Genomic DNA, 576,716 nt, shown 5'->3' on the forward strand with positions numbered 1-576,716 from the left:
ACAACATGTGTGTTTGATGTTGTTCTCTTGAATGTTTCTTTGCACCAGGATGGTATTGCATTTTACAACATAAACACTGCCGTTGTTGAGCAAGTTTTGAACCATCCTTAATTTATTAATAAACTGGCCACATTTATTTTATTTTTAGTCTTTTTATTTAGCAGTATTAGTATATTCTAAACTGTTGCTAGTTGCTTCAATACTCATAGCTGGACTCAATTAGCTGCTCTCTACTTAAAGAGACTTAAGGTGCTTTGCGTAAGCATCAGGTAAAGTGTCAGCAGATCTACTGTGTAAAGATTGTGAATCCTTCGAGCAAGGACATCAGACAAGGCAGCTTGATACTCGTATTTAATAAAGGTACTGTTTTTCCTCCTAATTCTTCTTCTTAAGCATGTTTCTAACAATACATTTCTTTTGTTAACACTGAGGCATTTCTCTTGCCCCTTTAGCAGACAATCTAATTCTACTTAATCAAGCCACCTCTTCAGACACCCTCTTTCTCCTTAGGCTTGTGGAATTGTCAGTCTGCAGTCAACCAAGCAGACTTCATTCCAGTTTTCACCACCCAAATGTGTCACCAAGTGATGGCTGTGACAGAGATATGGATTTGCCCAGAAAACATAGCAACACCAACAGCACTTTACTCCAGTTTCAGCTTCACCCATACTTGCCATTCCACATCCAAATCTAAATTCTAAATCCAAAGAGGACTGTTTCATTTATGTTAGGTAGAATGCCCAGAGGGGACTGGGCAGTCTAATGGTCTGGAATCCCTACAGATTTTATTTTTTTCTCCAGCCGTCTGGAGTTTTTTTTTGTTTTTTCTGTCCACCCTGGCCTTTGGACTTTACTCTTATTCTATGTTAATTAATGTTGACTTATTTTATTTTCTTACTGTGTCTTTTATTTTTCTATTCTTCATTATGTAAAGCACTTTGAGCTACTTTTTGTATGAAAATGTGCTATATAAATAAATGTTGTTGTTGTTGATGTGGTGGAGGGGGGGCAGGTATTCTTCTGTCAAAGAACTAAAGTTTCAGCCCCCTAGGTGCTGTATGCAAATATATTGCCTTTGATTACTATACAGTTAACTGCCTCCCATTCTATTAACATTAACATTGTTGTTATTTATTGCCCTCCAGGTCTGCTCAAGAACTTCCTTCATGAACTGAATGGACTGCTGTCTTCTCTCTCATATGACAGCAGCCCACTTCTGATCATCAGGGACCTGAACAACCACCTGGAGAATCCTCCTGCTACAGACGTTCTTGCTCTTCTTTCTTAGAGGAAGTCAAAGGCTTAGACAGACCTGGAAAAGTATCAGTCTCTTCTATCATCTGTTTCTTCTGCCAGGTAAGTTTCTATCAGACCAGTATTAAGATCACTACTGACACATGCTCTCTTTTCTCCACTTTCACCTCCTCCCTTCTTAACCCTGCTCCACCTTCTATTTCATCATTGTTAACTGATGATGACTTTGCTACTTTCTTCCAGGAATTGGTGGCTGCTGTCAGTAATCAGATGTCATCATCACTGCCACTCATTATGCCTCCTTCCAAGTGTCACCAAATATTTTCTCCACACTCTGCCCCTGATGTTTCCAATCTCTTCTCAATCACCCCACTACCTGTCCACATCTCCTTCGGGATATCTCTCCCAGTCTCATTTTTACAATTATACACATTATCAACACCTCACTCAGCTAAGGTACCCTTCCATGTTCAAACATGCTTTGATAACACCACTCCTCAAAAAGGCAACACTTAATTCATCCAAAGTTAGCGATTACAGGCATCTCTCTCTACTTTCTTTTCCTTCTAAAATACTTGAATACACTGTGTCTTCTCAAGTCTCTTCTTTCCTTTTCAGAAGAAATTGCTCAGTCTCAACCAGTCTGACTTAATAATAACCAATCTACTCACACAGCTCTAGTAAATGTGGTTGACCAGCAACACTTAGCGAGAGCTTCCAACATGTCATCATTCCCGATCTTTCTAGATCTCGCCTCTGCCTTTTACACAGTCAACCATGGAATCCTTCTTTCCACCTTCTGTGACCTTGGCACCACCAGGACTGCTCTTGGATGGTCTGAGTCATATATCTTGGGCAGATCCTAACCTGTGTCCTGGCAAGAGGAGATGTCAAGGGTGCATCACACTTTCTTGGGTTGCCAAAGGGATCAGTGCTGGGTCCTCTACTCATGTTTCTTTATACCACCTCATTGGACCCCATCATCCAATAACATGGTTTCTCATATCAGTGCTATGCTGACGATACACAGCTATGCCTCTCATTCCTTCCTAAGGACAACACATGATCAGCTAGTCTCTGCATATCTTATTGATATTTCAACATGGATGAAGGCCCAGCATCTACAGCTCAACCTGGGAAAGACAGAGCTTCCTATATAGCATGGCTTGGCTCATTGTCACAAACATCTGCCAAGTCAGTACACAACCTTGGGGTGGTAGATGGGGTGGTCCTTGTCAGGATGTCATGCAGTATGAATATCACTATTTCTTTTTTTCATTTGTGATTTTACAGTGCCTCCTACAGTAATATTTGAAAGTGACATTATGTTTTATTGGTGATATTTGGTTGGAAGAGTTTTTTTAATTGTCTTTAATGTGGCAACAAATGTTAAATGTACATATTGTGAACGCTGGCCCCGGCACAGACAGACGGACAACATATTTTGTTCCCAACACACCGTTTATTTACACTTTATACAAAGTTAATGTCACGTGCACTCACAATCCCCAGTGCCACTGGCACTGAATACCCCAAAAGTCCAGGGCCCACAGTCACTGTGCCTTTCCTCTGGCCACCTCCTGTCCTCTCTCGAGCTCCGTCCTACTGCCTCCCGACTTCCACCTCTGACTGGAGGGAGGCGGCCCCTTTTATGGGAACCCGGATGGGCTCCAGCTGCTTCCCGGCACTTAACGTTGGCCACACCCCTGTGTAGCGGAAGTGCCGGCTGCGCACCCGGTAGCCGTCCGTGTCTCCCCGGTCGTCTTCCCCGGCACTTCCTGGTTTGGCGGAAGTGCCGGGCTCCCGGGTTAAATAGGCACTGGGGCGCCGCCTGGCGGTGGCCACGGGTCCCTACAGGGCTGGGCTTCCAAGCCCCTACCGAGCCACCTATCTAACCAAGACGGACGCCCTCTCTCGGTCTGGAGGAGGCACACGCCCTCCTCCGGTCTTCCAAGGCGTCCCGGCCGGGCTCCATCCCCGGCCAAAGACCACACGGGGTAAACCGGCATCGGGGCGCCGCCTGGCGGCGACCACGGGTCCCTACAGGGCTGGGCTTCCAAGCCCTGTACCCGTGGTCCCCAATATAACCAGGACGGATGCCCCCTCTCGGTCTGGAGGAGGCACAAGCCCTCCTCTCCTCCTCCTGGGCGTCCCGGGGGACCACAATATTAAAGAAGTTATAGTCATTTTATTGTTAATAATTTTAATATTAGTTGTTTTAAAAGCCACTACGATGCCCAGTTTTATGTCTGTACAGCTTATACTTACCCTTTGTACAAGAATAGACAAACTGTTATGATTCTTGCATAATCATTCGTTGATTTGTAACTTAATGTTTATGTCAATCGTAAATATTGCTCATCTGTTTAAGGTTTCACTTATGTTTCCTTCACCACATTTCAACTGCCTATCATTCAATTCTGTATAACATTCACATAATGTCTGCTCCATGTTTTGGTCTTGTCACATCTGGATTACTGCAGCTCACTACTAACAAGAGCATTATCAAAACACTACAGATGGTCCAAAATGCAGCAGCCCATCTTCTATTCAACCACTCAACAAGGACACATGTCATCCCTGTCTTCAGGTTGCTACATTGGCTCCCTGAAGGGTCACACGTTAAGTTTAAATCCTTGATGCTTGGCCTGCAGAGCTGTCAGTGGGTTAGCACCTGTGTGTATGGAGACAATGGTGAGGTGCTGATTTCCTTTTGATCCATTCACACCTGCTAGTGCACAGCGCCTGGTCATGCCACCTCTGGTATCCTTGACATCAAATCTCAATCCAGGCTCTTTCAATGTGTAACTCCTAATTGGTGGAATGAGCTGCCCACCTTCATCCAAACTACTGACTCCTTCAACAAGTTTAAGAAATGATTGAACACCCTGTTCTGAGATGGTCTGTCAAATTTCTAATGAATGTTTTTTGCACTGTGGATATCTGTCATTTGGTTAATTGACCGTTTTTTGTTTTTTTTTTTTTTTTGTTATGCTAGCACCACCTGTTTGCTTGTGGTGATCAACTATTGGAACTTGTCCTGCTACACTTATTCATAACAGTCCCCAGACTGGTGTGACTTGATTACGTTGTCCTGCTTTGTAAGTTGTTTTGGATAAAGGCTTCAGCTAAGCAAATAAGGGTAAATGTGCATTCAACCTTGAGTTTTACTAATCCTGAAATTGAAAGATTTATCATTGAAAAATAATCTGTTTCATTCAAGGTCCTGAAAGGACCCACCAAGTCTTTGAGACATCAGAGTCAACTTGCCGTCACAAGAGTGTACTGGATAGTGTTACCCTAGAGCAGTGCATCTCAAACTCAGACCCGGGGACCCCCTGTGGCTCCAAGTTTTTGTTCCAACCAACTTCTGTTTTTAATTGGACTCCTAGCCCAATTAAGTAAGCTGTTATTTCCCAGTTTCTGTGTTTTGAAGTCAAGGAAGAAGTAAAAAAACTAAGTTTGGTAAATTTTTATTAAAATATACTAAGCACAACAGTTTTCAGCCTGATTTTCATTCTACTTTTCCAGGTGTTCTTATTGTTTAATTGTTTGTTCTAACACTAAAGTTATTGCAGCCTTTAATTATTCAGTGTTGTTTACCTGGCTGTCGGTTCTGTTTATTTTAATTATCATTATTAGGATACAATGACGGGTGCAAACTGCACCAACAAATAACAAAACAATAGGACAACTACAAAAGAGAGGTGAATGTTTAAAGCAAAAGTAGAAATATTTCTAAATGTCTTATAAATGTAAAAATCATACTGCTATGCTTTTCTAAAGGCAGAATAAGAGAAGGCAAAAAAGACCATCTAAATAACCAACCAACCAACCATTTTCCAACCCGCCGAATCCGAACACATGGTCACGGGGGTCTGCTGGAGCCAATCCCAGCCAACACAGGGCACAAGGCAGGGACCAATCCCGGGCAGGGTGCCAACCCACCGCAGCCATCTAAATAAATAAGATCAATTATTTTCACTAATTGTGAATTTGGTTGGAATAAAACCCTGCAGCCACAGTGGGTCCTCAGGACCATGTTTGTGAACCAGTGTCCTAGAGGATGGTATGAACACACTTCTTTCCTACTTTTAACAGTTAAGCATAATAGAAGGACACTGCCAGATTCAGTTTCTTTCCATTTTTAGTTTATGCCTTCTAGGGCTAAATCAGAAGAATGTTGTTTTGATCTAAAATTCACTGTTCATTTCATCTTTGCTGTCATTTGTGGTTGGACTCAAAAAAGCAAGGACGTGTAAAAATGGACACACTAAGATACAGTGGAGTTGCGTTAAAATTAAACAGGGCTGACATGAACAGAGCATGACAGTGAGTTGGTAATAATTCTACTTCACTTGAAAAAATACAGCAAAAAAAAGGGTACAACAAAATAGAGAACAGTAAGGTATTTGTTGATCATTATTTGTCTTGATTCTGTACAATCAATACCACTTAGCTACCTTGAATATTTTTATTTAGAGTCTAGAGAAAAAAGTTCATAAAGGGCAAAACTGCTGATAGCTCATTGACTTTAGATTTTCTTTAATTATTACAGTAAACAAGGCCATCTCAGGATTACTGGGAATGAGATTATTTATGCAGCATTTGCAAAATCGTTTTATTATTGGTCTGCTTACTTCTTCAATTTCTTTGTTAAGTTTAGTGTCAATAATATGAAAACATTCAAGAACACAGCTGAAATTCTGTTGAGGTTGAGATAAAGAAGACAGTAGCCTTGATGTAAGGAAGAGAGAAGTTTCAAGGTATGGTTGTTATATTCACTGATCGTGGCGACGTGTGGCGTGTTGAATGACTAATAACAAGAATTTCACTGTACTCTGTAGATGTGTAGATGTAGATGTTTCTATTTTACTATTATACTGTTTTGAGGATTACTTGTGTTTTGTTCTGTGTATTGTATTGTATTGACTCCCCTTCTTTTTGACACCCACTGCACGCCCAACCTTCCTGGAAAGGGGAACTGCTTTTCCCAAGGTTTCTTCCATTTTTTTCCCTACCAGGGAGTTTTTCTTTGCCTTCGTAGAGAGTCAAGGCTGGGGGGCTGTCAAGAGGCAGGGCACTTCTTGGGTGATTTTAGGCTATACAAAAATAAATTGTATTGTATTGTATGTGACAATACAGACCTTATTATTCTCATAGGGTCAGATGTGATTCTGAAACAAGAGTGCAAATTAGTTAGAAAGGGTGTAATGCAAAATCCTGTGCTGCAAAGGCTACACCTGTGCCCGGTGTTTTAAACCACTGCTGGGGTATCAGTGTGATAGCAAAAGAAACTGAGCAAAAGGCTTGAATCTGAGAGAAAATGAAAAGCTAAATTTGCTGTTATCCAATCGGGAGATCAGTAGCACAAAGTAACTGAAGCTTAATAATTATTTTGTACATTGTAATGAGCGCTGCAACAATGGACAGACCCAAACACATGTAGAGGTCTGCAGCTAATGGGCTCCACAAATTTGACAAGTGTCTCTGTCTGCTACAATATCTTTTGGCCATTTTAACTATTGCATCACTTTAGGACAAAACAACAGTAAACAGATTTTAAATAAGCTTTGTGGTCTATGAATATACAGTGTGTTAAAACTTTACAGCTAGTTTGCCATGGCATGTTTGGATTTCTAATTAGATAATAATGTTAACTTTCTTTAGTTATTTGTTTAGATGTACAGTCAGAAGGTGGATGTTGTGCAGCCTTCTCCCTAATGTTACTGGTGTCATTAGGCAGAATTGTTGTTGTAGGTGTTTTGAGTACCACTGGTGACTCTTAGTTATCAGCTTTCTCAATGGCAGTCCTTTTTGCAAAGTGTGGCACATCAGTTACTTCAAATGCATATTTTACAGTTCAGAGTTTCATAAATATAGCAACAACATATCGTCCATATTTACCAGTTGTTCCCTTGCATCAGGTTTTGTTTATTTTTAAAATATATGCAATCTGCTCTCTTATATACCCAATAGGGTTTTTCAGAATACTTTCCGACTGTAGATGGTTCATTGTTACTTGCCTTCTGTCAGGTCAGGTTAACGAGAGCACCTCTGATCTTTGTAGTTCAAAATCATTGCCCCTGCTCTGAGAGCTGCCTTCATGAGATGTCAGATTGGTTTAGAAATGTGACATTCAGCTTAGCTGTGTAACTATTCCCACCCAGTTTTAAGCACAATTCACTCATGGTTGTCTCCAGACATGTGTGTGTGTGTGGCTACAGAGAGACTAAGACCTTCTGAACCTATCAACTACTTCTGAATACAGGGGGTCCTCGGGTTACGACACAGTTACGCTCCTACAACAGTGATGTAACCTGAATTTTGGTGTAAGTCGAAACACACCCTAGCCTAAGTCACTTACCTATCCTAACACATTTGCAAAATCATAATCTAGAATATAAAAACACAACTAAGCCACAGAAAAAGGAAAATGACATACATATACTGTACTGTACACTGTACTGTAGTAACAGAAAAAATGACAAAAAATGAGTATAAAAAAACATTCCTTACCTTTATTCCTTCTGATCTCTTTACAATGTCTAATTTCACATCCATCGTGATGGCTTTCCTCTTCTTTCGAAGCACTACCATCTAACGACTCTGACTTTCATTTAGGAGCCATGATAAGGGCCAAAAAGTCACCAAACAAAGCAACACAAATGGAACACTTGTGCCGCACACAGCCAAACTAGTTTGCCAACTCCCTCACTCATATGCCACATTACTGCATATTCTTCCGCCGCGTGCAACCATACTAGTTTGTAACGTAGTCTGTATGTACGACGCTAACTTAAGCTGAAACACTCACGTCTCAAGTTTTTCAAGTTTTTATGAGAGTAAGCGTTGTAAACTCGAAACGTCATATCTCGAGACGTTGTAACCCGAGGACCCCCGTGGTACCTTTTAAATAATAAACCTACTAAAGAGTGTGCAAGTACAAACACAATAATGTTTATTTTATAAATCAAAAAAGTATGAAAAATCAAATAAAAAATAATAATACATGGTGAGAAGTAGACAGTCTACATAATTAAATCTTAGTACTTTGTACTTAATCAAAGAGTACATTTTTTTTGCATATCTAAAAAATGATTTTATTTTTCTTTATTGCAATACAGCACGTATAACACATATAAAGGAAGTAAAGACTTTATTAAAAATTCATTATAGCTCCCCAGGAGCCCGTATCTACAATAAACAAGGTAGTTTTAAATTTGAAATATACATAACAGTACAGAACAGTTTTGAAGAGGCCACTGACTTCTCATAGATTCTCCAAAACAAAATGAAGTTACTTCCAAGTATGTCTCTGAAGTTCTTGTTGAAGAAAGTAACAACAGGGGTTCACTGCACTTCCCTTCATAATTTTAAACATTTCCATCAGATTCATCAGGTCCTTTTAGCGTAAACTGAAAATTTACTGCTCCTTTAGTCTTTCCTTGTAGTTCATACCTCTCTGTCCTGTAATCAGTTTAGTTGCTCTTCTCACTACTTTCTGTAGTGACATTTTTTATGAAATAGATGCCAAAACATGTGATGTTGCAAGGATGAGTCGATGTATTACCTGCCTTTTACTTGATGAAGCCATTTGTTCTTAATTTTATTCTTGGTCTATCAATTTTCTGAAACCACCTTTTGTCCTATGCGGACTGTTCAGGAGTCAGAGGCTCTCTGAGCAGCAAAGGGTGTAAGGCAAGAGGCAGACCATCCATCAAATGACACACATATCCACTTGCTCATACTTGTTCACACTGGTCAGTATACAAATAATGATTAACCCAAGATGCATTTCTTTGGGAAGAAGACCCTGAGAAAACTTGGACAAGTAGACAAGACGACAGAACTGCACAGGGTAGGTAGCCAAGCCAGGGTTCAAAGCAAGGACCCTGGAGCTGTGTGGCATGAACAATGCACCACTCACACATTCAATCCATTTTCTAAACTACTTACCTGGTTCTCTGGTACACTTATAAACATCCACATATACCCATAATGGACCACTTTATAGTTAATTGTTAACCTAAAACACCTTTCATGTGATGGAGGGAAACTGGAGAAGCCAAGGAAGGATAAGTCCACACAGAGAGAACGTGCAAGCTTCTTCTAGAAGGTCCCCAGGACAGGACGGAGATGTACACTGAAATGTTTTTAAAAAGATAACTGGATATGTGCCATACAGAGTGTCAAAATTGTTCCATCGGTCAATCTTTAAAATGTGCTTTAGAAGCAGTCGTGCATTTTTCCCAGCGTCTAGAGTCATTTCTGTAGCTCTTTTTATTCAGTTTGTATAAAAGAACAGTACAAAGCAAATATATAACATAAACATGGGTAAAGCTGTCACATTGCCTATTTGTGGTTTTGAGATGGACATTTTTGACGTTTTGCCATGTCTGTGATCATCCTTAGAGATAGCCTATTGAGTTTTTTTTAGTCGAAGAAAGTGTTTCTCCTTTCAGGAATCTAGATGAGCTGTCTGATTTTTGGTTTTTGACCGTCCATGTAGATGATAAGCATATTTTAGACCTGAAATCTTCTGACACATAATAATAAATAAACGGGTCAATACAACTGTTTAAACTACTCAAAACTAGGCAGACAATGTATTCAAAGTATAAGTTATTGAATCTCGAATACAGGAGAAGTAAAATAATATTGCTGGGCAAAAAGCACACTGCAAAAACCACCACCACCAAGACTGTAATCTTCAAAGCATGAGTGTGGTCATCCTGACTCTTCATCAGGCACCTCACAATTCTAAAACAGCAAAATACAATGACAGCGAACGGAAGGAGAAATTCCAGACACACAAGAGCCATGAAGTAGTAAAGGAACATTGTTTCTTTCTTCTCTTTGGGAATGAAATCATGGCAGGTGACTATGTCGGTGTTATTAAATTTGTAGGTTTGTTGAGTGAATGTAAACAATGACATTGAGCTGAGCACAATGACCCAAACAAGAATATTGAAGAACAGAGCCAGGCCTTTACTTCGTAATCTTTTTGCAGCAAACGGATGGATGAGAGCCAAATATCTGTCAGTACTGATAAACATGAGGCACAGGACCGAACCATACATGTTTCCATAGAAGAATGCAGTCCCAATTCGGCATAAGGTCTCTCCAAAGATCCAAATGCTTCCCAGAAAATGATAAGCAATTTTAAATGGCAGGAACAGCAAAAATAGGAGGTCTGTCAGGGCCAGGTTGATGAGCAAGATGGTAGATGGAAGCCTCTTGACTTTAAACAGTAAGACCCACAAAGCAATCAGATTGGCGGGTACCCCAATTGCGAACACTAGACTGTACAGTGCTGGCACCACCATAGTACTGACTTTGCCCTTTATCAAGGAAATATCAGTCTGATTCAGAATATACGCTTTAGTTCCATTTTTAGTCACTTCCTTTGCAAAGTATGATCTGCCTAAAAAAGGGAAAAAAGGAAGTACGGTCAATAAGTTACACTACAAAAGAAGGATCAAAGCAGTAGAAACATTTTCTACCTGCCAGCAACAAAAGAAGCATAATATTATGATTTATTGTAATCTTCAATATTAATCTTCCGGAAGTTTCTATTTTGCTTTTGTTTGAATTGACTATACTGTATATTTATTGTGATTTGACTTTTAAAATTATTGAAAAAACAATTCATACATGGAAAAAGTAGAGTTGTCTCATTAATGCAATCATGAGTTACCAAATGAATGAAGGTATTAAATTCAGTTGATGCCAGTGTGGCCTTCAAAAGAACAATTCACAAAAAACAGAAGTCCACAAATGACATCTGATTGGGAGATCAGCCCAGTCCTAAGGCCCCCTGGTCTTTTGTCAGACATTGTTCATATTGAGCCTTATCACCCTACATTGAGTCGCCAGTTTAAGAGGCACATCCTGAACCAACTCTCTAAGTCTGCATTTTACCGAGTCATGTGGCACCTTACAGAAGCATGTGATAATAATCAAGTTTGTGGCATCAGTTAGTGTTCAGCTGAGTGCTGGAATGGAATTAGTGAATTTGAACATGACATGATGGCTGGTGCTTGTTGTTTCAGTTCTAGCATCTCCTTGCCATGGCCTTTTTACATACAATCACTTCAAGGTTGTATGGAGATAGATGCGTAAAAGCAAATAACAGTGATAGGCAATGCTGTGTACAAAACGAGCTTGTGGGTCTGAGGTCAAAGGAGAGTGACAAGAATCATACAAGCAGATTGCCAAAACCAGACAATCACTTCTAAATTGATAATCAGTGCACAGAATGACATTTAAGAATGTACCTCTTATTGGAACTTGATATCAAATGGGCTACAAAAGCTGAAGAACATATTGGGGGCCAGTGTTGTCAACAGAAAACAAGAAAGCTCATCTCTAGTGGGCACATAAGCATCAATGAAGGATCACTGGGGAGTGAAAGAAGTAGTTTTGTCAGAATAATCCATGTTCCTAATCTGACGTCTATCCAGCAGAGGTTATTCCCTCATGGTGCCATCTCCACAAAACTATTTGTGGTCTCTCACTGAAACTCTTGTGACTCGTTTTCTGTAAACTTCTGGAAATAGTCTTTCTTTAATTCTACTTGAATGTTCGGCAGTGCATATCAGCAGATCTTTCGGCTCCAATATAGAGAAATGGCAAGCTGCTGTGCATTTGCTTGGGCGCTGGCTGGCTGGGGGTCACCTCATGCTATTAGTTTTATATCCTTAACTCTTCCCTTTCCCTGATTCTTCTCTCTCTTGTTTCAAGTTTAGTGCATCTTGTTGGTCCAGTCTCGCCAATCTGCACCAGTATCATTAACTTTTAATCTAATTGAGGACCCCTTTACATTGTAGTTTTGTAAGAGTGAGATAGAGGTTGGGCACTGCAAGGGGGTTGTTGATGAATAAATAAATAATAAGCAATAATAATAATAATAAATAATAATAAATGATAAGCATAAAGATGAAAGACGCCGCCCGCCTGGACAAACTTGTTAAGAAGGCAGGCTCTATTGTAGGAGTAAAGTTGGACAGTTTAACATCTGTGGCAGAGCGACGGGCATTAAGCAAACTCCTGTCAATCATGAAGAATCCACTGCATCCACTGAACAGTGTCATCTCCAGACAGAGGAGTAGCTTCAGTGACAGACTTTTGTCACCGTCCTGTTCCACTGACAGACTGAGGAGATTGTTCCTCCCCCACACTATGCGACTCTTCAATTCCACCCGGGGGAGTAAATGCTAACATTATTCAGTTATTGTCTGCTTTTTTATTTTTATTTTTTTCATTTTTATTACTATTTAATTTAATATTGTTTTTTTGTATCAGTATACTGCTGCTGAATTCTGTGAATTTCCCCTTGGGATTAATAAAGTATCTATCTATCTATCTATCTACTGCCGATATTTTTTTCATGGTTGTCATTTGTTGTTTTTGCTTACTGAAATTAAAATACAAAATGTGATTAAAAAAAGGTTTTGTACCCTTGGAAGGATCAGAATTTTGTGCAAGCAACTTGAGTCCTTGGAACCTTCCTGTTTATTCTCAACAGAACAGGCTGGTGGTGGCAGTGTAATGGTGTGTGGAAGGTTCTCCCTGTACATATTAAGACCCCTGACCTCCACTGAAGAAGGCCTCAACAAAAAGTTGTATATGAGCATCTTTGCTGACCAAGTTCATCCCTTCATGGCTACAGTTTATCCGCTCTCAGATAGGCATCTCCAGCATGATAATGCAATGAACAGTTCCAGGACATGAGTTCACATTTTTATTACTTCAGGGGCCTGCAGAGTCCCCAGATCTTAACCTTATGGAGCATTATTGGGATGAGGTTTAGAAATGGAAAGGGCTTTTCACAGCATTACTGTGCAGCCATTCAGTTTGCAGCAACTGAGGAAAACTATCTGCAACCAGCATCTTGTAGAATCCGTGCCCCGTGGAATTCATGCAAAAGGTCAAAGGAGGCACAACACACTACTTCAGAAGTGTACTTAATAAACCAGCCACTCAGTATATACTGTAGCCAATAGCATAACATGAACAGGACATCATGAAGGCTATAAATTAAGATATACACTTACGTATATACATTAATGAAACATCTTGTCAGTTTTAATGTAATGGAAAGCAGATGAATATCCCATCATGCACAAGCAGGATCCAACCCTTCACACTGAAACCCATGGGCTCAAAAGGTTTGAGACTTTGGAGAAAACACCCCAAGAAAAACCAAGGCAAATTCCACACAGACAGTGGCCGGGCTGGATTTGACCCCAGTCACCTGAACATGTCAGGCTGCTTTACTAACTACTGCACCACTTTGCCACCCCAGTTAGATTATTGTGATGCATAAAAGGTGACAGATGGCAGAGACTTCCTCTTTGTTTCAAGCACACTGGGAGAATAAGAATGTGGGGATTATGCTGAGCTGAGCGGCATGTTTCCATCAGATGTCAGAATACCGTTATGTCACATGTTACTCTGCCCCAGACATTCAGTGCGCACTTTTCGTTCTGTATTTGAAACTTAGCTCTATTTTGAAATCCTGTGCTTTTTATGCATTTCTCTATATTGGTTTCATTTCCACAGTGAACCTCTCTAAGTCTCATATTGTTAGTGCTGTTATTTTATATCGCAAAATGCTATTATCATCACATCCCCTGTAAAGCGAATCCATCCCCTTGCTGTAATAAACTAGAACAATTTATTGCTATCTTTAAAAGTTCATGTAATAATTACATTTAAATTCAATTCAAAAGTAAAAAAAAAAATGTTTAAAGAATTTGCTAATGTGCATCTGTTTGTTACTTGGTGATTAGAGAGAAGTAGCCAACTAATAGTGTTATCAAAAACCTTCTCAAATGTGTGATTGCAGAGGGCTGGAGCCTATCCTGGCAGCACTAGACTTAAGGCAGGAAACAGAGGGACAACTCACAAAAAGCAACTACACAGGCCCAACCTGCACATCTCCAGAGATGTTGGAGGAAAACTCATGTAGACATCGGGTGAATATGCAGAAACAACAACCAGACGCAGGGCTCAAAGCCAGAATGCTCTACACACCACCACAAAAGCATTTTGCAACATGAAAATCTTTAGAAAATGAGCCAGGCTAACACTATCTGAAAATTTAACGCTTTTTGATATCCTCAGTGCTAGAAGACTGTTGTTGCATGCAAATTGACTCCGGGCTTTAAGATTTACAGCATATGTAAAGGTTGACCTCCTCAAAGCCTGAGAGGGACGGTTGATAACTCACAAGTAAGAAATATTTCAAAAAACCCTACTGGTTAAACACAACCATTTACAGCTAGGAGTGCAAAGCATTTTTAAAATTTTGTTGCTGTCAAAATGAAACTGCCTCATTTCCTATATCTTTAGATATTGCCGCAGTTAAGATGTGAAGTTGTTTTAACGGGCAGCACTCTAAACTGAAGAAAAGTGGCTAGGCTCCTGCGCTACAGGAGCATTTATCATGAATTGATTTATTAAAGTCATTTTGGGAAAAAGTACACACTAGAAATTAATAAACAGCATTCAAACTTCCATTTTTATGAATCCATTTATTCTGATTCAGGGTCATAGAGACCTGGAGCCAATCCACATACCATCAGGCACAAGACAGGAGCAAACCCTGGGTGAAGTGCCAGACCCCAACAGGGCATGAAGAGGTACGTGATTTCTGTTAAACTGCTCATCTGTTCAGTTACACTTTAAACGCCAGGGTTGTTGGTTCAATGCCCACCTTTGTCCCGCTGAGAAGCGTTGTGTTGGTCTCCTGACCTGCGATTGCTCCACTGTATTGACATCTGAGCCTGTGAGTTACTTTGGGCAAAGGTGGCAGCTAAATATAATATAAAAACATGTATCAGCTGTAATAGATATCAGGCTACAGCAGGGAAAAAATAACTTGAAGTATACATATGTACCGATATATACTGTACATATATTTGAGTTTTATTTATGTAGTTATCACAAATGGAAAAGAACATGAAAATCAGACACAGGACAATTTAAAACCAAAAATATAATGACAAAGTTAAAATATTTTTGCATGTAATTGTGAGAGCACAGAACATTTTTCCCTTCCAAATTTTAATCAGTATTTTCAAATTTTTAAGTATGCCAAAACTAAGATTTTTCAAAAACTCCCATATTTCTCTGCCAAGTTAGCATTTATATAAGCAGTCTGCTGCAGTAACTAAGATCACTCATTGTGTGATCCTCAGCTGCCACTTAACCTACTTAGACTGCAAGTAACAAATAAATGTGAATAACTGAGTTGTATGCTGATCTTGAATGTCACCTTGGATAAAAGAGTCAGCCACAAATCCCATAAAAGATGCAGAGCTGTTTCTAGGCTTAAGAAAGGTAAGACGTAACTTGGGGCTCCTAGGCCAGTGGGGAGTCCTCAACCCACACAGAAGAAGAGTGGGGTAGGGACCCAATATATATATATATAGTATAAACTATCTATCTACGCGTATATACAGTATAAGCTATCTATCAATCTATCTATCTATCTATCTATCTACAGTATAAGCTATCTATCTATATATATATAGTATAAACTATTATTCTACGCGTATATACAGTATAAGCTATCTTTCAATCTATCTATCTATATACAGTATAAGCTATCTATCTATCTATCTATCTATCTATATACAGTATAAGCTGTCTTTCAATCTATCTATCTATCTATCTATATACAGTATAAGCTATCTATCTATATATATATATAGTATAAACTATCTATCTACGCGTATATACAGTATAAGCTGTCTTTCAATCTATCTATCTACTGTATCTATCTATATGCAGTATAAGCTATCTGTCTATCTATATATATATATATATAGTATAAGCTATCTATAAATATTATAAATATATCTATATAGCACATTTGTATATATGTTCTGTATGTAATGATCTGCATCACACATTTACTGAATTTATTTTAGAACACTTCTAATAGTTTTGCACATTTAAATTTCTAATAGTTTTTCATTTTAACAATTAGACAAATAAACTCTGCTTATCTAAAGCAAATCCCCTGCTTCCAGTCAGCTTCATAAAGTGATTTTTCTTTGCTCTACTTGTCATTCTGTTGCTTTCTATTGCTTCTTTTTACAATCCCAAGCTTGTAAGGCATATAAAGTATAAATGTTCAAGAAATATATTAGTTCAATAAAGAGGTTTTCTTACTGGGTTTTCTGGTTATCCATCCAAAAGGTTTTTCAGTTGAACAAAATATACCACTAATAAAGAAAACAGCAAGTAAAATGTTCATCATGGCACAATCTTTCTTCTTGTCCTTGCTGCACTGGCGATGTCACACCAGATTCTAACACTAAGTCACTCAGCAGACAAACAAATGCCCTTCTTGTTACAGGAAGTGGTTGCACTAGCGATTTTCTTTTTTTTTTTTAAATTTGGAACTTAAGGTATTTCTAAATTCTTGGAAGCTATACCCGGTTAAACAGAGTGACTCGATCTTAAGAAATATGCTGCCCACAGTTTCCGAACGTTGCATTAGCTAATCAAAATGGCTCACACACGAAGTACGTCACTATTTTGGGAGAGTGTGCTATGTGAAACTCATTTTCTATTTGTGTTCAGTTTTAAATAATTCCTTGTTATTCATGCCATTAGGAAAACAGTTGTGTAATTTCTTTTAAAATAACCTGAAAGACCAGTAACAGAGCAGGTGCAGAAAGGGCCATCACCGTCCAATATAGCTTGGGCAGGCGCTAATTATGTCCCACCATTGCATTTGGCCACTTAGACATATTGGGCATTTGGCTATAACATATCATCAATAGGCAAAAGGAAGCTATGGCTATTTTCTTCCAAAGCACCGGACCTGCCACAATTTAAGAATTCTTAACCTCCAATTGCAGAAGATAAGTAGCTCTGCACCTTCCAGGTCATTCATTGTAGTGAAATCCAATAACAATGCTGCCATTTAGGCAATACTTTTAAATGTTATACTGATGATTCAAGAGAAATGAAATTCACAAATAATATTATCATACAAATGTTTGTACTGTTTTTATAATTAAACATATGTGCAAATGTATATATTCATATTAATATCAAACACATTAACACTCTTTAAAGACATATACATTTCCAACACAACATTATCAAATGCTTAAATGGACTAAATGTGCAAACATAATCATTTTGCACTTCATATTAAAGTCTAATGCTATCTCTTAGTACTAGCTTGCTTCTGTAACCCTTTCAAATGTGTCATTTTACAGAGCAGACAACCTAGCATTTTGCATTTATTCCTGTTGTTGAGGCAAAGAGGAATATATTTCAAATGTTAAAGTTTAATGTTTATGTATCATTAAATATGTTCAGTTTAATGAAAGGTTTTAGGTGTTATTTATGTAAATTTTAAATGTCTAAAAACGATTCTACCCTCAATGAAGACGTTTGTCTATAAGCAGAACCACAGAAATTAAAATGGAGTACAAAGCAATATGTGAGACTTTGCATTTCATTATGGCATCAATGTTCACAGTAATAAACATTTAATTATGCCAAGCTTAGTTATATCAAAATAATCAAATGCCAAAAAAACTCACGTTGTCATTACTTCCATCAATCTTAACTGGTTAAGTAGGTATTGAAAATGGATCGATGAATCTACTACATTTATTTTATTTGCATAATAATTTGTATCAGTAAAATTGTAATCAGTTAGTCTGTTTGTTTATTTGCCAATCACACAAAAATGGCTGAACCAATTTTCATGAAATCTTGCATGTGTGTTAACATTGGTTCAGGTCAAAATTTAGACTATATATGATGCATTAAAGAAGGAGGGCTTTAATGGTGGGCATCCCGAAATGCAGTGCTGACACAGGGACTACAATTCCCATCAGGCAACTGGAGTAAACTGTAGATGATAGGAGGACATTGTTACCAGCAAAGTCCAACAAAGATTTGCAGTGGCCAAAGTGGGCTCTCATCTAATGCTGCGTTCACTTGTAATCAAAGTTGTTGATCACTGATTTGTGATGTTTCACCTTTCACTTTAGAGAGAGGATGTGTGCAGTAGGAGTAATGATTGCGCGAGTGGAGTGGAGGGGAGTGGTCAAGGCTGAACAATGCGGACATGATGAAAACCTTTTTAATATAATGGAGAGATATAACTGACTAATGTCAAAGGTCAGCATTATGTCACAACTAGCTGAATTTGGAAAGCTTTGTTTTCTCCAAGTTTATACGGCATTAATATTTAATTAATGACTTAGAAACACATATTTACTGTTTGTCCAACAGCAAGTAAATGCAGCATAAGATCACAGGCACAACATTTTCTTCTAAACTAATCTATATAACAATTTCATTGCCCTTCTGGATTGTTTAAGATTTTTTCCATTCCCCAAAAACCTCTTAAAACTTCACTTTGTAGTTTTACGTCGATTTTGTGAAATTGTTGTGCTTTGCTTTGTTGTTTTGCCTATTCTTTCCTTCATATTTCTATTTTTCCTTTATTTTCTCTGTATTGATTTTGAATTAAATGGTTGTATCTGTCATGTTCTTAGCAAAAAAATATATTGAACTTATATTAATTAAAAAATTTGCAAAACTGTATGCAAAAGTAAACTTAGCTTTTTCACTCACCACTACCTATTATTTAGTGATGGTATATGTAACATAACCTACTGTGGTGACACTGCATTTTTTATAACAGCAAAACCTTGCATTTTTTGAAAAAGCCAACATCATTTCTAAGTGCAATTGAGATGAGACACAATGAACCAGAAATGTTTTTTAGCGCATGCCAAGTCACCGTTAGCAATATGGTACAGAGAGCATGACTGAGGACAATGTTAGTAACTTTTTCTGGTTCTTGTTTATTCAAGTCCATTTAATGATGTGGCAATTCTAATTTAAGGCATTGATGTCATTACAGAGTTTTTAGCAGTTTTTTTTTTACAGAGTTTTTAGCAGTTTCTGAATGAATCAACTTTGAATCATGTTTATAACATTATTGAATGTTGCCACTTGTGCTGTCTCCTGTTATAAAATAGAGATGTGCAGCAATGTCTGTGAGACCCCAATCCCCTTGGCACACTAGTGCTGTGAAACTATGAAACCACAGTAAACTAGGAAATACAAAGAAGTACCTTTTACAGCTCCAACCCAGCAAGGAGTTACTGTAATTATGGAACTAAATCATTGTTATGATTGGTATCAGGCTTGCTTTTTTCTAAGTCCTTCAGAGACTATTTTGTTTTTCTTTGTGAATAATTATTTTCAGTTCTGACATTATTATCTCCTAGTTATGTTGTTTTCTAAAAGTTATGATTACTTTCATTCTTAGAGGGTTGTTAGGATTGTGGCCTGCAGAGGGCGCTCCAGCCACCCAAACCTGGCACAGACAGATGCAGGACACAAGCTCAGCACACACATTTTCATTTTATTCTTATGGGAAATGTTTTCCCTCATTTCCCACCTGCACCACACAGTCCCAAGCACAATAACCAAAAAAGCACACTTTTTTCTTTCTTCTTCTCTTTTCTTTCTCCCTTTCTTGCGTTCTTCGCCTCCACTCCTCCTCCCTCATATTTCATCTCACTCCCTGTTGACTCTGACTCTCGGAGTAGTGGCGGCTGGCTTATTTTATAAAGCAGTCCAAGTGTCCACTGATCTTCTTCCGGTAGCACTTTTGGGTTTGGCGGCATTCCTGCCATGAAGGGCTGTGCCGATCACACAGCTCCCCCTGGTGGCATCCATGGAATCCAACAGGGCAACAGCGAATTCCAAATCCCAGCATGCCCTGTGGAAATCTAAGGAGCCACAACGACTCAGTGAGGCTGCCCTCCAGTGTCCCGGGGAAGATGATGTCCTGAGCCCGCTCTCTCTCCCCCAAATTCCTGCTTGGCCACAGTCTGTGTGAACAGGGCATTAGTGCTGTACTACATTAAGCAGATTTCATACTGGATAATATGATGATGATTTGCAATATTACACATTATTATTATAGTGTAATATAATTGTCACAGACATAACCACTTAGAACCCAAGCTTGGTAGAATCCTTATTTTTGTTATCTTGTCTCATATCTACGTCTTTACCAAGTTCCTTAACAGAAGAACAGGGAGTTTCCTCCTTAAATTTTAAGAGAATAAAAAATGTTCACATAGAAATAAGTAATTTGTACTGCTTACATAGTGCTTACTTACATGTAGTCATAAGCACTAACATCAGTATAGAAATCATTTGTACAGTACTGTACTAAATTGCACTACTACTCTTTTAATGCAATGGAAACTAAACAAACAACTTTAATTTTATATAGTGTTTGTCTAATGCAAGAACCATCCAGGCAGTATGCAAGACCAGATCCAGAGCACAATTGCTTGTCAAATCATACTGTATACTGATTGGTAATCTACAAACAAAAGCCACACCACCCTTTACTTCTGAGTAGCATCACGCACAACTGTCACTTTTCTGGATACATACACAGACCTGCCCACTTCATTATGCGGATTAATAGAGCTTTGTATCAAAAATGCACAGCACCACAATATTATCCATCCATCCATCCATTATCCAACCCGCTATATCCTAACTACAGGGTCACGGGGGTCTGTTGGAGCCAATCCCAGCCAGCACAGGGTGCAAGTCAGGAAACAAATCCCAGGGAGGGTGCCAGCCCACCGCAGGGCGCACACAAACACACCCACTAGGGACAATTTAGAATAACCAATGCACCTAACCTGCATGTCTTTGGACTGTGGGAGGAAACCGCAGCACCCACAGGAAACCCACGCAGACACGAGGAGAACATGCAAACTCCACGCAGGGAGGACCCAGGAAGCAAACCCAGGTCTCCTAGCTGCGAGGTACCAGCGCTACCACTGCGCCATCGTGCCGCCCCCACAATATTATATTATATTATATTATATTATATTATATTATATTATATTATATTATATTATATTATATTATATTATATTATATTATATTACAGTATATTACAGTATATTATATTATCAGTCAGTCATCATCCAACCTGCTATATCCTAACACAGGGTCATGGGGGTCTGCTGGAGCCAATCCCAACCAACACAGGGTGCAAGGCAGGAACAAATCCCGGGCAGGGTGCCGGCCCACTGCAGTATATTATATTATAGCAAAATACCCACGCTTTGCAGCGGCGAAGTACTGCATCAAAATTTTTCTTAAGAAGAAAATTAAACCTTTTTAAACTGAGGGAAAATATACCAATAATTATTTGTTAAGGATCTCTTTGTATACCACAATTTCATTTCGGCCCTCCGGTTGTAATATGACCAAGCTGTGCGCTGAGCTTACTCTTGAGCATGCAACGTACAGTTGGCCATGTGAACAGTAATCTTGTTTCAAATCTCACAGCTTGGATTGCTGCTGTCATAATCAGTTTGAGTTTCATGGTTTGTTTCAATTACGACAGTATCTGCAGGACTTGTGTTGAAGTGACATTTGGCATCTGTCATGCGTTGTAAACATACAACCGGTTTCATCAATAACTTCACATCCAGCTTTTGAGAGTTTAAACATTCATAAACATCAAAGTGTCCACTACTGAAATTGTCACCTGTTAATCTAAGATATTTATGAGGCATTGGCGGTTGTCCAAAGGAGTAAAATATTTGGCCATTTCAGTACACTTTAAAGCAACAACCGAACAATTCAGTGGCAGCCATCAACTCACATGCAGAACCATAGGTGAAGGGCTTAAGCATTTCACTCTTCTAGTGCTCCTGTGTAGTATAATTATCTCCTGTACCGTCATCAGTCCACACCTTGAACCTGTCCCAGTCATTCAATACATAAAACACAATGTTTCTCCAGATATCAAGAGTGAGCCTGATACGGCCGTGCAATATGTAACAAAGAGAATGGAAAAGGCAGGTGCCATCTCCGGGCATGGAAACCACTCGGTAAGTGACAGTTCTTTGATCGATGGTGATCACCTCGATAGACATGTTAATGGGGGTACGGCTGGAATGATAAAGGAAATGGGTACCTGAACAATGTAAAGTAAGTCTAATTTCCCCTTGGGATTAATAAAGTATCTATCTATCTATCTATCTATCTATCTATCTATCTATCTATCTATCTATCTATCTATCTATCTATCTATCTATCTAAAATATCCACACAAAAATAATAATTGATTAAATAAAAAGGCTGTAGTTATCAGCAGGGAGACGTGAATCCCGTGGCGAAGCAAGGAAGGGAATGTAGAGACTGGAGCGACGGACGGCCTTATATAGGCAGGCAGCCAACAATGTGGGAGGCGCTGGGATGGGGGACCCAGCGCCGCCTCACACGGTGACCGAGCTGCAGGCTATGGACATATATATGTACGTAAGTAGGATTCAGTTAGCGTTGGGAACCCGCGTACCAAATTTCTTGAAGATGGGCCCATAAGTAGCAAAGATCGTTGAAAAGTTCAATATGGCGGCCAACGGTGGCATCATACCACCGAAATAAGTACCAAATTTCAGCCTTCTACCTACACGGGAAGTTGGAAAATTAGTGACGTTGGAAAGTTCAATATGATGGCTGACAGTGGCGTCATACCACTGAAATAAGTACGTACATTGGTTTCAGTTAGCGCAGGGAAGCCGCCTACCAAATTTCATGAAGATGGGGCCATGAATAAGAAAGTTCAACATGGTGGACTTTGTTGACCGTTATGACCGTTACACGTAGAATTTCGAAATGAAACCTGCTTAACTTTTGTAAGTAAGCTGTAAGGAAAGAGCCTGCCAAATTTCAGCCTTCTACCTACACGGGAAGTTGGAGAATTAGTGATGTTGGAAACTTCAATATGGCGGCCGACAGTGGGATCATACCAGCGAAATAAGTACGTACATCGGTTTTGGTTAGCGTAGGGAAGCCACCTACCAAATTTCGTGAAGATGGGGTCAGCCTTCTACCTACATGGGAAGTTGGAAAATTAGTGATGTTGGAAAGTTCAATATGGCGGCCGACAGTGGCATCATACCATCGGTTAGCTCAGGGAAGCTGCCTACCAAATTTCGTGAAGATGGGGCCATAAATAAGAAAGTTCAACATGGCGGACATTGTCGACTGTTATCGACTGTTATGACCGTTACGTGTAGAATTTCGAAATGAAACCTGCTTAACTGTTGTAAGTAAGCTGTAAGAAATAAGCCTGCCCAATTTCAGCCTTCTACCTACACGGGAAGTTGGAGAATTAGTGATGAGTGAGTGAGTCAGTGAGGGCTTTGCCTTTTATTAGTATAGATATTATATTATATTATTTTATATTATATTATATTATAATATATTATATTATTAGCCAAGATAATAAAATAAATTTCAAAATATTTGATATTTCTTGCCCTACATGTACCTTTAGCGCCTTTCCTCTATCCTCTGGTGTCTGAACTTCTCTTCACCAGGGCTCTATCTTTTGAGCACATTTTTGTAAATCCTGCTTCTCAGAATCTGTCATTTTGAGACTCTCTGCTCACCTGTTGTCTGCTTTTATACTTTGCATCTTTAAAGGCGACGTTCAGTGTGCCTCCACCGCCTTTACTCCTCCTCTAGTATTTCATACTTGCAATTCCTCTTTTGATTGCATTACCAAAGCCAAAGTAACCAATTGGATTATTCAAAGGGAGATCTTAGCATTTTATATTACGTGTATTATAGTATATTACATTTGTGCATGGGAGGCACAGTGATGCAGCGGTAGCACTGGTGCCGCACAGTAAGAAGTCCTGGGTTCACTGCCCAGGTCCTTCCTGCGTGGAGTTTGCATGTTCTCCCCGTGTCTGCGTGGGTTTCCTTCAGGTGCTCCAGTTTCCTCCCACAGTCCAAAGACATGCAGGTTAGGTGCATTGGTGATTCTAAATTGGCCCTAGTGTGTGCTTGGTGTGTGTGTGTGTCCTATGGTGGGCTGGCACCCTGCCCGGGATTTGTTTCCTGCCTTGTGCCCTGTGCTGGCTGGGATTGGCTCCAGCAGACCCCCGTGAGCCTGTTTTAGGATATAGCGGGTTGGATAATGACTGGCTGACATTTGTGTATTGACAGTATATACTGTATACTGTATATATTATATATAGGCTTCTAATATATATATATTATATTGTGTTATCTTCTATGTATCTACAGTATATACATAAAAAACAGTAAGCTGTATATTTGTCTGTATGTTTGTTTATCAATCATTTAAAAAAAAAAAAAAACAATTTTCACAGAATTTTGTATGTCAATTGCTGTTATTGCAACTTAAAATTTAATCTTTAAGTCACTTCAGGTCGTAATGGATTGGAGGGCTCAAAAACCAGTGCAGACACCAGGACTACAATTCCCACCAGGCAGCATTAATGCCGCAGTGGCTCATGGGAGGACAGTACTATCAGCACATATAAAACTTTGAATTAGCCAAAGCAGGATCTTATTTAAGACCGCAAGTATAGTGTTTTTTTCTAAACCAATTTGGTAAGTTTCATTGTCTTGCTGGATTGCAGATTTTGACAAAGAGCACACCTTTTTGTCTTATTATGGGTTGTGTTTAGCAATGTTGAATTTCCAAAAGACAGTTTTCTTCATTTATTTTCATGTAGACCCTTTTCTGAGAAATATCTGGGCGCAAAAAAGAGTGCATTGTTGCCAAACCATTTCCTTTACTTCCCTCTAAAAACTTTTAAAACTACAAAATATACTTTTAAGTGAGTTTCATTGTTTGTGAAATCACATGCAAAAAAAAGTTTACTGTCAATTTCGCAAAACTGTATGCAAATAAAAAAAAGTGGCTGTGTTGCTATTATTTTGTGATTTTGTATTATAAGCAAGTTTAGAAAATAATAGGATGGTTTGATGGATGGACGGATGATGGATGGGATGGATATTATACATAACTAAATGAGTGAGATTGGAACCGCCAAACAAGGAAATATTATACCTTTATATTGTTATTAAGTGCAATAGAGAAAAGTCACAGTTAAACAGAATGAAATGCGGGTTTTAAGTGTTTGCTGAGTTGCCGTTCAGAATGTGGTGAAAAGAGAATAAATGAGGACAGCGTTAGTAACTTTTACTGCTTTTTTTGATAGCAGACATTTATTTTATGATGTGTTAGTTATAATTTTGGGCTTTTAATCACCGTCCATGGATTTAGTTATTCATTAGGCCATCCTGTTAATTAATTAAAAATCTATCAATTCATGAAACCTCACTAAATTAGAAAATACAAATCAGTAGCATTCATGGTTCCTACCCAATTAGGGAATCCAATCATACATGAAAAGAACACATTCTCGGCTTACGAGAGCAAAAAAAATGATTGTTATCAGTGAGGCAGCATAGATGGCAGATGGGACACTAGCATTTCAGCCAGCAATGATAAATGGATCAACATTTTAAAACAAATAAATATTTACTTTCTTACCTTAACCACTTATACAGGTACTGTATACACACACTAGGGCAACATAGGGGTGCTTCCGCTAGTCTTATATAGAAATGTCTACACATGGAAGTGTGTGTGTCTGTCTGTCCGGCCTGGAAGTAAGAGGTGGAGTCGATGTAAGAGCTCCACCTCCGAGGATACACAAGCGAGGCCAGCACATCAGCAAAATGAAACCTCCGAAAAAAGAGTCACTCGCTTAGCCGTTAATACACAAGCGAAGTAAGTACATCGGTAAAACGGCATCCCTTTTACTTTTCCTCCCTCAGCTAATACACAAACAAGGCGAGCATGTCGGCAAAACGAAACTTCCCAGGAGAGAGATGCCCATAGTAGTTCCTTTCAATTACCTGACATCTCTACATTTCAATTTTTTTTCTGACAATTTCAATAGCTTCTAGGACCCTGTGCTTTTTACAGCATGGGCTTACACAGCTAATATTAAATAACCAGTAATGGCGCACTGCACGATAACGTGCAGTGAATACACTTGACTTGAGCATTCCTAGTTTTCATACTCTTTCTCTGTAAATTTAGCATTCGTTTGCTCAGAGGTTGATGCGCTTGCTGCTTCCTCAGCAGCTCTTCTTTTCTCCAACCTAGCGGCCCGCTGCTTCTCTTCTTTCGTTGGCATCTTTTTGTGTTAAAACTGATTAAATTAGTTTTTGTATTACAATTAGTTAGTACGTTTTCTTTAATTTTTCACTAAAGCTGGCACTTAAGTCTTCAATCTGCCTCAAGAATGATTAGCGAAGGTGGTAGGGAATGAGAACGGCGCCCATATACATGCACCACACGGCCGCCCTGCTGCGCACTGCCAAGAATTGATTCTACAATAAAATAAAAATAAAAAGAGTAATAAAAATCATCACCCCGAAAGCGGATAGTAGACATCACGTAATATATGTGTACCACATTTCAAGTCAATAGTTTAAACGGTTTGCGAGCTACAGGTGATTTAAAATCCTGGACAGACAAACGAACAGCCACGGTAGCGTATTATATAGGAAGATACCCATCCATCTGCTGATTTTCTGAACCTCGTTTTTTTAAAACAGAAAGGCACAAAGCCTAGAGGTCAACCCATGTATGTCTCTTTACAGTGGGAGGAAATCCACATAAATATGAGGTTACGAGAAAATTTGGAGCAAAGTCACCTTATTCCCAAAATTATGTCTCTGTTAGAAGGCTCCATTTCAGTCATATCCTGTGTTCCCTCCATGTCAGTAATTAAATGATATGAAAATAAAATTATGATTTCTTATAAAATCTATCCAACAAATATTAAAATAAAATCATGATATTCTACTGTTGTCTGATGGGCATTTTAACAGTCAACAGCAAAAAGAGTGCATGGCCATCTGGAGGAGACTATGACTTTAATGACTATTATATAAATAGACCAGTAGTAAAAGGCACTACTAAGGAGGTACTGAGGGATTTGGAAATTGTAGAGGGAGAAGTGCTGCTTAGATTAAATAAGCTGAAATCAAACAAATCACCAGGACCAGGTAACATTTATCTTTAGGTTCTTAAGGAGATAAGCGAGTAAATATATAAACCCGTGACACATATTTTTAGGAAATGCTGCACATTGGGGAAATTCCAAAGGACTGGAAAATAGCAAATATGATCCCATTATGTAAAAAGTGTGATCAGGCTGATCCAAGAAACTATAAGCCAGTAAGCTCAACATGCATCACAGAAAAATTAATGGAAGTAATTATTGAGGGAAAGATTGAGCAACATATGGCATACAGGACTTACTGAACAGTCAGCATAGTTTCAGAAAAGGGAGATCATGTTTCACCAACATGCTGGAATTCTACCAGGAGGAAATAAAAAGATACAATCAGAGTGGTGTATATGATATTATTTATGTTGACCTTCAAAAATATATATGATAAGGTGCCACATGACTGGTTGGGCATCCAACTAAAAAGTGGGAGTTCAGGGTGTAATATATGGATGGGTACAAAATTAGGTCAGACACAGGAAGCATAGAGTTACAATGAGATGAACCTCATCAGAATTGGCCGATGTTAAGAGTGGTGTTCCACAGGGGTCAGTGCAAAGGCCACTGCTAGTTTTAATATATATAAATGATTTGGGATAGGAATATACGTAACAAGCTGTTTAAGTTTACAGATGATACCAAGATAGGTGGATTGGCAGATAATCAGGAATCCGTTGAATTAATACAAAGGGACTTGGGCAGCATACAGGCTTGGGCAGATTTGTGACAGATGAAATTTAAAGTCAGTAAATGTAAAGTATTACACATATGAAGAAAGAATGTTAGGTTTGAATACACAGTTGCAGGTCTGAAAATCGAAAGTACACCTTATGAGAATAATTTAGGACACTATCAACTGCCAAATAGTGTTCAGGAGCCATTAAGAGGGCTAACAGAGTGTGAGGTTATATGGAGTCCAGATGTGTTGAGTGCAAGTCCAAGGAGGTTATGCTGAAGCTTTATAACGCAGTGGTGCGGCCTTATCTGGAGTACTGTGTGCAGGTTTAGTCTCCGGGCTATAAAAAGGACATAGCAGTGCTGGAAAAAGTCCAGGGAGGAGTGACTAGGCTGATTCCAGGGCTATAGGAGATACATTATGAGGAAAGACTGAAAGAGCTGAGCCTTTTCAGTTTAAGGAAAAGGATTTTAAGAGGAGACATGTTTGAAGTGTTTAAAATTATGAAGGGAATTAGTACAGTGGATTGAGACTTATTTTAAATTGAGCTCATCAAGAACACGGGGACACAGTTGGGAACTTGTTAAGCATAAATTTCACACAAACATTAGGACGTGTTTTCTTAACACAGAGAACCACAGACACATGGAATAAGCTACAAAGTAGTGTTGTAGGCATTAGGACTTGAAAAACTAGATTTGATGTCATTTTAGAAGATTTACATTTACTTATTTGGCTGATGCCTTTATCCAAAGTGACATACAACTTTTGAGATACAGTTGGTTACATTTCTTTTCTTTTTCCAATTGGAGCACAGTTGGGTGAAGTGACTTGCTTGGGGTCACACAGTGTCAGGATTTGAACCCCCAATCTCAGGACTTGAAGGCCAAAGCCTTAACCACTGCACCACACTGCTTGCCACCCTGAGTTAAGTAGAAAGCACTGGTGAGCTTTCTTGGGCTGAATGGCCTGTTTTCATCTAGATTGTTCTAATGTTCTAATTACATTTTAAAGAAAATTGGATGGATAATACCCTGTTACCCTGTAGTTAGGATATAGCGGGTAAGATAATGGATGGATTGATGGATAATAGGGATGACCACATCCCACCTGACAACTGAGCTTTTAGCTTTGTTTGCTGGTAGATAGACTGTGTAAGCGCTTCACTGGTATATGGCACTGCTGCCATACCTAATACTGTTTGTTGCACAAACTCACACTCTGTTCTTTGTTTCATTCAATCATTACTTCAGCTGGCTTATTCATCCAAGCATCATGGAAGTGCATATTCAGGCAGAACTGGGAGCCAGACAGATTGTGGACAAACTGAATATCACCAGGTGCACCCTCTCACACACACACACATATATTTCTCACTCAAACTAGACCAGTTCAGAGTCCTCAGCTTAACCAACATTCACATCTTTGGGATGTGGGAGGAAAGTGTATTACCAGAAGAAAAGCCAACACGGGCATGAAAAGAAGTTGCACCACTAACTTCACTAGATGAACCACAGTGCCTCCATACCACAAGAGCCGACAATTAAACTCATTAAAAAGTCCTAATAATAGAAAATAATGTAGAGACCAACATGTCATCTTCCTTTTTGATAACAACGCTAACTGATGCCACAGTAGTATCTGCTTAAATTGAGGAACCCTGAAGACAAGGTGTGATGACTTTCCTTGGTGTTTTCTTCATTTGTGATTGTGCTGTGTGTGCATAAACCTTCCTTATGCCTTCTCTAGTGTTTCAATTTCCCACATGACAGTGTTAATCATCCATTAAAATACTGGTAAATAGGAAACAATTTCTGATGCTGCTGTTGAGGTCCTCATGGCAAATGAATGAGAATGCTGAGATGTTTTAATTGATGGATGTATGAGCTATTATAAAGGCTAATATAAAGGCCAGCGATGGTGTAAATTAACAGGCACTCTGACTTTGTGCTGTACTGAGTTGTCCACTGAGTTGGCCAGGAATTTGATGTAGATTGCTTAAATACACCACTGAGACTCACATTATTTGATTTTTTGCGAGCTCTATGGTGTTAAGTTTGAACTGTTTTACAAATGTTGCCCCTCCTGAATTCACCAGAGCGCTCAGGCTGTACTTAATCTATCGATTCCAGACCCTGTTCTGAAGAACGGCTTGGTGGGAAGCCTTTCTCTTCTTTCTCCCCATGGTTTGAGACAAGCTGACGAGACAAGGTAACCGCAGGATTAGCGAATCCAGAGTTCCTATTTCAGCTTAGAAGAGAAAGTGCTTTTATAAATGCCTTCCAACAATCAGGGCAAATTAATGCTTTGCAGAAGCAGCATTTTATCTAAAGAAAGAAGGCATTATCAGATAACAGCTATTATTTTTCTTTACCAACCTGGTAATTTTGACCGCATGTGCTGAGCTTCTTTCACTCCGTTTTTTACCTTAACACCAAAAACAAAAGAGCACTAAACTCTCTCGCGCCATTTGATTCTTACAGTACCATTTACACAGGTGTATACATGTCCTAAGAAAATAATGAAGGAACACTGGGGCCTGTTTGATTGTTCCCATTAGATACGCAAATGACAACTGCAGGTGAGGCTGTGCCTCCATTTTGTGTCTGGTGTGATCATTGTGTAGTTTATGACTTTCTATTTATGCACCTTGCATTATCAATGAAGCATTCTGTTTAAATTGACAGATTAAGTGACATAATTCTGTGTTTCTAAAGCATTCTGGCTTGGTGTTTCAGGAAGCATTAAATAGTTGCATTGCCAGAAACTGCTTGAAAATGCCACACTGACGCAATAACTGCTTCTCTGAGGTGGCAGTCTTGATGTTAAAAAGTCACACGTCACCTCTCAGTCTCTTCATAGCCACAAAATAAATGTCATTTTAAGACGCTTGCTGCTTTGCTTGATTACTGTCTGATTTTTTGCTTACTTAATTCAGATTGTCCAAATGTAGCCTTGTCTGACAGCACTCTCAACTGAAACACCAAATGGCAGGTCTGGTTTTGTAGTCCAGAATCTTCACAATTTCTTATTTTATGACTAACTGTTATTGAGATCACCCAATGATATGAATGTCAACTCAGAAATAGCAGGTACTTGAACAGACCTCACTGTTTTTATTTAGATGTTTGAGTAAGATGCACTGACAATATAAGCTGCATTTCAGTGCTAGACATTTATGACAATGCTTTAAAATAATTCCAACTTACAAATCAATTGTTAAATAATCATAACTCTGTCCATACATCTTCCTAACCCACTCATCCAGAGCAGGAGCTCAGAAGTCTATCCCAGCATACATCAAGCACAAGGGAGGAATAGCACCTGGACAGGGTACCCATCCATTATAGGGTCGGCATCTCAGCCCAACTTAGAAAAAACAATTTACCAAATCATCATGACTTTGGACTGTGGCAGGAAGCCAGCGGGCGCCCACAGGGAAAAAATCTAAACTTCATTCAGGGAGCACTGAAAACCCCAACCCCAGTCTCCTTACTGCAAGGCAGCAGCGTCTCTGCACCACTATGCTGTCCTGATTATACAGTAGCTTATTTCATTAATCCCTGATATTCGTTTAACCATTTTCTGAGCCTGTATACTTCAGTATAGTATTTTAAAGAAGCCCACTCTAGCAACACAGAGTGTAACAGAAACAAAACCTGAATGGGATGCCAGCAAATCATATGGCATGCATACTTTATTAATTTAAAGAAGTGTATTAAACAAACATTAGTTTTAATGTGAGGGACATTGCTTTAAACATTTTTGTGATGTGGTAGACATCAGAATAAAGCACAAGGAGTAGTTTATTATCTTTATAATTCAAAACATTCTCCTATTCATTTACTCCATTCCAGAGATCTGTTCCAGCAGAATTACTGTAGATCTAAGGCAGGAACGAATTTTATAACAACATGGGGACAATTTAGAACTGCCAGTCAGACTAACCTGCAGATTTTGAGGATGCTGGAGGAACACCAAAGTCCTCAAAGAAAAATCCATTGAAACCCAAGGAGAATTTGCAAACTCCACACATACAATAGATAAATAATTAAATAATAATTTCAAAGCTAACACTGTGAATCCACATGGCACCAGACTTAAACTTTGTGCTACCATACTGTGCTATTTCTGTCTTGGGTAGAAAATTCATACAAGCGTATATTCATATCTTAGAAATAATTCATGACAGTTTTATTTAAAATGATTATTGAACTCCACAATTTTTTATGGTTTTCCTACAAAGAAGTGACATATTATTCCGTTAATGTCATGATTGTTATACAGGAAGTAAGAGAAGTAAAATATAATTGTATAAAACAATCATATTATTAAATAACTAGCTGTGTAAGCCTGTGTTGTAAAAAGCACGAGGTCCTAGAAACTATTAAAATCGTCAGGAAAAAAATTAAAATGTAGAGATGTCAGGTAATTGAAAGGAACTACTCTGGGCATCTCTCTCCTAGTAGGTTTCGTGTTGCCGATGTGCTTGCATCGTTTGTGCATTAGTGGCTAAGCGACTTTCTTCAGAGGTTTCGTTTTCCTGACGTGCTCGACTCGCTTGTGTATTAGTGGCGGAAAGAAAAGTAAAAAGGATACCGTTTTGCCGATGTGCTTGCCTCGCTTCTGAATTAGCCACTAAGTGAGTCACTCTTTCTTCAGAGGTTTCGTTTTGCCAACGTGCTGGCCTCGCTTGTGTATCCTCGGAGGTGGAGCCCTTACCCCAACCCCACCTCCATGGATAGACAAACACGCACACTTCCACGTGTAGACGTTTATGTATAAGATAAGGAATATGCATATTGTAACAAAAGGTGCTATATAGGCACCTGACCCGACACAGACTGACACCCGGAGGCACGTATAAAACAAAAGAACTTTTTATTTTCTTCCCCTGTGAGGCACGTCTTCCCCGTGACCCCCACAGGCACAACATAGTCCCTAGTACACAAATGAAGCACTTAAAACACACTCTTCTCTGGCACCACCACTCCTCCTCCAAGCTTCGTCCTCCTCTTCATCCTGACTCTGGCCCTTGAGTGGTGGTTGCTGGACCCTTTTATAGTTCACACCTGGAAGTGCAGCCGGAACTCGGCAGTCAACCACCTGGAGCACCTCCGGGTGTGGTGAATACGCTGCCCATACGGGCTCGGGAGTCCTAGCTGCAGCACCCCCTGGTGCTGCCTGCTGGACCCAACAGGGCTGCACCCAATTGCAATTCCCATGGAGCCCTGCGGGAAACCGAGACACCGCTCCAGCCCTGGGTGGTTGTCCATCTAGAGTCCAGGGTGAGGTATTGCACAGTCCAGGGCTGCTCCCCTGAATATACAGTGAAGGAGTGTCCTGGCCGTCTGGGGCTCAGTGACACGTCTCGCGAGGGCTGGTCTTCTCCAGGATGGGGAGACGGCGTCATCCAGTTTGCAGGTATGTCCTGTGGAAACTTAACTGAGAAATCGGGAGGAGCTATCCCGACCTCCTCCAGGAACAACCCCTCCAGCCATGGCCACAGCGGCTGCATTCGTAACAACGCCGCTCCCCTTTAGTCCGAACCCTGTGGGATCAAAAGCAGGACGGGAATTTGTGCCCCGACGTCCATCCAGCTGAGGGCTCATGGTGTCTCCACCCCTCCGCATCGCAGCCCTCCATTGTTCACGCTGCGCTCTGTCAAGAGTCCCCGTCTTCTTTTTCCGGGTCCTCCTCCTGCTCTGGGGTGCACTGATGGTCTAGGTCCCCTTACAGGAAGAAAAGGGACCCCATGCTATCTGCACCCCTTTTGACACCCACGTGACCGGTGCCAGCAATTGAAGTAAGGCTGTTTGGCAGCCGATGTCTAACAGCTGCCACCCTGCACATTCCTCTGCCACGCTGTCAATCATTGCGGCTGTGTCTCTTGTAGGAGGCACAACTGACCAATACAGCTGCTTTTTCAGAATAAACCCTGGCTGTAACATAACACCAACATCAGTACCTCACCTAGTCACTTTCACTTTCATATCCATATTTTCCCATCTGCCTCATCCACTTCCTGCACATTCTCACTGATGGCTGCACCTCGCATTTCAATTGGGGTCAGAGGCAACACCATTCAAACTCACTTTCTTCAAGGGCCAGTGGATTTTAGCAGAGAAGACGTGCCTCATGTTTGCAGATAAATGCTGTCAACCTACCTACACCTCATCCTTCAAGTTCTGTGCCAGCTTCTTTTATAGCTCAGTGCCAACCCCAATGATTCCGCCGGGTGGCATTTCTTTTCTCCAGGTTCTACCCTCTTTATAATCTGCATTGTATAAAAATTACCGCAAGGCACTCGACATACCTAAGCACTCACGTATACAGTTGTGCTTGAAAGTTTGTGTTCCCTTTAGACTTTTCTATATTTCTGCATAAATATGACCTAAAACATCATCAGATTTTCACTCAAGTCCTAAAAGTAGATAAAGAGAAACCAGTTAAACAAATGAGACAAAAATTTTATACTTGGTCATTTATTTATTGAGGAAAATGATTGAATATTACATATTTGTGAGTGGCAAAAGTATATGAACCTCTAGGATTAGCAGTTAGTTTGAAGGTGAAATTAGAGTCAGGTGTTTTCAATCAATGGGATGACAATCAGGTGTGAGTGGGCACCCTGTGTTATTTAAAGAACAGGGATCTATCAAAGTCTGCTCTTCACAACACATGTTTGTGGAAGTGTATCATGGCACGAACAAAGGAGATTTCTGATGACCTCAGAAAAAGAGTTGTTGATGCTCATCAGGCGGGAAAAGGTTACAAAACCATCTCTAAAGAGTTTGGACTCAACCAATCCACAGTCAGACAGATTGTGTACAAATGGAATAAATTCAAGACCATTGTTACCCTCCCCAGGAGTGGTTGACCAACAAAGATCACTCCAAGAGCAAGGCGTGTAATAGTCGGCGAGGACACAAAGGACCCCAGGGTAACTTCTAAGCAACTGAAGGCCTCTCTCACATTGGCTAATGTTCATGTTCATGAGTCCACCATCAGGAGAACACTGAATAACAATGGTGTGCATGGCAGGGCTGCAAGGAGAAAGCCACTGCTCTCCAAAAAAAACATTGCTGCTTGTCTGCTAAAGATCACGTGGACAAACCAGAAGGCTATTGGAAGAATGTTTTGTGGACGGATGAGACCAAAACAGAAATTTTTTTTTTTAAATGAAAAGCGTTATGTTTGGAGAAAGGAAAACACTGCATTCCAGCCTAAGAACCTTATCCCATCTGTGAAACATGGTGGTGGTAGTATCATGATTTGGGCCTGTTTTGCTGCATCTGGGCCAGGACGGCTTGCCTTCATTGATAGAACAATGAATTCTGAATTACAGTGCATTCGGAAAGTATTCACAGCGCATCACTTTTTCCACATTTTGTTATGTTACAGCCTTATTCCAAAATGGATTAAATTCATTTTTTTCCTCAGAATTCTACACACAACACCCCATAATGACAATGTGAAAAAGTTTACTTGAGGTTTTTGCAAATTTATTAAAAATAAAAATCTGAGAAATCACATGTACATAAGCATGGTGTAGAGAGCAAAACATAGGGGCATGGGAGACCCCAAAAAGCTCAATGTTTTGCATTACTAGACATCAAGATGAGATGAACAATATATCACACATACTGTAGGAGGTTTCTTGTATTAGTGATTCAGATGTGTACATAGGTTGCATACTTCCTTTATTAACACAAAATTCAAAATTATTTTCCTTTTTTAAATAGTTGGCTAGAAACAATTAAAGTGTCCAGTAAAAATCTACTCAAAAGTCAAAGCTGGCTAATTAAATAGCCCTAGTCTAGGGAATGAAGTAGTGAGACAGACAAGAAAGTTGAGCCAAGCCGCTGTCTTTCAGGCACACCTGTGGAGCTCCCAAGGAGTTGCCAGCATGTTTCTCTTTCTAAACAATGGACTGATCAGAGGGGTGCAATCAGGCAGTTGATGAGTAAGCAATCACTAACATCTACTAGAAAAAATCACATCAACACCTTTGGCGTTTTTATTCTAACGACTCATTGTACTCATCATCAAATTCTTTCATGTGAAGCCTGAAAACCATGAGGACTGGTTTAGGGACAGTTATGTTAGGTAGAACACCCAGTACAGCTTGGGCAGTCCCTTGGCCTTGGAACCCCTGCAGATTTTGTTTTTTACATTTTTTTTTCTTTAGCCCATCTGGAGTTTTTTGTTTCTGTCCTCTTTACCATTTGACCTTATTTTATTCTTTGTTACTTACTATTGCCTAATCTTATTTTCGTTTCATATAAACACTTCTTTCTTCATCTTTTAAAGCACCTTGAGCTACACCATTTGTATGAAAATGTGCTATATGAATAAATGTTGTTGTTGTTACTCATTGAGGGCATAAAATGCTTCAGATTTTCTTTTTATGATTCAGCTGTTTATTTTTAGCGATCTATCGCAGTCACTGAAAAGGCAGTGAGCTGTCTGTGACTGAACCAGTGTGAACTTATAAACTGAGCAGTTTTAAAGGACATTATTTATGACTTCCAAATTTTTAGACGTTAATTTTACAGGCTTCTTGGCACAAACATCAGACAAGTGTGGTTTCTTGCTAGCTTGCACTGAGTCTCATGAGTTGCACTTCCTCACTTTCAGATGGCTGACGACTTTTATCATGTTTAATAGTCATTGTTTCTTCTTCTGTGGTTTTATTCCCAGCAGTATGGAGGTGTTGAATTTTTAACAGATACCTTATAAATATAATATATCAATAGACTACAGTGACATGATCTAACAAGCACAGAAAGACTTTACTTTTTAATAAATCCAAAAAGAAAACCATCAACAGTTTAATGGCCATTTTCCAGGTTTACTGAGGTTAGCTGGTTGAATCTAAATCAACAAATAATTTTTGCTGAAATAGAAAATCTTTGCATACCATTTAAGATGCATCATCCCATATAATAATTATATATTATATCTTACTTTGAGTACCAACTACAGTAGGTTCAAGCAATTAGCACATCTTTACAAACATGATTGAAAGTGCTTTAAAGGCAAAACTTGCCCTACTTTAGTCTTAATCATAATGGTGATTTGTCTGAGATTAATGAAGACAGAAGAGGAAAGCAACTTCACAGGATTAATGTCAAACATTCAATGGATAATTTATAAATGCATAAAACTCAAGATCACTACTAATCTGCTGAGAACACTCTGTCTCGTCACATTTACCACAAACACTGACTGCAGAGTACTTGAATCAGTCTCCATCTCCACACAGTTGAAATTAACACTGAAAAATCCGTAAGCAGCTCTTGCCACATTCAAACCACTTGAGTCCACTATTCGCAAACAGTGGACCAACCATAGTCTTCATGGAAAATCAAGAAGAAAAGAATTTGTCTTTTCAAAAGAGAAATGCATGGCTGAAGTTTGCTGGAGATCATCTGACTAATGAGTCAAAGTTGGTATTATTTTGCAGGAATGTGTTAGGTCATGTTTGGTGCAAATCAAAATTATTTTGGATGGCTTTAGAACATCAGGGCCCAGGTAGATATTTTTTATCAAACCAGTCACAACTAATATAATGTACAAAATGATCTGTCAAAAAACTGATTTTGAACCAAAAATGGATGCCGTAATGGAAAATAATTTCAAACGTTTGAGCAAAAAATTAATTGACTGGCCATATTGTTGTAATTTTATGTGGAGGTACGAAGAAAAATTCCTCCCAAATGATTCAAATTTCTAATGTAATGACCTGAATAAACCACTGTGGCCATATTACTTACCAGTTGTCCCATCTATATAGATTTCTTGTCTGATAATGGATCACCCTCAAAACTCCATTTTATAAAATAGTATCTTCAGCTGTCCCAGAATATATATCTACAGCTGTTAAAGAGTAGAGATCTCCTTTACTTTTTGAAACCCACAGTTCCCTTCTTTGGTTGTGCGGGTCCAACTGTCTCTAAGTACAAATCCACACTCTAGACTTGCTTGTTTTAGTTGGATTTTACTTGTTGTCCATTTGTTTTTGAATTTCATCAGTCCCTTCTAATCGCTGAATCGATAGTACCACCACTAACACTATGATACTGATAACTTTGAAAAATGCTAAGGCAAAAAGTGTTGGTTGTTCATTTGTTGTAATAGTCACAGTAAAGGAACAGGAATATCCAGTGGCAGAAACTAAAAAGTAAATCTTGAGGTTCAGGGAGCAGCTAATGTGCAACCTTTCGCCAGTGAGCATTACATTGACCTGCTCCCATTATTGCAGTGTACATTTTATTCTTAATGTGTATAGCTCCTTTCAACTTTTGCTGAAGCTGTGTCTGGTGGCTGTAATTGATGCATAGTTTTATTTGTTGTGTTTTTATTGCTCTATTTAGTCTGTAAATTAAACATGGATTTGTAATTTTATTTGTTATGTGAAGCATCTTGTGATGATCCATGCTCTTAATATATTAATGATTGCAAGAAACACATATATTAATTTAACACCCAGGCATTAAAGCTGGGGTGCATTTACTTTTGCACTTCATTTTACTTTTTTTGATATGAACAATTAAAAAGTCGGCAGCACAGTTAAATAATATTCAGTACGTGCTGCCTTACAGTTTAAAAGCCTACAGTATGAATGCCTCACTGGAGGAGTTGGCACACTCTCTGTGTTCTTGCAGGTTTTTCTCCAGGCACGATGGTTTTCTTTTCATATCCCATTATTATACAAATTAAAATGATTACTTCCACTAAATTGCCACATTGTTAATTAATGTGGGTGCATGCACGACTGAGATGGACAGGCACCCCACCTTTTCTTCATGTTTAGTACTTGATGCTGCTGTGATAGGCTCCAAAACCCCATAACCATCTAATTGGAAGAATCCTATGTCAAAAAGCATGCAACTAACGGAAAAACTTAGTACACACATATAATCAGATAATGCTAAACTTATTCTCTAAAAAATGGGATTTGTTAAAAATGGGTTTGCTTATGTTTTGTAAATATCATGAAAATAGATAAACAGATCTTTTTAAAAACTAAATCAACCAGAATAAGAAAGACAAGTTAAATATTCAAGTGAAAGATTACTTTAAAGCGGTCAACGAATTCTGCTTCTCATTATCTGGAATGGCCATAACAGAACAACCAGTCAGGAGTCTAGGGAAGCCCTTTGACTCAAGTTTTAAAGACACCATTACTATTCAGAGGGCCATCAAAGCCTGACTTACCATGGTCAACAAGTCAGGCCTGCTTGGTAGATTGATTTATCAACATTCCATCCTACCATGACTGCTGTGGCATCTGCTGGTTTACGCGGTTCCACTAACAACAGAAGAGTCCTTCAAAAGGAAGATCAGTGGTTTTCTCTTCCTGTGTCTACGCTTCCCCTGCAGTCTCAGGAGCGCAACTCTGTATGGGACCAGTAACATCTGGCAGCTTCCATTCAGTGGCCACAAAGAAGAATTTATGGTTGCCCACACAAGAGAAGCCCTACAGTACAGGGACTCCAGTGACTAGAAGGTGCCATCAGTGGACATTGAAGTAAGGAAAAGTGTAAATGGAGAGCAGAGAAGGCAGTGGAGGTGACAGAATCACACCTAATTCAAAAAGTGCTGGTGGGCAGCATCGCAGCTGGCAGAGTGGGTGTTGGATACTTCCCAAAAATGCAGGTTGGCAAGGTCCGGGGCAAGGAGAGACACCATCTTATCCGTGAAGAGGTTTAAACAGATGTGGAGGAAAAGCGGGTGAGCAGGACAGTGGGGCTCAGACAGCTGGGAGTGTGGACGAGGTAGGAGAATGTACTACAGCACCAGATTACCTGGTGTAACATCATGCAGGAAGACTTCCATCGTGACGATTTCCTTGTGTAAGCTGACATCAATGCCTTACTTAGCCCAGCAAACTTATATGTCTAGGGCAAAAGTGAAACACCTTCCTGTCTTCTGTGCTATGGAAGAGGATCCATAGAATAACTTCTCTGCAGCTGTACAAAGGCCCTTGGGGTAAGTTGCTACCGTTAGCTCCACAACCAGGTGCTCAGGGCAGTTGCCGAGAGTATAGCCACTGCTATCCAGTCCAGCAAGTACTTTCACACCATAAAGAAGATCTCCTTTACAAAAACCGGAGAGAAACCCTTCCCACAACCAAAAACAAGGATGGCCCTCCTCTCTACAGCCCCTGAGTGGCAGCTGCAACCTGACCTGGATAAGCAGTTGAAGTTTTCTGCAACATATTGTGATGATATCACTCAAGCTAGACATGATCATCATCTCTGAGGTGAACAAACACCAGGTATTGCTGGGACTCACAGTGGCCTGGGAAGAGCAGGTGGAAGAAGCAAATGAGAAAACATGTACAAAGTACCAGGAACTGGTGGAGAAGTGGTGGAACAGAGACTGGTAGACTCTCTGTGAGCCCACAGAGGTTGCTGTAGAGGTTTTGCAGAACATTCACTTTGTGAAGTTCTCAATCAACTGGGCATTACAGGAAAAGAAAGGAAGAGGGCCATTAAACCTGTGAGTGAGGCCACAGAGAAAGCCACCAAGTGGTTTTGGATTAAGAGGGCTGATGCGTGGGTTGCTGCTACTGGGACACATATCGGGACTTGATCAGCCCTGGCTGGGTCACCTCACTGAAAATGCATCCTAGGGCATCTAGAAGATGTATCTTACACACTATCTAGTGAGGATGATATCACCGTCACTATCAGGATGTACTTTAATCTGGTGCTATATTTCTCATTTCCTTCTTGTTATCAAAAGATCTACAAAAAAGTCCAGACCTCAGAATTTCTCAACCAAAGTTCCACTAGTAGCAAACATGGCATCACAAAACAAAAATAAGAACTGAAAATGCCTTAAAATGAAGTACTTTGAAAATGAGAACAAGAGTCATTTAGTTTATAAAAGAGATAATGATGGAAGTGGCACTGTGATCTAAATTTATTGATGTCTCAAGCCCATTTGCTTTATAAAATTAATTGGATAGTTTAGGATGGGTCATCCATTTTCATATTAATAATGTAAATAATTTTATATGTTCATTTTTGCTTATAATTTGTGTAAAATTACGTTTATATATTGTTCTGTTTTTTTCTTTGTGGATAAAGGACCAGAGGCCCTGTGTACTGACACCACCAGACAGTAGTTATGAGTGGGGACCCAAAAATTCCAAGTGTTCTTAAAATAAAAACAATTACGGTATTATAATACTTACACCAGTTCCCTATTAGTTACCTTCAAGTTACTCTCCTTGGACTGTAATAAACTTGTCCTGACACTTCTCTCATTCCTGCACTCATGTTTTGCTACCATGTTTAGATCCTATTACATTTTTTCCTGGATTGCTCCAATGGTAGCTAATCTCTTTCCCTCTAGTCTTAATTTTACTAAAATACTGTGCATCCGGAAAGTATTCACAGCGCATCACTTTTTCCATATTTTGTTATGTTACAGCCTTATTCCAAAATAGATTAAATCCATTTTTTTCCTTAGAATTCTACACACAACACCGCATAATGACAAGGTGAAAAAAGTTTACTTGAGTTTTTTGCAAATTTATTAAAAATAAAAAAACTGAGAAATCACATGTTCATAAGTATTCACAGCCTTTGCTCAATACGTTGTCGATGCACCTTTGGCAGCAATTACAGCCTCAAGTCTTTTTGAATACTGTATGATGCCACAAGCTTGGCACACCTATCCTCGGCCAGTTTCACCCATTCCTCTTTGCAGCACCTCTCAAGTTCCATCAGGTTGGATGGGAAGCCTCGGTGCACAGCCATTTTAAGATCTCTCCAGAGATGTTCAATTGGATTCAAGTCTGGGCTCGGGCTGGGCCACTCAAGGACATTCACAAAGTTGTCCTGAAGCCACTCGTTTGAAATCTTGGGTGTGTGCTTAGGGTCGTTGTCCTGCTGAAAGATGAACCGTCGCCCCAGTCTGAGGTCAAGAGCGCTCTGGAGCAGGTTTTCATCCAGGATGTCTCTGTACATCGCAGGAGTCATCTTTCCCTTTATCCTGACTAGTCTCCCAGTTCCTGCCGCTGAAAAATATCCCCACAGCATGATGCTGCCGCCACCATGCTTCACTGTAGGGATGGTATTGGCCTGGTGATGAGCAGTGCCTGGTTTCCTCCAAATGTGACACCTGGCATTCACACCAAAGAGTTCAATCTTTGTCTCATCAGACCAGAGAATTTTGTTTCTCATGGTCTGAGAGTCCTTCAGGTGCCTTTGGGCAAACTCCAGGTGGGCTGCCATGTGCCTTTTACTAAGGAGTGGCTTCCATCTGGCCACTCTACCATACAGGCCTGATTGGTGGATTGCTGCAGAGATGGTCCACACAGGACCTCTGGAGCTCTGACAGAGTGGCCATCGGGTTCTTGGTCACCTCCCTGACTAAGGCCCTTCTACCCCGATCGCTCAGTTTAGATGGCCTGCCAGCTCTAGGAAGAGCCCTGGTGGTTTCGAACTTCTTCCACTTACGGATGATGGAGGCCATTGTGCTCATTGGGACATTCAAAGCAGCAGAAATGTTTCTGTAACCTTACCCAGATTTGTGCCTTGAGACAATCCTGTCTCGGAGGTCTACAGACAATTCCTTTGACTTCATGCTTGGTTTGTGCTCTGACATGAACTGTCAACTGTGGGACCATATATAGACAGGTGTGTGCCTTTCCAAATCATGTCCAATCAACTGAATTAATCACAGGTGGACTCCAATTAAGCTGCAGGAACATCTCAAGGATAATCAGGGGAAACAGGATGCACCTGAGCTCAATTTTGAGCTTCATGGCAAAGGCTGTGAATACTTATGTACATGTGCTTTCTCAATTTTTTTATTTTTAATAAATTTGCATAAATCTCAAGTAAACTTTTTCAACATTGTCATTATGGGGCGTTGTGTGTAGAATTCTGAGGAAAAAAATGAATTTAATCCATTTTGGAATAAGGCTGTAACATAACAAAATGTGGAAAAAATGATGCGCTGTGAATACTTTCCAGATGCACTGTAAGTCATGGGGAGTGAGAGGTGATTATGGTGGGCTGCAAAGCAAAAATCACGTTGTTTTTGGTCAAAAAACAATTTTATGATGCCGTCCACATAGATGCCTTGTTGTTCAGTATAACATTGCTGATTTGCAGTCTGTTCACAGGGAACAAACTCTTTATGAATGAGTTCATCAATGTCAAATAATATGATCATCATTGTCTGTTGAAAATCTGCCATGGCAGTGTGGAGAAGAATAATTGTCCAGGGTGGCACAGGGAAACAGGAAATTTTGGAACTAGGTGTTGGCGACCCTTGGGTGTTGGCAGTTGTTTGGGACCAATGGAACTTCGTTTAGAATCCCTTGCCATTAGTTATAATGGAGTAGTGGAGTGGTGCGCAATGAGCATTTGCTATGAAAGCCTTTTATAAGAATGGCGATAGTGTGACTGCTGCACAAAGAGAATTTCAGCATCATTACTAGTTAGGATGTCATGATTGTGTCCTGTCTGCTCATGCGATTACAACATGGAAGCGTAATTTCGAAGAAACCGGTTCAGCCTTAAAAGAGAAGTCCCCAGGTAGAGCCACTTCACATACTGCTGGACAATCTAGGGCAGCTATTCGACGATTGTTTGGAAAGTGCGTCATTTCACGCAACGGTGACATTTCTTGGCCTTCAAGATCTTCAGATCTCACTGTTTGTAATTTTTTTCTATTGGGACATCTTAAGAACCAAGTGTATTGCACACATCCTGCAACCATTACTGAACCTAAAAGAAGGATTGAAGAGGAAATCGCTGGCATTCCTCTTGACATGTTACGTCGAGCAATGAAGAATTTCCACAACAGGCTGTCAGAATGTTTACAGAGAAATGGATAACACCTTCATGATGTTTTCTTTAAAACATAAAATGAATATTGAATGAATATTGATCATCGTCATGACTTGTATATCCATTACAATACATTTCATCATTAAATCTATTTTGTAATGTGTTTATTTGTGCATTGAACGTCAATTGAAAATTTCTAATTTCCCTGCGGCACCCTGTATACTTGTCAGAAATTTGCGCTCAACCAACTTGGCATGATGCCATTTTTGCAGACTGATTAATCAGACTGTGGGCATACAATACCTAGCTGCCTATTCGATAACTACACCCTACTACCATGCTATTGACTGATTCTGAAGATTGAAGTTTTATTAACAGGCAAAGGTAGGTACTGGGAAGACAATGCTCTAGCCAACAAGCTTAGGCCATGAAATCAGAATTCAAAGAAGGTAGCAGAAGAATCGAATAACAAAATAATTTCACGTAACCTCTCTTTGCACTCACATAAAAAATATAAATACATACTGTAGATGTTTAAATAATACAAGAAATTATTTTACTCAAGATGAAATCTAAACTTAGAGAGAGGGCAAATGCATTACGCAAAAGTGAAGGCATATTTGCCCCACATTAATCATGTCATAGGTCATCAGTTGCAAGCTAAATGTTATTGCAAAGTGTATGTAAGAAAAACAATGTGCCATAGGAACAAATGAAGCGCACAAGCAGAGAAAGGGTCAAATTACTACAGAAAAATAATAAGAAAGAAGAAAAGAAAAATGGGCAAAAAAAAGAAAAGAAGAATGAGGTAATGGTAATGTGGCAATTAAAGGATCTTAACTGTAAAAACCAGACTCGAAGAAGAAAAGAACATGGATGGTGATTTTAACAACAAGTGAAACATCAGGATGTACCAACAGCATTATCAACAACTGTGCAGGCCACTTCACCTTACCGCTACTCCCTGCCATCACATTTCACACAACAATCCTGCAACATTTGTCTTATGACAACCTCTGAGACCAATCTCTCCATGAGCACAGCTCACACCACGAGACAGCACTGATAAATAATGATAGAGCAGTCAAATTCACTGCAAAATTGAGTAAGTGTTGAGTTGCAGTGCTAACCGTTGAAATAGATTGATAGGTCATAGCAGTTGCTTGAAGAGGTTCAGTGTCAGAAATCCCCCTGCCTTTAATCGTACAAGCACAGGCCTCACTTCAATGGTAAAATAAGAAGGGAGGACACTGCAGTGTTTGGTTTCAGAAAATGTTTTAAAACAGATGACAACAGCATATTATTGCTCTGGGTGCTGCTTTTAAACTCTTTATTGTTGTTTTGATGGTTTTGGTTTTGTGTGAAATAGAGTCATAAGTGCTGTGGACCACAAACAAATTGCAAGTACATATTACAGTGATGACGGTGGACAATGTGACTTTTAAAGGGTGATCTGAAACAAGAAATTACGGAACTAAATCTGAACCTAAGACAAAAGGGCATCTTCTTATAGTGTCAGGAACAGAAAGTAACAAAGTAAAACAACGATATAAAAAAGTATTAAAAAGAGCAATTTTCACAGCAGCAATGTATCCATATAAAACAGCATGCAAACATCTATTGCTTAGGTTTGATCCTTCTAAACTAAAAGTAATGCCACCTTGAATGGTTCAGCTTGTAAGAAAAATACTCGAAAACAAGCCACCCCAGAGTATGTGGGAAAACATTATTAGACAGTCAGTATTAAATGAATGAAAGTATATTAAGTCAGTGATTGTGTAAAATTGTACATGTTGAAGAATACAATTGGTATAACGGAGATATGAATTAAAAGAACTGTGCTACATTGATTACTTGGTGTAGAACCCTTCACAGTCATGTTCCGTTTACAGCGAATTAGCCAAATAAAGAACGGCCCCTCACAACTATGGCTGTGATATTTAAATTTACTGCCTCTTTTCTGTAGCACTAACTAAAAATCTTAAGTTCTTGATGGAAAGTTTTGTTTTAATTTGGAGTTTCTGGTTTTATAATTCTCATTTTTGCACCTTCTTGACATGTTTTGTTCCATTTATCAAGTGTCATACATTTTTAGTGTAAGGACTATTTTTATTCCAACCTCTATTGTGTTTGCTATATGTGAGACCTTTTTCTCTCCTTTGTTGATATTGCATGACATCTTCTGAAGGGACATCTTCTGGTGCTTCATTCCATCTGTCACCCAAGAACTTGGATACACAACAAATTTCTGTGGCGTTAGCCAGAATAAAAGAAGAAAAATCACCATTAGAGAGTCGGACTTACATGTGTTCTTTAGCTTCGATTTTGGTTTATGTAATGGGTTTCGTTATTTTGGAACGTTCGATCTCCTAATCTCAGGATCAGCACAATATTTGATTACACCTTTTCTCTTCATCTTTTTTATTTTTTATTTTTTTCACTCATGGTAGAACATATTTTTGGTATTACATCATAATAATAATTCTTTGTGTTTATATAGCGCTTTTCTCACTACTCAAAGCGCTCAGCAATTGCAGGTTAAGGGCTTTGCCCAAGGGTCCAACAGAGCAGAGTCCCTTTTGGCATTTATGAGATTCGAACTGGCAACCTTCCGATTGCCAGTGCAGATCCCTAAGCCTCAGAGCCACCACTCCGCCATGACTGTAATTGCTTACAGTATACTATACACTTTGACTAAAGAAAACTCCAGTTTTGATTCATCAATACTAATGTCCATCTCTCATTATTTTGGTCTTTAAAGTGTCATAAAGAAGGTTTAACCACCCTCCTTATCTGGTAAGCTAAAGTTTAGACACTTTCTGAGATAACTATTTTTTTCTTCTGGCCTTATACAGTAAATGAGGCCATTGAACCTGCATAGTTTCGTTATCACACAAATATCAAAGTGTAACAAAGAATCTGGTCCATTTTATTCTTTAGGCCGAAACATGGCCACTTCAACACCATGACTGGACACTGTACTGGGAACGAAAAGATGTCCTTCCTGTTCTCAGCTCTCAATGGCCTTTGTTTTTGTTCACTCTGATGTTCTTTGCTACCTGATTCACTGCTCTGATGGAACACATCTTTAGGTTTACAACTATCCCAAACCTGCGATAGCAACGTCTCGCCCAGTTACCCTTCATTAAACTGATTTTGCTATAAGAACAATTATAGAAATCCCCTAAAACGTTTCTTCTGTGGTTCCCATGTTTATGTCACTGAATCTCTTGACAGTTTTAATAACTTCCAATAGTGAAAGGAAAAGTCATCAAAACAATCAAATTCCACGTATAACCTGCATCACAATAAACTATATAGCAGGTGCCCTTCTGTTACCCTTAATTTTTGTGTTGCATGTCTTCTAATAAACAAGAGAAATTAACGTGAGGAATCTCTGCTATGACTAATTATGGAGAAAGAGAGATTGTAGGACATTATGTCCTATTGGACCATGGTCCTACTAGAAGCTCCTCTTCTCTTCTTGAGGGATATGGCATGTGCAGTGCATATAAAAAGTATTCACTCTCTTGGAAGTTTTCACAAATTTTTTTTTAATATTTTCACAAATTGTTGTTATACAGCATCAAGTTGCAGTGGATTTAATTTGGGTTTTTGACATTGATCAACAGAAAAAGACTCTTAAACATCAAACTGAAAACAGGCCTGTGCAATGTTATCTAAATTAATTACAAATATAAAACACTAGTCAGTATTTAGTAGATACACCTTTGGCACCCATGACAGCCTTGAGTCTGTGTGCATAGGTTTCTATCAGCTTCATATATCTGGGTGCTGCAATGTGATCCCATTTTACTTCGCAAAACTGTTCAAGCTCTGTCAGTTTCCATATTGATCACGAGTGAACAGCCTTTTTTAAGTGCAACCACAAATTCTTAGTTGGATTGAGATCTAGACTCTGGCTCCTCCATTCCAGGACATCAACAATGTTGTTTTTAAGCCATTCCTCTGTAGCGTTGCCGTCATGCGTGGGGTTGTTGTCTCACTGGAAAATTAATCTTCTTTCAAGGTACAGGTTAGGGTTAGGGTTTTTCTCCAGGATTTCCCTGTATTTGCTGCATTCAAGTTACCTGCTACACTCACAATCCTACCAGCATGATGTTGCCACCACCATGTTTTATGGTGGGGCTGGCCTGTTTTTAATAATGCACAGTGTTGCACTTATGTCAAACATAGCGTTTAGTCTAATTACCAAAAAACTCAATTTTGGTCTCATCAAGCCATAGAACCTTCTTACAGCTGTCTTCAGATTCTCCCATGCAGCTTATGGCAGTCTCTAGCTGAGATGTCATGTGCATTGTTTTCTTACATAGAAGGTCTGTCTTCTCCACTCTCCATAAAGCTATGATTGGTGAAGCACCAGGGCAATACTTGCTGCCTGCATGATCTCTCCAATCTTAGCCACTGTAGCTTATAACTATTTTGGTGTTATAATAGGCCTCTTGGTGGTCTTCCTCATTAGTCTTTTTCTTGTATTATCACTCAGGTTTAGTAGACATCCTGCACTGCTAGGCAAATCTACAGCTGTGCCATACTCTTTTATTTCTTATTCATTAATTTTACTCGACTCTTAAGGGATATTCAATGACTTGGATATTTTGTTGTCTCCATCCACTGACTTGTGCTTTTCATTCACCTTTTTACAGAGTTACTTGGGTTGTTCTTTTGTCTTTGTTGTGTAGGTTAGGTCATCATACTGACCCACCATAAGCTGGAGCTTCCAGAGAAGGTGCATTTATTCTACAAATAATAGAAACCCCAGACAGGTGATCTCCATTGAACTGATTTGACTTCTAAAATGAGCAGGCTGCACCAGTGATAATGCAGGTGTGTCATGTTAAAGAAGGTGAGTACTTATGTGATCGTTTATTTTGTGTTTTATATTTATTAATAACTTAGACCACTTTGCAGAGATCTGTTTTCACTTTAACATTAAAGACTCTTGTTCTGTTGATCAGCATCAAAAAAGCAAAATTAAATCCACTGTGATTCAATGTTGTATAACAATAACATGTGAATACTTCCAAGGATTTAAGTACATTTTATCAGAAATGCCTTAGACATTTATTTTAATTCCGAGGGTTTTGCTGGATTGTTAGATTGACAAAACCTGAGATAAGCCTGGTTTGGTAATCAGGTTTGACCTTACTGCCTTCTCTCATTTGACCCCCAGCTCTAGGTGCAGAAACAAAATGCTCTGCTCGATAGAGAACTGCATTGCAAATGGAGATGGTGGACTCAATGAGCTTTGTCAGATACACCCAAAAGTGGGGGTGTTGGGTTATTTTACAGATTCCAGAGGGTTTCACATGATTGAGTTTTGATCACTGGTGATGGCTTGATGCTTTGAGTGTGTTTGGTGACAGACCTCTAGTGACCCACATCTCATTACTGTCTCATTTGCTGACTATTGTGTCCTTTCTTTTATGTTGTATCATTGTTGTATATCATATGTTGTAAAGGCCATTGTGCTGGATGTACTGAGATTTTCTGCTTCCTTTTTCATGCTTCATATAATGTCCTTTAGTTTCTTAATTAATGAACTGAATCATACAGACAAAAACCTGAAGTTAACTAGGGAATAAAATGTGATCTCTGACTTCCATCCCTCCACTGCCTGAATATTATTTTTATATTAAAGAGTTAAAAGGCCTATGTCAGAAGCCTTCAGAGCAAACAAGACCTCTGGTATACCTGTCCATTGCAGGGCACACATATTCAATCGTCAGCGCGGTCGCCATTCAACCTGAACAGCATACCAGTCCACTTAACCGACCCAACATGCCATGTGTTTGTCTGTTTAATGGAAGACTCCACTTTGACTTAGTGTGTGTGTGTGTGTGTGACTGTGACTCCTGAAGGACTGGGCTCTATCCAGGCTGGCATCTACATTGATCCCCGCATATCCAACAGTTGGAACATTGGTTATTTTTAGCTCATACTTTGAGCCTACAGTATATACTGTAAATATCCTCTAGGCGACCATGGCACAGATTAAGACAAGAGAAATATAGCACCAAAGGAAGACAATAATTATCTTGCTTTATAATGCAGCTTTCACTCATAATATTCATTGCATTATAATAAATTTATACTTACAGTGCCCTCCAAAATGTTTTGGACAAAGTCACATTTTTCCTTGATTTACCCCTCTGCTCCACAATTTAAAAGTACAAATTAAACAGTTCAGATGTGATTAAAATGCATGTTGTAGACTTTAATTTAAGGGGATTTGCATACATTTTGATCTCACCATGTAGAGATGACACCACTTTTTCTATGTGGTTCCCCCATTTCAGGGTGTTATGATGTTTAGGACACAGCAATGGCAGAAATATTAAAGCCATCATATTTAGTGCTTTGTTGCATATCCCTTGTATGCAATGGCTGCTTGAAGACGGTGATTCATAGACATCACCAAGTGCTGAGTATCTCCTTTGATGATGATCTACCAAGGCTCTAATGCAGTCATCTTCTGCTCCTGCTTGTTTCAGGGGTCCCGTTATGTTTTCTCTTCAACATATGGAAGGCATGCTCAATTGGATTAAAATCAGGTGACTGGCTTAGTCATTTAAGAATTTTTCATTTTTTTAGCTTTCAAAAACTCCTATGTTACCATAGCAGTATGTGTGGGATCACTATCTTGTAGGATGTAGAAACGTCCAAAGAGTTTGGAGGCATTTACTGGAACTTGAGCAAATGAGATGTTTCTATACACCTCAGAATCCATTGTGTACCTGGCCATCAGTAGTTACGTCATCAATGATGCCGTACATCAGCCATACATACCCAAGCTATAACACCCCCACCACCATGTTTAACAGACGAAGTGGTATGCTTTGGATCTTTGGCAGGTCCTTTTTGTCTTCACACTTCGCTCTTACCATCACTCTGATACAAGTTCATCTTTGTCTTGTCTATCCATGAGAGCTTTTTTCACAATTCTGCAGGCTCTTTTAAGTTCTTTTTCACCAACTGTAATCTGGCTATCCTGTTTTTGTGGCTAACTAGTAGTTTGTATCTTGCAGTATGGCATCTGTATTTTCGCTTATGGAATCTTGCAGATTGTAGCCTCTGTCGTGTACACATCTGCCTCCTGAAGACTGTTTCTGATCTGCTGGACAGGCACTGGGGGCTTTTTCTTACCATAGTGAGGATTCTTCATCATCAGTAGCAGAGGACTTCCTTGACCTACCAGTCCCTTTGCAGTTACTGAGCTCACCAGTGAGTTCTTTCTTCTTAATGATGTTCCAGACAGTTGACTTAGGTAATCTTCAGGTATTACCAATATCTCTAATGGTTTTATTCTTGTTTTTCTGCCCCATAATGGCTTCTTTGCTTTCTATTGGCATAGCTCTTGTCATTATGTTGAACAATGGCAATAACAGATTTCAAAAGTAAGTCCTGTAGGCAGAAGCAAGCCTTAGCATCTTATAATGAAGTAATGATGAACACCTTTGATGCCAATTGTCCCAGACATTTCTTTGCCCTGAAATAGGGAGACCATGCAGAAGAACTGTTGTTATTTGTACATGGCGTGATTGAAATGAATGCAAACACCCTTAAATGAAAGTCTGCAATGCACACTTTAATTACACCTGACTTGTTTGATTTGTAATTTTAAACCATGGAGCAGTGGGGTAAATCAAAGAAAAACGTGTCTTTGTCCCAAACATTATGGAGGGCACTGCACATAAATCTAAACAGAATTTATTGGAACCATACAATTGTCTTACAGTTTTTCAGTAGGGTCTTGGAGAGTGTGAAGGCATTTGTCTTTCACAGAGTCAATGTCACATCACAACAGGGCTGCCTGACAGGTTTTATGATGAGCTTGTGACACTTCTTGGTTTTAAACATAGTCATTCGCTTTTTCCACTGACCAATACTGTACATGGCTTAGGCTCCAGTTAGCATATTCAGAGAGCTTTTTACAGGTTCTGCTCACCAATGCTATAAATGGATGAGCACAGTCATTATCTGAGAACAGTGCATTGTCTCGAAATCACTAAAAACTTCAGATCTCCAGATCTTCAGATCTCTTTTAGCAGGTGATGTACTATAGAAATATACAGTATGTATGCTAAACATAAATATTTTAGGCTTACCAATTACAGAATCGCAGTTATGTTTCCACTCTGGTTATGCTCTGAAACCCCAAAAGTGGCGTATTCTGCAAAGGCTCAGACATGTGGATAAGGAAACATTCAAAACAATTTGAAACCTTGCAATAATTAGGTAATTACACTACATTTTTCTGTTTACATGTTTATTTTTCTGTCTGAGATAAGCTTTAAGTAAAATAAAGTAAACGGAATTGAGATCAGTGCATTTTAGCCATCCTTATCTTTATTTAAGGGGCACCCTCATGCCAGAATTGCACCAATTAGACCTTCGTGTGCCTTCCTAGGCCGTCTGAAGTGATAGTTGACTGGTTAACAAGCACCACCTTTGAATTGTTCACAAGACCGGCAACTGCAACTGTCAGAGGCTCAAAGAGCAATGGATTTCGAGCTCGTTTTTTATAAGGTCATATGGACGGAGAACACAAAGGCCAGACTCTGAGTCTAACCGTATAATGGATGTGCTCTATTTGTGTTTGCATCAAAGATGAAGAGAGTCAGATCTGCCTCCTTTATCCACAAACCATTCTTACAATCCAGGCTGTGCACGAATCGCGACTCTTGTATGGTGTCCTTCCACTATGTGGCCCCCCATACATAAAGATGAGTTCACATTCACAGAAGATGTTCGTGTAAGTGAGATGGAACAGCTTGCACAGAATAAAACAGGAATTGTTATGCAATACAAATATAGCTGTACTAGTGAATGGAAAACCTAAGAAGAGACTACCTGTTGTTCCTAGTGTTTCCATTAAGGAATATTAAAGTGAAAAATGTATTTTTACCATCTATTGAAGAAAAAAAAAATCAAATCAAAATGTGGTATAAATATTTGGAAACAGTGCAAATGATGAAGAGTGCTGAATGTCAAATCATGCCAGTCTTCATTCTGCAAGTAAAAAAAAAACACATTAAAATCCACAGCACTTAGCCCCAAAGCAATCACCTCTGAAATTGACCCCCAGGATACAAAAAAAAAAAATGAAGGGACGACTTTATAAGAGATAGAAACTGATGCCACTCCTCTTTTTTACTGCTCACTGCTCCCAATGTTGTTGCTGCTGCTTTTCCGCACATTAATCTTCTTTTCTTCTCCTTCTCTCTCCCTATCTCCCTCCCTCTCTCTTTCTCTGTTTTCTCTATTGTAGCAGAGGCTCATTGTAATGTGAGCCCAACTCAATTTCTATGCACTGGCTGGAAGGACAGTCTTCGCCTTTATTTTTTTCTACCAGGGGCCTAATTGCTTCAGACCACCAGTATTTTGGCGCTACAGATGTCGCTCTCCTTAATTTGCCTACGGAGCACAATCAGGCCCATCTGTTGCAGTTTTTACTTTCCCTCCCCAACCCCCCATTTAAGCTTCCCTCCTCCCTACAACATCATAGCATCTTCTCCTCCCCTAAAACCCTCTTGTCTGTGGGCTTCCGATTGAAAACTCATCACAAAGCTACTTTTGCGCTGGAAGGCTTGAGCCGTGGGTTGGTCTGAAATGAAGACCCCCTGCCAGTTGTCTTTTTTCTTTCTTTTTTTTTTTTTTTTTGAGCTTAGTGTCTGAAAAAGACTTGCAGATAAACAGGGACAGATGGAGGGACTTCAGGGAGGAATACTCTAGTGTGCCAAAGCATGTAAACGGCATGCACTGTCATTGTGTTTATACAGAAAAAAAACCCCAAAATATATGACTCTGTTTGGGGTCAGCACAATAATTCAGCAACACTCTCCATCCCTTCCTCCTCCTCCTCCTCTTCTATACGTATCCCTCAACTCCTCACACAGATCCATCCTCCTCTGTTCCCCATTCGATCATTCATAGACACACACATGCACTCCCAGGCAACCTCAACAGACATTTCAGCTCCTGTAACACACAAGCAACCCAATGGCTGCCAATTTAAGCAATGAAGTGAATGAAAAAAACAGACGTGCCAGATTTGCAGGCTCAAAAACCACTTCATGACAGCAAAATAATACTAAAGATAATGAAGACTTGGAGTGAATGAGACTTGCATGAGTTACTTGATTTATTTACAGAATTGGCCTCAAAACTATTCCTTTAATGATTTTAGATTGAAGTGAGATATTAAGTCTTTGATCTGACTTGTACTTGCACGAGACTGGGAGGAATTAAATTATATTCTGTATACACTACAGCTTTGGAGAATAAATCCATCCCTGTTCTGAGCCTACATCTTCCATTACAAGGTCATGGTGGTCTGGAGCTCACCAAGGTAATATAAGGTGCAAGGAAAGAACAAACCCTAGATGGGACACAAGTGCAATGCAGGGTACATTCATAAACTCACCAATGTCGACTTGTATTGGGCAAGTGGAGAAAACTCAAGTGGGGATGCCAAGAATGGGCTCACTTTATACCAAGTGGCTGAACCAGGAAGGTCAGTGAAGCTCTGACATAGCAGTGCCAATTGTTGCAATTGTATTCAGTTGTCATTCATCCATTCACTTTAAAACATTATTTATTAATTCTGTTTTTTATCCAATTTCCAAATCTTTCTATTACAATATAATGGTATTCAGTCACTTTCCAAAGCTGCAATTCATAACCATTCAGTCATGAATCCATGCATTTGTTGATCTGTTATTTTTACAATCCTGTCTATTTTACTATAAGGGGTGTAAGGAAAGAAGCAAACACAAAAAAAGGTTTGGGAAGCGTCACTGACCCTGAAAATGAAAATATAATGAAAAGAAATGAAAACACGTCTTTTCAGACAGGAGTCCAATACAGAACTGACAGAAAATGGCCGAACCTCTGGTCAGATTGATTCTGGGTATGAATGGATGGTTCCAGGAGGGCAGACAACGGAAGTGATGTCAGCGATGGAGAGGCCGTCAGTCTTCTATTCTGCAGAAGGAGGAAGAGAGAAGGCATTAGAACATGGCGTCAACTCCTGGTTTGGTGGGTCACTACCATCACCTGAGCCCTTAAGCTATCCTCAGGCACACACGCGTGATAGAGGTCATTCACAGTTTTCCATTACTGCTTATTACAATAAATGGAAATTAAATAATTTACTCATTCATTTATATTCAAAACCTGCTTATTTCAATGCGTGACCATTCATTCATTAATTCATTCATCTATTCATCTACATTTTCATTCGATCATTCGTTCAGTACGAATGAATTGATCCCAAATGCCATAAATAGTTTCCTACCTGTGCTGATTATCAAGTGATTGCTAAACATGGGATCAGTGCAGACTTATCATCTGATCATCGAAACCAAATCTTACAGTGGGCATTTGCATTTCCATGGGCGGGCACAAATCAATATGAACTTCCAATATAAAATTGAATTTCTTAATTAAGTTAAGGTTATGAGAACTATTTTAAATTAGCATTAATGTCAAGATAATTTAAATCAAACTAATAGTAATGCTGACACTTTTAAAATTAAATACTAGACTGAAGTGATTGTTCATAGCAAATGGTCAGTACAACTCTGGGAAGACATCCTACACTCCAGCATGTAATAACTGTATTAACCATTTTGAACACCATAAGGGATGCTGGAGATATAATATAAAAATACTTTAATAAAATATTATATTTAGTTGTTATGTTCTACTCTATAATACAGGATACAGCATCACCAAGGCAGACAAAACATGTGTGTGCAGTATAAGCAATAAAAACCACCAAGGCGAGGACATACACTCATGCAGCAAAGCAGACAAAGACAAAAATGGATACTCACCACGTGTGGCGGCCCTTTAGTACGTGTTTAGTATAACTTGTTTAGAATTGTCTGTGTCCAAGTCACCTATAGTGAACAAATGTGGCACTCGTGGTTTAGTTGGACTCTGCATGGCACTTCCTAAAACTTGTGCAAACCCTGTTGCTACAACTTGTTAGCTGCATTTTGCCGCCAATCACATTCAACGTGGGGGTCTTCTACTATAACAGTGGATTGTGAGGCAGAATGTTTTCCAGTATTTTCTGGTAATAAAAGTTGCTTTAGTGATTTTACATACTTTTTCTAATATCTATACCTTAATTTTTTTTAAATTGATGCTCTCTCCTGTGTAATTATCAATGCTGTACATTAATGACTTTGCATGTCCACCTAAGCTACTGCTTGAAATAACCAATCTGAGCCAGAAATGCAGTCATGGTTGCTACAAGGCCCTTCCTTGTGAATTCACAAGTACTGTCCACAAATGTGTATTTTGAATTTTTTTTTTAACAAAAAAGGATATTTTATTCTCATAAATAACAAATCATTAATGGATGTGTCTAGCAGTCTGACAGGGTGGGTATGGTCCCCTAAGGCATGCCCAGAATGAAGAGTCTGTATCAGTGGTGCCACTTTAAGGAAATGTGCTGAAATGCAACCTGACAACCTGAAAAACAAATTCTCTGGCAGAAAATGTGAGTTCAACTCCAAATCAGAAAAACTGATCCTTTATAACTCAGCTAAGTCCAGTATTTTAAGTTTCCATCCACTTTCCAAATCCACTTTTTTATGGTAGGGTGGCTGGAAAATGGAGCCTACCCTAGCAAACATAAGGCACAAGGCAGGACAAATTCCCCCATCCACACACACACACACAGACACCAATTTGGCGATGCCAATTCAGCTAACCTGCAAGTGTTTGGACTGTGGGAGGACACCGGAGCCCTCAGAGCAGTTCCCAGGACATGGTACAAGGCAGCAACACTACCACTGTGCCACAGTGCTTCCCCTTTTAAGTTTCATTTCTTAATATTTGACCCTTTAGACTTAAGTAAATTTTAACTTCCCTTGCAGATATTATAGCTAACATCAAAATATGTACTTTGTTATAACAGATCCGAAAGGTACCATACAGAACACATGTTCATGTACAACATGTGTCCAAATTCACTCATTCTAGGCCTATCCCTAGTCTGAAGTTCACTCGGGCAGCATGTCTTTGGGAAGTGGGAGGGAACGTGAAGTGTTAACAGAAGAAATAACACAAACACCAGGAGAACAAGCAAACTCCATGCAGTAGGTGATATGGCCTGGGGCTCAGACCTGGAGCTGTGAAGTAGAAGAACTAACCACTGTGTCAGTCTGGGGCCCACAGTGCTGTGTGATGTAAGGAGAAGGCTACTACTTGTGATTATTTACAACTCAAAGGCATCATACATTGTTTCTCAGCACATACTATATTTGGCATTAAATACTATGTCATTGGAAGTGGTAGCATATCCCAGCAGCATTGGGTTCAAGGCAGGAATTCATCTTTAATATGCTACCAGCTCATGACAAGTAACATTTATAAAAAACAAAATAAGAGTTACAGTTAACAGTCAGCAGCACACTTCTCAGACTAACACTCTGTCCGGCTCACAAGTAGATAGCTTTTGCTCCATTTTTCTGTGGCTACCAACTTGATCTTAATGACAATCAACAAAATAGCATGACTGTTTTACACATATGCCATGACTGGGGGAGTGAGTATCATAAAGCTGCCTGCTGCATTATATTAGATCACCATTGTGGTCAGAAGCCTGTATGCAGAAATGATGAATATGCTTTGTATACTTTGATCAGCAGTAGTTATCTTGCATGCTTTTCAAAATAGTACACTGTGACAAAGCTGTCCATAAAAGAATGAATATTTGATCGATGAATCAATTGATGTAATTTTAGGTCAGACACACTGGAAGAGCACACGGACATCCATTTACTCCTTAGTGTATGTTAATTTCTATTCATTGATTATATACTGCCATAAAAGCAATATTAAAGAGCAGATGAAAATAATTTTTATAAAGGCCCCACATGAAGAATTACCTGAACCCTACTGGACAAAGATGCCAAGCAAAACAGGTGTCTTGTAGAATGGTACAACATCTTAGCTTTAATACTCATTGATTCACACATTGTATAAATTTGCAGCATTATGCGGAGACATCATCGGTTAAATATGGATTTAATCAGGTTAGGTCAGGTCAAATTGGGGAGCATGCACTGGTACGTCTCGTTGCCGCACCCAACACATGACAATACAGTTTGGGATCCCTAGTTGGCAACCCCCCAGGCTTACAAACGGTCCGGTCCCGGCTTCCGGAAATGACCATCTATCTGCTGCAGCCAGGTGTTATGTGAGTGTCCCCTTGACCTGGTCCAGCCACTCGAGTCCTCAACAATGAGGATCCTGTGAGCCAGATCACCCTCTGGGAATGACACCACATGGCCGATGTGCCTCATTTTGGACTTTGTGAGCACCGCTCATTCAACACAAAGTCAAACCAGTGGTACCCAAGAATTCTCCAAAGAGACACAGTATCGAAGGAGTCCAGTCTTCTTTTCGGGTCACTAGATAAGTAAGTTTCCATATCTCGCAACCATATAGCAAGACAGGAAGCACCAGGACTCTAAAGACTTGGACTTTACCCTTTTGCAAAGATATCGGGCACACCACACACCCCTTTCAGGCAACCTCATGACCCCCCCATGCTCCTCCAATTGGTTTATTGACTACATAGGGTGAGTACTTTAATGCAGTGGTTTATTTGAAAGGAAAGCTTTCTTTTTAAATTTGTCACAAATAATGCAGAAATCAGGATATCAAAGACAGAGTGAGTTTTTCCATTATTTTTAGCTTTGGCTCTTAGTCTTTCTACTTGAGATTGTAAAAGGTCCCATACAGATATAAATTTATTGTTATTTGATTCATTCAGTCATTCATTTGCCAGACCCACTAATTCCAACACAAATGTGCAAAGGGGCAGATATTGTCCTAGCATCGATGGACATAAGGCAGTCTTTGCCAACAGTAATACATTTAGTGATTTGGAATGATAAATGGAAGTGGGCACCAGACATTTCACATGAATTCACAACTGTGCAAGGTAGTGATAAGAGAAAATAGTTCTATCAAATTAAATTTGCATCAAAAGTCAGTGTTTTTCGATTTTTGGTAAAAAAAAATCTGTAAAGTAAATTGCATTTTGCTTTCAAGTGAAATTTGTTCCATTTACAGAAGAAAAAAGGTGTTTAGTTCCTGTCTGGAAGAGTTTTCATGCCTTTATATGGAATGTGTCTGTCAATCATTTAGTATTTCCATAGAGATCTCTAGTGGAAAAAAATGAGGGGAAATATGTATATGCTTAACTAGGACAAGGCAGTTGCTAGGTAACGGTGTGGGAGGGGTTTTAACAGCTGAGCCTTTCAGCTGGTCGAGTTTTTCTGTAGAGAAACACAGTAACATGCACAGTGCTGTAGTGTCTCTTTTAATGGAAAACATGCAGCATTGTACATTTTTAAAAAATGCAGTTCACACCTCTGCAGTGATATGAATGTGGGTTATTAATAGAAAAGAGTTTACCTGTGTGCTATAAAATAACACAGGTAAATTAGGTAGCTATATTCCTTGCTTTCCGCCCCAAAAAAACCTTTACAACCTCAAAAACTCTTACTGAGTGTCGTGTTATGCAAAACTGCAAAATCGTTATAGAAACAAATTTTAGTGTCAGATTTGCAAAACCGTGTACGAATCAAAACTTACCTGTTTCGTTCATCATGAGTATTAGGGTTTTCAACTGAAGTGTTAACCGGTGTCTCAAGGATGGACCACCATCAAAAACCATTCAGCCAGTGGCAATCTTATCTTCAGAAACTGACCATGGATGAAATGGACAAAGGAAGCTGACATTACTTGTGGAATGTTCCAGATGGACTATACTGTCAGTGAGCTGATGATCGAGAGCACCATAGCTGTCAAAGCATTTCAGAATGCACATCTCATTGTATCTTGTCATAGTATAGCAGATAATGGGCCATACAAGTTCATCCAGTAGTCAGTGACAAAGAAGAAGTTGTGGTTGCAATGGGTTAAGATGAACAAATAATGAGCCACTGTAGCATTATAAAAATACTACCTGGTCAGAAGTGCGCCATGATGATGGGCTTTCTTGACACGATAGGCCAATGTGAAACAGTATATTTCTTTAATTTGATACAATTACAATCCAGCTCATTCAAACTCATTGCCACCAAGAATTAATTGGATGAGACAGAATGAGCAGTTCAACATAGCAGAGATCCACCATCATCTAACTGCCAACAGCCACAAGAAACACTTGAGGTAAGAATAAACTGGTTTAAAAAAATAGAAGTGAAAATGTTTTTAATAAATCGTTCTGCTTCCTTGTCAGCTGTGGCAGTTTCTGTTTCTTTTTTCCATAGACATTGATTTGACAAGTTTTTTGATTTCTGAAAATTATGTTCTTTAGTTTCATCAAAATAAAAAACTTTAAGTAAAATATATAAAACAAGTAATTACTGCCAGTGACCCTGTAGATATGAGTAAGTGTTAAAACCAACAGCCAGCCCAGCACATTATTAAACACTAGCAAAGGCTGTTTTGGGGAAATAACACGTTACCAGAAACGTCTGAGAAACAGAGTTGCTCTTATAAATCAAACCAGTCCCGGGTACATGAGTCTGGGTGCATGTGAATAAACTCATACTAGTGCTGCAAAGGTTGCAGATTTGCCTCAGTTGTAAGTGTTGTGCCTCCTGTATGTGTTTGAAGGATATTGTTTTTCATGATACAGTCTATTTGATTTCTTTTTTGTAACTGTATCCGTGTGAATGTTGTTACACATGTCATGCAATAAGATGACCCATACATGTTAACCCATGATCATTCTCAATTGATTAAAGCCTGAATGTAGCACGACAGAGTTTGCTACGTTAAATCAGGCATTATTCAGAAAAATATTTCAATATTAGAAAGTAAATAGCCATTCTTCTGTTTTGACAACGGTGTCATTTTATCATTGGTAGAATGCTTAATGGACATATGTAACATTCTCTGTTTGTTCCAGTGACAACAGCAGATTGTTTCTATTTGAAATGTACTGTATGTAGGTTTTGTGATGGGTTACCTGTTGCACAAATGGCTGCCAGGAAAAAAAACAGTGGTACAGGACAAGGACTAGGCCCAGCAAGGACATTAAGGAAAATAAGTGGCAAGAAGAATGCCATTCTATAACTCAGAGGGTGCCCCAAAAGTAATTAACATGGGGGTAACTGAGGGAGAGAGTTAAAGAGAAATAGCTAAAGCCCAGCTTTTTCAAAGGGAGAGCAGCTCTTGGTTATTGGCTATAGATTAATTCAATTTGTTTCAAGCTAATTGGAGGTGGCACGCAATTCCTGGATGTAACTATGAATGCCATGCTTTCCTTTATAGAGAACAGACTGTGATGTGATGGGCACAAGACTTTAAAAACACACTCATGACCCTAACAGCTCTCTTATTGCGGAGATAAATGGTAACCTTTCACTGAATGACCGGTAAATTTGGACTCAGAGGTGGGTTGTGAGTACGACTCACTGGCAGCAAGGACAAGGCCAGAGCTATTTAGTGAGATCAGTTAGATAAAAGTGAAGAGAGGGACAGGAAATGGAAAGTGGGTGATCCAGCACTTCCTATACATAGCACAAGTGCACCATCAATCAGACTGCATATATCCAAGATTTGCCCAAACAATTTTGCAACAGTTTAAATACTTCAGTCAAAATAAATATAAACTGTTTGCATATTTGTTTTTATTCTGAAATGTTTCACTTTCTACAGGACTTTCAAAAGTGTGTGTGTGCATGTTGGGTACTAAAAAGTCTAACCATCAATCACAAAACTGTGTTATGAATCAGATTACCACTTAAGATGAAAAGACATTAACTGAAATGGCATCATCCCCAGTCCCTCTGGAATGTGAAGATTAAGCTTAGCCATTCAGAAGAAAAAGTCACCAGGAGTGCTTTTTTGGGAGGTAGAAGGGCTGATGTTGGTAGTCATCCTGATTTCATCATTTTAAAAAGTTGCAGAAGCATTTAAGGAGACTTCTGAAATCCTCCTTCAACAAGTTTGAAAATGAATGAAACATTTCCACAGCTTGGATGGACAGTGGAAATAAAAAGATAAAGGGTCTCATATATAACACCGTGTGTGGAATTCACACTAAAACATGATATGTGGACAAAACTGGAAATGTGTGTATGCGCAAAAAAAATCCAGATGCATAAAATTGTGTGTATGTCAAATTCCACACATTTCCCCCTTATAAATGCCAATAAACATTCCTCCCAGAATTTTGCATATTTGAATATGCAAATCAATATAAATAGCCCCTTCCATTCAGTGTTTTGTTAAAAGACATTAGCCAAAGCAAGTGGATAAAAGAAGAATTTCAGAGAATGCGAAGTGGAGTCAAGGAAAAACATACTATTTGTTGGCTTAAGAGGTGTTATAAGCAGCAAAAGGAAGTCAATGGAGTGATACAGTGTGGTGGAGACACTCAAAAGTTCAAGTTCAGAAAGTCGCACAGTGCCCAAAATAAAAAATAAAGTGATCAGACATCAAAGTCACTGTGAAAACAGCCCACCGTCTGTTAATTCTCTTTCAGACAATATTACAAAAGCTGACCCCCATGCCGAGCTAATGGTGCTGCTGTGCCCAGCACATTTTCAGGCATTGACTGCTCACACACCTCTGATTCAGAAACCAGTGGTCAACCATCTGGCAGTGTGCTCATGGACGCTGTACTGGAGTCACAAAATGATATAGTGGATGCTGTAAGAGATGTGGCCAATGAACTAAGGAATATAAGGGCTGTACTATGTGATACTCACCACAAATTAAATGAATTAGTTAAAAAGTAAATGCTGCATCTGATTACTTGTTTTTACATTCTGCTAATTACATTCAACTGAAGTTGTAACACTGTCCGATTTGTCTGATTATTTGGTGGGTTAGGATCAGGTTCATCATACCACATCTCTTCAGGTACAAGCCACAATTGTGCCATACTGTGCAGCGCACTACATGCTTGCACAATGCGACACACTTTCTGTGGACTATAGAGCAGCACATTAATAGAGTGGAAATGCATTCTGTTTACATAAGCAACTTCATTCTTTGTAAAAACCTTTAAAGTGTAGCATCAGCACCGAGCACCACAACGGATAGATTCTCTGCTCTTTCCATTGCTCTTTGAGGTGACTCACTGTTCTTAAAAGGACTGTTTGCCTTTTGACGCACTAGTTGGAAAAAGCAACTGCAACTGTGCAGGCCTACCATTTTTATAGACAATCCTGCTATAGATGATGTGATGCCGGCTCATTCTTTTAGTGATTCATCCCTGGCTTAAATAACTTGACGAGCGCCATTGCAATAGCAATGTGCCTGTAGTTGACAACTCCGATTACGTTTGGAAAACCGGACATTGCTGTAAATTGTGCATTGATGTGTGCCTGTTGAACTACAGTGTAAGGAAATCTTAGATATCTGAATGACAAGCACATAATACCATCCTGTACATCTAGCATGGCATTACTCAGTGATGTCTGTAAAATACCTGATGGTCAGCAAGTTGGTCATGTTGAAAAGAGTCCAAGAGTGGACAGAACTTGCAAAGGAGCAGGTGGAGCACAGTTCCTCAGAGCCTGCTTTTGTGGCGCCAGCTCAGCATACAGCTTCAAGAGGATAGCAGAAACATGCATATGCAAGGTGTGAGGCTACCATGAAAATGTGCGTGTCTTTATGCCAAGTTTAGTTTTTACACATCTTGAAGTGAACGTGAAAACAGGTGTACACGACATTTTTGTGCGTATGCACTGGCTATACATAAGGCCCAAGGAGTGTAAAAAATACAGTTAGATATCCTATCTCAGTATAATTTAAAAATGCTATTTTAAATTACTAGCGATAAAAAAACTTTCTTTTTAATATAATGTTTGGGACAAAGGTACATTTTTCCTTGATTTACCCCTCTGCTCCACAGTTTAAAATTACGAATCAAGTGCACATTGCAGACTTTAATTTAAGTGTATTTGTACACATGTCAATCACACATAGAAATTACAACACTTTTTATAAATGCCTCCCTCCCCCCAATTTCAGGGCACCATAATGTTTTTGGGACAATGGGCATACAGTAACTGATACACTTCTCTTCATTGATGATTTAACTGTTGATGGCAGTGTTACAATGAATTCTGAGGGGTATAGAAACATCTTATTTGCTCAAGTTCCAGTAAATGCCTCCAAAGTCATTGGACATTGCTTCATCTACAACAAGATAATGATTCCAGACATACTGCTAAGGCAACACAGGAGATTTTCAAAGCTAAAAAATGGAAAATTCTTGAATGGTCAAGCCAATCACCTGATTCAAATCCAGTTGAGCATGCCTTCCATATGCTAAAAAAAATTAAGGGGAAATGCCCCCGAAACAAGCAGGAGCTAAAGATGACTGCATTAGAGGCTTGGCAGAGAAGATACTTGGCACCTGGTGATGTCTGTGAATCGTGGATTTCAAGCAGTCACTGCATACAATGGATATGCAACAAAGTACTAAATATGATGGCTTTAATATACCTGCCATTGCTATATCCCAAACAGTATGACATCCTGAAATGGTGGGGACCAGGTAGAAAAAGTGTATTTTGTACTGTATGTATATGTGGACTGTAGGGGTGTTCTTGATCTGTTCCCGAACTCCAAACACCAACACAGGAGTCCAAAATGATATAAACAATGCCTTTATTAACAAAATACTGAACAGCAGTACAAGAAACAGAAAAGCAAAACAAATCCAAAAAAATTTGGATGTGAGCATCAGTAGGTTTTGAGCCCTAGGAACCAAGTTACCCAAACTATTCTATAACATTTCAGTAATTATTTACCACACTGATGCTGATCTTTCTGATCATAAAAAAGGTCATTACAATAGCAATTGACAACAATTCATAATTAATTGCAGAATTACGGTATTTGAAGGTTCGACTAGAATGCCTCTTTCTCTTCCATAATTTGGCTCAAAAATTAATCAGCACATTGTCATCTCATAATAAGCTTAATTTTCGAGTTTAGTATTTTTCTGTTCAGCCATTTTAGCTCTAGGCCATCGTCAAGAAACTGTGACACACAGACAGATACACACCCATCATCGACACATCAATGTTTTCGGTATCAGGGGATGCTAAGATGTCAAGATCCGTTGAAAACCGGAGATCAAAATTTTTGACGAATCTATAGCTTTCGTTCCTCCCCTGTAGATGATAGGTTATGGTGGGTGGTGGCGCGCAAAGCAAAAAATTAACACCTCTGCTCCATTTTGCCCAGCTATACAATAGTAGCTTCTGGATACTCTGTCAGTTGTTTCCATTTCTCACCTTCAAAAATGTTTGCTTTTCTTTCTTTCTCTTGCCAGCAGAGCCCTGGTCACCAGCTCCTTCCCAATTCTAACCTCTTTCAACCAAAGAAATCAAGGCCATTTTTTTTACTGTGCCTCAAAGTCCTGGGTGCCCTTACATAAGTCTTGGCTGGTATCATCTATCTCTGGTGTCGTATGGTTAGAATTCCCCCTAGGTATTCTTGCACAGGTGTAGTAGAGTGGGCCATGTTGCTCACCCTCCCAAATACCCTTGTGAGAATATACTTGTATAACACTTTACCCCATAGTGCCTGGGGAACCTCAAACCCAGCAATAGAGCTGATTTTATTATCCACAGGGTCTTGAGTGACCGCCTGCTGTAATGGTAGCATTTGTCAGTCAGTCATTGTCCAGCCCACTATATCCTAGCACAGGGTCACAGGGGTCTGCTGGAGCCAATCCCTGCCAACACAGGGCACAAGGCAGGAATGAATCCCGAGCAGGGTGCCAGCCCACCATAGGGCACATACACACACACCAAGCACACACTAGGGACCAGTTTAGGATAGCCAATGCACCTAACCTGCATGTCTTTAGACTGAGGGAGGAAACCAGAGAACCTGGCGGAAACCCACTCAGACACAGGAAGAACATGCAAACTTCATGGAGGGAGGACCCAGGAAGTAAACCCAGGTCTCCTTACTGCGAGGCAGCAGCACCATCACTGTGCCACTGTGCTGCCCACTGGCAGCATTTGCCTTTGGCTAATAAAGGTACCATTACCCAAATTAATTTCACTATATATAATACATATATAAATAAAATATATATACTACCATCCAGATGGTACATCATGTCATTCTACTAAAGCAAGTATCTTCTGTAATTCATTCATATTTATAAAAATAAGAAAACACCATTACAGAGTTCATAAATTCATGCACTACGGGGGGCTGGCGCCTTGATCAGGTTTTGTTTCCTGACTTGCACCCTGTGTTGGCTGGGATTGGCTCCAGCAGACCCCCATGACCCTGTAGTTTGGATATAACGGGTTGGATAATGGATGGATGGATGAATTCATGCAGTTTTAAACCTGGAAGTGGTTATTGTAGGATGATTGTCCAGTTTCCTAAAAGAGAAGTTTGCCAATATGGTGATGGGGTTCCCAATTGATAAAGAGTTTTCATCAGCAAATACACCACAAAGACAGCACAGAGCTGGGTCATGTACTGCAGACAACCACCTCAAATATGAGAGAGAGAATGAGAAGAAGTACACCCCAGCCCATGTAGGGAGTTGGGGGCCAGGCAGCCTACCTTCTGGTAGAGCTTCTCAACCATCTCCTCCTCCAAAGGAAAAAACAGCAGAGGCTGCAAAAGCACCTGTTTGCTGGAAGGTACATCATCTCAAAAGATAACATATTTGAGCTATGGTTTGTTTCATAGCGCAGGCAGGATGGGGCTGCATTGGAGAGCTGTCCCTTTAAGGCTAACCTAATGAATTGTGTGCTGGGACACCAGGAGCCACTAGATGGAGCTCTAGCCAGATGTCCTTAAATAAACAGATGGCTGCCTCTGACTATGAACCCGGAAGTGATTGTGGATTCTGGGCCAAGGTTTACCCTAGAAGAGGGATTACAGCTTCCTGTATGCCAGAGGCCATTTGAGAGCAAAGTCAAGAGGAGATGAGAGGACAAGATCTCAACTGACAGGGGGCAGAGAGGCCAGGCTCTGTGAAGAGTAGAAAGAGAAACAATTTGTGTGGAATTCTTATGGGCGAGTGTTTGATCCATTCTTCCTTTTATACAGGGATCAACTGAGAGATATGAAGGCTTTTTGGTTTGATGTTTCACACCTTATTTTGTCCTCTTTTTGTTCTCACTAGTCATTTTTTTCTTTTTCTTATTTATCCTCATTTATGTTTTACAGTGATTGTTTTTGATGCTTTTTAAATGCTTTGGTTCCACAGCGATCGCACATGCATTTCACAAAACGTAATCCACCTGAAGCTAACCATGCATTTGGATGGGAGACCAGTTAGAAGACGTTTGGGTTGCTACTGGAAGAGGTGTTGTGGAGGCCTTCAGGGGGAGCTTACCTTGTCGTCTGTGTGTGGATCCCAATGCCCTAGTGCAGTGACAGGTGCGCTGTGCTATAAAAATGGCTCTGTCCTTCAAATGAGAGTTAGAACCGAGGTCATAAAAGATCCCTGGGCAGGCTGTATCATGATGTCCAGTCTAAATTGCCCTCCATGGCCTAGTCATTCTGGACCCTTTAATCATCCCCTGTCTTTAATTGCCTATCTCTCTCACCCCTTAACCACCTAATATCTAATGTGTGTTGAGTGTACTGGTGCAAAATGGCTACCATCACATCCTCTAGGTGGATGCTGCACATTGGTGGTGTTTGAGGTGGCTCTCTACTCTCTATGTAAAGTGCTTCAAAGTAGTCAGAAATCACTATATAAATATAAAGAACTTTTATTATTTTTAATTATTTATAATTTTGTATACCTCTTGTTTCTGTGCTCTGCCATGTTGTTTTGACTAGAAAGTTCCATTGCTACTACATGACCATGTTCAGTGTCCCTTGATGGATTTTGGAAACATCCCAAAAAGACAACGTTAGTGTAGTTATTGCCAAGAATTGCTACCATCTTGTGTTTTTACCAGTGACTACAAAGAGTTGGTGTTATTTCTGCATGTTCACCAATACTTGCCATCACTGACCAGCAGCCATTTAAGGACAATGACACACATTGTTGCTTATCCAAGTCTCTCTTTTGAACAGGGTAGCTAGTGATTTAAAAGACCTTAGGAGTTGGACCTTTTTTTGCCTGCTTTTGACTTTTTCAATTAATTATTTCGGCTTTCTGTTTTTTCTGGGTTTGGCCTTTGTTTTGCTTTTGCTTTAAAGGATACTGGTTTTATTTACTGGTTCTGGGTTTGCCCATTAGAAATCTCCCCCATGTTGCTTCTGATGATTGATTTTCCCTAATTTATTTACTGGTTTTGACCTTTGCAGCTTAAAGGCTATTATTATATCTTGGCCCTTAAATTCATCAGGTCCAAAACCTCACAATGATTCTGGGCCCTCTCACTCTGCCCTTAAAACAAACAGTTATATTTCTTTAATAAAGACATCATTTTTGGTCATTTTTGCTTATGTCCCTCCTATCTTTCACTTTTGATACATGTGTGCTTATACTGGGCTGCATATTTTTTTTTTAAACCCGTGAAACATTACTGCTCATCTTCCCTATAGAACTGAAATTAAATGTACTTTTCAAAATGAAAAGGCAACTTGAAGGCAGTGCTGTGGTTTATTTTTAACACTGTGGTCTGCTCATCTAGGACCAGTCATAGTCAGATTAGGGGATCGGCTGCCAATAGCCAGGTTTCCATCCAAGGAGTTTTTGCAAAAAAATATTTAGCGCTTCAAATTTTAGCTGATGGAAATGCTAATTATCGATAAAATGTTGTACATGTCGACATAATATTTTTCTGTTTAACTTTAGCGCATAAATTCCATATCGATACTTCAGATGTCGCAAAAACTACATTGGAAACACTTTTTGTCGGAAAAAAAGGGCTTTAACGCAAATAAATGTGTCACATGATACATTTTCATCACGTGCAATCAAAACGAGAATAGCGGAGCGGTTCACATGGTCTGATGAAGAGCCTCGTTATTTCTCGTGATGAGCCAATGCAGTAGCGGATAGGCTGGGTCTCCTGCTACTAAAATGGGTACCTGAACTCCCTCCACATCAACTGTAGCCTGGGGGTGTCTCTCAGGATGTCTAAATAATACAAAAACCGCAAAGGTAGTTTACTGTGCCAGTCAAAATATTTAATAAACCGTGTGTTTCATTATCTAAACATTTTTTTTCTTATTATTAAATGGCAGATGTTTTAGCATATATGTGAAATTCTCTCATTAATATTAACTTTAGGTTTTTTTTGATTAAACGTTGTTATTTTGTATTAATTCAAATTTCAGTTTTAATTAAAAACCTTAAGGGAAGCAGGTTACAGTACTAATTCAGTTGTTATCGCACTGAGAAGGGATGTTGAAAGGTAGGCTCACCTGTACAGATCCGATGCTGCAAACACAGCTGCATCATGGGCACTTCCAGGAGTGCCAACGCAAATGTCTTGTTTCACGCACCTGTCATCAACAAGGGCCTGGAGAACAATAGATGGCCACCCTTTGCGATTAATGTAATCGCGTAGCCTTCCGTCGGGAAGAATAGGCACATGCGTGCCATCCAGCGCACCGTAAATCTGTGGCACAAGATGCACCAAGGAATTGCGGTATGCAATTTCATTGGCCTCCGCTACAGTCGGAAGTCTGATATAACGCCGCATTAATTTTTCTTTAATAGCGGTGCACACAGCATATACACATCGATGGACGGTAGTTTTACCAACCCCGAAAGTTTCTCCAACTACTCTATACTCGGCGCAGGTTGCCAGCTTGTAAAGGGCGATGGCAATCCGCTTTTGGGTTGGAACCGGTGGTCGATGGCAACCTGTGATTGGTGCAACATCAGGACTGATGAATCCATACAACATCTCAAACGTTGGCCGTGTCATTCTAAAATGTTGCAGCCAGAGATTTTCTGTAAAGTGTCTCTGCACCACCTCTTCCCAGAAGGTCTTATTTCGTCGTCTCTCCCATACCCGTGGGTTTCGTCGCACTGGGGTACTTTCTTCGAGCTCTAGGGCTATCGGACAAGCAACTGCTTCATTCTGCTGTCGTCTTCGGATATTATGTACAATTCCAATTATTTGTGAAACTGAAATAACAGTAAGCTGGCAAATTTCAAAAAACTGTCTAAATAATCTCTCCATTTCTTTGTTTCTTTGTTTAGTGCAGGGGATGTAACGTGGAAAACAAAAGGTAGATAATTTGCGACATACACAAAATTATGTATGGAAACGGCTCACGGGCAGATTTTTTTTCGCGATACAACAAAACTTATGTGACAGTTCGTTTTGGGGGGGATAACGTCATCACGAAAACCATTTTATCGATAAAAAGCCAGTTGGATGGAAACAGGCTGGAGACAGCAAATATCGCACATTTTTTTTACGTATATTCTGTTATATTATATAACAAAACGTTGCAAAAAACTGGATGGAAACTTGGCTTATGTGAAGATATGGCTTATGGTTATGCTGATAAAATTAAGATGTAGATTTCTTGATTAAAATTTCATGTTGGATGTTCATGTGGAGTGATGTACAGTGCATCCGGAAAGTATTCACAGCGCATCACTTTTTCCACATTTTGCTGTAAAAAGGAATTGGAGAAACTGGCCAAAGATAGATATGCCAAGGTTGTGGCATCGTATTCAAAAAGACTCGAGGATGTAATTGCTGCCAAAGGTGCATCGACAAAGTATTGAGCAAAGGCTGTGAATACTTATGTACATGTGCTTTCTCAGTTTTTTTATTTTTAATAAATTTGCAAAAACCTCAAGTAAACTTTTTTCACGTTGTCATTATGGGCTGTTGTGTGTAGAATTCTGAGGAAAAAAATGAATTAAATCCATTTTGGAATAAAGTTGTAACATAACAAAATGTGGAAAAAGTGATGTGCTGTGAATACTTTCCGGATGCACTGTAAGTTTGACTATAAAAATGGAGTGAGAGGAGCTGCAGGTGAATGACCTAAGGTAGCCTGGCAGGGCAACTCTTAGTAAATCACCACAGACTTGACAATAAAATGGATTTCCTTCAGTTGAGCCACATATTTATGGTCTTGTTCAGGTTTTGCATTCTGCTTACACCCAAAAAACAGTGAACCTCACTCTAGTAGCGTGCAAGCCAGAATGCAAGCAGCATGGCCCAATTTCACGCTGCAGATGGAACTGTGCCTTTAAAAGGCTGCCCTCTGTCTGCCTGAACTTTTCCTCCTTCACATTTCTGCTGACATGTCAAGGTGCAGGGTTGCTGTGGCTCAGCATAAAACAAAAGCGCACCGCGTTTAGTGACAGAAGTGCTACTCTAAAGTGCCCTGTAGCATTCACTCGCAAAGGTCTGTCTTCGTCAGCCTCCGGCAACATTGGCACGGCCACAGAATGTTCTTTGCTTTTATGATAGACAGTACTTTAGAATTTAATTGCCTTTGAAATCAATCAGCTGATGCTTAAATCAAGCGGTCTCTTGACTGGTAAGCAGTTGCAAAACCATTCTTTCTTGCCTATTGACTTCTACAGACTTATTTAGGCCGACAAAGGAGGTTCTGTTTGAAAACAGTCATCTTTAGCTTATTTCCACATATCTTTGTCTACCAAATAGAACAGTGTTAGAATTCAACTCTGAAGGAAAAAAATAAATACAAAAACTTTCATTTCTCCCTGTTGTTTATTTAAGGGACAGCTGGCCTCACTTTCACCTAAAACCGTTCTATCTTCCTCTCCCTCTTTCTCTTGTATTATTGTTTTTCTCCCCTTACTCCTCTTCCTCCTCCTGCTGCTCAGACTCTTTCATTGCATAACCTTTGGACAGTCTTCTTCAAAGTTTCTGTTTTTTTCCTTCTCCTCCTTTTCATTGGTTTCTTCCTGACTCTGTACTTTTTAAGTACATGGTAGCCTGACTTTGCTCTATATGTGCTATATGACTAGAAGGCAATACATGATCCAGATACCTTGAAGTGGTGTATGACGTTTCCACCAAAAAGCATCAGTGTTCCCATTACCACTAACAAATATCCAAAATGATTTATTTGTTAGCTGACCTTATGCATCAGGTGTCACAGTGGTAGTGCTGCAGCCTTGCAGTAAGGAGACCATGGTTCACGTTCCAGGTGCTCCCTGTGTGGAGTTTGAATGTTCTCCCCATATCTGTTTGAGGATCTACTGGGTGATCCTCCCACAGTCCAAAGACATGCAGGTTAGGTGAACTGGTAATCCTAAATTGGCCCTAATGTGTGATTGGGTTTGTTCCTGCCTTGCTCCCTATGGGATAGCCTCCAACAGACCTCCGTGACCCTGTTCAGGACTAAGAGGATTAGAAAATGACTGACTTATGCATTGTAGTACACTTGTGACTTTTACAATGCCATAGATTCTTGAGATTATTCAGGCTGCATCACTATCTATATCAGGACCTCAAACTCCGGTTCTAAAGCTCAATTGTGGATGCAGGTTTTCATTCTACTCCTTATTTTTAATTAATGGCCGTTTTTTGCTGTTAATGTCTTTTCTCTTCATTTTAATTGACTCATTTTGTAAGGTAAAGCCCTCTGAATTGTATTATTTTGTCCTTAAATGGCACCCAAACAGAAATGAGATATGAAGCGAGCCAACAGATGGCCAACTAAGTCTGAGCCTGAAATACCAACAGTTTCTTTTTTTTTTTACATTTTATTAAATTTATTAAAAGCAAGTCAAACTTGACAAAACTAAATTCAGCCCAATCCCAGCCTTGAGAAAGAGAGCAAGGCCAACAGCCAGAGTAAAACTTTAAGAGTAGAATAAAAAAAGGAGGAGAAAATCCTTTTCCCCAATTTAACTGCTTATTCTAAAATGTTATTGATTAGATCCTGCCAGGTTTTTAAAAAGGTTTGAATATATCTTCTTAGTGAGAATTTGACTTTTTCCAATTTCAAATAGTATTTAACATCAGTTACCCACTGACTTAAAAGAAGTGGGCTAGGATTCTTCCAGCTGACCAAGATAAGTCGACATGCCAATAGTGTAGTAAAGGCAATTACGGTTTATTTGTCCTTCTCCACTTTAAGCCCACCTGGAAGTACACCAAACACAGCTGTTAATAGTTTAGGAGTGATTGTGACACCAAGGCTCTCTGAGAGGCATTTCAAAATTTTGGTCCAGAATAATGTTAATTTGTTGCATGCCCAAAACATTAGGCCTAGTGAAGCTGGAGCTCGATTGCAATGTTCGCAGGTTGGACCCTGCCCTGGAAACATTTTGGACAATTTTAAGTGAGACAGTATGTGCTTGATAAAAAAAATTTAAGTTGAAAAATTGAATGCTTTGTACATATGGAGCTAGGTGAATTCTGTGCATGGCTGCCTTCCACTCCTTTTCTGACATATTGATCCTTTTCCCCCTGTACTCTGGGATCTTTGAAAGGGAGGAACTATAAAATGTTTTTATATATTAAAGAAATGCTGTCTGAGTATCTCAAGACTGATCAATATTTCTTTCAGAATAGAAATAGGTGGGAGGTGAGGAAAATTGTGCAGATTTTGTTTAGCAAAGTTTCTAATTTGGAGGTAGTGGAAGAATTGCGTTGATGCATTGAATTGCGTTGGAGTGAAATTGTTCATAGGATGCAAAGACATTATCTATGTACAAATCTCTAAGTGATTAAATCCTATATGTTTTCCAAACATTAAAACTGCGTACGTTTGAGAGGGTGGAAAAAGGTGGTTATCGTGCAGAGGTGCCACAGATGAAAGTTTTTCTATCCTAAAGTACTTTTTACATTGGTTCCATATTCTGAGTGAATGAAGGACAATCGGGCTGTTAGTATATTGACAATAACTTGTATTTACTGGGGCGCAAAGCAAGGAATATAAAGAAGTTCTACAGGATTGTATTTCTATTGTTTGTGTGTGTTCATCTATTTGTGTCCATGTCCAGGTTTTTATAACTTGTATATTTACCGCCCAGTAATAAAATTGAAAGTTACGTAGTGCCGTGCCACCTTCTGCCTTAGGTTGTTGTAAAGTTGCCCTTTGGATGCGTAGATATTTTGAATTCCAAATAAATGACGTTATGTTTGAATCTAACTTCTTAAAAAATGATTTGTTAATGTATATGGGAATGCTTTGAAATAGAAAAAGAAAAACCAAGCAGTTTTTTAATTAGAAGTCAATTCGTGTTGTTAATTAAAACGCGTTACCTACCTACAACAGAAGACATTTCCAAAACTGTTGATTTTCGTTTTTTTCTAAGCACACTTTTAAAATGTTTTGTTTACTTGAGCAGATCAACATTACTAACACACGTTATCTGGCCATTGGTTGGCTCGTTCTGTATCTCATTATTGTTTGAATGCTAATTAAGGAAATAAGAAATAATTAAGACATTTGAATCTGAAACAGCAAGTCTTTTAAAATTAAGGCAAAAGAGCTAATTAGCAACAAATACTGGCCATTAATTAAGGAAAGGGTCAGAATGAAAACCTAGAGGCATGGTAGTGCTCCATGACCAGAGTTGAAGAACCGTAAGCTTTTAATAATAATAAGAAGAAGAATAAATAACTGCATTTATATAGAACCTTTCTAACCTGCTCAAAGCACTTTACACAGACAGTGGGGAACCACTTCAAACGCCAACAATACGTAACACCCACCTAGATGATGTGACAGCCGCCATTCTTTCACCAGTACACACACAACACATTAACTATTAGGTGGTGAAAGTGTGAGAGAGGTAGTTAGCCAATAAGAGACAAGGGATGATTTAGGGGTCAGAATCGTCATTGTAGGTAATTAAGCAAACACCGTACTGTTTTCCACACATGTCAAGGGATTTGTTATGGCCACAGAGAGTCAGGGCCTGGATGGTGCCAATTTTTACAGTTCAGTGTCCCCATCACTGCACTTGGAAATTGGGATATTGACACAGGCCTCAGGGAAAGCACCCTTTGATGGCTTCACCAACACCTCTTTCAACCATAACCCAAGCTTTTCCTATTTGGCCTCCCATCCAAATACTGCCCAGCCCAAACATGCTTTTCTCTAAATATTCTTACCTAACCTCATATCCACTAACCATGGCTTCTCTCTTACTTCATTTTCCACAATTACCTATTGGCTACCAGTCAGACTCATAGAACATACTGTCTCTTTATGAAAACTAACACTTCAGTGGGGTCCCTACTTGTTAGTCTGGGCTGCTTTTTGAAGCATGGACCCTACTGTACGTGCCAAACACCTCAGCCCTGTTTTGCAAGCCATCTCTTCAATATGTCCTCCATTGCATGTTATGAAGTATACATGCCAGTAGTCAGATTATTTGAGATAGTCAATGGGCTCTTTCATCCTTCACCTTGCTTTAGCATGCCAACATAAAACGTACAGTGGATGTCATCCCAAACGTCAGTATGTGGTGTAACTTGAGAGGTCTTCATATCATTAAAACTAAACTAAACATCATTTGGCTTGAGTCATCCTTCAGGATCCCAAGGACTGTCCAGTCACAAAACTCTCATAGATACTTGGTTTCACTGTTTTATGTGCTTCTTACAAAGTTTATTTTTACGTAATACATTCATTTACATAAAAGAGGAGGGGCGGAAATGCACATTAGTGAATAGTAACCATTGAAAATGTGAAATAATACATCTACATTTACTGAGCTAACAGTCAAAAATCTTTCTGTCATTTGACTCTCATACATTTATATAATGTGATAAGACCTCTGTCCATCCAGCATCCATGCCCTTACCTGGGTGTAATGTTATCCAGCGTCCACAAGAGGGTGGGAATTTTCGATGTAAATTGTAAATCATGAGGCGTACGCCCATGCATCTGAGCGTTACGTCGTCTGGTGTCCTCAAGAGGGCAGGAATATCTGCCAAAGAATGGCAATAAGAAGCACAAAGAAAGAGAGATGTAAGGCATATCTGTTGAACAGAGATTCGTAAATGCACAATGTGATCGAAACAGATGGACTTACCATTGTACCATTAAGCCTGCTTTAATAAATGAGTGTTTTGGTCTGCTAGGAAACTAATAAATGTATTTGTGAAGAAATTGTCTGAACAGTTACTTCTTCACAGATTTAAAGACTTTGATTTAGTCCAAAGCTCAGTTCCTCTCTGTCTGAAGGTACTCCTTTCTTCTTCCATTTTCTAAAGACTTGCATATAAGTGTAATTAATGACTATAATTATCCTATGACAATTGTGCCCAAGTAATGGACTGATATTCCACCATTGTCACTCTTTCCTTTGCGTCTAATGCTACTGGGATAGAATTCGGCTCAGTGTGACCCAAGAATGGAGACAGTAGACATCCGGAAACAAATGGCTCAATGAATGTTTCTTTGCCATACAAACTAGCCTTTTCTGTATTTGGCATGCCTTATCATAAAACATTACTTTTCCCATTATTATTTTTTATTGCAAGGACAAAGTTAATGTGAGCCTATCTCTGACCAACTCTGCATGGAACCCCAGTCAACATAAATCATAACAAACAATAATTAATTCTTTAATTTCATTCATATAACAAGAAAGAAAAAATATTTAAATTGTTTTCATGATAATTACCAATTAGGTACAAACTTGTATGGAAAATATATGGATGATATGTCAAGCGGTAGTGAAGACCCACTCAAAAGTAATAATCAAACACTCTTCTCCAGTATGGAAATTAAATAAAACAAACTGCATTATACCTTCATTGTAATTTGCTTTATGTTTGCCTTTCTGAACTATTTATATGTTTAGACATGTATCTGTTGTAGAAGTTGGATGGCATGGTCAGATCTACTATTAGGGGGATTTCAACACACACCTTGGTGCCCTGCTTGCAAAGGGGTCAAAGCATATGCAAACTTAAAATGCCTAATAACAGGAAGAGTCCACATTTTTGCCTACAATACAGACACTCACACCAATCAGCAGTCCAGCATGCACCCCAACCTATTTCAATACTCATAATTATAAATCTATCATATCACACCTTAATAAAAAACTTTTAAAAGAAAAATATGAGTCCTGTTTAGTTAATATGGGTGGATCACAATCAGAGCAGGTGTCTGATATTTCACTTTTATGAAATTCTGTATTTCATGGGCTACCATGCCACCAAAGAGAAAACAATAAAGTGGATAGTCCTGCAAAATAATAGCTTAGTCATGCAGCAAAAAGAAAAATTAAAAACAATCAAAATAGAGACAAAAGATGCTATTTTGCTGAAAACAACACCTGACATTTTCTAAAACTAAACCAAAGTGATGATTTGGACAAGCTTTAAATATTTCTTTTGACAGTAATGAGATTGACCTTATAGATAGTCAAGTCAGGAAAGGTGAAGCAAGGTGCATTCCAAGTGTCTCATAACACCAGCAGAGATGTGAGCAACAGGGTGGAGTACAACGAGGACCAGTGCAGGTAATAAAATACACCAAACAATGTCATAACCCAACAAACCCTTTTTTTATTGAATTTGGTGTAAATATGCTAACCCAAAATGCTCACTTACCGATTTTGATTTCACATTAAATGATATAGTCCTTTTAAAATATCTGATTAATGTTCATTAACTGCACTATCAGAAAAAAATTTGATTTACCTCAGATTTAATTTGTTACATTCATCGAAATACACTAAGGACCTGAACTGGTATCTGGAAGGTTGCCTTTTCAAATCCTGTTACTGCCTGAAGGATGAAGGACTCTTATTCCGTTGGATGCTTAAGTAAGGCCCTTAAACTGAAAAATGATCCAATAGTGCTGTACAATGGCTGACCCTCTGATGCTCCAATGGCCATATAAAAAGATAATTTCAGGATTAATAAAAGCATATCAAATTAAAATCAAATAAAAAGAAATCGGGAGTGTGCTCCCCTCGACTTTCTCATATACTGAGACAGAGGAAAAATCCTCAGAACCACTTCCAGTTGCGCAATATTTCTCATAGTTTCATAACTAATTGATAATATTGATACACAATCACTTATCTCTATTTATAATAAAAAATTATATTAAAATGATATTTTCACACTTAGGGAGATTGAAAACAGTGGTGAAATTTTTCTCATGATTGAATATGAATTTCCTAGATTACGTTCAAAGTAAGAAGAGTTATAGTCACCTAAAAACATAGAAAAAGTGTTAGTATTATATAATATTTGTTGCAATAAATTACTTTAGGTAAAACTGCATTTAGCTACATTTAATGATGACAATGATGATGGAAATAAAAAAAAATTGTAAAATTAAATGTATTACCAGGAACACGAAAGGGACATAGCAGTTTATTGTTCCCATTACATCTTTATACTTACATGGCATGTTCAATGTTTACACGTTATTGTTAAACTGATGATGTATTAATTAAAATAAAATTAATAATAGTTATTGAAAGAACAGTTTTTAATATTTTGTACACATTTATATTTCCATGGCAGAAAAAATTTGGATGGTTGTTTAAATAAAATAGTATTTCTGATTGAGTAATTTTTCTCACATTTCATATCTGTTTGCTTTTATTTATTATAAATATCTATACAAAATTTGAATAATATATTTGTAATTATAACCATAGTTTTCTTGAAAATTCACAAAAGTATTCAGTTAAAGTATCACTTCCAGGTTGCCAGAAATGGTCCAAAAGTTGCTAGGATTCCTTATTTTTGATATAAAGCAGGTGTGCAGAATCTCATTGACCTAAGTCAAAGCGTTTTCGCGTTATCGTGACCAACATAATTTCAAAAATGGCGTTTTCGGATTCAGGAAGGTCTAAAACGTCAAGATTCATCAAAATCTCGAGGTCGAATTTTTTCACGATTCCTATACTTTCTCTATACTAGGTGTATGAGAAAATAAAAATAATCAAAACCATTGGTCCAAGTTGGTCCAATATAAACTTTTTAACTATGTTTTTCTACAATCAGTGTCCGTATTTTATTAATGGCATACAGTATGTTATAAGGTTCAGGTATGCTGCATATAACTAGTAGCATCATGCGGTGAGGTTAGGGAGGCCTCTTGAGCTTCAACACCATGGGGCCTATAGAGATCTTAATTTGGTCTTTCTGGAGGGCATTCACCCACCAGGAGAGAGAGAACTCACACCTCCCATCTCAACCATTCCAGAGTTCTTAAAGATTTGCAAAAACTTTGTATATAACATAGGAAAAAAAAACTCTGTAAATTCTAATAACTTCAAACATACTGCCTCCTGTAGGTATTTACCTAAACCAACACTTCATTGAGCCTTCTACTTGCTTGTATGGACTGCATTTTTGAATTATGGATCATGTTGGCCCACGAAGTCTCACCTTAAGACTTCTTTAGGAAGTTAAAAACACTTCCTATTCTTTCAGTGCAGTCAACATGTAAGCTTTTTTCCCCAAAACTGCCATAAAAATCATTTTATACCAAATGTACAATCCTCCATAGAGGTTACCTGAAATGAGCTCAGTATGGTGCTTCCTGTAGAGTCACATAACTAGAATGGATTGGTCAACATTCTCTACTGATGCTCTCACTGGGTAGACTTGGGACTTTTGGCCTCTGTTGGTCTTCCAGGAGGTGGCTGGCTGATCCTGGCTTCCAGAACTCACCTGAAATAAAAGGAGAACATGATCTGGGACATCAGCAGCTCCTTCTTGATTTGTCTGGGCTTTACTCATGCTTTCATTTTAGACATCATAAGGAGCAGAAATAAAACCTCAAAACACTGTACACTGTCCAACCCAGTTTACCAAGTTCACTGCTTGTCAACTTCAAAGTCGCAGAGACTCTAAGCCTACTGCAATATCACAGAACACAAGGCAGAGAACTGCCCTGAGGAGGTGCTTAGCAATGTCCATTACATTATTTTAGTATATTATTATGGTTTATTTATATTGATGCTATGTTAAATACGGAGAATTTTTTTAAATGTTCAGTTTGAAGTGTGTCTTCAATTCACAGTTGTGTTTTTACAATGTGCTGTCTCTTCAAAGCTCCTTCCAAAGACTTGTACTATAAAAGTAATGATGGTACAGGTTTGTTAAGATTGCTTAAGACTGTCATTTGAGTTTTTTTTTTTTTGTTTTCTTGTTACAGATATATCAAATGGTATGAAAGTCTTAGTGTGACTCTTGAGTTTGGTCCTTAACCATGGCAGAGTGATTCTTCACGTTTAACAGCCTCAAACGGAGTGTGTTGTTTCCCTCAAGTTCATATGCATTGTTGTGCTGCAGGCAGGATCGCCAGCTATTCCGTCACATATCTGTAAGAAGCGTAGAAACTCTGGCTGCCGCTTTGTCGCCTTTCTCTCCCTTTTTCTCTCTGACCTGCAGGTTACCAACAGGACTCTGCTGCAGGCAGAAATGAGTTATCAATGCGGTTATCCAGCGAGCCCTCTTCCAAATCAACCTTGTCTTATTGAGGCTCATGGTCATGGCCTTTTTAAAATTCAATAACAGTTTGTTCCCAATTAGAATGCATTGTACAAGAGTGAATGCCTTTTGTAAATTTGCCTGTGCCATCTGGGGCCTTCTTTTGGACACAAAAGTGGTGTCTCTTATAATACGGTGATGTTTCTTGCCTTTTTCATGAGTTTTGATTTTTTTTCTCAGGCCATGGATTCCAAAATGCATACAATTTCAGTTTGGAAAAAAACAAAAATAAATCTTTGCTGCATTCATTGCACAAGTCTTGAATTTTGGAGATTTCTTTTGGTTGTGATTCATGCATTCTGCTTTCCATGTAGCTGTGACTGTGGAGGAAAATGTGTACTGTGGAGCTGAATCCAACCAGCTTGAACAATGTTACTCAGTAAGAATCATTTAATTTTTTTTTTCTGTCTGCTTTAAAAAAGTTCCTAAAAAAATCAGGGAAATACAAAATACTGGTTTACTTCTCTGTCTTTTATAGACTTTCAGAACATCCAGTGGTTAATCTGTGGCAGATGAGTGCAGTAATTCAAGCATAAAAATGAAGGAATTTGACAAACTGCAGCTTCATTGAGGTAACAACTTGATCTTTATCAAAGTTAGTATCCAGGGTGAAGATCTGCTTATCTAAAACATGCTCTGTGTGAAGCCAGAAAAGATTAATGTTTATTTTAAGAAATATTCACATTGCTTTCTGTTAAGCTCAAAATGGAACAAATTGCGTTAATCTCATTTCGATTCAAAAATGAAGTAATAATAATCATGACTGTTAATGATTTAACGATGGTTAAGCTAACCATGAGTTTTGATTTTAGTAATTTAAATATTAAAACAACAGAATTCTATTTTTTGGGATCTTGATGTTTAAAGTAAATGTTTATTATAAAGAATATTGAATTACTTTTGGACCTGAACCCTATTTACTTCTTATAAATAGAGAGTTGGGCATACATACCATTCCTTATAACTACTATTAATATAATTTAATAATGATTATCATTTCTTTTTTTTAATTTAAAAGACCCATCATTCCTAGCTTGAATCCTGCTTTCAGACATTGTTCATGTGGAGCTTGTTTGTTCTATCCATGTCTTTGTGGGTTTTCCACCCATTCTGTCAAGAACAGGCAGATTAGGGGAATCACTGATTCTAAACCGGTCCCTGTGTGACTGTGAACTGGGCTGGCACCTCATCCAGAGCTATTTCTGGACCTGATCTAAGTGTTACTTCGACAGGCTCTGAAGCCCCACCACTCTGAACTGGGAATGAGACAAAAGAGCATACTGTATACAGGAGAAATGCAGGGACTGAATCTGAATTAAATGCCAGGTTATTACAAATATATATACTAAACACAGACAGATGACTGCTCACACATCTCTGTTTACGTCCATTTAATCCAGTTCTCAAGGTGATGGGGAGACTGACCCAGCAGTACTGCGTCCATGGCAGTAGCCAGACTGGGAATGGGGTGCTGGTCACATATAAATGTACATGTATGCGTGTGAGTATATAAATTTGCAAACAACATTATGATAGATAGATAGATAGATAGATAGATAGATAGATAGATAGATAGATAGATAGATAGATAGATAGATAGATAGATAGATAGATAGATATTGACAAAAGCATGCCTGGTCAATCCTCAGCAAAATTGTCTCTCTGATTCATTAAGTAGAAAATTGCATCAGCAAATGGTGGATAAGAAAGATGCATTGTTATCATCCATTACATCTTGGTGTACTGATGTCAAATGAAAATGTTATTTACTGTAGCTAGTAAATGCATTACATTTTAAAACTGTTTATATGTCAGCAGCATTCTATTATGCAATAAGCTGATCTCAAAACCAAACCTATGTCAGTGAGAATCACATTAACACCAGTGTAACAGTCTCACCTCCACTGGCATAACTCAGCGTTATATATATATACTAGCCATGTGCACCCAACTACGTTGCGCGTGTTAAAGTTGTCTGTGAAGGGCTCCCTGTTTAAACGCGGCTGCCAGTTGTGAACTGGGCCCTTCGTCGCACAGCATTATGATTTTTTATAAGGGAAACAAAATTACAAAAGAAAACCCCTGGACATTGATTTGATAGGAACGGCCTACTCGGAATCACTGTCCGAATTGTAATCATGTGGTGGTGTAGGAGCATTTCTGCTTCTGTCTGTTCACAGTCCGTCTCGTTTTCACGACGCTATCGTTTCCTCTCACGATGTCTTCTAAACTTTTCTCCAATCTCGCAGGTTGCTTTGTGGCAATCCAAAGAGTAAGGCAATATACAAGGAGCAATGGTTGTAAAAGGGGGACACATAGGTATCCAGGCTCTTTAAAGCATGAATAGGGATCACTTCACTGACAAGTGAGCAAGGCACGGTACAACTGTGAGACGCGCAGCACTCGCTGACTACAACGTAACAATAATAATTTCCAGAATGTGCTGTTACGTTGTCATTCATTTTACCCACTGTCTTTCTTTCATTCATATGTTACGTAGGCACGCACCCTTTATCTTCGGCAATCTCATTCTCTAACCAGGCCTCAGGAGCTAACCAGCGTAATACTGTCTGTGTTTTGAGGTGTGACTGGCGTACTACAGTCTTCAGTAGTATAAGCCAGGAGGAGATTCTTAATGCAATGCCTATGTTTTAGCTGTCTCTCTACTGCCATCTAGTGCTTCTTCTTCTAATTCATTTGCGGACAAACAAAGATCAAGATCCAAATGAAGATTATATATAGAGATATATTTATATATTTATATAGCGAGAGTGTGCTAGGCTGGCAAAGTGATGAATGATAATGGGGATCGACACACTAAAAGATAACATAGCATAGACCAGAAACAGTCCTTACTTTCTTAGGAGGAATATCACTTGGGCACAAGACTAACCTTAAAGACAATAAGAGAACCTCCACATTATTAGATGACAGCACAGAATGCATGTGCCCTGTCATGAGGGACAAGTAAGATCAAAAGCATTGAGGGTGCCCAACTCCTTAAATAAACAAAAGCACTTAGCAATGTAGGGAGGCTGGAACGGATGGCCTCAGGATACCTGTGAGTGCCCTTGACCACAGAAATGGATTCAAGAATAGCCCAGAATTAACCCTAGGGTATGCCAATCCTCACCACTGGCTAACAGATCTTAGAATCAGGATCTGAGTTGGGCAAGGGCTCAGTCTGGCAAAGGGATATTGTACCTAACAAAAGTGAAAAAGTCTTAAGAGAGTTTGAGGTGATAAAGTGAGAGTGTTGTCCATGGCATTTTGTTCAGGGAAAGGATGGCACACAGGGGACGTCTGTAATCATTTTTAATTTTTCATCTGTTCATTCATTCATACAATTTCTATTATTTTAATTTCTTTTCTTTTCATAAATAATTTCAATTCAGAAAGACATAATGCATTATTTAGTGAAAACTGTATTAAAAGTAGTGTTAAAGTAGATTTTCCATTCTATCAGCATTGTGCTAAACACAACCAAGCAGTTTTCACAGATCTCCATTTCATGGCCATCAGGTATATATTAGAATTACTTTCAAAAAAACCCAGAGCTGTTCCTTCTTGTTGTTTGCACATTGTTTCCCTTATACATTTTTGCTGCTTTTCAGCTTAGCAGTGTGCCGATAAAAACAAAACAAAGAACGATCATAAAAAAGCACACTTCTACATGGGGAGCATGCCGTGACATATGACCTCAGACTTTATTACCCAAGGAGGAGCAGTTAGCCTACCTCAGTCGAGGTCATAATCGCTGGATCTGCTGTGAATTGTTTACTACTGTACCATGTCTCACTTGTGGTAGGAAGACCTACAAATTGAAGTTTGTCTGTTTGTAAGCTGTCCACATCATGATAAAGTTTAATTTCCCTCATTATACCTTAACATGATCATAACTCCTTGTTCCTGTTTTTGAAGTCACTGAGTCAACAGCTAACTGAAGAATGAAAGTAAAAACATTGGGATTCTAGCTTATTTACATTGCGGTTGTGTATTTTTTTTTGTCAAAGGATGTATTACATTCATTTCATATCATCACATTTAATAATAACTGGCACTGTGGCTCAGTGGGTAATGCTGCTGTCCTGGACTAAAATGACATAGCTGATTGTTGAAGAAAAGACACAAACTGACTGTAGGAAATGCGCATGGACTCAGAGAGCTTGTAACCTCCTGTAAGGCATTGACTAGGCTAGGAACAGTTTGAATGCGGTATACATGGCCTAAGGGCAAATAATTTACTGGTTGCTACATACATGGCTCAAGGATGTTTCTGCCAATGTGCGCATGCCAAGTGTAGGTGAGCATCGGTTGTTTCAGTGTGGGCATAAATAATGTAAAAACACTAGTGTGGGTGGAGATTGTTTTCATTTAAAACTTCAAACGTAAGAGTGTGGACATATCTTAAGTGTCAGAAATGTGTATGCTTACCACTCATTCACAGAGAGGAGGGAAAATTATTGATTCAATTTAAATACTTATGAACTCACCTAGATACTAATCTGAGTTTGAATGTTAAAACAAAAAAAAATGTATACAAATTGTAATCAAAGTTGAATTCTCTTTCATAAACTCCGGCTATTTAAAGTGGACAAGGACCTCATGTGGTCCTTTTATCGCAGTGAGATCCAGTCTGCCATCAATGTCAGCTTCATTGCCTGGTTTAGTAGTCTGACAAATCAAAATTTAAAAAAGCTCTGTCAGGTTAGCCAAAATTATTGGAGCTAATGTAGGTGATTTAAATTGTGTGTCAGAAAGCGATGTTGAAGAACCTAGAGATCATTGTAGCTGATGACAGACACGCAGAGCTTACCTTCAGTAAATCAGGGAGGGTAGGTTACATTAATGATCCACACAAATCGCTCCAGAAATTCCTTTCTTCTTAGATGTATTTGGCTTTTTAATAAGGAATATCAAGGATAAAAAATATTCTAATATTCAAATTATTGTGTGAACGTTTTAGGTAAAAACGTACTCTCAAATTAGAAGTTAGCAAAGTAATGTTTTGTTGTATTTTGTCTTGTTCAAATGATATACAATTTTCTGAACTTTTGTGTACATTTTAACCTTTTTGTCTCCATTTCTTTTATTTTTGTCTGTTATTGGATGCAACTGAGAAAGCAAATTTCATATATTCTTTTAGAAATAGATTAGAAATCGAGACCTTCACCTTGACTGACAAAGCAAGTTACATCTGATGAATGCACAGTGGCTCCTACTGCAGAATGGTGTTTTGTATTTTCATTAAATGCACATTTACTTTCCGACATTATTGCAAATGTTTTCACAACCCCATGCTTGAAAAAGAGGATTGCACTATTTACAAGTGCACAGATTTAAATTAAAATAAGAACAAATACCTCTGAAAACTTTAAGATTGCCTAACAAGAAACTGAACACATTTCTGATGCTGCCAGCAGAGGGCACATCACATTTTGACTTCATTATGGGAGTTTCAGTATTTTGGTTTGTGGCTTTTTGTAGAAAATACACTTCCACGAAAGACTGTAAAGCAAATTACAATGCGCGTGTAATCAATGTAACTTTACAACAGATGATTTTACTATATCATTACTCTATAAATGCCTGTAAAAGAATAAAAGTGATACATCCATAAAAACAATTAAGTGATTCAAAATATTAAGTATGAAGTAAAGGAATAGAACATAACAGAGCTAAAACATTCATCCACCCATCCTTTTTCTTCGCACACTTTGTCCATTATTGTTTTGTGCGTCTCTTCAGGCTGCAACAACTTCATGATCCCAGATGGCACGTCAGTCCATCAACAACTACGCCACTGAACAAAGCTCCAGCAAAGCTAAACTGCACAAGTTTGGAGTGTCGTAGCAGTGCTGGTTGACTTTAGTTTTCAGTCCCATAAACTCTATTGATTGATGGCTGGTATTATGCGCAGTTAATTTTTGGTGTCGTTTTCAAGTCGGTCAGTGTATTCAGGGTATATCTGAGTGCACTTTGTAAAGAAATGGGGTGGAAGGTCCAGTTATCTAGCTCACATTCATAAATATCATATGTTTCTTCCTTTCCTGTGAGGATTCTTCCTTTTAATACTTCCAACAAACATTTCTAGATTTACGCACAATGTACCATCATTGCTGGTGTTTCTTACCCACAAAGGTGTGTTTTTGATTGATCTTTTATTGAATTTATTTAAAACATTTTTAATAAAGAGGTGGATTTTTTAGTAACACAGGTTAGAAGACTGGTGGTTTATTAGCTAACCGCCCATCAGAAGGCTGGCAAAAAACAACACAGGTGTCAAGGCCTCATGAACAGGAAATCATGGAAAGCTTTGGTCGAGTCAGCCTCTAGATTTGAATTCAACACCCGGTCATCGCGTGTCTCTTTCTTGGATGCTGCCTTGCTCAGTAGGCAATGGGGTCCTGCTGTTTATTTTATAGCTGCAGTGCTGGGTCTTTGTTTCTGAAATGTTTATCTTGCTGCTCCACATTCTCCGTAGAAAACAATGATTTCTGGACAAACACTGACTCATCCTGTGAAGGTGGAAGCAGAAGATCACCCGAGTGATTTGACGACTGCCGTATAGACTGGCCGGGGCTGTGCACCTGTCACTGGCTCAGATGATTACACACATTTCTCCAGAACTGACCGAAGCTTGTAAAACTGATGAAAGGTTTAAATAATGGAACACTTACTGCACCACAACTCTGCTTTTCTTTTTTACAATGACACTGCAGTGCTAAAATCCAAGTATTTGCCTCCATAACCATTTGATCACCTAGGCAACTGCAGATGCCTTAGTGGGCACTAATTTTGTTAATAAATCAGAAATCCATCCATCCATTATCCAACCTGCTATATCCTAACTACAGGGTCACGGGGGTCTGCTGAAGCCAATCCCAGCCAACAAAGGGCGCAAGGCAGGAAACAAACCCGGGCAGGGTGCCAGCCCATCGCTGGGCACGCACACACACACACACCAAGCACACACTAGGGACGACTTAGAATCGCCAATGTACCTAACCTGCATGTCTTTGGACTGTGGGAGGAAACCCACGCAGACACGGGAAGAACATGCAAACTCCAAGCAGGGAGGACCCGGGAAGCCACTGTGCCATTGTGCCACCCATTAAATACATTGAAAACTGTAATCACCAAAAAGGCAATTTAATTAATTCACTCTTCCACATTTACACCCCAGTGCAGGACACCAGGGGTCGCCACATATTACTGTCATGCAAGCCAGTGGTAGTGATAATAATAATTATTTTTATTGATATACCACCTTTTTGCTCTCAAATGCATTTAGTGTTATGATTAAATATAAAGAAATGGGACAATATTGTGATGCAGAGGTTGGGCTTACTGGTTGGTGATGTCTATGTGTTCTCATGGTGTTCATTGCAGTTTTTTCTGCAGACACCATCCCACGACCCACAAACATGGATGAGCACATGGAATAGCATGGATGAGCATGGATGCTGGACCCACAAGCATGGTCCAGCAACTCGAAATGGGCCTTATGTGAGTGACTGTGAGGGTGTCATACAAACCAGGCCCGGCACAATTTGGCTAAACAGGTCATCATCTTCTTAACTGAAATGTCACACTACCTCAGTTTTTGAAAAAAAAGTATTTTTGAGCACTTTTACTAGCTTACCTTGCACCTTAATATGCCGTATAGCTGTACTTTGTTAATGTGCAGATAACTACCACTAACTGCTTACCCCTAATTCACACCATAAATGACAACCTGGCACAGCACAAGCACTCATTCATCCAATTCACACAGACTCTGGCTCCAATTCATTTTTAAACTGCAGTTTTTGAACAATCTCTTGCAGTAATTTATCAACATTTGTGTATAACTTTTGGATTTAAAGCACATTAGTGGTAATTATATTTTCATTTGAGCAAGTCAACAGAGCTTCTTAATTCTAATAATTGTGCATATTTCATGTATAATGTGTTTATCTTGCATTAACATTTATAAATATATTGTCTTGAACATTTATGAATCTGCTAAAGAATGTGATTGTGGGAGGAAGTTCCAGCTGCAGTCCAATTAAATATTGTGTTATACAAGTTGAGATTATTATTAGAGTAATAAAATATCAATGAATAATTATAATAATAATACATTTTTATATAGTGCCTTTCTCATGCTCAAGGCACTTCTCAGAGTCTCAGAAAGAAACAGCAGGTATATGAAACACTGGATGCAAATGTTTTTGTGAATAGAAAACTAAAACAAATAGATACAGGATACACAAATCATTAAATAGAATTAAAGAAAATAAACCAGAGTAAAATGATAAATTCAATACTAAATGAAAAGCCAAACAGATCACATCATTTGTGATAGAACACACACAAATTATACTGAGCATCTGGACAGAGGGGATGACTGACAAAATGGGGCAGAATGTCAGGTTAAGTTTAAAGCCTTCCTGAACTGATGAGTTTTAAGTTGTTTTTTAAATGAATGAATGGAGTCAGCTGATTTAATTAATTTGAGGAGGTCATTCCAAAGCTTTGTATAAGACTCAGGGAGCCAGTGGAGGTGAAGCAGGATGAGTGTGATGTGTTCACTGTTGCTGGCTTGTGTAAGGACTCTTGCAGCAGAGTTTTGAATTAACTGGAGCTGTGATAGGAGACTTGAAGGGTCACCTGCCATTAATCGATGCAGGATGTGATAAAAGTTTCAAGGACAAGTTTCCAGGAGAGGAATGAGCGAACATGGGATATGTTACAGAGGTGAAAGTAAGAAAGAGTCTTAATGTGGTTTATGTGAGTGGAATAAGAAAGGGAGGAATCAAAAATGACACCAAGATTCCTAGCATCAGAAGACGGTCTGATGAGATCACCGTCAAGAGTGACTGAGAAGGGGCTCATTTTCTTAAATTGCGCTTTAGTGGCAATTTGTAGGAGTTCAGTTTTGTTGCAATTTAATTTTAAAAAGTTCTGCTCCATCCAGGTTTTAATTTCAGTTAGTCAAGTGGTGAGCTGAGAAAGCCCTGATGAAGTTTCACTTTTAACATTGAAATAGAGTTGAGTATCATCTGCATAAAAATGATAACTCAGTATTATCACAACTGTGCAGTGCCCTGAACACGGACTGAAAGGGTTCCTTTATATTAGAATATAAGTTATTGGTGAGTTGGGAGCCTACAACACAGTTAAGAACTTTTGACAGAAAACATAAGTGAGAGATGGGCCGAAAATAAGATCTTCAGCATCGAGACCCGAGTTTTTTAACATTGGGTTACAGAAGCAATTTTAAAAGTGGCTGGCACAAAGTTAGTGCCAAGGTGCATATATATATATATATATATATATATATATTATATATTATAAATATTTATTATTATTTATCATGGCATGAATCCAGGATTTAAGAAGTATAATGGGGATGAGGTCCAGTACACAGTCGGCCTCATCTTACAAAAAAGGTCAATAACAAATGCAGATGTGACTGGTGAAAATTTTGAAAAAAAGCTGGATCGAGTGGGAAGACAGGGACAGATATACTGTAAATGGATGATGGATTTATGTTATTTAGATCTTTAATTTTATTATGGAAAAAGTGGAGGAATTTTTCACAGACTTCGGTAGCAGTGACGTAGCATAGTGGGGGTGGCAGGGGCGGCCCGCCTCGGGCGGCACTTTTAGATGGCGGCAAAGAATTACTGCATATTTTAGCCTTTTAAATTGAAATACCTAAATAAGGGGGCGGCGAAATTTTCCTCCGCCCCTGGCGGCTGACACCCACGCTATGCCAGTGTTCGGTAGAGAGCGTAATTGGGCAAAATGCAAGTTGAAGTAGTTTATTAACTACAGAGAACAAAACCCTCAGGTTATCATGGCCACTGTCTATTATTATACATTAATGTGTGTTCTTGGCTGCAGTTAGTGCATCCCTGTATGCCCTTTGATGGTAAGAGAAAGCCTGGATGTGCATGGTGAGGCCAAACTTATGTGAGATTCTTTCAAGACACTGGCCATTTGCTTTCATAGACTATAACTCTGAATTGTACCATGGAGTTGAACGCTTAAAGGAAACCTCCTTATGCTTTAAAGGAGTTGTCTTATCTGGTGGTGAAAGAAGGGCTGAGTTATAATGGTCAACAAGACTATCTAGTGTTGATGGAATAGGGGAAGACAGAAAAAGATCAGAAATAGAACTAGCAAGGATAGAGGGACAGATATTTTTAAGGTTTCTGAAAGAAATTTGATGTTTACAGGTAAGAGGAAAGAGAGGTAATGAGACAGAGAGTAAAGTACCGCTTTATGATTAGAGAGTCCCAAAGCACAAGTGTTGCCAACAGATAACTCAGATGTACAGATTAGGTTGAATATATGACCACCAGAGTGAATAGGAAAATCATCTTGTTACACCAATTCAAAGCAGCCAAGTAAGGACAGGAATTCATTTCTCAGCTTACATGTACGTAGTAATGTCAATATGAATGCTGAAATCGCCAATAAGAATGACTCTTTGCTGAAAAGGAACTAAAATGGGTTAATAATTCAGTCAGATCAGGTAAAAAAAGTTGCATTGTATTTTATGGTATGATAGAGAACAATGAGTAAGACGTTATTCGCTTAAGAGCCAGACACTTGAAAAACAATGGGCAGTTAATTGGGATTCTTTTAATGTTTAGCTCCGCTTAATAATTGCTGTGAAGTGGGCTCTGTGAAGTAAACGTATCTGGATGGCGTCGCCTCCGTGAGGGAGGTAAAGTAATTAAATAATGAAATAACTAAATGATTAAATTAATTAATAATTGATTAATTACATTAAATAATAATTAAATTACTTAATTAAATTATTAAAGAAAGAATAAGTCTAATTTTCTAATACTAATTTCTAGTACTGAGTACTCATTGTTACTGCACTGTTTGGACTGTTGCAACGGCTCCGGTTTTCTGGGCCATGTCAAAGGGAGTCTGTATGAACAGGAGTAGAGATCTGTAGGCGAGTATGTTAAAAGAAGGATTTTGTGGTCTGTACGCTATTTAACTGAATGCCAGTCAAGTTTGCCAATACAGATGTGCTATGATATGGCTTTGTTTGTGTTGATAATTTCCAAAAGAGCTGTTAATTGTAAAATTGAAGTAGGAGACTCAATTGAAAGCAAAATAGTAGTGACTAGAGTTGGAAGTAACATGGTAAATAGTAACAAGTTGCTCTAATTTAAATACATTCTTCACAACACTGTCAGATCTCTGTCATAGTTGAGTTTTATTTTATGATATCACATGATGGCTTGTTTCACTTTAGGACTGTATTAACACCAACTTTGCCTTTATTAAGAATTAAATATTTTTAGTTTTACTTTGAAAGATAACGTTCAGTTTTCCAACTCTTTAAAAATAGAGTTACAGATAAAATTGAATTCTGGTGTAAGTAAGATTGGTTGAAATTAACTATGGTCTGTGTTTGGGAACATGTATAATTAAACGTGATAGCAGTATATTTTTTTTCATTTTGATGTGCAGTATTGTAATTTGCACTCACAAAATGGCACAAAGAGTGATAAGACCTCAAAATCATAAAGGCCAGTCCAGGATTTCACTGATCTTGACCCAAAAGTAGGCCTTGTCCCAAGCAACTGGACCCTACACTCAACAGGCTCAGGCTTTATAATAAATTAAAAAAAAAACGCTAAAATGCCCAAAATGCACAAAAAGGCCTTTCATGGGCGATGATCACTGTAACCACTGGGTTGAAAGAAGCAAAGGCTAACAAAGTATCTTTATAAATAAACTATTTACATAAACAATAGGAAGCATAAACTCTTAAAAAAGATTCAAAAATAAGAGAAATGGGTATACTAAATAAGGAACCCAAGACAAACAAGTCTAGTCCATAATCCAGGAATCAGAAACTAAAACTCAAGCAAAAATTAACAATAAACCAAAAAACAATGATGATCTACAATCCACAATTCTCAATGAAGCTCTGCTGGTACTGTCCCCACAACATCAATATAAAGTCTGAGGGCAGCCCAACAAAACGGAACAAATATATTTGAAACAACTTAAATACGCATTACATAAATAATAAATAACAGTATGAAGAAAAATTACATTAAAACAAAAATATGTGACAAATAAATATGTAAAAACAACAAAAATAATAAAAAACAGAAAATAAATACAATCCAAGGAACAAACCCTGGCTATAACATAACATGCAGCATCCTCATCAAAGAGCTAATAAGGCATTAGATTTTGTAGAGGCAAAAATCTGGACATGCAGTAAGTGTCTTGTGTCAAAAAATGTACCACTGTATCCTTATATGCATTCTGATATTTCATAAAATCTCTGTCATCTTCTCATGAAAAATGTAGAAGATGTCTGTGTACATGTACGTTAACCACATCTTTATTCTAATTGTCAGAGACTGTAAGATGATAACTAAAGGTAAGTGCTTTCTTTTTGACTGCTACATACCATTTCGATAGTGTAAAGATCAGCGAGACAGGAGTGGCACAGGAGGGACAATACGCACTTCAGGTAGTTGTTCCTACTCAATTAATTAGTGCTCTTGTCAAATCAAATCAATTTCAGCTGTCACAGACAGTAACACACAGTGTTATATTTAATTTAAGGCTTAGTTGCTAAACTCCAAGACTGTGCATTAAGTGGAATATTAAAAGACAATAATACATGACTTTATTAATATGAATAAAAATCATTATGTTAAATGACATCAATAGAATGCATTACTTTTAAAGTATACAAATATGTAATGAATAAATAATAATTTAACTTTAAGTAACTTAATATAAGAGAATTAACTTCATGTACCTCTAGACACTGTCCTCAGTAAGAATGCAGATGGACTATAGAAAGAAGTTCTTCATCAGTCTCTCTGAAGTGCTCTTCAGGCAGTGGTACTGGTTCCCTGACCACAGCATAGAGAACGTGCCATTGTTGGGATGCCTGGTGACTGTGATCATTTTCTTTACCATGGTCTTACATTCCGTGGTGCAGATGTTGTTAAAGTTGGGGAGTGCACACCCAGTAATGTGTTCAGATGTCCGCACCACTCTCTGCAGAGCTTTGTGGTCCTACTGAGTGCTGCTTCCATACCAAAAAGTAATACTTCCTGTCAGGATACTTTCAGTAGTGGATATGTGATGTTCTTTAGTACCTAGGAGGGCAGCTTAAAATCCCTAAAGTATCTGAGGTGATAAAAACATTGTCGTGCCTTCTTCACCAGGGTGTTGATGATCTTGGACCAGGTTAAGTCCTCTGTAATGTGAACAGCAAGGTATCTGAAACTGTTCATCCTTTCCATTGGATTGCTGTTAATACTGAAGTGGTGGTAGTACCTCTGCTGTCTTATCCCAAAGTCCACAATCAGCTTCTTTGACATGCGGGAGTAGAGTGTTGTCCTGGCACCATTGTGACAGTCTTTTTATGTCATCCAGGTATGCCTGCTCATTGTTTTCAGAGCTGTGCTATCAGCAGACTTAACAATGACGTTACAGTCATGCAGTCATATGTATAGAGGGAATCAGAACACAGCCCTGTGGAGTCTCTATGTTGAGGATGAAGGATGATGAATTGTGACCACCTAATCAAAACACCTTGGGTCTGCCTGTCAAGAAGTTAGCTCCCTGAGCTTGGGGACGAGGAGTTTATTGTGTGAAATGCTGAGCTATCTCTATGTATATAAAATCCAACGTTTGTCTGTCTGTATATCTGTCCGCTTTTCATGAACAGACACACAGGATTTAGATAGTGTTTTTTTCTATAATTTGCATGAACATTGAACGTTGATTTTGCGACTTCTCTCATCGTGCTAGGATTCATAGTTCACTTGCAGGAGCGATATATTCACACTAATCCGAGACAGAGGCTGCAGGCCGAAGGAAGGAAGAAGTGTGATGTCAGGAGTAGGGAGTCGTTGGGGCCCTCCTCATTGTCCTGTTTCACTACTACGTGAGCGGAGCCAAGGGGGATGGCTAGTAGTTTATAAATAACATTCAACAAAACTCCCTCTTCTGTTGTCTGTATGAGCTACTACCCTATGTAGGATCAAGGTGATCATCCTTGTATCTACCGGAGTGATACACGAACTGTAATGGATCCAGTTCTTTTGGTAGTGAAGAGCATCTGCAATTCTTGTCTAGTCTCTCAAACACTTCATTGCAATAGACATTAGTGTGAAGGGACAATAGTTATTCAGATAGGTTGGTTGATTTCTTTGTCTGCTGGCTGTTACTCTAGCAATACTTTCATCATTTACCTACCCCGTGTTTGCAGATGTTTAAGTGGTGAAATAAGTTGTATTTTTAATTATTAAAATTTGTGTTTTTATTAGGAATTCTCCTCATGAAATAAAGGCTCTCAACTTGCTGGATCATGTATGTGAAATGGCACAATGCTAATACAAGTCATGTACTTTACTGTTATTCACTGTTATTGGTTATTTCCTGCTGGTTAAAGTACTGAACAGACATTTGGGTGTCACCTTTGGACTTTCTAAATGATATAATTAGTACATGTTGGCATGGGTTTAAAGAGTAACGTCAAAGTAAGGTGATTTCTTTTTCCAGAAAGTAATTATCGAAATAGGCTAATCCTGTTATAATCCGAGAGAAGCATTCAGTAATTTGTAATGTAATTAGTCCAACTCACCTTCATCTCGACTGGATGACGTGAGCACACAGATAAGGCATTCTGTATGACCTCACTGTTAAAGACTTGTACACAAAGTGTATTTCACAAATGGAAAAATTATAATTTTATCATAGTACTGACACGCTGATGCAATGATAGTGTGGTACTTGTCATGTTACTGACAAGCTACCTTCTGTGAATAAGCTCTTATTTTAGTTTGAGCACATCATGTGTTTCATTAGTACTTGGAATACACACTGTAGAAGTAGCATCTTTGAACATTAACAAATTCTGCAAGTATAAAAGTCAATTTAGCGAATATCTTTTGTCAGCATTAATAATAATAATTCTTCACATTTATATAGCACTTTTCTCACCACTGAAAGCGTCTCAGTGAGTGGAGAGCCAGTTCAACCACCACTAATGTGTAGCATCCACCTGGATGATTCAATGGCAGCCATTTTTGCACCAGTGCACTCACCACACATTAGCTGCAAGGTGGTGAAGTGGTGCGAGAGATTGCCCATTAGAGGCAGAAGATGACTAAGGAGTCAGAATGATGAGGCAATTTAGCCAGGACATCAGGATACATCCTATTCTTTATGAAGGATGCCCAGGGATCTTTTATGACCACAGAGAGTCAGGGTCCTGGTTTTACATATAATCTGACATTCAACAGCACTGAGTCCCCATCACTGTACTGGACCACATTCAGACCACAGGGTAAGTGCCCATTGCTGGCCTCACCAACACCTCTTCCAGCAGCAATCCAAGCTTTTCCTAGATGGTCTCCCACCCAAGTACTGGCCAGGCCCAAACATGCTTAGCTTCAGTTTCATAACCTGTTCTGAAGTGCATGTAGTAAGGTTGTCACTCGGCTTGTCCATTGTGGCCTAAGAACTGCACCTATTATTTATATTTTTACCTTTTTCCCTTTTGAGTGGCCTTATTTTTGAAGTGGTTCAAGCGTTCTTCAGTCAAAGAATGTCTGATCACATATAAGTCAGACTACATTGACCTTTTGGCTCTTTTGACTGTGTTTGCAATTTCCCTAAGGACTACAACACAGCTGACAAGTTCATTTTTCCACTTTTCAAGCTTGCTGTCAAGATATTATTTTTCATTGCAGGTTACTAATATGAAAAATTAGGACTTTTTAAATTACTCTGCACTCCGTCTCTTACTACAATACCAATGCTAGGATAACTCCAGACATAGAGAAGACTCACCAAAAGTGAACGGTTCACCTTTAGACTGATATCACTAAATGCCTAAAATGGGACAAAGACTGGAAAAGGGGGTGGCTATTTTTTTCATTTTTTTAAGAATTTCAAAATTTAAAAATAAACATCAGTAGTATTTAGGTGGTCACACTGAAGCAGCTGCTTGGCTAAAAGGCTGCTGTTTTCTAGGATTAGGCAGTGAATGAAAGCATGTCTCGATGGGTGGCAAAAACAACAGGTGAATCCAGAATGTGACCGATTTAACCAGGGGGCACAGGTAATGCGTGAAACCACTTCCAAAGTATAAAAAACTATTAGGCTTTTCTTGAATCTCTTTTTTTTAATATGCATTACAGCCACATAATTTTCACTTCTGCGGCAGAACAATAAGGTACGGTTTAAATGGTGCCTTTCTAAAACACCCTTAGCAAGCCATTTCACAAAGATCAGATTGCATGTGAGAAATGTTAAGTTCTTTGAGCAAGGCTGGCATTTGTGCTTTTCAAATTCTGTTCAGCTAAAAAACCACAAGTATTCACATGGAGCTAGCACTTGGGAAGGGTGGGGGAGGAAGCAAAAAACAGAAGGTAGACAAACCTCCCACCAGGCATCAGTGCTCAATCGTCTGAAGAAGTAGTTCACAGCGAATAGCAATCCTCCCAGTTCAATTTCCTAGCAAAGGTGGAGAAACACCCTGGATCGAAGGAAGCCTTATTGGAAGGTAACAAGAATTGGCAATTAAATATAACATTGCCTTAAGTTACACATGAATGATAGCCTCTTAATCGGAAGGTAACTTAACAAAATGAATGCTCCATAATGTTATTCCTTTAATGTTCATTCACCTGTACATAATATTTATTCTGTCATTTCAATGCAGCTTGGATTTGTGCACCTTTTACAGCGTCTACAGGTGAAGTGATTCACGCATGGTCACTCAGCAAGGCAGAAAGGGAATGCAAACCTCCTAAAAATGGCAGTCAGCTGGCCTATTTCAATATATACATTTTCTTTAAGAACCTGTTTTAAATCAGGCCTACTATGGGCTCCATCCCTCTGGACTGTCAATCTATCACTGGTTGATCAGTCCTGCCATCCTGACACAGTGACAGATATTCCAGTGGCAGCATTCTTGCAGCATTTGATACCATAGACACTGCATTCTCATAAATTGCTTTTGACAATGAGTGGGTCTTTCTGGCGGTTTCAGTCTTATTTGACTAGTCAAAAATGTTTTGTTAGTTGTAGTGGCCGTAGTTCAGGGATCCGTGATACAGGATACCACAATAATCTGTTTTGGGCTCTCTGTTGTTTTCTTCTACATGCTAGGCCAAATTATTTATATCGCAAGATGAACTACCACAGTTATGCAAATGACATGCAGCTTTACATATATATAGCACCTGATGACCCTGACCCTCTAGACTTTTTGATTCAATTTCTTACCTGGATTTCTGAATAGGTGAGTAGTAATTTTCTCAAGCTAAATAAGGAATAAACAGAAGCCTTACTTGTTGGCAAAAATTGAAACAGCAATGGCCATTATAAATTAAACTTGGTCCCTTAGGGTTAGGCTTAGGGTTAGGGTTAGGGCATTAAAACTCGAGCCAGAAGTAAAGAATTTATGTGTAGTTAAGGACTCTGACCTAAACTTTATATGGCACATTAAACATATTACTAGGACTGCATTTTTTCTTTTAACACTCATAACACTGCAAAATGTTGAAAAAATAATTCAAACTTTTGCTTTAGTCATATAGATTACTATATTGCACTCCTAACAGGACTTCGTAAGACAGATGACAAATAGTTGCAGTTAGGTCAGCAGCGACAATCTTAACCAGCAAAAGAAAATCTGAACACGTCTCACCAGTTTTACCATCACTAAATTGGTTACCCATGTCCCTTAGAATTGTTTTGTAAACAGTATTAATGGTATATAAAGCTCTAAATAATCTTGCTCCCTCCTATATTTTGTAGTTCTTGTTCCCCTAAATTCCAAATCATAACCTTAGATCCTCTAATACTTGGTCTGCAGTTTTTTCCAAGAGTTAAGTATAAATGAAGTTGTGAGGTGGCCTTTCGCTGTTATACAGCAAAAATCATAGCAGTATGTAAATTCTACTTCCAACAGATTATATATGCATAAAAATATCATATTGTCCATCAATTTGTAATCACCTCTACTTTTGTCTGCTTTTTTTTCTTATTTTCTGTGGTCCCATTTCCTGATCAAAACACTATGCAGCTGCCTGTGATGTTCAAATGAAAGCTGATACTCTAACTGTTGATAAGACCCACTACATCAGATCTCCAATGGGAAAGCTTAAAAACAATTGGAGCTACTGTACTTAAGAACATTTATGTTAGGTAGAATGCCCAGTCGGGACTGGGTGGTCTTTTGGCTTTAGAACCCCTGCAGATTTTGGTTCTTTCTCCAGCATTTTGTTTCAGGAGGGTTTTTTGTCTGTCTTCCTCGGTCATTTAACCTTAATACTAGACTTATCATTAGAGCCTTATCTATAAAGATCTATAAATAAGGACTCTTTATCTATGACTTGTATATCTATGTTATGTAAGTGCACATTGATTTATTCTTACTTATTAAGTTTGGTATGCTATTTAGTCATTCCTTTTCGTATTTATTTTTAATTTGTTTTTCTTTTCTTGCAGTTTCTTTCTTTGATACCTTGTGAAGCACGTGTTATGGAAATAACTGTTGTTGCAGTGTAAAGTGAGAGGTACAATAGTGGGACAATGGTGTGAGACTTGGGGGCAGGGGGTCAGTTTCACTCCCATTTTGAATTCCACTACAAAAATCTGGAATTGCATCCCATAACACAAATAGGACAATTACTGGGCTGCCCTGGCATTTTTTCCTGGGTCTGGGTTCACATACCTGCTGTAAGCTGAGCATGTGCACATTTAAGCTTCACGGCCTGCATTGCTTCAATCTCTTCAGAACAACAAGATCAAGTAAAGCATCTCACACAACTTTAAAATTAAACAGTTTGGAAAAAGCACAAGGCATCACAGAGCCTTTTATTGTTTCCAAGAGTCCATAGATTTGCACTGAAGTTCTACGTTGTATAGAATTAGCAGACCCCCCTTGAGCAGTTTTGCAAAGTGTGCATTGCTGCTCACAGAGCTCACACTTTATGTCACTGTCCACATTACATAGGACTTCACCTGGTCTAAGATCATTGACACCCTGGTGAAGAAGGCACGACAATGTTTTTACCACCTCCAGTACCTCAGGGATTTTAAGCTGCCCTCCCAGTTACTAAAGAACATCACATATCTGCTATTGAATGTGTCCTGACAGGAAGTATTACTTTTTTGGATGGAAACAACACGCAGTAGGACCAGCGCTCACACTTTATGAAAAGACTTTTTAGTACGTAATCCCTTGTGCTAGTTTAAATAATCTTTTTTTCTGAGCCTGCTTTCCTTGTATGTAAGTCACGAGGAGCCATGTTCATGCACCTATGGGAATTTTCAGAGTTTACTAACTGTGGCGTCATTCCTTGTCATGTATTTTTTTCCTCATGCATTTCCAATAGGGGTTTTGGGAGAAATGCCGAATCAATACTGATTTGTTCTTAGTTTGTTTTTAATTTGCTCAGAATTTCCTCTTGAAAATAAAAAAGGGAAATATATTAGACAAGTATTGCATTGTTCCTTCTATGTACAATTTTTAGAATATTATTTCATGCCTACTGGTAGCTTCGCCAATCAGGGACTTTCAAGTGCTATTTCCCCCTAGGAAATTTTCATTTTCCATATCCCTGCTAGTTCCTGAATGTAGTGTAATTCAAGCAGGAATGGACATAGGACAGTGACCAAAACTGGACAGGATACAAGTCCATCACAAAGCAAACTGACATGTACCCCAGCACTCTCTTTAAACAGAGCCAGTTTAGAACCATCAGTCACTCTAGTAACAAGAATTTATACTATAGCTGTATGAACAGGAGGGAACTATACATGGAGAAGGCACCGTAACAAGCAATCAAACTAGCATTCAAGCACTGTGAAGCAGCAATGTGCCATTGGGCTGCCATTATAGACACCCATACTTCAGACACTGCAAATAGCCACCCATCCATCTATCCACCTAGTCATCTGCCAGAGTTTATCTTGGCAGCACCTGATACCTGGCAGACACCAATCCATTACACACATTCTCACAAAACAAATTTAGAGTCACAGATCCAACTTACCTTTATGTCTTTAGGTTGTAAGAGGAAGACGGAGTACCAGAAAAGACATAAACAGGAAAACACGATGACGGTGGCCAACCTGAGGATTTTATTCAAATCACTAAAACTGTGTAACAGTGCCTAACATGGCACAACACTGTCATTTTTTTGGTGAATAGTATTTCAGATGCTACATATTAGTAATTCTGTTTTGTGTTGAATTGTTGATATAAACATTAGTAGTTTTAATGTAATGTACCCATAATTTTTATTTAAATTTTTAAAAAATTATCAATTTTCCTATTACCCAATTACTTAATAAATTGATCAATATCAATCATCTAACTCACACTGTCTCATCAGAGGGACATACCATTGATCTGACACTTAGTACTGCTACATCACAGCTCTGTTTATATGAATGGCCTGTGCCTTGGTTTCACCTTCTCTGTTCTGTAATAGCCTGAGCATCCACAACCATCAGAATCAACCTGATCTTTCATTATCACCAGGGCCATGGGTGCCAACCACATCTACAGATATCACCTTTACCATAAACAGCAAATCAAACAGAGCAATACACATCAAAATCTGATCTATTGCCATTAGGAAAAGGACATTTCACATTATAAAACATCATATCGCAAACATACTGCATTCCCATCTACTGTATGCCTGCATCATAGTCTTTAGTTTCTGGGATTAATAAAGTATCTATCTATCTATCTATCTATCTATCTATCTATCTATCTATCTATCTATCTATCTATCTAATTTCAGTTCTTTATCAGCAGTGGTGCATTTTTTATCCAAGAGAGTCATTAAATGTCTAAGCTCATCTCAATTAAGAGTACTGGAATAGATTTTTTTTTCTATATTTTTCCTTTCTTAAATATAGCAGTAGATTGCAATCAATTTTCTGATGACAGGTAGAACCAAATGAGCTCCCACCCACTAGAAATTAGTAGGTGAAAAACACAGGCACAGTCCTCTCCTTTCTCCTCAACTGATCACTTTTTCCAGTTTTTGTTGTCCTCGGGGTCTCAGACGTTTACTGCAAACTGAGGCATGCTGTCCTTTTTATCTTACAGAGTTACAATTTCATTCACTGCTGTCTTTAGAGTGCCATTTTCCTACACTTTCGGGGCACAGCCCATCCTCCATAAGCGGTGGCACGCTGCTCTCTGTTTCATACTGTCATCTTTTGTTGTCAGAACCGGCACATTTTATCTTAGAAGAGTCTTTTCACTTTCTGTTAACTGTGCAGGTATGTAGCAGCATCCCCTTCTTGTTTTAAGTTAACACGCTCACAACTAAACTATCATTCAGTAAAAATATACAATATCTTCAACCTCAACAAGCTACAGTACTGCTCTGTGAAACAGTATTTTCCAGTACACTTCCCATGGATGAAAGCTATCGTACAAGTGAGTTCCAGTAGCTCTCATTTCATCTTGAATTGCATCAACATCACTGAGATCAGCCTGGCAAAGGGATGGCATCAAAACTCTTTAAAAGAAGGTGTATTTGGATTCTTGTGCAGGATTATTTCTTCACTCTTCGATATCCTCATTCTTAAATTGAGAATGGGGCAAGGAATCAACAGAGGCAACCTGGAAATGTGTACTACAGCTTCACCTACCATAAGCATTGACAATCCATTCAAACCTTTTACTATCTACTCAGATACTGTCCAGCTAAGAGATAGCAGTCTCTCCCACAAGCTTCATCTTGCAATTTTTTCTCTTTCACTTTGCTGATTCACCCTCATTTTTACATTGACTTATGAATGGGTATTCCACAGTCTAAATGGTGATTGGCTTTCTCTTACGTTATACCCTGTGAGTACAAAAAGGACACGACCAGTTACCTTAAAAATACATTGACAAAAATTGTATTTGCTCTGTGAGGGCCAACATTTGCTATGTTATAAAATTCCATTCTTTGAGCATCCTTTTTTGAAATTAGTGCCCATATTTATCAGACGTCTCAGAGTAGGAAAATGGTCCTAAATGACTTAAAATCTCAGAGTGATGCAAATTTGGTATGCTTAGGGTGTTTAGGAGTAGGAGTACCATATATACTCGCAGATAAGTCAGGGTTTGATTTTACCGTATAATTTCTGGTATTTTATAATGTCGTCATATAAGTCCAATGTGGAAAACTCACACTATTGGTCCAAGAGATTATGATATGCTAACACCCACCTGAGAGAGTAACCACGGAGCACACTGCCTTTTTTTTCTATGTATTGTGCCTACGTGACCACACGGTAATATCCAAACTATTCCAAAGCGACGTTTGCACTGTTTTGTGCTTTTTGTATCTCACACCCTCATACACCTTTATTGTAAGAGCATCCCTTATCTACAATGGAGTGTTTGATCAGAAGAAAATATGAAGCTGGATTTAAATTAAAAGTCGTTGAAGTGGCGAAAGAAATTGGAAACTGTGCTGCTGCAACAAAATTCGATACGTCTGAAAAACTGATATGAGATTGGAGGAGGCAAGAAGATGTAAAAAAAAAAAATTAAGTGTCGCATTTTTGAATGGGCGTATAAGTCGTGTTTGATTTTATGATCAATTTTTTGGGGTTTCAAGACCGGACTTTTACGCAAGTATATACTGTAATAGCATTTTATCAATTTTCCTAATTTAGGAAACTACTTCTAACTTCACCAGGATTGAGGAGCGATTGTTAGCTGTCCTAACTTGCAAGGATCTACCAGAATAAGGTGGTAATGCAGCTGGAGTGTTTGAGATACGCTAAGCAACAATCAACTTACAAAAAGATATTGATTTGGTAGAGATGGAATAATATTCATAACAAATATTGTGCATCATGTGATTGCTTCATCTAAGCAGAAAAGACATGTGCTGTCAGCCAGAATTAAATTGTTGGTAACATTATATGTAAAATGCTGATTTGCAATAGTGATGATTTAAGTATGTCACAGCCAACTATCTCTCGAACTTTGCACCAAACTTTGAACAATCTTATGATGCGTGATTTAATTTGCAGATTAATACGTTTCCTGACCGACTGACATGAGGTAATGTTAAAAATGCATTTATTTAAAGGGCTGGTTTTCCTTGAGCCGTTGGTGTGACTGATGGCATGCACAAAAAATTCATTGCCGCAGGTGTAGAGAAGCATGCAAGCAAAATCAGAGTAGCAACACAAAGGTGGTCATGGATGCAAACTTCTACAGCCATATATTTGTATTACCTAATATAGATAATAAAAGCCGCAGACGATGACTGCAAAATGTTACACAGGGTGGTAAACCAGCCCGAACACCACCAGGCAGACCCTAGCAGTTCCAAAGCACACACAATAGTCCAGCACACAACCCAGTGCACCAAAAACCCTTAAGTCTGGGCCTTCCAACAGTCCTTCCTTCACCTTCACCACCTCCGTTCCTCCTTCCCAAACTTTGTCCTCTTCCTCCCGACTCCGGCTAATGACTGGAGGAAGGCGGCCTCTTTTATACCCACCCAGACATGCTGCAGGTGCCCTCTGATGATCTTCCTATGGCACTTCCTGGTGTGGACACCCGGGTGTTCCTGGTAATCCTTTTGGCAGCACTTCTGGGTGTGGCGGAAGTGCTGACATCCAGGGCTTTTCAATCCTCCAGGCACTCCCTGGCGATGGCCACAGGCCTTCACAGGGTTGAGATTCCATGCACAGTTCCCGTGGCCTCCATACAAACCAGGGCAGCTGCCCTCTCATGGTTCAGGGGAGGCATAGTCCCTCTCCCGGTCCTTCCAGGCGTCCCAGCTGACCACCACAACAGGCACACAGAGCTCTGCATTCTATGAACCCCTGGAGTATTCTCGTCACAGACTCTCGAGGCACTGGATAAACAGAGCCTTGCAGAAGATAATGGGTGTTGAATCACAGAGAGGGACACGGCATGCGAGTCTGGCAGAGGATTGGGAAGACTGGAAGAATGAGTATGAGAAAAAGCGCAAGCCATTAATAGTTTCAGCAACTTAGTTTAACTTTTTCTCATAAAGTACAACTATGGATAATTCATTGTTAAATACATTTACATATTATTGGGCTTTACTCTTATTCACTACTGTGTTTCTCTGTCTTTCCATCTTGGGGTTCATTGCAGTATTATTCTTGATGTTGTTGTGAAGTGGCAATAATTACATGCAACTTAGCCCAATACCCTCTTTTATTATGTTTTCCATCTTCGTCTTCTACTACTTTGAATATTATTATTGTCTCTGTAGTGAAGTCTTAGTGTTTGTATCAGAAGACTATAAAGCATCACTATGAAATCCAAGAAAACTACAAACGACTCAATAACATTCTGACATCATTCAGTCTCAAATATGAACACTTACCCTTTGCTGGTAGTAGGTGTAGCATGCTTCATAAATACTTCTTATCCTAATCAGATTTTTAATGCAATTCCTAGGAGTAATTCTGAGGTAATTCTTGATAAGTACACAGATATTTATTAAATGTATCAATTCAGCGAAAAGCATTCAACAAAGAAACAAAAAAGGAAGAAAGCTTACCCATGCTTTACCCGTAATGTTCCATTATCTATAAAAGATTCTCATCATCATACGCCTTTTGATTCAGGTGCACCTCTGTACATAAACTCACCCTTGACGCTTGTGCTTAATTCTAATATCCAGTTGAAAAACCACATTCTCATTTTGGAGTGTAATTTCAACATGGCTAATATTTCTGCTTGTTTTATTGCAGGTATGCCACACACATAATTGAAATTCTGACATGTTCCATACTATTGGGACATATTTTTCTTAAATAAAAGATAAATATCAATATAAAGAATAGTTAGTTGCTGAAATATGTGCCTCTATTTAGGACAATTAATCTATCAGCCTATCTATTCTGTTTCTGAACTGAGCTTTTCCTGATACAGTGCCTCAGAGTGCTGTGGCCTTATTTCTAGAGGCTATGGAAACAAGACAGGAACCAGCTTTGTGTGAGATGCTGGTCCATTCATCTATACAAGAATTGTGAAACTTGAATTAGTGAAAATCATTTGGTGTGTTAGGGTGACGATAAAGCAAGCTGGAGCTTTTTTCCTGACAGTACTGGGCACAAGGCCAGTCCATCACAATGGACACTCATAGTCTCACACACATACACGCAAACATACATAAAGAAATAATCACACTCTAGTTTGAAAAGGATCTTTCACTATTTAAAGGGGAATAACACTTTTTAAAAATTTAATTTAAAAGTTTCCTTCTTTTAAATTATAAGTAATCAAAAATTTTCCAGAAAGCTGACTAACCACATTTTTAATTAAATCTGCCGTATTTGTACTTTCTTGAAGGTCTTGGCATTATGTTGCTTGGTTCAACCAACACAGAAAACCACCTGAGTTGAAAGTCGTACACTTTAATCCATTTCTGTTTTGGTTGTGGAGGTATTAGCAGTGATTATATTGTAAGTACAAGTCTTTCTGATTTTCTTTAGCCAAATACAATACAATACAATTTAGTTTTGTATAGCCCAAAATCACACAAGGAGTGCCACAATGGGCTTTAACAGGCCCTGCCTCTTGACAGCCCCCCAGCCTTGACTCTCTAAGAAGACAAGGAACCCCCCCAAAAAAGGGAATTAAATGGAAAACACTGTAGGAAAGGCAGTTCAAAGAGAGACCCCTTTCCAGGTAGGCTGGGTGTGCAGTGGGTGTCAAAAAGAAGGGGGTCAATACAATACAATACAATACAATACACAGAACAGAATAAATAGTCAATACAGTATAAAAATAAAAATTTTAGAAGTATGTAGCAGAATTTAACAGCTAATGCTAAAAAAAAGTTAAAAAAAAATCATTGAAAGTAACAAATGTCCCTTACAATGTAACCAAAGTTATTAATATTTAAAATATGTAATGTAATCAGTTCAAAACGTATTCATAAAAAGAACATTCTGTAGACTGATTGAATTCTGAGAGTACAGTGAGAATCAGTCAGTGTTTAAGAAAAGGAACAGGATGGCTTCTCATTTGAGCAACACACCTTTTCATTTCCAGCTTCCAGGCTTGAGCAGCTAAACAAACCATCAGGTGATTCTGACAGCATTTTTATTTCCTGTTTTAACAAACTGTGATGTTGATGATCTTAAAAAAATATGTAAGAGAAAAAAACAACAAACTATGTTACACTTCTAGCTTAATCCTTACCAAAGGCAGAATTTGCAGCCTTAAAACATTTTGATAACAAGTGAATAAAAGCGTTTGACACTTTAACTAGGCAGAATTGAAAGCTACATGCTTTCAAGATAAATCCATTTCTGTTTTGGTTGTGGAGATTTTGCCAATGATCACATTGTAACCACAAGTCTTTCCAGTCTTTTGTAGCCAAATGCCTTTCTCCAAATAAAATGAAAAAAGAAAGGAAGTAGCGCATCTGACCACACAGTAAATATAATGGGTTTGCGTCTCACCAGGCAACCTAGCGTCTTCCATTTACATGTGCATAGATGAGACAAGATCAGAGAACATATTGGCAGGTTTGTTAATAATTTTCTCATCTTTCAATCAGATAACTCTACAGCAGCCAAGCCACACTATTCATCAGGAGGCCTGAATGATTGATGTTCCCTTACACCAGGCACCACCGGGGATGGATCAGTTATTGAAAGAATGACCTCATTGGTGCCATGCATAATGTAAAAGGAAATAATTACATTCAAAAGGGCGTTAATCAAACAGGGAGTCGACTGTACATTCCCGAATTAGAATATGTTTGAAGACCAAATGAGTCAGACATCTCTTAGAACTATGGAGTCAGCTTATGAAGTGTAGGGTATATCAGTTGTCTGATTTTCAGGGCTGCTCAAGAAAAATCCTTTGCTGTTTTTAGCATCGCTATGAAACAAATCAGCAGTCAATGCATCGTACAACTCATTACAAAAATGTCCAGGGAGAACCAAATATATAAAACGTAGATGTGCATAATCTTTCTTAACACAAATAAATGGTATGTTCTGTGTGCTTTATGCAATTCATTTCAATTTATTCAAAAAAAGTGCACATCAACTAACAAACACAGCACAGTATTACAAAAACAGTGAAGTCAAATTATAAAACATAAAACAACATGGAACAAAAACACCAAAGATAAACATAATACTGAACATAAGAACATAGATAGATAGATAGATAGATAGATAGATAGATAGATAGATAGATAGATAGATAGATAGATAGATAGATAGATAGATAGATAGGAAAGGCACTATATAATAGATAGATAGATAGATAGATAGATAGATAGATAGATAGATAGATAGATAGATAGATAGATAGATAGATAGATAGATAGATATCTAAGTGTCCTATTGCAATTCCCGATTCCTAATTTCCTTCATCTGTCTGCATATCCCCCAACTGCAGGCACTCTGCAATGCATCATTGGTCATGCAAATTAATTTCATGGAATATAACCAAGTTCTGTTAATGAACTCTTCATTTATAACATTTCAGCTCCAAGGTTTCCGACACCAAGAAGAGAAAGAGAAAGCAAAAAATGTAGTAATGTTCCATCAGAACAATTGTCACAACCATCAAAACCCATACAAACAACCTCAGTTCAGCTCAAAGAAAAGTACAGCACACTGTGATTTAAGTGCTGAAACTGATGTAACATTTTTAATATTTTAAATATTTTTAATATTGGTAATATTCCTGGCTAAGGGTGAGTAGACACCAGCCTAGAGGTGCCATGACCTATGGGGCACCAAGACTCATCCAAGCACCCCGCCGAAACACCCCCACTGTTCTGACAAATATCCTTATAACATGTCGCATGTAATAAACAAATATGAACGTAATTCAATTACCAATCTCCCCACTCCACTCTTTCATTTTATATCATAATATGAACAGGCTAGGATCTCCAAGAGGACCCCTCCTACTCTGCTTTTCGATTTCATACACAAATATGCATGTGCTCTGATCTCCAAGGAGGAGCACCAACCCTACACTGCCCAAGGGCGCTATATACTTCTTCCTGTCAAAGGCCCTTTAAGGAGCGGAGGAAACAGAAGGGGCAGAGCTAATGACATCCAAAGTGGAAGTGATGTTAGAAGTCTTCAGGGTTGTTCTCCTCCATGTAAAATAGGGAACAGATTTTGTGTTCATGACAGTGTCACACAAAAACTCTTTCCCGTATTACAACTCGAAAACCACACCCGTGAGTCATTCCCAAAACTCGAATGTCTCACACTTCCAAAAACTGACATTCTTATACCCGGTTATGTTCGCTTCACTTTCTGGTTCTCCATTAACACCACTGTAAATTGTAATCTTTCTGTTTTAAAATTTGATTATCTTTTGGGTTAATTTTAAATCATAAAATCAGAGTGGCAGTTGTCCCAACTGTATCAGGAAGAATCTATAGCAAGGCCCATTTACACAAAGATCCACACAAGCGATAGGGCTAATTTAGAATCACCATTGATATATTTGGAAAGGGAAAACAAATTAGTACCTGAAGGAAAACCTTCATAGACATGGAGAGAAAATGAAAGTCCACACAGGCCATGACCAGGAGTGCAATCTGAAACCCAAATTTTGCATCCAGGAGGGAGCTGTGTTAGCAGTTACTCCATTGTGCCTCAATTATTATCCCATCCATCCATTATCCAACCCGCTATATCCTAACTACAGGGTCACAGGGGTCTGCTGGAGCCAATCCCAACCAACACAGGGCACAAGGCAGGAAACAAACCCCACCTCAGCTCAATTAAAATATATATTCATTATCTGTATGACAGGACTTACTGTGAAGGATCCATCCACCCTTCCTTTAATTTTGTGAACTCAGAAGCTTCAGAGCCAAAGCAGGAATTAGCGTTGAATATGATGCCAGTCCACCATAAAGCACACTTGAACAGAGATACACTGGGCCAGTTTACAGATGGCAGTTAACAGACACTAGAAGAAAGCACAAACTCCACAAGATAGCAACCTGAATGGGAAGGGAAGTCAGGGCACCATAGCAGCATGGTTTCCATAGTGAAAGATGTTAAATAAAATAGCTTTTAACTGAAAAAGCTGAAACTCACATCCCAGTACAGAACAAATGCAGTATGTAATGCATGAGCTTGTGTAAACTTAAAGATGAAGTACTCAACCCAAAAGAATTCAAAGACAGAAATCAGCAATGAGGCATTTTTAAGGTAAACCAAATATAGATGCAGCACATTTTAAATATCAAGGAACCATTTATTACACATTAAAGAAAAAAAACGTTATTTATACTACCCTCCTTTATATCCCTTCTTCAGTTTTGAGCTTTATAGCAATTTAATTATAGCAATTCATTAAAAAATCTTCAGCGGTTTTGCATTTTACACTCTGAATTACATTTGCAAATCTCTCTACATACTCCTTTTATTGTAGCCCTCTCAGGCCACAAGAAACGGCAATTATTCTGGACTTGCATTCACCCCTGGAACTAATGCGATCAAATGTAAGCAAAAGACAAAGTCCTGAAAGAGAGTGAGAGCGAGAGAAAGAGATGTTGCCTTAGGGAGTGTGGCTGGCGGAGGTCTATGCAGAAGCAGCCTGCAGACCTAATAGGATTTTCCAAGATTCACACTGATCTTCCACTTACTTATTCTAAACAGCATCCCTCTTACAATCAAGTGGCACACTCCAGCGCCTGACGTGACCTCCTGCAGATCAGGGAATACTGCCACATCATTATCATCTTGTCCTTGTTATACTGTAAGTGCACGTGAGGCTCGAGCTGCGGGTAGGTGATGTACAGCTGAGATGACTCAGGTTTGTTTAAAAGTGACCATGTTATGGAAATGTGAAGCCACTTGTTGACTTCTAGTCAAAGGAGTTAACTTTAAAGAAATGTAAAAGGTCCTTCTGAGGAATGTTGTTTAAAGTTGTAGTTTAAAGATCTTTAAATAAGCAGTGATTACCTTGTTATAAATAATTCACAAAGTTTTAAAATTTGCACTTTTACGTAAAAACCAACATTATGAAGCTCATTAAATCCAACACAGAGGCCATCCAGGCAGGAAACAGTCCCACACAGGCAGCAGGACACACACACACTAGGACCAGCTTAGAGTCACCACTTAACCTAAACTGCATGTCTTTGAGGATGTGGGAGATAAAGCGGAGAAGTAAACCCATGCCGATACTGGGAGAACATGTAAACTCAAACCAGAACACAGTGATTTTAACCATTGCATCACAGATAGATAATATATTTACCATTAGCATTATTCTCTAAATGTTTGAAATACAGTACTTAAACTCACAAATGACTGAGCCTTGAACCTTGATCCTGCTCTTACTCGAGTGCTTATGATGTGGTGCACATAATGTAACCTAAGAACTGGAGGTGTGCGCTACCTCAGCCACACAATTTGGCTTCAGGTCTTTCTGGAATGTGCACACTGCATAGCTGACAGGAAAAGATCTATGGCAACATCTGCTGACAGTGAAACACACTGCACTAGCCGACTGATCGTTTCTATTCCAAACACAAGTTATACTCCTTGAGAGGAAAAGGTCATAGAAAACCAAAGAACTGAAGATGCGGGCTACCTCCGCCATGTAAATGGGCTTCTTGTCTTTCTCACAGCAAGTGTCAGCATGGAAACGTGACATGGCTTACATGAAAAGAACAGTGATGTGGGCATGCGGTGAGGTGTATTGCACAGGCCAACTGGTAGCTTTTATCACAAATGCAGGTCATAAACACCTTTAGGGCCTGAAAAGCTGGGTGGGAACCTTGAGATGGTGACCTAGGGTGTTGTGTTTCATAAGAGGTGCATGAATCACATTTCTCTGTGGACCAGATGTCCAAGTGTTACTAGTACTTATTAATCATTCAGTCTTTCCAAATTCACTTATTCCACTGCAGAAACAAGCCCTGGACCAGACATGACTCCATATACTCAGTCACAATGAATTAGTCCAAAGATGTCAGTCATCCTGTACATTTTTACAATATGATAACCATACTGCAGTACTGGCAAAGACTTACAAGAACACAGGGAGTAAGATCAAATTCTACACAGACCGAACTGTAAGACTTGAGCTGCTTCATGCCTGGAACAAGCAACATCTCCAGCAGGTGTAGACCATTATTGTATTGTGTTGCTGACAGTGTAATCTGCCACACTCTGAGGTGATGTCCCTGAATGGGGACAGTGTAAAAAGAGATTGATTAACATGAATAAGGCCCACATGTTCAGGAAGTTATGACTTTTGTGTTAATCTTCAGAATAGCAGCACAGACCCAGTTGTCCCACCCAAGCTCCATGCACCAGCTGATCACAAGCTGGATGCCCTTTAAATTGCCGCACTGTAGCTATGGACAAATCATGCTCTTTAGTCAAGACAGCTCTCCCTTACTCCACTAGAAATTCTAATCAGGAGATTAAGAGGTTATTCTTAAAATAGAGATGAAGTACAGCTGGAAAGAATAGTTAGTTCTCATCATTCATTTTCTTATGTCCTGTATCAAAACAGGTTCTCCCCACGTCTGTGTGAGTTTCCTCCAGGTGCTCCGGTTTCCTCCTACACTCCAGGAGTGATTCCATTGCTTGGATGACAGCAACCCCAGGATGGGGCTCATAGCCATGGATCATTTGAGTGCAGAGTTAGGGGGAGAGCTCATGAAGAGTGGGAAAAAGAGAGGTCAGAGCAAGGGCTACAAGAGGTGCAAAATGAAGTGAGAGGTACGGGTAACCCCACAGACATGGCTGTTTTTCAGGGTTTGGGCTATTTCTTTGGTTCCAGAGAAAGGTACTGTGAATGCGCTTCCAACTCTGTGGGAACAGCTTTGAGAAGTCCCTTTTCTGTTCCAAAATGACAGCGTGTGAGCACTGACCTCAACCCTATTGAACACCTTTGAGAGAATCTGGAATGCTGGTTGTGAGCCATGTCTTCTAGTCTAACATAGGTACCTGTCCTCACAAATGCTCTTTTGATAGAATAGGCACAAATTCCCACAGACACTCCAAAATCTTATGGAAAACCATCTCAGGAGAGTGGAGACTGTTGTACCAGCAAAAGGAGAGGTTATCTCTATATTAATGCCCATGATTTTGGAATGGGATGTGCAACAAGTACAAATATGTATGGTGGTCAGGTGTTCACAAACCTTTGGCCATATAGTGTCAATTAATGCAAACAATATTTAATGTATTGAAATTCCCCCCATTTAAGGCAATAGACTGCCATCCTTTCCGAAGTTTTTTGCCTCCTTCTGCTGGGGTAGTCATGGACATACAAGTTAGAAAATAAATGGACACCTGAATAGATGGATTGATGGACAACGTTATTAGGTATTTCAATCCTCAGCGAACAGAACATCCTATAAACATCTATTGATTACAGCCACAGATATTTCTGCATTTTATAAGGAAGAATTGTAAGAATCTAAATGTATTATTTGCACACTTTACTAAAATCATCCACCTAGCTCTAATAGCATCTAGAATGAGTGGGTTTTAAATGTGGTTTTTGACTGCAAAATTGTTTCAGAATGTGGTAAATACAAATACAGAGAAAAATAATAAAATTTATATACTGTACATAACAAGTGCAAGAAAAGCAAATTGATTAAGTCTAAAAGTGGGACTCACAAAATAAGTTTACATGATGTGGCTCTTCAATTAAGCAGGCAAACGTATTGTAAGGATTTCGATTTTCTAGCTTCAAATACTGCATTTCTGGTGGTAACTGTAGTTTAGCTGAGAATCCTACAAGTAAGCAGACCCCCTTAGAACAGCACCAGCCAACTGCCTTTTAGTTTAGGAGGCAGGGGGACATGTAAGACGGAGGTTCAAATAAAAATGTATTGCTGTGGTGGCAAAAAAAAAAAACATTGTCTTGTATCCAAAAAAATATTTCAGCCAGCTTTTCAGTAGTAAAAAAAGAGTAGACAGGCATAAATCCTTGAGGATTAAAATAAAATCTAGCTCACATTAGGCCCAGCAGGGAGATTGAGGATTTTGTTTGGAGGAGCTTTTGATTAATTCGACGGCAGACTTCTGTAGAACTGAAAAGAGCCAAACGTGGCAGCACAATAAGCCGACAGCCCTGAACTGCAGCCCTGTCAATATATCTTAAAGGAAAAAAGCCCCTCAAACTGTCCAATGGCAGCCATCTTTCCTTTCCTGATCAGCTTTCTCAACTTGAATATTACCCATGAAGAGAAGAAGCGATGTGAAAGAGATCCTGTCGGAATGAGTTTTTTCTTCCGTGACCCATAACAGTCTTGTAAGAGCCAAAAGGAAGGATAAGAGTAGAAAGCGAGAGGCCTGGCTTCAGATCTCAATTCTGGCCGTTTTGAGGTTTATGGAGTACAGACATTACAACAAATTGGTTCCACTTCTAGAACTCCACTCTTATTCTTGTAGCAGGTGTTAATAAATATGACTGTAGATTATTTCTTTGCATGGTTACCATTCAATGGTTCATAAAGTCTTGTTTAGTTCATTTTTTTTTTATAAAACACGCTGGCAGTCAATAATAAAATTTTCAAAAGCACACAATACAGAGCCAACAAAATAAAATCGGTGCAATGAGAAAGTATACAGTAGTACTTTACAGTTGTAATTTTATTATATATTTTCAAGTAGGTTCTTAAAATGCCTAATGGTAATATGCCAAGATTAGCAGCAGAGGCAAATTTATAGATATTCACAGGAGTAGAGCCCAGCTCCAGATTTACTACTTAAAAAATGTTGTGCCGTTTTTGTATGTTGTTGAATGTTATTTTTCCAGATTCAAGATTTGCATCTTACAGCCTCACACGTAAACGTTGAGTTGCTGACAGTTCTGTGCACAATGCACAATATCTGACTGAGAAATTCCAGGTCAGAAACACAAGGACATTGTTCAGGCTGCTTGCTCTTCACTACACTGTGCTGTGCACAAAAACTTGTTAACCCTTCTTAATGTTAAGTATAACACGAAGCGTAAGTATCCTTTCAAAAGTCCCAAAAAAAACAAGAACACTGTGAACACCTGATACACAATGTATTAGAAGCTTGTAATAAAATGAAAGCTGCATCTTTTAGTCAGAGCAGTGATGACATCAAACGCATGAGCAAGCCGATTACTCTTATCAAATGTAAATAGGGAAAGGTTGTTCAGAATATTTAAAGGAGTCAAAATGGCCTCTATAATTCACACATGCTTTCCATGGAAAAATGTAACTTTTGACAAAGTAGTCAACAGTTCTGTGCAAAAGAAATAAAATAGTATGTACTGTGCTTAGAGTTTCTTTGTATCACAGAGCGCAAGAAGAAACAACTACTGCAAAAAGATTAAAATGTCTATTCATTCTATCAGACGCATGTCTTACTGGGACTGATTTAATGATACACCAGGGGACTAGAAATGGGGTCACACCGTGTATACCTCTTTCTTTCATTCCCATTCCCAGACCTGAGGAAGTCCTTTAAGAGAGATGGTTGACATCATTTCTGCCATCGTCTAACTCGTCCTCTTCTTTCCCAGGCTGCTTACACGAAGCCTGTACCAGAAGAACAGGGACATTCTGACCATAGCAGCAGTGGTGGACAGAGCTCTGACAAAGCACTGGTATTTTCTTTCATTCCTAAATTATTCATTAAACCGTTTTTCCTGGTTGGCACTTCAAATCTTATAATCTCTCTGTTTCCACATTTCACAAAACATATAATTATTGGAATGACCAGTTCGTACAGTGTGAAAAACACCCAAAAAATATATTAAATTAAATGAAAAGTCAAAAGGTGTATTACAGTTAATAGTTAAACATTTAAAAAAAAATCAAAGGCATGTATATTTAAACTTACATTTTAGCTGCCAATATCAATTAATTTTTATCAATGTGCAAGAATAGTTTATGGATTTTATTGATTTATCATTGGTAGGATGTTTTACTATAATAATGTGAACTGTGCATTGAATTCAAAATATAACAACATCCTGTAGAAGGGCAAATGATGAATCAGGGCAAAAGTCAAATGCCTGGGGTGACAACCAGGCAAAACCCTGTTTAACTGCAACAAAACAAGAACATTTCAGATAAAATCACCTGCTTGATGTTGCTTTTTAGCTCAGATAATTCACATGAAACAGTGTTCTTTAAAAGACGCACTTTCTCTCTTGCTCGTGCTCTTTATAGCTCTCAGGTCCAAAATGAGACGCCACCTTCCAGGAGCATCTCCCTTTTGTACTGAGCTGACCGGAAGGGGCGGGGCTTCCTTGGCGTCATTGTCCTCAAGGCGTGGCTTCTCAAGAATGTGAGGCAAAAAAGAGACAAGACCACACCCCTCTCATCCCAGTGTAGTACCACATACCTTCAGTGAGCCTGTACGATGACCCTCTGGTGCACAATCGTGACAATCCTTATTGAGTATATTAGAATCATTGTTTTTCTTTTTGGACAATAAAGAGGATCTATGCAGAGAACCCCATGACCTGTAAGTATGTCACTGGTTAACAGGGCATTAGACTGAGAACACAACAATGGAAATGTCATGAACAAGAACCAGGTTAGCCACTCTGTATGCCATTGTTGACAGATAGGTACAGCTAGGAAGCAGAAGGTACTGTCTGTGAACCTTTAGGGACCACCAGAGAGACAGGCAGAATGTCAAAGAGAGTGCGATGCTGGTACTCTGGGATTAAATCTTCAATTTTCATTGCGCCCCTTTTGTTAATAGTTGTTAAGAAATTCACATTTCCCTAAGTTTTTGCCTGCGCCCATCCAAACCCTCAATTTCTCTGAAATTCCTTGTTTCATTTTTACTGCTTACCAACCTTTGTTTACTTGACTCCATTTGTGTCCCTCAGGTGTCCATTTCCATTTTTTATTTAACACCACCGGTACCCAGCTCTATACCTGTAGTAGACATGCAACAGTACATGGCTGTAACAATATCGCAAAGATCTGATTTTATTCCGAATCTAATTTTACACTTCTACCATTATCTTTTACTTTCTGTTTCATTCTCACACATTTAAATAGTTAACATCTTATTTAATGTTATGTGTCACCATTTTATTTTTTATTTTTTTGCAGTTGTTGCCATTTTGACACCCTTTATGGTTACCACTCTAGAGCTGCTTTGTGACAAGTGAAATTGTGCAAAGCAGGATGTCATCATGGCAACATCATAAAGTTCTCCATCATATATTTCCCAATATCTAAGATTGTGGATGAAACATTAAGCACTTATGCTCCATGCTTTCCTTTCATTTTGAAAAGATATTTGACTTTGGCTGCAATTGTTTTGAGTTCAAGTTTTATTTAACAATTTGTGTTTTGGCACACAATATTTTCTATACTTTAGATTTGAACTTTGGCAAAGTATTCTGACCACAGGTATAGCTGAGCATTTATGTTCTGGTTCTTGCTTCCTGCTTTTCACTTGAATCTGATTTCATCTCCTGGTTGATTTTCGTCACCCTTGGATCCTGCCTGTTCTTTTCATCTTTGATAGCTCACATTAAGTGCAGTGGAATACTCTTCATTTAGAACAGGATAACATCACCCTTAATCCACATGCATGTGACAGTAATTACGTCGTAAGTATAATTATAACATTCAAAAAAATCACTTAATCTTGTACAGGTTGTGTGTGGAGGGGAGAGGGGATTGTATATTCTGGCAGCATTAGGGCAAGTCAAGATCCAAACCATAACAGGTCACTAATCCATCACAGGAGCTCCCTTTATGCACACACCTACACTCACACAGGGCCAACCTTGAAAGATTAATCAGCATTTTGGGATGTGGAAGGAAAATCAGAATACCTGAAGGAAAAATCCACATTAACACAAGAAGAATGTGTAAACTCCGTGGGAAGGGGATTTACACTCAGGACTCTGGACCCAGGCTGTTTATGAAGTAGTTTATCACATCATACCTATGGATACCATTAAAAGCATTCCAATTCTTCTATTATAATCTTGAATAATAAATACAGGAAATCCACAAATGAAAAACACTAGACATACAGGAAGGTCCCCTTTACACTTCCTTTTCCAACCCACTAAAAATCTCACAAAAAGGTAACATTAATAAACATAACACATTTTCAGTTGATACTGTAAAAAATAGATTTGCAAGTTATGGCCACTGCTGCATTGTGTCTTATTCAACAGGCGATCTCTTTGTGGTGGTATTTTCACAATGTTTGTCCCCAGCCGGACACACTCACACACACACACAAAAGACTGCACTCCCACAAACTCTCATTTTACTACAAATGCTGAGTCTAAACGAGGGACAGAAGGCTCTATTTGTCTGTCATGTCAAGAGAGATAGCAAGAGGATTTATTTTCTATGAGAAAGCATTGCTAATGATAGCCATTGAAACACCTCCAGGGCTTGAAGTGATCTCAGCCCCCGCTGCTAGCAAAGTCAACAGTGTGAGCTCCTGGAACGCTGCAGAATCTGGACAGCTAGTATCAAGAGGCCCTGCTTTTAAGGCATTGTTATCTACTTTGGGCTGCCCCCTCTGACCTCCATGTGTGCAGGATGAGTTTGGAGGAAATTAAGAGTGCTCTGTTACTTTTTCCAAGGGGGAAGACAAGGGTGGGGGAAGTAGTGGGATTCAAACAAATAAGACCCACTGTATCCCCATAGGAATTCTAGGGTAAGAGATTTGCCAAAAGGTGAACAAGAGAGGAACGTGTAGTCCTTTTCAAAGACTAAGAAGGCAGTGATCAATCTAGCCAACCCCTGATTTGCCTTGTGTTGTTACACCATTTCTTTCTTTGAGGCGCTTTGTTCTCTCTCTCTCTCTCTCTCTCTGTCTCTCTCGTTCTTATATAAAGCTGCTTCTATTTCTCTCTTTTCTGAAGGGCTTCACGACCAGACCCTTCACTCTCATTTCATTCTGAAGTGCTCTTCCTCTAGTGCTATTACAACTCTGTGGCCTTAATTTATTCTTATGCACCCTGACCTATAACTTTTGTAACAAACAGGCAATTTACAACACCCTTTTGAACTTTTTAATCAAGACAACTGCTCTGTCCACAATGTCTGATCTAGATATTTCATTACAGATACAGCTTAAGCCAGCCTTGTTCTAAGACTTTCTGATTTAGCTCTGTGTGCTGCCATTGTATTTGAAAAGTCGCTGGAATTAGCTGAATGTTCAAGACATTGTTTGAGATATAAAGCTACTACCCACTTCACCTTAATTCCTCTGTAACACTTGCTTTGATATCGGACCACCCTTCTCTTCAATCCATTTTCCATGATTCCTGGACTATCGCCACCTTCTATTTAAGGATGCATTTTGAATTTGTTGTTGTCAGATGGAAATTTTCCAGAGTAGATTGAAAAATAATGATTTAAGGTGAGGTTAGAATAAAATAATAAAATGGTTGATAGAAATGCAGGATTTACCAAAAAGGTTATTGATAACGAGTAGTGTGGTCTTTCAGAATATAAAGTATGTAGAAGTACAGTTAAACTTTTACCATATTACCTTTTGGCCTTAAAAGAAATATTAAATTGTATAAGTATACTTTAATTTACAAGAAGCCTTTAATAAGAATTTACTTTTTTGCATAGTGTTATTAATATTATTACACGGCCGACAAAGGAGCAATATGTACTGTATAGCAGGAGTGGTCACCCTTTTGAAGTTGTGACACAGCGCAGAATAATGGAAAGAGAACCAGGATATCAAAAAAGATATTTTACTCGTAAGTAACAGTATACGCAAGAGAAAGAGAAATGAAGAAAACAGAAATTAGTAAGGAAGAGCAGATACATAAAATTTGCACTACTGCTGCTCTAGGCCTTCCTCTTTGAAATTTTCTTGTCTCAGGTGAAATGTGTGCCCCCTTCACATTGTTGGTGTTATGGGTTCCCTTACACAATTTCTTAATAAAAGCATATTATGAAACATTTACTTAAGCTGAACTTATTAAAAAATAACTGCATGATGACCACATTGCACTGTGATCTTGAGTGACACAAGGTATTCAATTCATGTTTTGCGAAGCGGGTTATTATTCTGCCCAAGTTAAAACATGAGTGCTTTTACTAAGTCACCTAAATATGATAAAACAAAGGTTACCATATATGTGATAATATAAAAAATGATAAACCAGAAAAGTACATATACAGTAGTAAGTTTTCCAAGCTCAAAAAGCCAAACGAGACAATGTCCATGTCCAAACTTGCAGAACTGGGAGTGCATATCCAGTGTCTGCTGTTGTTTCAGAGAGCGTTCCTTGCGTATCTGAAAAAAGAAGCGAAGGAAAGAGTTGAGAAAGAAGAGCCGGAGTCTGTAGCAGAAGTGATGTAGGTAGAGAATCTAGTCTTGGTAAAGATCTCTGGCAGGACGGTGAGGGTTTGTACGGTATATATGGTCCATTTGTACTGGTAATTCACCTAATATGGTGGGGTTATATACCTTCATCACCAGTGGCTTGCCTTGGCTCAGAAGAAGAGATTTCCCAAAATGCATCAGTCACCCTTTTCAAGCAGGTAGCTATTCTTAACTGAACATCACACCCTCAATAATGGGATTTTGTTTTAGGATTTAAGGCACATAGACAATGCCTCATTTAAATTTTTGAACTTGCAGAACTTACTATATGTATTTTTTAAATTTACCATTTTGTATATTTTAACACTGTTACAAAGAAGCATTGTTAGTTATGCTGTATGTTATATATGTATATTATAATCATTAATGGTTATTTTTGTTCAATTCATGCTTGCCAGATTGCATACAAAATTCTGAATGGCACCGGTAGTGTATTGCTTTTTCCATTTTGCACAGCATCTATGAGTTGAAGTAAAGAAATTTAATTTAACAGACACCTACAAAAACAACAAGAACTTCCATCTGCATATTGAAAGGTTGTTGCCTTGGGAAGACATCCCATGTGTGTCCAAATGAAGATTTGTCCATCTTAATCACCAGTGACAGTCAACACCAACACATGGATAGATGCACAGAACATTTGCAGTTTTGCAATGGACTGGACATAATATGGCACCATAAATCTCACAGTGCTCTTGCCCTTTTATTTACATGAATTTGTGCTTTCTCGCAATTTGTTTATAGAGTTATTTCTTTGGCATATTTTCTGTTTTAATATTCATTATTATTTTTTAAGAACATCTATCCATTTCCTTATCAAGAGCAGGGCTAAGGCTTGTACTGTATATTATGATTGAAATTAACAAAGCAGAAGTCAATAACAGGAGAGAAAAGAATTAGACACCAAAACCAAAGCACTAAGCAAACTTATTTTCATAATAGACAGAATTAGATAGAATTCTGAACTGAAAGTTGATCAGGCACACCAATACATTTGAATTTGCTCTCAATGATATATTTAGGATGCTAAAAGATCCTTCACACTGGTTTATAAGACATTGCGTCAATTACATCATACCATGCAGCGTCTATGACTATGCCCTGTAACACCTGGGAGCTGGTCCCAACAATGGAAACATCAAAATGGCGGTGCCCATAATCAATCCAAAATGGTGTAGCAGTATTGTGAAAATGTAATATTAACCAACTACAGTATGCTTAATTCCAGCCATTACCTTTTAACAAAACACACATCCAGAATTGATCTGCAAAATCCTAATTCCCCAAAACAAGAAAGGAGATTCCTACAAAACATTTATTAAACATGTACTGAGTTTTTAAAGTTCCTTAACTTCTCACAGATTACAGTTTTCAGGCTCATCGGCTCTTCAAATGGTGAGTTCAGCAATTTAACATCTGCCTTTGTGTATAGTGTATGTGTTTTAGCCTAGCAATGTGACGTATCATACTTGGTTCAGTCTTAGTTTATCTATTATTTTTTAATAATTTTGCTTTATTTTATGATTTTCTGTAACAATCGATATATGTATATAGTGCATTGAGTTGAGTTGGGTTAAAAGACGTCGTGTTGAGGAACAGCCTTTTGTACCTTTTGTAACAAAGCATTTCCAGGCGCCCATTTAAATGAAGCAATCCAAGATGCTTGGCACCTCATGGGATGCATGAAGGATGCATTTGGGTTTAACAAAAACTATCTGGATGTAAGAGGCATCAGATATTGATCCAGGATCAGGCTTGCTAAATCTGAATCTTTGTTTCATAAGGAATTATTTACTATAACCTAATCTTTATTTTATCATGTGTACTCTTTGTATGTCTTCATATTTTATCTTATTAACCCAAGTCTTTTTTGGATTTTTGGTATATGTGTGTATGTATTTTATTTATTATATTTAATTGAACTTTAGGCGGCATGTGTGTGATGTTGCATCTATTACTGTGCTACTTTTTTCTTGGTGATCACTTTATGCGAAGCACTTTGTAACTTTGCTATTTGATAAGTGCTATATAAATAAACTTTATCATTATTATGATTATTACAGTAACAAATTCATACAGTACTATATCTTGAAACGGCTGGATGAAGAAGAGATCTGACTCTCCTTTTACCTGCTCCACTCTCTTAATGTACCGATAAAGCTTTGGGAGCTCACCCCCCATACACCAAACCACCCTCCTGATATTTTATTTTATTAAATGTACTGTATGCACATATTTCAGGTTGAAAACTGGTGCTTAACACGTAACACTCAATATCACAGCTTGTGTTGTAAGTCTGCTACTGTGATGTAGTGTAAACCTGTCATATAGTTTACAGTTGCTGCATGACTCACTAATACAGTATGTAGTGCATATGAGGGTTTGACTGTCTAGTGAATATTAATTTATATATATATAATAGTATGGATTTGAATGAATTGTATTTTCTCACAAAAAAAAGGAATTCTCTGATTCTACCAAATGGAAATGAGATTATGTGGCTTTTTGTCAGGATTCAAGGACCCCTGATATCTCTTGAGTGACCATTTTACTGGGGGAAGATCACATGCTTCTGCTCTTAGTAACAGTCCTTCTGTCCTGCACTACTGTCTCTAACCCTTCATGCACAATAACGTCTAACTCCATCCTGTCATTGGCCTTTATGTTTCCACAATAGTATGTAGAGTTCTTCTCCTGTTACCATTATGAATTTCTCTCTTCTTTAGGCATCTTCTTGATTTCCACTGTCAATTGACACCTTTATGTTCTGGCAATGTCTCACAAGCTGGGCATCACTGAAAAATCTTAATTATATTCCAGTATGAACATTCTGGTTATATTTCACAATATTAAGTGAATACAAATAATGTCTTATTTTTGTTTCCAGAAAAGCATGATGACCTAAAATAAATTTAAAAATCCCCATCCTCCAATGCACCATCTAACCTCCAACACAACTACTTCCTTCCAACAAAACTGTCTCCTCTCAGAAATCTTCACAAAGCATCATTTACTTTAATGCTTCCATGAAAACTCTATTCTTTCCTCTCCCTCCAATCATAACCAAAATCTACAGTACTTTCTCTCACCTACCTCCAATAAAATATGGAAAATGTATGCTATAAATATAAGAAAGGAGTGTGGAAATTATCAACTACTTTTATGATGAAGGCAATTAATTATCCAATGTTTTACTACCAGCCAATCATTAGACTGGGGATACACATCTAACAATCATTATTTTATGCTGCACCTTCAGGCAGTCATTGCTTTTTTGCTTAAAAGACCAACACTCTAGTATTATTCCATAGGTTTTTTTTGCTTTTAATCTTCATTTCTTTAGTATCAAGTCAAGTTGGGGAGCATGCACTGGTACAGTGCGTTGCCACACCCACTACATGACAAAACAACTCAGTATCCCGGTTGGCAACCCCGCAGGCAGACATGCGGTCCAGTCCCACCCTCCAGAAATGACCCTCTATCTGCCACAGCCAGGTGTTACGTGGGCGACCCCTTGGCCTGGTCCAGCCACTCGGGTCCCCACAAATGAGGATCTTACGAGCTAGATCACCCTCAGGGAAACGCCCCATATGGCCGTAGTGCCGTAACTGACGCTCCCTCAGAATGCAGGCAATATGCCTCATTCGGGACTCCATGAGCAACCGCTCATTCGACACAAAGTCAAACCAACAGTACCCAAGGATTTTCCAGAGAGACACAGTACCAAAGGAGTCCAGTCTTCGTCTTAGGTCACTGGATAGCGTCCATGTCTCGCAACCATGTAGCAAGACAGGAAGTACCAGGATTCTAAAAACTTGGGCCTTCGTCCTTTTGCAAAGATATCGGGAGCACCACACACTTGTGACCCCCCATGCTCTCCCAATTTGTCTACTGAGACATTAATGTCACTTCCAAAGTAAGTAAACCTCTCGATAAACCTCTTGTATATAAAATACTAGCAAAAACCCGCGCTTCGCAGGAGAAGTAGTGTGTTAAAGAAACAATGAAAAAGAAAAGGAAACATTTTGAAAATAATGTAACATGATTGTCAATGTAATTGTTTTGTCACTGTTGTGAGTGATGAGTGTTGCTGTCATATATATATATATATATATATATATTGTGGCACCCGGCCGAGCTCCCCTGGCCCAGGAGGACCGGAGGAAGGCCTGTACCTCCACCAGACCATGAGGGGGCGTCCGTCCTGGTTACGCTGGTGGCCTCGGGTAGGAGACATGGAAGCCCAGCCCTGTAGGGGCCCGTGGCCACTGCCAGGCACTGCTTGAACAGCCTTGGAGCCCAGCACTTCCGCCACACCAGGAAGTGCTGGGGGGAAGACGACAGGGGACACCCGGACGGCTTCCGGGTGCGCAGCCGGCACTTCCGCCACACAAGGGCGTGTCTGCGGAGGAGTGCCGGGAAGCAGCTGGAGCCCATCCGGGTTCCCATAAAAGGGGCCGCCTCCCAGCAGTCGGCGCGAGAGTCAGGAGGAAGGAAGACAAACCTGGCGAGAGGACAGGAGGCGGCCAGAAAAGGACTGTGTGGCCTGGACTTTGGGGGATCTGTGCTGGAGGCACTGGGGTGTGACTACTTTTGTAAATATTAGTGTAAATAAATGGTGTGTTGGGTGAAAACAAAGATGTCCGTCTGTGTCCGGGTCAGCGTTCATAATATATATATACACACACACATATAAACATATATATATACATATCCATACATATATACACACAAATACATATATATACATACACACACATATATATAAACATATATATATACATACATATCTACATATATACATATACACACAGTCTTTGGGGTGCGAGCAACTGTTGCTGGGGGTGCCAGAATCCATGAAGGAAGAAAAGTGAAAAACATTATTTGTACAAAATCTTAATTTATTTATCCATTCCTAAATAATTAAATGGGCAGGCGATTTCTTATCAGTGCAATACGCTGTTTGTTAAAACTGATGACTCCCGCTCTTACGTGCAAGTCTGCGTGGATATTATGAACTATCGTTTCTGTTCAAGTTCTATTTAAATTTTAAATAGAAGGAATTTTTATTTAGTCAACAGAATATTATTCCGGAATAAATCAACTCAAACCTTAAATAACTTATAATATTTTGCTCTCCATAAAAATATATCCTGTCTAAATTATACAAGTTAGAAATAAAGTAAACGTTAAAAGAACAAACATTCAAATTTCTTTACTCTTATGTAATTTTATATAAAAATAAGCTTAAATTTTAAATATCCCAAAAGATTTTGCTCTCCATAAAAATATATCCTGTCAAAATTATACAAATTCAAATATGAACATGGTGCATAACAAAACCTGGAAATATAAATAAAATTTGTTCTTTTCAGCAATAACAAATCAAATCATTCAGTTGTCTTTGCTCTTATGTCATTTTATCAGAGCAGACGTCTGGCATCTTTTTTTGGCAACAAGTTCGTTTATGTTTGGTGTGAGGTTCTGTGTTGTGGAGATTCTCAGGATGGACTGCAGGTGCTCATCAGTGAGACGACTCCTGTGTGCTGTTTTGTTAGTCTTCATCACTGAGAAGAGCTTCTCATACAGATATGTGCTACCAAACATGCACAAGGTTCGAGCCGCATGTAGATGGAGCTGGAGCATTTGTGCGGGAATGGAGTGAATAAACTGTGCGGGCCCTGCAGTATCGTACTTTGCCTTCAGTGTGCCATTACACTGCAGCTCAATCACCTCCATCTGAATCTGCACAGGTGCAGTTTCCATATCGACGACAAATGGGTTGCGAAACAACTCAAAATTCTTTTTTTGTTCTTCAAAGCCACCAAAGCACTGTGAGAACTCAGTGCGCAGTGCGCTCAGTTTATCAGCAAAGTGCGTATTTGGGAACACCGTTGTGCCGACTTGGTTCAACATTACTTGGCAACAGGGAAAGTGGGGCAATTTGCACTGGTGCATTTGTGTCTCCCATAAAGGTAGCTTCACTTGAAATCACTTTGTGATTTTGCACGGGTAAAAACGTCTGCTGAAGTTTCAGATTCTTCTTTAACTCTTCTGCTTTCTGTATCTTCTGCATTGCATTCAGGTCTTTCAGGTTATCTTGATGTTTTGTCTCATAGTGCCGTCTTAGATTAAATTCTGTAATTACAGCCACATTAGCTCCACAAATGAGACACACGGGTTTACCGGCAATGTCAGTAAACATATACTCAGCCTCCCATCGGTTTTTAAAGGCTCTATGTTCAGAATCACCTTTTGTCTTCGGCATCGTGTGGGCTAGCTTCGCAATAACTTGCAGCATCATAAACTAGACTTGATTAACGCGGTAAGTGTTCGGCAAGGCAGCTGAAGCGCTGCATTATGGGATCCGTAGTTTATTGTGTTACCAGCGCTTCATATCCCCGGGCCATTAATAACAATAATATATAAAATGATCTCGGGCGGATATAATTACGCCGGGCCGGATGTGGCCCGCGGCCTTGAGTTTGACACATATGGACTAAATAGAACTTGAAAAGAAATATTTTTTCAAATGTGATCGCGCAATTCAGATCGAGTTGACGCACACTACAGTACATCGAGCCCGTGTGCTATTGTGGTTTTGACTGCGTGCCTCAATAAGTTACCCTCCTCTCGCTCTTACTTTTTTACCGTTCATCTAATGAATACACTGAGTATGGCTTTACCAAAACAATCATTGGTTGCAAATAAAGTATCCATTATTCATAAAGCTTCAATTGGTGATCTGTCTTTCTGCGTTAACCGCATATTTTTTCATACTTCTCAAACCAAGGGGATGCGAGGCTAAAATGAATCAGAAAGCGCACGTACATACTCAGTGTATCCCCTCTCAGGAATCGAACAACAGCGCTAGAGGTGAAGCCTCTACTATTGCGCCACAGCGTGTGGTTTGTCCATTTGAGCGTAGCAATATAATTCGGTTTTTGTTCAGCACTCTTTGGAACTGTTGCTTTTTGTCTGCGCACTGCGTGAGTTCACGTGAGTCGTTGAATATGGTTTTATATGTCACTCGCTCGCTTCTAATTGTTTCGCTGCCTTCTTAATTATGTAATGTATGTTTTCTTCAGCGGTTTTTGGAGCTCTTCCTGGTTTTCTACGTAATGCGTGATTACTTGGGAGGCGTGATGATGTCACACGAAACTCCGCCCCCATGGCTTTCGAGCTTAACTCCATTACAGTATATGCAGAAAAATAGCTTCCAGTTATGACCATTATGCGTAGAATTTCGAAATGAAACCTGCCCAACTTTTGTAAGGAAGCTGTAAGGAATAAGCCTGCCAAATTTCAGCCTTCCACCTACACGGGAAGTTGGAGAATTAGTGATGAGTGAGTCAGTGAGAGCTTTGCCTTTTATTAGTATAGATATAATTCATATATATATAATATATATAGTATATAAAACAAAAAATATTTAATGTGGTAAGTGATGAAGTTTTCTTCTTAAGCTTTTAAAACAAAATATTATTTTTTTCTTAAAATAGTACACAATATTGTCCATTTCAAGATGATGGCACCTTTTGATATACATTAGTTTTAATCATTTACAAAACTTGTTACCATATTTCCACAAGTAAAGTGCTTCCCATATAAGTGTTAACACATAACTAAAGGCAGCGTCACATTAGACAATTTTTCAAGTGATTTTCAATCATAGCCATCATTTACGTAATCTTAGCCATTTGGAGGCAGTCAGCGGTGCTCTCCCGTGAAGCTGATCATCTAATGTAACATACTCAACGACTTTGACCAACTAGCCTACAACTGGTTAAGATAAGAATCAAACAGGTTTGAATATCTCTTTAGTCGGAGTGGTGGGCTATAAATGCAAGAGTGCTGACAACCAAAGAGTATACAATGCATGCAATATAGCGACAAGGAATAAGGAACACAATTGTTTCAAACCTTACAGAGAGAAGAGAAGCTCATCTGTCTAATGTTTCATTTTTTATGTACTAAAACTGAATGGAAAAAAGAAAAAGTGGCCCAAGACTGCAGCTGAATGCACCACAGCTGTTAACCTTTTGTACCGCGCCAGTGCAGCACTGGCTCCGTCAGACAGTACAGGAGCTGTGGACCTCACAAACATGAGAGAAACTTGTCTGTCTGATGTCTTGTATTTTACATACCATGGCAGATTGGAAAAAATAATAAAAGGGAAAAGACTGCTGCTGAAGTCGCTGCAGTTGTTAACCCTTTGTACTGTGCTGGTTCTGTTAGGCAGCACTCTGTTGACTGTCAGAAAACCAAAAGAGTTTGATTGTGTTGAAAGATCAGCATTCGGGTGGTAAATGTGACATGGGCTTCGATTTTCATTCATGTAACTTGACATTGTGAAGCAACGAGATTAGTGGCTGCAATCAGCAAATCTGGCATATTCCACTACAAAAAGCTGCATAAATTGACATTGGCATAAGCAAATAAACACTGCAGTATGAATTTGGAGGTGATGAACACAGAATAGTTCTCATACCAGTTTGAAAGTATTTTCTATGTCTTGAGAAAGAGCATTTAGCTTTCAATCATATACAATGGAATTTGTTTTTATTTGAATACATTACTGTATATCATGGTACTAAAGAGTGGCAATGTGTTGGTTTGGGGATAAAGTAGGAAATGTGCTGTATGCCCTACATGTAACAATGCTACTACTTCTACTCTAGTAAATTTGATGGATTATGTGACTGTCCTTCACTATGCCTACATGAACATGTTCAATGATAGGGTGTGACTCCATTACTGGTATCCTTTACAATGTCTTCAATGTGCTGCTAATATTTTTAGACCAAGTCTGTGCTATTGTTTGGATTGAACAGCCCAGAAGACTATAGACTGGAGTTGGTCATCTTCACTAATATTTATATCCTAATTTCGCACTGGGGCTGACTGGATCCAAACGCAGGCACTGAGAAGACAATGGTGCAAAATGGACAGGTTGATTGAGAAATACAGAATCAGAACAGTGAGTATTATGTTAGGGTAAGTCGGACAGTGTGATGGTAATTTAAGGAAGTCCCGTCCTCCACCATGCTCCTTTTCGTGTTAGCGCCCTTCCCTGTCTCAAGCAGGTTATAGGTGGGACATTCTGGGTCAACAAATAAAATCCATTCTCCATTTTCAGGGGAACTGGTTTACATTTCTGTTTGTCTTTGGAATAAAAGGTCATAGTTCTTGTTGACGAGTTGAATTTCACAGCATGAAATTGAATGGAAATTGGCTTGAAATTTGTCGCTGTTAGGTAAAGAATAACTTGTTCTATGGTTATATATTCTTAAATATTCAATTTCTGTTCATAAATACAAATATATGAATATAAATACTGTATTGCAATCATTCAATAAAATAAAAGAATATTTGATGGAATAACTGAATATTAAATATGTTTAAAATGTGCATACATATTATGATAGTCATATTAATGTTAATAATAAAACAGAACATAAATACCTTATAGTAAAATAACCAAAGTTAACAAAGGCAAATGAAACAAACTACAGACATCCAACATTGTGTGCGCATGAAGCTTCACAGGCAGATCCCTACGCGGTTCTGGTGCTGCTCAGGCTACATATTGACAGAAAAGAAAAGATTTCTTGCTTGGGAAATGATTTGGATAGATTAGTCAGTCAGTCAGTCATTCTCCAACCCGCTATATCCTAACACAGGGTCACGGGGGTCTGCTGGAGCCAATCCCAGCCAACACAGGGCGCAAGGCAGGAAACAAACCTCGGGCAGGGTGCCAGCCCACCGCAGTAGATTAGTCAAACATATATGATGCTGTAACAGTAGGAATTAATCATTAAGAAGTGATGTAAGTCAGAGCAATCTTCCAGTTAACAGCAGCAAAGACTAGAGAGTGCAAATCAGAGGAGATGAATTAGGGAAACCCATAATAAGTGACTCCTAATTGTCCCATTTAGGTGGAAATCTCTTATTATTTCCAGCAGTCGATCTGTTGTTGAAAATTAACAAATGAAGTGTAATTCTTTCTTTGATTTTAGGACAACAAACATTGTCACTAAGATGTCTATCAAGAGTTTGCTCATTGGGCCACCTTGAAGGAACAAATTAAAGAGGACAAAGGCTGACAGTCCTGGCTGTTTTCTCCATAGTGCCAACCTTGCTGACTCAGAAGAACAACTAACAATTAAGCTGCGTACATCCCATACCTCATATCAAAAAAGAATCCTTGACAATTTAATCAGTAGTCTGATAACCTTTAAGGAAACAGAGACAGAGCTCATGCCTGTGAAACACTGAAAGAGAGATCTGAACACTGGTCCAAGTTCAGGTGTCATTCACATTCCCATTAACAACATTCCAATAAAAAGTCTTTCATACCTCTCTTACCAAAAGAGAAACAGTTATGGGCTGTCTACGCTTAAAAGTGCAAGCTTTGATGAGAACCCATCTGGGTTTGTGACAAATGGACTAAGGTGCCAACTCTGAATTCAGATGTTCCTGCTCAAAACACAACTCAGAATCTATTATTGGTTTTTATTTGTTTCCTTCCATTTCTGATCTTCTTTCTGATCTTCTTTCTGAGCTTTAGAGAGACACACCTTTAATAAGGACAGGCATTAAGCAGTTAGTCACCTGATAAACTGTTACTTATAGTGGTCTGGAATGTTTGAGGATATTGCTTTGTGTGTTTCTGGCTTTGAAATGTTCAGTTAATCCCAGAATTATACCATTAGATGTTCTCTACAGGACTAAAATGACTAAAGGCACCTCTAACTTCAATAGGCCACATAATCTTTGTAATTTTGTCGTGTAGGTAGATTTTATATTTTGTACATGTTTTAAAAAAGCTGGATACTGTTAGTTAATGGTGGGTCTCATTATAAAATGTTGTTTTCATCTAAATAGTTTTTCCACTTATGGAGAAGGATTTTGTTCTTGTTTGGCGATTTACAAGTAGCCTGCACTGTGGATATCACCTAAAGACCCGTGCTTGTTTTCCTGACTTTAGTAAATTTTTCTCATATAATTCTTTGGCATTTTTCCAAATCTGTGGATATAAAGATTTCAATTCTTCTGTAGTTCTTTAAATTTCACAGTGATGGGCATGTTATGTTAATTGGTGCCCTCGGACAGGTGGGCATTTCGTTAAAGGTGGGCTTTGTCCTGGTGCCCACTGCTATCATCTTCCACAGGAGCTACAGCTGTTACCATCAACACACATATATTGATTCTATCCAAGTGGATTTTGAGTTAATATACTAAAAATTTGGTTCCTACTTCTCTAGACCAAAGTGTCAATTTATTTATTCTTTGAGTTGTTTATTGAGTTGTTAATATTAAGAATGAACAGCATGTAATCTTTTAAACAAATTTGATTTTATCTCATATCTAAAGATATCAACATTCATTAAGTTATACCTCCCACTGCACATGGATCCTCTTCATGGTTAATCGTAATAACTCTTTATGCTTGCCACCTAGAATTGTACTGTTCCCTGGGGACATTCTGTACTAAGAATTTTGTCCTATATCACTTATGTGTCATTTATCTTTTTTTTCTTTTGCTTTGTTTTGAACTGTAGTTTGATATATTTTCTCCGTCTGTGCACCCAGGCTCTGGAACTCCCTGCCCTTAGTGGTTAGGCAAGCCGCTTCAGTCGCCACATTCAAATCTCGCCTAAAAACGCACTTCTTCACATTGGCTTTTAATTCTTAACCTGTTTCATTTTCCACTTGCCTTTTGCTATTGTCTCTATTTTATTTGGTCCCCTGACCTGTTTTTAGTATCTCTGTTTTAATTCTCTCTTAATGTTTGTTTTTAACATTTTGCTTTTAGTCCTGCTTGTTGTAACTGTACAGCGCTTCGGTCAGTTGTAATGCTGTGTTTTTAAGCACTCAACAAATAAATATGGTATGGTATGGTATGGTATATTTTTTATAATTTATATACATTGTTTGCTATAGTTCCTTGTTTCCTGTTGACTGATTCTTTTATCGAGAATATAAATTGGATTGAAGTCTTTTTTATGTTTGACTCGGGTTTACTGATATCATACATTCAACTCAGAACAGATTACCAGTCTGTTGCAGGACACACGCTGATATTGTGTCCATTATGTAACATATGTGACTTTGGAATATGTATGAAATAGTAATCATTTATGTATTAAGCTATTCAGAAATTCTAAAACACTGAAAGACTGGCCACACATTAATAATAAAAGGAAAAAAAAACAGCCAATGTTGATAATATTTTTTTAAATTATCCTATCTATCTATCTATCTATCTATCTATCTATCTATCTATCTATCTATCTATCTATCTATCTATCAGTCAGACAGTCAGTCACATAGATTTCAATTATTATTTTAAGGAATCATTCTTACATATCAAAAGTATTGGGAAGACTTGTTCCTATTTTACACAATTTATTTCACTACTAAATATACAGTAGGTGGTAAAATTCAAATTGCTGGACCTTCGTCTGTGAATTTTAAGTGATCCTCATTATTAGTATTTTCAGCAACACCAACAAATGCAAATACCATTGCAAACTTTACATAATACAGCCCAGGCCCCTTTTTCACATGGGGATGAATTGTCCTTGAAAGGAGGCCTAATTAATCTAAGTGCTTAGGCAAGAGGCTCACTTGGAATTTGTTCACCCTTTTCTTTATCTAAAAGAGGGACGAGCCTCCCCTTTTCTCTCCTTGGAAGGGTCAGGGTTGCTCAGGCATTTGTGTTAACATCAACAATCTTTAGTGCCCGTGAGGGAAGAGAATCAATCAATCTACTTTTTGTCCCCCTTTTTTTTTTTTTTCTTCTCTTTACTTTAAGAGAATATGTAGGAAAAGAAATATGGCAATAATCTTACTTATTTTGGGCCTACACGTTTTTCAGAGGCAAAAGGAGCCTGGTGCTAGAGTTGTCAGGTGCTGGGGTGACCAAAGAACAATGGGAAAGAAGAAGCAGAAGGCTTGAGATGAATGCTGTGGGTAAATCAGTAATAGAGCTAAAGGGCATACGCCTGTAGGGAATTTGGTGGCTTATAAAAGAGCTTTAAGAGGCCTCCATTCATATGGACCAAAAGAGTTTTGAATTGCCCCCTTCACAATCACTTGAAAGGCTGGGCTTGGGGTGTTCCGAAACAAAGTGGAAATCACGCTGCCTTTGAATGGCTCTAATAAGCTTTTAACTGTTTTACATTATGGCGTTACCCTTCTTCATCTCTGTTTCTTTTTATTGTCTGTGAGCCACGTACTGGGCCAACCTAAGTGTGTGATTTATACTTTTCTTCATGGTGACTTTAGCAAGAAATAGAACTCAAATCAAAGGGAGGGATTGAGCTTTTTTATATAAGGTGGAAAAATGGCCATCATTATTTCAACAAAGAATCCTTTGCGCAGGCTGTCATTTGCAACATTAGAATAAGTTACTGTTCTATGGATATTAAAAAATGTATACTCATGTTTCCTTTTATATCTTATATATATATACGTATAGTAAATCTGAGACTTTTCTTTCTTTCTTTCTTTCTTTCTTTCATTCTTTCTTTCTTTTTCTTTCTAACAGATCAGCCATTATTCCCATTACTCCTCAAAACTTCAGGAGGAAACAGATGTACAACTTGTCTCTAATACTAATGAAACAATACACAGCACACGTTTAAAAAAAAAAATCCAGGAAAGCTGATGTTCAGATAAAGTTTTAATAAAGCAGCCTCTATTTCTTGAATTTTTATGCTGATTAAGATTCTTTATTCAGCCCCTTCAAAAAGAAAAGTGATTTGAATATATAGAATAAAACAATTCCATCTTTTTGGATTCATTTCTAAGGTATCTTGGTAAAGTCCCACAATCAATATCTCATCCAGCAATTTATTTAGGACATTTTTACTTAATGTTTGTATTCTGAGGAGGAGACGCAAATTATTTTTTTACCTCTCTTGAAAAATTGAAAAACGAATTCTCAAACATTTATAAACATTTTGTCATTCATATCAGCGCATCATTAACTCATGGCTGGAAAGTGATGAAACACGAGGCTACTAAGTGTGCATTTTACACAGTCGTACTCATATCTATTGCGATTAAAATGTCCGATCATTAAACTTTAAGACCTGAAATTAGCCTTGAGGAAAAATGTGAGGCTGTTTACAAATTTTATTCTTGATGTGATAACTCATTTTCCTATTTTTCATATAGTTATAAGAAATAGTTAGTCTTTCGTTGTAGGTTATAATCATTAATGCTAACTTTTCAATCCAAGCTGATTTTCTAGGAAAAAAATATGCACCTGATAGACAAACCTTCTTTACAGTGTGGAAAATCTCTTCCACTTTAGGACATGTTGATTGAAATGACCTGAAGAGGAGCAAACTGTGCTAAACGACTTCTACCTTGTGAAGGTAAATGACTGTGTGCCCCTTGGCAAACCACATGAATTCATCTTGATCTGGAGAGGTCACAGGTTCAGGCCCAGCTTGGCTATAACTTAACATTGCTCCGCTCGCTGACAGCTCAGCATGGCGTTTATAGAGACGAGAACACAGCACTGTTGGAACACCGTCCTTTGGTTGACACTCAAATTTGAAGTCCACTATACTTTGTAGACATTAAGAATTTCATAGCACTTGTGGGGAGCAAGCAGGGGGGATGACCTCCATTACCCTGATTAAAGTCTCATCAGAAAACCGGACTGCTTTATCCTTGTAATGAATTCACCAGAAACAAGAAATCAAATGGCATTCGCTTTTGATATAAAGACATAAAAAATGACAATTCATAATTTACTGTGACTTATTAGCTTTACATATCGAAGAGAAATAATATGATATCAGTTTCAAACACCAGAAAATATTGATTAAGTGTAAATAAGATTCTGTTGTCAAAAGGTTACATATTCTGAATGTTCTTAAGATAATCTAAAAATACACTTATTTGCCCATGCGTTATACTTTATTAAAATAACCCAGGAATGTTGTGTTTATGCCACACTTAATATGCAGCCCAATCCAAATTAAGTCAAGCATTTTCTTGACAGGTAGGAGCCAATACAAAATGTAATTAAATAATTGAGAAAACCCTTGTGATACAGCCTTACACACAGGAATGGCCACGTGTGCCCATTTATCCATATTTCAAGCCCACTTTCCAGACTGAGAGTCATCAGGAGGCAGAGCCCATTTTGCAATGCTGAGCATTGGGCAGGAATCAACCCAAAGAAGAAGCTAGTTTATCGCAGTTTTATACTCACACATATGTTCACACTGACTAATAAAAGACAAATTTAGTGTCACCAGTCATATATATATATATATATATATATATAAACGTGCACATTTCAGAATGTGGAAGGAATATTGGCACTCCCTGAGGAAAACCTACACATGCTGATTCAAAGAGAGGGTGACTTGAGCTCGGTCTTTTGAAACTACAAGGCAGCAGCATTGCCCACTGCCCACTGCTGAATGTTCATTGACATTTTTTTTTAAATATTTTTTATTTTATTTTCCATCTAGGGGTGGCACAGAGGCTCTGAGTCTTCCTGTGTGGAGTTTGCATGTTCTCCCTGTGTCTGTGTGAGGTTCCTCCTGGTGCTCCAGTTTCCTTCCACTGTCCAAAGACATGCAGGTTAGGTGACTGGTGATGTTAAATTGTCCCTAGTGTGTGTCAGAAGTGTGAGTGTGTGTGTCTTGCACCCTATGCTGGCTAGGATAGATTCCAGCCCCTCCAGTGATCCTGGTCTGAAGTGAGCAGGTTAGACGATGGCATGATTTTCCATCTAGTGGTCCAAGATCTAAGGTGCAATACAGTCACGTGAATACAGTCTTGGAGAAGCACATAAGCCATTAATAGATTTTTTCAGAACAGGCCTCTTCTGTTACCTAAACCACCAAGGCCAAATTATGTCAGGTAATTAAATTACAAAATTCAGAATCACTGCAAGTAAAAATATTTTAGTAAAGGAAAAACCCATGGAACCTTGAAAATAACATCAAATAAGTCCTATGAGGTGTACACAGTACCCTACATTATTATCTTCTTCTTCTTTTAGCTGCTCCCATTAGGAGTTGCCACAGCGGATCATCTTCTTCCAGATCTTTCTGTCCTCTACATCTTGTTCTGTTACTCCCATCACCTGCATGTCCTCTCTCACCACATCCATAAACCTTCTCTTAGGCTGTCCTCTTTTTCTCTTCCCTGCCAGCTCTATCCTTATCATCCTTCTCCCAATATACCCAGCATCTCTCCTCTGCACATGTCCAAACCAACGCAGTCTCACCACTCTGACCAGTCTCCCAACCATCCAAACTGAGTTGACCCTCTAATGTACTCATTTCTAATCCATAATAATTCATTAAAGTATAAAATATTTGACAAAATCATCAATTTAGTGTTTCATTTTCTGAAGCTACTATATCCATAACAGAGTCACAGAGTTCTGGAACCCATCATGGCAACTTTGGGCACAAGGCTGGAATCAGCACTGAGTAGGATGCCAGTCCATCCAAAGGCACACTCGTGCACCCGTCTAAATCCACAATGAGTTGAAGGACACCAGGTAAGCAGAAAATAAATCCCCCAGAAAATGTATGTCTGAAAAGGTACAAATACAGCAAGTGGACATTTTAGCCATCTTGCCAAAATCCATTAAGAATCATTGAGAAGTTCAATTTAATCAGCAGCCAAGAGTTCAAGAATTCATTCACACTTCTGACTTGGAATGATAGTCCATTGCTTTGGTCATAAATGAAAAGAGTTTCTGATGCTGATAGCACTTAAGAAAATATCTGGAGATGGTTTAAGCCACTAAATAAAGAAGCTTTATGGTGTAACAAGAAGTGGGAGTGATGGGACCATCCATGGTGTCTTACCAGACTATAAAAATATTTCTTGGTTTTGCTCTTCACACAAATACAGGTAAAAGGTTTGAATTCAAGTTTGGACTAATGTGGCACGAATTTCTTGAGAATTTCTTGCTCTTCTGTAGTGTGCCAGCAGCACCCTATACATGCTGAACTTTTGTTGTTATGGAATATCTTCGAGTAACGGGCACAAGGCAGGAACATGCCCAGGAAGAGGAGGGCAGTCGATCACAGTGCACCTTAGGACACATTCATGAATGTTCTCATCCTCACTAGAACAGTTGTAAGCAATTATTGTGCCCACTGAAATGGCTGATTCTGTGAATAAATGCCACCTAAACCCTGAAGAACATGAAGATCTCATGCGGACAGAATCCCAGGTTTGATACTAGCATAAGTGCCAAGTGCAATGAGGTTAATTGTTAATGTCCCCGCACCCCACCTTATCAATAACTTATTCTATCACATTCTTTGGAGATACTGCAACTGTGTAAAACAATGTGTAAATCAGACCAGCATGTAGCTTTCTACTTGTGGGATTTACTATCTCCTAAGGGCTCATCATCTTCTATTGAATTTCTACTTGTTCTTAAAGAAATACCCCTGGTTTGCTTAACATGGGGAGCCAAAGCATAAAACAAAGCTGTCAAATATTTGAGCACCAGGGTTTGCACAATCCATAAAACTGTAGAACATGCCTTACTTTGTTTATTATTTCTGACATTTAAAACAATTGGAACATGTTAATTAACTTCTAAATATTTGTTTTTATTTAGTCTGGACAATGTGAATTGTTATATGAACATAATTGCATATTTTTGGTAGCACAGGAAAAGAAACATTAAATCTTGGGCCCATACTGACAGCCAATGACATTTTGATATTGTATAGAAAAGTGAAAGTGCTTACATATTTTAAAAAGTCTCATTTTCAGGCAACCACAGAGCTGATTTTTTCATATGCATAGCAGTGCTCTCTATAATATTACCTTTATTCTCGCTGAACATGTCATTGTCACACTGACAGCCAGTTATCTTCAATTCATGAACACCAATTGCTGATTCTGACACCAACTCCATACTTCCTTTGTTATGGGCAGCAGTAGTCAAGCAGTGCCTCCCCGTCCAGCCATTGTGGTTTGGACATTCCTACATACGCAAAGCTGACTTCTCTCCTTTTGTCAGCTCTGGTAGGTGTTAACTGTCAGTAAGCACTGAGAGCTCAGTAAAGAAAGACAGCATGTTGAGGCAGCTCATAGGTGACCGATAATGGCTGATAAACCATCATTTGTTAGCAGTTATGACAGAGGTGCAGGTGAACAAAGAAGTCTGTCTTTGGGAAATGCTTTGTTTTTGATATTCTCAATTAGAATGATTCCTGTTGTTGTCTTAACAGCACAAGCAAATCTTGCAATTTGAGAAAAATGATTTTCTGCTACATGGAATGGTTATCCTTGATATTGTAATTGTCATTTTGTCATAATGGTGAAAAAGACAAGATGGCAAGATGCCTTAATTTGATTTTTCCTGGCATGGATGGCATTTGTAGTTAATGTTTTGTTTCCTATTTGTATTAAAGCCTTTGGTACTGTGATATGGCACAAGGTGAAGGAACTGAACATTTTACTTCTGTCTATTAAAATGAGCCCAGTGCAACCTTGAAAGTTGTATTATTATACATTATCAAAAGTGTCAAGTGTGTGAAAGGCAGAACTTTGATCAGCAGCTTCTTGTGTGTGTGCTGTAGCAACTTCTTCAGATAACTCACTGACCTGCGGTTTCTGACAGAGCTCCTTCAATCTTTCAACTTGGAAGCAACGCTGTGTTTTTTCTACTGTTTCATTTGGTCGACTTCTGAAATGACAGGCCGGACCTCCTTCTGCACTCACTTTGAGTGACACCACATCCATGTATAGAAATAAAGGGAGCTCAATGCGCAGACACACTCACTCGGCCAGTTGTGTTGTGTTCTTGTGAACCTTTTTTAGTCAGCCTTTGTCCTGTTAGTGGTAAGCCTTTCAGATCCTTCCAGGTAACATCTAACCTTTAGTTTCCATTAAAGTCAGTTTGCAAAAGGAGAGACGGAAGAGTATCTTTTATTTTTCACATTCATTAATCTTTAGGTACAATAAGATATTCCTTTGACATAAGTATTACTGCTTTGAAACTTCATAATCTTTATCTTCTGCTTGAAATTTCCATAAGGCTTGGATAATGCACAAACAGATGTAATGTAATAAAGCAAATTATATTATATTATATTATATTATATTATATTATATTATATTATACTAGCTGCAAGCTAGTGCTGTAAAAAGCCCGGGGTCCTAGAAACTATTGAAATCGTCAGACAAAAAAACTAAAATGTAGAGATGTCAGGTAATTCAGAGGAACAACTCTGGGCGACTCTCTCCTCGGAGGTTTCAAATTGCCGACGTGCTCACATCGCTTGTGCAATAGGGGAGGAAAAGTAAAAAGGATACCATTTTACCGATGTTAGTGGCTAAATGACTTTGTCTTTCTTCGGAGGTTTCGTTTTGCTGACGCGCTGGTCCCGCTTGTGTTATTAACGGCTAAGTGAGTTTTCTGTTTCGTCTGTGGTGGAGGCCTTACCCCAGCTCCACCTCTCACTTCTGGGCGGACAGACACACACACACACTTCCATGCATAGACCTTTATATATTATATTATATTATATTATATTATATTATATTATATTATATTATATTATATTATATTATATATCTGCTGGAGCCAATCTCAGCCAACACAGAGCGCAAGGCAGGAAACAAAAACCTGGGCAGGGCGCCAGCCCACCGCAGATTACTTAGTATGTTTTCCTTAATTTTTCACTTAAACTGGTAGGGATAAGAACGGCTCCCGGACTTATGCGCTGCACTGCCGCCCTACTGTCTGCTGCCGAGAGCTGATTGTACAATAAAATAAAATAAAAATAAAAAGAGCAATAATTCCAAAACTCTTTGCTTTTAATATAAAGCTATAGTGCAGAGTTTTAGTGTAGGATATGTGTACCTAATTTCAGGCTACAGGTTATTTGATTTTTGGCCTTGACCTTCCTTGGTTGACCTTTGACCTTGGAGGTCAATCATCATCCCGAAAGCGTATAGTAGATGCCACGTAGTATATGTGTACCAAATTTCAGGTCAATAATTCAAACAGTTTGCAAGCTACAGGTGATTTAAAATCCTGGACAGACAAATGGACAGCCATGGTAGCGTATTATATAAAAAGATTAGATTAGATTAGATTATAGGGTGGCAAGGTGGCGCAGTGGTAGCGCTGCTGCCTCGCAGTTAGGAGACCTGGGTTCGCTTTCCGGGTCCTCCCTGCGTGGAGTTTGCATGTTCTCCCCGTGTCTGCGTGGGATTCCTCCGGGTGCTCCGGCTTACTCCAAAAGACATGCAGGTTAGGTGCATTGGCAATTCCAAATTGTCCCTAGTGGGTGTGTGTGTGTCCTGCAGTGGGCTGGCGTTCTGCCCAGGATTTTTTTCCTGCCTTGCACCCTGTGTTGGCTGAGATTGGCTCCAGCAGACCCCCGTGACCCTGTAGTTAGGATATAGCGGGTTGGATAATGGATGGATATTATATTATAGGCGGCATGGTGGCAGAATGGTCAGTGCTGTTTCTTCAGGTATTCGACTCCCTACTTGTCGTCCATGAGCATTTTTGCTCATTCTTGTCTTTTTGGGTTTTCTTTTGGTTTTCTAGTTTCCCTTCTATGTATGAGCAGGCTGTGCAAAGATAGACTTTGGCCCCCTGTGACCCTAAAGTCGTCAGAATGTGTATAGGAGTGATACTATATATAAGATTAAAACAAAAGAAAAAAACACAGTTATTATTAAATCTTGTTACAATGTATATCAGATTTATAGCAGAATGGCTATAGTGCTTCTTGTAGTATCTTACTAAGCCAGATGAAGCAGCATGTCACCCTTTTTGAGTAGGTAGCTGTCATATTGAAATAATAAAGGTAAGGACAGAAGAAGGCCACATCATACTATTTTTCCATACATTTTCAAATTCGCATAACTCAGTTTTAAGGATGCGAGCAGCAGAAATCGTTTGGGGCGGCACTGGAGCTAAACCCTGAAGAGGCTGTCAATCCATCACACGGGACACTTGCAGACATACACACTCAATCATAGCTGGTCAAATTAGAGCTACTAATTAACCTAACCGACATGTCTCTAAGATGTGAGAGGAACACCCACACAGACGAAGGGAGAACTTGAAAATTCAGCATAAACAGTGACCGGGATGGAATTCAAATGCAGGGTCCTGGAGCTGTGAAGCCGCAATGCTAACCATTATGAGGTCACTTGACTCACCCATTCTTACTAATACTAGGCTGACACCTTTATCCAAATGAGTTTACAACATTTAAGACACACTCAGCTATGTGACTGTTTTTTGTTTTTTTTCCATTTGGGGTGCAGGCAGGTGAAGTGACTTGCTTATGGTCACACAGTGTCAGCAGTGGGATCTGAACCCACAACCTCAGCGTCTTGAGGGCCAAAGTCCTAACCTCTTTGTCACACTGCCTGCCATAATTATGTGAATTTCCCCTTGGGATTAATAAAGTATCTATCTATCTATCTATCTATCTATCTATCTATCTATCTATCTATCTATCTATCTATCTATCTCATTAAGATTTCTATTCCTAGTACACTACACTTAAAGTTGAATTTCTGTCCCCAACCCTGCTTAGGATGAAGCAGCACTTTAAAGTTCATGCCAAAGAAATAACAAAGTGAACGTAAAATACAAACAATACATAGTAATTCAATCAATTTGGCAAATTAAAACAATTCATTCATGTTATTTTTCCTTGGCACATAACATTTTAAATTACTATTCCACTGAGGATGTGTCCATCATTCCGGTCTCCAATGCCGTCTCCGAGCCCACATCATTTCATCTCAAAATCTAAGTGCAGGTGCAGGAAAGTGGTATAGGTTATTGGGTATTGCTTATGGAAAAGAAAACCACATCTGTTTGTCCCCAGCGTCAGGCAGGATTGAATTTCTCTGATTTTTATCTCTGCTCTCCTAGGATCCCCTGTTCAAAAAAAAAAATGGAGGGAGGGGGTGATGGGGGGAGCAGCCTGTTCCTTCTAGAGAGGCAGTATGAATGTACATCTGCTTGAGTGCCCTCTTGATTGACACGTTCCTGTGACTGCTATGCTTCTACGGCTATCTAAGCATCTTTTACAAGTGGTGGGCTGTCCCTCCTGTGGAGGTGAAAGGAAGAGACAGTGGAGGTGGGCGGTCACTTAGCACAGGTGACAGTCCGTGTCAAGTCAGGGAAGTTGGACTTCACTTCAGGGCTGCTTCTTGATTACTACCCAAGGCTGGCTTTGTGCCTTGAAATGTTTCCTTTCTTTTAAGATTATGGTAGAATTTTTACAATAGTTAATTCTTTTTACATCCTTAGAATTCTGACAGTACATTTTAAGATTATTATAGTGAAATATATTAATGAATTCACTTTGCGAAAAAATTCTTTATAAATATTTATACGATTAACGAAAAAAAAAAATGCCAATGCTGTCACTCCTCTCTTCTCTAAAGAATATCACTTTATTTGATGCCAATGTTCTAATGCTAACTGAAATGTTGTTTGCTGCATTTCAAACGAGGCGTGAGCCTCTGTCTTCTCATGTTAACCAGTAGGGCGATGAACTTCTTCAGAAAAGGAATTGATTATTTTATGAACTGGCAGAATAAATGAAAAGAAAGTTGCTGCATGCGTGAAAATGTTCACAAGAGCACGAAAGCCATGTAGAGAGAGCAAGTTATGCTGGGCCAGTTTTGAGGGGGTTATACACAAATTATGAGGTCCGGTCAAATTTGAATAATTCATGTGCTTTTTAACGTGAAAATTTGAGAAACAAAAATGTGTGTGCCAGCTTGTTATGATGCCAATGCCACAAACACCTTAATAGTCAACACACTCACGGTGTAGCTGAAATGAAAATATAGCCTACGCTGAAAATGTCCATCCATCCATCCATTATCCAACTCGCTATATCCAAACTACAGGGTCATGGGGGTCTGCTGGAGCCAATCCCAGCCAACACAGGGCGCAAGGCAGGAAACAAACCCCGGGCAGTGTGCCAGCCCACCGCAGACGCTGAAAATGTGCCAGTTATTATCATTATTTTTAACAATTATAGTTGAAATGGTCAATTTTCAATATTTTAAATTTCACAAATGATACTTTCTGGGGACTACATATTTCATGTCATGCATCTTTATTATCCACCAGCTTCAAGGAGATGCAATTAAATGGCTCTCTGGTTAAACTAACCACTCTGTTTAACTATAACTGGCCAAGCCAGGCATAAGGTACCCAATATTTCCATCCTTCCTGAATGGTTACGGCATATAATAAGCCAGCTACTGCTGAGTCACTTGAGTAAAATTACTTTAGAAATTCCATTCAAGGAAATTATTACTAGCATTTGATCAAATTGTTAAGTGAAGTAACCCTCGAGGAATGTGCCACCTGAACTGGGGCGTGAAAACCCCCAAGGAAAATTCTGAGGCAGTCCAAGATGTGATACTGAACAAACTGAATGTGACACGGAGAAAGCTGTGTTTCATCGACTCTGTTTCCACAGGTACAGTGCATGGCCTTGCACGTCAACATACTGGATCTGTGCACATGTTTACTGACCTTCTTGGGCAGATGAGAACGTGCTGTTCCTGCTTAATGATTACAGTCTTGCAGGGCTGGAATCCTAAGGCATGTCCTTAACTCGTCTTTCTTTCGTTTTAAACAGAAACGCAAGAGACAAAAGCACTATGATTAATAGTGCCCGGGCCGCCATTCTTCCTTTTGTAGTGTAGGGTGGATGCATATAAATTATTACTACAGCGGGACTCGTAAATATAAACTCTTGTTTTTGCCGAGATCCTGTCAGATGCTAGCTCCCTTGGTTTTCTGTTACACTAGTGAAACACATGGAACTACAGCCCTAAAATAAAATACAAATAAATAAATCAAGTTAAAGATAAGGAGCTGTTGATACTTCTTGTCTTTTCTAAATGTTACTTCTTTTAGTTTGTATTGAATTCATAATCTATTTTATTACTTCTGGTGGCTCAACTAGAGTAAGCAGAACGTTTCTATTTTGGCAACACATTGATCACCTCGTAACTTTGCTAAGTAGTGGTCTTCAAAGAAACATTGATGTAAGGATGTAAAAGCAATGCTGTCATATGGTCAGAAGCAGTGCCAGTGCTAGGTTATTTTGTGCCAACCAACTGTTCAGTAGATAACCCGTGCGGCTGGGTTTTTCATCCCCTTATGATCTAAGCCCTAGGTGAATGCCTAATTAACCATAATGGTGGCGCCTGGTCAGAAGTTTCAACTATATGATGATATTCTTGATTGTCGCTGTGCATTTCTGTGTCCAGTGTGTTCTCTTCATTCTGCATCCTGGACTTTGTCATGCATGCCGATGGGCCATCATGTTTGCTCAATTGTGCCATATTCATGATTACTTCTTCCTTGTCAATGCAGCTCAGGGCTTGTCTTCTTATTGTTTCTCATTCTTCATCATTTAATCATCTTCTGCGATTTGCACAACACTCAGCTGATGTCAATGCCATTGTTTTTCTTTCAGCCACTATCATGGTTATCATTTGGCTGTGCGATCATTTTCCTGTGAAAACATGGACAGCCACCTGTCACTTTGTCATCCCTTATGGCCACCTAAAATGTAATAATCAGGGTCCCTTTCTTGCTTGTCTATGTGCTTCAACGTCTTGCTCTCTCAGTTTTTCTTTTTCTTCTTCCCTTAATCTCCTTCTACGATTTGCTTGGTGCTTAGCAGAAGTCACTGCTCTTGTTTTCTTTCTACCATTATGGTGGTTAACACTTGGTTTTGCGATCACTTTGCCATAAACACACAGCTACAGGCCACTTTACTGTCCTTTATAGCCACTAGGTTGCCACCACCTCAGATTTCATATTCAGGGTTCCTTCTTTCTTTTCTATGTACTTCAACATCTTCTCTTCATCACTTAATTACCTTCTGATATTTGTGTGATATATGGGGAAATGTAATAACTAGGATCCCTTACTTGCTTGTCTATGCGCTTCAACATTTTGTTCTCTTATTTTTTCTTTTTCTACATCACTTAATCTCCTTCTACAATTTGCTTGATGCTTAGCAGATGTCACTGCTATTCTTTTTTTTACTGCCATTATGGTGGTTATCACGTGCTTTTTTCAATCACTTTGTCATAAACAAACAGCCACAGGTCACTATATCCAGGTTGCCGCTACTTCCATAATATATCAGGACATAAATGTTCGATTAAGGCTTATCAAGGTTCTAGCCCCAGTAATTTGTGAGTAATTGAATGACAGATGGACAGACCTTAGCTTTATAAATTTATATGGATTGCAGTGTTCTGTGTTAACCATCAAAACTAAGAGAAATCCACTGGCTGTGAAAATAATGGAAATTCTTTCTGATCCAGTGTTACAGGAGTGACAGTCTTTATTATAATTCCTGCAAAATGACAAGTGTCATGATACAGTAACTTAACTGTCTGTACATCCCCTAATCAGAATTGGCATGGTGGAGCAGTGGTTAGCATTAATGCCTCAGAGCTCTCAAAGCCCAGGTTTAAATTCTATCCTGAATGCTCAGAGTGGGGAGTTTGCATCTTCTTCCCATGTCCAGGTGGGTTTCCACCCACATCGAGAAATTGTGCCAGTTAGGTGAACTGGAAACTTTAAATTAGCTTCTTATGAGAGATCATGCCATGTGATAGACTGGCACACTATTGATGGTTACTTCTGCTTAGAGCAGTCCTGTACAGAATTAAAAGTGTTCATAAATGAAAGAATGAATGTCACAAGTTTTAATAAGTAATCCCCCATGTCCCATCATGTGACTTCAGTGTGTGAACATGGGTGATCAGATGTAGTAGCTTGTAGCACTGTTACATTTACATTGTGTGTGACACTTTAAATAAAGGCAATCAAAAACAACCTACAAAGACCCCTGGGAGAACACACAAACGCCACACACAGAGCAAACAAGCCAAAATGTGATTCCTCAAGCATCTACCGCTTTTTTAACTTGCCCAAATGCCCTTTCCTCCCGTTTTGACCAACCTGATCTCTTCCAGCACAAGTGCGCATCTTCGGATAACAAGGAAGGAAACATAGAAAAAGCAGCGATAAGCAAACTTGGAAAAAAGTGTGCCAGGAGCACAAGGCAAGATGACGTGATTTATACTCGAATTAAATATATCAGTTAAATTGTATACTTGTAGATTGAAATTGAACACGTATTTTTTTTTTTAATATTCAATGTTTTAATATCTTTAGGGTTGCCTTACAATCTTTATTGCTGTGCAGCTTCGGCGAACACGGACCTTCAACAAAGCGAGAAAGCGGGCTGTAAAAGTTGCCGCGATCTCCCAATGTGAAGGCAAAGATCTGCTCATGGCAGCCAGCTGAATTTAACGAAAATGTTCTCATTGTAGAGCCACCTTCATTATGAGGCGCCGATCTGTTGAATCCAGATCACAGCCCCGACGGGATGATTACTTTTTGACAGAGCGGTTGCTTACCGGCCTCGAGCGCACTCACCTTTGAGGACGTCACTTCTGATTGGCAGCGATTGCTGTGCCCTGCAGGTGCGCCTTTGTGGGTGGAGTAGTAAAAGCCAAACCTTCGCAGTAAACTGCTCCTCAAGCCAGCGCGACAATGAGAGTTTGGGTGTCCCATGTACACTCAGCCACTGGACGGGACGCGCTCTCTGGAGAGTAGGTGAGGGCTAACGCGCGAACACGTTATTCTAGTGAATAGACAATTACTGTAGGTGTGTTGAATTTTATTTATTTATTTTAGAACTTTAAAAATAACTCTTACTGAGATGCGGATTTAAACGAGAAGTGAGACAAATGTATTTAGTTGACATTAAATTTTATAACAGTATGGTCAATCAGTCAGTCATTGTCCAACCCCCTATATATAACACAGGGTCATGGTGGTCTGCAGGAGCCAATCCCAGCCAGCACAGGGCATAAGGCAGGAAACAAACCTCGGGAAGGATGCCAGCCCAGCGCAGGGCACACGCACATACACATCCACACACCAAGTACACACTAGGTATAATTTAATATCGCCAATGCACCTAACCTGCATGTCTTTGGACTGTGGGAGGAAACCAGAGCACCCGGAGGAAACCCACACAGACACGGGGAGAACATGCAAACTCCACGCAGGGAGGACCCGGGAAGCGAACTCAGGTGCAATGATCAAATAGTGTGTCCGTGTTCAAAACCGTGCCGAGTGATTAAATTAAATATAACAATGCTGTCTCCGCCTGCCTAAATGATCATACAGGGAGGAGACACCTTTGGAGAGTTGCATCTCTGTAAACCGTTTTCTTTGCCCTGGATGTACTAAGGGTCCTGTTTAAAATAGTGAACATGTCACTAGCTTTACGTTTGGTTTTGTTTTCTTGATATTTTCCACTACAAGTAGACAGGAGCCAGAACTAAAATAGTAGATTTTTTTTTTCTTTAAGCCGATTAACGCCTAGAAAGCAAAATATTATTATTTTCTTTTTTTAGTTACTGCAAGATCTTGATACATATAGTATATATAAAATAATTTTAAATTGTACTCAGTGTTCTGGATCATACTTTAATCACTTCTTTCTAAAAATATAATGGTGATATATTGTACCAGATGATCATTTCTAGCAGCTTTTTGAATATTTGACCCACAATAGACACTTTATTGAAGAAAACAAAACACTTTTATCTGATGTGCTGTGAGGTGAACTCTTGTTAAGAAGGTCTGTATAACTAGAGAGGAAATTCCTTATATTACTAAAACAAGCATATGTGCACTAAAGAGGGGGCATAGTGACTTTTGTGATAATCTGACAAAATCACCAATCGTGGAAAAACATTTCTTGCCAAGTTTGTCAGTATTATTATAGCCCCGAAGTTACTCCCAAATTTAAATTTAAATAAAAATGGGCACTAAATTGTGTCCAGCATTAAAAAGTAACAAATCCTGCTTCATGGTGCCCCCTTTGAGTAACTGGCCATCACTGATCCCAGAACATTGATGCTGTTGGGCTAACCTCTGTGCCACAGCACCACCCAAAGCATCTGAATTTCTTTCCACAATTTAGAAATGGTCATCAATTACTTGGCACAGACTGTTATTAGTCTGTAACTTTTTATTGCATTGTATCCGGCCCTATGACGGACTGGCACCTTATCTAACATTAGCTACTGCCTGGTATCCAGTCCTAAAACTGGCTTAAGCTGGTTCAGATTATTTATAGATGAATACATATTGGTATGTATATACTGCATCTTCTATTAAAAAAAAGCAAATTGTATGGCATGCATTATGAGGCCATGTGAGGGTCTAACAGGTAGTGGTAGTGCTGAGACGTACTCAGACTTCCAGAGTTAGAGTGTGGGGGTGTCGTATTAAATGGGGGGACAAGTAGTTGTCAAGCTACATCCCCCAGGCTTATAAACCACAGTAGAGAGGCACAGGAGAATCTTCTGGAGCTTTTATGTATTTAGAAAATGATGGGTTGCCCACAATTAGCTCTGTGTGCCTTGCCCAAGATTAGCCAAGACCAGGGTTGGCAATTTGACCAAGAACCACCCAAAATTAGGCCCCAGGTACTTTATAAAAGGGAGTTTCCTTCAGGAGGCTAAGAAAAGACTTCCTAGACAAGGCGAAAACAAATTAAAAGTGAGAGAAGAGTTTTTGGTAAATATTTACTTTCTTCTGAAATTGTTAACTATTTTTTCCATTAATTTCTTGAGCATGCTTATCGAACTAAGGAGCAAATGGCTAAAGACTATCCCATCAGCATCAAGCATAAGGTAGGAGCCTGGGGCAGATGGAGGACTAATCAGTTGCAGGTGCACTCATGGATGTGTCCATTCTCTAGGCCCAGTTTAAAGTACCCAGTGTGCATTTGTTTGGTGGGTCTGGAAGAAAACCTAATCCGACATGGAGAACATTCAAAGCCCACATGGACAGAATAGAAGCTGCTCATTTAACGACTGCACCAACAAGATGCTCACCTGTTTATTCTGCAGATATATATACATACATCATGTCGCATACCAGGAGAAGGTGGGAGTGGATGATGCCATCATCTATATGCTACACCGAACCCTCTCCCACTTGGACAGAGGCAGTGGTGCTGTAAGAATTATGTTTCTGGACTTCTCTAGCGCCTTCAACACCGTCCAACCTCTGCTCCTTAGGGACAAGCTGACAGAGGTGGGAGTAGACTCATACCTGATGGCATGGATCGTGGACTATCTTACAGACAGACCTCAGTATGTACATCTCAGGAACTGCAGGTTTGACATTGTGGTCAGCATCACAGGAGCGTCACAGGGGACTGTACTTTCTCCGGTCCTGTTCAGCCTATATACATTGGACTTCCAATACAACTCGGAGTCCTGCCATGTGCAAAAGTTCACTGACGACACTGCAATCGTGGGCTGCATCAGGAGTGGGCAGGAGGAGGAGTACAGGAACCTAATCAAGGACTTTGTTAAATGGTGCGACTCAAACCACCTACAACTGAACACCAGAACAACCAAAGAGCTGGTGGTGGATTTTAGGAGACCCAGGCCCCTCCTGGACCCCGTGATCATCAGAGAAGACTGGGTGCAGATGGTACAGACCTATAAGTTTGACATCTGTGGCAGAGCGACAGGTGCTGAGCAAACTCCTGTCAATCATGGAGAATCCACTGCATCCACTGAACAGGATCATCTCCAGACAGAGGAGCAGCTTCAGCAACAGACTGCTGTCACCGTCCTGCTCCACTGAGAGACTGAGAAGATCGTTCCTCCTCCTACACTATGCGACTCTTCAATTCCACCCGGGGGGAGTAAACATTAACATTATACAAGATCATAGACTGTTATACCTGCCTCGCACTCTCCACCTTGACTTTTTAACTTGCACTGCGCTTTTATTACTGTTTAATTTAATATTGTTTTTTGTATCAGTATGCTGCTGCTGGATTATGCGAATTTCCCCTTGGAGATTAATAAAGTATCTATCTATCTATCTATCTATCTATCTATCTATCTATCTATCTATCTATCTATCTATCTATCTATCTATCTATCTATCTATCTATCTATCTATCTATCTATCTATCTATCTATCTACATAGGCATCATGTTATACCTCTAAGTTTCATTTCTCTTTCACATTTGCAGATACACACTGGCACAGCCCTTCATTGTCTCTCGGGGTAAACGGTGTAGACATTTGGCTATTTTCTTGTCTCCATGCCTTGACGTGCTTTTCAACCACTGAGTTGCTCAGGTGCTCTTTTGTCTTAAGTGTGTTGGTTAGTCCACAAGTTGGACCTTCCACATTAGAATGTAGTCAATTTAAACCCCACAACGGGTGATCTCCATTGAACAAATCATGTGACTTCTAAAACCAATCGACTACACCCGTGATGTCATATTCCATACTTAAGCAAACGGTTATTGTGTTTTATATTTGGAATTCATTTAGACCACTTAGCAGAGATCTGTTTTCAATTTGACATTAAAGGTTTTCTCTGTTGGTCAGTGTCAAAAAAGCCAAATTCAGTCAATTGTGATTCAATGCTGCATAACAATAAAATGTGAAACCTTCCAATGAGGCACTGTAGTTTAAAATCTATCATCTTATCCACTAGACCACTTTGTCTGGGTATACAGTGAAAAATTTTGAAGAGAATTGGGATTTAAGTGTTTAGAAAGGAGACAACAGTTAAAACAAACTTGACTGAATGTTGACTCAGACATCAAAACAAAATGTATTAACAATGTTTTTGTCAAATAAATGCATTAATACCTGGTGCAAGTAATGTCCACAGACAGCCAAATTACAAACCCAGACTGAAGACTTGCGTACGACAAGATGTTCCACGCTGACCATCAGGTGCTTATTTTGTAATGGTCTGTGACTTTTGAACGAATCCTTACTTAAGCTGTACTTTAAATATTTTAAATATGCTCAAATGTTTAACTGATTGGCCAGGAATAATGTGTTTGGCTTTTTTCCTGCTGTACCTTACTTTCATCTTTTAAGCACTAAATGCTTATGTACCTGTGTAGGAAAATGGAGCCTACTGCTATCCTTATGTTGCATGTTTGAGCTTCACCAAAACTAATTAAATTTACTGCAATTCCAAATTATATTGTTAGTGGAATAAATAATTTATTTTACTGTACCTTCTCTTTCAAGCATTTCTTTTCCATTATTTGCTGACTGGATCAACCTGGGGGTGGCACAGTGGTGCAGTGGTCGTGTCGCTGCCTCACAGTTAGGAGACTCGGGTTCGCTTCCCAGGTCCTCCCTGTGTGGAGTTTGCATGTTCTCCCCGTGTCTGCGTGGGTTTCCTCCGGGCGCTCCGGTTTCCTTCCACAGTCCAAAGACATGCAGGTTAGGTGCATTGGCGACCCTAAATTGTCCTTGGTGTGTGTGTGTGTGTGTGTGTGCCCTGCGGTGGGCTGGCACCCTGCCCGGGGTTTGTTTCCTGCCTTGCGCTCTGTGTTGGCTGGGATTGGCTCCAGAAGAAACCTGTGACCCTGTAGTTAGGATATAGCAGCTTGGATAATGGATGGATGGGTGGGTCAGCTTGGTTCACTAAGAAGATGTTGCTGTTGAATACTTTTGCAATCAGTCATTTTGTATTTTTTATATATATATATTTTTTTGTATTTTATTGATTTTATTAAACAAATCAACCTTTAGAAAGAGAGGTAGACCAGCAGAGTAAAGCTTTAAACTAGTAAAAATTAATAAATAGATAAATTAATAAATTAATAAAAATAAATAGAATACAAAAAGAGGGCAGAGAATCTGCTTCCTCAGTTTAAATGCTTATTCTAAAATGGTTTTGAAAAAGTTTTGCAGAGATCCTCTAAGTGAGAATTACTTTTTTCCCAATTTCAAGTAGTATACTGTATAGCATCAGGGAGTTAACAGAGGTGGTTTAGGATTCTTCTAGTTGAGCAAGATAAGTCCATCCATCCATCTATTATCCAACCTGCTTTATCCTAACTACAGGGTCATGGGGGGGTCTGCTGGAGCCAATCCCAGCAAGGCAGGAAACAAACCCTGGGCAGAGTGCCAGCCCACTACAGGGCACACCAACACACACCCACACATTGGGGACAATTTACAATTGCCAATACATCTTACCTGCATGTCTTTGGACTGTGGGAGGAAACCAGAGAACCCGAAGGAAACCCATGCAGACACTGGGAGAACCTGCAAACTCCACCCAGGGAGAACCCGGGAAGCGAACCCAAGTCTCCTAACTGCGAGGCAGCAGCGCTACCCACTGCACCACAGTGTCGCCCACAAGTTAAGTCTACATGCCAATAGTGTAGTAAAATTACAGTTTGTCCTTCTCCATTTTCAGCCCATCTGGGATTATGTATTTTATAGTTCTAATTAATTTACACCACTTTGCAGAGACCCATTATCTCTTTGATGTTAAAGAGTCTTTTTCTGTTGATCAGTGTCAAAAAAGACCAATAAAATCCACTGTAATTCATTTCATTGTTGCATAAATAATAAGATGTGGAGACATCCCAGGGCATGAATATATATTTATAGGACGTGCTAGATGTTTGCTGACTGCCCAACCAACCACAAGTGTTACCTGGTGGGTACACATCCATATTATCAGATTACGACTCACACCTATGCATATAGATAGATAGATAGATAGATAGATAGATAGATAGATAGATAGATAGATAGATAGATAGATAGATAGATAGATAGATAGAGTATATTATAAATCTGAAGGCACATTCTCAAAGTTGTATGGTAGATGTTCTAAAATCACACAATGATAAGATTGTTAACAACAACATATGAACTAGAATCGGAGTCAAGAAGCAGTAGAAAAGCTTTCTGAACAGTGTCATGTGTGTTTATTCAAGTAATGATTCTAAAACTGATAAGTCATATGTGATCTTTCAACTCAAGATTATATCTCAGTTATATTATAATCCAACTGCAGCAGAATCACACGACCAGTTGCTTAATTTTCCCTTGCATTGTTGCACTTCTAATTGTACAGAGAGTTCTAAAGATGAACATATAGAAATATAAACAAAAACATAAATAAATAACATGAAAAACAATAACAGAATGGAAAATAAAAAGTGGTCAATGAAGAAGAGCAAGCAAATGTCTAAATCCACAATGACAAAACGTCAGTAATCGATGTCTGTAAAGCACTCTTCATGATGTGATAGCACGTTATGTGCACATGACACGAGCAGTCATTACACTTGACGTTTGGCTTAGTGTAAGGTGATTCACGGGCAGTAAAATGAGGCTATTCAGCCCTCAGTGACCCAGCCCTCCACCGCCCAGAAAGTTCAAGGAGCTTATGTTGAGGTAATTTTGAGGATTTGAGGAGGGGCACAGGAAATGCAGGCAGAGGATTTGTCAGATTTAAATAACTGAGGCTGAGGTAATTAAAGGGGTTCTCCTTCCTCTTTAATCTTTCTTTTTAAGAGATAATATAATCCATTATGAAATATATACTTCTACGACTCCAGCATCCCAATTAATAGTTACTTAATCTTATAAGTGTGTGCAACCACCATTCAGCAATAACTTTATGTAAATTTGAGGTACACTATTCACAGAATTGTATGGGTGACAATTGAAGCCTTTTATTTTCCACTCTATGTTGAATTACTGTATTACCAGCACAATTTAAGATAAATAATACTGATGATGATGGATAGCAGGGGTTAGTACTACTGCCCTGGAGCTGTAAGTTCAAATTCCAGGTTGTATAAATCCCTCCATGTCAACACAGAATTTCTGCTGTTCTTTTAATTTCTTTCCCCATCCCAGAGATGTTAGTTACAGTGGATGACCGGGGCAAGGAAATTTGTCCTACGACTGACTGCACTGACCACCCATCCAAGATTTGTTCCCATATAGGAATGAGAAGATCCAAAAAATAATTAAAATGATGATATTTTCTTTCTTATAATTACCGTCACAAATTATCACAGAAGTTAATGAAGTATGGTAAGGCTTGTTTTGCAATTTTAAATGATAAATTAAATTATAAAAACACATGTTTATTTGTATGCTAAAAGCCCATCTTATAACTATTGTTTTTGTTTAAATTTTGTTTTTTGGAAGCAAAACATTATAATTATACTGTATATTACAGCACACCATTAATATGACTTTCTGGAGAGTGGCATCTCATCCAGGATTTGTCCCTGCCTTATGTGCTGTGCTGCCAGGGTAGACTCCTGTCCATGCAATCATGAGTTGGATTAAGTGGGTTTTAAATTCATATGAAGTATGATATTGTTATTTTCTCTTTTTAAATATCCAATCTATTCCTCCTTCCCACCACTGAATGATGCTTTGTAGCATAACATCTTCAAACCTGTTAATCCAATTCAGGGTCATGAGGAGGCTTGGGGCCTACACCCAGCAGGCACTGGCTACAAAGCAAGAAACAACTCTGGACAGGACACCAGTCCAAGAAAGGGTCCACTCACACAGACACAATTTGGAATAGCCAATCAATCGAATCTTCACGTCTTTGGGAATGTGGGCGGAAAAATAGAGTATACAGAGGAAAGCCAACACAAACACATGGTGGGAGATCTAGCTTGACATAGACAACTTCTGTGCGTGGGATCTACAGTAAATACAGGACGTTGGATCCATGAGGGAGCAGGACTATCCACCACCAAGCTATTCAATATACACACTTATGAATATACACTCATTTAGAAAATTATTAGGAACACTATATTAATACTGGCTAGGGCCTCCTTTTGCTCCCAAAATAGCCCCAGATCTTCATGGCATGGATTCCACAAGATGCTGGAAACATTCCTTTGAGATTCAAGTCCATGTTGATATGTTTGCATCACACAGTTTTTTCAGATTTGTCAGTTGCACATAGTTTCTGTTGATCTACTGTTCTACCAAGTCCCAAACATGGATACAGATTGGTTACTGGTTTGGTGTCTGGGAAGGCCACTGAAGAACACTCAACTCATTGTCATGTTTATGAAACCATTTTGAGATGAGTTTTGCTTTGTGACATGGTGCATTATCTTGCTGGAAGCAGCCATTAAAAGATGGGTGCATTGTGGCCATGAGGAGATGCACATGATCAGTTACCATACTCAGATAGCCCATGGCATTCAAGTGAAGATTGATTGGTATTGGTATGCCAAGAAAATATTCCACACCGTTGCATCACCACCACTAGCATGAACTGTTAATACAAGGCAAGTTGGGTGCCTGGATTCCTACTGAAGGCACTAAATTCTGGCCCTACCATCTGTATGTCTCAGCAGAAATTGAGAATTATCAGACCAGGCTTCATTTTTCCAGTCTTCAGCTGTCCAGCTTGGGTGAGCCTGTGCCTACTGCAGTCACAGCTATCTGTTCTTGGCTGACGTGGTCTTCTACTGCTGTAGTCCATCCACCTCAAGGCTCGAAGTATTGTCCATTCTGAGAGGCTTTTCTTCTCACCACAGTTGTACAGAGTGCTTCTCTGAGTTACCATAGCCCTTCTGCCAGCTCAAACCAGTCTGGCCATTCTCCTCAGACCCCTCTCAATCAACAACTCCTGTTCACTAGATGTTTTTTTTTTCAGACCATTCTAAGTAAAGTTTAGAGGCTGTTGTGTGTGAAAATCCAAGGAGATCAGCAGGTATAGAAATACTCAGACCAGTCTGTCTGGCACCAACAATCTTGCCATGGTTGAAATCACTGAGATCACGTGTTTTTTTTCTCTTATTCTGGTATTTGACATGAACATTACGTGAAGATCTTGGCTAGTATCTGCTGGATATTGTGCATTGTGGTGCTGCTACACGATTGACTGATTAGATCATTTCATGGATAGGCAGGTCCTACGGTGCTCCTAATAATTTGTTCCTAATAATTACAATCTTTATATACTTATAAAAATGTCTGAACATCTCATTTTTAGTTAGAGGGGATGGATTGGTGTCCTGTCCATGGCTGTTTCCTGCCATATTTGCGGTGCTGTCTGAACAACCCCAGCCGGGAGTTACAGTAGATCAAGCGAGTGTGAGAATGTTATGTTATAGCATGTAAACAAGTGAAACAGGCACTAAACACAGAAACATGTTCTGAGCTTTGAGTAAAGATGAGCTGCGTTAAAGTAATTCAACAAAAAAAAGACACTTGTGAGAAGGGGAGCTATATTGGTGGCACTTACATTATGCGCACTCTGGCACATGAAAAAGAAAATACAAAACACTTAATTGACCAATTTCCTCAGCTGTGAAGGAAAGGAGTGCTGTGAACTGATTGCACTTCTCATCAAGGGTATTGAAGGCACATCCTGTTCCATTGACATTGATGTGGCCACAAGCTCAAGGCTGAAGAGAGTGATAGTGTGCAGGTGGAGGCCAAGCACCTTGTTGGTGAAAGGAATGAAGGGAACATTTGGGATTCTTCATTCCCTTTTCATGTTTGCCTTTAGAAAGGAATGGCATCTCTGTGACATCAACAAAGGCAATACTTGGTGGGATGACGAAGGTTAATAATCCACAGTAAACTCCTTTCCAAGTACTAAGATTGGCATAACAGGTTTATTAAAGTCTGGAATATAGTTGGGATATGTTAAATTTGTGTTAATATTATATAATAGGCAATTCTGAAATATGTAATTGTTTTATAAGTTTCATTAAGTGTTTACCGAAGCAACAGACATAGCATTTAATTTTTGCAAAAGGCATCATTTTATAAAATGTGAGGTTTTAAAAAATATAATGCTTGTGGCATTTGCTTTACTTTAGCTCCTTTTGAAAATTGATAACATTACATTCTCACACTTGCTTAACCCAATTCTGGGTCACAGAAGCTGAAGCCTATCCCAGCCACCCTGGGGCACAAGGCAGGAGACAGCCCTGCAGCAGTCAAAGGGGGCCCTCACATACATTGGGCCAATTTAGAACCATCAATGAATCAATCAATCAATCAATCAACATTTATTTATATAGCACAAATTCATACAAAAAAATGTAGCTCAAAGTGCTTTACAAAATGAATAGAAAAATAGAAGACACAATAAAAGATAAACATAAGTCAACATTAATTAACATAGAATAAGAGTAAGGTCCGATGGCCAGGGTGGACAGAAAAAACAAAAAAAAACTCCAAAGGCTGGAGAAAAAAATAAAATCTGTAGGGGTTCCAGACCAAGAGACCGCCCAGTCCCCTCTGGGCATTCTACCTAACATAAATCAAACAGTCCTCTTTGTATTTAGCGTTTTCATGGAAGGACCTGATGATGATGGTCACGTAGACTTCTGGCTTTCAGTCCATCAATGTTGGTGCATCATGATGCTTTGAGTAGGTGGTGATGGCACAGGCCGCCACCACAGAGAAACCGGAAAAAGAAACAGATGAGAGAGTAGGGGTCAGTATGGATTTTGGAGCCACTGTGAATAATTATTATGAAGAATTGAACATACAGAGTATCAGGATTAAGTTAAAGTGAAGTTATAAAAGGCCATGTTAAAGTAATGTGTTTTCAGTAGTGTTTTAAAGTGCTCTACTGTATTTGCCTGGCGAATTCCTATTGGCAGGCTATTCCAGATTTTGGGTGCATAACAGCAGAAGGCCACCTCACCACTTCTTTTAAGTTTTGTTTTTGGAATTCTAAGGAGACACTCATTTGAAGATCTAAGGCTACGATTTGGAATATAATGCGTCAGGCATTCCGATATATAAGAAAATAAAATCTCTCTGGGGGCATGAGAGAAAAGCCCCCCACAAACAAGAGGAGAACATGCAATCTCCGCACTAGCCAAGATCAACATGGGGTTTGATTCCAGGACACTGGAGCCATGAGTCAGCAGCACTAACCCTGCCACCTCTGAAGTGAAAAGTGATCTCTGCAAGGCGATCGAAGAGTCCTTTACTGTTGATCAGTGTCAAAAAGCCAAATTGATTCCACTGTGATTTAATGTTGTATGATAATAAAATGTAAAAACTTCCAAGGGGTGAATACATTTTATTGACACTGCAGACAATTAGTTTTGTGACATAAATTAATTTACTCCCATTTCAAACAACAGTGGGCTTAAGCTTTGATCCAATTAAAAATTTAGGAAAGATGACACAGACATTACTGCATGCGGATTACTGTTTCTAATTTCTTTTAAAGATAATTATGCTATACTTTATGAGTCATGGGATACCGCAGTGCTGCCCCCTAACATTTCCTGCAGACTAGATTCTGGTATTGGCCTATTAATGTGCATAAGAGAGTGTAAAGGATACCACCACAGAAGGTAAAGGGTACCATCCTGAGCAGAGAGGTGACGCTGTCACTAATCACCGCTCCTTTGTCCACCCAGAGTTCCAAGACTATACAGGTAGAGGATGTGTGACACATTTCCAGTACAGCCAAGAAACCCCATCCAGTGGCCACCAGAAATTAAGGTTCATTCTAGGACCATTGGCTGGAAAAAGACAGTGAGCTTCTTCCATAGCCTCAACTTTTGTTTTTGGCTTGAAGCCAATTTTGCACCCACATGTGCTATTTATTCCATTTTTTTACCAGAACTAAATGGGACTACCTTTCATTCACCTTTTACAGTTTCTATATATGGCTTTCATGTTCATTCTTGTGTCTTTAGTTCTTCTCCTACATCCCAAAGGCATACATAGTAGGTTAATTGACAAACTTAATGAGTGAGAGTGTGTGTGTGTGCCCTGAGATGGACTGACACTTTACTCAGGCTTGGTTCTTGCATTGCACCAAAGGTAGCTCTCCACAGCTATATAATAATAATAATAATAATTCTTTGCATTTATATGGCGCTTTTCTCACTACTCAAAGCACTCAGCAATTGCAGGTTAAGGGCCTTACTCAAGGGCCCAACAGAGCAGAGTCCCTTTTGGCATTTACGGGATTCGAACCGTCAATTGGATTAATCAGGTTAAGGGGACTGATAGTTCGGTTATGAGGGGCAGCACATGCCCTCTAGTACTAGCAGTAGTATTGTTACATATACACTACAGACTACAATGAGACCAACATGCATCACATCATCATTGCCCAGCAATATGACAAGCAAGAATGTATTGGAATACATAATCTGTTTTAATTAGCAAGAAACACAATTCATCCTCTACATATCGATACCATACTCTGAATGTTTTATTTGCTCCATGGGGCATTTAAGTAAATATTTCATATTTTTGTTAACATGTTCCTAGCACACAAAGAGAAATAAAGAGAGAACTATCTCATTCTAAAGTTTCTAACATTTCATTAAATAAGAAGTCAAGCAAAATGACACCTTTTATTGGCTAACTGAGCAGATTACAATCTGCAAGCTTTCGAGGCAACTGAGGCCGCTTCTTCAGGCAGGTTGTAACCATTTGCAATCATTACACACTGTCTGCAGAAGGAGCCTGAGTTGCCTCAAAAGCTTATATATTATAATCTGCTCAGTTAGCCAATAAAAGGTGTCATTTTGCTTGACTTCTCACTGCTCCGTCATGGTTAACACAGTACAACACCCTACTACTACAAGCATTTCATTAACAAAGTTATCTTAGGCCACTGGCTGACAGTTAGTTTCATATTAATTGAGTCGTCCGTTAAGTCCACTTATTTCAGTTCAGATGTTGGCTTATTTATTTATTTATTTATTTATTCATCTATTTATTTATATATTTTTTTTATTTATTTGTTATATGTTTCTTTTGTGTAATCTTATTACTAAAGTGTAAGCAACACCAACTTTTATTTATATTGCACACTTTTAGAAAGCACATTCCAAAGTGCTTCACACAAACTAAAGGAACAAGAACAATTATAAAGAAAAAAAAATAAACTTTTATTATATTAAATCAGGGGATAAAGAGATATTGAAATGGCTTCACTAATATCAGGTGTTCTGCAATATTAACTCATTATTGAATGGTAAATTCTAAAGCAAAAGCTGTGCATATACATAAAACACTCATTAGAATATGAGAACATAAGAAAAGTTGCGATGAGAACGGGCCATTCAGACCAACGAGCTTGTCCATCCCATTCATCTAGACTGTCCAAAGCAACATCAAGTCGAGATTTAAAGGTCCCTAACGTCCAGCTCTAAAGTCCTCTTGGTAATTTATTCCATGGTTCTTTGCAGAAAGAAAAACTTTCTAACACTTGTGCAACATCTTCTCTTGACAAGTTTCTAACTGTTCCCCTAGGTTCTTGTTGCAGGGGATATTTTAAAATCACAAATGGAATCCATTGCACTAATTCATAATTTTAAACATTTTAATCATGTTTACTCTTAATTTCCATTTGCTAAAACTGAAAAGGTTCAACTCTCCTCATGCCTAATGTCTCTTAGTCCTGGAATAGGCCTAGTGGGTCTTCTCTGGACCTTCTCTGGTACTGCTATGTCTTTTTTGTAATATGGAGAGCAAAACTGTGCACTGTGCTCCAGGTGAGGCCTCACAAATGTGTTATAAAATTTAAACATAACCTCGCTTGACTTGTACTTCACACATTATATATGATATACAAGTATAACCTAGCATGTGTCAATCATGCACCCAGGCCTCCCCTGACAAGCTTGACCAAGGTAAGAGATACCCCTCCAGAGTGAGAGGGGACATTGTTGCTAAGAGTATCCTCTTCTTTCTCTACAGCCTGGCATGACTGATAGAGCAAACAACATTAGAAAAACTGCAGCAGGCTGATGTAGACTCAGCATCTTTTGAGTTCAAAGTTATTCTTACTTATTTTACAGTTACCTGGTTTTAACTTCTTGCTTCAATTAAACAGGGTTTTCCTGTTCCCGACTGCCTCCTTGCTGCTGGTCACACATCCTGTTAGCTTTCTTCATTGACGCTTCCTATACGTGATGCCTGACATTTCCCATTGAATTTCATCTGCCACAAATGGACCCAAGCATGTCTGCTGTCCCTGTCTCTGTGTAACAATCTAGTTGATTCTACATTATCTGTCCTTCCACCTAACATAATAAACACAACTGTGTCATAAATGTGTGAGAGACTCATCATCACTTTTCACATCTTTACATTACTTTAGACAACATCAAAACCTACATATCGAAATGTACTGAAATCCTACTAAGGGCATTCAAAAAGTCTCCGCACTTTTTTTTATCTCAAAAACAAATGACATCACTTTTCTACATAGTCACCTTTGCTTGCGATGCAATTTTCCCAGCGTCATACTAACTTTTTAATGCTCAGTTACTACTCCTCCCGCCTTCACTGTTTCCAATGAAAATATAAAAAGTGTGGAAACTTTTTTAACATCCCTTGTATTTATTTCATTGTAGCTTCATCACATTTTCAGCCTTTTATTTCCATCCTTCTTCAGTAAAATAACATTTGAGTTTTAGGCATCGTTTATTGTGCAGTGCTATGTTTTTCCTACAAATGCAAGTGACAGTAAGCCCATAGAGGTACCTCTTATTATCCAGGTTATGTCCTGAAAAGAGACTGGACATTTCAATTCAGAAATTACAAATCAAACCAGTAATTTATAAAATAAAATAAACAATTGTGTGTGGCTATAAATGCTTCACACCCCGTTGACACTTGAGGCACTGTGTACTTTGACATCTGTCACCCACGGTAGGCAGTCCTTCAGGAGGCAGCATTAAGTAACTTGTGATACTAATAAGCCCAATTAGCTCCAACAGGTAGAAAATAATCCCCTATTTGCACAACAGATCATTAGCGACCTTAATAGCTCAAATTGCTGTTAGGTGTTCTCTTAGAGCCTGCTTGCAGGATCAAGGTGTGAAGCCTTCATTTTAAAGTACATGGTATGGGAGGAATGTGATAAGCTGAAAGATGCTTGAGGAGGGGAGAGGGGCAGTGCTGATCAGGCCATAGAGCTGTCAGTAGGACCTTGCTAATCCTCATTTGGGATGTGTACACAAACACCATCTCCACAGAAAGCCCAGCTTCAAGAAGCTACCAAAGTACCCCAAACAAGCAATCAGGTAGGGTGACAAAAACCTCAGATCCACACTAACATATCAACACCCTTGTTTAGAGAACTAACATTAGCAGGTCTGGCCCAGGCAATTAGAGAACAGAAAGAAGAATAAACAACTCAATTACGTGACTGAATCATATACAGTATATTCCTATTCCCTGCAATCTGGAGTCAGACATATGATAAGTAAGGTTATATTACTTGTGCAAGCATTGCCCTTCAAGAGGCTGTGAACAGTGAAAGTATAGTATATAATATATACAAGATAGTGACGAGCAAAACAATTACACAAACTCAAAATTATAAAAAAATGCAAAAAATTTGTGAAACAAATGGTGTTTCACTCCCAGCAAAATTCATGCCATTGACACAAGAAAAAATTCGGGCCTGAGCATCAATAGGCTTTGCCCCCTAGGAACCAGCAAGGCCGAACTATTCTGTAACATTTCAGTAATTATTGATTGCTTTGATGATGATCTTTCTGATCATAAAATAGGTCATTATGATAATAATTGATGAGAAGAATTCATAACTAATGGCAGAATTGTGGTATTTGAGGGTTCCTCTAGAGTGCCTCTTTCTCTTGTACAATTTTGCTCAAAAAGTAATCAGCACATTGGCATTTCATAACAGGCTTACGTTCTGAGTTTGGTATTTTTCTGATAGGCCATTTTAGCTCTAGACCAGGGGTGCCCAACTCCAGTCCTGGAGGGCCGCAGGTTTGTGCTGTTAATTAACTTCTTGTGAATTCACTTCAACTGAATTGCTTTTTTAAGATTTCTTCATCGTTCCTCTGAATTGCTTCATTTCTTTCCTTCATATGGCACCCAAACAGAAGTGAAATGTGAAGTGAGTGAGCCAACAGAAGACCAACTAAGTCAGGGCCTCAAACTCCAACCAGTTTCACTCCAACCATAAATGATAGGTTATGGTGGAGGAGAGAAGCAAAAAGGAGTTTATTTTCTGCCTGGAAACACTTTCATGCATTGATTCCACATGCATCTTCCTGTCATTTAGTATAGTATTTAAATAAAGATCTCCAGTGAAAAGAAAAAGAAAATTCCACCAGACTAAATTGGACTCATTTCCTGTCACATTTTGTTAATTCATCAAACGTGTTCTATGTGTGTTGGTAAGAGGATGGTCACTTTGCCAGTTATGATGACAGTGTTGGTGATCACAATCCTAAAGATGCATCAGAGACAGAAATGAAATACTACACATGCAGCATGTGAACCCTCAAATGCAGGAATTATGAAATAGGAAAGGGTGTTTGCTAGTTTGGGGAGAGGGGCAAGTGACGTTCTGTGTAGTAGTAGAGAAAACTTGAAAAGTTGGTGTGTCTTCATGTGGAAAATATGCCACATCTCCCATTTTAAAAAAAAAAAACATGGGTACACCTCTGCGGTGATAGACAAGCGATTTAAATAAAATTGATTTTACTGATGGATCTGTATTATATACCTGCGGGAAAAAAACCTGGATGTGTGAACAAGTCTTTAGGGAGCAATAGTCATTGTTTTGACTTCATTTAAAACTCTTTCTAGTAACTGTTCTGTTTCACAATTGTGAAATCACCAGCAAAATTAATTTTACTGTCAGTCTGGTGAACATGTATGCAAATCAAAACTTCCCTGGTTTGCTCATTGCTAGTAGCAGGCAACATACCAAATAGAAGATGAAGCTGTTTATCAGTCCAAGGAGTAATTTATTAAGTATCACAAATCTTGACAGCTCATACATGAGAATGTTACCGAAATTACCGAAACACAGCACATGGCATTCCTTACATAATGCCAAATTTCCTTTATGAATATACATAAAACTTTTTTTTTTTGTCAGCAAAAAGAGCATCTAAATTTCTCTCATGTACCTTGCAGGGCTGATCAGTTCATCAACTTAACAAATACTCAAAACGTGGAGTCTTTAAATATTTATTATGCTTTCAATTGCAAAGATATTCTGATGGGAATGTAACTTGCTTATAGGATAAACATTCACTAGACTACTAATTTGAGCCTGACGCCTAAAATAACACACGCGTAAATACGACATTGAAGTTCAGAAAGAGACACTGCACATGGAACAAAAATGAGTAATTTAATCTGACTGCTTTGGGTTTATATTTTCATTCCGTATATTTTTGACAAAATCAAGTATAGTTTCTGTAAAATCTCAGATAAGTTTAGTGTATAATTTTCAAAATAACGTTTTGTGTCATGCTAATGCCCACATTTTCTGTATCAGTAAAATTTGGAAGTTAGTGGCATGTTTAATTTACAGCAGTAGCTATTTTTATGTACCAACTTTTAATTCAGAAATGTAAATGTTTAATTCAGAAAAGGTTCGCTCATCATATGGACTAACTTACTTTGGTTTCAGATATAGAAGGTGGTATAATGAGCAAGTCTTGCATCCTGTCCTTGTTTGTCTTCCAGATGACTGTTCTCCAAATGTCTGTTTAGATTTTACTGGTACACTCGTACAATGTACATGTTAAATTCTGGCATTTTACAACTGGCCATTCATGACCTGTTTTGAGCATGTTATGTTCAAATAGGTTTCTGTTCTGTTTGGTTTCTAAAACATAGAATACATTTGCTGATCTAACACCAGTTTGCCATTGCATTTTCAGCGAAGTTCAAAGAATCAGACAGTTGAGTACAACCTGATGATAGATGTCTCCTTGCTCCACTGCACACCAGCCGTCGTGTGTATGTAGCTGTACCCTTCACACTTGCCTTGTTGTTGTGGTGGAACAAGTGCTTGATGAGAGAGAACACACTTCACACAGCAAACAATTACTCCACGGTTCACTTACTGACAGAAGCTGTGGCTGTGTAAGAACTGAGAACCAGGCTTCTCGCTCCTGTTAAAGGCTAACACGACAGCACATATCCCATCATCTACAGCATTTACAACCCATAATAAGTCATTATAGCCGTAATAACATACTCATAATAAGTCATTATAATACTCAGTGAGGCCGTGCTCAAGCAAAGTAAAAAAGCTCTTCAGAGATACACAGAATATGTGGAGTTATTAAATTGAAGTGCAGGAAAATGACAAAATGAAGGAATTACAAAAATAATGCAAATTAGATTGAAAACAATTACAACATGCCTCACAGTTAGGAGACCCTGGTTCGCTTCCCAGTCCTCCCTGTGTGGAGTTTGCATGTTCTCCTCATGTCTGTATGGGTTTCCTCCCACAGTCCAAAGACATGCAGGTTAGGTACAATGGCGATTCTAAATTGTCCCTAGTGTGTGCTTGGTGTGTGGGGGTGTGTGTGCGTGCGCACCCTGTGTTGGGCTGGCGCCCTGCCCGGGGTTTGTTTTCTGCCTTGCCCTGTGTTGGCTGGGATTGGCTCCAGCAGACCCCCGTGACCCTGTAGTTAGGATGTAGCGGTTTGGATAATGGATGGATGGACAATTACATTAATGTAGCTGTGCATATTTAATTAATTAAGAAATGTACGTCCCATTGTGCTTAAAGTCATGTATAGCAATGTTGGGCAGACTCGATTGCTCATTGTAGAGCTTAAAGATGATATTACTGGGACTTGGACAAGAGGTTGATTGTTGGGGCAAATTTGATACAAACTTCAGTGATAAAGAATACTTAACTTGCAAACAGGGGCTTAGGTGTTCTTTGGTTGGTCTTTTCGTTTCACCATTGGAGTTTTGCTGTCGTGAAAATTTAAGGGGATAGCATTCATTCAGTTCTTAAATTCCCATATTAATTTATATAAGAACATAAAAAATTTGACAAAGAAGAGCAGATTGTTCAGTCCATCAAGCACATTTGTTTAGCTAATAGCTAAGCTGTCCTAATATCTCATTTAGATTCTTCTCAAAGGTTCTCAAGATTTCTGCTTCAACTACATGGCTCAGTAGTATGCTCCAGATTCCCACAACACTTTGCTGACTACAGCCCTAAATGCACTTTCATTTAGATTCCACCAGTGTGCATTCACAGTTAAGTTGAAAGAATTCTGCTGGATCTGTTTTATCAATGACTTTGAGAATTTTGAAAACCCAGATAAGGTCTCCATGCAATCTCTTCTGCTTGAGACTAAGCAGGTCTATTTCTCTGAGTCTGTCAAAGTACAAAATGTCCTTAAGTCCTGGGATGTGCCTGGTTGCTCTCCTCTACATCGCTTCATGTGCTGAAATGTCTGTCTTGTACTGTGATGACCAGAATTGCTCAATGTGCACCTGATGTGGTCTCACTAGTGTGTTATATACTCTGAGCATAATGTTCCTTGATTTATATTCAACAGTTTTAACAATATAACCTAATATTTTATTTGTCTGTTTAATTTATTTCAACACAGGTTATGACCTAACATGGTAGTACAAATCAAGAGCCATCCCTGGATGGAGCATCATTGTGATGTACGTTCCTGCATATACCCGTATTCACACGGAGTGAAAAAAGATAGATAGATAGATAGATAGATAGATAGATAGATAGATAGATAGATAGATAGATAGATAGATAGATAGATAGATAGATAGATAGATAGATAGATAATGAAATCCCCTAGCAGCTTGGTTAAATTGAAGATCTGAAGATGCCTCTGGAACTAATCGTAACACCAAATTCATTTAGCCCCATAGATAGATAGATAGATAGATAGATAGATAGACAGACAGACAGACAGACAGACAGACAGATAGATAGATAGATAGATAGATAGATAGATAGATAGATAGATAGATAGATAGATAGATAGATAGATAGATAGATAGATAGATAGATAGATAGATAGGCACACTATTGTCTGAACACACAACAGAACAACTAAAAAGCAAGAAAATGAAAACAAAGAAAACTTCTGACTTGGCTCACATGAACATCTTTGGAATAAAGAAGTATAATCTTCAATACAACAAGTAACTGACCTTTCATTTATTGTTCCACATGCTTTAGTTTATTACTTCTCTCCTGGACTTCTTCATTTTGAGGTATCACTTTGTAGAAGTTTCTTAAGCACAGTACCAGATGTATGATGTTTTTCTGTCTTTCTGAAAACCAGGTGTTTCTGGCCTAGGGGCTGCTTTCAGTTTGCTCCCACTTTAGCCTCTTGACTTTAAAAAGAGCTTAGGCTTCCCCTCTGACCTTTGGAGAACTGGGGCTACCAAGTCATCCAAATCAAAGTACATTGATAAAAAACAAGCATGTTTGTACTGAATATTGTATCCTAACGAGACAAGGTTGCAGTAGCAGCCGTCTGAAGTTTTCATAAATGAATGCTTTTAACTGTAGATGACTATTAGTCATTCAATCTGTACATCACAGAAAACAAATTGGTTTACCATCTTTAAATGCTCATTCGGTAAATGAGCACACAGCAGACACCTCTGGGATTGTACAGTTTAACTATAATCAATAACAGCCAGGAAGATATCATTTGTTCACCTTAATCTTTTGCTCGATGCACATCTCACATCTGTGAACTACTTACTGTATGCTATGGTGCATCAAATGTTTTAATGTAAATATCAAAAGGCAAAATCAGGAGGAAAAGGGTATCTAAGATTATAATAGCCTTTCTTCCATGTCCGCATTTACTTGGAATCACATGGAACACAAAGCATATGCCAACAGCACTGCATACAAAACAGGAATTCATCTTGAGTTGGTTGCCAATTACTGCAAGGGCTGCACTCACACTTGCACGCTTGACCCTCTGGTGTATCAGTTTTACCTGAAGGGATATCTATTGACTTTGGCAGGAAATCCAAAGCTAAATGGAGCCAAAATGCCTCTCCTGTGATGCCCTAGTCAGATTACAACAACAACAACATTTATTTATATAGCACATTTTCATAGACAACAATGCAGCTCAAAGTGCTTTACATGATGAAGAAAGAGAAAAAAGACAAAATAAATAATAATAAATAAGGAAACACTAATTAACATATTAACAATAAATGTAAGGTCTAATGGCCAGGGAGGACAGAAAAAACAAACAAAAACAAAATAAAATCTGCAGGGGTCCCAAGGCCACAAGACCTCCCAGCCCCCTCTAGGTATTCTACCTAACATAAATGACCTCAATCAGTCCTCATGGTATTCAGGCTTTACATGGAAGAACTTGATGATGTCAGTCATGTGGACTTCTTGCCTTTAATCCATCAATGATGTACTATATTCAGGGATAAAGGAAGGTGTTGGGGAACTACTGTCTCATGGATTCACCATCCAGGAATCAAATCTCACACCATGGTCTTTGTCTGTGTGTAGTTTTCAAGTTTGACCAGTATTTGCTTGGGTTTCCTCCAGTAACTCCAGCTTTCTTCCCACATGCAGATTCTGAATGGGTACAGGGGCAGGACCTGGGATTGGAACGATTTGTTCTGTTCCTCACACCAAATGTTTTTAGGACAGGCTCAGTTCTTCACTAACCCTGAATTTGTTTAGCTTTGTTTAGAAATATTATGTTATACTGTGATAAATATCTTTATTTATAATTCAAAGCTGTGTTGTTTCTACAAAAAGAAAAATCTTATTGATAAATGTATTTTTATTTCAGAAAATACAATACCTATTGCACAGCACATGGAAACTGCTGCTTTTAAGCAGCACGTTGTCTTATTGTAATGTGAACCAGTGAAAGTTTGGAGAGAGATACTATTTCTTTGATTATTCCTTTCACTAAATTTGTGATCTTTTCCTTACATTCTGTTTATCGAGTCATCAAAAAACTAACCAAACCAAAAAAAAAACAAGTCTAGTTAGGGCTCGCTGAATATCCTTATTTATTTATCCAGTTTGAGGCACATTTGTCCATCGCTTGACCTCAGAGATAACTACTCACAATGAACTTTGAACAGAGTCTCATTTGTCTGAATCTCTTGATAAGATGTCAAGCCTTAGTGATAAAATGAGCACAGCGTTCTGTACTTTTCCTCGCTTTCATCATTTTTTTGATTTTCATATGCCAGTTTTTTTTCTGTTCTCCAGGTTGCGGTAGATCAGCAGTCTTGTTTGCCTCTTTAGCCGTATTGATTTAGAGTTAAAGTGATGTGTATTAAAGACAGGGTTACATTTTGGCTGTGACATGACCAGTGTCTTCAAGGCAGTGCCTTTAAAATCATTGCATCATACGCTTTATAGATTTCCTCCAAAGCTGGAATATCATTACTTGCCTTTTAAAGTTTTCTGTTGTAACTCAAACTGTGGGAGATGCTACATAATACAACGATCGACTGATTTCTTTTAAATCCAGCAGCTTTGACCAAGAAAGGCAGAGCTAAAAAGAGTAACTGTTTTATTCAGGAAAGACTATTTAAATAAGTAGTTTTTTTTTTAGTTCTTCCCTCTTGCTACATATCATTGGCTCCATGCTGTTTCCATCTTAGCCGCAGTCTCTTGTTTTGAACATTTTAAACATCAGAGTTTTATGCCTCATGACTACAAAGTGTGGAGTTTGAACATGTGCTTTGAACCCTCATTGCTTCCAAACCCAAATAATCCAGCATCTTCCAACGTTATTTAAACACGCAGGTTAAGTGAATAAGTGATTCAAATCTGGCCCAGTCTGAATGAGCCCTCCAGTGACTTGATGCTTCTGGTAAAGCTTCCATCAAGATCAATTGTAAGAAGTAGGTTCAGAAAATCATTGAAAAGTGCTGCTCTATGGTCATGTGTGCTTCACTGATCTGGACTATATGCTTGTTTTCATACCTGATGATGCTGTTTTTCTTTAAAAGCTACTATACACATGCTTGGGCAACACTTTAGTTTAGGTATGCATCTATTACTCTTTTACTATTATGTAACAAGACCTTAACAAACATTTCTTTGGGTCTTCACAACACTTACAAAGCATCAATAAAATGTTTTTTCATGTCTGCAATGTGACCGACTAACAAAACTTCACTTTAGAGTGGTCTGAGGTGGCTTAACTGAAACACAGCTAATATTACAAATTTAGTGTAAGGCCAATGAGTCCTTCATATTAACAAGTCATTTTACCATCGCGAGATGAATAACCCATCTGCTGATTTTTTACAAGTGTTGTAAAAACCAGAAGAAGCCTATGTTAAGGTCTTGTTAAATCAGAGTAAATAAGTAATAGATGCATTTTTGCAGTACCTTAACCAGGCAGAAGAGCCTGGAGAAGAGCTGTTCTGGTTATTGCAAGCAATCCTTGCTTCCATTTGGGAGACGCGCGTCATCTATATATATATATATACTAGCCATGTGCACCCAACTACGTTGCGCGTGTTAAAGTTGTCTGTGAAGGGCTCCCTGTTTAAACGCGGCTGCCAGTCGTGAACTGGGCCCTTCATCGCACATCATTATAATTTTTTATAAGGGAAACAAAATTACAAAAGAAAACCCTTGGACATTGATTCAATAGGAATGGCCTACTCGGAATCACTGTCCGAATCGTAATTATGTGGTGGTGTAGGAGCATTTGTGCTTCTGTCCGTTCACAGTCTGTCTCATTTTCACGACACTGTCGTTTCCTCTCATGATGTCTTCTCAACCTTTCTCCAATCTCGCAGGTTGCTTTGTGGCAATCCAAAGAATAAGGCAGTACACATGGAGCAATGGTTATAAAAGGGGGACACATAGGTATCCAGGCTCTTTAAAGCATAAATAGGGATCGCTTCACTGACATGTGAGCAAGCCACGGTACAACTGTGAGACGCGCAGCACTCGCCGGCTACAATGTAACAATAATAATTTCCGGAACATGCTGTTATGTTGTCATTCATTTTACCCACTGTCTTTCTTTCATTCATATGTTACGTAGGCACGTACCCTTTATCTTCGGCAATCTCATTCTCTAACCAGGCCTCAGGAGCTAACCAGCGTAACACTGTCCACCACCCCTTTTGTTATTCTGGTACATTGTTGACATCCGTGAGTAACAACAACGTACTAAACTGAAAGGTGGTGTATGCATGTGTCGAATTCGCGGACAAACAAAGATCAAGATCTGAATGAAGATCTCTTTAGTTAATTTTAAAGCACAACAATTTGTTTAGTTTGAATATCTGTGTTTTGAGGTGTGACTGGAGTACTACAGTCTTCAGTAGTATAAGCCTGGGGGAGATTCTTAATGGAATGTCAATGTTTTAGCTGTCTCTCTACTGCCATCTAGTGCTTCTTCTTCTAATTCATTCGCGGACAAACAAAGATCAAGATCCAAATGAAGATTATATATAGAGATATACAGTTAGGTCCATAAATATTTGGACAGGGACTTTTTCTAATTTTGGTTCTGTACATTACCACAATGGATTTTAAATGAAACAACTCAGATGCAGTTGAAGTGCAGACTTTCAGCTTTAATTCAGTGGGTTGAGCAAAAAGATTGCATAAAAATGTGAGGCAACTAAAGCATTTTTTTAACACAATCCTTTCATTTCAGGGGCTCAAAAGTAATTGGACAATTGACTCAAAGGCTATTTCATGGGCAGGTGTGGCAAGTCCGTAGTTATGTTATTATCAGTTAAGCAGATCAAAGGCCAGGAGTTGATTTGAGGTGTGGTGTTTGCATGTGGAAGATTTTGTTGTGAACAGACAACATGCGGTCAAAGGAGCTCTCCATGCAGGTAAAAGAAGCCATTCTTAAGCTGCAAAAACAGAAAAAACCCATCTGAGAAATTGCTACAATATTACGAGTGGCAAAATCTACAGTTTGGTACATCATGAGAAAGAAAGCAAGCACTGGTGAACTCAGCAACGCAAAAAGACCTGGACGTCCACGAAAGACAACAGTTGTGGATGATCACAGAATCATTTCCATAGTGAAGAGAAACCCCAACACAACAGCCAACCAAGTGAACAACACTCTCCAGGGGGTAGCGTATTGATATCCAAGTCTACCATAAAGAGAAGACTGCATGAAGGTAAATAGAGAGGGTGCACTGCAAGGTGCAAGCCACTCATTAACCTCAAGAATAGAAAGGCTAGACTGGACTTTGCTAAAGAACATCTAAAAAAGCCAGCACAGTTCTGGAAAAACATTCTTTGGACAGATGAAACCAAGATCAACCTCTACCAGAATGATGGCAAGAAAAAAGTATGGAGAAGGCGTGGAACAGCTCATTATCCAAAGCATACCACATCATCTGTAAAAACACGATGGAGGCAGTGTGATGGCTTGGGTGTGCATGGCTGCCATTGGCCCTGGGACACTAGTGTTTATTGATGATGTGACACAGGACAGAAGCAGCCGAATGAATTCTGAGGTGTTTAGAAACATACTGTCTGCTCAAATCCAGCTAATTGCAGTCAAACTGATTGGGCGGCGTTTCATGATACAGATGGACAATGACCCAAAACATACAGCCAAAGCAACCCAGGAGTTTATTAAAGCAAAGACGTGGAAAATTCTTGCATGGCCAAGTCAGTCACCTGATCTTAACCCAATTGAGCATGCATTTCACTTGTTGAAGACTAAACTTCAGACAGAAAGGCCCACAAACAAACAGCAACTGAAAGCTGCTGCAGTAAAGGCCTGGCAGAGCATTAAAAAGGAGGAAACCCAGCATCTGGTGATGTCCAGACTTCTGGCTATCATTGCCAGCAAAGGGTTTTCAAACAAGTATTAAAAATGAACATTTTATTTCCAGTAATCTAATTTGTCCAATTACTTTTGAGCCCCTGAAATGAAGGGATTGTGTTAAAAAAATGCTTTAGTTGCCTCACATTTTTATGTAATCTTTTTGTTCAACCCACTGAATTAAAGCTGAAAGTCTGCACTTCAACTGTATATGAGTTGTTTCATTTAAAATTCATTGTGGTAATGTACAAAACCAAAATTAGAAAAAAGTTGTCTCTGTCCAAATATTTATGGACCTAACTGTATATATATATATATATATATATATATATATATATATATATATATATATATATATATATATATATATATATTCTTTTGGGAATCAGGTGACACAGTGAGGCATTTTTTTCAAGCCCATGGTTTAAAAATCTGTCATCTGAAGAGAAATGGAATTTAAGTGTTTAGAAAGAAGACAAAACTTAAATCAAGCTTAGCTAAATGTTCACTCGTACATCTTCCAAAACAAAATTCATTGAAAGGCAATAACAATGTATCTACTAAATAAATGCATTAATACCTGCCACAAATAATTTCCTCAAATGGCCGGATTACAAACCCAGACAGAAGACGTTTTCCAGACTCGTTTACGACAAGATGTACCATGCTGACAGACAGGTGCATGTCCGGTAATACTCTGTGACTCTTAAATGCATCCTTACTTAAGCTGTAGTTTAAATATTTTATAAATATGCTCAAATGTTTAAGTAATTGGCCAGAAATAACGTGTTAGGCTTTTTCTTGCTACCGTAGCTTTCTTTCATCTTTCAGTCACTAAATACTTATTTGGCAAACCATATTCCATATGATATTCCATCTAATTCCAAATTATATTGTTATGGAAATAAAGCATTTATTATACTTTACCTTCACTTTTAAGCAGAATCAGTTTGTCTTTTCCGTTATTTGGTGATCACTAATCAGATCAATTTGGGTCACTAAGAACATGGTGCTGTTCATTGATACTGAACAAAGCAGAACAGATTAGTTTAGCACCTGGTGAACTATAGAAGGGGCGCTAAAGGTTTCCTTAAAGACCCCAATTTCCTGGTGGTAAGAACCACTCTGCTGTGATGTAAAAAAAAATGTCTGCTTTCAGGATACGACTTCACTTGGTTTCTAGTCAGCTAGCAAAGTGCATCTCTGGAAAGGATGAACTGTAACTACAAAGGAGTTCCCCTCATAAAGAATGCCTGTAAATGCAAATGCAGCATCTAGCCTCTCCTGGCAGTTGGGATGTCCTGTTTATAGGGTGCAGGCGCATTTGAAGCTTCCTGCTGGATATCATCCAGCTATAAATGTCGTCTAGTGCACTTAAGAGTTGTTTTCTTTTTCCTGCTGTGCAGCTGATCCCTTCGGCTGACAAAGGAGTGTGCAGTCACCTCCTTCAAATCTGGAGTCTTGCCTAAATGGAGAGCACATGCTTGGAAGAAATAGCAAATGGTGTCACTGTCACAAAACCATAAAAAAAAGAAGTAACAAGTGAATTTTGAATATCCTTCACCTGCTTATTATTTTTATAAGCAAGTTTAATGCAAGATTATAGTGACATGTAGAAGGGTGAAGTGGTTAGCACTTCTGCCTACAATCTAATTGGGCACTGTATGCTTGTTTCTTGAGAACTCTGCAAAAATGTAGAAGTTATGCTGATAGATAGATAGATAGATAGATAGATAGATAGATAGATAGATAGATAGATAGATAGATAGATAGATAGAAAACATATTTGTCACAAAGGGGAAATATGGACTTATACAGAAGCTCAATAAATAAGTAAATAAATAAATAATAACACACATTATAACAAAAGCACACAAGAATTGACTCTAATGTAATTCTTACTGGCATTCCATCTACGGTTGGCTCCTGACTTACATTCAGCACTCTTCAAAACTGGACGGACAGAAGGATGACCATAAAATATCAGGTCAGAATACTGAATGTTTACCTTTCATGACTAGTGGTCGTTTACTGTAGTTTTTCTAAATTCTAAATGATAGAATATTCTATAATATTATATATTTCTTTCTGAATTATTTCTAAATGTTTGTAGTGAATATTAATTAATTGGATTTACAATAAACATCTATATACCTATATGTGCTTAACAGAACTGATGTGTATAATGTTCTAGCGCATTTCTTCTTAACTAGGTTAGAGTTTCATTATTTCATAAGAAGCATCTTGTATTCGATGACATAATATTCTCAGACTTGAAACTCGGGGTCATAGGAAGGCCAGAGTCTGCACTGAAATCATGGGACCGGACCCATCTCCGAATGTGGCATAAATCCATCATTGTAGTCAGTCTGCTCAAGTGAATTGGTAATGTACTGTTATAATGTTCACTTTGACAAAGATCAGTAAAATGAAAAATATGGTCCATGGACAGCCTGCCCTGTACTTGAGGTATCTTATGAACTGTAGCTTATTAATCAGCCTCTCACTACCTATGGTATTGATGGTGTCCTTGGGGTGCTAATTAAATCCCCTAGCAGCTTGGTTAAAATGAAGATCTGAAGATGCCTCTGGAACTAATCGTAACACCAAATTCATTTAGCCCCCATTCTCGATAGATAGATAGATAGATAGATAGATAGATAGATAGATAGATAGATAGATAGATAGATAGATAGATAGATAGATAGATAGATAGATAGATAGATAGATAGATGTGGATCCACTGCATTTGCATGCTGCAATTTAGGGTCAGTGTCTTGCTGAATCCTTATCCACCTATACAACTACAGTATATATAAATGAAAGGGGTATCTCTTCATGAGTAATTGGAAATTGGCTGCTTCAATGTAAAGGTCAAGGGTTTTAGCCATTTCAAGACTCAACTCCTAACCCCGGACATCTTCAATCCCTCACCCTCAATCACTTGACATATCTGGAGCTTGTGCGTGCACAGCAGTTGCTGTTTTGATGTTTTTGTTAATGTTTGACTCGGAGCCTGAGTCTCCTGGGGAAGCCGTTTAGGGCAGGGGTCTCGCTCCCCAGTGGCCCAGGATGACCTTCAGTGTGCGCGATCAGGGCTGAGTTTCAGCCCCGGGGGGCGATTCCACCTCAGACCGCTCCGCTCCTCAGGGCAGGTGCAGGCAACTTTATCAGAAATCCATAGAGATGGATTTGTCTCTGGCTGGGCGTAATGTTTCACTCTGATCTTTAAGGTTTTCATGCGGTAAACAATGTGCCTTCTGAAAAATAAGTGCAGGAAATAGCCCTGGAAGACGTCTATATGAGGGACTTGACATTAAAGACGTTTTAAGCACTATACCTATGGAATTAACCATTTTACAGCAATCTGTTACGGTTATGTCCACTCTATTACCGGGTATTTGAAAGACAGACGGGATATTACCGATACATGGCGAAGAGTGTCAGTCATCTATTGTTATGAACGGTCGACGAAGTAGTGTTCGGAGCCGAAAATGATTTTATCAAACACTAAGAATTTAAATAATAATGTATTATTCACATGCTGCTTTCAGTATACTAATCCGCGATCAATTGTTCCCTCGATTTTTTTTAAATTACAGTGTACAAAAAGTTATAACGTTGTGTCTTGTTTGAAATCTAACAAGACATTTGTTTCATTATATTTAAATATCCGTTAATAAATTCTAATTTGTATTCAACATTGGAGCGACTAATGGGGTATTTAAAGCACTAGAGCTATTCGCAGCAGTAGGTAACCCTCCAGTTTTCTCCTATGATTTTGTATTCAAAATTTTCAGATAGTTTCGCAGGATCTCATAATTCGCTATTTATGCACGATGATCAATCCGTTTGCACGCTTTAAAAGAATGGCTCTTTAACGGGACCTTCGTGTGGCTCCTCATACAACCATTTCATTCTGGGTTCTTTGTGTATGATTTTTTTTTTTTTTTTTTGCAAAAGTATCTAATTCACACAGAAATTTTGAATGTCTAGTAGGATACCTAGCAGGATACAATAGATAAAGAAGCTGTATGCAATAAGATTAATTTTAAAAACAGAAATCCTTAAGTGTTTCACAAACCTGTTATCATCTGTTGATAGTTAGTTATGGAAACCGTTACAGATCTAAATAAACGAAGGGTCTTTCTGACACCATCAAATGGTTCTTTTAGGAACCAAACGTGGTACCCCAATGAAGGGACAGCTTTGGCATCTTTAGTGTACTCATCGTTTCATCCAACTATTTTCAATCGCCTTAATCCGATTCAGAATCGCAGCACCATTTAAGTGCAACGCTGGGGTTGCCTTAGGCCGGTTACGGGACGCCAACCCAATGCGCTGTGCGCTCACGCAGGCGCACTCACTTCCGGAGCGCCGTGGCGGCAGCGCCAATCACTGCGCCACCTTTGCACTCTTACTAACTCTAGAGGTGCCTCTTTCAAGGCTGGATGGTGCTGGGGTGGGCCACTCTGAATTGAAATTGAATTGAACAGATGTTGATTATTGTTATCATTAGTAGTTGCATTATTAGTAGTATTTATCTATTATCTAATTCTATAATATAGTTCGAAATCGCGGAACGCCGCGCCTACAGCCCACTAAATAACACAAACCTTCGTTTTTCTAGTAAAGGAAGCACGTGAATTCAACACGAGCAATAATCTGAGAGCGCACTCATTTCTTGTGACGTCACTTTTCTCCTAAAGTGCAGTGAAATCATGCGCTGCACTTCGATATAGCTAGGTTTACAGCATGTGCCATTACTCCATTTGTGAAATAAGATAATAGCCGTTTTAGCTAGTCTTTGAAACCAGAAACTCAGTCCAACAGATGCTTTAAAATTCCCTGAAAACAGAAAAAAGCATCATAAATCAACTTTGACATGGGCTGTCCCTATTCATGCCGAATTAAGGGCACGCGATAGGACAACTAATTGCCAAGCCGCTAAACAATTTGTTCTTCTCCAGGTCGAGACTTTGTGGATCGTCCGGTCATCTTCTTTACAATGTAAAGCATAAAGAAGAGAGAACACGTCATATATTAGTATAACCAAATAATGAAAATAATAACAATAATAATAATAATAACAACATTCTCTAACACTCTTACTAAGATACTGATAGCAGGGGACGTTGCAGCACTGAGCGCAAAGCAAGAGCCAGCCTTGGACAACGAGCAAGTTCATTGCATTACATTATTATTATTATTATTATTATTATTATTATTATTATTATTATTATTAACTTTTACTGTCATTTGTGAAGTTTGTGTTGTACATAGCCTACACAACAGAACTGTCAGTGTTAAATTAACATTTAAAATATATCTACAGTAAACACTTTTTCACCTTTATTACTTTTAAACTACCATTTTTAATTAACATTCATATTCTGATGTGTATGGTTTCATTAAAATTGATACATCTAATATAAATAATTGCACACATTTCATTTAAAAGTCCAAATTTATTTGATCATTTTGCCTTTGCACAAAGATAACAATTCTAAGTAATACAATGCGTTATGACAAAATATTTCCAATTACACACACAATAGGCTTAAGGAAGTTAAACGCTGTATATTCGGAAAACAGTTGTGCTTGAAGTTCCGTCGACGCTTCTTTTTAGCTGAAATGAACTGAAGAGCCGATCGCTCACTTTCAAGTATTTCGTGTCCGATTCTAAACACTACGAAGTTATGATGGATTTCCTATGCCGTCATATGAGATAAATACATATGCGTTAAAGATTAATCTTAAGGCGGAATTTGTCCACCGAAAGTAATATTAAAACATGTTATTTTTTTAGGAAAACTTGCTTCAAATGTGCAAAAATAGATACCACGCGTGCTGTGATTGAAATTACAGTCGAATGAGCTGCAATACAAATTGATTGTTGATTTCTCTCTCTCTCTCTCTCTCTCTGTTTTCCGAGCTGGGGATCAGACTTAGATATAAAGATGCTGTTCATCAGAAGTTAGTTTCTAAATTACCAAGTTTGTTTCAGTAACAGGATCCCACTTTATGATAAAGTGATAATTACAGATTTTTAAAAAGTATATATAAATTAACACGATCGCGTCGTTTTTCAGTAGTTTTCCACCACAAGTGCAGAAACTGAGAATCTTAGTCGTAGGGATAGTACAAAAAAAACACGTGGCAATTGTTAGGAAGCGTCCCATCCTAAAACGGATTAAACTGTGGATTAGACACAATGCAATTGTGTGATCACATTGGCTGGATTTAGTTTTTCCCCTTAATGTCAGTTAGCATGTGTTTCTCCTGGGGGCTTTCAGGAGCCTCTTCGCACCCCTACCCCCCCGTGCACATTCGACACGTGCACATACAAGAAGCCTGGATGGACCTCACGCCGGACTCACAAATAGGGGATTTAACCTGAGCCCTTCAGAAATAAAAATGATCTCTGCACTACAAAGAGACCCACATCAAAAAGTCTTCAAAGCCGTATTAATAGTGAAATCAGCCATTCAGGATTACCAGATGTATGTGCAACTGAGAAATTAAACCACGAAATAAATCTCTGCAGTAGAGGGGATTCTCGGAATAAAAGAAAACGGACAATAAGAGAACGTTCACCATTACGCGAGGCTTGCGGGACTGGTCGGAAATTGTGCGATTTGCGTATGCTGCAGTTAGGGCAGCGTTTGCCAAGATCACTGTCAAATAAATTCCAAATAACGGGCCGCCGTAAAAAGTGATTTTCTATTTACTTTTGATCATTCTGTCTGGAAAAGCGTAACAGCACACCTTCTTTCTGAACATATCGGATTGCACGTAAAGTGTTGATTTGTGCGAGTGCGTTCAAATAGGCTACTTGCGAGCAAAATAGTGTGTTGCAAAAATATTGATATTTTCCTTACTAGTACCTGTTATTGTCATTAATTAAATTTTTGTGCGTACAGGTGAGTATTTAAAGAAATAGCGTAGAATTTCAAAAATGTCCTGATCACGTGCTCTTAGTTGTGTAATACTTGCTATTATGATAGATAGATAGATAGATAGATAGATAGATAGATAGATAGATAGATAGATAGATAGATAGATAGATAGATAGATAGATCATATCACACACCGTTGTATCACGCTCTGAGTGTGCACTTGAGAAAGGTCGACTTTTAATGTCCGCTTCCACTTTATTATTCACATTCCTGCGCTCGGTGCTCCACCCCGTCTGCCACAACCTTCAATTCAATGCAATTGACCCGGCAGGGCTTGTTTTTAAAAGTGATTCACATTTCGCTCCTAGTAGCTTATGTGTATTATTGCTTATAATTTACCACAGACACCGAGAAAGAAACATGAATCAGAAGGGTTTTTTTTTTAAAAAATGTATAATTTTATTTTTATACAAATGTGATGCTTTAGTTACACCAGTATTAAAAATTTGAAGTAAATACACAATAGAATAAAATCTCTTTATATACAATTTTAAAAATTAAAATTTTCATTTGAATGAGACACATTGAATAAATTAACAAAGAACTGTGATGCTGTTGGATTGGTAGAATAGCCCTGACCAAGAAGATTGAGTCCTTTGTAAAGCAAAGACAGTCATGTTTAGGAGGTCAAAATGCATAATGCATGAGGCCAGATCCTTGTCCTTTCTGTCGAACCCCTTTCAGCCTATTGTCAGCTCGTTGAAACCGAATTTGCACGGTCGTTTTTTCTTCATTATTATTCTACAAATTGTAAAATTGACTTTTCACCTCGTCAACGGCAGCAAATCAGTCTTTTCTCTTTTTTTAATTCTAATTTTCTTTTAATAGAGGTTGAGGTCAAGATTCCGTGAGCTAAGGAAAGAAGTGATTTTTTGTCAGTAGATTTCAAGAAAAAAGTGCAAAAGAGTGAGAAATACAAAGGGGAGGAGGAGGGAATAAAGTAGCAGCTTCTAAAAAAAATCGTTTTCTTCCCAGATTTCTGCTGCGGGTTTTCTCAGCATTTCGTCCACTTGAAAATAAGCAACTGGCTCTAATGCAAATTAACGTTTTCAGACAAACAGAAATTGAAATATGGATAAGGCAAATAGTGGTCAAGTCTTTAAAGCTATATAACTCCTTTTCAGGCTATAGTGATTTTATCGGATCTGAAATTGTTCACACTTTGAGCAGAGCTGTGGATGCTTCGCACACACACACACGTTTCAGAATAGCGGTTTCTTGGCCGATAGCTCATTTGAGAAAGGGGTCACATTAGCTTTCGAAATGTTTCAAGTTCTTATTAATAAATGCTGTTTACAAAACTCTGGTAATTGTAAAGGCCATCCGCCTGTACAAAACCATAGTCCTCTGAGGTGGCGGGGCTGCTGGGATTGGAAGGACAGTAGGATGGAGAAGGAGAAGAAGAGGCACTTGACATCCAGGAGCAGGAATCACTGGCCGGGCTTCGGATGTCTGCAACACAGTTCAGCCCAGAGAGAACCATCGACGTCTCCCTCTGCTTGTCCAGACACTGATCGGCCAGCCTGATAGTTTCCGACAGCGCCCAGATGTAGTTGTGGGCAAAGCGCAGAGTCTCGATTTTTGTGAGTTTTGTGTCGTCCGGGAAAGCGGGCAGGACTCTTCTCAGTTCGTCCAAGGCGTCGTTGAGGTTGTGCATTCTGTTTCTCTCGCGGTCGTTCGCCTTCACCCGTCTGTTTCTTTTGATAACCTGCTGTGTGGCGTCGTTCTTGCACCTGCTTCGTCGCCTTTTCTTCTCTTGCGGGTCCGCGATTGCTTGATCTTGTACTTCAGCCGGGGAGGATGGCTGGCCCAGAGAGGAAGGCGACGAGCTCAGGTGCAAGCTGCCAAGTGAGTCTTCATCATCGGTGACAGGAGCGGCGAAGCTGTAATAGACATCTTCCACGCTGGTGCACATTTTGTCAGGGCTCTGGTGATGAGAGAAACAGAACATTTGGGGATTAATCTTAGAGAATGTGCGCAGGTTTAAGAGATAAAACGAAGCGAACTTATCAAAAGGCATGTAAAAACAAAAAGGTAAGGCGTACTTACCATACAACTGGGGCACAGGAGGCGAAAAAGTGTTTGTTTGTTTTGGCTTTTTTCCTCGCTCAGATCCAAGTGGCTTCAGGTGTCGAGGAGGCACGCGACGTGTCGCGATCCTTCAGCAGTTCGTTTGTGTCAGCAAGTGAGCTTGGCACACGACAAGCTTCAGTCCACTTATATACGCTGATGAAACAATAGGGGATCCCCCACCCTAGGCCCCCTCTCAAACCGGCCCTTTGGCATTTTTGTAAAGGTTGAATGAATAGGTTGCAACAGGTCTGCCCCGTGCCGCACTGCCAGCTTATTAGCATAATTTATGCCCTCTTGTTTATTCACTTGCCGGAGCGTGCCTGTAATCATTCTCAGCCAATCGGAGAAGAGGAGCGCATCCCAGCCACGCGCGTGAGTGCTAAGGCTCCGAAGACCAATAGCAATCCGAAGGTTTCAATCCTCGTGAAGAAATGAAAAGATAGGAAGGAGAAAGAAAAGAAACAAGTGATTAAGCCCCGCAGGCAAAGGCACACTCCACAAGATGCTTTGCACGCCTCTGGATTTTTGTTTGGCACTCCACTTCGACAATATAACTTGCTAGGGGGTATAATAACACTGGAATAAACGTCTGCGATTCAAAGATATGCGTCAATATAAACTCGCTGGTATTTAAGAGCACTAAAAGAAAAAAAAAGTGACAGTTGTGCTAAGAGGTTCTACTTTGAAAGAGAATACTGTGTTGATACATCAGTTTAAATTAAAATGCTCAATGTGCCAGGGAAGGTGAAATTATTCACGTGAAATACACCATCCATCGCACGATGACAAAACAATTCTAATCTTTTTCTATACAATACTGTTTTCAATAGTTCTGTTAAGAAATAATGACGACATTAAGCACCTTTTGATTATAACTAGAAACAAATGCACGCTTCGCTTTGTGAAGTGCCCAGGGGCATTCCTTAATAAGAAAATCAACATAAAAATAACATTTGGCTTACTATTACATTAAACGAAGTAACTGAATCTAGTTGCTAAACAATTAGAGAGCGTTCGCCATTACGGTACACTTCCAGTACATGGAAAGAACTTAAATTAATATCGTTACTGATCGTAGCACGTTTTCAAAGTTTGCTGTACTTTCCAGTTTAAGGGATTTAATTTACAAGTTAAGAACGTGGTATCAGGCCAAGAAAGTCTGGGGAGAAGGCTAAACAGCCGAAAAGTTTTGTCTTGTACCTCCTTTTCTTTACAACGTGGAAATAAGCTTTCACTTTTTAAATATGCATATTCATTGTATATTGAAAGAAAGTTTTCAAAAGTGGAGAAAGCATATGCATATAAATCGCTTTATTCGATTTCTGAAAATTGATTTTCAGTATACAGTATATTTGTTCGTTTTCCTGCATCAATTATATCTGAGAAAACTTTAACCAACTTCTCCGCTTAGACGAGAGTTTTATTTCAAACAACACTATAGCAAGTGAGTACTCTCAAAATTCATACTCTCGGAATTATTATATAATAATTGTATTAATGATGTATTAAAAAACGAATTTGTCCTTTATCAGAATGATTGATGTCACCCTGGTTTTTCCACACAAGTCTACGAGCACGTAATGTAGCTATTTATGCAAATGTCTGTGTATCACCAATGATAAATATCGCCAGTCTTGAACTTTCTGAAATTTTACATTTTCTCTAAACTTTTTTTTTTTGTCTGAATTCCGAGATTTTTGTACGTCTTGACTGGACAGCGTGTGTCTTATTTTCTTCACCCGGACGTCGCCTGATCTATAAAACACCCAATTGGCTAATTCTCTATGAACAATATCATCTTAAAATACTCAAGCCTCTGCTGAAAATAATTTCTCATTTTCGTTGCATACTTTTTTTCTTTCAGAATATTTCCAGAAATTTGTTAATTCGGCACTGCCGAAATAAATATTGTCAGTTTAAAATATCCCCTATAATAAAAAGAAAACAACGAGAGCCTGAAAGGGAGAAAATGCGACAGAAGCGGCGTATTTTATTCACGCTGTGTGTATTTGAATAAGAATAATGCTGCTGGACTGTAACAAGCAGAAAGAATGAGTGGGACAAAAGCGCCGAGGAGCAGAGTTTGGACAGAGGACAAGGCGAGTGGAGCTGAAAGGAGGAGAGAGGAGATGTGTACAATGGAACAATTCACCTACTAATCGCTTTGATATATTATACATGCCCGAGGACTCCAAACATTGTGTAATTATTTATAAATGATTCTCCCCCGCTCTCACCATTGTACCGCTGGGAGAAAGAAACTGCAGGTCCCTCGCAACACAATTTCTAAATCGCTTTTCGTCTATCGGATTTTGTGTTTCAAAGGACCTCTGAGGTGTTGCAAATGTTATAGAGATATAGGACTTAAATGCAGAAGAACGCCATCGTCAATAATCACGGTTTAAAGCTGAGTGAGGTTACCTAATATTTAATTGGGCTTTAAAAAAAATGGACATATGTACCTGGGTATTATTATTTTTTAAGTGGATGGCATGGATTACGAATTCGTTTGATTAATTCAGCTTTCCTAAACAGAAGATGCCACAAGAAAAAGCATGAAATATAAAATAAATGACCTTTAAGAATGAACACCATCGCAGTGTAGCAAATACATTCATTTTTACTATATTTTTTTATAATCAGATTTTATAAGTTATCCATGTTAAATAAATTTACGTGACAGATGTCTGCTTGTGATTCAACTAAACGGTTTCATATCTTTAGTTGAGCAAGTTGACAGATTTGTCATTACATTGACACAATACGGACTTCTCAGGAATCATAATGCAATCGATTGGCCGTAATTATCGTAACCCTGTAACACCGATTTGTGTGTTCTTGTTGCTATGTGTTTAAATATTCAAAAAAGGGGTGCTTTAAAAAGTAAACAGCGGATTTGCACGAAGGAGGAAATCGATTTTATTACCACTGCGCCAACCTGTGAACATTAGGATCAAAGCGTGGACCAGCTTGATGGCTAATTAGCTGAGACTTTAAAAATCTACGTTCAAGGCGCCGTTATTGGCCTTATAAAGTGATAAAAGTACCCGTTTTCCATGAAAAAGTTCAATAGTAAGGTAGAGGACGGGCTGTGCGTGTGCGTTGGGGGGTGTTGGTTAGTGTTCAAGCGTGTGCGCAGGCGCGTGTGTCCACTGCTCTGCGTGTGTGTGTGTTACAGATTTGGCAAGTGGCAGTCAGAGTGTAGGACTGCTGCTCAGCCTCCTCACTTGAGAAGAGTTGCCTGGGAGATCCCTGATAGGATTAGACACAAGTGCACGAGATGCGATTGCATTTCAGGATAAAACACGTGAGAAAAAGAAACAATCGACTGCCTTTCAGAATGAAGTAATCCCTGCTGGACAACGTATAAAGAAATATAAATTGGGACGAACGATTGTTAGAAGTTTTTGGGAGTAACCCAATAAAGAAGTGTCTTTGTATACTCACCCAATAGCTTGCGCATCCCGAATAGTTGATCGCTAACGTACTGTCGGGTGCGTGTTGCAAATAGATTTGATTGTCCTCTTATTATGATACTTTTGTCACGAATACTTTTTAAAAGTTTCAAGTGGATGAAATTTTTTATGTATGTATGTATCCATGTATGTATGTAGGTTTGTAGACAGGTAGGTAGATAAGTGTATGTGGGCATTTTTGTTGAAAACAGTGAATTTCCAGAAAACGGCCACTTAACTCCAAAAGGCATGTGTGCTTAATTTGATTTAAATTAAATTTCACTTTTGTATCTTCCGAAGCGTTAATCCCCACAGTATTAATACGATTACTGGGTGCAAAAGATCTTTGAGTCAGAAAGTCTGATACCAGTTTTTCTGATGTTGTTAATCCCTGGAATAATCCCTTCTTTTTTAGTGACGGTGAAGTGCTGCAACCGAGATGTATGCTTTTTCTTCTTCTTCTTCTTTTTAAATTATTCTTATAAGACAATTATTGGAAAGTAATGAATCCCTTATACTTATCCTAGCGGTTCTTGTTCCAATGCCATAGTATATTAAAAATCAAAATAGCAGACATTGGAATGCATACACAGAGTGTAAACAGTAAATATGTAAAATGTAACAGATCTGTTTCGATAAATCTTATTTTCATACTTTCAAATGGTAGCCATACAGTCCTCAGTTATCTTGTTACGACAATCAGTGGCTTTTAGTTTTAACAAAAACGCAATAACCGCTGTAATCTACATTTAAAACATATACTACAGTGTAATAAGACACATAAAATATACATGCACGACCTATCCAAATTTTTAATTTAAGATATTTTCATGTTTTTGATAAAGATTGGGATTTTTTAAATCAAGATATCATTAAATTGACTTTAAAATATAGGCAAGACATTCGTTGTTTCTAACAGCTAAATGACTGATTTTGAACGAATTATTTATATATGACTGGAAAGCCAAATTCCCTGCAGCCATTTCTTCAGTGTCCAAAGGGTAAACTCTACCAGCATATCCTTAATGAGTCATGTATAAATACTAATAGCTTATTACAGAAACTTTTGTAATTGCATTGGCACCGATGAAACCTGTCACTATGTTCACCTGGCATTCATAAAGTTCAGTTCTGGATTTACAAACTGCTCAAATGAATACGCTTTGTCAACAAATAAGACATTATATTGTTATTTTTTCCTGGCGGAATGAATCAATGCGACAGACTGCCGAGAAACTGAAGACTTTATACAAAGGTGTGTGCTACTGCATTGTGACAAGAGGTCACACTGGAATTAGCCAGGATGGAGAGAGAAGGTGAAGGCCGAAATGCACATCTCCTTAACAAGGTACCTTAAGTACACCCGCGCCTGGGTGTGCCTGCTGGCAGCTGCATAAAAAAATGCAACAAAAGACACTTTTGACATATGTCACCTACATCTATTGATTTTCAAATATATCCACCGTCGAGGCCGCCCGGGGCGCAAGGTGGGCCCCAATCCTAGACGGGGCGCCAGTTTACTGCAGAATGTTCAAATATATTTACTGTTGTGGATCTAACAAAACTCACTGTTTTGCAGGTTCATGCTTCGCAATTTATATTCACAAGCTGGCTCCGCCTTTAAACCGATCGTTGTCACGTACATCTACTGTAAATAAAGAACGACATGCTCAGTTAGAAGTTAAATATCGACGCATTTATGTTTACGTTTAAGATCAAAACTAATAAAAGCTACGGTCACTGACAACTGCATTAGGATTTTCAACTGTTCAGTTCCGGTTCCGCTTCACTGTCATATACTGTACGCAGTAATACTTGCCGGGTTCAGTTACTTGAGGGTCTTATGCACCTCAGTTCTCGGTAAGAGTACACAAACACGTCACCCGGAGAGCTATAAATAACACTTTACTCCATCACTTACGCATCCATCACTCCCGATAATAAAACAATAGCGGAAAGACGCTCCGTCTCCCGATTTTTTTATTCAAATCATTTGCAGCAGATGTATAGGTGATAAAAGGGAGCTATCAGTAGAAACATCGATACAATAAGTAATTATAAGGAATATAAACACAGTTCTCGCAAACTGTAATCAAAATAATAACTTGAATGACATCCTACACAAACATACTTTCTTTCAGAAGCCAGTTTTGGAGTCATGTTCTAAATAATTAAATAAATCGGGTTTAAACCGCCCGTTGCTCATAAATGGTGCCTTTTCATAATAAATTAGTGTCCGAATAGTGCATCAACGTTTAAGGTCTAAGAGTACATCGAAAAACCTGCGTAAGTAAAGACAATATTTGGTGAATTTCAGTACCAACAGCAAAACCACGGTAGATTTTCTTGCTACGCTATATATACCACTGCTACAACTTTGATAAGTTTCGCAGGTTTTCCATAAATTCAACTGCATGTTCTCCTAACCTCCGATTGCAGTCTACACATGTCTGAATCCCTTCGGTTATCATTGAAAAAGGAGAACAACTTAATTTTAAGGAGTAAAAACTTATTTTTGATGAGTATAAAATGTTATGTAAAGCTGTGAAAGTCACTATTTAAGGCAAATCTATGAATGCGCCCTACCATGGACAGTCATCCTCTCCAAGGCCGTCGGTTTCTCGTTATACTATCAGTGCAGGCTTCAGTTCTATGCGACATTGACCTTGGCTGATATTACCTGTCACTACAGTATTGTCTTGAACAAACGATGACGTTATTATTAGGTATTATTGCAAGGTACGTCACATCTTGGCAATCGGAAAGCTAAGAGAAGAGCATTGGGGTGAACTAAATTTGAGGGCGTAAAAAAGTGAGTATGGTTGTGAGGATTAGCGCCGCACAGTTATGGCAACTTTCTTTGGATTTGATTGTATAGCTTACATATTAAAAGCAATGATCACTTGTTCCATGCCCCAAATGACTGTTGGTGACAGGTTTCATCTCCCAATTTATGCTCCTCTGATTGAAAAAGCAGGCTAGGAAATCAAATGAGAATACAGAAATAAACAGTTGGACCGCCTGCAACGAACCAACCAATCGGAAGCCTCGGGGGGTTGGTCTTGACGAATCGTGTTTGCTATAAGATGTATCTGACGCTTCGCTCAGTACAGGGCGCTCCGGCGCTGGTCGAGAAATGAGGAAGACTTTCGGATTGCTTAATGAAAGTCTTTTCAAAATTACACTTTCCCCTCAAATGAAAACAGGAGTAGTCATGACTGGTGGTTCAAGGCAGATTTTTTGCATAGACAGATGGACGCATATATTTTAACCGAAAATCATAATTATATTAAATTGGTTTATGTTTTGTATTTTATTTCCGGCTTCTCCTAAAGTAATATACAATTTTGTGTTTCAAAATAAATTCTGTTGATTATTTCAGACTATTTATTTTTTGCTGAAAATATTTATAAAGATTTTAGAAATGATCGTAAATTTTATTTTAGGCCATTTTCTGAATCCACTTTTTGTACTACAGGGTACGGAGAGAATTGGAGCCAGTTCTAGATGTACTGCACACCCAGCTGCAGGCAACTCTGCACTTGGCTGCAGTCCTTCAGAGGGTCCGCACACACACACATACAAAAGTTGGGAAGAAACTGGAGGAGAAGACACACTCAAAGAGGATAGATTTGCTATTTTATTGTATTTGATGTCATTCCACATTAAATAAGGTTATTGCATATTCCGTACTGGATCACAATATGTCACTAGCTATGCATGCAAGGTACTTAAATTTAGATTAGGCAAAAAATTACAAATGATTTTTAAATTGAAAGAGACCACTTCTGTCTTAGAACAACTTCCAACTAGTGTGATGAAAAACTCATAAAAGTGTACAGTCTATATTGAATATGACTGATACTTCTGTGTTAAATGGCATTGCCTCCAACTCATTGAATATAGTCATTATTAAGAAATTAGATTTAAGTTTTGAATGTTTCTAAGGATTAATCACAAATTTTAAAAATACAATTTCTCCTAAAGTTTTGGAAGAAAAATCTTAAACCTTAATTTTCAAATATATGTAATCTTTATAAGACATTAACACATTTTGTAATTCATAATTATATTGCTATACAGGGAATTCTACCACTATTATGTTTCAGTGCTAGGGATTATTCTTTCTTCTCTATATGTATGTTGGCATTGGCCGATGTCACTTCTAAAAATAACACTAATTTAAATTTGTACTTCTATATCAAACCAAATTATACTTCATAACTGTTTTATATAATTAATTAGTGGCTTAACTGCTTTAGTGAGGGAAACAGTGGACTTGTAGACTTCGATAGCAGACTTCTTCTTGGAATAAAAGGAAAAAGTTAGTTTAGTTGGAAATAATTTTACAAATTGTAAGACCCTCTTAACTTTTAACTCAAAGGGCTCAAACTTTAGTTTGAATACATTTCCAACACATTTAGATGTTATCTTTGACGCTAATTAAGACCATCTTTATCAATTTTAGTAATGGTGTAAACGTTAGGTAGTTTGGCTGTGAAAAGCAGGTGCATTTATTTGCATTAAACCATACTGAATATTGTAACATTATGCTGCAGGTTCAAAATATTTTGTTGCTTGTGTATGGTTAATGTTAAATACCTTGTTATGGATCATATCTAAAACTATAATGAAAACAACATGCAGTTCTTAGGTTTCAGAATTGATGTTCAGTTATGTTTATAGCTGATTTTAAATCCATTTTGACATGAACAGAATGTATTAATGCATGTACGCAAGAGAATACACTATGATCTCAAGATGCAGGACTTCTTAAAGTTCTCAAGATAAATTAAATTTGTCTAACAGGCAGAGCCCTTAGCTATAGGGACCCCAACTGTGGAACAATCTATTTGCCATAATTAGAGGTGCCTCACTTGGTTTCAGCATTTAAATCACAGCTGAAGCCCCATCATTTTAGCATACTACGTCCCTGTTGGAGCTGCTGTTGCTGAGGCAGTTCATATTGCCCTTTAATAATTATGTCAATTTCCTGTGATAAGCCGTTACTAAGTCTTTCCCAGTCTCTTTATGTGCTTGGTGTCCTGTGGTGGTGCTTGGCTTTGCTGCCACTTTGATCAAGATAGCCCTCTTGACCTTGGAGTAGGACTTCAGAGTGGATGAGAGACATTAATATTGTCAGTGACAGCTCTAGTGCCGGACCCTCCCTTCAACTCATCAACACAAGCCTCTTACTTGTATTGTTACTTAAGGGAGTTTCAAGAATTTTACTTAAAAAGTCTCAGTTGCAGGGAGAATGAATTTATCCCAGAAAAATGTATTAAATAGTTTATGTCTAACATAGTACTGTACATTATATTCATTAATGTGCACACACACACACACAGTATATATGATATATATCATCAATGCATTTGTGTGTACAGGACTGTGAGGTACAAATTTGAAGTGTGCTATATCCATCCATCCATTATCCAACCCGCTATATCTTAACTACAGGGTCATGGGGGTCTGCTGGAGCCAATCCCAGCCAACACAGGGTGCAAGGCAGGAAACCGACCCGGGCAGGGCGCCAGCCCACCGCAGAAGTGTGCTATATTTAAATAAATTCAGCTTACCTGAATATCCCCAAATCTGTATTGAATTTGGTGTTTTTTGAAGGTTAATGAGTGAATCGACTTAGTGGAACAACTGTTAGTGCTACAATTCCTGAGCCCTGGGTTTGAATGCTGGGCCTGGTTACAGTTTTGGTGAAGTCTGCATGCTCTCCCATGTCAGCACAGTTCTGTCTGCTCTGGATTTCTTACCACATATTTAAGACCGTGTGTGTGTGTCTCTGTTAGATTATCAAGCTACTGTAAGCTGAACCCATATGACTGAAGGTAGCTATGTGCATGCATGTAACCTGCCATCCCCTTCTAAAGTTGGTATCTGCGCTTTGGCTTCTATAATCCTGAATAGGATTAGGAGGGTGGATGCGCTGAAGTTCTCTTAAGATAAATAAAGGAAAAATAACCCGCCTCTATCAACGTTTGCTCTTTTCATTTTTTTGGTGATAAACTGGGCCTCACTTAATGAAACTTTCAAAAGGTTTGTGGCTTTCTGCTCCATTCATTTCTAAAAGTTTAACAAAGTTAGGCACATAACTGCATATTAGTTTTAAAAAAGAGACCCAGCATTTGACCATCTTCTCGCTGTACAACAGTTCATAATTTAATAGAGCTTCATATTTTTAAAGCCAGTGTGACACCCCTACTGAGGATAATTGAACATCGTTATCCAAATATGAACAGAAATAGTTCTCACTAAAAAGGTTCAGATCATGGGGCCCTCGAGGCAAGTGAGAGATCTCAAGGTTAGTGGATCAGCTGAGGTTCTCCACATTTCAAAGGTTTTTTTTCACAATATCAAAAAGAGCCTTGAGCATGGGAAAGGCACTATATAAATAAAATGTATTATTATTACTATTACTATTATTAAAATGCACAATAGCTATTTATGCCAAGATGCACTTCTGGTGCAAGAGCTCTTAAAAGGTTTTGAGGTATGTTCAAATTGATATTTTCTTTGCAGTTATGACTTTTAAATATGACTTCAAAAACATTTGAAGAGTAATTTGTTCCTTCCATGCCCTTTATTGTATGCATGCCAACAAGATTCCACTTATTTTTAGGATTCTGTCTAGTAGGGTTAAAGAATAACATGCATAGATGATTCCAGATGGTTTGCGTTTTAGAGGTATACGTGAAGGATAGCCAAGGTACTACAATTAGTGAAGTAAGCCAATGCTGCGTAAATGGACTAACTGACCTGTGAAAATGTCTTGCATTTCTGTCTCGACAGTAATCACCACTACTGATTATACTAGCCTTCCATTAATCAAATATAAATGAAAAGACCTGTGTGTGTAAGGAGCAGTCCGCTCAGCTCACTCTCAACCACATCCACTAGATGGCGCTTGCTGCACCTCACGTCTCACTATGAAAGACCTTTGTGCAGCAAACACCATCACACAACAATGACACTGTACTAATGAAGACACGTCGAAATGAAGCAAAAGCCGTGGCTCAACAATGTGCAAGTGAAACACCTCAGCAACGGATGGCAAGGCTTGAAGTTTTCACTAAAGACATTGTCTATCTGGAGGTGTTTTCTCGAGACAAATATTACTAGGACTCATATGCCAGTGATACGGCTAAGATATGGTACCACCAGTGTCTTCTTATGAAAGCCAGTGGGGCAGCAAGCACAGGTGGGTCTATGTCTTCTGCACTGGGTAACTCTTAAGAGTTAGCTGATGCTTCTCCAGGTTCATAAATACAGTAAACCTGCTAGAGAGTCTTCAGGTTGGTTTTATCCCAAAGACCACACGCAGCTAGTATTATATCAAGACTGAATAATCAGATGCAATGGAAAGCAACGCATTCATGAAGACTACCATGGCCAGAACTAACAGGAAGTCTCAGCACATAGTAAGTTCATCTGGTAATCTGTTGATCTCATTGTTTGACTTTTTATGCCATGTCTTACTGTGAAGTTCTTTGAGGTAATCTGCCTATGCATTTTCTCTTTAATGAAATCAAAAACTAGAAACTTGCAAGCAAGATTGATGGAGAGGTTGTGCAGTTTACGTGAGCAATTAACCTTCACATTATGGTAAATTTCATAATGTGTTATTTGTGTGTGTGCAGATCCTGCACAAAATAAACACCAAATAAGACATACAACAAAATAAACTAATCCACTTAAACCTCACCATTACAGCAGAGAAAATACCCAGTAAAAACAAACAAGAACATCAGGAAGAACCACTGCAACAAAAACATAAAACAACTATAGACCTGATGTATGTGGAAATCTATAACAATTTACAATCAACAAATTATTTTACATTAATATTAAACCCGGGCTGGAGTGTTTTTAGAACACTTCCATTGGCCATGCTTAAGTTTAAATAAAGAAAACTACACCACCACAACATGTACAGTACCTGTAACTTGTAACAGAATGAAAATGCAAATACCTTGAAAATCAATTGAGTATTATCTATCCAAACAGACTTAAACAACTCTGAGAATCATTTAAACATAAAAGGAGTATATTTATTTTTTACTAACTAAGACTATTGTGATTGAATTTGTAATTTAATAAGATCACAGCACAAATTAAGTATTTGTTCAGCACTGAGACTATAGGACTCCATACACTTACACACTCCACAAGAAGTACTTTCATGGAACAGACAGGGCTGAAACAAAAACGTTTAAAATCTAAAATAGTATGTTTGGTAATATTGTAATAAAAAAAAAACTCCTAAACATTGTAAGCTACCAAATATGTCTCTCTATTATATAAAAAATCTTTTGACACAACAAGACATTTTGGAGATGAGACATTTTGGAAGAGAGATTTTGTTTCAAGTCGTACGAGACAAGACTTTTGCCTTGAGATTTTTTCAAGTCATGCCTTCCTCTCAAACATTTTCAAACAAGACCACAGTCCGCTCTCATTGGTGTGAATAATTTTGTCAGACACACTTCCTGCGCTCTCAGCTCTTACACATTTTAATGTTTTGCTCAATTTAAGTTCCCAATTTAAGAAGATGCATTATGTCCAAATCTTATTGAAGAATTTCATCACAAAGGGTTATCAACATAAAAAATGAGTATACGCAACATCCTAGCACAAAGAAACGAGGAAGTCAAACGAATTAATGCCAAAAATGTTGATCAGTTACATGGCAAATTGGTTAAATGTGTCCAAAAATGTCAGGCAGTTACACAGCAAAGTGGTTAAATGTATATCAATAGACTATCCTGAAACAGTTGGTGGTGATCGTGTGGAAGATGAAAACAACAACTTACAATATCACGAAGAATATCTACACCCGTTAACAGCGTCTAGTCTTACAATGCATGAATTACTGTAGATAGAAGGATGTATCCAAGAAAGGTAATGTAGTACATCTTCAGGGGATAACATTAGACAACAAAGGATGTCTTGACATGCCATTCATATTAAAACATTAACAGTTTCTGGTTAGAACAGCTTTTGCAAAAACAATTAACAAATCTCAGAGCCAAACATTTGAAAAAGTAACTTTATTTAATAGAGAGAAAGAAACAAAATTTAATCGCAGGCAGGCATACATTGCGTTGATGCATATGTAATAATTCCCATGAAAATAAACATCTGTTTAAATTGAACATCCGTATCCCCATACGCGAGCAGCAGAACCACAAAGACTAGCGCATAGCACACGCCAGGGGGTTGGCAAACGAAGTGGGCAGGGGGCAAAGCACCCTAGTATAGTATAAATAAGGTGATCTCATCAATTTTAGTAGCCATAGGCTAGTAAGCTTAATGCATATCTGGGACAAATGAATGATTAGATTGAACTTTGCCCCAAGGTGGAAATTTGGCTTTTACAGAAGCTCACTAAATATTATAATAAAGAGATACACACAAGAATTACTAAAAAAAAAATAAAAAGTTTCTGACTTGGGAGCATGGATTGATACAGCATATTGCTGCACCAACCACATGACAAAATACTTCAGGATCCCGAATTAGGCCCTGAGCACGGCCATGGATAAAAATCAAAAGATTAGTCATAGTCACAGTGCGGTGCAATAAAGGCGTATTGCTGTTGGTATAAAGGAGATCCGCAGCATTTCTTGACACACTTCTGAATGAGTCATTGGCTGAATGTTTGCAGTGCTGGTGTATCAGAGGGAGGACGTGCAGCATTGTTCATAACAGGACTCAATATTACCTTCATTCGCTCCTCCACTACTACCTCCAGCAGGGCAAGAGTGCATCCCAAAACTGCACCTGCCCATTAAATTAGGTTGATGATTCAGTGGGCCTCTCTTAAAATGATGTTACCAGCCCAGCACACTACGTTATATAAAATCGAACTGGCCATCAGAGTGTTGCATAATATGTAAAGGACAGCACTACTGACATGGAAGGAAATCAGTCTCCTAAGGAATAAAAATGGGTCTGCTCTGCCCTTTCTTATATAGTTCCTCTGTGTTAGGAGATCAGTCCAGCCTGTCAATAATGTGGACCCCCTCCCTGAATAGTGACCGGGCGTGAAGGCTTTTTGGTACAGAAGTCAGCAACCAGTTCCTTGGTTTTTCCAATGTTAAGCTTCTGAGAATCTCTTCCGCACCACAAAACAAACTTCTCCACCTGACTCCTATATTGGTCTCCCTTAACGATACACTCAATTAGTGTGGAATCGTCAGAACATTTCTGCAAGTGACATGACCTGGTGTTATATTTGTAGTCTGAGGTGTAAAGAGTGAACAAAAAAGGAGACCGGACTCTTCCTTGTGGTGTGACAGTGTTATTCAAATCTTTATCAGAAACACAGTCCTTGAGTCTCACAAACTGCATTCTGTCCGACAGAGAGTCCATCATCTAGGACACCATAGGCTCATTCACCGGCATATCACTGAGCTTACCCCTTAACAAGCATTGCTGGGTAATGCTGAAAGCACTGGAGAACTCAAAAATCTTAATTCTCAGTGTTGCCAACTTAGTCCAGGTAAGAATAAGCCTTGTACAACAGTTTGTCTTCTTTCAAAACTATTTTGGACTTTCATTGGCGTCACCATTTTGTGCTGTGGTTGCCACTGTGTTACTATGGAATGGGCCTGATAAACTGCAATGCTAGACATTGTCATGTCTGCAAAAAAGGACACCACAGATGTTTGGGACCATCCAAGATTAAGATAACTGTAGCCTTTATATGCACTTTTGATTTTCATGTTTCTCCTGCTTAAATGCAGTTTTGGGTACAGACTACAATTATAATTTAGGGCTATGATTTAGTTTGGGCAAAAAGATTTTAGAACTCTTGGTTATGAACTTTGCTAGGTGTTGACCCACATGTATTCTCCTGGCCCCTTTATTTTCAATTAGCTCCACAGAACTCCGATGAAACGGTATATTACAGAGCATTAAACTTACTGTGTTAACGGGTAGTAGATTAGAATCCTCTGTGGGGTTGGCTGATCCATCCAGGATTACAGTAAAAAGTACATTAAGGAAAAGGGAGTCTACTAGTATTCAACTGCAACAAAGAGGGAAAAAAAAATCCAGTAGCTATAGAACACAATTTTCCCACATGTGCACTGAGAAAGCTGCATAGTCAAGTTATTGTAAAATACATGCATTATAGTAATAAAGGAATAATTTTGATGTTATTCTTTTCCTTCAATTTCTGTATACAAAACATAAGCACAACATTAAAGGATAGCAGTAGCTACCCTGTGCACGATTGAGCAACTGCTGTTGAGTCGGCCAAAGATTATCCTTTCCAGATAAATAAGCAGCCTCATCCCGGTTTCCTTCAACTTTTTCACAATTAACCTAACTTTGCTGCGAGGCTAAATATTCATGGGCCACAACATCTTGATCTGCTTCTGAAAGCCACTGTGCCTTAGGTTGCCTGCAAATAGCCAAGAATTTGACAGCAAGTGAATCAATATTGTCAGATATGTGAGGGTTATTGCAAAGGAATACACTGGGAAAAGTTACGCTGGGACACAGCATCTAAGGTCTGCTCCATTTCCACCATTACAAGAGTGGAGAGTCACACCCACAGGATGTGAGGTCACTGCTGGTCAGACTGTGAGAAGCTGGCACTCATTCAAGGACCAGCTCCATTTAGTCTGAAACCTCCTGAAACAGCATTCATACAAAACAGGGAGGGAGAGACCAGTGGGGGGGTTTCTTTTGCATCTAAATTTTCAAGTTAATCTTTCCGTCAGAGTTGGACACCCTTGGGGGCTCCAAATGTCCTTTTTGTTGCTCTCTCTCCATCTCAAAATACAGATATAAACTTACTCGTTTGTCGAATACAAAGTTGTGATTAGTTTCTTATTTTGCCCAGTTTACAGAATGGTGGCTTTTGTTAGCAATGCTGCCTCACAGCTTCTCGATTCTGGCTTCAAGTCACTGCTTAGCTGTTCCCTTTGCAGACTCGTCTGTAATTTTCCTCCCATGTTCCAATGAAAAATGTTGAACTGGCGAATCTGAATCGTCTGTACACATACCCAGACTCGAGATAAGCCCCGCCTAGATTAAACAGATTAAATAATGAACATTAATGAAACATAGCGTGTATAGATGGGATGTGTGTGGATACTGAAGAATATTCAAACTAAGACAGGAAAAACATACGAAGTTAGCACTGATCTGGACAGTACCATTGAGTCATCAGTTGTAAAAAGGATCAAGCACTCTTCTAGTACTCATTCACACCAAGAAAATGCAAAAAATGTACAACATAGTTAAGGGGAAAAAGGGCATTTGCATTATAAAGATATTCACATTATTAAATTAAAGCAAGACCTTGCCGTCACACTGAACTAACCACTTGGACAGTGAACTCCTTTGTAGCAAATGAGAAGACCTGCCAGTTTGTTCATCTTTCAAGAACCACCAAAGCATTCCCCACTAACTAGCCTGGATTCTTTTCCATTTTCCCCAGTGAGACTTTGCCATAATCTCACTATCCAGGCAAGCAAGCTGGCTCAAGGCAGCTTTATACCACTACTGGGCTGTTTCAGCCAAGGAGTTTACTCTTTACCAGTCTAAACTAGCCTAAGACTCTAGCCATCCATTGCAACCCTTAAGACTGGGTATCCATTGCAGCTTTTAGGGTGCCAACAATAAGCAGCAGTATGGCCCCATTTGCTCTTATTCAGGGTCTGATGCCCAGAATTCATTGGGACTCTAAAGACAAAATCATACCTTCAGTGTATGCAGAAGCAGACTCATCCATGCAGACAAAATGTCACTTCTGACTTCTATTCAGGCCATCACACAGACTTCTCAGCATTGACCACACAAGTGTGGTTATTGACACACGGACAAAACAAAGCACCACAATACTGCCAACTGGCAGCCATGGACTAGATATGGTATTGCCAAAGGGGAAGCACCCACTTTACATGCAAGTGAACTTGAATGGAGATGCAGCAGACTTGAACAAACCAAGGTATCATACAACAATTTAGCTAAATGCAATACAAAAAGGATGCCATCAGTGACAGGGCACTTTTTTTTTTAAATGAAGTTCAGCACAGCTCATGCAAACTACAAACTCACTGCTTTCTTCATTTTTGTTCCAAAAAGACATTAGTTCAAACTTTCAAGAGTAAGACCAATTTAATCCTGTGGGGCATCTTTTCTTCAGTTTTGGCTGACCCCTCTGGGACTTTGCCTAACCAACTATTAAAATACTTGTGGTTTTTAGAGATGGCATCACTTATAGAAGCTCAAATGAACCATATGGTTTTGAGTGCAATAACTTCAATCCAAGGCAAACAATAGGGGGAATTGAGAAGGGGAAAGGGGTCAAAGCTTGACTCTACTAGTCTGCAAAACTCCTCCTTTCAGTCTAATGAAGCTGTCTGGAGAGGTGCTTGCGTGTGCGCTTTGGGGGAGTGGTGGGGGGGGTGCGATGAGGGCAGGTTTCTGGCTGGGTAGTGGGACGTGATTTGTCATACAATCTGAATCTTTAAGAGGGCAGGGGAAAGACCTCCTCTCCATATGTCCTGTTACTTAGCATCTGAAAGGTGCCTGACAGGAGGGGGTGACTGACTGATGCGAATGAGGGAAACAGAGAGGATTTGTTTTGGGGGACAAAAATGTAGTAAAATGAAGCCCTGAAATTAAGAGGCATTCTCTCTAAAAATACGATCAGATGTCAACATTATAATGCTCCTATTTCCCTCAGAAGGGCACATGAATCTTCTAGTGATCAGGCTTGGCATTTACTTCACTTTGAGACCTCTGGACAGGCATGTTATAGTATTTCCAGTTATTTAAATGACTAACATTTTATTAAAAAAGATTGCCAAATTGTCAATGAGCTCATAAAGCATTTACACCACCTGCTAATTCATCAAGAAGCCTATCATGGCAGCATTCTACTCAATAGAATCATCAGCCCTGAAAAGGATGCCAGTCCACCACAGCATACCCATTCTCACTTATTCCAGACATTTGTGGTCCCTTATTAATCTACCATTTTTAGGGAGAGCATACAAACCACTGAGGCAGTGACTAGACTGGTATTTAAACCAAAGTTTCTTATAAATTCATCACAGCTGACCACCGTACAGTCATACCAACCAGCATCACTACATATCAAACAAAGAACATTTCAAACATGCAACGCGTCAGCCTCTCCAAGACATTTAACCTGGGCAAATGTAGAGAGACTAACTGCTAATTTAACATTGCAGCTAGTGTATAAAATTTTACATTTGAATTTATAATTTCAGGAGAGGCATGTTAAAAAAACACACATTGTCTCATTACAACAGAATCCTTAAATATTTTCTTTTTGACCCATATTCCGATATACTAATGGCATGAGGACTGGTTACACTTACTTGGAATGTGATAGTCTCTCCAAGGACCACATTTGCTCAGAATTCCTTTATTACTGTGCATCTATGGACATCTGTCTGACTCATCAACATGCAGGCCTCAATCTGGAGGTATTGGAGCTTGTGAAACAATAGGCAACCTTATCCCTCAATCACTAACACGGTTTTTATGGCAAGATATCTCGCAGCAAACTAACTGGTTAAGTATAGCCACATTATCACACACACCCCAAAATAAATAGTGTACTTTAACAAGTAAATAGTGGAGTAACCTAGTTTTCAAAATTTAATTTCTCCTAAATACATGCTTATCTGCCTCTTCTAAAAAATCATCCCCACCACCAACTATTGGATCAGAGTCACAGCCAAAGAGGACATCAAAAAACATTACAGGAGTTAACACTTAACAGAACACCATTCCATCTCACTGTACAATAAAATCACATTATGCCGATTTTCAAATGGCCATTAAATACTTCTCACTTTGTGTGTAAATTACATTTCTAGGTATAAACTACAATACCAACAACCCTGCCATTTTTTTTTCTTAAACTAGAACCATTTTCACTTTAAATTCAGAGGAAAGTACGGGTAGAGGGAACATTAGAATCAAATACAACACAATGCCATTTTAATATACTGTACATGAATGAAGCTTTTTATGTTTTCTTGTAATTGCACTGGCAATACTATTTCAAAAAGATCTTAAAAAGGACATTAATAGTAAGAACCATTACCACAGGTGTTCATTTTAGTCAATTTCTAATTGCAGTGGATCAAAGAAGTTACTGAATGGCATCTGAATAGGTGAGACCTAGTCTGATATTTCATCCTCCTAGCACCACCTGGTGGTCACAACACAATTTTCAGATTAAAGAAAACGAAGCCACAAGGGATACTGCAACTGCCTTCTATTAGGGTCAGGTCAAAGTCTCAGTGGCACCCGTACATCCATCCATCCTGGGCTCACATGAGCTGGCTTCATTTCAAAGACTTCCGTATTATCTTAAGAGGAACCGGTGGGGTGGGCAAGGACAAAAAAAATGCCTCCAAACAAAAAGCTTAGGCTGCATTACTACCTAACTAAAGAGTTTTAACACACACAATGTTGCCACCTTGTGGTTAAAATTTGTCAAGAAAAAATATTGCAATCACCAGGACTGAACACTTACCAAGATTATAAAATATTCTACCCATTTTCCAAATGAGAGTCTAAAGGCTCAGGGAATGTGTTGCAAAGAATTCAAACTGCAAGGAGAGGACTGCTTAAAAAAGTGTTGCCTTAAAACAAATACTTAACCATTTACTTAACATAATCAACCCAAGATCCCTTTAGAACACTATCTATGCCACTGGGACAGATACTTATTTTGCATTTTAGATCCAGGAGTTCTTAGCAGTGATAAACTGCCCAATGTAGTATACTAAGTGAGGCCACCAGGAAGGCAACAATTTTTAATTCAAGAATTATAAATGTTCAGAAATCTTAATTGAAACTTGGGTACGTAATTTATAAACTGCTGAAAAGATGAACGGTGGAATGTGAAAGATGAATACTTAAGCTAAATATTAAGCACTGTGCCACTCAATTCCACATGTAGATGGCAATCTGAAGATGGCTCAAAATTAAACAAATGGTTTGAAAGATTTAAAAAATTTCAGCCATGTAAATATCCAATACATTAAGTACACATCAGCTGCAAAAAAAAAAAAAAGCATAAAAAAGTCAGAGATATTTATAGGAAAAATACACAGACATGGCACACAGTTTGAAGCACACTATGGCTTGTGTCAGCTGCACAATTCCAGAACTGTCAAGTCTGAAGCAACATAATTGTTAACTCATGCAACTCTGAAAATGTAAGGTTCAGCATTAGAGGAGAGTTGAAAGTTGAAAGGGTGACCCCAAATTGTTTTGACACAAAACTGTGGTCACCAACTACAAAAGTCAAATATAAAAATTGCATATTACAAGAAAATGAGAAAAAAGGCTGGCAGTTTTTATACAGATTGCACATTTGCACAAAGTAAGACGCACAACACTGAAAAGACCAGTATGTGCAGTGAACAGCAGTAAGACAAGTGTGTGTTCCTTTACAAATAAGACAGACTGAACTTAGACAGTACAAAATACATTCCACTAATATTTATTTTTTTTAAATATTTTTGAAAAAATATATGTTTTTACAGTTTTTTTTTTTTAAACTTTAACACTATTCACATTCAACATATGTGGCAGTATAAACTACCAAAATCTGAAATAGATGAAGAGGAAAAACAAAAAACAAAACAAAAATAAACATTTTTGCTGTGCTGCAGACTTACAAGTAGTGTTTAAGAGAGGCACCATTCAAGTGAAACTGACAGGAAAGAATGTTACTATATCACCACATCATCTCTGCATTAACACTTACGATGTGTAACGATCTAATTTTGATCCATTACATGGTCACAGTTCAGCACATTTTATGTACAGTACTGTCCCTACCACCACCTGCACTCTTCTCCCTAATTAAAAAGGGTATTTTTGACTGTAGGTCTTCAGATTTAAACTGATGATACAACTAAAAACCCTACCAACTGCAGAGTTCAGTTTCAACTTTACTATTGATGTTATGGAGACAATTTACAGCAAACTATAGAATGTAACAGGTAATTGAAAATCAGTACAGGCAGTGTACAGCTTTACTGTAACAGACTTGATCTTTCAAAAATATGAAATTTGATATTTTGGAGATGTATGTAAGCTACAAAAATGCCAATTGTTCACTTGATGCAGGCAAAGTAGTCCAGAGTGGCATAAGAGATTATCAAATTAAAAAATTAAAAAGAGGAATACTTAAGCTAATATTTCTCCTTGTAATATTCAAAACAAAATAAAATAAAATACAAGATTTACTCCAACTGTGTGCATTTTAAATAAATTGTGTTTATCATCTCTAAACAAAAACAGAAAATCAAGAAACTGCCCTTCTCCCAACCCTTGCCTCCCTCCCTTGTGTAAATGTATTTATTATTCAGATGACTGAGATACCCAGTAGCAAAAAACTGAACTGAAAGGTCTACCATCAAGGTAAATTAAATGTCATACAGGTTGCACAAGTACCACTCAAAGAACGGTGCCTCTTAATACCCCAAATAATCAGAAATATAGCTAATAAAAGCTTTTTGATAACAGTCTCAGCACTTGAATTAAGCATGCAGGACTAACAGAAAACTTTGGCAATGCATTAAGTGTAACACAGTGACAAAGAGAAGCTTTCACAATTGATGTTCTAATACTGGCTTCACAGTGTGGAGGTTGTGCTACATCCACCAAGAGAGGCCCATGTTCCAAATCAGTACTTAACACCAGGGACAAACTCTTTAGCATTTGGGTTCAAATTACTGTTTACCTGTAAAAAAAAACAAAAAAAAAGTTACTCAATTTTAACAAAAGTGAATATTTTAAAGCATTCTAGCCATCAGACAACAGTAAGCTGCACCCATTTTTTTTTATACAGATCATTACTGTGACAAATGCATCCCTGAAAATGGATTCAACAAAAGGGATGCAAGTTCAGCCTATCAATTGTTTGAACTTGGGCAAAATTAAAGCAGGAATTTACAAAAATAACCTTATAAACACAGAAATTCAGTAACAAAGTGCAATTTAAAAAAAAAAGTTTTTTTATCTCCTACCATAATAAAATTAACTTGTACCCAAATAGACAGTAGTCATCTTAAATTTTCTTGATAAAGCATTCAGGTTTGAAATTTAAAGTTAGAAAGCTGTCATACATTTTTAAAATCTGACCTAAACTTGCTTGAAAATGCATACATGCCATTTCAAATGCAACAGAACAAACTGTTCTTACTGGAGGGCTTATGTGCATCCATGCTGGTTTAAGTCTACTACCCTCATAAGAACAGATGGCACATAACAGTTACTGGAAATAAACACTAAAATAGTTGAGCAAGATTTTTTTTAACAATCAAAGAACAAGGAAATGTTGAACACATAGAAAAGAATAAAACAAGCACCTGAAACATCTTAGACTTGTTTTAAAAAAAGTAAGCCAATATACAGTCTCTTCCTAGTTCTACATTGCTGTTCCAGATAATTCTGCTCAAGTACAATTAAAGGGAAGATTCTTAATTTACTTTTGTAATCAAACATTTACTGCTTCATGTTACCTTTGATCAAAGGAGACTGACAGTTCTGAAGCTGCCATAGTCCACAACTGCAAACAATTCACTGCTGTTAAACTTGTTCCAAACTTAATCATGTGCCATTGACACCAAATCCAACAATTAAACATGGTTTCGTATGTTCAATCTCTTGACATTTACTTAACAGAATCAAAATTCCCACAAAAATCTAACCACTCTCTTTTTCCTGAAACTGCTCATTAAGATGAGCAAATTCTCTTTTCAAAAGGTTCGAGTATTGCACATACAATTTGACCACAGCAACGACAACTACTTTGCAAAATACATTGTTTCTTCAATGGGTCGGTTCAGAACCTATTGCTATTTTAAAAGAAAAAATTAAAAAAATAAAAACAAAAAAGGCTAACTTTCACTGGATTAAACCATAATGTTGAAAGGTACACAAAACACTCTCCCGTGCACTTCTAAATTTCAATTGAAACTAAAAGGCAACTGACAAAAAGTGGGAACCAACAACTAATACTAATGGAATAGGCTTGCTGGAACAGAAAAGAACCCCTGGGACTCATGCCTCAAATTCAGAATTATCTGGAACCAATTCCTAATCAGTGGCGTTTGATCGAGATCACACTCCTTGCTCCATTAGAACTACTGACAAAAGAAACTTGCCAATGTGAAGCCTTAGCTTCCAACGTTATTCCCTCAGTTAATGCATTAAGACAACTGTTGACTAAGGGAGCTCATGCAGACTTCGGTGTCTAAACCAGTAAAAGCGCTTTCTTGGAGGCTGTAAACAATTTTAGTGAGATTCACACAGAACCCATATACTCTGTTGGCACTACTGTAGACCAAAGATACAAGAATGGCTAGAGAAGTAGTATAGGAAGCTAGTCAAAGACTTTGTTAAATGGTGCGACTCAAACCACTAACACCTGAACAACAGCAAGACCAAGGAACTGGTAGTGGATTTTAGGAGGCCCAGGCCCCTCATGGACCCCGTGATCAGAGGACACTATGCAGAGGGTGCAGACCTGTAAATACTTGGAAGTGCAGCTGGATGATAAATTGGACTGGGCTGCCAATACTGATGCTCTGTGTAAGAAAGGTCAGAGCAGACTATACTTCCTTAGAAGGTTGGCATCCTTCAATATCTGCAATAAGATGCTGCAGATGTTCTACCAGACGGTTGTGGCGAGTGCCCTTTTCTACGCAGTGGTGTGCTGGGGAGGCAGAATAAAGATGAAGGACGCCTCACGCCCGGACAAACTTGTTAGGTAGGCAGGCTATATTGTAGGAATGAAGCTGGACAGTTTAACATCTGTGGCAGAGCGACCGGTGCTGAGCAGGCTGCTGTCAATCATGGAGAATTCACTGCATCCACTGAACAAGATCATCTTCAGACAGAGGAGCAGCTTCTGCGACAGACTGCGGTCACTGTCCTGCTCCACTGAGACTGAGGAGATTGTTCCTCTCCCACACTATGCAACTCTTCAATTCCACCTTGGGTGGGTAAACGTTATTATTCAAAGTTATTGTCTGTTTTTAAATGCATTTTTATTACTCTAAATTTTTTTTTTATCAGTATACTGCTGCTGGATTATGTGAATTACCCCTTAGAATTAATAAAGTATCTATTAATGCAGAGGTAAAATTACTGACCCTCAAAATGTTGCAAGAGCAGACAGAACAGAGAAAGGCCGCAATAAAATGAGGAGGGGGACACGCACACTCTTCAAAATGTACAGCAAAATGCTTGGAGAACACACTGAGGCCTCAGAAAAACAGACACATGGCAAAAGTTTTTTTATATATAAAAGTGCCTTACACTAACTACAGTATTGTGTTACTTAAGATGTGCTATACAGTATTAATATCTACTCTAATATATCTGTTTTTGCTCTGAACCTTTTAGGATCAGCCTATATGGGTTTCTAAATTGCTAGCTTGCATTATTAGTCATTAGTTAAATGAAGAGCATCCTGTGTTACTCACCCCTTTAAAAAACACTAGTTTTCATCTAGCAACTGATGCAACTATAGCATATGCTTCTTTCGTTCATATTTGTTTTATGGGCGTTAACTGGGTAGATATGAAAGATATGATTGAGATGTGAAATAATGCTGTATATGTATGCTTACTGTATTCAGTGCCGTCTTTCATAAGTGCAGGGATTTCCGCCAGAAGCACCAAAATTCCACTGCTGGGTGGTATAACGGTTTTATACCGAAAACCTTTTAATTCTGTTATATGGATTTTTCTTATACCGCAATGCCAGTTTAAATTGCCTAAACAACGTTCGGAACATGGCACAGCGGGAAACTGTTTAAGGGGGGACCTTTTTCACTGCTACACCACTAAACACGTATGCAACGGGGTATATGCGGTAGTGGAGGTATTGCATGGTTAAAATGGACAGAGAACATTCCAAAACTGAAGCTGTAGCAGGCGATAGAGTTGAACATGATGACACAGAAGAACTTTTGCTGAAAAGAAGACACGTCCGTTGCCTGGAGATACTTTGGTTTTAAAAGGTAAGACGTGTGGATCATTATGTTCAAATCTGTGAATACTGTTTCTATACTACTGGATAATACTGCAAACCAAGCTGTATTTCTCTCCCCCAATACTGTGTAATAGTGTGACAACATGTTGACTTTATTCTCGACGTTTATGTTGAGATTAAAGTCGACACGTTGACTTTCTCGTAATTTGTCATTAAAGTAGATCATAAACTAAACATCTTAAAATAAATATTTAATTTACTAGATTCTCAGACACTGTCACAAGTTATGTTGCACATTAAATGCTTTGTGTTGTGTTCCCAAAGCCATGTTAATCACTATGTGCTTCTTAAACTGACTTGCTCTTGCACCAAGAGGCGGCGCAGGTAGCACACAGAATACGTGTAAATGTTAAATGTTGTCAAATCATTTTAGCCTTTTCCAATTTTCATTATTGTTGAATTTGTTCCATCAAAAAGATACATAAGGGTTATTTAAAGCAACAGCCCACAAAGCTCTCTCTCACATAACCAAATAGCCAGCCGTCATACGTTTTTGATTGACTGCGGTATCCAAAATTTTAATACAAATGTTAGACATTATACTGTACCAGCATCAGACCAGATTTTTCATATTGGGTCATCCCTGGTCAGAACTTATGTCCATGCCTTTTTCTTTTCCAGGCTTTTTCTCCCTGACCCTCTAAACTGGAATAAGCAAGACTGAGAAGGACTATTAGTTTGCCAGTGAACATACATTAAGCTTACCGTGATCTGTTGCCAAAACCAAAGGACACTTCTAAAAGGACCATAAGAGAAAATGAAGGTGATGTATGTTATCATAGGGAAAAGCATCTTACAAAGTCCCTACTTTTCTACTGAAATATCCTTTTTCAGAGTTAGGCTGCGGTCTTATCTGTGATTTTATCTACCACCAATTTCCTTGATTTATCCCTGGTTTTTTTTTTTTGTGTCAAATTTCTTTTTAGAATCAGATTTAAAAACAGAAGACTGTTACGAAGTTAATCGGCAGCAAAAACATAACTAATTAAGAGGGTTAGAATGAAAACCTGCAGCTACTGGACAGCAGTTGAGTACCCCTGGTATAAAGTTTTCAGAAGCAGCCAAAAGGCTTTTTGTAACAACTCAACAGCAACATTTATGAATAAACCTCTAGGTGTACAAACAAGGAGGTTTCCAATTTATGTAGAGCTGTGATCGAAATACCAGAAGTTTCTGCAGCATTTAGATACATTCATTAGGGTCACTGACATGCGTAGAGTTACATTTGATTACGTGCATGTATCATGTTGACAGTCTGTTGCCATGATTTACAACAGCCATCTTACCTCAAATTTCAGTGTTGAGATTTGTGTTGAGAAAGCAAATTTAAATAGTTTACCATTAGGAGACTAAACACACACACACACCCATTAAAATGGCTGCTACCAAAAACATTAACAGCCAGTAAGAAAATGCTAAGAAAATTCTGTGCTAGAGTAATAGATCTTCAACTCGTAATGAAATGAACGTAATAAACGCAGGTCTTTCAGACTGTGGCATGGTACTTTCTAGATCTTCATATTGTACAGACATGTATATACAGTACAAGGAGCACTACTACCCTGTGTTTGATTGTTATTTGCCATTAATACCAAATAAAAAATCCATTAACTAGAGATGTACTGATTGGCAACTGACTGAAATCAGGTTATTGCTATGCATCACATGTGACAATTATCCATGTGCCAATAAAATGTTAAAAAAGGCAATAATGGACCTATGTAATACAAGAATCCCACACAACATTTATATAGCACGTTACATCCATTGTAGCTTAAAAGTGCTTTACAAAATGAGAAAGAAAATGTTACCAAAAAAAAAAAAAAAAAAGCAATAAAGAATAAGTAACCACATCATAAAGGTCAAAAGGCAGGGAGGACAGGCGGGTGACGACGACACACAAACTCCAGTTAGGCAGGAGAGAAAAAAAAATCTGCATGGGTTCCAAGGACAAAAAACTGCTTATTCCCCAGATTATACATAAATGATACTAAATCAGTCCTTTGTTGCCATACTTCACTTGATAGGATTTTGATGAAGTTGGTCACACATTACTTTTACCTAACAAAACAAATTTCCAGATTTAAAAAGAGCTCTCATGCACTTGGGTATGGAAAAAAAAATCTGATCAGCTGGCATATAGTTTATGTTCACCCACCAAAAACATTAAAACCCTAAGTTGTTACTCTCTCTCAACCACCCATTCGCAACAAATGCTTTCCATTTCTTAAGTGTTAAGGGTTACAGAAATGTGCTACAAAAACATTTTACCCACACAAAATACTCTTTAAGACTAAGTCTTCAATTTTTTTTTATTGAGGTGTACTGAAAGCAAACATCAGCTTTTCTCTGAACCTCTAAACCAGTCACTCACTGTTCTAGAAGTTTAAAAAAAATTTCGTAGACTTCAAAAATCAAAACCACACGCTTCAACAAAATTAGGACTTCACGACCATCAAGAGCGAAACAGTGCTTAGTATGATGAAGAACTGTGCATTTCACAAGGTGGGCTGGAGGGTCTTTGGAGTTATTATTTACTTCGGAACAGTTTGGGTACTAGAACTGCTGTCTATAAGCTGGTATTGATAACGTCGAAGTTTTAGTATTGATCCATACAGTACACCGCACAATAGAAAAAGGGAACACATTTCATCTCTGGATGTGTACAAATTCTACAAATAAAGACCACTACAAAAATATTAACTTTATAGTCTTTAATGACAGCTTGGCAAATCTTGTTTCAGAGACTTCTCATTAAATATGAGAAGTAGGAAATAAAATGAACAATGATGAATTTCAGGGCGACAAAGCCTCTCTACATAATCTAGACTAGACAATTGCGTATTTCAGCAGTTTTACTGAACAAAAGGCAAAGCAGTTGCAGAACACTGCATTAATAAAGTCCAACTAACTGTTGTACTCAAATGACCCACACCTTGTGATAAATTTTGTAAGGTAAAAGATTTCTGCTCAAATATCACTAATCAATATAAATTGGGTTCTGACTTCGAGTAAGCCCCCACCACCACAAAATTGTAAAAGAATTAAGTGTTTATTTTACCCAGCACTTATTTTGGCATAAATCTACAACACACCTGCTGTGCAGTACTCCTATATTTTACACATCTGTTTTTGAAAATTACTTCCGCAAATCAACATTTATGTAATTCAAATAGCTGGCCTTTAATAAAACACACTCTGCTTTTTAAACATTCATTAACAATGTATTTCAGAACACATTGTTACCTCCCTTTTCTGCTTAAATGATTAACTGGTGCACCAAGAACAAAAAAAATTCTAAAATACTTTCTCAGCACCACAAGAATCTCGCTGCTCCTGACCCAGTCCCTATGCACTCTTACACCTCATTTGTATAAAACAAGAAGTTGGCTCCCACTCTCAGACAATGTATGCAAATAAAAGGAAAAAAATCAGTAATAACATTAATAAAAAAATATTTTCAAGGTCAGCATTTCACATTTAGCTATTTAAGGCAATACAGAATGGCATACGATATGCACCTTTAGTGTTAAGCCATCAGCCACCTATGCCCAAATCAAAGACACAGCAGGCATGGGGGTTGAGGGGGTTACACATTTATGCTGCCTCTAACATGGGAAAGGGACCTTGCATTTACTTTAATGCAGTAATCTATTCCATTACCATTGACTCCTACTAACAGCACATTAACATCTAGCGCTACAAGCTTAAACTGTCTTCCGACTCTCTACCAGCTTTAAAAACTACCTAAAGGTATGCTTCCTTGACTTGTTTAAAAAGTTGCTATACATTGTTTACAACTCAATCACTTCATAAAACACTCATTTTTACAAAATTTAAGTTACTGTAAAGAAAAGCATCCACCAAATGAGGAATTACTTAAAGAACATAAGACATTTAGTTGATTCATGGTGCCTCAGTTTATATAAACCAAATATCAACAGTGACCTTGTCTTGTATGCAAGTGCCAAAAAACTACATTCTTAGTCAGATTGGGATTTTAAAATGGATTCTATTTTAAGTGTTTACTCAGTCGTGACAGTTTGTCCTGGATTCAAATACACATTACAGGTAGTGCTGGGTGATTGGGAAAAAAAAAAACAAAAAAAACATTGTGATAAATTTATCCATATCAGCTGATATGGATACCATGATACAAGTCAAATCACTATTTCTGTCAGACTTGAAGGATCCTTTTTACTCCCAAGTTAGAGATGAAGATACCAGGTTAATTTTGGATTAAAAATATTTGTCAGTACATGACAAATGTACTATAGAACATTAAACTTAAAACGTATATAATCTTAATTATTGACCAGTCAAAAGCTTCCAAGTTTAACAGGAAAACATTATGTATATATCCTCAGTACAAATTCAAACAACTTCCAAATGTAAAAAAGAAAAAAACAATTGACATATTCACTTATCATCTTATGAAACAAGGCAAAAAAAAAAGCGCACAAGAAATCCCCACGAGTGCTGCGCTTACTTGAGTCTGGGACTGTCAAGTCTTCCATTGTGCATACCCTAAAGGATGACACGGCTTTATATGGTTCAAAAGATTAGTGACTTTACCGGTCTTTGTGGGTAAATGCTTTTGAGACTATTTGCTGTGCACGTTACTCTACTTCTCGGTCTTTAAAGAGCCAAAATATCTCCTCAACCGAATTTATTGGGCTTTTCTTTTCAACAATGTCCAAATCTTTTGAGCCTTGGGCTGTGTCCATTAGGGTGTTATTGGTAAAGCAGATTTTTTTTTTTTTTTAATTTTCGTTTACTTTTCTGCCCTTTTCTTTTTTATCTTGCTCCCACTCCTGACATACTGGCATGTGCAGCTGCTGCAGCCCAAACATTAGCATGTGTGCTGCTGCTACTCTGTTCTGTGTGAATCAAACTAACCTGACGTGGTCGCAACTCTGTTAAAGCCACGTGATTGGTTGGGCGTTGTGCTATTCTCATTATCATATGATTTTCATGTTGTCTGTCAAAACATGGAATGAGTTGATCAACTAAGACTTCGATCTTATTGAGGAAAAGCTTACATCACAATAATTCTCTTTTTATCAACCAGCCCCAGTAACGGGTGCAAAGGGTGCCAGAATCCACTTTTCTCCTTAATCACATCTCGTTGTACATTCAAAAAACCCTACTTTGGTGAACTGCTGTACTCCAAGCGTCACTTTCATCTATAAGATATATGACCGAGTCTTTAACAGCAGTTCACTAGTCCACTATGGTTTGCAGATAAACCACAAGTAAAAACATCAATGTATAAGCATACTTGGAACATGATATACATAAGTAAATAGTCCAATATGATGAATTGTAACAGGAATATTCAAAACATTTTTGGCTAATTTGACAGTCCCAGCAGATAAATGCCCTTTAATACATTTAAATGTTGCAGCTTCCATTTTGTGCTATTATACGTACCACAAGATCATCCAACATATTTCCATCACCAATAACTAATCCATTTAGCTGGTCCTGAAGCTGGTTAATGGTTTGTGGCAAATCCCGAGCTGGAATGAACCATTCATGCTCCTCTTCCTCTTCTAACATCTCTTGAAAACAACGTTCGATAAATTCTTCCTCCCATAGCTCTTCCTCAATCTTTAAAAAGTAAAGCTCATTTTATTCATATAAATTACAAACTTTACAGTTCTGACATGTTCACAAAATGAATGTCACTTTTAAACAAAGGCAAAACAATGCTAATTACTAAACATGTCAATAATAAAATGTACTTGCTACACAAAAGGAACTCTTGGATATTAAATACAGGAATTGTAAATACTTGTAACATTTTAAAAATTTCTTTTAAAGATAGAAGCATTAAGCAATTTCATACATATAGGCTATGCAAGGAAGTCAGAATAAATGTTTGCGTTCAAAAAAAGTTGGTTGAAGAACCCCTAGAAAAAAAATTCATTGGTCAAGAACCAGTATAAAGCCCAATAATTTACTGTTTCGCAAATGCGTGCAAAGCAAGAAAACTGGCAGATAAAATCAGGCAAGGGTCATGGAATCCTCATTTACAGTATACCAAAATTCACTTAAGGTAACCAATTAAAAGAAACTAAAAAACTAAATGTGTTGCTCAATGTTAAACTAGAGCTGCCTTTTCTGAGGGTAACTTTTTAGTAAGCATCAACAGAAGGTGAAGCAATTGCAAAGCAGAGAGTACTCATCACAAATCTCTTGGAAACACACAGTTTCTGGAACAGAAGAAAAGCAAAAACTGAAAAATCTGTATTCTTGCTTTTTGAATTTTACCATTTTATTTCTGAACAACAGTGTTTTAATACAAAAATTGACACAAGTTTGGTACTGGTCCACTGCTACTTGCTAATGTATTTGAGAAGATCAAATAAGTGAAGCCTGAGGTCAGTATTCACCCCAGTTTGTGTGAACAAGCAAAACCGGACAGATTCTCGTAATAGTGAATCCAGGAGTTTCCAACGTCATGAGAGACATCTTGTGACCAGTTTCAAAGTGAACTTGTATGCATACGAATAGTCTTTCTCCTGGGGATTCTTTGACAAGACAAGGTAAGGAACTCTAATAAATACCATAGCATATAGACATCAAATATCAATTAACTGTCTCAAATTAACTGGCATATTAACAAATGATATGACAGTGTTTTGTGACCCTACTTCATCAAAGTTCTGCAGGCTTTGTCCTGAATTGCTACAGATATTTCCTCCAGCCAACTGGCTATCAAAAGCTATAGATCATCACGCCAAAGGACTTTGCACCTTAAGTGGTTAACACAGTATGCTATGGTTTTAATAATCAAACAAAAACTGGCACTTTGTCAAAAACACCTGACTTTTATAATCTTGTTTAAAGTAGACACACATCCTGCAAGACTCATGGACTCAGTAGTACACAGTGTTGTAAACTGTTCAGGATATAAATAAGTTTCAAGGTGAAGATGATTTAACTATTCATGATGTCAGAAAGGGGGACACATGGATCACCACATGCAGCTATGAATTTCACTGTACTCTTGACAATAAATTGCCCTAACAAGCCTTAACACTTACTATTGCCCTTGCGGTTACACTAAATAATTTTAATGTGTTCGAGAAAAATTGAGATAGTATAAAACACATTTAAGGTGCTATTAAGGGCAGATTTCAATCATGATGTTTTAGGGAGTTAATAAAATATAACTCAAGTTACAGAAATACTTTAACAGGCCAACTAGAGCCACATTAAGTGGCAAGAGGGTGTTTATAAGACTTACATTATGGGTACAGGGGGTCCTCGGGTTACAACGTCTCGACATACAACGTTGTGAGTTTACAACACTCACTCCCATAAAAACTTGAGACGTGAGAAGGAATAAAGGATTTTTTTTTTTCACACTTATTTTTTCTGTTCCTACAATACAGTGTACAGTACAGTATATTTATGAGCTTTTCCTTTTTCTGTGGCTTAGTTGTGTTTTTTATGTTCTAGATTATGATTTTGCAAATGTGTTAGGATAGGTAAGTGATTTAGGCTAGGGTGTTTCGACTTGCACCAAAATTCGGGTTACATCACTGTTGTAGGAACAGAACTGTGTCCTAACCCAAGGACCCCCTGTATACTGAATGGGAAACTTTAGGCTCAAAAATAACAGCTTGGGATACAGATGCTGATGTGTATTATAACTTAATATCTGATTTTAAAAGTTGAAGAATGTCTCAGGTATGTTCCGATTATAGTGCTTGTGGGCTATTGAGGGGGAAAAAGTCGATTACTAAATGTCTTTATAGTGTACAAAAGTACATCTTTCTGAGCTTCTCCAAATCAAATTCCATGCCGCTAATGTTCTGGCAATACACAAATCTACATGTCACAAAGCATAACATGTGTAAATATTAGTCATTAGATCCTGAACATTCATTTTTGACTACTTTTTTTTACAAGCTGTGTGAAAAACTTGATGGAAACCATCTACAGCAACTTCTGCTCTCCAGGAAATACTATGAACTTAAAAGTATGAGAGAGAGAAAAATGTCAGCAGACCTGTCTGTTAAATTCTTCCTCATTCTCCATCCACATGTATTCAGCAAAAGGATTGTCCTCTTCATGGCCCTGTCCATTAATTATCACTTCATCACCAATGATGCTAGGAGTAGTGCTGCTTCGGCTGGGGTCTTTCATTTCTGTTCAATAAAGGAAAATTTACATTACTCCTGGAAGATAAATCTGATCAAAACAACCAGGTACCTATTTAAATTGACTGAAGCTGTTCCCTTATCTGCATGAAAAGGGACTGATGGGTGTGTACTAATATAAGGACACAATTGCCTATAACTAACAATTATGCTCTACCTGAATTTCTAACTTTAGAGCAGTGTTTAAACATGGACAGGTCACAGAACACCAATAACAAAATACAGTTAATACTCTAAATACTGCCACTAGTTTAAAAGTAAACTTTTTACTGTTATGGTGTTACAAACAGGAAGAACGCCTAGTTAAAAAAAAAATAAATCTACTCTCCTAAAAAAAGCCTATGACGTAAACAATGAATGCACCAGTTGAACTTCGACTCACAACACACATCGTGAAAACAGACAGCTGTGCCTATCCCTTAAAGTACTGTAGAGGTAAATAAATTTACTTTCCTTTCAAATGAAGGGCACTGCTAAGCATGGAAATGACCAGCACATGTCTGGAGATTATATAAGTATTTGCGCAAGTTTTATATTAAGGGCCTGCTTTACCATAACGGTTACTGCACACCAAAAATGCATGCGGCTGGTGCAATTATATAACTACTGCATCGCGAATAACAGATTAGCTAATTGTCTAAAAGACACAGAGCACGAAATATTTAAGAGTGTAAGGACAATTAAAGTGACACATGATTCAGGCATTCGAAGTTCACCGACTTTAATAAAGTGGTAAGAAATAACCGCTACATCGCCTAGCAACGACATGTGCACGCTCTTTCAGAAACTGGGCCGTAGCGAGATAAGTCTCCGCTACAGATACATTTTTAAAAATCGCAACCAGGAAAAAGTAGCCGCGTCCGAAGAGACGCTTCACTGTTGTCCATAGCAACTGCCACGTTTAACATTCGTCTAAATGTATTCCAACATTTTAATGCTGGAAGCGCCCGAATGCACTGCGTTTCGCATTACATCCGAAAGTAAGGCCACGTTAAATGCAAGGCTATCGGAAGCACTACCGCAGTGGTCCATGAGACGGTTAAACACCTTCCTCTGCAAATTAAAATTAGCAATAACTGTTCCAGAGACGCAAACCGTTTACATAAAACAACAGGGAAGGGTGGAGATTCATTTCCCGTATATTTACGCTAAATAGCACACCAAAACATTCCTTCGATGACAATAAAAGTATCTGCCCATAAACCATGTAAGATAATGCAAACACTGTCCAAACAGTACGAATGTTAACATAGCAAAAATGCCACTGTGGGGTTTTCAACTGGCTTTTCACTTGTTTGTCTCCTTCCCGCTTTCTTTTGTAACAAATTCTGCCATCTTGATGATTCATCGTCAGACTCGAAAACATTCCAGTGCGTAGCATTATAGAGTAAGAAAGGCACGACAAAAAACACTTCCTACCGAAAGTTTTCGAATGTTCAGAGAAAGCTACTGAGCGTTGAGAAGCTAATGTTCAAAATGCCCAAAAACGTTCTCTCGCTTTTCAAAGCGCTTTCAGCTTTAATGGCCGCTCTGCTTCTTTGTTTTGATAACACAGCTGCACGCACTCCGCACTGACGTCACTGGGCCCCGCCCGCGCGTCGATTCCGCTTTATGAAGATGGAGGAAGTGTGGGCGGGGCCTGTTTGTGTGTTCCTTGTATTCGAGACGTCGTGCGGCTAGTTAGTTGACCATCAATTAAGTACGTTAAAATTATTCCGGATATAGAAAACTGGTGGAGGACAAAGGTACGTTGTCCATGCTCATACAAGGCCTGTCATACTAGTCGAACTTAAAGTCAGTTTTAAATGGAACATAAAAAAACACACAAACATACCGGTCCGCACGCAGACCAATCCAACCTAATACTTAAAGAACTACAAAAAAGCTTGTTTAGATGATATTTGGAAACTTTACTAATCCCGTAGTAAATCACAGGGTAACAGCAACAGACAACAAAATGCACACGTATACATATAACAAGAATAATCATAATCTTATGAATTCTAGCAAGGTACAGATAAACATAAAACATGAATGATCTGAAAGTAAGTTAATGAAGTGTGTGTATTTACTGAGTGTAAATTGATTAGAATTGCACAGCCGTATTAGTTACAAATTCACAATACAGGATGTCAATGGGCACGGTGTATTGCACCTAATATTATATGTTAAGATGTTTACTAGATCATCTCAGTACCATTCAGCACACAGGGAACAAGACCATTTTGGCCGAGGGGTGACTTTTTATAGCGCCTGATACCTTAGGGTGGAAATTACCTCACCCAGCATTCCTTGGAGCATCACAGTAGCCTCGGTGTGTTACTGAATGTGCTTCTCTTTTTAGGCAAATCCCCATACAGGGGGTGAGAGTCATTGTCCAGGATAGTAAGTGGTGTCCTGAGTGACCTCTGTTCTATCATTTCACCCAGCGAGTCCAGCCTTAAAATCAAAATTGAACTAGCCTTTTTAATCAGTTTGTTTAGTCTGTTGGCAACACCTGCATTAATAATGTCTTTTCACCAGCAAACTACTGCACAGAAAAGTACACTGGCCACTACAGACTGGTGAAAATGTGCATGACTTAAAATTCATCAGGCAATAAAGGCAAGTATGACCCTGCTTTTATACAGCCGCTGTATTGGTACTCCAGTTAAGCCTGTTGTACATGTCCTCAGCACCTCCACATCTTCACCATCAATGAGACCCAGGGGAAGACATGACTTGACCCTTCTGAAGTCTAAAATCATCTCTGTCTTGTTGATGTTGAGCTGCAGGTGGTTTAGTTTGCAAAACTGAACAAAGTCCTCCACTAGTGTTTTGCATTCATTCTTTTGCCCACTGTTGATAAATTGTAAAAGAGAGCCTGGCCTTGGTCCATCTTTATCTTTTGCTGTTACAGCAAATCACCATGGTCTACCTTAGAAGAGATACTACTTCTTATTCTTTAGACTGCTCCCATTAGGGGTTGCCACAGAGGATCATCTTTTTCCATATCTTTCTGTCCTCTGCATCTTGTTCTGTTACACCCATCACCTTCATGTCCTCTCTCACCACATCCATAAACCTTCTCTTAGGCCTTCCTCTTTTCCTCTTCCCTGGCAGCTCTATCCTTAACATCCTTTTCCCAATATACTCAGCGTCTCTCCTCTGCACATGACCAAACCAACACAATCTCGCCTCTCTGATTTTGTCTCCCAACCGTCCAACTTGAGCTGACCCTCTAATGTACTCATTTCTAATCCTATCCATCCTAGTCACACCCAGTGCAAATCTTAGCATCTTTATACTCTGCTACCAGCAGCTCTGTCTTCTGCTTTTTGGTCAGTGCCACTGTTTCCAACCCATATAACATAGCTGGTCTCACTTCCATCCTGTAGACATTCCTTTTCACTCTTGCTGATACCCGTCTGTCAAAAATTACTCCTGACACTCTTCTCCACCCATTCCACCCTGCCTGCACTCTCTTTTTCACCTGTCTTCCACAATACCCATTACTCTGTGCTGTTGATCCCAAGTATTTAAACTCATCCACCTTCGCCAGCTCTACTCCCTGCATCCTCGCCATTCCACTGACCTCCCTCTCGTTTACACACATGTATTCTGTCTTGTTCCTACTGACCATCTTTCCTCTCCTCTCCAGAGCATATCTCAACCTGTCAAGAGTGTCCTCAACCTGCTCCCTACTGTCGCTACAGATAACAGTGTCAACAGCAAACATTATAGTCCACGGGGACTCCTGTCTAATCTCGTCTGTCAACCTGTCCATCACCATTACAAAAAAGAAAGGGCTGAGAGCCAATCCCTGATGTAATCCCACTTCCACCTTGAATTCATCCGTTACTCCTACCACAGACCTCACCACTTTCACACTTCCCTCGTACATATCCTGTACAACTCTTACGTAGTTCTCTGCCACTCCCGACTTCCTCATATAATACCACAGCTCCTCTTGAGGCACCCTGTCATATGCTTTCTCCAAGTCCACAAAGATACAATGCAACTCCTTCTGGCCTTCTCTATACTTCTCCATCAGCATCCTCATAGCAAACATAGCATCAGTGGTGCTTTCTTGGCATGAAACCATACTGCTGCTCACTAATCATCACCTCCCTTCTTAACCGAGCTTCCACTACTCTTTCCCATAACTTTATGCTGTGGCTAATCGATTTTATCCCCCTGTAGTTACTACAGTCCTGCACATCCCTTATTCTTATATATCAGCACTAGTATACTTCTTCGCCACTCCTCAGGCATCTTCTTACTTTCCAAGATTCCATTAAACAATCTGGTTAAAACTCCACTGCCATCTCTCCTAAACATCTCCATGCTTCCACAGGTATGTCATCTGGACCAACGACTTTTCCAGTCTTCGTCCTCTTCATAGCTGTCCTTACTTCCTCCTTGCTAATCCATTGCAATTCTTGATTCACTATCTCCACATCATCCAATCTCTTCTCTCTCTCGTTCTCTTCATTCATCAGCCTCTCAAAGTACTCTTTCCATCTGCTCAACACACTCTCCTTGCTTGTGAGTACGTTTCCATCTTCATCCGTTATTACCCTAACCTGCTGCACATCTTTCCCAGCTCGGTCCCTCTGTCTAGCCACAGGTCCTTTTCTCCGTCCTTAGTGTCCAACCTCTCAGACAATTCATCATACGCCTTTTCTTTAGCCTTCACCACCTCTCTCTTCACCTTGCGCCTTATCTCCTTGTACTCTTGTCTACTTTCTGCATCTCTCTGACTATTCCACTTCTTCTTCGCCATCCTCTTCCTCTGTATACTCTCCTGTACTTCCCCATTCCACCACCAGGTTTCCTTTTCCTCCTTCCTCTGTCCAGATGTCATGCCAAGCACCCTTCTTGCTGTCACTCTCACTACATCTGCTGTAGTTGCCCAATTGTTTGGTAACTCTTCACTGTCACCCATTGCCTGTCTCACCTCCTCCTTAAACTCAACCTTGCAGTCTTCCTTTTTCAACTTCCACCATTTGATCCTTGGCTCTTCCCTCACTCTCTTCCTCTTCTTGATCTCCAACGTCATCCTACAGACCATCATCCTATGCTGCCTAACTACATTTTCCCCTGCCACCACTTTGCAGTCTTCAATCTCCTTCAGATTGACTCTTCTGCATAGGATGTAATCTACCTGTGTGCATCTTCCTCCACTCTTGTACGTCACCCTATGTTCCTCCCTCTTCTTAAAATACATATTCCCCACAGCCATGTCCATCCTTTTGGCAAAATCCACTACCCTCTGACCTTCTTCATTCCTCTTCTTGACACCATACCTACCCATCACCTCCTCATCTCCTCTGTTCCCTTCACCAACATGTCCATTGAAATCCGCTCCAATCACCACTTTCTCTCCCTTGGTACACTGTTCATCACTTCATCCAATTCACTCCAAAAATCTTCTTTCGTATCCATCGCACACCCAACTTGCAGGGCATATGCACTAACAACATTCATCATCACACCTCTAATTTCCAGCTTCATAATCATTTACTCTGTCTGACACTCTTTTCACCTCCAAAACACTCTTGACATACTGTTTCTTCAGAATAACCCCTACCCCATTTCTCCTCCCATCCACACAATGATAGAACAATTTGAATCCCCCTCCAATCCACCTGGCCTTACTCCCCTTTCATTTAGTCTCTTGTACGCACAATATATCAACCTTTCTTCTCTCCATCATATCTGCTAACTCTCTCCCCTTACCAGTCATACTGCCAACATTCAAATTTCCTACCCTCAGTTTCACTCTCTTTACCTTCTTCCTCTTCTCTTTTGTGTCCGGACACGTCTCCCTCCTCTTCTTTTCCTTTTTCGACCAACAGTAGCCCAATTTCTGGCTAACAGTACTGGTGGCAGTCGTTAACCTGGGGCTCGACTGATCCAGTATGGAAATTTGTATTGTTCTCCGCATATTGATTTGGCAAAATTTTACACCCGATGCCCTTCTTGACATAACCCTCCCCATTTATCCAGGTTTTGGACTGGCACGAAGAAACACACTGGCTTGTGCATCCCCTGTGGCTGGGTTGCCTTAGAAGAGATACTGAGTGCTTATTATGTAGTCACTTAATGAGAGTTTAATGTGTTTTAAGATTACAGTATAACCCCAATTATAAGAGGTAATGTGGACCAATGCTTCCATCGTTTAACTGAAAACCCAGATAAAACAAATGGCCACGGCCATTTCAAATTAAGAATTACACATATAAAAGAGCCAATTTATATGGTGCAGTATCACTTTTAAGCATCTTTTTTAATGTTATTGAATTTAATCTTATATGGAAATTAAAACAGATACACATTCACACTTATTTTTGTGGTACATCATTTATTATACTGTTAATATTCACAATAGTTTTAAGAATAAAATGTGTTATTGTTGTAGTAATATTTTAATATGAATAGCTTGTCTCACTTTGAAGCTAAAAATAAAATGATGAAAGGTAACAAAAACAAATCATTTTGTAATACATGTTTCCTTTTGGCCGTAATGGTGGCACAGTGGGTAGCACTGCTGCCTCGTAGTTAGGAGACCCGGGTTCACTTCCTGGGTCCTCCCTGCGTGGAGTTTAAATGTTCTCCCCGTGTCTGCGTGGGTTTCCTCCAGGTACTCCAGTTTCCTCCCACAGTCCAAAGACATGCAGGTCAGGTGCACTGGCGATTCTAAATTGTCCCCAATGTGTGCTTGGTGTGTGGGGGTGTGTGGGTGTGTGTGTGCATGCCCTGCTGTGGGCTGGCGCCCTGCCTGGGGTTTGTTTCCTGCATTGTGCCCTGTGTTGCCTGGGTTTGGCTCCAGCAGACCCCCGTGACCCTGTAGTTAGGATATAGCGGGTTGGATAATAGATGGATGTTATCTTTTTGAAAGAAAAAGTCTGTGATACGGTTTGCATATTTGTAGCTGGAAATCCACAAAGGTAGAAAACGAATCACGTATCTTAAAACAGATTTTTATTTTTAGGCTTTTCAATTCCTACCAGGAATCATCATCAGAGGAACAGAATTAGACTTACAGGAATCCAAGGCAGTATATAGCAAATAAAGAGGAGAGGGTAGGTGGATGTGGTGAGGGGGATTGATGAGGTGGGGTTAGTCTTATTTATTATTTGCATATTCTTCTTTTCAAGCCTGCATATGTTGTGTTCATGTCTAAATGTATGTTATGCAAATGAAAAAAGATTAAATATTAAACTGAACAATGGTGCAAGCTGATCAGCACTGATCCTGAAAACAGGTCCTGGAATGTCATCCAGATCTGATGCATTTCTCATGTTCACTTTTCTGAAAGCTCTCCTTACGTCTTGTCTGGCAAATTATCGTTAGAACTGCACCTATGGAACCAATGTAGGAAGCACTTTGAGACAGAAAAGCTTTTATCTGTTGCTCCTCTATATAACAACCACCTTTTTCAGCCCTCTCAAACATATATACTGTTCAATGTCTGTAAAATGTCCAGGATTAAAAGTCTTACCTAGACAATGTCTTTGCATCCTACAAACAATTACACTTCAAGTACAACTTCTCATCAACACAATTCCTCCACTATATTCAAGTTAAAAACTTTGCTAAACAGACCCTACCCAATTTTTCTCACCTTCTACCTTGTTCTTTTCCAGAAGAATTATTGGTCAGTCTTGAAGACTCAGATAGCATCCCTACAATTTATAAAAATATTTTAAAGTCTCTTTCTTTCAAAGACCCCAGAGTACATTGAGGAAAGGATCTGTCACTTAGTATTTCAGAAAAACAGCGTAAGTCAGCCACGCACAGAATACACTATAGCTCCATATGTACAAGACATTCAGTCATTCAACCTAAAATCTTTTATCGAGTGCATTTGTCTCATTTAAAATTGTCCAAAATGTTTCCAGGGCAAAATTCAACCCGTGAATGTTGCATTCCTGCTCCAACCTCACTAGGCCACATGTCCAGGGCGTACACCAAATTAACAACATTTTGAACAAAAATCTTTTCATGCCTATCAGACAGACTTGGTGTCACAATCACTCCTAACCCATTAATAGCCACATTTGGTGTACTCACGGATGGGCTTAAAGTGGAGAAGGACAAACAAACTGTAATTTTCTTTAATACAATACTAGCATATAGACTTATCTTGCTCAACTGGAAGAATCCTACCCCACCACTCTTAAGTCAGTGGGTAACCGATATTCTATACTACTTGAAATTGGAAAAAATCAAATTCTCACTTAGAGGATCTGTTCAAAACTTTTTAAAAATATAGCAGGGTCTAATCAATAACATTTTACAGTAAGCTTCCATTTCGGGGGAGAGAATACCCTTCTTTTCTTGTTTTTTTTTATAGAGTAGCTTCAGTTGCTTGGCTCCTTTCTCTTTCTCTTGGGTGAGGGTTAAATTTTATTTTGATTTGTTAAATTTGACTTGACTGTATGGAATGTTATCTGTTTCTAATTAAAATCAATAAAAATATAAAAAAAACAACTGAACATTTCTCAGTCAGCAACACTTGGCTTGTCTTGGAGAATAGTCTCTGATCTGTCTGTCCAACATGTGACTGGAACTTCCTGCTTTAACTTTTATTTGTATCTGGGAATAAGAAAGATGGCGACATGACCAGATTTGCCAAATGCAGGCAGCGTTTTTGCCTTATAGTCATCTTTATAAGTATAGCAACAGTCAAGCGTTGTGTCCCCTCTGGTACAACATGTAATGTGCTGAATTACCATTTTGAGACTAGCCTAGTTGAAATCAGCAGCTATGATGAGGGCAGTGTCCAGGTTATCATTCTGGTGGTGATTGTCCAGAATATAAAAAACAGCAAAATCTTAAAAAACAAGATAAAAGGCAATAATCAATGTCAATGCATGGCAAACACATTTTGTATTTTCTGGTTTGACACAAAAAAGGCAGAAACTGGGAAATAACAGCTTGTTTTATAAAGGCCAGTTAAAAGAAGAAGGTGGTTGGGAAGAAATCCATCAGTTAATATGGTCTGCAGGAGTAAACTTGAAGACCACTTAATTGAGCCTTTTTCTTACTAATTAGAACATAAATGAATGAAAGTATTGAAATAACGGCTCTGCTTTAACATTCACTGTCATTTGCACCTGTGTCTGTACTGTTCATCACTAATTGTCAGTATCTGGATACAATTTAAGTAGCAAATTCCACAGAAAAAAATAAATAATAAGACCAAGAAAACACATTTCTGAATGTCATCTAAATTCAAGTATCTTAATAGAGCACTTTTCTAAAATAGAATAAGGAAAACGGAGAGCTAAATAATTAAATTGATGAGACATAATTGTGACCCACTGATTTGTGTACCTGGTTGGAATGAAAGCCTGTAGCTTGTGGTGTGGTATACCAGGACTGAACTCTTGTGAACCCCTGGCCTACTCCCTTTGCCATTAATTGTAATTACTGGCATACAATTCTGGAAACTAAACTCTACCAAATGATAACAGAGAATTAAGCATTTAGAGCTGCTGCTAAGACACAGATATTTCTTTTCTGAATGCAGATTAAGAAAAAAAAAGATCTGCCAGATAAACGATGAGATCAATAAAAGTTAAAAGACTCACAGGTTGCAAAACTTGTATTAACAAAAACCTGCCACCATAATTCACTCCTGGAATGAACTTGGAATCCACTACTCTAAACTGATATCAGATGAAGGTTCAGACAATGAACATTCAAAATTTAACTCCCATGAGATTTCCTCTAGTAAAACTGTAGGCTTCAGGAGAGTGTCCATCGGAGAATAAATGATAGCTGGGCAAGCCTAAAAATTCAGTCAAATTGAGGAATGTCTTTCCTAACAACAGCATTTATTTCTATAGCATACTAGCTATCTTCTGCAGCTCCGCCCAAATCAATAAACAATTTTTTAAAAATGTAATAATTTGTATTAAGAATAATTTATAGTGGTAGCTTTCGTATCCGAGGACCTCTTGATATTCAATATTTTTCATTTTGCTATGAGGGGCAGGAATGTAGCCATGATCTCTTTGCCAAAAATGTATAAAGTTGGCAATGTATTTCTGGCCAAGCAGGAGGTAGATATGCTCCAACGTCAAACGTTGCAATTGTATTTGATCGTCTTCAGCTCTGATGGGGTAGCATCCCCCACGTGGGGAGAAGAGCATGTGGCCATGATATCACAGCCAGTGAGCGAGTACCCTCTAAAACATATGTAGCTGTGATCTCTCTCTCAAAAACGTCAAATGCTACTCATTAACAGTCTCTAGATGATAATGTCTGCTGAACAAACTGGTAGCTAAATGGAGGCAAGGTGCGTTCCAACACGTGGCGAGAGGTAGAGTGACTTGAATGGAGGTTGAGGCATGAGTGAGAATGGCCCCGCCTGGCTCCCTACTCCTGAGGTTCTGTCTCCCCCTCCCCTCAGCCCACAGCCTGTCTCTCGGATTTGCACAAATAAATTGGTGCCGAAACCAAATTATAATACTTAGCGCAATGAGAGAAGTCACAAAATCAACCGTAATGTTCAAGCAAATGATAGAAAAAAAACCCGATCTAAATCCATTAAGTAGTTCTCTTGTGAAAATTGGACAGAGATACAGATGGACAGACGATGGATTTTATATGTAGAAAGAGATGATCATTCTAACAATATTGCTCAAAATGGCTTTAGAAGATGTCAAAGAAGTAGTTATATGCAAAGAAAAAAATTAAAATGAGATAAGTATAATAATGCATAAATAGTATACAAAAATAAATTTTGCACACTTACACAAGACAGATATATAATTAATAGAAATAGTGTCTTCCTTTTAAGTCTCTAAATGACAGTCCAATGATAAGGACCATTGGCCAGGTTGGACAGAAAAAAAAAAAATTCCAGTAAGGCTGGAGAAAAAAACACTGAGTATTCTGTCTAACGTAAATACCTTTTGGTCTTTTCCTCCATTATCCTTAACTAGCAAAATACCCGCGCTTCGTAGCGGAGAAGTAGTGTGTTAAAGAAGTAATGAAAAAGAAAAGGAAATATTTTAAAAATAACGTAACATGACTGACAATGTAATTGTTTTGTCACTGTTATGAGTGTTGCTGTCATATATATATATATATATAGACACACACACACACATATAAACATATATATACATATATACATATACATATATACATATACATACATATCTACATATATACATATGCACATATATATATATATATACATACATATATACATATATATACACATACATCCACATATATATACATATACACATATATATCAAGGATTTGATTATCATTATTTCTTTCAATCAGGTTCGTATTTGGAGGATGTGTTGTGTTCAAGTTATATTCCGTGTTTGTCAACCGTGGTAAAGATAACAGGTTTCATTCATCGAAGTGTTCACTACCCAAATCAGTACTCGTGAATCTAAGATGTTTAACAGGCATTCCCAGTATTAAGTTGTGGATTTGCCTGCAAATATTTAGCGGTAGCGTGTCTATGAATTTAATTTAACCTTTCCCAGTCCTGTAAATCAGTTCACGTGAGCCGCTCGGAGTACATGCATCGAAGCTTATCAGCTGTGCTTGTGCTATCTCGTGCAATCTCACAATGTCCACGGCTTTATTTAATGTTAGCTCAGACCTGACATACCAGCAATTTAAACTCCATTACAGCAATTTTAACTCTGTTACAAAGTGATCAAAAGTCTCGTTTAAACCCTGCGTCTTCTCATTAAACTTGTATCTCGCGAATATCGTATTCGTCGTGGGCATGACAAACCCCAGCAGCAGCCTGTCTATGAACTTAATTTAAACTTTAGGTTTACACCATGCTTTGTTTCCGAAGTAGCTGCACTCATGAATATGCTTGTATGCGTCACTTGCTTCATATTCTTTTGCTGCCTTCTCACTTGTGTAATGCGTTTTTTGAACAGGTTTCATTCATCGAAGTGATCACTCGTACTGCGTTCACAGTCAGTTCACGTGAGCCGCTCTCTTGTTTGATCTTGCGATGTCCACGGCTTTATTTAATGTTAGCTAAGACCCGGCACTTAAAGGGTTCTCGCTACAGCAATTTTAACTTCGTTACAAAGTGATCCAAAGTCTCGTTTTTACCTCATGTGTTCTCATTAAACTTGTATCTCGCGAATATCGTATTCATTGTAGGCATGACAAACGGCAGTGGGAGCGTGTCTATAAACTTAACTTAAACTTACGGTTTACAACGTGCTTTGTTTCCGCAATAGCTGCACTTATGAATATGCTTGTATGCGTCACTCGCTTCATATTCTTTTGCTGCCTGCTCAATTGTGTAATGCGTTTTTTTGTTCAGCGCTCTTTGGAGCTGTTGCTTTTTGTCTGCCTACTGCGTTCACAGTCAGTTCATGTGAGCCACTCGGCGGCAGAGTGTTTCTATTGGATTGCTGCTGACGGACGGCCTTATATTGGCAGGCACTCAATTACGTGGGAGGCGTGACGATGAGAGACGCAACTCCGCCTCACACGGCGACCAAGCTGCAGGCTATGGTCGGTATATATGTACATAAGTAGGTTCCATTTATGACCGTTACGCGTAGAATTTCGAAATGAAACTTGCCTAACTTCTGTAAGTAAGCTGTAAGGAATGAGCCTGCCAAATTTCAGCCTTCTGCCTACACGGGAAGTTGTAGAATTAGCGATGAGTCAGTGAGTGAGTGAGTGAGTGAGTGAGTGAGTGAGTGAGTCAGTCAGTCAGTCAGTCAGTCAGTCAGTCAGTCAGTCAGTCAGTGAGGGCTTTGCCTTTTATTAGTATAGATTTACACATTTATAAAATAAATATTTTCCTTCATTTTAATTTCATTTGTGCGATGCTACCTTTTCCTTCCCCCAAGAAATCTGCGGCCAACATAAGAACATTAATCTCTGGATTTCATTCCACTTCAATCTGTGGGTCATATGTCTTTGACAGAATGAAAATTAGCATTGGACTTTTATTCTCCCGCCAGTGAGAAGCTAACATTCTTCTACAGTCAGTCTCCCAATATCATGGCTCCTAAAACACTAACCTTTAAACTAAAAGCTTGTGCTAAAAATGTGTGTCCTCTGACTTCATATGTAGTACAGTTTGGACATAAGATTAAGACATATTTTGGACACTTGCCCAAAGTGGCATTTGCACACCCTGATTTTTCATATTTATACCCTATGCATTGGTGATAAACTTACAATTTTTCCCTTCATAAATGAGCCAGTGCATATATAGTAGGCCTTTGGGGACATCTGTGCTGATATTGGACTCTGGATGTTGCAAACTTTGGTGTCTTTCTGCCGTTTTTACAATCTTCAACTCTGTTTTTAAGTACTTTGTGTTTTTCTGTGCTTTCCATTTATATTTCAAGCGATGTATGATTTCTTCACCTCATTAACTGTTATATCACTACTAGTATCTGCTCTATATGTATTGTTTGTCAGGTTTCGAACCAGTCTTTACTAATTTAATCAATTTGGCAATGAGATCTAGCCTTTATTTCTCACAGTTCATGGAATTCAGTATTTTAAGAATCTATATATATAAAATTCTTTTCGCGTTTGAAACGGAAATTACGTATAACCATGCGAAACGGAAATTACATATGACCACAGAACATATTATAATACAGGATCTAATCACTTCGTTTGTGGGCGCCATTTTTATGTCGTCTTTACAAATTGTTATTATTTGTGTGATAGTTATTTTACTGATATTAAAAATAAGTTAACACAAACACACCGATCAATTCCATAGAAGTGCACCCCGCGTCGCCCTCTCCCAGCCCTCCTCTCTGGACTACAGCGCTCAGCCGTCCACCGCCAGGCACGTTCTGACAGAGAGGTTTTATTTATTTGTCCACGTGACTGTCATGGAAACTGCCACATTATAACTTTTTTTTAATTGGCAGTACTTGATAGTAGAAGAGATGAGGAAAACAGCTTTGCGTCTTCCTATTTTTTAACTGCGCCGAGCTGTAAACAATGTGAAGACTACACTGCCTTCAGCGGCAAGGGGTCATGAGAACAAAGTGGACGCTTGGAGGTGTGGAATGTCGGGCTGCTCCGCCGGGTCGAGAGCTTCGCAGTTTCGGGCAGCGTACTCTCTTCTCGCACTGTTTATGACATTTCGAGTGCCCCGTCGACTACTGGGAGAGTGGAAATCTTTGCGAATGAGTGTGATCGGCACCATTGGAGCAAAAGTCTCTTTGTAAATTGCGCTGCACGACTACTTACTGTCCCTTAAGGTGAGTTCAGGTCACTAAAACCCCACAACATTCAAAGTTGCTTTTGTGATTAATTCTTTTAAGGACATGGAGGGTTTACATCTAAGAAGATGTACCGACCTCTTCATATTAAGTTTTGGACATGGGAATTGTTTGGACCTTCTGCCCGTTAAGCATGGAAGGGCAGCGTCCACCTTTCTCAGAATAATTTTTCTCTTAAATCACAGGCACGTAGTGCAAGGTTGTCAGGCAGAAATTTGCAAAGTCGCATAGAAAATTTAATTTCTATACCACAGCGGTCGTGTAGCGCCTTTCACAAGGGATCTGCTACCGAGAGATGATCCAAATACATTTAAGCTGCTGTTAGTGCTACTTATCTGTTGTGTTATAGCGCCTTTAAAAAGTACTTTACCCGAAAGCACCCCAGTACTGCTCAATGTATCTTTACTTCTTACATGTTAATGTCTTACTGTTTAATAATTTAAATACTACATTTTTCTTTTTTCCCTTGCACTCAGTGAGCAAAGCCACTGGGTAATCAGCTAGTATTTTTATACCTACCAAAACGAATCAAAATATCCGCTTAAATTTGTGCACTGCTCATATGTTACCTTTTTGTAAATGTGATGATATTGGGTTGTCTACTGAGAGTCTCACTTTACTTATGTCTAATTCCAGTTCAGTTTCTAGAGCAAGCAGGCTAGAAACTGATTACTAATGACAGAAAACTGACCTCATAATTTTCTGAAAGCCAGTTAAGCTTGTTTTAAGCTAATTAAAAGTTAACACCACCTTCTACTGATAAAACCTGAAAGCTCTTTAACAATGAACTAGTTCCTGGATGAAGAGTGAAATATGCACACAATTTGAAATGTTTTGTATAACATTGTTCAAATAAGCAAAGAAAAAAACTTATTTTATTTGTATTTTATTAGATATGCATGTGTGCATATACACATCATGAATGTAACCACTGACCCGTCTTACAAAAAAATAATGACACAAGGAAACCAGCTTTAACACATATTTAACATGTTTTTCTGTTCCCTCCCCAGCAAGAATGAAAACCTACACTCTGAAATCCCACAAAGCTGAAACCTGTCATGACTCTTCCAAATACGGGAGAAGCAAGAGGAAGAGAGAGAGTGAGACAGATCTTGAACCCATCTACCTGGTTTATCACAGTACCCTACAAAACAATCCTGTCAACTGGTAAGTCTCATTTGTCTTGGCTCCCTACCTCATAACAATTAAGTATTTCTCATCTCTTACCTTTCAACTCTACACTCAATTAGACTCTGGCGGTAAGGTGACTTTAAAACCTCTGGCATCATCTTTAAAGGGCCAGTATTTTTTCCCCGCCTCCATGCTACCTTTCTGGAAAGAACAACACAGCCGTTCAGCAAATGGTCAAGACTCTAGATTGCCACATAGAGGGAAGTAACTGGCATTCTGTCAGTCTTAGCATTTAAAGTGGCATCATAATTCCATTTGCTGTGCTCTGGGACTGTGTTGTCAGGATTTGGCCAGGAGGTATTGATACTGTTCTCCCTGCAAAGTCTCTTTTCTCACCTTCAAAGTGTCAGAAATTGCTGTTATTTGTTGTCTGCTGTGTAGTGTTGGGGGAGTATTGACAATCACCTTCCACGTTGTACACCCCTCTGCCTTTCTTATCTTGTATCATCCTTTTCTCTTGGGCAACCAGTTACAATATTTTGATCTGAAAACATAAGGGCAACCAAAAATGACAGGTAGGTTTTCAGATTTGACTTCCTGTTCCCGGAGACCAAAAACTTTTGATTAAACTTTATACATGTATTAATACACTTAGTCTTATATGTCTTTATTTGTATCCCTTCAGAAAAAAAATTAATTGAATATACACAGGGGGTAGAAATTGATGGTTAATATCACATTTTAGTATTTCTTAGTACTTGTATGGTAAAAAGTAGGAAGTCACCTCTTATATATAGAATATGGTTCTTGTTGCTCTTGTGTCCAAAAGAAAACAATTTCAGGTAAATACATTGTTAAAATTGAAAGCACAAAGGAGAGTGAAATTCACAGGTCATTAGATTTGGGCCACACTCCTTTTTGTATGATGGAGAAATAGTAAGTCATTTGCTAAGTCAAGGTAAGGTCCTTGTGTCTCATTATATAAGAAGGAAAAAGAAATCTAACACATGATTTAAACTGGAATTACATGTGGAATCTAATCTGAAAAGATAGCTATAAGGATTGAGTCAGAATTTGTTTTATTACTGACTAACAAGAAACAGTTTTTAAATATATAGCCAGGTGGTGATACAAGGAAGACAAAAATTAAGTCAACTCAAGGAAATGTCTCAACCTTCCATTCAGCATTAAAGAGGTGTGTTTATCAGGGTACCACTGCAATATTCAGTGCTTTCAGAATTTCACCCAAAACTCATTTGGTGAGTTGACGTAGAAAGACATAGCAGATCTGAGACATGAAAGAATCCTGGGAAAAGCTAGCAGAAGCCTCTATTCAGGTTGAATTTAACACGATTTAAAGAGTTTCACCTGCATCAGTGGACACATCAGGGATATATAGCATCTGAATAAACCTTGTTCAAGGTAACTATAATGGAGATAATTGCAAGAAGATGTGACCAATAATTTGTCTGTTTTCAGTCAAGACATCCATCCATCCATTTTCCAACCCGCTGAATCCGAACACAGGGTCAAGACATCAATCATCAAAAAGTGTGGGAGTGGAGTACAGTGTTAGTAAAGTTTATGGATTTGATAGACACACAACTATTGTTCATAGTCCTCATGTTTCTTCATAACAGATAACCTGTGACGCTTACAAAGATGGTTCCGCAAAGTCTAAGTAGTCTTTCAAGGTGAAGGCTCACCTATTTATGCAGTATGTTATATGGGGAAATGTGAAGCTTATCATAAAACCTTCTGCATTTTCATTTATTGTTATTTATTATCAGGATGTATTAACTTTCTCTTCTGTTTTTATATGCAGCATGTGTTCTTGATGTATGAGACACTGTAATGGCTAGAGTTGTAGGGTGGTCTTAAATGGGTCACCAGTCCAGGACTGGGCACACTTTATAGACATCAGATCACGTAAAATGGTTGTCTTTTAGATAAAGAATGAAAAGAAGAAAAACCAAGGGGAGAACATGCCCGCTCCATAGGTAGAGACAGAGCCAGTAAACAAGGCTAGGTTTTCGTGGGAATTGGGATGTTTTTTATGGTCATTGTTCTTTTTTATCCAGTTATGTATAACTATAACATTGATGTATGGATTTTAGCAGCAAAATGTAATATGCTATGCTGCATTATGTGTTTGCAGTTCTTTTGCATTTCATTGTTTTCGGCCAAGCATTCCTCTTTTGAGGTTATTACATGTAATTTCAGTATATAGACAACTTGCTCAAACATGCAGATGTATTTGAAAAATAGTACTACTAGATGTGGTCAGTCATTGCCATTAATTATGAAATCAAGTACATGCAGCGATTCTTATAGCATTTTGGAACTTGTGCATAGGTTTTTCTTTTCATTTTTTTTAAATCGGTTTCTCATTGATGCCATAATTTCTGTATTGACCAGCTTTAGAGTAAAAGAATTTATATGTTCACATACATATACAGAGAAAGTAAGGTACAGGACTTTTAAGTGCTGCTGCACCAGCGAACATTTCACTTTCAAGGAAGTAAAGGTGCCTTTGACGTGGACTGGAAATTCCACAGTACAGGTGTGGTCCATTTAAGTCTGACTTGACACGCCAAACTGCTTCATTCAGCCTTTGTGTTTCTCTGATTGCCACTGTTTGTGTTTTCTTGCAGCATGGAGCAAAAAAGCCTTCAAGATGAACTAACTTGTGCCATATGTTTAAATATTTACAAAGATCCAGTGGTGATCCCCTGCCAGCACAGCTTCTGCTACGAGTGCATCAAGGAATATTGGATACAGAAGTCTTACGACTGCAGTTGTGATTGCCCTCAGTGCCGAATGAAATTTGAAACGCAGCCAAGCTTGGAGAAAAACTTCACCTTGTGCAACATAGTCAACCAGATTCAACCCAGCAGCCCAGGCCCAGAGACACCAGACATTGTGTTGTGCGATTTCTGTGTGGACGGCACCACAGCAGCAACAAGGAGCTGCCTGAAGTGTGAGACTTCCTTCTGCTCACTACATTTACAGGCACACCTTACCCGACAAAACCTCAAGGAACACACACTGAGCAGACCTGTTGCAAGCTTTTCAGAGAGGAAATGCTCGGTACACAGCAAGGTGTTTGAGTTCTACTGCAAGGAAGATGGCTGTTGTGTCTGCGCCTCGTGTAGCGTCCATGGGACACACAGAAATCACACTTTACTGAGCCTGGAGGAAGCAGCTGTGACTGCCATGGTAAGTTGTGAGTAGAGTGCCTCACCAATCATTCTTAATTGCTTCTGCAATCCAGTATATGTAATTAACACTCCCCACAATGCAGTTGTTTTTGTATAGATCTTAAAGGATTTACTTCAGTACTTGTTCCAATTGCAGAATTCATCCAGAGACAGATAACTGTCATAGTATAATCTGTAGGTCTTCTAAAAAGTGTTTTGAGTATATTCTGTTATTGTTTAGTATATCTTGCAATAGTTTACTGTGAGGCGCAGGAACCAATCCTGGTTGGGGTGCCACCAGCTCATCATAGGGCCAATCTAGTATCACCAGTTAACGTAAAATATAAGCCATTGGAAGGTACAGTGGAATATCTGAAGTGGAAACCCATGCTGAGAGACAGCTAGTCTGTGGCGTGGAGGAATATTTTGAGTAAAGTTAATAAATAGGAACGTGCAGTAAAGACTCAATAACAAAATGATATGTGAGCATAAATAATTCAAAGGTCACTACAGTAGTTATATATATTATGTTGCTTATTTCTTTATGTATTTCTTTCTTTATTTATTTCAATAACACCACACGCAGACCAAAATGAAATACGGCTTGAAAATGAAAACTGCTCTTTTCACTCATCATCAATGTCCAAGGTCCTAGTGAATGGTGTTAGTAAAGCCAAAGAGAATCCCTTTCAGTGGCTGCAGTTGTGTTTGCTCAAAGTTGTGATTGTGCACATCCGTGGTGGATGAGTGCAAGAAAAGGTTGGCCAAATTTACTATACTGAGCGAATCGACTACTTTAATTCAAGAAGCTCTGAATTAATTACTTTCATCCATGTGGCTGTCAGCCAAAAGTTTAGGATCTGGCCTGCAGATGATTTGGCGCAGGTGATTCACTGCAGTGTTCGCTAATGACGACAATGGATGATTAAAAGAGGCTGCCACAGTTGAGAATTAGAGAGGTTGGTGAAAACAGAGGAAAGAGATGACAATGGGTGAGCGCAGAAACAGCTAATGAATATTCAGCCAGGGTAGATCATGGGTACAAGTTTTGGTGGACTTACCATGATCGTAATGGACGGGGTAACAGCAGGAAGTGTGCTTTATTTAGATGTGAAATAAAGAAAAATAATGCCTAGTGGAGCCAGGTCATTGCATCTAGCTCCAAGACTCTATGGAGAGTAGCTTTCAGGCAAAGGAAAGCTTGTGAACTTTTAGCTCCGCAGAATGGGTGGTTGGCTTCTTACTCCAAATAGAGCAGCTTGTTAGCTTTCACTTCCAATATCAGAGAAAAGATGAATGCACCTAATTTTGAAGGTATGTGTACCTTCTGGTGGTTGGATCAAGGCCATTTTCAGGTGTAAATCCAGTGCTTGCTTATAGGTGCCTTATTTTGTCCATCACATCCACCCAAAGTGCAGTTTGTTGTTATAAGCCTACAATGAGTGTCCTTTTGGGTGCCTTTTCTTCTGATGGAGTTTCTGCAGAAGTGTCAGCAAAACTCTGATGTATACCTGTGTTATCAGAAGAAGTACAGAGCTGACCAAAATGTTTGCAGAGCTGAGGTTCAATCATTCACTTTAGTATTTACTCTGGAGTGCAGGTAGAGGTCCAGCCTGATTTCTGCAATCCTGTCAGTCTGTTGTCTTAACAGGTCTTGTGTTCCATTGACAGCCTAGAAAAACGGGCAATACCCACTTTGTTCTACATACTGTAAGTAAATGAAATTAATCATTTTATACCATTTAAAGCAATGTAAAGTCCCATACCTGCCACAAAGCAATTCTCCATCCTAAATACAGAGCTGTGTATTGTTACATTGTGTATGAGACTGAGCATCATTTGACAGAGTTGTTTGCAATTCGCTACAGTTCCTCAAATTCAAAAAGTGGATGGAGAGATCCTTTCGTAATTGTTTCTCTGAAAGATACACAGGTGTTGATAACAATGTATTTTAAACAGGACCAGGTGCTTCCTCCCTGGGTACGATGTTAACCTGCATCCAGCCTTGCAAGCAGGTTTTCCATCTTGTAGGGAGAACTCAGGGGTTGGTGGCAGCATTGGCACTCCAGCCACTGTAAAAAACCTTACACAGTTCCATTCCATTTGAACTAGTGTGGTGCTAAGATGTCACTTGTTGCATGGCTGTGCTTGGTTCCTAATTTGGGATCCTGAGCTAGTTTGTTGTGTGGTGGGTGCAGCAAATCGCTGTATCAGCATATGCGCCCAACCTCTTTTTTCTTGTGGTGCTTCTTTTTTTGCATTTTATCAAATACTCTGGTCATAAATGGCTTAGACCAGACTGATGTGGGAGATGTGTGGTCAGATTAATGTGATAAATAGACGAAAGCTGGCAAGATAACCGTCTCCCAATACTCCCACTGACTGGTTTCACTTAGTAGGGAATTCACTTAGAATTTCCCAGTGGGAGGCTCGTAATTCCCAAAGACTCTTAAATCAGTGTAGGTTGTCACTGTGAATTCTTTTAATTCTTTCAATGTGAACATCTATATATATATATATATATATATATATATATATATATATATATATATTATATATATATATATATATATCTATACTAATAAAAGGCAAAGCCCTCACTGACTCACTCATTTACTCACTCACTCACTCACTCACTCACTCACTGACTCATCACTAATTCTTCAACTTCCCGTGTGGGTGGAAGGCTGAAATTTGGCAGGCGCATTCCTTACAGCTTCCTTACAAAAGCTGGGCAGGTTTCATTTCGAAATTCTACGCGTAATGGTCATAACTGGAAGCTATTTTTCTCCATATACTGTAATGGAGTTGAGCTTTAAAGCCGTGGGGGGGCGGAGTTTCGTGTGACATCATCACGCCTCCCACGTAATCACGTGAACTGACTGTCAACGCAATACATAGAAAACAAGGAAGAGCTCCAAAAAGCGCTGAAGAAAACATGCATTATATAATTGAGAAGGCAGCGAAACAATAAGAAGCGAGCGAGTGACATATACAACCATATTCATGAGTGCTGCTACTTCGGAAACAAAGCACGGTGTAAACATAAAGTTTAAATTAAGTTCATAGACAGGCTGCCGCTGCCGTTTGTCATGCCCATGACTAATTGCGGGATACAAGTTTAATGAGAGGACGCAGGATATAAACGAGAGTTTTGATCACTTTGTAACTAAGTTAAAATTGCAGGTAAAGGGCTGTGCTTATGCAAATTCCGAGAGACTGTATTTGTGGGGGATTGACAGTTGGGTGGGGGAGTCACGTCATCATCTCCCCTCCCATTCACCTCATTTCGCTCTGAGCTGAGCTCCGCAGCTAATGCAGTCTTATGGAAGTGACTTTGTGACGCTGCCACCAAATACTCACAGAAAAACCCACAAGTTAATAGACACTCTGAATCCTCCAGGAACTACTTACAAAAGGTTACATTGACAATCGTGTTACGTTATTTTTAAAATGTTTCCTTTTCTTAGCACAAGCACAGCTGAGAAGCTTCGAAGCATGTGCTCCATAACACGTTAAAAAATAATGCATTTAATCACACTTTGTGTTCCAAGCAAAAAGGAACTTCTGTCAATGCATGATTTCCTGGTACACCGATTACATTGATCAGCGCTTCCCGATTCATTTTACCCTTGCACCCCCTTGGTTTGAGAAGAAGTATGAAAAAATATGAGGTTAATACAGAAAAACAGATCACCAATTGAAGCTTTATGAATAATCGATACTTTATTCGCCATCAATAATTGTTTTGGTAAAGCCATACTCAGTGTAATTTTATAATTTTTCCGCCACTAGCCATGATTAAATGAATGGTAAAAAAGTAATAGCGAAGCGAGGGTGACTTATTCAGGCCGGCAGGCAACAGCTCAATAGCTCGAATTTGGATATAAGTAGGTTCTATTTAGTCGCCAGAAATATCTTTGGTAGGAATGGAAGTTGAATTTAGTCTTTAAATTTCTATGGTGAAGAAAAATTTATGCAATGATGACTAAGTTTAACTATATAAAGTCAAAACTTGTATATATAAAGTCAGCGCTGGAATATATAAAGTCAAAACTTGTTTCTGAATATATAAAGTCAGCGACGGAATATACAAAGTCAGCGCTGGAATATCCATCCATTTCCCAACCCGTTGAATCCGACCACAGGGTCACGGGGGTCTGCTGGAGCCAATCCCAGCCAACACTGGGCGCAAGGCAGGAACCAATCCTGGACATGACACATGCATCATTTTCAAAACATTAACCGAACAGTGTTTTTTTAACTTATTTTTCTGAATACGTTTTTGTTAACTTAGTTCAGTTCACAGTTGTTTGAATCAATAGATTTTGACTTTCACTTTATATAATCAGGTTTTGACTTTATATATTCCAGCGCTGACTTTATATATTCAACTTTTGACTTTATATATTCAGAAACAAGTTTGACTTTATATATACCGACGCTGACTTTATATATTCAAGTTTTGACTTTATATATTCAGAAAATTAATGTATTTGCCTGTTTGGCACCCCATAGTATATGTGTGTGTGTGTGTATATATGTACACATGTATGTGTATATATATATATATATATATATATATATATATATATATATATATATATATATATATATATATATATATATATGCCAGCAATACTCAGGACAATGACAAAACAATTACATTGTCAATCATTTTACGTTATTATTAAAATGTTTCCTTTTCTTTTTGCTTCTCCGCTGCGAAGTGCGGGTATTTTGTTATATATATATATATAGATATGACAACAACACTCATATCAATGACAAAACAATCATGTTACGTTATTTTTAAAATTTTTCCTTTTCTTTTTCATAACTTCTTTAACACACTACTTCTCCGCTGCGAAGTGCGGGTATTCTGCTAGTATATCTATAAAATCCAGCATCTGTCTGTCTGTATGTCTGTCCGCTTTTCACGAGAGAACTACTTAACGGATTTAGATTGGGGTTTTTTTCTATAATTTGCTTGAACACTCCGGTTGATTTTGCAATTTCTCTCATTGCGCTAAGTATTATAGTTCGGTTGCGGCACCAATTTATTCAATCTGAGAGACAGGCTGTGGGCCGAGGGGAGAGGGAGGCAGGACCTCAGGAGAAGGGAGATGGGCGGGGCCATCCTCACTCACGCACTAGCCTCCATTCAAGTCCTCTACCTCTCGCCACGTGTTGGAACGTGCCTTACCTCCATTTAGCTAGTAATACCTGTTTGTTCAGCAGACGTTATCATCTAGAGACAGTTAAAGAGTAACATTTGATGTTTTTGAGAGAGAGCTTACAGCTATGTACTGTATGTTTTAGAGGGTGCCTGCTCATTGGCAGAGATATCACGCTATGTATCATAGTTCACTTGTGGTAACGATTTATTTTAAGAATCTGAGAGAGCGGGCCGAGTGGAGGGGGGCAGAGCCCTCCTTAATCACGCGCCAGCCTCGGGGCATTCCTTACCTCCTCTTAGCTAGTGAATGAGAGAACTACTTAACAGATTTAGATTGGGTTTTGTTTTCTATAATTTACTTGAACATTCTGGTTGATTTTGTGACTTCTGTCATCGCGCTACGAATCATAGTTCACCAAGGGGAAGGGTAAACATGATGCCAGGAGTAGGGAGCCGGGCAGGGCCCTCCTCACTGTCCTGTTTCACTACTATGCAGGCAGAGCCATGGAGGACAGCTAGTACTTAATATTTAAGATGAAGAATATGAAAGTGTTTTTAGACCTAGTTCAATATTAAATTCTTACAAAAAATTAAAATAAAAAAATGATTATTTCTGGAGTTAGACAATAAAAGAAGGAGATTTGAATACCACTAGCCTAATGGTCATATTTATACTAGCAGGAGTAACTGGTGCTGCTCTGGGTGGAATAAAGAGCAGGTGCGATCACTCTGTAAATTCCCCAAAATGTTGCTGACTAAACTCACCGTGACAAGCAACTTTTGCATACCTGTGTACTCACTAAATAAAGTTCCTATTGGAAAAGTTTCAGAACAAACTTATATTATGTTCTTCCCCTGTACAAATTGCAAATTTATTAATGTGTGGATTTGCATACCCAACAAACACACCTTTGGCTTTATATATTAGAAGAATATTCACACATTAATTTGGTTATCATTAGCTAATCATACTGAAATCTCCTTAATCCAATTTAGGGTGTCAAGGGACCAGAGCTTATCTGGAATGCACTGTACACAAAGCAGGAATAAGCCGTGGATAGAATGCCAGTCCATCAAAGAATCCAATCAGACACACACAGACTGTCAGTTTGAATTACCAATTAACCCAACACACATCTATATTATGGATAGGAAAGAAAATCATACAGACGTGGGAAGAATGTGAAAGCTCTATGTGGACAACTGGGCAGAAGATTCAAACCCAAAACACTGCATCTGTGTGATGGCAGCACACACCATCCAGGTTGTGTAAGCATGTTTGGGATTATTATGTAGTTCACTGCACAAGATGAAATCTACTTACTGGTGGGTCATAACAGGCTTTGGTCATAAATATATTTAATTGAAGATTATTCATCATTGTTCTGTGCTTATTTTGTGTAATTTTCTTTTTCATTTTGTTCTGGATAGGTGCTTTTAAAAGATGAAGTGAAAAATCTTAAAAGTTTAATGTCAGACTTGCGGAAAATGAAGCTACACCTGAATAAGATGGAGGCAGATGTACTGGTAAGATGGTGTCTATTCCAGTCCTGTTGTTAGCTGATTGAGTTGTGAATGGTGGAAACCCAATGAAAATTGATTGTTCTAACAAGATTTTAAATTGTTTAAAGATTATACAGTAAGTTTAAAAAAATGGTTCATTGTAGGCTACTACTACTACAATGATATAAAATATAAAGTGGAAGTTAAGGAGACCACCGTTGTAAGCATTGTATTACAGTGCCATGCCTAAGAAGGTACATTCATTTTTGAACCCACTTAGTCCATTACAGAGTTGGAGAAGCCATAACCTGTGCCAGCATCATCAGACACAAGGCAGGAATTAACTTTGAATGGAACACCAGCCCTTTATGCAGCACCTACTCAATATCTACATCCATCAGTTAATGTGATATGGATATCTTTCAAAAAATGTAGGAAAACTGTAGCACCACCCAGACATTGAATCAGTGTCTCTGATAGATCTAACCTCAGTGTCACAAAGACAGCGACCGGATGAGAAATGAACCTGTATTCCTGGAGCTGGGAGGCAGTAGAACTAACCACAGCAGTGCGAGGCCACACTTGCCAACCTAGTTGTAGTCTACTAATAAAAAATAAGTAAACTGCAAAGGGGCAGGGCTTTCTGTTTAGCTCCCCAACAACCAAAAGTGACTGCTTAATTTACTTGGCACTATATAAAAAATTATTTGGTTAACTTTCACAAAAAGTCATCGCTATTAAAAAGGGGTCAAAGAAGATTTTAGGATGTTACCAGCAAGAAAAGAAGTCTCAGTTCAGACCAATAAATCCAGTCACCAGAATGTTCTTTTAGAGTTGTGTTTATTTACCTCATTCTTTTAAAAAATAAGGTAGAAGACATTTACCTTCTCAGAAACTCCACAACATCTACTGGATCTTATGGTTAGCAGCAGTGATCGGTAGGGAGATATCCGTACTGTTGCCCCACCACCTTGAAATGTTCTGGGATTAAGGGGCAAAGCATCTTTGAAGAGTGGCTCACAAATTCACCAGCGGAGGTATGACTGGCAGCAATGCCCAGCAGGTAGAGAATATCTGTGCTTCCATTTAAGCTGCCCAATATCTCTAAACACAGTTTCTTAGTTATCAGCATTTGAACACTTAGCTGCAGTAAATGAATGGTACAAAAGGTCACATCAGAAAAAATGTTTTCCTTTTGGAGTCTAAACTTTAACCCTCCACTTACACAGGTTTTTAATTATACCCTGGATTATATGCTGCAAAGAAAGAGTTAATTAAATCCAGGGTCCTATTACAATGAGAAATCTGGATGGATGATCAATTCCAACATATCTTGTGCATTCATGACATTATTATTTACCTCTGCTTATCACTTGTTTTTTAATTGAACCTGTTCGACAGCCAGTACTATTTTAAAATGAAAAGCATTCTCACGTAAAAAGCCTAATTCATGATTTCTGTTAAAACTGTTACCTTCTAATTTACCCGACCTAAAAAACCCAGAAGTAGTGCAGCCTGATTAGGGTATACAGTATTCTTTTGGGCAGCAATAATGTACCACTACTGGAATATACAGTATATTGCATACAAAAATGAGCATGACATATTGTTAAATGAAATGTGTCTGGTGTTCGTACATTTTATTTACATTATTAAGTATACCTTGAGTTTTTTTGAACTCCCAAAAAGGAAGTAATGGCAGGACAAACCAAACAATAAAACAGCAGAGTGCTTAAATCACTTTACAGAAGTGTTAACTGCCTTCCAAAAAATGCAGGTTGTGATGTTTATAAAACTAATGTCATTCATGCAGATTTACCTCTCTTGATGTTGTTTCATATGTTGTGTTCTTTCAGTGTTGGGAGCCTTGCAGCAGATTGTGTATTCTCTTATGTTCTTATTGTTGTATTTGCAGACTCAAGCTGAGAGATACAGAAGTCGAATATTACTGACATACAGTGAAATCCAGAAGCAGACAAAAGAGGATGAGCAGTTTTTGTTGCAGCAGATTAATCTTCAAAAGCAAGAAGTGATTTCTAAGATTGAACAACATTGTAAGCAGGTTGATGCAGTAATGCAGACCCTCAAAGAAAAGGAGAAAGACATTCAGGACAACTTGGCTGATGAGCCACTGTCTCTTATACAGGTAATACACAGGTAACATTAGCATGCTGGCTCTCTAAAACCCAGAACTGGATAAATCAGTTATGAAAAGGAACAGAACAATCAATGTATTTATAACTTGAAGTACTCGCCATGTTTAACACCCACACCAACAGCTGAACAGGCTGCTTCCATGCAGTTCAGCTGAATTATAAATGTCTTCAAAGTTAGCCTTGCGGACATTGAAGTCGAAAAAAAGAACAGGAGACTAAAACCAATTTAAAATAAAAAGCAATTTCTTTATTCTTTATTCTTGGTGAGTTAAAAAGACTGAGAGACTGCTAAAGCTCAGTTCAGTGCCACTGACTGGTTAGAACAGACAGCCTGCTTAAAAGAAAAAGTTCCTCTGTTTTTATTACCTAGCTTGTTAGCCAAAAAGTGAAAAAAACATGGCAGTTCATTTTGAGGTCATACCTAGATTGCTGTAAGTTACGGTTACATCCTGATTTATTACATACAGGAGTATACCAAAATAAAAAGTTATCAGGCACTCGCATTCCTAAGGAATACGCCTTTCTCAGTACACACACAAGACCAATTTAAGCAGCTTCTTACAGTTCATTACATTAGTTAGAAAGAGATGACATCCTTATAGCTTTAATATCTTCATTTGATTATATTTGTTTGGTTAGATTAATAAATCCTTATTTATTAATTTGTGACATGTTTTCTTATAGTTTTATGCAAGAATTAAGAAAATGATCACATTGATTTATAATATCACAGGGTGTTCTGTTAGCATCAAGAGGTCAGTATTTTCTCATAAAAGAATGTAAGTTAATCACATAATTCTGTGCATAAGATTAATTCCTTTTCTAACCTTAATGAAGAACAAATCATACAGAAGTAAAAATCATATAGCTCTCTGCGGCATGATGAATACAAAATACTGTCGTCAGGAATTGTAAGGTAACTACTTATAATTATTACAGTTGTAAATGTTTTTTCTTATTCAGCCTCATAATAGTTTTTCTGTATTTGTAGATCTTTACAGTATAATCTATACAGAGAGCACATCAGCTGAGAACTGATACAGGGTCCCAAGCCTGTGAGCAGTGTAGTAATCAGGGGTCCTGTACAATGAAATATGCCAAAAATTAGAAATGTAGAACAATCCCTACACCACCTTGTACTTCTGACTATCATCACACAGAACTGCCACTTTCCATGAGACATATGCACTAAGACGCTGTTTGTGCATGAATCTGTTCACCATTTTGCGACAAACCCACCCTGTAGCTCTAGTTAGTTAAAAGCATGAAAGGCAGAAACATGCTGTTTGGTTCCCCTGCAACCTGAGCACAGCTGGTATGATGGTTTCAGCAGTCTCCATCACATTCTGCTCTCCAGTGCCACAGTCAAGCAGTAGCGGCAGTGTGGGTCTCCTGTGTGAAATATTTCCACTGATAGTCTCTTATCTTTTCAAAGCTAATCAAAGGACGCGCTTCTCTTCCCCGCCAGAAAGACTGCTGCCACTCAAGCATTTAGCCTTGTCCAGCCTGTGGAGCACTCATAGACAGCCATCTTCCCACCTAGCATTGACTGAATCATTATGACATAATCTGTTTTTAAAATGCATTTTCAGGGACACCACCCAGTTGTGATTTTTTTTCAGAGATTCAGGGAGTCTGGATGACAGCAATTATAATTGTAGCACCCAAAAGCACCTTTTATCATTAAAAAAGTGAGTCTAAACCAAACATGATAGTGGGTCAGTTCGGCAAGTTTTACTTTTTGCTTTTGTCTTATTTTATTTGTCCTTCAGTCAAAGATTCTGGACATCTGACAGAAAACAAAGAAACATACAAAAACATCTCAGCTCTGGAAAAGTTGATCGTAAAATATGAAAGCATACAGTGTACCATCCATTACTAGCTACATTAGAGACTTTCTCAACCTCTCCACTGAATTCAAAAGGGTAACCTATGCACTGTTGGGGAGATGAAATTAAACACAGATAAACATCATGGACAACATGTTGCTTTCCATGGTACTGACATGTTAGCTGCCAGGCTTAACCTGCGTTGAAAGCAAAAGCAATACTAGAGGGTGGCCCAGTTTATCTAAACAATAGGAAATCCTGAAAGATAAGCGATAAGAAAATGCCAGTTAACAACTGCATGACATTCATTATTAGTTATGTTAAAAATCACAGAACACTTACTGTCACTGCAGAAGAGAAATTAACAAAGTAAGGGAATGAGTGCATTTGTGGGCCTGTTCTGCTGACTTACATGTAGTAGTTTTTTATAATCTTCATGTATTCCCATATGTGTTGGCATCTTCACAGGTTATACAGGGGTGGGCAGAAGTAGGTTTACAGTTGTGAGTATGAGAAACACAGAGTTTACTGTTGTATTATTATTTATCTATTAATTATTGTATTATTTATTTATATTATTTGTTGTGTTATTATTATTATTGTTATTAGCAAGTAGACTGCAAGAATGTGTAAATAATGAAGGCTGGGAATTTGAGCTCTTACGAGATTGTACCTAAGTGCACTGTTTTGTTGTGACATTCTTTTGAGTTAATAAAGCTATTGAGGTAATGAAGCTGCTGTAATAATCATAACCTGCAGGTCTTTTTCCTTACGAACAACTATTAACCTGCTTTTGCCCACCTCTGAATATTTCATTGTCTGTCTCGTACAAGTCGTATTTTAACATTTCATTGACCCCTTAACAATCAAGTGAAATAGAATATGAAAGTTTAAATTCCACATTCATCCAGTAGGACAGAATAAGAGTATTTCCTAATTCCTTGTTTTCTGTCATGACAGTTCACTGTTTTCATTATAAGATTTGTGTCTGACTTTCATATAATACTTTTATTTTCCTTTTTTTTTTCCTAGGCTGTCGATCCTTCCACCTACCAGTAAGCGCCTTCTTTCTTGCTTTTTATGTTTTAAGTAGGCAAATGAGTGAAATATACTAGCATGCAGGCACTCCCATGGAAAATGTATCAAGCTGGATAAATGATACAGATTATATGGAATGTGTTTTACTTTTTTGTGTTATTGATTGGTAAGTTACATTACAGATGAACCAAAGATGCCATGAGTACCAGCTACCAAACATTAAGGTTTAATATCAGTTTCTCTCCATTGTCCTGTTCAGAGAGCTATTTGACCCAATCTGAGGTAAATCCAAAGGTACTGAGACATCAGCCGGTTAACAGAGGCCCAGCTTATTTATTTTGGTACAGTCATAAAGACTTGTAGTGTAGTAGACTCAAAAACCTAGCTAAGATTCTCACCACCTTTGGCCCGACTCACACACACTCCCACACAGAGACAAAAAAGCAACCAGTATAAAAACAGAAACTGAAGACTATGTTAGACAATAATAAGCAAATATAACTATTCAAACTACAACAGTCCTACCCTAGTTTCCTTTCAGCAATACACAATAAACACAAATTCAACAATAACAAATGACTAACAAAAACCACACATGATGAAGTCCATGAAAAGTGGCAACTGATGTAATGAAATGATGGAGATGGATAGTCCAGAGATCAGCTCCCTGTATGTGAATGTAAAGATCAGTCCTACCAGTATTTCCTGATGAGATGATAACATGTGATTGCGACCAGGAGCGCTCCTTTCTTCGTAGGTTGACAACAAAAATCCTAATACAGTCCTCATGCAGCAGGAAGACACCAGATAGTCCATACACCAAAACAGGAGACAATCCAGGACAAAACGAAGAATCCACTGGTATTTTGAACGGGAAGGCAAACAGACAAGTAATGCAAACTTCTCTGTATAACTGGCCTCCTTTTCCCCAGCAGCCCCTGCACCTTCAACAGACAACCAATCAGAGTCATTGCAGGGTCTGCTGGGAGTTGAAGTTTTCACTCCCCAGTAACGCCACTACAGTAGAATATATTTTTCAATCTGCATTATGACCTTTTGATCTTTCTTTTATCATTCCACCTAACGTTTAGTAAAGTGTTTCTGTTATTATTCTTATTACTAATATGTTTGTTTTTCCAGATCTTACAAATGCACAGTCAAACTTAAATCATCTTTCCTCCATTTTCATATTGACTTTATTTGGGAACATTCTTCAATCCTCACAGATCATAATGCATACAAAATGTGACTCAGTCACAGATACTAAAAAAAAATCCTGAAAAAAATGAGAGCTAATACATAAGAATATCTTTAATAAAATATAAGCGAACTTTCAGTTCATAACGCTTTTTTTTTTCAAAACAAGAAGAAAACTCACGAATGCAGGGTGAATTTATTGTGCAGAGCAATTAAAGATGTGAATTGGGCGTACAGTAATAAAGGAAGCCCAATTATCGAGAATTTCTTCAGGGCTTCACTTTACACAAAATCCTGCCAACATGCAAGCTCATGATGCCTAAAAGATGCTGACTCTTCAAATCCTGAGATGAAACAACTGACCGTTTTTTAATGTTCCATATACTGTATATATATTTTATAGGTGTGACACTTTATTAGTTTATTCAACTTCCATTGTCTGTTTTACAGGGCAGCTGAGATTGAAAGCTTTCCTGATCCTCCAGATGATCTAAAACTACATGAGAGCAAATTCCTCAGCATCCTCAGAGAACGAACCCAGCAGCATCATGGCTATTTAACAGCAATATGGCACATCTTGAGTATGAATATCTCTTAATATGAACAGGACAGATTTGATTATATTTTGGCTTTATTGTATGCATGGCTAGTGTATAAGAAAATGTATTACCTTGGGTATGTGCTCTTTTTGATTTCATTTGGATCTGATTTAACCAAAGCAATGCTCACTTCCTACCTACCTCCTAGCTGGATGCTGCCCTACTGGCATGCCTCTGTATGTGCATTTGTATGTTCCAGCTACTGGCACTCACTCACGTACACCCACTCTGCTCTTGGCAATTTCTATTGCATATACTATACTCGGTCAAAGCAACGACAGTCAGGATCCATGGACAGTCTCCCTTTTTGTTACTACTGATTGTCCAAGAACAAAGCTAACTCCTCAGCTTACAGAACACTCACCTCCTGTTGCATTAGCTTAACAGCATCATGTAAAGCATTCACATGTTTAAGGATAGTCTTCCAAAAGTGTAAGTTCTTGGACTGTGACACAATTGTTATAAGTGAGGCTGTCTACCCATGCAAACTGGTATTGAAATGAAATAAAGGATACAAGCTTTCAGTGTTGACTTCCTACATTAAATTAAGGTATTTACATAAAAAACAAGTTGATGGAATTGCAGTGCTTCTTATATATAGCCCACCCTATTTTAAGGAACCAAAAGTAATGTGTGGAAGATCAACCCGGCTATAGACAGACACTGAGACACACAATGTTCAAAAAACACGCACACGTTTATTAATTGTCTTCTCCTGCACAGCATACAGTGCACAAATTACCCAAAATAAAGCTTAGTCCCTTTTCTTCCACTCTCTTTTCTTTCTCTTTGGCTGCCTCCACTCCTCTCCTCACAAGCTCAGTCCTCTGCCTCCCGACTCTGGCTCCCCGAATGGAGTGAGGCCGCCTCTTTTATGTTGCAACCGGATGTGCTCCAGGTGCACCCTGATGATTTTCCTGCAGCACTTCCTTAATATTAATAATTAATATTCTATTTACTATGTGTTAAAATGCTAATGCCCCTGTGTGATTATGAGTGTGTCTAGTTCCTCCGCGCAATCAATTTTAGTCACTTTTTGCTTCAGTTGCTCATTCAAAAGAGATTGAAACAGGAAGCGTTGAGCAAAAGAGGTTGATACACACAAGGATACCGAGGAAAGGCGTAGGAGGTGGGAGTCACCTTCAAATGGGAAGTATTCATGAGAAAGCAATGTTTTCACAATAAGTAATGGAGGTCCGTTGACCACTGGTGGTAGTCAAAACACAAGCAGAAGGCTATCAATTCACCTCGAAATGACAGAGTCCAAATTGCAGGTTTTACAAGAACGCAATCAAGAGAGGAAGTGCTGGCCCAGACGGGTTGACACATGAGGACAAGGCGTAGAACAAACACTAAGGGTACATACATAAGCTAAGGGATATGGAATATTTTCATATTTATTCTATTACCTCTCTTTAATAGGTAGCGCATTACTAGACACTAGTGATGCTATGGTGCCCTGGGCCCTATGGCTGGCTGGGATAGGCCCCAGCATCCCACGTGACACTGTTGAGTACAAACCAGGTTAGAAAATGACTGACTGGCAGTGCTATGCCAATGCTTTATTCTAGCCATCTTAGTTTCCCACTTATTTTAGTTGCTCAATGCCTTCAGCAAGTGAAATATATGCTCAATCAGATTTAGGTCAGGAGACTGATGTGACCATTCAAGAATATTCCATTTTTTAGCCTTAACAATCTCTTTGGTTGCTTCATCAGTATCCTTTAATTGATTGTCCTTCCATGGTGTAAAGCGCCAATCAATGAGTTTTGACGAAATCTGATCAGATAACATGTATCTTTATACCTTAGAATTCATCTTGTTGCTTTTATTGGTAGTCACATCATCATCAAATAAAAGTGGCAGTCATACATGCAGAAGCCATACTATTACCTCCACCATGTTTCACCATAGAAGATGGTATTCTTAGGATCATGAGCAGACCCTTTCTTTCTCAACAATTTTCTTTCACTCAGGAAAAGGTGAATCTTCATCTTATCTCTCCATAACTATACAGATTTTTGGATGTAGTTCTTGGCAAACTGTAACCTGGCATTTCTGTTCATAAGGCTTGTCAGTGGTTTGCATCTTGTGGTGAATCATCTGAATTTATGCTCATGCAATCTTCTCTTTATAGCCTTCCCAGACTCAGTTAAATGCCTCCATCCTGGAGTGTGTTTTTAATCTGGCAGACTGTTAAAACGTTTTTTTTTTACAAGTTGCAGGTATTCTTTTGTCATCTGCTACAGTAGTCTTTCTTGTTCTACCAGACCATTGGGTATTCCCAAGCCCATCAGTACATTCTTTACATGTTATTAATTAACATTTGGAAAACCTCAAGTTTCTATTGTGTCTTAGATTTTTTTGTCAGCCTCATGATGGCTCATTTTACTGGTGTTTGCACCTCTTTTGCCATCATGCTGAGTGACAACAGCAACAGATTCCAAATGAAAATGCCACACTTCAAATCAATTGTGGGCCTTTTATCAGATTTGTTGTTCATGGCGATAATGCAGTAACACACACCCTTGATTTAGTGCTGAAAGTCTGTATTAAAAACTCATATCCTTTGTTTGACCTCAGTACCAGTATGATTGGGTAGAGAGCCACACCAATGAGAGTTGTGTTGCTGTTCAAATACTAATAATACAGAGGCACCAAAGGAGCACCAAATAGCATAGCCCTTTATCTTGTCTTCAGCTCCTTAGACTCGGCTGCACAATCAAGCTGATGGAAGCTCTAGGCTGAAATGGCGATCTCTCTACTGTTATCTGTGCACAGAGCTGACTTGACTGTCTTGGCAAACCTGGGACTTCTGTAAGACTCCGTAAATACACTTGAATCGCTTTATCGTACTTTGAATTATTATTGGTTAAAATTCATGGTCAGATTAAACATCAGTAGTACCATTGGTCAGTCTTTAGTTTAGTGTGTTGACGCTGCACCCTTCCATATTTCCAGCATGTCACCTGTCCATCCCCAGAGTGGTGTGATCAACTCCTTTAACAAGCCCATCATGTAAACAAATGTGTCCTTATAGCAGGTGTCACATTATGCAACTTCTAGTCAGCTGGTATTTTTTAGAGTTGCTGACTGCAGCTGCTGATCTCATCGCTGGACCGAGTCAATTTAAAGAACTGAAAATCGCTCGCCATGCCACATTTACGGACTGAATGCTGACCTTCCAGCACAGTCAAACTCATCCCTTTTTCAGACAGCCAATAGTATTCTACCTGATGGAGCTGGTGCAATGTGAAGGGTTAACATATATGCCGAGTTCAGCTGCAGTCTCTGTCCCCCATCCGCCTCTTTTTTAAATCTTTTTTCCATTTTGTCGTGAGACATCAGACAGATGGGCTTCTGTTCCCCTTATGAGGTCCAAAGGCCCCATGTTCCATATTCGTCGTCTCTGCATTTACATGCGTTGCACTTTTATGCGAGTATTCATTGGTTGTCAGCTCTCATGCACACAGAATCAGCTCCCTTTTTGATTAAAGACAAAATCAAACCTGTTGCAGTAGCAATAATAACGATTGGATTCTAATGAATTATAGCTAGGGCAGCTCTTCAGGCCTAAGATAAAGGATCCTTACTATATTGTGTCTTTCTTTATATGTAACTCAGCACATTTATGGAATTAACCTAAAAAAAGAAAGGCTCTGAAAAATTTCCCGTATATTGTATTAGAAACTGCCTTAGGTCAAAGTTCCAGAAAAACCAGAAACAACTGTCGAGGTGTAACAATGACATCAGCCACATAATGATGATGAACTATTTAGAACTAGAAAACTAGTAATTACCACAAACTGGTGTTCACTGAACAGTGAAAGCATAAATGGGAGTTAAATACAAAACAACAACCCTCTGCCAAGCTGCAATGTTAAAGGACAACAAACGTTTATAATTGCTGCCTATTAAGCAATTCTGTTAATAACTGAAAAAGGAGAGTCCACTTATGTAACATCATTTCTTTGAAAGGGTTATAGCTTATTGCATGGAATGCTGTCGTGTGTGTATTCAATCCTCTGAACTTCAGCAGACTTCCTTGTAATATTTGGGCAGCATTATTTTAACATTAATATCCCATTTTTTGATCCATATTTTTTTGCTTCCTTCCAGATTGCCAGAGTTTAACTTTTGATCTAAACACCGTCCACACCAATCTAACTGTCTCCCAGGATCGTAAAACTGTCACTTGGTCAGAGTCGAAACAGTCATATTCACCACATCCAGAGAGATTTACCTATGATTCACAGGTCTTGTGCTCAGAATGTTTCAACTCAGGAATCTCTACCTGGGACATCAAGATCAGCGGAGAATATTTCAAGATAGGCATTGCTTATCAGAAACTGGAAAGGAAGAAACTCCTGACGTCCATCCTGGGTCAAAATTCAGCATCCTGGTGCATCTGTTCTCTGAAAGGGGAATTTAAAGCTTGGCACAACAATATCTGCACCTACTTTACTCCTACCAAAGGTCTTCAACACATTCGTGTTTGTTTGGATTATGAAGGTGGAACACTGTCTTTCTACCAGGTCGCTAACACTCTGCGTCATCTGCATACCTTTAATACTACTTTCTCTGAGCCTGTGTATCCGGCCTTCAAGTGTGGGGATGACACAACTATGACGCTGTGTTAGTCTTCAAGAGTTGTGCGTAAACAATATGTAAACTCACAAACACATCACTGCTAAAATGTCAGTGCAGGAGATTCCAATTTTACCAAAGGTCTGTCTGGTGTGGCCCAGAAACTAATGCACTGGCATTCAAACCGTAAAGCGACAAGATGGCTCCCTGCGCCTCACTGCGCTTACCCTGCCATGACCACTTGTTAAAAAGCATAATGGAATCAATTCAATTACAGAGCTTTTTTCCTGACATGGCGTTTGTTCTAGAAAGGCACTATATGAAACAAAGGGTATTTGTTTCTAATAGAAAACTGTTTTGAATATGCTCACATATTACACATTTATCTTCTGCTCTAGGAGAGAAGTACATTTTTAATAATAATAATGCAAACACTATTTTAGTTTATGTGTGATAACTGTTTATAATTCATACAGTCATAACGGTTCATATGGAAGATAATAACTACAACCTAGAAGCTTGTGATGCAGCCTTGCAGCTCATGTCCAGAGCAGTCATACAATACATTAAGTTCTGCGCCAAAGCTGTCGATACTTTGTTAGGAAAAAAAAAAATCTTGATTCCCAGAGTGCTCTTGATCCTTTGTTTACTTTGGCACGAGGACACAAAGGCTCTCCGAACTCCAGCAAGTATATAAGAAATCTATTTAACAAAGACATCTCGGGAGCATAACTTGCAAGACATTAGTTCTGCATTGTAATCACAGATATGCTAAATTTTATTTGTTCAAATAAAATGTTTTATAAGTATGAATATACAAGAGCATCTTTAGCATATAACTGATAACATCACATTTTTTAGGCAAGGAAATTAGCTTCAAAAGGTGAAGTAGGATGATCTAAAGGTTAGTAATGGTATATATTTACAGATTCGAGACTCAACGTCGGTCACAGCTTCCTAGGGAAATGTCTGCACACTTTAAACCACACAGACCAGTCAGTGTCTTCTTCCGCGAGTCACACTCCCATACACACTGATAGTGCTGTATTTCATTCACCAAGGTCTGTTATATGGCAGCACGTTTGAACAGAGACTCGCCTTAAAAAGACAGCATCCTTCCACCACCACCATTTTCCACACACGCAGCAGCGGTTGTGTCACTTCTCTCTGTAGTTACCATCACCAACGTCCGTTAGATAGCAGCACAGTTCAACACAGACGCTCTTTACTGTGTAATGCCACTCGCCTTTGTGTCAAGACTCTCTATCCAAATATTATTGAAGCAACTATCATGACAAGTTGCGCAAGACGTAAAGATGTTTTCATATCAAGAATACCGCTGATTCCAAATGATTTTCCCTTTGATTTCAAACTGCTCCAATTTCCTGTTCGTTTGGCTTTTGCTGTGTCAATTAATAAGGCTCAAGGGCAATCACTACAAGTTGCGGGCATCAATTTCGAGAATCCATGCTTTTCACACGGACAACTGTACATCGCATGTTCTAGAATGGGCAATCCTCCGAATTTGTTCATTGTCTCACCACAAGGGAAAACAAAACATATAGTGTATTCAAAGGCTCTGGAATGAGCACTTATATTACCTCTTACAAAAAAATGTGAATCAGAAAACTGTTCTATTTCTATATTCTGTGTCTTTCATTTCGGAAATTCACTGGTTATATATGGTGAATTTGTGACACCAAGTAAGAGAGATACTGGGTCCAGTTCCACTTAATGTACTGGCACACATCCCTCCAGGACTGTTGCACTTTAGCAGACAGCGAGTGACTTTGCCTGCAGCTCTTTACCACTTTGGACACAGTGCAGCATCTGCTCTGAATGGACTTCGAAGACCAGGAGACACATGTGCAATGTAGACCATCAGTGCTGAACTAACAGATTTGTTCTCTTAGGTCTCCTTTGTCATTGTCACAGACTTGACCCCATAACTATTCCGACACTTGATCATTCAGGCCTCTCATGTATTTCTTTTGTTTTTATATATTTTGAAGCTCATTTATTGTTACATCAATATCTAATGTACTCCATTCAAGAAATAAAAAAAAAAAATGATCACAAGAAGATGTGTCTACACATTAGCCTGTTTATTTATTATATTCATACTACATATAAAAAAAACAATTAGGAATTTTGATTTGATTTTAGTTTGTTTATTGTATTCTACTTACATTAAAACTGCGCAGTAGAAACAATATTAAGTAACCCCTCACTGACCAGCCCACCCACGCAACCCACACACAAAACTGAACAAAAGTCATGGTTACCTAGTCAAATAACCTACACAAATAGGCATATTGTACATAATAAACGAGATAATCTAGGGGTGCATAAACAAACAAAGAAAATAAATCACAGCCTACAACAGCACAATTAACTGGTCCTTAAATTTAAGCAATATTGTTGCTGACAAAATAGTATAACTTGAAGTTGACTTCTTCAAGGGAAAAATATATATATTTATATACCAAAAGTCAATGCAATCCAATGTTTCATAAGCCTCGTTTCTTATTATAATCATCATCCAGTATAAAAATGACTCTTCTTATGAAATTCTTTTATTCATTTATTTCACTATTATAGTGTTCCTAAAAGAAAAAGAGAAGTACTTTTAATACAAAATGGATTTACTGTTTGCAACTAAAAATATATATATAACATGAATTTATTTATATAGCATATTTTCATACAAATAATGCAGCTCAAAGTGCTTTACATGATGAAGAATGAGAAAAAAGACAAAATAAATAAAAATTAGAATAAGGGAACACTAATTAACATAGAATAAAAGTAAGGTCCGATGGCCAAGGAGGACAGGAAAAAAAAAACAAAATTCCAGACGGCTGGCGAAAAAATAAAATCTGCAGGGGTCCCAAGGCCATGAGACCGCCCAGCCCCATATAAGCATTCTACCTAACATAAATGACCTCAATCAGGCCTCATGGTATTCAGGGTTCTCATGGAAGAACTTGATGACGACGGTCATGTGGACTTCTGGCCTTTAATCCATCAATGTAGGGACATCACGGTGCTTTGATCAGGTGGTGGTGCAGGTCGCCACCCCAGAAAAATGGAAAATACAATATATATATATATATATATATATATATATATATATATATATATATATATATATATATATATAATTTCCTGTGCTGTGGAGCCTACTAGTACTTTTGTTAGCTGAAAAATTCACAAACAGGTATTTGAGCCATCCGAAATGACAGATGCTGATTGTAAGTAATGTCATTCCTCAATGTACGAGGACTGCACAAAGTGCACTTTTTAATGTTCTTTTGCTGTTGTGCATTTGTAATATCTAGAATTGTTCTAATTGTATGTATTATATATTTTTAAGAATAGCTTTAAATTTGTATTAGAAAACTTTTGTAAAAAGTAAGCATATATTGTATGGATTAAGAGGCACTGCTTCACCAAACCATCAACCAGTGTCTTTAGAAAGTAGTGTTAAACTGACTCAGAATGTGAAATTTATGGCAGGGGGGCTGAGGCCATGCCAGTTTGGCAAGGGGCTTTGTTATAAACTCTGTTCGGACATAACATGAGCCCATAAGCCATCCTCCTGCAGGAAGGCCATAAATTGCTGAAATCAAGCGCAGTCTGAAGAAATGTGGCTATATATGACTAGCCATTCTGTATCCTCACTGGTCTAGTCATGCTGAAACAGGATTGGATGAATCATGGGAGATGCCCATGGTCTAAGATTTCTGATAGGAATGGAATAAACTGGTCACTCTGCTTTTCTTTCAATCTCCTGCCATGAAGAGAAGACCATCTCTCTTTCGCCATTTTCTCCAGTGTGACAAAACAGACTGCATGAGGCCTGTTTCAAACCTCCATTTAAAGGCCATGTGGTAGCAAAGATGAAGCTAGACTGAAGATAAGCCGAGAGCCACCTATTGATGCAAGATCCACTGCTACTTAGGCTGTAATGGTATTTTTGTTACACTCTGTTATATTTTTTTTCTAAAATTTGGGCACACAATTTAGGATATATAATTAAATGTGTAGCACATTCTCATAATCTGTTTTATTGCTATATGTTGCTGCCTGAGGAAACACATGTCGAAGGTAGTGTAATGTATGAAGGTTAAAGTTGAGGCACTTTGGTGAAGTCTACATAATAAGAGTATAAATTGGAAAATAAGGTCAGCTAAGACTTTAAAACACTGATAAATGATTATAAAAAAGTAAAGACATTTTCAAAAGTCACTGGGCAACAGCCAAACTAGGATTTTCCAAGAGCACTGTTTTATTGGTATAGCACTTGAAGAGTGCAAAGTGATGTGGTACAGACATTTAAATGGTTTTATTTTCCAAAGAATTTGCTTCTAAACTGATGAGTTTCTAAATTAATGGAATAGGGCCAAACATTTTAACAAAAACTCAAGAAAGAGTGGGTATACTTAATGAGGGAGGATAAAACACTAAATCTTTACCTTTTCACTTCATCATACACCTAAAATCATTGCATGTCAACCACAACAATACAGAAATGGAAAATGCAGTGCAGATCGTTGTCAAAGTAATCGGTTTTATTGCTTTGAGGGCTATGAGTATGGGGAGATGCCTCTTGAAAGGTTAAACAAAATTCTTGAAAGTTTTCTCCACATTACATCAAAAAAATTCTTCCAATATTATATGAAGGTGCAGATGAAGAAGTTGGAATAGATAATTAAGCCTAATTTTCTTAGTAAACTATAGCTGAATTTTAAGCTCCAGGGAAAAACTAAATTTCCTGACATACCAAACTAACATAACACCATTGATGAATAGCAACTGAATGTTTTGGATTCACCCAATTTTGCACAAATTCTGTGCACTTTTGGAAAAGATTCAGTGTGAAAAGAATGAGACTCTGGTTAAATTTTATGAAATACAAGCCATTTCCCCAAAGGCCTCTTCCACATGCTGCAAGGTTTCTGTGTGTGATCATATATTTGTGTCCTGTCTATGCAAAGTTGCCTAAGAAATAGTTAAACATAAACACACAAAAACCACCCTTCAGCAAATTTCAGTCAGGTACCTAACTACCGGGTACTGTGTGGGAAAGGCAGGATATTTGTACGATCTCACAAGACAAGTTTGGACAAATTACAAATATAACGTGGACAGGATTAATAAGCATTAGGATTATCCTAGCACATGTGGCCATCTGCACAGTTTGCTGTATTATGGGCAGTAAAGGGAAAATGCAGTAATACAGTGATCCCTCGCTATATCGCGCTTCGACTTTCACGGCTTCACTCCATCGCGGACTTTAAATGTAAGCATATCTAAATATATATCATGGATTTTTCGCTGGTTCGCGGATTTCTGCGGACAATGGGTCTTTTAATTTATGGTACATGCTTCCTCAGTTTGTTTGCCCAGTTGATTTCATACAAGGGACGCTATTGGCGGATGGCTGAGAAGCTACCCAATCAGAGCACGTATTACATATTAAATAAAACTCCTCAATGATATACGATATGCTTCCTGTGTGGTGCTTCGCATACTTGAAAGCCCGAACAGCCCGTATTGATTTTTGATTGTTTGTTTTTCTCGGTCTCTCTCACTCTCTCTGAGAAATACAGGCAGATACTTATCCATCATGCAATACCATCAGGGAGGCGTATGATTTGGCCCCATCATCTGCTCCTGACGGAGGGGGTGTGAGCAGAGGGGCTGTTTGCACAGAGGATACGGACGCTCCTCTACAAAATGCCGCTTTATTGTGGTGCTTCAGCATACTTAAAAGCACTATTGATTTTTTGATTGTTTGCTTTTATCTCGCTGTCTCTCTCTGACATTCTCTGCTCCTGACGGCGCTCCTTTGAAGAGGAAGATATGTTTGCATTCTTTTAATTGTGAGAAAGAACTGTCATCTCTGTCTTGTCATGGAGCACAGTTTAAACTTTTGACTAAAGGGTGTTATTTTCATGTCTAGAGGGCTCTAATAATGTTAAAAAACGTATTTAGAAGGTCGTAAACAGGTTTTCAATGCTCTAACTGCGAAAATATTAGATTTATAAATAAAGAATCCTACTTCTTGGAAATTCATTTATCTGTCTGGAGCGGATCAACCGCTATAAATGAGGGTTTACTGTATAACTGTGCGGAGAATATTTATAAACAGTGTGGGAGAGTTTCTAAGAGCTTAAAATATATAAAAATAACCATACAAACACATGGTTTCTACTTCCTGGATTTTCACCATCTCCAACCTATATAACATAGCTGGTCTCACTACCATCCTGTAGATCTTCCCTTTCACTCTTGCTGATACTCCTGACACTCTTCTCCACCCATTTCACCCTGTCTGCACTCTCTTTTTCACTTCTCTTCCACAATCCCTATTACTCTGTACTGTTAATCCCAAGTATTTAAACTCACCCACCTTCACCAACTCTACTCCCTGCATCACCACCATTCCACTGGCCTCCCTCTCATTTACACACATGTATTCTTACTTGTTCCAACTGACCTTCATTCCTCTCCTCTCTAGAGCATATCTCCACCTCTCCAGGGTCTCCTCAACCTGCTCCCTACTATCGCTACAGATCACAATTTTATCAGCCAACATCATAGTTCACGGGGACTCCTGTCAAATCTCATCTGTCAACCTGTCCACCACCATTGCAAATAATCATCATGCTCTGTAAATAGTTAAAAACATTTTTCTAGTCTACTGGCATGGAGAATCATCCTACTAAAAATTGAAATCTGTGAAGGGCACAATATCATGTACCATGAAGGAACACTTTCACTTAACATCAAAATTCAAATATTTTGTGGCATTCAAATATTGCACTAATGTCTAACATATAAACACACCGCATATCATTTCAGGGCCAACAGAAGCATTCTTTGCTGACACCTAGTAGGAATGGCCAATGATACCAGGTAGTTTTCATTACATCAGACGCACTATGTTTCAATGAGCCAGTGTTCAGCTTTTGTGTTCTTTTTGCACAGGGCAGAACACAGTTAGGCAATTTGTTTCCAACCCACATCGACGCCAATGGTGCATTCGATATGCCTCTTTAGGTGTTACTGCTGTACTCTGCTCTTGACTGTATGGAGTCAGTCTGTTTGTATGATTCTAACTACAGGGATACCACCGTTTTTATGTTTTGTGGATGGTGGAAAACCCCTAGCTAGGTTGTGCTCCTCATATTTTCAAGCAAGCACTTCTAATGATTACTAAAATACCTTTAATCTGGCCTATAATAAAAACCTTTAATCTTAACTATTATATTGAACTGCATTCTTACACACAACCCACTGTTATCTACTTAAGTGCATTTTGTAGTGTTGTCCACATAAATAATGGATCAATTATGTTAAGATTCTTGAAAAGAGCATGTGTTCCAAATGAAGTGGGACTCTTTGAGAATTACAACATATACAAAGAAAATATCTAACTAATCACCACTATGTGTTAAAAAAAAAAAAAAAAAGACATTAAAAGAAGTTTTCAATGAAGGATCAAATACTTTGAACCTTTTCAAATGTTTCCAGTTCTTGGCATTGTTCTTGCATGCAGTAAAGAATAAAATCTATTCTAAAATTGATCATTTAAACACCCTTCTATATGGCTATCGATATTTTAGACAAGGGAGGAGAAAATGCCTTTACCTTCACTTTTTTGTAATGTGTCAAGCTGCTGCAGTGAGTAACCTTCGCCACCTCTTCTTTTAAGTAGAACAGGTTGCAGAGCTCGCAAAAGTAACCAAACTTGGGGGTCACAAACTCAATACCTAGAATGATTTAAACAAATGTTAAGATAAGTGCAGAAATGTTTCATAATATAAAAATTAAAAACTCCTCATTTAGCGATTCTTAAACAGTGCAGATTTGACCACTGGCTAGCCACTGTTAGGTTTTGTTAACAAAGAAAACTAATTGGGCATTAATTATCAATAGGCGAATGGAGGCAAAAATACATTGATTGAGATAGGGAAATGGAAAAAAATTAGACAATTATAATAATGAAACTTACCTGTTTCCAATTGAATATCAATTGAATCATAAAAATTAATATATTTACTACTTTTCTTTTTAAAGAAATCCATTTCAGATTTGTATTCCCAATTTGACTTTCATAATGCTGGCTACCACTAGGGATGCACCGATCAGATATGCTAGATTGAATCAATCCCAATGCTAACCTTATTAACGGTTTGAGTATTAGACTGACATAAATGATGCACAACTGATAATGCCATTTTATTAAGAACTCACCCCAATTTATTTGGCCACATAAGTGACAAATGACAATAAGGCAACAATAAAAAAAAACAAAAAAAAAAAACATTAATGTACTTCCTGTTACACTTTAAGAGGAATCCCCTAACATTAAAATGCCATATTTCATACAGTTAAGCTTAAACTTAACAAGAGTGCCCTCCACAATTATTGGCACCCCTGGTTAAGATGTGTTCTTAAGCTTCTAATAAATTCTTTTTTTCCCCAAAAAATAAAGGCTCACAACACAAAAAAAGAGAAAAATCCAACCTTTATCCTGCCTGAAGACCCAAAGATGACCCATATTCAGCTTTCTGGCAGAGGCCTCCAGATTTTGATTTAAAATGTCCTGGTATTTCAAGGAGATCATGATGCCATGCACCCTAAAAAGGTTTCCAGGGCCTTTGAAACAGAAACAGCCATACGGCACCACATATCCTCCACTATACTTTACAGTGGGCATGAGGTGCCTTTCCACATATTCATTCTTGGATGAATGCCAGACCCACTTAGAATGTTTGTTGCCAAAAAGCTCAATTTTAGTCTCATCTGACTAAAGCGCACGGTCCCAGTTGAAGCCCCAGTACCACTTAGCAAACTCCAGATGTTTAAGTTTGTGATTGTAGGTAAGAAATGGATTTTGCCTTGCATGTCTCCCAAACAGCTTGTTGGCATGGAGATAGCGTCTTATGGTTGTCATGGAGACTTTGTGACCCCAAGATACCACGCTTAGGTGCAGTTCTCTAGCAGTGAGCTTTGGAGAAAGTTTTACTTCTCTTACCATCCTCCTCACTGTGCATGGTGGCAAGATACACTTGGGTCCTCGTCCAGCCTTGTTTGGCACTGTTCCTGTCGTTTTACACTTCTTTATTATTCCTCTGACTGTTGATACAGGTGGGTTTAGATTAGGAGCTATTTTCTTGAAGCCATTACCTGACTTATGAAGGTCGACACACATCTGCCTTACTTGAACGGCATGTTCTCTCGTCTTTCCCATGTTGAAGAGTGGCTAAGAGCAATAGGACGCTGTGTCTCATCATATTTATACTCCAGGGACACAAGGAGTCATTAATTACTAATTAAAAGTTCCAATTTACTCTGATCAACTTTAAAAACTAAACTAGAAAATACAAAGATGCTTCAATTACATTTATTTTATAGGAATTGTTAGGGGTGCCAATAATTGTGGCACACATGATTTCAGGTAAAAAATGTATTTCTTAATATGGGATTTTTTTCCCCCCAATGAATAAATGTACTTCAATTAAAGATTGGATTTTTCTTTTTTTTGTGTTGTGAGCCTATATTTTTTGGGAAAAAAGAGAATTTATTAGAAGCTTAAGAACACATCTTTACCAGGGGTGCCAATAATTGTGGAGGGCACTGTAAATTAAAATGGTGAATTGAATCTGTGCAATTAGTAAACAGCAAAAGACTACAGTTTTCTGTTATTGAACTATGCGCATGTGGCCCCCACAGTAAGACTGTCCCATCAAGAAGTCTCCTTAATCAGTCCCACTGCCTATTTTTGGTCAAGTGAAGTGTTTCTTTTGAAGATGATGAAACCAGCTAATTTGCTGTTAATTCTGCCAATATGAGCACACCAGAGGAGGTGGAAGTTGACCACAGTGCAAAACTGAAGATGCTACATCATCATCTTCATGTTATGTGGAAATTGAAGTACTTTATATCAGCCTCACAGAATGTTAAGGTAAGTGCAAGTTAAATTGCAACAGCTGAAAGCCCAGCTAAGCCAAAGCAAACAATGCAGGTGCATTTGCAAGTGGTACTCCATACAAGAAAACTGAGACAGAAATGCTGTCCTTATATGCGGGGAACAAAAACAGAAACTAACCGTCAGACTCAGCCAGATATACAAGTTGCTTTCATGTAATTACTTCTCGCAAACTGCCATCTCCAAACTGTACAGAAAATGCAAAGCTAAAGCTAAGTCTGACATAGTGAAACTAGAATACTGTCAAGCAACCACAAGGCTGTGGTCAAAATGGACAACCATGCCTTTTATTAACTTAACAGTGCACACATTAGTGACGAATCTGAAGTGAACAGTCTCTGCTTGCAAACAACGTATTTCCTAGCAGAAAGCATTGTTCTAGGCTTAAAAGAAGTCTTGACTGCATGTGGGTTGCATGAGTAGCATTTAGGTGCTAAACCCACAGACAACGGACCTAAAATTGTCAAACCGGAGGAGTTGAATCAATCAACTAGATTCTACTGCTAAAGCCACAATCTTTATCTTCCAATCCAAAAGTTTAGACAAAATGTAATCTACCTTAGTGCTTTGACTGCAACAAAAATCCCATTATTATATTTATTAAATCGCATTCATAACATTTGAGAATATATACACACTTCTATGTATATATTATATTAAATTAGATGGAGCGTGATAGCCATATAAAGTTTTATAACCTCAGGACTAGCACCGACGATGATATGTTTACTGTGCAGAATGCACACATTATTATTTATTATAAAAACAAGATTTAACTTTAAACATCATGCACTTATTAATTTACAAGGATTTCTCTACTCTGTCTATCATTTAAAAGATAATGAACGTATTGAGAGGGAGGTAGGGATGTGCAAGAAAATTGTGGTCAATTTCTTTTTAAATTTTACTTAGCTAATTCATTTACATAATTATTTTAAGTTTAACACAGAAAACACATCATAGAAATTAATTTAATCCTTGTCTTACCCTGGGTGTTCAATAAGATAAGTTGCTGTTATTCGAAAAACTTTTGAGTCGATAAATATTAGTAAATATGATCTTAGTGTAATCTTTTACTGTATGTCATCGTTTGCTTTTTGCCTTGACGTTGCAATGTAAAATGATAACTGATACCAGCATATTGCAGTTAATACAGCAATCGCAAAATGTGTCAAAATAAATCGCAACATGCGTTTTTGAACAATTGGTGCAGCCCTACGCTATTCTGACACTGCCAATTTGACTATCGTACAGCAGACAACGGGGGTGTTTGGAAGGTGAGCTCAGCTTTCACATGATAACTCGGTACATTCAGTAAAAAGAATGGAAATTTAGTTTATGAATGGATGCACAGTTACCTCTGCATGCTGCAGAAATTTCTCAAAACATGCACTTGCATTGTGAGAGTTTCCAGATAAGCATTAATGTGTCACCTATTTGAGCGCCTATTATCATATCACAGTGACATGCAGGGGTTTTCCAGTCAGATTTCTGAAATTCCCCAGCCCATTAGCTTTCAAAATGCCCTCACGTGTCATTCCAGTATGAGCTGATCTGTTCTTAAGGTCTCAGAGTAATCTACTAAGAACAACGCAAGTGGCAGGGGATAATGGTGGATGCTTCCACATTAGCTCATAACCATGAATCATTTTGTTTATCAAACAGGCTTTTAGTGAATAAAAATAAGGGGAGAGGTGTGCCTATCTAATACATGTATCCTTACCTTTGTCGGCCAATTAAATTTCATGATAGATACCTTTTGTCAATAAACTTGTGCTATCCTGTGGATTACCAATTAGAAAGCATGGCTCCAAATAGATATATTTGGCAGGATTTTTTCCTGTAAGATTATTGGAATCCTCAGTCTATCAGCTTTCTAAGGAAACTCCTCGTTACTCCAAAGCAAATCCATTGGGAGCAAGGCAAATATAAACCTTTGTCAGCTCCCCTGACTTTCAAGTGAAAATAGCATTTTTCAAAATGTATTAGCCAATAGAAAGCAGACCTACTTTACTTTTACATACAACTGAAATAATAAAAAAAAATCTTTACAGTTTAATAATTACACGTCTCTATTTATGTACACTAAGTATGTCTTGCCATACAAGTCTATGGGAAGAGTTGTCAAATCAGTTACAAACTTGTCGCCTTACACACAAATAAATGAATCCAATCAGTAAAATGGTTTAATTTATAAAGATTTTAAATTGAAGGAGTCGTACAATACTGGTAACTTGATATCAGCCAATACCCTGAGCCCAGGTATTAAAATTAGTATTGGTAAAGAGAAATAATTGGGATTGGCACATCCCAAAGGTACCATTCCATAATTTCCTACAGAAAGTAACTGCAATTCTTGCACTCATATCCTGCTTGCCTATTATTCCATCTCAAAATCTAAAGAACATTAAACTACAGTACAGTTATCAGAAACAGCAAAGCAAATATTTATTGCATTTACTGAGTGTGCAACACATTAGTTTAATTTTTACTGAAGTCTTTTGTTTATACTCAATAACTATGATTAATCAACACAGTAATAACCTAAGTTTGTTTAGCTGTAATGATAACCATAACATCTTACCCACGGGGTTCTTGGGCTGGTAAGGGCCTACAGGTTCATGCTTTGGTTTTTTCCCCATCTCTACTGTTCTTTCACATTTAGGAACAACTAATGAATCTTCCATGGATTTTTCGTGAGAGCCTGATATTTCTAATGAATCAGTATTACACATATTTGTTGTGATGTTCTCTGTCATAACATGTGAATCTGATTTTTGCAGAAGACTATCTTCATTTAGCTTCTTCTCTTCTTTAGCAGTAGTCACATTCTCACTGTTTGAGACGGAATTCTCAGATTCTGCCTCCAGATTTGCACATTCACCAACATCAGGTTTCTGAAATACATAAAATAACTTTTTCATTCCAAAACTGGTAAGGTTTGCTATTTGTAGTCATCGGTGTTGTGGGTAAAATGATAAAAAAAAAAAATGTAATACTATCAAAAAAATAAATGCTTCTTTTATTTACTAATATAGTTTTTATCCCAAAACATAACAACTGTTTCTCTATATAAATTTCAACACAAGTGACTTTTGTGAATGGTTTTATTAAAAATATATAAAACCTGCCTGTCTGTGGATACTTACGTCATCTTCAACTTTATGGCACTCAACTTCTTTATTTACTGTCTCAGGGTTTGCCTCAGAGCCCTTTGGGCTGCCACACGTTTCTGAAGGGTTACTATTCACCAAAATAATTTCTTCCAGTTTCTCCTCCTCTTCTTCTGTCATGATACAGACAATGCCTTGGTCAGAATCTTCATTTATGTGTTCTTCTACTTTCATGTCATCCTCTTCCATTTTTAATTTTTTCATTTCAGATTCTCCTTCCTCTTTTTCAGTTGTAACCTTCTGACTGCTTCTTGATTCATGGCTATGGGTTCTTTTCTCAGAAGTACCAACTTTTTCTTTTGCCTTTAACTTACTCTTCGAAGGTCCCCTATGGCCTTTGCTACTTTCTATTTCCTCTCTATCAAGATGCTCTTCAGTTTCAGAAGAGTGTAAGGAAGGTCTTTTCCTATAGGGATAAAACACACACATTAACTCTAATTATTAAAAGATAACATGAAAATTTAAATTCCATACTTTTAATATCAAAATTCATAAAATGATTTATGATCTAACTAAATGTTTAGACTTTAACAAACGAATTACATATTTTCACTGAGTAATTTTTTATTTTTTTTTTACATTGCATTATGCATTGTGTTTTAATCCATTAACAGTAGATGGGGGGGGGGAAAAAAACCATGACGAACATTAAGAAAATGTGTAATTTATATTTATGTATAACTTATCAGATTAGATGAAACACTGAGGTGTTTCAGCACACATGCTGAAAAGAAATTATTACTTACTTATGCGATTCTTACCCTTTTGTTAGTTTTTTATACTTTTTGCATAAGGAAATACGAATCTTTCTTCCATAAAACAATATTGGATTATCTCTGTAATGATTTGCCATTCTATAAGCAGCATCAGAGGACTCCATTTCAACAAAAGCCTAAAAATAGTTTGACAGTCAAAGAATATTCTCTTAACATTGAAAAATAATTATCGCACCTATGGTTTAGTTTAGACAAAGCACAGAATTTTAAAAAATACATAAAGTATTTTGTAAATAACTACATATATATTACAATGAAAAGCAAAGAAATAAAAAAGCTATTAACAAAACAACTGTGTTATTACACAATGAAAAAAAGAGGATAAAGACTTCATGCATAAGATATATCCAACTCCATTCAGCCCTTTCTCTTACCATTTTGAAAAAATGTTTTCTATATATGCACCTTTTTCCATGACGTATTCCCGAGATCTTATGAGGACATACATTTAAGCCACTCTATGGAAAATACCACATTTTCTCTAACAACTTGTGCTGAGCAGAGTCAAGAGATCATCTTAATACAGAAGTAAAAAATTTAAAATCCAAAGAAAAGTATGTCTTGACTCCATAACGATCAAATGCAAACGTGTAGTGTACTGGATGGTTGAGATCCTGTTGTTACTCCCTCTGTTGCCCTGAGGAAGACACTAACCTGCCCAAGCACCAACAGTTAGAATATACTGTATCTGTAAACAGCAGTAACATATATTAGTCTTGTACATTAACTGCATTAAAGCATTAACCAGATATATAAATAATGCAAATACTACTAATAAACAGAGCATTGCAGTTATTTGTGAGGACCACTGCAGGAAAACTATGTAGATGTATGTGTTACATTTTGTTATAGCTATATAAACATGCTCAAACCAGCTATATAACATGAATGACACACCCCACTCAAAACAAACATATAAACATTCACATTATAGAATGTAATGTAGATTGATAGATTGATAGATACATACAAATATGGGTTTAGAGTGTCATTACTGTCACAAAACTGAAAGTCTGAGTGATGTTTGTTGAGTTATGCTTAAATTATTAACCAAAATGTAATAGAAATATAAAAGTACCTCATCTCGTGCATGAAGAATTAAGTAAATCCTAACTTTTCCAAAGGATTTTGAAAGATTCAGGATGTATTTATCCAAAAATCTTGTGGGTGGCAGGGGTTTCAAGTATACCACCCGTCCAACATTCTAAAAAATAAAAGAAAAACACACTTATGGAAAGGACTACCTGACAGTAAATAAAGTGATTTTTAAATGGGTATTAACCAAAATATTACCCATGCATTACAAAAACAATAACAGTAATTCAGATGGACTGGCGATACATATTTGAAATGAGTATTACATTATGCGTTAAACCATTCATAACAATGTAAATGTATCATGGTACAAACTGACTGTCTACTTATCAACAGTGTGTGATTTGTAGCATTTTTTTATTCACTGTGTGTGACACGCATTATTTGTGTCCTCTTTGAGATCCACTGGTAGAGGCTTATTTTTTTTTTTTTAGTAAACGTTGGGAGCAATTTTAAACATGCATATCAAATTCACATGGTCATTTACACTGCTAAACAGTATGCAGATTTGGATTTAATATTTGACATAGCTTGTATATACAATCATACAAACAGAATTGTTCATATAAACACACGCACCACAGCTATGCCTTGTAAATTTTAAGGAGTATGAAGAGTAATTAAAAGACATCAGTTAGGTGTAAAGGACTGAAGATAATGAATGAAGAAAAATAATGGCATGGTGCCATAAAAGATGTTCCATGCGCTACAGCAGCTTATGCAATGTCAATCTTACCCCTCTATGGCTTTGGGGTAAATGACTGACAAGGTAAAGAAAGCAGCCAACACCTTTCAGAGTTATTTCAAAGAACTGCAATTGCCAGGGGATGGGTTACCTGGCCAAGTAAATCCTATCATTTTTTGTAATATTTAATGGAAGTTCTAGACTCTTGAAGAACTCCAGAAAGAGGTTCATAGTGGGCTACTTCATGACACAAAAATCTGAAGCGTGTTCAAGCAGGGTTAAGACATCAGCTTCCATCCAATTGCAAAGAACTGTTGCAGTCACTGGGCAATGTCACATACTTTGGTAGCAGCACTTGTATTCTTAAAGCTTCAGTTGTGGGATTACATAATTTTTGCCACTTCCATTTGCTGACTAGAAGGATCCTCAATTTCTGCATCATTGTTATCAAATCATTCCTGGTGTTTATGCAAGGTTTAGACAATTGTCTTGATGCATACTTTTTTAATTTGCACATTTTAATTTTAAGTTGATAAATCTGTCATTTTTGCCAAACAATCTACAAGCAATAATTTTAATACAGTATAAAAGTTTTATGAAAACATGTTTTTACTTTGTCATTATGGGTTATTGTCTGAAGTCTGAAGGGCAAGAGTATCAACTTTATCCATATAAAACTATTATTATTATTAAAACAGTAAAATGTACAGAAAGTGAAGAGTCTGAATACATTTAGCGAACAACTAGAGTATCCAAATACTGTTTCTGACACTGAACTTATCCAAAATTGTTTTAACTACATGACTTCAGCTTCACACAATTCCTTGAGTAAAGAACAAATTCCTGGCTTCAGTCTTAAATGTGCTCCCATTTAATTTCCAACAGAGATTCAATGTTTAATTTAAAGAATTCTGGTACATCTACTTTATAGACTGCTTTGAGAATTTTGAAGACCTGGATTAAAGAAACTGCTGTGCACAAAAAAAATCATTAGGCAAAGGAAAGTGCACAGTAAAATAAAAAGTGCTACTTACTCACAATGTCCAATACACTTCTTATATTACGTTGTCACTGAAGAGCCTAACAGCTAAAGCTGCAAATGATCTGTATTATACTTCTATTGCATGTCATTCTGACAAATTCGGCTTTATAGTGAACAAGTCAGTTGTACAGCGTCCAGACTCTGGAATGACCTACTGAAATTAATCAGATCAGCGGACTTCATAAATTCTTTTAAAAAACAACTCAACCCTCATCTGTTCAGGAAGGCTTTTAGCTCTACTTGACTTTATTACCCTTCTCTCAGCTACCTCTCTGTCATCTAACCTGTATGTGTGTGTGCCAGACCACCAATTATGTTGTCTGTTAGGCTTTTTTCTCTGAATTCACTGTCGTAATCTTCTTTATTTATTTATTTGGTTTGTACAATGCTATATACCCTGCCGTTCTTTCTTATATTCTGTAAGTGCCCTGAGCATGGGAAAGGCGCTATATAAATAAAATGTATTATTATTATTATTATTAAGAACAGGTTTTAATGAATCCAGGACTAGTTCTGTATACAGTTGCCGCATTAAAATTTAATAAATGGCAATCATTCTGCTTGAAATACAAAGTTCAAACCAAAAACACTAACAATAAAAATATACAATGCACATTTGTAGAAAACAGTAGCTGTAACTGATCTCATTCAGTTTATAAAAAGTCTGTTGTTTTAAGAACGGTTTGGCCATAACCAGAAAAAAAGCATCTGATCATCAACATGAACTTCCAAATTTTTTAGAATAACACTTTGTTCTATAATCTTACAGGCAACAGAAAACAGTCTGTTGAATTTGCTCAGTTATTAACTGTTAATTCTGCCTTGGTCAGTAAAAGTGTTCATTTAGCTTTCATTCATAGTGGAGAAATAATTAGTGCTGATACCTCAAAGTTCCACAGTCATGCTTTCAAATTCTAGTCTGGGCAGTATCTGAGCAGAATATACAGAGCCTCCAGTTTAACTGTCATATTCTAATGATGTGTCAGGGTAACTGCAGACTTTAAAAATTGCACCATTATACATTAGTGTGTATGTCAGTGTCCTTGAACCTATTCCTCCTAGCATGAGCTCCAGTCCTCACAACCCTGAAATGGATTAACTGGATTCAATAACTGATGTAAGGATGGTTTATCCACTTGATGCATACCAGATGTTACCACCAATAAAAATCACACTTATTCTGCTGAGAATTAAAATGCTTCATTTACCAGAAAATCGTCTTAATGAAGCAACTGGTACATCTCCTAATCTGCAATCTTGAGGAAACTTCTCACATTTTTCTTCAAGTGGAATATTTATGCAGATTAGGGGTTCAGGGCCAAAAAGACCACCTAGCCCCTACTGGGCATTCTAGTTGCATAAATAATTTATCAGCCCTGGTTGGCAGTGTGAAAAGTGCCAGCTTTTTATTAATAACTTTGTGATCATTTGTTTTGTGAAATCTTCTTTAATATTCTTAAAATGCAATATATTGAAGAACTAAGTCTTGATTGGGTCTTTGCTCTGGCTTTGGAAATAAGCCCCTTTCAAAGGTTTCAGCATTTTTCATTTGATCACTAAATGCTACTTTTATCAAAAAAGTCACTTTTATTTTTCTGAAGTTTGTTTTTGTCCATCCCAGAGTAAGTAATGAATGTCATTTCAGTATACAAACACATTCAAAATGGAGGAACTGTTACATCATCTAATGCAGGCTTAAATCAAAGCGTTTTTTTTTCTTGGCTCATTTATTCACTCAAAACATTAGTAAAACTTACATTCATAGTCTTATATGTGTTTGAAAGATGAACCTTTGCCGTTTCTCCACAAACCATAGCTGAATTTGTATTGTAAAATTCAACCATTTTTCTTGCTGCCTCGCTTGATGGCATTTCCAAAAAAGCCTTTGAAAGAAAGAAACAAAAAAAAAAAAAGTCACACATGGGATAAACATTTTTTAAATTATGTAAGGTGCTGTATTAAACAGTCACTTGGGATACTGAAAAGGTAGGATAATATTCATTTATTTGGAGGTGCAGTGTGACCTTAAAGGAATACTCCATTCAATTTTATTTTTAATTTTAACTTATCCCCATGTAGTTTGTCCAATTTTCTGATATAACTGATTTCTTCAGTGACCAATGCTGGACAACAACAAACAAAATAAAAAACATACATGAAAAACCTGAGGTTTTTGTGGTTAATACTTTTATAACATTTGTTTGGGACATTGTAATCATACGGCTGGAAGAGTTGACACGTGGATTATATGACACAAGTACTTTTTTTTTTTTTGGATGTTTTTGCTATTGTTTGCTGTTCTTACAGCATTGGTCACCACAGACATATTTTATATGTGAAACCTTGTTATCTCAGAGCTACATGAGAACACAAGATTAAAGATTTTTCTCTGCTCTCACAACATGCAAAACAGGTGACATAGAAGTTTATTTTTGTTTCCATCTCATTAGTTTAAGCATGTTGTGTAAAGCCAGTGGCCATCTAGCTTGAGAAAGCTAAAATGAGTATTGCTGACATTGAAAAGGCTCTTCAAAGTTATTACTTCAAAGGCATTACAATAAGAAAACCAAAATCAGAAATATGGTAATGTATAAAAACATTAAAGAGCAGAAAGTTTACAAATGCTTGAAGAAATGTAAGGTAACTTGTCTCACACTTAACCTAAGAAAGGTATTTTTAAAACTCACCAGCTACAAATGAGTCATTAAAAATGGATTTGCAATAGTAAATGTTACATATGCTACATATGTAAATACACAGCCCTATTAGGCTGGGGTGTCAAGCAGACATTTGGGAGTCACCACTGAAAACGTTTGGAAGTCACAGAGATTGAGATTTATGAATCATACTTACCACCTTCTTATAACCAAGTATCAAGTAGTTTATTACATTGCCAAAAGATTCAGCAAGTTTGAGAATTTCTTTCTCAAAGTTTTTTTTCCTCACAAAGTGACTTATAGAGACAACTCTTCTTTCCTAAAAATACAAATTAAGTTTAAAACTATATTAATCAACTTTTAAAACGGCTAACATATTACATGCTACATGATTTAAACTAAGGTAAATCACGAAAAATTTAATAAAATTAACAACTTTCAAACTTTTCACTGTGAAAGGTGAATAAGGAAAAGTATGTTCATAACTTCAAAAAGGTAAATTCCAGTCTTCTGCACTGTAAGAATTTTAGTTTCTTCTTATAACAAACTATAACATTCACAATGCCTCTTTATTTAATTACAGGCACACACAGGCTTTATTGTCTCATTACAAACTATTTCTTTATACAGATATAAAATCAAAAATATATGAACATTCTTAAAATGGCTATTATGATCAGCTGCAATGCAATCCTTTTCATGTTTCTAATTATAGAGAAATAATGCCAAGCTAAACATGAATAATTTTCATAATTTCAAGCACAATATACATTTGATAGCTTCTTGGTACTACAAACTATTAACAAAAACACGATTCTCATATTATAAACATTAAAATTACACAACAGACTGCATCCATTAGAAGTGACTTTTTTGTCGTGGGAAATTATTAATTTGAAGTACAGTATATTCACTGTTTTTATACTTTTAATAAATAATTGAATATTAACTGTACTAACCTTTGTCGACTTGAGATCTTCTACAAAAGAGAAAAAAATATAATAGTTCAAAAAAGAGATAAAAAAATCTAATAGTTCTAAAGTATTTAAAACATAATTTCAATTCATTCTTACACTTAACACACAAAGCAAGTCACCTAACTTTCAAATGTTTCAGCTGTTGAAGCATGTGAATTACATGCTTAGAAGATATTTTCGATAAAAAGGTCAAATAAACTATACCCTATGCTACCTGAGAGAGGCTCCAGCACAACCCGTGACCCTTGTCTGGATTAAGCAAGTCAGAAAATGACATGACAATTAAAACAAAGCATACAGCTATGGAAAGGACATTTTTTTTTTTTATTTTTATTTTAAAAACACAGAAGCTAGCTCATTTGTGATATTTTAAAAAAAAAAAAAACAAACGATTCCTGGAACCGATTTTGTTCTCAACACCTATAACAAAGCTAAAGTGCATTTTGTTTAAACAAGTTTAAAAAAAATGGACTTAGAAAATGCCCTTGTTTAAGAAAAAGCACAAACGTCCACTGGTATTCAAACATAGCATGGTGTACTTTGAGTAAAGTAAAATGTTAAAAGCTTGGAAACACTTCCCAAATTATATTTAAAAAAAATTATACTATATATATTTAAACATATATAAAAATTCTATTTTTGAACAGCGTATGTTGGCAAACAGACTGGTATGGTCACATACTGCATAACACTTACTGCCATAAAATTGCTGGTCTTAATTCCCAGCCCAAAACCTCCATGAAGGATATTTTGCATGGTCTTCCCAAGTCCAAATATTTTACGTCTACGTACCCCGAGTTCCTCCTATGCCGAGTTACAGTCAAACACACAAATCTAGCCAACTCTGGTAGAATCTGAAGCGTGCTAACAATCACACAGGTGGGAGGAAAAGTTGAGGAAAAAACATCTGAAGATCAACCGTAATGACACTTTCACCCACCACTAGCTTAGTCTCCCTAGCAATTCTCTTGTACAAAAGATAGTCATAGACCAGAAATCAGACATAACATGTGGACCACCTAGACCTAGGGACCCTCTTTACACAGCAAGCTTCCAGAATATACCTTATTAGAAACTTAACTTGTTTTTCCATTGTCCCTTGTCAATTAAACAAGGTTTCCTGGCTGGGACTCCCAACTGTCCAAGACTTTGTTTTAAATTCTTATTTACACCAGTCTCTCTAATTTAGCCAAGCAATAACACATTTTGATGAATGCATTAGTGTGTCCAGTGATGCAAAGTCACCAGCTAACCAGGATTTATTTCCATTTTGCATCAAGTTCTGCCGAGGAAGGCACAATCTCTATCACCACAATAAAGGCAAAGATCAGACTTACTCAATGAGTCATTCTCACTTTGTAACATTTGAAATGTGCCAAAAAAAAAGAAAAGTAAGAAAACAATTTGGTGAATAATCTAAATATGTGTTGGTTTATTTTGGCACACTGCATGTAATGCAAGTTAGAATTTCTTAAAGAAACACATTCAGATTACAAACTCTTTTAAAAGAGCAACAACTCTACAAATCAATACCTTTAAAAACATTACAACACACAAATTAACATTTTCAACACTTGAAATTAAGATAGCAACTGTAAGTACACACTATACAAATCTGACAAACTTATTTTAAAATAAGTATTATATATATATGAACACATGCTTACTGGAAGAAGTTCCTGACTCTCTTTTTGACGTTTCAACTGCTTCAACATCTCCCACCTCATCCAAAGTAACAAAATCCTCTAGGTTTTCAGGAAAATCTGCCTCAAGTTCTTCATCCTGTAAAATAAATCAAATATAATGGGTTTTGTGAAAAACAAAAAGATACAATAATGAAAAACACTCAGTTCTTTTACAAACCCCACATCCAGAAAATTATATGGTATTTATAAAAAATCAAAACAGAAACTATTGAAAATAATGCTACTTAGAACAGTTTAAATCTATTGTTAATGTTTTTCTATTTTACTTCTGTGAACCTGTCTTCAAGGACTCCCAAAGACATCTAGGATTCTCTATGTTAAATCTACAAAACCGCCATACATTTCTTGTAAAAATAGGCTGAATTTTTCTAGACTACTTTTAATTTATTGTACATTTGAAACCTGTTTCAAAGAGAAGGTGTATAAACGGAGTAAATGAATACAGCATGAGTGTTACTGATGTACTGTACGTGCACAGTGGGGGCTGCACCTACAATCACTAGAAGTTAAACAGAGCACATGAACTAAGCAGTAAAAGATACACACACACGCACATGCAAGTCCTTAAGTACAAGACACAGCAAATAGATTTCATTTCATTTCATTTTGTATAAGTTGTAAACTAGTCTCGCTGAAGCCAGATGTAAAATATATATGTCTGGAGACAACCATGAGTGAATTGTGCTTACAACTGAGTGGCGTTAGTTAGACAGCTCACTAAGTGTCACAGTTCTAAACCAATCCAACACCTTATGAAGGCAGCTCTCAGAGTAGGGGTGGTGAACTGAAAAGATCAGAAGTGCTCTTGTTAACCTGGTCCAACAGAGAGCAGGTTTCTGCTTGCGATGAACCGTCTACAGTCAAAAAGTCTCCTAAAAAACACTATTAGATATAAAAACGTGTGATGCAAAACACCTGAATCAACAAATATGCCTACCACCACCAGTAGATGCAAAGGTGGGACAGCACAATATCCACCTTCTGACTTCATGTTTAAATTAATAACTAAAGAAATGTAATGTTACTAATTAGAAATGTAAACATGTCATAACAAAATAGATGTAGCGTTTAAACATGTAATATATTCAGACTATAAAGCTTATCTAAACTATTTGCTGTTATGTCATATAGTGATACAATAGTTCAAATCACAGAAAGATATCATAGCAGACACAGGTACTTCTCCAACATGTGGTACCCAGTAGAGGCAGTGGTCCAGGTGTATGTGTATGTCTCCTCTGTCATTACAATGTGCACATTAATTATTAAGCTTCAGTTACCTTGTGCTACTGAACTCCTGAATGGAAAACAGCAATTTTAATGTTTCATTAACTCTCAGGATCAGGCCTATTGTTCAGTATCTTTTGCTCTGTCCCTGAAACCCCAGCAACAGTCTAAAAGGCACTGACTAGAGAAACTGGGGGTGGGTAATTTAGGAAGAAGCACTGTGGGTGTAGCCTCTGCAGTGCAGGATTTCACCACTATTCCCCACACACATTTTAATGGATTGTTCCAAGATGTATATTCTCATTTGAGAATCACGTCTGGCGCTGTAAGGCTAGTTGTAAATAGTACTTTCACTCCTTCACACATAGCACCTGGTAAATTCCCAACATAATAATACTCAGAGTTTAATAGGATTTCATCATTCCTAAATACCAGGAAAACCTGGCAACCTCCTATGGTGATAACGTCCCTATGACAGTCCCAAGGTAATGAAACAGATTTCCTAAAAAATGATCAATTAAGTCAAACAATGACCAACAAAGTTGATTTCATTTGTATTCAAAACAAAAGTAAGCTGGTGTGCAGCAACAACTGAAGTTCTACTGTACTTTTGTTTAGTTTTAGTTCCCCATAACATACTCAAATCACAAAGATGCACTCAAGATATATACAATATAGTGTATAGAAAAGCTGAACAATAGAGCCAATGATTAAGCAGCTAAGATATGAAGACACACAATAGTACATTTCAACTAGGCCTGGGTAAAAGTATCGATTTTCTGATTAATCATTATTTTTTGTTTAAATGATTTGATGTCAATTCTTAAAGTTTCAAGATCAATCTTGTGAATCTCTATACTGCTGTATTATTATACAGGCATGTAGATTTTTGCTTATCTTGACTTTTGGCGCGCAAACCATTAGATGCCAGTAATGCACCTCTTAAGGCTTTCTGTAGAAAAAGCACATTACTACCTTGAATAAAAGGGTATGTCCTCCTCAACTGAAATCAGAAACTAAATCAGATGTCTTGACTTAACTATGGAGTTAAAAAGTACATTGGTAAAGAACAACTGGATAAAAGCAAAGCCATATGTAAGCTGTGCAACTCAAAAGTTAAGTATTGCTGTAACACAACACATTTGGAAAATCATTTATTTAGATGCCATCCAGAAATGTTATGTCAGCAGATGGCATTTTGCTCTAAGCTTCCATTTAATTTGCCTCATTCCCAAAAAGTAAAAGAATCTATAGCAGTTTTTAATCTGTAAAGATAACAGACCCTACACCGTTGTTGAAATTGATTTGTAACTGCAGTACTGCTATACCAACCAGAAAGAAGACATGTGAAGTTATTGTACCTAGGCTTTATGAAGTTCTTAAGCAAAGGACTGCCACAGCTTTAGGGTCAACGGAGAGAGTAGCCGTAGCTTGCAACAGCTTGACATCCAGGGCTGCAGATTCCTATGTGACAATCACATGTCACTACATTAAAAACAACTAGGCACCTGTGACAGATATGTTGCAGACCAGAGCACTGCATGGCAGTCACACCGGGAGCAACCTCATTGCCTATATGCGAAGCTGTTTAGAGGGCCGGCTGATGTTCTAAAAACCTTTCTAGCATTTCCAATGGAATGCATTAGTCATAAGAGTGTGTGTTGGCAAGCCCAATAAATGTTGCTTCTCTTTAAGCACGTGGCTAGCTATACTGCTATCGTAGAAAAAGTTTCAATGTGCCTCACCCAACAGAGCAAATGGGCAATTGTTGGAATTTTCAGAGCAGCCTGTGATACAAAAGTGAGCATGTGCGCAATGCAGCCGACTTGAAGGAGTTCCATTAAGCTGTACCACATGGATATTAACACCACCGTCAGTCATGATTTCTGGTTATTTGTCTTTTTTGTTCCATTCATCCAACGTTGCTGTCAACAAGTATCAGCTTCTTTTTTTGTCAGATGAGGAACTGTGAGAACACATTTTTCCAGACTGATTAATGTAACTGAAGATGTGTAAGTCAAACAATTATAGAAAGACATGCGTCTTCCTACTGTTATCTTAAATTTCAACTAATTCAAGATTATTTTAGTTATCCAATAGGGGGATAAATTTGGCTAACAGTTTAGTTCAAAGGACGTCTACATGGAGATTCAAAACACAAAAATAGGATATTGAATCACATTTATTATTTAAGAAGCAATATTTGATTATTTTATAATAATAATATTTGCATGATAATATAGAATTTTTATAGAGTAGAAGCTATTGTATTAAAATAAGGAGCACCCCCCATAATATGTGTGGATTCAGATGTGGAGATATGCATGTTTGTTAAATTATGTTGAATTCTGAATAAGTGCATTTCTGTGATTTTTTTTTATTATTATTTTGAAAGCAATGAATGGTATTTTGTTCCACATGTTGCAAATACTGTTAACTGTTCATTATTAATCAAGTATTGCTTCATAAATATCATGTCCATAGGCATGGCGTGGCAAGTCACTATGTAAACACCCTTCAAATAAAGTGTTACTGAAATTTGTTACATTATATTAATGTTCTCAATGCATAATTAATATCTAAAAAAGCACACAGTTCAAATATATAAGTGCATAATAAATAAATCAAGTTAAAATCGATATTGAATTGGGACATTTTTGAATCAAAATCAAATCAGGACATCAGTGGTAAGACCCAGCCTAATTTTCACTATTCATTAAAACTGCACAAACACCATTTTCCAACACAAAAATAACTCAGTTTAACTACTTGTTTTATTGTTTGACGAGCCTGCTACTCTCTTCCCTACATCCTGTGCTTACCAAATGGTTGCAAATTTTATCATAGGCACTGATAGCGTATAGACCTCTGTTTTATATATCAGTTCAATTTCCTGAACCTTCACAAATAGCCAACCTTAAAAGAAAGCAAATCACTATAAAACTACCAAAATAATCAAACATGTGACTGATTTTTTTGCCTCAATATTAGCCAAACGTGTGTGCGATTGCCTTGTAGCTTTGCATTTATAACCATACAGGTCCACTTTTCCAGTAAGAATTAACCTGGGAAACTAGAAAACACAATTTGCTGAATACTAGACTTACAAAGATAGCTTTAATATTTGAAAAAGAGTTTTGCTAGTCAAGTCCGGAGTGTTGTGAAGGTCAATGGATTCTGAGCTTCACAGGTACCATATTTTTTTCCTCATGGTTATGCAGCAGAGTATTACAAAATCCTTCACAGGCGATATCATTTTTTGGTTTATGTGTTCACTAGAGCGACCATTCACATTCAGCAAAAGACACTGAATGACTTCAGTTGTGTGTACTATATGCTACTATTATTATTATTATAGTTAATGTAAACTAAAATTAAAACTGAAACTATTATTAAAAAAACATTTTTGTAAACTGAAATAAAATTAACAAAACCGAAATGAAAAACTAAAACTAAACAAAACTATTAAAGCAGCTAGAAAGGCTAACTGAAATAAAATAACATACTACAAATATTTTTAGTTTTTGAATGAATATTCTTGCCATCAGTCTTTAACCCTTGTAACTTTTAACTCTAAAACAGAAAAAATTCCACCATGAGTCGCCCATATATATTTATCAAGTGAACGGTGGCTGGTGATGGAGGGTGGGTGTTCACACAGCATTTGTGGTGACAAAGCGAGTGGACTACGGGCACATAAAGTGTGTGAAACAGAAAACGATTTACTATGCTGCCTTTCTTTACGCTTGATGTATATCAATATGTAATTCAAACTCCTGAAATCGGAATATGCTGATCAAACAAAACCTTTACCGTATGGACAGAAAAAAATCACGAGTGAGTAATGCTTCAGTTAATTTCTCCGGTGCCTGCGTTTTGTTGACAATAATTCACCTGCCACTTCGCACAGGAAAAATACTTTTTGAAAATAAAACAACACTGATCAAGAGACTGACGGTCATCACACAAAATCATCATATTGTTACTGACCAATCACTTTTGCTTTAAAAAAGGTGTTTAACAACGAAGCAATACAAACCTTGTAAAATTCCTGAGCTGGCAATGTATCTACTGAACTACAGGTAGGTGGGTGAAGAGAGTCTGCCAGCTGGTGAAAAACTAAACATACTAATGTGTTTTTGTATATATTCTATATTTATTCATTTGTCTTTTTTAGTTTATATTCTCAGCTCAAAATACATGATATTGTGAAAATAAACCAGTAGCAAAATTATGTTTTAAAATATCTGTTCCCCTTTTTACAATTTCTCTCTCTCAAAATAGTTTATGTACACTATTCTTTTTGTTCTTAACATCAGCCATGTCATACATATGGCATACCAGGGATTTTTTCTGCCTTGAATCTAAACCTGCTGGGAAAGGCTCCAGGTTTCCGGTGATCCTGCTCTGGATGAACAGGTTTAAATGATGTATATATTGTTCTTAATCTCAGATGCTGTCTGTGTCATTTTGTGCCGGTCCATACATCTATTACCTACTCTTGCTCTGCTCAATATGGGTTCACTGTTCTTATGATGGGATATTCAAGTCTCTCTACCCCTACCCTTGACACTGCATTCTTGTTTTTCTTTGTTTCCCTCAATACAGCTAGGTTGGGTTTGCACACTGATTCAAGCCTAGGATCCCTGTTCTTCCTAAGCCCCCATAATTTTCATGATCACACCTGTCAGGACGCAGTAGAGTCTATTTTCTGATATTTTTATCTTTTGTGGCCTGCATGTGGCAAAACTCTGTCTATAAATTGTATGTGCCTGAGATGGAATCAGAGATCAATTTAACTGGTAAAAAAATAATAAATGACAGTATTTTTTGAATACAATATCAAAGGCATTAATTGTAAGCATATTGTCTTGGAGCAAGATATGTTGTATGCTGTAGACATTAAGAGTTAAAAAAAAAAACAAAAACTCAAATCTTAAAATTCACCTAAATTTCAGCACAAATTGGCCCATTCTGGGCAATAAAAGCGACACATTTGTTTAAGACAAATAGCATAGAAAATATTTAAAAAATGATAAAATTGTATAAAATTTGTTCATTTCGGGATTTGATTATGCTTGGTTTTATTAGACAAAACAAAACCAGATAGTAAACCATGTTGTGTAGTAAGCTTCCACTAACACTGAACTCATATCATATCCAAACCTGTTAAGTTACTGAACTCCATAGTAGCTCCATGCAATAATTACTGAAACTAATAGATATAAAAATAAAATAGAAATGTCTTTGTGAAAAAAAAAAAAAACCTAAAATAACATGAACAACGAAAACTAAAACGAAACGGAATTTCCAAGTAAGGTCAGAAAAAAATGTAGAAATAAAAACTAATACAATAAGGCAAAACTATAATAACCTTGCTACACTCTGTTTAATGTTGCTTTTTCACTATAACCTGTAACCAAAGTAAAGCCAGCTTTATTTCATAAACTGTTTGGTTGTTCTAACCTGGGTGCATTTTCAATGAGGGGATGGTGATTCAGGCTGTTCTGTGAGGCTGGCCATTAGTCAGTCATTAAAATATTTTCACTCTGGTCACAGGGTTAAGCACTAACTTTAAATTCATGAATAGGTTTAGTTTTTAGCAATGCATGATTTTTTATGCAAAACATTCACAGCTGCACTGAACTGCAGACGAAGTGCAAACAATCACTCCTTTTTGGTGTGATGACGGCTAATTCTGTAAGGTTTAATTTGTAAAGAAAAAGTAAATATTCTCGAACACACTTAAACAAATTTGGGATCATGGGATGTAACAAAATGGTATATAAGCAAAAACATACATACCTGAATTTAAGGATCGTACTGTAACAATGGTGACAGAAAAACAGGGAAAACAAACTAAAATCATGAGTATAATAAACACAGAAAAAAGATTTCTCAAAGCAGCCATTCCTTTGTTTCATTTAAATAGGAGATTATAAAACAAAAAATTCTGATTACGTTTCAAGAAGACACTAAACTAGTAAGCCCCACTTTATCATTCCTGACTGAAAAAGAGCTTGAACCAGCCTCACATGCTCACATGAACCATCTCTGATGCTCAAGTACCTCTTACACCATCTATACATAAAGCTCAATGGAGATACAGAACAAATATATACATTCCTTGCAAAACACAAACAAACAAAAAAAGACTGGAATTAATGACCTTACTTCCTTTAAAACCAGCATGAGAAATCAGGGCATCAGTAGGATAGCACCATCTGGTGGTTGCTATTGCAAAAGCAAACAGCAGCTCATTCACTAATAACACAGATGGCCTTGCAAAAGTATTCAGACCACTGACCATTTCTCTAATTTTTCTGAACAACAAAATTTGTTCCCTATGATAATTTCAAAGCACTACAATGACATTTGTTATGATAAAAAATGGAAATACACCATTTTCATTAATATTCAATACTTTTGTAAGCTCAAAGTTTGCCTAGGTAAAAAAAGATCTGTCAAGAACATAATTGCCCTGGTAACTGAATCCTCAAAGTAACTGGACAAATTTTCTGGATAAAAACCCTAGCAATGGTACAGTAGCTGTGACTGGAGTAACAGGGAACCAAGTCAACGATATCAAGATATCCGTATAATACTAATCTGAATGGAAAAATCCCATAAAAACTGCAGTTGCTTAAAAACAATTATGCTGAAGTATGTCCACAGTTTGCCCAAAAAGAAGTTTGTGGTAGATTCCTGGCCTCCTGGTGCAAATTTAACACTTCCCAAAAGAGAACAGAACATTCTACAGTGAAGTATGATGGTAGGAGGATTATGCTATGGTCTCGGAATCTGATTTAAACAGAAGATGGAAAAGATGATGGAAAACACAAGGACATACTGCAAGGGCACCAGTTTATGTCTGCTAAACAATGAAGCTTGAGTAAACGTTTATCTTTCAAAGGACACTGATCCCAAACGAAAGGTTAAAATATTGAATTGGCTCAAGGAAACATAGTGAATGTCCCACAATGGCCTAGTCAAAGCCTATTCTTAGACTTAATAAGAATCTATGACACTATCTGAAAATTGCAGCAAACAAGCATCATCCAGCTAACGTACTGTATTAACCTGCAGAATTTCTGCCTAAAACGGAATGGGGCAGAATACTAGAGACCCAATGGAACAATAATTTTTCTTTCATCTCATTTTAAAGTACAAGTTTGGCATCTTCCAAGTCAAAGCTTTTTCTTCACAAACATATTTATGCATTTGCCATGCGAAATTGTGTCCTAAATTTGACAGAGCACCACCAGAAAATTCAAGCTTAAAACAAAGTGGCATATATTTTGATATAAGCAAGTAAGTCTTACATGTTTCCAATATATGTTTGTGACAATCATTTTATTGCATATTATCAAATACCAAATATTCTGGATACTATTTCTCTTGTGCTAAGGATACATTTTCTATTTGCTCGCATAAACATGAAAGTAAATCAAAACCAAACCAACCATGTCGGTTGACTAGGGATGCTAATGATTAATTATTGTTCAGATTGTTAATGGAGGTTAAGTGAAAAAAGTAAATTTAACAATTATACAATTAATTTTAATTTACATTGGGACCCTTCATTTTCTTGCTGTACTGCAATATCTCATGCAGACTTGTTTGTAGACATGTTGTTTATGTATACCGACATACAAGGGCTGTATTTAAATTACATTAAATTGTTTAAACACCCAGATGCAGAATGGAAGCCAAAAGCGAAAAGGAAGCATGTCAAGCATAATTTGGTTTGCATGCTTCTTGAACTGCAATCTTTTAACACTTTACTAAAATACAGAAATAGCAGAGCTACAATGTACTGTATTACCAAACAAGAGTGTCACTTGCTAGAGTGGACTGCAGCATTTACCATGTTAGAAACATTAGCAAGGGAAAAAATGATGACTGCCAGGCAAAGGAAATCACACAGAATACATACATTGATAGAACAACATTTGCTGCCAGTATGGATGATGGCAAAGACTACTGGCAGCTAATTAAAATATTTAGAGCCAGAGTATACAACATTCTATCCAGAGTCACTGTCACCAGCCACAAAGAAAAACATTTACACCGAGACAGCACTACAGCTGAGGAAAAGGTACCAGCAGCCAATAAGCTTGTGCTCATAACTGACCTGTGAACTCTGTGATACCAAAGTGTTTGCATATTTACATGGTAAAGCATGAAACACCGTGACTGCCATCTCCTGTGAATCAGGCAGGCTCGGTATCATGATTTGATTATAGGCTGCACAGTCAGTGACAGATTTAACATGTACCTTACCATGGCGAGAGAGCACCTCACCATAATCAAGACACTGATAGTATGACAATTATTACAGTGGGCATGTGCTTGCTGAACCCATTAATAAACTACTATTCCTGAAAAAAAATGCATTAAATGTTTTTCAGTAAAGGGGCAGCTTGTGACACATTTTCAATTTAAAATGAAAAAGAATTTTCACACATTTAAATCAATTAAACTTTTCCTGAAAAAAATCCTTGCATTATTTTGCAGTTACAGTATTAAGCAGGGTGTCTTTTTGTTAAACAATTAATCTAATGGGGCCAATTATCCATCCATCTATTTTCCAAACTTAGTTACTTCAGGGCAAGGTCGTGGGGTAGCTAAAGCCTATCCCAGCGAGCACTGGGCACAAGGCAAAAACACTACCTGGGCAGGGTTGGATTCAAGCAGTCTGGACTGAGATTCCTTGAGGCTGACAAACTACTGGACTCGTACACAAAATATTCCAAAACCACACACAACCAAAAAGCTGTATTTTGGTGTGGGACATCAGTGCCTATGACAGACAACCACTTCTGCTGCATGTAAAGGGTAAGTTCTACAGGCAAAAGTACATCAAAGGACGAATGTCACTTACAGAACAGCATTTCATTGCAGATCCATATGTTTCTATTTTCTAAGAGAACAATACTTGTTTGCACACAGGTGCCATTTTCTTGGCATGACAAATAATAGTAAGAACAATGCACAATGTAATATGACAATAAGATTTTTTTCCTTTCTTCTCTATACCTGCACAAAGGAACATCTTTAGGCAGGCTTTGTGCCATAAACAGGCATGACTGCTTAGAGGATAAGGTTGTAGATTGCATAAGTTTAACATTATAAGGACCTTAAAAGGGTTATACCTATAATTATTTAATTGTATAAAGACTATTTGAATACTTGGGGCATAAACAGTGTAACGTGTCCATAATTTGTGATGCCTGCCAACTACCAATGGTCACAAAATGTTTTCAACTGGAAAGTGACTAGTTTTTACATTTTTGTTTTGTACTTTTTATGTCAAGTTGCAAAGGTGCTTAGCACTGTTTCCTCTCAGTTCTGGGACAGAGGGATCAAATCACTGGCTAGCCATCTTCAGTGAAAAATGTGCATGCTCTCACTATGCCTGCATCAGTTTTTCTCTAAGTCCACAGTTTTTACCCAACATGCCAAAGACTTTTTTTTTTTTAATAGGGGAATCGCTAAATTGGTCCTATATGAGTGATTCTGATTGGTGATCAACTGATGATCCACTTATTATTTTGTTTCTGCCTGATAAAGAATGAGGATGGATTAGGCCCCTGTCTTTGAAGAATCTGAATTGGATATTCAGGTACAGATAATGAACAGATATATAGATATTTTATGGTATTTTATTTGCAATGTACTGTGTTTACTAGTAATGCCCAAAACAAATTTACTATGAACACTTAGTTTGTATATAAGGCACTATAACACTACGGGGTCTTTTAGAGGCAATGTAAATAATGGTACTTTTAGATAATTATTTAACCTCTGGAAAAAAATAATGGTGTTATATGAGGTCTTATAGTACCTAAAATATAATTTGTATTACCTCTTCAAGATAAAAAGATTCTTCCAAGTTCCTTTCCTCAAGTTCATTAGTCTCCATTTGCTCTATAATCTGGGACGCAGTTGACGTTTCTGTTTCAGCATTGTTTGTAGTGTTCTTGTCCTGTGTCGTTGGATCTGTCAGCATTTCCTCTGTTGTTTCCAAACATTCTTCTTTTGGCCCTTCTGTTTTATTGTCTGAACACTGAAACAATAAATCAGAGGGCTCTTCTTGCACCTCAGCACTTTCCACTTGTTCCACAGGCTTGTTTTTGATTTCCTGCTGATATTCCAGATTCTGACATTTATGACTTTCATCCGACTGATGCGATGTGCTTTTGTTTAATTCCTCAACAATGTCCAACTTGACAACCTTTTCATTTAGGTCTCCTGAGGCTACATCTTCCTCTTCAGAACCTTCACTTTCATGATCCACTGTATCAGAAATTAGATCGGATTCATTTTCCTTTTCATCCTTTGGCGTATCAGATTCCTCTTTCTGAGAGTCTTCATCTTTGGTCACAGTTTTGGACTGGTTGCTGCTAGAGTCATTACTTTGTTGCCTGGTTTTTCTGCTTTCCAAATCATCAGCAAAGGTTGTTTTTGAACTGAAAAGAAAAATGCAAGACTACTATTTACTGTACCAATGCTAAGTATTGTCTTTAAAGCCACAGGTCAGAGGTAGCACAATATGTGGTGCATACACAATTACATTAGTAACTGTGCTGTAAGAGGGAAATTTTACAGATAGCACATCAAAACTTATTCTGGTTAATTTCTTTTCATACCTGTTTGACAATTGAAACTTTAGTTTTCTGAAATATTATAAATTGTTTTTATTTGTACATGCCCTTTAAAGTGCATTTTTGCAAAATAAAATCCCAAAAACGGGTCAGTAGCTAATGTCTTACTTTTAATGAGTGTTAACTGGTGTATGGTGTTAGATTAGATTGTCAAAATCAAGCACAAGGAAACAAGTACAGTATCTAATGTATGACGTACGTATAATCTATAAGGAGTTCATGTACAGTAGTTTGAAGTCAGACTCAAATACAACATATTCATGGTTCACCACACTACAAGGAAGGTAGGCTAGAGACTGTGTTGGAAAAACCTTTTTCAGAGATATCCAGATACATTTTTGTGAAACGGTTTCTTAAGCTATTAGTTGGATATGAATACCTAATTTCAAAACTTTAATTATGATAAAAGTTCTTATCAATGACTATATATGCTTATTTATTTCACCTATCAATCTTGGCATGGTACAGACTTAGAATTTACATTGGTAGTAACAAGCACAAGGTAAGGACAAGTCCTGGATCATAGACCAGTCTATCACACAACTGCTCTAATATAATGCAGTTTGTCAACCCAACACAATGTCATTGGACTGTGAAAGGAAATCAAAGACCACCAAGAACAACTCTTAGAACAATTCTAAATATGGAAAACGCAGCAAGCATGCCACTCAGGAAATCCTTTGGAGCCCAAGCACTGTGGAGGTGACAAGACTGTCTGGTGCACCAATATGCAATATTACATTAATGTGTCTAGTTACAGAAATGTTTTGGCTTTAAAATATATTTGTGTGCATGTTACAGAAGGGTTCAAGTAACCAATATATTTACATTTTTGAGAGGTATCTACTTTTAATTTAAACTATAAAGTCAAAAGATGCACAATGTGAATTTTGAAATATTTTATTTTGGCAGTCACCAGTATTTAGAGTGTTGTGAAACACGGATTTATATTTAACATGGATTTATATTTAATAAACATTATCTGCGTGTGACATACCTTTCTGATTGCTGGTAAGGTGTTGCACTGAAATACATAGCTTTTCCACTTGGACTTAGGTAGCCAATGTGTCTAAAAGCAATTTGCCCGCAATAATTCTTTTTGTGCCAGATGTTGGGGTGGAAATCCAATCAGTCACTATAAGAGAAAGCTAACCCATTACTGCTTTAATTCTTTAATCTAGAACACTAACTAGTGTTTTACTAACATGCTGGAATTCTATGAGGAGGCAGCAAAAGGATATGATCAAATTGGAGCTTATGATATTATTTATCTGGACTTTCAGAAAGTATTTGATAAGGTGCCACATGAGAGGTTGGGCATCAAACTAAAAAGTGGGAGTTTAGGGTGATGTTTTTAAATGGGTGCAGGATTGGCTCAGACACAGGAAGCAGAGGGTGATGGTGTGAGGAACCTCATCTTAACTGGCCGATGTTAAGAGTGGTCTTCCACAGGGGTCAGTGCAAGGGCCGCTGCTATTTTTAATACATATAAATGATTTAAATAGGAATATAAGTAACAAGCTGGTTAAGTTTGCAGATGATACCAAGATAGGTGGATCAGCAGATAATTTGGAATCCGTTATATCATTAAAGAAGGACTTGGATAGCATACAGGCTTGGGCAGATTTGTTGCAGATGAAATTTAATGTCAGTAAATGTAAAGTATTACACATAGGAAGTAAAAATGTTAGCTTTGTATACACAATGGGCGGTTGGAAAATCGAGAGTACACCTTATGAGAAGGATTTAGGAGTCATAGTGGACTCCAAGCTATCAATTTCCCGACAGTGTTCAGAAGGCATTAAGAAGGCTAACGGAATGTTAGGTTATATAGCACGATGTGTGGAGTACAAGTCCAAGGAGGTTCTGCTCAACCTTTATAATGCACTGGTGAGGCCTCATCTTGAGCACTGTGTGCAGTTTTGGTCTCCAGGCTACAAAAAGGACATAGCACTGCTAGAAATGGTCCAGAGAAGAGCGACTAGGCTGATTCCAGTTCTACAGGGGTTGAGTTACGAGGAAAGATTAAAAGAGCTGAGCCTATACAGTTTAAACTAAAGAAGATTAAGAGGTGACATGATTGAAGTGTTTAAAATTACAAAGGAAATTATTACAGTGGATCGAGACTGTTATTTTAAAATTAGTTCATCAAGAACAGAGGGACACAGTTGGAAACTTGTTAAGGGTAAATTTCGCAGAAACATTAGGAAGTTTTTCTTTACACAAAGAACCATAGACACTTGGAATAAGTTATCAAATAGTGTGGTAGACAGTAAGATGTTAGGGACTTTCAAAACTCGACTCAATGTTTTATTGGAAGAAATACAGTGCATCCGGAAAGTATTCACAGTGCATCACTTTTTCCACATTTTGTTATGTTACAGCCTTATTCCAAAATGGATTAAATTCATTTTTTTCCTCAGAATTCTACACACAACACACCATAATGACAAGGTGAAAAAAGTTTACTTGAGGTTTTTGCAAATTTATTAAAAATAAAAAAATTGAGAAAGCACATGTACATAAGTATTCACAGCCTTTGACATGAAGCTCAAAATTGAGCTCCGGTGCATCCTGTTTCCCCTGATCATCCTTGAGATGTTTCTGCAGCTTAATTGGAGTCCACCTATGGGAAATTCAGTTGATTGAACATGATTTGGAAAGGCACACACCTGTCTTTATAAGGTTCCACAGTTTACAGTTCATGTTAGAGCATAAACCAAGCATGAAGTCAAAGGAATTGTCTGTATACCTCCGAGACAGGATTGACTTGAGGCACAAATCTGGGGAAGGTTACAGAAAAATTTCTGCTGCTTTGAAGGTCTCAATGAGCACAGTGGCCTCCATCATCCGTAAGTGGAAGAAGATTGAAACCACCAGGACTCTTCCTGGAGCTGGCTGGCCGGCCATCGAAACTGAGCGATCAGGGGAGAAGGGCCTTAGTCAGGGAGGTGATCAAGAACCCGATGGTCACTCTGTCAGAGCTCCAGAGGTCCTCTGTGGAGAGAGGAGAACCTTCCAGAAGGACAACCATCTCTGCAGCAATCCACCAATCAGGCCTGTATGGTAGACTGGCCAGACAGAAGCCACTCCTTAGTAAAAGGCACATGGCAGCCCACCTGGAGTTTGCCAAAAGGCACCTGAAGGACTCTCAGACCATGAGAAAAAAAATTCTCTGGTCTGACGTGAAAAAGATTGAACTCTTTGGTGTGAATTCCAGGCGTCACATTTGGAGGAAACAAGGCACCGCTCATCACCAGGCCAATACCATCCCTACAGTAAAGCATGGTGATGGCAGCATCATGCTGTGGGGATATTTTTCAGCAGCAGGAACTGGGAGACTAGTCAGGATAAAGGGGAAAATGACTGCAGAAATGTACAGAGACATCCTGGACGAAAACCTGCTCCAGAGCGCTCTTGACCTCAGACTGGGGCGACAGTTCATCTTTCAGCAGGACAACGACTCTAAGCACACAGTCAAGATATCGAACAAGTGGCTTCAGGACAACTCTGTGAATGTCCTTGAGTGGCCCAGCCAGGGCCCAGACTTGAATCCGTTGAACATCTCTGGAGAGATCTTAAAATAGCTGTGCACCGACGCTTCCCATCCAACCTGATGGAGCATGAGAGGTGCTGCAAAGAGGAATGGGATAAACTGGCCAAGGATAGGTGTGCCAAGCTTGTGGTATCCTATTCAAAAAGACTTGAAGCTGTAATTGCTGCCAAAGGTGCATCGACAAAGTACTGAGCAAAGGCTGTGAATACTTATGTACATGCGATTTCTCAGTTTTTTTTTTTTTATTTTTAATAAATTTTCAAAAACCTCAAGTACACTTTTTTCACGTTGTCATTATGGGGTGTTGTGTGTAGAATTCTGAGGAAAAAAAATGAATTTAATCCATTTTGGAATAAGGCTGTAACATAACAAAATGTGGAAAAAGTGATGTGCTGTGAATACTTTCCGGATACACTGTACGTGGATAGGACTGGCGAGCTTTGTTGGGCTGAATAGCCTGTTCTTGTCTAGAGTGTTCTAATGTTCTAACACAGGTGTCAAACTCGGAGATCTTGGAGGGCCACAGTGACGTGGCGCTTTCATTCCATCCACTTTCTTAATTAGTAACTAATTACTGCTGCTAATGAAAAATATGCCTTTTAAGATACAGAACCTATCTTTCTGCTCTCCAAAACCAGTAGCCAAACTATGAGATGCAAAGCAAGCCAGCAGATGACCAGCTAACTTAATTCCAGTGGCACCTATATATCTATAGTACAATATTTGGTTCAATAAAATATTGGAGATGGGAGAAAAAAAAAAAAAAAATCTGTGAAACATTGATCTGCTTTGGTCAACAGACAATTTGGATCATACTCTTCAAAAAAATAAAATCAACAGTTTTGGAAATGACTAGTGTGACAGAATGAGGGCAGTAACAAAATCGAATTGAATATGTTTCATTGACAGTAAAATGTATTTATTTATTTGGCCACCATATTTATCCAAAGTGACTTGCAATATATGAGATACAATTGGTTAAATTTCTTTTATTTTTTTTTCTTCCCAATTGGAGGACAGGGAGGTGAAGTGACTTGTTCAGGGTCATATAGTGTCTGAAGTTCAAAGCCTTAACCACCACACCACAGCCTGCATATGAAATGTAGTTTCTAATTAAGAAAATGAAGCAAAAAAGTGGCCCTCCATGTGCCAAGATTAAGACTCCCGAGTTAACAGGTCAGATATTGGTAACTCTGCATTTTGTTGTAATGTGGACAGCTAAGGAAAAACAAACAATTAAGGGTTCTGAATCTTTAATTCAATTTAAATTAATGGAAATGATTGACAGTATATTCCATTAGAAAGAAAGTGGTTAGCTTTAAAAAGCTTCAGAAGCTACAGGCAAATGCACTTTCTTATAATATATTATGAAAAACATTAAATAGAATAATGCACAAGTCTAAGATGATCTAACAGTAAATATGTATAAACATGTGCATATAAACACACACGTTGTGTGTTATATAATAGGTAAAATTCAGTTACAACAAACTCCCAGGGACCTAAAAAATATTTCATTGTAATGAGATTCTGTATTTGTTACTATAGTGCTTTCTTTAACTTGCGCCCAGGCATTTGCAATCATTTCAATAGCTTCTTTTATGTTCATTTTAATCTCCTCCTACAAGTTATGCTGATGAGAATTTTTCTCAGCATTTCCTTGTGATAATACACTTTCAGGGTGCGAATGATGCCCAAATCCAATGGCTGAAGCACTGCTGTACAATTGGGTGGGAGGAATTCAACGCGAACATTATCTAAATGTGGAAGCATGTTGTGGGCAGCACAGTTAAAAATCAGGAGCCAAATCATCATTTTCTTCTTCATATTGTGAGGTTTCTTAACTCTTTTGAGACACCACCCCCCCAAAACTCCCAGTGTGTTTTGAATTGGACCAAAATTCAGGTTACATCACTGTTGTAGGAACGGAACTGTGTCGTAACCCGAGGACCCCCTGTATACACATCTGTTTAATATTTGTGACATTAAAAAAAAAAAAATCATTCAATAGATGCATTTATCCTTTAATGTTGTGCGATATAACAGTAGCGGCAACAAGGACAGACATTGTCCAATGTGAATTTTTCCATGATCTGTGAATAAGTACAAAACTAACTTTGCAATTTTAGCGCATCTTTAAATATCTGTATAAAATATTACCTGAGGTCTTTGTACTTCCTGCAGATTTCAAGTCTGATCCTGTAGCCTTTCATTTTAAGTGGATTGAGTCGATAGTACTTGACCATCTTTTCAGCATCAGCAGGGTTCACCATTTCCAGAAAGGCCTAGAAAATATGCTATTGAATAAATATGATATTCTGCTGAGGTCCACATCATATAATCAAACTGTGAAAGTTTAACTAGAAGATTCCCGTAGTAGCTTTTATTTATAACAAAAATTAATATTAAACAAGATACGCAGCTATAGACCTCAACCTTTTCTGTTGGCATACCACTCCAAGAAACTCAAATATCACTTTTTTCAGCCTCAAATTGTAACATAATGAATTCTTATTAGATAAAACTGAAAGCAGTATTTCATTTCCATGCCATCTCCTGCAAAGAACTAGTACCACATACCCCCACGCAACAATATTTTAATTGGAGGATTATTGACTATAGTGGATTTCAGCAAAAAGTTTATAAAGAATGGTATGATCATTGTGGACCCTTTCTCTCTTCCTTCACTTGTGCTTAATGCATTCAACTTTCTTTTTTTTTTTTATTTCATGTACCACTCATGTAACTCTTCCACACGTTGAAGTCAAATAATAGAGGTATTAACAGTTTATTTTTGCATTTGCTATTGAAATGTTCTCTAAAACTCATTTTAGAATAACAATTACATACATTCTATGTTTTGAAGGGAAAGCAAAACTGAGAATATTGCTATTCTTATACTAAGTAACTACAGTACGTACCTCATGCTGTAAAATAAGACTGTCTTTCACAGGCCCAAAACGTTTAGCCAAATCCATCAACTCAGATGTCATGTCTTTTGCAGAAGGTAGATTACACATATAAATTACTGAATGCCCAGTGCCATGGTCAGGCTTTTGTTTCTTTAAAGAATAGAAAAAAAATGTATATCAAGGCCCAAAAATATTTTGCTCTAATAAATGACTAAAACTAATTAAAACTCTAGTTTTTGTAGTAGAAGTAGCTTTATTATTGGATCAGCAGCAGTTCAACAGTAACACTTCAAGCTTTATTTTACTATACACCACAGAAGAAGCTATATTTTAATGTACACTTGACAACATAACTAATGTAATTAGTAATTAACACATTTTAAATACCCTGAAAATAAACACTAGAGTATATATAATTTTTCTCCATTTTATTCTGCATTAGCAAAAGTAAAATAATTAAAACACCTACACACTCCAGAACTCTGGGGGGAAAAAACTACAAATTCTTACAGATTTGATGGAAGCATGACTAAAGTATCAAAACGACAGCTTCCTACAGACATTTAATAGAATTATATATCACCACTGTATTTTCATCCAATTATTTTATTATTGGCTGGCTTCTCTGAAGTGTTCAAAATTTTGAGTAATGTCTGGTTCATAGATTCAAACTGCACAATGTGATCACCAGTCTCATAAAAAATTAAGGGGGAAAAAAGTGTTAACCGCCAACATACTTAAGACAGAGGGTTACTGAATATGGATAATAAATGTGAAACTCTGTTAGGGAAAAAATGTGCAGAACATAAATTTTCCACAATTATGAAGCATTTTACTCAATTGCATAAATAATTTAACACTTTTAAACAACAAGCATGTATATGATGGATCAAAGGTAACTACAGGTTTGTGCAGTTTTTATGATTAGACACTATACTAAACTCTAGAACCAAGTTTCTTTTTATGCAACTTACCTTATATAACATTATGTTTGAAACTAGATCAAATAAAGATCATATCAGCAAAACATAATATTACTCTGGTGAGTGACAGTCCTACACTTTTAATTATGTTGCAGTAAAAAATGCTTTATGCAACATTACTAATCTCATGAATGTGTACATGTATGTATACATACTGCTTAGGAAGATGACTAAGATGAGTATTTGTATACAACATTAATTTTAAATGTATCTATCTATAGGGTGGTCCAGATCTAATTATGCAATTTTTCATTATGCTATAACTTAAGTTTATTACATAGAAAAATCACCCAAAAAATCCCAGACCATCAAGAAGTATGTGAACTGGCGACGAAGAATCATCTTGGCGCCGAGCGGGAATCGTCCCCGCATAAATCAAAGTCATTCAGATGATCTGGACCACCCTGTAGATGGGGGGGAGTTTTTGTTGGAGAACTGTGCAAATTTAACATAGGTCCTCAGATCACTCAAATGTACTCAAACTGAAAACAAGATTTCAGTACTAAACTCTACACACCCCCAAGGTGATGAGTAACAAAATAATGGTGGCTGTTTTATGCATTACTAAATCTAGTTGAGGAGTTATTTTCAACATAATTTACATATAATATTCTGACCTGCATTACCTTTTTTAAAATGAAATATATCATATAATCTATCAATCAAAAGGTTGCTTTAATTGTGATATTGCACCTCAGCAGGGCTTTGACCAAAACAGACTTATGAAAACTGGTCCACCTTTTTCTTTCAGCAGTCAACTTTCTGTTTAAGCGACAATATGAAAACTGTTGAAATACTTATATGGGCATAATGAAAAAAATGAATGGCAGGGAAAAGGAAAAGGCAGTCAGCAGTCCTTTCACAATGCTGCTTTTGCTTTTACATACAAAGACCCTGTGCTGGCATGAACAGATTTTATGAATACTAAAATCACTTTCCCCATCAGTAACATGCAACAATAATGTACACTGCATATACTTAAATGAGCAAAAAAAAAAACAAAAAAAAAAACATAAAATTCACTTAGAAATAATGAAGCAAGTTGTCTTTGGTACTTAAAGCAAATAATATTAACGCTACATTGGATGGATGGATGGATGGATAGATGGATAGATAGATACTTTATTAATCCCAAGGGGAAATTCATATTTTTCTTCTGGGGGAAAAAAAGACAGGCGGAAGCTAGTTTAGCACAGAAAGGTTATAAAGGTTTTTTGGTATTCTTCATTATCTTCTTGACAAAACTACAAAATCCCTAGTTATTTTGTTTGTTTTGTACAAATTTTTACAATAAAAATTATAAGCAAAGCATTTAGGCATCTGTGAAATGTGTTGCTAAGATTATTATAATGGTTATACTAACTCATGATGCTCTATGAATTACATTCCAAGTTGGAATAGTAAAGACTTTCACTACCCTCAAAATGTTATTTACAGGTATTCATTAGACTGGTTCTTCAAAATTTTTAACCAGAAAGAAAAGCTTATGTTTTTTTGTCTGCTTCTATATAAATACATTGTTTTTGTCAATTATACATATTTCTTTTATATGCAGAAAATGAACTAAACCTGACTAGTTGTTTTTGTGGTACTTAAACGTACAACATATTCACAGTACAGTGTTACTTTTTTTCCATAGCTGAAAATTCTTCCACAAGTTTGATATTTTCATTTCCGAGACAAGCTGGGAGAAAAATATTTTGCCTAGTGATACTTAAATATCTGGTGATGTTCTGATACACACAATATGCATAACAGCACTAATAAATTACCCAATTTCTCTGATTAGATAACAAGAAAGTTATTATATTTATAAGTACCAACAAAATTCCACTTTTCTTCATTAACTCTGTAAATCTGTTTCAAAAGAGTAAGCCAATAATGAGTAAATAGACACTGTGATGTTTAGCTTTATTGTGAATAAAAATATATATGTTACATATATTACCTCAATAGTCCGAAGAACAGTTGACAAATAAATCTTAATCCGACTTCCACCGACTGTGGGAGGTGACGATTTATATTTATCAACCATTGCTTTGGCTTCATCATGCGTAAGCATCTCCAGAAATGCCTAAGTTGTAGGGAAGAAAAAATACTTTGCATGAAACAATTTGCACTGCATGTTGTCTAATGCTGAAAATATAAAAATACTGCTGTTTATGAACTTTAAAGGATTTATGTAGATAAAGAATATGGATTTAGTTTACTATCTTCTTCAAAATACAGGGTGAGGCAGAAAGGACGGACGTCTTTGAAATGGCTAGAACTCACCACTAGGAGTGACAGATGTGTGGTAGGTGGTGTTTGGTTTGCGAAGTCTTAGCATTTTTTTATTTTCTTTTTAGTTGAAGCCATGGAGCCGTGGACGATTGAACACCACGTTTTTGCATACGACTGTTTTGTCAAGAACAACCAATCTATTACTGCAGTTCAGCATGAGTTTCGTTACCATTTCAATATCCACAGAAATAAAGTTGTTCCCGCTCGTAACACTATCCTACATTGGGTTAAAGCACTTCGTACACGAGGTACACTAATGAACAAAAGACCGCTGGGGGGTACATGAACGACACGTACCCCTGAAAATGTGGAAAGCATACAACCAGATCTGCTGCACAGTCCAAGTCGATCTGCTCAGAAGCATTTTTCTAAACTTGGCCTCAGTAATTGTTCAGTAAGGCGTATTTTGCATTTAGACCTGCATTTCCATCCCTACAAGTTGTTAAATGCTATTTCAATATGAACTAAAATCTTTCAATAAATTTCTTTGTAAGAAAAAATGAACAATTTTGTGATTTTGTAAAAAACGTCCGTCCTTTCTGCCTCACCCTGTATTAAACACAAGCATTTAATTGCACTTTTCAAAACATTACACTTTTATTGCCTACTTTAAATAAAAATATAAAAGCAAAAAAAATTGTTTACAAAATCATGTAGTGTTCAAAAGGGTGTTTTTCAATTTTTACATCATCTTATGTTTCTTACCTCGTTTGCTAACTCTAGATGATTTGTTACAGTTCCAAATGGCTTGGCAAGTTCAAGCAGATCTGTTATTGAACACGATGCTTTACTGAAAGCTGCAACTACAACTCTGCTATCTGCCTGAAAGGAAAAAAAAAAAAAAAAAAAAAAAACACAAATATATATTACATAATACATAGTAGAAAGGGGTGGATTTCAGCAAAGCATTTATAAAAATTGATATGATTATTATGGACTATTTGAGTTATGTCAAAACATGCACATAAAAATGCACCCATGCCCATTATATAAGACCACCTGAAACAGGAAATCATCGCTCAATCTTGGAACCAGACGCTAAGGAGAGCATACTTTACTAAGTGAAGCCAGAGTTCTCTACAAATTAAAGCTATCAATAGACGGCCCTAACAATAGGTCTTTACAAAATGACAATTGTCCACAATTAAAAGGGATATTCACAGGGAACCCCCAAACCCTTCATCTATCGTTTTGCCTTTACTTAAAATATACATTTTCCTATAAAGAAAGTTCACTGCCTCCCTTAGAAAAATTACTTGTGAAGAGGTGGTTAGTGGACGTGGGGTTTGTTATACTGAGGAAGATAGGTTGATGAGGTCTTAATGAACATTATAAACTTTTACAGCGACTTTATGAATAAAACATCTTAGACAAATGATTTACACATAAGAATATAATCTACTACATAAAAAAACACAAAGGTATGTGTATGTGCGTGTATCGAGTCCCTCAGAGCAATCTGATTGGTTAGTCTGGCATTGGTGACACAATCAAAAGAGGAAGTGTGTGTGTGAGACACACGAGGAAAAGAAAAGGCATAAAAGGCACACTGAGAAAGTCACCTTTAAAGATTGGAAGTATAAAACCAGACATTAGTCAAGAAAGGCGTCTCAAAAATAATGGCGGAACCTGAAAAGTAGGCTTTATAAGAACATGCTCGAGGGAGGAAGCACTGGTAAAGGTTCAGACACACATGGATAGAGGAAATGTGCTGAAAATACAACGGAAAAAGTCAACAGAATTAAAAAATATTTGCTATTACCTGTGTTAGTCAGAGAGCATTGTTAGTATTTGTACAAAATAATTAAAATATTTATGCATGGATACATACACAACACTACACAGGGAAAAAGGTTCCAAATTTCTCTAAATGCAAATGCTCTTTTCATTTGTCTGTCCTCTGGGACTGGAAGACTTTTTTTTTGTATTTCTTGAGTGTTTATGATGCCAACATAATAGGTAGAAAGTTCCTATACAAATCAATAAACTGAAATATTCTACCCAATTTTCATTAGTGGTCAGACAATGGTCCCTTTATTAAGTCTACATAAGTTAGGTATTATACTTGCAAAGACATCACATTACTAAATCACTGATGTAATAAAAATAGATACATTTACAAATACGAGCATTGTCTAGCTAATATTTCTCTTAATAGGTAACAAGAAAAAGTGGCCATGGCATCCCGTCTTGGGTTGGTTTCTGCCCAAGCCTGCAAAAATAGGCTCTGGTTCTCCATGAGCCTATAATGCATAAAGTAAATGTAAAGAAAAAAAAAAAGAAGGATAAATGACTGCATAATGAAGTTTTAATACATTTATTAAATACCTAATTGTAGAAGACTGTTCAAAATAAGGAGACAAAATTATCTACAGAAGATGAAAATTAGGCAAAAAAGTTACAGATGATAACATTATTTGGAACAGTTTAACTGTTTCCATTCTCTAGACCATATATTTCAGCTGGCTATATAAAAAAAATCTTGGACAGTGGGGCATGGGAGTCAGATTAGGATTTTGAGATAGTAGCTTTGGAAAGATTAACAAAACAGTTTTACAGGGGAGCTGCAGAGAAGATTGCAGGGGAATTTTATGAAGGTGTTATAGAAATTCCCGTCATGTAAAGTATTTGCAGGGAGTCCAAAAACCCTAAAAAGCCAACTTCATGAGGATTCATACAAGTAGTTAATAAAAAAGCTTAACAGTTAAAGTATTTCTTTGATATTCAAGGAGAAGCAAGAGTTGTCCCACACACTATGATAACACGCTAGGACTAATGCCAAAGTGACATGAAAAGAAAATGCTAAGGAAGTCTGCGGATGGAAGCATATAGCCTGTATTGAACGTAAAAAAGAGTAGCATACATACTAGAATTTCCAGCTGAAAAAGCACCAAAGCTTATGTCTGATACATGGTAGTTTTACAAAAAAGAAAAAAAAAAAAAATTATATATATATATAGATAGAAGCAAACTTACAACATATTTGCGTGTTTTCCTCTTATGTCCCTGGTTTGACTTTCCTCTTCCTTAAAGAAAAAAAGAAGCATTAATTTGTATTAAAATAGAATTATATAAAAACCAATGTTTCAGTTGTACTTATTAAGGCTGTCAAAATCAGCAAAAAATTAAGGTTCAAGTATTCACATTAAAAATGAGTATTATGTTTCATATTAAGTTTTAAACTTCTAGATGGTACTTTTATATTTATACTATAATTAATAGTTTTAGAATTTGTCAGGGTACATTTCTAAACTATAAAGTGCCTACGACTCACATACTAGAGGAAGAAAGGAGAAATGTCAAGCAGATGTGATGCTTAAAAACCTTCACAAAAATGAGATTCTCTGAACATATACATTTAGTAGATAAAAATGAAAGCCAAGCCACTAGCACTTTAGGATGTATGTAATATACAAAGGAAACATTTTACTGCTAATAATTGCCCAAATATGTTAAACACTGTTATTAATACATTTTCTAGCAGTCTACTTATGCTTAGTTTTACTCTTAGAGGTCAACTGACAATCTGAGCACCCACTGCTCATCTATATAACTACAGCCACTACGAGTCAATGTTTTACACAAGAGACCACCAAATGAACAAAACATTTCATTAAAGTATAATATTTACCCTTTCTTCCACATTAGACTTATTAACTTAGAATGCATGTTTAATACACACTGAAAAGTAATACTGCTTACTACAGTCATATTTATAACATATTTTAGACCAGAGGTTCTCAAGGTAAATACTGGTCGAGGCATTCCATCTTCCTATCACATTTCAAACATTATGCTATTTACTTGTTTTAACTTTTTTGTCAATCCAAAAATTCCAAACAGGACTTTAAACTTTTTGTAGAATTTTAAAAACCATGTCTGTGTTTTATAGGCAGGGGATAGTTATTTTTGCAGACAATTCTTGGTTCATTTAAGATACCGCTTGATAATGGGCACACATGTGAATTGTAAGCATGAAGTAGCTGCTTAAACATTTACTAGCCTTTTACCTATGTCTAAACCCTGATTTTTTTAAAGTGCCATTACAATTCAGGAAATTAACCAAAGTCAATTAAAAGGATGGAGGGAAATGTTGAATTATAAAATCTATAACAAAAAAGTCTTTCAAATCTTATAAAAGTAAATCACATGACATGAAAAAACAACAGATAACATAAAGGTTCAATTTAAAATGCACCAACAGTATTAAGGTTGAGGATTAGCATCTGTTGCAGTATATTAGGAGAAAAAGATAAGAGGAAATTACCACTACTCCAGTCAGAGCTCACTCCTCTTCTTTGCAACCGATAAGGAGGAGAGTCTACCATCTCTGATCCAAGTCGTGAACTGGATACTAGCCGAAGATCTTCATGGCTAAGTAAGTTTAAAAAAAAAGTATATATATCATGAACAAAAACAAAAGACTTAACAGAATGGGATAGAATTCTTCAACTGAGACTAAGAAAAACAGTTGCTCATTTTTTCAATAATTCTGTTTTTGTAAATTTATTCCTTATGATAAATAACCCACAATTGCTTTTAACTGTTAGTAGCTGGAAGATTTAGCTAAGGTAATACTAAAATTTCTTGATATATACTGCACCTTTTAGTTGGACTGTCTTACAATTTAACATTAATCTATAATTGATAGAGCATTTTCAGAAAATGAATGGATGAGCACTCATAGACTAGTTTATAGCTTACTTTATGAAGAAGATAAACCTAGGCTGAGCAGAGAATAGCCTAGCTACTCTATGCTTTCCTTGTGGGTAGGTTTTGTGGGGCAGTGGTTAACTGGTAAAGGTAAACTGCTAAATTTGGTGGTACTATTATCTACACACAGCACTCAGTATCCTCACCTTATAGTTCACTGCCTTCCTGTGTTACCATGGAACAATACTAAACTTAAAGGATAGTAAATATTTTAAACTTAAATATCTTTGGACTAGGTTAGAGCAGAAAAAAATCATTGGTAAAAAGATGTTAGAACAGAAATATATCTTACTCTACATAGAGTAAAACTAACAAGTATTGCTACATTCTATAGAAATTGTGTCCAACATTGTCGGAACAGAAGAAAATGAAAAGGTTTTGTTTGAGTACTGGATAGTGAACAATTTGATAAACCGTATCTCTCCATTATAAAAAAAAATCCTAGAAGAGAAAGACTAGGTAGACGAGACGTAGACACTTAAAAGACCCACGAGACAAAAGAGATTGGCCATGGAGCGTCTCGCAGGGACCTAAAACATGAGACTTTGTGCCAAGAGATTGACCCAGGACCTTCTCACGGGACGTAGAACATGAGATTCTTGCAAGACACGCCCTACTTACAACCAATATCAAATAAGACCACGGGCAGCAAAACACTTCATGTCAATGCTTTGAGCACACACAGATCCAGGGCTCTCAGCACATATAAAGCGTATAAGGACAATATTTTATAGATAAAACTTCAACGACTAAGCGAAAAAGAAGGAGCAGTACGGAGAAAAGAGACTCAAAAGCCTTGGAGAGAAAAAAATGTAAAAAAGAATAATCTACGTGCAAATTCAGAAAATGAGGAAAGTAATCATCAGCCCGGAACAAGTGGAACTGAAAAGAAAAAAAAAAAAAGCACATCCAATCAGGCTCAGAATTAAAAGACAAAACAGTAAAAGACAAAGTAGAACTTCATAAAGACGTTCAAAAACGTTGGCACTATACAAATGCACAGCAGGTTAGAGATTATGAAAGCAGTGGAATTCAAAAGGCTAAAAAAAACGATGGTGCGATACACATGCAGAGAAAGGTAAAGAATATGAAAGCAGTAAAATTCTAAAGTATTGTAGCGTCCCAGCCAGATTGAAGCCTTTTTTTTTTTTGAGTGACTGTTAGGTTCAATTGAGTGAGGGCGGAGAACAGCACAGAAGACTGACAGTGGGGTATTGATTGATGCGGTAAGGGGGGTGGCCCCAGGACGAGAGATGGGGTTGGAGAGGGTACTAGAAGGTTGCGTTTGGGGTTACGAAGTCGGCGTTCTTTTTCTTGATTAAGTAAAACTTTACTACGTCTTTTCGACCCGAACGCGGAGGTTGCTACAGTATTAAAAAAAAAAAAAAAAGATAGTAAAGATCGTATTAGCACAAACAAAAATAAATTATTACTTGAAAAAACGGAAAATAATCATCATGGACCAGGTGTAATTGAAAAAATAGCAGGACAAAGCGAGGTCAGAAATAAAAGACAAAGAATAGAAAACAAAGTAAAACGTTATAAAGAGGTTAAAAAACATGTGGTCCAAACACATGCAGAGCAGGCTATAGGTAATGTAAACAGTGGAATTCAAATGACAAATAAAACGTTGGCGCAAAACACATGTAGAGCAAGATACACAATATGAAAGCAGAAAAAAACGAAAATGTCAAAATAAAGAAAGTAAACATCGCATTAGCACAAACAGAGAGAAATTATTACTCGGAGAAATAACCTCACATGCATTTATTGGTTACTTTACAAAAAAATGATTAACTTCTGATGATGTAAATCATTTTATCTGAGCTGAAATTCCAAACAGAGAAACCTATCCTAAATTATGGTACAAAGTCATTAAACACATGTCTCATGGACCTAATTTAAAAGATTCGGTATGTTGGGACTTGAAAGAATCGAAGCAAAGCCCCCTAGTATACTAAAAGTACAATAATTACTGCATTTCAATGTGGAAAAGAAGATTCATATTCATATTCAATGAAGTTTTAGATCTTCATCGGTATAAACTTGGATTTTGTTTAGAAATGTATGGATATGGCCACAATTAAAGCATCCCACTCATTTACTCCACTCTCGAGACTAATACTGTTGATTTTAAAGCTTTGTATGTGCAAATGAAATAATACAGGAAAGGGGAAAATACAGAGTTTTCAATCAGCAAGGCATCTTTATAGGCAACTAAGCCTCACTCTATAGGGCCACACTTGCAAATTCAAGACACAACACAAAGATACAGACTCCGAAGCAGAAACACCAGTGACATGACTGGAGGCATTCATGCCAGAGAGGCCTCCAGCATACCCAGTTTACACAAACAGAGGAAACAGATGGACTTAAAATGTATTCAGTAAGCATTTAATAAAATTATGTTTTAATTTAAGAGTTAGTATTGTGTTAAATAAACATTTAAGGAAAAAAAAAGATCTGAACAAAGACATGTCATTGCTGCTTTCTTCAACGTAGCTTCAGATAGGTAAACATACGTACGACACAGTGGTGTAAATTACGGAAAAGCATGCACAATTTTATAAATTTGAACAATCACAGAAAACACATTAATAATGCACACAGCCAAAAGTCTCTCATTAAGAAAATACAAATGTAACCACAATTCCAGGGTCTACAATTAGCATGTAACATGTATTATTAATGTTAATAATTATTTCTTGGTTTCTTCCTTTAAATATTGTATTTTTTAATTTGAAGAAGTATGTAAATACTTACATTCCACTTGGGACCCAATCTGGATATCTAAAAATTAAGCACAATGCAAAACAAAAATGTTAAATCAGTTACAGTTTTCACAAATGAAAAACAGGCATATAATGTGTTAAAAAAAAAAAAAACGCAAACAGCAAAGCATGTATCTAGAGTAACAGAATCACTGTAATGCCGATAAAGATGTGGGAAGTTTAAGAGAAGCCTATGAATCCTTCCAAAATGCAGAAATAATGATAAGCAGTGCAGCCATGCATCCATTTCTCTAACCTCCTCATTCCAATTCTGGAAATTATCCTAAAAAATGGATTGTAGGAAAGTTACAATACCAGAATGTTTGTATTTTACAAATACCAGTGAAATTTTATGGTACACAATATATTTCAACATGATGGCAAAAACAGAAGTCCCATTCAATTGCTTATTGTTAAAGTATCTCCATTTATAGAAGTGAACAATATTGTGCCTTTTTCTGTAAAAAAAATATATAAATACTAACAACAGCAGCAGCTTTAAAACACTGGTATATACAACAAGTAGCTAAACTATAAGCAAACAAGTATTGCCATTCATAAATACCAAAATACAATGCAAACAAGGCTTAAATTATAATGTGTGGCACAGATGGGGATCTCCACAGTGAAACAACAAATGGGGTTTTATAATCTTAGAGTTTATAAAAAATGTTTATATCATGTACTACCTGACTTACCCTTGGCATGTGTACAATCTAAATTTATTCTCTGACATTCTCTGCCCAGTAACTGAAAATTACTGTTTAAAATATACACTAAATATAAAAATTAGAATATTTAGAACATAAATAATTAAATTAAAAGATACTTCCAGGTATTTCCATTTAAACCACCTATTTTAAGCTGTTTTTGTAACAACTTGCTTTTAAAGGCTGGTTTGTCAGTGAACCAATCCGTTAGGTTTGTAATATTTGCTATTGGAAGATTTACATTTGCATCATTAGCAACTTAAAAAAATATCACTAAAGACTAATATTTAATGGATTAGTCCAACTGATTCATATCTCAAATGTCAGAAACTCCCAGTGCTTTTTTTTTTTTTAATTATTTTATTTTTTTTTTTATCACTAGGGGGCTTTGCCCCCTGCTCACTTCGCTCGGCAACCCCCATTTTTGTTTTTCCGGATACACACTTAAGATTTTTTTTTTCTTTGAATTGTTGCTATTTCATTAGTTTCACTTTTATTACAGAACTTTTGTAAAATCAATATTTGGAATCTTTCGAGTCCCAATGTGCTGAATCTTTTTAATGAGGTCAGTGAGACATGTGTTTAATGACTTTGAACCATAATTTAGGATAGGTCTCTGTTTGGAATTTCAGCACAGACAAAATGATCTACATCATCAGCAGTTAATAATTTGTTTTGCAAAGTAACCAATAAATGCATGTGAGGTAAACTTCGTTTTTGAAATTCTCTTTGACTTAAACTTGAAAGCCTTACAATATTTACATACTTCTGACATATCACCTTTGTCCAAATATTCAGTCTCTATTCGCCTTTTCATTATTTCTCTGAGTAATAATTTATTTTTCTTTGCGCTAATGCAATCTTTACTTTGTTTTGACACTTTCGTTTTTTTCTGCTTTCATATTCTGTATCTTGCTCTGCATGTGTGTCTACGAGTCTTTTGAATTCCAGTTTTCATTATCTCTAACCTGCTCTGCATGTGTTTGGCCCCTTGTTTTTTAAGCTCTTTATGACATTTTACTTTGTTTTCTACTCTGTCATTTATTTCTGACCTCGCTTTATCCTGCTTTTGTGTTTCAATTACACCTGATCTGTTGTGATTACTTTCCCTTTTTCGTGTAATAATTTCAATTTGCTTGCACTACTACAATCTTTACTTTTTTTTTATACTTTCTAATTTTCCTCCTTTCATATTCTTTAACTTTCTCCACATATGTATCGCGTAAACTTTTTTTTTTTTTTTTGAGCCTTTCAAATTCCACTACTTTATTTTTATATTTGGTTCATCAATATGGTAGTTGATGTTAATGGCCATCACAGTAGCTGTGAACAAGTGGCTGCCATTATGGCTACTCTTTAAGGAAAAGGTGAATGAACATTGCTCTAAAAAAAGAAAAAAAGGGACAAAAGGACTTTTTGAACATTTCGTTTAAATATAAGTTCAGGATGACTACACCGTGAATGTGTAAATAATTTACGAAGTATACATGTATGCATGATGTCACTAGCCAATCAGTACTCCATTTAGATCTATAACTCAAAGTATTTTCACTGAGGAGTCAATTAGAGGACCATAAAGAGTATATTATGAAAAAATAGTTTGGTATTCAACATAAGAATTATTGTACATATACTTATTCACTGCTGGATTAAGCATGTTATGCTATTCACTATGTAGCATAGATCAGGTAATGGCATGGACATCCCTCCAACCACTGTTAAATTTCCTTTACTGGCAGAAGCAGAGACTTACGGTGCAGTGTACATATGCGACTTTTATATATTTTCTCCCAAAACAAGTAAGTTATATGTCAATTTGCTGATTGCACATTTGAAGCAAAACCTGTCCAGGTCCAATCTGCTACCAATAAACCAGTGCATCTCTAATAAAAATATTAATAAGGAACCAAAACATGCCATTAAATCACCAAGAAATAAAGAAACAACATGGGACAAAATAAAGAAAACAACACTAAATGATGAAATATCTAAACAGGCCCTTATCAAAGTTCTGGTGAATAAGCTAAAAACTAAAGCTTTACAAACTCCTAAAGACTCACTTTGCTAACCTAGCTCTACACGACCTGAATTTACTGCCCCTCTTAACCAACTAGGACCTAAAGAGCACAAAGGAAACGTAACTGTGCTGGAAAAGAATGCTCCCAAGCATATAAAACAAAGGGTTTTTAAATTCTAAACTGTTTTAATTTGGGAAAATGGTTCAAGGGATTAAAACATAAGTAGGCAAGAATCAGAGAGAGAAGGTCTGATACTTCAATAAAATTTACTTATTCAATTATAACATTTAAATGCATATAATGCAGTATAATGCAGTAGCGATAGATTATAGAAAAAAATATATGCTTACAGTAATATATTTAAAGAAACAAACTTATGCTTACAGTAATAAAAACAAACTTATGCTTACAGTATATCAAAAGAAACAAACTTATGCTTACAGTATTATCAAAAGAAACAAAGCTATCATCCTAGACCAGTAGACTGAGGGAGCCCGCATGTTAGTCTCATCAGAGGATCAACTCGTGCCTGGTCCCAAATACCAAACAGGTGTGCACATTCCCCACGACTGAGCTTCCAAAGAAACTGAGGGCGGAACCTTCCTTTATATACTAATTGAGTGTCCTTGCCCCAAAAGCGGCTTACGTGCAGGCAGTGTATACAGAAGTGATCAGTTTCAGTACACACCCCTTCCCACGAGACACAGTATTGTTTTTATTCTACTTGGCCCTGACTGAAGCAGTGCCTAGTACTAGAAGACACAGTAATATGCTTACATGTGAAAAAAGCCTCTCAAAGTGAAAAACAACTCCTTACATAGCCTTGGCTGTATCTTTAGAACATTCCCGGCTGTTTTTCCCAAAACATTAGTCTTTGCAGCTGGCTTTGCGCTGGAGCTCTCCTGATTCCCTTCCTCTCTTTAAAAATCCTTCCATTACATAAACGTAAGGTCCAAAATCTTTTACCATAATTATTTTATCCCTGCTGTGTTTTTCTGTATGTTGGTCACGCCACCTTTTGAATTCCCACATATGGTAAAGACAGCTTACTTCAATACTAATTAAATAGCTGCAAGATGTTGCCGACAGTTTAAATTCTTTCCCCTCTCTTGTATCTCTACCACTTTACTTCCCATTTGGGACTACACAGAGCCCACTGCAAATGAACAGAACATATAACAATGGCAGTATTTGTACATTTTACCAGTTTAAATAAGAGTGTTAGGGAAATGTATGTAAATAGGACAAAGAAACATTTTCTGTCTAAAATAAGGAATCTTTTAAAACAAACTGATGGTGACAAAATAACTTGTAAGCTGTCACCAAAGTAAAACAAGCCAGTAATTTCAAACAAGATGATTACTTTATCTGTGATCTTATGTACTGTACATAAGCTGTCAAAGGACAAACAATTATCCAGGTAATTACTGAAACCGCTCCATTTAAAGTACTGCCTCGACACATCAGTAAATGAGACACATGGTATAGGCTTGGGTTTTCATAATGCCACCAAGATGACAAAGATACTAAAGATAAAATATCTTTATAAAAGAAGGACAGGTTGTTTAGGAGTGCCCATATTTCTTTGATTAAGGAAAATACAATGTCTAGACACATTATATATAGATTGGTTGTAGGCTCAAAGATGCAAACAAACAAAATTTTGATTGCAAACATTTATCCTAGAAATACATTCTGCTTGCTTTTAGGGTGCAACTTACAATATTTCAAAGGATGCTGAATATGCGGACTGATAGTGTCGCACAAGATAAATGCAAACATTTTTATTACTTAATCTTCTTGGGTTTGCAGGGTAAAGCATCCCAATCTCAAATAAAGGCAGATGACACTGCTCAAATTAGTTTTTAGCTTAAGGTGAAAACAAAGTATTAAATTATTTTACTTCAGTGTCAGCATGAAACCATGTATTGGTGTGACAGTGTAATGTAATCAGTAGCATGCATAGAACAGATACATCATAAGATGTGACATGACATGCATCGTAAAAAATATATATCAGTACTTACTGATCAATAAGAATCTGACATGACTTGGCATGACCCGCTCCACCAATGTGCCAGTCCCAGTCCTAGAAAAACATCAATTCCAGTTGAATTAAAATTGCGTGTCCATATCTCTGTGCTCAAATAATTAATTTCCCTTCTACGTGTCATGTTTTCAACTGATTTTAATTACTATTACTTCAAACAAATTTCCTCTAATTGGAACAAACTGGTAGTGGGGAAAAAAAAACAAAAATGTAGCTCTTAAAGCCTTAAAGTTTTGGTTTTACTTAAGATGCCTAAGTAACATTTATTATAAAATTTCACCAAAAGAACTGTGACAATTTGATACATACAACATTTACATAAATATTAATTTTGGAAAAACATGATTCATTGTTGACTCATGTAATAATCATTGGCTAACCCAAGTAAAGTAACAGAAGACCAAAGTCAAACTTTAATTATTAAGTGATTTATGAAACAAACACAAGAATAACAAAACATGCCAGGCAAGGGGGCAAAAAGGCAACCCAACAAGTCCAGTTCTGATCCATTCTGCTGACAGCAGTCAATCAGTAGTGATGTCACGCTGGCCTCGCCTTTTGGTGCTCCAAACATAAAACACAATGACACGAACCATAAAACTATACTATATAAGTTGTACATAGTGCATGCATAACACAATAATAATTAAACAAAACAATATTTAAAAAAATGCAAAATTACAAAGAGCACAAGAAAAAGAACAAAATTGAGGACAAAAATATCCCCAAGCCAGGGAACAAACCCTGGATGAAATGTAACAGACCAGTGTACATGCTGCTGCTTAAGTAATAATTGTGATTATTGCATTATTTCTACGTTGCATAAATTTCAATTAAGACTGCTACATCAAATGCAGTGAGCAGCATAAGCTTTCTTTTTCCTAACCACTGCTTATCATCAAGCACCTGTAATAAAGAAGCATTAATAAGTCATTCATCATTCGATGCATGTCATGAAACACTGCAAACACAAGCAGACAATACAGTTTAAATGACATTTCAAGACACTGTAAATATAATTTCTAAATATTCTCCCTTAAGTATTCCTTGTAACACTGGCAAAGACAATTAACTTGTCAAAAATAAATACTTGGTAGAGATGTAGCTGTGTTGTATGCTATGACCCACTTGTTTAGCATAGAAACAGAAGGGTGTCAGGTATTACCTGCACATTACTTGAAATGTTGCAAATACATTTCCCTCCAAAAGGGTAGCAGTTAAATCAATTTGGTTTTGATTACCGTAGATCCCGTTATATAAGCCGAGAATTTCGTCCTAGATTTTTGGCTTGGAGTTTGGGGGTCAGTTTATACAACGAGTATCGTTTCAGATTCAAGATTTCCAGCGCAATGCCGGTTTTGCTGATGAATACAGAAGTAAATAATGACGAAACCACAGAGCCATCTTTCAGATGAAGTAACTTTAAATTAAATAAAGAATTTATTCAAAAAAGTGTTTTATTTGTTGATTTTATTAATAAAATTTATAATAAATTATTGGGAAGTTTAAAATTAAATTTTTTGTTTTGATTTACGATCAACATCTTGCGTTACGAAACGGATGCGGTCACGTGTATCCGCTTGCGCGATTGTAAACAACCTAGAGCGTTAGTAGCGTCAGTCGGAGCCCAGATACATGTGTTTGTGAATGTAATTTCCGTCATTGCAGTGATTTACCTACTGTATATATATATATATATAATTCATTAAGACCATGCAAGCAAGACACATAATTGCTAAGGAAGGAAGAGAAGGTAAAAGTAAGCGATTGCAATCGAAACGAAAATGGACATTGTGTAGAAATATCTCCTCCCTTACTGCAGCCCAAAGATGTCAAATTAAATGGCGAGTACAGTATGAAATGGTTTCTAGAATAGAATGCCTTTTATTGTCACTATACGCATCTACAATGAGATTAAAAGCAGCTCCTTCAGTGCAGAAAAAAGTTCTGTATAGGGCTTGTATGGTTGTTTTTAGCTTTAGCATAACGCCGGATCTGCGGCCCCGCTTCTGCTTTCTTTCCCTCCTCCGTCTGTGTTGTCTCCTAGACCCGACAACACCCACGGAGAGCCCGCTGGTCTCGCTATGTTGTCTGGGATGTTGTGCTTGTGATGAAAAACACTCGAAACAGATGTCTGGCTCTGGACACCGATGTCTATAAGGTTCTGAATGGTGTAGCAGATGTTCGCCAAACCGATCGTGCACAAACAAGGACAAAAAAAAAGTACAAAAACAACAAAAAAGTGCACTGAAAAGGAGAGCCCTGAGCCGCTGCGACCATGCGTGCCGCCATGCTCCTAGCTTAATCGAAGTAGGCTTGGCACTTTTTATAACTTTTTGGTTAGTACATTAGAAAAACGATTGGTGTTTTGGTAAATTATGCACATTATATTGTATATCAAAAATGCCAGCAGTCTCAAATTCTCACCGATAAACATTATAAATATACCCGAAGAGACACTGTTAAGGAAATTTAGAAAATTTTGCTTGGAGAAGGGGGTCGGCTTAAATACCGTTTATCGGCAAATACATATAATTTAGTAGGTAGAGAAGGGGTTCGGCTAATATACCGGGTCGGCCTGTATTCCGGGATCTACGGTACCTAAGTGCAATAAGCATGACAACATAATATTGCTAATATGTGCTTGAAATAAATAAAGCAACCTTGTCTACCATGACATTGAATTAAAAAAAATAATAAATTAAAAACGAAGAAGAAAATACAATAAACTGCTTAACAAATTATTATTTTATGACAAATTTCAATGTTGTCCCATTTTCACACACAGGGTTTAAAAACAACATAAAAATCCAAAAAAATAATAAATAAATCATTAACCTCCTTAGCGTTAGACATGAGCATCTCTTGAGCAATTGCATAGGCGAGTCTTGCATAAGCATCAGACCAGAGGACTACTCAGGCTGTAAAAGTGCCAACAGTATTACTGCCAAGCATTGCTCGGTAAACAATATTGGCATGTTTTGCGTAAGTGACCGGCCTGTGTGTTACCCGGGCAACAGTGCAGACACGTCTTCTCCTAGACTCATAATGGTGTCTTGTAAGATAATTTTACAGCAGCCCAGGTGTTGCACACTCTTGACATTTACAGTATACGAGCAATGATGATGAATTGACTCTGTCTTCAGGCAGTAAAACTGAAAAGGACAGTGAAATCAAACGTGATTCTGACAAATCAGGAAGTGACACTTGTGTCAATTGCATACGTGCAGCATGCTGTTCAAAAGTTGATCAGTCTGGAAAAAAAATCCGCAAGGAATCACGTTACTACTGTCCCGACTGTGACGTTGGATTGTGTATTTCACCGTGCTTCAAGATATACCACACACATAATTGACTGTATATAGCATTATATTTATTATTATTCATTATTGTTATTTGTATCACTTCTAAATTTGTACTTTTACTGTTTTGCACGTTTTACAATAGAAAGATCACATTTAATAAATTTGTACTTCTCAAGCCAAAAAATGCAATGCTTTTTACATTTTTTCCAAGAAAAAAATAGCGCTAAGGAGGTTAAAGAGCACCAGCACCTAAACAAACAGCCAGTAATAAAGATCTGCAAGTCAGTTTCAGAAACAGCCATGTACATTCAAACATCAGTATGCTCATATTCCACAAAGTATTGCTATTTGCACATGTAAAGAGAAAAAGTTACCACCCAGTATTACAAATTAACAATTTTTTTTTTAAAAAGCCAGATCAAAGCAAGTCAAAACATCTAATTATTCTGAAATGTACAAATCAGTTTACTGAACATACTAAATCCAAGGTCAACAAGATAATAGGACATGGCATACAGATACTGGAATAAACTTAAAATATTACAGCAAGAGTACAGAACACGGGTGGGTGTTAAATTTTATTGCCACATTTTCTTTATACACCAACAACACAGGTACCTCTCTGCTCATTAGAAGTGTTTATCTGCAGAGCACAGTGCAGCATAGCCACTAACTTGTAGACAGAATGGAAGCTGTTTGCTCAAGGCCACAATAAGATCCACACAGTACTTGGACTGGTCATAATATCAATATTACAACATAAACTAGTTTTATTTGTAAATATTTATGCTACAGCTCCCAAGTAGTGAGTATCATTGTGATGTTCATTTTCTGACCAAAAAGTAGGGGTGCAGCTTCAACTTACACTTACCACTAATGAGTTAACATTTTAAATTTTCCACTTTAAAGTCAAAAAGAAAGACTACAAAACATTTATCAGTATTTATGAATTGTGACCATAACAATTCAGGTACAGCAAAACCACCACTTAAGATGTTCAGTTGTACAGATACCCCTTTTACCAAGTTCACAGTTAAAACTTGCTACTCTGTCTGTGAATTTGTGATGTGGAATAAAAATAAAAGTCTTACTTAGTGCAAGACTATGAGATGTATGCAGAAGGTGTAAATCAACTATGAATGGGGTCCCAATCCATCACCGGGAATGCAACAATATCTAGCCGATACTCACTAAAACAGGGCAAATTTACAGATACAGGGGCAAGACGGAAACAAATTGAAATGTTACTTTGCAATACCGATTGGGCATCAGTTTGATCATTTTTTCCCGCAAGGTTTGTTTAATTAAAAAATAAATAAAAAAAAGAAATGTACGTACCATGTTTGGCTGGACATCTAGCCGTTTTAAACACAACAGTTTCAGCAGATTCTCAACAAGAAATATATTGCACATTTTTAGCTTAATGACTAAATCACTTATGAGTACATTTCAATTTTATTATTTAGTTATTTTATTGTAGAATATTGTTTTTGTAATCAGAAACAAGTGAGGCTTAGTTTCAGTTTGCCAGCAGGTTACATAAGTAAATGTACCTATCAGAAGATGCACAGGACTGCTCAAAAAGATAACAATACTCCGCATTATCAGCCTTTATTTGGGTGTAATCTAGTAGCACTAAATTAGAGTCTGTAAAGGAAGAACACCTTCATGATGCCAAACATTTTTACATTACTATTTTAATCACAGATCACTGAAAATGAAACTTAACGACACATAGCAATGTGATATCGCTGTTTTTGTAAATCAAATTATAAAAATATTCATCACTATCATTAGTTATTTATTACCCCTGATATGCAACCTCACATTGTCATATACAACATTATTAAAGCTACATTAAAATCATAAGACAACTAAGCTTGATGAAGAACAGCATTCTGGGAACTTGATTTAAAATCCGATTTGGAAAGAAAATATGTAGTAACAGTCATACTGCATAAAATGCAATGGAAACCTAATTACAAACTTTTGCAACATTAAAGGTTACTCACCTTAACTAAAAAAATATCACAGTCACAAATGGTGCACACGTGAGGGAAAGACCCAGGTAATACACCATAGTAATCCTCAATCTTGTAAGAGGGTGGAAGTCCCTTCCTTTTCTCCAATTTGGACCAAACTTGCCCACTAGATGACCCCAGTCGATCATATTCAGACCTGTGGTATCCACGATGTTGCTCAGAATAAGGTACCCTACCACTGCTTCTCACTCTGTCATCATAATTAAGTCTCTCATAAGAGCCAGATAACTTCTCCCTTGGTCTGTAGTGACTGTATCTTCCAGACTGCCGGAGACCAACGGAGTCATCAGAGTTATCTGTTCTACTGCGTTTAACTTCCCAATTACCCCTGGAACCTCGATGTGTTCTTTCCTGCACAGGAGAATGAATTTCTCGTATTCTCTGTGATAGCTGCTCCATCTCTCCTTTTTGTGACTTCATCTGCAATAAAATTCGGGAAATCATTTCAACACTGCGATTCTTCTCGGGGATTTTAGCTAGTTCATCAAAATCTTCTGATGACAGCCCAAGACTGGCAAAGACACTTGCAGCTTTGTCGGAACTTCCATGGCTTGGTTCAGAGGAGATCTGATTGGTACCATCAAGGCCGGAAGATTCTGGAGCACTATGGGATGTAGTGGGAAAGCAATCACTGGGGGACTTTTGTTTGCCTACATCTGAACTAATTTCCAAATCCGAACTCTCAATATGGCTGCTCCCATGGGCACCATCGGGGTTAATGGTGGTCATTTCAGTAGATTCCAGAAGGCTCAGATCTTCAGTCTCAGAAGCTTCTAATGAGGCTTCCTGAGACATTATAAAAAACCAAAAATTGCTTGTTCAGTGATAAAAACTGGAAGATTATAACACATCTAATGATGACTAGTACAATGTAGAGACAAACTTGAATTCAATACTGGTGGCCTCCACTTATGGCAATTAGTGAAGTAACTCTGCAAAAACAAAATAATTAAGCATTATAAAAACCAACTTATTAATTATGAAAACAAAAAGACTGAGCTAAACAAAATACAGAGCAAAAAACTGACCAAATGACTCGACACTGAAAGAAAATAAAAAGCTAAAATAGCTGTTCTTTGCTCAGGATCCAAGTTCCACAAGGTAGCAAAGGCCAATGATTAATTTGTATATTGTGAACAGTGTAGCGACAGAACAGACACACACACTACACACCACCACAGCCACTTGGCTCCGTGCGTCTGAAGAAGTGCTTCTGTCTGCTATCTTTCTGTCACAGTAGCACTGAGGGACAGTGGTGTCTTGGGAGCATCTTCTGATCTTTTTTTTTTTTTTCAGGAATGTACAAAAATAATATCCTTAAGCTCCTGATATTTTTATCCTATTTGATTCAGTCTCTGATCACAGCGTGAAAAGGCCAAAGGAGAGCCACTCTTTGAATGTTTATATATTGTACAGATAATCGTGCAACTTCAAGAGGTCAAACCCACTCTTTGATTCTTATCTGAATAATCCAAGTTAAGACTGTGCACAAAAAATCACAGAGGGGGCTATGACGCCGATTTCTGCAAATTTCAATATGACTTTTATATCATTATATGGCGTAGTAAAAGCAAACAGAGTTTAGTTAAGCACTGCAGTCTATGCATACACTATGTGTTAACCACTCCAGCTATACTCTGGCAGGGCATGTTTGCATTTAAAATTAGATGGTAAAAACTTCATTTAGTTTTTTATTTAAACATGCATTCAGAAAAAGGATGCCTTGCAGCCTGTCTGCACTTCTAATGGGGTTGTTAGGCACATCTACCGATTCGGGCGTTTTCAGTACTTAAATATGCTATCACCTCTCATAAAGACAGTCCTTTTCACCTCCTTTTGACTGGCTAGGATACATCGTTTACTTCAAATGTATATTTCACTATTGATATTGTTATAAACATTGCTGCCATATCTTTCAATCTTACATCGACTCCTACAGTATTGACGTAATTGAGGGATTTCTGTTTTGGGAATTTCGGACAAGAGATGCTCAGCCTGTACAATACAATGTTTTAATGTACTTAATGTTTTAAAACTAAAAAAATAAATTCTTGTATTGTGAATAAAGTATTAAAATAACACACAGTAGGGGCCCACAGAATTTCCTACTCCCTTTAATACTGTTTTGTTTTTTTCAGAAGTGTAACATAAACAACTAACAAGGCCGCATTTGGTGCAAACCAGGACGCAGAACATTTTGTAAGTTTGAGAATGTTACATATATTACAAATTGGAAATTTCAGCACCACCATTTCAGATCGTTTTTAATATTGTAATCTACAATGGGTATAGAAAAGAATCATCCCCTTTGAAATATTCCCATTTTTTCGCTTTACAGCCTTAAATGAAAACACACAAACCAATATTTCTTCCCAGCTTTATTTACTCAATGCAATCTATAACATCCAAGTGAAAGATATCACAGCTACAGTTCAGAACAATTAAAACAAACAAAAAAAAAAAAATCAAAAACAAGACATACTGAGATTAATAAAGGATCACCCCCAATGTCAATATTTTGTTGAACCACCTTTTGCCTTAATGACAGCCTGGAGTCTATTGAGATACTTCTCTATCAGCTTTGCATATCTAGATTGAGAATATTTGTCCACTCTTCTTTACAGAACTGTTCAAGTTCAGTCAAATTGGATAGTGAGTATTGGTGGACTGCTATCTTCAAATCTTTCAACAGATTTGCAATGGGATTTAGGTCTGGGCTCTGACTGGGGCACAGGAGGACATTCACTTTTTTTTCCTTCACCCACTGTGTGGTCAATTTTGCTGTGTGCTTCAGGTCTTTGTCATGTTGAAAGGTGAACATTCTGCCCATCTTCAACTTTCTGGCAGGGGGTAGCAGGTTTTCCTCAAGAATTTGACAATATTTTGCCCCATCCATTTTTCTATCTACCCTAACGTGTGCCCCAGGCCCTGTGGCAGAGAAACACCCCCCACAACAGGATGCTGCCACCTCCATGCTTTACTGTAGGTAAGATGTGTTGTGGACGGTGAGCTGCATTGGATTTCCGCCAGGTGTACTGTTTGGTATTGAGGCCAAATAGTTTGATTTTGGTCTCATCTGACCACAAGACCTTTTTCCACTTGGCATCAGAATCTTCAAGGTGCATTGGCAAAGCTCAAACGAGCCTTAATGTGGCCTTTCTTGAGAAGTGACTTTTCGTTGCAACCCTCCTGAAACAAGCCACAATTATGGAACACTTGTGAAATTGTTGTCACATGCACACAATGACCACTCTTTGCCATAAAATCCTGTAACTCCTTCAAAGTGGCCATTGGCCTCTTGGTAGTCTCCTCTTACCAGTTTCCTTCTTGCTCTTCCATCCAGATCCAGGGAGGGTCCTAGTAGTACCAAACACTTGCCGCTTCTTTATTATGGACTTTACTGTGTTCCTTGGGATTGATAAAGCCTTTGAGATTTTTTGTATCCATCTTCTGCCTGCCTTATGTCTGTCTACAACTCCATCCCTCAGATCTTTTAGTCGGTTGTTTGCTGTTAGCTGCACTACCAAGCAAGGGAATGAATGCTCCAGGAAGAGCTGTTCTCATGCTTCACTAATCACACTGATTACAACTGATCACAGGGGGAAGCCAGTAACCATGGTCTGCAATGGAAATGGTGGGCACTTGCACCTGATTAGAGTTTAAGAGGGGGGTGATCCTTTATTAATCTCAGTATTTCTTGTTTTTTATTTATTTTTTTTTTAATTCTGAACTGTAGCTGTGATTATCTTTCACTTGGATGTTATAGATTGCATTGAGTAAGTAAAGCTGGAAAAAATATTGGTTTGTGTGTTCTCATTTAAGGCTGTAATGCAAAAAAAAAAAAAAGGGAATATTTCGAAGGGGGCAATTCTTTTCTATACCCACTGTATATTGAAACACACGCGCCGCCTATAACTTCTATTTTGAAACAACAGAAAAACAAATAAAAGAAATATATGTATATATGATAATATGAAGACGTTCCTAGACCCCCTCACACTTAATAAAGAACGTAAAATAAATCTTTCTGGAATGCTAAACATCTTTAAAGTGTTTACTTCTCCAGAATCAGGCATCTTGCATGGAAAAAAAATGCTTGTATCTTTTTTGTTTACCTGGAAATTTTTAGTTCAGTGTTAATCCAAGCAACGTGCCAACTAAATCTCAAACCCAAATGATTTCTTTGGTGCTCTTTTTAATGGCGTCCTCTAGTGCTTTGTGCCAGGCTTCAGCTCTCGGTTTGCCTGAACTTGGGCCAATTCTATTTAATACCAAATGTAAACATTTAAAGATCTCATCATGTCCTATACTTTCAGTTGAGAATTTATTGTCACATGCACGGTAAACAGTCAATCATGCTGCACAATGAAACTCTTACTCTGCGTGCTCTTCTGGCCACCACTATACATAAAAAAATAAACACAAGATGATACAATTAACATGCTAATACATAACAGATAAGGAAAAACACATTTCCACAATATATTGTGCAAACACTAAAGAATTATGTAAATATATAAATTAGATAGTGAGATTTAAATTAATAATAAAAAAAATGAATACAAATATCATAATTCAAGTGTGAAAAGAGTTGATAATTACTGTCTGGACCTACGTGCCAACAATGTCAGAGTAAGACGTAATGGACCAAAATCATTTACAGGGTTAATTTCCTGCAGATGTTCCCTAATGTTGTAGTCCTTAATCTCACACTCCTGTAGTGTCTGCCTGATGAAGGAGTGTCGTCCTTTATAATGCTGTGTGCCCTCTTGAGGACTGTGGCCTGGTAAATGTCAATGAAAGGTGGAAGAGCTGAAATGGTGTGGGCAGTCCTGTGCAGAGCGGTTACCAAACCAGACCATGACGGCATTGGTAAAAATGCACTCAGTAGTACCCCTAAAAAAGCTACAAAGGATTCTGGCTGGCATGTTAAATTTCATTAGCCGTCTAAGGAAGTACAAACGCTGTTGAGATTTCTTTTACCAACTGAAAAGTGTTGTGGGACCAGTAAAATCTTCACTAAAATAAAGAAATGATAAATGTACCGGTTTTCACTCTCTCCACCTCTGCCTCACCGATATACCGTGGTGTGTGCCGCCCCCTCCATTTCTGTGGGACAACAATCTTCTCCTTTGTTTTACTATCATTTATGTAGAGATTGTTGTCCTAGCACCACATTATCTCTGTGTAGGCTGCCTCATCTCTTTCAGTATTCAGTCCAAGGACTGTGATGTCAGTGACAAATTTGATAATACTGAAGTTATTCTGGGAGGCAACTCATGAAATGTGTGTAAAGCAGGAGGCTTGGCACAAACTCCTGAAGGCTTTCTGTATTCAAAATTCATATGTTGGAAATATAGTTCCCAATTCTCCCTACCTGAGGTCTGCCTGACAGAAACTCTTGAACCCCACTGCAGATTGCAGGAGCTTGTCTGTCAGTTATGATGGCAGTGCTGCACTGAATTCAGAGCTGTAATCATTAAATGGTGGTCTAACAGAACTATCCTTGTTCTCAAGGTGTGAGAAAACTGCACATGTATCTTGCACAACAGTGCCACTCCTACTGCAATATACAAGTCATTAAGAATAGTCCAGACATTGTACACTATTTAAATAAACGTGCATGCTCTTACATGTACTACGGTCTTTCTCCAATAAATCATATAAAACTGACCAGTCATTTCATAACTTTACGGTTATAGTTAAATGGCTACTAATGCAGCAGGAGGTGAAAAATCCTTTACGACTATTTATTTCTTTTTTTTTGTACAGTTAAACGTTTATTTAGACTGGATCATAGGAAAAAAAAAAAAACTGAGGTGATTTTAGCAATGAAGTTAATATTAGACGCCATTGCTGTTACAAATTAGATATACCAATTCCCGCTATTTTTTATATATGATCTGGCACACTTTATGATTTTCACAGGCATTATTAAGTACACCTTGCAAGTTGAAGTTGAAAATTTAAACCTGGCGATGATAACAATAATAATCGCATAACCACTGTATGCCTAGGTTGTACAGGGTTTATCTGCCTATTTGCATATAACAAAAGAACCATCCGTTAAACATATTTTCAAGAATAAAGACACGGCATCAAAAAGCCCAGAAGAACGCGCTTACTTAACGAAAAGCTAACTGGATCGCAGAGCCGGTAACCGAAACAGACCGGGGGAAGAAGGCCATCTCTACACTTACAAAGTTACGTCGAAGACGGGAAACAGCAAAACAAAGCACATTTATCGCAAGGTTACACGTTTAAAGCTATTCTTAATGCAAGTCATACTGCAATATAAATAGTGCTCCTTGGTCTCGTTATACAAGCGAGAGAGACTGGTCGAACATTGCGAACTTTGGCCATGATGCCAGGCAACTATTCGCAAAAGCTACAAAATGAACTTCTCCTCCTAAAATACCCGGTTATCACCTTGTGGTCCATCGAAAAGACTATACAGTTCCGGAGACTATAGGTTTGTTAATCGTTTTAGAGCATTTGTATCTTTGCTTTATTTTTGTTTTATATGCATTTTAATAAACAAGAATTCATATTCTAAAACATGAACATACCCCACGTCTGTATCCAGCGATCACATCGCTTACCCACAATTCACTTAAAGTACTTTAACATCCGTTAATGTGCAGCATCGAAACCCTTCCGACAGAAGAATACCCTTTAGATCGGCCCGCCCCTCTTATATTATGATTGGATAGCTATCGCGGACTTGACCAATTGGTAACTTGCTGCTGCTTGAAAACGGAAGCATTTGTTCCAGACCTTTGTAATTTGCTTTAAATATTGTTTGATTGACAGTCAACCGGTCAAGGCTAGGCAGTGGTCATAATTATAAGTCGACGACCGTTCACTTTTGAAAAGTGCTGCCTAACATCTACGTAAAATACAATAGATGTACTGCATAATATTCCAGTTTAAATAGAGGGTTTGCTTAGAATCGATTAGTATTTGCATATGATCAAAACAAAAAAAGGAAAGGTACGGGTTTTAATCTTTGGAATATATCCTCTCAACCATTTTCAGTATATGTAACGGATATAAACTAAGTCCATTTGCAGAGATTCCTTTACAGTTACATTATTAACTTACAGTTGGGATCTCTGTCCCCGTGTTTTTACACCATTTATTTGATTCGGAATGTACGGAAGCTACTTATTTACACGGTTTGTGCAGATCAGTTACTTATTCAACGTTAACCGAAAAACAAAATATTCTACAACGTATATAAATTTGCGTAATTAATAATGATCTATTAGCTGAAAAAAAATACTCCACATTTTAAACTTCATCAGCTACATCATATTGAGCCACCTTTATTTTCAGTTTTGTGACAAGATAGATAGATAGATAGATAGATAGATAGATAGATAGATAGATAGATAGATAGATAGATAATGCACTTTATTTTTTCCAAATTAGAACTTTATAGAAGCTCGAGAAAGAGGAAGAGAAATATATAAATATTAAAACAAACAATAACCCCCTAAACACACATAAGACCTTCTGGCTTGGATACTGGAGAATGGCTCCAATCAATAACTGGGTTATAGGTGGAAGAAGATGGTCAGACCTGTCCAGATGTTCATTTGAAGGTGCTAACATTTGAATGAAGCAGGTCCAACTTGTTGTGTCCGAAAAAGGAACATGCCATTAGATATAAGTCCAGAATTACTCATCGTCCTGAACAACATTATACCAATGCTCCCAGGCATAAATTAAGTTTTTCAAAGTCTAGATCACACTTATCGGCATTAATTATAATGTGCTTGTATCTCCGGTCTCCAGACCCTCTCCTGCTTTTAATATTTTGTTTGATCATATCAGATTAAAATTGTACTGCATTAAATAGCATTTGATAACAGAACAAGATGCAGAGGACAGAAAGATATGGAAGAAGATGATCTGCTTTTGCAACCCCTAACGGGAGCAGCCGAAAGAAGAAGAAGAATTAAATAGCATTTGAAATACGTTTAAGCTGCTTCTTCGCAATAAGCACTTGGCACAGTACCAGGAGCTGTCCGTAACTAAACGTAACACGTAAAAGTTTATCCAGCTTATTTAAAAACGATCGAACGTTTATGGAGACAGGCCAGTTCTGAGTCCTTTCCGCCTTACTTTATTTCTTGCTTCTTAATATTTCTATCTTACGATAAGGTACAACACAGTCAGCGGTGATCGCAAAGCTACCAGCTAACTAGATAAACATTTATATTTCCTTCTTTACGTGCTGAGAGTCTCCTACATTCTCGGATATTATTATAGACGTAGGTAACCATCAGATTCTTCGATGCTGTGATAACTTTCAAGTTCCCACCTTATCCAAAGAAGCAGTTGATAACGGGGCTGACCGCTCGGGTCTACGTCTTCGTTGAAACGGCAGGTGAGTTTTGCCCGGCCTACCTGTGTGAAACTTATTGGCAAAGCTAGCATACCCCTATATCTAACGAAGAGTATTTAATGTGTTTTATTTAGCAGGCAATGTTAAGGTTTAAATAGCTTTGGCACAATCTAATTTCCAAAGTATGAAAAAAACATGAATTTGTTAAGAAGCAATTTTGCGTTGGGCAAGTTTTGGGTTGAAATTGACTGTCTTAGTTGGCACACTTCCATAACGAGTCGGATTTACTGTGATGTTTGATACCCTCTGTAAAGGGTTAAATGGCTTTGGACCACCCTATTTTTTACTTTTTTTCTGACAAGACAGATGCCTCGGTTAAGATGCAATCGAGTTTTGCATGGACCAGAGCAGGTACGTGGTTGAAATTAACTGGCACAGTGGCATACTCCTGTTATCTAATTCAATATATTTACTGTAATATTTAATGGGACTGTAAGGGATTAAATGGTATTGGACCATCCTAATTTTCACAGTTTTGAGAAGATGCAAAACTGCCAAAATTAGGGTGGCTGAACACCCTTTAACTCTTTATGGCGCCCCTCAAACATCACAGTACATCCCATTCACTAGATATGGGAATGTGCCAGCTTTGCCAGTTCTTTAAACAAAGGCATCTGTTTATTTTCTCAATGGTGTGAAATATAGAAGGACCCAACACCGTTTAACCTTTACAGTGCCCTTTAAAAATCACAGTGAATCCTATTTATTAGACATGGGAGGATACCAACTTTGCCAGTCCATTTGACCCAGTTACCTGCTTTGAGCTAAACAAACCTCAACTACATTTTAACAAAGGGGTCTGTCATTTCTTAAACCCCCCATAACTGTATCCTAATAATGAATAGCAATTAACATAGAAAGGAGTAGACTAACAAGCAAATGAGTCCAAATACTAATTGGTTAATTCAGCGTTGGGTTCAGTAGCCGGAACTTTAGAATATAACAGCTTAATAAAACAGAACACCTGCAAAAGCAGAATGCAAATCGCAATAATGACAAAAATGGTAAAAACCAAGAAATAAAAACTATGTTACCTCCATGTAACACCATGAATGCTTTCTATATTCCAGTTAAATTTAACATATCTCGTTTAGAAAATAGTCATACTTTTCATCCTCCTGTGTTGTTTGCAACAAGGTCAATTAGAAATAAAATGACTCTTTGTGAAAATGGTTGAAAAAAAAAAACCCCACCTGTATCCACAGGGGTCCCCCCAGGACTGAGGTTGGATACCATTTCATTTAAGACCTCCTGTCAGTTCAAGCCAGATTAAAGATTTTATGTCTTCAACTTTCCTTATCCCAATTATCGTATGAATACATACCATATATTGAAAATATATATACTGTAGGTGTTCACAAAGCCTTAAATAATCTCGCTCAGTCTTATATTTCAGAATGTCTTTCACCTTACACTCCACATCGTAACCGTAGATCTTCAAACGAGTGTCTGCGTATAATTCTAAGAGCTAAACTTAAAAGAAGTGGTGAGGCGGCTTTCTGCTGTCATGTACCTAAAATCTGGAATAATTTACCAATAGGAATTCGCCAGGCTAATATGGTGGAGCACTTTAAAAATCTGCTAAAAACCCATTACATTAACATGGCTTTCTCATAGCTTCATTTTAGTTTAATCCTGATGCTCTGTATATTCAATTAATTATCATTATTATTCATGGTGGCTTTGAAATCCGTACTAACCCCTACTTTCTCTGCTGTTCTTTTTCCAGTTTTCTGTGGTGATGACCTGCGCCACCACCAGCTAATCAAAGCACCGTGATGTCCCTACATTGATGGATTAAAGGCCAGAAGTCCACATGACCGTCATCATCAAGTTCTTCCATGAGAACCCTGAATACCATGAGGACTGACTGAGGTCATTTATGTTAGGTAGGATGCCTAGAAGGAGCTGGGTGGTCTCGTGCCCTCGGAAACCCTGCAGATTTTTTTTTTTCTGTCCTCCCTGGCTGTCAGACCTTACTTTTTTTAAAATTATCCATCCATCCATCCATTTTCTAACCCGCTGAATCCGAATACAGGGTCACGGGGGTCTGCTGGAGCCAATCCCAGCCAACACAGGGCACAAGGCAGGGTGCCAACCCACCGCAGGACACACACAAACACACCCACACACCAAGCACACACTAGGGCCAATTTAGAATCGCCAATCCTTATGTTAATTAGTATTCCCTAATTTATTTTGTCTTTTTTCTCTTTCTCCATCATGTAAAGCACTTTGTGTTACATCATTTGTATGAAAATGTGCTATATAAAGAAATATTGTTATTGTTGACTATAGCCTTGTTAGCTATGATTTTATGTCTGTGAAATTGTGTTAGCTTACCCATTTCCAAATCTTTCCTCAAGGCACTCGAGTAGTTGTGGTACCATCCAGTACACCAGTGTATTTGTGAAATAATCGCAGTACCATTGGCACGCTTGGCTCTATTAATTTCAGGTTTGTTGCTTTTTTTTGTATAGTACTATACATTCTCCCACCTGCTTCATCCAATTTGCACGGGTCAGCATCAGAAAGAGCAAGGCAAGGCACACTCTGTTTAGCAAGTCCATCGCAGAGCACTTTTATGTGTACAGAATTTAGTTAACAGACAGACAAACAAACAACACCGAAGGCCAAATCAGCATCTTAAGTTGATGTCACATTGCATGACTTCTAGCTGTGGGGTATGTCAGACCTGCCGACTGCAGCTGCTGAGGTCATTGCCGAGTTCCTTATTGCCCGGATCATCCATACACATGACTTTCAATGATCCCGGGTTCAAATATGTGATGCCAGCTGTGGACACCCGAGCTGTCATAGGGTGCAGCTACCATTATGTGAGACAGCAGTGAATCATATTTTTCTTCCTGTTGTCACATGACACTTGGACAATTAGAAGTAATTAAGGTTTGAAAAAGCCAATATGGGCATGGTGACCTTCAAAGAAGGAATGTCTGAGAGGGCAGAGGGAAGCGGTGACTGTAAAAGCCTGAACATTTGAAAGAGAGAGAAAGTGGTGAAATCAGTATTTTCTACTAGAAAACACGTGGACCTCCTGCCTTCCCAAGATTAAGGTTCCAGCCCCAGGAGAGCACGAGTAGCAGCAGGTCACCATGCTGAATGTGCTTGACACACAGCGGATGTCAGAGATGTCATGCTTTATCATCCTTTCATGTAAGCTCGGCTTCTGCAATGCACTTTATGCTCAGCGGATATCACTGCTGTTTTTCTTTCTGCCATGTCACCTTCTTAATCAGTTTGTCTATCCAGCTTGATGTAAGAAAGATGCAAACCCAATAACTTTGTGGAGGTTGCCGTTAGTAAACCTTTTAACCTAACCAACATGTATCATATCATAAGTGCTCAATTAAGACCAAGATTATGGCTGTCGCCTCAGTGGTTCGCAAGTAATATGGTGATAGACAAACACAACCCTTAGCATTTTACAAATACAGACTAGCTGCGCTACCTGTCCAAGACAAGATGAAATCTAAGTAATCAACAAAAATCTCAGTTTTAACGTTTGCAGAGCACCATATCTCTGTTATGTGCCATTTGCTATGGGATTTGAAAAAACAGTGTTAATGTTTGTGATGTGCCCTCTACAGGAATGACAAAAGCAATGCATTTTATTAGTAAAACTGTTTGTGATGCGCCAGCTTTTAAAATGACAGAGACTTACCAACACACAGATAGACACACAGACACTTATTATCCTTTTATTACGGTGTATTGCAGTGCATGGATCATTTTAATGTATGGTGTGAAATCAGAATGGCATTTCTTAAAAGCAGTGTTTTAAGTGGTCCAGTACTAACCAACCCAGCCTGGTCTTCAATCAAATGTGATTTTATCACAGCGCTTGAAGTTTCAGAGGGGACCTGACAAGAGTACTGTACACCTACCAAGAGTACCAATGATTACAGCGTACAAGGATTCAAGGGGGACCCACACACACCCTTCGATTGATTGCAAGTGTATTGTCATAAACAGAGCGTCACCAGTAGTTTGGTTCTGTTTAAAAAAGAGAAAATGTAAAATGGAGGGCTACATGGAGAAACAGCAATGCAATAAAGACTCAAATTGAAAAACCTCAGAGGGGTTCAGAAACTCAATGCATGTTCCCAGCAGGTATTTAGAATGCTACGGTCTAGAGGAAAGGTTTATAGTTCTCCTCCAAAGAAAACAAACTGACTCCACAGGTTGGCTATCTGCATGTTTCACAGGACAGTTGTGGAGACACTACAGATGATTTGATGGAAATGTGATTGTTTCACCTCCTTATTTTAATCGTAGTTACTGTTATAAAGAAGAGGGCTCTCATGCTGACATGCTGTATGGCTTTGGAGAGTGAAATATGGAAGGTTGCCAGTGTGAGCTCTCGATGGTTATCATTCTACATGACTGTCTATAATAACGAGTAGCCTTTCTGCATTTCTTTTAAAGGCCATATTTGTTTACTGTTTTCTGCATGAACCGTACAGGAACAAAGAGCTGGAGGTTCCAAGTTGTCAGTTTCTTGGGTGAACCAAACATCTGCCAGTCCAGATTTCTGAAAACGGAAAGACGACATTTCAGGTATGCATTATGCTTGGATCTTTGTCCCTTGGTGTATTTTCAGGGCTGCCATGATTTCATGGCAATCGGATTAAGCAGAATGCAGAGGCTAACAGGGAGGCAAGCAAGGTGCTATTTCATTTATCTTTAATCACATATTCAAGATCTCTGGAATATATACTGCTCAAAAAAATTAAAGGAACACTTTGAAAACATCAGAAAGGAAAAAAAAATCATGGTATAGATCTATACTGATATGGACTGGGTAATGTGTTAGGAACTAAAGGATGGCACATCGTTTGATTAAAATGAAAATTATCAACCTACAGAGGGCTCAGTTCAAAGACACCCTGAAAATCAAAGTGAAAAAATGAAGCGGCTGGCAAGTCCATTTTCCCAAAATTTCATTGCAGCAACTCCAAATCGTACCTGGTAGTTTGCATGGCCCCCGCGTGCCTGTATGCATGCCTGACAATGTTGAGGCATGCGCCTAATGAGATGACAGATGGTGTCCTGAGGGATCTCCTCCCACATCTGGACCAGGGCATCACTGAGCTCCTGGACAGTCTGAGGTGCAACCAGGTGGAGTCAGATTGACTGAAACATAATGTCCCAGAGGTGTTCTATTGGATTTAGGTCATGCAAGCGTGGAGGCCAGTCAGTGGTATCAATTCCTTCATCCTATAGGAAATGCCTGCATACTCTCGCCACATGAGGCCAGGCATTATCAGGCACCAGGAGGAACCCAGGACCCACTGCACCAGCATAGGGTCTAACAATGGGTCCAAGGATTTCATCACGATACCTAATGGCAGTCAAGGTGCCATTGTCTAGCCCATAGAGGTCTGTGCGTTCCTCCATGGATATGCCTCCCCAGACCATCACTGAACAAACCAGTCATGCTGAACAATGTTACAGGTAGCATAATGTTCTCCATGGCTTCTCCAGACCCTTTCACGTCTGTCACATGTGCTCAAGGTGAACCTGCTGTCATCTGTGAAAAGCACAGGGTGCCAGTGGTGGACCTGCTAATTCTGGTATTCTATGGTAAATGCCAATCGAGCTCCACGGTGCTGGGCAGTGAGCACAAGGCCTACTAGAGGACATTGGGCCCTCAGGCCACCCTCATGAAGTCTGTTTCTGATTGTTAGGTCACACCAGTGACCTGCTGGACTTCATTTTGTAGGGCTCTGGCAGTGCTCATCCTGTTCCTCCTTGCCCAAAGGAGCAGATACCGGTCCTACTGATGGGTTAAGGACCTTCTAGGGTCCTGTCCAGCTCTCCTAGAGTAACTGCCTGTCTCCTGGAATCTCCTCCATGCCCTTGAGTCTGTGCTGGGAGACACAACAAGCCTTCTGGCAATAGTCCTGGAGAAGTTCGACTACCTGTACCTCCTCTGTATGGTCCAGGTATCGCCTCATGCTACCAGTAGTGACACTGACTGTAGCCAAATGCAAAACTAGTGAAGAAACAGTCAGAAAAGATGAGGAGGGAAAAATGTCAGTGGCCTCCACCTGTTAAACCATTCCTGTTTTGGGGGTCATCTCAAAGTTGCCCCTCTAGTGCACCTGTTGTTAATTTCATTAACACCAAAGCAGCTAAAACTGATTAACAACCCCCTGTGCTACTTAACTGACCAAATCAATATCCCAGAAGTTTCATTGACTTGATGCTATACTCTAATTAAAAAGTGTTCCTTTAATTTTTTTGAGCAGTTTGCAATGGCTGGAGTTTTAATAGGGAGTGTTACCTAGTGGCCAAAGCACTGGCTTTAAACTGGTGAGTTTGATTGAACCAAACTCCAAATGTGTACATTATAATCGTACCCACTTGCACAATATGCTTAAAATGTATGTGTTTACTGATCATTGTGAGCCAGTGGGCCCGGTGATAGAATGAAGCTTCGTTCAAGTTTGTTTGTTACTTGCACTGATATCGTCTGGATTAAAGGGGTCCGATAAATGATTGGAAGGAGGACAATGTACTAGTAAGGAGGCGTATAAAAAGCTGTCGGTAGCCTCTCTTCTGTTCTGATGTGTTTTCATGCATGTGTTTAGAGGAACAGACTTGCATTGAGTTTTAAACCTTTAATAATACAGTGAAACTGTGGCCCTCTACTACTTCTTTGCCTTGTCTTCTTAATCTGCTTTTCAGCTTCACAATCACAGGGATTTTTTGTATTATTTTGACCGCAGTTCATTACAGTGCACACATATGTACTCACCTTAGGGCACTTAGATTATTCAGTCCGCTATTCTTTGGGATCCACAGGGTTAGCACAGCACATGGCAAATCCTCCAGCCAGTAGTCAAACCATCTCCAAGGGCACTTTGTTGGCAGTGCTACCCTCCCTGTCACTATAATGTTTTTGTTTTACAGACAAAATCTGCATCATCTGTTACTAAAGGATGGGGCTGAAGACATTCAATTTACTTTAGAATGAAACAAGGCACATCTTTATAAAAATAACAATAAAAACAATACTGTTAAGCATAAGATTGGAGGGAAGACCCAAGAAGGACAATATGTGTGAATTTTACTCAAAATGGAATATAGCTGACTTCTGTTTGCTGGAACAGCTCAGAACGGGCCGCATGTGTTAAAGATCTGAGTGAGACTCCTTCATCCCGTGTTTAAATCGCCATTCTTTGGTTCAGTGTAACATATGCAAGGTTATCAGTCAGATCAAAAGTCAAAAAGAGCAGGAAGACAGAGGAGAGCACACGGAGTGCTTGATAGCTCCATCTGTGACTTTTTCTTTGGGAAATATTTTTTTACAATAAAGCTGTATAGCCTAAAATAGCATCACTTGAGGGGCAGCATCTTTGAAAAGGGCATCGTGTCCCCTATCCACATTCACAACCACTGCTGCTGATAGCTAAGCAGATGACTAAAAGCTTAGAAAGATTCACTCTCCCCAAGTCCACAGCCCAGCCTCTAGCTCTGTATGCAAACCTTCATCCAGTTCCTTTCAAAACCTTCTACACTGGGCACCTTTGGAGCTTTCCGAGATACCATTCTGATAGTAGGGGTTTCTGTTGGTTTAAATAACTTATTGTGAGTCCTGTCAGAGCTATGCTGACCTAAGAGTACGAGCAGGCAATACAACAACACTGGTGGAGATGCTAGTGGATCCCTCCAGGTTCTGGGCTGTACAAATGTAGGTGCCTTGGTCTACTGGTCGCACTTCATCTACTAGGAGTACTGTCTCAGATTGCTGCAATGATCTTCCTCCAGCGCGGACTGTCCTAGTGGACTCCTGCGTGTAAGGGGGTCGGCCAATCTGTGCAAAAAAAAAAGAGATTTAGATGGAATAAAACAGCTAGGTCTTTTATTCTTTCACTATGCATAACCATTTTATAAAGAGAAGGAAGTCACATTACCACAGGGGAAGAGAAAAACACACCATACCCATAGTGTTATGGGGGCACTTTAATTACAACTGACAACCGTGACTTTGGAAAGCAGGAGTAAACATTCTGAACAAACTCAACACAGAGAGCATCCCAATCTGACAATGAAGGGCTGTTTATTTTAGATCACTCCATGATACAAAGCGCTGTGTACAGCCAATATGTCTTAGCGTGTTTTTTTTTTTTAGAGCTAACAGCAAGGGTACAATATAAAAACTGTGATGTTCAAATTTAAAGTCTAAACTTTTATGAAGTAACTCTGACAAGCCCCAAAAGCAAGATCTACAGTACAAAGGTAAGCAACTGAGGTAAACGTCATTCAGGTGTACAAGGGCATGGTGGTGGTCTTGGTGGGCCGGTTTAAATGTAAAAACACACAGACCACAAAGTAAGTGCCCATTGTTGGCCTCGCCAACACCTCTTCCAGCAGCAGCCCACTTTTTTCCTAGATGGTCTCCCATCCAAGTACTGGCTGGGCCTGAACACGCTTACTTACCTTCAGCTGGATTTCCTCTTCTGAGGTGTATGTGGTATGGCTGCTGGCTAATAAGTAGCTGAGATACTTTGAAAGAGTTAACTTTTCAAGGTGGTAAAAAAAAGAAAACACAGAAACAACTGGGAACCTGCACGACCGACTTAAAAACAGGTTTACCTTCTCCCCGGGATACTCCCATGTAAAGTCGATTGCCACATTCAGGTCACCAAGCACTGTGCAGGTCACTTGTAGATTCTGTCCAACATGGACTGACTCAGATGAGGCTTTGATTGCAGGAGCTGGAGGACTTGCTGGATCTAATGATTTTCAAGGGAAGTGTATAGAATGAGAAAAAAATATACACTGTATAAATACTGTATATATATATATATATATATATATATATATATATATATATAAGTATATATATATATATATATATACAAAGTGAAAGGCATAGAAAAAGCACCAATTCAAATGGCCTGCAAAACAGAATGAGGACAGGCCATCTTTTCATTGTCAGCTAAGGCGACCTCTGATATGTGTTTGAAAATTTTAGAACTCACAAACATTTCATTACTTAGAACTGAATTATGCTTACATTGCTTTTTGGGCCATTCTGATAGAACAACAACAACAACGTTTATTTATATAGCATATTTTCATACAGATACTGTAGCTCAAAGTGCTTTACATAATGAAGAAAAGAGAAATAAAAGACAAAGTAAGAATTAGAATAAGACAATACTAATTAACACAGAATAAGAGTACGGTCCGATGGCCAGGGAGGACAGAAAAAAAACAAAAAAAAAACTCCAGACGGCTGGAGAGAAAAAATAAAATCTGCAGGGGTTCCTAGGCCACGCGACCACCCAGGCCCCTCTGGGCTGATGATAGAGGTGTGCTCCCAAGAGGGAGAACATGGACTTTAGGTACAGGCTGAAATGCTGAATCGACATTGCTTCATTTAGTTAGGGTCTAACATTTTTATTTTAGCATTCTGATTTGATTTAGTTCAAGCATAGCAATTAATTGTTTCTCCATATGACAAAAGGTTTGATCTTTTGAATATTGTGTTTGTTTAAGAACTATTTACTGAGTGTTTTGAAAGTTTCATTTAAAGTAAGGATAATAAGCAGCATGACAGCACTCAAAGGATTGGCACATATAATAGATGAGGAGTGAACTCTGTTGAACTTGCTTGGCTTGACTTTGACGAAATCACAGAAATGTTTGTGAATTTCTGCAAACTCAGTGAAAAGCATTGAGGTCAGTGGGGAAGGAGAAACTGAATTAGTTGTGAGTGGATTAAAATTGTCTTTTAAGGGTCCCTGAGGGCCAGGGAAGCACCTGCAAACTGTGCTGGACCGATTATTGAGACAGCAGTGTTAATCACAGGACCACCATGCCTCCAAGAGATACAATTATATTCCAAATCCAGAATATTTTGAGTTCTTTATCTCTCCCTGCATCTCCTGAGCTCCTATCACTATGACTAACTAAATCCATAAAGCCTGTCATGCTAGGAAGCAGTGTTATATACTCGGGTGGCTATGCCTGTCACTGCCTGATCTGCACTACTTAGTGAGAAGCATAATATGTTTAAAGGAAACTACACCCAAAAACCGATATTTTTTTAATGTTACTTACCCCTTGTGGTTGATAGTGACAGCTAAGAACATTTTTAATCTCATGTTTTCACGTTGATCGGAGCTAACAAAGTTTATGCTTAAATGGTGACCAATGTTGGATAATAGCAAACAACATCAAAATGTTCATGAAAAAAAATTCATACTACTTGTGTCACATAATTGGTGTCAAGTCATCCAGTCATATACTCAAAATGTGCAAAATGTATGCATTTTTTGCTAAAATATTTTTATATTGATTCCTCTATTAACACAAAAGTAGCCCATAACGCAGAACCCATTCAAATGGTGCTGGGCTTCTGAATTTAAGAAAAAAAGTTAGATTTGATTTTTTTTTTTTTGAAAAAAACTTGTTATTGATAGTTGAATTCAAACTGAAGTGGGCCCTAGCCCTAGGTTTTTTGACTCTGACTTTTGATTTAAGTTTATCATTTTGGTTTTGATAGCAACATCTCTTTTCTTCTCAGTAATAACCCCCGGCTTGTCCTTGACTATGATTTTCATCTCTCTCTGTCCTTTCTTCACACTGTAATCTCAAGAGACCCTGTGTCTTCTAACACTTGACAGTAAGCATAAACCTGGGATTAACAGATAGTCTGTGAACACTGGAGTCTTCCATGGAACAGCACTGTAGGTGAAGGTGGGCACACTGGGGCTGACAGTTCGGTCCAGGGGTTCTGTGAGTATTGATTATCTATGCAATTATTTGTTAAATCTACACTAAGAGAGATCTTTTTACGTGGGATGCATAATTAATGAAAAAAGTAAGTAAGAAGAACAGGAGGGAGAAGATCGTCACCAACAGGACATCTGCATTTCCAGACAAATGGGCAAGACAGAAGACTCTGCAGAGTGAAGAAAAATCTGAAACAGCCATGCCTCTATACTTAGCAAGATGCATGTTGATCATCATTTGTATCTTTACAGAAATTATCCTTAAAATAGTCTTTTGAAAATACTGTATGTTTTCCTACTTTTATACTACTTATGGTACTGTGTTTTTTTTAATTCTACTTTATAGTAATATTGATTTTCTTTTGTTTGATTGGGTCAGGGTAGCACCTAGTGTGGGTGATTGCCATATTCTCACTGTGGTTAGCAGCTAAAAAAGAATGTCTCTAATAGAAAGCCATGTGACATCTGCTTCTGGGATTGGCACAGGTGTACAGTAGCTCAGGTCTGAAGACAGCCACTTGGTCAGCTTGCGCTGAGGTAGTAAGTCTCCTTGCTTGAAGCATCTGTTCACGAGCAGATAAGACTGTACACGTGGGGCGCTATAAAGCAGATATACCTCATACACTCTTACAAACAAAACAGGTATCAGTACCTATAGCAAAGGTTAATCAAAATAACAAACACAGGAACTACCATGATCGTATACTCAAGGTAAAGTGATAAGAGCCCCTGGTGTGGGTGACTGCCATATCCCCACAAGGGTTAGCAGCTGAGGAGAACATCTCCAATAGAAAGCAGTGTGGTGAGCGGTGACCTGCTTCAGTGATTGGCACAGGCTTGAAGAAAACCGTTTGGTCTGCTTGAGCTGAGCTGGCAAGTCTCTGTGCTTGAGGTAAGTACACATGTGCAAGTAAGACTGTACATGCAGGGCACTATAAAGTAGTTATCTAACACTCATATAAACAATACAGTTAACAATAACTATAGCGTAGGTGAACCAAAATAACAAACATAAGACGTTCCACGATCATATATTCAAGGTAAAGTGAAAAGAGCTCCTTGAGTGGGTGATTGGCATATTCCTGCAGGAATTAGTAGCTGTGGAAGTAGCAACACAGTGAGTTGGCACCTACTTTGTTGAGTGGCACAGGTTAAATTTTAAATCCATATGCACAAAGCATACAATTATACAACTCAAAATTATATATCGAGCACATCTGTCTCGACTAAAACTCTCCAAAATGTTTCCAGGGCAAAATCCAACCTGCGAACGTTGCAACCAAGTCCCAGCCTCACTGGGTCACATGTTCTGGGCCTGCACCAAATTAACATTATTCTGGACAAAAATTTTAATTACCTGTCAGACAGTCTTGGACTCACAATCCCTCCTAACCCATTAACAGCTGTGTTTGGGGTTCTTCCAGAGGGGCTTAAAGTGGAGAAGGACAAACAAATTGTGATTGCATTCACTACACTCTTGGCACGCAGACTCATTCTGATAAACTGGAAGAACCCAAACTCTCCTCTTTAAGTCAGTGGGAAACCGATGTGTTATACTATTTAAAATTGGAAAAAATCAAATACTCAGTTAGAGGATCCGTACAGACGTTTTTCAAAACATGGCAGGATCTAATCAGTAATATTTTAAAATAAGTTTATAAAGCACAGAGAATTTATTAATTTAGGTATGTTTACAAGCCTTATATTTTACGCTGTTTGGCTTGCTCTCTCTCTCAGGGGTGGGGATTGATCTGTTCTGAACTCAATTCTTCTTTTTGTAAAAACTTGATTGTTTTGTATGGATTGTAATAAAATTAATATAAAAAAAAAAAAATTTAATCTAAAGACAGCCATTTGGTCTGCTTATGCTGAGCTGGCAAATCACTTTGCCTAAGGCAGATGTTCCCAGGCAGATAAAGCTGTACAGGTGGGGGGCTATATAACAGCTGTGATGGACAGCTGAGATCTTTGTCCAGCAGAAACGTCTTTATGTAAGGACCGGGAGAGAGACGATATCTCTGTGCCACGGAATTGGAGCATGGAAGCTCAACCCTGTTGGGGCCTGTGGTCACCACCAGGAGGCGCCTGGATGATTAAAGAGACCTGGACTGCAGTGCTTCCGCCACACCAGGAAGTGCTGCTGGAAGAGAATCCTGATGCACCTGGAGTGCTTCCCGGTGCCCGTGCAGCACTTCAGCTACACCAGGAGGTGCTGCAGGAAGATCATCAGGGAGCACTTAGAGAACATCCAGGTGCAATATAAAAGAGGCCACCTCACTCCATTCAGAGAGCCGGAGTCAGGAGGTGGAGGACAGAGCTTGCGAGAGAGGAGTGGAGGCAGCAGAAGAGAAAGAGAGAAGAGAAAAGAAAACAGAAGAAGGGACTCAGCTATTTGTGGTGATTTGTGTACTGTGTGCAGGAAAAGGAAAAAAAATATAAAATGTGGGTGCTTTGGGTCTTCTGTGGTCTGTCTGTCTGTCTTTGTTGGGGCTCATTTTTCCACACAGCTATTTAAAGTTTAGGTAAATTTGCACAATGACATAAACATCCAGTGACACTGCAACTGTTTGCATATAGTAACATACTAATTTAAAAATTCTTTTCACTTACAATTAACGTAGATCAGCATGTACTTTGTAGAGATCTGCCGTAAATCACCCAAGCTGGCCATGCAGAAAAGTGAGCCTGCATGGTGAGGTTTTGGCTGACGGATGGTGAAGCCCTTCTTCAGATCAAAGGAAATCTCCACTCCATCTACTTTGACCTCCTCGGGGGGGAACTCTCGATGCAACGTTACTTTGGCTTCTGGCGATGTCACCTGGCAGGGCAGAGTGGTAGGTCGATTGGTACGCATCTGTACCACTTCATAGTAGTCTGCCGATGGCACAAAAAGCTCCTGTGGGTCTAAGCATATGCATGACACAACGGGTTAAACTGGGCATCTTCCGGAGCTTCAGTTATGACAGCAGCTCCCTTAAACGCAATGTTTTTCACTTATCATGAGCTGTTCCGTTCCATTTCAGGGTTCATATAATCCTTTCATTCACTTTGTAAACTGAGGCTCTTCATGTATTTTAAATGGGTGAGGTTTCTCTGTTGTATATATTCGATTTTGTTGATTAATGCTGCATGAGTACATTATGAGTTTGTGGTGTATTGGTTTGATGTGTAAATCAATTTCTATGTTTACAGTAATGTTGTTTTAAACAGGAAACAAAATACTAAGAAAAGTTTTATTTTAAAGCTATTGAAGTAATTCAAAATTACTTGAAATGAAAGTGGTAGAAGGAAGTGACATCCTTGTTGTATTACATCTCCCACCTTCAAGTTTTTATCACCAGTGACACCGGTCTGTTCCCTAAAATTAAATAAGCATTCAAAGTTTTAACATAATGGATAATCTGAAAGTAGTTCCAAAAAAAAAATAATGGGAATAATTTCATCCAGTGGAACAATCACTTCCAACCATGCACAAAACGTTTTACACCATTAAACTTCACCAGCTCCCAGAATTTTGTTGATCTGCTGATTGTCAAGTGTTAAATATGAACACCATTGTCAATAAAACTTCTGTCTGAACTAAACACATTATAATTTCCTTATTTGTACATTTAGCATGCTGATGAAGAAATAAGCATCAAATGGTCTATTTCTTTAGTTATTTGGCATCTACTTCTCTATTTTATGACACATGGTAATTCCCTTCACTTGCTTGGCTTTACTGATGGAGAGTTGGTCAGACTGGGCATGTGCCAACATTTCAGGCTCCCAACTAGTTTTGTAGTGGTGTCACACACAAGCACTTGAGAGGCAATCTAAGGACTTAACGGAGGGTAAGAGGTTGATTAGCTGCATTAATGCCTTTTCTTCCTCGTTCACAGATCTCCAGAAAGGAAATCCAACTAAAGCTCCACCCAATTCCGTTGCCAGACCACACCCTCCTACTGACCTCACTTCTGGCAAGGACCCACCTCTTCCTGCCCACTACCTATAAAGATCCAGTCACCTCACCTTCCAAATCAGTCTTAGTTTGACTCAGTCTTGTATTACTACTCTGCAGATTGCTAATTCTCTTGCTTAATTCAGTATATTGGGTGGATCGCCCAAACCTTTTTCTTCTCTGTTTATGTCTCTTCAGTGGCTATAATTTAATTTCTTGTGCCCTGGTTGAAAGTTCAATCCATCAAGGTAGTTGAACTCACTAATTTAAAGTTTTAGAGCTTGGGGAAGACCAGTAAAACACTTTGGTCCATCTTCATGTTCACTTGCTCCATTCCTGATGTCATGCTCATGAGCTATGGGAGCATTTTCTTCACAGGGAGTATATTCTGCACAGGAAAATATCCTGGGGGCTGAGAAGATGGTGACATCTCTTGGATTCTAGGTCTAGGGTCCACCTCAGAAAGTCCCATCCCTTCCACCCATTCTGCTATATAAGAGCGAAGCAAACCATCGATGTTCATTCACGAATCCACATGTTAAGGAGACAGTACTGAGTCCCTAGGAGTGACTTAATAACAAACCCAAACGGTTTCTTGTACTTTAAAGTTGATGTCACATTGCACAACTTCTAGTCAGAGGCGATGTCGGACTTGACAGCTGCATCTGTTGATCTCATCACCAAAATGTGAATTTGCATGACTAGAAATCACAGCGTATGTAAAATCAGACAACTGTGGGATGACTTTCCAGCACATTTTCACATTTCCATAGTATCATGAGTTTGCTCCTTTTTCTGACTACCAATAATATTCTGCCTGACTGAGCCGGTCCCCCTACAAATGTTTACAGGTACAGTGAATTCATCAACAATCTTAGGCCCTTTATTCAATTCTATCATAGAAAGTAAAACACAAGACATCATACTGATGAGCCTTTCTTCAGTATGCAAGGTCCAAAACACCTGCCTTCTTTATTCCTTGTCTGTATGCTGATTGGTTGTCAGGTGTTATGCACACAGAGCCCACCCCTACAACTTTTTTGTTTGTCATGGGAGAACACCGCGACTCACTAAGATTATGCAAATGATGTCTTTGACTGAAAATTGCTAGAAAAGTCGTGAAGTTTGACATGACATTTACATAATACTCATTAAGCTTGATATTATCATATATACTCACATATAAGTCGGGTCTTGAAACCTGAAAAATCGATCATAAGATCAGACCCCGACTTATAAGCCCATTCAAAAATACAACACTTAATTTTTTTTTTAACATCTTGCTTCCTCCAATCTCGCACACATCGAATTTTGTTGCAGCAGTGCTGATACCAATTTCTTTCGCCACTTCAACGACTTTTAATTTAAAACCAGGTTCATATTTTCTTCTGATCGAATGCTCCATCGTAGATAAGGGATGCTCTTACGATAAAGGTATATGAGGGTGTGAGATACAAAAAACACAAATCAGTGCAAACGTCGCTTTAGAATCGTTCGGGTATTACTGGTCATGTAGGCACAATACATAGAAAAAAAGGCAGTATGCTCTGCTGTTACTCTCTCAGGTGGGTGTTAGCATATCATAATCTCTTGGACCAATAGCGTGAGTTTTCTGCATTTGACTTATACAACCGACATTATAAAATACCGGAAATTATACGGTAAAATCAAGCCCCGGCTTATCCGCGGGAGAACTTAAACACAAGTACAGTATATACGGTAAATGGAAATTCTGTCTCAGACCCTAACCTTTGTTCTCTCTGTTTTGTTACACTGCTTTCGAGCAAAAACAGAAAAAAAAAATACAAATATCAGAAACCTGCACCAAAGTAGCAGCAGATTTGCAGTATTTGATTAGTTGTTGTATTGTACATCATATTTAATGTGCTTAAACTGCACTTTCCAAAAATACTGATGTAACAGTTTCTTCAAATATGTACAGTAGTTACATTTATCAACAGAATAGTTTAGCTTTCTGTTGTAGTATCTTTGAAATTAAAAAAAAATAACAATACTTTTCTGAGTGTCACCCATCTTTTGATTTACCGTCCTCTTTAACGTTGAAGTTTCGCTGAGAAAATGCAAATTGGAATGTGAATGAAAAACCCCTGATGACTGTTTGTTTCTGACACTTGACTAGTGAGCAAGGGTAGAAGTTTAGTCAAAGGCAGTTAATCTCACCTCTGATTGAGAACTTGGTTAAACGAGGGCTTAGACCAGAACCCCTCACCACAGGATATCTGAGCCTGATTATTTCTTATTCTTAATGACAGGCTTCAGGCTGAAAAATAATCTTTAATCTTTAGCCTTCCATGATAATAAAAATCTGTTACCTGAAAAGAAAATAAATGTTTTGACTGCTTTGTCATAGATCCTCCTGCAATCTCGTTCTTCACAGTAGAGAGGATAGCACGTATATTCCCCTGTGTCAGCTGCTGTGGAGTTCACCAGAATGAGAGAATTGTACTTCTCATGCTGAATAAATCTATGCAGAAAAAAAGAGACCAAATGCATTTTGTCAGGCTAATTTTACCAAACTTGACTATGAAACCACTGTACTTTACTTTCATTTTGGTTCTGTGAATTAATACTTACACTGCCCTCCATAATGTTTGAGCGAAAGACACATTTTTCCTTGATTTACTCCTCTGCTCCATGGTTTAAAATTACAAATTAAACAATTCAAAGGTGATTCAAGTGGACATTGCAGACTTTCATTTAACTGTATTTGTATAGTCACAGCATGTAGAAATTACACTTGTTATACATGGTCTCCCCTTTTTAGGGCATCATAATGTATGCGACAATGGGTGTCAGAGTCATTTGCAATTACTCAGGCGTGTTTCATTGCTTCATTAGATACCTCAGTTTGCTGTAGTTGCCATTGTTCAACACAGCAACACAAGTTGTGCCAAAGAAAGTCATAAAGAGGGGTAAAAACAAGAATAAAACCATTAGAGACAATGGTAAAACCTTAGGATTACCTGAATTAACTGTCTGAAATATCTTTAAGAAGAAAGAACGCACTGGTGAGCTCAATAACTGCAAAGGGACTGGTAGGCCAAGGAAGACCTCCGCTACTGAGCACAGAAGAAATCCGCACTGTGGCAAAAAAAAAGCCCCAAGCGCCTGTCCGACATATCAGAAACAGTCTTCAGGAGGAAGATGTGGATGTGTCACAGACAACTATCTGCAGAAGACTTCATGAATAGAAATACAGAGGCCACATTGCAAGATGAAAACCATTAATCTGCCACAAAAACAAGATGGCCAGATTAGTTCACAAAAAAGAGCTTAAAAGAGCCTGCAGAATCGTGGGAAAAGGTCTTTTGGATAGAAGAGACCAAGATGAACTTGCATCAGCGTGAAGTGCGGAGACAAAAAGGAACTGCTCAAGATCCAAAGCCACCTCATCTGTTAAACATGGTAGTGGTGGTATTATGGCTTGGGCATGTATGGCTGACCCCGGTACCGGCAAAACTTCTCTTCACTGATGACTTAACTGCTGATGGCAGGTAGGCCTACACAACGAATTTGTAGATGTATAGAAACTTCTTATTCACTCAAGTTCCATAAAATCCTCCAAACTCATTGGATGTCCTAAAACAAGATAATGATCCCAGACATACTGCTAAGGCAACACAGAGGTTTTATAAAGCTAAAAAAAATGGAAAATTCTTGAAAGGCCAAGCCAATCAAGCCAGTCACCTGATTTAAATCCAACTGAGCATGCCTTCCATATGATGAAGAGAAAACTTAAGGGGATAAGCCCCCAGAACAAGCAGCATTAGTGGCTTGGCAGAGCATCACCAGGGAAGACCCTCAGCACCTGGTGATGTCCATGAATCACAGACTTCAAGCAGTCATTGCATGTAAGGGATATGCAACAAAGCACTAAATATGATGGCTTTAATAGACCTGCCATTGCTGTGTCCCAAACATTATGGTGCCCTGTAATAGGGGGATCATGCAGAAAAAGTGTTGTCGTTTCTATATGCTGCAACCAAAATGTATGCAGATACGGTGGAGTTAACGTCTGCAACGTGTACTTTCATCACATCTGAATTGTTTGATCTGCAATTTTAAACTGTGGAGCACAGCAGTAAATCAAAGAAAACTGTGACTTTGTCTCAAACATTATGGGGGGCACTGTATCTCTTAATCAGATATGATTTCCTGATTGAGCTTGAGCACACTGACCCTCAGTCTGAATTTCAAGCTACGCCAATGACAGCAATGAAAACTTCCATTTTGTTCATTATATAAAAATGTTTCTGCTACTTTACCAAGATTCCTCCTTCCATTTCATGTCTGATGTTGAAGCCCTTTATCTGTCCTTAGAGACTGCGTACATTCAAAAAACAGTCACTAGAGTTGTGTTTTGTACTTGTAAATAATTTAGACCTCTTTGTAAAGATCTGTTTCACTTTGACAATCTTCTTCTTCTTTCGGCTGCTCCCGTTAGGGGTCGCCACAGCGGATCATCTTCTTCCATATCGTTCTGTCCTCTGCATCTTGTTCTGTTACACCCATCACCTGCATGTCCTCTCTCAGCACATCCATAAACCTTCTCTTGGGTCTTCCTCTTTTTCTTTTCCCTGGCAGCTCTATCTTTAACATCCTTTTCCCAATATACTCAGCATCTCTCCTCTGCCCATGTCCAAACCCACGCAATCTCACCTCTCTGACTTTGTCTTCCAACTGTCCAACTTAAGCTGACCCTCTAATGTACTCATTTCTAATCCTATCCATCCTCGTCACACCCATTGCATATCTTAGCATCTTTAAATCTGCCACCTCCCGCTCATCTCCTGCTTTTTGGTCAGTGCCACCGTCTCCAACCCATATAACAAAGCTGGTCTCACTACCGTCCTGTAGACATTCCCTTTCACTCTTTCTGATACCTGTCTGTTACAAGTTACTCCTGACACTCTTCTCTACCCATTCCACCCTACCTGTGCAGTTGATCCCAAGTATTTAAACTCATCCAACTTCGCCAACTCTACTCCCTGCATCCTCACCATTCCACTGACCTCCCTCTCATTTACACACATGTATTCTGTCTTGTTCCTACTGACCTTCATTCCTCTCCTCTCCAGAGCATATCTCCACCTCTCCAGGGTCTTTTCAACCTGCTCCCTACTATCGCTACAGATCACAATGTCATCAGCAAACATCATAGTCCACGGGGACTCCTGCCTAATCTCATCTGTCAACCTGTCCATCACCATTGCAAATAAGAAAAGTATCAGAGCTGATCTCTGATGTAATCCCACCTCCACGTTGGATGCATCCGTCTTTCCTACCGCAGACCTCACCTCTGTTACACTTCCCACGTACATATCCTGTATAACTTTTACATACTTCTCTGCCACTCCCGTCTTCCTCATACAATACCACAGCTCCTATCGAGGCACTCTGTCATATGCTTTCTCCAGGTCCACAAAGACACAATGCATGTTTCACTTTGACAATAGTCTCTTTCTATTGTGTCAAAACAGGCAAATCAAATCCACTGTGATTCAGTGTTGTACAACCAATAAAATGTGAAAACGTCTAAGCCAGAGGCCGAGCAGTCTTGCAAAGAAGAAAGGGGACACACTGCAGTGTGCAAAGCTGATAGAGACCTGCGCATGCAGACTCAGGACTGTCATGGCTGCCAAAGGTGCAGCTACAGCACTAGATACTGACTTGAAGGGAGTGAATATTTAGGCGTTTAATTATTTTGTTTTGTATATTTGTTGTTAATTTAGATCTGTTTTCACTTTAACATTATTTAACAAGCCTTTTTCTTTTGATCGGCATCAAAAATGTCAAATTAAAACCACTGTGATTCAATGTTGTATATTAATAAAATGTGAAAACTTCCAGCAGGGAGAATACACAATATGGGAACACTGAGCAGTGTGCCAGAAGACATCGAGAAAGAATAGAATGGACATGCGCATTATTCAAGGCAGTGAACTTTTACTGCACTTGATGTTAGATTTCTGGCGTATATTTAGCAAACAATTATTTAAACTATAATGTTCTGTGAAATGCTGTACTCGCTTTGTGCGTTGCATGTGGTATTTGTAGCTGCTGATGTATTGTCCTTTTCGTTTCAGTGTGGCACCTGTGCTTTGGGGTGTGTAGTGAAGACCCCGCTGCTAAAGCAAATGCTGCCTTGAACTCGCGCGGTGAACGGGATCGATGAGCTGCATTGGGCTGAACCGCCGGTTCTCATCAGAATTGTTCTAATGTTCTAAAGGGCCTGTAAGAGCAGCAGGCAGACTCATCACAAAGTCGACCAGAAACACTGCAAAGCACAAATGATGCTTTAATGCAAGGAAGAAGAAGTTCTAATGTTCTAAAGGACGGACATCGTCATCATCACTGCACTTAGGTGCACTGCAGAGAAACAGCACGTATCATCATATTTACTTTCTTTAAATTGGAGTCCATTTTGCTGTGTCTGTACAGGTAGTGAGTATTTTTCATTTGAGAAGCTTTAAAAACAGAATAATGTCCCTCACATTATGCTTTGCAATTATCTTCTAGTGTGCTTTATGACCTATTTTCAATAACCATGACTGTCACTTCTCATTCATCATTACTTTATAAAACATCTGAAAGATTAAATATGGCACATGAGGCATGACAAAATAAGCACCAGTTAAGAGGGACTGAAGCATTGATTTTCATTGTTTTATCATAACTTTGTAATCTCATCTCCATGTAAGCATATCGACTTTACTGAGTGCTCTGCTTGCTGTTCTTTGTTATGCATTCCAGTGTAAATCAACGTAATGTTTCATCCATCCATCCATTTTCCAACCCGCTGAATCCAAATACAGGGTCACGGGGGTCTGCTGGAGCCAATCCCAGCCAACACAGGGCACAAGGCAGGAACCAATCCTGGGCAGGGTGCCAGCCCACCGCAGGACACACACACACACCAAGCACACACTAGGGCCAATTTAGAATCGCCAATCCACCTAACCGGCATGTCTTTGGACTGTGGGAGGAAACTGGAGCGCCCGGAGGAAACCCACGCAGACACGGGGAGAACATGCAAACTCCACGCAGGGAGGACCTGGAAAGCGAACCCGGGTCTCCTAACTGCGAGGCAGCAGCGCTACCACTGCGCCACCGTGCCGCCCCTAATGTTTCAAAGTTTTCATTTTGTATCCCAAAGAAAATATATGACCAGTAAACAACAAAACAAAACTAAAATGCTACTACTGTACTGTATATTGAATGTTAAGGCGGGGCTACCAGTTCTCATAGTTATGCCAACTAATGAAATATGGGCTCTCAGCTTATAAAAATGCATCATCTTTAACATGATCTTCACTTTATACCCAAAATGCAGCAAAGATGAATTTGCAAAGAAATCAAAATTACTCAAATGTAATCAGATTGATAAGGGTGGCATACCTGATGTGTTGAACTGACCCTGAATGCCACTCACCTATCACTGACTGTTCATGTGAAGTTTTCACATTTTCATCACATTTAAAATTGATGGTGCTTTCCCACATCCCAAATGCATGCAAGGACGGACAGACAGAGACATACAGATAGATAGTGTGGCAGGTGGCTGGGGGTGGTACCCAGCCAGGAAGACCAGGAGGACCGGAGGAGGGCTTATGCCTCCTTTAGACCATGAGGGGGCGACCGCCCTGGTGGCTTTGGGGACCATGGGAACAGAGCTTTGAAGCTCAACCCTATAGGGGCCCGTGGTCACCACCAAGGGGCACCCCAATGCCTGTGGAGCCCTGGCCCTCAGCACTTCCACCACACCCAGAAGTGCCGGGGGGAAGAAGACCAGGGACACACGGAGAAAATCAGAGCTTGGAGGAGAGGAGTGGAGGCGGACCTACACAGAGAAAGGCATTGTGAGGCCTGGACTTTGGGGGTGAAAGTAGGTTGTGTGCTGTGTTTCACTGTATATAGTTGTAAATAAACGTTTTGTGGTGCTGATAACAATGTCTACCAGTCTGTGTCCAGATTGTATTCCATGATAGATAGATAGATAGATAGATAGATAGATAGATAGATAGATAGATAGATAGATAGATAGATAGATAGATAGATAGTGTGGCGGACAGCTGGGGGTGGTACCCAGCTGGGACACCCAGGAGGACCGGAGGAGGGCTTAGACCTCCTCCAGACCACGAGGGGGCGACCACCCTAGGTGTACTGGGGACCACGGGTACAGAGCTTGGAAGCTCAACCCTGTAGGGGCCCGTGGTCACCACCAGGGGGCGCCCCGGTGCCTGAAGGTACCAGGAAGTGCTGGGGGGAAGAAGACTGGGGACACCTGGAGGGCTTCCAGGTGCACAGCCGGCACTTCCGCCACACAGGGGAGTGTCCGCAGAGGAGTGTCGGGGAGCAGCTGGAGCCCATCCAGGCTGCAATAAAAGGGGCCGCCTTCTTTCATTCGGAGCCAAGAGTCGGGTGGAAGTAGACGGGAGTCTGGTGAGAGAGGAGTGGAGGCGGCCAGAAGGCAGGCACTGGACTGTGAGGCCTGGACTTTGGGGAATCGGTGCTGGAGGCACTGGGTTGTACACTTGACTATACGTGTAAATATTGTAAAATAAATGTGTGTGCTGGGTGACAAACCATTGTTCGTCTGTCTGTGTCCGGGCCACGTTCCACAATAGATAGATAGATAGATAATTTAAAAATGAGGCTCCTTGGCAATTCAAAACTGACCCTGCATGTGGATGTGTGCCCCTCAAGACCCCATTCAGGTTTGGTTCCTTCTTTTCACCTGGTGCTGCTTGGATTGGCTCTGGCAATCCGCCACCCGGAGCTAGTTTAGACAAGTTTGAGAATGTTATGTTAAAATATAATCTGGCACTAGTCACCTAAACATTGTGCCACCCTAAAAAGTGTGATGCATTCATGTTTTAATTGAACTCTCCCACTGTACCCTTAACATGTGCAAATAAAGAACAGACAAGCCTTTCAAAGTGTAAAACAGTCCTATATAACAAGTTTCTTCTTCAAGTCATCTTTTTAGACATTAAATGGCTTTCTCCCTCGCAAGTTTTTTTTTAAGTGTATATTCTCTAATCTTTGTGGCTTTATAAAATTGATCTTAATATTAAATGAGTGATCTAAGTTTTCTAGGATGACTGCCACTTTCTAGTGTGCTGTACCTGAGTCTGCCTTCATCTTCCTCCTCCAGGTACTCAGGGTAGGTCCAGTCAAGTGATTTTCCCTTGCAGCGCAGCTCCAGAGTGTCCCCAGCTTTGACAGTAAGGGATTCTCCCACTTTTTCAAACCTTCTTCTGTCTATCACGTGTACCAAGGAAGGTTCTGACGGAGAGGGTGCATGTGGTGGAGGAGTGGTCTTTGGACTCGATTTAGCTTTCGACTTTGTCACTGCTGCCTTGTCTTTTCTAACTGTTGGCTTCACCATGGATCCAATTGTAGGTTTAACTTTGCCTTTGTGGTTTTTCTCTTTTCTTGCTTTTGCTTGATGTTCTTTTTTCTGGCATTGAACTTTAAAGGAATAAAAACGTTAGCAAAATCAGTATCTAACAGGCATTACAAAATGTAATCAAACTCCATCAGATGTGTATGTTCTGAATAATTCACTCTTCCATTCATTCATCAGATAGAACCTCAGGGTCACCCACACGTCATACTGTGGTTTTGTAATGAGAATTACAAACTTGGTTGTTACAATTTATTGCCTGCTGGAAGTTTATAACAATATAATGTAAGAAACTTTTAACTCTTTCAGGGCTGATATTGACTTTTGTCAAAAGAAGGGGTTGACGGTGGTAATCAAATGGTGACCAAACCTGCTGCTATGTTTTAGTTGGACTCCCTTTGCTAGAAAGAAAGATAGCTTCATTGGTTTCACCGAGATTCCCTGTGTTCGCATGAGTAGCGAGGAGTAAACAATGGCAAACATGGCATCGACATCTGATGAGAGATCACGGCGAATGCGTAAAGCAAAATACTCTGTGGACGACGTTTTGCAAATTATCACTGAATTGGACTTTGACGTATCAGACTCTGATTTTGATACAAGTGATCGAAAATGAATGTGAGGTACCAGCATGAGCTGATTGTGGTGCTGAACAGGTTGGTGTAGCTGTAGTATTCACCTGGGAAGACTGCCACTTACACTGACATGAGTTACAAACCAGATTGTCATGTACTGTGACTGTGATAGCTGCTGCCACCCTGCATCCAGCACCGGGTGTTAGCTCCCCTGTTGGAATGAGTTCTTTTGTAATTGCGGCATGTTACATAACTCAAATCTATATAGATAAGATATTTAAAGGCGATACCTCCCATTAGTGATATGGTAGTAAGAAATCACACAGGAGAAATAACTTAGCTTTCTTTAATGATGGCTTATACTGCATAAGAGATGAAGGAAGCCAAAGGCAAAAATCCAGTTTGGAAGTGGGGGCCCCATGTGTAGAGTCTGCTATTTTTGTCGCTGCATTGGAAGGATTTCCAGGATCGGATGACATTATCTCCCAACCGTCTGTCGACTTCAAAGATGTGCCGGGCAATGTTCCAAGGCTATACTCTTACCTTATGTGCAGGCCCCCACTTAGGTGAATCATGCCATTCCAAACAAGGCAAAGAGGATACAGTTTCATGCTGACTTTGACACACAGAAATACTATACAATTGTCATCAGTCTGACTGTCCATTTCGTAGTTGTCCCTAACTTTCCTCATCTTAAAATGCTTGCCTAAAAGTTCTATATGGTGAACTCCTGTGGGCTAAATCTGGTTCTGTGTCAACTGTGCATGTGAGTAGAAAAAGACAGATTTATAAAATATATTTGCAAAGAGCACAGTGACATATTAAACTTATACACTTACTGTATTACACACCCCAGTGCCCCCGTATTGGAAAGACAGCCTGGCAGGCAGCCTGCCACAGATTTCTGGTGAACTGGCAGCCACAGCATGCAGCAACATGACGTTTCATATTGATTTCTGTGGGAAACCATTGCTTTGAGTCCTTTTCAGAAATATCTGTTTTTTGGAAAAAGTTATTCAGCCCTCAAAGAGTTAATCATGTCAGAATATGGTAGCCATTTATTGTGTAACTTGCTTACTGTTCATCAATAATAACTACAGTTCTCCTTGTAGCTGTGCTTGGACAACCTCAGCGACCTTAAAAGAAAGGAGACTTCTGTAGCCAAATGTTTGAAGTGTGATCTGCGAAGTTTAACCCACAGCACAAGATTTCTCTCAAAATGGGTAACTAAGGCCATGAATTGACGCAGCTGAAAAGATCTAAACTATGCAAACCAGCTGACAGGGAGATGGGAAGAAAAAAGTGGAAGACAACTCAGGCAGGCCATTAAAAATGCTGATGTGCCCCCTCTGTTTGGCGATGATCAAAATATGGCCACTTGCTACTGTCCGCTATTTTGAGTGTCCCTGTGAATGAAACCCATGTTTGGCAAATGCACGTTCTTATTTTGGAATCTGAGAAAATAACGACTGCAAACATCAAGTTCAATAACTTGGGCTTATTTTTGATAGTAATCTCTCATTTGAGGAACAGATTCATTCTGTGGTCAACAGTTGCTTTTTCCAGCTTCGTCTTTTAGCCGAGGTTAAGCCTTCTTTATCTCCTAGGGATCTTGAGAAAGCTGCTCATGCTTTTATCTTCTCTCGGCCTGATTACTGCAACTCATTGTATTCTGGGATCAGTAAATCCCTGATATGCAATTTGCAGTTGGTTCAGAAAGCTGCTGCTCATTTTTTGGTTGGGGCAAAAAAGTTTGCCTCAGAAAATCCAATTTTAGCCTCTTTACACTGGCTGCCAGTTAGCTTTAGAAATGATTTAAAATTTTTCCTACTGGTTTTTAAATCGCTACACGGGTCTGCTTCTGCTTGTTTATCTGAATTGTGTGTTATACAGCAGCCATCTAGAGAGCTTTGATCTTCTGGTCAGTTGTCTCTTGTAGCCCCTTGTACTAAGTGCAAAACTAAGGGGGATAGCCGCTGCACCCCATCTGTGGAATTCTTTACCCCATTACATTAAGGAGTCTCCTTCAATTGAGCTGTTTACAATGAGACTGTTCTCTTGCTTTCCGTGATCTTCACTGATACTGATGATAACCATCCTCTTAGCAATTTGTTTGTTTCAATTTACTGCTGGTTGCATTGTGTTTTATTGTATTTATGTATATTGTATGATTTATTGTAAAGCACTTTGGCTATAGCATTAATAATGTTGTTTTAAATGTGCTCTATAAATAAACTGACATTGACCTAAAGCTCTGGCAATTGCACTGAACATTAGAGCTCACCTACGGACGGATGGATGACATCGCTTCTATCTGTACCTATGAAACATGCCTCCCACACTCTCTGAAAGTGGCGAGAGGTGAATTCAGGAACCTCGCGACTGCACATTTACACTGGTAGCTCTCCTTTGAAAATTGTATTGTTGTGAGTGTCCAGTCGATATTTAATGAAGCAAAGTATATTCTTTCTTTAGTGTTAGTCTTAGAATCACCGTCATACCTCTAGCAAAGGGTATAATATAATACAGTCATAAGAAAAAGTTTGGGAACCCCTCTCAATTTTGCTGATTTGAATGCATGTAACTGCTCAATGCTGATTACTTGCAACACCAAATTGGTTGGATTAGCTAGTTAAGCTTTAAGCTTCATAGACAGGTGTGTCCAATCATGAGAAAAGGTATTTAAGGTGGTCAATTGCAAGTTGTGCTTCCCTTGACTCTCCCCTGAAGAGTGACAGCATGGGATCCTCAAAGCAACTCTCAAAAGATCTGAAAACAAAGATTGTTCTGTATCATGGTTTAGGGGAAGGCTACAAAAAGACTATCTCAGAGGTTTAAACTGTCAGTTTCAACTGTAAGGAATGTAATCAGGAAATGGAAGGCCACAGGTACAGTTGCTGTTAAACCCAGCAGGTCTGGCAGGCCAAGAAAAATATAGTAGCGGCATATGCTCAGGATTGTGAGAATGGTTACAGACAACCCACAGATCACCTCCAAAGACCTGCAAGAACATCTTGCTGCAGATGGTGTATCTGTACATCGTTCTACAATTCAGCACAATTCGCACAAAGAACATCTGTATGGCAGGGTGATGAGAAAGAAGTCCTTTCTGCACTCACGCCACAAACAGAGTCACTTGTTGTATCAAATACTCATTCAGACAAGCCAGATTCATTTTGGAACAAAGTGCTTTGGACTGATGAGACAAAAATTGAGTTATTTGGTCATAACAAAAAGTGCTTTGCACGGCAGAAGAAGAACACCACATTCCAAGAAAAACACCTGCTACCTACTGTCAAATTTGGTGGAGGTTCCATCACGCTGTGGGGCTATGTGGCTAGTTCAGGGGCTGGGGCGCTTGTTAAAGTCGAGGGTCAAATGAATTCAACCCAATATTAACAAATTCTTCAGGACAAGTACAATGTTATGGAATGGCCTTCACAATCCCCTGACTTGATATTGAATATTATTGAAAATCTATGCGATGATTTGAAGCAGGCTATTCATGCTCAGCAGCCATCAAATTTAACTGAACTGGAGTGATTTTGTATGGAAGAATAGTCAAAAATACCTCCATCCAGAATCCAGACACTCATCAAAGGCTATAGGAGGCGTCTAGAGGCGGTTATATTTGCAAAAGGAGGCTCAACTAAGTATTGATGTCATATCTCTGTTGGGGTGCCTACATTTATGCACCTGTCTAATTTTGTTATCATGCATATTGCATATTTTCTGTTAATCAAATTAACTTAATGTCACTGCTGAAATACTACTGTTTCTATAAGATATGTCATATATTAAAATGAAGTTGCTACTTTGAAAGCTCAACCAATGAGAAACAAAAATCCAAAGAATTAAGAGGGGTTCCCAAACTTTTTCATATGACTGTATATAAAAGATTGGACTTCATCTCACAAAACCATCTCAGCTGGGGATTCAATTCTGGTTCCGTTAGGTTTTTGAAGTTACTTGTTGTATACATTCTCCAAATGTAATTTGCTTGATTGTATACTACATTACATTTTTTGAAATTTAATTTAAAATTTAATTAATTTTTTTATTTAAATCCACTCTGTTCCATTCCATTCAAACTAGTGTGGGGCTGAAGTGTCACCCGTTGCACGGTGGCACTTGGGTTCTAATTTGGGATCCTGAGGTGGCTCTTATGTAGGCTTATTGGTCTCTAATTACCATTTTGTCTCCCTTCTTGTAGGTTGTGCATCTTCCTAGTCATCAGGTATTTCTTCATCACTGATGGTAGATGTTTAGTAAACATTTGTAAAAGATTGTATTTCTTCCATTTCAGTCAACACAACTGGTCAAATCCCGTCACATTTGAGATGATTATATAACATTGGTTGGAAAGACAACTGGCAGGAAGGAATTCTCATCAAGTGTTGGACAAAGGATGTGACACCTGATGTTGCTTTTGACGTAATCCATCCATCTTCTAGCTGCAGTGTTTTGACTTACCTCTTTACAAGTATATAATATAGAATGTCTGTCTGTCTGTTCCCTAAACAATCCTGAACTCTTTGACCGATCTGGACCTTAAATTTCAACTATATTTAAAAATGGTTTCCACATAAAATACTAAAGGTTTTGGTAGTATTAGGGGATTCCAATAATATTTTATGTAGCTTTTCTAAAATTACACATTCAAGTAGTATCTTAGAAAATCATATTGTTTTGTTATATGAAGAAATGCATCTTCGTGTGGCAGCCAAGTGAGATTACTGCTAAAGTATTGACATAATTTGCGTAAATATGGGCTATAGGATTAGGAATATTAATAGACATGCCATATATCAGCAAAAGAGACAATTATGGTGAATACAGTAGCATCTCCCTACTCAAAGGGTATCTTGTGTGAGGAACGGATTGGCATCCCACTTAGGATGGACTTTGCCCCCTTGCCCATCCAGGTGGTCTTGATGAAGTAAAGTCAGCGAGGGAGCTGTGATACTCCCCTTCTGTGCTAGGATGCGGTTACAGATGAACACTGCAGCAGCAGCTACACCGGGACTGGCCTCCCAGAAGCCATGGAAGGTCACACTGGATGGGCTTGGAAGTCTAGAAGGACAGGACAGTAGGTGACGGCCATCTCATTTGGTCGGCCTCAGTGGGAGTTGTGGTCCCATGGCGCCGTGTGCTAGATATTAATGGCACAAAGACCATTGTGGTCCTGTCTGACCTGAAAGTGCCTCCTGGGGTCAATAGACTGTGCACTGGAAGGACTCAGAGGTCTGGCTTTAAAAGAGAGAGTTGGAGTTGGGAGAGGAGCCGGACAGCACTCTGGAAAGAGTGGAGGAGAAAAGAAAAGGATTGAATTGTGTACCACTGAGCTGCTGTTTGCATATTAAAATAATCTTTGGTTGAAGGCGCGACTGTCCTGGTGTAGTTGTGTCTGGGATGTGGGGTGCTGGTACACCCCTAGTGGCCACACTTGATATTTGAAGAAAAATAAAAATACATTTGTTTTGCAAAACCATTACAATATGCAAGCTTTCGAGTCAATTCAGGCCCCTTCTTCAGGCCAGATGTTTTAATTGTAATCTTTTAGTTAGCCAATAAAAGGTGTCATTTTGCTTGACTCCTCATTACACCCATAATGGCTAACATGGTACAACACCCTAGTGCTACTTTTGAAAAATCAGAATTTATTGCAGCTTTTCAGAAGAAATTTTGACTTGCGTGTAGTTTGAGGTAATTCAATGTAACTATTCTTTTTTTGGTTTTAAAAGGGATATTTAATTAACATAAACTACATTATTAGGCTTTTGTAATTTGCTTTGAGCAACTACTGGATAAAATTGAATTGTTAACACTAAAAAATGCTCTACATTATTTTTCAGGGAAGCATTAATACATTTTCATTTCTCAGTTTCCCTAATAAACTCCCATTTAAGTAACTGGGATTTGGAGCACACAGGTAGAAAACCACACTCAGTCATACTGGGTCAGTTTAAAGATGCCAGTCAATCTTTGGCATGTGAGAAGAAAACCAGAACAATCAATAAAAAGCCCAAGGAATAAAGTGGGCACGTTTCACATTATCGAAAATATTTAAATTGCATCTGTTACACTTTTTTTATAATATGGTCACATACATATTTATGCATTATTAAATATAAGCAACATCAGTGACTTAGTTAGAATTAGCTATTAGGGGTTAATAAATTATTTTCCTAAAGGGCAGATCATTGCAGAGAACATTCATAAACATGCAGTTACATGTCAAGTGCTGTTCATTCTTTGACTTACATAAATGTAAAAAGAAAATACAAACTTACCAACAACCATCAGGAACACTGTGACCAGAGCCAGTAGCAGAAGCCGACCCAGTTTCATTTCTACTTCATGCAGTGAAAAGAAATAAAAAATCCGTCACTCTTGTGTGCTGTCTTGTTGGTATCCAAAATATGGTCTCGCAGCTTTTACCCCCTGAGCAAAGTTTAAAAAGTGAAGTGTAGAAAGTTGTGGAAAATGCAATCAGGGGTAGGGAGCCTCCTACGCAAACATGACTGGCCTGTTCAGCCCAAACTGAATTCCTTTCACAAGGAGGTGGCACTGGAACTAAATTCCACAGTCAGCCCTCAAAGAAGCTATTCAGCCCTAATGTCCTCCGTCTCAGAGCTAATAGGGTGCCGTTTCTCGGCCAGGCTCTCTCTTTACGCTCTTGAGAAAGCACTGAGACGGGCGCTTGTTTGCCTGCAGGATTTGCTGCTTTGATGTTCTGCTCCATAAATATTTTTCTTCAGTATCAAATTCTCATTTGATTCTAATAAGAGTGAATGTTATTTTTACATATATATATATATATATATATATATATATATATATATATATATATATATATATCAATCACTCTAGAAAAATTTGAACTCCAAAAAGAACCAAAAACAAATGGTCAAAATTATCAAAAGTGGTTTCAATGCTACATGGAGAAGAAATTTAGCATAAAGAACAACCAGAAACAAAGGCTTAGTGATCATGAATGATTTGTCATATAAAAAGATCTTGGTCAGCAGACGTCCATAGCCGACCAGCTTTACTGAATGCTGTGTAGCACTGAGCACCACTAAAATGTGCTTTACAGCCCACCTGAGGACATTAAAGTCACTGCACTGAATGACAGCAGACATCAACACAACGTGGAAAGTCACAATTCAGAAGTCGTCCACAAATATCAAGATTAGTGTATGCTGATGGCAACAAGACAGTTCATAAATGTTCAAACTCACAATTCTGAACTGTAAATTTAAAAAAATCAGCATGGAATATGAGATACTGCAGGAAATCAATCCACAGAATGTCTTCACAATAAGGTACAGTCAACTCTGCTGCACAACAATACACCATCATGTACACTAACTCATACAATATTCAATATTTAAATAAATTTGGAGCAAAATGAACAGGTAATGGAATGACAGGAACAACTTGAAGTAAAATTTAATTTGAAACTAAACACATTGGATCAAATGAAGTAAGCAAGCCACACAGACAGACAAACAGACAGACAGACAGACAGACAGACAGACAGACAGACAGACAGAGCGGTACGGGGGGATTGCTTAAAGCCTCAGTGCACATGGACCTTTACAGATTGAGGAGTGTGTGTTTGAGTGCCTCTGTGCACCTTTACCGTTCGGGATGTATGTGTTGTACAAGTTCTCCTGGCTTCTCTCTCCTGTGAGGCATTTATGATATTTTGGGACTTTAAAGAGCATTTTGAACTTTATTTTTCCACTTTCCACTCACGGGACGGAAGGACAATCCCAACCGCTTTTATATAGTAAGAAAGAAGATATCGCACAGTCTGGAGTAGAAAATCATCTTTACCTGGAAAACGAAACTACAAATCCCATCGCAAAATGGACAGGGCGTGTGTGAAACTCAGCGCCTACGTAGCACTCACGGGACGGAAGGACAATCCCAACCGCTTTTATATAGAAGGATATATATATTTTTATTGATTTTGAAATTGAAGCAATTAACATTCCATACAAATAAGTTGAATTTTCCAAACCTAAATTCAACACCCACCCAAGAGAAACAGAGGAGAGCTAACAACCACAGCAAATCTATCTATCTAATTTAAAAGCAGTAAGGAAGGAAGAGTATCCTTTTCCCTGATATAGATGCTTATTCTAAAATGTTATTGATTAGATCCTGCCAAATTTTAAAAAAGTTTTAACAGATCCTCTAAGTGAGAATTAGATTTTTTCCAATTTTAAGTAGTATAGAATATCGATTACTCGATGACTTAAGAATGGTGAGTTAGGATTCTTCCAGTTGAGCAAAACAAGTCTATATGCAAGTATTATAGTAAAGGAAATTACAGTTTGTTTGTCCTTCTCCACTTTAAGACCATCTGGGAGTAAACCAAACACAGCTGTTAGTGGATTAGGAGGGATTGTGACACCAAAGCTGTCTGAAAGGCATTTAAAAACGTTTGTCCAGAATGATGTTAATTTGGTGCAGGCCCAAAACATGTGGCCTGGTGAGGCTGGAGCTCGATTGCAACGTTCATAGGTTGAATCTCTCTCTGGATACATTTTGGACAATTTTAAATGAGATGAAATGCACTCAATAAAAGATTTAAAGTTGAATTGTTGAGTTCTCTGCACATTTGGCGCTAGAGTCCATTCTATAGGGTGGTCCAGATCTAATTATGCAATTTTCATTACACTATAACTTATTAAGTTTATTACATACAAAGTCACCTGAAAAATCTCAGACCTTCAAGAAGTGTGTCAACTGATGACATGAAGAGTCGTCTTTGCGCTGAACTGGAATCGTCCCCACATAAATCAAAGTCATCCAGACGATCTGGATCTGCATTATTAGATCTGGAACACCCTGTACAGTATGCATGGCTGCCTTCCACTCCTTTTCTGAAATGTTAAGTGAAAGGTTATTTCCCCACTGTGCACTGGGATTTCTGAAAGGAAGGGACTTTAAAATGCTTTTTATATATTGTAGACATGCTGTCTGTCTTTAAGGCTGATCAGTATTTCTTCCAGAATAGAAATGAGTGGAAGGTTAAGAAAATTTGTCATGTTCTGTTAGCACACTTTCAGTCTTCTCCGAATTCCATAGGAGGAGTTTTGAATCCAGTTTGTCTTGATGCTGCTGACTAACAGGGGTATTTGTTGTAGTTGACAGTGGGGATAAAAAAAAGGCCAGGAGGATTACTGGCCATGCTCAGTTCCAATAATCCTCCTGGAATCAACAAGTTCTCCTTACCCGCCTCCCTCTCAGTTTTGCTCCCACTTATCCTCTTGGATCAGGCTGATGCTGCATCATCAGGTCCTGGAAGATCTGTTTGTTTGTCCATCTGTTCCAGGTCAACCTCTGGCAGGCCGTAATGTGAACTTGAGGCCAGTTTAGGCTTTGATGGAACTTTAGCTGCCTCATCCCTTTTCTTTTCTCGCCCATTGTTTGCTAATCATGCTTATATATATTTGCATATAATGTAGTTAAATCCACTCACATTGAGTAAATACAGGATACATTGGGATGACAATGAAATTAAAGTAAAAAGGTAAAATAACACCGCTGTTAACATATCACTGTCTAGATGTCCATCTTCTACAATGGACAAGAACAACTCAAACTCAAGTTAGTTTTCTCATGTGTTGATTAGGAGTCTCAAACATAGCAAAATGGATGTGCGGCCTCTTAAAAGGACCCTAATGGCAGGGTCATAACCTAACCAGGCTACCCAAGGAAACTCCCCTCAAATCCAAACAAGTAGAGCTGACAAAATATCAAGAAATGTTCCAAAATAATGTAAAGGTCCCAAATTACTTGCATACATAAGTGCAAATGAAAAATCTTTAAAAGTTAAGAATATTTAACAAACAATAGAAAAATACAAGGAAAAGCAAAACGACCAAGCATAAGCAAAAAAGGCAGTCCTTAAGCAAACAAGACCTAATACGTAATCCAGAAACAGAAACCTTAACACAGAGCAGACCAGAAAATTCAAAGAAAACAGCAGCACTCACCCCAATCCTTCCACAAACTGCATGTTTTCCTCCCCTGAGCCTTTTCTGTTCTTTTTAAGTAGCTGGAGGGAAGGCTTGTGAAGTGTGATGATGCCAGCCATCTACTGCAGCTCAATCCACAAGGATATTTAAAAGAAATGGTACATAATTACGTAAATCACAGAAAGTACATACAAATGTTAAAAATCAAGATAAAACATAAACACACATCACCATATAACTCTTCATTTTAGGCATTCAAACTGTTGAAGGACAACAATACTCTTTAGAAATATGATTTTATTATTACAGAAATATTATTAGAAATGTATTGTAGTTATAAAAGTGGGGACCTAAAACAAACTTTATTATAAAACTTAAAATAAAATTCCTGTTTGGTGGCCTCCATGAGATGCAATACACTTGGCTCAATGCTTCTCCATTTCTCCGTTGTTACCGCGTCTACAGCCTCCTGCGTTGTTTTCCTGGATTTCTTCCTTTGTAGCAAATCTTCTTCCCTTCAGTCTCAGTTTTACAAAAAGAAGTCAAAGGGATGCAAGATCTGGTAAATTTAGGGGGTGCGAAGCAATAACCACATTGTTTTTGACTGATAATGTGGTGTGTGCAACTGTGCTGTCACCGTGCTAAATGCAGTTTTGCTTGCACAACTGCTCCGGATGTTCCTTTTCATGATGCTTTTCCCGTAGACGCCTGAGCACTTCAGGCTAATGTCGCTGGTTAAAGGGAACAAACTCGTTGTGAACAAATCCATCAATGTTGAAAAATGCAATCATCTTTGTCTCTTGAAAATGACTGCTTGGAGAAAAAAAAAGAGTGAAGTCACATGCACGATTGTAGAATAAACAGCAGAAATATGCAATCGAGCAACTCTGCACGATACCTCTCAGCAGACTAATTAATCAGCCTGCAGGCACATGACACCTAGGGCCTCATGTATGAATGGTGCGTACGCACAGAACTTTTCCACGAGGTATAAAAACTACACTTGGCGTAAAGCTACGCACTTTTCCACGGTACCTCATACCTTGTCGTACGCAAGTTCTCCGCTCGGTTTTGCAGACTGGCGGCACCCAGCGTCAAAGCAGTGCTACTGTTCCTGTGTGGTTACTCTTTTATTTTCCTGACGCAGCTTTATAAATACACGGAAACTAACCGCATATTGTTTATTAGTGTAATGCATCTGATTGTAATTAACTTGTAACAATATAATGGTCCAGGGAATAACCATAGTATTCCAAATACCATAACTGCTTTAGCGTTGTTACTCTCACTTCTCCTTCTTCTTCTTTTTCTTCTTTCAGCTCCTCCTGTTAGGAGTTGCCACAGCGGATCATCTTTTTCCATATTTCTCTCACTGCACCACTCGGAGTATTTATATCACTGTATCTAAGTGTGAATCACAGCAGCAGCTGATTGGAAAGAGAATTATCGGTACAGCTTCAAGGACACGCTGTCTCAGCCACTGCAAAACGTTTTAAAGCCTTTCCTGTACGGACCTCGCGGTTCAGAAACAGTTTCATCCCAAGAACTTTAAACACACTCAATCAATTGCTCCTTGTAGAACTGTTTGTACTTATAAGTACAATCACCCCACTGTAAACTTACACTACAGTTATAATATCGCACAACCTGAGCCACTTTATAAAGTGCGTATTTACATATAATGACGATATCATTTTAAGGTGAAATTCAGCAAAATATGTTTATTAAATTATACAGATAAAACTTTAACTTCATTTAAATAATCGATATTCTTCACTGGGACTGGCGTGAAGGATAGAATAATTAAACATGTACTACAAAGATAGTTCAATGTTCCTTAAATGTTTTGAAGAATCGGTGCTCTAAGCTTACAGATGGCTTAACATCTATTACAGAGCTGATTGTGTGGCGATCGGTTACTTGAAGAAAGAAAAGCAAGGACTGCAGTGGCGGCTACACCAATATATATTGAATATAAAATAGAAAGAGAAAATAACAACACAGCTAAAAACGCAGCGGCAAATTTCGACAAAAGTTAAATGCTTGTCATGAGCACGAGGCGGCTATGCAGTGTTCACAACAGACGTGGCCAGCCACCGTGCATAAGATACCATATTGACATTGGCAGGCTGAAGGAGCCACCGATTCTTCCTCTGCCCAGTGCCACCACAAGCCTAGAGCCGCCCCTGAGTACTGCTGCAATAAGATATTTCATCGAAGGTCGCACACAATCACTGCGCTGTGAAACCCATGTTTAATAACGTGCTTTAACTCCTATCATCATGAAAATTATATCACGTATACATCTCAGTATTTTAGTTATTCAGAGAGCTGTAATATCACGAATGTAATGGATTCTGTGTCCAGTCGGAGGAAGAAAGACAGTTTAAGAAGCACTAGTGATTCACACACATAGAGCACATAGAAGATTGCATACAAAACAAAGCATTTAATGTGCTACTTTAATTACGATGTGATTTGAGAAACTGGTTAATTAAAAGATTCTAAGATGAAGTTTATGATGTTCTACTTTAATGACAAAATAAACTACATGATTAAAGTGGAAATGTCGAGATTGAAGTTGACATTTCGTGTTTTTCCTCACTGTGTTCCTTTTTTTTTCTCTGTATTCAAATAAGCTTTCATATGACACTCAGACGGTGGGCTACGACTCGCCTTTTCACGGCGACTGATATCTGAGCTTTTAAGTTTCTCCAACACGCTATGTCACTTGATCAACTTCCTTTTGTTGATTATACCACGGTTTAATTAAACAAACAGTATGTTTTTCCTTTGCTTCCACTTGGTATTCGCTGAAATTCTTATATTTTCCCTCGTGCTTTTCCCATTGTCTTTTCACAAAAGGCTGCGCTTAAGGCTGATTTATATTGATAAATATAAATATAAATATATATATATAAATAAATATAAATATATAAATATATTTGATATATATTCAAGGAGGCGTAATTTTGGGAGAGTTGGGGCGGGACATAAGGCACGTGCAGAAGCGTTAGTTTTCACGCTGACCGGGATTTATGTAGCGGAAGAACGTGGAAGTTTGCGTACGCACAGATTCCTGCATCTGGATTTTTCTGTGCGTAAGCACATTTCGGCTTTTGTGCTTACGCCATGTTTTAGTGCGAATTCTACGCACGGCGTTATACATGAGGCCCCAGGAGATTCATTCAATAACCACACCCTACTCATGTTCACGACCAATTCCATGAATTTTGGGGTACATGGAATGCAAACATAAAAGTGCTCAACTTATGTACATATATTAATACTTTTCTTGCACTATAGCATTCTATCTTCAGTTTGTATCTTGCAATTGTAAAGACACACAAAACAGCATTTTAGCAACTCAGTTTCAGCTTCTAAGTAATCCACACATGCAACACAAATGACTGTCAGCAAATTCAAAAACTTATTTTTCTCACAACCAACCTTGAAGTGTATGGGGCCTCCTGCCACCAGCTTTAATGATTTCTTAGCCGAGCTCAAGGGCGCAGAAGAGGATGCATCAGACACGCTTACCCTCACGGATCACGACTTGTCAAGGACACAAAGATGTTAATTTACAGCGACACATCACACAGTTAAAGTGTCATTGTTCTCGTCACTGACAAGGCAGCACATGATCTCCGACCAATAATGAAATTTGATCAGGTGTATAATGGTGAAAACCGGATTGCGTCTAATGGGAAATTTCTTCTTTAAGTAAAGTCCAGAGATGTTGCAGCTACTTCAAACAGACACGCAGACTTAATTTTTTTCTCTGCCCATAGGAATGAAAAACCTAAAAAGAGATCTTAATATCTTTTTGGTTTTGTCCTAGACAACAACGAGACCAGAGAGAAATAAAATGGAGACCTGTTCATTTGTCTCATGCTCCTCAGGCATTTCCCCTGAGACAAAACACCCTGATAATCTCACAAGTGTCTCCTCTTGATCTCAGCAACGTGACACAATGGGCTCAGATTTTCCAAGTGGTGTGTCTCGACACTTTTTGGAATTCGAACGTATTTGCATTGTGTGTTACGGAATATATGGTGGAAAGTTTGTGGTAATAAAACACTTGATTACAAAACTGCAGTCCTTGTTTCTAAGTAATGCTATTCCTTTCTCTAATTTAAATTGCTGTGTACTGATTGGCTCATCCTTATTCTAGAAGAAGTAGCTTAGTGGTTAAGACTTTGGAGATCAGACCCTGAGGTTGCAGGTTCATCCATCCAAAAAACAGGATTCTTTTTCCCTAGTTTTATTGTTTGCTAATAAGTATTCGTAGCATACATATCCATTATTGAAGACCCATGGCCTGTGTACCATTTTGATGGGCAAAACATATACAGCTGGTGAAGAAATTACACTGTGTATCCAAATTACAAAACCAATAGTTGCAAGATTCAAATTTGTCTTTGCAAACAATAAATAAATAAATATAGAAAGTGGAAAACAGGAAGTGGAGTAGGGTGTCATTTTAAAATGCTGAAACACCCATTTTAATTAGTAGGTTATAGTCAGCCCATCAGACTGTACAAAGTTGAATCAGGATGTTCATAAAAGCCACACTATACTTTGGGGTAGAAATCAACATCTTAATTAAAGTATGTAACTTATCCTGTAATAGGACAAGTTGGATGAAAACCTTTTAGTCAGTAATCAGGTAGGAGAAAAGCTTGTTCATCTACGTCATTTATTTCACATGCAGCACCAAGCTAAGGAGGGAGCACCTCTCACAGCAGTTTGCCACAGCATGATGAGGTCAGGTTGGGGAGCTTGCACTGGTACAGCACGTTGCCACACCCACCACACAATAAAACAGCTCAAGATCCCAGTAGGTAACCCCCCAGGGAGACATACAGTCAAGTCCCACCCAACCGAGAAATGACGATTTATCTGCTGCAGCCAGGTGTTATGTGGGCATCCCCTTGGCCTGGTCCAGCTGCTCAGGTCCTCAGCAAAGAGGATCCTGTGAGCCAGATTAGCCTCTGGTTATCGCACCACATGGCTGTAGTGCCGTAACTGACGCTCCCTCACAGTGCAGGTAATGTGCTTCATTCGGGACTCCATAAGCAACTGCTCATTTGACACAAAGTCATAACAGCAGTACCTAAAGGTTCTCCAAAGAGACACAACGCCGAAGGAGTCCTGGATGAGAATGGTCCAGCATTAAAGGTGTAGGTTTTATAAGCAACTGAATTTACATAACAGTGTCGCTCAGTGCATACATTTACTCTGGTTGGTTAGGTGGTTTAAGCCCAAATGATGTATATAAAAAAAATGTATTTTATTATATTCTTATTATTTTTATTCCCTTTAGGTTGATCCACCACCCTTGAAATTTCTGTGCCTATGTTACCAGCCAAACCTGATTTTAGGACAAACTAGTTTAGACTAGGTCAAGCCAGTTTGTCCAAAGCACAATAGGATGGATCAGTTTGAAATCTGAAAGTGCAATTGCAGGCCAAACTAGTTTAGACTGGGACAAGTCGGTATGTTCTGGGAGCTCCGTATTGACTTCAGGTTCATCCTATCTGCCTGAACAGGATCCTGACACGAATTAACCTTTTATGCTATTTCTCTATAATGAATGCTATATTGTAATACGGAAAGCATGTCAAAACACTTTATCCTATATGACCATGTGAACCTTAGGTCAAATTTTTCTTCCACAACTTTAAATATAACAATAAGAGAATGAATGATTTTATGCGTTTTTTGTTTTTTTTTAAATTTTGCATTATTTTTCAGTCCCACTGCTGGGTCCCAAGCAATGCTGAGTTAAAGGGTTAAAGACAAAATACAAAATGTAATATCTGCAGGAAACATTTCTCTATATTAGTAACATGATGTGCATTTGTATGTTGGTTTGCAGAACATTGGGAGATTAACAGCTCATCAGTTAATAAAAAAACGATCAAATAAAAAGTGGTACACAAATAAAATGACAGCTCATAAACATAACAGAAATTAAGCAAAATGGCATCAGTTTAGTTTAATAAAGTCAAAGAAATGTAAGCAACTCCAGAGAGAAATAACCAAGTATGACAAAGTGGAATTTAAAAGTGTAATTCACTCAACCAGTCTGCTACTCTCTTTTCTTGTAATAAATTAAGAACACGATGCACACTCTTTCAGTAATATACTAGACTTGTTGGAAATGTATTTTTATTTCCAGTCCAACCCAATGAATTTATATTGGCTTCCACAGAATACCTCCGTATAATAAGTAGGCAGCATGTTCAGTTTTCACATTGTCTTCAAAGAGCATGAAAACTGACAACGGCTGTTTGTATAAAGATATTCCTCCGTGTCACGTGTTATTTTTCGAAGATCTTAGTTAAGTATGCCTCCTACAAAATATTATATATATATATATATATATTTGCAGTTGGAGATCCACAAAGGGAGAAAATGAATCACGTAACATAAAGTAGTTTTTATTCCTGAGCTTTCAGCCCCTGTCTGGGACCTTGCTTAGACTTACAAGAATCAAAGGCAATATATAGAAAAAATTTACATTGAGGTGAGGAAGGCTAAGTCGGTGTGATTAGGAGGGCGGTATTGGTTGTAAAGTTTTATTTATTATGAACATGTTCTTCTTAAATTTGCATATGCTGGATTTATGTCCAAGTGTCTGTTGATGGCGTTCTCATTTGATAGCCAAGATTCGCCCAGCTCTCTGGCACTTTTAGTACTGGCCTTAAATCTTACTTGTAAATTGTCCCAGTTAACTGGATGTCCTGTAGATTTAGTATGCGTATAGATCAGTGATCGTGAGTCCTTTCTTCTGACGGCGTTGCGATGTTCCTGTATACGTGTTGCGATTCTTTTTGACGTTTGTCTTATGTATACCACTGTCTTTACTGCACTGGGCTTCTAATGGTGGTACAAACCCTTCTTTTATCCCTTCTGATTACTTGCCACAGTACCTGTTGCCATATAGGGCAGGGCCACCAAGGGGGTACATTATTAGGCATCACTTTACTCATAGCCTGCCTTTCCATTTTTTCTTGTAATGTATGGGATTTGTATTTAGATAGATAGATAGATAGATAGATAGATAGATACTTTAATCCTCATTTTTTTATTTAACACTGCCTGGGGTAACTTGACCATCCCAAGCTCAGATAAAGTGAGGAGGGTTGGACATGGGGCCAGCTTTTTTGTAAAAAGAAAAAAAATGTACCACAGAAACAGCAAGGGTCAGCGAGAATTGTCAATGGAGTGAAGGAATGGGGACACCCAATAGCATAGTTATGAAAGATACGAGCCAAAGCCGAGAGGACACCCAGATATTGAAGATCCCTATCTTTAACGGCACCACTGGTACCAGGATTAGTACATGGAATTTCCAAATGATGTTTCAGGGTGGCAAAATAGCACAGGTACTCAAAGAAGTGAAGCTGTGCAAGCTGGATCAGTGAGATGAGCCGGTCAGACCAAGGACATTTTAATTGTGAAGGATACACTGTGCTATATTCCGGGAAGGAAGCACAGCATACACATTAAGTTGATATCATTCTCAGCCCAACTGCAAGTAAATCACTAGGAGAATGGAAGCCAATAAACCATCGCATAGTAAGAGCCAGACCAGCATCACAGCGTGCAAAACTCTCAATAGTTTAAGTCTATGCACCTACAGAATCAGCCAATGATGGGCAAAGATCAATTCTATGGTCACTTACAGGACACCATAAATGAAATACTCAAATACAACACCGTGCTGATAATCGGGGACTTAAATGCGCAGATTGATAAATATTGAAATTGTCATCAATTGGGCCACATGGCAGTGCCATAAAAATGACAGATAATGGAGAAAGGCTACGTGCTATTGTGACAACAATTTAATTGCCAGAAACACATTATTCAAACAGAAACTTATCCAAGAAAATATGGCAGTCCCTGGACCAAACTACAGAAAACGAGATCGATTACATTTGCATTGGCAAGATGTTGAGAAATTCACTCCAGAATGTCAGAGTGTAGTGTGGAGCAGACATTGGAAGTTACCACCATCTACTTGTAGTCAAAATGAAAGTGAAACTTAAAAAAGCATCCTTTAAAACTGCAAATCGTCCCAACACAGCAAGACTAAAGAAGAATCAAGTAGTGCAATTGCTGCCATCTAAAGAACAGGTTTGAATTTGTGAATTTGGACGTGCAATTTGAACAAGTCCCCAGAAAACCCAGCCTGCGTGTGCGTGACAGTGGCCTGGATTAACAGGGAGTATGCAAAATTGCTAAGGCACTGGAAGGCTGACAGTTCACTCATAAACTACTGTACTTTGCGAGCCTAATCTTTGCATGCATAAAATATCTACACCAATATCTCACAAATGTGGATGTAGGTCCCTGCCCAGTGCAAGTCACTGTGCCCCATGATATACTGAGGCTTCATTCAAGGTAGACAATGGCAATGCATGGATATCGTTTGGATTAAAGGCGTCCAATAAATGACTGGATACTAGTGATGAGCGAGCACCAAAGTGTTCGGGTGTTCGGTCCGAACACATCGCGATGTTCGTGTGCTCTACCGAGCACCCAAGTATAATGTAAGTCAATGGTAGACAATCAGGCACCCCCTGCTCTGAAGAGGGGAGGGTGCCTGGTCCTTTGGAAAAGGTTAGAAAGTGACAGAAACACCACCCAAATGGACCGGGAACAGCATGGGGACAACGTCTGGATGCATCTTGGACTCCCAAGTCGCCAAAAAAATCAATTTTACAGGAAAAATGACGCTTAAAAACATTTAATGCCAGTGCCTGCAGGTGAGCCGACGCTCTAAAACACGATATGGGAGTGCCTGCATTACAGTGAGGGCAGTACTTACCTGCTCCTTGATTGGCTGTCTCCAACCCAAGAAATGTGCGGGGCGGAGCGGAGACTCGAGCATGGCGCACGAGCACCGAGTAGCGCCATGCTCCGAGCATAGCGATGCTCGAGCTGAACACGTTTGGCCGCGCATGCTCGCTCATCACTACTGGATACAGGACTATATACTAGTAAGGCACTGTATTCAGACATGTCTGCATTTGTGGAACAGACTTGCATTGATTTAGCTGTGTTTTAGTAATCAGCCATCCACTTCACAATCACAGTTAGTTTTAATCCTGACAACTGTCCACACTCAATCCTGGGCACTTTGATCACTTGTTTCTCACTCTCCCCCACTTAAAATGTACTCCCATCCACTAAAACACTTAACATAAGCACAGATGATTCAACTCCAGGCATCAAGAAATGCTTTATTAACCAGTTTACAAAATAGCTTTTTTTTACTACTGTTTACAATGAGATGTCAAGCAAAATGACACCTTTGATTGGCTAACTGAGTCGATTATAATAGGCAAGCTTACAAGGTAACTTAGGCCCTTTCTTTAGGCAACTTGTAAACCCCTGTAATCGGTTCAGTTAGCCCAATAAAAGGTGTCATTTTGCTTGACTTCTCATTGCATCCATTATGGCTGAAAGTGTTGACTTAACGGATGTCCTTGCTTTGTTTGCAGACCATGGATTAAATATCTGAGTGCAGTCTTACATTGGGCGACTTTAATGCCCCAATACCAGCGTGCTGTGCTGAGACCAAGGGCTCACTTACAGAACCAACGTTTACGTGGGGCAGAAACTAAGTGCTGTACTGCTATTACTGACAAAGCAGGATGTGATCTCCACCTGTCATGGCATTTGATCTTCATGAACAGTCAAGTGCATAATGGTGAAAGCAGGACTGTGTGTAGTTTGAAATTTCGTCTGTAAATAACTATAATATCTAGATATTTCTTTCTCTGACCAGCCACATTTAAGGTGGCCTTCAAAGCTTGTAAGTGATACAGTGGCATGCAAAAGCTTGGGGACCCATGTGTTAAATGTCTGTTACTGTGAATAGTCAAGTGAGCAGTAGAAGAACTGATCACCAACAGGCGTAAATTTCAAGATGACACATTTCTTTTCAGCATTTTATTCAAGATTAGTGTATTGGGTTTGTTTTGTCCACTTGTACTGTGAGAAAAGGAAAGGAGTGCCATCCAAAAGTTTGGGTACCTCAGGTTATTTCAGGTCTCATACCTCTTCCCAAGGTGTTCTCAGACCCTCATCAGGACTATGGCTTGTTCATAGTCAGGTGGGGCAAATTGCAAAGCTGTATAAATTCTTGGGATTCCACAAACTGTCCCAACAATCAGCAGCCATAGGCTCCTCTAAACAGCTGCTAGCACTACGAAAAGTAAAAGAACTAATGCTCACAAAGCAGGAGTATACCACAGTAAGACAGATAGTAAAGCATTTTCAGGTAGCTCTTTCCTCGTTTTGTAATGTTATTAAGAAATGGCAGTTAACAGGAATGGTGGAGGTTATGCTGAGGTATGGTAGACCAAGAAAACTTTCTGAAAGAACTGCTCATTGGATTGACAGAAAGACAGATAAATACCGCCATTTTACTGCAAAACACCTTCAGGAAGATTTAGGAGACTCTGGAGTGGTGGTGCACTGTTCTACTATGAGGTGACACCTAAATAAATATGACCTTCATGGTACAGTCAGCAGAAGAAAAACCTTTCCCGAATCTTAGCCATAAAATTCAGAGCCTATAGTTTACAAATGAACATCTTAACAAGCCTGGTGTATTTTGGAAGCAAATGCTGTGGACTGATGAAGACAAAATAGAGCTTTCTGGCCACAATGCACAAAGGTACTGCATGTTTGGAGAAAAAAAGGGGTGCAGAGAATTCCAGGAAAAGAACACCTCTCCAACTATTAAGCATGGCAGTGGATTGATTAGGCTTTGGGCTTGTGTTGCAGCCACTGGCACAGGTAACATGTCATTGGTAGAAGGAAGAAAGGATTCAGATAAATACCAGCAATTCTGGAAGCAAACTTCATACCATCTGTAAAAAGGTGAAGCTAAAAAGAGGATGGGTCCTACAACAAGACACACACCTCAAAATCTACAACAGAATATCTCAGGAGGCGCAAGATGAGTATTTTGCCATGGTCCTCACTGTCCCCCAACCTATACATCATTGAAAATCTGTAGACAGATCTCAAAAGAGCAGTGCATGCAAGATGGCTCATGAATCTTGCAGAATTAAAAGCCTTTTGCAAGGATGATTGGGTGAAAAAACTCCAAGTAAGAGCTGAAAGACTCTTAGCAGGATAGAAAAAGAGTTTACTTGCCGAAGGGGGGGTCTTTATGAAGTACTGACCGTGTGAGATGCCCAAATTTTTGGTTCAGGCCCTTTTAATTTTTTTCATATTTTGTACCTGTGAATGAAATGTAATCTTGCTTAAAATATTAAAGAAATGTGTCAATCTTTAATCTTTAACAGACATTTTAAGTAAGGGTGCCCAAACGTTTGCATGCCACTGTATGAATGCTGAAAATTGTGGTTTAACTGATACTTCCTTGGGTGTGTCTCCAGGAATCAACACCCAAATTCTTCATTGTTTTAACTGTGAGATGTGACAAAAATATACTCTTCTCTGTCATCATTAATGAAGCAACTACTAAACTTAGTTTCCCTCTGAATGTATAGAAGAGTCGACAGAAATAAACTGATAATGTAATGAAGTAGGTCTATTTTACTAAAGAACTGAAAATTAAATTTAAATACTGGATGAATGGATACAAACTACTAATAAAAAGCATACACTACAAGTAAACGTTTTAGAGCTCATCACAGTGGTTCTCTTGCTGTAAATATTTTAAAAATTCTAGCAGCAACTGTGGGCTGACATCATATTAATGTGTTACTGCATATTGCACTTAAAGAAAAAATAACATTCAATATTTAAAAGGAACATTTCTTTATATTAGTAACATGAAATGCTTTTGCATGTTTGTTTATTGAACTCTGGAATATTCACAGCTCATCAGTGAACTAATACAAAAGATGTACAGAATATTAACTGCTACACCAAGAAAATGGCAGCTAATAAACACAACAAAAATTAAACAAGCTGATGTCCGCTCAGTTTGAAACAACATAAATGTGAGAGGATCAAGTAAAAAATGGTGACAGAAATTTGAGCAATATATTCAACTATCCATTTATGTATTATGTCGGCAGAATGTGGACATTTTCTGCATGTTCAAGATTTCACATTGTCTTCAGAAAACAAAAAAGATAAATGCTCCGTGCACCAGTCTTTTCCACTGTGCAACATTATTTTTCCAAAGCTTCAGTTTCCTCTGCTTCCTACAAAAAGATATAAAACATAACAGAAGTTTTACTTTAATTGACAGAAATACTAAATGAATAAACAGTTTATAAATGTTAATAATATCACAAGTAGGCATACTCCAATCAAATTTTTTTTTAGGCCAATACCAATCACCGATTTTTTTCCCCCTCTCATCCCTTTAAAAATTTTTTACACTAAGATCCTGCATAACAGGACACACAGAAATCTCATGTTTATATTAAAGTGTATTTCTATAATTAAACTGTAGACCACAGGTGTTAACTGTTTATTTTTTTATTAACAAATTTAAGTTCTGTAGGCTTATTGTTCAGTTACCATAAAAATAATAATAAATAAACCTTCCTTAAAATACATAACTTTAATAAAATATGTGCAAAAAATATATACATAATATATATGGCATAAAAGAAAATGAATGATTTTATTTTCATAATCATAAGCTGTTATATACACTCACCTAAAGGATTATTAGGAACACCTGTTCAATTTCTCATTAATGCAATTATCTAATCAACCAATCACATGGCAGTTGCTTCAATTCATTTAGGGGTGTGGTCCTGGTCAAGACAATCTCCTGAACTCCAAACAGAATGTCAGAATGGGAAAGAAAGGTGATTTAAGCAATTTTGAGCGTGGCATGGTTGTTGGTGCCAGACGGGCCGGTCTGAGTATTTCACAATCTGCTCAGATACTGGAATTTTCACGCACAACCATTTCTAGGGTTTACAAAGAATGGTGTGAAAAGGGAAAAACATCCAGTATGCGGCAGTCCTGTGGGCGAAAATGCCTTGTTGATGATAGAGGTCAGAGGAGAATGGGCCGACTGATTCAAGCCGATACTGTAGAAGAGCAACTTTGACTGAAATTACCACTCGTTACAACCAAGGTATGCAGCAAAGCATTTGTGAAGCCACAACACGCACAACCTTGAGGCGGATGGGCTACAACAGCAGAAGACCCCACCGGGTACCACTCATCTCCACTACGAATAGGAAAAAGAGGCTACAATTTGCACGTGCTCACCAAAATTGGACAGTTGAAGACTGGAAAAATGTTGCCTGGTCTGATGAGTCTCGATTTCTGTTGAGACGTTCAAATGGTAGAGTCAGAATTTGGCGTAAACAGAATGAGAACATGGGTCCATCATGCCTTGTTACCACTGTGCAGGCTGGTGGTGGTGGTGTAATGGTGAGGGGGATGTTTTCTTGGCACACTTTAGGCCCCTTAGTGCCAATTGGGCATCGTTTAAATGCCACGGGCTACCTGAGCATTGTTTCTGACCATGTCCATCCCTTCATGACCACCATGTACCCATCCTCTGATGGCTACTTCCAGCAGGATAATGCACCATGTCACAAAGCTCGAATCATTTCAAATTGGTTTCTTGAACATGACAATGTGTTCACTGTACTAAAATGGCCCCCACAGTCACCAGATCTCAACCCAATAGAGCATCTTTGGGATGTGGTGGAACGGAGCCGTGCCCTGGATGTGCATTCCACAAATCTCCATCAACTGCAAGATGCTATCCTATCAATATGGGCCAACATTTCTAAAGAATGCTTTCAGCACCTTGTTGAATCAATGCCATGTAGAATTAAGGCAGTTCTGAAGGCGAAAGGGGGTCAAACACCGTATTAGTATGGTGTTCCTAATAATCCTTTAGGTGAGTGTATAGATTGTAGAAGACACAAGACTAACATGCTTAACAGGTTTATAAGTAAAAGACATTTTGCTGTTAAGTCAACAATGCCTGTTTATTAAGCAGCAATTTCAAATTCTTTGTTGCACTTAAAATAGCTCTCTGTCCAAATTAAAGGACAAAATAAACTATCTATAATAAAAGGTCTAAATTCATTAAAGTAGCTTTTCTTGCCGTTTGTGTAATTGCACAGTATGACTTCTATGATTTAGTTTTCTCAGTTTTATTATCAGTTTACCAGTCAAGTTTTTTTTTGTATGTATGAAAATCTGCTGATTTAGATCAGTGGCCAATCATTCAGGACATCCCTAAATAAAATTATAAATAAATGAAGATTTAAGGGAGAAACAAGAGGCAGTGACAAACACATCACTGTATTCACATACTGACGTTCTTACTTTTATTCAGTTGTTTTTTCTTTTAACATGTCACAGGGGTGGCGAACTCCAGGCCTAGAATGCCGTAGCGGCTGCAGGTTTTCATTCTTACCATCTTCTTAATTAGTGACCAGTTTTTGCTTCTGATTACTTCTTTTAATTAACTTGAGTCATGCACTATAGTTGTTTCATTTTCTTTAAATAGCAGCCAAACAGTAATGAGACACAAACAAGCCAACACATGACCAGCTCCCCTGTGCCCATCACACAATATATGAAATTACAGAGAGGTGATGGTCTTGGTAAGGTTGAACTCTCAGGTCACCAAAACATTTTGACAGTGCTCTTAGCAAGAACAGACAAATGTGTGCTGTGACAGAATGAATGCAGCAACAAGCCATGGAATTAAATAACAGATTTAATTAACAGCAAAAATTGGCTTCTCATTAAGAAAGTGATTGGAGTGAAATTGTTTGGAGTTTGAAGGCCCAGTTTATCTGGTCATCAGTTAGCTCATTTCACATCTCATTTCTGCTGGGCTGTCATTTAATGAAGAAATGAATCAATTCAGAGGGCTTAATTCTTCTAACAGGGCTATTAAAGTGATGGTGAAAAAGTTAATTAGCAGTGAAAACTGGTAACTGATTAGGAAAAGGGTTAGAATGAAAACCTGTAGCCACTACGGCACTCCAGGGGCCTCAAGTATAAATGGTGCGTACGCACAGAAATGTTGCGTAAGAACTTTTCCACGTTCAAATCGCGATGTATAAAACCTACACTTGGCGTAAAGCCACGCACTTTTCCACGGTACCTCATACCTTGTCGTACGCAAGTTCTCCGCTCGGTTTTGCAGACTGGCGGCACCCGGCGTCAAAGCAATGCTACTGTTCCTGTGTGGTTACATCTTATTTTCCTGACGCAAATTTATAAATACACAGAAACTAACCGCATATTGTTTATTAGTGCAATGCATCTGATTGTAATTAACTCGTAACAATATAATGGTCCAGGGAATAGCCATAGTATTCCAAATACCATAACTGCTTTAGCGTTGTTACTCTCACTTCTTCTCCTTCTTCTTTTTCTTTCAGCTCCTCCCATTAGGAGTTGCCACAGCGGATCATCTTTTTCCATATTACTCTCACTGCACCACTCAAGAGTATTTATATCACTGTATCTGAGTGTGAATCACAGCAGCAGCTGATCGGAAAGGGAATTATCGGTACAGCTTCAAGGACACGCTGTCTCAGCCACTGCAAAACGTTTTAAAGCCTTTCCTGTACAGACCTCGCGGTTCAGAAACAGTTTAATCCCAAGAACTTTAAATGCACTCAATCAATTGCTCCTTGTAGAACTGTTTGTACTTATAAGTACAATCACCCCACTGTAAACTTGCACTACAGTTATAATATCGCACAACCTGAGCCACTTTATAAAGTTCGTATTTACATATGATGACGATATCATTTTTAAGGTGAAATGCAGCAAAATATGTTTGTTAAATTATACAGATAAAACTTTAACTTCATTTAAATAATCTATATTCTTCACTGGGAGTGTTGTTAAGGATAGAATAATTAAACATGTACTACGAAGATATTTCAATGTTCTTTAAACGTTTTGAAGAATCGGCACTAAGCTTACAGATGGCTGAACGTTTATTACAGAGCTGATTGTATGGCGATCGGTTACTTGGGGAAATAAAAGCACTGACTGCAGTGACGGCTACGACAATATATATTGAATATAAAACAGAAAGAGAAAATAACACAGGTAAAAACGCAGTGACAAATTTCGGCAAAAGTTAAATGCTTGTGTCATGAGCACGAGGCGGCTATGCAATGTCTGCAATGGACGTGGCCATCCACCGTGCATAAGCTACCTTACTGACATTGACGGGCGAAGGAGCCACCGATTCTTCCTCTACCCAGTGCCACCACAAGCCTAGAGCCGCCCCTGAGTACTGTAGCAATAAATTATTTCATCGACGTGAAACACATGTTTAATAACGTGCTTTAACTCCTATCATCATGAAAATGACATCACGTATACATCTCAGTATTTTAGTTATTCAGAGAGCTGTAATATAACGAATGTAATGGACTCTGTGTCCAGTTGGAGGAAGAGAGCCGGTTTAAGAAGCAATTAGTGTTTCACACACATAGAGCACATAGAAGATCAAATACAAAACAAAGCATTTAACGTGCTACTTTAATTACGATGTGATTTGAGAAATTGGTCAATTAAACGATTTTAAGATGAAGTTTATGATGTTCTACTTTAATGACAAAATAAACTACGTGATTAAAGTGGAAATGTCGAGATTGAAGTTGACATTTTGTGCTTTTTCCCCACTGTGTGGCTTTTTTCTCTGTACCCTAATAAGCTTTCATATGACACTCGGACAGTGGGCTTACAACTCGGCTTTTCACGGCGACTTTGATATGTGACTTCTTTTTTATTTCCGGCACTGTGCGATTTTGTGAATGTGAGCTTTCAAGTTTCTCCAACACGCTATGTCACTTGATCAACTTCCTTTTGTTGATTATACCGCGGTTTATTTGAACAATTAGTATGTTTTTCCTTTGCCTCCACTTGGTATTCGCTGAAATTCTTATATTTTCCCCCTTGTCTTTTCACAGAAGGCTGCGCTTAAGGGCGATTTATATTGATTTGCATATTCAAAGTGGTGTAATTCTGGGAGGAGTTGGAGCGTCACATAAAGCGTGTGTACGAGCGTTAGTTTTCATGCTGATCGGGATTTATGTAGCGGAAGAACGTGGAAGTTGGAGTACGCACAGATTCCTGCATCTGGATTTTTCTGTGCGTAAGCACATTTCGGCTTTTGTGCTTACACCATGTTATAGTGCGAGTTCTATGCACGGTGTTATACATGAGGCCCCAGGCCTGGAGTTCGCCACCCCTGCACTATCATGTTTCAAACAATGGTGTTTAATATACTCAAATATCTATAAGTACATATCAAGCAAAATTAATCTGATGCCAATCAGTAAAATACACTAAGACCCGTACATATAAACATGTTTCATTCCAAGAGCACATTCGCAAGTCCAGCCCTGGCACCCAACGAACACAATTAATCCCCCAGCCATCAACTCCTATAGAAACATGTACATGTTACAGCTATTTGTGCATAACAAAATGCATTTAAAAGTTAATATTTGTATTTTGTTACAAATTTGTGTATTTTAACATTAAACAACAGAAAGTTAAATAAATTTTGTTTCCATTGTTTTCTGTCAGCTGATATTGCCGTTTACGCTATCAGGTAGCCTATATATGCAGATCTACCCTATCTCTCCTCAAGTCCTATAGAAAACATATGTACTGAAGACTACACAAAAAAGTGCTTTTAAAAGTTAATATTTGAATTTTTTGTTAGATTTCTAGTGCATTTTAATAAACAACTTTGTTTTTATTTACATAGTTTCCCCATCAGCTGATCTTGGTACAGTACACTCACAAAGTGATTTATAAATTTACTTTGACTTTTATTTCATTCCAGACAGTATGGGACAAAAGAATACCTGAGAGGCTTCACTGCTTGGTATCCTCTGAGCCAAAACATCTTTTAAGTGTTGTGAGAAGGAATGAAGACATTACAAAGTATTGAATGCTTTATTGTACCAACTTGAATGTGCTACAGGCCTGAAACGCAGGAAAGAACATATCTCTCTATTTATTAAAAAAATCCTGTGGAATTAATGAGTAGGAGACTATATGTGATTTTCATGTTAAGATCACGGAAGACAAATAAAAGAGGGGTCTCAGTGCATATAAAGGACAATATGTTATAAGTGAAATGTCAACGAATAAAAGACTGCATTAGCGCAAACAATATGAAATTAATCATTAGGACCAGGAGTAATTGAAAAAAATAGCAGGACAAAGCGAGGTCAGAAATAAAAGGCAAAGAGCAGAAAACAAAAGTCTTTTCACATTCGCATCATTCAATGAACAAAGCGTAGATTTACACAATAATTGAACATACGCTACGAGAATCTGTGGTCCCGCAACAGTTAAAGCAACGACAAGTTTAATTTCAAAGAAAACACAATTCAGTCAGGTGTATATTTATGATCACGGAGAAGCGATCACAACACGAGCAGCAGAGAGACGAAGTAGCAAAAAGGACAGCGGCTGTACAGGCTTTAAAATGATCGCAGGGGAGCGCGACAGCAGTTGTCCCCCCCCTTCACAATGCAAGCAGCGTTATACATCCTGCAAGAAAGAGATTTAACCATGCTCGGGGCTGGAAATAAAGGACAATTACTGTTTTTACAATGTCACGCGAGACAAGGCAGTGAGCCATCATTTAAAACAAGTCCACAGACATCTAACCTAGCAGTTGTTGGATTGCTTTTGGCAGACAATCATCATGTGCTCCCAGTTCTTAAAACAACGACATGCGACAAGCAGAACAGGCAGCTCGCAAGTAGCAAAAAGACTGCAGATGATGTGACCGCATATCCTTGGCGTGCGTTCAGCCTCAATCCCCCCCACCCCTTCATAATGTGAGCAGCATTATACGTCTGACGAGAAAGAGATGTAACCGCGCACGGGGCCGGAAATAAAGGGCAAGTATTGTTTTTACAAAAGTTTTAAAGTAAAAGTGAAAATAATGCATATGTAACAATTCCCACGAAATAATCTTTTTAAACTGTATATCTTGTAAACCAAACACATGGGGGGAGGAGCCCCCTAGTATTACCAAATAAATTGAAATGGACCAAAAAAAAAAACATGTAATATCTTGGGATCATACTGTCTGGAATTAAATAAAAGTCAAAAGTAAATTTAAGAATCACAGTGTTTTCTTTTTAATTTGTATTTTACATACCCTCCCAACTTTTTCTGATTTGGGGTTGTATATATATTTTTTTAAATTTGAGCTGAACAATACAATTGTGTGTGAGAATAGCTGCCATATTAAACTATTTTTTGGATTATTATAATAGGAATCAGACTATTAATTAAGGTAATGTCTATATACAAGCTACTATAGCTTTTGGATGTTTCTTTTATTCTTACCTTTACTTTTGCCCTGTGGGTTAAACTTGTGCAGTGCTTGACTTTCGCTGTATGCTCATTGGTGTAGAACAAATTGCAAAGTTTGCAGTAGTAACCAACAGCTGAAATCACATAATCCACACCTGTAGTTAAAAGATGATTTCATGGTTATCTTTTCCTACTTATCTTCCATATATTTAAAAATAGACATGATGTACGATACAATGTTCATGCTTAAGAGAAAAATGTATTCATTCATTTTCAAACCTTGTTATTCTACTTTAGGAATACAGGATCCAGAACCTACCCAAAATCAAACCGGGTTGACTGTTCATCTCATGCTCACACTCACATCTATTCATACAGAACCAGTTTGGAGTCTCTAAGTAAGCTAACATGAATGCTTTTGGATATAGGAAGATAAATGGAACAGAAATGGAGAATATGCAAGACCCGCAAAGAGTGTCCATGTTTGTTTAGAATTAAGCAGTGGGTTTGGGAATTGTGAGACAGCAGCAATACACACAAATATAAGTATTACTACCTAATATATCCCATTTCATGTTTTGTGTAAAATTATTAATTTCAAAAGCATTTTTATTCTTACCTACAGGTTCTTCAGAATTTTCAGATATTTCATTCTGTTCATCTTCTTTCTCACTTGTGTCAGTAATCACAGATTCTGGTATAATATCTTCTAAAACAGTTCCTTCAATGATATTTGTTTCATTAAAATACCATTCAATTTTAACATTAAAATGTTATTTCACTTCCAAAACATATACTTTTAATTTGTACCTTTATCAGAGTGATCCATTAATGGCGCGCTATCATTTTTGGATTCTACTAATTCATCAACCTGAAACATAAACATCCTGGCTTTACAACTGATAACAGCAAAATGATTATCTCAGAATTTACAGTAATTATAATTTTAGAATGGTAACAAAAAGGTGGACTCTAAAATATATAGATTTGAAGTAGAAAATCCAAGTTCTATGTATTAAATTTAGATTGGAAGAAAATATTTTTTACCCAAGATGTAAAAACTCTCAACAAAAACATTTTTTTTGTTTTACACTTTGTTTCCACTTTAAATAATTTCTGCCAGTTTTATCTTGCATCAGTTTGCCATTAAAGCCTAGTTAAACTGTATGATTATAGGATTCTGAAGTTAATTTTCTTATTGTATGCACCTCTTTTTTAGTTTTGCGGATGGCAGATTCTTCTTTTTCTTTCGACAGTCTGCGTGGAGACCTCCGAGATCTGGATGTACACATTCTTTTTCCAGATGGTGTGGTTGTATCTTCTTTACTTCTACGACTATCCTTATGGCTCTCTGAATAATTCCTTTTAGAACGCTTAGGAAAATCGTCTCGTTCTGGAGAAGGAGACTGGGGCTTAAACCTGAAGGAAAAGAGAAGAAAAATGAGTGTAGTTCATGTCTTTTTCATTATTAATCATACAATTTTCAACAGGAACTCAGAAATGAACAACAAAAAGAGAAGGTAAGAAAGAGAGAAAAAAGCAGTGACAAGTTACAAATAACACTGAATTCTGAGCCACCAAAGATAACGACCAAAAACAATGCTTCATATTTTAGTATCTGAAATCTCTAAGTTTTATAGACATGCTACTTTAAAAATGACATTCAGCCTCCCGTCATTTTACTATGGCTCAAATTATATTAAACCATCAATTTCTGCCTAGTAATTTATTTTAGAAGGCATCAAACTTCAGACCTAACAATTTTAAAGTGATGGCCCCATTATGTATAGTGCTGATGTTTCTGCTACAACATGCAGTTTCTCTTAAACTTTTTTTAAATACCTTGATAGAATATTCCGCCCACAATCAGTCTTATTTTTTTGTGTTTAATTATTAACACATGGCATGTACAGTACATGTTCATATTAGTAGATCCAAAAAAGAAAATATTGAGATTTTGAAAACTTTTGTACCTCTACTGCAACAGAAATACAATTAGATTTTTTAAAATAAAAACTATGTACTACTTTATTGTTATTATCTACATTGGAAGTGGTTGTGATCTCTGAACATGCTTCAATTGTTAAAGAATTTGAAGTAACCGACCAAACTTTTTTGGAACACTTGAGGTGCCTTAAGCTACTCCTAGTAGAAGAGGAACTTCTTGGGCTGTGAGACATTATTCTCAAAGTCCTTTAAATTAGACTAACTATAACACACAAGTTTAGGTCAAATAATATTGAACTCCACAGAGATTAAAAAAAACAAAAACAGTGAATTATTAAAAACAACTGACCACGTTAGGATAGTTAATGAGAAATATATACACACATACACCTTCAATCTTTACCAAAAAGAGTTGCCACACACACACACATTTATTATTCAAGACAGACGAAAACCTGAAAATATGGAATTTCTCCAATAGATCTTATACACTTGGTAATGGTTAATATGGATTAGTGTCAGAAGGCAATTTTGTCTGGTTTTGTTGAATATTCAGTTTACATTATTCACACGGGCAATTTGACAGTGCAGGGTGGCTCCTCAGTCCCTGGCAGCTCCCCAACCCAGAAAACATCATAGTAAAAACCAAGAATGAACTGGACAAATAAGGACACATACATTCAAGAGGTAGGTCTGAAGTGTTTCTTTCAATAAATAAATAAATATTCAAATAAAACTGAGTGATAAGTGATGGTTAAGATGTCCATAAATAATCCATAAAAATGAGGTTAAAAACACAGGCAGGGTCAAGTCTCTTAAATCCATCACTAGCCATGGGGCCTCTCTCATATATATATTATATAAATATTGTTTCTGCTGCTCACTCATTAAATCTCCACAGCAAGCAGAGACACCTGCCAACAAACACAGTGGGGTGCTGAGCCTCATCTGTCCCCAATCCACCTCTACCTTCCACACTAAAGGCAAAATCCAACTCAAGAGTACTCTGTCACTCCCAGTACTTGGGATATTCAGCAGAAGTCACCCCTCTGTCCGACCTTGAGCACCGACCACATGCTCCTCCTCCTCTAGGACTGTTTGACTACTCTCAAAGCACACTGACTCCACTTTCCTTTCTTTTGTTTAAACCTCCACTCCTTGTCCCTCTAATCTTCCTGTTCTCTCCTCAGGCTCTTTTTATATAAATTTTCTAGGGATGCAGGTGTACTGGCACTGATTACAGCTTCCTACACATGAGGCAATCAAGTGATTCTTTGGTCCCTTCATGCAAGACATTAGTCAAACTTGTGTTACATCAAACATGTTATGTCGCTCTCACTTATACACAGTAGACAATTTTGCACAGCAAGTTAGCATTGCCAAAACGTCTTGCTCATCCAGAACACAGTGAACGTGTCATCAAATAACTGGGTTTGAATTATGGGTCAAATCTGGTCATCGATCTGATGCTGATAAAATTATTTTAAACCTTTATGTACAGATATAGATATTAATCTAATATTACTGCACATCAGTACTTTTAATAGAAAATCACAAAATGATTAATACTTCTGAAAATTCACCATTTGGACTTTATTCATTAAAATGAGATGAATAATGTGAAACATTTGAAAAAAATCATGTACAAAAAGTTGTCTTAAATCTATAAAGACATTATTTCATAGCCAAGTCCTGATGTTGGATTTTATAAATGGCACAATAGTGGTTTATGTTTCTGATAAGAGAACCACACGGTTTTTCACTAATAGCAAAGAATCCCTGTATTGAGATCTTTAAATAATTTGTGCCCTCTCAAGATTTTTAGTTTAATACAGTGTTACATTTAGAACACTAAATTTCAACTGTTGTGTTTGTAAAACCTTTGCAACTTTACAAAGGTAAAAATCTTACATTTAAGATGTTTTTATGAGAAATTAATATGAAAATGTGCTGATTATATTTTATTATCTAAGTGTTTGATCTGGACATCATGTATTTATTTATTTTTTTTAAAGTATGGAGGACTCACTAATGTGCACACACCCACACTAACACGTCTGTTGGGGGAAATTTAGAATTGGTAGTCATCCTAACCTGAAATTTCTTGGGAATATTTGAGGAAAAGTATAGTAGCGAGAGAAAAAAAATGACATAGAGCAAATATGCAAATTTCTCACAGACAGCAGTCTGATGCAGGACTTGAACTAGTATCATGGACCCATGAAGCAGTACTGTTAATCGCAGCACCAACTTGCTGCCTATAGATCATATACTGCATATAAGCTACACACATAGATTATGTTTACAAATGATAACTATGTTTAAGGAAACTAAAGAAGAACACTACCCAAAAAATACACTAGAATGTGCAACCTACAGGCCAGTTTCATTACTGGACAAGGATTTTAACAATTTTGCAAAAAACAGATGAAGCCATTCCATCTATAATTTTCCAAGATCAAACATGATTTGTTAAAGGAAGGTGTTTACTGTCAAACCATTCATATGTAATACCGTGTTTCCCCGAAAATAAGCCCTAGCATGATTTTCAGGCTGCTCTGTAATATAAGCCCTACCCAAGATTGTCAGATGAAAAGTAAGGCGCCCAAAGCCAGGTTTATACTTCACACGATGTGAAGTGTGTGCCCAAAACATCCATTAAATTCCGAGGACACACTGCCACAATATCTCTGAAAAGGGTGTTTAATGAGTATATCCATCAGTTCAAGGATGCGCCCATTCCAGCAGCAAACCACATTCTGCAGACGGGGCATCAGCTCATCGCAAGGTGAATGCAAGCACACACACACACACACACACACTGGTGTCATCACCAAATCCCCAAACCTACATGTCTTTGGATGGAAAACTGAGCACACTGTGGAAACCCACCAGGTAACCCTTGCACTTAACTTCGAAATCATGTTACTTAAGACATGCAGAACAATATTGTGAAATTTTACAGATTTATTTGCTCGTATCCTTTTAGGATCAACATATATGTTTTTCTTAATTGTAAAACTGTATTGTTATTAGTCATTAGGTCAGTATCCTGTGTGTTAAACACATCCCTTTTAAATACCACCAGTTTTCATCTAGCGAATGAGCTAACTTATAGCCTATACTTCATTTCTTAATATTTTTGCTTGGTGCTTGTTAACATAGCAGTTTCAAATATTAACATTTAAAGTAAAGATTTTTTTTTATAAATTTAAACTAACTTTACAGATTTTTTTTAATAAGTTACTGCTGTCTGCTAAATAAATGGTTATAATATAGAGAAAATACTTAAAGACTAGCACCACGCAACATTTAATACACTTTTTATTTCATATGTAAAACATGTAAAGGATCACAGCGCTTCAGTTTATTTACTGTAAATAAGAGACACAAGGATATAAGGTCTTCTGGCCTCTAGGAAAAAGAACAAAATAAATGACTGCATTTACTCAGACTGAGCAATCATAAACAATCTGTTTGTTTTTCATATGAACATTGAAGGTAGAAAATGCCATTGCGGTGTGTGCCTTATTTCTCTGTTGCTTTTTGTGAGAAAGTCAATCATGTTCAATAAAGCTACTGTTTTAAACCGAGTCACTTAAGCAATAATGAGTAACTTGTATTGTAAGCACTTCATGATTTACAGCAAAAAAGTAAAATTAATAATGAAATATTTCAAAAAATAGCAAATACAGTACAGACATACATTCAAGCAACACACAATTTGACCATATGTTCAAATATACTTATTTTAAATATAAACATTCTAATCTTACTCTGACAGCCATAGTTAAAGCCAGAAACACCAATCCCAAGGGATGTACAGTAAATCCACTGAAATACTGGAATAACAACTTGAGTTGGTTTCCTACTATTGCCAAAGTAGCATGCAAGTTCTTGTCAGCCACATATACTAGAATGGACAGCAACAGATTATTCAGTGCAGTGTCTAATGTGATCAATGAAAAGAGGCAGAGATGCTCTTGTTTCTTAAGAAAAACCTCCACTTCGTGCTAACAGAATAGAATAGAATGATAAACCTCCAGAAAAAAAGTTGTTGCAATTTATTTCTTTAGAGTTGTCAGCTTTTACATTTTTTAAATTTTCATTCTTTCAGTTGTGGTGATATTTATTCAATCAAAAAGAAAGAAAATATTATGTAGCATTTAATATTACAGACAGTAAAACAAAGCACCAGATATCTAGCTAAATGTGGGTGAGCAAAAGCCATTAATTTTAATGATTGCAAATAATCTGAAAAAACATTATTCTTAAGTGGTATTGGTTATTCCATTGTCATTATATCATATTTTCAATTTTTGCTGAATTTGTTCTATTAAAAACAAAGAGAAAAACATTATTTAACAGCCTGCAAAACAATTTCCAAAATTTCCAAAAGGTATCCAGTCAAATGCAGATATCTGTTTTTAATGAGTGAATGTGGTATGCAAAATTGTTTTACAAATAAATGCTACATTTCTCATCCAGAAATATCAAGTCTCATTTTTCTCTGTATTTTATAAATGTGTATTTCAGCATTGGTATCGGCTCAGGATTCCCATATGGGTGCATCCTTAATTAAAAGCGTGTTATTTAAAATTAATAGTTAATGCTACCTAAATTGTCTACTGAATTGCTTTTAATACAAGGTGTACTTGAATTAACAGGCTGCTGCTTTTCAAACTCCACTGCAGTATTTCAGTGAGTAGGGCTTTTATTTATTTTAATTTTGTCATGGTACTAGACTAGACTGCACCACGCACAAACTGTTGATTTTGAAGCCAAGCTACAATTTACACAAGGTTTGCATGTTTCTGCAGCTGCAAATCTAGTTAATAACAAACTAATATTTTTTTTTGTGGGTCATATTTGAATGTGCCTTATGATGGACTGCCATGCAGTCTACAAGTGGTGTACAGGGTCCATGGCTGCTAGAACTAGCTATGGTCTAGTAGATGCAAGATTGCATTATTTAAAATTACTAGTTTATTAGTTTCTGAAACCATAAACAGAAATTACATAAAAAAAAATCTGTTTATTATTCTTTACACATTTGGCCAAAATTTAATTAATGACATACAAATCTGGTCTCTAGGCACAACTTTGAACTATAAGCACTCGGTTTAAAAAACTTGTGAGTGAGAAAAATAATAAGAACACTGATCAATTCCAGATTTGAATTTTGTGAAAAATCTCAAAACTAAGTAATGTGAAAACCTTTGTAAAACTTCAAGATAAAGTTTGTTTCGACTTACACAGTGAAATTTATATGAAGCTCAGGCACATACATTCCTCCTGAAAACATGCCACTCACAGTGACTGCAGATAGATTTGGTTACAGTTCAGTAACCAGAATAGGAAACTGGATGCACTCAAGATGAATTTGATGACCTACAACTTAACATGTCAACCTAATTGCTTAAATTCCATAAGTCAATACATTCCAAATGCTACACATTTATAAACAGTACTGCTATGAAACTCATTTGGAATCTAACATTCAGTTTCCAGTGGATCTGTGTATAAGTGGTTTGGAAATGTACAATCAAATCTGATACTCTATATCAGGGGTCCTCAATCACAGTCCTGGAGGGCCGCAGTGGCTGCAGGTAGTGATGGGCTGCTCGATACTCAGGTTTCGACACTGTGTCGAGCTATCGAAGCACCGCTTCGAGGCTTGCTTCAAATGCGGCCGTCACGTGATTTTGAGCACGCTAGCCTAATGACGTCATTGATATCTGCGCAGTCAGTAATCAATTTGGTCAGTAACTAGTCTGCTGAAGTGCTTTGGCTCAAAGCGTAAAAGCGGTAAGCATAAAAGCGGTTGTCTGTGCTATATTGATAAAATACGCTAACCCGAGTTCAAATCCTAGTTGGGGCTCGTATATGTTGAAATAAGGATTTTGTATAAAACAGTTAAGTGGTACTTGTTTGAAAGTTAACAAATATATTTTGGAGACATTATGAACGATTTACATGGAGCACCTTTTTCCTCGGTGTGGAATTGTGTCCACCAAGAATCTGTAACAAATCGATGAGTATATTTTGTGTAAGGTAGCACGTATTATAACAATCTAGAATCTATTCTACCCCATGTCGATCATATCACAGAGGCTAAGAAATGCTTCACTAAAGCTGACGTGGTCATTACATCAGTATATGCGCAAGACATTCCTCATTAAATGTTTTTACTATTCAGTGATTCCCAGATCTGTTGCTGATTTGTATTATTGATTTCCAAAAAGCAATGTGAGTAAAAGCGTGTTCTGCATAACTAATCACAACTGTCTTTAAAACAGAATCAGCGCCATAAACAGTGTCTTCTGCAATTTTAGGAAAGCCTCGGGATTTCTGCGTTAATGAGACAAAAAAGTTGTAAAGAAACTTTGCAAATTCATCCAGAGGTGAACGTAAAGATCACTCAAGTACTGAGAAAAGAGAGCAGCTGAATAAGCACTTCTGGAGCCAAACTTTCAAAAAAGCACCCGACTTTGTCATGAACATTCCTTTAGTAGTGAATTCATCTTATCAAAGGCTGCGCTCTTCTTTGGTTGGGGGGAGTGGGGGGTAAATAAGTAATCTTCCGAAGTGCAGCACAACAGAGTAAATAGAATTACTGAAAGACCACGTTTTTGTCGTTTCTGTATTCTTAAACCATCTTCCAGTTACACAATCCCCCACAGTCAATGTCACATTCAATGTTCCCTGCTCCTTAACCTGTCTTGTTACCCAAAGCATCAACACTCAGTTTCATTCAAGGCTTTACCGTCCTTCCTTTCATAGACATAAAATAAAATACATTTCCTCTACATGTCCAATAATAATAGTAAACTTGCAGGAACGAGAAAAAGCACAAGATGGGAATATTTATGACAAGAGCCTGGACATCAGGATGAGAATGTTACTTGTCACCAATTACGTGAGCTCGTCTGCCATCCCTCGGTTACACTGGCACACGTTACACTCGGGGGCAAATGCAACGGAGAATACCGACAATGTACACCTTCAGAAGTGGAATAAATCAACTGTATACGTAGAACATTTCAGATAAACGATGAATTTTGTTAATCATAAACAATGCAACATAACTATCATATGTGTTGTTACTTTTTATTTTTACTCACCAAACGTTACATATCTATGAAATGAACATGGGTAATATGTTTATAATCATTCTTACTAAAATACACTGTCAAAATATATTAATGAGCAAATTGAGACACATTGGCCTTTAGGAAATATAAAAAAGCGTGTGTGCTGTCATTTAGGACAGAATGCATTGTTAACATGACGCACTCTCTACTGACACAATGTCACGAAAAAAAAGAAACAGCGCAGTCCATGCAAACTCAAATCCTCCTTGATGTTTGACCTTATGATTAATTGTCAATATCAAATCAATAAAGTCATTTTAAGAAGATGACAAGTCTGCTATAGTCAGTTTAATCAACGCTCTTTTTAAAAAGTTTCCTTATATAGAATATAAAACAGAATCTCAATGATACGGGACTCGCGAGTAGTAACAAATAATATGTGACACTAAGAAATTATAATTCCTAATAACGGGAACAAGTAAAAACTACGACTTCCTAAAACGGACACTGTAAATGTAGGCATTTCAATAAATAATTTAGGAGACTTGTGTGTGCATTTCAATATCGATTTAAGAACTACGTATGCCACCTGTTATACTATAAACGGTAGCTCAAGCAGCACTTAACAGTAAATAGTCTAACAGGACAATGACTGACTGAAACGAAGATGCTGCGCCGCAACAATAAAGGTTCACACTGTCGTTCTGCATGTTTAGAAGGCGCTGGTTGGCTGAAACTGTTTATAGCGAATTGTCCCAAGTTGGAAGTGCCGTATAGCGATCAGACACGAAAAGACACATTTAGGCATAATGGACAATAGTTTATTTTTCTACAATACAAATTCACTACGACACCAGGGTCTCCAAACACACAAATATGAAGTTTATTACGTTTTAAAGTGAAACTCTACATACACAATATAATTAGGGGCGTGTGCCACCTGTCCGACTACGGTGGCCCAACCTTCCCTCGATAGCTCGATTCGCTCGCTATCCGTCCAAGCTTGTTAAATGGAGGAATAGAAAAAAAACTTTCACAAGAGGAGGATCAGCGACGCGAACCTGAGCGACAACACCACTGAGCCACCTAATCCGGATAATTAACGAGCTCTGCACAACTGAACTACTACTACTGTTCTTACTGCGGCGGATGAAATATGTTGTTTGACAAATGCACGTTAAAATGGTTTAATTGATACGAGAGTATCATTGTTGTATTCTCCTAATGAAGACGAAAAAATTATATGTATAGATGTATACTATATGACGACGGTTTTGAACAAAATTAAGTGTTCCATAAAAGGTTGAACGATTTACCTAATCTTATATATATATATATATATATATAAAAAGTTAATATATGACAATATATCTCAATAGATCTCAGTAGTACGCATGTCTGAGGGTTCAGTAGCCCCGTCATGATCTCAGTAGTACGCATGTCTGAGGCTTCAGTAACCCCGTCATGATCTCAGTAGTACACATGTCTGAGGCTTCAGTAGCCTTATCATGATCTCAGTAGTACACATGTCTGAGGCTTCAGTAGCCCCGTTCATAGCCCATCATGATGCAATCTCAGTACTACGCATGTCTGCTCAGTGCTTCCAACCGCAATGCATGGTGGCAGCAGGACATTTCCACTCTTATGTCAGCTTACTGCTTCGACCTGAGAGTTAGGAAGTTATATTAATTACATTACACTGCATATTCCACCACCAGGTTACAAAATTTCAACAGAGCTGTGATTGTTGAAACAAATCTTTCTGGATCATCAACACAACTGAAATTATTGTGCAGTACATTACTTAGTGTCAAAAAATAAAACGACAAATTTTGCATTTTAAAATGCTGAATATTAGAATGCATAAGAACAGCTGTACTAATACGGTTCAAAACACTTCCTTCACCATAATACTCTGGCTGTTCTCATAAATATTCTAGTCTCTGTATTGCACTGCCTCACTTCTATAGTGAAGAGTGTTGTACGTTTATTCACTGCATATAGAAATCTCTCTCTATATATACACATACACATATATACATACACATATATACATCGTATATAGTCATATTATGTTATATAGTGTTAAATGCTATACACTTTTTTGTTTGATATTCTATATGTTCTATTTACTGTCCTATATGTTGTTTATATACTGTCTGCTACGATATCACTGTTTCGGTCACTTCTCATAAATCTTCCTTTTCTTCCTCAGGATCATTATTACTGCTATAATTACTGCATTAATGTTCAAGATGTCATTCAGTCAGTCATTGTCCAACCTGCTATATCCTAACACGGGGGTCTGCTGGACCAATCCCAGCCAGCACAGAGTGCAAGGCAGAAAAAAATCCCAGGCAGCGTGCCAGCCTACTGCAGGACACACACACACGCGTGCACACGCAAACACACACACACACACTAGGGACAAGTTAGGACTGCCAAAGCACCTAACCTGCATGTCTTTGCACTGTGGGAAGAAACCAGAGCACCCGAAGGAAACCTACGCAGACACGGAGACAGCATGCAAACTCCACACAGGGAGGAGCTGGGAAATTAAACTAGGTCTCCTTACTGTGAGGCAGCAGTGTGATCAAGATGCATCTAATGAAAATATGTGTCTTGTTTCATGTGTATGATGAAACCGTAGATCAGAGGTGTTCAAAACTTTTTCGGCTTGCAATCTACTTTTAAAATGACCAGGTCGAAATATTCTACCTACATCAAAAATTATATATAGTACAGCCGAATAATGCAGTCAAGGAGTTTTTGAATTCAGCCGAGTGAAAAATGACGGCTGTCCAATTAACTGCGATTTTAGTTCCGTCACCTTTCTCTTTCTCAGATCGTTTTTTGGAAGGACGTCAGTTTCGTAGTTTTTATGAACAGTTTGAAAGTGCCTTTCCACATTTTCCTTCTTTGGAATAGCAATACCCTCCCAAACATTTTTTTTTAAATCCCTTCTTTAGTCCATATAAATTGGAAGGCTAACTAGATCACTTAGACAGCCGGAGTTTTGTAGTAGCTTGTGCGTTTGATTGTGCGGGATGACCAGTGTGTTAGAAGAGAAGCGATCTCGGACTGGCCGCTCTGTATGTCAATCAAGTGGCAAATGCCATAGGGAGGATATATGATAGACTAACGTTTAAAAAAATTTTTTTTTGAATGCAACGCGATCTACCTGTACCACCTTTGCGATCTACCGGTCGATCGCGATCAATGCACTGGGCACCCCTGCCGTAGAACTAGCTAACGTAGGGGATTTCATTAGTAGTAGTAGGTATATTGTTACAATAGGTCTTGTACTTTGAATTTTAGGTGGTATACATATATCAAGTCTTATTTGCGGATGCTTCGAGATACTTGATTAGTATGGGCTGCAGTTACGGTAAACAAGAATAAATGTTTCTGGCAAATATGGATAGCTGCCTGCTCTTTGCTTCCAGTGCATAAGTATCTTTAGGTCAGCGTCTGTATCAATCGATGAAGTGTCTACAGGGTCGTCATTAACAAGGCTAACATGGGGTGAAGTAATTGACAGTGTTGATCAAAGTAACAAACGACAGATCTGTGACATTTGGCTTTGCCTCCCCTTCATCATCTCACGTGCACTTTTTAAACAAGCTTTAAGGTGTCGTTTTGAAACATGTGTGCGTCAAAAGCTCAGCGTCTCATTTCCAATGCACATGATGTGGATGTGTAACGCCAGTTGGTATCAGTATATCAGTGACACCTGGAGCTTATACCTGTGAATGTCACAGTGTCCAAAAAACTCACCTGATCCCAATTCAGTCTAATACGCACCTAAACTACTTAAAAGTAGTAACGCATGCGTCCAAGTTTGAAGGTTATTTTTTGGAGACGAGTGAGGTGAGATATAAACATACCAAGCTGCCCAGCTGCTGAAAGTTCGTCATGTGCCATGCTTTACCCATACCCTGAATCTGGTAGTAAAGAAGGCAATTGACCAGACACCCAAGCTCCAGGTAATTCGCCAAAAAGCAAGGAAAATTGTGTCTTTGTTCAGGTCAAGTTGCAATGCTAAGGAAACACTATCGGAGATGCAGCAGCTAATGGGCAGGCCAGTGCAGAAGGTGGTTCAAGAAGTTGACAGCAGATGGAACAGCACTTACGACATGCTGCAGCGTCTGTATGACCAACGTGAGGCAGTTGGTGCTGCCCTCTCTAATTTAAATACAGAGGTTGTTCCCTTAACAAGTGGGGAGTATGATATTATAATTGAATGCCTGACCCTCCTTCTTCCACTAAAACATGCAACAACTGAGATTGCAAAAAATGGTGTCGGCATCAAAAATGATCCCACTATATTGCATGTTGCAACACACAATCTCAGAGAAGAGTACCACGGTGACCAGGGAGGAGTCCATACAATTAGGTAAGCTGCAATAATCCAAAAACATTTTTGTACAATGAATAGTTGTGTCCCTTTAACATTAATGATTGCTATTTTCTGTCTTAGGTGTGTATCTGAAGGAAAGCTTGCGCTCCAGATTCCACTGGAATCCATCCAGGTTTTGGCCTTGGCTATGCTGCTGGACCCAAGATTTAAAACTATTGGCTTTGGCAATCCAGACCGTGTCAGAAAGGCTGAGAGACAACTAACCCTGGAATGTGCATCCCTAATGCGGTCCTCTCCAGACAGTGTGCACGTAACACCCCAAGGTGATTTTTGTATGGAATGTTTATTTTTGGTATTTGATACATTTTAATGTGTACTGTGAATAAAACCATGTACTCTTTGATTCTTTCAAACAGAGCCACAGCCTTCAACATCAGCCCTGGCCCCATCCTTGGAGGCAGCATGTCCCACAGACAATCTATGGCAACTTTTGGACTTGCGTGTTTCTGAGGCTCAAAGAGTCCAGAGTGCCACTGAAGATGCCACTGTGGAGGTGAAGAGATACCTAACGGATGCTTATCTTTGGTAGACAAAAAGATCCACTTCTGTATTGGAAGGAGAGAATAACTGTTTACCCTAATCTTTATCAGCTTGCCATCAAGTATCTTTGTCTGCCAGCAACGTCTGTTCCCAGTGAACGCAATTTTTTCAAAGGCTGGGGAAGTCCTCTGCAAAAAAAGGAGTCGCCTGAAGCCCAGCACAGCAGAACAAATTATTTTTCTAAATAAAAATGACTAAAACTGCTGCACTCGCCAACTTTATTGCAAGCTTCCCAGGTCAAAGTTCTTGAGGATCCACATCCTAGTGATACTTGATGCAACTGGACAGAACTGGTTGGGTTTTTGTACAAATTACTTTGTCCACTCATGTTTTTGGGTTATTGCAAACTATGTCTTTATTAAAACTTAATTTGAAATATCAAACTGGCTGAATTTTTTTTTTCCCTTTTTTGTAGGATGTGCAACACATCGACTTTGCATTGTCCAGATTTGTTTTCCATAGTGAAACATTTCTTTATGTTCTACAAAGATGGGACTATTCTAAAATTCAACCCAGGAGTTATTTTAATAAAACTCGTGCATAATTGATGATAAAGGAAACTATAATGAATTGCCATGGGGTTATTTCAATTAAGCACCACGGTATTGTATTATACTGTATGTAAACATTACAGTACTTTAGTGCAAATTTAAGAGCATTTCACATTGGACTATTTACAGTGTAATGTATTGTGGCTACAGTATTACTGTTTTTACTAGCAATTCTTCTAGTTCTTGCAAAATTTAGAGTGATAGTGATGGACCAATCGCATTTCCACGAGGTGTAGTCTAGTTTGAGTTTAATTCAAATACTGATATATGCTGGTTTTACATTGGAATTAAAATATGAATGTACATTGTGCGGATTAAATTTCCGATTCGGAGTCTAACACCATCCAGGGCAGGCTCCTGTCTTCAGGTTTTCAAGGAGCATTGTCGCATAATCGGAACAATCTCTATCAAACGCATCAGGCAGCGGAAATCTGCAATCCTCAACAGATGCTGACCAGGTTTGTTATCGAACACGAGAGCTGGCGCTGTGCAACTGGCGCAATTGTTCAAGCCACCGTTACGCATATGTTAGACGCTTGCACTGATTACCGTTGTTTAGAAGTAAAACGTATATAGTCAACGTTGACCCGATTACTGCAGCATAATTGCTTGCTAAGCGTACAGTATGCCGAGTTACAATGTTCGACATTTATTGCCAGTTATAATTTTGACTTCAAAGATATCTATCACAACTTCAGACATTCAGGTTTCATCCACAATGCACTGATAAGACTTTGAATTGTTAAATGTGCTGTTAATACAAATGGCCAGGAGGGGTCACTAGAGAGGTGAGTGTCAAATGCTTCGAAGCTTCGATACGATTTCCGACACTATTGCTTCAAACGTTTTGATGCTTCATGAGGCTTCACTCCGCCCATCACTAGCTGCAGGTTTTTGTTTAAACCTGATTGCTTACTTAGAAAGCAATTCTTGCCAATAATTTAATTTCATGGCTTGTTAGTGCTTTAACTCTGCTATGTCAGGTAATTCTCATATCCTAGATTTTATTCCCCTTTCTAAGGATAACATCCAAATGATCTGAAGGCTAAAATGGATGAGTAATCCTCAGTCTTTCACTTTTTTCTTTTCACTTTCCTTCCAAGTTTTTAATTAAACCCAATAGTGCATGATAAATACACACAGGTGTAAATGGTAACAAGCTAAATGGAGAAATGCTGGTCTCTTTTGTCATTTGTATGTTAATGCTGGTATGGAGCAATTAAAAACCAAAAATACAGCTGTTCAAGACTAAAGTAAGAAATAAGGGTTCAAAATATTAACGAGCAAAACTACTTGTTACTGGAGCAATAAGTGCTTCTTATTAAGCAAATGGGTTGGAGCAAAAACTGCAGCCACTGCGGCCCTCCAGGATTGTGATTGAGGACACCTGCTCTATATTCACTTGCTTGGGACGGTTAACGTAATGAATTTTCAATGTTCAAGGGTCAATGATTCTGAAATGCCACTTACAAAAACAGTTTAGCAATAAACTTTATAATGATGCAAACAGTCAACCCAAATAGATAAAATAGACAGGAAATTCTTAAAGTTTGACTGAAGAGTGTTAATGATTTAAAGACTTTCCTGTTTACTGAAAACCCTCAACAGAAAAAAAGATTCCATGCATGATTACATCTTGCCTGAAGAAGGGGCCTGAGTTGCCTCGAAAGCTTTATAGTTAGCCAATAAAAGGTGTCATTTTGCTTGGCTTTTCTCTTCATTCTATGTATTACTTGTATGTATATCTCTTTATTACTATGTAATAATACAAAGTAACAACGTAAGAATTGCACAAAAACTTTTTGTCACAGTATACTGCTCAAGGTTTTCCTTGTTTTAAGATACTGATGTACTGGGAATGAAAAGATCAATAATACCTGCATTAATAATACTTGCATTATTATGAAACATCCCACAAAGAAAAGGGATATTTCAACTATTTTGAAATAGCTGTCTTTATTATTTATAACTTACCCTTTGAAAAGTTTTGCATACTTGTTGCTTAAAGAAACATATATTTTTTTTCTATTTAAATGGGGAGGTTTCTCCGTATAAGCCTGAAACATTTTAAAAGCTGAATCCCAAGATTTCATTTCAAGAAATGCCTAAAAAACAAAGCATGATTCAAAATTATGGAAAAAAAAAACAACCATCTTACCAAAATCATTATTTTACAAAAAAAACTCACCATGACGAAAAAAGCAGGGGAAATACACTGGAAAATATATTAATGCAGCCCAGAAAACTGGGCATTTTTTTATTATCATTGTACATCATTTTACTGTAAATTATTCTCTCATTCTGTATGTCATTTAAGTACAACTCTTAACATTCTGATTTGTCTTTCTTTGGAGATACAGTGGGACCTCGGTTTGCGAGCATAATTCGTTCCGGAAACGTGCTTGCAATCAATCCAAAGCACTTGTATATCAAAGCGAATTTCCCCATAAGAAATAACGGAAACTCAGATGATTCGTTCCAAAACCCAAAACTATTCATATAAAAATGATTAATACAAAATATAAAGTAAAAATACATAAAACAAATTAACCTGCACTTTACCTTTAAAAAGAATCATGGCTGGTGTGAGTGAGTTTCTAAACTCATGTGGGATTCCACCCAACAGGACGACACGCGGAAGAGCGTCCCAAAGCAATCACAGTCTCCCAGCGCTGTAGCAGTTCGCCATATAAGCGCATCCAAAAAGATCACAGACATGCTATAAGCGCCTGCCGTCAATGGGTGATACAAGGAACATTATAAAGATCCCGCTACAATAAATAACAGCGCTGTTGCTGTTTCAAGCTGAAGGCGGCTGGTGTTGTTAAAGTACTAAAACTCAGCTTCGTGTTTTGGGGCGCAAGATGGGGACTTACACTTTACAGCGCGCACACACACACAAAGTCACAATGCTGTAGTAAACAATATACGCTCGTACGGATGTTGACTATATGAGTGAGGCACACAGACTCAGATGGAGAATAGGAGACGATTGCCCTCAAGAGAGGGGGGAGAAAGAGAGAGAGATGCTCGAGCGAGCGAGATAAGGAGAGAGAGAGAGACGCATGCAAGCAAGAAAGATAGGAAGAGAGAGACGTGTGCGAGCGAGCGAGATAAGGAGAGAGAGAGACGCGCGCGAAAGAGAACCATCACCTCAGTTGTGATCACATGACGCTCAGTAGACAAAGTGTATCCGTACTACTCGTATTGCAAGACATCGCTCGTTTATCAAGTCAAAATTTATTAAAAAATTTTGCTCGTCTTGCAAAACACTCGTAAACCGAGGTTCCACTGTATATTCTTTTATATTATGATGTTTTCCAGTGTATTTTTTTCTGCTTACTTACCTTACTTTGAATTAAAATTATGCTTCACTATACAAATTATAGCATTTGACCTAATAAACAATGACAGCGAAGTATATGCTGTAATCTACTAGTTACCCATCAAGAAGGGTAATAAAGATGTAGAGAAAAAAACAGAAAAAGTACTATACCTCACCACGCAGTCTGAGAAGAAAATAACATATCACTTTTCCAAATGGTTTAGCAAGCCTTAAAACTTCTTTATCAGTGTACCATGATGAAGGCAGGCATGTCAAGCAAATAACTCTCCCTGTATTCTGTAAAGGAATAAGGTACTTCATAGTATCAATTTTAATCCTTAAAATCTATAGATGTAAGTATTAAAATAATACAAATGAAAACAGTATACCGTTTTGCTGGAATCTACTTAATAGAAAAAAATATAACATTTTGCTATAGCAAGAAAACAAGCAGAATAAAATTCTGTCCCATACTTTAAGTTGTATATTCAACAAGAATGGTTAATTCCATATGGCCCTTTATCTTAACAAAATATAAGCAAACATAAAAGATATATTTTTTATTTAATTGTAATTTTTTTCCATTTTTAAAGATGCATGATAAACCAGGCTTCAAAGGTTATTATAATGCTGTCAAAGACTGATACTAAGAATTAAATAGTAATGGGTAAAATGAGAAGTGTGAGCCACTTAAAATTTTTCCCACAGATAACAGACATCAGAACAACTTTTCAAAGAGGTATGTGCAGTCTTTTAAATATATAATCTCATTCTTAGCATTTTCTTCAGCACATAATCCATCAGAGCTCAGCTAACTTCTCAATGCTTCAAATTCAAATATTTACTTTTGTTTTCTTATAAAATAGTTAAAGCAACAATTTATAAGTAAGATCACAATGCCTGAATGATAATGCAGTCCTTACAAAAGTGTTAACAGGAAGCCATCCAATGTGTGAATGTAAAGACACAAGATATCCCATACTTTGTAAGGGCTTCTAACAAGTACCTTATATTTCTGTAAAAGAAGGCAACCCTAGGCTCCCAAACAAAATAGTGTTTTTAAAATAGCATTTTTGTCCCTGTACATTTATGAGGAACTTATAAACCACAAACAGGATGGTAAAACATACAATCAAATAAACCAGGACTCTCAATATCTAAAAATTATATCAAAAAAACATGCTGAACCCAAAGGTAGTTTAAAGAATAATCAATTAGTAATCTTATGCAGTTATGAAAGAAACTGACAGCAAGAACTGTGTTGTACATATGTATGTACATACATAGATACATATATACAGTCATGTGCCGATTTACAGACAACCGAGCTTACAGTCAAAAGCCATAGAAAAACAGTAGCGTAATAATTTTTTTGCCAAAAGCAGCTGCTAGAGGCCACAAAGGTCATAAATCTTTTGTTTATCAAGTACTTGCATCAGCACTGTGACACAAATAATGATGCACTATTTAGAAGCAGTGACAGAAGTGGTGGCAGAGCTGCAGAGGTAGCAGTCTCTTGGTTATCTGCCTTACTGTACTGATGCTATAATCAATGAATGGGCACAAACTAGCAATATAATTATATATATAAAAAAAAAATCATGGACCTTGCAGAGTCTCACTCCACACAGATGGCACATCTGTTTTTTGTTTCCAATCTGTGCAGATGGTTCACACTTTTTTCTTCCATCAAGGAGATATAAATAGCAACAAGTCTTTTATTATTATTATTATTATTTCACAGGGTCACATGTTTTCCAACTCTTAGTGAGTTCTCCAAGGTTTTTTTTTTTGATTGGCACCTGCTCCATATAGTTAATTCCTATGCATTCGACTCACATCGCCTTCCCTTATAGACCAGGTGTGCATCTGCTGACACTTGAAAATCAGTTTCTGCTACTATGTACCAGCGGTTAAAATATGCATACCACTGACCCATACCTGACCCACAGAGCCTCAGCTGAAATGACCTATACACTTTGTGACTGACATACGACCAAATGGCTGGTCCCAATTACAATCATATGACTGTTTATATTTTGCTCAGGATAATTATAAATGAAAACTTGGTGTTACTATCAGCCATTTCCTTCAAGGGCTTTTTTTAGCTTTGTAAATAATGAGGTAAAATTAAATGGGATTTTTATAATCTGCAACAAATTTATAACCAAAAAATAAACAATTACACTACTAAACAATGTACAGTGCTTACCTTCACTTTTCTGTATGTTTGGGACAAATTAACTTTAACAGGTAGCCCACAAACAAGTCCTTCATTTTCCCTATAGTGATTCACCATTTTATTTGCTGCATCTGTAGAGTCCAATTCCAAGAGAGACTTAAAAGCAAAAAGAAAATGGTAGCAATTTTTTTACTAAAAATAAAAGTTAACAACTTATCTCAAAGAGGTTTTGCGATTAAAAACAAAATATTGTATTTAATACTGACTGATATACAATGAATGATTCAAGTTTTTTGCCTGAACTATTAAGAGACAGAAAAAACAGTAAAACTAAGTTTTACAGAGATGTTCTAGGGACAAGTAAAGTAGAAAAATAACTTGGGCAATGGAATATTCCTCTCCTTAACGTTTGGCAGTGTTTGCCAACTTCGGACTTTTATGGTTTGTTTTACTCCATTTGATCTAGAATGAAAAACTGTATGCAATGGATATGTGCCCTGTCCAGGGTGCAACCTATGCTAGCTGGGATAGGCTTCAGCAGACCCCTGTGACCCTGGTTCAGGAATAAACAGGTTAGAAAATGACTGTCTGCATTATCCAAGGCAAACCTGTTACTGTTAATACACCACACTTTTCGTATACCGTAGATCCCGGAATACAGGCCGACCCGGTATATTAGCCGAACCCCTTCTCTACCTACTAAATTACATGTATTTGCCGATGACCGGTATTTAAGCTGACCCCCTTCTCCAAGCAAAATTTTCTAAATTTCCTTAACAGTGTCTCTTCGGGTATATTTATAATGTTTATCGGCGAGAATTTGAGACTGCCAGCATTTTTGATATATAATATAATGTGCATAATTTACCAAAACACCAATCATTTTTCTAATGTACTAACCAAAAAGTTATAAAAAGTGCCAAGCCTACTTTGATTAAGCTAGGAGCATGGCTCTCCTTTTCAGTGCACTTTTTTGTTGTTTTTGTACTTTTTTCTTTGTCCTTGTTTGTGCACGATCGGTTTGGCGAACATCCGCTACACCATTCAGAACCTTGTACACATCAGTGTCCAGAGCCAGACATCTGTTTCGAGTGTTTTTCATCACACACACAACATCCCAGACAACATAGCGAGACCAGCGGGCTCTCCGTGGATTGTTGTTGGGTCTAGGAGACAACACAGACAGAGGAGGGAAAGAAAGCAGAAGCGGGGCTGCAGATCCGGCATTATGCTAAAGCTAAAAAACAACCATACAAGCCCTATACAGAACTTTTTTCTGCACTGAAGGAGCTGCATTTAATCTCATTGTAGATGCGTATAGTGACAATAAAAGGCATTCTATTCTAGAAACAATTTCATACTGTACTCACCATTCAATTTGACATCTTTGGGCTGCAGTAAGGGAGGAGATATTTCCACACAATGTCCATCTTCGTTTCGATTGCGATCGCTTACTTTTACCTTCTCTTCCTTCCTTAGCAATTATGTGTCTTGCTTGCATGGTCTTAATGAATTATATATATAGGTAAATCACTGCAATAACGGAAATTACATCCACAAACACATGTATCTGGGCTCCGACTGACGCTACTAACGCTCTTGGTTGTTTGTTTACAATCGCGCAAGCGGATACACGTGACCGCATCCGTTTAAACGCAAGATGTTGATCGTAAATCAAAACAAAAATTTCATTTTAAACTTCCGATAATTTATTATAAATTTTATTAATAAAATCAACAACTAAAACACTTTTTTGAATAAATTCTTTATTTAATTTAAAGTACCGGCATGCAAAATTACTTCTTCATCTGAAAGATGGCTCTGTGGTTTCGTCATTATTTACTTCCGTATTCATCGGCAAAACCGGCATTGCGCTGGAAATCTTGAATCTGAAACGATACTCGTTGTATAAACCGACCCCCAAACTCCAAGCCAAAAATCTAGGACGAAATTCTCGGCTTATATAACGGGATCTATGGTACTTCATAAAAATTTTTTGAAATGTAATTAATTGTTTAGTTTATGATTAGGTTTATGGAGGTAAGAAACTGTAACAAGAGGTATTTTTTAATTTTTCATTTTTTCTTCATACATATTACTGTTTTTTTCTGTTTGGTTTTTTCAAAATGTTGTCAGTTTATGTTTTGCTAAATGGGATGATAAAAGGAAGTAACATATAGTTATACAGGGTATATATGTCTGCTGGTTTGGATGAAAGTTTTTTTCTGGTTTTGTGTTCAACTGTAATGACAGGTAATGCTTGATATACAATCTGTACTTTTAAAGAGTTCTGGATTTTTTTTTATAGTTTATCTACTTGAAGCACAATATAATTAATGATGGGACAAACACGCTTTCAGGAAATCTGCATTGAATAAAACCCAAGGTGTTCAGATTTGGTCTGCAGTCCAACTGTTTCCCTTAATTGAATTGCTACTGTAATGTGACTGGCTGGGTCTCTCACACAGAGTGGAAATGAATCAACAGAATAGAGGACAGAAACCTGAAAAACGCAGGCCACACGGCAAGCATGGGGGGCACTTGCAGAACATAATATAATATTTGGTCACTTACAAATTAAGCAAATACCCTTTTTTGAGTTTAGCTTTAATATTGTTATCAAACACAAATTTAATTTTTTTTATGGATTTCTGTAACTGATTGCATTGTTTAGTGGATTTTAAACAAGCTGTACATCATATTTACAATCAATGCAATGCCTGAAATGTTTTTTTTTAAATGTATTGCTTGATCACAATATAAAAAAAAATAAATAAATAAATAAATAGCAACGCTTAGGTATACAATGACTGTATTTCATTGTTTGCAGTAACATAGTCCAGTCTAGTTTTTCAATTGTATTTATTTTATAATGACATTTAGTGCACTATTGGTCAGTCTATTCATCCAAAGTCACCCTATCCAAGGACAGGATTTATTTCCACTAACAAATGAAATAAGGTAATAACTGAATCCATGCTGATATTCTGAAAGTAATTAAATTACATTTCTAGTTATAAAACACCTTTCTTTCTGTAAATTTTGTAAAGTACATTAGACACCGGTTGTATTTCACACTTGACATCGTTCTCAAGGTGGTTTGAAGGAAATTTCTTTTCTCACATTATTCTTACTGATAAAGAAAATGAAACTGTATAGTTTTTCCCCTTTATGATCATTATTGATCCTTGAGTCCAGAAGAATTGTGATCACACATCTCTTGTTTACTAAATGGGGCCACAGACAGCCTATATATGTTTTACAGTGAAACAACTAAATATTTAACGTTGCTTAATAAATGGCCTTTAAATTAAATAAAAAATTCTGTAAAACTGAGCTTGGGTGTTACCACGAAATACTATTCAAACAATAAAGCACAAAATTTAGGTGGTAGAGAGGTACACTGGACATGGCTTAATATTTTCTAGAATGGGGTGCCAGTTCAATAGATGGAACTAAACTCCGAGATTCTCTCTTTTGTTCCAGTTTTTCCCCTTTACAGATTTATTTTTTGTCTGCAACACACATGACCTGAATATAGAGAATACATTTTTAATTATGCCATATTGCTGAAAATAATGTGTCAATTAAGCAGCTAACTCAAACTGTGTGAAACAGTGTGCCAAGGTAGACAGATACAGCAAAGTTCCTTTAAAATGCTAATCTGACAGCAAATATAACAAAAAAGGGACATTAGAAATAAGGAAGTTACTTTCAATTGTCATAAAAAAAAAGGAAACCGCCTTTTAGTTTGTTCGATGGATACTTAGCAGTTCTTTCATAAAGCTGCAGTAAGTCAGGGATCTCAGCTTCAAGAGTCATATGGAACAGAATCAGCAACAGAATGATAGGTTTACAGTGCAGAAGAAGTGTTACATAAAATGTGCATTATAAAATTGTACACAATTGTAGGACAGTGAAGTACGAAAAAATCTGTTCTGAAATGCACTGTGAAAAGGGCATGTTTAAGAAAGAAAATGTTCATCATAGAAGTTATATGCAAACTCATCAGTAAGATACAGCAATAATGCATAGACATGTTTAAGTAAATAAATCTTCTATTTCATTTGAATGCCTGCTTTTATCATAACACATCACATAACAGTGACTTTTATTTTGACAGACCTACCACACATATCCCCTATTTGGAACCACTTACCAAAGATGGGCAAAAATGTATAAAAAAAAACATACTATACCTTGCACCAAAAACCAAGGTATGTATTTTAAGATTTGTGTTTTATTATATCCTAGGTTCTGCAAAAGTAAGCTGTGCATCTGAAGTGTAGTCTAGTTTGTGAACTAGATTAACAGTGCTTGAAAATTGATGAATAGATGTTTTTTGAATAACGTCTTCATTATGAATGAGTTTCTGGGGTTAATTTGTCATCACTATAGAAAACTTGCATTAAATAGCACCTTCTTGTCATCTTAGTGGTAACTGAGAACATGTATTCACCTTTGTTCAACTACTTACCACTTTCTTTTCATGTAGCACCATATAATTCATCACTTTGCCAAATGGTTCAACAAGCCTAAGAATCTCTGATTCATAATTGTTTAATTTTTCATAATGTGTTACAGTAACCACCCTTCCTCCCTGCAAAGTATTGGGAAACACCAATTAAGTTAATTTCACTTTGTAAAACATACAGAGAAAGATAAATTTCAGCAATATTTCTATAAAACAGAAAAGAAAATGATACAACTATTTTTAGGATCGTATTAAAAAAATGATGCAAAATACTCATGCCTTATTATGATTTAATTTAAGCTATTAAATAATCACCTGATTTGACATGCAAAAATATAAGTATTTACATGCAGAGTTATTTCAAACAGAGAATAGTCATTTTCATATTAAGTCATATCATTCCTTAAACTAGAGTAGCTAAGTATTAAAGATGCCATAAAAATAAACAGCACACTAACCTGTTCTTGCCTCAGTGGGTCCCCTGGAAAAAATACAAAGGAATAATTACCTTGTAATACTGAACAGGGTATTTAAAATTAAATACATACAAAACTAATAACTTCTGATGGTTGCTTAAGAGAGAAGCATAAGGATCCAAAGATTATATGTTATATGGTACATTATACATCAAACAATGTAGAACTGACAGTAATTCAAGATAATGAACTCGCGTTACATTTTTAATACAGTTATGCTTGAAAGTTTGTGAACCCTTTAGAATTTTATGTATTTCTGCATAAATATGACCTAAAACATCATCAGATTTTCACTCAAGTCCTAAAAGTAGATAAATAGAAACCAATTAAACAAATGAGACAAAAATTTTATACTTGGTCATTTATTTATTGAGGAAAATGATCGAATATTACATATTTGTGAGTGGAAAAAGTATGTGAACCTCTAGGATTAGCAGTTAGTTTGAAGGTGAAATTAGAGTCAGGTGTTTTCAATCAATGGGATGACAATCAGGTGTGAGTGGGCACCCTGTGCTATTTAAAGAACAGGGATCTATCAAAGTCTGCTCTTCACAACACATGTTTGTGGAAGTCTATCATGGCACGAACAAAGGAGATTTCTGAGAACCTCAGAAAAAGAGTTGTTGATACTCATCAGGCTGGAAAAGGTTACAAAACCATCTCTAAAGAGTTTGGACTCAACCAATCCACAGTCAGACAGATTGTGTACAAATAGAGGAAATTCAAGACCATTGTTACCATCCCCAGGAGTGGTTGACCAACAAAGATCTCTCCAAGAGCAAGGCGTGTAATAGTCGGCGAGGTCACAAATGACCCCAGGGTAACTTCTAAGCAACTGAAGGCCTCTCTCACATTGGCTAATGTTCACGTTCATAAGTCCACCATCAGGAGAGCACTGAACAACAATGGTGTGCATGGTAGGGTTGCAAGGAGAAAGCCACTGCTCTCCAAAAAAAAAACATTGCAGCTCGTCTGCAGTTTGCTGAAGATTACATGGTCAAACTAGAAGGCTATTGGAAGAATGTGTTGTGGATGGATGAGACCAAAATAGAACTTTTTGGTTTCAATGAAAAGCGTTATGTTTAGATATCTGTGAAACATGGTGGTGGTAGTATCATGGTTTGGGCCTGTTTTGCTGCATCTGGGCCAGGACGGCTTGCCTTCATTGATGGAACAATGAATTCTGAATTATATCAGAGAATTCTAAAGGAAAATGTCAGGACATCTGTCCATGAACTGAATCTCAAGAGAAGGTGGGTCATGTAGCAAGACAACCACCCTAAGCACACAAGTCGTTCTACCAAAGAATGGTTAAACAAGAATAAAGTTAATGTTTTGGAATGGCCAAATCAAACTTCTGACCTTAATCCAGTCATAATGTTGTGGAAGGACCTGAAGCGAGTAGTTAATGTGAGGAAACCCACCAACATCCCAGAGTTGAAGCTGTTCTGTACAGAGGGATGGGCTAAAAATCCTCCAAGCCGGTGTGCAGGAATGATCAAAAGTTACCAGAAACGTTTAGTTGCAGTTATTGCTGCAAAGGGGATCACACCAGATACTGAAAGCAAAGGTTCACATACTTTTGCCATTCACAAATATGTACAGTTGAGGCCAAAATTATTAGCCCCCCTGGAATCATGGAACATTTTCCTAAACTTCTTCCCAAAGTTTGCAACATTGATGAAATTTGATATAATCAAACATCCACCAGTGCTATTTACTAGCTTTTGAAACATTTTGTAATATAAAATATATTTTTAGTCTTGCTTTATATCAAATATAGTAAAAAATGGGGTGGTCAAAAATATTAGCCCCATGTTAATGTTTGCTTTCAAAACACACCTACACTAATTAACCAATCAGCTTTGAAACCAACAGGAGGAATCAATTGGCTTCCTAACAACACCTGCAGTCAATTGGCTTCCTAACAACACTCAATCAGCATAAAAAGACTCCCAAGGAACAGGGCTCTTGAACACATGATAGGGACTACTGTTACTGACCATGCCAAAGACAAAGGAAATCAGTCTGGAGCTCAAAAAGAAGATAGTAGAGGCTCATGATAAGGGGCAAGGCTACACTGCCATTTCCAAGCGATTCACAGTGTCTAGAACTGCTGTACGTTGCATCATTGCCAAGTACAAGGAGACAAATTCTGTTAGAAACAAACCTGGCCGTGGCCGTTGGCGCAAGATTTTAAGAACTCTGGAGAGAAAAATAGTCAGAGATGTCAGCAAGGAACCCCGGACATCTGCCAAGATGATTGTTGCTGACCTGGCCTCTTCTGGAGTTGATGTTTCAAGGAACACAGTTGTGAGGGGCTCTTCACCGTGGTGGGCTTCACGGCCATCGTCCCAGAAGAACCCCTTTACTCAAAGAGCTGCACATCACAGCCCGACTGAGGTTTGCCCGTGAATATTTGAAGATGATTTTTGGAAGTCTGTGCTTTGGTCTGATATACTTTTAGGATGTGAGGGAAAAATCTGATGATGTTTTTAGGTTATATTTATGCAGAAATATAGAAAGTTCTAAAGGGTTCACAAACTTTCAAGCATATATCACATTTTAAAACTGTATTAGATTTAAGCTAGACACAGGCACTACCCATATATGCAGTGTTTCCAATTAAAGGAACATGCAAATAAGAAACAACTTTCAAATGGCATTACACTTTCCTAACAATAACACAATTATATATGTCTATATGATCCTAGTGAAAAATGATTAGATTCATATGACAGTTAAAAATTTTTTCTGTGTGAGCATCTAGTATGTAGCAAAATGCAACCAATCACAAAAGGTACGGCTGAGAATGTAGGTAAGCTGGTTAGACTGACTCCAATGACTGAAAACACTTTCTATGGGCAGATGACTTTATTATCAACATGCATAAATAACAGGACCAAAACAAATTATGGTTTAGTTATGGAATATACATGTATTTCTATTGGTTTCATTTAAAAGCTGTGGAAGGTGGAGAGAAAAGAGCAAAAAGTAGCTATGTACAAAAACCTTACAAAACATTTACTGTATATGAGGAGTTGATTACAGACTCACTGGTTCTAGCTATTAAAAAATAAAAAGTATATCAATTAAACCTTTTCATATTAATTACTTTCAGTCAGTCTGGGTCACATTTTGCAAGCTGGATAACTTCCAATGGACTTGAATGACTTCCTAAACACCCATTTACTTAACCTAATGTGGCCCAACCTGCCTTAATATGTAATGTAATAATTAGTCACATCCAAATGTTGCAAAAAATGCCAAAGAAAACAACTCCTCAAAACAATTTTCACCCTACAAAAAATTCTTAACATTTAGCGAAGTAAAATGCAGGTCATGATGACATTCTTAATTCCCTTCCCATTAGTGATCCAAAGCACTGTTTGTGACAAGTTATCACCATTGATGACAGAAAGATAAAAAACTGGTAATCTTGTGAAAATCAGCCTATTTCTTGCTCCAACCATCTTAATCCAGAAGGTCTCACTGCCACCCATTAACCTGCACATAACCAGTAAAGTGAAGGGTGGGAGAGGGTGATAAAAGACGCTTGCCTTATTTAAATAAGTAAAAAATAAAGCTTTGTACCCAGCTTTATTTATTTATTTTTAATTATGTGAAAAATATGAACATGGTAACATGGCTTGATTTTGTTTTCATTTCTACATAATTCCAGAAAGCATCATTCTGCCATGATTATGGGAGGGGGACTAAATATTAATATTAATGGTATAAACTACATTTTGGGTAATTTCAAGATCTCCATTGAACACAGTTCTTTTTACTTTAATAACAAACTTACTGGAAGATGAATGGTTCATTCTCTCCTCCTCATCACCAACTTCGTCTAAGGTTACTAAATCCTCTATGGTATCTGGAAAATCTGGATCAAGAAATTCTTCCTATGAAGTAAAAGTTGGTACAATGCAAAGATAGTTACAAATCAATTTTGGTCACTAAGAGAACTTTTCAGGTCTATAATGAGGCAGCTACATATTGCACCAACTTGCTAATATGTCTTAATTCTACCCCATACAATAATGTTCATTTTTCCACTTTTGAATATTCCATATTCCAGAAAAATATTAGGGTGTAACCATATAAACTATGATAGAGCAGTAATTTTGCAGAGGATATACCAGGTACTAATTTAAATATAAACACTATAGTAATCTAATTCAACAAGTCATATGGTTCTACAGAATGTGTAACATTTCAAAACAAAAACAGAATAAGCTATATTTTGGGTAAAATAAAAACACTGGTTAACAATGTATTTAGCTCTATAGTGAAATGTTATTTTTGTGAGAGTATGTGAACATTTCTATTAAAAGTATCCCTTGGCTCATCTGCCTCGTCGACTTTTTGCAGCGATACCTACTGATCCTAAATATAACTAGGCAACAGCAGGTGTTTCAGAATAAAAATGGCCAATTCCCAAAAAACAGAGAGGAAAGTTTAAAAACACATAGGCATACATTGGGATAAGTACAGATTCAGGATTCATGTATATTTTTATTGCATTAAATGATACTTAATTGTAATTTGATGCTACAGATATCGAGTGCAACTCCCAGTTACATATTTAAACCTAACCAAACTGTGTGACAGTTATATACACTGAATCTGCTAGAGATTTCCTGGGAAAGCAAACATTATACCAATCATGGTTTTATTGTACTGATCCTCTGTAACCAAAGAGCTAAAATGGAGTCAAAACACAAAAACTTTGTAAAATCTGCTTGTGCTAATTTAGTTTTTCAAACAGTTAAACATAAGTGTCACTGTACTTTTGTTCATTTTTATTTATTTTTGAAGTTACATAATCAGCAGAGCAAAATTTTTTTCAACCACTGATGTTTTCAAATTTATTTTCTGCAGAGTAAATCAAGTGAAACCCATATAGATAGTGCCTGGACTCAAAGTACACCTGTCTAGCACAATTATTACCAAATAAAATTAGTCCACAGACTGTTAACCAGGATGCAAATACTGTATCTCTTCCAACTAATTCCTGACTTTTATTAGATTTCTACTTTGAAAGCATTTATTTCTCACTTTCCAATTGTTTCTGGTGCTATACATTGCATATATAAAGTACCTATCTATCTATCTAGTGACCCTTTACCAGCTGCGCACATTTTTCTTCCACTTATATGTCACTGCATTCTGTTGTTGGTGTTCTTTTATCATGCCACCCTTAGGATCAGCTATTTCAGTGACATTTCTGTGCATGCCTTGCTTATTAAAGTCATTGCTTGTAAATAAAGACATTTAAGATGACAATGCTGAAACACTGTTATGGAGTGAATACACTTTGTTATTAATTTCTAGATAAGAGCCTGAGTAAAAATAATAATTGGCTGAAAGAAAAACTGTAGTCACTTCAGCCTTATTTACATTAAATAGTGTAGGTTGGGTTTCGACATCTGCTATTAATGAAGAATAGTATTTAAAAAACAAAACAAAAACAGCTTTTTTAAATTTTTGACAAATGCATACATAATAAGTAAATTGAGATGCAAACATAGACCTACCATAAAAAACAGCATACTGAAAACATCTAACAAAATGATAAAAGGAAACATTTCTTAGGTTTATTTGCATGTTAAAAAGATAATTTATGTAAAATCTTATGTAAAGGAAACTGCCTTACTTCATTGGGCACACTCATCTCTTCTAATTTTATTTCCTCTGACTGAGTTGCTGACTCCACTGGTTTAGTTGTACTTAATGACTTCATACAGTCTGATTCATCCTTACTTTCCAAAGTATCATCAACTGTAAGTTCCATCTTCACTTCTGTACCTTTCAGTAAAATGTCTTTGGATTTATTAGTCTTATCTCCTTCCTTACTCTGGGGTTCTGCATTTAGTTCAGTCTCTTTGAAGATTTCAGAGTGTGTTTCATTTTTTTCTGATTTACACACTGTTTCTTCAAGGCAGACATCCTCTGACTGACCTGATGCAGCTGCCACTTGTTTATCTGGACAGACAGTATTGTGTAAGATTTTATCTTTGAGGTTTTCTGAAACTGTTTCTTGCTTCTCCAAAACTTTATTTTCCAAGATTTTTACATCATCACCTGCATTTTTGTTAGCCTTTAATTCCTTCTTCTGAGAATCATCCCTTTTGTTCCTTGTCACGCGTTCTTGTGTTCTGGATCTTTCTTTACCTCGACTCCTGGATTTACTTCTTCTCTGCCTGCTACTAATTTCCCTGCTTCTTTGTAAGACTGGGTAAATCCTGTTACAGATAACAAACAAACATACTAGTTTTATGAAGTAAAAAATTCTCCAATTATGCTAGCAATTTAGAACTCCCTTTCTACTGACACACTTTTGCAAGAATATGTGTTCATCATTTACATGATTAATCACAGGAAAAGAAAGCTTATATGACAGGTTCTTCCTATCATAATCCCAGAGAGCTGTTAGTGACTGTACTTTATTAATACAACCTATTACTTAAATAGAAACCCATTACAGCTGCAAGTACAACCTAATTTTTGGGCTGAATTTTAATTTGCTTGTTGTTAAAACAGCCCTGAAATATAAGCAAATTAGTTAAGAATCCAAAAACATCTATCAGACTGCTCCACCCATATTCAACTTTCACCATCGAAGATGATTCCCAGAAAAACATGGGATATGAGAGGAGAATGCAGAATTTCTACCCAAGTTTAATTATCATTGAAAGAAATACCGCGGTCATCCTGTACAAATCTTGAGCCAACAGATTGATAGCACTGCACAGAAAGGGTCGAAGTCACTCTTTCCAATATGCTAAAAAACAGTGACCAAGACTACTCCTGTTGAAAGGGTATGCTTAAACAACTTTTTTCAAATGCAAGCTGGATCCACAGAATGTCTTTCGGTCTCCAAAACGATGAATTTATGTTTCAACCTCAGTAATAACTCATTATAAATAGATTACACCCTTAGCCATATGATGAGAGAGCAAATCAGAACACACAACTTTGCACACAGCTTTAAGGTAGATGGTTAGGCTTCACAGATTCCAACATTTAAACACAAATCAATAAAGCTATACAATCTTGCCTTGGATACTAATAGCTCAGCAGCAAACTTTCTGGCCTTTCTTAACTTTTTATAAACAACACGGTTTGAGTATATATTTTTTAAACAACCGTGAAAGGTTGTTATTGATGCCTTCTCTATTAGTGGCAATTCAATAACATCCTGTTTAAAGTGTACTTTATTAAACCATGCCATTTTGAAGATCAAAAATTCATGCACTTGTAAAATATTTGGTCTGTGTGCGAAAGTAGCAAATGGGAAATTTTGATTTAACTACAACATAAGTTGAAGACATCTCATATTTTATAGTCATTTAAACAGTGCCCAACAATAACTAGTGCAACTTTATTTTTTGAGTAATTCTGTACAGTCCATTTGCATCACATGGACAAACTACCTCCTCTTAGTCATTTAAGCATTCATAGAAATAACTTTCTTTTTTTTTTTTTTACCACCACATAAGTATATATGTCTGTAAAAAAAAACAAAAAAAAAAAACAAAAACCATGAAGCATATATAAAGGTGATGAAAAAAGTCTTCACGATAAAAGTTTGTCTTGGAACTTAATAATATAATTCATACCTGAGCCTCTTGTATTTGTAGCATAGCCTTACATTAATCTTGACATCCTTTATCTTGAGGACATTGTGTGTATAGTATTTTGCCATCATTTCAGCATGAGCACAGTGAACCATTTCCACAAAAGCCTATAGGAAAACAAAAAACTGCAATTCAGGTGTATTTGTAATCCACAAACAAACAGTACTAAAACATTTAAAGAAGAGCTACATTAATTTATAGTTTGGCAAGTGTTTCTCTGCTAATATCTCTCAACCCCCACAGGAAAGCCAGGCTGCCTAACTGTCAAGCTTTACCTTAACATACGGTTTTGGGGACAGGTGTGAAGATGTTTTAATCTCCCATTGGTATGAAGTATGGCTGTTTGGAACTGGTCTGTATCAGAAGCTTTTAAGTACCATGACATCCTATTGGCTCTAGGGGTTGAACAGAGAACCTATAAATTTTCTTGCTTAAACCCACTCTCTCTCTTACCATACTGAGGCATGAACTGAAAAAGACAACACAATGAAGAGCACAGCTCGGCAGCCATATTGAGACAGGCATGCGGCCTGTTCAGAAGAAAGCCGACCACAAAATGATGGCTTAAGTAGAGAAATTTTAAGTAACTAACAAGTCTGTGTGCCTGAAACTGCACATCACCATTTTATCAGGTTTTATGGTTGCCAATATTCAAAAGTACTTTGCATATTCTTATTATTTATGAATATTCAATATACATTGTTTAAATTGTAACTTAATTCCTGCTTGTCTTTTACTACACCTAATTGCCTGAGGTTATAGATGTAGAAGGGAAGGTGGGGAGAAGTTATATACTATAATCTATACTAATAAAAAGGCAAAGTCCTCACTGACTCACGCATCACTAATTCTCCAGCTTCCCGTGTAGGTAGAAGGCTGAAATTTGGCAGGCTTATTCCTTACAGCTTACTTACAAAAGTTAAGCAGGATTCATTTCGAAATTCTACACGTAACGGTCATAACGGTCCACAACGTCTGCCATGTTGAACTTTCTTATTTATAGCCCCATCTTCAGGAAATTTGGTAGGTGGCTTTTCTGCGCTAACCAAAACCGATGTACGTACTTATTTCGGTGGTATGACACCACTGTCGGCCGCCATATTGAACTTTCCAACGTCACTAATTCTCTAACTTCCCGTGTAGATAGAAGTCTGAAATTTGGCAGGCTCATTCCTTACAGCTTACTTACAAAAGTTAAGCAGGTTTCATTTCGAAATTCTACACGTAACGGTCATAACGATCAACAACATCCACCATGTTGAACTTTCTTATTCATGGCCCCATCTTCACGAAATATGGTAGGCGGCTTCCCTGCGCTAACCGAAACCAATGTACGTACTTATTTCGGTGGTATGACGCCACTGTCAGCCGCCATCACTCACTCACTCACTGACTGACTCACTCATTACTAATTCTCCAACTTCCCGTGTAGGTAGAAGGCTGAAATTTGGCAGGCTCATTCCTTACAGCTTAATTACAAAAGTTGGGAAGGTTTCATTTTGAAGTTCTACGCGTAATGGTCATAACTGGAACCTATTTTTCTCCATATACTGTAATGGACGTTAGCTCGATGGACGTGGGGGGGCGGAGCTGTGTGTGACATCATCACGCCTCCCACATAATCCCGTGAATTGACTGTGACCGCAGTACGTGGAAAAGAAGGAAGAGGTCCCAAAGCGCTGAAGAAAAACGGCGAATACTTTATCATCACACCTCCCATGTAATCACGTGAACTGACTGTGACCGCAGTATGTGGAAAAGAAGGAAGAGCTCCCAAAGCGCTGAAGAAAAACGCTGAATACTTTATTTGCCAGATACAAGTTTAATGAGAAGACACGAGGTATAAACAACTTTGGATCACTTTGTAAAGGAGTTAAAATTGCTGTAGCGAGAAACTTTTAAGTGCCAGGTCTTAGCTAACATTAAATAAAGCCGTGGACATCGCAACATCACACAAGAGAGCAGCTCACGTGAACTGACTGACCGCAGTACGAATGATCACTTCCATGCATCAAACCTGTTCAAAAATGCATTACACAATTGACAAGGTGGGAAAAGAATGTGATCCGAGCTGAGCTTCACAGCTAACGCGGTCTTGCGGAAGCAACTTCGTCACGCTGCCAACAAATACTCACAGAAAAATCCACAAGTTAATACATAAGCTATCTGCAGAGTTTCTCCACACTCAATGTATTCCCCGCATCCCTGTTACACCCTCTGATCTCCCATTTCAATTCTGACGCCTCCAATTTCCAGTAAGGCTCTGCTTCGCGATGAGAAGTAATAAGTCTCAGGGACAGACCCAACAAAAGGTTGCCATTGACTTGAGGCAAGATTGCTTTTCTCCTGGACAACTATACGTTGCATTCTCAAGAGTGAGCTTGCGCAGCTTCGTCATATTACAACCAGAGTGCTGAACTGACAACGTGATATATAACGAGAACTATCGGAGAACCCTGCGAAGCGCGGGTATTTTGCTAGTACCTTACAGTGATAAGCCTGTGAGATTTGAGGCATTCTGACAAAGGCTACATATTAATAGTACAATAGGGGAAAGCAGAGCAATATATTACTCTACCAGGACAGAACAACCATGTATGGCCTTACAAACTAATAATGGAAACTTTAAATCAATTCTAAAAATCTACAGAATGCAATTTTGTAAAGACTGGGATGATATGCAGTCTTTTATTTGATCTTGTCAACATTTGTACTGCTGTATTGTGAACAATATTTAAAACTTTTGAGCATGCCTCCACAGAGAGCCTTACAACCTTCTGTTCAACTAGTAATAAAAGCAATGTGCCACCTGCTCTGCATCTGAAAGTAAAGTAAAAGTAAATAGATAAAATGGTTTATGGAAGATTGAGGAATGAAAATAACATTCACAAACTCATTTAATGTAATCCAGCATTAGGCTAAATTAATTAAGCAAGCAAGCCTGTATGAAGTGTCAGCCCACTCTCTCACAGAGCCAAATTAAACCAATAAGAAATAGTTGATTAAACTGACATGCACGTCTTTGGACTGTAGCTCTAGAAAAATCCACGCAGACAAGAGCAATCATACATCTGAACCAAGGATAATGTATCCTTGAGATACCTGTTCTAACCACTCAGCCAATGCATTGCCCTAGTGAGTAATGTTACAGTTTAGCTTTTTCTTACCCCATTTCTTAATATCAGAGTATTCCTGACAGGACCAAAGCACTCAGCTACTTCTTTTAGTGCAACTTCTGCATCATTTACAGGTGGAAGATTGCTGAAATATACCACTGCATAATCCTGGGGCCTGGGCTGAAGCAAAAACATTGGAATCAGAAAAATCTACACTAATTGCTTTAGCTGAAAAAGACTTGGCAAGCTAGCACACTAGGCTAGTTTAATTTGTGCCCGATTAATTTGTTCCAGCTTTTCTCTCAATATAGATTGAGTTGAATGGGTGTCCTGAAACATAAAGCTACATAAGATGAATTCAACATGAAAGATACACACATTTCAGAATTTCATAGAATAAGAGAATAATAATAATAAAAAAAAAACCCACTATGCATGAACCTCCTTAGTATTAACAATGAGTGTGTCTCGGGAATGGAATTCCTTGCAATTATTGTTAAACTTAAACCAGGCACAGGGTGATGTATAATGATACACTTTATGGTGTTAAGCCTGAATAACTCTCAGGACAGTATTCTGCTCCCATCTAGTGGATAATATAACACCTTGTAGCAAAAATACATGAATGTTTGGGTGCACCCTGTCATTTTCTGATTTCTAAAGTAACTCATGAATATTCAAAGTGGAGCGGGGTCTCCAAAGAAAAACACTATGGCAAACAAAAAGCTATAAAGGCAGTTTTAAAATAAACAGAAACTGAACTATAAGAGTGATGACAATGTGAATTGGTCAGCAGACGTTGACACTGAAAGTAAAACGGATGCATGATACAACATGTTACGAATGAACCACCGTGATATGCCTGATGAATTCAGTTGCGTGATGTTTCACCATAATGTGGCAGTAGCTGCATGACAAAAGGCAAAACAACTGTGATCTAGTGCAAGGATTAGCAAGACAATAGCCCCCTCGAGCATTGCTCATTTCAGGAGAAATGTGGAAACTACTAAGCCCTATACTGTGGTACCCTGCAGTATCACAAGGAGCACATTGATTGTGCAGGTCAAGCACTGACATTCTACACTCTCATGTGCAAGCAATGGAAAAAAGACAAGCAGGTTACGTGATTTGGTGATGGTAAATTGACGCTGTGCTTGCATTTATCCTATGATGAGCTGGTGCCCCCTGATATCAAATGCAGCAATGTGTTCCTGTGACAGTCCAGGTTTGCTCCACAGTCCCCAGCAACTTGAACCTGGAACCATTGACAATATGTCTAGGTATATAGGTTAAACAGTCAATAAATAATACATTAAAAAAGGTTCATTTTTAAACAACCACAAGCTTCAATGCAACTCTCTAAATCTGCTGTCTCCTCTGCTTTTCTCGTAAGGGCACTGCAACATGAGGTGAAATCCACTGACATTTGCAGTCAATCATCAAAAACCTGGCCTATGTATCTTGCTGCCATTCCCCTGCCTTGTAGTGGGAACCCAGCAAACCCTGCTCCTATCTTTTCCACCTATTTCAAGCATTTGTATTATTCCTGCTAGATAAGGTGCTTAGTTTAGCCCCATCGAGCGCTGGTCACAAGCTTCTTTCTCTGGAACTTGTACTTGATCGCCTGCCAACATTCCAAACGATACAGCACCCAATCCTTACTCTCACTACTTCATTTCTTTAACCTCCACTCCTTTTTGCTCTTCTTTTGTCTCTCTCAGTTTTTACATACAGGCTCCATTTTAAGCACTGATCGGGTGCAGATGTGCAGTCAGCCAAGCACCCCAATCAACCTTGGAGAGGCGCGTGCAAGTTCTCATGTTCACCTGCTCCAGTCTGGAGCATGCACAGTCTGGGACTTCAATTAATTTATTTAAAAAGCACAATGCCATGAACCTCTCTCATCACAGTTCTGTTTTATTAGTAACAATAACACAGAGAGAATCCATGGGGAAACTGAATAATTTTCTCACATTTGCTGCTTTGATTTCAGAGTTAACGCCTTACAATTCACATGAATGATGATATTTGCCTTTTATTGCTTGTGTCTTGTGTGCATGTGTTTAGGGGTTGGGAAAGCTGTTTCATGGTTTGACAGTATTGCCTGGACCTGACCAAAAAGTATTTGTTTTGTGTAAAACTCTGTGGCACCAGGACAATCTATTTGAAGTCTCTGATATACCCATTTGGAAACATTTTTACTTTAACAATAATAGGCATTTTTTCACTTCAATTTGTAACAACAGTATAAACAAATAAACAATGCATTTTAAACCTAGGTAAGAAAACGTCTAGTAGGCATTACTGTAAAAATTGTTACATATTTTATAAGAGCTTTCATGTGAGTAATATATTTATACTTACAGGTGTATTCTCAGGCCTGGATCTTGAAGAAGGGATTGAAGATTCATCTAAATGAAAAATAAACAGGCAAAGTTTATGCAAACATTGTAAAGTTCTGTTACAATTCCCTGTTCACGTTTTGGGAGCTATCAAAATGGCAATGTCATAAAGTTTCTAATTCTATCCATCCATTATCCAACCCGCTACATCCTAACTACAGGGTCACAGGGGTCTGCTGGAGCCAATCCCAGCCAACACAGGGCGCAAGGCAGGAAACAAACCCCGGGCAGGGCGCCAGCCCACCGCAGGGCGCGCGCACACACACACACACAAGGGACAATTTAGAATTGCCAATGCACCTAATCTGCATGTCTTTGGACTGTGGGAGGAAACTGGAGTACCCGGAGGAAACCCACGCAGACACGGGGAGGACATGCAAACTCCACGCAGGGAGGACCCAGGAAGCAAACCCGGGTCACCTAACTGCAAGGCAGCAGTGCTACCCACTGCGCCAACGTGCCGCCCTTTCTAATTCTAATATTAACTATATTCTATCCATACACATTCATGTTCAAAGATTTCTTTATTAAAAGTTGAGTAACCTGTACTCCAATCACGATTTATTCTTGCTCTTCGAGACGCTGATGATGCAAAGTCCACTGAAGATGATCTATACAATCTTGAATCAGAACTCTCCAACGAACAGCTAGGCCTAAAATAAAGAATATAAATAAAGTATATGAATATGAATGAAATCATTTTTATATGATCTAATAAATCCTGAAATTAAACAAACATTTAATTCAGTCTGTAACCAAGAGTGAAACATCTGGGTTGTGGATCAACACCTCCAAGTCACAGTTCATTGTACTTGGCTGCAAAATGGTGGAATGCTCTCTCTAGTTTGAGAATGAAGTACTATCTCAAGCAGAGAAGTTTAAGTATCTTGCGATCTTGTTTATAAGTTGGGAAAGAAGAGAACAGGAGATTGACAGGTTGATCGAAAGGGCATCCACAGTCATGCAGATGTTGTACCGGTCAGCTGTGGTGAACAATGAGCTGAGCTGAAAGGCAAAGCTCTAAAGTTACTGGTCAATCTATGTTCCTACCCTCACATATGATCATAACCCGTGGGTAGTGACAAAAGAACTTGATGTCAGATACAAGTGGCGGATATGTTTCCTTTGCAGCACATCAGAGCTCAGCCTTAGAGATAAGGTAGGGAGCCCAAGACATTTAGAAGGAGCTCAAAGTAGAGCTACTTCTCCTTTGCAATGTCGAGGTGGTTCAGCATCTGGTTAGGATGCCTCCTGGTGAGGTGTTTCAGGCACATCTACCTGGGAGGAGGCCTAGGGAGACATGTTAGATAGATTCTCTCTTTTAGCTGGGCTAGGAACACCTCAGTATCCCCCTGGAGGAGTTGGAGTTGCCCGGGAAAAGGGATTTCTGGGCATTTTTGCTTAGACTGGTGCCCCCCACAACCCTGACCTGGATAATTGTCAGAAAATGGATAGATCTTAAAATAAAATGTATGCAGATGTTTATTTATAGATATGAACAAAGCTGTAGTATTTTTACCCTTACTGCAAGAAGGCTGACTCAGGTATGGATATTTGACTTAACATGGCATAATAATGCATGCAAAGCATAAATGATACCAACTGAAAGCATGCTACTGGGAACAGCAATTCAAATCTCAAAAAGAGAAGGCTATGTGAAACCAATATGTTATATTTTGTAGCCCCAGTATATTAAATAATCATTTAATGAAAAACTATTTTTGCATTACTAACTTAGTTACAATTTCTGCTTTGTGTTCCGAATGAGCCTTGTCTGTAGAGGAAGATTTTTTTTTTTTTATTTCTTTTGTTATTGCCATCACCACATTTAACCTTTTGTGTATTGTAGACCAACTGTTTCAGTGCGACCTCTATATATTGTTACTTTACAGAATTATTCTTAATGTTTGGTTTATTACTATTTCACAATACTAACTATAAAAACAGACGAGCAAGGCTGAGAATACACACATAAATCAGTTTGTCTATCTTTAAATTATTGATGTTCTTTTCCAATGTTTTGTCTTTTTGGAAAGCTTACCTAATGTCTGTGTTAATACAGAGTACAGTAAGACCCCCGTGAAGATGCGGTTCAAGGTTTGCGGCCTCAGTCGTTCGCGGATTTTTCCTTAGAACCTAACTAATAATTGTTAGTGGAAACCGCAAATATCCTCCGCAATTTTTATGGCTTTTTTCGTGGCAATACTGCACCATAGAGAGAACAGGAAGCAATCATAGAGGAAAACACGGCTTGGGATGGTGAAAGTAGCAACTTTCTTTTGTAATTTGTGTTTCAAGTTCCTGTCTCTCTGCCTGCCTTCTGTTGGATTACTTGTACTTACTCATTTTGTCCTGGATCGTTTCATGGTTGGGGTCTGGATTGTCTGCCGTCTGCCTGTGTACATGAGGACAAGTGGATTCACTGCTATCCTGCGAAGAAAGGAACACTCCTGAACCTATCCACCCATCTTCACCATTTCAGGAACTACCGGGAGGACTATCTTTTCATTCCCATTCAACGTGCAGATCTCTGGACTACATATTTTCATCATTACATTTCATCTGTTGATGTTTTTCATTGACTTTACTATGTGTGTTTTGTTGGTGCTTTGTTGTATATAATGTATACTGCTCAAAAGAATTAAAGGAACACTTTTTAATCAGAGTATAGCATAAAGTCAATGAAACTTATGGGACATTAATCTGGTCAGTTAAGTAGCAGAGGGGGTTGTTAATCAGTTTCAGCTGCTGTGGTGTTAATGAAATTAACAACAGATGCACTAGAGGGGCAACAATGAGATGACCCCCAAAACAGGAATGGTTTAACAGGTGGAGGCCACTGACATTTTTCCCTCCTCATTTTTTCTGACTGTTTCTTCACTAGTTTTGCATTTGGCTACAGTCAGTGTCACTACTGGTAGCATGAGGTGATACCTGGACCCTACAGAGGTTGCACAGGTAGTCCAACTTCTCCAGGATGGCACATCAATACATGTCATTGCCAGAAGATTTGCTGTGTCTCCCTGCACAGTCTCAAGGGCATGGAGGAGATTCTAGGAGACAAGCAGTTACTCTAGGCCATAGAAGGTCCATAACCCATCAGCAGGACCAGTATCTGCTCCTTTGGGCAAGGAGGAACAGGATGAGCATTGCCAGAGCCCTACAAAATGACCTCCAGCAGGCCACTGGTGTGAATGTCTCTGACCAAACAACCAGAAAGACTTCATGAGGGTGACCCAAGAGCCCCATGTCCTCTAATGGACATACCATAGAATAGAACCAATAGAATACCAGATTTGGCAGATGCACCACTGGTGCCCTGTGCTTTTTACAGATGAGAGCTCTGAGCACGTGACAGAAGTGGAAGGGTCTGGAGAAGCCATGGAGAACATTATGCTGCCTGTAACATCATTCAGCATGAGCAGTTTGGTGGTGGGTTAATGATTGTCTGGGGAGGCATATCCATGGAGGGTCACACAGACCGCTACAGGCTTGACAAAGGCACCTTGGCTGCCATTAGGTATCAGGATGAAATCCTTGGACCCATTGTCAGACCTTATGCTGGTACAGTGGCTCCTGGTGCACGACAATTCCTGGCCTCATGTGGTGAGAGTATGCAGGCAGTTCCTGGAGGATGAAGGAATTGATACCATTGACTGGCCACCACACTTTCCTGGCCTAAATCCAAAAGAACACCTCTGGGACATTATGTTTTGGTCCATCCAATGCCACCAGGTTGCACCTCAGACTGTCCAGGAGCTCAGTGATGCCCTGGTCCAGATCTGGGAGGAGATCCCCCACAACACCATCTGTCATCTCATTAGAAGCATGCACCGATGTTGTCAGGCATGTATACAAGAACACAGGGGCCATACAAAGTGCTGTGTACAATTTTGAGTTGCTGCAATTAAATTTTGGCAAAATGGACTAGCCTGCCACATAATTTTTTCACTCTGATTTTTGGGGCGTCTTTGAATTCAGGGCTCTGTAGGTTGATCATTTTCATTTCCATCAAACGATGTGGCATCCTTTCGTTCCTAACACATTACCCAGTCTATATCAGTATAGATATCCAGGAGGATTTCTTTTTCCCATTGAGATCTGATGTGTTCTCAAAGTGTTCCTTTAATTTTTTTGAGCAGTTTATAATTGGCATAAGAGGAACGGGGTGGTATCATTGTTTTCATTACATTCTTTATTTGCTGTTTGATTACTGGTTTGCTTTGTTTTTGTCTCAGTTTGTGAGTGCATGTGGGTTGGGCCAAGGCCGAGTGCGTCTCTGGAATCCACCATAAAAATAAATAAATCATTGTCAAATCTTAGCGGCACTGGACCTCTACAGCTTTATTCATTTCTCCTTGCTGCTGAATGCTGCCTGTGACGTGTCTCCAGCTGAGTGTTCCGTTTTGTTCTTCTTAATCCTTAAACCACCACAACTGGCTATAGTCGATTCTCAGTGCCATTTGCCAGCACGAAGGAGCCGATTATATTCGGCAACGTACTATCATTGAACGCCGCAACCGGCTATTGTCGGTTCCCAGTGCAATTTACCAGCACACTGGAGCTGATCAGTCAGTGCCGTAACACTGCCGACCCCTGCAACACTGCAGCCTTACTGTCTCTGGGATTGAGCCGCTGCCCTAGACTAGCCTGCCAGCATCAGCGTTTACCTCTGTGTGATTGCGTGCAGCCAGATCAAGCGCAGTTGGCTCGGTGATTTACTGAATTTCATCAATGGTGTCAGTTGCCCCTTGTACATATTGTTCCAGTAGTTTTTTAAAATAGTTTTTACAGTTCATTGGCAGTGTGTAAAATAATCAGTGTTGCAGTAATTGTGATCCTCTTTGCATAAAAAAAAAAAATGTGTTCACTCTTTTTTTTTTATGAATTCTGACATTTACTTAAAGTGCAGCAAAAAAGTATTCTTTTTTTAAGTAATGTATTAAGCTGAGGTTGAAATGAAATTAAAGTGTTTTGGGGGCATATTTAGAGTTTAAACTATAAAAATAGGAATTTTTTTAAACCACATCCATAATTTGCATTTTTTCACAATTCATGTGTGCTCTAGGAATGCAACCCCCATGAATTTCAAGGGTGTACTGTAACATGAATACTATTAAACCATCAAAAAAAACCTGTTATTCACTATTATAGCAAAAAGAGGTTCTGTACTATATGTAAATAACTTCACTCAGAACAGTTCTGCTTAAAATGCCCTCACTGTTTTAGGCGTGAAGGATGGAAGGATAAAGTGGGAGAAAACTTCTATGTACAAAACACTTGATTGGCTACATTAAATATAACTCAACATTTTTTGCCTCCCAGGGCACTACTTTCCTGGAGGACATGAGCAGCAGGATTGTCATCCATACCAACTTAAGACAGAAGGCTGAAAGACTGCAGAAATATTTCATTTCAGAAGTGCTGATTTTTAGATTTTAATGTGAAAACCAAGTTTGCACTGAAGTATGCGGTCCTTGTAGTTGATACAATCCGAACTGCAATAGAAAATGTGTTTATTGTCAAAAATAGCCAACTCCTCAGGAGTGGCTCACTTGTTGATGGAGCACTGTGTGGTGCACTGCTGAAAATATTCTTTCAGATCAACTGCACTATGTTTAAAAGTACATCTTCCTAGTCAGCCTGATCATTTATTAAATGTGATTTATTTAGAATTTACCCACTTGAAAAAATACCCAATAACCACCTAATAAATCTGTCATATGTTTACACAGGATTTTATCACTGAGATGTACTTTTCCTCCAGTTCCACAGTATGACAGTTAAACTGTCGCATGTTGTCTGCTATGGAATAAATACCTGGCAAAAGGTGAATTTGTAAGTATACAGTACAGGTTGATATAATTCTTTAAGCTAAATGAAATTTGCAAACTTATAACCTGTGATTTGGTCATACTATACAATCAGGTTTATGTTGATAAATGAATAAACTAGTTTCATGTCACAGATGCTTTAAAACAACCCCACCTAAAATTATTACAGGGTATTTTGAACACAATAGCAAATTCTTCTTAAATACAATGCATAATTCTTTCCTCCATTCAAACATAATAATGGAACAAACAAGTTTTGCTGGTCAGGCATGTCATTTGAATAGAAATTTAATTTAAATAAAACTATGACTAATTATTCCTTCTACTAATCTGAGAACCAGAGCACCAACAAATTACCAAGAGAGATATTACAGAAGTGTAAATAAACTAACATAACGCAGACTACAAATTACAGTAGAGATGCTATAAATCTTATTCAATATTTCAAGGAACCTAAACACCTACAAAAACTAAAGATTTGTTAAGAGTGTATTTAGGCCATAAAAAAAAAAAAATTTTCTCATTATATATGCATTCAGAAGGACCTTCTGATACTGTCTTTGGAACAAAAGCAGGTATTCTTACATTAGCCTGTTTTATCTAATATTGTTAACATAATTAGAAATAAACACTAGTATTAAATGGATAAAAAGTGGAGGAAAAAAAAAGAAAACCATGCTATTGCAAGTTCACATTATGCAGATATCAAAAGGACATTATTTAAATGTGTAAAGCTGCTGATCTACTCCAGCAAATGAGAATTCTATAAATAAGATGACTAAATTGGTTGGTGTGAGGCTGTGAAACTATAGTAAGTGCAGAGGATCAGTGAAGTATGCACCAGCAGTGTGTAATAGAAACATGGGTAACAGATACTGACTGTCACAATAGTGAGTGCATATTTGGTACTGTATGTTAAAGAGCAATGGGTGAAGGATTTGAAAGGGAGAACAGTCAGGTGTATGGAGGCAAGCAGAGAGATGGTAACCATCAGTTTGCACAATAAAATCAACCTCTGCTGTATTTACATGTTAAATAGAACCTGGAAAATGTTTACCTATGGTTCACACAGAAAAAGACTTTTATATTGTTAACCTGACTGAAAATTAACAATACAAATTTATATTTAAAAACAATAAAGTTATTAAAATACTGTAGAGACATTTTAAGCTTCTTAGCTGAAATGGACAAACTGGTCTGTCAAAGTTATAAGCATGGAAAATAAAGCTGCAAGACAAAAAGATCCTCTTGCAAAATAAAAGACAACTATTAACATTTTGTGTGTCATATTACTATGTAATGATTTGTTATATTGATATTTAGTCTAAATAAAAACCCGAAACGACATGAATAACAAAGATTCTGTTTGATTTTTAAAGGCAATTTTACTTTGATTTGCACTTTGCCTTTATTATGAAAGTCTGTTTTAATTCACAGGCCACATTATTTTTAGCAGCAATACAGGATAGCAGCATTGTCACACTATCCGGCTGTTTCTACCTTACAGCCTGCACTGAATCAAAATACTACAGAACAGTACTTAAAAATAAGAGTAATACATTTTCTGGTATTTTTCTGTAGCTGCTGGTTTATAGAAAATAAATATACATTTAAATCAATAGTCCAACCATATAGCAATGTCTATATTAAAAAAAAAGTATTCAACCAACACTTTTCTGGACTATATTCAACAGTTTTCTAACATCAGGGTTAAGTAAGACGATAATACTTTAGAGATGCACATTCATGCGCAATTCAAAAGTTTGAATAAAAAAAAAAAAAAAAAAAGTTTAGTCTTTAATGGAACTTACATTCTGTCTGGGATCCAGTCTGGATACCTACAAATGTAAAAATTAATTGTTATTTATTAGTTTAAAAAAAAAAGAGATTACTAATGCTGACATTTTACCTGCAAAAGGTAAATATTGCTTATACATGAAAACACAAAAAACAACTAAACATGTTCAACTGAAAGTGTCCTTTATAATCCCATACTACAACATTTAATTTATGATTGAGAATAATCCTCTGGCATCCAAAGTGAACCTCAACTGCAGACTTGAGGTATTGCACAATTTAACTGAAATCTATTAGTAGAACAAAACACATAAAGAATATACTTTAATGTTCAAATTGTTGATACTTTCAAACTGTGATCACAACTTTCCAAGCTTTAAAATTATTGATAAGATCTAAATAGAACAATGACCAAAAAAAGCTTCAACTAGTATTCAGCTAATGAAAAATGTCATAATAGCCCTCACCAAACAACATAACTAATGATCCAGTATAACATAACTAGTAATCCAGTACCCTACCCTTGCTTTTAAACCAAGGATTCAAATTAACTGAAAACAAAATGGAAGTGTCTGATGATTTTACTCAATATCTAAATAAATAAAAAGTACACCTCAGCACTTCTTTAATTTAGATTATAAAAAAGTAGAACCCTGGTTTAATCATTTCATGTTTGATGTTTTACTACATTTCATGCATGTTTCATACTGGATAGGTAAGAGCAAAGTGTGGAGATGAAAAGGAACTGCCAAAGATCCAAAGAATACAACCTAATCTGTTAAACATGGTGGTGTGGATGTCAAGGTTTGGGCAAATATGGCTGCTAAATTGGCACACTTATCTACATTGATGATGTAACTGCTGACGACAGCTGCACAAAGAATCCTGAGCGTCAAAAATCAACATCTGAGAATGTGCATTATCTATACTAATAAAAGGCAAAGCCCTCACTGACTCACTCACTCACTCACTGACTCATCACTAATTCTCCAACTTCCCGTGTGGGTGGAAGGTTGAAATTTGGCATGCTCATTCCTTACAGCTTCCTTACAAAAGTTGGCAGGTTTCCTTTCGAAATTCTATGCGTAATGGTCATAACTGGAAGCTATTATTCTACATATACTGTAATGGAGTTGAGCTCGAAAGTCGTGGGAGGCGGAGTTTTGTGTGACATCAACACACCTCCCACGTAATCACGTGAACTGACTGTCAACGCAGTACGTAGAAAACAAGGAAGAGCTCCAAAAAGCGCTGAAAAAAACATGCATTATATAATTGAAAAGGCAGCGAAACAATAAGAAGCAATCGAGTGACATATACAACCATATTCATGAGTGTTGCTACTTCGGAAACAAAGCACGGTGTAAACCTAAAGTTTAAATTAAGTTCATAGACAGGCTGCCGCTGGCGTTTGTCATGCCCACGGGTAATGTGGGATACAAGTTTAATGAGAGGACGCAGGGTATAAATGAGAGTTTTGATCACTTTGTAACTAAGTTAAAATTGCAGGTGAAGGGCTGTGCTTATGCAAATTCCGAGAGACTGTGTTTGTGGGGATTGACAGTTAAGGCGGGTGGGGGATTCACGTCATCATCTCCCCTCCCATTCACCTCATTTCGCTCTGAGCTGAGCTCCGCAGCCAACGCAGTCTTACGGAAGTGACTTTTGTGACGCTGCCACCAAATACTCACAGAAAAATCCTCAAGTTTAGGCCTTGTTCACACGGGCGTTAAATTTTGGATAAACGAACTTGCTCTGAACGTCCTAGACGTTTATGTTGCATTTTATGGTGGCGATCGATTGATTTCTACACGGCGTTCGTTTGTCTCTGTCTAACGCCAGCCTGCAGCCCAAATTGTAGTTTGTGTGTTAACCTGTGGAGGCAGTGTCGGGAACTGGATATGAAAGCCCTTGTCGTTTTATTTGAGGTGCCTCCTTTCAATATGGACCATTTTGCTATGTTAGATATTAATCTTCTTGTTTTAAAATACTCGTATCTGGGCGTAGGGAGAGAAAACATCGCCGCCGCTACTGGGTTCATCCTCTGACTGCACTTCTCAATTATTTTCTGTCATGCCCCCCCTAGGAAGAAGAAAACATCTCGCCCCAGCGACTATAAAATAGTATCATTTGTCTATAAAATTGTTATAAGTACACCTCTGCATAACACTATATCCTTATTAACGTATAAGAGAATAAAAAAGAAAGAAATATGGACCAATTTACAACAAAGAATAGCTTTATTAAATGTAACGGAAAAGATTTAAAGTGCATTCTAAATTCAAAAAATTTAAAAGAAAAATAAAAAGCATGTTCCCGAGGTCAAAGCGACCTCCTTGACGGAACCACGGGCGCCCACTATTTGAGAAACACTGGGTTAAAGGAAGTTTTTTTGTGCTTTATGAAGAAATGCGAAAATTTCCGCGCAAGTTTTTTAATAACTGTCGGATGTCGGTTTCCACTTTTGATTGTCTGCTGCAGCTGGTGCAATGCCACATTGCACGCCGATCAACCAATATGCGACTTGGTGTTAGCCCCGAAGAGAGACTACTTGTCACTCTGAGGTAATGAAACAGTAGTCGAGTGTGCGCTTACACGGTGTTATGCACTGAAATGCCCCCGCCATGGATTGCCCCCCCTACATAATCGTTATCAAATATTATATTAGAACATAAATTAATAGGTTCATGGTTTACAAATTACACGAGACAATAAAATAAAATAAGCAATATGAAAATATATATGTTGTATATGAAAACATAAAAATATTAATATTTTTTCATATACAACATGTAAACTTATATATATCCGGTCCTCCGAAGCGTAAAATAAACACGCAGAAAACGAACTAGAAGCGGTTTCCTTGCGTTCGTTGGGTTTTGAACGCCAAGAAAAAGCTGCATGCAGCGTTTTTGATGCCGTATAAAGCGCTGCGGACAAGCGCCGTCACCAAAGCCCGTGTGAACACTCTCATTGACTCCTATGTGTAGAAAACACTCGGCGCGATCCGCGCTCACCGGCCTTCTGACGCAAAAAGCGCTCGATTTTAACGCCCGTGTGAACAAGGCCTAATACACACTCTGAATCCTCCAGGCACTACTTACAAAAGGTTACATTGACAATTGTCTTACGTTATTTTTAAAATGTTTCCTTAGCACAAGCACAGCTGAGAAACTTCGATGCATGTGCTCCATAACGCGTTAAAAAATAATGCATTTAATCACACTTTGCATTCGAAGCAAAGGGGAACTTCTGTCAATGCATGATTTGCTGGTACACTGATTACATTGATAAGCGCTTCCCGATTCATTTAACCCTCGCACCCCCTTGATATGAGAACTAGTATGAAAAAATATGAGGTTAACACAGAAAAACAGATCACCAATTGAAGCTTTATGAATAATCGATATTTTATTTGCCATCAATAATTGTTTTGGTAGAGCCATACTCCGTGTAATCCTCTTTCCATTTTATAATTTTTCTGCCATTAGCTATGATTAAATGAACGGTAAAAATGTAATAGCGAAGCGAGGGTGACTTATTCAGGCAGGCAGGCGACAGCTCAATAGCTCGAATTTGGATATAAGTAGGTTCTATTTAGTCGCCAGAAATATCTTTGGTAGGAATGGAAGTTGAATTTAGTCTTTAAATTTCTATGGTGAAGAAAAATTTATACAATGATGACTAAGTTTAACTATATAAAGTCAAAACTTGAATATATAAAATCATTGCTAGAATATATAATGTCAAAACTTCAATATATAAAGTCATTCCCAAATATAAAATGTCAAAACTTCAATATATAAAGTCAGCGTCGGAATACATAAAGTAAGCGCTGGAATATATAAAGTCAAAACTTAAATATATAAAGTCAGCGTCGGAATATACACTCACCTAAAGGATTATTAGGAACACCATACTAATACGGTGTTTGACCCCCTTTCGCCTTCAGAACTGCCTTAATTCTACGTGGCATTGATTCAACAAGGTGCTGAAAGCATTCTTTAGAAATGTTGGCCCATATTGATAGGATAGCATCTTGCAGTTGATGGAGATTTGTGGGATGCACATTCAGGGCACGAAGCTCCCGTTCCACCACATCCCAAAGATGCTCTATTGGGTTGAGATCTGGTGACTGTGGGGGCCATTTTAGTACAGTGAACTCATTGTCATGTTCAAGAAACCAATTTGAAATGATTCGAGCTTTGTGACATGGTGCATTATCCTGCTGGAAGTAGCCATCAGAGGATGTGTACATGGTGGTCATGAAGGGATGGACATGGTCAGAAATAATGCTCAGGTAGCCCGTGGCATTTAAACGATGCCCAATTGGCACTAAGGGGCCTAAAGTGTGCCAAGAAAACATCCCCCACACCATTACACCACCACCACCAACCTGCACAGTGGTAACAAGGCATGATGGATCCATGTTCTCATTCTGTTTACGCCAAATTCTGACTCTACCATTTGAATGTCTCAACAGAAATCGAGACTCTTCTACCAGGCAACATTTTTCCAGTCTTCAACTGTCCAATTTTGGTGAACTCGTGCAAATTGTAGCCTCTTTTTCCTATTTGTAGTGGAGATGAGTGGTACCCGGTGGGGTCTTCTGCTGTTGTAGCCCATCCACCTCAAGGTTGTGCGTGTTGTGGCTTCACAAATGCTTTGCTGCATACCTCGGTTGTAACGAGTGGTTATTTCAGTCAAAGTTGCTCTTCTATCAGCTTGAATCAGTCGGCCCATTCTCCTCTGACTTCTAGCATCAACAAGGCATTTTCGCCAACAGGACTGCCACATACTGGATGTTTTTCCCTTTTCACACCATTCTTTGTAAAACCTAGAAATGGTTGTGCGTGAAAATCCCAGTAACTGAGCAGATTGTGAAATACTCAGACAGGCCCATCTGGCACCAACAACCATGCCACGCTCAAAATTGCTTAAATCACCTTTCTTCCCCATTCTGACATTCAGTTTGGAGTTCAGGAGATTGTCTTGACCAAGACCACACCCCTAAATGCATTGAAGAAACTGCCATGTGATTGGTTGATTAGATAATTGCATTAATGAGAAATTGAACAGGTGTTCCTAATAATCCTTTAGGTGAGTGTATAAAGTCAGCGCTGGAATATATAAAGTCAAATCTTGAATATATAAAGTCAGCGTCGGAATATATAAAGTCAGCGCTGGAATACCCATCCATTTCCCAACCCATTGAATCCGACCACAGGGTCACGGGGGTCTGCTGAAGCCAATCCCAGCCAACACTGGGCGCAAGGCAGGAACCAATCCTGGGCAGGGCACATGCATCATTTTCAAATCATTAATCGAACAGTGTTTTTTAAATTTATTTTTCTGAATACGTTTTTGTTAACTTAGTTCAGTTTGTTTCAATCAACACATTTTGACTTTGACTTTATATATTCAGGAATGAGTTTATATACTCTGATGTTGACTTTATATATTCAGACACTGACTTTATATATTCAGGTTTTGACTTTATATGTTCCAGCAATGACTTTATATATTTAACTTTATATATTCAGAAACAAGTTTGACTTTATATATTCAAGTTTTGACTTGAATATATATATATATATACACACATACGTATATATATGTGTGTGTGTGTGTATATATATATATATATATATATATGTGTATATATATATGTATATATATGTGTATATATATATATATATGTGTGTGTGTGTATATATATGTGTGTGTGTGTATATATATATATATATATATATATATATATATATATATATATATACACAGTGGAACCTCGGTTTGCGAGCATAATTGTTCGGAAAGCGTGCTCGCAATCCAAAGCACTCATTATATCAAAGCGAATTTTCCCATAAGAAATAATGGAAACTCAGATGATTCGTTCCACAACCCAAAACTATTCATATAAAATGATTAATACAAAATATAAAGTAAAAATACATAAAACAAATTAACCTACACTTTACCTTTAAAAAGAATCATGGCTGGTGTGAGTAAGTTTCTAAATTCATGTGGGATTCCACCCAACGGGACGACACGCGGAAGAGCGTCCCAAAGCAATTGCAGTCTTCCAGCGCTGTAGCAGTTCGCCGTATAAGCACATTTAAAAAGATCACAGACATGCTATAAGCACCTGCCGTCAATAAGGGCTATACAAGAAACATTATAAACATCCTGCTGCAATAAATAACAGCGCTGTTGCTGTTTCAAGCTGAAGCGGCTGGTGTTGTTAAAGTAATGAGACTCAGCTTGAGTTTTGGGGCAAGATGGGGAATCGCACTTCACAGCGCGCGCACACACAGTCACAATGCTGTAGTAAACAGTATACGCTCGTACAGATGATGACTATATGAGTGAGGCAAACAGACTCAGACGGAGAATAGGAGACAATTGCCCTCAAGAGAAGAGAGAGAGAGAGAGAGAGACTGCACTGTGAGCGAGCGAGCGAGCGAGATAAGGAGAAAAAGGCGCTTTGCGAGCAAGAGATAAGGAGAGAGAGGCGAGCGGCGAGATAAGGAGAAAAGACGAGCTTTGCAAGCAAGAGAGATAAGGAGAGAGAGAGAGAGAGGCGAGTGCCAGCGAGCGAGATAAGGAGAAAAAGACACGCTTTGCGAGAGAGAGAGAGAGAGAGAGAAGAACCATCAGCTCAGTTGTGATCACATGACACTCAGCAGACAAAGTGTATCCATACTGCTCGTATTGCAAGACATTGCTCGTTTATCAAGTCAAAATTTATTAATAAATTTTGCTCGTCTTGCAAAACACTCGTAAACCAAGTTACTCGTAAACCGAGGTTCCACTGTATATGTGTGTGTATATATATATGTATGTGTGTGTGTATGTATATGTATGTATATATATATGTGTATATATATACAGTAATCCCTCGCTATATCGCGCATCGATTTTCGCGGCTTCACTCTATCGCGGATTTTAAATGTAAGCATGTCTAAATATATATCACGGATTTTTCGCTGGTTTTGCGGATTTCTGCGGACAATGGGTCTTTTAATTTATGGTACACGCTTCCTCAGTTTGTTTGCCCAGTTGATTTCATACAAGGGACGCTATTGGCAGATGGCTGAGAAGCTACCCAATTAGAGCACGTATTACATATTAAATAAAACTCCTCAATGATATACGTTCGCACATTTTAAAGCTCTAACAGCCCGTATTGATTTTTGATTGTTTGCTTTTCTCTGCGCCTGGCCTGACGGAGGGGGTGTGAGCAGAGGGGCTGTTTGCACAGAGGCTGTTTGCTTAGAAGATACGGACGCTCCTCTAAAAAATCTTGAAAAGACTACCTTCATATTGATCCCTTCACTGCGGCAGCTTTATCGCGGTGCTTCGCTTACTTAAAAGCACAACGGCCCTATTGATTTTTGTTTACTTTTCTCTCTCTCTGACATTCTCTGCCCCATACGTTTACTTCTTTGAAGAGAAGATATGTTTGCATTCTTTTAATTGTGAGAAAGAACTGTCATCTCTGTCTTGTCATGGAGCACAGTTTAAACTTTTGGCTAAAGGGTGTTATTTCATGTCTAGAGGGCTCTAATAATGTTAAAATTGTATTTAGAAAGTCGTAAACAGGTTTTCCATGCTCTAACTGCGAAAATATTTATAAATAAAGATTTATAAATAAAGAATCCTACTTCGTGGAAATTCATTTATCTGTCTGGAGCGGATTAACCACGATAAACAAGGGTTTACTGTATAACTGTGCAGAGAATATTTATAAACAGTGTGGGAGAGTTTCTAAGGGCTTAAAATATATAAAATAACCATACAAAGATATGATTTCTACTTGGCGGATTTTCACCTATAAGCAGGGGTCTGGAAGCAACCCCCAGCGATCGAGGAGGATTACTGTATATATATATATATATATATATATATATATATATATATATATATATATAACTGCTCAAAAAATTAAAGGAACACTTTGAAAACACATCAGATCTCAATGGGAAAAAGAAATCCTCCTGGATATCTATACTGATATAGACTGGGTAATGTGTTAGGAGCGAAAGGATGCCACATCGTTTGATGGAAATGAAAATGATCAACCTACAGACCCCTGAATTCAAAGGCCCCAAAAATCAGAGTGAAAAATTATGTGGCAGGCTAGTCCATTTTGCCAAAATGTAATTGCAGCAACTCAAAATTGTGCGCAGCACTTTGTATGGCCCCTGTGTTCTTGTATACATGCCTGACAACATCGGTGCATGCTTCTAATGAGATGACAGATGGTGTTGTGGGGGATCTCCTCCAAGATCTGGACCAGGGCATCACTGAGCTCCTGGACAGTCTGAGGTGCAACCTGGTGGCATTGGATGGACCAAAACATAATGTCCCAGAGGTGTTCTATTGGATTTAGGTCAGGAAAGTGTGGTGGCCAGTCAATGGTATCAATTCCTTCATCCTCCAGGAACTGCCTGCATACTCTCACCACATGAGGCCAGGAATTGTCGTGCACCAGGAGCCACTGTACCAGCATAGGGTCTGACAATGGGTCCAAGGATTTCATCCTGATACCTAATGGCAGCCAAGGTGCCTTTGTCAAGCTAGTAGCGGTCTGTGTGACCCTCCATGGATATGCCTCCCCAGACAATCATTAACCCACCACCAAACTGTTCATGCTGAATGATGTTACAGGCAGCATAATGTTGGCTTCTCCAGACCCTTTCACTTCTGTCACGTGCTCAGGGTGAACCTGCTCTCATCTGTAAAAAGCACAGGGCACCAGTGGTGCATCTGCCAATTCTGGTATTCTATGGCGAATGCCAATCGAGCTGCATGCTGCTGGGCAGTGAGATCAGGGCCCATTAGAGGACATGGGGCCCTTGGGTCACCCTCATGAAGTCTTTCTGGTTATTTGGTCAGAGACATTCACACCAGTGGCCTGCTGGAGGTCATTTTGTAGGGCTCTGGCAGTGCTCATCCTGTTCCTCCTTGCCCAAATGAGCAGATACTGGTCCTGCTGATGGGTTATGGACCTTCTATGGCCCTCCCCAGCTCTCCTAGAGTAACTGCTTGTCTCCTAGAATCTCCTCCATGCCCTTGAGACTGTGCAGGGAGACACAGCAAACCTTCTGGCAATGACACGTATTGATGTGCCATTCTGGAGAAGTTGGACTACCTGTGCAACCTCTGTAGGGTCCAGGTATCGCCTCATGCTACCAGTAGTGACACTGACTGTAGCCAAATGCAAAACTAGTGAAGAAACAGTCAGAAAAGATGAGGAGGGAAAAATGTCAGTGGCCTCCACCTGTTAAACCATTCCTGTTTTGGGGGTCATCTCATTGTTGCCCCTCTAGTGCATATGTTGTTAATTTCATTAACACCACAGCAGCTGAAACTGATTAACAACCCCCTCTGCTACTTAACTGACCAGATTAATGTCCCATAAGTTTCATTGACTTTATGCTATACTCTGATTAAAAAGTGCTCCTTTAATTCTTTTGAGCAGTATATATATGTGTATACAGGTATATATACATATATATATATATATATATATATATATATATATATATATATATATATATATATATATATATATATATATATATATATATATATATGTGTATATATATATATATATATATATATATGTGTGTATACATATATATATATGTGTGTGTGTATATATATATATGTGTGTATATATATATATATATATATATATGCCAGCAACATTCATGACAATCTTTTTACTTCTCCGCTGCGAAGCGCGGGTATTCTGCTAGTTTACTTATATGTTAAGCGCCTTAAATTAAGTTCAACTATTACACACAGTATTAATGTACCTCTATGGTTTTACATTTTATAGCATTTGTTTTTACAGAAAATATAAAAAACTGGCATGAATACCATAGTACCAACTACTGTGTGAACATAGCAAGAGATGCACAACCTTCGAAATCAGTGTGTAATGGAAATGGACCAACATTATAAACCCAGGTTGGGTAGATTCAGACCCATCCAATACTGGCTGTTACAGCTGCTGGGGATGTTGCACTGGCCTCGCAAAGCATTATGGGGCACTGAAAAAAAAAAGTTCTACTAAACCAGCTGAATTATCAGTTAATAAAAAATAAGCAAGGGCAAATGAAGAAAATTCACGACAAATAAAATTTTGGCAAAATTTCCTAATAAGCACTAATAAAGAGGAAGAACAAGATGACAAAAGTGAAAAAATGGAAGTTAAGTAACAATAAGAACAGATTTCTGTGAAGCAATGTGTTATTTACAAACTTTAAAGAATATTTATAAGTAAACACTAGTGAAAAATAATCGTTAGTGGGGCTTCATAAAATAGAAAATATGGATAAAAGTACAAGCTGAAAAAAATTTTTTTTTAATAAAACTTTGATAATCCATTGTTTAGGCTGATGAATTAAAAAAACAACATTTTTGTCATTTAAGAAAAGACTAGTAAACATTTTTTTTTTTTTTTTAAATGAGAAGTCCACATGAAAAAATGTATATATTCTTACATATCCAGCAGGATTTGGCATGACTCTGTATGCAATACTCCATCAAGGTGTCTATTCCAAACCTATTATGAAAGAGAAAGGGAGACATTAAATAAGCACATTTCTTAAACTTTAAAATAATTTCTGTCTCACATGTAACACAGCTGCTCCTAAATTATACCAGACAGTATTATTTCAAAAAGATTAAAAATAATATTATACAAATTACTTTATATTTTACTCTTGTCTTAAACAACTCCAAATGTATATATGAATGACCTCCAAAGAGCACTGAGACTTTTGATATCGTGAACGTATCTGCAAAAACTGGGGTCTCCTGCCCAGCAAAAGTCGAGCAGCCGGCGCACGCGCATATCTGTGCCGGCCTTTGAGACGCTGACAGCGCTTCTGCCTTAAGTCCAAGTGAGCACTTTTAATTTTTTTCATCCTCCCCCTGAGCTATAAAACAGACAAGTGCAAACACGGGACCCCTTTTCTACACTGCGGCAAACTAATATTAAGGCGATTCGAACTTTCTTTTGCACGTATACGATTATGAGGTCGTCAGCTCGGATTATGAAGACACGCACAGGAGTGGAGGACTGACAGTGCCATCACAGCCGATTAATGGCAGGGACGTCTCACCAGTCTACACAAGACCCACGCGACTGTCCCCAAAAGGCGATCATATCGTCAGCAAATACATCTCTCTATACTATATAAAAGAAAAAGGCAACTTTCCTTTCTTTACACCTTTTTTTTCCTTTTATCCCAAACCAAAGCCTCTCTCTCTTAACACTGCAGAGGACACAAAACTAATTTTCTTTAATTGCTGGTAATGCCGGTAAGGCACATTACCAGAGGCACAAATTTGAACGTTCACATAGAAAATGTAATTTCTATACCACAGGCGTCGTGTAGCGCCTTTCAAAAGGGATCTACTACCGAGAGATGATCCATATGCATTTTAGCTGCTGTTAGTACTACTTACCTGTTGTGTTACACAGTCTTTAAAATGTAGTTAACCCGCAACCACTCCAGTAGTGCTCATTGTACCTGTACTTCTTAAAACGTTAATGTTTTACTGTTTAATAACTGATAGACTATATTTTATTATTTTTCCCTTGCACTCAGTGACCAAAGCTATACACACACACACACATATATATACACATATATATACCTGTGTGTGTGTATGTATATACATATATACATATCTATACATATCTATATACATATATATATATATATATATATACATACACACACACACACACATAATTTGTGTGTGTGTATGTATGTATGTGTGTATATATGATGTGGATAGACATGTATATACAAACCGGATTCCAAAAAAGTTGGGACACTAAACAAATTGTGAATAAAAACTGAATGCAATGATGTGGAGATGGCAAATGTCAATATTTTATTTGTAATAGAACGTAGATGACAGATCAAATGTTTAATCCGAGTAAATGTATCATTTTAAAGGAAAAATATGTTGATTCAAAATTTCACGTTGTCAACAAATCCCAAAAAAGTTGGGACAAGTAGCAATAAGAGGCTGGAAAAAGTAAATTTGAGCATAACGAAGAGCTGGAAGACCAATAAACACTAATTAGGTCAATTGGCAACATGATTGGGTACAAAAAGAGCTTCTCAGAGTGGCAGTGTCTCTCAGAAGCCAAGATGGGTAGAGGATCACCAATTCCCACAATTTTGCGCAGAAAGATAGTGGAGCAATATCAGAAAGGTGTTACCCAGCGAAAAATTGCAAAGACTTTGCATCTATCATCATCAACTGTGCATAACATCATCCAAGATTCAGAGAATCTGGAACAATCTCTGTGCGTAAGGGTCAAGGCCGTAAAACCATACTGGATGCCCGTGATCTCCGGCCCTTAAACGACACTGCACCACAAACAGGAATGCTACTGTAAAGGAAATCACAGAATGGGCTCAGGAATACTTCCAGAAACCATTGTCAGTGAACACAATCCACCGTGCCATCCGCCGTTGCCAGCTGAAACTCTACAGTGCAAAGAAGAAGCCATTTCTAAGCAAGATCCACAAGCTCAGGCATTGTCACTGGGCCAGGGATCATTTAAAATGGAGTGTGGCAAAATGGAAGACTGTTCTGTGGTCAGACGAGTCACATTCAAGTTCTTTTGGAAATCTGGGACGCCATGTCATCCGGACCAAAGAGGACAAGGACAACCCAAGTTGTTATCAACGCTCAGTTCAGAAGCCTGCATCTCTGATGGTATGGGGTTGCATGAGTGCGTGTGGCATGGGCAGCTTGCATGTCTGGAAAGGCACCATCAATGCAGAAAAATATATTCAGGTTCTAGAACAACATATGCTCCCATCCAGACGTCATCTCTTTCAGGGAAGACCCTGCATTTTTCAACAAGATAATGCCAGACCACATTCTGCATCAATCACAACATCATGGCTGCGTAGGAGAAGGATCCGGTACTGAAATGGCCAGTCTGCAGTCCAGATCTTTCACCTATAGAGAACATTTGGTGCATCATAAAGAGGAAGGTGCGACAAAGAAGGCCCAAGACGCGATTGAACAGTTAGAGGCCTGTATTAGACAAGAATGGGAGAGCATTCCTATTTCTAAACTTGAGAAACTGGTCTCCTGGTCCCCAGACGCCTGTTGAGTGTTATAAGAAGAAGGGGAGATGCCACACAGTGGTGAAAATCGCCTTGTCCCAACTTTTTTGGGATTTGTTGACACCATGAAATTCTGAATCAACATATTTTTCCCTTAAAATGATACATTTTCTCAGTTTAAACTTTTGTTCCGTGATTTATGTTCTATTCTGAATAAAATATTAGAAGTTGGCACCTCCACATCATTGCATTCAGTTTTATTCACGATTTGTATAGTGTCCCAACTTTTTGGAATCTGGTTTGTGTATATATATATATATATATATATATATATATATATATATATATATATATATATATATGTATATTTACACTCAAACCGATTATGACAGTAGCAATCCAAGCTGTGAGAAAACAGTAAAAAGGAGACGTGTCAGATGTCGTGGTACATTTTCTGATGCAGCTAGACGAAAACAACTTCGTGACGCTGCCGCCAAATACACAAAACAATTACTTTGACAATCATGATACATTATTTTTAAAATGTTTCCTTTTGTTTCTCTTTCCTTCTTTAACACACTACTTCTCCGCTGCCAACCGCGGGTATTTTGCTAGAGATAGAGATATATAGATATATATAGATATATATAGATATGAGAACACCACTCATATCAATGACAAAACAATTACATTGACAATAATGTTACGTTATTTTTAAAATTTTTCCTTTTCTTTTTCATACCTTCTTTAACACACTACTTCTCCACTGGTATTCTGCTATATATGGTATTCTGCTATATATATATATATATATATATATATATATATATATATATATGTATATATGTATATATATATATATATATATATATATATATATATATATATATACACACACACACATATATATATATATATATATATATACACACACACACACACACACACACACACACACACACACACACACACATATATATATATATATATATATATATATATATACATACATACACACACACACACACACACATATATATATATATATATATATGTATTAGGGGTGGGACTCGATTAAAAACATGTTAATCGTATGTAATCACACATGAAAATTTGCTCCAAATTGCAAATGTTTTTTTTAATTTAAAAGGGTTTTAGTGGCCGACAGAATCAAATAATAGACATGGACATGAATATTGTAAACTCAAGCTCTTTTAATTTCTGAAAAAAAAAAATGCTTTTAAACTGCATTTCAATTCAAAACAGAAACAAAAATGTCATACCTGGCTAAAACTGGGCAGACTTAACAATAAAGTGGTATTTTAAGTACTTTAAGTACATTTTCAGAATGGTATTGTCTTTAAATAATAAAAACAAAAATTTTAACATAAAATGCAGTTTTTCTTCTTAAAAAAATAAGGCAGAAACATAAAAGGTAATTTGACCAGCTTCACCTTTAAACTCTGAGTAACCTTAGCCAAAATTATTTTGTACATTAGGCTAAAACAGTGTGATCATTGAACATTTTGTAATTAGATGTAATTAGAATTACTAACGGTCACGGAAGAACAATGATCCCCAGTAAGAGCCACAAAGTCCGCTTTCTGTAATGCATCTAATTTGGCTTGCTTTTCAGTGTGCACAAAACCATGCTTTTATCAAGGCTTCTGTCGGGTAGTCTTTTGAAATGAAATTTTCCTCCGAAGAGTCACTTTATTCCAACTCTAACATTTTTGTAGCTCTGATGTGTGCATCAGTGTAATCGATGTACCAGGAAATCATGCATTGACAAAAGTTCCCCTTTGCTTGGAATTGAAAGTGATATTAAATGTGTTATTTTATGGAGTACATACATCGAAGCTTCTCAGCTGTACTTGTGCTAAGAAAAGGAAACATTTTAAAAATAACGTAACATGATTGTGAATGTAATAATTTTGTGACCGTTATGAGTGTTGCTGTCATCAAGGTTTGGATTATAATTTCTTTCAATCAGGTTCGTATTTGGACAGTTTGCACAAAACCACACTTTTATCAAGGCTTCCGTCGGGTAGTCTTTTGAAATGAAATTTGCCTCCTATAAGTCTTAGGAATGCGCTTTGTATCCGTTCTTCATAAAGCTTCAATTGGTGATCTATCTTTCTGCGTTAACCGCATATTTTCTCATACGTCTCAAACCAAGGAGATGCGAGGGTAAATGAATCGAAGCGCAGTACATACTCGTGCACCCTCTCGAATCGAACCTCGGCGCTAAGCCTCTACCATTGCGCCACAGCGTGTGGTTTGTCTATTTGAGAGTATGTAGATCGGGGTATACAACCTATATATAATATAAATATATATATAAATATATATATATATATATATATATATATATATATATATATATATATATATATATATATATATATATATATATATATATACTGCGGTGGGTTGGCACCCTGCCCAGGATTGGTTCCTGCCTTGTGCCCTGTGTTGGCTGGGATTGGCTCCGGCAGACCCCCGTGACCCCGTATTCGGATTCAGCGGGTTAGAAAATGGATGGATGGATATATATATATATATATACTAATAAAAGGCAAAGCCCTCACTCACTCACTCACTCACTCACTCACTCATCACTAATTCTCCAACTTCCCGTGGGTGGAAGGCTGAAATTTGGCAGGTTCATTCCTTACAGCTTCCTTACAAAAGTTGGGCAGGTTTCATTCGAAATTCTACGCGTAATGGTCATAACTGGAAGCAGTTTTTCCATTTACTGTAATGGAGATGAGCTTGAACGCCGTGGGGCGGAGTTTCGTGTGACATCATCACGCCTCCCACGTAATCACGCAGTACATAGAAAATCAGGAAGACCTCCAAAAAGCGCTGAAGAAAACATGCATTATATAATTGAGAAGGCAGCTAAACAATAAGAAGCGAAGCGAGTGACATATACAACCATATTGATGAGTTCTGCTACTGAAACAAAGCACGATGTAAACCTACACTTTAAATTAAGTTCATAGACAGGCTGCGCTGGCGCTTGTAATTTAGTGCCTGCCCATATAAGGCCGTCCGTCAGCGGCAATCCAATAGCAAACTCCCACTAAATATTCACGGGTGAAGGACTGTGCTTATGCAGAGGAAGATGAGATGGTCAGTGGTGTTTGGCACAAACTCAGCGAAACTGCGAGAGAAAGTTTTAAGTGCCAGGACTAAGGTAACATTAAATACAGCCATGGACATAGCACGAGATGGCACCAGCACAACTGGGAACTTCGATGCATGTACACCAAGCGGCTCACGGAACTGCGCGAGTGCACAGATAAAAGCAACAGTTCCAAAGAGCGCTGAACAAAACCGAATTACACAATTGAAAAGGCAGCAAAAATATGAAGCGCCTGATACATACAAGCATATTCATAAATGCTGCTACTGTGGAAACAAAGCACACGGTGGAAAAAGTCAATGTCCCGCTAAAGGAAGACAGTGTAAAAAAACCCGTGCATGCAGTGTGTCAGGTCTCAGATAAAGAAGAAGACGAGCTGTTTATTGATGCAGTAAGAAACGAATCGATGAATGAAACCTGTCATCTTTACAACGATTGACAAACACGGAATGTAACTTGAACACAACACATCCTACAAATACAAACCTGATTGAAAGAAATAATGATAATCAAATCATTGATGACAGCAACACTCAGTAACACTCACAAAACAAATACTGTATATTGACAGTCATGTTACGTTATTTTTAAAATGTTCCCTTTTCTTTTCTAGCTTTTTAACACACTACTTCTCGCTGATACGCTGGTATATATATATATGTATATATATATCCCGATCTACATACTCGAATAATGGATACTTTATTCGCCATCAATGATTGTTTTGGTAAAGCCATACTCAGTGTATTCATTAGATGAACGGTAAAAAAGTAAGAGCGAGGGGAGGATGACTTATTGAGGCATGCAGGCTGTAGTGCGCCAACTCTATCTGAATTGCGCGATCACATTTGAAAAATATATCTTTTCAAGTTCTATTTAGTCCATATGTGTCAAACTCAAGGGCGCGGGCCACATCCGCCCGGCGTAATTATATCCAGCCCGAGATCATTTTATATACTGTATTATTGTTATTAATGGCCCGGTATATGAAGCGCTGGTAACACAATAAACTACAGATCCCATAATGCAGCGCTTCAGCTGCCTTGCAACACTTACGCGTTAATCAAGTCTAGCTTATGATGCTGCAAGTTATTGCGAAGCTAGCTCACACGATGCTGAAGAGAAAAGTTGATTCTGAAAATAGAGCCTTTAAAAACCGATGGGAGGCTGAGTATATGTTTACTGAACCCGTGTGTCTCATTTGTGGAGCTAATGTGGCTGTAATTACAGAATTTAATCTAAGACGGCACTATGAGACAAAACATCAGGGAGTTCTGTGTTGTGGAGATTCTCAGGATGGATTGCAGGTGCTCATCAGTGAGGCTGAAAGACCTGAATGCAATGCAGAAGATACAGAAAGCAGAAGAATTAAATAAGAATCTGACACAGCGGACGTTTTACCCTGCACAATCACAAAGTGATTTCAAGTGAAGTTGCTTTTATGGGAGACACAAATGCACCAGTGCAACTTTCCCTGTTGCCAAGTAATGTTAAACCAAGTCGTCACTACGGTGTCCCAAACACGCACTTTGCTGATAAACCGAGCGCACTGAGTTTGCACGGCGCTTTGGTGACTTTGAAGAACAAAAAAAGTCCGTCTACATGCGGCTCGAACCTTGTGCATGTTTGGTAGCACATATCTGTGTGAGAAGCTCTTCTCAGTGATAAAGACTAACAAAACAGCACACAGGAGTCGCCTCACTGATGAGCACCTGCAATCCATCCTGAGAATCTCCACAACACAGAACCTCACACCAAACAGAAACGAACCTGTTGCCAAAAATAGATGCCAGGCGTCCAGCTCTAAAATGACATATGAGCAAAGACAACTGAATGATTTGATTTGTTATTGCTGAAAGGAACACATTTTATTTATATTTCCAGGTTTTGTTATGCAGCATGTTCATATTTGAATTTGTATAATTTTGAAAGGATATATTTTTATGGAGAGCAAAATCTTTTGGGATATTTAAAATCTAAGTTTATTTTTTATATAAATTTACATAAGAGTAAAGAAATTTGAATGTTTGTTCTTTTAAGTTATTTAAGGTTTGAGTTGATTTATTCACGAATAATATTCCTGTCTGTTTTACCATTCCTACCAAAGATATTTCTGTCGACTAAATAAAAATTCCTTCTATTTAAAATTTAAATAGAACTTGAACAAATACGATAGTTCATAATATCCACGCAGACTTGCACGTAAGAGCGGGAGTCATCCGTTTTAACAAGCAGCGTATTGCACTGATACGAAATAGCTGTGTGTGTATATATGTATGTACAGTGGTGTGAAAAACTATTTGCCCCCTTCCTGATTTCTTATTCTTTTGCATGTTTGTCACACAAAATGTTTCTGATCATCAAACACATTTAACCATTAGTCAAATATAACACAAGTAAACACAAAATGCAGTTTTTAAATGATGGTTTTTATTATTTAGGGAGAATAAAAATCCAAACCTACATGGCCCTGTGTGAAAAAGTAATTGCCCCCTTGTTAAAAAATAACCTAACTGTGGTGTATCAGACCCGAGTTCAATTTCCGTAGCCACCCCCAGGCCTGATTACTGCCACTCCTGTTTCAAACAAGAAATCACTTAAATAGGAGCTGCCTGACACAGAGAAGTAGACCAAAAGCACCTCAAAAGCTAGACATCATGCCAAGATCCAAAGAAATTCAGGAACAAATGAGAACAGAAGTAATTGAGATCTATCAGTCTGGTAAAGGTTATAAAGTCATTTCTAAAGCTTTGGGACTCCAGCGAACCACAGTGAGAGCCATTATCCACGAATGGCAAAAACATGGAACAGTGGTGAACCTTCCCAGGAGTGGAAAATTACCCCAAGAGCGCAGAGACCACTCATCCGAGAGGTCACAAAAGACCCCAGGACAATGTCTAAAGAACTGCAGGCCTTACTTGCCTCAATTAAGGTCAGTGTTCACGACTCCACCATAAGAAAGAGACTGGGCAAAAACGGCCTGCATGACAGATTTCCTTGACACAAACCACTGTTAAGCAAAAAAAACATTAGGGCTCGTCTCAATTTTGCTAAGAAACATCTCAATGATTGCCAAGACTTTTGGGAAAATACCTTGTGGACTGATGAGACAAAAGTTGAACTTTTTGGAAGGCAAATGTCCGCTACATCTGGCGTAAAAGGAACACAGCATTTAAGAAAAAGAACATCATACCAACAGTAAAATATGGTGGTGGTAGTGTGATGGTCTGGGGTTGTTTTGCTGCTTCTGGACCTGGAAGGCTTGCTGTGATAGATGGAACCATGAATTCTACTGTCTACCAAAAAATCCTGAAGGAGAATGTCCGGCCATCTGTTCGTCAACTCAAGCTGAAGCAATCTTGGGTGCTGCAACAGGACAATGACCCAAAACATACCAGCAAATTCACCTCTGAATGGCTGAAGAAAAACAAAATGAAGACTTTGGAGTGGCCTAGTCAAAGTCCTGACCTGAATCCAACTGAGATGCTATGGCATGACCTTAAAAAGGCGGTTCATGCTAGAAAACCCACAAATAAAGCTGAATTACAACAATTCTGCAAAGATGAGTGGGCCAAAATTCCTCCAGAGTGCTGTAAAAGACTCATTGCAAGTTATCACAAACGCTTGATTGCAGTTATTGCTGCTAAGGGTGGCCCAACCAGTTATTAGGTTCAGGGGGCAATTACTTTTTCACACAGGGCCATGTAGGTTTGGATTTTTTTTTCTCCCTTAATAATAAAAACCATCATTTAAAAACAGCATTTTGTGTTTACATGTGTTAAATTTGACTAATGGTTAAATGTGTTTGATGATCAGAAACATTTTGTGTGACAAACATGCAAAAGAATAAGAAATCAGGAAGGGGGCAAATAGTTTTTCACACCACTGTATATGTATATATATGTTTATATATGTATGTGTGTATGTATATGTATGTGTATATATATATGTTTATGTGTGTAAATATATATATATATATTTATATATATATATATATATATTTATTTATTTATATATATATATCTATATATATCTATTTATATATATATATATATATTTGACAGCAACACTCATCACTCACAACAGTGACAAAACAATTACATTGACAATCATGTTACGTTATTTTCAAAATGTTTCCTTTTCTTTTCATTGCTTCTTCAACACACTACTTCTCCGCATGGCTTTTTTTTTATATATTATATATATATATATATATATATATATATATATATATATATATATATATATATATATATATATATATATATATATACACATATACACACACACACATATATATATATACACATATATTTATATATACCCGCGCTTCGCAGAGGAGAAGTAGTGTGTTAAAGAAGTTATGAAAAAGAATAGGGAACATTTTAAACAAAAGGAACATTTTAAAAATAACGTAACATGATTGTCAATATACAGTGTTGCTGTCATCAAGGATTTGATTATCATTATTTCTTTCAATCAGGTTCGTATTTGTAGGATGTGTTGTGTTCAAGTTACATTCCGTGTTTGTCAATCGTTGTAAAGATAACAGGTTTCATTCATCGATTCGTTTCTTACTGCATCAATAAACAGCTCGTCTTCCTCTTTATCTGAGACGCGACACACTGCATGCACAGGTTTTTTTTTTAAACCGTCATCCTTTAGCGGGACATTGACTTTTTCCACCGTGCTTTGTTTACGCAGTAGCTGCACTTATGAATATGCTTGTATGTATCAGATGCCTTATATTTTTTTGCTGCCTTCTCAATTGTGTAATTCGGTTTATGTTCAGCACTCTTTGGAACTGTTGCTTTTTGTCTGTGCACTGCGTCATTTCACGCGAGCCACTCGGTGTACATGCATCGAAGGTTCTCAGCTGTGCTGGTGCCATCTCATGCGATGTCCACGGCTGTATTTAATGTTAGCTAAGACCCGGAACTTAAAAGTTTCTCTCGCAGTTTCGCTGAGTTTGTGCCAAACACCACCCTGACCATTTGATCTTCCTCTGCATAAGCACAGTCCTTCACCCATGAATATTTAGCGGCAGTGTTTCTATTGGATTGCCGTTGACGGACGGCCTTATATGGGCAGGCACTAAATTACTAAGTTACGCCTCCCACGGGCATCAAGCAGAAGTCTATTATAGTATATCGACGAAAAAATAGGTTCCAGTTATGACCATTATGCTTAGAATTTTGAAATTAAACCTGCCCAACTTTTGTAAGTAAGATGTAAGGAATGATCCTGCCAAATTTCAGCCTTCTACCTACACGGGAAATTGGAGAATTAGTGATGAGTGAGTCAGTGAGAGCTTTGCCTTTTATTAGTGTGTATATATATATATATATATATATATATCTATAAATATATATATATATCTATAAATATATATATCTATAAATATATATATCTATATATATATCTATAAAAATATATATAAATAAATATATATATATAAAAAAAATATATATATATTTTATTATCTGAAAAATTTTTATACTAAGCTCCTGCATAACCAGATGCATGGAAAACGTATTGTCTATATTAAAGTGTTAACTTTAATTATAAGAATACGAAAGTATAAACCACAGGTATTACCTTTTCATTTTACTGACAAAATTAAATCCTATAGGCTTATTGTTCAGTGACAATAAACATACTAAAATAAATACAATTCCCATAAAATACAAACTTTAAATAAAAAAATGTCTACAGAAAATATTTATCCATAATACATAAAGCATAAAAAATTTAAATACAAGCTGTCATATCCATGTCTTCTGTAATATACATATCTGAAACAAAGCCTAATTTAAAAAAATAAAGTAGTTTCTACCATTGGTCTAACAATATATATATATATATATATATATATATATATATATATATATATTTTCTCCGACATTGATTCAATTAATTGTTATTGGCAATTACAACACTACTTAAATGTAAATATACATGCAGTTATAATTTTGAATAATTTTTAATCTTCAATTGTACTAAAGCTTTTTTTCTGTTACAATATAAATTCACACCCACACATGTATAGTGTTTTTTTTTAACATTATACCAGCTAGAGTTTCTTAATTCATGAGGTGCGACTATAAATGCAGATTACAATTTCAATTATGCAATACTTGTTTCTTACCAAAACCTATACTATATGACACACATGAACAACACAGTACAAACCCTTAAAAAAGCTGCAAATCTATCAAATGTCCATAAGATGTTTATCAGCAAGATGCAAGGCTAACATGCTTAATAAATTTACAACTAAAATAGGCAAATTTTACTGTTAAATCTATTGTTTACTATACTGCTATTTAAAATTCTTTTTTATTTCAATAAACACCCCAGCAATTAAATAACCTTTCTCAACTAATAGCAATACTATGCCACTCACTTACCTACTAAATGCCAATGTACCAGCAATAAACTTAAATTACCAAAAGAAATTAAACTATAAATGCAAAATGCTACCATAAAATCACAATCAAAATTACTCCATGAAATGAGAACAGCAACATGATGTTTTGCATCTAGCTATAAATATTAGTAAAAGCTCAATAATTCCTTATCAAGTTATTCAAATAACTAAGAACTTGGACAGAACTAGTTTACTATATAATGAGAATACCAGAACACTGCTCTAAAAGATATTTTAGTCTCAAGATAAACAGAAGCAAAAGCGCCGCTCTAGGAACAGCTATACCCTAAACCCCAACTCAGGTTCTGTCATACATTTTACCACTATGCAACTCTTTCAGTGTGGAATAAACTGTAGTTTTGCCATGTCCTTGCAATTTATGGCACAGTCAACTTCTTTGTGGACCACAGAAACTGAGCATACCAACTGTACTTCTCTTTCTAAATCCATCTTATGTTTATATTAAATTAAGGGGAGCTGCACATTTCCCACTTCTGTTTTTAAGTTCAGCAAATCTAATTAATTTTTAATCTTCAAGTCACTTCAAAGAGCTTGTTATTATAACAGTGAGTCATATTCAAAAATAAGAGTAACAATAGAGTACATGTAGTAGTGTATGTGAAACATTTTAATGCCATTTCAAAATATCATGTGGCTGAAATTGTTTTCATAAGATAGCAGACAGCAACTGTTCTGATGAAAAGATTCACGTGCTATGGTTAGCCTTTGGATGTGGAGGATTTGCGGCTAAATGTTGCTTAAATTTATTAAGCATAAATAGAATATAAAGTCTGGGCTGATGTCTTGAGATAAAATTGTTGGATGCATCTGAACAGGAGATAATCAAACTAGATGCATCTGAACAGTAGATACCGGATCACTGTGGTGCTCTGCCGATAAATGACTAAATCAGAGATTTACTGTATCATATGATAATTCAGCCATTAGATTAGTGTAAAAGAAATTCTGAGTAGACATTTAATCACTCTACCATAAAGTGTCACCTTGCCATCTTTCATACATATGCAAGCTACTCTTATCTTTTTTTTTTTTTTTATGACATAAATGTCATGTCACTTATTCTTTACCTGCTTTAATTTCCAGAAGTGGAAGAAGTGAGCTGCTATGACTGAGTTTTCACAAGACACCACAAAGCAGCAGAGTCTAGTTCAGGATGGGGGTAAGGAAGAAGCCAAATTGTTGGCACAGACTTACTCCTGCATTCTCATATAGTAAGGGATGATACTTACCTTGTACAGTTATGAATAAAGAACATCATTACTAGTGTATTTAATTGAGTAAATAAATCCATGTTTAAAGTACCTTTCTTATATGGTAATACTTAGTCACCTAACCCTACCTACATCGGAACCCATACCACTATTTTGCCATCAAGAGTGGTTGTCGAACAAACAAATAAAACATTAAAAAAAAATACTAGTTGAAGTAATCGCTTTTAGTGTAAAACTGAAACAGTAAACCAGTTTGTTGTTGAAGTTGCACAGAATGTTTATTTTGTCAGGCAGAGTGGTGGCTTTGAGGCTAGGGATATGCACTAGCAATGGAAGGTTGCCGGATCGAATCCCGTAAATGCCAAAAGTGACTCTACTCTGTTGGGCCCTTGAGCAAGGCCCTTAACCTGTAATTGCTGAGCGCTTTGAGTAGTGAGAAAAGCACCATATAAATGCAAAGAATTATTATTATTTTAAGTTAGATGAGCTGCTTATTTGCCAATGATTTTCAATAGAATATTTAGAAATTTTAAAAATATGTGCAGTTTGCTGTTTTTAAGATATCTCAACAACAATTGAACTGTCACAACAAATTGTCTTGAAGAATAATTCGACAAAATTGTACTACCAAGTTGTTTCTTGGGGACTGAAGGACAGACATACACACATCACAGTAGGTAATTTTTTGCATTATATGAAATTGCACCTAGAAAGGCTGCCATTATTGCCACTTTTATCTTTATATATTATTATAGACTTATTAGAAGAAATAAAAACACACAATTCATCCATGCTTTGACAGTTGCAACTGCTTTAATAAGTAATATCACTTATTTGAAGAAGTTTAAATGATGATGAAATTAATTTCTTTTTAATACAGCACCACACATAATGAATACAAAGTCTCTATTCCTATCTGACTGCGATCGACAAGGCTTTAGTTGTCCTTGCAGCCATCCATCAATTTGTAACAGGAAAATCCAGCTCCAAATTGTTGGGGGGAGAAATGGTCTATCCCTGCTGTACGGGTCATAAGGCAGTAAACAACCTTGTGAAAGGTGCCAGCCTTGTACACACCCACACATTCATTTACATGTACAAAACTAAAATCAAGATGCATGAAGCACTGGAATAGCGCAACACTTGGGCTTTAAGCCAGCAGAGATAGGTGTCCTTTCTTGAAAAGAAAAAAAAAAAAAGCATTTAAAATTGAACTCTGATTTAGCTAGGGATGCTCCAATCAGGGCAACAATCAAATCTATATATATAATTCACTAAGGCAAGACAACCATGAAAAGCACGCCGGAAGGGGTGTGGATTCACTAAGCTGCCAAGTGAGACACCTATGGCACAAACAGGAAGAAGCCACGCCCACCAACTCCAAGACCATTGGATACGACGACAACTCGCAGGGCCACGCCCACCAACTCGGACGCGACGACACAGAAAAATGGCGCCATTTATATTCGCCTGTCGAGAGGCCACATGCAGTGCAGGTCAGGTTAATGTCATGTACCTCCGAGCTACGTTGACTGTTCATAGAGGCATGTTTCTCGCGGAGGTGAATCGCCATATGCAGCGTGTGAAACGGTTTGCGAGGGGTATCCCATGGGATCCTTAAAACAATCCTTTAAAACTGAGGTTAAAGCACAATGAAGAAATCAGTCTTTAAAAACCAATAAGCCCTGTGCCTCTGTTTCATTACCGTCTCACCTGCTTCACCAATGCAGGCCCTGTAACAGTCGAGACGCTCTGTCAGCAGCTGACCTTCTCTGTACCTGACCGGTTCACACAGAGGCAGCGCAAGAGAAAGCCGCGCCAGAGACAGACAGAGGCACACACACAGGCAGCTGGTGGGCGGCTCTCCGTGAGTTTCTCTTGTGAGCGGACACATAACCAGGCGTTGTGTATGCTTCGAGAACGAGGCTGGACGCGCTTGCACCAGGCACATGAGCAGGCAGTGTGTATGCTTCGAGTGCGAGGGTGGACGCGACAGGACCATCTAGGAAAAATCATGTCGCAGATGTGATTCGCTGTATGCAGTGTGTAAAACAGTTTGTCGCGAGATGTGAATCGCTGTATGCGCGGTAGAACAGTTTGCGAGGGTGTCCCTGTGTCTTTCCAGAAGTGTTCAACCATCAATAAATAATTATGCGGCATTTGTTATGCCGCGGGTTCACTATTGTGTTGTATTTTGCTCTCTCCAGAGTTCCATCATTTCATTTACTTACTGTTGTATTCTCACACTAACCTGCTTTAGACAATGTGTCTTTCCAGAAGTGTTTACCATTCAATAAATAATTATGCATGAGATTGAGCGTGTGTCTAGGCGTGGGTAAGCCGTTGAACCCCATTCGTGCTGTAAACCGTGGAATTGCCGCTAAGTGCGACTCATACGCTCCCACTGTTTTCGTCCCTACCCTTTGTACACACCCCCCTCCCACACGTTGACTGTTAATAGAGGCATGTTTCTCGCAGAGGTGAATCGCCATATGCAGCGTGTAAAACGGTTTGCGAGGGGTATCCCATTGGATCATTAAAACATTCCTTTACAACTGAGGTTAAAACACAATGAAGTAAGCAGTCTTTAAAAACCGAGTTTTCGGTTACAATGCACGACCACGTGCAGCATAGCAAAGTGTTGTACACGCTACATACAGCAATTCGCATCCGCGACAAACATGCGTCTTCTTAGATGCTCCTGCACTTTGTACACACCCACCTCCCACCTCGCTACGCCGCACGGACGATTGTGTGTTGGTTCGTTCCGTGCATTGTTACAATGTTGCTTTTCTTGCCGATTTATTACATTACCAATTTTGCAAATGTTAAATTTTCTCCCTGTGCTTAAAAATTATTAAAAAACCGTCCTGATTATGCGGCGTATGGTACGCCGCGGGTTGGCTAGTACAGTATAAATCTTTTTTAAAAAAAAAGTCTATTGTTTACCAAGCAGCAATTTCAAATTCATCTTTATCTTTTTGTTGCCAATTAAAAGTGTAAGCTGATGCAATTGTATCAAACTCGCTGTCCAAACTCAAGCAGTGTCTGGTTTTAAAGGTCTGAATTCCTTAAAGTAGCTTTTCTTGCTATTTGTATAGTTGCACAGGACAACTTAGCCAATTACTTTTTTTTCAGTTTATTTCCCTACTTTCTTTAACACAAAGGCTAATACACCAATTGCCTCTCATTCAAAAGCCTCCACTTGTGGTTTGTTTATACTGAAAGAAGTTTGCTGCAAAAGGAAAAAAAAAAAAAAAAAGCTGCTTGCTGCCTCAGCTCCCGTAATACCTTGCATACAGTAGCATTGCAACTACATTACCATAAAGCTTAGAAAGGCAGAAGCAGAAAATATCGGATTTTGTGATTTGTCTTTTTTTTTAGTGAGAATCAACCATTTTGATCGATGGCAGATTGCCGGGGGAATACCTAGACTTAATGTTTTGCATTTTCATGGATACTCTGGCGGACTATAAAACAGCCATTGTCTGAAGAAGAGAGAGTCTTTTATGGCTACCTACAAAATGAAGTAAAAAGTGACACTATGCAGATTTTTGCCTTGTATCCGATTTTTTATTTTTAAACTACATGAATTAATTTTGCAAATGATACAAATCTGATATGAGTATAGATGTGTCTATCCTGAACGAGCCCCACATGTGCAAAATGAATAAAACCATTTTTGTCAGACAGTGTCAAACTGCTGCTCTATATGGAAAGGAAGGGAAACAGGGGACAAAAGAACAGAGCTGTTGGTTTGAAGTACATAGAAACAAGTGACCCAAAGGACAGATGAGATATGAGAAAAAGCCGTTACAAGATCAGTGTATATCCTTTCTGAAAAATCTGGATTCCTTTTTTTGACACTTCTCCTAAAACATCAGACCTGTTTTACATATGAGTGGAAAAAATGGGAATGGAGCAGCAGTGTGAATGTGGCCTTTTATAGGTTTCAAAAACTTAAAGGTTGTAGACAGTGGTTTAACAATGGTGCAGTAGCTAACAATAACATGCAGGCATTCATGAAAAGAAATAACCACCTGGAACATCAAAAATGACAAGAATTAAATAAATTAAACAGTCCAAATCAGGACATTTCAAACTTGAACATAACTATAAACTGTAAAAAAGCAACAGTGTGAAAATATAAAAACATAAACACAGTGAAAGACCTGTACTAATGGGATTCTGAGAAATCCTTGACAATTTTCTGGACTTGACATTTTTTTTTTTTCCTGTCAGACCTTAGAAAAACACTACATGGGTATTCTACTGTATTTCAAACTCATCTGCCTCTCTATTGAAACAATTTTTTTTCTTGGATATCTAAATAAGCCTGTGCTGTGCCTGGCCAGTTTGTTGCATTTTGGTTGAAAGTTGCATATGAACGTTATTATTTCTATTCAAGTTTGAATTGACCGTTCCTGTTTGAAGTGACCATTGTGGATACAGTTTTGGCATTTAGCCCAGGTGCACCAATTTGGCTGATTTCCGTACATTCAGACTACATATTATCCTATTTCTTCTTTCTGCAGTTCGATATTTTCAGCAGTTACATTTTGCCATGGCTTGAAACAAATGATGCTCTTCACAAAACTCTACAAAATGTCTGATATAGCCGCAAAGTAGTCAGTGTGCCCCGAAATCATCTGAATCGAGTACATACAGTGCATCCGGAAAGTATTCACAGCGCATCACTTTTTCCACATTTTGTTATGTTACAGCCTTATTCCAAAATGGATTAAATTCATTTTTTTCCTCAGAATTCTACACACAACACCCCTTAATGACAATGTGAAAAAAGTTTACTTGAGGTTTCTGCAAATTTATTCAAAATAAAAAAACTGAGAAATCACATGTACATAAGTATTCACAACCTTTGCTCAATACTTTGTCGGTGCACCTTTGGCAGCAATTACAGCCTCAAGTCTTTGTGAACATGATGCCACAAGCTTGGCACACCTATTCTTGGCCAGTTTCGCCCATTCCTCTTTGCAGCACCTCTCAAGCTCCATCAGGTTGGATGGGAAGCGTTGGTGCACAGCCATTTTAAGATCTCCAGAGATGTTCAATCGGATTCAAGTCTGGGCTCTGACTGGGCCACTCAAGGACATTCACAGAGTTGTCCTGAAGCCACTCCTTTGATATCTTGGCTGTGTGCTTAGGGTCGTTGTCCTGCTGAAAGATGAACCGTCGCCCCAGTCTGAGGTCAAGAGCGCTCTGGAGCAGGTTTTCAGCCAGGATGTCTCTATACATTACTGCAGTCATCTTTCCCTTTTTCCTGACTAGACTCCCAGTCACTGTCACTGAAAAACATCCCCACAGCATGATGATGCCACCACCATGCTTCACTGTACGGATGGTATTGGCCTGGTGATGAGCAGTGCCTGGTTTCCTCCAAACGTGACACCTGGCATTCACACCTAAGAGTTCAATCTTTGTCTCATCAGACCAAAGAATTTTGTTTCTCATGATCCGAGAGTCCTTCAGGTGCCTTTTGGCAAACTCCAGGCGGGCTGCCATGTGCCTTTTACTAAGGAGTGGCTTCCGTTAGGCCACTCTACCATACAGGCCTGATTGGTGGATTGTTGCAGAGATGGTTGTCCTTCTGGAAAGTTCTCCTCTCTCCACAGAGGACCTTTGGAGCTCTAAAAGAGTGACCATCGGGTTCTTGGTCACCTCCCTGACTAAGGACCTTCTCCCCTGATTGCTCAGTTTAGATGGCCGGCCAGCTCTAGGAAGAGTCCTGGTGGTTTCAAACTTCTTTCACTTACGGATGATGTAGGCTGTAACAACAAAATGTGGAAAAAGTGATGCGCTGTGAATACTTTCCAGATGCACTGTATCTGCCATGAAGCACATGTAAGACATATGGGAGAGATTTTCTGAATTGAAAACAGGACTCCTGACCAATAAATGATGAGGAGAGGTGGGTCTTTAAATCAGAAAGTCTCCCCCATAAGTGTTTTGGTCTCCCATTTTTGCAGTATGTGTGCAAATTCAAGAGGATTATCAATAATCCATACACTCTTGTTAAAATTTATAAAAAAAAAACTTCACTTTAGTACACAATTTCATTTGGCAAATTAAGAAAATACCATGATTATGAAGAAATGACTGATTTGAAAAAAAAAAAAAAAAAAAACTTACTAATCCTTTAAGCAATATTTAGTTTTCACCAAAAATGCTATTGAATAAATTTAGTACGTACACATGGAAAGAAACATCACCTTGTCCATAATGATAATATCACTCTATATAAATAGCTTGTGGAAATCATGACAATCCAATAAAATTGGGGTAATCTCTCTGGCACACAAGAAATTAGAATTCTCACTGATATTGACAATAGTATGGTGAATTATATCTATAATAGAAAAGAGAAATTAATGTTAAATATATTTTAAAACGAACTAAATTAACTCTCATTACAACTCATGAATATTATTGAGAAGCTTTTGCAGAAGTCATGATTAGAGTACCAATGTAACAATAGGCTTCATGGCAATAACTTAAGGTCAAAGCTGTCTCACTTTCAATTAAGACTACAAAATTGACATCAAAACTTCAGAATCAATATCTCCATAACCAGACAGTTAACTTTGTGAGATGGAATGTTAAAGGCCTGAATCACAAATTAAAGAGAAAGAAAGTATTCTCTCACCTAACAGGTCTAAACGCTAAAATAGTACTTTTACAGGTGACCCACTTCTTAAGAAAGGATCCGTTCCCGCTGCAAAAAAGACTGGACTGGCCAAATGTTCCAATCCAGCTTTACAAAGAAAACTAGGAGGTGTGGGAATTTTCATACATAGAACAGTCTCACTGTAGTATCAGATGCAGTATCTGATCCTGAAAGGAGATATGTGATTGTCATGGGGTAATTGATTTAACTGTAAAGTGATTTTGATGTTTATGCACCCAATGTGGATGATAGGGACTTCATCCAAAAAGTATTTTCCTCCATTCCCTATGTGAACACTCAAAAAATTATAATGACTGGGGACTTAAATTGTGTTTTAAATCCAGACCTAGATAGGTCTCCTGTCACAGGGGTGATGACATCTAACACTGCAAAGACAATTACAGTTTGTAACTGACCACAACTTATTGGAGCCCTGGAGATTTCTAAACCCAAACTCAAAAGCACATTCCTTCTACTCACCAGTGCATCATTGTTACTCAAGAATTGATTATTTCTTTGATAACAATTTCTTACCTACGATTAAATCTTGGATACACCTTTGGCACTATCAGAATTACTAGATGCTCTAAAGTCACTTCAGAGTGGGAAAACAGCAGGCCCTGATGGCTACCCTGCCAAATTTTAAAAGAAATTCTCCACTCAGCTAGCTCCCCTTTTATTAGCAACATTTACAGAAGCTAGAGACAATAACATTCTTCCTCAAACTTTTCGCCAAGCATTAATCACCATCTTCCTAAACAAAATAAGGACAATGTGCATCATACAGACCAATTTCACTTCTGAATAATGATGTTAAGATACTCTCCAAAGTCCTAGCTTGAAGGATGGAGAAAGTGCTGCCTTCTGTAATATCACAAGATCAAACTGGATTTATTAAAAGCCGACACTTAGCTTCCAATATTCAATGCCTGTTTAATGTAATATATTCACCCACAAAGTCAAACACCCCAGAGATGTTATTATCGTTGGGTGCAGAAAAAGCATTTGATTTGATTGAATGGAACTACCTTTTCACTACATTGGAGAAATTTGGGTTTGGCCCAAACATTTGTGCACGGATCAAACTACTGTATACCAATCCAGGAGTTTCAGTTTGTATTAACAACAGTAATTCAGACTAATTTAAACTAGAACATGGTAGCAGACAAGGATGCCAGAATTTCAAAATATTTCTCAGAATTAATCTGAATAAAAATGTGCTCTTTCCAGTGAATTCTCAAGCACACAATATTAGATAGATTAAATTGGACACCTTCCCTTTTATCATCGCAGATCAGTTTAAATACCTAGGGGTAAACATCACAAGTTAACATAAAGCTCTTTATCAACAAAATTTAGCCGTCTGTATGGAAAAAATTAAGCAAAACTTGCATAGATGATCACCCCTTCATCTCACTTTAGCTGGAAGAATTAACATTGCTAACATGAATATCTTTCCTTAGCTTCTCTTTTATTTAAAAACATTCCAATATACATCAATAAATACTTTTTAAGAAATTAGATTCCACCATAACCTCATTTATTTGGAATTCAAAACATCCACATACCCAAAGAACAACCCTACAAAGACCTTAGGCAGAAGGTGGCATGGCTCTACCTAATTTTCAATTTAATTACTGGGCAGCAAACATACAAACTATAAAAACCTGGACATGGACACAAATAGATGAACATACACAGACCAGGGGCCTCATGTACAAACGGTGAGTACGCACAGAAATGTTGCGTACAAACGTTTCCACGTTCAAATTGAGACGTATAAAACCTAAACTTGGCGTAAAGCCATGCACATTTCCATGGTACCTCATACCCTGTCGTACGCAAGTTCTCTGCTCGGTTTTGCAGACTGGCAGCACCCAGCATCAAAGCAATGCTACTGTTCCTGTGTGGTTATCTTTCTTTTTTAATCCACATCACTGACGCGGCTTTATAAATACACTGAAATTAACCGCATATGTTTATTAGTTTAATGCATCTGATTGTAATTAACCTGTAACAATATAATGGTCCACAGAATGATCAAACTATTCTAAATACCATAGCTGCTTTAGCGTTGTTACTCTCACTGCACCTCCTCCTTCTTTCAGCTGCTCCCGTTAGGGGTTGCCACAGTGGATCATCTTTTTCCATATTACTCTCACTGCACCACTCGGAGCAGCTGATCGGAAAGAGAATTATCGGTATACAGCATCAAGCACACGCTGCCTTACACATGCTTTCTATTTGTACCGCTTCTCACAAGACAAATGCTTCAAACCCTTCACTGTATGGACCTCGCGGTTAAGAAACAGTTTCATCCCAACAGCTCTAAATGCAATCAATCACTCCATCAACTGCTCCTTGTAGAACTGTTTGTACATATGAGTACAAATTACCTCACTGTAAATTGGAGATTGGAGTAATAATATTGCACAACTTGAGCCACTTTATAAAGTGTGTATTTACATATGACAATATCATTTTTAAGATAATATGCAGCAGAATATGTTTATTATATTATACAGATAAAACTTTAACTTTATTTAAATAATCTATATTGTTAATAATTAAAGGACACGGAGTCACTACGCTAGCAAGGATCTGGTGCTTCAATGGGACTGGCTAGAAGGATAGGATAATTAAACATGTACTACGAAGATATTTCAATGTTCCTTAAAAGTTTTGAAGAATCGGTGTTATAAACTTACAGATGGCTTAACGTCTATTATAGAGCTGGTGATTGGGTATTTGGAGAAAGAAAAGGACGGACAGGAATTGGAGGTTAGTACATTTGAAAGAGACTGCTGCAATAAATTATTTTATCGAAGGTCGCACACAATCACTGCACCATGTTTCCATGTTTAATAACATGCTTTAACTCATATCATCATGAAAATGATCTCACATATACATCTCAGTATTTTAATTATTCAGAGAGCTGTAATATCATGAATGTAATGGATTCTGTGTCCTGTCAGAGGTAGAGAAAGCCGGTTTAAGAAGCACATAATGATTCACACACACAGAGCACATAGAAGATCAAATACAAAACAAAGCATTTAATGTACTACTTTAGTTACAATGGGATTTAACTAAATAATAACTAAATTAAACGATTTTAAGATTAAGTTTATGATGTTCTACGTTAATGACAAAATAATCTACATGATTAAAGTGGAAATTTCAAGATTAATGTTGACATTTCGTGCTTTTTCCCCCACCATGTGCCTTTTTTTTCCTCTGTAATCTAATAAGCTTTCATATGACACTCAGACGGTGGGCTACGACTTGCCTTTTCACGGCAACTTTGATATGCGACTTTGTGAACTTGAGCTTTCAAGTTTCTCCGACACGCTATGTCACTCGATCAGCTTCATTTTCTTGTTTAGACCACTGTTTAAATCAACAAATAGTACGTTTTTCCTTGCCTCCATTTGGTATTTGCTGAAATTGTTCTATTTTTCCTTGTGGTTTTGCCATTGTCTTTTCACAGAACGCGGAGTTTAAGGGCTAATAATATTGATTTACATATTCAAAGACACGTAATTCTGGGAGGAGTTGGGGCGGGACAGCAGGTGCGTGCACGTGCGTTACTTTTTACGCAGATTGGGATTTATGTAGTGACAGAATGTGGAAGTTTGTGTACACACAGATTTCTGCATCTGGATTTTTCTGTGCGTACGCACATTCCCGCTTTTGTACTTACGCCATGTTAAAGTGCGAGTTCTACGCACAGCATTATACATGAGGCCCCTGGTCTCATGTATTAACAGTTGTGTTTGGTGTACTCCCAGATGGGCTTAAAGTGGAGAAGGACAAACAAACTGTAATTGGCTTTACTACAATATTGGCATGTAGATTTATTTTGCTCAACTGGAAGAATCCTAACTCTCCTCTTTAAAGTCAGTAGGAAACTGATGTTATATACTATATAAAATTGGAAAAAATCAAATTCTCACTTAGAGGATCTGTGCAGAACTTTTTCAGAACCTGGCAGAATCTAATCAATAACATTTTAGAATAAGCTTTTAAAGCACTGAGGAAGTAGATTCTCTCCCCTTTTCTTCTCCAATTATCTTTATTCACTTATTAATTCATCTATCTATGTATTTTTACTATCTTTAAGTTTTACTCTGCCAGCCATGCTCTCTTTCTCAGGGGGTTGAGTTGTTTTTGATTGTATTTTTGTAAAAATCTATCTATTTGCATGGAATGTTGTGTGATTTCAATAAATTCAATAAAATTAAGAGTACCATATTGGAAAAGATATTCTGCCATGCACAACTACAATTATGAATGATACTGTGCATTCACCATATATATGTGTATATAAACACCACTAGTAACTGAATGTATTATAGAATTAAATCATTTAAATAAGGGTAAAAAAGAGGGACTCTATTCCACCACAACTAAATAAAGCACAACACTTTGTAAATGAAGTGAGACAATGAGTTCATAAGGGTGTACCACAACACTTCAGTTCAGTAGTAATCTGAATGCAATCAGATGCAATATGTAATAAGACAGTACAATTAACTTGGGAAAAATGCAGAAAAAGGAGGATACACACAATGAGTCCTCAAAGTACTAAGGCAAATTCCAAAGGAATGCAACATTGTCCAAATCAGAAAAGAGAATATCAGAGATAAACTTTGAAAAGAAACATGACGAATAAATTAGAATCATGCTGTCTCTCTTAATAAGAGGCGGCATCCAAAAAAACAAAATACACCATATATCAGTTACTGTCTAAGAGAAAAAACAGGTACTCACCTTTTTGGAAAGCACCTCAAAATCACACAGGGAACATATATGGGGAAAAGTACGGGGCATCTTCCCATGATAATCCTCAATCATGTATAACGATGGTGACCCTTTCCTTTTCTCTACCTTTGACCGAAGGGAATCATATTTGGGACCCATCAGATCACAGTCCAACCTGCCATGTGCTCGAGATGATTCAGAAGAACGGTTGTTAGAATTGCCACCTATCCACTCATCTGAATCAAGTCTATCATAGGTTTGAGAACGTATTTCATCAACTGGATCATAACGCCTCTTTCTTACATCATCAAAACCAGGTGACTTGTAATAATTATCAATTCTTCTGTGCCTGACAGTCTCCCAATCTTCACCTGGGTCCCTGTGAGGTATGGCATGAGAAGACTGGTCATCAGTTAAATGGTCTGTGAAGTTACTTTTCTCAGCTTTACGAGCCTTGATTTGCATTATGAGGTGAGACAACATCTCGGAACTCAGGTTATCTTTGGAAATATCTGCAAGATCAGCAAAATTCTCTGGAGAAATGCCGAGGTTTGCAGAAAGACTTCTGCTTTTTTTGGCAGGGAACTCTGGCGCCATTTGGCCTCTATTTCCAACATCATGCGATGTTATGCTATGAGATGAGCCAGTAGAGAAAAGTCTGGAGGGCTCTTCCATGTACAGACGTGGTTTCATTCCCAAGTTAAGCCTTTCCATCTGAACACTGCTTTGGGAGGTGGAAGCTTGTGTTGTAGTAGTGTTTAAATTCACTGCCGCATTTAACAGACCAAGTCCTGATGACATGTCCATCATACCACCATCAAAAGAGATTGGTCTTGACATAATAAGAATAATACTTCTATTCAGTTTGATAAAAAAGTAATGCTTGGAAAGTTGAAACTGTAAGACTTCTATCTTCTAATAAACTCTCCACAGGCGAACACCAAGTATTAAAGTATAAATGCACCAAGTGGAGGCTTCCTCTTCTGAGATGGTTATCAAATGTCTGTTGAAACACAATCAGTTAAAAATTAGAAAAACCTGCCTATACTGCAGCCTTTTTGAGAGATGGGGAGAAATGCCCCATAAACCATATACACATATTAAGTCTATATTTATTAGTGAAATCGTGCCAAACATTCAATAATAACGTATAAAATGCACGCATTACAGTACTATAGCTGAAAAATTGGTTTGTGTTCGTCTTAAAATCAAATTTATAAAAAGGAACCATAGTAGTTACACTCCACAACTGGGACTGTAACAAAAAAAAATCCCAAAGGAGCATGTTTATCGATTTTATGTCAGCTGCATGTATGAACCACAGACAACATGGAACTGAATAACTTAATTATTAAGGAATAGTGAATTCCTTACCACTTTATTATGCACATTTATTTGCAAAGTAGCAACACCAAGTGGTAAATATTAGATACACCAGACTTCTGGCTGATTGCTCCTTTAAAGAGATGCACAATTACTGAAACAAACATACATTTAAAACAATTCTTTCAATACAAAAGTAACTGACAACAAGATACAAAAACCTTAAGTTTTATATTTTGCTTCTAAAAAGGGTAGATCATCAAACAACACACTTCTGCCTTAATTAAAACACAGTATAATACAAGTATCTTAATTTTTACAATTCTTACAACAATTGAATGCAGCAAACTACAAGACCAAGTTTCAATGTTACCACTGATACATGTTTAATCTACTTGCAGTCAAATAATTCTTATCCACATTAATCACAAAGCAGAGATCTTGCTTGTCCACCATTCAGCTCCATCAATGTCAAAATAAAGTTTCACAACTGGGATCTTAAAATGAAAAAGAAAAAAAAAAACCCTATCTATTGTTGTCCCACAATCCTAAATCGCAATGTGTGGGTAACAAAATAAATGGAGTGTAGGGAGCTGGAAACTCGAAAAACTGCAACATACAATGCTCAGAAAAACTCATCCTGCCAAACTGGGAGATCATGTAATATAAACATAACAAAGGTGCCTAAGAGAAAATTTACATCTAGTGATTTTTTTGGGTGTAATATCCCTAACTAGAACCTATACATGCACAGATTCCCATGCTAGTAGACACAAGTCGACTGTTATGGGATTAAAATGCAGACAGCTTTTTCTTTCCTTCGCTGTCTTAATAACCTGAAACAAGCAAACAATGAGAACACTACAAGCTACTCCGGCCAACTACTTGATTTCTACATTAAATAAAATACTATGAATAAAAGTAAAGCTACTACTTGCATGTACTGCTCAATTTTTGGAATGACTTGCCCAGCACATGAAAATGTACTTCGTTAATTAATCTTAAATATGCAAACTCAACCATCAGCAAAATTCAGTCAGCATTCAAACTTCATTTTGAACTATACTGACATTTTAGAATATTAATTTATGTCAAACATATTTGCTTTAAGCAACTACACACAAAACATTATACACTACAGCTGCTGATTAGTCACTGTTAACATGTGCGATTAATAAGTTAAAAATTTCTTCAATTAAACTTTTATCGCAACTCCTAACCCATTAATTTGTTGTGGTTGATTTTACAGTTGTTCACACTTAATGAAGCAGCAGCCATATGTACAGTAGAGTCGCCATTCACCCCTTATAATACATAATCTTCCTGTATCAGAACATAAAATACACTGCACCACATTAAATGAGTAAGAGAAGCGATTTTGACCCATATTTTCATGCACATCATTTCAAATACAGCATATTCAAGCTCTTCAAAGTACAGAGAATAACAGAACAATTAATGTCAAAGCAGTTATACAAGTGCAGTGAATGAGTTTCATTTTCATGCCGTCGGATGAAAATAATGCTGTACAGTATGGCGGAACATCAAGAAAAGAAAATTACATGTAGTCAAGTCGGCTGATGCAAATTTGCCCTTGACAGGCAAGAGGCTTTCAAGGTATTGGTCTGAGTGTCAGACAGAATGTCAGTGGGTCAGCACTGTTCATGACGATGAATTACCTTGCAATGGAGCATTTCCAGTCACGCATGGAGGGATATCTGACCTGAAACAGCATAGTGCAGGTGCTATCCATGTCCAAGCAGATAAAGAGTACAGTTGATGACACACAGTAGAATCGCTCCATTACTTACATCTTGCTGACACTTCCACCAACACAGACGTGGTATGTTTTTGTTGTTTAATTCATTATATATATCAAAACAGTAGCCCTGATATACACACAAAACACGTGAGAGAAAATACGATACTATTAACAAAATCAAAGCCCCTTTTCACACTCATTCATCTGGGCATTCCAAAAAATCAATTCAAAGAAAAGAAAAATGTAACCAAAGACTATATCCATATAGCGTACACATATATATTATATTTTCACTCTTTAAATATACAGTATTTAATTAGTAACAATGCTACTCAGTTTCATTTTCAAAGTGGATTAATAAAAAGTACAATTATGGTAATTTATGATGTTTAAAATGCAAAGTTCTATTGAAATTAGCTGCAAGTCATGATAATAGAGTGAAGTTTAGTAAACAAAACAATGGTCATGCAGCTTTCTCCAGCTGTGTCAGTGGGGACACCTCAGTATATCACATTATAACAGTTTAACATATTTGCCAACAACTGAGAATGTACTCTTTAAATCTTGTGTGCTGTAAATTTATGAATTCTGCACTTGGAGAAACCTGAACAATGCAGGGCATGGCAGAAAGCTCTCAATATACAGTGGAAACTCGGTTTGCGAGTAACTTGGTTTACGAGTGTTTTGCAAGAAAGCTACATTTTTTAATAAATTCTGACTTGATAAACGAGCAATGTCTTGCAATACGAGTAGTATGGATACACTTTGTCTTCACAACTGAGCTGGTGGTTCTTCTCTCTCTCTAGGGCAATCGTCTCCTATTCTCCGTCTGAGTCTGCGTGCCTCACTCATACAGTCAACATCCGTATGAGCGTATACTGTTTACTGCAGTATATTGTGTGTGTGTGTGCGTGCGTACTTTAAAAACACCAGCTTTATTCAGCTTGAAACAGCAACAGCGCGGTTATTTATTGTAGAGGGATCTTTATAATGTTCCTTGTTATCACCCATCGATGGCAGGCGCTTATAGTATGTCTGCGATCTTTTTGGATGCGCTTATACGGCAAACTGCTACAGCGCTGGGAGACTGTGATTGCTTTGGGACACTCTTCTGCGTGTCGTCCCGTTGGGTGGAATCCCACATGAGTTTAGAAACTCACTCACACCAGCCATGATTCTTTTTAAAAGGTAAAGTGCAGGTTAATTTGTTTTATGTATTTTTACTTTATATTTTGTAGTAATCATTTTTATATGAATAGTTTTGGGTTGTGGAACGAATCATCTGAGTTTCCATTATTTCTTATGGGGAAATTCACTTTGATATACGAGTGCTTTGGACTGCGAGCATGTTTCCGGAACGAATTATGCTCACAAACCAAGGTTCCACTGTATATACAATACTGGCAACATTCTTTATACAGACAATATGCCCATGGCCAGACTAAACAGACTCATTCAGTCTCGTGGACATAAAGCAGCTTTATTATGTGGTGTTAACTGTGCTTCTCAAAAACCTTGAAGTTATACTGTATACACACACATACATATATATATATATATATATATATACACACACACACACACACTGTGAGTGGAAAAAAAACACACCAAAATGTTTTTCATCACATCTTCAACAATAGTCGGCTGATTTACTTAATGTTTGATACAAAGTGTATGTAATACGTTTTCCAACAACAGTTGTATTAATTACTCACAAGTTTATACAATGTTCCATATATATATATATATATATATATATATATATATATATATATATATATATAGGTCGTCACTTTCCCCACAGACAGACACACTGCTGATGGCAGTGCCCAAGAGGTCATTAAAGACCTGGATCTTGGTTTTTATCGAGGACACTCGCAAGACCAGACACTCAGACTCCTTGCTCAGTCTCCTGAGCGCCCTGATCAGAGCCTCCATTGACTCTGTGAAGATCACAGCATCATCAGTAAAGTCAAGATCCTCTTCACCAACAAATGCCCCACAGCCACTGGACCCCACGACCTTTCCCAACACCCAGTCCATACAAGCACTGAACAGAGTAGGAGCAAGAATACATGCCTGATGAACTCCAAAAGAAACTTGGAAAAACAGAGAGGTTCAATGCACTTGCAATAAAAAAAAAAGTAAAAAAAAAAATGAATTAGGTTTCTCAATAACTCACATATATTTATTGAGTTCAGTGATTTGAGCTATCAAGTGCTTTGAACTGCAAAATACCTTTGACAAAGTATTCAACAGCTAAAATGTAAGGAGTATGTACAGAAATTCCAACTTCCAGCTCAAATGGAATTCAGCACAACTCCCAATTACGAGCCTGTGAGTGACAGTACACTTCTCTTATTCATGCCAGAAGTTTTTAATGTTTGTTAGGGGGCGTTGTTGTTTGTTATATATATTTTTGTTTACATCAGAATATTTTTCTTGAGTTTCTGTAAAATTTTTGTTTCCTGTTGGGGACAAATAAAATATATATCTATTTATCTAGAAATATCTGAAAGTCATCCATGCTTCTCAGCATTTTTTTTTTTTTTTTGAAGGTTTAATTAAGAATGACTGGTAGTTCAGGTATCAGTAACATAACTGTTAAATTATAGTGTTTTTTTTACTATAGTAATGTAAACTGTGCATTTCACTTGGAATTAAGGTAACATTGTTACATTCCAATGCTCTTATATAGTCTGTTAAAATCAGTTTATATTTTTTGGGTAAAAGAAAATGCATGGCCAACCATGACTTGTAAATTCACCACCATATCCAAGCAAGTATTGTTGTGACTGAATTAGTGCCCAGTTGACAACAGCCGGCATCATTTAAAAAAAGATGTTCTCCTTCAGTACATAGTGCTTTAGTGAGGTGTACTTTGTTTGAGAAAATGTCTACTCCAATTGCGGATATGTTTTTCTTTTTCAATGCTTTTATGTCTTTGTGGAAGTGGAGGAGTGGTGTGAAAAACTATTTGCCCCCTTCCTGATTTCTTATTCTTTCGCATGTTTGTCACACAAAATGTTTCTGATCATCAAACACATTTAACCATTAGTCAAATATAACACAAGTAAACACAAAATGCAGTTTTTAAATGATGGTTATTATTATTTAGGGAGAAAAAAATCCAAACCTACATGGCCCTGTGTGAAAAGTAATTGCCCCTTGTTAAAAATAACCTAACTGTGGTGTATCACACCTGAGTTCAATTTCCGTTGCCACCCCCAGGCCTGATTACTGCCACACCTGTTTTCAATCAAGAAATCACTTAAATAGGAGCTTCCTGACACAGAGAAGTAGACCAAAAGCACCTCAAAAGCCAGACATCATGCCAAGATCCAAAGAAATTCAGGAACAAATGAGAACAGAAGTAATTGAGATCCATCAGTCTGGTAAAGGTTATAAAGCCATTTCTAAAGATTTGGGATTCCAGCGAACCACAGTGAGAGCCATTATCCACAAATGGCAAAAACATGGAACAGTGGTGAACCTTCCCAGGAGTGGCCGGCCGGCCGACCAAAATTACCCCAAGAGCGCAGAGACGACTCATCCGAGAGGTCACAAAAGACCCCAGGACAACATCTAAAGAACTGCAGGCCTCACTTGCCTCAATTAAGGTCAGTGTTCACGACTCCACCATAAGAAAGAGACTGGGCAAAACGGCCTGCATGGCAGATTTCAAGACGCAAACCACTGTTAAGCAAAAGAACATTAGGGCTCGTCTCAATTTTGCTAAGAAACATCTCAATGATTGCCAAGACTTTTGGAAAAATACCTTGTGGACTGATGAGACAAAAGTTGAACTTTTTGGAAGGCAAATGTCCCTTACATCTGGCGTAAAAGGAACACAGCATTTCAGATAAAGGACATCATACCAACAGTAAAATATGGTGGTGGTAGTGTGATGGTCTGGGGTTGTTTTGCTGCTTCAGGACCTGGAAGGCTTGCTGTGATAGATGGAACCATGAATTCTACTGTCTACCAAAAAATCCTGAAGGAGAATGTCCGCCATCTGTTCGTCAACTCAAGCTGAAGCGATCTTGGGTGCTGCAACAGGACAATGACCCAAAACACACCAGCAAATCCACCTCTGAATGGCTGAAGAAAAACAAAATGAAGACTTTGGAGTGGCCTAGTCAAAGTCCTGACCTGAATCCAATTGAGATGCTATGGCATGACCTTAAAAAGGCGCTTCATGCTAGAAAACCCTCAAATAAAGCTGAATTACAACAATTCTGCAAAGATGAGTGGGCCAAAATTCCTCCAGAGCGCTGTAAAAGACTCATTGCAAGTTATCGCAAATGCTTGATTGCAGTTATTGCTGCTAAGGGTGGCCCTACCAGTTATTAGGTTCAGGGGGCAATTACTTTTTCACACAGGGTCATGTAGGTTTGGATTTTTTTTCTCCCTAAATAATAAAAACCATCATTTAAAAACTGCATTTTGTGTTTACTGGTGTTATATTTGACTAATGGTTAAATGTGTTTGATGATCAGAAACATTTTGTGTGACAAACATGCAAAAGAATAAGAAATCAGGAAGGGGCAAATAGTTTTTCATACCACTGTGTGTGTATATATATATATATATATATATATATATATATATATACATACATGTGTGTGTGTGTGCACGTAATTACTGCTCTTTCTTTTAAGATGCTTACTGGAGTTAAAATTCCCTTCAATGATAAAGATGTTTTGTTCTTTAATAACTGTAATGTGGAACATAAAAGTTTGAATATCCTAAACTTATTTATAGTAAATATCACATTTATAATTGTAAATGGCCCAAGAAGAAGCCTAATTTTAAACAGTTTAAAACATTATTACATTGGAAAGACTACAATATAAAGGGAAAAAATATACACTACTGTAAAGCATCGAATTTCAGTTTAATTTAACCTTTTAATATTATTCCTTTATAACACACACAAAATGCTGTTTTGGGCATATGTACAAAGTTTGTCATTTTTATTAGACTTTTTTTCATATATTTCATACTAACAGACAAGACATGACCCCACGGAGGCACGCAAAGATGCCGGATTTGTAAAATAAATCTCCCGATCATATCCTGGTCGCATTTAAATCAATCATACATAGAAAAAGTGACCGAAAAATGACACGTTCAGTAATATACCCTGTTATAACGCAGCCTCCATAATGAATACCTAAACTGGATGCATAAATTTGTCAGTGCACACCGAGTTGCGCGATATCTCACCACAGCTTTAAAACATACAGGGAATTAATCAGCAAAATGGGATGCAACACCTTAAAAACAGGATGCCCTACACTGACGTGTTTAACAAGTTTTAAGTATGTCTATACACACATAGGAATACACCCACTTACATATGTAAGCAAAATGTTAAAAAAAAAAAAAATGGCGGGCGAACCCAAACAAAGCAGTAACACATTGCCTCAGCAAAATCCAGTAAACGTTTTAAAGCAAGCAGTCCAGGAATCTTAATATTTTAATACTAAGTGTTTGTATCAATGACCGCTACTGAATCACATCAACTTACTACAGCCAGGGGGTGTTAAAAGCACCGACGGGCAGCACAACACGCCTTCACAGGAGCCGCTGCGGCAGTAAACCAAGTGAGCCACACTAAACTTCCGGCTTCAGTTGGTCCTTCCGGTGTGACCTCCGAGACTCTTTGCACCTTAGACATGGACGATGGCTGAGGCTTCAGTGTGACTCTTCTGCAGCGAGACTCTTTTGACCTTAGAAGTGGCCACTTAATATTTAAATTTTTACAGATCGTTTATTTAAGTTGATATAGGAAAATGGCGTTTAAAAATGAAGGAAATGTGAAAAATCTATATTTGTTTATTCATGCAAATTAAAGATTCTGATATAAATATACTGTCAAGGTCTATAGCTTTATTGTTTATTTGTATTTGGACTTCGCAGTATGCTTAAAACATGTATAAACAATAATGAATTAGTACTTATGTATTGATAAATGTAATATGTGTTTTCTTTGCAATTTGTCAGTTTTCTTTTTCAATATTTACAGTATACAACTTATCTATCCATCTTAAAAAGAGGATAAGTGTGTGCACCTGTATGTCCATCTATATCATTCTAACAGATAGCGCATCACAAACATTTGTAGTAATCAAATGCATTGCCTGTGTCATTCCAATAGGTGGAGCATCAAAAACAGCACTACTTTTAGGAATCGCATAAAGCAGAGACATACACATTGCATTTGTCATTCCAACAGATGGCACATCACAAACATTTGTAGTAATGCATTTTAGTACTACAAAATGTTTGTGATACACCATTATTGGAATGACAAAATTTGGCTCAGTTAGTTTATGTTTTATTTTTGTGAGCATTCTCAAAACTTTTTTTTTTAATACTGAAATGCTTCTGATTTATATATTGTGAATTTTGTTTAATGTGAATGCAATCAGTGTATCTTTTGTATAATAGTTCCTGTTTGACTGTTGTCTTTAATTAATGAAACACCCATAGGACGTACATGTAGCGTACAGCAGACTCCTGGCAAAAGCTGGATGACGCTGTTGCAGGAGACAGTGAGAGCACCTGTCGCTGCGTGTGCTGACTGTGCCCCTTACTGCTTGTCTTGTAGTTGGATGATGATGTTGCAGAATAATGGGCAGTATCCGGATATTGGTGTGTTTGTCTTCTTTGAAATCATCAGCAACCATTTTAAAACTGCTACAAAAGCAATACATTTTATTACTGCATGCATTCCAATAGATGGTGCACTGCAATCATTAGATAGATAGATAGATAGATAGATAGATAGATAGATAGATAGATAGATAGATAGATACTTTATTAATCCCAAGGGGAAATTCACATAATCCAGCAGCAGTATACTGATACAAAGAAACAATATTAAATTAAATAGTAATAAAAATGAAAAGAATTAAAATAAAATTAATTTTCGCATTTACTCCCCCGGGTGGAATTGAAGAGTCGCATAGTGTGGGGGAGGATGCTGAGGTCTATGTTAGCTCAGCTAGTCCACCTTAATAAAAGGATAAGTGTCTGTGTGTCCATCCTTTTGTGATGTCTCTGTTATCCCAAAAGATGCCACATCACACACATCTTTGCAATCAAATCCATTGCTTTTGTCATTTCAATAGATGGTACATCAAAATCATTGACACAGCTTTTACTAATTACATACCAAATGGCACATAACAGAGACATGGTTGGAATATCTGACAGAGAAAGGAAACAAGAAGCACAAAGAAAGAGATGTAACAGCAAGAATGTCTGATGAAAAAAGGTAACAAGACAAGGTTCCTACTGTAAATGCATTCCAATAGATGGTGCAGGGTATTCACCATAATACTTAGTACAGTGTATTTTGAAATGCAAACAGTCTTTAAATTACATACTTTATTATCGAGGTAGATTTTATCCATTAAAAAGATTAGCTCCATCACTGACCCTAAGTGACATAACTTTTAACTCTGCCTAGTGTGGAAAAAACCATTGTTTGAACCCATATTGCACTTAACTAAACATCACACCAGAAGTTTTACATGCTTCTCATGTGGTATCTTATCAAATGCTTTTCAAAAATGAAGACAATTGCTTTAGTAATATCTTTCATCTTTCTGATGAAATGCTCTTTTGGCCCCTCAAAGAATTCCAGCATACAGTGGAACCTTGGTTCACGACCATAATTTGTTCCAAAACTCTGGTCGTAAACTGATTTGGTCGTGAACCCAAGTAATTCAAGGGATTGTATGTAAATACAATTAATCCGTTCCAGAACGTACAAACTGCATGTAAAAATATTTTAAGATTTTTATGCACAAACATAGTTAATTGTACCATAGAATTCACAGCGTAATAGTAAACTAAATGTAAAAACATTGAAAAACACTGAGAAAACCTTGAACAACAGAGTGAACTAACACTGCAAGAGTTCATGCTATAGCGCTACGGATCGCTCACTAAAAACACTTTTTTTGAGTTTTAAGCACAGGGAAAAAAATGAACATTTGAAAAATCCGTAATTTAATGAACCACCAAGAAAAGTAACAATGCACGCTATGACCCGATCGCTGTAAACAGAAGTGAAGTGGAGGTCAAAATCCATTAGAAAAAAGTCTTCATTAAATACAATGTGGTTAAAACAATGCTCGGATCTGTCTCTTTAAAAACAAGCCCGGTGCATTCTTTAACTGCCTTCTCGGCCTTATGTGTCCAGCAGTCTCTCTCTCTCTCGCACGCTTGCCTGTCTGTCTGTCTCTCGCTGCACAGGGAGAGACTGAACACGTGCAGAAATCATCGGCGCGCACAAACCGAAAGCGAAACTGGCTTGTTCGTATACCGAGTGTGTTGTCGTGAACAGATGCAAAAGTTGCCGAACTTTTTGGCCATAAACCGATTTGTACGTGTTCTGAGATGTTCGTGAACTCTGCTTGCTAGTAAACCTAAACTAATAAACGTTTACCACTTTTACTTTTAATAATTGCTTGCATTGTTTTACAAATGATACAGCGATAACTGGTATATGACCACAAGAACAGGTTCATTTACAACGCGCAAAGCACCTAATTCTAAGGCCCATGTCTGTCTGTATGTCTGCATGAAAGAAATCATTCACCCATGGACCAATGTTGTTGTGATGTGGCACACATATTCTTCAAAGAAATTTGTCAAGACATCTCAATTTTCATTCAGATATCTCAATCGGATCAGTGTACAAAGTTTTAAAATTTCTCAATGAAAAGCATTGGCGAATTTGCAAATTCATCCATCTTAAAAAAAGAGTGACATTCTATGATACCTTAACTAGTAATTAGTTACTGATACTACAAGTATCTCGGGGTCTTCTTCACGAGTGAGGGAAGAATGGAGCGTGAGATCGACAGGCGGATCGGTGCGGCATCCGCAGTGATGCGGGCTCTGCATCGGTCTGTCGTGGTGAAAAAGGAGCTGAGCCGTAAGGCAAAGCTCTCAATTTACCAGTCGATCTACGCTCCTACCCTCACCTATGGTCATGAGCTATGGGTAGTGGCCAAAAGAATGAGATAGAGAATACAAGCGGCTGAAATGAGTTTCCTCCGCAGGGTGTCTGGGCTTTCCCATAAAGATAGGGTGAGGAGCTCAGTCATCCGGGAGGGGCTTAGAATAGAGCCGCTGCTCCTCCGCATCGAGAGGAGTCAGATGAGGTGGCTCGGGCATCTGATCAGGATGCCTCCTGGACTCTTTCTGGTGAGGTGTTCCGGCACGTCCAACCGGGAGGAGGCCCGGGAAGACCCAGGACACATTGGAGGGACTATGTCCCCCGGCTGGCCTGGGAACGCCTTTGGGATTCTCCCGGAAGAAGTGGCGGGAGAGGAAGTCTGGGCCTCTCTGCTTAAGCTGCTGCCCCCGCGACCCGACCTCGGATAAACGGAAGAGGATGGATGGATAGTTTACTGATTCAATTTTACCATGTGAGCAATTGGTTGAATTTGTATATTTTGCATATTTTCCAGTTTTACTTGTCTGACTGCCTCTTGGTTGCCCAACGCAAGTGAGTTAGATGTTGGGGGAAATCACACAGCACAGCAGCACCCTGTACCTGCTGCTTTAGGTAAGTTAGCTAATAAAGCACAAAAAAAAAAACACTTCTCTGGAAATAAAAGGAAGGGGAAAGAAATAATGTAGGCGTATACAAGACTGAATTGATTGAACAATAGTATCTGCAGATTATTATAGTAAACAACCAACCCTATCAAACTGCAGCTAAATGGTGTCTGAACTAATTAGTAACAAAGGAAAGGCACAGCTGTCCTAACTGATATACAGTAAACATAGCAGGAGTTTAAAAATGGACAGTTCCTTAAGAGCCTGACCTTGGACACCCAGCTCCCCTTGTGATATATACGAACAATCACAGTAAGCCCCCGATCTTCTTGCCTATATTGTATACCATTCATATTCCTGTTACACAAAAAATAAGTTCCTTTCTTGCTTATTTATTTATATACAGTGGTGTCTGAAAGTTAGTGAACCCTTGAAAATTGTCCATATTCCTTCATAAATGATACCTAGCACATCATCAGATTTTCACAGAAGTCTTAAAAGGCGGCGAAGAGAACACAATTGAACAAAAGGAACAAAACAATATCATACTTGGCCATTTATTTATTGAGGAAAATGATCCAATGTTACCAATCTGTGACTGGCAAAAGTATGAACTTTTGCTTTTAGAATTTGGTGTGACTCACTCACTTTTGTAGCAATAACTGTAACTAAACATTTCTGGTAGGTCCTGATTAGTCCTGCATATCGGCTTGGGGGAATTTTAGGCCATTCCTCCATCCACAATTTCCTCAACTCAGGGATGTTGCTGGATTTTCTCAAATGAACTGCACACTTCAGGTTCTTCCACAACATTTTGGGTTAAGATCAGGAATTTGACTTGGCCATTCCATAACCTTTGTTTTATTCTCATTCAACCACTCTTTGGTATCATGACTTGTGTGCTTGGGGTCGTTTTCTTGCTTCTTTACCCAGTTTCTCTTGAGATGCAGTCCATGGACACATGTACTGAGCTGGTATAATTCACAATTCCTTGTTTTGCCCACAATGGCAAGCTGTCATGGCCCAGACATTGCAAAACAAGCAGAAACTATGATACTACCACCACCACTATGTTTCACAGATGGGATGAGGTTCTCATGCAGTGCTTTTGTTTTCTCCTCCAAACATAATGCTTCTCGATTGAACCAAAAAGTTCTATTCTGGCCTCATCTGTCCATAAAACATTACTCCAATAACTTTCACTTTTATCCACATAATCTTCAGCAAACTCTACACAGGAAGCCATGTTTTTATTTTTAGAAAGCAGTGGCTTTCTCCTTGCAACCCTGCCATGCACACCCCTGGTGATGGACTCATGAACATTAACCAATGATAGCGGTCTCCTACATTTGTACACAAGCTGACAGTGGACTGGTGCAGATGGTTTAGAGATGGTTTTGTAGCCTTTCCCAGCATAATAAGCACCAGCAAGTGTTTTTCTGAGGTGCTCTGAAATGTTCTTTATGTGTGGCATTATACACTGATGCTGCACAAACGTGTTTGAAGATGAAGCCCTTGATAGAACCCTGTTCTTTTAATATAAAGAGGATGCCCTTTCACATCTGATTGTCATCACATTAATTGACAACACCCGACTCTAATCTTACCTTCAAACTACCTGCTCAGTTCACAATTTAATACAAAGTAATTTTCCTTAATACAGGGGATCCTCGGGTTATGACACAGTTTCGTTCCTACAACAGTGATGTAACCTGAATTTTGGTGTAAGTCGAAACACACCTTAACCTAAGTCACTTACCAATCCTAACACAATTGCAAAATTATAATCTAGAACATAAAAACACAACTAAGCCACATAAAAAGGAAAAGGACATAAATATACTGTATTGTACACTGTACTGTAGTAACAGAAAAAATGCCAAATAATGAGTGTAAAAAAATTCCTTACCTTTATTCCTTCTGTTTACAATGTCTAATTTCATTTCCATCGTTATGGTTTTCCTCTTCTTCGAAGCACTAGCATCTGAAACCTCTGACTTTCGTTTAGGTGCCATGATAAGGGCCAAAAAGTCGCCAAACAAAGCAACCAAACTAGTTCGCCAACTCCCTCACTCATATGCCGCGTTACTGCGTATTCTTCTGCTGTGCACAACAAAACTAGTTCACCCACATAGTCTGTAAGTATGACACTAATGGCGTAAGCCGAAACACTCATGTCTCAATTTCTTTTAAAAAAGTTGTTATGGGAGTGAGAGTTGTAAACTCAAAATGTCGTATGTCAAAAAGTTGTAACCTGAGGACCCCCTGTAAATAGATGACCAAGCATTTGTTTAGCTAGGTTCTCCATATCTACTTTTAGGAGTTGAGTGAAAATGTGATTATGTTTTAAGTCATATTTATGCAGGAATAATGAAAAGTTTCATGGGTTCATTAACTTTCAAGCCCCACTATAAGTTCAACAATATAACTGAGTTTTAACTAATATTAATTTCTGGATGAAGAACTTACACAAGTAATATTTATAGTGATTTTATGCTAGTTAATTATGTATTAACAGATACTTTTCAATTACTAGCTATTGGACACTACTCTATTATAGAGTATGCAGTACTTCCAGAAATGTTTTAACAAAACTGAACAATTAGTCACAGACCATCCACCACTAACACACATCAAGCAATGCAATTTTCACATAATTTGAATTGTAATCTGCTGTGTATCAAAGCTATTGCGCAAGACAGGCCTATTTTTGCCATGTTTTTTTTTTTTTTTTTACTCCTATTTAAAGTGTTGTTAAAAATTCCTTTAGTGAATTTTTTTCATTGCTTTTTTATTTAATGTAGTCTACTAACACTTGGAATTGCATTCTGTTATCACTATTACTTTTGAATATGCACAACTCATTGTTAAAAAAACTAATAAACAAAATGTATTAAGTGACTCGAGTGAACTACATAATAAATATGAAATGTTGCAGCTTTCATATCACTTATCCTGGCCGCTGTAAGCACCTGAATGTCACGCCATGTTTGCAATGTCTAACTTGTTACAATATATAATGTAAATATATTTGCTAGTTCTGGTCTTTACAAAATTTCTCATATGCAGTAATCTCTTGCGGGTTAGGAATTAATGAAAGCTTTGTGTATCTAAATACAAACATTTTCAGAAATGTACCCAATTTCAGCCCTTCCAATTTTAACAGTACTCTGCCATTTCCAAAATGTTTAATACTTGAATAGTATTCCTTGTACCTATCAGAAAATGCCCAAGTTCATCACAGGTAAAAATCCCACAAAGATACGAGCTGATGAAACTGGATGTTTGAGACAGTCTTTCTTACACCGGCAGTAATGTTTAATTTTTTTATCCCTCATTTATTCAACATATTCCAAGTCAGAATAATCATGATGGGTTTATTTTTAGTAAAGAGCACAAACATGCCTCTGAAGAATAAGCTTTATAAAAAGGTATGAAAAAGTCAAACATGACATGGCTTACTCTAAGCCAAAATGGAGTCGAAGGGCCTGGCTCTGCTGGAGACAGATGAGGCCAGGTGTGGAATCTCTTCATATTCATACCAACTAAGTATGATACACCTCCAGAATTTCTGGAATAGTTTAGTTATCACCTGGCTGTGGGGCCTTCAAGACAGAAATTGATCAAGGTTAAGTGAAGCTCCCTCAGCAGTGCTCTTTTCAGAGGCAATTCTTGGGAACAGCTGCAGTTACCAAACGTTTAAATACACAGTACATAGACTGAATATTAATAATGAAACAATTTTATTCAAATATGCTGCCATAAGGAGATGGAGCCTACAAGTCAGTCAGTTACCCACTGGTGTGGGTGGGAGAGAGGGAGAGGGAGAACCAGGCCAAATCAAAAATAAACTTGAGTCACTCTTATCACACAATAAGAGAAAAAGTTTAAATTGCTAACATATTTAAATAATTAATTGTACAAATGATATTTTATGTTTGGACTTATTACCAAATGTCCAAGAAGCAGCAGATATTCCTTTAAAAAAAAAAACCATTAAACATTCTTTAGCTCAGATAGCTCCAGGGTCATCTGGAATTCACCAGTCCAGTTCAAAGATCAGGAAACAAATCAATATAACAAATACCATATAAAACAGACATTTTTATGAATTAAATTCTCTTGTTTTAAAGGAAAACTAAAATTCCCATATGACAACTTGTGTACAAAGTTCTACCATGTAAAAGTTAAAAATAAAAGTAACAGGCAATGTATCTTGGGAATTTTCTTACTTGGGGCAAACTGAAAAAATATACATGTTATTAGATCAATTTCCCCATAAATTAAGTATTATTCAAGACACATATTTACTTGTAAAAGCAGCAGTAGAAAACCCAGGAGAATCATCTCGCTCAAAGGGAAAAGCACTCTGATATTTTTGACAAGGGACCTCTGTCATAAACAAAATTCCCTAAACCACCCAAACAATATTACACCTGAAACAGTTATTTGGATGTATAGACTTTTAAAAGGGCTATTCTTAAAGCTTTGAGCAGTTAATCCTCTTAGTACGATCTAAATATTTGGGTGTGTGCAAAGATACAGAGCTAAAAATCAGCATAAAAATGCACTAAATATATTTGAACAAATGTCTACACAGCAATTAGTATACTGTTCATTTTGTATATTAACATTTTGAAATGACGCATTCAGTTCACCTGCTTTAAAAAATTACTGGAATAGTTTTAAAATTTAGCTTCATTCAAACATCTCCTACTTGGAGGTGCAAATACCAAAATATACTCAGCAAAAAGTAGTCATATAAGTAGAACATTGTTTATTTGTGCATATTTTTTCCCCAAATACAATCAAGACCTATAAACCACAGGAAAATAAGCATATTTTTATACAATAACATACACTATGTATAAATTGGCTTGCAAATCCCTACTTTCTGCAAGACAGCCTTGGAACTAATCCGAAATACAGTAAACAAAGTTAATAATAATGAAAACAATGTATTTACGTAATGTTAATTTAAGCAGCTAAGGTAAGTACTACCAAATAGTCTGGAAGGACATCTCCTTTGTAAATTGTACTTTTAAGCACATTATATGTAACAGAATAAAGGTGCAATGTAATTCTAAAAATACTGCACATAGAATTACAATTTCACTTTCATAACAATTTCCAAAAAAACATTTAGAACCATGAATAACAAATATTAAGAACATTCATTTTAGAAAAGTATCTTGTCTAAATTTGTCAAACATGAGTTTCAACTGCATTTTTGAATACTTCTTGGATGTCATAAAATCAATCCACCAAAAATAAAATTGAAATCCTCCCTACATTCTTAATAGAATATCTAATGATAAAAACATAATTTATTTAATTGTAGAATGTTACGGATAACTTATTGCTAACAAACATCGATGAGAGGTGGTAAAAGGTCTTGAAAATTATTAGAGAGAGAGAGAGAGATACACAGACACACACACGCGCGCACTCACCTCACACACACTCCTTCCATTGTTAACAATATGCCTGCATGCATCTAAAAAGTCATGGAATGATGCTGCGAGGTGCATATTTTATAACTTATTTTACATGGCAAACAGAGCACTGTGCATTAAATTTCACATTTAAAAATGGCACATCTCACCATTCTTTTTCTGGATTCTTCATTCCAACACAAGGTCCTAAACTGGTTGTCAATCCACTACATGGCACACCCATAACCACTAATTCAATTTAGAGTTGCACATCACTCTAAATGTCAATGTTTTTTGGAGGAAACCAGATTACACAAAAAAGTGGAGAGCATGCAAACACCACAGACTGTACCTGGGCTGGGACTTGTAGGGAGCGAACCAATGAACTACCATATGTATACTTTTATTATAACAGGAGAAAGGACTTGATGTGCAAACAAAAGCAATTAAGATCAAAGGAATGTTTTTTTCAAATAGCTACAAATATTTTCTACAATGATGCACACAAACACTTAAAAAATTATTTTTGAATTTAATGTCACTTGAGGAATGACTTATGGTGTATTCAGCAAAACAGTCCTTTATATTTAAAACAACAAATAAAGTCTTAAAACAAAAAACTTAAATCATAACTATAATTTAATTTTAAACTAAATCCAGAACATTAGGGCAATTAGTAGAAATACATGCGTATTTTAAAAAAAAAAAAAAAAACTGAAATACACCAGCCATTTAAATGAGCTTACATTGGTCCACAAAAAATATTAAACTGACAGAACAATGTTCTCCTAGTGCATATAAAGTATCGTTATGTTATGGGAAGCCCATTATAAAATTTTCTGACGAAAACACAAAATATTAGCATGTAAGAAATGCTTTAATACTTTACAAACAAACAGAACTCAAAAATGTCATTTATTAAAAATGATTTGAAAATCTTATATATATATTTTGTACAGGGATGTTCACACTGCTTCATATACAGAAGGTTCACCATGAACACACACAAGTAGAAAACCTCTTCTCTTCATATTTCTAAAGGCTGCGTTCACATTTTTTCTTGCTGATGTTTACTTTCCAGCAGCCTTACTTTTTTGCAGCATTTCCTAAAAACAAATTAAAAGAACAAACATAAATAACCAAAGTAGGAATTCCTATTACACTTCTGTTTCATGAAGGAATATGTCAAGAGTGTTTTTGAAGAGAAAAGAAAGTTGAACAGAGTGATTTTGAAGCTAGAAACTGAAGGTGCGATTATGAAATTCGTTATTGCATAATACTTGAAAGTTCAGTGTACAATGGATAAGAAAGAAGATATATGAAGAAAGTTGGATGAAGTGGTGATCGGGGAGAATTGCAATGGACATGCTGATGAATGGAACAGAAGGGATGAGGAAGTGATTGGGTAGGTATAGAGCCAAGGAGAGAAATGCAGAAAGTCACATAATAGTGAATCTTGAGAAAAGGATGGATATGGTTGTGGTAAATATGTATTTTAAGAAAAGGGAGGAACACAAGGTGATGTACAAGAGTGGCGGAAGATGAACAAAGGTGGATTATATCTTATGCAGGAGAGTCAGTCTGAAGGAGACTGCAAAGTGGTGGCAGGAAAAAGCGTAGTTAGGCAGCATAAGAAGGTGATCTCTAACATTACCCTACAGACCAAGGAAAGGAGGAGAGCGAGGGCAGAACCAAGGATAAAATGGGAGAAGTTGAAAAACATGTTAAAATTTGCGCCGAGTGTGACAAGGATGGGTAAAGATTAGAAATGAGTACATTAGAGGGTTAGCTCAGATTGGATGGTTTAGAGACAAAGCCAGAGAAGCAAGACTGAGCTGGTTTGGACTTGTGCAAATAAGAGGTGAAGGGTATACTGGAAGGAGGATGCTAATGATAGGGCTGTCAGGAAAGAGGGAAAAGAGGAAGGCCTAATATGGAGTACCTGGAGAAAACTGTGCTAAATGCAGAGGTACTGGAGACTCCACAAAGGCAGTGACCAGGCTTGTACTATAACTCAATTTCCTGAAGTTGAGGCACCATCAATAAAAACTGTGCCATGGCACAGGACAATTAAAATTGTCAACAAATAAGAGACGTTATAAAATTGAAAAATGAAGACTTTACAATGAACCTCTATAAAGCAGTGAAAAACTGCACAGAGAAATTGTCTCACTGTCGACATACAGTTCTCTTTAGTTTTGTCAAGTTAACCAATTACTTTAAATTGGCCCTTAAAAGGGTATATGGTACCGATTCTTGCCTTCCATCCAATGCCACCAGTATAAGCAGCAGTACACCTTGATCTTAGATGAACCTGGATGAAGTAAGTTCAGTCATGGATAGATGCATGATGATAAATGAAGAAAAAAAAAAAAAAAAAAACACACATTCCAAAGAAAATAAACAGATCACTTTGAAAAAGATACACAAAGAAAAAAACAAATAGAAAACAACAACAACAACTTTACTTTAACTTTGCTGTAATGGCCCAAAGTGCTGCAATGGGTTGTTTTTGCCATTTCCTCGTTGCTATAAAACAGAGAGCAGAGTCTGCAGAAGTACCCAGTCTTAGGAATTACATACTCAACCCCTAAAACAGAAACAAATTAGATTGTAAAAACACTTTATGCTTCTAATATTTTGTTAATCCTACACAATTATAGATTACATATTTAAATGAGATGAATACTAATATGTGATACGTTTATCAGCATCAATATGTTTACTTGAAATATTTCAACAATGTATTAATTAAGCACTAAGTGTTACCATGTTAGCTCATTAACTCATAGATTTTTTTCCTCTCTAATGATATCATCCAAGTATCATGTATCATCCAAGTCATTTGAAGCTTAAAGCGGTTGAGTAATTTTAAGTTCTTACTTAATTAAACCAAATAGTGAATAATGATGAATACACATGGGTGGAAATAGAGACAAGCTAGATGTAGAACTGCTGGTCCCTTTATTATTTGCATCTTATTGCTAACAAGGAACTGTTAAAATCATTGAATACAGCGGTTTAAGACTAAAATAAGCAATTAAGGGTTCAAAATCTTAACAAAAAAAAAAAAAAAGGACTGAAATGAAACAGAAAAATGTCACTTGAACAATAAGTGCTTCATCAGCAATAAATGATTTCTCGTTATGCAATAATTGGGTTGGAACATAAACCTGAAGCCTCTGCAGCCCTCCAGGACTGAAGTTGCTCAGCCCACAATTAAAAAGGTCTGAGTCTTAAACAGTCTTAAAAAAATAAAAGAATTTAAAATTAGTAGCAAAAACTGGTCATTAAGAAAATAGAATGAAAACCTGTAGCTTCTGTGGCTCTCCAGGATCAGAGTTAGCCACCCCTGGTATAGGTCTTTCCTTAAGGAAAGAAAGCCAAGGTGTCAGTGAATACAGTCTTCTACACCATCAAAAGGAACTTGGAAATGAAGAAAACTCTGAGGAACAGGCCTGGAAGAGCCAAAGCCACAAAAGAATCCGAAGACAACTCTGAGAGGCAATAGCTTGTTTGATAGATGCCTCACATGACAGACAACAGCTTTAGGCAAAATCAATAATGCTTCAAGTGTGTAGCAACACAATTTGTTTGAATGCAGATAGATAGATATTATGAGAATATTGCATTGCTTCCGTCTTTCACTGGAACCTCAAATGCTTAAGAAAAAATTAATACTTTGACTAGGCAATCAATGCATTGATTTAAGAGTGAGTTCCTGCAGTAGAAGAATTTTTGAGGGATAGACTATGACAATTATTAATCTACTTGCAAGGCAGACAGAATATATGCTGCTTAATAAAAACAAATCATACCAAAAAATATTCATTAAATGGCATCTTAAAAAAATCTGAATATTCAAAAATCATTATGCCTCCCAAAAAAGAAATAGCCTTCTCATTTTATTGCACTCTTATTTTATTATTACACTGAACAATCCATTTAATGTTATATACATTTACAATAAGGATTTGCCAAACTGTCTTACCAACAGGTTGTGAAGGTTGGTATGGACCTAGTGTCTCAAGTGTGCATTCTGGACCACTGAAATCAGCCTTTTCATCTGTTATTTCGCTGTCTTCCTCAATCTTTATGAATTCTGAAATCTTGATGTCCAGATTATTTTCTTCTTTTTTATCATTAATATTACCACGCTTTAAAAGGAAAAAAAGCTTAATTAAAACAATGTACATTACCAAGAAAAAGTAAAGGGTTGGGAGGTGCATTTTTTAGGAAGATAAAAAAAATAATACAATGTTAACAGGGTAAACGGATACCTTTTGACTATTAGGGCAGCTGCATGGTTAATCAATGTAATTGACTGATCAAATAAATAATCCTGAAACACCACACACACCCATGTTGCGCACTGGCATGCTATGTCGCCCTGTATTGTTTGAGTAGACTAATCATGGCAGCAGCTGCACCACATTCAGTGGAAGAAGGCTCCTCCAAACATCAGTAAAAGCTGAAAATCTGAGAAAATGGTTTATTGTTTATTTTTTAAAAAACAGATGGTGTTCCAACCAGTTCAACACAAGGAAACCTGAAAAAGAAGCACGCTGGAAGTATAGCACAGGTTAACAATACCATAAGTAACCTACTACACTTGCTTAGAAATTCGACAATAGTTCTTTCAGTGCTATGAGGCTGGTTAACTTGAGAAATTCATACTAGTGGTGATTAGCATTGGGAGGAAAGTTAGAGCCATTATGTTTCTATGGATAGAACAGATAAATGGTTTGTTAAACACATTTGCCGCCATTATCACTCACAAGCACACTGAAGTAATGTTGCATTCAAATAAAGCACTTGGCTAGGTATATTTCTGGCAGAATCACATTCTTCACTCTTTTCCAGATAGTTATGCAAGGGACGGCAGCTTGTGATTCTTTAAATGTTACCTTGTGGATCCAAAAAGAAAACCACCTATTACCAGTCAAAACCAAGTAGCAATAATATCCAATACAAACAAGGACAGCATTAAGTATTTTATTTTATAAGTGGTATTCTCTTCAGTCACAGCTCAGGCCGACTCCTGAAGATTTATTTATTTATTTTTTATACATAAATCTAGAGCTGTTGACACAGTTGACCCAAACTGAAAGACACCTAGCAGCACATGGTGTCCCACCCACAGTGGAGTTGCTGCTGGGAAGCTGTCCGTTTGGTGGAGAAACACAATTGTTACTGCAGTTTAGATTGCTAAATGTACAGACTGTACAGCTCAGCAAAATACTGTTTTAAATGTTAAAAGGTATGAAAATAAGCACGTCTGAAATGAAATGGTTCTGGGCTCTTTCCACATTCTCTCGTATGTTGATGTGAACGGTGTGATGACTGATAAAGGACAACGTGCGAGTTATGTTGAATGCTGCGTATGAAGTGTTCTGCAGTGTTAAGGTTGTTTTCTACTTCTTCACTTCCCTTCCTATGCATAATATTTTTCGGCATAAGAACTGTTCAGAGTGAAATCATAAACCTCTTGCATATGATTTTTGATGGACTGTTAATACTCATGTTAAACTTACAACGTAACCTACTAATATATGTAGTAGGTTGCTTTTGTGAAAGGGAAAAATTCCTGATAAAAACACCAAGAATTTAAAATGAACATTTTTATATTTCATATGTGACACATGTGATATGTGATTTTTGAGACACCACACACAGTTCTAACACACAAGACCCCCTGGTTATGTTCTCCCCAAACGTACCTGGCTTCATTAGCATGATGGAAAAGAAATATGAGAACACTTTCCAGAAAGTCAAACTTGCCCTCTCTTCTTCCTAGTGCAGTGTAGTCCAACAACGGATGCAAGAACAATTACAGAAGCATATCTAGGCATTACCTGCCATTTCATTAATGACAACTGGGAGCTTTACAGCTACAGTTTGATGACTATGCCTCTTGAAAAACAACATACTACTGAAAATATCCCAAACTGGATTGAAAGGGCAGCTGAAAAGTTTGGGATTCCTACAAACAGGGCTGTGTTTCATGATAATGCTGCTAATGTGGTGGCAGCGCTTAGGGTTTTGGAAGAGACACATGGGATGTCTTCAATATGCTTTGCTGGCCACACTTTACAAATTGTAGTGAATCAAGCCTTGAAGAATCCCCAGATCACAAAAACAACTCAAGAAGAGTGAACTTGCCAGCTCTAAGCTCAAAACCAAGCAAAACTCTTTGTGCAACCCTGAACACAAACTAATTCAATACGTTACTCTTAGATGGAACAGCATATATTACATTATCAATCCACTTTTTGGAACAGATATGGCCAATTACAGCAGTTCTTTCAGACCCAGGATTCACACAGAAAGGGAAGCATTTCCTAGCTGTTAAAGGTGGACCCTGCTTGAGGAACTAGAACAAGCTCTTAAAACTGTTCGAGTGGGCCACTGTATATCTGAGTGATGAATCATATGCAACAATATTTGCTATAGCTGCACTCAAAGGACTCCTCAATTCCACACAGAATACAACCTTTGAGGCCACTCCTGTGGGGGCATTCCAGATGACGGTTTCACAAGAAATCATCAAAAGATGGGTGCTAGAAATGACATATGATGCTGCAAACAAATGTAATTGCTGCTGCCCTTGAACCCAGATTTCGTGAGCTCAATTTTTTCAAATTTTCTTTCCAGAAGAAGAATTAAAAAGTTCAGTTGAAAGTGTGAGGCCTTGCACTGGAAGCAAAGAAAGGAATGAGGGAGGAGGTGAAGCAGCAACAGTTCACCTATGAGATCAAAATCTCAGCTCATGCGAAGGAGGAGAAGAGGCAAGTGTCTTTACTGGACTCACTACTATGGTCTGACTAAGAACCACATGACAGTGAGAATAACGACTATGCACAAGAAAACACAGTTAGCCAAATGGTGAGAAAGGAGATTCTAACCTATTTTGGAGAACATCCTCTTCCCAAAAGTGAAAACTCACTGTAGTAGTGGAAAGATAATAAGGCAACATTTCCCACATTGGGTGTTTTGGCAAAATCACATGTGTGCATCTGCCTCATCTACTGCTTCCGAATGCCTGTTTTCAGCCACTCGAAATATAGTTACAAAGAAGAGAGCCGGTCTTAGCCTTGAGCACATGGACCTGTTAATGTTCCTCCATTATAACACTGAGTTCTAAAAGAACCCAAAACTTTTTTTGGTTTGTTTCAAGTTGGATTGCTGACATGAAGTCCATTAATCATCAAAAATTTTTGACTTAAAAATTTTATTGTTAACAATGCTTATTTTAGTTGTGATTCCCCCCTCCCCCCATTTCCTGTGTGTTTAAATTCTATATACCTGTAAAAATAAATTCATGAATTATTCGCATACAGCACTGATATGCCTACTTGAATTATTTGGACAAAATTAAGCATTAGATTAATTAATAAAATAGTTGAGCAATTAATCATTTACAAAATAATCGTCTGTGGCAGCCCAAGTGTGTAATAATGATCAGGTAACCAATGAAACACCACTTTCAAGTCCTTCATTAAATTTTAGAAGAACCATTAATAATAAAACTGAAACATATGGAAAAGAATGTTTTAAACTATAGCATCTACTACAAGTTGATAAAGATATTAAGAGCCCTTATCTTTACAACCTATTCTTATTTTTAATTTCTTTACCTAGCAAGACAATCGAAATGTGGAATTAATCTTAATTAAGCACTGGAGTTTCTGCTTAGGGTAATGTATGCCTCATTAATTTATGCAGATTATCTGGCAGAAAAAGTGAAACTAGTAATTAAGGGTTTAAAGCATTAGTGAAGAAGAATTCAAACCACCATATACAAGTAAAACTAAAGTATAGGCAAAAGATCAATTTTATGGGAAACAACTTGTTTGTTTGCATTGTGGGATGCCAGAGTGCTACAGATAGGTGCAGGCAGTCAAGGATTGCCATACAGAATTAACTAAACTCCATCCCCAACTACAGTTGCAGCAAAAATATAATAGAAAAATATTTTTTTTTAAATCAACATCATAAAAAGGCAGATTGTGGAAGTGGTGCAGCTTTTCTAGATCAGCACAATGATGAAATTACTGAGAAACAAAACAAGCAACCATTCTTTAACATTTGAATGTTAGTTCTGGCTTGGAATAAAACTTTGTATGGATTAATTTGAATTATTTAAATAGTGACATTCAATTTCACAGCACCAAAGTCAATATCAGATTTATTTGCACTATTATCTGAATTGTACAGATATTTGTTACGAGAGGCTGTTAAGACTCAGTAAAACTTACATAATTTGGGAATCTTGAGGCATCTTAATGGAACAACTAAATTTTAAATTATATTAAACTATTTACTAGCTCTCAGTCCAGAATTTGTTCCTCCCTGGTCTCCTATGCTAGCTGGGATAGGCTGCAACACCCCTGGCAACCCCGATCTTAGATGAGCGGGCTGGAAAATAACATGACTAAACCATTTCAAAACTGAGATTGCATTGTAATTGCCAGATCTTAAAAGGTGTTAATTACAAATTTAATTGGTGATGTCTAATGCAGAAATTTGAAATAAAATTTTATTTTCACATGAATCAGCCATCTCAATTTCATTTAATTAGCTTACCTCATCAAGATTACTAGTTTCCATACTTATGTTGCAGGAGTCATTTTCTTTTCTGAATTTCTCTTCAGTATCAATTGCTGGACATTCCAGGGATTGAATGGTCAGATCTTCAGCCACTGCAGAAGTGGGTTCTTCTTTTACATCTTTTAACTTTTTAACAGCTGGACCTGCATCATCATCATTACTTATTCCTTTTGGGGACCTTGTTAACTCATGAACTCTTTTGCCAGCTGGTTCTTTTGTTTTTGATTTTTCCTTCTGATTGTCTGCTCGAGAAGATACCTCATGATCAGGTGATGGAGAAGGTGGTTTCAAACTGCAAATTCAAGAGGAGAAGATGCTGATACACCTTTTGCAGGGATAAGAAGACAAGGTTACACATGCTGAGCATTACCACCACTATTGAATGGTATACAGTAGTAACATATGTTTAGGATTTATACTGTAGAAGTAACTGTAAAAACTCTTCCCCTAATTTTAGGCTGTGCAGTAGTTATAATAATTTGAGTAGGGAAGCAGTGAAAGCAGAGTATCATTACAAGATAGATGATACAACTACAATTGTAATACTAAGTATCTGTAGCATGGATCAACCAGTGTCACTAACTCTCTGCAGTCAGAAATGTTCCCCTTATTAAGAAACTATGCATGCTGTTACCTGGCATAATTCACAAAAATCATGGTCTCTGAAACCTGAAAATAATCCAGCAACTTTAATTTAGCATTTCATTTATGGTGTTTTTTCTTTGATGCAAAACCTTACAATGATCATCAAATCATATTTTATATACATCCAGTTTTTTGGAGCCTCGTCACACCTGCCATGAAGTTCTCTACACTGAACATACACCTGGGGGCCCCTTACTGCGAGGGAGCAGCACTACCGCCACACTACTGTGCATGTTTAATACATACTTTAATGAATTTCATCATGAAAATGATAAAGAATATATCTTAGCATTCTATTTTCAGAGAGCAGGAATATCATAAAGTGAATGGATTCTGTGCGGTGATTGCTGCTGGCACCTCCTCTAACAACTGAGTCAGGGAACACTTAACACAAAGCATTTAAATGTGCTACATTCATTTAACTAGTAAATTAAACATTGATTTTAGGATGAAGTTTAGTTTGCGACATTGTACATCAATTATAAAATAAACTATGAGAATAAAGTGTCCACATTAAATGTCCACTTTAATCTCGACATAAGTGTCAAAATTAAAGTGGAAATGTTGAGAATAAAGTCAACAGGTCGACTTTGTTCTTGACATAGTTTGTTTTTTCTTCCCTGTGTTCGTATTTTTTTCTTCACAGTTTCCCTAATACGATTCTGCAGGGCTATACCACAACTAGCATTATAAATGCAAGTTGCAGTTTTATTAAATTTATGTATATAGCTTCGCTTGAAGCAAGGTCCATATTAATGTAATTTGCCTAAATGATGGTTCAGTTGGTAAAGAGGTCATCACCAAGTTGCACTTGTTTTATTTTTATTTGGTGAATACTGTGTAATCCACCTGGGTGTAATAGTATTACTGGAAGTTGCACTATTATTTGTTTTATTGTTATTATTTATTAGTTTAAATATTATGCAGTTTAATGATGGTAAAGTTGTTTAAAAAGTCACTTTAACGTGTCTGTGGAAAGAGATCAACATTAACAGAAAGTGTAGTTGGTTTACAAAAAATATTTAATATTTACTCCCTTTCAAGACATGTTCAGTACAATACAACTTTTGACAAGCACCTCTGGATATTTTACTAAGTCTAAATGCCTCTTTGGATGGTTTAAAATATGTTGTCAAAATTATAGTTTAAGTTGTTTGCAAAACTTGTTCAATAAAGAAGGTTCTATATTTTGACTGCATCTGTCATGCAATATGATTCCTTCTCTTCACTAGTGCCACCCCCTTGAAAACTATCACTTTATGGGGCCATGCAAACCTGTATTAATACTTGTGGGCACATTCAATTTTTTTTTGTACAATGTACAATGCTTATGACAGTGGAATAGGTTATTCTTAGCCAGTCTACTGCAGTAATTGCAGTGGAAATGTGGTTAACATTCACTCATGCATGGGGAAAAAAATACCATTGAATACTGTGAAACCAGCAGAATTTAGAAAAATACTGCGATATAGAATTTTGGTCATACCGCCCAGCTCTACTGTCAATTGTCTTGAATGTTAGCTCATTTCTAATTATACAACAGTTGATCTTATAATTTTTCCAAGAAATATAACCATGCTTCTCACAGGAAACTGCTGAGGATCTTTTGCTTTTGGCATGGTGTTGCCACAAAGTTGAAAGGATTTAAACAAAAAACTCTCAATGATTCTGCTTTCATACAGAGATGTTTTGATTATTAACTAATCAATTACACCTAGACCAGAGTCACACTATACATTTTTATCCAGTAATTTTTAGGCATACCCTTTATTTACTGTATTTAATCTTGGTGAGTTGTGGATAGTCACAACATACATTTTGATCACCAGTAATTTAGAGTGACATCCCCAGCACAAAACAGTTGCAGGCCAAAATTGTGGTTGAATTCACCATTTTGAAAAACATTCATACAACACTGGCGCTGTTGGACAGGATGGACAGGATTGGCTTTCAAAATGCTAGGAGCTCATGATATTTTGGAAATTTGAAACTGTGCTGAAAGTCATGTAGAGCAATGGCAGTACTAATCAGCTGCACCTAGCTCTAGCTACCTTCATAAATGACTTGAAAGCAAGGGTGGTGTAGATGGGTCCAATTTGGGGCACACAAACTACTGTAACTAGCAGATTGTTGGGAATGTGCCTGGAAAAATAGAGTACCTGCAGGAAATCCAAATAAGACATAGGGTGAACATGTAAATTCCAAACAGATTATGACTGGGTATGGTTACAAACCAAGGGACCTGGATCCACAAGGGTAGCATTATACACTTTGTCTCAGTACTGTCTTGAAGCAAAACTTTTTATGCATCAAGTACAGATTTGTTTACATTTCTGCACTTTGTCAGAACTAGATTTCACTAAAAAAAGACGATATACTATATTTCATTTCTGGAATCACTGTATTGAAACGTAAGCAGTCTGTTAAAAAGTGAATCAGAAATCATTCTAAGTATACAAAACACTAATAGCAGCAAAAGTAACCATCAGGAAAAACAAGATTTAGCTTACCCCCTCGAAAGCCTCTTATACTTTCTGCACAAATTAACTTCCATCTTCCTACCATTTAACACAGGTGGATTTGCAAGAAGCTCTTGTGACATTTGTAAAGCATCATCTGAAGTTTCCATCTCAATAAAAGCCTATTGAAAATAAGCAGAAAAAAAAAAGATGCTTCAAACCTGGAAAAAACTGAGGTAGTGACAAAAGCATACTGCACCACATATAATACAGGGTGAAAAACTCTAGTAAAAATTGTTGGACTAAATAATTTTGCTGATTATATTAGCATTGGCTTGCAAAATTACTTCTTAAATCTTAAACTGTTAACAGGTGTGAAATGTGAATCATTTTTGATTAAAAAAATGATCTAGCCTAAAATATATTTTTTAAATACAACTTAATACACAGCCCTAAAATTCAGAAGTCACTGGAGTCGACAGTTCATAAAAAAATGAATAATTACAAACCAAACAACACACAAGACACATCACCCACTTAAGAAAGGTAGATCATTCCTGAAAACCTCTGTGTAAGATAAAAGATCATAATGCAAACACAATTACCATTAACTTTCATAGAAAAAAATGTTAAATCATTTTCGGGCACCAAAAAATTACCTATATACTTGGTTAGATAACACTAAAATATGTGAAAATGAACAGAATTAATTTTAACATCATCATCAAAACAAATTATTAATATGATTTTCTTTCATTAAATACTATTTAATACAGCCATTTATACCTATGTTTATCACATGTTATACCCAGACTGGCCTTGTGTTCTCTCTTTGGCCTTTTCTTCTCCTTCAGTATTTTTTTAACACCATAATACTAAAAATAACAGAAGATACTTGAGCACCACACAATAGGCTGATGTGAACGCAACATCAGCTGCGACAATGACTGAGACTATGATTATGCATGAACAATATATCCAGTGCTGATCCCTAGAGCAGGATACAGTGATATGCACTTTCAATATCTACAAAGGTGACAAGGTGACTACTACTGTTGCGATTTTGAAAATCCCCCAGACTCTGTCTTTGTAACCACAAAAATGCAGTCCAAAGCAGTTTATAAAATGAAAAAGGATATTAAATGACATTATTCTTATACTTGATTTTTAGTAAAGTCTAATTTGCATTGTTAAAATGAAAATTATGAATCAAAAATATTGCTCAAGGTAATTTGTCATTTTGGAAATGTGTCTGGGAAATAAAAGTCAGATCAACAAAATCTTGTAAATATTCATACCTCAAATCGATTCCTAAGTATGATATAGCATCTAACTTTCCCAAAAGGTTTCGCAAGCTTCAAGACAGCATTATCTGTGTATCTTGTGAATGGAAGATGCTTCAGGTAAACTACTCGTTCAGTATTCTACAACAAAAACAAAAGAAGCTTGAATATTCAGATCTAACCATAGAATATGTATTAGTTTGCTTGAAAGTACACTGAAGACAATTTTTTACTTGTATGAAAATAAAAATCTTTAGAATTTAATCATATTACATAAACCATACATGCACATTGTGGCTTGGTTTGCCTTTAACAAGTTACTGTAGCACTCACACTGTATGACAGTTGTGGGACGCTAACTGATGACATTATTAACGTGGTTTATACGGAGTTATAACAAAGCTAAACTCTACTTTTAGATTAATCAGTGCCTTTGAATTGGGCCCAAATAAAAGAGTATTGGTATATATGTAAATATGCCCAATGATAGGCTGGTACAACAATAAGCTGGTCACGCCACAATGCTGGACAAAGCTAGACTATTTGGGTAATCCAGTTATATAAATATTATTGACAGGTAACATAAAAATGCAAAATGTCTTAGTCAAACAGCAAAACAGGAAAAAGGAAATGTTTGCTTCTGGGTTTCAGTTGATTGATCTTACACCCCACTGAAGAGAAGAAGAATAGAAGAAGAAAAAAAAAAAAAAAAAAAACAAAAAAAACACAACAACACTCCACACACTACTGACATATTTTTCTCCTTTTCTTTGACTGCTTTGTCCTGTTGCAATACTCCTCTATAATACAACAGGGGAAAAAAGTATTGCACGATTCAACATTTTTCAATCAAATCAAATGTCTGATTCAGTGGTATTGTATATGTTATGATGTCTTTAACCAAATGATTCTGCAAACCGTTAGGAAGAGTGCAGATCCCAAGTAGATGCAGTGGGAAAAGCAAGTATTGAATGTGTCATGTTTTTCTCAGTAAATGTATTTCTAATGGGGCTATTTACATGAAATTTTCACCAGATGTTGGTAACAACCCAAGTAATCAACCATAAAAAGAACGCAAAACAAATAAGTCCATAAATTATGTGTAATAAAGTGGAATGACACAGGGAAAAATGAGGTGCAAAAAGGCATGGAAAGCCAAGAAACAAGTGGAAATCTGTCAGCATTTTGAAAACAATCCTGCTCCCGACTAATACAAATTAATATCAGCTGGTTTAATCCTATTTGATGGCCTATAAAAAGTTTTCTCATTACCAAAGTGTTATACAAGAAGCATCTCATGATGGGTAAATGCAAAGAGCTCTCTCAAGACCTTCACAACCTTATTGTTGCAAAACATACTGATGTGGCATTGGTTACAGACGTATTTCTAAACTTCTGAATGTTCCAGTGAGCACCGTTGGAGCCATAAAGAACATCATTTCATCATAAACTGGCCACGACAAGTTGTTCCTCACAAGATTTCTGACAGAAGTGTCAAAAGAATAATAAGACGACTTATCCAAGAGCCAAGGATCACTTGTGAAGAGCTTCCGAAAGACCTGGAATTAGCAGGTACAGTTGTTTCAAAGGAAACAATAAGTAATGCATTCAACTGCCATGGCCTCTATGCACATTAACTGCTCAAGACTCCACTGCTAAAGAAAAAGCATGTTGAAGCTTGTCTAAAGCTTGCTGCATAATATTTGGACACGCCAATGAAATACTGGAGAATATAGCCTGGACAGATGTGATCAAAATTGAACTCTTTGGACGTCATTGAACACACCAACAGTGAAGTTTGGAGGTGGGAACATCATGGTGTGGGGCTGTTTTTCAGCATATGGTGTACTGGAAGACTTCATATAATTGAAGGAAGGATGAATGGAGAAATGTACCAGGACATTCTTGATAAGAATCTGCTGTCATCTACCAGGATGCTGAAGACGAAACAAGGGTGGACATTTCAGCAAGACAATGATCCTAAACACACAGCCAAAGAAACTCATTTGGTTTGAGAGGAAGAAAATAAAGCTGCTAGAATGGCCCAGTCCAATTGAAAATCTATCGAAAGAACTGAAGATCAGAGTTCGTAGATGAGGCCCCCGGAACCTTCAAGATTTAAAGACAGTCTGTGTGGAAGAATGGGCCAAAATCACAGCTGACCAATGCATGCGACTAGTTTCTCCATACAGGAGGCGTTTTGAAGCCGAAACGAACAACAAAGGCTTTTCTACGAAGTATTAAATACATTTCAGTGAGCGTGTTCAATACTTATTCCCTGTGTCATTCCACTATATTACACAATTTATGGACTTATTTGTTTTGATTTCTTTATATGTGTGGATTACTTGGGTTGTTACCAATATCTGGTGACAATTTCATGTCAATAGCCTCATTAGAAATATATTTACTGAGAAAAACATGACACATTCAGTACTTGCTTTTCCCACTGTATCTACTTGGGATCTGCACTCTTCTTAACGGTTTGCAGAATCATTTGGTTAAAGACATCATAACATATACAATACCACGGAATCAGTCATTTGATTAAAAACTTTTCCAATTGCCATCTGTTCTACTTTACTGATTTGGAAATGCATTTTTTGACTAAAGTGACAAAAATACACTGCCTGGCCCAAAAAAAGTCGCCACCTGGATTTAACTAAGCAAATAAGTATGAGCCTCCTATTGGATAATTACTGCATGGGCGATTATCTTTCAGTTGGCAACACGTTATTTAACCCCAACTGGTGCAATGAGTTGCTTCTCATTTCTTAAACCACCATGTCGAAAGAAACATCTCGTAGTCATGGAAAAGATGTTAGTCTGTTTGAGAAGGGTCAAATCATTGGCATGCATCAAGCAGAGAAAACATCTAAAGGAGATTGCAGAAACTACTAAAATTGGGTTAAGAACTGTCCAACGCATTATTAAAAACTGGAAGGATAGTGGGGACCCATTGTCTTCGAGGACGAAATGTGGCCGGAAAAAAATCCTGAATGATCGTGATCGGCGATCACTTAAACGTTTGATGAAATTAAATCGAAGAAAAACAACAGAAGAACTCAGGTCTATGTTTAATAGGCCGCATCAGGGTAAGAAGAGAGGCAGATGAAGTGATGCACTCATCATGCCTAGTGCCTACTGTACAAGCATGTGGGGGCAGTGCTATGATCTGGGGTTGCTGCAGTTGGTTAGGTCTAGGTTCAGCAACAGTATGTGCTCCAAGAATGAGGTCAGCTGACTACCTGAATATACTGAATGACCAGGTTATTCCATCAATGGATTTTTTCCTCCCTGATGGCACGGGTATATTCCAAGATGACAATGCCAGGATTCATCAGGCTCAAATTGTGAAAGAGTGGTTCTGGGAGCATGAGACATCATTTTCACACAGATTGGCCACCACAGAGTCCAGACCTTAACCCCATTGAGAATCTTTGGGATGTGCTAGAGAAGTCTGCGCAGCGGTCAGACTCTACCATCATCAATGCAAGATCTTGGTGAAAAATTAATGCAACACTGGATGGAACTAAATCTTGTGACATTGCAGAAGCTTCAGGCGGTCCAACAAAATATTAGAGTGTGTGACGTTTTTTTTTGGTGGTGACTTTTTTTTGGCCAGGCAGTGTATAACTCTCCAGGCAACTTCTAATGTGTTGACATTCAAATATAACTTAAACTTGTGGTATCCCCAGTACTTTTTTTGGAAGTAATTTAGAATTAGTTAAAAAAAAAATTAACAAGCATGATCCTGGAAAATGCAGAATGCATAAAATGTGAAATATTAATACTATGACAACAGATAAACTTTATTCTTATATATGAAAGCCTGAAACCATTAGAGTCAAATAACATTCTCTGACTTAATCCAAATTTGGGTTGCAATGGACAGGGGCTCATCCTAGCCACACTGGAAACAGCAGTGGTCAGGTTATCGGTGCATCCTAGGGTCTACTCATAAACAAACCGACCCTAACAACACAGGGTCAACTAATTTTCACAAATTAACCTGATCTGCAGGTCTTTGGAGATTTGATCGAAATCCTGCATATAGAGATAGTATGCAGATATGCAGACAATGTAGAGAATATGCAGATTCTACAGAGTTTATTAATATTTTAAACTAGTTGGGTTGTAATATTAAGCTGTTAAGTGTAAAAAACATTTAATATTTTAGAGCATAACTTGTTTATTCATAAGTCTAAGGCAACAAGGCAAGCAATTCCATTCAACCTCTGTTATTACTATTTGTAGCCATTTCCCCCCCTAAACTGTCCACAAAGACAGAGGAAATAATCTGTTCTTCAATGAAGATGAAAACTTCTCTCAATTTCTGCCTCTTCTGAAAGTAATCTTGTGCAAAAACAGGTTAAAAAAAAAACCAGGGATCATTTAAAATAAATTGTACTCATAAATATAACACATTTTTCAACCTACCGCCAAAGTCTTGAATGATTTAGACAGATGGACATTCACTTTTGTGCCAGAGACCACAGGTTCTTTTTTACTGTAGAAGTCCACCATTTTAATTGCATCTTCCTCCTTTGACAGTTCTATTAGTGCCTGCTTTTAAAATACAAACAGTTGTTTTGTGAATATGGGGGTGGAGAAACACGCCACACACTCTTCTGCATATTTCACAGCTTTTTATTTAAAAACTGCTAATATTTTTATATATTTAAAATTGTTTTTACAGGTTGGTCAAACAAATTCAATTTCCTTTCTCCATTTTCATCTATTAAAGTTTTGTGCATGAGTATTCTTTTAAAGTTTAGCTGCCAGTTCATCTATCAATATCAATACCATTTCATTGAATTAGCTTTTGTAAATGTGTGGAAAAGCAACTTTAAAATTGACTTCACTGACATCATTCCACAAAAACTGTATTTTGATTCACTGATAGAAAAAGAAGCCAGAAGTTGTAAACTACCAGCTAGATACTGTCTGAAATCTTAATCTCACAACACTGACAGTGTAATCAGGATTGTGAAGCACTGGAATTGCTCTGCATGTGTAAAGATACTAGCAAACCCCGATTAAATGTGAGAAAGCTGGAAAAAATTGTTATCACACAAGAAGTGTCTCTCAATACAATGGAAATAAAGTAAACAAACAAACAATTTAAGTTATCATGTGTGTACTTAACTATTCAGAATGTTATCAGAGAAGGTGTATTGTTGCAAAACGTAAGGATTATCAAAATTTGGTAGCCTTACAGTAAATATTGTTAAAGATACTAAGGGAGGGCTAATTAGGAGGAGACCTCCGTTTGAACCCTACTGCTGGATTTTTAGTAGATTTTTGCTTTGAACACCATATTTCAAGACAAAGTTTAAATAAATAACAGGGTGAGTTAAAATTATGTTAACATTTGAATGGCAGAAACAATTTATTCTTAAAAAACATACTTCATATGTACAAGATGATTTACCTGTTTGCCATCATGTTCAACACATGTGGCACATAAATTGTCCACAAAAATTGTATTCAAGTATATACAGAACAGTACCATTAGTGTGACATAATTTTGACTCACCCTGTATAACTGCACTTTGAACCAGAAATTGTGGTTGACATTATACTTTTGTTCAACATGAGGCAGCATGTTCTGAACAAGCAGATAGGTTGTTCACAGCATAGCACTTATGCTATCAGTTGGTGATTTGGCTCAGATGAACAGAGAATCAGCTGAACAGACCAGACCAGAGAGGCCCCATAGGTAGTGACGGTTTCCTTGGAATGTTTAGCATATGCCATTGCTCAGGATGAATTATAATCTAGCATATATCTCTATTATATAAAAGAGACGCGATTTTCTCGGAGACACTTTAACGTCCCGTGATACAAGGACGACAGCTGCTGTACAAGATTTTAAATATTTGAAGTGCTACGCAACATGCAGATCACGCAGCACTGCACAAACAGCAGCAACAAGCCAGCTGATTAAGCATAGAGGAGGTAAAAGAAAAATGTATTTGTTTCCCATTGTATCACTGTGTAAGAGGGGGTTTCAGATGAGCGACGGGGGGTAGGGTTTGCGCAAAGCCCCCTAGCTTCTTATAATAATAATAATAAAAAAAAAAAAACAAAACAAAAACAAAAAAAAAAACAGGACACTAACTACTTATATAGATTCTCTGACTTTACTACTGCAACCAATGCTCTTGGAGGCATGTGTGAAAGTTTGTAGCTCACTTTAATTCTGCTTAGTACTTACGTAATTGTGCTCAACTTGGAACACTGTTAAGAAGACTGTGATGGTAATATTCTTATTAAATGGAAATGAAAAGGCTGGCACAGAGGGAACGTTATTCTGAGTGCACTGTTAAACCACTATCTTTGACTGTTGTAATGGCTTTAACAGAAATATGAGGGTACCTGACTTCAAATAAAGCACCAGAACTATTTGTAGTCTGAGCAGAAGACTGCATTCCATGAGATTTGGAAACTTTCATCCACTCTGAGGAAGTATATATGAAGACAGTTCAAAGAAATGGGTACATCAAGGGAAAAAAAAAAAACCTTCAAAATGTTCCACTGCAGCAAAATTTGCAAATATCCACGATCACTGTTGACGTTACTTAATGCACAAGCATTTCCTCCTTTGTTGTTTTTTTTTTGCTTCGTTTGCCAACCCATGGGGTTTGGCGCTGGGTACCTGCTATCTCGAGGCTGAGCCATTTGAAGGGCGTCGGGGTGCTCCTCCATTAGAGAAAGTGATTGTATTTAAAAAGATAGCATATAGAAGAGTATGTGGGGCACGAGAGTAAGACAGCTTGGTCCTTAGTTATTATGGATAGAAAAATCAGTTACTTGAGAATTTCACTACAACTGTCTATTTTAATGGCAATGAATAATAAAACGTAATAAAAAGTAAAAGTGAAAAGTAAAATGTAATAAAAAGTAAATAAAAAATTAAATAAAATCAAATATTATGAATTACTTTACCTTCTAATTTACATTCTATAAATGTTGCTTTTTTGCATTTCTGTTCACATATTTTTCAGATACTTTTCCCTTTTGTTTATTGGACTATTCTCTTTGTTTTTAATTTTAATTATATGCGGCTCTTTTTTTCTTCATTTTCTTTTTTTTGACATTCATTATCAGCTCTTGCCCCTCTTTTTCTATCGTAACCTAAAATTCAACATTCTTGATTAGATAAGCTCCTTTTTGGCCTTGCCATTATAACCGACTGTGTTGAAGGGCGAGTTAGCACTGAGAGTGTCACGGGGTGGTACAGAGACAGGATGTGTGCTGTAGATGTGTGTGTAAGTTTGGTGAGGTCACATTTGACATTTGGTGATATCAAAGAGGTTCTAAAAGTAAATTTATGCAAGTCTTCATTACAAGTCTGAATCTTTACATTCTGTGTATTAGAAATACACAAGAGAGACTAATTTATAATGAATTAAAATTTTTCCAATACAGAAAGTTTAAATTGTAAGCTGTGGAACTCCACTCTAAATATGATAAAGTATACCTACAACATCATCATGTAAAACAATGTAGTTTGTCACAGTTCCAAAAGGTTCAGCCAACTGAAGAATCTCCTTCCCAATATTCTTTTTCTTCTCAAAGTCTGTAACAGCAACCACTCTTCCATTCTATAAACATGTAACAATTACAAAAACATAGGAATCACAAAAATGTGTTTCAGAGCATCAAAGTGCTTCTTATATTAATAAACTTTATTAATAAAAAAAAATTAATGCATTCCAGAATTGAGATATAAAAACTTACTCAATGAGTAAGACGTGTGACTTTAGTATCACATTCAATATCGTGACAAATGTTGGCATTTTACAACAAATTGTAACGCAGCAATTTAAACATTTTGTCATTGTGAGGTTTTCACAACTCAAGTCATGAATTTAAGTCATAAATTTGTTAAATGCAAAACATTGTGTATCCACAGCCTTATTAATGCATGTCAGGTGTGCCATTTGCTTTTTCAGATCTCAATACTATAAAACCCGAGTATGACAGAAATTTGAAAGAAATCTATAAAGATTGTTACTGTACCTAAACAAATTGATTTAAAATAATTTCTTAAAATAACCAAACCCTTTGAATTTAAAACATGCAAAAACTTTTTGAAGAAGCTGCTGTATATTAATGGATGATAATGGAGTAGAATTAAGCCTCTAGTATCACTCTAAACAAAAGGCTTAATCAGAGCAAAATAATAGGGCAACAGTTAGTGCTTTTACCTCACAACTCCTGGACCAGTGATCTATTATGTGATGTTTGCACATTCTCCAAATATCTGTTGAAAATATTTTTCTACATACTTACCAACTTCCCCCCAAATTCCAAAAACATTTGTTGGTCAAGCCGGTTACTTTAAATTTACCTTAAATGCACAAATGTTAGTGTATGCCCTAATATGTCTTGTGATAAACTGGTATTCCATCCAATGCAAATGTCAGTGTCGGGTCCAATTCGATGAAAATAAAATCTGAGTAAGCTTTCATTGAACAAAATTTTAAAAAATTAACATTTCAACTATTTGGCTGAATACTCTTTTTAGAGGAGAGCTCTTCCAGTAATAAATAATGAATTCATTATATTTTTCTTTACTTCCTATGTCTTCCACTTTTCTAAAATTGATATAGTAGCCAAACATATGCATGTTAAAAAAAGTGAAAGAGACAGCATCACCTAGATTAAGAATTCCTGTAAATATTTCAAGTGACTCATTAATATGTAAGAAAACATTTGTGTAGAGATGACATTTAAGAGTTGCTCATTCACTAGCTTTAATAGATGTGTGAGTTGTACTAGGTGGGGTGTAACAAAAAAAATAAACATAGCTAGACATAACAATAGTGTAATATCTGCACTTTGAAAGTTAGAAATATATATAAAAACAGCTGTGTTACCTGGCTTCTCCTGGAAAAATCTGGAAAACAGGCGTCAGTTACAGTGCCTTCAGTTAATCAGGTGTATTCGAAGTACTATGCAACTGTGAAGTGTTTTTCTGTACAATAATTTTTTTTTTTTTAAACTAAGGGGTAATAATTTGGAAGACAATGTGCTGTAGTGGTTAAAGCTTTGGACTTTGAACTTCAAACCCATAGGTTGTGTGTTCAAACTCTGCTACTGACACTGTGTGACCATGAGACACTTCACCTGCCTGTGCTCCAATTGGGGGGAAAAAAAAAAAAACACAAAAGAAATGTAACCAATTGTATTTTAACCTGTCTCCTTGTAGGCTTTCCAGGAAACTAAAATAATAAATCTGAAGTTAAAAAAAAAAAACTGCAGCCTTCATGTTTTAAGCAGTGGGGGGTAGAACAGCGTTCGGTTTTCAGTACTATGACCAGAGGCTGGAGGTCGATGGAGAAAAAAAAAAACGGACACAAGTCCAATGACAGTCGGCATAAGCATATTTCAAATGTGATCAGAATTACATAAAATGCAGTACAAGCTTAACTTTTACAATATATTGCTAAAAATATTTATTGATACTATAGTATACACACAAAAAAGTAATGAAGAATCATATAGTCTGCAAAGCAGTTAAACAACCTTGAAAGCAACAAATTAGAATTAATGGTAACACTACATGAAGTGTCCATAATTACACTGTAACAACTATGCAATTACCTGTATAAGTAATCGAGTTATGACTCTGTACTTACTGTTCAATACAAAATTAACGCTATAATTAATTACTCAGTTATCATTGATATTCCACAGTTAATATAATTACAATGTAACAATTTATCACTGATCCAAAAACAAGTGTACTTGCATAGTTACACTGTAGCTGTACTTTCAAAATGTAAAAAAAAACATTATGGGTATGTAACTACAACTATGTAACAGATGTTCCATGGTCTGGGCAATTTTAATGGAAAATTGCAGTGATAACTGCATAGCTTTTCGATGATATTTCAGGATCTTTTTTAAATGGTGAAAACACCTTTGCAAAATGGTTAACTCTTTTTCCCCCAAAATCTAGAGGGGCACCTTCTTCACATGTTTTGCTTAAACAAACATTTGTCACATTCTTGTAGTTATGTTACACTATACCCATCCCTAACATAATACTGCTAAACTTGCATCATTCAATCAAGGTACACTGGGCCGCAGAGCCATTCCAAGCATCACCAGGCACAAGGCAAGAAATGGCCCAGGATGGGGAGCCATCCCATTACAAGGCCCACTGACAAACATACCAGCAGTCACGCTCTCACACATATGGCCACGTAATCCAACCTACATGTCCCTGGGATGTGGCAGTAAAACCCAAGACGACCTAGGGAGACATGGGTAGAACGTACAAATTTTACACACATATCTCCAGGCAGAATTCCATCTCAGGATAATGGATCTGTGAGGCAAATCGTGAACCATTTTGCAAAGGTGTTTTCACCATTTAAAAAAGATCTTGAAATATCATTGAAAACCTATGAAGTTATTACTGCAATTCTCCAGTAAAATTGCCCAGACCATGGAACATCTGTTACATAGTTGTAGTTACATGCCCTAATGTTTTAATTACATTTTGAAAGTACAGATACAATTTAACTATGTAAAGTACACTTGTTTTCGGTTCAGTGATAAATTGTTACATTGTAATTATATTAACTGTGCAATGACAACTGAGTAATTAACTATAGTGTTACTTTGTATTACACAGTAAGTACGGAGTAGTAACTCAGTTACACTGTACTTATACAGGTAATTACAAAGTAGTTACAGTGTAATTATGGACACTTAATGTAAAAAAAGTGTTACCGAATTGATCTTTAAAATGTATGGATAAATACATTTTAGTAAATATATAAGCAGACAACTATGTGTACAAAAAGTAGAACAAAACATATAGTATGCCTTTTCTTTTGTGAACAAACCTTCTTTACTTATGCAAATTACCTGCCTGAAATGTGCAAACTCCACGCAAAAAATGGTCAGACTGGGAATTGAATCCAGGCGTGAGGAAGCAACACAAAACTACCAAAATGAACCACTTCCTTCAAGGAACCATGCCTATTAAAAGTATTAACATACATTTTTTTATTTTACTTGGGAAGGCAGAAGATAAATTTAACTAACCTGCAATTGTCTTCTGTCATGATCTGAAAATTAAGCATAAACAATTATAGACAGCAAATTTAAACAAAATGAGCAATACACACATAGAAGTGCCAATTCCTTTTTTTAAAGGGGTTCTAAGAAAGACTCTTGCATAAGGATTATGTATGAAGAACAAAATTCTAAAACATATAAAATATACATTCTATATACTGTATATTACAGAACTTACTTCTAGAAAGAGAACCTGTTTTTGTCCCTGAATAAATTCCTGATATATCTGCATCTTCATCATCTCCAACCTCATCTAAAGTAACAAAATCTTCCATATCTTCAGGCTCAAGAAGTTCTTCCTACAACAAACAAATGAGTGCAAGATGTAAGATCACTGCAAAGCAAGGTTTTTACCTGTAAAAAAAGTGATGATGGACGGTATATTTCTGGGCTGCAAATCTGTTTTTGCCAATGGCAGCTCAAATAAGCATAAGGCAACAAACAACTCTAAACTGGCATATTATTCAGGAGGGTAACTGACTGGCATCTCAGCAACCATCTTGTGCCCTAGTGCTACTGGGGCAGGTTCTGGATATAAGGAATCCTTAAATTCATAAGCACATTAGAAAACGTAATAATGTTAGAAGCTGGTGTGAGCTTAAGTTGCCGATACAGTTCCATTAAATTACTCCTATACAGAAGCTTCAAGATAATTTAGGTGAAGTATAGATATGCAGCAGGAAAAATAAGTATTGTATGCATCAAAATGTTTCTGAGTAAATATATTTATAACTGGACTATTGACATTAAATGTACACCAGGTATAGGTAACAAACCAAGTAATCCACACACAAAGAAATCAAAACAAATACGTCCATAAATTAAGTTGTGCAATAGTGGAATGACACAGGGAATAAGTTTTGAACACGCTTACTAAAATTCTTAGTAGAAAAGCCTTTGCTGGTAATGGCAGCTTCAAGATGCTACCTGTATGGAGAAACTAGTCGCATGCATTGCTCAAGTGTGATTTTAGCCCATTCTTTCACACAAACTGTCTTCAAATCTTGAACGTTCTGGGGGCCTCTTCTAAGAGCTCTGATCTTCAGTTCTTTCCATACATTTTCCATTGTTTTCAAGTTGGGTGATTGACTGGGCCATTCTAGCAGATTTATTTTCTTCCTCTCAAACGAAATGAAAGTTTCCTTGGCTGTGTGTTTGGGATCATTGTCTTGCAGAAATGTCCATCCTCGTTTCATCTTCAGCATCCTGGTAGATAGCAGCAGATTCTTATGAATGTCCTGGTACATTTCTCCATTCATCCTTCCTTCAATTATATGAAGTCTGCCAGTATTTTGGGGTGATGTGCAGTGTCATTTCTCCTCCAAACATGGTGTATGCAAGGGCATCCAAAGAGTTCAATTTTGGTTTCATCTGACCAGAATAAATTCTTCCAGTATTTCATTGGCTTGTCCAAACGTTGTACAACAAACTTTAAACGAGCTTCAACATGCTTTTTCTTCAGCAGTGGAGTCTTGCGCGGGGAGTGTTCATAGAAGCCATGGCCATTGAGTGCATTACTTATTGTTTTCTTTGAAAAAACTGTACCTGCTAATTTCAGGTCTTTCAGAAGCTCTCCATGAGTGGTCCTTGGCTCTTGGAAAACTCTGATTATTTTTTTTTGACTCCTCTGTCAGAAATCTTAAGAGGAGCACCTGGTTGTGACTGGTTTATGGTAAAATGATGTTCTTTCCACTTCTGGAATATGGCCCAACAGTGCTCACTGGAACATTCAGAAGTTCAGAAATAAGTCAGTAACCAATGTCATCAGTATGTTTTGGTTTTGCAACAATAAGGCTGCGAAGGTCTTGAAAGACCGCTTTGCTTTTACCCATCATGAGATGCGTCTTGTGTGACACCTTGGTAATGAGAAACGTTTTTATAGGCCATCAATTAAGACTAAACCAGCTGATATTAATTTGTACTGATAGGGGGCAGGATTGCTTTCTAAATACTGACAGATTTCAGCTGGTTTCTTGGCTTTCCATGACTTTTTGCACCTCCTTTTCTTCATGTGTTCAATACTAACACATGTCATTCCACTTTACTACACATAATTTATGTACTTGCATTTACTAAGGAAAAAAATTGATGTGTTCAATAATTATTTTCCCTGCTCTATGTGAGGGGAGTCTGAGATAAGTTTAATTTAATCAATTTATCTGTAACAGAAATATGAACTATACACATTGTCTTTTGAAATGCATATATGAACTCTCAGTGTGTTAATTTTTGTAAGCATACGATGAAATGAACTTCCCTCTCCATGCCGATTCCTTTAATCGAATACTATATTCAAATTTCTAGCTGCAAAACCCCTTCATGCCTTTTTTCACAATAACAACATTTTCATGGAATAGTACCCCACCTTATCGCATCCCAAATTCAATAAAAACATTTTACAACAGGCACTGATGTTAAATTTATTAATTAACAAATTTAAAAGTTAAAACTGTTATTGAACCCTGCCCTAATTTTATGTACTAGTAGTAAGTTTTGTGTCAGGGCTTGTAAATGAAAACATGTGGTTTACCAAAAGGCTGTTAAGTGAATTAACTTTCAGAAGTTTTATTTTAATGTGCTTGGTTAGGATCCGCTATTCTTTACAATAATTAAAAAAAAAAAAAAAAAAAAAACTCAATTTATGTACCTTTTATTTTATACAAAATATTTCATATTTGTTTCATTACCTTCATCATACTCCTTAAAGACTCTTAGAACAAAACAAAAAAAATCATCACTTCTATGAGAATGTAGGCCTCTAGTTTATACAACTTTTTATTACAACACGTAAACAGTGTCTTGTGGACCGAGTATTTACAAGACGTCACATAGTTAGGTGAAAGGAGCCTACCTGTATTCAAATGAAATGTTTCAAATAAGATTGGGATAAATATATCCATGTTCAAAGTCAGCTCAAATGATAGTAGCTGTTTTTTTCATTGCAATGTGCTAAGTGGCTGTAGGTCTGAACAATAAAAGGTTTCAAATGAGTGAATACAAAATATCAATGCAAAATATGCACTGCACAAAGGGTTATTTCATAAGTTAGAGCAAGGCACAGAGCTGTACCTCAATTTAACCAGATGAAGAGAGAGCAAAGAAGTTTATCCCTTCATAACCTGAGAGGGAAATTAGTTAACAAATGACATGGACAGAGATATTCTGGCAACAACAGGGCAGGCCTTCTGCAAATGGCAGACCGCATCTGCTTTAAATCTCCACCTATGAATCAAAACATCTGAAGCTAGCATTAACAATGAAAACTTGCTACAGGTTCTCCTCTCATGTTGTTTGTTCTTTATAACAAGTCTTAAAAATGTTAATGCATAGACCCTGATGATTATCTTGTGTACTGGATATAACAAAATGTGATGCAATACACAGGTGAAGATCAATTTGTGCAATTTTGCTACGTAAAATGTTACTTTTTTACAATACATATGACCAAATGTGTAACTTCTATTGGGTAAATGTCCCCAAGGTAAAGTGAAATAAAAAATCTCTAGAACCACAACAAAACTCTTGTCAGTCTTTGTCCTTATTTTCCTGTAAGCCATTTGGAATAAATAATGTAAAAACGTATGTAAATACTATCTATCCCAGTCTGACAGCCACTTACCTCATCAGGTAAATTTATGCCTCTTGCGGACTGAAATGTTTTATGCTTGGAAATCTTTTCACTGGATTCTTCTGCTTTGTCAAGGTTTTCATTTTCACTAGGTCTGTCTGTTTCTGACGTGGTCTTGGTCTCAGGTACTAAAATCTGATCACAGACATCTGCAGGGAGATCGGATGAACTCTCTAGTACAGATGGATCCTCTGATGTTTCCATCAATTCACCCTTTTGAATTTTAACACTTTCACTTAATGTCTCTTCCGACTCAAGTAATGAAGTTGTTTTCTTGTTTTCTTCACTATGAGCATCTGAACAATCTTGCATTTCTTTAAATTCAGGCTGCATGTCTGTATCTTCTGTTGACTGGGGCAAGTCTTCAGGACACTGCTCTAATTCAAGGTCATCCTCTTCATGTTCTACTTCACTCTCCTGATTAACACCATCAGAATTAGCACTGCCAACTGTATCTGTGTCTACTGGCCTTTTTATTGCTACTGAGAAATCATCAAGTAAGGGTCTTGTATGTCTTTCTTTTGCTACTGCATTCTGATTCTTCTCTCTTGGTTTTAATGAAACACTGCCGGCAGATTCTCTTCTCCCATCTTTATCAGGTTTTATTCTATTATAGAAAGAACAAAATTTAATATTAAAAGATCTGACAAATTACAATGGAATGTTCCTTAATCTAGCAATAATATAGTTAATGGGTTCAAATTTAAAATCTAATACACATAATTTGTGCAAAGATTTCCAAGCCATTCATCTATAGTACATGAAACAAGGCCAAACAAGTTTGACAGTGGTATAAGAAAAACCAAAGATATGCACATGCTTTGAGGAAATAAATAATTTTAGGGCAAGGCATGACTAAAACACATTTATGCTATGTAAAATGCCTAGTGGGAGCAGGGCGGTCTTTTAGCCATTATTCTTCTTATAAGAACAGAAATAAAATTAACTTTCTTTGACATCTTAAAGACTTTGATGTGTATGAAAATGAGCTATAAATGATGTTGCAGTGAACATCCTAATCTATAGTACTAAATGAAAGATTAGCAAGTTTTCATTAAATACAGAAAGTAAAAACCTATCAAAAAAACCAAAATGAAGCACACTATATAGAAGTAAATAAAATTTGACAATAAGCTGAAGTAATTTAATGAACTTTTTAAATCATTTCATAAAATACTAATCTATATTACAGTTATACTTAATACATTACGCTTAATATGTCAATTTTACAATAAAAAATATTTTCACACCTCAATCTTTTGTATTTTTTGCAGAGGTTTGTTTTGATCTTGAAACCCTTTAATGATGCAGGATGCAAATTGTAATAATTTGCCATCGTTGCTGCATCAGATGCTTTCACCATCTCTATAAAAGCCTGGAGAGATAAAATAGCACAATTACAGGACCTAGGCTTATTTACGTACTTTAAGGTAAAATTTAAACAAAACTAGTATGAATGAAGAGATTGGCTATAATAAATAAATCAGGCAAAGACAGCAACTGGGTCATTTTTGCTTTTCATGCGTGATTGGCTGATAACTAACCAACTAATTCAAAATATGCACTTAATCATCATTTGCTCAACACTTTACACATCAGAACACAATGAGTATGATTTACAAATAAGAACAAAAAGAGAATACCTCGAAAAGGAAATAAAATCTCTATGAATGGCTAAAATAACTTCCAATACAAGATAATGTTATGATTGTCACAGAGTACAGGCACATCAGGATGTTATGCAATCTATCTTTAACAAAACAAACAAAAAAAAAAAATTAAAACATATTTGGAAAAGATTTTCCTTATGTTTACCTCAGATTTAAAAATTAATGAGTTCTGCACAGGTCCAAACTGGCTGGCCATTTCTAACAAGTCAGATGTAACATCTTTTTCTGGTGGCAGATTAGAAAAATATACTACAGCATAACCAGGGCTTTGAGTCTGCGTTTCTTCTTGGATCTGTAAAAGACAAGAAAATGTCTGCATTGAAACTGGTAACAGAATTTAATATATCCCTAAAAAGGATAGAATAAGAATAAAAAAAAAAAGGGGGGATTCTTAAAGCCTTTATAATATATAGACATGTTATCAAAGCAGAGTCTAGAATTGGAAACTTATTAATAAAATCCAAAACTGGATTTTACCCAAGGAAGTCTACTACTCCTAACATACTTTCCCTATACATGTTTTCTTTACATCACAAGTGATTTTCCCCGTTTATATTTTAAAGTTATTTCTTTTCCTTGTATTTTAGTTATGTTGTGTTTTTATAATAATTTCAGTATTAAAAAACAAAAGTGGATAAAAGTACATCGCAATTGTTGTGGAGTTTGAGTTGGGGGTTGCAACATCAGGACATGCTAGAGCTGGCCTCTTCAAAAGTCAGCCCATGGGCCACATGTGTGTTCCTCCTTCACCAAAACCATTTGTGGTACCGAAAATGGTATAGAATATATTTTTTCAAAGTATTTTATCGAAATTGGGAATTTCATTATTGTGACAACCCCATGCAGTAATTGAATTTACATGCAACTTACTATCAGACACCTACTGGGTAAGTTCAACGTGTTATTACTGTATAAAACTGCAACCTCAATACTTTCCCTGTGTGGAAAAAATAGCTGCAGTCCAGAATAAATGGCCCAATTTCCATGGGAATTAAAATTGGGAATCAACATGACCAGCTATACAACCAATTGACTGCCTTACCTAAAAGGATGAAAGAAAGGATTAGGACTCTAACTTCTTCTACTGCTAATATGGCACACCAAATACACCTTAACATGTTTACCAGCTCTAGAAAAAAAAAGTGTAAATGTCTAATTGGCTCAGATCATTTGTATGCTTATAGTATGGGATATCCTAGGTTTAACTTTACAGATATAAAGACATATAGATGTTTTACAAGAACTAGAATTGGTCCTTAAGCAGAATGTGTATAATGCAGTAACATACTAAGTATTAAAATAATGTTCCAGAATTTCTTGATTTTGAGCAAGAAACACTGGATGGTTGATGGAGGCTTATATACATTACCAAACACAGGAAAACTTAAACTTAATGCAGGGTCATATGGCAGCACCACAAATCAAAATCTTGTGTAATTTGGAAAACTACTATAATTTATTAATTAATTATTTAATTAGTAATAAATGTGAAAGCCACATAGCACAAACCTACTACAAAGGAATAAAGTTCACCATACAGGGTTGTCTGTATTTAAATAGCAAGAAAAATCCTTATCAGCTTTTCATCTATGAATTTTGGCATTTAACAGACAAATTGCCAGGAACGTTCTACAATACCTTATTAGGATACAGCATCAAAATCTTTATCAGGCCAAAAAAAAAAGCGCTGCAAACATTAAATTTGACACTGCTCACTATAAATTCTTAATAAACAAAATATTGGTATGCATTATGATGTAGCCAAATTACCATAATAGTGTTGATTGTAGTAGATAAGTATATATCATCTAGTCTGCAAAGACTCTTGCCTGAAGGACTTCGGTAATAATCCACCATAGCTTGGGCTTGTTCATGTGTACGCATTTCTAAAAAGGCCTAATGAATTCACCAAAAAAAAAAAAAAAAGACACACAAATTTTTAGTATATTTAAAAGTAAAAGATTTAGAAAAATGTCAGTTGCACAAAGAAATTTAACACCATTAGCTCAACAATGCTATAAACCTGCAGATTACAGATGGTTGACTTTGAGAATTGATTACCTATAATACTAACCAGTGTAAAACATGACTGTGTCAACAACATAAGAGTTGACCAAATAAGTCCCAACAAAACTATTAGCCAAACTGCCACAACAAATGTTTCATTTTTACACAGGCTAGGAGTGAGGTAATCAGAAAATATGCATGGAATTGGTCTTACTCTTGAACTTTCAAAATAACACACAGCATGACCTTGAATATTACCAATCTATCGATGCAAAATTATATTAAAGCTGAGAAAATAAGACAATGCTAAACACATTGCTTACCTTGTATGCTAAAACCAAATGCTTTGTGACATTTCCAAAGGGCTTTGCAAGATTCATCAAATACTTCAGGTTACAAGCTCCCTTCTTATATTTTGCAACTACGACTTTTCCTGAAGACTAAGTAATAAAGACAAAAAAGAAAAAATTCACTTAAGGTATAACTTTTCCCTCCTTTTTATCTTAGGGGTCAGTAGTGCAAGTTATGAGGCCAACAATATTTGAGCTATTTTGTAGTACTAGGGTGTTGTACCGCGTTAGCCATTATGAATGTAGTGAAAAGTCTAGCAAAATGACACCTTTTATTGGCTAACTAAAATGATTACAATATGCAAGCTTTCGAGGCAACTCAGGCCCCTTCTTCAGGCAAGATGTAATACAGAAACTGGAGTTCCCTGTGTTTATATACACACACTAGGACAAGAAACAACATTGGTAAATCTTTAAGTGAGAAAACTTAAATGTAAAACATTAATAGACTCCTTCAGGCTAGGGTTCATTTAACAAGAGAGAAGAACAATGTATGGTCAACATCTTTGAATAAGATAACTGTTCAACAGTCTTTTGAAGCTTCTAATTGAAGTTTTCAATACAATGTGGATCTGTAGTTAGGTTGTCTGTGTCAGCCTGACAGATGCAAACAATCCTTATACCTGGCCATAAAACTCTTGTCTCTATTCAAACATGTTAGATATTAGATAAAGGGCTTCTGAGTGAAAAACCAATGTGTATTTCCTAACTTATCAGTACAAGAAAAGGTAACTGGTCAATACTGAAAATCACTTAAACTGAAGGATTTTTTAAATAACTACCACAATCAGTTTTGATTATACTCAACATAAACCTCCTTTTTTTTGACCAGTACAATCAAGATAAAGGCACAATGATTCATCATGGAAATAATTTTATGATCAAAGAAACTTTCCCAACGAGATTGGCTTATTGTATCAAAATTATATACTCCTAAGGGAATAAACATTGCTATTACAAAGTGGCACATTGAGACCCAGCAACTGCTGACCACTTGACACACCAGAGTACCAAGACTGCTGATCTGCTCATCCCTGGGACTTTTGAATTTCCTACTTCCATAACTTTCAAAAGTTTTCTCATCCCTACAACATCCAAAGAAGAACTGAGAACACCACAGGTGACTGCTGAATGCATCTCGGTGGATTTTTATCTTGGGTCTCCTGAGAGAGCCTAATTTGTATACTGAAAGATTCCGTTATTAAGTGGATCCCCACTTCACAAGGATTTTGCTGGATCATGTTTATCTAGATGTTTGTGTTTACCTGTTCCTAGTTCAGGAATGCCTTTTTCATTTTTGTTCACGATACAATGTCCATGTGTTTGAAAGCTGATCTTACATTATGTATGGCCTTTAATGGATTTCGATCCCTTGAAGCTGACAAAGTAGCACATTTTATTGCTATATCATAAAATTTTGTTTGTGTCATATATATTCTTACTTGTACACATCTCAGTTACTCTATAACAGGCTGCTGTGAAGAATATATATTCAAAGTTCTGTCAAAAAACAAGAAACCCCAAGCACATTAACTTACTTTTTTTGTTGCATGCACCTGACTTGACATTCCCCCGCCTCAAAAATGAAGAAGAAAAAAAAAAAAACAACACACATTAAAAGGTTAAGAAAAATGTCATAGGTTATGAAATACTGTCCGGACAGCAATATAATAGTTTCCTATATTTTTAGGAAATTCCTTATAATCTAACAAAATGATTAAAAATGCAATGAGCAGCTTAAGACTGCATTCACAAATGCAAGCAATAATTAATTCTATGTAGAATAACCAAAGTTCATTTTTGAAAAATAACATTTAATTAGCTTAAATACACTTTATGCTTTGCACAAAAAATAAAGTACTTAATAATCACTATACTTTGTTATTTTAGTTAGTGAAACAAAACAGGTAAGTGAATAAATGATTTGTCACCATCAGTACTCAAGAAAATTGAAGAATTTGAAAATCAGATTCTGGTTTGTTATTTGCCATTGACAGAAGTATATGACCTAGGGGCTAAAATGTTGGGTCTTTAAAAGACATTTCTAAAGATTCAGTCTTTCTATTTAACTCATTGAGTGACCATGTCATGTGTTCCTTACAAGGCATTAAATGCTCCTTTGTCTTCAGCAGTCAAAAACCTAATTGAGCAGGTGAGATATAATACAAATACCTTGAATTCAATAATGAGAAAAAATAGTCTTCTACTATTAACTGAGATTGTTTATTTTACAGTAAATTAGTAAAATTTAGAAATGTCTATGTAGGAAACTATATTCACATCCAGTAAGCACCTGAAGAGGACAGGACAAAGGTTATTTTCAGTTGTCAGAAAATTAGTTTGCTAATCTGATTTTCTCCAAAGAATCAAATATTCTGGTACATAGAAACCTATAAGTCGTCTCTTTGTCATAAAATGAATTTCTCTTACTTAGACCCTGAAGCGTAGTTACTCCAGACAGCGGCCGCCCCATGAGAAATGGATTAATTGGGGCAGGCCCAAGTATTCCAGCTGCTGGATTGGTGGTTTCAAACAGCATTGTATCTTGACTACAAAAAAAAAAAAAACAAAAACAAATGAGCTTAACAAATGTGACTGGATCTTACAAATAAATGCAACACAATTACTCAAACTGCATACAGCTGTCTTTACAAAATACAGTGGAAAATTTTCTTGTGAAAGTAAAAACTATTAAGCTTTGTGTAAAACACTACAAATGAAGAGTTACAAAGCTCAAAGCATATTTATGAGGTAAACTGGCACTTCATTTTCTCCCTGTTGAAAACTCTTAATAAATGTAAATGTAGAGAGAAAGAAAAACTTCATACAGGTACTCTGAAAGTTTTTTTTTTCCAATTTACAAAAAACAAAAAAAAATAAAAAAATGATTTTCTATTGTCATGTAATTTTTGATATGTGCCAAAATCAAAACTTGCTCTCAAACTTAACTTAAGCAAGACAGGACATTCCCCTAAAACTCTAAGCACATAGCAAATTTCTTCAGAGAGTTTTGCATTTTATTTAGTGTGTAATGTACCTTGCATATATATTTTTTTAAAGCATAGCACAAATACCATACTTTTCTAAATGTTAAAATGCATGCTACATGTAAAATTGAGGAATTGACTGGAAATAGTTACACTGTGTGCTAAAAATGGTTGAAAACACAAACTCAAAACAAGAATAAAATATTAATGTCACAACTTAACCAGTGAACATTGTACATGATGACAAAGCTATGAAGATGTCAGCAATGTTACATCAACAAGTAATAAGTGCTGAAAGGGCCTCTGCTCCTGTAACTACTGTATTACCATTGAAACCATTTACCAATTTACTGAAGATTTTAATACAGGCAGCAGAAAAGCATCTCATGTATTTATCCTACAATTCCACCTTAGTACATGTATCATATAGATTTTTAACCAATTTGTTAATTTTGTTACACCACACAGTATACTTAGTAAAGATATAGTTTTATATCATTGTCTTCTATTTACTGATGTGTTATTTGGATAAGTTGTGCTGTGGACTGCAGTTTATTGTTGCACAAGGAGCAGCTTAAAAGAGCAATAAGCCACAAAAAGTAACAGTTCAAAAGAACAACAACAAAAGATGTGTAGGAAAAGAAGAGAGTTATAGCATAAAAGAGCTAAAAAGGGCCTGGGAAAGACAGTCTGGTTATTTGAGCAAACTGCTTAAATAACCAGACTATCTGAGCAAAGTTTCTAAATTAGGATTGGAGAAATTCACGTTTGAGAAAGTGCATGGGAAGGCAAGAAACATGACATGAGTAGGAAAACTCGGGTGCATCTGCTTGCAGTGGAGAAATGACAACAGCAGTGAAGTTATGACTGGAGCAGAAGTGATGCCGAAAAAAAATCTGCAAATGAGAACCGTCACAGGTTATAAGGGAGAAAATATCACAAGATTATTTTAACTATAAGGGAGTGGGTAAGTATTGGGATATTTGCATTGCTTCAATACTAGTCATATAACTATCTGTTAAAAGTTTAAACATTATAGAGGGTCATTTATAAAGGAGCCAAGAATATTACAGGATTTATGTGTCAAACTCATAGCTTCTGATTAGGCTAAGAAATAGCAATGGGATATATAAATAGCTAATGTAAAGATTACCAGATATATCTGTAGTTAAACAGTGGTTTTATTGGGTGGGGTAACATATACATTTTTGAAATAAAGGATTCACAAAATTTGGTAAGCCATCATGATTTCTAACCTAATGCAGATGTTGATGGCCACTACGATTTCATAATATCTGTTTAAATGTTGGCAAATGCAGAACGATAAATAACTGTATGATATATGTTGTTGCTGTTATTTTAGAATCAAGAGCAAATTTATAAATGACTATTCTGATACTGGTCAAATCACACTTGTTCTTAACAATTTAAATATTCCTTTTTAAAAACAGGGCATGGTGCTTAAATCAGAATGCTGCTAAATTAATACTTATTTGCAGCTCACAGTGCAAGTGAAGTTTTATTTTCTGGGTAACATGTTAGAAGTGATTTCTGAAAACTGAGACCTATGCAGAAGTTTGCTATAGTTGGCCAACTAAAGTCCATCCCTTACTCTGGAAAGGGCCCCTTAGCCACTATCAGCAATCTTCAAAAAGATCTAATAACACAAATCACTCAGACCATTACATGAGAAGACAGAAGTACCTAAAAAAGTGAACAATCAGTGCAGACTGAAAAGGCTGGGCAGAAATAGGACAAACAATTTACTGAAAAGTTTTCTAAAATGCAAAAATAGGTTTGTTTCACATGGCAAAAATAAATTAGGGCAGGAAAAAAAAATCTATATTTTCTCTATTTCATTTTCATTCCATTCTGAAACTGGATATACAAATGGATGCAGAATCACATTAATGCAAGCTACTAGAAGAGACACAACATAAAAGTGCCAAAGAAGAAGGACACTTTTACATATATTTTTATACATATGATTTTTTAAAGAAAATTCACAAGGGGAAAATAATGTTAAAATGACATCATAAAAATGCAAAATACAGGTTAAAAACAATAACTCTGTACAATAAACATCAATTAGCATAAATAAGAGCACTCACATTCTATTGGGAACCCATTCTGGATACCTATAAAAACACAAGTGTTGTTAAGTATTCATTCAAAGGCTGAAGTAACATTTCTAATTTTAATCAAAAATCCAAAAATTAAGAAAATCCAAGACAAGAAACAAACATACTGCCGTTCAAGTCAAATGTTAGCATCTGAATTAATGTTACACAAAAGTTCTTTTATTTTAAATGTAGGATAAATAAACCAAAACATATCAGTGCAACTCCAGTTCACCTTATAAGGATGATATGAGTTCACTAAGAAAGACAACTGCTTGCATGAACTAAAACAAGAATTATTTATGTCAAGATCTAGACTCAAGTGTAATAATGCCCAGCGGAGGCCAAGACTTGCTATCTTTCAGACTAGCCATAAATATTAAGAATAGAGCACAATTCTTTTGAGCATATCAATTAGCACAAAACATTCCATTGATAATATTGAAAAGAAAGGTTTTCTTACACATCCAATAGGATTTGCCGGGAATCAGCATGAAGTGTTCCATCAACATGGTTAATCCAGCCCTAAAAAAAATAAATAAATAATCAAACTTTTTTTCTGTGGTACTCTATGAACCTCCTGTCTGAAAGCCAACAAACATCTTACGAAATTAGAAATTACAACACCAACTTATCAGTTGTAAGCATTATTAGATTTAACAATTCTCAGAACCTCAATAGCTTTATACAGATGATGGGAATATTAACATTATGTGCAAAGAGATGCCTAGCAAATCCAAAGGAAACGTTTAAGTTCTCAATACTGGGCACACAAATGTATCAATTTAAAGGTCCAGTTTTTATAGAGATTGAAGACTTAACGTTGAACAAAATCCTTCTAATGTGAAACTGTCCCTCAAAAGATCAATATACGGATTTCAGCCAAGCCAGTGTAAAAGCAAGCAAGCTTTTTTTAATGCCTATAAATATACTCATCTATTGTATTTATTCTCTGAACCTGGTTTACCCACAACTAGAACTGGTGGTCTCTCAAATCAACCTAAATGAATTTTCATTTGGACGCGAGAGAAGAGTAGTAGTACTCTGAATTTATTTATGCAAAGCACACACAGCAAATGAACAACTCAAAAAATAATTCAGGTCCTAAAGTTGTAAGCTAGTAGAACAGTCAACTAAAATAAATTCTCAAAAAAAAAAATCACTGACATCTTTGTCTTGCAAGCATTACACGTTTAGAGTTCTGAATTTGAAAACTAGCCAAAAATGTCTCTTTAACACTAAATACTGTAGTGGCTGCCCTTCTTGTGTACCACTGGTACACAAAGCTTTCATTACCTAAACACAGCTGAAAAGTTTAGAACTCAATGCACATACAGTATAACACAGCATTGTCTTCTATAGTATTCTACAAAATTTTATGGTTTTTTACTTATAAGCAATTATCCCACTTTTATAATACTTTTATTTATTAATTGATTAATTGCATTACCCGGCCTCTTAAAATGAGTGTGGTTCAGTTGCCTAAATCAAAGTCTATGGCCTGGACAAGCAATTGTCAGAGTAAAGGAAAAGTCCCACTAATTATTAGTTTCATTATTTAATATAGAATACTTCCTACATATTACCCCAACTTCCATTCTGGTATGTATGTGTTGTACAACTAAAATATCTACTCTTTATAAGTCGTTAGTCATTTTGTAAGAGCAATGTTTAACACACAAAAACACTTATCTGCTGGAAAATGCTGCAAACTTTTCCATCACTGTTACTGCTATATAATTGTGTAAACTATGAAAAACACAGGGGATGTGATTATTGTACAACATGTGCAATAAGAAAGGAAAAATAACACTGCTCATCTGAAGAACCATCAACAAATAATCATAACAAATGAAAAATATATTAAATAATTATTATAAAAGTAAAAGTTGAATAAATTTGACTGTGCAGCTCCATGAATAAATAAAGTACCACTCCCTGTTAGCGGCAATAGCTCAAAAGTGGATAAAAAAAAAATATGTTTGTACCTAAAACAGTACTTGTATGCAAAATTTGTTTGACCTAAATGAAAGCGTACTTGAGTTTTTGTGTTTACAAACAAGCACACAACACAGACATAATTCCAAAAATGATATTTTTGAACTCAAGGATGTCTAAAACACCAAGATTAATCAAAATCTTGAAATCAATTTTCGGACAAATAGAATACTTTCCATACACTTTGTATGAGAGAAAGTAAACTACTGAACACTCAAACACAATAATATGAAAGAAGATTATTCATAACCAGAGACCAAACATACATCCACTTTTGAGAACAATGGAGAAAAAAAAATAATGAAATTTACGTTTTTGGTCCATTTTTCCCCACTAACGTTTTTAATTAAAAATGTGATGCATTTTCTTGTCAAAGATGAAAACATTACTTGGGGATTCAGATAGGTTCATGTTAAAATTATAATACAGTACTTCCAAGTACCGAAAAGCTTGTGTTATTGCTTATCTATTACTCAAGGGTTAATTTATTCAATGTTGCGTCTTTTAGTGATAAAGTTCATGTTTCCTTAGTAGCTTAATTACCAATCCACCCAATTATACCATTAAATTTCAAAAATTGCATTTGAAAAGCATTCTCTTGTTTAGCTGCAGTATCATGTTCCCTAAGCAAATGATCAAAGTGGTAATCAACATACTGAAAGATGCTCTGTTCCTTTTTAACTCACTAGCCACTGATTTATCAAGGAGTAATCTGAACTACCACCAAGGTCCCTTAAATTGAACGAAACAATCCTAAAAAGGTTAACATTTAGACTATAAGGTGATTTTCATAATCAATTTAATGTTTAGGGATATACATCGGTACCAGTCAATAAACAAAAAAAAGGTTTGTTTAATTAACACCTTAGGAGTTATGTGAATTTTTTCAGTCCAAGCAGATCAGTGCGACATTGTGAACAACCACTTTTGAAATGTGGCAGCACACTCAACAAAAACATGTTTTCTTACTTTGCAAGCACTATGATACAGAAACCCCCCCACACACACACACAGGAAGACAATGTGGACATTGCCCTATTTTGCTAGTCAATTTCACCCAAGAGCCACATTGACAAGAGATGCAAGAGGCTAGCTATCTGTTCTCACCTACATTCCAGACAGCCACTAAATTCAGTGGCTGAACTGTTCCGCAGTGTTAATGTTAGCCAATATTTGCCAAGTTCACTTTATGACTTTCATTTGATAAACAGATGTAAATCAAAGATAAGCAGACCAAACAGGAACTTAAAATGACATTTATCGTAAGCTTGTAACTTCAAGCAGTACAGACAGTACCTGAAATTCAATTCAGCAGACAATACATCTTGTCTCTACAACTAGATGCATGGGACTTTTCAATCATTTTGGGTATCAAAAGCACTCACTTTGGGCCTGCATGTTACTTGTCCTTGGAACTACTGGAACTAGAAACTCAAATACTTGTGAATAAGCTAGGGAACTGGTGTCAAGCTCAATTTTACTGAGGACAAATAACACCACTTTATAAAACTGACATGGGCCAAAGGCTGTAACATTTACAAGTTACAGGTCCTTATATGCAAACCTTATTAGAGCACAACTATTTTCCCAAAAAATAAATGATTTTAATAGACTCAAAAAAGGACACTGTAACCTAACAATGTTACTTTAGATTTAAAGTACAATGCATGGTTAACATTGCTATAATATAGTGGTTCACAGACTTTAAATGGTCTGCTAACCAAATTAAGCAAGAAGTTACTTAGTTTTTGTGTAATGAGATCAATGCAGAAACAAAAAAAAAAACTAAAGATTATCAAATAATTATTAGAATATACCAATCATAAAAATTGATTTAATGTTTATTCTGCTTTACCACATTTTCTGGATATTTTCTTCAGTATTTCCTAATAAGCATGTTAGAGGGTCTGACTAACAGCATTTGGTATTTAGCATGCTAACAGATGCAGGTTTTTTGTTTTGTTTCTGTATATGGTTTTAAAACATCATCCACCAGATGCTCACAGATTTGGGGAACTCCACTTTCCAAAGAATATTGATTTTTCATATTACACTTCAAATAAAATATATATAAAAAAAAAAAAAAGTGAATGAATTTTGCAAACAACATAGTGCACTAAATCACAAAGGGCTGGCCTAGAACTTAACAGTCAAATAACTGGAGTACTGTGAACACATTTGAAATTAAAACAATAGTTATATTACAGTTTTTAGTAATTTTCTTAGATTTGAAGTAGGGACTATCCCGCCATTGTATGGGGTCTCCACTTCTACGTAAACTATATGCATCTATAAATTCAAATATGGCCTAAAGATAACAAACCACCAACTACTGTTACATTTTCTTTCCTTAAAAAGACTTACAAGTAACCTTTGCCTAATCAAAATCTTATAGTCTACATTCTAAATTATCTTCCTTCTTTATATACTTTTGTTTCTTTGATATTTTAGCAGTGTAGGAAAGCTACCAACAGGTATGGGATGAAAACTGGTATTGAGCGCAAAAAAAAAAAAAATTCCATGTAATTTAAAATCATGCAACTTATGACATGCACAACTTTCTGGCAATTTTTACTGAAAACACAAACTGGTTTACTCTTAAGGCCGGAGTTATACTTCACGCGACGCATGCTGCGGCGGACGCTCCTGCTACGCAAGCGTTGTAGTGTTCATACTTGTGCATGCACTTTACGTAAATCTGGAGGAATCCACCAGGTGGCAGCGAGAGATATTATCACGGTGAGAACATGTTCAGCTTCTTTGTGTTGTGAATTGCCTAGAACACTCATTAAATTCCGATGACACCATAACGCAATATCTCTGAAAAGGATGTTTATTGATTAAATCAATCCAGGGATGTGCCTATTCCAGCAAGCATTGAGCACGAGTGAGAAACAGTCCCTTGACAAGGCCTCAGCTCATCGCAAGGTCAATACAAGCCCTCGCATACACTAGCGTCATTTTAGCGGCACCAAATCCCCAAATCTGCACATCTTTGGAAGGAAACCGGAGCACAGTGTGGAATACAAGCAGGAAATACCAGCAACATAACTCCCTGCGACACAGCAGTGCTACCGCTCCACCACCGTGACACCCCCATGTGTGTAATTATTAACAGTACTCATTATTTAAACGAAATTATATGTAAAATGTAACATACACACTTTAATGCATTTCATCATGAAAGTGATATCAAGTATAAATCTAAAGATTTTAAAATGTACAGAGAGTTGGAATATCATACATTTAATTTGTTCTGAATGGTGATCTATTGCTGCTTTCCGCTGCTGTCAGGTCCAAGAAGCTCGTAGCGAATAAAAACTGGGAAGACGTTTACGGTGGTCTGAATTAATGATAAACTACGAGGTTAAATTGGACATTGAGATTAAAGCCTAAATTTCCTCTTTAATCACAAAATACACGTTTTCACCATGTCTTTTATTTTTTTCTCAGTGGCTCAAATATAACGCTATACATTATGCTGCTGTTGTTAAGTTACAAAAATAAAAAGACGGCACAAAAGATGGTATATGAGACTTTTAAAATGTATCGTATCATTGCGTTCGGGAATATGCGACGCTTGAATATAAAAGCACCAAGAATTCATCTGTATGTTGTCATTTTGCTTCACCATATCGAAGCATTCATCCCGTAGGATCTGCATAGAGGCTTTCTGTCACATGTAGATAGTAAACAGAGACATTGACGTCACGTTCCGACTTTTAGCACACTGCGCCCCCCCAACTTTTTGCTGGTACTGCAACTCCCACACGCGTCGCGTTAATTTCTGAGGACCTGCTCAGAGGACGAGTGAAATGAACGCTGGGAACACGTGGCAGCCATGATGCGGGTGCGTACGCGTTCTGAGCGTGAAGTATAAAAATCGGCCCTTATTGTAAGGGTGTAATTTCCTATAGAAAATACAGCCCAAAAATTAAGGTTTTTTCCAAGTCTAGAGGGGCAAAAATAGAGCGGAACCCCAAAGAGCTTAATGTCTTGCATTACTAGACATTAAGACATATACTGCATGTAGGTGTTCTCATACCAATGAGTCAGGAGGTGCTAGACCAAAGGAAACACTGTTTTCAAAACACTCATAGGTAATTCTTATAAATACATAAAGCATTGGGTCAGCCATGAAGCATGTGCAGCTTTAAAAAGTATGCAAAGTACAAGAGGTGGAAAATGAATGATCTACCATCACCTTCATGAGACTGTCAAATCTTGGGCATAATAATGCTAAAATGATAATGTTTATTTATAGCAGTGTGGCAAGTCATCTTCTCACTTTTTCTTTTTGGGTCTCACAGCTGGGCTGACACACACAAACTCACACTGGACATGCATTTTAATGGCAGGTGTGAAATTAAATTATATATAATCTATACATGAAATACAAGTTAAGGGAATCTTTGAATTTTGAGAAAGCAGGCCACTTTAAAAAGATCCAAAGGCATGATCTAGCCTGCTGGCCCCTGCACCTCAGACTATCCAGGAGCACAGTGATGCCCTGATCCAGATCTGATACGAAATCCCCCAAGATACCATCCGTCGTCTCATTAGGAGCATGCCCCGACGTCAGCACATGGGGATCTTACAAACTATGATTTGGAGTTGCTGCAATAAAATTTTGGCAAAATGGACTAGCCTGCCGCATCATTTTTTCACTTTAATTTTAGCTGTGTCTTTGAATTCAGCCCTCTATAGGTTGATAATTCTCATTTCCATCAAACAATGTGGCAGGTTTTCGTTCCTAATGCATTACACAGTCCATATCAGTATAGATATCCAGCATGATTTTGGGAAACAAATGTAATTTTAGAGAGACAGTAACCATTCTATGTGTTAACCCATTCTCCTAGAGTGGTAACTCAGCTAATCACTGTGCCAGCGTAACTCAGAAACAATAATACTTTAGTCTATTTGTTTAGGACTAAACAATGTCTGCTGTTACTTGCTTTTTTCCATTCAGTACTGTAGGTCTTCAGTCCAAGTGATGTGGTTTACCAGAAAGACAAAAGTGAATTTGGGCTGTGACTGCAAGAAAGACTGTAGAAACTTAGAAAAGTGCGCTACAGAAGCAACCCCCAAACACAAAAACACAAAGAGAACATGGGTAAGGAGCTTCACCTTCTTAGCGCAACGTAGGCAATTTGAAAAAGGCTTTAACGCCATTTGTAGGTATCAATATTCCATTGCAAAAAGATGTATGCAGTTATGGTAGTGCTAAACAGTAGTTTTTCTTCTAACCAAAATAATTTGATGCTAAAAGCATTTTTCATGATTTACAAACATTAGAAGAAAATCAAACCATTTAGAATCTAAGAAAGTTCTGAAATCTAATATCAGAAGATAAGAATGAGCAAATCTGAAAAAACACGTCTTTTATTAGTTCAGATGATGAAAGTGGTAGTGTTAAGATACATGTAATACATTGCGTTTTCAGACTTGTGCCATGTGCTACAAGTCTGAATTGATATCAAAACAGGCTCCATAAGTGTTGGGGTGGCATATAAGGGTTTAATGTAATAAAGCATGTGGTCTACTCAAAAAAGATGAACAAATACTGATTTTTAATAAGAGAGTGGCAAGCAGCAAAATACTGCTGACTTCAACTTCATATTTAAAGTAAGGGCAGCTAAATGCATTTATTCAAAAAGAATTAAGAAATCATACAAGCAGGGAGAAAACACTAATTTTAACTAGGCTTCATTTTGGGAGAATAGATCCATTTTCAATGCATGATCATGGTTAAAAAAAATAATGGTTGAACAGAAAAAAAGTCTAGATCAAATTAGTAGAGAAAGATGTAAAAAGAACAAACTTAACAGACAATTCAACCTTTAGGGAAAAAGAAAATTAAAATAAAATGAAAACCATCCACAAACAACAGAAATGAAACAGAGTAACTCCAACACAATTCTCTAAGAATGTATGAGTTTTCAGGTGGATTTGCTACAACTTAATCAGCAGCATAAGCCCATGTTTTTATGTTACAAAACTTGCTGAAAACGGCATACTATACATCTCTAATAAGGCAGTGAAAAAAAAATCAATTCTGCAAACTAAAATTTGATAATTCACTCAGCAAAAAAATCAATTGGGTTAGACAGAAGATCAAACTTTGACCCAAAGCAATTTCAAAAAACAGAAAAATGGATGTTTCATAAAAGAGAGAGAGAGGGAGAAAGAGAAAAAGACAGAAAGAGGGAGAGAACTCACCTTAGTGGAATGAACATCAACATCACAAAGGGAGCAAACATGTGGAAATGAACTGGGCATTTTTCCATGGTAATCCTCAATTTTTCTGGGGGATGGATAACCTTTTCTCCTGTCCATCTTTGAAAGCAGAGGCCCCGAAGAAGGGCGAGTATATTTAGACTCAAAGAAACTAGAGGAAGAATCAGAATTACGAAGACTGCTGTTGCAAAGGACTCTGCTCTCATAATCTAGTCTCTTATGGCTACCAGTATATTCTTCTGATGTTTTGCCAAAATTATAATCAACTACATGACCAAAACTAGGGCCTTCATCAAAGGCACCAACTCTTGAGCTTTTAGGATCTTCCCAACTATCACTTAAACTTTGATAAGGTCGCTCTTCTGGCAAAGACATATCAACCCTGGGATTGTTAGCCATAGTGATCCTTCCAGATTTTTGCGCTTTGATCTGCATGAGGAGTCGTGGCAGCATTTCCACACTGGGCTTGTCATCAAGAATGTTGGCCAGTTCATCTACGTCTTCAGCAGACAAACCAAGATTTGTTAAAAGTTTCATTGCTTTATTTAAGCTTCCATGTGGTTGTGAAGCATAGGCACTGCGGCCACTACTTCCAACAAGAGGTGTCAGGCTTTGAGATGGACCAGCAGATGCTGGATAGAGACTTCGAGATCCTTGCATGCTTAAGGACCCTGGATTCAAATTTGTCAACCTTGCACTGCTCTGGCTGGAAGAATGAGACCTGACAGAAGAACTCAACGATGGAACGGCACCAAACAGGCCGAATCCAGAATTGCGTAAAGGAATATCCCGTGACATTGCAAGATGATGCTTAAATCAGTGGTACAAAGGTTAAGTTTAGAATAAAAAGACTAGAGAGTTTATCCAAAGTGTGTAATGCAAGTCAGCAGAGAATGAGAAAGAACAAAAACAGCAATTGCAGAATTCCTCTTCTTAGTTTTCTTAAAAATTCTCTGTAGAAACATAATCAGCAATAATTAGAATTGCTAGCAAAGCACATTTCCACTCGATGTGATAAGAAAACACATGGGTTAAAAACTTGACAAAAGCGAATAATGAGGCAAGGAAGATCATTTAATTTCCAGAAAATTGGTTTCAGCTGGACAGTTAAGTTTTTTTCTAAAACATCTTGCAGTAAAATATGAAACCCTGAAATAAATTTCCCTACCCCAGGAGGTTAAAGTTTATAAACGGGCAACAGCAATGCAAGAAGAATTGTGCAGGCCAAAATCAGGCTTGCTAATAATTTAAGCAAGTATTCCAAAAGAATCATATGCAAGCTAAAAAGAAATCTAAGAATGATGCTCCCTAAACTTCTGATTTAAATGCATTTAAAAGATGCATGTGAGGAAAAGGAGATGGATGTTAAAGAAAATAGAACCAAACAGTTACTGAAGAACGCAGCCTTGCCATAAAGCAGAAACGGAAGAGAGAAGCTGGGAATAACATCCATCAATATGGTGTTGTCGCACTTGTCCATCTGTGTAATGTGTGTAACCGGACATGAATATATACTCAGAGAATACTGACTGAAGAATTGAGGGGAGTCTACGAAGGACAGGTCAACATGAGAAGACATCTCTAGCGACAGTAACTTACTGCGCCTGGAAGTGACAATTCATCTGCCAATCGTGCCCCTGGGTCTACCTTTCCGAAACTGATCTGCTCTTCCACCAGCGTGCACACCGGACAGTGAATGTCACAGATGGACAAATGGATGCATGGACAGCATCATCGTCGGATCGAATGTCAGCCATGACTGACTGAGGTAAATCAAAATGGCATTTTACACATTTGCCTCAACAAGTTCCAAAAATGGTGCAAAGCAAGAAGTGTCAGTTCCAAAGTTGGAGTGAATTTAAGTAATCATTTTAAGACAAGTAGAGAAACGTCATTTTTAATAAGATGTCAAGAGGAAAAAATAGCAAGAAAGTAAGACAGATGTTAACCGTTAGATAAATGAATAATTACAACTCAAAGACTGGTCACCTTACAAAAGATATTGCTCAATGATGATGTAAACAAAAACCCCAAACATTTGCATAAAAAGATTTATCAATTGATATTATTTACCAAATAAATTACTGTTCATATGTCAACATATGCTTTTCCAAAAACAAGGGTTCTGTGTATGACGGCACAGTGGTTACACGTAAATATAGCGACTCGTACTACTGTAAACATAAGGTGTCATTCCATGCAACCGAATAATTTTGGGTTATGAGACGAGGAAAAATTGCTAAGACAAACAACAACAACAAGCGACAGATGTCATTCGGCGTCGTAAGGGAACCAGGGTCCAATAACTGGACCCCTGCTACAAAAAGGTTTACGATATATGATGGCTAGGAGTAGTGAAATTAACAACAAATCAAAGCAGAGACAAAAATAAATAAGATTTCTCACTGAACAGTCCTCTGCATTTATTTGGGGGGAGTTGGGTTTGATTTGACCGAACACACTCAAGACTAAAACGCTGCAGTCAAAATGAATGGAAATATTTAAGCGTTAACTGTGATTTGTAACTTGCTCATAAGCAGCACGAGCCCTGGCGCAACCATCGTCTACCAAGCATTTTGGAGATTTCATTGATAAAAGGGACTAAATGTTATCTTTCGCAAGCTTGCACGATAAAGTGCGACAGCTTTAAAATATGCATAATATGGCTACTAAAACAAAACGAAACGCCGATCCGCAATAACGCACTGGAGAATGCGATCCCACGTACGCGGTATAACGGGAGATTCAGCACAGGGCGTAAACAATCCTTGAATAAGGCGCTCCAACGTTACTTTACACTAAACAAACCTGATCTCCAAACAAGCGACGCAGAGTTCACCAGGCCAATAGCAAAAATCAACGAGATGCGCGACTCCTCGCGGAGACTCCAATGAAGCCACGCCAACTAGGTAGCATTCTGCAGCGCCGCCTTGTGTTAGAGGGACGGATTTAATTCTCCGCTAAAGATGCTACCGCTCCGATTTTGACTACCGGTATATTTAATGCTTTTTAGTCAACAGTTTTGCCAGTCTTTGAAGATATTGGCAAAATTAAATAAATTACTTAAACGGTCAGATCTCCAAAACCAAAACCCAACCGAATTCTAAATGAAGCCAGTGCCAACAGATACGATGCCCTACTGATAATTCTATTTATGGTGTACTTCTATAAAATACTGTAATGCCGTCATTGTACAGACTGATTTTTGTGATAATAATAGAGTGGGGCTGCGGTGGGCTGGCGCCCTGCCCAGGGTTTGTTTCCTGCCTTGCGCCCCGTGTTGGCTGGGATTGGCTCCAGCAGACCCCCGTGACCCTGTAGTTAGGCTATAGCGGGTTGGATAATGGATGGATGGATAATAGAGTGGAGTATTTCTACCTATTGCCTTTTTATTCTTTAGGTCTTGGATTTCAGCGGCTAAGTATTTAACTATATTCTGCATAGTGTGCAAGTGTACATGACAAAATTTATTTGAAAAACCCTGGACCCTAATTAAGAGGTATGTGTATTTTGTTAAATTATGGCCACAAGCTAACTCTTTTAAAAATGACAAATGATTACGATTCTGTCTATCTTGTTTAGATAATAATTAGCACATTTGTTAAAGGATAATATATCATGTTCAATTATTTTAAAAATTGTACTTCTAAATCAAGCAAAATTCTCATTAATCACTCCACTTTTTAGCTCTAAAATACTGTACATTGTTACTTCGACATACCACCTGTAACAGAGAGATAAATGAGATTATCTTTCATGCAGTCATTATTCCACCTGCTTAATCCACTATAGGTTTATGGGGGCTAATCCTAAAAAAAATTGGGGGCAATGCAAGAATCAACCCTGGGTGGAGTGCCAATCCATCACAGAATACACACACACACACACACACACACACTCACTCACTCATTCTGGGCAATTAAGTGTCAACAAGTAATTTAACACACAATTTTTTTAGGATACAGAAGAAAATCCATCCAGAGAGTATCCAGGCTGGGACTGTGGAACAGTGATATAGAAACACTAACCAATGTGAGACTTCCAATCAATGTACTGTTAACTGTTGAATGAATGTGCTTCTTGAATATGTTTTAGCCGCTTAACTAGTACTTAGTCAAAGAGAGGTTTCTTAAAATTGAAAAAATGCAGAACATATTCTGCTTCTTATTTTAAGTGAGTCAAAAAAACTCTAATTGAAAACACTTAATTACATCAGGATAGTTTGAGATTAATATTTAGTTTTTAAATTATTATATGGTCAATTAAAAAGACTGCTGTATATTTACTTGCATGTGAATACAACAACATATGTTTAAAATTCTCAGAGTGACTGTTTATTGAAAACATTTGATAATAAAATCTGGGCTGTTAACATTTTGCTTTATTGCTTGTATATTACCTATCATATGAAAGTGATGAAACAGAAGCTAAAAACAGTCAATTAACACGCATTTCTTGATTTTTTTTTTTTTTAGATAAAGTGCAATTGTATTCCATCATTTGGATATTTCTCTTGTGAGGATTCAAACAAACATCAATGTCTGCTAATCTCTTTAAAGTACAATCATAATGTGAAATTCTTAAACCGAATGTAGTAGTGGGGGGGCACAGTCTGAGTCAGTAGTATTAAGGACAAGGCAGAATTTAAAAGTGGATCATGCAGTAGTCCATCACAGGGCCCTTTCACATTTACACCGAGCTGGTTTGGAACTGCCAATGAACCTGGCACATTTGTCTTTGGGGAAATCTTAAATAAACCACACTACTCCTACAGGAACCCATGCTGACATGGGGAGAATGTGCAAACTCGACATATGCAAGGACTAGGCATGTGATTTGAATTCAAGACACTAGAGCTGTGAGGCAGCAGTGTTACATGAATGTATATTAAGAGCGTGAAATTATATGCTGGCCAAAATGAAGTCCAGCACGTCCATTTTAAAATGCAAAGGCAGAAATGATGGAAAATTACCATCTTGTCAGCACAACTAAACAAAGAACAAAAACAGAAAAGCAGGAATGAAAGAAACGAGACCACGAATGATACGGTTTGATAGTACTATAGACTTAAGAAGCTAGGTTTATATGTGTTAAGACAGCACTTATTACCGCGAACATCAATTAAAAGCAATAAAACAGTACTTGAATCCAAATACATACTGATAACACAGACAAACCAATAGACTAATAAACAAAATTGAGCAGATCGATTTGAAGAGAACATCAGTTGTATTAAGAAATTTTCCATACGGAACATGCCTGTTCCAGCAACATCAGATGCAAGGGATGAAACAAATAGCACAGAGGACCGCAATTCATCAAAAGTCAGACTCCCACAGAGCCAGGTTTTCAAAAAAATGACAAAAGACGCGATTTTAACCTTTATTTGAACAGGAAATGTTCTAGCTTTCAATATTGTGCGATTTTAAACAGTGGCCTAATCTCAGGTACTCGTTTACCACGCTGTAAAGAATCTAAACTGTAGTACTGTACCTCTATTTGATGAAAACGGCTTGCTTTATGCGCACGCGCACGAGCACGCATAACAGTGCAACGTTACGGAGAGTCGGCGGAAGGCACAGTACATCATCCGTGACAAAGCCTGCAAGGGCAAAATACGAAATGCTGCATTCGGTCTGTCCAGAAAAATCTATGCACCCAAAAGGCAAGATCGCGTTAACGTTGCATAAAGAAAATTACTTCGTACGGCATTTGGTGTTTTTGTTTCCATTACAGGAACGCACTGAGTTTGCGTAAATCACATAATGAACAATATCAGCGACCAATCGACTCCAGTCAATATTTTACATCTGCAAATCGTACTTAACGGACACGTGTATTTAAAGCTGGAACAGATCTTTCTACGGTCAGTATAGTTTAACCAAAATCTGCTGGAAGCCCTAGCCATTAGTCTATTGGTGAATGCGGATCTTGGACTGCAGAAAATACCAGCGTGTTACGTAAAATCAAATATGTCAGTTACATGCTTTATTTAAACATAAATGGAGGATGTGAAATGCACAAGAAAAAAAAAAAACACACTCGACCTCTGCATTGATACCAAAAAACAAAACACTTAACCTCTTCTTAGAAATTATTGTGAGATATTGTGACCTGCTTACCGTCAGGCCCCTTATGGAAACTAACAACCAAACCCTAGAAACAATTAAAGTTTTACCGCTTCGCTTGCTGAGAGAAAGATTACAATCCAGGCAGTCGGTATTCAATCTTAAGATAAACAAACCTCAAAGACAATGAACAACAAAACGTCAATAACGCTCATCTATCAAGAGACAACCCCTACAATTTAGTCAGCTATAAATATAGAGCGCCATCTGTTCCCCGGAGTTTGCACAGGCGCTCGTGGAATTAAATCACTTAGCGCAGGGTTGTCGAACGTGGCTGCAGATTTTCATTCTAACCCTTTCCTAACCAATGATCAGTTTTCACCTCTGATTAGCTTCTTTGATGTTCTCCCAAAATGTTGTTTTAGGGATAATCAGCCATAATCTGATGACTAACTTCTCCCTTCTTCATGGTTTACCAACCCAAAGTGGACAAATTCTTTGGAAACTGGCTCAAATGGTGGCTTCTTAACTTAGAAGCACTCATAGAAACTGAAAAAGGTCACTTGTGCTTTTAACACAGCAATTGTTATGTTTTTCTAAAAATGTTTACTGCCCATTAAATTTTGTAAACGTTGCATTAAAACCTTTTTTTGATTTATTCATGTTAAACAAAAAACTATTTTTTTTTGTCCATTGCATCCTAAAAAAATTAAGATAGCGTTTTAGAAGTTTTTTAAAAACTGGTATAACATTTAAGATGGTTTTAGGAAATTAGTGTTGTGGTAATAATCAAGCCTTGACACGTTAAAAGGTTTTGGGTCGGCCTCTCGTATAACTGGATTTGTTGAGAAAAGGTCTTTATAGACAAAAGTCCAAAGCAGAACTGAGGTTATGGTACAGACTAGGTGGATTTAAAGTCGAAAGGGGGGGAATTATGTCATCTGGGGTTGGAACAGGAAGTGAAGTTATAGGACCCAGGCAGAATTTCCTGCATTTGGTCTGCATGGTAGAAAGAGAAAGGAATACTGCACTCTGCCACCTCCTGTTCCGACCAGGAATTACCTTCTATTGAGCCGTTTAGCTGCCTCCTGTGCGCACGTATATGCCAGTGTTAAAAAGCAATTTTAGATTCTTCAGTTCACAAAGTATGGAGAAAGAAAGTAACAGCTCATGATCTGAAACATACCACATCATCTGTAAAACAGGGTTAAGGCAGTGTTATGGCATGGGCATGTATAGCTGCCAATGGAGCTGGGACACTGGTGTTTATTGATGATGTGACTGCTGACATTGGTAGCGGGACAATTTCGGAAGTGTATAGGGCTATAGTCTCTGCTCAGATTCAATCAAATGCTGCAAAACTGATTGGAAGAAGCTGCATAGTGCAAATGGATAATGATCCAAAACATACTGCGAAAGGGTGGCACATTGGCGCAGTGGTAGTGCTGCTGCCTCGCAGTAAGGAGACCTGGGTCCTCCCTGCATGGAGTTTGCATGTTCTCCCCATGTCTGTGTGGGTTTCCTCCCACAGTCCAAAGACATGCAGGTTAGGTGCATTGGCAATCCTAAATTGTCTCTAGTGTGTGGCTTGGTGTGTGTGTGCATGTGTGCCCTACAGGGGGCTGGCGCCCTGTCTAGGGATTTGTTCCTGCCTTGCACCCTGTGCTGGCTGGGATTGGCTCCAGCAGACCCCCATGACCTTGTGCTAGGATATAGCGGGTAGGTTGGATGATGACTGACTGACATAATGCGAAAGCAATCCAAGAGTTTCTCAAGGTAAAATAATGGGATATTCATCAATGGCCAAGACAATCACCTAATCTCAACCCAATAGAGCATGCTTTTTAATTACTGAAGACAGAAAGACCAACAAACAAGCAGCAAGTTGATATGAATTTTGAATCTATTTCATAGGGTGTACTTTCAATTTTCAGACCTCACATTGTGTATTCAAATCTAACATTTAAACTCCTCATGTAATACTTTACTGCAGTGGGCTGGTGCCCTGCCTGGGGTTTGTTTCTTGCCTAGTGCCCTGTGTTGCCTGCGATTGGCTCCAGCAGACCCCCGTTACCCTGTAGTTAGAATATAGAGGGTTGGATAATGGATGGATAGATGTAATACTTTACATATTTACTTTCATTAAATTTCATCTGCCACAAATATGCCCAAGCCTGTATGCTGTCCAAGTCCCTCTGCAATGCTTCAACAGATTCAAGATTTGTGAATCATCCTACCTTGGTATCATCTCCAAACTGAACCAGCTTGTTATACTGTATATAAATTTTTTGGTTATAAATATAAATATTAAACAGCAGTGGCCTTAGCACTGAATCCTGAGAGACATCACTCATAACATCAGCCAGTTCTGATAAGGCTCCTCACACCATCATCCAATTTTGCACCCATCTACTGTACATACTACAACCTGAATCTCACTACTTTTAGTTTGATGCCCAACCTCACATGGCACCTTACATAATCTTTTCTGAAAGATAAAATAAATATCATATGCACCACTTTGATCATATCCTTTTGTTGCTTCTTCATAGAATTCCAACATGTCAGTTAAACACGACCTACCTCCCTCCCTCATCTGGATCCATGTTGACTATTCAGTAAAACTCCTATCTTAGCAATTCCTTCAATTAAATTACCTGTGATGCACATTAAGCTTACTGGCCTATAGTTACATGGATCTGCCTGATCAACCGTTTAATGTAATAGAATATTTGTCATTTCCCAATCCTTAGGAATTTCTCCAGCGTGAAATAACTTTACTTTCTAAAAATGTGTCAAGTGGATTATATATGTACTCACTAACATCCTTTAACACTTGTGAATAAATGTTATCAGGTCTAGGGGCCTCATGCATAACACCGCACGTAGAATTCACACTATAACATGGCGTAAGCACAAAAGTGGAAATGTACTTACGCACAAAAAAATCCAGATGCATAAATCTGTGCGTTCGTCAACTTCCACGTTCTTCTGCTACATAAATCCCAGTCAGTGTGAAAAGTAACACACGTGCACGCGCCTGCTGTCCCGCCCCGTCTCCTCCCAGAATTACGCCTTTTTGAATATGGAAATCAATATAAATAGCTCTTAAGCTCAGCGTTCTGTGAAAAGGCAATTGCAAAAGCACGGGGGAAAATAGAAGAATTTCAGCAAATACCAAGTTGAGGCATTGAAAAACTAACTATTTGTTGGTTTAAAAAGTGGTATAAACAACAAAAGGATGTTGATCGAGTGACATAGAGCACAGGTGTCGAACTTCAGGCCTGGAGGGCCTCAGTTGCTGCAGGTTTTCTTTCTAACCATCTTCTTAATTAGTAACCAGTTTTTGATGCTAATTAACTTCTTTAGCCTTAGTTTCAATTAGCTTGACTCAGTCCCTTTAGTTGTTTTTTTTTTCCTTAATTAGCAGCCAGACAGTAACGAGACACAAAACAAGCCTCCAAACAACCAGCTCACCTGTACCCCTCAAACAAAATGTGAAAATAAAGAAAGGTGAAGGTCTCATTAAGGCTGATCTCTCAGGTCACCAAGAAAATAATAGAATAGCAACAGTTTTGGAAATGTCTGCTGTGACAGAAAGAGAGCAGCAACAAGCCATGGAATTGAATAACGGGTTTAATTAACAGCAACAACCAGCTTCTTATTAAGGAACTGGCTGGAGTGAAATTAGTTGGGAGTTTGAAGCCACAGTTTAGCTGGTCACTTGTTGGCTTGTTTCCCATCTCATTTCTGTTTGGCTGCCATTTAATGAAGATAAGAATTAATTCAGAAGACTTAATCATTAAAAACAGGGCTATTAAAATTGAAGGAAAAGAAGTTAATTAGCAATGAAACTGGACACTGATTAGGAAAAGGGTTAGAAAGAAAACCTGCAGCCACTGCGGCCCTCCAGGCCTGGAGTTCGACACCCGTGACATAAAGTGTCGGAGAAACTGAAAAGCTCAAATTCACAAAGTCGTACAGTGCCCGAAATAAAAAAGAAGTTGTCAGATATCAAATTCGCTGTGAAAAGGCGAGTCGTTGCCCATCGTCTGAGTTTTATATGAAAGCTTATTGGGGTACAGAGGGAAAAATGCACACAGTGGGGGGAAAAAAGCACGAAATGTCAACTTTAATCTCGTAGTTTGTCATTAAAGTAGAACATCATAAACGTCATCTTAAAATTGTTTAATTTACTAGTTTCTCAAATCCCGTTGTAACTAAAGTATCATGTTAAATGCTTTGTTTTGTATTTGATCTTCTATGTTCTCTGTGTGTGTTAATCACTATGTGTTTCCAGGCCTTCTCTTCCTCCATCAGGTGCAGAATGCAGCTGCTAGAATCCTAACTAGGAAAAGAAAATCCGAGCACATTTCTCCAGTTGTGATGTCACTACACTGGTTATCTGTGTCATTCAGGATTGACTTTAAAATTCTGCTTATGGTTTATAAAGCCTTAAATAATCTCGCCCCATCTTATATATCGGAATGTCTGACACCTTATAGATAGATATAGATATTCCAAATCGTAACCTCAGATCCTCAAATGAGTGTCTCCTTAGAATTTCAAAAACAAAACTTAAAAGAAGTGGTGAGGCAGCCTTCTGCTGCTATGCACCTAAAATCTGGAATAGCCTGCCAATGGGAATTCGCCAGGCTAATACAGTGGAGCACTTTAAAAAACTGCTAAAAAACATTATTTTAACATGGTCTTCTCATAACTTCACTATAAGCAAAATCCTGATACTCTGTATATCCAACTCATTATAATAACTATTCATGGTGGCTCTAAAATCTGTACTAACCTCTACTCTCTCTTCTGTTTCCTTTTCAGGTATCCTCATCTACTCAAAGCATCGTGATGTTCCAACAATGATGGATGAATTAAAAGCCAGAAGTCTGTATGACCATCAACATCAAGTGACTCTGTGAGAACCCTAACTACAAAGAGGACTATTTCATTTATGTTAGGTAGAATGACCAGAGGGGACTGGGTGGTCCTGTGGCCTGGAACCCCTGCAGATTTTATTTTTTTTCTCCAGCCGTCTGGAGTTTTTTTTGTTTTTTCTGTCCACCCTGGCCATCGGACCTTACTCCTTTTCTATGTTAACTAATGTTGTCTTATTTTAATTTCTTATTTTGTCTTTTATTTTTCTTTTCTTCATTACGTAAAGCATTTTGAGCTAATTTATGTATGAAAATGTGCTATATAAATAAATGTTGTTGTTGCTTCTAAGGTTCCAGAGGAATATGGTGTATAACACTGTGTGTGGTCCATTGTAATGAAAGAAGGTACACCCTCCTGTAAACTATTTTACTAGTTGTACTAGAAGCTAGCTGATCCTTCCTACAAGCCATTTAACTAGGTATTTTACAAGCTGTGCTGGGAGATACAAGGACATACTGCCTCTGAGTACTACTGTTTGTGTGGCCTTTCCATTCTTTCTGCTGAGTCCTTTGTTTGCATAATGCCCCTGTCAGTGCAGAAAATGTACTTTAGCATGATAATATCCCAAATGATATCACCAAATTTCAGGCAAAGCCTATTTTAAATTTTTCAGTATTCAGCATTTCTATTGTTGTGATGTTTTTACCTCTAAATATTGATATCTCAACATGTCTTTTATTAGTGGATAGCTGCCTGCCCTAGATAACCATCCTGCCAAACTTCAGCTTTTTATATTAACATTTGATCAAGTCAGTCAGTCAAGCAGTCATTCAAAGTCATTTCAGCCATCAAGCTCAACCTTCTTACTATCCCGGGGTCAACAGTTTGTTGTCTAATAAGAGGCTTGTTGCTGGGAATAAAATGAATCAGGCTGCGTAGTCAAATCTGCCCAATGGTGCCAGTAGGTTACACTTAAAGTCATCTTTAACATTTGAATAGAGAAGATGCAGCTGTTTATTTCCTTGAGTGGAACATGCCACAAACTAATGGAAACGTGGAGTTTCTTACAAGGTCACATGGTTGAAGCAGTATTATATATTTCAGTAAGATATGAAATATTTTAAGGAATTTACCCTTCAAAGATCCTAGGAAATGGTTGGTAATGGACGTTTTAACTTGCATCTCAATAAAAAAGTACAACTCAGCCAAACATATAATAATCCTAGTTCTATTTTGACCAAGTAGTCCATAATTCAACTAAAAGGTCTTTCACATAGATCTTGTTTAAAATTGTTCAAAATGTATCCAGGGCAAGACCCAAAAGGCAAGAATTGCCATTTAGCCCCATATGTTTTGGGAATGTACAAAATTACAAACTTCTCAGGCAGCCTCAGAGTTACGTACAATCACTCCTAATCCATCAACGGTGTTATCTGATGTACTTCCAGAAGCCATTAAAGTGCACAGGAACAAAATCGACTGTAAAACACTATACCACCTTACCAGCATGCAGACTTATCCTGATCAACTGGGTGAATCTTAATCTACTTTCACTAACTCAGAGGGTAAGCAATGTTCTATATCATATCACATTCTCTTCTTTTAGAGATTACGTCCAAAATTATGAAACAGAGCAAGATTATTATTATTACAGTGATCCCTCGCTATATCGCACTTCGACTTTCGCTGCTTCACTCCATTGCGGATTTTAAATGTAAGCATATCTAAATATATATCATAGATTTTTCGCTGGTTTCCTATTGGCGGATGGCTGAGAAGCTACCCAAATCAGAGCACGTATTACATATTAAATAAAACTCCTCAATGATATAAGACAGTGTTTCCCAAACTCGGTCCTGGGGACCCCCTGTGGCTGCAGGTTTTTGTTCCAACCAACTTCTGCTTTTAATTGAACTCCTGAGCTAATTAAGTGAACTGATATTTCCCAAGTTCTGTGTTTAGGGAACAATATAGTAATTAGAAAACGTTTGCTAAAAAAAAAAAATATTATAATGTACCAAGCAGTTATATAGGAATAATGTAATTTGTTTTCATTTTAACAGTATTTCCATCTTGATTTTTATTCCACTTTTCAAGGTGTTCTAATTGTTTAATTAATCAATTATTTACTAATTAGTGGGTCTGACTCTAAAGTAGCTGCAGCCTTTGATTATTCAGTGTTGTTTGCCTGGGTGTCTGATCTGTTCATTTTAAATTGTCATCAATAAGATACAACGAAGGGGAAAAACTGCACAGAGAAAGGGCAAAATATAATGAAATCAACAAAAGAGAGTTAAGCATTTAAATCTATAGCAAAAGCAGAAATATTTATAAATGTCTTATAAATGTAAAAATCATGCTACTGCGCTTTTCTGAATGTCGAATAAAAGAAAAAAAAATACCAGCTAATTAAATGAGCTCAGTGCTATCAGGTGTTGTCACTGATTAGGAGTCTGGTTGGAACAAAAACCTGCAGCCACAGGGGGTCCCCAGGACCGAGGTTGGGAAACACTGATATAAGATATGCTTCCCGTGCAGTGTTTCCAACACTTAAAAGCTCTAGCAGCACATATTAATTTTTGATTGTTTGCTTTTGCCTGACGGAGGGGGTGTGAGCAGTGGGGCTGTTTGCACAGAGGCTGTTTGCCTAGAGGATACGGATGCTCCTCTCAAAAATGCTGAAAGACTACCTTCACATTGCTCCCTTTTTCTTGCAGCCACTTTATCACGGTGCTTTGCATACTTAAAAGCCCAACAGCTCGTATTGATTTTTGATTGTTTGCTTTTCTCTCTCTCTCTCTCTCTGACATTCTCTGCTCCTGACGCGCACTCCTTTGAAGAGGAAGATATGTTTGCATTCTTTTAATTGTGAGAAAGAACTGTCATCTCTGTCTTGTCATGGAGCACAGTTTAAACCTTTGATTAAAAGGTCTTCTTTCATGTCTAGAGGGCTCTAAAAATGTTAAAAAAAACGTATTTAGAAGGTAAGCAGGTTTTCAATGCTCTAACTGCGAAAATATAAGATTTATAAATAAAGAGTCCTACTTCGTGGAAATTCATTTATCGAGGTAGAGTCTGGATTAACCGCGATAAACGAGGGCTTACTGTATAACTGTGCGGAGAATATTTATAAACAGTGTGGGAGAGTTTATAAGGGCTTAAAATATACAGTGGTGTGAAAAACTATTTGCCCCCTTCCTGATTTCTTATTCTTTTGCATGTTTGTCACACAAAATGTTTCTGATCATCAAACACATTTAACCATTAGTCAAATATAACACAAGTAAACACAAAATGCAGTTTTTAAATGATGGTTTTTATTATTTAGGGAGAAAAAAAAATCCAAACCTATATGGCCCTGTGTGAAAAGTAATTGCCCCCTGAACCTAATAACTGGTTGGGCCACCCTTAGCAGCAATAACTGCAATCAAGCGTTTGCGATAACTTGCAATGAGTCTTTTACAGCGCTCTGGAGGAATTTTGGCCCACTCATCAGAATTGTTGTAATTCAGCTTTATTTGAGGGTTTTCTAGCATGAACCGCCTATTTAAGGTCATGCCATAGCATCTCAATTGGATTCAGGTCAGGACTTTGACTAGGCCACTCCAAAGTCTTCATTTTGTTTTTCTTCAGCCATTCAGAGGTGGATTTGCTGGTGTGTTTTGGGTCATTGTCCTGTTGCAGGACCCAAGATCGCTTCAGCTTGAGTTGACGAACAGATGGCCGGACATTCTCCTTCAGGATTTTTTGGTAGACAGTAGAATTCATGGTTCCATCTATCACAGCAAGCCTTCCAGGTCCTGAAGCAGCAAAACAACCCCAGACCATCACACTACCACCACCATATTTTACTGTTGGTATGATGTTCTGTTTCTGAAATGCTGTGTTCCTTTTACGTCAGATGTAACGGGACATTTGCCTTTCAAAAAGTTTTCCCTCATCAGTCCACAAGGTATTTTCCCAAAAGTCTTGGCAATCATTGAGATGTTTCTTAGCAAAATTGAGACGAGCCCTAATGTTCTTTTTGCTTAACAGTGGTTTCGTCTTGGAAATCTGCCATGCAGGCCGTTTTGCCCAGTCTCTTTCTTATGGTGGAGTCGTGAACACTGACCTTAATTGAGGCAAGTGAGGCCTGCAGTTCTTTAGACATTGTCCTGGGGTCTTTTGTGATCTCTCGGATGAGTCGTCTCTGCGCTCTTGGGGTAATTTTGGTCGGCCGGCCACTCCAGGGAAGGTTCACCACTGTTCCATGTTTTTGCCATTTGTGGATAATGGCTCTCACTGTGGTTCGCTGGAGTTCCAAAGCTTTAGAAATGGCTTTATAACCTTTACCAGACTGATAGATCTCAATTACTTCTGTTCTCATTTGTTCCTGAATTTCTTTGGATCTTGGCATGATGTCTAACTTTTGAGGGGCTTTTGGTCTACTTCTCTGTGTCAGGCAGCTCGTATTTAAGTGATTTCTTGATTGAAGCAGGCGTGGCAGTAATCAGGCCTGGGGGTGGCTACGGAAATTGAACTCAGGTGTGATACACCACAGTTAGGTTATTTTTTAACAAGGGGGCAATTACTTTTTCACACAGGGCCATGTAGGTTTGGATTTTTTCTCCTAAATAATAAAACCATCATTTAAAAACTGCATTTTGTGTTTACTTGTGTTATATTTGACTAATGGTTAAATGTGTTTGATGATCAGAAACATTTTGTGTGACAAACATGCAAAAGAATAAGAAATCAGGAAGGGGGCAAATAGTTTTTCACACCACTGTAAAAAAATAACCATACAAACATATGGTTTCTACTTCGCGGATTTTCTGGAACGAAACCCTGCGATCAACGACGGATTACTGTATTATTATTTTGGGCTTGGGGTGGTGTGATTGACTATCCAATGTTATTAATCATTTCTCACCCCCGAAAAAAAAATGTATCTGTGTCTTTTCTCTTTTTTAGGTGTTGAATCTGGTTTTGCTTTGTGTTTTTATTTTTTTGTTTTAACTGTATTTTATTCCAACTTACAGTCATGCTCTAATTTACAGACGACCGAGTTGAGGCCCTTAGCACTTACGCACTGAGGGCCCTTGGAAAACAATAGGATAAGAATGTTCTAGAAATTGCCAAAACCAGACGTTATAGGTCACAAAAGCCATACGCCTTTTGTTTATCACATACTTGTGGCAGCCCAGCCAGCTACAAAAATGATACACTGCACAGAAGTAGTGAGAGAAGCAGTAGTGAAGCTGCAAAGGTAGTAATCTCTTAGCTGTCTTCTACTGATGCTGCAAGTGACAAATGGCTACAACCTATATATATGTGTGTGTGTGTGTGTGTGTGCGCGCATATGTATGGCTCCCTACTCCTGACATCACGCTTCCCCCTGCCCTTGGCCCAAAGCCTCCGTCTCGGATTAGTGCAGATATATCGCTCCTGCAAGCGAACTCTATCAAGATAGAAACACTGTGTAAACAGTAATAAATCTTTTATTATTATTTCACAGGGTCTGACAGGCTTTCTGACTCTTGGATTGCCTTTTAAGGTTTGTTTTCATTGGTGCTGGTTTATGTGGCTAATTGTTTTGCATTTGGCCTGCACTGCCTTCCCTAACATGGACAAGGCATGTGAGCTGCAAGACTTGAAGATTGGTTTTTGCCACTCTGTACCAGCAATTAACACATGTGTACTGGTGACCCACACCAGACCAACAGAGCCTCAACTGCAATGAACTATACACTTTGTGACTGACATACGGTCAAATGGCATTTCTCAAATGGAGCTGTACCATAAGTCTGTGGCTGACTGTAAATAGTTGTATCTGGTATGTTATTATAAGTATCTGTTATATATGTATACAATATTGAATAAGTAGAATGCTACTGTAATGTTCTGGTTTTCGAAATTCAAATACTAAAAAAAAAACCAATACAATGTTTAGATGCCTACACATCTGCACCATGGTAGGATTTCTAATGCCATGAGTTTCCATAGCATTTGTTTCCACTAACATTAATGTAATGTGGCCATAAACACTAGTCTGTGTAAACTGAAACCACTTATGAGAAATTTGAATGACCAAGGTAACCAATTTTGCTTGAGGAATTTTAACTACTGTCATAATTCTTTGCAGAAAAACCTGCTACTCTGTATGCTTGGTATGAATTCTTAATCTTGGTACATGTTCATATTTATATTAAAGTTTAAATAACTCAACCACTAATTTGAAAATAACTTACCGGTTTTAATTGTGAAACAAGTATTAAATAAAAAGGCAAATGTAACATTTATCAACAGCACTAAAATAATACTATATGTAGGTTAAAGTCAAAGTCTATAAATAATTTGCCCAAGTACTTTGTAATTATGTATATTTAATACTTCGAAATGATGGCAATATAGAATTTTAAATACACACATATAAAGAAATGAGGCTGATTTACAGTTTCTTTGTTAACACTATGAAAATTCTGAAGGCAGTTGAACTATTTTATGAAAAAATGTGGATCATACAATATATTCTCAAAGAAAAAATGAAAATATGGCCAAGACAATGCCATAATTTTTCACAAATTTCTTGTTCAATTTTCTGCAGTAGGACAGCTGCTTTCCGTGTCCATCTTGTTCTGGGGGAATACAAAAGAGAACAAATGGCATTCAGTTAAAGCTAATGAAGACCTAGACAATAGCTGTCAGAATTAGGTACCTGTAAGCACACAAAAATGACTCTGGTGGGACCTTTTTGTGAACATAAACAGTTACTTTTCTGAAACAAAATAGATCCCAGGATATAAATTATTAAATCAGTTCATGAAAAAATTGCTTTATAAAATGCATTCATTCAAATAAACCACAACCTTTATTTTGCATGATGCCTCAAACAGGACGCACCATTACAAGGTATTTAATGGTGCAAAGATTATAATACAGTAGCAAGCACAAAAGTAACCTACTCAAATGTACAGCTGTATAATGTTTACAACAAAAATACTTTACCTTTAGCTTTTGATAGTGGGACTGAGTTTTACAGTGTGCAAGCTTTGACTGCTCTGTACCATAGAAGAGGTTGCACAACTTGCAAAAGTAGCCAGTAGCAGGAACCATGAACTCTAATCCTGTAATTTTAAAACAAATCAAGAATTTTAAAACGATGGTAGAAACTATTCATAATCATTTTGCAAAGAAAACTTTTAGATGGGGAGGTAGGAGGAGGGGTGAGTTGGACCCGGGAAATAAAGATTTTAGCAAATAGTCAAGATTTAAAAAAAATATGCACACATACACACAGAACAAAAAATGAATGTTACAAATCAGGTACCAAAGACGAGACTTACCATAACAGGTGTTGGGTTGATATGGTTCTAAATGAGTTTGTTTTATAGGGAACTGAATATCCTCTTCCTCCTGTTTTTTTACAACATTCCTGAAAAGGACAGGATAGTAAATATTAAAGTGGACAGAAGTCAAACCCTTTTTCATAAAAACACCCTGGAAACATAATGAATACAGAGTTAAAGAAACTTTGTACAATTTAGGCAGCCCTGTCTTAGGATATAGACAGGTGGCTCTAATAGTGTGCAGCATGAACAAAAATCCATAACACCAATTAAAAATTTTGACGGTTTCAGTATATACAAGTGTAATGCATATGTATATACTTTTAAGATAACCCTTTTTTTAAAAAAGAAAACTTAATAAAATGTCCACATTAGTGTGCTTCTTATCTGCTCAAATGTTTGTCAACATTGCTACTCAAATTGTTTTAATATCCGTTACATATATCTCTCTAGATTGAACCAACGAAAGAACAGGTTCTATATCTCTCATTTATCCTGCTGTCAAGTACACACAGTATTAGCCACAGCTTTTTTCTGTTTCCACATCTCCCTGTTCTAAACAGACGTCTTTAAACATACATGCATATCTTGTCAAATCTGTTTGATCCAATGTAGATTCACAAGGAGCCAGAGGTAGTATCAACTGAACAATCAAGCATAGATGTACATCCCTCTAAGTAATATTGTCCTTAAAAGATTTTGGCTTTGATTACCCTTTAGAGATGGGAAAAGAGAGGCAACTTTTATTCCCCTGAGCCCAACTGAAGTGTAATGAGGAGCTGGTGACCACCTGGTGGTGCAGCTTCATGAAAAAAAGCCACCAGAGGTCATGAAAATCATCATCATTGTAGGGTGACCCAATAACATGACAACACACAGTATAAGTCTCGTCCAAACCACTTCTCATTGACCAATAACATACATATCCATATTCCTGCCATGTTAAATCTATTTCTCATAATGAAATCTCTCACACCAATGTAAAATCCAGTAATGCATCTACGTCGTTAACTGGGGTATTATTGTATTAGCATTGGTGAGAGTACAAAATTGCAGATCCATCCACAGGTACCTAACAAATACTACTCTGGAAATACGTTACCATTGCCGAGTAACTTGCTGTCAAGTGTGATCTGTTTCATTACATCACAAGTCAGTTTGCTGTATTTTTTACTATTTAGTTGTACAAATTAATAGTAGATTATTTTCCTTACCTCTCAGTAATCATCTTCTCATCCAGCTGTAACTCAATCGGTTTGTTTTGACCTACTATTAGATTAAATTTTCCAACCTTATTAAGGGACATTTTTACAACTGCCTGTGGGAGAAAAAAATGGCAATAAAAAAAGCTTTAGGCACAATACTATTACAAAGTTACATGTATCAAAGACGGTGGGCAAATATTTTATAAATATATATACACACGCACACAAAAACACCCGATTCTAATTTTACTGGATTGAAATGGTGATAAATATAAGGGCTTACTTACTTTACTTTGTAATTGTGTTAATTTAGATTAAGAGAGTGGATACACCATGTCAATTGTATGTGTCATTTGTTCAAGAATGTTGCACCATGTTACTTGCATGATGACCTAATGTTTGCCTGTTCAGATATGCTGAAAAAGTCAATAGTTTCCAAGGAGTGTACTTACTTTTTCACATACTGTATGTATTTAGATTTCTGAAGAGATGGATGAGTGAAATGTTAATCAACTTTATTTAGATGTAACAATACTAAACTAATGAAATTATTAATTTATCATAGAGGGGCCCAAATAAACTAAAAAAAAAAGTCTCAATTTATTAAAAAAAAAAAAGTGCAGCTATGGATAAGTTACTTGCTTCATCCTCACTTTGATACAATATGGCACATGCTGTAATTCTTCTGACTACATGTAATTTGAAAAGTGCATTATTAGCCATTCTGACAACAATGTGAAAATATGACATGTCTAAGTACATTCCTTGAAGATGTAATTATTGAGTCCACATCCATGTTGATACAAGTCTTTTAAAAAATTGTTGCAATAAGTGTTATATAATGCATGTACTACATACAAACTGTTACTAAAACAAAGTTGAAAAATCTTATTTTGTATCTTGTTGAATGTATTTTTTTGACTTGTATGTCTGCAATGATTATCATTAATACTTTATGAAGCTGCATGAGTGGCAAATCTATTGGCAGCATTGTTATATTTTAGTTCCTGCTCAAAGTTTAATGTGGCACCCATTTCTGTGACAGCTGAAAATTGCATTAATGCACTTAACCTGATATGGCATACACCTTTCCCAAAACAACAAACTGTAGAAAAACATAAGGAAGAGAAAGTGAGAACCCAATCAATGCATGTTTTTCATAGACCTTCCAGGCCATTTATTTTTAGGCTTATCTTTCAAGAATGCAAGGTTATTTTGTATAGTTTTGTTTTAGAGTGATGAGTGTCATTATCTTTTTTTTCTGTTACCAAGCAGAACAGTCAGAGAGCCAATGTATCCTGCTAAATGTTTGGTTCAACTCTCTGGATGGTAGTTATCAAAATATTTGCTGGATAAATGTTCATTGACCAACATTTTATAAACCTGCATAACTTTCTTTTATGAAGACTAAAACATTGAACAACATACTGCTTTGTGCTCCACCACCCTACCAACGAGCTAATAAGCAGAAAAATCAACCCAGCTACAAAAAACACCATTATTGTTTATAATGGTTAAAACTGCAAGATGCAACTTAAATCAATAACTGTTACACAGTGTATTCAACAATTTGGACATCTTCATATTTTTTTGTTATAAAACATTAAGTTACTGTGGATCTCATTTGGTTTTTCTAGATCAACACAAAAAAGAGTGCTTAATAACAAAGTGAAAACAGATCTCTGCAAAGTGGTCTAAATTAATTACAAATATAAAGCACAAAATAATAACTGAGCCAAAGAAAATTTGGCAAGATCCTGAACAAGAGTTCTGTAGAATACATCCTCGTAATGTCTTAAGGTACATACAAATTGTCCACTTTTATAAAGAAAAAAGAAATAATCCAAGAACATATTTTTATTTGTAAACATGGATGATGTCTTTAAATAAAAAGGCGCTGATAAAGTACATTTTATAAACTGTAAATACAATTAAACAGAGTAGAAGTGTGATCAGATCTAAAATTAAAACCATTATGTTGATAGTTTATAGCTACTCAAAAATATCACATTAATGGAAATATACATACAGCATGTACAGTATAAATACAAACAAACCCCTGAAGGTGTTAAACTACAGAACTCTGTCATGCAAATAATCATACTCTGTGGAATGTCTGAACATAGACTTTTGACCTGGAGGCACAAATGGTTGCAGTCCTCTGCCTGTGGCTCGTTATGGGAGGCACATCATCCAATCCAGTCCATACAATCTTAATCAGGAGATATCTAAAAAGCTTGCTGGTCAGGGGAGTTGACAAACAGCCTCTAGAGCACATAGAGTTGGATGGACAAGATGTGTTCTCCAGCAAGTCAACACCCGCCTACATTTCCCATTTCATAAAACAGGATCAGGATGATGTCCTCTCCACCCAAAACAAATGCAAATAAGCACAGAAGCTAACAGTATCAAACACCATGATGCCTGATGTGGGCAGACATGTACATGACCATCGCTTATTCCCACACTGAATCTGCATTCATCACCAAAGATACCTGATGCATTCCTCTCTCCAGTCAGCCTGCAGAGTCGATGCACGACAAAGATGGTGGGGGAACCTGAGACTTCAAGAATACTATTGTATATAGTTCAAGAGGACATTTCTGATGTAACACTAGCCGCATTTCTATTGAACTCCTTAATGAGAACTTTGAAATTGTGAAACAAAAAAAAAAAGTAATGGAAACGTGAATTTCAAAAAAACTTTCAAAATTCATAAAAAAATTTTATACACTCACTTGAGATGGTTTTTCAGGTGATTCGACAAAGGAATAATCTGCAAAACTGCAATGGAAACACTTTCGCATTTAGGTCACACGACATGAATACAGCAGCATCATAAGTATTACCAGGTGGCCCAACACAAACGTATCTGATCATTAATCAGTCATCAATGATTGCCTACAGATTTCCTGTTAACATAATCACGATACCCGGCACTAGGTGCACGAATAGGGATATGTGAGCTGTTGACTGCACCATAAACCTGAGTTATTTTGTGTGCCTCATATTAGTGCTGCAAAATCTGTCATACCTCTTCCACATCAGGTAAAATGATGTATTGCCTCATTAGTGTGAACCATATGGCCTGACACACCCCCATATACACATGTGTGAACAGTGGTTTTGCTCACACCAAAAGTCTCACCAACAACCTTGCACTCTGTGCAGGTAACCAGTTTATAAAGAATGATGGCTATGAGCCTCATGGTCGGGAGAGGCTTGCTCTGCTATGGCAGGGGACACAAGAGAGCCTATTGCAATGTATACTCCACGAATGTTGAGCTGCTCATTCTAAAAAATTGTACCCTTAACTCCTTAGTAAAATCACTGTGGACGATTTCAAAGAAATCCCTAACATGTGACCTCTGCCAAGTATAGGTGTGGTGTTATGGGTCCACAGCTCGTGGAGAAAAGGCCATTGATTTTAAATAAATAATCACCGCACCCGAGGCGGCTTGGTGAGGCGTTGTTGTGAGCGAGCGGGGCAGTCGTCGATGTGGGCGTTTCTCACCGTGTGCACAGGTGAGGAACTGCCCACATTCGTGATTGCTCCCGTGGCTAATGCTGCAGCTGTGATGGCCCCTCACGTTTTTAAAAGAAGCGCGAGTCGGTTTTAGGGAGAGGTGGAAAGGAAACGATCGAACAGAGAAAGAAACGATCGGAGAGAAAGGAAAGGAGAGGACGGAGGTTACCGGGAGCAGGAGAGGAAGCAGGTGGGTGAGAGGGAGAGAGCCGCGAAGAGAGCGGACGCGTCGGCGAATGAGCCGTGGACAGCTGCATGGAAGCTGGGTGTTAGGCCGACACCCGCGTGTTTGTGTTGATGTCGCTCCGCTGGCGAGCAGGTAGCGGGAGTGACCAAGGTGAAAGCGACGAGCCGCAGAAGGCCGCAGAAAGGCAGCGGAAGTCGGGAGGCTTGGAGTGGCAGTCCTTGGTGTGAGCGTCCTGGAGACCAAGGAGTCCAAGTCTCGAGGCTGGGATGAGAGCCAAACCGAAGCCAGGGATCGGGAGGTCTCCAGTCTTGCGTGTGTTTGAGGAGGGCAGCTGTAGAGAGCGTCTTGCCTGCTGCTTGGCCCATACGGGATAAGCAGGTGAGACGCTAACAGAAGAGCACCAGATTTGTTTGTTGGGTTTTAAGACTGCTTCCTAAAAAGATTTTAACCTCTCGTTTTTAAGGATTGTTTTTTCCAATGGTTTTAACCCCCACGTGTTCGTTTTATGGATTATTTATTTAATGAATATGAAGATCTGCACTATTTATGAACACTGTTTTTGTTTTGTTGACTGCTTTTAATAAAAGCACTATTGCACTTTTGTATACCTTCCCCTTGCTGGAATCATTTGCCTCCATTGACTAGCTCACTCGGTTACATTATCGACGGTGTCGGGTTCGAGTGCTTCCAATAGCAAAGGGAGTGTGGAGCCAGAACCCACATCGTCACAATAGGGTGTTCGCCCTCCCCTTTATTGTATTCACTCACTCTCGTTGCCACCAATTAAAAACTAACATCTTCACTGTACTCTGCATTATAATGGTGTGCTCCACTAACCTTTGGACTTTGATCACATTATTATGTGCCTATCTATCATACGTTTTCCACTAGTATACCATACTATGTTTAAATTGACAGGAAGAAAGAAAGCAACACAATATATATTATTAATATCTATGAAATATACATGCAGAAAATTTTGAAATACTTATTAAAATAATCATTTCTATCCCATATGTAAGAGCTCTATACTAGAGCTTTTTACTTACAGTCCCAACATCAGCAGACAAATTTCCTGTAGCTTGCGGTCTTTCCAAAATATTTTCAGTCTGTTCTTCAAATTCATTCTTCAGAGTTTCTTCAATCTGTGTGGTATTGCCTATCTGGTTTTCAATAGGTTTTACAGAAAAACCATTCTCAATTTTCTCCTTCAAAAATAAAAGCACTAACATTAAATCATTTTTAAAATGTCATTTTTTTCTTTTTTAAATTCAAAAAGTTAATTCAAAATTATGAAAAAAAAACATAATATTTTTCCGAAGTTATTATTTGTATTAGTATAAGGACAGAGTTTGTGGCAAGAGTAACTGACTTAAAAGAAGAGCAGCACTGGTAAACCTCCATTCAGAGCACAGACAGCTTAAAGGCAGGGTAAACCTGGGAACATACGCTATTGAGTTACTGGAATTGACTTTGTAACTTCATAGCCTCCAAATGTAAATGTAAATAGTGAAACAAATGGATATGCTTGTTTGTAATCAGATTTGGCAATGTAGTATATACAGTACATTTATAAAGAATTCAGATCCCTTTACTTAATTCACATTTGGTTATTTTGCACCCTTACGTAAATATTTTTCACCTTATCAAGCAAAATTCAATATCCCAGAATAACAAGGCAAACAATTGTGCAAAAAAAATAAATAAATAAATAAAATTCACCAATTAAAAAGATAAATGGTCACTAAATTTGATTCAGTATAAAACATGCAAGTTTCATCCATTATGTGCGCTGTATTTAAAATTGAATATGCATTTACTATTATGTGTTAATGTGTGCCATTTTGGGGAAAAGGTCGCCTAGTTTATATTAAAATTACTGCTAATAAAGGGTCATCACTAAAAAATAATGGATATAACCAGGTCCAAGGTCACAAAGGTTAAGAACCATTGCTCTACTGGCATAGCTAGAGTCCAGCCTTTCAATCCACTGAACATCTCTGAACAAACAAGAAAAAAGCTGTCCACTGATGGTCTCCATCCATCCTGAAAAGAGTTTAGGAGGATCTCCAGAGAAGAATGGCAGAAAATCTCTAAATCCAGGTGTGCAAATCTTGTGCCAAAGCCAAGACAACTTCAGGCTTCACTAAGACTTGTGTAAATATGGTAATTTCAGGGTTTTGGTTTTTTTTGCAATCATTGTGGGTGAATAGATTGATGCTTGATTAGAAGGGGAAAAAAATGTAGGGCTACAACATAAGAAATTGTGAATAAAAAGCGAAGAGGTATGAGTATTTTCTGAATGAAGTGTTGTGGCATGGTTTCTATTTGTCTTGTAATAAAGTATATATGACAATATGATATCCAAAAACAGGATATTTTGGAAAATTTATATGAAGCTTGAATGAAACTGAACTGAAGTAAAAGTATTCTTTTGGAGTAAAAAAGAAATTTTTAAAGTATACAGGTATTTCATTTATTGGTATTCTTTTTATTGCATCATAAAATCACAATTGATGGCAACTGCAGTTAAACACTGCAACAAGAATGACCATCAGTGATGCATTAAAAGTTTAGTTAGAGATATCCAACTCTACCATTATATATTACCATAATTGTAATTATTACAGAACTAGTAGTGTTACCTGGCTTTGTTCAGGGAATTTCTAATGACGATGGGCCTCAGTTATAGTGCTGTTGGTTAATCAGATGTGACAGAATTACTATGCAACTAACTTGGTACTATATTTTATTTATTTACTAGCAAAATACCCGCGCTTCGCAGCGGAGAAGTAGTGTGTTAAAGAAGCAATGAAAAAGAAAAGGAAACATTTTGAAAATAACGTAACATGATTGTCAATGTAATTGTTTTGTCACTGTTGTGAGTGATGAGTGTTGTTGTCATACATATACATATATATATATATACACATATACATATACATATATATATATATATATACACACACACACACACACACACACACACACATATATATATATATATATATATATATATATATATATATACATATACATATACATATATATATATATATTTACACACACACATAAACATATATATATATATATATATACATATCTATACATATACACATATATACATACATATCTATACATATCTACATATATACACATACATACATACACACACACATATATAAACATATATATACATATACATACATATCTACATATATACACACACAGCTATTTCGTATCAGTGCAATACGCTGCTTGTTAAAACGGATGACTCCCGCTCTTACGTGTAAGTCTGCGTGGATATTATGAACTATCGTATTTGTTCAAGTTCTATTTAAATTTTAAATAGAAGGAATTTTTATTTAGTCGACAGAAATATCTTTGGTTGGAATGGTAAAAACAGACAGGAATATTATTCGTGAATAAATCAACTCAAACCTTAAACAACTTATAATATTTTGCTCTCCATAAAAATATATCCTGTCTAAATTATACAAGTTAGAAATAAAGTAAACGTTAAAAGAACAGACATTCAAATTTCTTTACTCTTATGTAATTTTATATAAAAAATAAACTTAGATTTTAAATATCCCAAAAGATTTTGCTCTCCATAAAAATATATCCTGTCAAAATTATACAAATTCAAATATGAACATGGTGCCTAACAAAACCTGGAAATATAAATAAAATGTGTTCCTTTCAGCAATAACAAATCAAATCATTCAGTTGTCTTTGCTCATATGTCATTTTAGAGCTGGACGCCTGGCATCTTTTTTTGGCCACAGGTTCGTTTCTGTTTGCTGTGAGGTTCTGTGTTTTGGAGATTCTCAGGATGGATTGCAGGTGCTCATCAGTGAGGCGACTCCTGTGTGCTGTTTTGTTAGTCTTTATCACTGAGAAGAGCTTCTCACACAGATATGTGCTACCAAACATGCACAAGGTTCGAGCGCATGTAGACGGACTTTTGTTCTTCAAAGTCACCAAAGCGCCGTGCAAACTCAGTGCTTCGGTTTATCAGCAAAGTGCGATTTGGGAACACCGTAGTGGCGACTTGGTTTAACATTACTTGGCAACAGGGAAAGTGGGGCAAGGTGAACTGGTGCATTTGTGTCTCCCATAAAAGCAGCTTCACTTGAAATCACTTTGTGATTGTGCGCGGGTTAAAGCGTCCGCTGAAGTGTCAGATTCTTATTTAATTATGCCGTTTTCTGTATCTTCTGAATTGCATTCAGGTTACCCTGATGTTTTGTCTCGTAGTGCCGTCTTAGATTAAATTCTGTAATTACAGCCACATTAGCTCCACAAATGAGACACACGGGTTCAGTAAACATATACTCAGCCTCCCATCGGTTTTTAAAGGCTCTATTTTCAGAATCAACTTTTCTCTTCAGCATCGTGTGAGCTAGCCGCCAATAACTTGCAGCATCATAAGGTAGACTTGATTAGCGCGGTAAGTGTTACGGCAAGGCAGCTGAAGCGCTGCATTATGGGATCTGTAGTTTATTGTGTTACCAGCGCTTCATATACCCGGGCTTTAATAACAATAATACAGTATACAAAATGATCTCGGGCGGATATAATTACCGTCCGGGCGGATGTGGCCCGCTGCCCTTGAGTTTGACACATATGGACTAAATAGAACTTGAAAAGATATATTTTTTCAAATGTGATCACGCAATTCAGATAGAGTTGACGCGCACTACAGCCTGCATGCCTCAATAAGTCATCCTCCCCTCGCTCTTACTTTTTTACCGTTCATCTAATGAATACACTGAGTATGGCTTTACCAAAACAATCATTGATGGCGAATAAAGTATCCATTATTCAAGTATGTAGATCGGGATATATATATATATATATATACATATATACATAAATATACATATACATATATATACATATATATATATATACATATATATATATATATATACATATATATACATATATATATATATATATACATATATATATATATATATATATATATATATATATACATATATATATATATATATATATATATATATATATATATATACATATATATATATATATATATATATATATATATACATATATATATATATATATATATATATATATATATATATATATATATACATATATATATATATATATATATATATATATATATATATATATATATATACATATATATATATATATATATATATATATATATATATATATACATATATATATATATATATATATATATATATATATATATATATACATATATATATATATATATATATATATATATATATATATATATATATATATATACATATATATATATATATATATATATATATACATATATATATACATATATATATATATATATATATATATATATATATATATATATATATATACATATATATATATACATATATATATATACCTACCCGCGTATCGCAGCAGAGAAGTAGTGTGTTAAAAAAGTAGAAAAGAAAAGGGAACATTTTAAAAATAACGTAACATGACTGTCAATATACAGTATTTGTTTTGTAAGTGTTCCTGAGTGTTGCTGTCTGTCATCAAGGATTTGATTATCATTATTTCTTTCAATCAGGCTCGTATTTGTAGGATGTGTTGTGTTCAAGTTACATTCCGTGTTTGTCAATCGTTGTAAAGATGACAGGTTTCATTCATCGATTCGTTTCTTACTGCATCAATAAACAGCTCGTCTTCTTCTTTATCTGAGACCTGACACACTGCATGCACGGTTTTTTACACTGTCTTCCTTTAGCGGGACATTGACTTTTCCAACGTGTGCTTTGTTTCCGCAGTAGTTGGATTTATGAATATCTTATATGTATCAGACGCTTCATATTTTTTGCTGCCTTTTCAATTGTGTAATTCGGTTTTTGTTTAGCGCTCTTTGGAACTGTTGCTTTTTATCTGTGCACTGCGTCAGTTCATGTGAGCCGCTCGGTGTACTTGCATCGAAGGTTCCCAGCTGTGCTGGTGCCATCTCGTGCTATGTCCATGGCTGTATTTAATGTTACCTTAGTCCTGGCACTTAAAACTTTCTCTCGCAGTTTCGCGGAGTTTGTGTCAAACACCACCCTGACCATCTCATCTTCCTCTCCATAAGCACAGTCCTTAACCCGTGAATATTTACCCGTGGTAGTTTGCTATTGGATTGCGCTGACGGACTGACCTTATATGGGCAGGCACTAAATTACAAACGCCAGCGGCAGCCTGTCTATGAACTTAAAGTATAGGTTTACATCGTGCTTTGTTTCCGAAGTAGCAGAACTCATGAATATGGTTGTATATGTCACTTTCGCATTTCGATTCTTATTGTTTAGCTGCCTTCTCAATTATATAATGCATGTTTTCTTCAGCGCTTTTTTGAGGTCTTCCTGGTTTTCTATGTACTGCGTGATTACGTGGGAGGCGTGATGATGTCACGAAACTCCGCCCCACGGCGTTGAAGCTCATCTCCATTACAGTAAATGGAGAAAAACTGCTTCCAGTTATGACCATTACGCGTAGAATTTCGATATAAAACCTGCCCAACTTTTGTAAGGAAGCTGTAAGGAATGAACCTGCCAAATTTCAGCCTTCCACCCACACGGGAAGTTGGAGAATTAGTGATGAGTCAGTGAGTGAGTGAGTGAGTGAGGGCTTTGCCTTTTATTAGTATAGATATATACAGTACACACATATATATTCATGGCATTCGTAGTCTGAATCACAATCTAATTGTATGGGTGGTTACCTACTAGGTAACAGTTGTGGTTGGTCTGCAAGTCGGCAAACATCCGCCATGGTGCTCTCTTTCAGTTGTGAGAAGCAGATCATAGATGGTTGAATAGTTTTACTATCAAATAATGCAAAGAGTACGCGACACGCATTTTGCCTTAATTCTGGGCTCATAAGGTGTACACACTCACTGCACCCCCTCTTGGGAAATTGAACCTCGGACGTCAGCATCGGAGGCAAAGCCTCTTTACCTCGTGCCACAGCATGTGGTTCGTTTATTTGACAGCATGTAGATCGGGGTAATTACATTCATGGCATTCATAGTCTGACTCACAATCTGATTGTATGGGTGGTTACTTATGGATGTTTGCCGACTTGCAGACCAACCACAAGCGTTACCTGGTAGGTAACCACCCATACAATCATGAATCACGTTGTACTTTATCTTCTTACAGTGATGTCATTTACAGGCTGCACATTTAGGTGCGGGGTAGCACGGTGGTGCAGTGGTAGCACTGCTGCCTCACAGTAAAGTAGACCTAGGTTTGCTTCCAGGATCCTCCCTGCATGGAGTTTGCATGTTCTCCCTGTGTCTGTGTGGGTTTCCTCCAGGTGCTCTGGTTTCCTCCAACAGTCCAAAGACATGCAGGTTAGGTGCATTGGCGATCCTAAATTGTCCCCAGTGTGTGCTTGGTGTGTGTGTGTGTCCTGTGGTGGGCTGGCGCCCTGCCCGAGATTTGTTCCTGCCTTGCGCCCTGTGCTGGTTGGGATTGGCTCTAGCAGACCCCCGTGACCCTGTGTTTAGGACATTGCGGGTTAGACGATGACTGACTGACATTTAGGTGGTGCAATGAGCTTAATGTTTTAATGCTGGTGATATTTTCTGTAGAGGTTGAAGTGGAACAAAACAACAACTAGTGCTATGGTTTGGATACTTCTTAAAACGATTGCCAGCCCATTTTGAACACTGGTTTTCTTCCCATAAATGTGTTGTAGTGACATCTTTGTTGGTAGAGAAAAGACGAAATGGGAGTCTGAAATGTAAACATTTAAGAGATAGAACTTTCTATAAAGGAGTGAGGTTACAAATATGAGAAAATCAAGGACAGTACAGAAGAGGAAATGGTAAACAAAAAATTAAATATATATAATATATAACGATATAAGGCACCGACAATCGGAAATCCTCAAGCTGACTTTGCAGCATTAATTAAAGACATGAAGGAGAGGACCCCAGTGGCAAAGATCTTCATTTCAGGTCCACTACCTCTCGTCAGTCGATCAAATGAGTACTACAGCCGTCTGCTAGGATTAAACAACTGGCTACAGGGGTTCTGCAAGAATCAAGACATCGGGTTCATCAATAACTGGGACCTCTTTTGGGAAAGGCCGCATTTCTTCAAGCAAGATGGCCTGCATCCGAACAGTTTCGGCGCCCGGGTCCTTTCCGAAAACTTAGTCAAGATAAACGAATTACCTTAGATATCTATCTCTGCTCTTAACCCCTTCCGAAATGCTACTGTTGTGCTAGGACATGATAATGTTTAATAGAATCTTCCGTTAAAGTGCACAACATTAATACTGTAATAAGCAATCTCAATGCGTAGAAAATCTAGGCAATACGGCATAAACTCCAATAATCTAATTAAAATTACTATTTTAGAGGAACAATGTATTAAAACTATAAAACAGATCACAGATTAAACAAAAATACACAGAGCGGCTAATAAAATAATTTAGTTCCTATTCCAAATATCAATACGCACATAGTATTCATCTCTGCCCTCGAAACATTAAATATGGCACTATTAAATGTTAGAGCTTTAACTAACAAGACAGTTTTTATCAACGATCTTATTAGTGATAAAAAAAATAGATTAAATAGTGAAACGTGGCTTAGCTCAGATGGCGCAACTGTTTTAATCGAATCTGCACCTCCAGATTACAGTTTTACTCGTGCAGACCGCCAGGAAAAAGGGGTGGCTTGGCAAACATTTACTCGAGCGGTTAAAATGTAAAGATGTCAGTTTTGGTAAGTTCAAGTCCTTTGAGTATCTCGCCGTTGTTATCATGGAGATTCTCAAGTTCTAGTATTATCCGTGTATAGACCTCCAAAATTCAAGCGTCTTTTTGAGGAATTCTCTGACTTAATGTCAATTTTAATTACTAACTATGACACACTCTAATAGTTGGCGACTTTAATTTTCATATAGATAATCAGTGTGATCTAAAAGTAAAAGAATTTATGAACCTCCTGGATTCTTTTGATTTGAGACAACTCGTAAATCAGCCTACACATAAAGCAGGTCATACGTTAGACTTAGTGATTACTAAAGGACTGAAAGTTGATATAAAACAGATCATTGATATTGGTCTATCAGACCATTTTCTTCTACTTTTAATATAGAAATAATGATAAAAACACCATGAGAAGCATATTGTTAAAAACGCTTCTTTGACTCATCAGCAGCTTTAAAACTTACAAACATTCTAAGCAATCAGTCCGTTTATAGTGCCAACTATAATAGCGAGGATAATGTAAATAGTAAGGTGGAAAGATTTAATACTAAAGTGAGAGCTGCTGTTGACATAGTTGCACCTGAAAAGACAGTTAAAAAATCTTCTAGCATTGTTATACCATGGAAGACCCAAAGAGTGTCTGATTTAAAGAGAACATGCCGTAGAGCTGAGCTAAATGGAGGAAGACTAAACTAACTATCCACTATGAAATATTAAAAGTTAAAATAACAGAATACAATAACACTGTCCGTCTTGAGAGAGCTGCTATTTCTCTAAGATTATAAATAACAATGCTAGTAATCCCAGAGTCTTATTTTCTACAATTGATGCTACTAAACCCAGGTAACTCAAAGGAATGCCTCCTAAGTACTTCCAGTAAAACCTGTGAGGCTATGCTGTATTTTTCAATCAAAAATTAATGATATTAGAAATAACATAGTATATCTCCCCAACACTAAGGATCCTCCTAAACCCCAGCATTCTGTTATAAACAAATTAAACTCTTTCACTAGGATAGATTTACCTGATTTACAAAAAAAAAATTTCTCAATTAAAACCCTCCACCTCGTCCTTGACCCAATACCAACAAGGTTTTTCAAAGAAGTATCAGGCGTGCTAATTGATAATGTTCTTGACATAGTAAATTCGTCATTAGATACGGGGTCTTCCCAGACTGTCTTAAGACTGCTGTAGTTAAACCCCTACTTAAGAAACATAATCTTGACCCCTCGCTCTTGAAAATTTTAGACCCATCTCTAACCTGCCTTCTTAAGTAAAGTTCTGGAGAAGGCAGTCATTATGCAGTTAAATGACCACCTCAATAAACATGCTATTCTTGATAAATTTCAGTAGGGTTTTAGAACAAATCACAGCACAGAAACTGCACTTGTTAAAGTAGTAAATGACTTGGGTAAATGCAGACAGAGGCCATTTATCTGTTCTCATCCTCTTAGATCTGAGTGCTGCATTTGACACCATTGATCATAATATTCTTAGAAATCGCCTTAGTCAATGGGTGGGCCTCTCTGGCAGTGTCTTAAATTGGTTTGAATCCTACCTGACAGGGAGAAAATTTTTGTTAGTTGTGGTAATTACAACTCAAAGACACATGATATCCATATGGTGTTCCACAAGGCTCTATCCTGGGTCCGCTGCTCTTCTCAATCTACATGCTTCCGTTAGGTCAGATTATCTCAGGGCACAACGTGAGCTACCACAGCTATGCTGATGACACACAGCTGTACTTATCAATAGCACCTGATGACCCGATTCTATTGATTCACTAACACAATGTCTGACTTGTATCTCAGAATGGATGAATAGTAACTTTCTCAAGTTAAATAAAGAGAAAACTGAAATCTTAGTGATTGGCAATAATGGATACAATGAGGCTATTAGAAATAAACTGGATACATTAGGATTAAAAGTCAAGACGGAGGTAAAAAGCTTAGGGGTAATTGTTGACTGTAATCTGAATTTTAAATCATATTAATCAGATCACTAGGACAGCATTTTTCACTTAAGAAACATAGCAATAGTTTGACCTCTTATATCACTGAAAGATGCTGAGAAATTAGTTCACGCGTTTGTTTTCAGTCGACTAGATTACTGTAACGCACTCCTCTCAGGACTACCCAAAAAAAAAATAAATCATTTGCAACTAGTGCAGAATGCAGCTGCTAGAATCCTAACTAGGAAAAGAAAATCGAGCACATTTCTCCAGTTTTGATGTCACTACACTGGTTACCTGTGTCATTCAGGATTGACTTTAAAATTCTGCTTATGGTTTATAAAGCCTTAAATAATCTCGCCCCATCTTATATATCGGAATGTCTGACACCTTATATTCCAAATCGTAACCTCAGATCCTCAAATGAGTGTCTCCTTAGAATTCCAAGAACAAAACTTAAAAGAAGTGGTGAGGCGGCCTTCTGCTGTTATGCACCTAAAATCTGGAATAGCCTGCCAATAGGAATTCGCAGGCAATACAGTAGAGCACTTTAAAACACTGCTGAAAACACATTACTTTAACATGGCCTTTTATAACTTCACTGTAATTAAAATCCTGATACTCTGTATATCCAACTCATTATAATAACTATTCATGGTGGCTCTAAAATCTATACTGACCCCTACTCTCTCTCTCTCTGTCTGTGTGTGTATATATATATAATATTATATTATATTATATATATATATGTGTGTGTGTATACCTTTTTGTGGATACATTAATTGTTCTGCAATAATATTTAAACTGACAGTCACTACCAGCTTGTGTTGGACAGAAGGAAACCAATTTTCCTGTATTTTTTCCTCCCTGGAAACCCAAGCTTTATTGCTAAACATGTCTTACTTCAGCTTAGTCGAACCTTTCTTCTTCCATTTCACAACTTTTACTTCATATCATTCATACAGTAGTTTAAGTGAAACCATACTGGATGCACTCAATGTTGTAAAGGTCTAGTTGCCTCTCGCAATGCGTTATAAATTTTACATGACTAGTTTAGCGGTCCCCCTTTGGAGATCTGTATGCACTTATATGGTATCATAGTTAATAATAATAACAATAATTTCATTTTATTTAAAAGGCACCTTTCAAGACACTCAAGTACTCCTTACAAAAAGTCAAAAATATTTCAAAACAAAGAATTACATTAATAAATACTAAAAGAACTAAACAAATAAAAAGAAAACAATGCAATGAAAAATGATACAATTAAAAACATGTATTTATGATCATAAAAGTACTAAACTGTACAAATCAAGGGGCAAAATAAAATCAAGGGGAGCAAGTCATTTTTAAAAAGATAAGATTTAAGTCTGGATTTGAAGATGGGAAAGGTTTCAGTACTATGGATATCTTGAAGAAGGCAGTTTCAAAGACGAGGAGCAACAAACAAAGGATCCAGACCCCATGGTAGATAAATAAGCAGAGGGCATAGCTAAGAGATTTAAATAAGAACATCTAAGAGTATGAGTAGGTGTATAAATATGTAGCAGATCCAAAAGATACGAAGATACCAGGCTATGAAGAACTTTGAATATTAATAGCAGAATCTTGAAATGAATATGGTTTATAACCGGGAGCCAGAGAAGTTCACAAAGAACCGAGATAATGTGTTCTGTGAAGTGGTTCCAGTAATAACTTTAGCAGCAGAACTCTGGACCAGCTGAAGCCTAAGCAGAAACATGTGAGGGAGGCAAGCCAATATAGAATTACAGAGCATGTACAAGAATAGCAGTATTATTACGTGTGAGTGATGGACAGAGAAGATTTATATTGCAAAGGTGAAAATATGCAGACCAGGCAATTTTGTTAATATGAGCTTTGAATGATAGAGTGCTGTCGAGAATGACACCAAAGCTCTTAACCTTAAGGGGAAGGAAAAACTATAGAACCATTAATTGTCAAGGAAAAACTAAGTTTGGTGAGAGACAGATTTAGTACCAATGAGGAGAACCTCCATTTTATCATTATTAAGTTTGAGAAAATTACAAGAGAGCTTTTTATTAAGTTAAGTTTTTATTTCAGAAAGCCAGTCAGAAAGGATAGAGAGAGGAAGGGCAGAATTGGGCTTGGTTAGGGTTGCCAGACATCCCTTATATATGGGACATGTCCCATATTTGATCATTGCGTCCCGTCCCGTACTGACCTTTCAGGGACACCCAAATGTCCTGTATTTAGTTAATTTCCAAATTTCATAATAAAAATATTTTTAAGGTACTTGGTTGTAACTTAATAATTATACTTCTTTTCTCAGATTCTCTTAATGAAAATAACCCAAATGTAATGAGGAAACTAGTTTTTGCTGCCTATTTGCAACTTGTTCAGTTGCTATGGTTGGCTGAGGATAGTGACACTGTTACCGTTTTGCTCTCCAGCCACGCTGCTGTGCAGTTCTGTATCAGCATTGCAACATACTGTGTCAACAAAGTGTGTTGTTACTACTTGCTATGGCCCACTACTTTTTTTTTCTAACTGCCTGTACTAAATAATAATAATAATAATAATAATATTTCTCTGTTGTCTGTATTAAATAAATATTTTCAAACAATTTCACTTTTACAGAATTTTTTTTAGCCTGTATTAAATAATTTTCAAATGATTGTACTTTTGTTTTCCTCATAACCCATTAAAATCCTTGCTTTATGTTTTTAACTTATGTCTCTACTTTTATATAAATACAGTATATTGGTCTGGGTGTGTAGGAGGCATGTATAAATTTATATATATATATATAGTAATATAGAGAGAGATTTTAAGACTTTAACGTATTTCTAAATTTTCTAATCTGGCAATCCTAGGCTTGGTAGATAAATATAGCTGGATGTCATCAGAGTAGCAATGAAACTGAACACCAAATCTACTAAAGATATTGCCAAGTGGTAGAAGACAGATAATAAATAAAAGCAGGCCCAAAACAGAGCCTTGGAGAACAGCACTAGTGACTGGGTTAGGCTGATAGGCAAAATTCCTGACTTGAACAAACGGTGAATGTACCTTGACAGATGGTATGCAAACCAAGTGTAAGAAATATCACATTCCAATCTAACAAACAAAAAACTACGGGGGACTCTATGAAACGCTGCACTCAGGTCAAGAACCAACAAAATGGTCAACAGCCCAGAGCCAGCGGCCATTAGCAAATTATTATTAGTTATTCTGCACTGGACAAAGGGAGGGGATCAAAGCTTGATGGGCTCTTTGACTTCATAAACTAACAGTAATATGCTCCAATTTCAAGCACCTATGCTCTTCTGTGCTAAAATAAACAAGCTGTAATCTCAAAAGGATCCCCATCCCCTGACAAACGGGTGCTTAGATATCATGTACTACATGGTTCGTACGGGTCCTAGAAAACACTGAATGCAGTTTAAAATAAACTGTGTTTGAGTTCATATGTATTCTTATTAAGTTCATGTAATTTTGATGTGGGTATTCGAAACAAAAGTGTAAAGTAGCCCTTGAATTTTCTTCTGGTTGTTACTGGTCATAAAGAGTCATGCAATCTGAAATATACTAGTCTATACCTTTGTCTTCTTCACTCCTTTCACCTTATTGCTAGTGCCACAACAGACACAGCAATAACACTGTGCAATCACATCTCAGCGCTGATTCCGTGAGTTAGAATAGGCCTCTCACTACAACATTATTATTGACAAATATCAATAAATAAAACAAAAAAAAAATACATCCACTAATTTTCTTTTTTCTATAACATCATCAAATTTCAATCAAATTCTTCAAGGTATTTTTGAGATATTCACCTTTCCTGTTGTCAAGGGATGGGGGTTGCTACCCCTAAATGTCAATATACTGAAATGTAATTTCTTAGTGGACACCTACTGACCTAGATGTACCATCCTACCAAATTTCAGCTTATTAACTAAACATTAATGAAGTGCTTTTGTTGATGAGGGAGTCTGTCGACTTTGCATTATATGTAATATACAAATTGAATATTAGATTCGGGATGGAAAGGACTTTTGCTGTTGCTAATTGTAAGAAAGATCAATGAAACTGTGGTCTGAAAATAAGCAATGTGAAAAAAGCCCAAAAATGCAGCTGGGATTCAGAGAAAAGGGTGTGAGGCTCTGGCAACCTTTCCTCTCAAAACAGGTTGTAAAATCTACTATGGCTTAATCGAAAATAAACAAGCAAACACTTAATCATTGCTAGCTATGATTTTAGGACAATGGATAACTGAACCTAATTAGTTACAAGTAGGTATTTTGAACCTGCTTTGTCTGTGTATGGATTTTAGTGAAGAAATAAAATGAACAATGCATTTCCGCCTACTTTATGTGACCATTTTGTGCCTCTCTTACACCTGATGCAATATGGGTCTGCCGAATTGAGCATGACTGGAAAATGCTTTTAATAGTTTGTTGCTTCGGGACACTTCAGAGTTTTCAATGTGTTAATCACTGAATAAAATTTGGATTTTTAACATCAGTGTTTTGATTTCATTTGTCTACATAACAACAGACAGTATGATATCTTGACATTATGTGAATTCAATCAACCAAGATTTAGACTTAGAATCTAATTAACAACTCAGATCTATAAGTGACTGTGAATTTATAGGAATGTATTGACCTCTTTTTGGGTCACTATTCAAGGTGTGAATGTAAAGGCAGTGCATTCCTGCAAGTACTTGGGGGTTCACATCAATGACAGGTTGGATTAGTCTCAAAACACAGAGGAGCAGAAAAAGAGCAGAGCATGCTCTCTTTTCTTTGGAGACTGTATTCCTTTAATATAGGTAATGACATCCTTCAGATCATCTGCAACTCAGTGATGGTCAGTGCAATTTTCTGTCCTGTGGTGTGCTGGGCTGATAACATTACTTCAAGAGACACTCACCAAATCAACAAGCTAATTAAAAGGGGCAGGCTCAGTAATACAACACACTCTGGATGAACACATCCTCTCTCTGACAAGGAGTACCTTTAGCAGAAGTGTGTCAAGAAAAGCTACTTGGGTTCCTTTATACTAACAGCAATATATCTGCATTTTGCCTCTGACTGGCAATTGTAATTAGTTTTTTTTTTTTTTTAAAACTTTCCTCCTTTTGTTCATTCTGGTGTGTTCAGACTGTAAATTGTGTGTGTAAAGATGTATTTATCTATTAATTAAATTTACTGAGCTTCTGTAAAAAGCCAAATTTCCCCTTGGCACAAATAAAGTTCTATCTATCCAGATGCTTCAGTCTTGTACCAAATGCTTGCTATGATAGGAAATAACTATGCATGCCTCTAAGCTAGAGAAGTTTAAGAAATTAATGAATGGAAAGACATTTGTTAAAAATTAATCATGCAGTTTTTAAATGACAAAAAACATTCTAATCTTAAGAAGGTAAACACGCATACAAAACCACCAGCTTTGGCAATTTCATCATTTACAGCTTTGATTTTTACCTTAACATCTGTAGAGTCCTTTCTGAAACCCAAGAGGCTGTCATCAGGTTCCTGGATATCATTCTGTGACCTTTTAAAAGACTCATTTACTTTTTCAGTGTTGGAGTTGTCAGAAACAGTCTCTGGTGGCTCAATACCTTCACTTTTATTAAAATCACGCATTTTTTTTGCTGGTACATCTTTTGAAGTTTCTGAATAGTTAGGATCTTCTAATGATGGCTCAGTATGATCATTGGACCTCTTATGGCACATTTTTCCTTCACTGTGCCAGCTATCATTTGACCCATCCTCTAATTCCATCTCTACTTCCTCTATTTGTTCTTCATTTTCCACATTAAATCCAAAACCTTCCTCTCTTTGTACGTGAGGAAATTCCAAAAAACCCTTTTGCTCATCTGCAAACTCTTCATTTTGCAAGATATTTTGATTTGAAGGCTCTTCAAATGAAATGTTGCCTACTACTGCTCCAAACCCTTTACCTGAAGAGACAAGAACCTCATTATTTTTTATAATTTTCACCTTACTTTTTTGCTGATCTCAAACCAACACAACTTAAAGATTTAACATTACTTTGTCTACCATTAACTCACCTATTCCTGAATCATCCCCCATAAGGTTATGAGCATATTCAGGTTCAGTGTTTCCAGTGGATCCAGCATCACGTTGCTGAGTAGATTGATGGGTGTATCCTTGTCGCCTAAATCAATAATCATATTTCAAATTATGACACATTTAGCATATGAAAGTTAATTTATTAAAAATACTTCAATGAACAAATATGATAAAGCAATTATTAGGGTGGCACTGGGTGTCCAGCCTCTTTCTACAGCCAAACAGTTGCACTTTTGATGGGTTCTTCTCAATAGAGCTTTTTATCTTTTGAGTGTATGTGCACACTAACAGTGTGGTGTAAATTTCAGAACTGCCTGAATGCTAGTTTATCAATAGATAAATTAAATAAAAATGAAAATGGCATCAATCATATTGGATTGAGAGGATTAAGATAATGGATGAATGAACATTTATTTTCCGTTAGCTTTTTATTTTTGAATAATTCTGAAAACATGGTGTAATGAAGTATGGACCTCTTTTCTTAAGAAAAACATTGCTATTACACACATATTTGCTCTTTTACTGTGTTTGGCAAAATTCAGAAATATGTGTCTCTTCCCTGATAGACCATAAAGAGAATTTGCTTATAAAATGTCAAATTTTTTGAATGAAAAGTAATAATTAGCTTTTATTATTCTGAGCATCTAACATCTTTAGCACATAAAAAAAGACTAAAAAATGTACACATTTATTAGAAAAAATACATGATATCTTGATTTGATTCATTTTAATTCAATGCATAATGAAAAAAGTATTATATGCAGGGTTATTAAACAACAAGGGAGTAACACAGCTGCAAAGTTATCACTATCCTATTTTCTGCCATACAGAAGATACAGAAATTAAACACAAAACTAAACAGAATTTATCAAGGTAGTAAACAAAATATAAAAACTCTGGAAAAAAAAAACATGACCCATCGTAAGAAGTTGTTGGCAAAAGTGTACAAGTGTTAATAGCATTCAATAATTAATCAGCTTATTTTTTTTTGTAACTATATTAGCAGTGATGGACACAAAAACTGCCACTAAAAAGAAATCTACAAAGCAATCGTTTACTTAAAAATACAATATAGTGAGTTGTACAAACGTTATGCATTAGGTCATCCTCCAAATGACTGACAATCTAATCTTTTATTGATTTTTGCAGAGGGGCTTAGATTTGCTGTCAAACTGTTCTGTAAAAAGTTAGTTTAAAAATGATAGATGGAAAGACATACAAAGAAACAGCTTACAATTACATATGATATGGCATTTCATTTTACATCTTTAACTTACCAGAACATAAGTCTTTCAGGATCCTTGCATATAGTAATATTAACCTTTTTGCCTCTGACCAAAAGATTGTTACTTCTGTAGAACTTTATCATTTTCTCGGCCTCTGCACTGTTTTTCACTTCTACAAATGCCTGAAAATTAAGGAAATATGAGTAACAACTTTTCACAGAATACAGGTCCCTCCAAAATATTTGGTAAAACACATTTTGTTCCTTAATTTAAAAATCTGCTTCACAGTTTAAAATTGCAAATCAAACAATTCAGACGTGATTCAAGTGCACAATGTATAAATAGTGCTGTGATTTCTACTATGTGTGACTGAAACTTATGGAAATACCCTTAATGTCTAAAACTCGTACTTTAATCACATCTGACTTGGAACTTAAACTATGGGGCAGAGGGATAAATCAAGGAAAATTGTGTCTTTGTCCTAAATGTTTTGGTGGGCACTATACTTTACTACAAGTGCTAAAACAAATACAATTTAGCCAAAAAAACATTTTCATCTAAAATCTATATTTTACTTATATATACTTATATACTGCCAATTTTTAAATTCACATTTGTTTCTTTACCTTGAGAAATATGTCTGGATAACAAAAATCAATACTTTAGTCCAGTTTATTTTATATACCTGTACACATTTCTAACATAAAAATCTAATTTAATCATGGGTTCAGATAATTGCCCTAGCTGCATATTATGTACACTGGCATTAACCAGTCTTGTGGAGAGACATCTTCATCATTTAATAAGACAACTATTCATATTTTTTTCTAAATTCTGATAAATGATGAACAGATCTATTATATTTGGACTTGCATCTTCCAAATCCAGTTCACTTTAAAACATACATTTTAAATGCATATGTTTAGCAATTGTATCACTATACAAAAAGAAAAATAAAGGGCAAGGTTTAAAAGTTGAAATACTATGGTTTTACAGTATTTTTTTCTACCTGAAATATCATGACTTTGTAAAACACTAGAAACCTGATTATTTCTAAATTACATTAAAATGCAGGCAAGCTCAAACTACTGTACTGAAATATTTCACAACTTTATTATTTTAAGACAACAATAAAAAAAAACTATATTTTAACTGATCCAAACATAAGCAATTTCCAGTACTGATCCAAATACATTCAACTCCAGAAATAGACACCTTTAATGAAAAATTGCAAATATTAAAATATTGAAGAGACCACACAAGCAATGAATGAAATTTTATGCTTAAACAATTGGATAAACTTCGTGCTTTTACTGCCAAACAGATTTCTGAAACAAAATAATGTTTTCCTTCACTATCACAAATTTTCATATTAAAGGTAGATTCCAAAAATATTGGTACCACAAATTATAGATGGGGTTCCACTAAATACTTTTTGTAGTAGTTAACAAGGCTAGAGAAAACTTGTGGAGGGATTTTGGATGACTCTTCCATGCACAACATTTCCAATGAATAGAGATTCTTGGGTTTCTCTTGTGAACTGCATTGTCCCAGTTTCAGCTTTTTTGCAGTGGCAACCACATTTTTTTGCTTAAAGTTTGTGTTATGTAATAGACTTCATTATGCCATGGACCTTAACAAGAACTCCTGGACCACTGGCAGCAAAAAATCCCAAAGCTTCAAAGAGTCACCGCCATATTTTACCGTCACTATGAGAGAGCACTGCTTTGTATACAGTTACCTTTTTCCAAAAAACATGGAGATGGTGTGCATGGCCAAAAAGCTCAATTTGAGTCATCTGACCACAACACACAATTCCAGCTGTATCTCCAATGTTGCTTGGCAAGGGACTCGGGAGAGGCTTCTTTCATGCCACTCATCCATAAAGCTTCTAGTCATGGAGGTGTTGTCAGTTTACTTTGAAACAGTGAATCCCCAAGATTCAACTAAACTTTGCAGTTGTGAAACTGTGATCTTTGGGCTCCTCTTTGCCATTCTCCCCACTGTGCATGGGGACAATGTGCAGATGCGTCCCCTTCCTTGTTCCATGCTTTTTAAACTTCTTTATTATAGCTCCAATTGAATACCTATTTTTTGTATCCATTCCCAATGTTATGCAGCTCAACAACTTTTTTCCTCATCAGAGTCAAGATGTTTTACCCATGTTGATGGAAGACAAAAGGATTTTACCTGTGTGTTATCTCCTATATATACCCCAGTGAAAAAAGAAATTGCCTCAGACAAAAGTTCCCAGACACTAAAAGCAACATCAAGAAACATTTTTCCCCAAAGCTGAAAATGTATTTGGTCTTATTTACAGTATTCTTCAAGGGTGCTAATAATTTTGCCACATGCATTGTTGACAAGATAAACTATTCCAAACACAAAACAACACTTTTGCTGGAATGGTTTTATTAAATAGATAGTCAACAAATTCTCAAAATATTTGAGGAAATATTAGAATCATTGTATATATTGTCTATATTAAATCAATGTTTTTGTCCACTTTTTTTAGGGGTGCCAGTATTTCTGGGGTTGACTGTAATAGGCGACAACAGAAGAAAAACTCATGTTTACTTAAAATAACAGTCAAATAAGATATTAGAACGGTCAGGTACAATTCTTCCTAATTTTACTTGTAAGGAAATCTAAATGATCACTACTACTGAAAAAGACCAAACAAGAAGATACTAGATTTACTATTATTAAAAACATGCTATTCCTTGGGCTTACTATGTAAGTAATTTGAAGTAACTGACAGAAACTTGTCTGAGCCCATCTTCTCCTGTACAGTGTTGTGAGGAGTCAAATCCTAACCTAGGAGAACCTAGTGTAAGGAAGGCACCAATTGTAGTCATATCAGTTCACTGAATGCATATATATGAACTACTCTACATTCAATTGTTAAATACTGGACATATTTGAACTAGGAGGATTTTTTAAGCTAATGAACTTGTAAAATTCACATTTGTATTCATTTTGCCATGGGAATCAAACTTGATTCTATCATGGGACTCAAGAAGTACAAGACAGAATTGACTGTTAAAAAAGAAAAAACAATCTATACATGACAGATATATTGCAGCAATGCGTTTCTGCTTTAAATTATATGAGGTCACATGTTTTGACTATTTTATGAGCTTTACAGTATGCAGCTAGGACTGATCAAACAAGAAACAAACTGCACTTCCCAGCTGAAGCATTGGCAGCACAAACCTAGCAAAGACTAACACCTATAAATAAATGGGTATTTTTACATTATCCACAGATTATTCTCACGGTAACAATGATGACATTTTGAATTTTGCGTGTGGTGCTTATTTCAGATTAAATTTCCAGGTTACCCACCTCATTTTTATTTCTTTGATATATTTGGCAGTCCACAAGCCCAGCTCTTCTGACTAAAGTCCAGAGATCAGAATTTGAATAACCTTGTGGAGGAAGATCTCTGATATACAGCATAGAATCGAAAAACTCCTTCAAAATTAAAGATAAATATTTTTATCAATATATCCCTCTCCTACACAAGCTCTTATTCATATAGCACACTCTTCAAATAACAATAGATATGCAGGGCATTAAGAATAGGTAACAATGCATAAATACTAGTATCAAAGCATTCAAATGAAACATTATGAAACACAAAATTCTGGATTAGCACAATAAAACAAACAGGAATAATGCACATAGTGCTATAAGACAATAAATAAAACAGACATTTATGATACAAAGTTATACCATAAAGACCTGGACAGATAATTTAAACTGAAAGTAAGTTTGAGAATGCTAGTGTGGGTTAAATGCCTTCATGAGCAGATAATTTGTTTGTTCCAGAGGCTGTATAAAAATTAAGTCAATGAATATATTGTAATTACTTCGGTACAGTAATTACAAAGACTGGGTATAACAGAGATGAAGGGTCTTTCACTCATACTTTAACGAAAAAAGTTTCAACATCATAACATATACCCAAAAATTACCATTACCCCTCCGAAATTGCATTTTAAAATGACCAATAACAAAAGCCAAGGTCAGTCACTAGGAAAATTAAGAATTCCTCTACGGCAGAAATGGTCACTAATGGGTAATCGTATGGCGCATGTTCAAGAGTGAGGAGTGCCACAGAGCTAATTAAGATTATCTTTTTTAAAATGTTTATTATTATTTTTATAAATGTTTATTTATAAAAAAAACATAAGTACTCTGTTATTTACATAGTACTTCTAATACAACCGATTAACCCAGAGGTTCTCAAACATTTTCTATCATGCTCCCGCTTTGGAAGCAGTGGACCTTTCATATATATATTTCAAATATATAAATAACCAAAATTGGCCAGATTTTGTTTAATTAAATTGAAATAACATGACCAGCAACTGCATGTTTCCTTTTACCTTTCTTTCAATAGTTTCCTTTGTGTAGGCAAAAATGCAGGGCAGCCTTTGTACACTTAAACTTATCAAAACAAATGTGTGTCTCTTGTCACTAAATGGCTTGATTATAGTGTTTGTTCAAAAATACTGAGCAAGAAAGAACTTTTTTAAAGTTTAACTGCAACCCTGCTTTGCTAAGGGAAATAAACAGTAAGTACAACCAACATAAAAATAAAAAATAAATAATGAAATAAATAATGCAAAAGAACTTGAAAACAGTTACTTGGCAAGAACAGAAAATGTCACTTTGTGAAAACTCGGGTCTTATTACCTTATTAGTGACTGCAGTGAGGCTATTTTGCATAGTACATCTTTTCAAAACAGGGCTGCAAACTTGAAACCACCACTGTCAATTCATGCTCAATGTTGAGCTTAGACCTGTGCTTTGTTTTCAGTGAGGCAACAGCTGAAAATCCAATCTCACAAAGATAGGATGTTGCATAAGGAAGCAGAATCCTCACAGTCGTCTGTCCTAAGAAGTGGGTACTCTCACTCCATAACATGCTAGAGTTCACTCAGTTTCCGAGTTGTAAACCTGAACCAGAATTGTGACAAACTTGTCAAAACCTCTGATAGCTCAGGGCTTTGTTCTGTTAGAAAACAGTCAACTATCTAAAACAGTTCCTTTGGTACTTGCAAAGCAGTAAATAAGGATCAACAAAGTATGTAAGCAATCAACAACCAGTCTTTATTGCTATCAGTAGCCTCATCAACTTGTAAAGCAAAACACAATTCTTATAGTTTTTCATTGAGTTGTTATTCAAAGTTGATTGAAATGTTACTTATGCATCTTGCGATCTTGTCAAGTAACAGCAGTATAATGTTTAGTTTTGATGCGCTAGTCTCATCTAGGATAACAGACACCATATCCAAGGTTACTGGGAGAATTAGCTCCTCTGTTATTGTGTTTGCTTTCTTGCTTGTTGCCAACTCCATAGGCGACTTTGTATGATGCTATTTGTGCTTTGGTAGTCACTGTTGCCGCTTTTATAAAGTGACCTTCCTGCTCACGGTATGTTTTTATTTTTCTCTGAAAAAGTTGACTGGTTTATTTATGTAACTGAGGTGTAAAGTTTTTCTGTGTGTACTTAATTTGTTTGGCCTCATACCATCCGCTGCTAGAGTTTTCAGACACAGAAGACACAACATCCTCTCTCCTCATCTTGGGCAACACTGACAGTGAACCAGAGAGCAGGATAGGCTTCAACATATTTTCTTGACTTCGGTTTTAAATGACTACCTTCGTCTTATATGTCTCAGAAGAAGAGTTGCAAGTTTTTCTTTGCATCCATATCAAAAATGTGTCCACATTTTACTTCACGTTTGTTTTGCAGTCTGAAAAACAAAACCCTTAACCACTGTTTTTTATTGCTCCTATTTAAAAGACTTAAATTCAACATTCCACTACACATTTTAGCACATCCCTAACCTAGGCCTTCATGCTCCCCCTGTAGTGTCATCGTTGCCCCCCCCTTTTTTTTTTTAAAATTTGGGCGCGCACACACACACACACACACACACTTTGAGAAACACTGGAGTAATCGATGGCCAATTGTTATAAAAAATTTTCCCGGGCTAAGTAGGTAACACAGCTAGTTAATAATATTATGGGTACTGCACTCTCCCACCAAGGTGAACATACAACAGGTGATAATCCTGAAAAATTCTTCAGTGAACAAAGTAAAAACTTGCATATGAAGATAAATTGAGTTCAGTTGGCTTGCTACTTTTGTATAATATGTTTATAGAGTGATGCGACAGCGTAAGTTGGCTGCAATTGCCATAACCCAGGGCAAGGGTGTAAACACACATGAGGCTTACTTATTCACAACCAAAAAGCAGTTTATTTTAATCACACAATTTAAAGTGACTGAACAAGGTGTAAAACAGTGCCAATAAGAATAAATAAATACATAAACTGTGAAATAATCCATAAATTCATCTGGACTGCATCATTCAAAGGAACAGCAGAGAAGTCTACTCTAGATTGAGAAAGAAAAAGAAATGAGGGAGTGATATCAATAGAGGGGATCAATGAAAGCGTTCAAGACAAATACTAGTAGAAGATATAGATGGGACAAATTCAAAACATCTGGAGAAAGCTACCATGGAAATTTAGAGAAAAGAACTGGCAACAAAGGTCAGTATCATACAATAATGCTCTCACGGTGTACAGCACAGGCAATGCATGTTTTTAAATTGAAAATGTTAATCAGGGTTTTATAAGTGGAGATAAAAACCAAAAACACATAGCAGTATTCCAGAGCAGATGGAGGGGGACAGAGCAAGAAATCATACTTTCAAATTAAGTGAAATGGTAAAAACTTGTAAACTGCTTTACACTAGCAAAAAAGAATTTTGCACTACCTTTAACAGAAACATTTTAAATATTTTAAAGCCAGATTATGGCCAAGTAGAGAATTAAACACTGTTTAGTTCATTCAGAAAGGGGTTAAAAATGCTATTTGTCACAAATAACCAAAATATTAAGCATGTTAAAATGTTTTCAGATTTCCTGACTATGCAGAGTCACTACATAACAGGCAAAAACAAAAAAGAAGGTAAAAACAGCCATTAAAAAATATTTCATGTAGGTTGTGTTATCATTACACTATTCTCCGTGTGGCTTATACTCATGTCCTCAACACATTAATCTCCTTTTACTCATTCTCTAAATGAAAACATAACATCAAACATCAAAATCATCTTGTTAAAGTCTGTTATGGTAGAACCTGCAATCTTTTCAACTCCACTTGCTAAATGTGCATCAAAGCTGGCAAAAAAAGGGTGAACAATGAACTAGAACATAGCCTCATGAACAGGAGATGTCAGACATAAAGCATAGGTCTCTCTCTCCCTTCCCTATGATGTATTTCACACACCAGAATTGGTTCAGCATTATGAGTTGCTGCTATACTCTCTGAAAATAAATGCTACATAATTTCTTGAAAATATCTTCAGTAACTGCTGGCTAAACTGTTCATGAGTGATCTGCTAGCTCTTTACATTTTGCCATCTTTAAATGAGAATGACCCCAAATGCACAAAATGCTTGATACTAAATAAAACCTCACTAGAAAATAACTACACCTCTCATTGCTTAGTATTAAGCAATCGTACACAGTATTAAAAAGTGTTCAACTTTAATTTACTAATATAGCTATATGTATAGCAGCAACATCAGACATGCAATTAAAATGTAAAATACCTATGGTGAAGCACCATTTAATCTCTAGGACCAAATGTGGAGAATGACCACAAAATGCAGCTTCATCAGACGTAACAGCACTAAAATTACAAATGGCAGTATAATCACTCAAATAAGACACAGCTCAGAAAGCTCCTATTTTAAAAATATTTAGTTTTTTCTCCACATAGCATATTTATTAAAATTTAAAGCCAAATAAAAACACATACATACATTTGCAAAGAGAAAGCAAGTACTGAGAACTGAATGAAGGCTGGTTTTAAATGAAATTATTTCACTGCTGAGTTTATCAATCACAGTATCCTCATAACTTGAGCCAAATGAAATTTTAGAATTTTCCAGTAAATTCTTTCTTGATATGACACTCACACTATTCTCCATATTCCCCAGATAAGAGCGGCTGTCTCCAAGAGTTTTTTTTTTTTTAATGCAATTACATCAAATCAGTAATTTGAAACAAAAAAATCCTGATAAAATATTTTTCCATGGCACAGAAAAGCTGTTGCAAATTCTCCCTACTTTTTAGGAAGGAGAGAGAATGCAAAATAAAGCAAACAGAAAAAGAACTCATTAAAAATAACAGACAAATCATCAACAATAGGCTCCCAACTACATGGGTTTCGTCTGAACATGAAAATCATAATACATTTATTAAACATAACTTGTTTTTTATTTAATTAAAATATCAATGAAAGTTGATCAATAAAACAAAAAAAAATAAAAAAATAAAAAAAGTACCTGAATACTGTCTTTTCCTTGCAAAAATGACAATTGCACAACTTGTCCACGAATAGAAGGCTTTTTGTATTTGTAGTAATTTATCATAGCTGTGGCTTCATCTTTTGTACTCATTTCTAAAAATGCCTAATGTAGAGAAAAAATAAGTATACAATTAAAAGAAAATACATTTACATAAATATATAATAGAAAATATAATTATTACATTAATCAATGCATTTTGTTTGTTAATATTACATGAGATTTGTGGAAAATTGCACATTAATATATGCAGATGAAAAGGCAACCAAAATGATATATGTGCTAGTAATGTATGCAAAGGGTGATTTAATAAGTGTAAAAATGATTGCATTTTCTTCTATCAACAAATGCTAAAGAAAAGAGACTTGTTACGGAGTGGAGGCAGAGAATAAATAAATAGTGTGGCCAAAGACCACCATGCCGCATTTTGCTGTCAGTGATCTTTCCAAGTACTCCATTATTCATTTTCCAAACCCACTTCTCCAATATAGGTTTACTGCCATGCTGAGCGTTAGGTATAATGAATCTATTGCAGATGGACCAGTAACCCTTTGCATGGTGCATTTAACGTGCTCATGCTCACACTTAATCACTCAAGACCAATTTAAGATCGACCAAAAAAATAGATTGTGTTGGTGAGGTAATTAGCAAAAACAAAAAGGATACTGCATAAACTTCACACAGACAGTGTTTGGGACAGGACTTGAACCCAGGACTCTTTGCTATGACACATTATGTTATCGAAACACCATTTTTCTCAATAACAATATAGTTATACATAGAGAGAAATTACTGATGTGTCTTTTATATGTATAATGTTTACTGAAGTTCTAGCACTGGTCATTTAGTTTTTTTAACATTAACTTATAGTTTATGCATGTAAACAGAAAAAAAACCTTCCTGCTCCATACCATATGGAAAAATGACATAACAAATTACTGCACTGTAATTAAATGAAAATAAGATGGGTTTTGCATTACAGCAGGGATCCCCAACACGTCTGAGCTACCAGTAGCTCGCAATCCCTTTCCAAGTAGCTCCCCAAAGGGTTAATGAATCCTACATAAATTTGAAAACCTGATTAGTCAAATTTGATTAGTCACTCAGAAAACCAACCTACATGTATATCCAATCAAATTAATAGGTGCCCCATCCCCTTCTTAAACAAAATGATTATTTGCCAATTATTTGTCAATCAAACAGTTGCGCTGCTGTCAAGCTTGATGAATCAGTGGTGATATGAGATGGGCAGCAACCATGGCCATGGCAGGTACCAATAAGAGGCTAAAAACATATTTTCACGAAGAGTGGGAAACAGAGTTTTGTTTCACAAATGTAAATGATAAATGTGTATCTGATCTGTGGTGCAAGCAAGTCAGTCGGTAAAAGATGTAACGTGGAGCACCATTTCATCAAGGTCCACAGCAACTTTTCACTGGACTTTTCTACATGTAGCAGTCTACAAAAAGAGAAGATAAAGGAGCTGGAAACAACACTTCAAAGACAACAGTTTCTGTTCACCAAACCAACGAAGAAGGCCAATGCAGCGACAGAGGCCTCATTTAAAGTGGTACACATCTTAAAGCACAAAAAACCCTTCGATGGCGGGATTGTAAAGGAGGCTATGACCGCAGTGACTGAAATGTTATTCAGGGACCAAAAAAGTAAGACAGAAATTTTGTCTGCTATTGCTGATGTACAACTTGGTGCAAATACTGTGGCAAGGAGAGTGTCTGTGCCGTCTGTGGATGTGGTAAAACAGCTGGAATCAGACGTGCAGAAGTAGAAATGCTTTTCAATTCGGTGTGATGAGTCTATCGACTCCAGTGATACAGCACAGCTAGCTGTTTTCATTCAGTACCTATATACAGTTTTTCAACCTACAAACAGTTTTTGACCTTGCTTCCACTGAAAACGACATTTGCAATGCAGTGAAGGACTACTTTGTAGAAAAAAAGATCCTTGTTGGAAAGCTGGTGTCTGTGACAAATGACAGAGAACCTGCTATGACAAGTCGCCACTCAGGATTTATTGTGCACTGTAAGTAAAGTGGACCTGGACTTTCCTAAGTTTTTTAACTATTGTTTTATCATTCACACACAGGCTATATGTGCAAAAGGTATGGAATTTGACCATGTCATGGTGCCTGTTGTCAAGTTCATCAACTCCATTCAAGCAAAGAAAAAGCAACACCGGAGCTTCAAGCTCTTCCGGGAGGAATACTCTGCGGAGTATTGGGATCTCCTTCTCCATCCGGAATTCAGATGGCTAAGTCGGGGTAAGATGCTGAAGCACTTTCTTTGCTGGCTGGGTGAAATCAAGGCTTTTATGGAAACAAGGGAGGAAGATACCACCCTATTATCTGATGCAGAGTGGCTACTTGATATTGGTTTCCTGACAGATGTAACTGAAAAAATTAACCACTTGAACCCACAGTTACAAGGCAAAGATAAAGAGATATCTGATATGATCAGTGCTGTTAAGGCATTCAGTACAAAGCTGTCATTGCACATCCAGCAAGAGAAAAACAACAAGGTATCAGCACTTCCCCTCCGTCTCAAACAGGTTGGAAAGTCACACAAGTGCAACCAGTGTTTTAAATGTTTCCAAGTATTGGGACCTCCTTTCGAGGCTTAGATAGGAGTTTTCAGACAGATTCAGTGACTTTGGGAAACTTGAACTCTGTGTGACATTTATGGCCAACCCCTTCATGAACGTGGACATTAGTGAGAATTCAAAGCAGATAGCTGAAATTATTTGTATTGGGGCTGTAGAAATGGAAATTTAGGTTATAAACCTTCAAAACAATGTGCAGTTAAAGTCTCAACAGCACTCTCTGCATTTCTAGAGCTTAGTAGAGCCAGATAACTATAAGAAATCTTCAAGGAGCTCTGAAAATGTCTGCTTTGTTTAGGTCTAGATACCTCAGTGAGTCTGCATTTTCTGACATGAATGTCATGAAATCAAAGTTCAGAACAAGACTGAAAGATGAATATTTAAATCTCCATAAGAGTCAACCTATGTGGCTACATTCCACCATACACCTCTGTTGTTGACACCATGCAGTGCCAGTCATCTCACTAACTAAAAATGACTGAATACACATCACACATGCAACTGGACAAGTAAATAATCTTAATATAAGCCACTGTTTCACTTCACAAAATGACAAATGAGTAAGTAATATTTGTGTATTTGTAATTGCATTGTTTTGTTTTGACAGCATTCATGTTTTAATTCAATAGTGTGAGATGCACTAGAAAATGCATACAGACATACAACATGCACTTGCAGGTGAACTAAATATTATATATTATTATATTTTGTGATGTTTTAATGTGAGTGTTGTGGACATCAACATTGTGTAAATGTTCCAGCAAAATAAGCTTATTCGGTTTGTTTAGGTTCAAATAAGCTATGAGAATAAACATTAGAAAACATGAGTACCTCTTTGCCATTTTCATTTTGTAAAAGTAGCTCTCATGGGAAAAAAGGTTGGAGGCCCCTGCATTATGGTAATTCTACAGATAAACACAAGAACATAAACCCCCCAAATTTTTCTTCTCAACTGAATTTCTGAAGGGATCGAAAGATGGTAATCCCATGTCAGACCCAGGGGGTTCCAGTGTGCACTAACCCTTTCTTTCCCGTTTAGACCACCCAAAGGAAATTCTGCCTGAGCATGTCAACATCACTTCCGGATCCGGGCCCAGTGACATTTTCTCCACCAGACTTTAAAAACACCATCTTGTTAACAATGAATAAGTTCTATTTTGGACTCCGCTCTGTAAAGACCTATTGATGATTTTTTGCTCTCTTTTTCTTGGCAAGTCTTCAAGTATTCGGGGTGGCTACCCCAAACATTTTTCTATGATCGTCTTTTATATTTACACTACTAATCGAAGGACAGTAACTTAATTTCACCTTCAATTTGCATTTTTGTTTATATTCACTGTTAAATAGAGAGTCTTTGGCAACAATAACATAAATTTCACATCTCAATTACTTCTAAGGTTAATTTCAAAGGATTCTGTGGTGATTACAGGCAAAAAACAGTGATCAACATTACTCCTCTCTGACAGATAGCACCTAATTTTATTGATTTTATTAAAATCAAACGACATTCCATACAAATAACTCAGGTTTTACAAAAAAAAAAAAATGAATGAATAAAGATAAATTAAGTAAAAGATGAGAGAGAACCTGCTTCCTCAATTTAAATGCTTATTCTAAAGTGTTATTGATTAGATCCTGCCAGGTTTTGAAAAACATTTGCACAGATCCTCTAAGTGCGATTTTTGCCTTGATTTAAATATGAGTTGTTCAGTTTCTTTAGTTGTTAAGAGGCTGAGGTCTGAATGCACCTGGCATGTTCTTGGTCTACACTAGTAATTTTGCTGATTAGCTCTGACACCTTTTTGGTTTACAACTTATTTCTGTGGGAAAGATATGAGATAACCTGTCATCTTAAGAAGGCCTTCAGGGTTTCCCAGAGTATTCCTGCAGAAATCTCTGAGGATGTATTTGTCTCTAAAAATATATTGGATTTGATTGGATATAAATTCTGTACAGTTGTCATCTGCTAATAAAAGTGGTTTAAGACGCCATCTGCGAAATGAGTATGTGGGGCATAATGATTTTAGCTACAAAATCAAAGGGGCATGGTCGGAAATAACAATAGCGTCGTACTTACAAGATTTAATCGTTGGCAAGAAATTGTTACCTACAAAGAAATAATCGAAATTGTTATCTACAAAGAAATAATCAATTCTTGAGTAGCAATGATGCACTGGGAAATAGAAGGAATATACTCTTGAGTTTGGGTTTAGAAATTTCTAAACATCTTTGACTGTTAAACACTCCATCCAAAATTTATTTTTTTAATGTGTTACTTTCCTCATGTACTTTACAGTAGTAGCTGCAAGAAAATGTAATCTATTGCTTTTATGCTGAATGGAGAGAAAGAAGTTTAGAACATATCAGAAGGGATAAGTGTTGTAGATCAGCAAATGGTGTGAAAAATGTACTTGCAAAAGAAAAACAAATCTCACATTACTCATGTTGTATGATCCATGTGTCCATTGCCTTCCAATTCAGAAAGTCCTTCCCAAGAAGTTTTAGGGATCCTTTTTATGGAGATAGCAATAATTCAGGAAGTAACTATTTAACAATATTTTAGCAAAAAAGTACGGATTTAGTGCATTTTGAGCATAATGCTTGGAAAACAGACATGTGGATTATATGACATGAGTAATGCGAACCCCCTTTGTCTTATGGCAAGTGGGAATCTAGGAGATGTGCAAATGTAAACATTCCAGTATGTTATCAATTCTAATAAACAGTCTTTCTTTCAGCATTTGTAATATGTGCAAGTCAAACTGGCAAAGCTTTTAAACTCTACAAAAAAGTAAACAAATAAATAAAGCCGGATAAGCCTATGGCAAGTCAATATGGGGTAATTAAATTTTTCGACGCATCTATTTAACAATTAGATACTTGCACTCATGCCACACTTAAGGCAGAGTGGCAAAAGTCAGATGTCCCAAAAAAAAACTTATTTAACCAGTTTAAATGCTAAATTAAAATTAGTCAATGTGAAAACATCACACACTATTTTTCCATTTTCTTTTTCTTGGAAAACCTTACAATTAAATACAAAGTCATTAGTGTTTGTGCTGTGCACATTCAGAAGGCTTCAGAAGATCATGATCAAATTTAAGGAGCTTGTTTATGCAATTTAGTACTCTAATGCAATTTTTTAAAAGTATAAAAACTTGACAGAATAACTGTCACCTTAATATTTTTTTTCTATGTGCATTTGCTATTTTTTTTTATTTGTCTGTCAGAAAGTGAGATGGTGAAATGTCATACTTGCATTTAGTGGAGTAATTGTTGATTCAAAGCAATACCTAAAATGTACGCTAAATTTAAATTGACCCATGGGTGATGTCACACCTGTGAACAAGTGACTCTGGGGCTACCTAAACTACAAGGGTGAAATTATGTCTCACATTACAAAAACATAAAGAGAGGCAAATAAAAGCACACTGAAATAATAACACTATAGCTCACTCTTTTACTTGGCACTAGACAGATCACAATGAAGAATGTGAACAAAATTAACTATTCTAAAATATACATAGTTTATAGGATTAACCTACATTAATTTACATCTATTTAAGATTTTCGATATTCTTGGTTAATCTGAATAGCTACTTACCCGATCTCTTTTCCGGAACACAGCACACTTGTTTATTGTTCCAAAAGGAGCAGCCAGCTTCTCCAAATCTTTCTGGAGATCTTTTGCTTTAACTAAGCCATTTATTTCAATTACTTTCCCGTTTGTCTGCTGAGAGAAAAGTGATCAGAGGGAAGAAAAAAAGAAAATGCTTATAGCCTTAGATTAAAGTAAAAGCACACAAAGAATGCTTATCACTTTGTAATATTATACCCTGGAGTAACTATTGAGGAGACATAAAATACTGTATGTGTAAGCTAGCAATTATTTGCACAGAGCAAGACATATTACCAACACAATCTAAATATTCTTCAACACGTAATATTGCATGAGATACTGGTGATTTATTAGTATTAACAAATTCATACAGAACTACTGGTTTTGTAAATTTTCCTGAGGAGTAATGTATGGATAGGAAATATTAACAGGCTAGATGTTTGACATTTTTTCTCCATGCACTCTTGTTTCTCTCACAATCTGATGACAAGCATACAGTATTAGGGTAAGTCACGATTTTAGAATACCCATGACTTGGAGAGCAGAGGAAGATTTAACAGGAAGCAAAAATGAAACAGTACTGGGATTCCAGAGATGTCCAGGACCCCCTAATCAATCCTTTTAGATCTCCACAAAGCCTCAAATTCTCCATTTTAGGTGAGGTCCCCAAAAATTTATTGTAAAAACAAAAATAGGGTTATTGTCTGTCATTAGACCCTAATTCACATGCACTTTTACCTAGAAATAAAAGACAATAAAGGGAAACCTCACCTGTACATTCCGCTTTGTATCAGAGATGAAACTTAGATGACTTAACTGCTAAATCCTTCATGGGGGAGTCTAAGACTGGGAACTGACAATTACATTTTTAACTCTTTACCAATCCTTGTATTTAAGGGGCACGCTGCTATACAGTGACTACAGAACAGTTAACACAAATTTGTTTTGGTAAGTAATATTCTTGTAATTAAAAATTATCAACACTAAATACATCAATTTAAGCAAGTAACAGAGATAAGAAAACTCCCTTCCTATGTGGAACACAAAGGATATGCTAAATTCTATTTACTTTAAATCCATTCTATTATAAACCATTCAGCTCTCAGTTCCTTGTAATATTTGCTTCATTTTTTATGTGGCGTTACATAATAAAGTATGATATAGTACCAGGCAAGATAATAAACTTTGCTGCATTTCTAGGGACAAGGGTATGAGTGCTCTATAACCACCTGTAAGCAGTCAACAAATATATTCACTAGGTCCTCAGATAATGCAATAAATGTGTGTATTAGATTATTAGACTTTCAAGGTTGCTGACTGCAAGGTTCAACATGTTGCCAAAGAACTGGAATCCCTAGAGATGCTTTCATCTGGTAAGGAGCTGTTGAATCTGCATCACAGGGATCAGAAAGCTTGCCTCTTACAAGCTTATCTTTGTCAATGTCCCGGGTCGATTCTGCTACCTCTGCCACATGGCATGTTGCTAACACCCCTGGCAGAGTCAGCTTCATACAAACTCCTGCTTTAGACGATTACAATGGAATGTGGGAACAATGACAAAAGGAGCAGGGGCCCAAGCCCAGGTCATCTCCATTTCCTCAATCTAGCATCACCACTCACAAACGATTCAACCCTCTAAGCTCCTCTGCTGTTCCTACAGACAGTGGTAAAGTGGTTGTTATAGATTCAATCGTGCACCAACTAAACTAAAGGCTACCTAACTACAAAATGTTTATGTCATGTTTCCTGGGCGTAGAAATTAAAGATGTAGAAAGAAGAGCTTCAAAAGTCCTTGAGAAGCACAAAGGCAGGACTACTGGAACAATTCTAATCCATGCTGGTGTCAAAGACATTCAAAATTGCAAGTTGGAACTCCTGAATACTAACTACACATCTTTCATCCAGGCTAATAAGAAGAAAACACGGAAAGCAAGAGGTGTATCATGCCCTGTAGATCAGGTGAAATCTACAGTTGACTCCTGGCCTTAAACACATAGATAAGAATCTTCTGTGAGAAGCGAAATATTGGCTTAGTTGACAACTTTTCTTGTAACTTTCTCCGACATCCTGTAAAGCATTTTGAGCTATACCGATTGTGTGAAAATGGGCTATATAAATAAATGTTGCTGTTCTCATCTGGCTACATGAATTTGGCAATTTATGAGTCAGAATGAGTTTGTGTGCAAGTCTGTCTGTAATGGAATAGCATAATATTGATATGATGGGTTCTAATTAAATCCAAATAGGCTGCAGTTTCCTGAAACCAATACTATGCAAAGCAAAATCC

The 576,716-nt window shown here is 37.5% G+C and overlaps 9 protein-coding genes across 17 annotated transcripts in view; 1 reads left to right on the forward strand and 8 right to left on the reverse strand.

Moving 5' to 3' along the window:
• Positions 1-8,396: 8,396 nt before the first annotated feature.
• On the reverse strand, positions 8,397-16,752 carry LOC120542838 (proteinase-activated receptor 4-like). The gene is made up of 3 exons (XM_039775523.1): positions 16,441-16,752; positions 14,978-15,076; positions 8,397-10,681 (listed from the first exon to the last, which is right to left on the reverse strand). The coding sequence occupies exons 1-3, from the start codon at positions 16,526-16,528 to the stop codon at positions 9,666-9,668; spliced, it is 1,203 nt and encodes a 400-aa protein (XP_039631457.1). The 5' UTR covers positions 16,529-16,752; the 3' UTR covers positions 8,397-9,665.
• Positions 16,753-179,462: 162,710 nt separating this feature from the next.
• On the reverse strand, positions 179,463-181,777 carry neurog1 (neurogenin 1). The gene is made up of 2 exons (XM_039775193.1): positions 180,973-181,777; positions 179,463-180,850 (listed from the first exon to the last, which is right to left on the reverse strand). Exons 1-2 carry the CDS (start codon positions 180,973-180,975, stop codon positions 180,203-180,205), a joined length of 651 nt encoding a protein of 216 aa, XP_039631127.1. The 5' UTR covers positions 180,976-181,777; the 3' UTR covers positions 179,463-180,202.
• Positions 181,778-201,015: 19,238 nt separating this feature from the next.
• On the reverse strand, positions 201,016-215,308 carry LOC120542131 (polyadenylate-binding protein-interacting protein 2). Its single transcript, XM_039774308.1, has 4 exons — positions 215,135-215,308; positions 213,564-213,703; positions 210,975-211,154; positions 201,016-202,221 (listed from the first exon to the last, which is right to left on the reverse strand). The coding sequence occupies exons 2-4, from the start codon at positions 213,699-213,701 to the stop codon at positions 202,165-202,167; spliced, it is 375 nt and encodes a 124-aa protein (XP_039630242.1). The 5' UTR covers positions 213,702-213,703; positions 215,135-215,308; the 3' UTR covers positions 201,016-202,164.
• LOC120542130 (E3 ubiquitin/ISG15 ligase TRIM25-like) lies at positions 213,710-252,462 on the forward strand. The gene is made up of 8 exons (XM_039774307.1): positions 213,710-214,150; positions 228,984-229,140; positions 231,759-232,323; positions 238,915-239,010; positions 240,902-241,132; positions 244,004-244,026; positions 245,657-245,787; positions 249,925-252,462. Exons 1-8 carry the CDS (start codon positions 214,069-214,071, stop codon positions 250,443-250,445), a joined length of 1,806 nt encoding a protein of 601 aa, XP_039630241.1. The 5' UTR covers positions 213,710-214,068; the 3' UTR covers positions 250,446-252,462.
• Positions 252,463-252,530: 68 nt separating this feature from the next.
• LOC120542129 (matrin-3-like) lies at positions 252,531-318,395 on the reverse strand. The gene is made up of 21 exons (XM_039774306.1): positions 318,313-318,395; positions 311,714-312,675; positions 306,374-306,435; positions 301,611-301,637; positions 298,402-298,508; positions 297,111-297,160; positions 294,840-294,956; positions 293,800-293,925; positions 290,878-291,018; positions 290,117-290,241; positions 283,602-284,205; positions 272,468-272,582; positions 270,783-270,802; positions 270,020-270,142; positions 268,924-269,049; positions 265,423-265,548; positions 264,330-264,460; positions 263,545-263,974; positions 262,980-263,292; positions 258,052-258,173; positions 252,531-252,998 (listed from the first exon to the last, which is right to left on the reverse strand). Exons 2-21 carry the CDS (start codon positions 312,536-312,538, stop codon positions 252,969-252,971), a joined length of 3,720 nt encoding a protein of 1,239 aa, XP_039630240.1. The 5' UTR covers positions 312,539-312,675; positions 318,313-318,395; the 3' UTR covers positions 252,531-252,968.
• An 8,837-nt stretch (positions 318,396-327,232) lies between these two features.
• On the reverse strand, positions 327,233-351,450 carry LOC120543007 (platelet-derived growth factor receptor-like protein). The gene is made up of 6 exons (XM_039775820.1): positions 351,164-351,450; positions 344,015-344,360; positions 337,199-337,350; positions 333,536-333,829; positions 328,779-328,918; positions 327,233-327,996 (listed from the first exon to the last, which is right to left on the reverse strand). The coding sequence occupies exons 1-6, from the start codon at positions 351,219-351,221 to the stop codon at positions 327,787-327,789; spliced, it is 1,200 nt and encodes a 399-aa protein (XP_039631754.1). The 5' UTR covers positions 351,222-351,450; the 3' UTR covers positions 327,233-327,786.
• Positions 351,451-366,665: 15,215 nt separating this feature from the next.
• LOC120541919 (matrin-3-like) lies at positions 366,666-464,085 on the reverse strand. Of its 4 annotated transcripts, XM_039773900.1 has the most exons (21): positions 463,982-464,085; positions 455,373-456,366; positions 430,498-430,559; positions 419,998-420,024; positions 412,896-413,005; positions 412,315-412,361; positions 410,002-410,130; positions 406,817-406,941; positions 405,279-405,439; positions 404,851-405,179; positions 402,997-403,096; positions 399,171-399,193; positions 398,716-398,838; positions 394,269-394,394; positions 392,228-392,353; positions 390,706-390,836; positions 375,388-375,598; positions 374,990-375,050; positions 374,799-374,900; positions 374,213-374,334; positions 366,666-367,074 (listed from the first exon to the last, which is right to left on the reverse strand). In XM_039773900.1, the coding sequence occupies exons 2-21, from the start codon at positions 456,201-456,203 to the stop codon at positions 367,042-367,044; spliced, it is 2,979 nt and encodes a 992-aa protein (XP_039629834.1). In that variant the 5' UTR covers positions 456,204-456,366; positions 463,982-464,085; the 3' UTR covers positions 366,666-367,041. The 4 variants fall into 4 exon arrangements, with proteins under 4 accessions (XP_039629834.1, XP_039629833.1, XP_039629832.1 ...); XM_039773899.1 differs by having other exon boundaries at positions 374,213-374,313; positions 404,851-405,439; XM_039773898.1 differs by having other exon boundaries at positions 404,851-405,439.
• Positions 464,086-472,793: 8,708 nt separating this feature from the next.
• LOC120543392 (matrin-3-like) lies at positions 472,794-524,834 on the reverse strand. Of its 3 annotated transcripts, none has more exons than XM_039776457.1 (21): positions 524,747-524,834; positions 518,551-519,521; positions 510,794-510,855; positions 510,322-510,348; positions 507,654-507,772; positions 506,762-506,799; positions 505,197-505,313; positions 504,637-504,762; positions 503,012-503,158; positions 502,447-502,571; positions 501,188-501,803; positions 497,747-497,867; positions 497,536-497,558; positions 493,956-494,075; positions 490,906-491,031; positions 486,481-486,606; positions 485,234-485,364; positions 482,055-482,370; positions 477,460-477,625; positions 475,937-476,058; positions 472,794-474,574 (listed from the first exon to the last, which is right to left on the reverse strand). In XM_039776457.1, exons 2-21 carry the CDS (start codon positions 519,364-519,366, stop codon positions 474,539-474,541), a joined length of 3,480 nt encoding a protein of 1,159 aa, XP_039632391.1. In that variant the 5' UTR covers positions 519,367-519,521; positions 524,747-524,834; the 3' UTR covers positions 472,794-474,538. The 3 variants fall into 3 exon arrangements, with proteins under 3 accessions (XP_039632391.1, XP_039632389.1, XP_039632390.1); XM_039776455.1 differs by having other exon boundaries at positions 490,906-491,034; XM_039776456.1 differs by lacking the exon at positions 524,747-524,834 and adding an exon at positions 521,377-521,448 and having other exon boundaries at positions 490,906-491,034.
• Positions 524,835-535,868: 11,034 nt separating this feature from the next.
• The window catches only part of LOC120543246 (matrin-3-like), a 95,047-nt gene continuing 54,199 nt past the window's right edge, over positions 535,869-576,716 (reverse strand). For 3 of the 4 annotated variants that reach the window (XM_039776216.1, XM_039776215.1, XM_039776217.1), the window contains 11 exons: positions 574,415-574,543; positions 568,174-568,299; positions 563,144-563,272; positions 559,847-559,977; positions 558,548-558,654; positions 557,958-558,436; positions 542,819-542,977; positions 538,066-538,169; positions 536,849-536,937; positions 536,511-536,629; positions 535,869-536,140 (listed from right to left, as the gene is read on the reverse strand). In XM_039776216.1, the coding sequence (XP_039632150.1) occupies positions 536,096-536,140; positions 536,511-536,629; positions 536,849-536,937; positions 538,066-538,169; positions 542,819-542,977; positions 557,958-558,436; positions 558,548-558,654; positions 559,847-559,977; positions 563,144-563,272; positions 568,174-568,299; positions 574,415-574,543 (1,617 nt within the window). In that variant the 3' untranslated portion in view covers positions 535,869-536,095. The remainder of the gene's footprint in view (positions 536,141-536,510; positions 536,630-536,848; positions 536,938-538,065; positions 538,170-542,818; positions 542,978-557,957; positions 558,437-558,547; positions 558,655-559,846; positions 559,978-563,143; positions 563,273-568,173; positions 568,300-574,414; positions 574,544-576,716) is intronic. The other variant, XM_039776219.1, reaches the window with a different exon arrangement.

This window comes from Polypterus senegalus, chromosome 13, assembly GCF_016835505.1.
Source record: "Polypterus senegalus isolate Bchr_013 chromosome 13, ASM1683550v1, whole genome shotgun sequence".
Lineage (NCBI taxonomy): Eukaryota > Metazoa > Chordata > Cladistia > Polypteriformes > Polypteridae > Polypterus > Polypterus senegalus.

Coding starts and splice junctions, on each gene's coding strand:
- LOC120543007 (XM_039775820.1), bottom strand. CDS start 351,221: ATGAAACTGGGTCGGCTTCTGCTACTGGCTCTGGTCACAGTGTTCCTG. Junction 344,361..351,163: donor AGTGTTCCTGATGGTTGTTG/GTAAGTTTGTAT, acceptor ATTCCTTTAAAG/TTCAATGCCAGAAAAAAGAA. Junction 327,997..328,778: donor GGGAGTATCCCGGGGAGAAG/GTAAACCTGTTT, acceptor TTTTTTGCACAG/ATTGGCCGACCCCCTTACAC.
- LOC120542838 (XM_039775523.1), bottom strand. CDS start 16,528: ATGATGAACATTTTACTTGCTGTTTTCTTTATTAGTGGTATATTTTGT. Junction 15,077..16,440: donor ATGGATAACCAGAAAACCCA/GTAAGAAAACCT, acceptor TATTATATTTAG/CTGCCACCTTTGCCCAAAGT. Junction 10,682..14,977: donor CGCTTCTCAGCGGGACAAAG/GTGGGCATTGAA, acceptor TCCCTTTTTTAG/GCAGATCATACTTTGCAAAG.
- LOC120542129 (XM_039774306.1), bottom strand. CDS start 312,538: ATGTCTCAGGAAGCCTCATTAGAAGCTTCTGAGACTGAAGATCTGAGC. Junction 306,436..311,713: donor GTGATATTTTTTTAGTTAAG/GTGAGTAACCTT, acceptor ATGTTTTTCTAG/GACTGGGACTGGCACATTGG. Junction 298,509..301,610: donor GATTGGGTCCCAAGTGGAAT/GTAAGTATTTAC, acceptor AAACTTACTTAG/CCATGAAGATCTTCGGCTAG.
- LOC120542131 (XM_039774308.1), bottom strand. CDS start 213,701: ATGAAAGACCCCAGCCGAAGCAGCACTACTCCTAGCATCATTGGTGAT. Junction 211,155..213,563: donor AGGAAGAATTTAACAGACAG/GTCTGCTGACAT, acceptor TACTTTTTAAAG/ATTGAGGAAGAGCTATGGGA. Junction 202,222..210,974: donor ATATGTTGGATGATCTTGTG/GTACGTATAATA, acceptor TTTTTTTTACAG/GTAAACAGTAATTTGAACCC.
- LOC120541919 (XM_039773898.1), bottom strand. CDS start 456,203: ATGTCAAGACCAATCTCTTTTGATGGTGGTATGATGGACATGTCATCA. Junction 399,194..402,996: donor AATGAACCATTCATCTTCCA/GTAAGTTTGTTA, acceptor TATTTTTTCCAG/GGGACCCACTGAGGCAAGAA. Junction 392,354..394,268: donor AAACATACAGAAAAGTGAAG/GTAAGCACTGTA, acceptor ATTCCTTTACAG/AATACAGGGAGAGTTATTTG.
- LOC120543392 (XM_039776455.1), bottom strand. CDS start 519,366: ATGTCACGGGATATTCCTTTACGCAATTCTGGATTCGGCCTGTTTGGT. Junction 510,349..510,793: donor CGGCAAATCCTATTGGATGT/GTAAGAAAACCT, acceptor GTGTTTTTATAG/GTATCCAGAATGGGTTCCCA. Junction 486,607..490,905: donor AATCATTCAAGACTTTGGCG/GTAGGTTGAAAA, acceptor TTTTTGTTGTAG/AATACTGAACGAGTAGTTTA.
- LOC120542130 (XM_039774307.1), top strand. CDS start 214,069: ATGAATGCACCAGTTGAACTTCGACTCACAACACACATCGTGAAAACA. Junction 232,324..238,914: donor AAGCAGCTGTGACTGCCATG/GTAAGTTGTGAG, acceptor TGTTCTGGATAG/GTGCTTTTAAAAGATGAAGT. Junction 241,133..244,003: donor AGCCACTGTCTCTTATACAG/GTAATACACAGG, acceptor TTTTTTTCCTAG/GCTGTCGATCCTTCCACCTA.